At 41.7% G+C, this 576,716-nt stretch overlaps 4 protein-coding genes and 1 long non-coding RNA gene across 16 annotated transcripts; 1 reads left to right on the plus strand and 4 right to left on the minus strand.

The window, feature by feature from the left end:
- Nucleotides 1-11,783: 11,783 nt before the first annotated feature.
- POU4F2 (POU class 4 homeobox 2) lies at nucleotides 11,784-14,010 on the minus strand. The gene is made up of 2 exons (XM_061384055.1): nucleotides 13,424-14,010; nucleotides 11,784-12,980 (listed from the first exon to the last, which is right to left on the minus strand). The coding sequence occupies exons 1-2, from the start codon at nucleotides 13,706-13,708 to the stop codon at nucleotides 12,039-12,041; spliced, it is 1,227 nt and encodes a 408-aa protein (XP_061240039.1). The 5' UTR covers nucleotides 13,709-14,010; the 3' UTR covers nucleotides 11,784-12,038.
- An 89,606-nt stretch (nucleotides 14,011-103,616) lies between these two features.
- SLC10A7 (solute carrier family 10 member 7) lies at nucleotides 103,617-421,642 on the plus strand. 9 transcript variants are annotated; one of them, XM_061384062.1, is made up of 12 exons: nucleotides 103,624-105,072; nucleotides 112,579-112,661; nucleotides 123,148-123,284; nucleotides 131,876-131,951; nucleotides 210,274-210,312; nucleotides 342,855-342,890; nucleotides 366,971-367,054; nucleotides 376,178-376,343; nucleotides 377,310-377,361; nucleotides 388,003-388,076; nucleotides 415,751-415,896; nucleotides 419,093-419,494. In XM_061384062.1, exons 1-12 carry the CDS (start codon nucleotides 104,973-104,975, stop codon nucleotides 419,186-419,188), a joined length of 1,089 nt encoding a protein of 362 aa, XP_061240046.1. In that variant the 5' UTR covers nucleotides 103,624-104,972; the 3' UTR covers nucleotides 419,189-419,494. The 9 variants fall into 9 exon arrangements, 7 of the variants coding, with proteins under 7 accessions (XP_061240045.1, XP_061240044.1, XP_061240046.1 ...); XM_061384056.1 differs by lacking the exon at nucleotides 419,093-419,494 and adding an exon at nucleotides 419,505-421,642 and having other exon boundaries at nucleotides 103,629-105,072; XM_061384058.1 differs by lacking the exons at nucleotides 366,971-367,054; nucleotides 419,093-419,494 and adding an exon at nucleotides 419,505-421,642 and having other exon boundaries at nucleotides 103,627-105,072.
- LOC133228545 (uncharacterized) lies at nucleotides 356,663-435,411 on the minus strand. 4 transcript variants are annotated; one of them, XR_009730250.1, is made up of 6 exons: nucleotides 434,985-435,411; nucleotides 374,992-375,131; nucleotides 370,375-370,486; nucleotides 368,349-368,485; nucleotides 367,354-367,459; nucleotides 356,663-359,746 (listed from the first exon to the last, which is right to left on the minus strand). It is a non-coding gene; the product is annotated as an uncharacterized LOC133228545 (long non-coding RNA). The 4 variants fall into 4 exon arrangements; XR_009730252.1 differs by lacking the exon at nucleotides 356,663-359,746 and adding an exon at nucleotides 366,492-367,137; XR_009730251.1 differs by lacking the exon at nucleotides 374,992-375,131.
- A 9,855-nt stretch (nucleotides 435,412-445,266) lies between these two features.
- REELD1 (reeler domain containing 1) lies at nucleotides 445,267-459,775 on the minus strand. The gene is made up of 6 exons (XM_061384064.1): nucleotides 459,373-459,775; nucleotides 456,517-456,739; nucleotides 453,127-453,290; nucleotides 449,277-449,622; nucleotides 447,794-447,857; nucleotides 445,267-446,965 (listed from the first exon to the last, which is right to left on the minus strand). The coding sequence occupies exons 1-6, from the start codon at nucleotides 459,578-459,580 to the stop codon at nucleotides 446,360-446,362; spliced, it is 1,611 nt and encodes a 536-aa protein (XP_061240048.1). The 5' UTR covers nucleotides 459,581-459,775; the 3' UTR covers nucleotides 445,267-446,359.
- A 32,322-nt stretch (nucleotides 459,776-492,097) lies between these two features.
- On the minus strand, nucleotides 492,098-507,171 carry LSM6 (LSM6 homolog, U6 small nuclear RNA and mRNA degradation associated). The gene is made up of 4 exons (XM_061384065.1): nucleotides 507,063-507,171; nucleotides 498,957-499,072; nucleotides 495,482-495,595; nucleotides 492,098-492,497 (listed from the first exon to the last, which is right to left on the minus strand). The coding sequence occupies exons 2-4, from the start codon at nucleotides 499,048-499,050 to the stop codon at nucleotides 492,463-492,465; spliced, it is 243 nt and encodes an 80-aa protein (XP_061240049.1). The 5' UTR covers nucleotides 499,051-499,072; nucleotides 507,063-507,171; the 3' UTR covers nucleotides 492,098-492,462.
- Between the last annotated feature and the right edge of the window lie 69,545 nt (nucleotides 507,172-576,716).

Below are 576,716 nucleotides of genomic sequence, written 5' to 3' on the forward strand. Positions count from 1 at the left end.
CAAAAGAAGAGCATGGAGACTCACCTCCCTTAGACCTGTATCTCACACCCACCAAGATGCCCAGGACACATGCCCAGTCATAACTTTGTCCTACACTGGGGCCCAATTCTCCGTTTTATATGCTCCCTAAACACATATCCTGCATCATCTTCAAAGACACAGTCCACTCTACTGAGATCTAAGCTCTAGTGATCACTGTTTTTAATCCTCTCACTGTGAAATTGCTTGAGCACTCATTCCCAGCTTTGCATGCAACTCAAGTTCTCCAAGAGCATACTGGGAACAGAAAGGGATTGGGAGAAGGAAAGTGAAGGGGAGGAGGAGTAGGGGGTGAGGGGGGAAATGGAAAAGAATGTGAGAGCAGAAGGGGCCCAGGCAGGAAAGATTAGAGGAACTGTAATATCTAAGCAATTTAAAATGGAGGAAACGTTTTGGGGCTTTGCTTTTTGTTTGCTTGTTTGTTTCTCTTCTGAGCCTCCACATTGTAAGTGTTAAGTCTCAAGCCATCAGAATGAATAAAAGGGTTTGGGGACTGACTCTACAAATTGATTTCCTTCCAGCCTAGTCCTGCTCTGGTGGTTTCTATAAAGCCTGGGAGAAGAGTTACCCCAAGATGGTGTCATCTGTGTCCAGTTTCTTCTTCGCCACATCTGCCTGGTGTCAGCTGGGGTAGATGTCATGTTTAAGACTGGGATTGCTTACAGTTACAACTGGCAGCAGTTTCATGAATAGCATCCTTTCCTGGACAAGAGGAGAAAAACTTTGTGTAAGAGGAAGATTGCAAAACCTGAAAAACCAGAGAACTCTAGCTTGTCAATGATTTATTCCAACAAGTCAAAAAAAAAAAAAAAAAGGCAAAACCTCAGCCTTTCTGCTGCAGGGAAGTCAAGTGTTACTGCATCTCAGGGCAGTTTTCTGTGTCTTACACACACCAGATAAATGTGGATTTGGGGGAGGGGTCATTTTTTATAAGCAACTCTTAGGCAGTGTTCAAGTTAAAACAGAAATCCTGCCTCAACAAGGGAACTATTTCTACCAGTGACACCAGCTTCTAAGATTTCCTCATCCAAGCCATTTGAGAGATGAGAGCAATGACAAGCAGGCAGGGGTGGGGGAAATGGAAGGGTGATGGGTTGAGCATTAAAAGAGATTCCTCCTAGACTGATTAAATCATTTTATCTTGCAGTAACTGATACCTATTAGCCAGGAGTAAATGGTGGAGAGTAAGGATGCTTCTCACCCTCATTACTGAGTTATGAAGTAGTTTTAAATGGTGGCACAATAAATAAGATTGTTCTCATCTTCCATTAAGTCTGTCTACTCTTTCATCTAACCCTCCTCTCCAGTCACACACACCTCAAGGGCTAAAGGGACATGCAGGAAACCTCTGTACATCTCTTCTACTCACCAGTATAGGATTCTGTAGCAATGGGAGCAAAGCAGAAAGAGCAGCCTCAGCTCTCATTTTGTCTGCCAGCAACATCCGGCTCCCCTCTGTTTTCCACTGGCTATCAGATGCTCTGTGTGATGGCAGAATTGGGTGGTAAAAACTAGCTTTGAAAAACAAAACTTGGCGTTATGGGACCAGCAAAATGAATCACAAAACTGCAGAATTCTTCTCTCACTCGGTTGTGAGAGGGAAAATTGCTGGGTTTTTCAGAATGGCAAGAGATGTTTGGCACATTTCAGCTCAGAGAAACGTTTCTTCTTGCACTTTGTTCTCCTGCTCAGAATGGATAATTCATGTCACCTTTAGGGGATTTTGTGATTTTTATTTACAGTGAATGAGCTCATATTATCAAGACTAATTCCCAGCTACACGTAGCACTTCCACTTCTCCTGGAGACACATGGAGGATACCTGACTCAATGGAGCCGGTATGCTTCCCTGTGATGTGCCCTTTCTGTGTTATTATAGTTCCCTTTTCTTTTGGGGGCATCGACACTGTCTAACATAGGGAGAAGGCAGACCAGATGTGGTCACTCTGCATGTCTTCCTCTCCCCAGGGAGAGGTAGGTATCATCTCCTACTAACCACCCATCTCCCCTGAAATTCCCTCTTTTTCCCTGTTCACCTCCCAAACTCTGAGTGAATTCCCGAGAGGGAAGGTGAGGGATGGAGGGTGGGGGGAGCAGAGGGGGAGAAATCTTACTGAAAAAGAAAGCAGCATGAGGGGAGAGGGGAAATGAATGAAATTATTTAGGAATTGGAAGAATGGGCCCCTCTGACAATACTGACTTGACTGTAATTAAAAGCTCTCAGGCCTGCAAAGTGAAAAGCTGACAAAAGAGCAACTTACCAAGTGATTCTTAACTAACCCATTTAGGACCATTTCTCGAAAGCCAGAGACTTAATTTAGGGATGTGAACCCCACATCCTTAAAAATGACTTTCCTCTCAGAAGGTGTCAGAAGTCCTAGTTGGGCAGCTAGGGCTTGAGTTCTATTCTCCACTCACCCCAATCTCTACCCCAAAGACCAGCAATTCTGGAGAACGTGGAAAAAGTGGTTGCCTTCATTCTGGTTCCAGGTAAAGACTGTTAGTTACCACCTCAAAGTTGGTATCAAAATGACACAACCGGTGAGCCAAGCCACCCTGTTTGAAAGCCATGCCGAAATCGGGAGAGCCCAGAGCCTGAAGCACTGAACCCTGATTTCGCAGGGACCCCTGATCTAATCCCGGCTCCCCCATCCCGGCTGAGCGCAGCACCCGCCGGCCTGGTCCACGCGATCTTCCTGGGAGTCACAGACGATTTCCGCCCCACTTCACACGCGGAGCCAGAAACGCTGCCCCCAGAAACCATATCCGAGCTCCCCGCCAAGGCAGGATAGGCCGCAAGGACACACACCTGTGGCAAACAGAAGGTCAGAACCTGTCGGCACTCTAAAAGAGGCCCGCAGGGAGTCTGGAGCATCTTCCTAGGGGAATCGCGTGACTTGGATAGCCTAAGGAGAGTTTTGGGTGAGTTTGGAAAGTTTCACCCAGGCATGCGGGCCCCAGGGAACGGGCTGAGTGTACCTCTGTGTTGGTCTGTGAAAGTCCAGCTACGTGTGTGTTGCTGGATGACAAGAAGCCAGGAAAAGAGGATCTCTCCTTCTCTTCCGGTCTGTGGCTTCAGGCCAAGCCCGCGGAGGCTCGGGGTACTGCGGCCGGAAGTGTGGCTCCCCACGCTGCAAAGTGATTTGGTTCATCTAGGACTGGAGCAGAAAAGGGGATGATGATTCTGGGAGAGGGTCAGGGGCCTTCCTGCGAAGTCTACCCTTACGTCCTTACAAGTATCTAGACCCTTGTGCTGCTGTTGAACTTGGAGCATAAGGTGACTCCCCGCCACCACCACGCCCAAAGGGATTACTGTCTTCCCTCACCTCCACTACCAGCACCTTACACCACTAGGCCAATAATTCCCCAAACCAAGGACCCACTCTAGAAATCAGGGAGCTTCCACCCCGTTTAACCAAAATGCACAGAGATGCAGACTGCCATTTAGCAAAGCCCCAGAGGCCCACTGAGAAAGTGGGACTTTCTTTCTCAGTGTGTATTAACTCTCCATTCCCAATAAGTCCACCAACCTCCCAGTCACACAGGCCTTCGGAAAATACACTGCCCCAGCCACTCATGCAGAAGATGTGGACTTATGCCTGTCAATCACTTACAAACCCATCAATTACTTGTTTGTTTTATTCGTTCTAACCAAAGCTCATTGATTAACCGGACTACTCTGGCATCTTACAAGGATTCCAAAAGCCAGTTGGTTTCTTCCAAAAATATTGGACACAGGCTTCTGATTTTCTGGGGGCCTTCCATTACTCAGGGAAACCTGGAAACTACAAGAGAACCCGCCGACCAGAAACAAAAAACGAAACTCACCAGTAGACACAGATTAGACTCTGAATATGCTCCCAGGGCCTAGATAATAGGAGGGTTTGGGGGAACGGTTTATGAAAAATTATGCCTAAATTTTAAAGATTCACTACTCAGACCCTGGTGGGGAGGAGGGTGTGTGTGTGGGGGGGGGGAGGTTTCTGATGGCTACAGCGGGGTCTGGGGACGGGGGAGGGCTCTCGCTTGCCGCCGAGTGACAGCTGGAGTAATGGCTGTAGAGCCAGAGCGGAGGTGGGGGGCGGGTGAGGCTGGGTGGGGGCAGTAATTACTAGCCCGGCTTACCGGCCTCCCTACTTTAGAGCGAACACGTTCTTTTTGAGCGTCCCCTGCGCGCTCGGCCCTAGCGCGGCCTCGGGGCATCCTGGAGCCTGAATTGGAGGGTGGGGAGCGAGGGAGAAGTGCTAGAGGACTTGAAATCGTGGTTCCTAAAAGGCTTCTGAACTAGAATGTCCCCAAGGCCTCACCCTTGCAGGCCTGTGGAGTAAAAGAAGACCGAGCAGAGACCGCTCCGTGCCCAGCAGCCCTCAACGACCAGGCCAGCATTAGTGACCCGGCAGAAAGTGAGGAGTGGGGGGTAGACGCTGAAGCGGGTAGCCGCCTGGAAAACGGTAATCCATTTGATCGGGTTGCACAGGACCGAAACCTTTCCACGCGGGTGGAACGAAAGGCGAGGCCAGGCCTCGGCCTACACCCACCACCTCCCCTCCCGGCCCACTGAGCGCAAACCCTCAGAGGGCGCGCCCGCTCCCTTGGGCCCCAGAACCCTGAAGTTAAGCGTCCACCGAGGGATCCGCGCTGGGGAGGGCGGAGAGGAGGGGTGAGGAGTCGGGGCTAGGTTCTCCACCTCCTCCCGCCGCCTCCCTCCCGCAGGCTGGAAGCCTCACGTAGTCTGGGATTTTTTCAGAATAATTGATGGGTCCAGTTCTCCAGAGCTTTCCCGGTGAGAGCGCGGCAGACCGCGCTAGAATTTAAATAGACGTGATTAGTAAAATGCAAGGGGGCGAGGAGCCTGGGCAGCTTTTTCTCGCAGGTTCCTGGCTGCGCGCCTGGTAAGGCGGCTGTTACCCGCCCCCCGCCGCCCCCAGGCTCTAGGGGCCACGCGGGGCCAGGGCAAGCGCGTCCAGCTGGGAGAGCGGCTCTGCTCCCCACTCCCTAACACTGTGGCTCTAACACTCGGCCCCTCCCAGCCAGTTTCTCAGCAGCTTGCACCCCGAACTGGAGGAGAGGGGAGTTGGGGCTGGCAGGGAACTCGAGACCGGCGGGTCGGTTCCTCCGCACCACCGGAGCGGGCCAGGCGAGCACGAAGCCCTAGCCTTGAGCAGAGAGGAAGGCCTCTCTGTGATCACGGTCCCGGCGTCCTGCTTCTCACTCTCACCGCTCCCCACCTCTACTTCCGCCCTCACCGGTAGCCCTTGCTCCTGGCTGCTGAGACCGCAAACCCCGGTCTCAACTCAAGGCGCCCCTTCACTTACCCAAAGCTCTAAGAAGGTCCCCTCCACAAAGAAGTGACCTAGGCTGGGGAAAGCCTTCGCCTTCGCTCCCTCTCACATCCCTATCTCATCGATTTGTTCCTGAAAAGGGGGCTGTGCATTCTTATAACATCTACAGCCAATTAATATTGCATTAACTCTATTAAAAAAAAAAAAAAAAAAAAAAAGCACCAGAATACTGCACCCTATCAAAGCCATCTATTATTCACGGAAATGTAATTGGAGACCTAAGATATGTGTGTTACGGGCCAGTGGAGGAAAACAGAGTCGTGACAATATTTCAGAAAGGAAGGGAATCCGAGGGTATCTAATATTTAATTTCAAGTCTGTGGTTTTCTAATTCGAGATTAAAAGCAGTCACGTCTTTGAAGCCAGACAGTTGGTATAAATGTACAGTTAAAATATTCTATTCCACGGTCCCTAGACAGAGCTCTCTGCTCGTCCCAGGCTTCATTAAATTTTTATTATCATCCCAGACTAGAGCAGGGAATGAGCGGAAAGACTGTCCATCTAATTGCAATTGATAAAAAAAAAAAAGCTCTTAGATTTCCCCCCTCATTTTAATATATTAACAGCAGTTTTCTTCGTATGTCCAGTCTTTCCTAGCCCTGTGATGTACACACTTTATCACACAGATACATTTCCCACTTTCCAACAGGCATGGAGCTTGGCTGTCTTCTCTGCCCTTTGAGAAAGCCTGGGGGGGCGGGGGGTTGATGATGGGAGTGGAAGGAGAAAGGGTAGTGGTGACTGGCTTCAGAAAGTGATGCTATATGCTGGGGCGGGGGGTGGAGGTGACATCAGTTCTTGAAGCATCTGGTGAAAGATCAACGAGAGACAACATTTGCACAAAGCTGGTTCTTCCAGTGGCACGATGAAAGCATATTGTTACCCAAACAAAACAAACAGATTATTAGACCAGGCTGCACTTTTTGACAGCCTTTCCACTGTGTGGGATGAAAGCAAGGCATAATATTTTCATTTTATTTCTTTCTCATTGCTGCCCCCAAACACACACACACACACACCCCTCAAACCGTTTGTTCTTCTTGAGCCTTCTTCCTGTGCTACTTATCTGTCACACCAGAGGACTAAGGTGTGTGTGTGTGTGTGTGTGTGTGTGTGTGTGTGTGTGTGTTCAAGAAGCCTGTCTCAACAAGGGTACTTCAAAAAAAAAATTGAAACTGGTATAAATAAAGCTTTTCATCTCCAGGCAGAATAAAACCCACAGTTTGCTTTCTGAGCAGCTTCCTATTATCACATCGCCACTTAATTTTATTTCTATTCTCTCCAAGTTAAATAGAAAGACTGGCTCACAAGGGAGCTGCCATGTGCCTACAGACTGGGGATGTCAAGCAGAGAGACTCACTGTGCAAAGTTAATTTCAATTCCCGAGGAGGATTTCACATTCCGGCTGGCTGTGACCCACAGTAATTAGCTGAGATAACTAATGATTACTTACTTATTCCTTGTAATTATCTGGATTTAATAATTCGCTGTGTAATTTATTAATTCGCTCATAATAGCCTTTCAGGACTGGGAATGGCTCCTTTAAAGGAGCAAAGCAGGGGGAAATTTAGTGATTTTTTTCTCATTGTCATAAATCTGTCTCCTGACAAATGTAGACTTCAGAAACATTTCTATCATCATAACTATCCAGGAACCTTTGTCTTCCTTTTTGTCCTACCAGGATACCAATCCAACTTCTTTTTTTTTTTTCCTTCTGTTGCAGGCCCTCCCCTTAAGATCAAATGAAAAGTAAAGTGCAGTTTTAAGTTCTAATGTAGACCATTTACCTAGCAATATAAATTGTTGTTGCCAAACAATTGAAAGGATGAATTTCTAAACTTACTGTCATAGCTTGCTTAGAAAAATTTGAGCTTCATTCTCTGAATAATATGCCTTTTAAGATCAAGCAGGTTTTTTAATGCCTTTTCCACCAACTCTTAAAGAGCTGCCCCAACAGATGAAATTATGAATTGATTCATTTAAAGTTTAAAATAAAGTATTTTTACCACCCCCCCCCAAATTCCAGTTCTCTTGGCAAAAATAAAGATCTAGAATCTCTCCTTGATAGTAAAAGACTTAGTTATATATTGTTGTTTATTTTTAAAATACATTTTCTAGAAGTTAGGATAGGGTTCCTTTGAATGTAAAGCCCAATTACTTCATTTGCTTTTCATATTTCCATTATATTTCTCCAAGTTGTGTGTCAATGAAACTCAATCTATAAAGGATTGACCAACTGATTTAATGTCAAATATCAAAAGAAAGTTGCATTCTTTCTGGATAACAGTATTATCCAATTGGTATAGATTGTACTTAGCTATCAACCAGGCCTTAACGATCTTTGCTATTCTCCTTTCCACTTTAAGGAGTCACTTACTCCTTTCCATTTTAGACTTAAATGATTACACCAAAAAAAAATGCGATCATTTGCCATTAAAGAAGTTAAAAGAAAATAAACTACATAGTTCTGAAACATCAGATTGAGGAAGGCTAGGTGTGGCTAAGTCAATTCATAAAATATCTTTTTCCAATAAAATAGTCATTGTGTACCTTAGGAGAAAAAATTAGGAAATGAGTCATGAATGCCAATAGATTTGATTAATATGACAAGGATCATCAGGCACAATCTGCTATTTATCCATCTGAGTATTTTGAAAGCCAATATCAAATGGATATTTCTCAACAATTTGTACACAGTTCTTTCTTGCCTTACCCTTAATTTTGTCTTTAAGACCAAGTCTCTTCTTTTCAAATCCCTTTGTTTTGGTATTTCTCTGTAACTATCATTAATAGAAAACTTTCAGAATACATTTCTTTTAAAATTTCCACTTTTTCATAAAATAAGCATGTTTAAGCAGACTTAAATAATAGATAAAATTTCCATTTTGTAGGCAAGAAAGTTTTTTTTTACCCTTGTAATAACATAAAGAAGATGAGCTTAAAATGTGATAGTTGTAAAAGTCCAGGAACACAGGAGACAAAGAACACTTGATGATGAATGAAAGAGTATATCTAGGCCTTCAATCAACTGTTGAAGTAAATGGATAGCTGCTTTTCTGTCACTTCACTTACAAAAACTTAGGACAAGCATGCAATGTGGAAGCTATCATATATTTCAAAATGCACTAAAAAGAACACCTCTGTTATTTCTATCCATTATATTTATCAGTTTCTAATATTTTACCATGAATGAAGAAAATGAAGAAAAATCTCTTCATTTAAAAATGTTATATTTGTTGAGAGAAAATACAAGCACACCTGTCTTTCCCCTAACTGACTCCCCTTTCTCCTAACACACACTAGATAACAGCTACACCCAGGAGGAAGGAGGTGTTATTTATTGAAGATAATTTTAACCTAGATCAGAAGTCTGGTTTGTTATATATTCAAGCCACTTAATTCATTTTCTCCACTCAAGAAAAAGTAAGCAAACAGAAAGTTCTCCTACTGGCTAGAACTGTACAGTCAAACGTGTTGGAGCAAGAATGAGTCATGTGGTTGCTATCCGTGGTGCTGAAATCAGTACCCATTACAGTTAGATTGAAGGTAAGCTGAAAAGACTTTCAGGAAAACTGAATCTAATAATAGGCAGTAAAGTGGAGGAATGGGGCATTCAGCCTTCAAAACACAGGAATAAAATCAAACCATCAATATCACTATATATGGGATTACAATTTTTTCTTTTAAATCCCACAACTTTCTATATTTCCTTAGATATCTTTGCAGTGTATCTGGTTATTTCTAAATGGACATATGAATTTTGTTCTTTTGGTTATCCTTTTTATTTCAGTTATAAAGAAGCCCTTTCACCCATTATCCCTCCAACTTTCATAACTCTTTCTGTTACTTCTGAAAGTCATAATCAATTTTCCAACCATACTTAGTTCCAACTTGAGCCACTATAACAGTTTTCATTGGCACATGGGATATTTTGTAACCTCATCCTCAAAATAAGAAATGTTCCAAGACAGTTCCATATTTGAGGGGTAACATCTCAAGTTAGCAGAATTACTCATGAAGGATGGCCTGTTTCCTCCCTCTTGTTGGATGTATAACTAATATGATATTTTAATCATAGAAATAATATAAATATCTAAACCAGAACTTTCCTGGGAAAGAAGACTTTAAAAACTTAATATGTTGCCCAACTGTTGTAAGAAGTCTGAAAATTATTAAAATTGGTGAGGAGGTTTCTTGAAACTAGGATCAGAAAAAGAAAAGGTGATGTATCAAATGGGCAGAATTTCTTTGTGCCAAACCCTAGCAGACAGCTTTCACCAACTTTGGTGTCTGGATGAGTCATAGAAAGGGGGCAAAATTTTGCTTCCCTAATCACCTAAGATTTCTTCCTCAGCCCCACTCTGCCTCTTGCAGAATGTGAGTTTCCTTAAAGGCCATGGAAAAAGAGAGAAAGAGAGAGAGATGCTCTACTTCATAACCCAGAAACCTAGGTGCTTGCTGCTCTGACTGTGGAGCACTGCTCCTTAGGAGTGGTGACTGAACTGGGAAGTATAGTGGGCTATCCCCTAGGCCTCAACCAGGGTGTCCCACTCCCCCAAACAGGCCTTAACATTTGCCACACCCAGTCTCCCAGTGCTGCTAAAAGCTGAACTGAGCTCCCTTCTACCTTTTACCTATGCAATATCTCTGCTCATAAAGATTCTCTTCACAGAATTTTGCTGATCTGGAAAAAGAACTCCAAGTGAGGTATTTGGAGCCAAATGTTGTGACCTTATCTGCCCAGAAAAGCAAAGCACCCTTTGAGATGAGCTTGGCTATTATAAACCCTGGTGTTTTCTACTTTCCTAGAGAAACCCCCTCCACTAAATCCAAGTCAAACTTTGGCAACAATCACTGCATAATAAACTATCAAAATGTGTTTTAAAAAATCCCTCATCAAAATAACTCCAATGTAAATGATTTAAAACAACATCACGTTTTAAAAGCCATTTAATTTTAATAGCATATTTTAATGAAAAAAAAGCAGCATACTTTGCCAATAAAACATTAAAATCATCTCTTCAATGAAAGACAATCAAACAACACCAAAAATAACTTAGTACATTACCATAGTAAATAAACCATCTATTAACAAAAACAAGAAACCAGGTCATATACAGAATTCAAGACTTCAGAGAGCCTTAAATGGAACAGCAATACAGCAAAATTTGTAAGAATATATCTATATGTGCATCATTTTGAATGAAATATTTACAATACATAAGGTACCAGTCATCATGTACCTAATTTTTTTGTTGTTCCAAAAGAATTCTACCAAACAATGTGAATTTACAAGCAGTGCACTGTCTTTCTTATAGTTCAAATTAGTTTTTGTACAAACAAACCTCCAAAAGGAAAAACAGAAGGAGGAAGGATTCTTGTAAATGTTAAAATGTAGTCCACAAAGCAACTGAAAACTAGAAGACTGAAATAACCTTGGTGAAGTCTTAAAATCTGGAAGGGCAAACCCCAAGTGACAAATGCACCTAAAGCTAGAAAATGATGCATCATACTCATGCTTCCAACTGCTTGACTTCTCTTTCATTAGAGGTGTGTGTGTGTGTGTGTGTGTGTGTGTAAGAGTGAGTGAGAGAGTGCATGTGTAGCAGGGACAGTGTGGGAATCCCCATTAAATATGTAACAAAGTAAACAATACTTTGGACTGTGAATCAGGTCTATAGGGTTAAGACATCCATTACTGAGTATTGACTCACAAATCAGAACACTACCAGTGAAAACAAAGAAAAAAACAATCTTCATTCAAAGTGAGAATATACAAATGGGCCAAAAGGAACACAGTATAAGAGGAAAACTGTATAAATTCAGTAAACTCATTAAACATAAAAAAATTTTAACGTCACTAGCTATACGTCCCCCCGTTTGTTAAGACTAAAGAAGTTTAATTAATTAGAATGTGCACAAATTAAGTTGCTAGAGAGATAAATTAATAATTTACAGAGGGTTGTTCAGCAATAATCTAATAATAGCTTTCAAGATCAGTGAACACAGCAGGCGCAACTCCTTTCTTAAGCATTAACACTTCAGAGAAGGAAGAAGGGGGTAAGAACCACAATAAAAATATATATATAATATACAGTGTAAATGCAGAAAATCTGCCATCTTTTTTTTTAATTCAAAATACTTTAGAGATGTCTCTATCACATTAAGCATCAACTCTAGTTTAAAGTTTCAGTTCTGAATCAATTTCTACTTCTGAAAAATAGCTGCAAAGTGTACTTTTAAACTTGAACAAGGGTGACGTCTTTAGGAATAAAAACAAATCTTACTTGATCATTCTGGGGGCCTTTTAAAAGGCTGTCTCGTCTGCCTTCCTGCAAACAGCCAGCTCCAGACTTCCTCTGAAGAGGCCGAGGTGCCTTTTCCGAGTGGGTGGGGTCGAAAGGGACAACTTTGCTACAACTTGACAAATCCCTTCTTTTGTTTTTCTTTCCTTTGAGAAATCGTTTCACATTCTCACCGGGCTTGGGCTCAGTAGCTCACGCGTTTGCTCGCACTCCAATCCTCGCTTTCTCTGGATTCACATTTACTAGAATTGTTTTCTGGTTGCGAAAAATGGAAAGAAAAGAGGCAAGAGGGATGGGGGTGGGGGGAGAGATGAGGAGGGGGCCTGTCCCTGGAGAGGCCTAAAGTGTGTCTCCTAAATGCCCGCGGAATATTTCATTCTTTTCTGTTTCTGCCTCTGGTTGCAGAACCAGACGCGCACCACGTTTTTCTTAAGGTCCAGCTTCTCGGCGATCGCGGCGATCTTTTCGGAGGAGGGCCGCGGCTGGATGGCGAAGTAGGCTTCCAGCGAACGCTTCTCTGGCGCCGCGATGGACGTGCGCTTGCGCTTCTTCTCCGCGCCGTTGAAGAGCTCCGGCTTGGTGAGCTTCTCACGGTGAGACTTCTCTGCCTCCTCTAGCCACGCTTGCAGGATGGGTTTGAGCGCGATCATATTGTTGTGAGACAAAGTGAGGGACTCGAACCTGCAGATGGTGCTCTGGCTGAGCGAGCCCACGCCGGGGATCTTGAGGTTGGCCAGCGCGGAGCCCACATCGGCCTGGGTCACCCCCAGCTTGATGCGTCGCTGCTTGAAGCGCTCGGCGAATGCCTCCAGGTCCCGGGGGTCGGCGTCCACGTCGCTCATGCAGCCCATGTGTGAGGGCAGCCCGTGCGCGTGGGCCATGCTGAGAGCAGCTTGGTGCATGGGGTTCATGGTAGCCATGTGCGGCGCGTGAGCTGGAGTGGACACCACGGCGCCGTCGGGGCCCGCCATGGCACCCAGCGCCAGGCCGGGACTCAGGTGCTCCAGCAGCTCGCCCTCCAGCGCCTGGTGCGGCTGATGGTGGTGATGGTGGTGATGATGGTGGTGGTGGTGCGTGCCCGCCAACGCGGACGGGTGCGAGATGGGCACCGACGAAGAGGAGGCAGCCGACGTGCACGGGATGGTATTCATGGTGTGGTAGGTGGCGTCCGGCTTGAAGGGGCTGTGGTGGGGCGGGTGATGGTGGTGGCTCTTGCTCTGGGAGACGATGTCCACCGCCGCCAGAGCCTCGGCGCGGGCCAGCAGACTCTCATCCAGCCCGCCGAATATATTGCTCTGCAATTGCAAGTAAAAGGCACACATTACTCTCAGCAGGGAATTGTGCGCACTCTCTCCGGAAGCTCCGGCCCAGCGCTCCGCACCGCCGCCGCGCCTACAACATTCCCAGAACGTTAAAATAATAATAGTAATAATGATAATAATAATCCGGAAACTAGCGGGTGAGGAGGAGAGGAGGGAAGCCACGGAGAGAAACCAAGAGTGCACGAGGAGGAGGAAAGTGAGCCTGCAAACACAACACAACACGCGCACAGGCAACATTCCAGGTCATAAAAATTAATATGAAAGGAAAGACCCGCTGAATACATAAGCGAGAGAGAGGGGGGAAAATTGGTTGGAGGTGTGGGGTGATTTGCTGTGCAGACATGAAAAAAACATCAAGCAGATAAAGGGGGCTGTCAAAATGTGCCTTTAAGCGGTGATTATGCAGAAATACGCACCGGTGGGGTTGGAAGACACGCTCTCCGCATCGCCTCGGAGCCCCCGCCGCTGCCGCCGCTGCTGCCACTGCTACTGGAGCTGCTGCTCCGGCCTCCACCGCCCCCGCCACTCCCGCCGCCGCCGCCAGCATTGCTGGAGCTGCTCGGAGAGCTGGCGGAGGGCGCCGCGGGTGCAGAGGACCCGGGCGAGGCGCTGTGCAAGGCCGAGTACTTGGGCTCCACGTGCAGGCTGCCGCCGTGCGGCATGCTGAACGCCTGCTTGCTGTTCAAGGACATCATCATCATCTTCCCCGCCCGCTCGGGTGCCGGTCCGAGGCGCACGCACTGGCCCCGGCTGCTGGGACCCTCCCGAGAAGTGCTGGGCGAGAGCCGAAGCGGGGAAGGGCGATGCAAAGTTGTGCTCACTCGCCGCCGCCCCGAGCTCTGCGCGCCTGGCCCCGGCTACGCTCTCCACCGCTGGTTACTGAGGTCAGTCAGCGGATGCTGGGCTCGGCTTGGCGCTGGCTGCAGAACCTGGGCGCCCGAAACTGCCCCCGCTCTTCGCGGCCGCAGAGTTATACTCCCCTCTCCCCGCGCCTGCCCCCGCACACCCCGCCCTCCCTCCCTCCCGCGCACCTCCGCCCTCCCCTGCCTGGAAGCGCCGGTTTCTCCTGCTCGGATTCTAGCGTCGCCCCTGCTCCCTCTTGGCTTCCTCCAGGCTTTGGTCCTTTCTGCTCTCCTGACACCCCTCTCCCGCTCCCCCCGCCGCTCCCCTCCCCGCGCCCTCCGCCTCCCCTTCCTGCCCCCGCCCGCGCGCTGACGCCGCCGTCCCTTCCCCGCGCCCCACAGCACTCACTTACAGCAGTCCCTTGCTCAACTCTACCGGGTTGGCCAGGTCTGCGCTCCAGCCGTTGGGCGGTTCCTACCTAACAGCCGACCTCCAGCCCCTCCGGCTTCCTGAGCCAAATATGCGCCTCACCGGGAAAAGAAACTACTAAATAAAGTTGCGGGTCAAAGCGGCCTCGGCTGAGTTTTCCCCTAGACTATAACGAAAGCCTCTTACCTGCTGCCTCCCCCGCCTCCCGCTTACTGCTAAGTTGCAGGCCTCCGCCCCCAACTCGGTCCGCCCCTCCCTGCCGCTCGGGTGACCCAGATCCTTGGCTCGCGACCACAGTGTCGAGAACGCGGACCCTGCCGCGGACCTGGATGCTCCGTGCTGCTCTGCGCTTCCGGCTGGTACGCGCAGTGGTTGGCGCTTGGCTCTGCGCCCCCTCGGCCTGGCGGGTGCCTGGTGCCAAAGAGACCTGGGGTCGACAGGGCTGCAGGGCTTTCTCTGACACTCGGTTTTTCACTGCTCTCAGCGGATTGGACGGCGGAGGAGCCGGCTCCCGTCGCCTATGCGCATGCGACTTCCCCCCACCCAGTGCCCGCCAGGCCCCCGGGTACTCCCCCCAATACTACCACCGAAAGACACTCCTCTCCACCCTCTTTTCTCTTCCTCCGGATCTTCCTTCTCCTCCTCCCTGTCTCCAGTTCAGTGTGAGTTAGGTCTTGGGCGGATCCACTGGCAAACCTTGCTACTGGATTTATTATTCTTCATTAGCCACAATCAAAGAAGGAAGGGGCAACTGACGAGAGGCAGGGCCAGAGATCACAGAGCGCATGTGCTGCAAAAAGTCCTCCCCACCCGAATACACACATACACACACACACACACGCCCTCAGGGGCTGGCACGAGCCCCACTTATCTTCATTTCCACAGCCGCTCGGTGCACAGAGAGCCTATTTTTAGCCAACACTTTGCTCGCACTTTTGTCCCAGAGCGGACCACTTTTATTAGAAGTGGACACACACTCTTAGTTCCAGTTGTAAAAGAAGTAGGCACTCTCCTACAACAAAACACACGCGCGCGCACACACACCCCACCTTCTTTCTACTTCTCTCGGTGTTGGGGACTGCTGTCACACACACCCCCGGCAGAGTGCGGAGGGAGCGGGGTACCAGCGAGGGTGAGAAGACCCTGAGACCCGCACGCTAGAGCCCGCGGGTGGCCCGAACCGGACAGGGGTGGCTGGGAGCAGGTGCAGGCACACGGTGCCTGGGGAAGGCGAGCAGGTGCGAGAGCAGGCGGTAGGCCTGAGAGGCTCTGGCGCGCGCTGGGACAAAACAGAGTGGCAAGGAGCGTGGCGAAGGGGGGCCCTCGAGTGGCTGGCGCCTGGAAGCCCTGCGGCAGTGGCAAGTAGGGGGTCTCTCGTTCACCCATGACCTCTGCGGGGCAGGATAGCAGGTTCAAGTCGGGAGCTCAGTCCTCGGGAGTCGCCAAAACTAGGAAAGCTGAAGCAAACGGCGCGCGACGGGCTCTGTCCATGGTGCTTAACCCCCTTGCAACTCCGAGGCTTGCCTTCCTCCTCCAGTACATGGAGGAAAAGAATAAATAGTAGCCGAAGGGAATTCCTGCTAGCAGTGTTCCCGAGAAGAAGCCCAGGGAAGGCTGGACACGGGACTGCAGAGAGGTGTTGACATGAATGAATGTGGCTTGCACCGGTCGGTTCAAGTAAATGCTTAGGTGTTTAATTTCTACCTCAACAACAGCCAGGGTAATTTCAAGGAAATTTAAAAAAAAAGTGACATTGTACAGCTCTCACTGTCTCAAGCTTCGAGAAATGAAATAAATCAAAGTTAAAGGCTTGAGTATCATTTAATTATAGTGCGAATAGCGCTTTGAAAGAAGTAGAACAACATCTCTAAACAAATTATGACTGGGCCAGGAAGGAATTATTAGATTGAAATTTCATTTAGGCTCGGGAGACACTGCGCTTCACTGTGTAATCTGCTATGCCTCATCTGATTTGTATGCTTAATTCAGCTTGACGAATTTATTAGTTTTCATAATAGTGAAAAAATTGAGCAGTACTATGGGCTAATGCATTGTGTATACTATAAATTGTATGTCATCGTGGAAAGACTGAAGTTTATAGAAATCTTTTATTAATGTCGGTATAGGAGGGAGGATTTTTGTGCAAACATTGCAGAGGTTCAAGCCAAACTCCAGTGTTGCTGGATCTCACTGGTCTGTTAACATATCATCATATTAATTAGACTACTTCATCAATGATATAATTTCAAACTTCAAATTATGTTCTAATTAACAAGGGTTGTCCAATTTGCTTAATCTTCAAAAGGCTTTGGATGATCTAATTAGTATAAACTGTTGAGCATCTCTAAAACCTAAAAGAAATCCATTAAAAATATTTTTGGTGTATACTCTATCAGTACTGTTTAAGAACCAAAGGACTAAAAGTAAGAGTGGAGGAAGAGAATAACTGGAAGGCAAAGGTGGGCATCTACCTAGTTCTTCCAGATTACAATACTAAGGGAATCACAGGAGAAACTTTTGGGTATTGCACCTCATAAACAATGTGTTTATGTATTTAAATAAAGGCATAAGAATATCAAGGAGAAAAAACCACAAGGGGAAAAATTCTTCTCTTTCATTAGGTGCCTAATTAGATGTAAAGTGAAAAGCAACCCTGAGGAGTTTCCCAAGCATTATTGTGGCATTTGTCAGCTGAACTTGGATTGCAAAATCAAATATTTGGGGGTGTTTTGAACCTCTCCCTGTCCCCTCCCCCCTCATTGAGCTTAATTACTTGCCATAGTTGTTTTAATGTATGTTGTCACCTGGGAGTATTGAGAAATGCATATCGTTAATATGAATTAATCTTGATTTTAATAGCAACTGACAACTGATCTCCAAAATGCTAAACACTTGTCACCATTTCATATGGTAAATAAGATAGTATAATAAATTCATGAAATAAAGAGGGCACTGTTGCAATGACTGGACAAACTTTGTTTGATATGAAGTTTAGTGATTAAAACTATTTTAAGCAGGACAACTCCCAAGAGAATATTTTCCTGGTGTCTAAAATCTATATGTCACTGAATTAATTTAATACAGCTTTTAAAAATCTTTCTGATATTTCTCAATGGTATCTCTAATTCCAGATCAAAAAAGGGGGGAGCCCTTTATTCTAATTATCAAGGTGAAACAAATTACTATGTAGTTGTAAAGCAATTCAAGAGTTTATTTACCTGCATTCACATCCTCTTAGAAAACACACACTTTTTTCTTTTTTCCAAAAACAGGTGAGAGTTAGATTTCTCCTTTTCTCACTCAATAAGAAAATGAACAGCAGTAATAATGTTGTATCAGAGGGAAAATGCAATTCTTCCTTTGTCACCGCGACTTGCAATCTTAAAATCTCTCCTACCAGAAGTGTCCAGAGTACCAAGCTCTTTGCAATGTTATCAATAAAACCATTTTGGTTTTGCCCACAGGCAGTGTTGCAAAGTGCACCAGCAGGTGTGGAAGTTGCTTTCTGAGGAAGTGAGACTCCAGTCCCCCAGGTATCGGAAACCATCTAAACAACAGGAAAGTTGAGAATAAACCCAAGGGACAGCAGCAAATGGCCCAGCCTTGGAAATCTGCTTCATATGACCTCCACATACACTTCTATGTCCAAGCATTTTTCTGCCCTGCGCTTATGCACACCTTCAGACCTACCTAATAAACTGAAAGCAGAGGAGTGATTTTCTTTTTTTTTTGAAACAAGAGAAATAGAAAATGAATCAACTACATGTGTGTCACATGTGTGTGACTACCAGAGGGGCGCCTTTCTTTTCGCCAAGCCTCTTTGTTTGACAATAGCTTCTGTCCCATCGCTGCCAGATGCGATGGATGTGACCAACTTCCCTCCCGCGGGCAAAGAATCGCTTGAGGTTCCACTCAAGCTCCCTGGCAGCGGGGTCCCTGCGGTAGGCACCCCCTCCCAACCCCGAAATCAGCCCGCAGCCATCCCGAGAGGAGAAATCACTGTCTCCTCTCCTGTATCTGGGACCTAATTTACTATTAAAATTTTAAGCAATGCATTCATATTTTACTGGACCTAATGTGTTTTATTAAATTTTAATCCATTAAGGGCAGTGTGATTTCTCTGTATTTCAAACAGAATTGAGTTGGATTACAAGGAAGATTTTTTAAAAAGAGAGATCTGACTCCTTTCATGCTCCATCCAGACCTCGGGTTGTTAGGGCTTCAGGGAGGAAAGGGAGAGAGGATGGATTCTCCCGCGTCCCATTCTTCTCAAGGTCAATCTGCTCTGGATCTGAATAGACTCCGACCCCCTGAGCTCTCTCTGCACTCTGTAGCTTAGGGCACAAACTCCTCCATGGCCTCCGCTGTTCCAAGGAAGAAAAGAGGCGGAAATTAGCCCTGAAATTGAGCCCTCTGGGAGCGCCCAGAGAGCCCAGCTACAGCGCGGAAGGGGTGGGGAGGAGGGCTCGCCTGGACTTCTTAAGCCCTGGGGCTATTTCGAGGAGTAGGGGTGCGTTTTACTCAAACACCTTTCCTCTTCCCAGCAAGTCCACCACTGTTCTTGTGTTTGTCTCTAACTTTCTCTCTCCACTGGCTCCCCCCTGAGTCCCAAGCCCCATTCGCTTAAAGGTCGGAAGGAGTACCTCTTTCCCCCAAAGCTCCCAGGCAGCACCCGTGCGCGAGGGCGCACTCTGGCCTCAGTGTCTTCCTAGCTAACTCACTCTCCACGCCTCCGGCTGCAAGACCTCAGCAAGTGTCTCCGGAAACCTCTACATCCGGCAGTTCCCAGGCTCTCCTGGATCGAAATTCGGGCTCGAAAACTCCTGCTCTCCCAACAACGCCTGGCAGGGCGAATGAAGTGGGGTCACTGGCGCTCTGGAGCGCGTACTTTGCGGGTAGGGAGAGACTGGATCCCGGGCCAGGGCCCTGTAGTGGCTGGACAAGCCAAGTGGGACTCTCTAGATAATTCTGGACTGAGGACAGCGGCCGGGCAGGGGACCAGAGGATGAGAAAAGGCAAGGTGGAAAAGGAAGGCAAACGCTTCCCCTTTCCCCGGTGGAGGGAAAGGCGCGGAGCTGAATTTCAAATAAAGCAGGCTGACTGGGAAGAGGGAACGCGGGACTCGCCAGTCCCAGGCCCGCTGGATGCTAGCAAAGCTCCGAGACACATTCACGTTTCCGGCGGGTGGGTTGACTGAGGTCGAAGTGGGGCGAGCACTGGCGTCGACTAAGCTTCGGAGCAAGCACAACAGGCGCCAAGAAATTAACAGCCGCCCGAGGGAAAGAGTGAGTCCTCCGTTTCCAACTCCTTACTCCCCAGAGCTCCAGGGCGCGAATCACACTCTGAGCCACGGACACACATACAGACGCGCTTACACCCACGCATGCAAACGCACAAGTGCTGACACGCACACTCACTCAGATTCACACCTGTTTCTCCCCTCCCCACTCTCCGTGCAAAGGGGAGGGGGCAGATCTCCGCGTTCTGTGCCCAGGCAAGCGCCCCTCTGTTTACTTTCCCCGATGAAACTGTTATTTTTCGTCGTAGTGAATTTCCCTGGTCCGTGTGTTTACCTCTTCCCAAAGTTAAGTCCAGTCACGAAATCAAACTTAAGGCATTGGAACAATCAATGAAGACTTTTTGCAGTCCATGGCGCCTTGCGCTTCCTGGAACTAAAATAAATGCAAGAAATCGAAACTTAATTACTTGAAAGAAATCCAGAAATCCCTCTGCATAATTTATCCAGTCATTTTTCGTAGCGTTCGTGTTCGGTGCAGTGTATGTTAACTTTATACTTCGGGCTAAGATCTGGTTTCCTTCGCCGATTCCTTGGGGGTGACTCCACCCGACCTCAGCCAGGAATTTTGCCTTGCACTAGATCCCCCTTCTTCTTTATCCCCAGAGCTGATCTAGTAACTTTTTTTTTTTTTTTAATTCCGAGGTCACCAACTGTAATGGTACAAGAATCCCTGGGGCTGAGTGTTCTGTGAAGTTAAAAGATGGAAAAAAAAAAAATCTCACCCATTTTCTCTTCTTTTTGCTCACTGGGACTATAGTCTAATTCGTGTAAGTTGCCTAACACTAGATCTGAAATCAGGACCCTTAGTAAATACAAGGCAGGAACATTTCTCTGAAGGAACAGTGCCCCATCAGAAAGTGCCAATCTGCTGGTGATGGAAAAATTGATTAAAAGGTAGACTTTTTTCCCATCTCTCCAGGGAAATTCCCCCTCTTCCTCCCTCCCTCCCTCTGTCTCTCTCATTATCTTCCTAAGGCACACTACTTGAATATTTGTTCCTACCACACTACTCTTCAAGGTATATAGCCAGACCACAAACCCACTACATTAGTTTCTGCCTCTGATATCTGTTCCTTTCAGACTCACTCATTTTCTCCTTTGGTTTCTAGTTAATTGAGAATCTTCGTATTCATAAAGTGCCAAAAGATCTTCATGGGAGGGGGTTATGAACGGAGTTGATGTTCCTGTGTTCAGTTTCAAGATACGGGCTAATATCAAGTGAATTTTGTACGTATTGTGATTCTGACATTGAGTCCTATTGGGAATTTAGAAATTTCATGATTACTAAAGCTATGGCTAGTGGATTTGCAGAACAGAACGGTCCCTGAATCTATTAGCGTGGAAGGGTGTTTCCAGAAAGACAAGCTTTCTCACAGACATCTTATAGAAATCTGAAGTAGTGTTATGAAAGAATGAAAAATACATTGGGGAACAGCTTGGAAACTGAAGTACATTTTGATTTAACTTACATTAACAGAAATGTAATGTAAAAGTGAAAGGATCTAACAAAACCATTAATAATTAAAAAATAATTACAGATAGTCCATCCTTACTATTCATAACCACTCAACACTTTAGACAAAGAAAACGGAATACTCTTAATGGGAATGAGATGTGAGCAGACTGCTAATGAGAAGTTAACCAAGGACTGTGAATTTGTCAAAGGAGGCGAGTTTCCTTGTTCCCCTCACACACACACACACACACTTTAACGCTCTCAGAGTTGGCTTGGACCTTCCTTTTCCATCAGCATATACACTGAGTGTCGGTTTATGCAGCAGAAATCTCTTGAGCAATAACAATAGGGACCTTATCAAATTGTGACGATCAGGGGCACCAGATGGTTTGTCTATTAACCATCCTCACTGACAAATATTTATAGGTGCCTAAGAGATTCATGCTTCTGTAATAGATTTTGGTTGGACAATTCCATCCCACAAGGATTTCACAAACCAATGACCCTCTAAAGACAGCATTTGTTTCTGTTCCTTGTTTGTGACCACTTTTTTTAAAAGATGTCATTCTTTAAGGACTCATTGTCATCCTTTTTCTTTGTACCTTATACATTCATTGTACTCCTCACCAGAGGAGTTGCGTTCCAGTATTTTTTTAAATGTGCGTATTAATTTTTCTGTTACCTAAATTAGATTTTCTTTCCAGTATGAATTTTCCAATGTTCCAAGGCTTTAGAGCAGTTTTCCATGTATAATCATGCAGTAAACTTTTAATCATGCAATAGACCTTTAAAAAGATGTTGGGAGGAAAGATACAGTGACTCCATTCTGATTTACACTGCATATTCTTCTTTATTTTGTTTGAGTCACATGGGACTGCCCTAGAGTGCTTGGCTGATGTTTGGAGACACTGGGAGGAAATCAAAGGAGCCTTGCGGAAAGCAAACTTCACTGCCTCTTTGCAGAGATAAAGGGAATTCTTACAAAAGGAGAGATTTGCAGACATACAACTGGAATTCAATGAAGTCATGGCTGAGGCATCTGCTGAGAAGCTACCAGGAAGTGGAGACCTACAGCCCTTGTCAAATCTTTCCAATCTAAAGAATTTGAAGCTTCCTTCCTTCCCCATCCCCAGATGAATTAGAAACAAAACAGCATGCCTTTTGTAGGAAACAAACAAACAAACAAAAAAACCTAAGGAGAAATGCTAATGGACTGCCCGAAAAGATTATAAATACTGCTTAGCTGTATAAATATGACCTGAGTGCATAAAGCATGATAGAGTCCATGTAGGCGTTCACTCTCAGTTTCTGTTTAATGCAGTAGAAGGACATTGTAACAGTAATGATAGTAAACACATTTAAACACTTTATCCTTTCTTGAAATTTTACATATTGCCCATGACTTGCCAGTAAATCTTGTATATCTAGAAATGAGCTAATCATTCAGAGAATTTTAATATTTGTACCTAAGTATGTGTCATTGTCTCTGTCTACCGTTCTCTCCTTTAGATGCCTGTGCAGATCATCAAGATAAGAGTTCAGCTAACATGTGCTCTGGATGATGTTATAATTTGGCGCTTTGACTAGATTTTCCTGATATGCACTTAAGACATGAAATTGCTCTAGTATTATGATGGTCAAGCTTTATTTGAAAGCCTTAAGATCTCTCCTCTTCAAAATACGAATTCTATATGCTCTGTTGTTGTTGTTCAGTCGCTAAGTCGTGCGACCCCATGGACTGGAGCACTCTAAGCTTCCCGGTCCTTCACTATCTCTTGGAGTTGGCTCAGATTTATGTCCATTAAGTCAGTGATGCTGTCTAACCATCTCATCCTCTGTCTCTGCCTTCTCCTTTTGCCTTCAATCTTTCCCAGCCTCAGGCTCTTTTCCAATGAGTTAGCTCTTTGCACCAGGTAGCCAAATTATGATGACACTTTGTGATGCCATGTGCTTATTGCACCCTTTTGCTTGTCAAGGGTAAGGCCAAAGAAGGTGTTGTCAGTATTGTGCTTATCTGACATATTCCTATATTCATAGTCCATTGGTTTCTCCTGGACTGCACTGTCTAGTCTGGACCACATGATCAGTCACTTCTATAGTAACCATGCTAGCCATGGTGATCTCTTTACTCGCCTGCCTTCCCTTATCAAATTTAACCCGTCCTGTTTTCTCCACTTTTGCCAGTAGGCTGCTGATAGGACTGGCAATAAGAGAAGAGGCTACTTTCTCTTTAAATTGTAATTTAGGGACTTCTCAGGTAGCTCTAGTGGTAAAGAATTTGCCTGCCAATGTAGGAGATGAAGGAGATCTTCCATCCTGGGGTTGGGAAGATACCCTGGTGAAGGACACGGCAGCCCCCTCCAGTATTCTTGCCTGGAGAATCCCATGGACAGAGGAAACTGGCGAAGTACGGTCTGTGTCATCACAAAGAGTCAGATATGATTATAATTTATTATGTATCAAATATATATAGATATGTATATCTGCAATATCTTGAAACTTAGTTTCCTTCTGATGATCCTTCCTCTACTACACAACCTGTGATGCTGAAAACTACATTTCTCAGGTTCTCCTACAGTTCAGGTACTGGCTGTGAGGCAGAGGTGTGGCTCAGTTATTCTCTATTGGTGTGAACCCAAAAGGAGTGGAACTTTCTTACAGCCAACAGTTGTTGCTAAGAATGGTATCTTCCTGAAGTCTGTAGTTTCACCAGTGTCTTCCTTATTCTCCTAGAGCTCATGACTTTTCTAGCAAAGTTGTTCTGCACTAATTCTGGGAGTTGTTCCCAGAAGTTCAGTGTAGAATCTAATGCTTCATTCTTTTAAAAGCTGTGTAAGCACATGCCTGTCTGAAATCTGTGTTTGTTTAAAACAGATAAAGTAGTTTCTGTGAATTGCAGCTAGACCCCCTGATCTCAGGGCTTCCCAGCTGTGCTAGTGGTAAAGAACCCGCCTGCCAATGCAGATGTGAGAGACATGGATTTGATCTTTGGATCTTCCTGATCCAAAGACCCTGGAGGAGGGCACGGCAACCCACTCCAGTATTCCTGCCTGGAGAATCTCATGGACAGAGGAGCCTGGAGGGCTACAGTCTATAGGGTGGCAAAGAGTCGGACACGACTGAAGTGGCTGAGCACTACTCCATCCACTCCATCCTTCACCTTGTTTTCTCTCCTGCTCAGTATCTTTTTTACTCACCTTTAACTGACTCCCCATCTCACTCCCTAGAGAATCTACTGCACACATTCCCCACATCTGCCATCATGACTTTGAGCGCATAACCTCACCTCACAGTTTACTAAGAAGATAGTGCACCGCCACGCATTCCCTTAAGTTTCCCACTGCCGCTGAGGTATGTTTCCTGCGTTTTCACCCAGCCTCTCCCTGGATTCTCTCATAAGTTCACCTCCTCCCTCAAATTGACCCTTTATTTTACTCACGACTTCCCATCCTCTCACCGCTTTCAAAACCTTGGTCTGTCAATTTACTCTTTTTCCTGCATCTTTAATTTTTCGCCTCCCGTCTCTCTCTCCCTACCCAACTAATATATTCAAGATGCTTTGGCCGTAACACTTATTTTATTCGTTGTGGCATGTGGTATTTAGCTCCCTGACCAGGGATCAAACCCAGGCTCCCTGCATTGGGAGCTTGGAATCTCAGCCACTGGGCCGCCAGGGAAATCCCTGGTCATATAATTTAAATAAAACAAAAACTCTTTACATTTCTTTCCTCAAATTTCGCTCTTCTTTTCACCATCAAATTTTGCAAATGTTGGTTGCACTTACTGCTTTCATCTCCTCACCATCCAGTCACTTCTTAACTTGCTACTGATGATGCTGCCACAGAGAATACCAATGGCCTTTTAGTTTGCACACTCGGGTATTTTTCCCAAAAGCACAGGTTTCAGTGAGGAATTTTGTGCTGGTTCTACCAGTTATTAATTCCAATTCCCATTTTACCCCTCCGAAAATTGTGGATAATAATAGCATGTTCTTCCCCCAGAGTACTTAGTGGATGGCATGTCAAGGGCTTTTTTAGCATATTTCCCTGGATGTGATAAGTACTTGATAAACACTAGCTAATGATACAATACCAATAATAGTCCTTGCGGAATGTGAGTGTTGGCAGTTCTCTCTTTCCTAAATAGATTGGCTTGGATCCCATCATATGATCTATAAAGGCAGGATTAGCAGCCTCAGGAGACCCAAACTTTAAACCAGATTTTGGCTTTTCTTGGTATTCTTTTCCACTGTCATCCGTCCATCAAACAAGGCCAGACCCCAGTGACCCGTCTCCCCAAGGCCATTATATCAAAAATGTGGGCTTGTGTATCATTTATTTGTTAACTCAAAGGCACATTCAGAGAAACCAGTGGTTAATTATTATTGATTAAATGCTCAGAAAGACCCAAAATTTTGTCACCAGACTTCCCCTACCATTTTACCATAATTTCTAACTTATTTGCTAAAAAAGTAAAGTTTTGAAAGAACACCCACTATCTACAGCTGAGCATATAGGTCTTTTCCTCAAGTCAAAAGTATTCTGCACATATACTTTCTGAAGCATGTTTCCTTTCTTCTTTTCCTTGGCCGTTCTCCTATTTGCTGGAAGATCTTGATTACCTAAGGATCTATCAACTCTATTTCTGCCTCTCCCTTGCTAATTCCATCATTTTCATAGTTCCTGCGTGTGTGCATGCTAAGTCACTTCAGTCATGCTCGACTCTTTGCGATCCTATGGACTGCCAGGCTCCTCTGTCCCTGGGATTCTCCAGGCAAGAATACTGGAGAGGGTTGCTGTGCCCTCCTCCAGGGGATCTTTCCAACCCATGTATCGAACCCACATCTCTTATGTCTCCTGCATTGTCAGGTGGGTTCTTTATCACTAGCGCCACCTGAGAAGCCTTCATAGTTCCTGCTCTCACCCAAATGCCTCCACATACTTCATTACCCTGATCTCTCTTTTTTTGTTTTTGTTCTACTTTTTCTTCGCATGGATTTACCCTGTTTTTTTTTTTTCTTTTTTCTTTTCTTGTTTTTTTAAATTTTATTTTATTTTTAAACTTTACAATATTGTATTGGTTTTGCCAAATATCGAATTGAAAGAGACACGTGTACCCCAATGATCTCTTCTGAAAGGCAGTTTCACATTTCAACAGTTTACTCAATTTCTCCGCCTGGATATCTGCTTTACCTTCAAACCCAATCCCTACAGACCCATACCACTTCACTGATATTTCACTAATGAAATTTACTACTTTCCGTTTGTATAATCTTTTATTCTTGTTTGATCTCCCAGATGAGACTGTGAGATCCCTGAAGTCAGAGTCTATATTCAGTTCCTCCTATGCCCTTAACAAGCTTATCATCACATCCTGTATAGAGTAAGTGCTTGATATCTATTCAATGATGGGCTAAATAACTGAAAGTTATGATAGCAAATGATGTGAATGTTGTACACAAAAATCTCACTAATACTTGTTCTTTTCTGAATCTTTTTAGAACTTGACCCCAAATTAACAGGTAAATGAGGGACTGAAAAAAAAATTTTTTTTTTCATTGACTAAAAAAGACAAAGAAAAACTAGATTACACAAGGTACCCTTGCAGACTAACATGAAAAGAAATATATCAATAATATAGAAAGATGCAAATAAGCCATTTATAGACTGGCAAAGCTAAATGTTTATTAAAATTTGAGAAATGCCAAATCTCACTTAAGTAACCACACAAATCTTAATTAAAACAGGGAGGTACCAATTTATAGGTATCATCATCATAAAATTGAAAAGTTGGATAATATTTAAAGTCATTAACAGTGTGGGTTAGAAACCATAACACAATACTGATAGAAGTATAATTATTGGATGGCCATTGTGGAACGCAAACTGATAATTTCTAGTAAACATGACTATGCAAATACATTCTGACCTACCAATTCCATTGCTGGGTTTTAATCCAAAGAAACTTTTCTACAGATCCAAAAGGTGATATTTGAAGATGTTCCTCTCAGTGTTGTTTATAATATCAGAGAAGTAGAGGCAGCAGTAAAAGTAATGACTCTATGGCAGTATAAAGAAGCCTTAAAAAGTTGAGTGAAAATTGAACAATGTATGTAATATAATGCTATTTTTGTACTTGAACACACAAAAAAATCTGTGTATTTTTCAAACAAAAAAATATATCAGATCAGATCAGTCACTCAGTCATGTCCGACTCTTTGCGACCCCATGAATCGCAGCACGCCAGGCCTCCCTGTCCATCACCAACTCCCGGAATTCACTCAGACTCACGTCCATCAAGTCACTGATGCCATCCAGCCATCTCATCCTCTGTCATTCCCTTCTCCTCTTGCCCCCAATCCCTCCCAGCATCAGAGTCTTTTCCAATGAGTCAACTCTTCCCATGAGGTGGCCAAAGTACTGGAGTTTCAGCTTTAGCATCAGTCCTTCCAAAGAAATCCCAGGGCTGATCTCCTTCAGAATGGACTGGTTGGATCTCCTCGCAGTCCAGGGGACTTTCAAGAGTCTTCTCCAACACCACAGTTCAAAAGCATCAATTCTTCGGCGCTCAGCCTTCTTCACAGTCCTACTCTCACATCCATACATGACCACAGGAAAAACCGTAGCCTTGACTAGACGAACCTTTGTTGGCAAAGTAATGTCTCTACTTTTGAATATGCTATCTAGGTTGGTCATAACTTTCTTTCCAAGGAGTAAGCATCTTTTAATTTCATGGCTGCAATCACCATCTGTAGTGATTTTGGAGCCCAGAAAAATAAAGTCTGTCACTGTTTCCACTGTTTCCCCATCTATTTCCCATGAAGTGATGGGACCGGAAGCCATGATCTTCGTTTTCTGAATGTTGAGCTTTAAGCTCACTTTTTCACTTTACACAAAGATAAGAGTCAACTCATTAGCATAAGTGCCATTGGCTATCAGGAATGTAACCGGGAAAAAAATTCATGAGGATACATCAAAAGCCTTAAAGGATCATTTTCTCTTATGAATCCTACTTCTAGGAATCTCTCCTAAAAAAATGAATAAATAAAAAATGGAAAACAACATTATGCCCATGAAGATGAAAGGCAGTTTTTCTTTAAGGCAAAAATTGGAGTGTTCAGTAACAGAAAAATTGTTTAAAAACTGTAGCACATCCATATTGTTAAATACATACTACAATCATGTTTTCAGAGAATACTTAATGACTTGGGAAAATATATTCCTTTAAAAAAAGCAAGCATGATATAAAACAGAGATCCTTTCTGTTTAAAAGAAGTATATAGATGCGCAGAAAATAAGGAAAAAATATTTCATTTAAAAGTTTACATTGTGAGAGATTTTAATTTCCCAAATTGTTTGCGATGAATTGTGTTTTTCTTACCAGAATTACATGTGTATACAGATTTAGATTATGTCACCTGGTCCCATCATTTCATGGCAAATAGATGGGGAAACAATGGAAACAGTGACAGACTTTATGTTTTTGGGCTCCAAAATCACTGCAGATGGTCACTGCAGCCATGAAATTAAAAGATGCTTGCTTCTTGGAAGAAAAGTTATGACCAACCTAGACAGCATATTAAAAAGCAGAGACATTACTTTGCCAACAAAGATCCGTCTAGTCAAAGCTTTGGTTTTGCCTATAGTCATGTATGGTTATGAGAGTTGGACTATAAAGAAAGCTGAGTGCCGAAGACTTGATGCTTCTGAACTGTGGTGTTGGAGAAGACTCTTGAGAGTCTCTTGGACAGCAAGGAGATCCAACCAGTCTATCCTAAAAGAAATCAGTCCTGAATATTCATTGGGACTGATGCTGAAGCTGAAACTCCAATACTTTGGCCACCTGATGTGAAGAACTGACTCATTTGAAAAGACCCAGGTGCTGGGAAAGATTGAAGGTGGGAGGAGAAGGGGACAACAGATGATGAGATGGTTGGATGGCATCACTGACTCAATGGACGTGAGTTTGAGTGAACTCTGGGAGTTAGTGATGGACAGGGAAGCCTGGCGTTCTGCAGTCCATGGGGTCTCAAAGAGTCAGACATGGCTGAACTGAACTGAACTGAACTGAACTGAACAGACTTCACTGTAACTCTTATTTAAAGTGCTATAACTAAGCAATCTATCAGATGAACCATCAGCTGAAGTCATTCAGCTAGTATCAGTGGCACCCCACTCCAGTACTCTTGCCTGGAGAATCTCATGGGCAGAGGAGCCTGGTAGGCTGCAGTCCATGGGGTCGCTAAGAGTCGGACACGACTGAGCGACTTCACTTTCCCTTTTCACTTTCATGCATTGGAGAAGGAAATGGCAACCCACTCCAGTGTTCTTGCCTGGAGAATCCCAGGGATGGGGGAGCCTGGTGAGCTGCTATCTGTGGGGTCACACAGAGTTGGACACGACTGAAGCGACTTAGCAGCAGCAGCAGCAGCAGCTCTACTGAATATTTATTGATTGGAAAATGGTATTTAATTATCTTGAAAGGGATGTATTTTGCTATCTAAGTTTTATCTTTTCCACATCTCTGAATGTGGAAAAAATCACAGGGTTACACATAGAAGCCAGTCTTGACTATCACATGCTTAGCTGGGGACTCCACAAAATAACCCTCTAAATAAGGCCTATATTATTTCAACTGCAATCCAGCTCACCTCTCTTTGCTTAGAGTGGGATCAAGATGCTCCCTAGGTATCTAAAAGACAGGAACAAGAAGGAGTATATTATCGGGTTCTTTATTTTCATCCTTTCCAGTATTTTATCAGGGAAAAAATGCATACTTGGTTAGTTTCAGGGAAAAAAATAAACTTTACTAAGAAAGAGTTAAAATAGCATCTCAGTTCTCAGAGTCAGGATCCATTATATTCTCTACCTTGGTTCCCTAGCTGATGTACACTTAGAGAGCTTTTGTAAACTAGTTGCTATTGTGTTTAATTGAAAAACTAACACACGATGATTGAATTCATGCTCAAGATGGTGCAGTAACTTCAGTCTTTGACTACCCCATTAGTTGCAAACCCATGGCAATGGTAGATAAGAAAAGAAAACCTCACAGGGCTTTGTCTATATAAATAATTTGGTTAAGGATATATTGATATTCATAAGGACATATAAGATAGAGGGAATTATTGATGGAGCTTTAGAATGATGGATAGAGAAAAGGTACTTACATACATGTTTATTGCCAAGCAGTAAACGTGAATACTCTTTATTTATACTATGCAGGCACCATCCCTTCCTGTATATGGCCAGAAACCACCTTTTCATGTTCTTTATTCTTAAATGTGCTCTTTCTGGCTGATTTCATATCTCCCATGATAGGAAAAACATAGCTTTTCAGAATCTGATTATTTTCATGAAACAATTGATTTTCTTGCTCTATAGTGTCCTAATGTGTGTGCATGTCAGTCACTCAGTCATGTCTCACTCTTTGCGACCCCATGGACTGCAGCACGCCAGGCCTCTCTGTCCATCACCAACTCCTGGAGTTTACTCAAACTCATGTCCATTGAGTCAGTGATGCCATCCAAACATCTCATTCTCTGTCGTCCCCTTCTCCTCCTGCCTTCAATCTTTCCCAGCATCAGGGTCTTTTCAAATGAGCAGTTCTTCACATCAGGTGGCCAAAATATTGGAGTTTCAGCTTCAGCATCAGTCCTTCCAATGAATATTCAGGACTGGTTTCCTTTAGGATGGACCGATTGGATCTCCTCGCTGTCCAAGGGACTCACAAGAGTCTTCTCCAACACCACAGGTCAAAAGCATCAATTCTTCAGCACTCAGCTTTCTTTATAGTCCAACTCTCACATTCATACATGACTGTAGGAAAAACCAAAGCTTTGATTAAGATGGACTTTGTTGGCAAAGTAATGTCTCTGCTTTTTAATATGCTGTCTAGGTTAGTCATAACTTTTCTTCCAAGAAGCAAGCATCTTTTAATTTCATGGCTGCAGTGACCATCTGCAGTGATTTTGGAGCCCAAAAACATAAAGTCTGTCACTGTTTCCACTGTTTTTCCATCTATTTGGCAAGAACTTATGGGACCAGATACCATGATCTTAGTTTTCTGAATGTTGAGTTTTGAGCCAATTTTTTCACGCTCTTCTTTCACTTTCAACAAGGGGCTCTTTAGTTCTTCTTCACTTTCTGCCATAAGGGTGGTGTCATCTGCATATCTGAGGTTATTGATATTTTTCCTGGCAATCTTGATTCCAGCTTGTGCTTTATCCAGTCCAGCGTTTCTCATGATGTGCTCTGCATATAAGTTAAATAAGCAAGGTGACAATATACAGCCTTGACATACTCCTTTTCCTATTTGGAACCAGTCTGTTGTTCCATGTCCAGTTCTAACTGTTGCTTCTTGACCTGCACACAGATTTCTCAGGAGGCAGGTCAGGTGGTCTGGTATTCCCATCTCTTGAAGAATTTTCCACAGTGTGTTGTAATTCACACAGTCAAAGGCTTTGGCATAGTCAATAAGCAGATGTTTTTCTGAAACTCTTGCTTTTTCGATGATCTAGCGGATGTTGGCAATTTGATCTCTGGTTCCTCTGCATTTTCTAAAACCAGCTTGAACATCTGGAAGTTCACGGTTCATGTATTACTGAAGCCTGGCTTGGAGAATTTTGAGCTTTACTTTACTAGCGTGTGAGATGAGTGCAATTGTGCGGTAGTTTGAGCATTCTTTGACATTGCCTTTCTTAGGGATTGGAATGAAAACTGACCTTTTCCAGTCCTGTGGCCATTGCTGAGTTTTCCAAATTTGCTGGCATGTTGAGTGCAGCACTTTCACAGTATCACCTTTTAGGATTTGAAATAGCTTAACTGGAATTCCATCACCTCCTCTAGCTTTGTTCGTAGTAATACTTCCTAAGGCCCATTTGACTTTGCACTTCAGGATGTCTAGCTCTAGGTGAGTGATCACGCCACTGTGGTTATCTGGGTCATGAAGATCTTTTTTGTATAGTTCTTCTGTGTATTCTTACCACCTTTTCTTAATATATTCTGCTTCCAGTAGGTCCATACCATTTCTGTCCTTTATTGTGCCCATCTTTGCATGAAATCTTCCCTTGGTATCTCTAATTGTATTGAAACAATCTCTAGTCTTTCCCATTCTGTTGTTTTCCTCTATTTCTTTGCATTGATCACTGAGGAAGGCTTTCTTATCTCCCCTTGCTAGTCTTTGGAACTCTGCATTCAAATGGGTATATCTTTCCTTTTCTCTTTTGCCTTTTGTATCTCTTCTTTTCTCAGCTATTTGTAAGGCCTCCTCAGACAACCATTTTGAATTTCTTTTTCTTGGGGGTGGTCTTGATCACTGCCTCCTGTACAATGTCACAAACCTCCATCCATAGTTCTTCAGGCACTCTGTCTTATCAGATCTAATCCCTTGAATCTATTTGTCACTTCCACTGTATAATCTTAAGAGTTTTGATTTAGGTCATACATGAATGGTCTAGTGGTTTCCCTACTTTCTTCAATTTAAGTCTGAATTTTGCAATAAGGAGTTCATGATCTGAGCCACAGTCAGCTCCTGGTCTTGTTTTTGCTGACTGTATAGAGCTTCTCCATCACTGACTGCAAAGAATATAATCAATCTGATTTCGGTATTGACCATCTGGTGATGTCCATCTGTAAAGTCTTCTCTTGTGTTGTTGGAAGAGGGTGTTTGCTATGATCAGTACGTTCTCTTGGCAAAATTCTATTAGCCTTTGCCCTGCTTTGTTTGTACTCCAAGGTCAAATTTGCCTGTTACTCCAGGTATCTCTTGACTTCCTACTTTTTCATTTCAGTTCCCTATGATGAAAAGGACATCTTTTTTAGGTGTTAGTTCTAGAATGTCTTGTAGGTCTTCATAGAACCATTCAACTTCAGCTTCTTCAGCATTACTGGTAGGGGCATAGACTTGGATTACTGTGATATTGAATGGTTTGCCTTGGAAATGAACTAACCTTCTTATCAAGTTGATTAGTAGCTAATATGTGGTTCACAGGAAAACAGTAGCATAGGATTAGAAGGATCTTGTATCCTAAGGTTAGAGAATAGGAATTGCTGGCAACTTGAAATATTCTAAACAAACTCCAGACTTCAGCAAGAATCATCAGTTCTGTCTGTAATCAAGGCTGCTGATTTATGCTACTTTTATGCTACTTCTTATAGTAGCTCAGAATCTATTTTCCTTTGTCAAATTTAAATTTTTTCAGTCTTCATGAAAGGACGTTTCTATGATATCTGTTGTCCCAACATGATGCTGATCTGTGTTGGATTTTAAGACACTCTAGTCAACTGCCTATTTTGTTTCTCCAATCTTACAGATAGGCATGGGTCAATGGTACCAAGTCAGCCTATAAATTTCTTGTAGCTGTTGGTCTAGGTTAACCTGAAAATGGCTTAGAAGCTTATAAAGTTTCAGTCTGTGTTTCAACTAACAACATTTTCTCTGTGTTTTTAAAAAAATAACAACTATAAAATTAAGTTGTTTCTTATTCAAGTTACAGGTTAATATCTTTATTAGTGTGTAATGTTTAAATGTTTATCCAAGATCAACATGCAAATAACCATTTTCAAAATATTTTAATTTTCTTTTTATTTCTCAAAAATCTTATCAAAGAAAAGTGGATAAACACACACACACACACACACACACACACACACACACACTACTCAGCCTGCACACCTCTTGAAAAGAATTGCCTGGCTCCTCTATCTCTTTCTTTATCCAAATTGCTTCATTCTCTTTGCCTTTTGGAGGGTCCTTTGCTCCCACCATTCTCCAAAAGGCTCAGAAAAGGCTCTGACACATTTGTTCACATTAACGTGTAACTGACTTATTACTCTATTGTGCAAGTATCATGAATCACTTTTTTGTAGCGGTTTAGTTACTATGTCGTGTCCGACTCTTTGCTACCCCATGGACTGTAGCCACTAGGCTCCTCTGTCTATGGATTTCTCCAAACAAGAATATTGGAATGGGTAGGGATCGAACCTGAGTCTCCTGCATTGCAGGCAGATTCTTTACCAAAGTAACCCTGACATGGTAATATGCAAATTGCTGTTTAGTCTACCTACTTGTCAGAATGGACATGACAAAAAGAGGCTAGACTACTTGAAATCTCTTTTTAAAGTGAGCAGAAAGTTGATCTATTGGAATTTAAACCTGTGAATAGGCAGCATATGTTAATAAAACTGAAGACAATACTGAGATGTTATCTTCAATAATTCAACATGCATGTTAAGTATCCACATGCATATAAGAGTGATGAGAGATACACTTATCAAAGTAAATATACATTTAAATGTTACCCTGTTGGCCTTATTACTTTATTCAATTACTCTGCCATTTTTACAGATTGAACAACAGAGTTGAAGGAAAACATAACCTTAAGATGGTAAAGGGAATTCCCTGGTGATCCAATGGTTAAGACTCTGCATGCGGAACAGCCAAAAAATAAAATGAAATAACTAAAATGGTGAAAAAAATATCAGAAGTATAGCTGGAACTCCTTCTTAAGGAAAGCGGTTTTGTGACTTGTGCAATTTGAAATGGCAGCAATTAGTTTCTTAGTGGGACTAATCACTTGCACATAAAGAAAACATATCATTTTAGATGCAGAATCAGCCTTTGATTTGACCAGCAAATTCCTAATTTGAAGAAAGAAAAATAGCTTCAGAGCCTGGGTGGGCCAGAGTAGTGAACCATGAATGTAAAATGCTGAGCCTTTGATTGAGAATACCAATAATTATTAACTTACACCACATAGTGTTTCTCCTTTGTTTCTCTCTCTTGCTCTGTGTCTGCAGGGTATTTTATGCACTTTACCTGTGGGGTGGCAGACAAGCAAGGACAGGGCCCTGATCCTTGATTATCTCTGATAACAGGGAATTCTGGATACCTTATTAAATGCAGATTCCTCTTGTTAGAGGGGTAAAAAAACCAGAGATGTCAGCTGTGGACAGAATATAGTAACATATGGGAGATTCTAAGACACCTTGTTTCTTTTTTTTTTTTTGCTTGTTTTTGTCCACTTTTACTAATTGTTTTATTAAGTAAATTATATATATATATATATATATATTTTAAAAGGTACATAATGTGGATTATTTTTTTAAATCAACCATAATCCCATTACACTGAGATACTGATTGTATGTTGAAGATGTAATGTCTAATCTCCATAGTATGCTAAAGCTTTTCTTTAGGAAATCAAGTCTCTGTTCTTTAGCTCGCTTATGATAGGAAAAAATAAAAAGAAATATCCTTAATGTCCAGCTGTAAGGAATCCAGTAATGAGAAATGCTGTTATGTGTAAGTACTTATGTGTTTATATGTCCAAGGCATATTTAAATGGTATCAGGCTATACATATCGTAAGATCTCTTGTTTCTGATTCCTGTTTTTCTAAAATGACAAGTCCCTGTATGTTCAAAAACTAAATATGGACATATTCAGTTCTAGCTAATAGGGTTTTCATGCCAAAATTACCATTGAGATTATGCTGTCCTTTTTTTCTTTCAAACTTTTTATTATGGAATCAATTTTAAGTAATTCTATTCCTTTCCAGTGATATAAAGCACTGTTATCTCAGTTTCGTTTACATATTCATTTATTTTTGGCTGTGCTGGCTCTTCGTTGCTGCACACAGGCTTTCTCTAGTTTCAGAGAGCAAGGGGCTGCTCTGTGGTTGCGGCGCCAGGGCTGCTCTGTGGTTGCGGCGCCGGGGCTGCTCCTGCTGTGGAGGATGGGCTCTAGGGCGTGTGAACTTCAGAAGGTGCATCTTGTGGGCCCTGGAGCATGCGCCTACTGGCACACGAGCTCAGTTGCGTCCCCTGCATGTGGAATCTTCCTGGACCAGGGATGGAACCCATGTCCCCTGCATTGGTAGGTGGATTCTTAATCACTGGACCTCCAGGGAAGTCCTCAGGTGCTTAGTAAAAGAAAAAGGTGTATTTTGGCTAAGCATTTTTCCTGAGAGTCAAAACATTGAAATTTGATGGACTGACCTTTTGGACTTTAGAAAAATGTATTCCATTTAAACTTGAAGAAACTCTGCCTGAATATACAGATATACAGACTAATATGGACCTTGAGAGCCTGTTTGGAGGTTCTAGCAGGGGAGGGCAGCTACTCGTGTACCCTTGACCGAAGACGGGTCCTCCTCTATCAGGGATGGTCCTCTTCTTCAACCGAGCGTGCAGCTTCTGGAGGGATGCACACGGAGCGATGAGGGAGGAAAGGGGACACCCGCCTAGCCAGCCAGATCAGCCGAATCAACCCTGGCGATCAAGGGGGTGACAATTCTTCAGAAAAAAAATCAATATATACTCTTAGCCTGTTTCCTTTCATGGAAGAATTAGTCTAAATACTAGTTAGTCCACAATATATTGTGTGTGTCAATTGAAGGGATAAATTTCCTAACAGAAACAAGGGTTAAAGAGCCATAATGCACTGAACGCTTCTGCATCTGGGGATGCAATTGTCAGAACAAATCTCCCAGCTCACGTCCTTAACATCGAGAGGAATTGTGTTTGCTGAGTACTTCACTGAGACAACAAATGGGTAAATTAACTGCAGCCCTATTATGAGCAGTTTGTTTTCAGGTACTCTACACAAGGGACCAGCAATGACCCCCCGTGTTGATCTGTGGTTCACCTCCAAGCCCCCATCCTGAGGGTATGGTTATTCATGAACTAGTGCCCAGGGGGAGTTTCATGGGTCATTGTCTTAGCTGTATGCCTCTGACCCAACCTTTGTTCTTCATTTTACTTCGAGCTGCATTTATCTGGCCATTTTTAAATACTAACACTTATTTAGTAATTGTAGAGAACTTGAGTCACTTTGTGGGTAACTATTTATGTTCTTTCCTTAGAGAATAGGTTTTCTGTTTCTTGGCAGAGTTCTTTGGGTTTTTTTTTTTTTTTTCCTTCTCTGTTTTAATCTTGTCCCTGATTTACATTATTCAAAAGTGTATAACTCAAGACCTGTAGGAAGAAGACTCCTGAATTATGCTCTGTCTCTATGATTTTCCCCTCTTCTTGTCTGTTTCCTAAAATTTGGAAAGGGACTTTACAATCTACCATGGATACAGGTAGAGAGAGAAAGAAATCTTTAAACCCAGACCTGTGTGGAAATCTTTTCAAATTTTTCATTTATTCTCATTCACGTTAAAGGTCCCTGCTGCCAAGAAAGTGTTTTCCATGGTGGAGAGAATTTCATGAGTATGTGTATAGGTATGATCATTAATAACATGATCCATGATCCATGTCTCTTACCAAAAGAATAATTTTGTCTGCAATCTTTTGTATCAGGAATAGAACACATCATTAGAAAGGTCAACTTTAGATGTATGATATAGAGGTTTTGAGGTGTGGGTATATTTTAAAATACAAAGAACAGATTTTTAAAAATTTTATTTATTTATTTTTGACCACACTGGGTCTTTGCTGCTTTGCACTGGCTCTCTCTAGCTGTGGGGCGTGGGCTTCTCACTGTGGTGGGTTCTCTTTTTGTGGAGCACAGGAGAGTATGGAGCACAGGTGTGCAAGTTTTAGTAGTTGTGGGTCCGATAGACCCAGTTGCCCCATGGCATGTGGGATCTTCCCAGACCAGGGATTGAACCCATGACTCCTGCATTGGCAGGCAGACTCTCAACCACTGGACCACCAGGGAAGACCTAAAGAACAGATAAATGTTTTAAAAATTCTCACCTTGACCTGGATTGGAGGGAAAATGAAAATGGAGATTTGACGTGTTATGTATTCTTCATACCAGTCATTCAGCCGTACATGCTTTATAAGATTAAAAAAAAAAAAAACAGCTTTCATTCACTTGAAAAAATTTTATCAAATGCACACTAAGTGTTATATATCATTTTATATGTGATGGAATCAGCGAAGAAGATAAGTTCCAGAGCTTACTTCCTGGGAAATGGCCAGATAATTAACAAATAGCTTAATAAATAAAAAACCAGATACTTTAAAACAAGAAAGAAAAATAAAAGACAGTAAGGAGATAGAGAAGATCAGCGTGTGCTAGATAAAGTGGGTTTGGGAAGGCCTATCTATGGAAGGAGAGCATCCAGGAAGATGGAAGAGATGCACAAAGGCTGGAGGCGGGAAAGGGCATGATTCTTGAAGGACAGCAGTGAGTATTTAGGACTGATTTCCTTTAGGATTCACTGGCTTGATCTCCTTGCTGTCCAAGGGACTCTCAACAGTCTTCTCCAATACCACAGTTCAAAAGCATCAGTTCTTTGGTGCTCAGCCTCCTTTATGGGCCAACTCTCACATCCAGACATGACTACTGGAAAAACCATAGCTTTGACTACATGGACATTTGTTGGCAAAGTGATGTCTCTCCTTTTAATACAGTGTGTAGGTTCATCATAGCTTTTCTTCCATGGAGCAAGCGTCTTTTAATTTCATGGCTGCAGTCACTGTCCATAGTGATTTTGGAGCCCAAGAAAATAAAGCCTGTCACTTTCCATTGGTTCCCCATCTAACTTCCATGAAGTGGTGGGACCAGATGCCTTGATCTTAGTTTTTTTAATTTTGACTTTTAAGCTAGCTTTTTCACTCTCTTCTTTCACCTTCACCAAGAGGCTCTTTAGCTCCTCTTTAGGAGGAGCTTTTTAGGCTCTTTAGGCTCTTTAGTTCCTCTTCACTTTCTGCCATAAGGGTGGTGTCATCTGTGTATCTGAGGTTATTGATATTTCTCTCAGCAATCTTGATTCCAGCTTGAGCTGTATCCAGCTCAGCATTTTGCATGATGTACTCTACATATAAGTTAAATAAGCAAGGTAACAGTATACAGTCTTGATGTTCTTCTTTCCCAATTTAAAACCAGTCCCTTGTTCCATATCCAATTATAACTGTTGTTTTCTTGACATGTATACAGGTTTCTCAGGAGGCAGGTCAGGTGCTCTGGTATTCCCATCCTTTGAATAATTTTCCACAGTTTGTTGTGATACACACAGTCAAATGCTTTATGTAGTCAATAAAGCAGAAGTAGATGTTTTTCTGGAATTCCTTTGCTTTTTTCTATGATCCAATGGATGTAGTCTTCTTTCAGATTTCCAGTTTGATTTTTGGTTGCTCTGCCTTTTCTAAATCCAGCTTGAACATCTGAAAGTTCTCTATTCGCATACTGTTGAAGCCTAGCTTGAAGGATTTTGAGCATTACCTTGCTAGCATGTGAAATGAGATCAATTGCCAACATTCTTGGCAAAACTCTGTTAGCCTTTGCCCTGCTTCATTTTGTACTCCAAGGCCAAATTTGCCTGTTACTCCAGGTATCTCTTGACTTCCTACTTTTTTCCTACTTTTCCCCTATGATGAAAAGGACATCTTTTTGGGTGTTAGTTCTTCATGACCCATATAACCAGTTCTTCAAAAAGATCTTCATGACCCAGATAACCACAATGGTGTGATCACTGGACTAGAGCCAGTCATCCTGGAATGTGAAATCAAGTGGGCCTTAGGAAGCATAACTATGAACAAAGCTAGTGGAGGTGATAGAATTCCAGTTGAGCTATTTCAAATCCTAAAAGATGATGCTGGGAAAGTGCTGCACTCATTGTTTATAATAGCCAGGACATGGAAGCAACCTAGATGTTCATCAGCAGATGAATGGATAAGAAAGCTGTGGTACATATACACAATGGAGTATTACTCAGCCATTAAAATAATACATTTGAATCAGTTCTAATGAGGTGGATGAAACTGGAGTCTATTATACAGAGTGAAGTAATCCAGAAAGAAAAACACCAATACAGTATACTAACGCATATATATGGAATTTAGAAAGATGGTAACAATAACTCTGTATGCGAGACAGCAAAGGAGACACAGATGTATAGAACAGTCTTTTGGACTCTGTGGGAGAGGGCGAGGGTGGGATGATTTGGGAGAATGGCATTAAAACATGTATAATATCATATATGAAATGAATCGCCAGTCCAAGTTTGATGCAGGATACTGGTTGCTTGGGGCTGGTGCACTGGGACAACCCAGAGGGATGGTACAGGGAGGGAGTTGGTAGGGGGGTTCAGGATGGGGAACACGTGTACACCCATGGTGCATTCATGTTGATGTATGGCAAAAACCAATACAATATTGTAAAGTAATTAACCTCCAATTAAAATAAATAAATTTATAGTAAAAAAAAAAAAGAAAGAAAAGAAAGTGCTGCACTCAATGTGCCAGCAAATTTGGAAAACTCAGCAGTGGCCACAAGACTGGAAAAGGTCACTTTTCATTCCAATCCCAAAGAAAGGCAATGCCAAAGAATGCTGAAACTACCACACAGTTGTACTCATCTCACACACTGGCAAAGTAATGCTCAAAATTCTCCAAGCCAAGCATCAACAGTATGTGCATGGTGAACTTCCAGATGTTCAAGCTGGTTTTAGAAAAGGCAGAGGAACCAGAGATCAAATGGCCAACATCCACTGGATCATCGAAAAAGCAACAGAGTTCCAGAAAAACATCTACTTATGCTTTATTAACTATGCCAAAGCCTTTGACTGTGTGGATCACAATAAACTGTGGAAAATTCTGAAAGAGATGGGAATACCAGACCACTTTACCTGCCTCTTGAGAAATCTGTATGCATGTCAGGAAGCAACAGTTAGAACTGGACATGGAACAACAGACTGGTTCCAAATCAGGAAAAGAGTACATCAAGACTATATATTGTCACCCTGCTTATTTAACTTATATGCAGAATACATCATGAGAAATGCCGGGCTGGATAAAGCACAAGCTGGAATCAAGATTGCCAGGAAAAATATCAATAACCTCAGATATGCAAATAACACCACCCTTATGGCAGAAAGCAAAGAAGAACTAAAGAGCCTGTTGTCAAACGTGAAAGAAGAGAGTGAAAAAGCTGGCTTAAAACTCAACATTCAGAAAACTAAGATCATGGCATCTGGTCCCATCACTTCATGGTAAATAGATGGGGAAACTATGGAAACAGTGACCGACTTTATTTTGGGGGACTCCAAAATCACTGCAGATGGTGACTGTAGCCATGGAATTAAAAGATACTTGCTCCTTGGAAGAAAAGTTATGACCAACCTAGACAGAATATTAAAAAGCAGATACATTACTTTGCCAACAAGATCCATCTAGTCAAAGCCATGGTTTTTTTCAGTCCTGTATAGATGTGAGAATCGGACTATAAACAAAGCTGAGTGCCAAAGAACTGATGCTTTTGAATTGTGGTGTTGGAGAAGACTCTTTTTGAGAGTCCCTTGAACTGCAAGGAGATCAAAACAGTCAATCCTAAAGGAAATCAGTCCTGAATATTCATTGGAAGGACTGATGCTGAAGCTGAAAGTCCAATACTTTGGCCACCTGATGTGAAGAACTGACTCATTGGAAAAGACCCTGTTGCTGGCCAAGATTGGAGGCAGAAGGAGAAGAGGATGACAGAGGATAAGATGGTTGGATGGCATCATCGATTTGATGGACATGAGTTTGAGTAGGCTCCTGAAGTTAGTGATGGACAGGGAAGCCTTGCATGCTTCAGTCCATGGGGTTGGCAAGAGTGAGCAACTGAACTGAACTGAACTTGAACATTCTTTGGCATTGCCCTTCTTTGAGATTGGAATGAAAACTGGCCTTTTCCAGTCCTGTGGCCACTGCTGAGTTTTCCAAATTTGCTGGCATATTGAGTGCAGCACTTAAACAGATCTTGTAGAGCCCTGTAAACCAAAGTAAAAGCGGGTTCATTCCCAGTGTAAGAAGAAATCACGGGAGGGCTGAAGTCAGAGAAGGGAATGTGATTCAAACTAAGTTTTGGCTTTAAAAGATCATTCTAGTTTCTGTGTTAAGATGAGCCTATAGAAAATCAAGCTGGGAGCAGGGAATCAAATTGAAAGCCTATATCTGTATCTAGATGAGAGATGAGTGCAGCTCGGATTAGGACATTAGCAATGAAGTGGTGAGAAATGGTCAGTTTCCATTTCATGATATTAGTATTTGAAAGTGGCCAGACAAATGCAGGTCAAAATAAAATGAGGAGTAAATGGTGAGTCAGAGACACACATCTAAGACAATGACCCATGAAGATTGTGTCAGATACTGATTCACAGATTACCACACCCTCAAGACGGGGGTTTGGAGATTAACTACAAATCAACGCTGGGCATATATTTACAAAGTAGAAACCATAGAATTGGCTAATACACTAAATATGAGACAGAAAAAGAGATTCAAGAATGACTCCTAGTATTTGGCCTGAACATTGGGATGTACGGACATCCCATTTACTGAAAGGGAGAACTCTGAGAAAGGAAGAAGTTTAAAGAATGAAATCAATTAGAAAAAAAATCAGAAGCTGAGCTCCATATGTTGCAGTGTATCTCATATTTTTTTTAAAGACTTATTTTACTATGAAATAAAATCTTCACCCAGAGAAGAACATAAAACACAGATGTACAGTTTAACAAATAGTAATAAAACAAATACCTGTACACACACTACTTGGGTCCCCGATGTTTTAAAATCTTCCCTGATGGCTTAATATGTAGCCAGAGTTGAAAATGACTACTTGGTGATGGTTGCAAATTTAATAAGCAATTACAGTCTCTGAGATAACTTTGGAACAATTTTTCTTTAGACCAGAGGTTAGGATTAGATGAATTTGGACAATTGTTTTGAGTCTGTGATGAGGTGAAGCAAAATTAGAATATTAGATTAGATTAATCTAATTAGCAAATTTAAATTAATTAGAATGTTCAGTTGTGAGATGTGGTAGTTAATTGGTGGTTCTGGTCAAAACTTGTTCTGATCCTTACAGTTAAGGATGCTTTGAGAAGGAATACAGTGTTTCTGATTATAGTAACACAGGCAGAATAACCCTTTGTACCCCTTTACCACTGTGGAAAACTGTATATGATACGATAATAGTGTTTTCAGTATTATGGTTGTGCTGCTTGGTGGGTAGGGCTAAAAGTGTTTGAATCTCTTCTGGGCTAAATATACAACAATACCTCTTTAAACCAATAAAATTAGAACCGTTAACTAGATTATACAACCCTCTTCTTAATCTTTATTTCTACAATTGATAGAATAGTCTGAGTGGTGGCCATACATTCAGAATTTTAAAGGAGAACCATTAATATCTATTACTTTTGTTAGAATTTGTCTTGGTCATCTAATAATACCATAAAGATTATTCCAAAAAAGTAATTAGGACTTACAATTGGCTGTGTCTTAAATAAGAGACATTTGCTTCCAAACCCAACAAACCCTTCACTCATTATAGTTGGCTATCTCTTCTCTCCCCCTGCTCTGTTCTCCTTTCTTTTTTAATGCCTCATATTTCATAATGGTCTTTATAGTATGGATATATAGTTCACATGTATGAAGCAAAAAGTCCCGAATATCTAATACCATACGATCATATATTCCTTCCATATAAATGGCTCTGGCAATTGGGAACAGGGTGGGGTCAGGAGACTATATATTCTTACAAATGTAGTTAAAATCTAAGATTATTATATTTTGTTCCAAAAGGGAAAGTAGTCAACTTTTCGAAATAATTGCATGTTTTCTTTAAAATTACAAAACCCACGTATTTAGCATTTCACACAATAGAATTATTAATAACTTAAAATATGTCTGTTCACCAAAAGTCTCATGACACATGTTACTAGTGCAGTAAAAAGTGTTGACTATACAAAAATTGTTTTTAAGGCTATCCATCACCATTTCTGGCAATGCCTAGAAAAAAGAGGAAACCTATCAATCAAAAGGTACTGCATCACACACAATGTCAGCAGCACCTTCAAAAAGTGTTGGAAGAGCCCATAAATCATCTAAGACATTTCTCAGATGATCAGGGTGGAAAGGTCTCCTGTTCTATCTAGTCCATCTGGGAGCACTGACTGCAGGCCTGGAGCACCCGCTAAGTCTCTGGTGTTTACCTGCTCTGTACCCATCTGATGTTGGCCTGGCAGCTGTCTTCTTTGGTCATTTTTAACTTTGTGAGCAGCCAATGATGCATTAGGTCTTGCATGACAGAAGCTTAGACTGATTTGGGGGTCCAGACTTCTGTATGTGTTTATGAAATAAATCTTGTTAATTGACGTCTTCAAATCTTGTTTGTTTACTAATTCTTTATTGTTTTATCTATCAATCAATCTTTAGGAAAGTGCATTTATTAGCTTCTCCTCCAGCTTTATACATTTTTCTTTATGCATTTTGAAGTCAATTTATTATCAGAGACATAGTTCTTAAGAATTGTTATATCTTTTGTTATCAAGAAATGAATGTTTTATCATGATATAATGACATATCTTATCCTTAAAATTAATTTTTAAGATAAAGTCCATTTGGTATGATATTATATAGAAACTCCAGCTATCTTTTGTTATATTTCTGACTTTTAAAATTTGTCCCTCTTTCTTTGTTTTCTCATTTTATTATTTACTGTTTATTTTTTTAGTAATCTTTGAAATTTTAATCTTTAGTAATCTTTGAAATTTTACCATGGTTACTTAACTTGAGAAAGCTTCAAGCTAATCAATATATTAACCCCTCTTCTCCCAAAATAGAAGTACCTTAGAACAATTTTGTTTCAATTGTCCGCTCCCCAGATTGTATTGATTTGTTTTTAACAGGATAACTTTGGCTTCTGTGTGGAGAATGGAAGCAGGAAGAGCAAACGTGAATATGATGAGACCAGTCAGGAGGCATTGGCACTAGTCCAGGCAAATGATGATGGCAGCTTAGATTGATGGATTGGGTGCAGTAAGACAATTAGCTGCAATTGCTTCCCAGCGTAAGATAGAACCAGAGTACTGTTTCATGCTATCTAGCTGACTTCAGTGTTACCATAAATAATGGCTATTAATATTATTAATTGAAGGTCTCTATGGGCCATGGAATAGGACTGAAAATCCATTTCTCCTTTAATTCTCACAAGAATCCTGTAAGATAGATTTTTTTTTTTTTGCTTTACCCAGAGACCCAAGATTGCAGACTAAGTGCTCGGCCACATTAGGAAGGCAAGAAGTCAGACCACGGTGTGGACAGCTGAGCCAAGGGTCTATGATTCATAACAGGAATAAAATCATCTCCTTGAGAACCAGAGATCTAATATCACCTTGCTTTTGTTTATTTATGTTTCAGTAGTGGGTTGTTGTTTGATTTTGATTTTTTTAGCTGCACCAGGATCTTAGTTCTCTGACCAAGGATTGAACCCTGGTCCTCAGCAGTGAGAGCATAGAGCCCTAACCACTGGACCACCAGGCAAGTCCTTGCTTGTTTGCGTTATATTTCAAAGTAAGGTTAAATATCCTTGTCCTTCCATTCTTGAAACTACAAAGCATGTTATAGAATTGGAATAATGGTAAAAATAGAGATTTTTCTCTTTTGGCTATGTTAGGGTAGAAATATAAATATTCGATTTTTCTGTGAATATACTCCATTGTTTTATAAACATATGCAGTATCTATTTTGCATTTCATTATTACAACTCTAAGTTAATAGCTATTGAAGACTCTTCTTTGTATTAAAAGGGTGGAAGATTTGAAAGGATGTCCCACATTAAACAGTTTTTTTTTGTCAGTAAATATTAAGAATGATGAAAAATGTTAGTGAGGTATTGATTATGCTGCTGCTAAGTCATTTCAGTCGTGTCCAACTCTTCGAGACCCCATGGACTGCAGCCTACCAGGCTCCTCCTTCCATGGGATTTTCCAGGCAAGAGTACTGGAGTGGGGTGCCATTGCCTTCTCCAGTATTGATTATGGATAGTCCCAATTTATAAATAGCCAGTGTTCCCAAAATTGATTTGAAATTTCATTTGCATATCCATGTAAAACAATAATTATAGTCAACATATATAAAGTGTCTGCTATGTATTGGGCGGTTTACTAGAAAATATGATTTTCTAGTCTCCTAGAAAATATTATAAAGTATGTTAGTTACTCCCATTTTACAGATAAGGAAACTGAAACTGAAAGAGGTCAAATAACTTGCTATGGTCATGCAGCTTACAAATAGCAGAGTTGGGATTTTAACCCAGGTCAACTCCAAGTCTTGCCTTCTTCACACCAAAAAGTGCAAAAAGGCTATTGAAGTCATAAATGAAACCAGGCTTAATGTATGAGATTTGTCTGTATATTTTCCTTCCATACTCCCTCCAAAGATACCTTATTGGGAATTAAATGTATCTCAGAAAAGAGGAAGGTAAATGAATTTTGGCAAAATAACTCAGAACTAGATCTCCCCGTCCTGTGTGACCATAGGATTATTTCTACACAGTTCAGTTCAGTTAGTCGCTCACTTGTGTCCGACTCTTTGAGACCCTATGAGCCACAGCATGCTAGGCTTCCCTGTCCATCATCAACTCCCAGAGTCCACCCAAACCCATGTACATCGAGTCGATGATGCCATCCAACCATCTCATCCTCTGTTGTCCCCTTCTCCTCCTTCCCTCAATCTTTTCCAGCATCAGGATCTTTTCAAATGAGTCAGCTCTTCACATCAGGTGGCCAAAGTATTGCAGTTTCAGCATCAGTCCTTCCAATGAACGCCCAGGACTGATCTCTTTTGGGATGGATTGGTTGGATCTCCTTGCAGTCCAAGGGACTCTTAAGAGTCTTCTACAACACCATAGTTTAAAAGCATCAATTCTTTGGTGCTCAGCTTTCTTTATAGTCCAACTCTCACATCTATACATGACCACTGGAAAAACCATAGCCTTGACTAGACAGACCTTTGTTTGCAAAGTAATGTCTCTGCTTTTTAATATGCTGTCTAGCATATTGGTCATAACTTTCCTTTCAAGGAGTAAACTTCATTTCATTGCTGCAATCGCCATCTGCAGTGATTTTGGAGCCCAAAAAAATAAAGTCAGCCACTGTTTCCCCTGTTTCCCCATCTATGTGCCATGAAGTGATGGGACCAGATGCCATGATCTTCGTTTTCTGAATGTTGAGCTTTAAGCCAACTTTTTCACTCTCCTCTTTCACTTTCAAGAGGCTCTTTAGTTCTTCTTCACTTTCTGCCATAAGGGTGGTGTCATCTGTATATTTGAGGTTATTGATATTTCTCCTGGCAATCTTGATTCCAGCTTGTGCTTCTTCCAGCCCAGCGTTTCTCATGGTGTACTCTGCATAGAAGTTAAATAAGCAGGGTGACAATATGCAGCCTTGACGTACTCCTTTTCCTATTTGGAACCAGTCTGTTGTTCCATGTCCAGTTCTAACTGTTGCTTCCTGACATGCATACAGGTTCCCCAAGAGGCAGGCCAGGTGGTCTGGTACGCCCATCTCTTTCAGAATTTTCCACAGTTTATTGTGATCCACACAGTCAAAGGCTTTGGCATAGAAGACCAGGTCTAATTTATTTTTATGCTTTCTATACTGACTTAGACATAATCAGGGTTCAATAAACATATAATGAAGGGAACTGAAACCCTGATGACCAACATGATGAGATCAGAAATACATTTTCCTAATAGACTGCACTGAAAATGTTTAAGGAAGACAGGATTACAAAGGTAGACAGCATTGCCATACATTTGCAAGGCCGAATCTGCCAGTTTTACACTAAGTAAAGTATTTCCAGCTACTTCTTAAAATTACCAACAATCTTATATCTTTCTGCTGAAACATAGGATGCCATTGCCCAAAGTCCAGGGAATCCTCTGGCTGTCCAGTGGTTAGGACTACACACTCTCCCTGCCAAGGGCCCAGGTTCAATCCCTGGTCACAGAACGAGGGTCCCACAAGCTGAGTGATGTGGCCAAAAATAAATCAATAAATAAAGCCCAAACTGTTAATCATACCTTACTTGGCTCACCAAGGTTCTGGGCAGAAGGAAGAGCATGTCTGAAGACTCCCAAGGTGAGAAGGATCTGTTCTGTGAACAGAGGAGGTCAGTGTAGCCCCTCAACATTACTAATAATCAAAGAAAAGTGAGTCGAATTTTAAAAGATTGATAAACCATTTTGGATGAAATATTTGGAAAGTGGGAAAACATACAATGTTGGCAGGACTGCAATAATTTTTCTGAAGGCAGGTTGGCTGCTGCTACTAAGTCACTTCAGTCGTGTCCAACTCTGTGCGACCCCATAGACAGCAGTCCACCAGGCTCCCCCGTCCCTGGGATTCTCCAGGCAATAACACTGGAGTGGGTTGCCATTTCCTTCTCCAATGCATGAAAGTGAAACGTGATAGTGAAGTCGCTCAGTCGTGTCCGACTCTTAGCGACCATGGACTGCAGCCTACCAGGCTCCTCCATCCATGGGATTTTCCAGGCAAGAGTACTGCAGGTTGGCAGCATGTATCAATTTTTGAAAAGTGTGTAGTTTTGACTATGAAATGCCCTGGTTCAGATTTTAACGAAAGACAGGAACCACTCAAACACACAAAGACCGAGATACTCAAAGCCAATCACTATAATGTTATTTTTATTAGCAAATATTTGGAAACTATTTAAATATTCATCAGTAGGGGATCAATGGATTAAATTACAAAACTAAACGGGCTTTAGAAATGAATCTGTAGAACTATATTTATCATTGAGCAAAAAGAAAAAATTTTAACACCACATTTTTTAAACTTTATTTTATTTTGGAGTATAGCTGATTAGGGATTCCCTGGTGGCTAAAATGGTACCAAATCTGCCTGCAATGCAGAAGACCTGGGTTCAATCCCTGGGTCAGGAAGATCCCTTAGAGAAGGGCATGGCTACCCACTCAGGTACTGCTGTCTGGGGAATTCCATAGACAGGGAATGGCAGGCTACAGTCCATTGGACACGACTGAGGGACTAACACCTTCAGCTTCCCCATAGCTGATTAACAATGTTGCGATAGTTTCAGGTCCACAGCCTAGAGACTCAGCCCTACACTTACATGTATCCATTCTCCCCCAGGCTCCCCTCCCATCCAGAGGCCACATGACATTGAGCAGAGTGCCCTGTGCTGTACACTAGTGGCAGTAAAACTACATTTATAAGGTAATCCCATTTTGTAAAGAATGTGGTGTGGTTTTCCAGTCAAGAGAACACTGAAACTTCAGAATGATCTGAAATGAGGGAGAAATGGATAATTCAGGGAGGAGGAAATTGGATCCAGAGAGATACATAGGGAACATACAAATTGAAAATTTTTAATGATAAATTTGTTTTCGTAAGTAAAAATGAAATTCCAAACAACAGTAACAGGAAAGATGAGAGAAGGATTTTCAGTGTGTGGTTAGAGCTGGCCAATGTCTTTTTCCTGAGGAGTACAGAGGCAGTGGGAAGCTTGAGATGACTGGAGAAGCTTACTGCTGTTTTTTAAAAATTTTAGATGGAATAGTGGTGTATTAAGTTTTAGTTAGATACGACAAAGCCTGGTATGTACTGAAAAAATTTATCCGTTCCACAGTATGGTATTTTGTATTATTGTTGTTTAGTTGCTAAGTCGCGTCCAACTCTTCTGTAACCCCACGTACTGTAGCCTTCCAGGGCTCCCCTGTCCATGGGATTTCCCAGGTGAGAACACTGGAATGGGTTACCGTTTCCTTCTTCAGAAACTTATTGTTGAGTCAGCATATTAAAACTTTAAATGTAAGTACCACCATATATAGCTACATAAGTCTAGGAAACATAATTTTAAGTAAACAAAGGACAGAATTAATATAGAGAAAATAATACCATTCAATTAAAGCTTAAAAATTTATAAAACCATACCCTATTCCTTAGAAGTTCAAAAATTTCTAGTAAAAATATGAAAACATGCATAAAAATAATGCATACCAACCTCAGATAATGTAACTTCTGAAAATAAAGGGAACAGAAAGGAGCCTGGGATCATGGAAGGGTACGAAGTTCTCTATAGCACATTTTATTTCCTACAGTAAAAATACATATGTAAAGCAAATACAGTAAAATGCTAACATTGGTTAAATCCTGAGGTGAGTATGTGATTTAGCCCTTGTGATTTGTGGCCTCCACAAATTTGAGCAGTGGGGAGGCCCTGAGCTGAATGAATGTCATCACAGGCATGGAACCTTCAAACTTCTGGGTGTGTAGTGAAATGAGACAGAAGTGTGATTGAGGGCCCCACCAGGTGCTTATCTTGGTGGGGCTAGTGTACTTCAAGTCCTAATCTTGACTCTGTACATCAAGAAATGTGATTTTCCTCAGTTTACCCCGAGATCAGAGCTTCCCAAGTGGTGCTAGTGGTAAAGAAACCTGCTGCCAATGCAGGGGATGCTAGAGACCTGGTTCAATCCCTGGGTCAGAAAGATCCCCTGGAGGAGGGCACGGCAACCCACTCCAGTATTCTTGCCTGGAGAATTCCATGGACAGAGTAGCCTAGTGGGCTATACAGTCCATGGGGTCTCAGAGAGTCCGACACAAATGAAGCGACTTAGGACACACGCACCCTAAGGTGAGGATCAGACTTAAAGCTCCTGAGTCACACCAACCCAGCCGAGTAAAGGAATGCATTCATTAAAGAAACATACAACCTTTTCACTCAGACAGCCAGCTCTCCTTTCATAGATTACACCCCTGGGAAACCAGATTATAATCAAAGGCTTATTTAGTGACTGTGAAATTTTTGTTCTTTGGCCAGGCAGCAGGACTTGTAGGGTTTTAGTTCCGTCGACCAGGAATGAAAGCCATGGCCCTCTGAAGTAGAAGCACAGAGTTCTAACCACTGGAACACCGGGGAATTCTTGAGCCAGGGATAGTCTTAATAGTTAGTGTTATTGCATTGTGTTAGGTTAATTTATCCATTTCAAATAGAATTAATTAAATTCAGTGATTGTCTGCTGAGTACCCTCCAAAATCCCATGAGGAAGACCTGGCGATCGTGATGGGCTGTTTGTGCAGCCTCTTGCCTGACAGTCCTGGAGATTTGATGACAGATACTTCATCTCTGCCTCTCCACTCTCCAACCTTCCTGGCGCCACACCTCCGGTGGTCCTTTCCTTGGACCAGCCAGAGCGCAGGGTGTTAGTTCAAAACTTTCCTGATGCTATTGCTTTCCATGTAACGTGTGTTCACATCACCCAAACAGAACCCGTTCCCCAGTTCCTTTTTGCCACACTCCACAGTCACTTAGATTACTAGCACAGTGGTCATTTTATTCATTGGTTGATGCTTACTAGATTTATTCCTTTAAAATAAAGCAATTATTCTTTTTAAAAGTTAACTTTTTAATATACATAATGCATGCACGTCGTATGAAATGCAGCAAAACAAAAGGATGCACAGTGAAACCTCCTCTTCCTTTCCTCCTTTGTCACCTATTTATTAATTTATTTTTCATCTTATTCCAGTTGTCTTCCTGCTGCCAAAAGCTGAGGAATTGCTTAGAACACACATTCGAAGTTAGGAATACATGTTCTTCTCATACATGTTCTCCCAGCAGTTCATTCTTGCTCACTTGTTTGTCTCTATTTATAGATTATCAGCTTCTTAATGGATGGGATATTCTTTACCTTGTTTTATTCCCAGCACCTAGCACAATAAATATACCTTGGTACATGGTGCAATAAATATTTGTTGAATGAGTATATATTATCAGTAATTGACATTTACTAAGTGGGTAGGATAAATTGGAATAAGATATTGTACTAAGATCATTATTTATGGCAGAAGACAGATACAGCTCACCCATATTCCCCCTGCCTTTGCCATTTGGGTATATACAGGGTCAACTTTCAAATGTGTATTTTTGCCTGAGGGCTCTCTCTGGTCATTCAAGCCCAAGATGTAAGGCATTAATGATCCCCTCCCACTACCACCAGTGCATGGGTGCTAAGTTGCTTTAGTCATCTCCAACCCTTTGTGACCCTATGGACGGTAGCCCAGAAGGCTCTTCTGTCCATGGGATTCTCCAGGCAGGCATACTGGAGTGGGTTGCCATTTCCTTCTCCAGGGGATCTGCCTGACCCAGGGCTTGTACCCTGTCTCTTACGTCTCCTGCATTGGCAGGCAGCTTATTTACCACTAGTGCCAGCTGAGAACCCCTACTACCAACCGTGGCTCTCAGCGAATGACTGACGGCGGGTGGAGTATAAATCCCCAATTCCTTTCCCCTTGGGTAAGATAACTCTGAGGTTTGTCCTACATTTACTTCCAGGATATCAAAGCAAGATTAAGCTGCAGTGACCTATAATGATAACTTGTATGAAAATGTACCAGCTGATATTGGTGATGCTGAAATTAGCATTGCTGTCTCTAATTGGTCTAACTTGTATCACGTGATGTTTCTGAACTAATCACCATCCCTGGTCTGGTTGATCAGACTTGGGTCACACGTCCACCCTTAGAATAAATTTCACCAGAATCACAAAAGATTGAGGATGAGAAAGAGAAAGAAATCAGAGGCCATTTCCAGAAAGTATTGTGATTAGATGTGGAACAGTCAAAGAACAACTAAGTTCCATTACAGACAGAGGACTGAGATTCACTGAAAAAGAAAAAAGTTTTTTTTTTCATTAAGATTTATAGCTAGTCTGAATTATTTATCAGGCCTTCTAAGGAAAATAATATTTCTCTATTTTAAACTTTCCCATAGAGCACAAAATGAAAGATTTCTTTTTTAAATAAGATAGATACTTTTCTTTGGTGGGAGCATGATAATATTCACCCTCAGTGAGGCCATAGGCCAAGCAGTTGGCTTTTACAAACATATTGAAGTATTATTCACCTCTGCAAATATACCTGAGTGGACAGAATTTTTCGAGACGATATTTAAAGGAGTTTTCATAAAGAGAGAAATATTTTGAGCATCTGCATGCGGGAAGTTTGAGGTGTCAGCAATCCAATGTACTTGAAGTTTCTCACATTAGAAGGCCTTAAACTGAGATTTCCTCCCTAAAGTGTCTTGTTTTTGCTGTTAGTAAATTCTTCAAATCTAAAGAATTAAGTTTCTTACTGAACACTCCGATTCTTTTATTCTTCTACCTCCCACTGTCCTAGAAACTAAATTTCTCATCAATTCAGTAGGTTCAAGTACAGGAATAATTATGCTACCGTCTTCAGTGTGCAACCTAATTAGTTAAGGAATTGCTGGTCCAGTGGAATGGATGTGGAACTCAGCCTTATCTGGAGGTTGTGCATGCTCAGTCACGTCTGACTCTTTGAGACCCTATGGACTACAGCTTGCCAGGCTCCTCTGTCCATGGAGTTCTCCAGGCAACAATACTGGAGTGGGAAGCCATTCCCTTCTCCAGGGGATCTCCCCAACCCAGGGCCTGAACCTCTGTCTCCTGAATTTCAGGCAGATTCTTTACCACTGAGCCACTGGGAGATTCCCTAATAATAGCTCACAATAGAATATGAAATGTTGGTGATGAAATTAGAGAATTAGTTGAGTGGCACTTTTCCCCTGTCTTTGGAGAGCAGCTTCAAGATGGGGCAAAACCATGGCTGGGTTTTTTTTTTTTTAATGTTATTGGAGTATAGTTGATTTACAATGTTGTATTAGTTTCAGATGTACAACAAAGTGATTGAGTTATACATATACATATGTTCATTCTTTCTCAGATTCTTTTTTCCACTTAGATTATTACAAAATATTGAGTCGAGTTCCCTGTGCTGTATAGTAGGTCTTCCTTGGTTATCTATCTTATATATAGTAGTGTGTGTTGACTGTATCTTAAAGACTAAGTCTCTTTTCTGGGTCTATAGGGATCAAGAGAATGATTAGAAAGAGATGGCCAGAAAAAAAGATCAAAGATCAAACCATTCCTCCTAACCTGATATGACATAAGAAATAAAACTGCAAAAAATTGAAAAGTCAAGGAGAATGAGTCCTTTAATGAGATATTTTAGAGCAAAGAGGAAAGAGAGAAAATTTCCACAAAAGTCAATACAAGCATGTGTGTATGTGTGTGGTCAATCCCTCAGTCGTGTCTGACTCTTTGTGACTCCCATAGACTGTAGCCCGCCTGGCTCCTCTGTCCATGGGATTCTCCAAGCAAGAATACTGGCGTGGGTTGCCATTTCCTTCTCCAGGGGATCTTTCTGTCCCAGGGATTGAACCTAACTCTGCATCTCCTGCCCTGGCAGGCAGATTGTTTACCTCTAGCGCCACCTGGGAAACAATTCAGTTGCTCAGTCGTGTCCGACTCTTTGCGACCCCATGAACCGCAGCACGCCAGGCCTCCCTGTCCATCACCAACTCCCAGAGTCCACCCAAACCCATGTCCATTGTGCCGGTGATGCCATCCAACCATCTCATCCTCTGTTGCCCCCTTCTCCTTCTGCCTTCAATCTTTCCCAACATCAGGATCTTTTCAAATGAGTTAGCTCTTCACATCAGGTGGCCAAAATATTGGAGTTTCAGCATCAACATCAGTCTTTCCAATGAACACCCAGGACTGATTTCTTTTAGAATGGACTGGTTGGATCTCCTTGCAGTCCAAGTCTCAAGAGTCTTCTCCAAAACCACAGTTCAAAAGCATCAATTCTTCTGCACTCAGCTTTCTTTATAGCCCCTCTCATGTATGCAATTTTACACTTGCCATGTACAGAAATCCTGCCCTTTCTTTTTCTCCAGTGCTGGCTTGGATATTTGTGGCCCCAGGGTGACTGAAGCACAGCTCAGGCATGCTTGACTTTCAGTTATATCAATATAAAGGAAAGTTTATTTTCAATAGAAAGAAAAGACTTTGCAGGGATAGTAATTGCTGGAATGAATTTTCAGCTTGACATCTGTTCCAAACTCACCTGCAGCTGTTGCTTACCTACTTAGAGGCAGCTGGTGACGGGAAAAAGCACAGGATGTGTGAGAGAAGGAGCTAGGAAAACTAACCCTTTCTATGTCACCACCCTCTGAGCCCCAGGCTGATTTACATGGGGATCACACAATCATTCTTTCTACAGAGTGTCCTCAATTTTGGCTGCACATTAGAATCACCTGGAAGCTTTAAAAATTCTAACGTCCCATCTACACCCTAGACCTCTAAGAATCTCTAAGAGTGCAATCCAAGCATTAATAGTCTGTAAAGCTCCCAGGGAGGTTATGATGTATAGTTAAGTGCTGAGAACCATTGCCTAGAACCCTAGGATTGTTGCTCCATTCCCGGTGGAAGTTAGAAAGAATGAAGAATGGAGGTAAAAAGAACAGAGAGGTCTGGGAAAAGACAAGGGGGCAGGGCCGTAAAGAAAGGCTGCATCTGTAAAGATTTGACCATCAAGGAACTTCCCTGGTGGTCCAGTGGCTAAGACTCCACACTGGGTTTCATCCCTGGATGGGGAACTAGATTTCACATGTTGCAACTGAAAATCCCACATGCCACAACTAAGAGCTGGTACAACCAGATAAATAAATGAACTTTAAAAAAAAATACTTAAAAAAAAAAAAGACTTGATTGTCATGGAGAAGATACACACTTTTGGAAAAACATTGGAGTTAAGATTTGGGGAAAATAGAGGACAAAATCTCACAGTTAGGAAAAACCAAGATATGTTTCAAGCTTGGAAAGAAGCAGCCCATGAGAAGCGTGAATCCAGCTTTTAATACTGACAGTGAGGGGTACTCAGTCAGCATCTTCCTTTGGAAAGGTCTTTATATTACCAACTCAGCACCTACCTTCTTTCTAAATTATATTCATGCTTCCATTTCTGCTCTTTAAACAATTTAGAATAAATCCAATTCTCTTCTATCCAGCAGCTCTTTGTACAGAAGGTAACTCTCTCCTATCCCTACACACATACACCCTGCATTCTAATTAGTGCTAATATTAAAACATCAACTCAGATGTTTAAAAAGCCCTTATGGCAGAAAGTGAAGAGGAACTAAAAACCCTCTTGATGAAAGTGAAAGTGGAGAGTGAAAAAGTTGGCTTAAAGCTCAACATTCAGAACACTAAGATCATGGCATCTGGTCCCATCACTTCATGGCAAATACATGGGGAAACAGTGGAAACAGTGTCAGACTTTATTTTTGGGGGCGCCAAAATCACTGTAGATGGTGACTGCAGCCATGAAATTAAAAGACACTTACTCTTTGGAAGAAAAGTTATGACCGACCTAGATAGCATATTGAAAAGCAGAGACATTCCTTTGCCAACAAAGGTCTGTCTAGTCAAGGCTATGGTTTTTCCAGTGGTCATGTATGGATGTGAGAGTTGGACTGTGAAGAAAGCTGAGTGCTGAAGAATTGATGCTTTTGAACTGTGGTGTTGGAGAAGACTCTTGAGAGTCCCTTGGACTGCAAGGAGATCCAACCAGCCCATTCTGAAGGAGATCAGCCCTGGGATTTCTTTGAAAGGAATGATGCTAAGGCTGAAATTCCAGTACTTTGGCCACCTCATGCGAAGGGTTGACTCATTGGAAAAGACTCTGATGCTGGGGGAGATTGGGGGCAGGAGGAGAAAGGGACGACAGAGGATGAGATGGCTGGATGGCATCACTGACTCGATGGACATGAGTCTGAGTGAACTCTGGGAGTTGGTGATGGACAGGGAGGCCTGGCGTGCTGCGATTCATGGGGTCGCAAAGAGTTGGACACGACTGAGCAACTGAACTGAACTGAACTGAACTGATGGTCATCTGTTTTTAGTTTTTTCAAAGAACAGCAGCACTTTTCCCATTACTATTTGTAAGAAGTCACAGGCGCTTACAGCAAATGAATGCTTCCATTCTATCCATCATTTTTGTGAAGGCAGGACCAACCTGCCTGACAACAGTGTGATTCCATATCCCCAAACAGTGAGTGAGAAGCAATCTAATCCTCATCACTTGCACTGTTTTTCACAAACTATCAAGCTAATCAGCTGTCTCATTTTTCAAACTTCAGTGAATAAAGCTGAAATCATCCTCAATGTATTATCAGCTAACTTAAGGAAAAAATTAAAGTATGTCTTCATTTTTAATAATCCTGAGAGTCAAAGTTTTCTTGCTTGAGCAGAGCCTGCCTGTGAATGTGCAGAGAAAAAGCCTGTTTGTGAGTGGGTGGTGTCTACATGTGGCCAAAGAGTATGTTATACACTGAATTTTAGTCAGAGAGGATTCAATTTGCATCCCCTAATGGTTTAGTTACACTCATGCCTCAAGGCATAGGAATAGCCTGGATTTTGTATCACTTTATTTTTCTGACTCATGAGAGGAAAGGCAGACTGAAGCCGTTTCTGATTTGGAAAGAAGGAAAGGACGTCCTACCTATTTTCCCTCACCCTCTAGCGTTTTCTTTTTTTTCCCATGCCAAATGTCTTTCTCCCCAGAAAAGAAAATATTCAGTCTTAAATTCCTCAATTTATTACTAACATTTTCTTTGCAGAAGTAATGGAAAGAAAACCACCAGATGATCCGAGTGGTATCGGTGCCCTATGGGGAGGACATTCAGCAACACAATTAATCTTCCTGTGCTGGGAAACCCTTCTAGCCCCCTAAAATGGGCTCCAACTTAATAAGCTGGTGCACGTCTTCCATGAAAAAGTCATCTCCTACTCAATTAAACTCATATTAAGCCATCTGAGAATTATTCATCTCCCAAATTCTATGCCAACAAAACCCAGAATCTTAAGTGGGTTTTTTGGTTTTGTTTGTTTTGAGCCACACAGTGTGGCATGTGGGATCTTAGTTCCCCCCCAGGGATGGAAGCCGTGCCCGTCGCAGTGGAAGCTCGGAGTGTTAAATCACTGGCCCACCAGGGAAGTCCCCAGTAACTTTTAAAATTAACTAGTTTGCCTTGATTATGTGGTGTGTGCAACACTCGCCTTCTTATGGAAGAGAAATCCAGCAAACCCTCCCTCCTGGTTGTGTAGAGTGACGTGTGTGCTCCCAGGAGTGAACTCCAGGGGAAACACAGGTCACATTTGTTCATCTTTTAAATGGAGAAAACGATTTTCCCCATGCTGATGGAAGACCATCAAGAACTTCCCTCTGTCTGCTACGAAGGTCCCACTGAATCAACTGGCTGTGTCAAAGTCCCCAGGATCCCTGGGGCCACTACATTTGCGTCAGCCTCAAAGTCACGATCAGAATAACTGAACTCTGAGCCCTCAGAGCTCTACCTGCTGTGGGCAGGAGCCCTGACTTCACTTTCAATAAACTCTCAGCCTCTGCACCTTTATCTGCCCTGGAATCTCCTAGGAAAAATCTCATATTCTCCATCCCTATTCATTTCAGCAACCTTGAGAAAGCCAAGACTCCCAGATTCCTACTTTACTCTAACAATTGACTCCCTCTGTGAATCCCATAATAACCTGACCCAATCTTTCTTTCATCTGCAATCACAGTCTCTTTTGCTGTAACCTCCAGAACCGGCTCAGTGGTAAAGAATCTGCCTGCCAATGCAGGAGATGCAAGAGATGCAGGTTTGATCGCTGAGTTGGGAAGATCCCATAGAGTAGGAAATGGCACCCCACCCCAGAACTCTTGCCTGGAAAATTCCATGGGCAGAGGATCCTGGCAGGCAACAGCCCATGGATTGCAAAGAGTTATTGAGCACATCAGAATTCAAATCTGTATCAACGTCTCCTAGAGACGTCCCTTGCAGTCCAGTGGTTATGACTCTCTGCTCTCACTGCCAAGGGTCCAGTTCAATTCCTGGAGGACTGTAGTCTTCCAGACTCCTCTGTCCATGGGATTCTCCAGGCAAGAATACTGGAGTGGGTTGCCATGTCTTCCTCCAGGGAATCTTCCCAACCCAGGGATCAAACCCACATCTCCCATGGCTCCTGCACTGCAGGCAGATTCTTTACCACTGAGTCACGGGAGAAGCCCTGGAACCTCATATTTTTGCCACTTCCTCCACAATGCCTCCACGTTGTCATCACCTACAGCTCTCCAGGTCACTCCCCATGAGTTCTTAAAGATTTTAGCTCTTGCTTCACTGCCCACCTCTTCAGTCATCTCATTATCACTGAGATGATCCTTCCATCATTGTGAGTTCTTGGGTCCTTGACTGCTTCCCTCCAAGGATCTTGTCCCTCACACTGTTCAGCCATCTACCTCCAAAGTTATCTAGACTTCATCACTGCCTTTCCTGTGACTCATTTTCAAGCACTTTTCACTCCAACTCCAATTCATTTTCTCTAATACCCAGATACAGGTGGTTTTTCAAGCCCCCCAGAACCTCCACATCCATCGTTTCAGCCAGCTTTTCACTCAGTCTCACTCTCCTCATACCTTCTTCTTCTTTTTTTTTTTTTTTTTTTGGCCACACCAAATGGCTCGTGGGATATTAGTTCTTTGACCAAGGATTGAACACGAGCCCTCAGCAGTGAAAGCATGGAGGTAGTACCCAGGTAGACCACCAGGGTACTTCCCTTCTGACATAGTTTTGGCTCCGTTATTCTTCATTAAAATTATTCCTTAGGCATGTGTTCAAATCTCTTGCTTTTCTTTCTTCAAGCAGTGGTTATGTGGGAAGGTGCCCACTTGGCTAAATCCAACCCCTCCCTCCCTTGCTGGTCTCACTGCCAACTCATCACTGCCCTCTCAGTGTCCAGGTGGTACTGCTCCTGCTTCACCTCCCCAGTCCAGTCACCTAAGTGCCCCCAGATTATCACTTCTCACTCAATCCTCTTCCTTTCTCCTGCTCTTTCTCAGCTTGCAACTGCTGACCTTGATTCTTATTTCATTGAGGAAATAGAAACAATCAGAAAACATTTATTATCGGCTCCTAAAACCAAATTTACAAAACCAACTGTATTGGTTCCCACCTCTTTTGTTGGGCAACCCCCAGTTCCTTCTTACATCCAAGGATCTCACTCGTCTAGAGGTCTCTTCTCTTGCATCACTGACTTCCTCCTTACTGCACTCTTCCCATTGGCCTATAAACAAGCAATAATATTGCCCAACTTAAATTTAAGAAAGAAATCTCTTGATCCCACATCTCCATTCAGCTGTAGACTCATTCTTTTCTCCTTTCTGCAGCAAAATTCTTGGGCTAATTAGTCTTATTCTCACAGCTCCGTTTCCTCAAAGAATGGGTTCTTTTTCTGAGCCCACTTTTATCAGACTGGAGGCCATTCTCAGCACAGAGGTAGCTTGAAACTCAGACCAGAGTTAGCTTGAAAATGCTGAAGGCGAGTGATGCTGTTTATCTTCTCCAAACTTTCCCATTACTTAAAGTCAAAGACAGCTTGCTCACTGTTCCCCGCAAGGTGGCCCCTTTGCCTCTTCATTGCCTACCCTCGCCCTTGTCCTCTCTGCAGCAGCTCCACAGGCCTCCTTGTGGGTCCCAGAAGATGCCATTTATGCTCTCAAGGTTTTTTTCCACATGCTTTATCACTTTGCTAGCTCTCTCACATCTTTCAAAAAATAAACTCTTTAAGGCATTCCCTGGTCACCCTATTTAAAATTTCAATTTCCTCAATCCTTGATATTTTGTACCTCTTGTCCTTCATTTATTTTTTCTTTTTTCACACTGAATGTTAACATGTATGCCAAATATTTTACTTATTTGTCCTATTTATTCAGTACCTTCTTCGTGAGGGTATTTTTTTAGTTGTGTTTACTATTATCCCTAGCACCTAGGACAATGTCTGGCACATAGTAGGTATTCACTGAATTTTGACTAAATAATGCTTTGAGATGTTGATATGGATCATTCCTGCCACAGAATATCAAATGATGATAATAAAAGCGATGAGAATATGATATAAAGTGATGGTGAGAGAAAGACTGCTTTCATGGAATTCAATGTTAGGATGAATTATAACCTTTGTCTTTGTGGGGGGAGATGGTAATAAACAAATAAATAAAGGAGAGTGCATAGTGCATCAAATGATAAATGCTGTGAAAAAGAAAATGGTAGATGGAATTCTCTGGCAGTCCAGTGGTTTAGGACTCTGCACTCTCAGTGCTGAGGGCCCAAGTTTGATCCCTGGTCAAGGAACTAAGATCCCACAAGCTGGGTGACTTGGCCAAAAACAAAAAAAAAGAAAATGGTAGATAAAGGGAATGAGAGTATAGTGTGGGTGTATTTTATTTATTTATTATTTTATGGAGGTATAATTGCCATGTAACATCCTGTTACTTCCAGGTATACAATGTAATGATTCACTATTTGTATACATGGCAAAGTGATCTACACAGTAAGTCTGGTTACCATCAGGCACATACAAAGTTAACCATTGTTTTTTCCTGGTGCTGAGATCCTCTAAGATTTACCCTCTTGGCAGCTGTAGTCACCATGCCGGACATTATGGATGTGTTATTTTAGAGTGGTGACCATGGAAAGCCTCTTAGAGGAGTTGATGTTTGAACAGAGACCTAAAGGAAGTGGGGAAGGAAGCCAAGCAGATGTTTCAATGAACGTTCCACACGGAAGAGACCACAAGTACAAACGCCCTGAAGCAAATGTATACTCGACGGGGAGGGCTGCGGTGACCATAGTGAGTCTAAGGAGGATGGGGCAGGGTGAGCCTGATACAGAGAGAGGGGTCTTGATGGAAAGGCGAGGGGCACTCTGGGCCTGGCTCATTTGAGTTCTTGTAGGCTGGGGTATTAAAAAGCAAAGACATCACTTTGCCAACAAAGGTCTGTTTAGTCAAAGCTATGGTTTTTCCAGTAGTCATGTACGGATGTGAGAGTTGGACCATAAAGAAGGCTGAGCACCAAAGAATTGATGCTTTGGAGTTGTGGTACTGGAGAAGACTCTTGAGAGTCCCTTGGACTGCAAGGAGATCAAACCAGTCAATCCTAAAGGAAATCAGTCCTGAATATTCACTGGAGGGACTGATGCTAAAGCTGAAACTCCAATACTTTGTCCACCTGATGCAAAGAGCCACCTCATTGGAAAAGACCCTGATGCTGGGAAAGATTGAGGGCAAGAGGAGAAGAGGGCAACAGAGGACAAGATGGTTGGATGCCATCACCAACTCAATGGACACGAATTTGAGCCAAGCTCTGGGAGATGGTGAAGGACAGGGAAGCCTGGCGTGCTGCAGTCCAGGGGTCATGACTTACTGACTGAACAACAACAGCAAAGGCTGGGGTAAAGCTTTTGGACTATTGCTTGGAGTGAGCTGGGAAGTCATTGGAGAGTTTTGAGTAGAAGAGAGTCATGATCTGACTTGCATGTTATAGAAGACTCACCCAGGCTGTGGGGTGGAGAGTAGGATGTAGGGAGTTAAGGGCAACAATAAGGAAACCAAGGACCATCATCAAGCAGGAGTTTATGGTATTAATAGAAATACTAAAGAGTGGCAAGGTTTGGAATGAATTGAATGTAGAGCCAACAGCATTTGAGATTAGATGTGATGATAGAAAAGATTTAAGACAATTTCAATATTTTAGGAGACTGGAGTTGCCACATCATAAGAAGACACAGATTTTGAGGGGTGGGGTGATAGCTTAAATCAAAAAATTTTTTCCATGCTAAGTTTGAGATTCTCAATTCTCAAGCCAAGAGTTTCAGTATGTAGTTGGTTACATGGATTGGAAGTCCAGGGAATAGATAGAGGCTGAAGACACAAATTTGAGAAGCCTCAATAGATAATATTTAAAGTCCTGGGGTTGGATGGCTTTACATTCCAGACAGTGAGTATAACAGAGAGGATCTGAAGAGGTCTCAAAGATGGGAAGGAATCAGCAAAAGAGCCTGGAAATTAGAAAGAGAATCTGGAAAGGATGGAGTCCTTAGGCTAAGTACAGAAAGTGTTTCAAGAAGGAAGGAGCAATTATCTCTGTCTGATGGGTCAGAGGACTGAGAAACATGGAGACCTTTAGTGACCTTGACAAGAGCAGCTTCATGAAATGGGAAGCCCACTACAAAATTCTGAACAGACAAATGACATCATTGCCTTCAGTTTTTCAAGCTAACTCTAACCACTGTGCTGAGAATAGCCTGCAGAAGTTAAGAGAAGAGAGAACAAGGCTTTTCATAATCCAGATGAGAGATGAGTGGTTTGGGCCAGAAAGATGGTAAAGCAGGTACTGAAAAGTGGTCTTATGCTAGATGTACTTTAAAGGTAGAGCTGTCAATTTTTGCAGATGGACTGGAGCGGATTGTTAGGAAAATAAAGGAGTCAAGGTTGACACCCAAGCAATTGGCTTGAGCAACTGTGTAACAGAATTGCCATAAACTGAGGTGCTGAAGGCTGCAAAAGGTGACAGGAACTCAATTTTCACCGTGTTTACCCTGAACTGCCTATTAAGCATGTACCAATTAAAATGTCAAGTTTGTTGTTCAGTTGCTCAGTCATGCCTGATTCTTTGCAATCCCATGGACTGTAGCACACCAGGCTTCCCTGTCTATCACCAACTCCTGGAGCTTGCTCAAATTATGTCTATTGAGTCAGTGATGCCATCCAACCATCTCATCTTCTGTCGTCCCCTTCTCCTCCCACCCTCAATATTGCCCAGCATCAGGGTCTTTTCCAATGAGTTGCCTCTTTGCATCAGGTGGCCAAAGTATTGGAGTTTCAGCTTCACCAACAGTCTTTCCAACGAATATTCGGGACTAATTTTCTTTAGGATTGACTGGTTTGATCTCCTTGCAGTCCAAGGCACTCTAAAGAGTCTTCTCCAACACCACAGTTCAAAAGCATCAATTCTTTGGCACTCAGCTTTCCTCATGGACCAACTCATCCATACACATCTACTGGAAAAACCATAACTGTCACTAGATGGACCTTGGTCAGCAAAGTAATGTCTCTGCTTTTTAATAAACTGTCTAGGTTTGTCATAGCTTTTCTTCCAAGGAGCAAACATTTTTTAATTTCATGACTGCAGTCACTGTCCACAGTGATTTTGGAGCCCAGGAAAATAAAATCTCTCACTGTTGCCATTGTTTCCTCATCTATTTCCCATGAAGTGATGGTACCGAATGCAATATCTTAGTTTTTTGAACGTTGAGTTTTAAGCCAGCTTTTTCACTCTCCTCTTTAACCCTCATCAAGAGGTTCTTTAGTTCTTCTTCACTTTCTGCCATAAAGATGGTGTCATCTGCATATCTGAGGTTATTAATATTTCTCCTGGCAATATTGATTCCAGCTTGAACTTCATCCAGCCCGGCATTTCACATGATATACTCTGCATAGAAATTAAATAAGCAGGTTGAAAATATGCAGCCTTGACATACTCCTTTCCCAAATTGGAGCCATTCTGTTGTTCCATGCCCGGTTCTAACTGTTGCTTCCTGACCTGCATACAGGTTTCACAGGAAGCAGGTAAGGTGGTCTGATATTCCCATCTCTCTAAGAATTTTCCAGTTTTTTGTGATATGATTCTGGATAAGAGTTTTGAATATTAAGTCTGGATCAGTAGGTTTTTTTTGAATGATTGTAAGTGAAAGGAGAATGTTGGAAATAGCCTGTATTAGTCATGATAATCTAGGGATTTTGAGCGGGATTGAATTATCCCAGGGAGTTAGAAGTTTATATCATTATTGAAAGCAAGAAGAGTGGAGATCTACTGATGATTAGCTCTAGTTTAGAGAGGAAGTAGGACACAGGGTACAGTGTTGAGAATAAGAGGGTTGAGTAGGGGGTTTCGAGCAGTAAGTAAAAGTGAACAAGGCAGCAAAAAGATCCCGCCAAGCCAGCTCATGATATGTCAGATGAAGAGTTAAATTTGAGACATGATGAGATTTTATGCTGTTCGTTTTCTCTGCAGACATTTAAAGTAGTTCTATGTAGGGAATTCCTCAGTGGTCCAGGGCTTAAGAATCTGGCCTGCAATGCAGGGGATGCGGGTTTGATCCTTGGTTGGAGAACTAAGATCCCACATGCTGGAGAGCAGCTAAGCCCAAGCTTCACAATTAAGACCCCACACAGCCAAATAAGAAAAAATTTTAAATGGCTGCTGCTGCTAAGTCGCTTCAGTCGTGTCCGACTCTGTGTGACCCCATAGAAGGCAGCCCACCAGGCTCCCCCGCCCCTGGGATTCTCCAGGCAAGAGTACTGGAGTCGGCTGCCATTGCCTTCTCCTTTTAAATAGCACTTCTATTTAAAAGCTCTTTCAGGAGCAGAGCTGCACACTAGTTGTCAGTAGGAGATATAAGCAAAGAATCAACTCTGATTTTATAAAAATGCAGATTTTTCAGCCCACCTCAGTGATCCTGATCCACTGTGTGGTAAGGTTAAGGAATTTTTAACAAAAACCAGGAATAATTTGGAACACTGTGATAAGCACTGCTCTGAGTTGCTTGCAGACTGGAATTGTCAATAGGAACAGCTGCTGATGGTGTGAGGTGCCCTTGATTGGTGCTAGGAGCCAGTGCTGCCTAGAAGCCAGTAGAAGATGCAAAGAGGAAAGGTGTTATCATGACACAAGCTGAAGGTCTCCATTATTCTATAATGTCCTCCATTATTCTAGAATGAATCACACTTAAGAAACAATAGGTCAGGCCCCACTGTCTACCTAACTGTGGGGGGAAAGTGGAGATTCTGGCCTTCTGTTCTAATTTTTAATAAAGAGAAAAAACAGCAATTCTCTCCAAACTTCCTGGAGTTTAGCTCACAAATGCTAGACATTGAATCTTTTACAAATTTTAAAATAATATTAATAACTTGGCTGTCAAATGCTTACCCAGGATGATGTATCCAAGAGAATTGAGAAAATAGTTATTTTTCTCGGGGCTAGTGTTAACTTTTGACCATATTTGGCTAAGTATGGGCCAAGTGTGGGCAGAGGTAATCGTATATTTTAGTGTGCAGATAAATCCCAAGCAAAGCAGATTTTTTTCTTAGTAAGGCTGATTTCATTATAAAGGAGTTTGTTGGCTTTTTTTTTTTTTTGCCTTAGAAAGTTGTTTAATCAAGATGTAAGTGTATTAATTCAAAGAAGAGTTTCAACAATTTAAATAAAACCAGCATGTCAGTGTCTACCTGAAATATTCTCCTAAAATTTTCTCCTTATTACTAGCAACCACTTAACACCCTTTAACTACTCAGCTCAATCAATTAAATTAGTCTCATGAAATAAAATGTGCAATAGAGATGTTATCTGAAATCATTTTTATTCATGGTTAGAGACTATGAAGAGGATTTTGACAAGCCCTTAAAAATCTTTTGGGTGATGTTGAAAACTTCAACGAACAAGTGATGATTCAGTTTGAGGGGTGAGAACCTCCTGGTGTGATAAGAGGCAATTCTACATAGAGAACACGAGAATAGCAAACCCCCAAGCTATACAAAGATGGCTAGAGTATCCACAGACTCCTTACTGGAGTTTTCTGCTGCTGAGAAACTGAGAAATATGAATATGCAAAGCTCATAGACTCTGATCAGCATATGCCTCTTTCAGCTGGTCCTCTTTCTGAAAAGGAAGTCCTTGTGCCCCCTGGCTTTCTAAGTGCTGTGTTCTGAATCTCCAAAGCAAGCAGAAGAGAGGGGGAGGGGGATGTGTTTACTTGTTTTTATAGCAAAAATTGAATTTGCCTTTTACAAGCGTGTGTTTTCAGACAAATAACAGGATTTAGCCAGTGATTTCTCATAGAGCTGTCTACCAGGATTCATTGTTCCTGGCTGTCCAGAGGTGAAGTAAGAAAAATCCCAATGCCTTCGCACCCTGAATTGCCCTCAGTGATCCGCAAGTTCTGTAACTCCATCTCTTTCTCTGTTTTTTTTTTAATCCAAAAGATCAAAAGCAAATGCACCATCATGTTCATTTCATGTATTTCCATAATTGTCTTTGTACTCGAGATTTTTTTTTAAAGTCCCAGTTCTTTGTGAGAATTAGTGCTTGTTTGTCTATCATAGAAAAAATAATTTTATATAAGAATGGTTAATCCAGAAAAGCAGAGCTCTTAAGTCTACCAGCATCCTCTCATTTTACCTTGTGGCAAATATGTTGCCTTCTTCCCATCACACCCAGTCTCTGACCTCCTTTCCCTCCCTTGGCTATCAGTTTAGTTCAGTCACTCAGTCATGTCTGACTCTTTACAACCCCATGGACTGCAGCACACTAGGCTTCCCTGTCCATCACCATCTCCCGGAGCTTGCTCAAACTCATGTCCGTTGATTTGGTGATGCCATCCAACCATCTCATCCTCTGTCACCCCCTTCTCCTACTGCCTTCAATCTTGCCCAGCAACAGGGTCTTTTCCAATGAGTCAGTTCTTCGAATCAGGTGGCCAAAGTACTGGAGTTTCAGCTCACCATCAGTCCTTCCAATGAATATTCAGGACTAATTTCCTTTAGGATTGACTGGTTTGATCTCTTTGCAGTCCAAGGGACTCTCAAGAGTCTTCTCCAACACCACAGTTCAAGAACATCAGTTCTTCGGCACTCAGCTTTCTTTATAGTCCAACTCTCACATTCATACAGGACTTCTGAAAAAAAGCATAGCTTTGACTAGACAGACCTTTGTTGACAAAATAATGTCTCTGCTTTTTAATATGCTGTCTAGGCTGATCATAGCTTTTATTACAAGGAGCAAGCATCTTTTAATTTCATGGCTTCAGTCACCATCTGCAGTGATTTTGGAGCTCAAAAAATAAAGTCTCTCACTGTTTCCATTGTTTCCCACCTATTTGCCATGAAGGGATGGGACTGGATGCCATGAACTTAGTTTTTTGAATGTTGAGTTTTAAGTCAACTTTTTCACTTTCATCAAGAGGCTCTTTAGTTCCTCTTCGCTTTCTGCCATAAGAGTGGTGTCATCTGTATATTTGAGGTTATTGATATTTCTCCCAGCTATCCAGAACAGCAACCAAGCTATCTTGGGCCAACAGCACCACCTATTGGTGATGATAGCAAATTGTTTAAAGAAATGACTAACAGGACTTCCCTGGTAGTCAAGTGGATAAGATTCCACATTCAGAATGCAGGGGACCTGGGTTAGATCCCTGGTCAGGGAACTAGATCCCACGTGCTGATCCCTCATGCCACAACTATAGGTGCTGCAAGCTGTAACTTGACCCAGCACAGCAGCTCCCCAGATAAAACCTGAAAAAACAAACCAAAAAACCCAATGTACATACCTTAATTTTTTTTAAAAAAAGAAAAGAAATGGCTTTAGCATATGCACAAGCCATATTCTCCCATGTTCCCTACATTTAAAACTGAGTAAATCATTCTGGGAATTTTTCTTAATTGCACATCACATACACACACACTATCTCAGCCATCAGGAAAAGCTGCGACAACACTTGTCATTTTAAATCACATCCTCACACACAGCTCTGACCTTCCCTTTATATGACCCAGTCTCATATTCTACCCAAGGACAGAGACTGTTCACTATGCCCTCTGGAACTCATTGTCTGTCATCAGCAACATTTTCTATATCCTCAAGGTCTTCTCCATATTACTTCCTCCTCTTTATTCTAAATGAAACCTGTATTTCCTACAGTTGCAAGTGTGTTGGTGACTAGTCGCTTCAGTCGTGTTCAGCTCTTTGCAACTGCACGGGCTATAGCCCGCCAGGCACCTCTGTCCATGGGATTCTCCAGGCAAGAACACTGGAGTGGGTTGCCATGCCCTCCTCTAGAGGATCTTCCCGAACCAGGGATTGAACCTGCATCTCTTACATCCCCTGCATTGGCAAGCAGGTTCTTGACCACTAGGACCACCTGGGAAGGCCCACAGTTGGAAGTACTCACTGCCAATTCTAGAGGATTCCCCTTTTCTTCTCCCCAGACATTCTTGCTTCCTTTGAAGCTCAGCCATTGGTCATCCACTTCTCCATGTGTCAACCATCTACAGACCTTATAGTCACTGCTCATTCCTCGAATAGTCTCACACACGACCCACTGTCACTCTCTGCAACAGCACTCTTCTCATAATTCTTGGTGATTTCAAAATCGGGCTTTTGATGTCCTCTTCTCTCCTGGTCTTATTCTCCACATCATTCTAGCCCCTGGCTCCACGGTCATGCCCTAGACAATATCGTCACTCCACCCGCACAATGTTAATTTCAGACATCATGCACTCCCACTCTGATCATTTTTTTTAGCCCAGGAGAAAAACGTATATTGACCTTAGCATTTGTCCCTCACCTCACCTGGGTGACTGAGCATGCAGCCGTGCAAGCTTTGACCTGAAGTCATGTGTTTGCCATCCTTGCCCTGGTAGTGCTAGACACCTCTTGTATTAAGGACAATTCCATAACTTCTGATATTAAATTTTGCAAAATATAAAAGTACATCACAGTCACTCTGAGAATTTCCTCATATTTGTCTCCAATATTTCACCCACATTAAATTAAACTTACTCTTCCTCAAGTTCTAGCATGTGAGGTGTCTAAGTTTTCATTACTTTTGGTGGATTTTGACTCTATTATAAAAGTATTTTCCTACTAATTTCCATCTGAATGTTAGTATTTAGTACAGAGCATTTTCTAGACCCTTTATAAGGCCTCAGACCCCTGTAACATAACCCTGTGGTGACTCTTTTTAGGGGAAACAAGTGGGATAAATGAACTGTGATCACCGTAAGCAAGACAGATCAAAATGTGTGTGCTTCTTTCCAGAAGATAGATGACAAGGAAAGAAAATGTGCTGTGTCTGAAAATTCTCTGCTTAAAACTCCTGTTTTTAAAACTTTGCTCATTTTTTTCCGTGTTTCTGTGAAAGGAATAGGGAGCCACTCCCAAGCAGTGTTCCCAAACAGGGTAAGAGGGTTGTGTCGGAAGTTCACATGCAACCATCATTTACGACTGAAATGAGTCAGGACTCAACCCCTGAAGCTACCTTTTCACCTCCTCTCTCCAAATCATCACCCAGTTCTGCAAACCAGTAACGAGTTACCCTCTGTTCTATGAAAGACTACAGTCCTCATCAGGCCAAGATGGGCTCAGCTGCGTACTCATCCATCAGCACGTGAGAAGGAATAAAGGTAAGGGCTTTTGTCCAGTATTTTCTGTTTCACTGAAATCTTTAAAAACCATGCACATTCCACCCTGTCTGCCTCACTCTTACCGGATCCCAGAAGCCTGTGTTTGCATTTCGGCCTCTGATTTTTTAACATTGTTGTCATTGGACAATACATTCCAAGCAGGTAGCTAACAAGTGAGTCTTCCACATAAATTGAAAATGTTGCTTCTTCTTGTATAGGACAAAATTCGACAAAACAATTGGCTCGGAGTGGCTACAAATGAAGGCGAGGGGAGTTGAGCACTTTGGATGTTAGCCCTGTAGACGGCATCTATCTCCCATTCCCCAGTAACCAAGACTTCTGAAACGCAAGGGTTTTTTTCCTTCAAATTCATGGCTCATTCTGGACACAAAGACATTTTGCAGAACTAACCAGATGATACTCAAAAGTGGATTATCAGGAGAACTATACAAACATGTCACTCCAAAACAGACCCTAAAAAGAATAGGACACATACTTCAGGTTCTGTTCTGCTTTTTGGCCATGCTGCAAAGCATGCAGGGTGTCCACACGTAGCTTCTGGGATCTTAGTTCCCCGACCAAGTATTGAACTTAAGCCCCCCTAGAGTGGAAGCTCAGAGTCTTAACCTCTGGACCGCTAGGAAAATCAGCAAAATAGGATTCAGTTGTAAGGAAACTGGGTGAGTTGTGAAATATGTTGACAACAAAACTTCACTTGGTACTGGCGCTGACTCCAGAGCTCAGCTGTAGGAATTTCTACTTCTGAGCAGAGTTCTCATACACAAACAGAAAAGTCAAACCATAAGGCTAACAGGAAATTGTATCTTCTCAGAGGTCAAATTTGCTGAAACTTTTGAATAAGGCACAAAAGGGCAAGAGGACCAAAGACCCTGGTGAAATCAGGACTCTGTCCCCTGAAGCCAGTGACTGAGTGGGAAAATAATTTCATATCCTCATGCCTGGATTTTAAGTGCAGAAAGCAATATAGTCTGGCAAAAATAGGGGACATAAATTTAATAAAATGAGTTTTATGAGATGGGGCACAGCAGAGCTTCCCTAATTAAACTTTATCCTCACGTTAGAGCAATTTTCTTCTTTTTGAGACCAGCCTATCCTTTATTTCTTAACTTCCTGTCATCCTTTCTATTGGTAAAGCAATTATTTTTACTAAAACCTGTGGACAGAGCTCATAAAGTGACCCTGTTTTGCCCATAGTCTGCATTGTTGAAAGGTATAAAGAATAAGTATACATTTTTGGAGGGGAAATAGATCACCAAGTAAGAATTACTCAACATAGTAGATTGTGCCCATATTGTAATTTTTTTAATTTATTTTATTGAAATATAGATGATTTACAATGTTGTGTTAGTTTCTGATGTGCAGGAAAGTGATTCACTTATACACACACACACATATATATATATGTATGTATATATATTATAGTTGGTATTTGCTAATCCCAAATTCTTAATCTATCCCTCCTCCCATACCCCCCATGACTGTAATTTTCAACTAGATTTTCCGAATAAAGATTGTAAAAGTATCCTTTTTAATGTAGGAAAACAATGTTTGCTTTTGGAGACATTGTATAAAACAGATTTTAGATTAAAACTCTAATTCATAGTCACCTAAAGAAGATGTCTAGAAGATGATCAGTTTTCATTGATCAGAAAACTGAACATAAAGCAGTCACTACTGCTAAAACTGTTTCATGACAGTTACTCAAAGTGATTTGGTAAGTTGCCTAGCTAAAATAACTGCCTGTAAGTATGCTATGCTGTGCTGAGCAGCTCAGTTGTGTCTGACTTTTTGCGATCCTATGGACTGTAAGCCCTCCAGGCTGCTCTGTCCATGGGATTCTCCAGGCAAGAATACTGTACTGGGTTCCATGCCCTCCTCCAGGGCATCTTCCCAACCCAGGGTTTGAACCCAGGTCTCCTGAATTGCAGGCGATTCTTTACTATCTGAGCCACCAGGGAAGCCCAAGAATACTGGAGTGGGTAGCCTATCCCTTCTCCAGGGGATCTTTGTGACCCAGGAATTGAACCGGGGTCTCCTGAGTATCAGACAGATTCTTTACCAGCTGAACTACCAGGGAAGCCTGCCTGTAACTGTATCTGCAGGCAAAACAAACTTCTGACACAAGTCACTATCAGCTTCTATTTTTTAAAAAATGTAGGGACCTCCGTGGTAGTCTAGCGGTCAGGACTTCACCTTCCAATGCAGGGGATGTGGGTTTGGTCCCCGGTCAGGGAACTGGGATCCCACATGCCTCATGACCAGGGAACCAGAACATGAAACAGAAGCAGTGTTGTAACAAATTCAATAAGGACTTTTTAAAAATGGTCCACATCCAAAAAAAAAAAAACCTTAAAAAAATTAATAATTTCTTAAAAATGTACATCATTTCATCATTAAATATCCTTTTGGTTATTGAAAAGTCAACCAGGTATATACTGAGCGCTATTCATTGGTAAAGTTCCAGTAGCGATAGAATTTCATCATGTAAGGTAAAATCTCCATGAAAAGATCACTTGCTTTATTGTATTGGGTTAACGTTTTAGATAGACAGACGGATGGATAGATAGGCAGATATTTAGATTTTAGGAGCTTTAGCTTCTTCTAAAAGAGTTGTATTGTCATTTTTTAGAAGATCACACCGTTAGGTACATTTTTGATGTTTCTTTCAGTTAAAAGACCCTAAGCTATGAGTATAGTGGTGTAATATATCCACAAAAGAAATTATAACCACATTCTTTGAAGTCAATATTCTCCAGACATCAGTGTATTCTACCTGCTGGGAGTCTACAAAGAAATGCCCAATGATGTTGGTGATAGCCTCAGACTATTTTCCTTTGAAAAACTAAAAATAATTCTGATCTATGAACCACCAGATGCCAAGTAGATACAACTGTTATAAGGAGAGCACAAGAACTTCAAAGCTGCTGACCCAAGACGAATTCATAAAGTAGTCTCTGTAAGATTAATTTGCTTTCATTATTTGTTTTTCAAAAAATAAAAGCTTTCAGGGTGTTTGCCATTTTGAAGGCGGTGGAGAGACCCCTGCAAGGAGAGAGTGGAGGTAAAGCTAAGAGGTAGATTGAAGAAGCAAACCGGAAGAAAGGGACTCCATTCTTTCCCAGTATAGTTTTTCTCCCAGAAATTAAAAAAAAAATTTAATATAAATTTAGGTAGATTATTTGCTTTGGGCTATGTTAAATAGAGCCTAAATAAAAAGAATAAAAAGATGCCAAGTGTGGATTTAATCAGTGTCTTTCAGCATCACAATATGGGCTTTCTTAATTTTCAAAACCAGAATAGGAAAATTTAAAAAGCAATCCAGTGTTCAGGGATATTTTCCTTACTATTTTAATAAACCTTTGTTTATGCCTAGAGGTGCCATTAAATTACCAGCCAGACATTAATACACAGCTCACAGGGGACTGGCGTATACACCGTGATTATTGCTGGGCGTTTGCTCTGCTGTTTAAAAACAGCTACTGGACAGAAGTTTTGGTTTTTTTTTTAAGTCTGAGCTTCATTTATATCCCAAGATTGCTTTTCTATCTACTTGGAGATGAATAGCTATTTATGATGTGGATCAAATAATCACAATAGCAGACTTAAAAAAATAAGGCTTTTTTTTTTTTTTTTAACCAATAAGGACCTACTATAGAGCACAGGGTACTCTACCCAATATTCTGTGATAACCTATATGAGAAAAGAATCTTAACAAGAATGATTATATGTATATGTGTAACTGAATCATTTTGCTATACACGTGAAATTTACACAACATTGTCAAATCGACTATACTACAATAAAATTAAAATATTTTTTAAAATAAGGTGACTTTAAACAGTTTTTCTGTGGTTACAGTAGAAGGTAACAATTTTTTCTTGCTTGGAGATGTGATGGAAAGTAGAGCAGGTGATGCCGTATAGTCATGCCCTTTCCAGTTTACAGTGTGGAGCTTAGCTTAAGTCAGGCTAAGAGACTGTTATATCTGGGAGGACCATCAAGGTGACACTGGGTTTCACCTGTGCGAATACATGCCGATGACTGTGTATTTCAGAAAATCAATCAGAACATTTCGGTGAAACCCGAGCCTGAATGTGCTTGGTACATTAACTCTAATTATAATAATGAGACTATAAATAATTCATCGTGTATCAGTACAATGAGTTAAATGGCATCATATTTCTTTGATGAGTAATCTTGATTTTCTTCCTTGCACTTAAGGAATAAGAATGCTACCAAGATGCTGTGATTTCATAGCTTTAAATTGTCTTTGTTTTTTAAGTTTATAATGCAAATCAGAGGATAGAAATTCTAGTCAATGACTTCAAACAATTTTGATACTGCTTTCAGGTGGCCAGAAGCAAACAGCATAGCAGTAGAATGAAAATCAGAAAGCTGGCAAAATGGGGCTGTTTTCCTCTGTTAAGTAGCATTCTGAACTTCCGTAACTGGTGGAATGAGTGTATACCTTCCCACTGTGGCTCTCAGAACTGTCGACTGGAGCTCTATTTGGTTACCTGGCAGAGCTTGGGAAAGATGGTTACTGAAGGCCTCTTTCACTTTCTTTTTTTTTGACTGGGCGGCATGCAGGATCCTAGTTCCCCAACCGGGAATTGAACCAGTGACCCTGCAGTGGAAGTGAGGAGTCTTAACCACTGGATCACCAGGGAAGTCCCTCACTTTTAAAATACAAGTGATAAGATCGATGAGCCAGGTAAGACTTGAATTTTTCCAGCATCATTAAAGAAGTAATAAGTCTATAGTAGTTACTCCCAATTATGTGTGCACTTATGCATATAAATAATAAATATAAACATTAGATAAAATGCAAAGGAAATGTAAACTGTTAATATCTTTTGAGAATGCAATTCTGGATATCTCTACTAAGACTACACACACACACACACACACACACACACATTCCCTCTCCCAGCAATACCATAAAAACTAATTTACCAGCCCATAAGGATGCATAGGAAAGGATGCTCAGAGGAGTAAAAAAATAGGACTACAAAGGGAGTGCTCATCACCAGGGAAAGAGATAAGCAAACTGGAGTTCATTCATACCATGAAATATGCATTCACAAAAGAAAACGTGTTAGACAATATTTTTAATCAAATATACTTTAATAAAATATAGAAAAAAAATTTTAATTTAGAAAAAAGTTTTTTAAAAAGTGTTAGATATGTATTAGTTGGGGCTTCCCTGGTGGCTAAGCTGGTGAAGAATCCCCCTGCAGTGCAGGAGACCCTGGTTCGATTCCTGGGTCACAAAGATCCCCTGGAGAAGGGATAGGCTACCCACTCCAGTATTCTTGGGCTTCCCTGGTGGCTCAGACGGTAAAGAATCTGCCTATAATACTGGAGATCTGGGTTGGATCCCTGGATTGGGAAGATCTCCTGGAGAAGGGCATGGCAACCCACGGCAGTATTTTTGCCTGGAGATTCTCCATGGACAGAGGAGCCTGGCGGGCTACAGTCCTCCATGGGGTCTCAAAGAGTTGGACATGACTGAATGACTAAGCACAGCTCAGGTGTTAGTTGATTTGAAGGGACTTTTACACTGTGCATTCAAGTGAGAAAAATAGTTTTCTAACATTTTTTTACAGTAGTGATGAGGAGAGATGGATAAGAGAGGAAGAGGACAGATATAAAGAATTTAACAAAATGTTTTTAAAGAGCATTCTGAAATATATATAGAATATGATACTATTTATTCAAAATTTTATATATGTGTGTGTATATTAGCCTGAAGAGATATATGAAAGGATGTTACTAAAGTTTTAATAGTGATTATCTCAGAGATTTTTAGTTTCTACTTTAAATTTGTTTTTATTCTGGTTGAGTACACTATAGCATATTTTAATGGTATAATGAGTTTTTTAAAAAGGTTATCAGAAATGTCAATGTTTAAGAACAACTTTTTCATCTGTAGGATAAAGACTATACAAAGATGCTTTTGAAAAGCCAAAATGTAATATTTTGTTTTCATATATAAGGTTTAATATAAGCTCCAGACAACCAGTAAAATAAATTATTTGATTTGGCAGATTTTTAAAAATTGCATCAAGGATTTATATTAGGCTAATATGTTATAGTTCAAGTATAAGAAGCAGACCATTTACAAGGTCTCATCCTGATCAAGAGTTCTTAAAACCTCTAGGATATCTGTCAAAATGGGATCTGCAGGATTTGAGGTGCTGGGTTTGATACAAAAATTCAGAATATATAGCAGAATCTAATCCTCCTAGATAGGAGGAGTTAAGTCCTTGTTCCTTCCAAGGACTTGGAGCACACAAGCCCAAGGTTTGCAGAAACCCCCAAAAGCCATCTAGAGATATGTATACATCATGTCACTGTGGACTTGTCTAAGTTTTGAATATTGTGAAATGAACATCTTGTTTGCCACCTATTGAACTAGCATAATATCTACTGTTCAGTTCAGTCGCTCAGTTGTGTCTGACTCTTTGTGACCCCATGAATTGCAGCACGCCAGGCCTCCCTGTTTATCACCAACTCCTGGAGTTCACCCAAACTCATGTCCATCGAGTCCGTGATGCCATCCAGCCATCTCATCCTCTGTCGTCCCCTTCTCCTCCTGCACCCAATCCCTTCCAGCATCAGAGTCTTTTCCAATGAGTCAACTCTTGGCATGAGGTGGCCAAAGTACTGGAGTTTCAGCTTTAGCATCATTCCTTCCAAAGAACACCCAGGACTGATCTCCTTTAGAATGGACTGGTTGGATCTCCTTGCATTCCAAGGGACTCTCAAGAGTCTTCTCCAACACCACAGTTCAAAAGCATCAATTCTTTGGTGCTCAGCTTTCTTCACAGTCCAACTCTCACATCCATACATGACTACTGGAAAAACCATAGCCTACTGTAGGAGAATAAAAATGTCTTTTTTCTTTATCTACTGTAAGGGAGGAAAAATGTTCTTGACTGGGGTCCCTGTCATAAAAGACTCAAAAGAGAAAAGCAAACAAATGTATTTAATATAAGTTTTACTGAAAACCTGGAGACTTCATAAGGAAATAAGACCTGATGAAGTAGCTAAACCTGATTGTTTTTATGCCAGGTTTAATGAAGAGAGGACAGTGGTAGGCAAATGTGATAAGACAAAAAAGGGGTTGTGGTGACATCTCTTGGTGCCCCTCTGTCTTTGGAAATTAAGGAGTCCCTTTCTAAGGGAGGCACCAGACATATGAGGGTTTTGTGACCTACCTCAGGTGACGGTCAGAAAGTCCTTCCTTCACCTGCCATTTCTCAGATTCCTTCAGCTTGAAGTATGTAATAAGTCAAGGTACCACACTTTAGGGTACTCATCACTACCATTGGCTGATGACTGAGATAAATGCTTTCTATGCATCATCTAATTTACTGCTGTAGCAACAGCTGGGTCACACTATCTTTGCATGGCTTGGTCTCTTATTTCATTCAGATCTCAAAGGGCAGCTCCCTGAGATGCCTTCCCTGGTTACCTAAATTAGAATACCTCTGATACTCAGCAGGACCCTGTGGGGCTCCTGGGCACGCACAAAAGCCTTTCTGTGTCCCCCATTTCTTGATTACAGGAAATAGGCTTCATTCAGCCTCCATGACCTTCTCCGAGTTCCAAGGGTAGGTTCAAAGAGTTGCTAATCAGTGAAAGGAGGAGATGCCCAGACAAGGGGGAAGCAGCCTCAAGGGATACACATAACATAGTCTGTGAACTGTTTTGTAGATACTGAAACTCCCACCAGGTGGTAGAAGTTAGCAGTATGCTGCCCACAAGCAAGTAGATCCCAGACAGGTTGGAGCCTGAAGGTTGACGATGCTGACTCCTATTTACCTCACCACCAACCAATCAGAAGGATATCCACAAGCTGATCATGCCCTCCTGGAACCATTACAATAAAACTCCTCACCACCCCTTCCAGGTCAGGACACACCCAGTCTTGAGAGCAGTACCCTGCTGTGGCCATTCTTTCCTTTTTCACCTAGAACTCTGTCTTCCAGAGTTACTTCTGTGTTGGGGTACAGAGGTTGGATTCAGCTTCACCTCCCTCTGTGCAGTAGGAGGGGCACAGTAGTTCTAGTCCAGAGCCTCTGAATCTGTCTAGAACTTCTTAGGCATTCAGTCAATATTTGATGAATAAATGAATTCATTTCTCCAATAACATAAGGGAGTGAGCCTCAACTTTGTCTGTTTCCTTTGTTCGCTCATTTATTCACTCAACAAATATTTGTTAACACCTAACTATATACCAGGCCAATTTACAGCTTTAGGAATGTGCCCGTGAACAAAGATTCCCTGGTGACTCAGATGGTAAAGAATCTGCCTGCGATGCGGGAGACCTGGGTTTGACCCCTAGGTTGGGAAGATCCCTTGGAGGCGGGCATGGCAACCCACTCCGATTCTCAGAGGAGCCTGGCAGGCTGCAGTCCACGGGGTCCCAAAGAGTCGGTCACAACTGAGCAACTGTGACAGAATGAACAAAGAGGCGAAGTTCCTGCTTCCATGGAGCTTACTTTACAGTCACTAAAATCTTAGGTTCTTTTTTTCCCGCCAGTTTCACTGATTGCCCTAAAAATAATAATAAATGTAAACACTATCTTAATTTCCCTCTGTGGTACTTAAAAATGTAGATATGTTCCTTTTATAGAAATCAGACAAAACCCATACATTTCTTTTTTTGTAAATATTTAATTCTATACTTGTCTTAGTTGGCTGAAGAGATAAAATTAACTTCTTATAAGCTAATGATAGAAATGTCTAGTTAATAAACCATTGTGCATGCTTGTGTAACTGACTCTTTGTGACCCTCTGGACTGTAGCCCACCAGGCTCCTCTGTCCATAGGATTTTTCAGGCAAGGATACTGGAGTGGGTTGCCATCTCCTCCTCCAGGGGATTTTCCCGACCCAGGGATCGAACCTGTGTCTCCTGCGTCTCCTGCCTTGGCAGGCAGATTCTTTACCACTGAGCCACCTGGGAAGCCCTAAACTTTGTACTTCTACATATAAAATAGATTACTAATAAGGACCTACTGTATAGCACAGGGAACTCCACTCAATACTCTGTAATGGCCTATATGGAAAAAATTCTTAAAAAGTGTATATATAACTGATTCACTTTGCTGTATACCTGAAAGTAACACAACATTATAAATCAACTATACTCCAATAAAAATTAAAAAATAAATAAAACTATTGTCCTTGTATATAAGGTCATGAAAAGAAATTAAGGAAGAGTTAATTTTCAGCCCATATTTTCTATTCCTTGTTAGTATCAATAGATTTAACACTTAAAAAATTGTTTTATCAAGTGTAAAATGCTATATTCGAAACAGTCCTTTCTTAGAAAAAAAGAATTCTTGCAACTGCCTATGAAACAGTCTTAATCAGATAATTTCTTTGTTTTTGAACAAATGCTAACCCTAGGCAGAGTCCTCAAACTATCCTGAGTTTCCTTAGCAGTAAAACAGGGATAAGGACTACCCTGGTGGTCCTATGGTTAGGACTCTGTACTTTCAATGCAGGGGGTCCGGTTTTGATCTTAAAAGTTGAAGATCTTGTGTGCCACAACTAAGACCCATCACCGCCAAATAAATAATTTTTTTTAAAAAAGTGGGGATAATAATGGCTACTCTGTGCCATTATGAGGAGCAAATGAATTTGTGTGGTTTCCATAGCTGTAGAGTACTACATACAATTATATCTAAAATATAATTTTTACTTGATATAATTTTAAGAATATAAAAATGGACCCTCTTAACAATACCTATATATATGTAAATAATTTTAGAATGAGAAAAATTAAATTTAGTGATAATTTCCAAATGGGCTCCACCTTCATTGAAATAAATTCCAGAGACTAAGAATAACCAATTTCAAGTCTACATTGGTCTTAGAGACAGTATAAGAATAAGAAAAACTCAAGAATTCACTTTGCTGCCAAATTGAATTTATAATTCTTGTAGAAGGTCAAAAGGCAAGGTCAAGCTGCTGAAAAATCATAAATCGTTTGGTATTTCCCCTTGATAATTTAGCTGGAAAAATTACTCTGAATACAAAAAAAATAAGGTGATATTCAAGGTCAATAAAGAGAAGATTTTGATAAAAAGCACAAGAATAGGACTTCCCTGGAGGTCCAGTGGCTAAGACCCCATACTCCCAATGCAGTAGGCACCGGTTCAACCCCTGGTTGGGGAACGAGATCCCACATGCTGCAACCAAGACCCAGTGCAGCCAAATAAATAAATAAGAAATAAATGTTAAAAAAAAAGTCGCCATCCTCCACCTGAGTGGGGGGCCTTAGTTTCTGTAGAAGAACTCAGAGATACATATCAGATTGTTCTGTATATTCACTGAGGAGGAACCAGGGCCCTGCCCCATCACTGCACTGCTGTTTCTTGACTGCCTTTCCTTTGCATCCCTTCTCTCCTCTAATTAGTAACTGGTAATGCTGCCCTTGGAGAAGGCAATGGCACCTCACTCCAGTACTCTTGCCTGGAAAATCCCATGGATGGAGGAGCCTGGTAGGCTGCAGTCCATGGGGTCGAGAAGATTCGGACACGACTGAGCGACTTCACTTTCACTTTTCACTTTCATGCATTGGAGAAGGAAATGGCAACCCACTCCAGTGTTCTTGCCTGGAGAATCCCAGGGACGGGGGAGCCTGGTGGGCTGCCGTCTATGGGGTCGCACAGAGTCGGACACGACTGAAGTGACTTAGCAGCAGCAGCAGCAATGCTGCCCTTTGGGACTCAGAAAGTCCAGGAGACTGAAAGCCTTTTTCCTACCAACAAGAAATGAGGGACATGGAAAGGCTTTTGTACCCAAAAGGACCCCACGGGGTCTGCTCAGTTTCAGTGTTTCCAAAGCATTCTAGTTAATCTTCATAGAAACATAAACCTCTTTCTTTTGTATTCATATTTTTTTAGTCCAGGTGATATTAAATTAAATAAAATAATTCAAATAACAAGTACAAAAGACAAACTGGTGTCAACTAAAATGATGCACAACGTCAGAGTTGCAGGTTAAGTTTTACTTGGGGCAAAATGAGGACTGTGTCCTGGGAGACAGCACCTCAGATAGCTCTGAGAGACTGCTCCAAAGAGGCAATGAGGGAAAGTCGGTCAGTCGTGTCTGACTCTTTGCCATCCTATGGGTTGTAGCCTGCAAGCCTCCTCTGTCTGTGGAATTCTCCAGGCCAGAATACTGGAGTGGACAGCCATTCCCTTCTCCAGGGGATCTTCCCAACCCAGGGATTGAACCCAGATTTCCCTCATTGCAGGGAAATGCAATGGATTCTTTACCATCTGAGCTACCAGGGAAGCCCAAGAACACGGGGAAGGTCAATATATAGGATTTTGGTGAAGGGGGAGTTCAATGCAATCAAGCACTTATTTTACAAAAGGCTTTCCACTAGGCACTGATATCAACATGAAGGGATTTGGGCATTTTTCTAGATATGAGAAGATCCAAGGATCGGGATCATGAAATCAATTTCCAAAACTATCTCACTACCTAAAGACCTGATGCTTTGGTTTCCCTGGAGCACAGATTGCCTCACTCTTCACTCTGAATTCCCCTCTGGGGGTTAAAGGTCAGCAGCTGCAGCAGCACAGACAGATGGCAAATGCCCTTCTTGCTGTTGTTTAGTCGCCGGCAAATGCTTTTGGCAAGTGCCAATTTGAAGTTGACACTGGTTTGGGAACAAATACAATTGATTCTTGGTAAGAGGATTTCTGTTATATTCTTGAGTAACTTCACATTAGCACACAGGACAGTCCCCAAGCAGCTCTGAACTAGAGGTTAAGAATTAGAAAGGCCTGGGTTGAATCCAGACTCTATAGTTTACTTTCACTAGCTGTGTGATCTTGAGTAGGTGATCTGTTTTTTCTGAGCCATGGTTTCTTGGCAGGTAGCATGGTAATCATAACTCTGAAAAGTCAGTGCAGAGTTGAGCTCATCTAAAATTGCTCCTGGTACAGTGTAGATACTCAATAAACACTCCTTTCCTTACTTCTTTATAAAAGAAACAGATAAATGTCTATTACCATCACCTTTCCAAGCTTTTTTGGTCAATACTTTGTATAGTTAGCAAGAGTTTTACTAAATAAACAAGTCAAATCAAACTGATTTAATCCTTGGAAATAAAAGGTTCTTGAAAGGGAAAGTTGTTGAGTCTAGTCCAACTTTTTGTGACCCCATGAACTATGCAGTCCTTGGAATTCTCCAGGCCCAGAATACTGGATTGGGTAGCCTGTCCCTCTCCAGGGGATCTTCCCAACGCAGGGATCGAACCCAGGTCTCCTGCACTGCAGGTGGATCCTTTACCAGTTGAGCCTCAAGGGAAGCCCTAAAACAGTTTTCAGTTCAGTTCAGTTGCTCAGTTGTGTCCAGCTCTTTGTGACCCCATTAATCACAGCACACCAGGCCTCCCTGTCCATCAGCAACTCCCAGAGTTCACACAAACTCATGTCCATCGAGTTGGTGATGCCATTCAGCCATCTCATCCTCTGTTGTCCCCTTCTCCTCCTGCCCCCAATCCCTCCCAGCATCAGAGACTTTTCCAATGAGTCAACTCTTCGCATGAGGTGGCCAAAGTATTGGAATTTCAACTTTAGCATCAGTCTTTCCAATGAATACCCAGGACTGATCTCCTTTAGAATGGACTGGTTGGATCTCCTTGCATTCCAAGGGACTCTCAAGAGTCTTCTCCAACACCACAGTTCAAAAGCATCAATTCTTCAGCACTCAGCTTTTTTCACAGTCCTACTCTCGCATCCATACATGACCATAGGAAAAACCATAGCCTTGACTAGATGGACCTTTGTTGGCAAAGTAATGGCTCTGCTTTTGAATATGCTATCTAGGTTGGTCATAACTTTCCTTCTAAGGAGTAAGCGTCTTTTAATTTCATGGCTGCAATCACCATCTGCAGTGATTTTGGACCCCCCAAAAATAAAGTCTGACAGTGTTTCCACTGTTTCCCCATCTATTTGCCATGAAGTGATGGGATCAAATACCATGATCTTCATTTTCTCAATGTTGAGCTTTAAGCCAACTTTTTCACTCTCCACTTTCACTTTCATCAAGAGGCTTTTTAGTTCCTCTTCACTTTCTGCCATAAGGGTGGTGTCATCTGCATATCTGAGGTTATTGATATTTTTCCTGGCAATCTTGATTCCAGCTTGTACTTCTTCCAGCCCAGTGTTTCTCATGATGTACTCTGCATATAAGTTAAATAAGCAGGGTGACAATATACAGCCTTGACGTACTCCTTTTCCTATTTGGAACCAGTCTGTTATTCCATGTCCAGTTCTAACTGTGGCTTCCTGACCTGCATATAGGTTTCTCAAGAGGCAGGTCAGGTGGTCTGGTATTCCCATCTCTTTCAGAATTTTCCACAGTTTATTGTAATCCACACAGTCAAAGGCTTTGGCATAGTCAATAAAGCAGAAATAGATGTTTTTCTGGAACTCTCTTGCTTTTTCCATGATCCAGTGGATGTTGGCAATTTGATCTCTGGTTCCTCTGCCTTTTCTAAAATCATCTTGAACATCTGGAAGTTCATGGTTCACGTATTGCTGAAGCCAGGCTTGGAGAATTTTGAGCATTATTTTACTAGCATGTGAGATGAGTGCAACTGTGCATTCTTTGGCATTGCCTTTCTTTGGGATTGGAATGAAAACTGACCTTTTCCAGTCCTGGGGCCACTGATGAGTTTTCCAAATTTGCTGGCATACTGAGTGCAGCACTTTCACAGATTCATCTTCCAGGATTTGAACAGTCTTGCTGCTGCTGCTGCTAAGTCGTGTCAGTCGTGTCTGCCTCTGTGCGACCCCATAGATGGCAGCCCACAAGGCTCCGCCATCCCTGGGATTCTCCAGGCAAGAACACTAGAGTGGGTTTGAACAGTCTTAGGATACACTTAATGGACTATCCTAGGAATGTCAGGTCCATGAATCAAGGCAAATTGGAAGTGGTGAAATAAGAGATGGCAAGAGTGAATGTCGACATTCTAGGAATCAGCGAACTCAAATGGACTGGAATGGGTGAATTTAACTCAGATGACCATTATATCTATTACTGCAGGCAGGAATCCCTCAGAAGAAATGGAGTAGCCATCATGGTCAACAAAAGAGTCCGAGATGCAGTACTTGGATGCAATCTCAAAAAACGACAGAATGATCTCTGTTCATTTCCAAGACAAACCATTCAATATCACAGTAATCCAAGTCTATGCCCGAACCAGTAACGCTGAAGAAGCTGAAGTTGAACAGTTCTATGAAGACCTACAAGACCTTTTAGAACTAACACCCAAAAAAGATGTCCTTTTCATTATAAGGGACTGGAATGCAAAAGTAGGAAGTCAAGAAACATCTGAAGTAACAGGCAAATTTGGCCTTGGAATATGGAATGAAGCAGGGCAAAGACTAATAGAGTTTTGCCAAGAAAATGCACTGGTCATAACACCCTCTTCCAACAACACAAGAGAAGACTCTATACATGGACATCACCAGATGGTCAACACCGAAATCAGATTGATAATATTCTTTGCAGCCAAAGATGGAGAAGCTCTATACAGTCAGCATAAACAAGACCAGGAGCTGACTGTGGCTCAGACCATGATCTCCTTATTGCCAAATTCAGATTTAAATTGAAGAAAGTAGAGAAAACCACTACATCATTCAGGTATGACCTAAATCAAATCCCTTATGATTATACAGTGGAAGTGAGAAATAGATTTAAGGGCCTAGATCTGATAGACAGAGTGCCTGATGAGCTATGGAATGAGGTTCGTGACACTGTACAGGAGACAGGGATCAAGACCATCCCCATGGAAAAGAAATGCAAAAAAGCAAAATGGCTGTCTGGGGAGGCCTTACAAATAGCTATGAAAAGAAGAGAAGTGAAAAGCAAAGGAGAAAAGGAAAGATATAAATATCTGAATGCAGAGTTCCAAAGAATAGCCAGAAGAGATAAGAAAGCCTTCTTCAGCGATCAATGCAAAGAAATAGAGGAAAACAACAAAATGGGAAAGACTAGAGATCTCTTTAAGAAAATCAGAGATACCAAAGGAACATTTCATGCAAAGATAGGCTTGATAAAGGACAGAAAAGGTATGGACCTAACAGAAGCAGAAGATATTAAGAAGAGATGGCAAGAATACCAGAAGAACTGTACAAAAAAGATCTTCACCCAGATAATCATGATGGTGTGATCACTGACCTAGAGCCAGACATCCTGGAATGTGAAGTCAGGTGGGCCTTAGAAAGCATCACTACGAACAAAGCTAGTGGAGGTGATGGAATTCCAGTTGAGCTATTCCAAATCCTGAAAGATGATGCTGTGAAAGTGCTGCACTCAATATGCCAGCAAATTTGGAAAACTCAGCAGTGGCCACAGGACTCGAAAAGGTCAGTTTTTCATTCCAATCCCAAAGAAATGCAATGCCAAAGAATGCTCAAACTACCACACAATTGCACTCATCTCACATGCTAGTAAAATAATGCTCAAAATTCTCCAAGCCTGGCTTCAGCAATATGCGAACTGTGAACTTCCAGATGTTCAAGCTGGTTTTAGAAAAGGCAGAGGAACCAGAGATCAAATTGCCAACATCCGCTGGATCATGGAAAAAGCAAGAGAGTTCCAGAAAAACATCTATTTCTGCTTTATTGACTATGCCAAAGCCTTTTACTGTGTGGATTAAAATAAACTGGAAAATTCTGAAAGAGATGGGAATACCAGACCACCTGACCTGCCTCTTGAGAAACCTATATGCAGGTCAGGAAGCAACAGTTAGAACTGGACATGGAATAACAGACTGGTTCCAAATAGGAAAAGGAGTACGTCAAGGCTGTATATTGTCACCCTATTTATTTAACTTATATGCAGAGTACATCATGAGAAATGCTGGGCTGGAAGAAACACAAGCTGGAATCAAGATTGCCGGGAGAAATATCAATAGCCTCAGATACGCAGATGACACCACCCTTATGGCAGAAAGTGAAGAGGAACTAAAAAGCCTCTTGATGAAGGTGAAAGTGGAGAGTGAAAAAGTTGGCTTAAAGCTCAACATTCAGAAAACAAAGATCATGGCATCCGGTCCCATCACTTCATGGGAAATAGATGGGGAAACAGTCGAAACAGTGTCAGACTTTATTTTGGGGGGCTCCAAAATCACTGCAGATGGTGACTGCAGCCATGAAATTAAAAGATGCTTACTCCTTGGAAGGAAAGTTATGACCAACCTAGATAGCATATTCAAAAGCAGAGCCATTACTTTGCCAACAAAGATTCGTCTAGTCAAGGCTATGGTTCTTCCTGTGGTCATGTATGGATGTGAGAGTTGGACTGTGAAGAAAGCTGAGTGCTGAAGAATTGATGCTTTTGAACTATGGTGTTGGAAAAGACTCTTGAGAGTCCCTTGGACGGCAAGGAGATCCAACCAGTCCATTCTGAAGGAGATCAGCCCTGGGATTTCTTTGGAAGGAATGATGCTAAAGCTGAAACTCCAGTACTTTGGCCACTTCATGCGAAGAGTTGACTCATTGGAAAAGACTCTGATGCTGGGAGGGATTGGGGGCAGGAGGAGAAGGGGACGACAGAGGATGAGATGGCTGGATGGCATCACTGACTCGATGGACATGAGTCTGAGTGAACTCCGGGAGTTGGTGATGGACAGGGAGGCCTGGCGTGCTGCGATTCATGGGGTCACAAAGAGTTGGACATGACTGAGCGACTGATCTGATGTGATCTTATCTGAATCACTTGTAAGTGCCATAGAATAAAAATGTTGGTCCATGATCTAGAGATACATGAGTATTTCAAATAACAAGACTGGAAGGCCAGGAGGGCACAACCTTCAAAGAAGGACACAGCTTTGAGGACACAACATAAAGTGCTTAGAACCCAGCAAGTCTAAGATGCCGGATGAGTCAAATTCCAATAGACTTTAAGCCTCAGTACACTCTTATTGTAACACATCAGCACGTGCTAAATGACACACCCACAGGCTCTATGACAGTTCCAAGGCTGACCATCGAAGGTCAAAAAGTGGGTGGTGGCCCAATTCCTGTAAGCCCCAGCCCTTCCCACCAGTTTTTGGAATAATCCTCCCACTCAATAGCCTATGAAACTATCAACCCCTATAAAAACTGACAAACCCATTCAGTGGGGCCTCTTGCCTTCTGAGATGGCCTACACTCTGTCTGTGAAGTGTGTAGCTCCCTGAACAAACCTTTTCCCATTTTACTATGGCTTGCTCTTGAATTCTTTTCCTGATTTCGTGAAGCCAGGAACCCATACTCTGCAGCCATCACAGGGACTCGCCTGAGACCTGAAATGTGACCATTTTCTCACTCCACTCTTTTTCCTGCAACAATTTCACAGACTCATGGTCCAGTTGGCTGTGTGCCTCCCCGCCACTCCTTTTTTCTATAGTGATAATAATAGCTGGTAACTGGAGAACCAGAGAAAGAAGAAATTAAAAAAGGAAGGGTCTTCAATACAATGGGACCATTTTGTAGTCTTCTCTTTCCATATTCCTTTCTTCTGCCCTTAAGAAAGTGTTATTTTCCTGGATTGACAGAATTATGCCCCCAACCCTTTGCCAGAGCCTAAATATTCATATACAATCCTAACAGGCTGCTCTTGGGTCCAGTGTGAGTTTTATTCTCCTCTCTAGAAAGCCTTTATATGCTTCCACTTGAACACTGAATCTGGTGATGACAGGGAGGACGATACGGGTTATTTTCCTTCACAGAGGTGTCATAAGGATAAATGAAATGATATTCATACAGCACTTTAGGATGTTCTTACAAACTGCACCTTTGTAAACATGACATATTCTAAAAGACCAGCGACTGCAATTTCTGTTTTAAATAGAAATTGCTGACAACAATTTCAACCTTGGAAAGTAAACACATCAGCTTGAAATTGAAGTGCACTTTGCCAAGTAGCAGCAAGCTGATCACCTATCTGGGTCCTTACCGCAAATAAAGTTAAATGTTCACATAGATCGTTGTGTACAATTCATCCTGCTCTGCTATTTGGAAGTATCAGAAGCTAGTGGCCTGGTCCTGCGTTCTTTGTGATCCAGGAACATCTGGAGGTATGTCTTGGTCTTAGAATCTCCAAGGGCATTGCTGTCTATCTCAAGAAAACTATGATTAGAGACATCTTGAGAATACTGAACTGTAGCAGGGTCCAAGCTATGGGGGCACATTAAGAGCAAACCAGTCAGTCTTAAAGGAAATCAATCCTGAATATTCATTAGAAGGACTCATGCTGAAGCTGAAGCTCCAATATTTTGGTCACCTGATGTGAAGAGCTGACTCACTGGGAAAGACCCTGATGTTGGGAAAGATTGAAGGCAAAGGAGAAGGGGGCAACAGAGGATAAGATGGTTCCATGGCATCACTGACTCAATGGACATGAGTTTGAGCCAGCTCTGGGAGATAGTGAAGGACTGAGAAGCCTGGCGTGCTGCACTTTGTGGGGTTGCAAAGAGTCGGACATGACCGAGCGACTGAACAAAACAACAAAACCATCCTACTGAGGTTACTCTGAACCCAGATAAAACTCTGGAAAATCTTCAGTTTGGAGACAGGAGCAAAAACTCTCATCCTTCAGGTGGCCCTGGTCTGAGAATGAGGCCATGTCCTGGAACACATTTGGAGATCTTTGTATGCAAACACTAAATGTCACCCAGGTAGAGAGTACCAGAGGATGTTCTAACACTGTCCCAGGGCACTGATGTGTTTTATCCTCTATTAAGCCAAGGGTGGCCGAGGACCACCAGACATCACGCAGCTAGTTAGCATCCCAGGTACAGAGGGCAATAACCTGGCGGCAGTGAAGCGCACCTGAGTTGACATGAAGCTTTGCTGACATGTCAGAGGGCCAAGCTAGCAAGTGCAACAGGGAGAACTGGGAAGAGAGTCAGTCTTGAAGATCACATCCCTGGGAGAGATCTCAGGTCACTATGCAAGTGGGACCTGGCTCTCAAGTAACATAGAGTAAGTTTCACGGACTCAGCAATGGAAACACAGGAATTTAAGTAAAAGAAAGAGGAAGTGAAAGTCAAAGTGTCAGTAGCTCGACCCCATGGACTATAGCCCACCGGGCTCCTCTGTCCATGGAATTCTCCAGGCAAGAATACTAGAGTGGGTTGCCCTGCCCTTCTCCAGGGGATCTTCCTGACCCAGGGACTGAACCCGGGTCTCCTGCACAGCAGGTGGACTCCTTAACATCTGAGCCACCAATGGCTTCTTCACAACCACAGCTTTGCAAGCTGCATGTGCACTTGCTTGCTTATAGGGGCACTCTCTGCTCTCCGTTGTGTATGTCCTCAGGCCCCTGATTTCAATCTGTAATGAGATATCTATTTAGAAATGCACGGAAAAGGGAATTCGTGGTGGCCCAGTGGTTGGGACTTGGTGACCTCACAGCCAGGGCCTGCATGCCACCCCTGGTGGGGGAACTAGGATCCCACAGGCTGCATGGCAGGGCAAAAAACAAAAATGCACAGAAGAAACATACAATCTAAAAATAATTGGTGATTTCACTACTGCTTGCTGACACACATATTAATACACCAAGTAATGCCTCAAAAATAATCTGCTTGTTTTTAGAATTTTGAGCTTCGAATTTGGAGATTTTGACTTTTTTTGTATCTGATCTTAAGTAACTTCGGAGAAGGTGTTAACATTTTGATGCTTCTATGTCTATGTTTGCAGAATGAGGGAAATTGTGTGATATTTTCCCTGTGCAAAAGGCAGCAGAAAGGCATTCTTTGTTTTGCCTCATTTTACGTTTATCATCAAAAAGTCTGAGACTTTCCTCTTATTTGGTTTGCAAATCCATTCCACAAATATTCATGTTTAGAATCACTGCAGACTTTTCTCCTTTTTAAGAACAGGAATACAGACAAAACACAAGGGGAAAAGAATGAACATTTATTGACCATTAACTCTCCTGCCACGTGCTTTATCTATACTGGACTGTCATGACAACCTTGTGAATTATTATTAACCATAACATGTTTCACTAGGGAGTAAAAAGGTCACTTGCTTCTCAGTTGAGATAGCATGAGATTTTTATACAATTCTTAAAAATCACAACAAAATCATACCTTCCCTGTGATTTTTGAGAACTCACATATGCCAGACAGCCTGGCTCCTTGACTACTCTGTTCTGTCAATGAAGAAACAGACCTATAACTGTGGTTAGGTAAATTACTCAAACAGTGGATGTAGAGTTTGAAGGCTCCAGGTTTTCACTCTCTTGCATTCTTGTGTTTTAAAGTAAGGCATTTCAAATGGGTGATTCATCTGTAATCACCACTTAGCCTTCAAAATAAATCTTCAGGTAGACGACTAAAATGATCATGAGAAAGTCATAAAGCGTGAAAATGGAATCATTTAAAGCTTGTTTACTCTTTTCTTCGTTATCGTTTTTAGAGTGTTTGGTTTTAGGACATTCAACAAGTGGGAATAACACCATGTCAGGTGAATAGACTCCAGTTGTTTGCAATGTGGTATCAAGAGAGAAGGCATATGATTTCAAGAAGAATGGGGTGAGGGGAAAATAGACTGTTTACAAAGATCTTTCTTATTGGCTTTCCTTATGTTCTTCTAGAAAGCAGAAGCAGATTTACAATATGTCGTTTGCGGTTCATGCACGTCTGACTCTTTGTGACCCTTGGACTGTAGCCCGACAGGTTTCTCTGTCCATGGGATTTTCCAAACAAGAATATTGGAATGGGTTGCCATTTCCTTCTCCATTTGTGGTTCATTATTTTTTAAAGCACCAAGGTTTATACTTTGCTTTCTTGGGCTAGATAGTCAGTGGGTTTTGGCAAACTTCCTATAACATATATCTCAAGTATAGGGACACAAGCTGGGAAGAGATCAGAGTATTTGTCAGAGATTCCTAGCTCTTTTAAAACATTTTTTAAAATTCATTTTTCAAAAACAAGAGCAACAAAAAACCTCATTGCTAAAAAATATTAACCATCATCTGAACTTCAGTGAGTTGTCATTTTTTTTTGCTGGTGGAGGGTATGCCTTGATGTTGATGGCAGCTGAGTGCTCCGATGGTGGTTACTATAGGTTGAGGTGACTGACAATTTCTTAAAAACCAGACAATAATGAAGCTTGCTGCATCAATTGACTTTCTTTCATGAACAATTTCTCTGTAGTATGCAATGCTGTTTGATAAAATTTTATCCACAGTGGAACTTCCTTTAAAATTGGAGTCAATCCTCTCTAACCTTGATGCTATTTTATCAATAAAATTTATGCAATAAGATATTTCCAGCTTTTCATGAAGCTAACCCAGTAAAGACATGACACATAACCAGGGGAAATGAAGATTTTCTCTTTAAGAAAACCCAGTCTTCTTACAAGTCCATCAAAGCAGAGAACCAGGAAGAGCTTTTTAAAAAGATACTTCAGTTTAAAACGCAGCAGATGACAAATTTAGTCCTAGAGCCCTCTGGGGATTTGGCTGCCAAACACTGATATATTGCAGAAACATTTATTTTGTAAGTGATGTTAATGATATTCTCAGAGCTCTGTGTTTGTTGTTTAACACTGCTATCATTTATTGATGACTAATGGCCAATAACAGAGCCCCTTGCCTTACTTTGGCTTCCAGTCAGTATTTATGGATTAGGTCCATTAGTCTCCTTTCAAAAGCCACTGGGACAATGCAGCTGGCACCCAGCTGAAGAAGAGACGCAAAAAATATCTGCCACTCAAGGTAAGACAAAGAAGAGAACTTGTAAGGAAGACGTGCTATTGCCGCCACAAAGAAACACTTAAATTAAGTATTATTATGACCTAATTAATATTCCTAAATTTCTAGTAGCTTGTCTTATCGTTTTATTCTCATTTCTGTCTCTAAAAGACTCCATATTCTCCATCATAGCTCCATAAAGGACTATGGGAATACAGTGATTGAGATCACTTTAAGGAAAATAAAAGCTCAGGCACTTAAGAATGTTGAAATGAAAGGATAAGAAAATTTAATTATTGGAAGTACATGATAAAAGGAAGATGGCACGTGTGTGCTGTGCTTAGTCGCTCAGTCGTGTCTGACGCTTTGTCACCCCATGGAGCCTGCCAGGCTCCTCTGTCCATGGGGATTCTCTAGCCAAGAATACTGGAGTGGGTTGCCATGCCCTCCTCCAGAGGAGTCTTCCCAACCAGGGGTCGAACCCAGGTCTCCCACATCGCAGGTGAATCCTTTACCTTCTGAGCTACAGGGGAGCCCAAGATGGCATGTAGCTTAGAGAAAAATACATCAAAAAGTTACAGTAATTAAAACACTTAAAATCATTTTATTAATTTGCTTACAACATAAGGAAAGAGGAAAAATGTTAGTGGAGTTTTCCCCCTCTCTAATCCTAATCTGAAGATATATTTGGGTTATCAAAGTACTGTTACATTACATTCTTTGTGTAGCCATCACACTTAAGAATTGACTTTTATCTTTTAAAGGAACTCCTAAAGACTTATCTTCCAATTGTTTAGGCAACTCTAAATCTCTGAAGGCTTTATACTTTCTTTCCCCAAATTGAATTCTGTGTCGTAAAAATACTCACCATCGGGTTTCCCTGGTGGCTCACCGGTAAAGAATTCTCTTGTCAATGCAAGAGATGCAGATTCAGTCTCTGGGTCGGGAAGATCCCCTGGAGAAGGAAATGGCAACCCTCTCCACTATTCTTGCCTGGGAAATCCCACGGACAGAGGAGGCTGGCAGGCTACAGTCCATAGGATCCCAAAGAATTTGACACAACTTAGCAAGTAAACAACAAACGTCTTCACCATTCAAATAGCTTTCTGGGATTGTATGTCCTAGCACAGTGTACCTGGGAGAAAGTACAGCTTGATTTAAGAGCTGCAACTATTTGTCCCAGCTCTGTCTCCATGCTGTGAATTTCAAAAGGAGTACAATTGGTTCTTGTTGGTATAATTAGAATATCGTACTAGAATGATTTTTAGTTTTAAATTTTCATTTTAGTTTTGAAGATGAATCTGGCCTCTGTACCCCAACACCAAATTAAACCTTGGAGACAGAGTTTTGGGATGAGATAGAAAAAAAACAGCCTTATTGCTTTGCCAGGCAAAGGGGGCCACAGCAAGTTGACGCCCTCAAAACTGTGTGTCCCCATCTGGAAGGGGTAGTGAGAAGTTTTACAGTAATGGTTCAAAGAGGGCATGATCAGCTCCTGGACATTCTTCTTTTTTTGATGAAGTTAAAGCATTTAATCTTATCTTTCCACTATAATTGGGCTTCCCTGGTGGCTCAGCTGGTAAAGAATCCGCCTGCAATGTGGGAGACCTGGGTTTGATCCCTGGGTTGGGAAGATCCCCTGGAGACAGGAATGGCTACCCACTCCAGTATTCTGGCCTAGAGAATTCCGTGGACTGAGTCCCAACAGAGTCGGACACAACTGACTTTCACTTTCACTTTCTACTATAATTAAGTTACCTATACATAATAGTATGAATATTTACTGCTTTTCTTTTTTTTACAAAAATTAGTGGAGCATGGTTGATTTCCAAAAGTGTTAGTTCCAGGTGTATAGCAGAGTGAATCAGTTATACATGTACATATGCATACTCAGCCCTCTCCCATTCTTTGTGACCCCATGGACTGTAGCTCACCAGGCTCCTCGGTCTATGGGATTTTTCAAGCAAGAATACTGGAGTGGGTTGCCATTTCCTCCCCCAAGGGATCTTTCCAACCTAGGGGTCAAACCCGCACCTGCTGCGTGGCAGGTGGATTCTTTACCACTGAGCCATCAGGGAAGCCATGTATATACATCCATTCTTTTTTAAAGATTCTTTCCCATATAGGCCATTATAGAGTATTGAGTAGAGTTCCCTGTGCTATATGGACTTCCCAGGTGGCACTAGTGGTAAAGAACCCACCTGCCAATCCAGGAGATGTAAAAGATGCTGGTTCAGTCTCTGGGTTGGGAAGATCCTCTGGAGGAGGGCATGGCCATTCACTCCAGTGTTCTTGCCTGGAGAATCCCATGGACTGAGGAGCCTGGCTATACTTGTAAGCCTCCTTCTGATTGGTTTGTGATGAGGTAATAGGGAGTCCACATCATCACCTTTCTGGTTTCCGGTCTGGGGTCTGGATGCTTATGGGAAGCATACAATTAACTTGTCCCACCTGGTGAGGGGTTTAATATCCACAGAACAGCTCAAAGGTATTGTTTTGTGTATCTCGTGAGGGAGAACAAGGACCTTGCCCCAATGCAGCAGTACTGTTTCTTTCTTTTTTTTTAAATTTATTTTTATGAAGGATAATTGCTTTACAATATTGGGTTGGTTTCTGCCATGTATCAACACAAATCAGTCATAGGTACACACACGTCCCTACCCTCTTAAACCTCCCTCCCGATTTGTTCCTCACTTGTCTCCTCCCTTAGCAACTGTTTGAACCTGCCCTGGGAACTCAGGGAAGTTGAGGCTGAATGAAGCCGATTTCCCGTAATCAATAAATGGGGGACAGGGTTTCCGTGGTGCCCCAGTGGTTGGGAATCTGCCTGCCAGTGCAGGCGACACGGTTCAATCCCAGGACTGGGAAGATCCCACGGGCTGTGAGGCAGCTAAGCCCGTGTGCCACAGCTAGTGAAGCCCGAACAAACGAGAGGCCATGCTCTGCAGCAAACAAAGCCGTTGCAGTGAGAAGCCCAGGCATCACAACTATAGAGGATTGCCTCCACTGGTTGCAACCAAAAAAAAAAAGGAAAAGAAATGGGGTATACAGAAAGGCTTATGTGTCCAGGAGCCCTGTAGGGCACTGCTCAGTGTCAGTTTCACCTTCAGTTTTAAATATCTGAAATCCAGGAAGATGGTGACACACCCAAATATGGTCAATGTCAAACAAACTTTTTTAGGTAAGCACTCATGGAAGAAACATGTGAATTTTTCAACCAGAAAAGAATGGTTGGACCAGGCAAGTCTAACTATTCACCTTATGCGAGTTGTGTCTGCCTACCTCAGTATAGCTTCTCACACTGGTTTTCCTCTATGCTATTTTGAATTGTCCTATCTCTACTTCTTTCCCTCAGCCATTGATGGTCTGCTGAATCCTTTTTCTTTTGTTTCCTTGATGTTTTGTTGATTTCCTTTCCTTTGTATTTTTTCCACATTCCAGAAAGGAACAAAAGTTATGTCATGATATCTTCTGACTTCCCAAAGACATAAGATTCTAGATGCAAGTACTAGGTTGAATTGATACCATCTTTGGCTTCTGGTCTTTATATTGTCAGGAAAGTGTTGCAGGCAAATTTGCCAGTGAGCCCTGATAATAGTTTTCCACTCATACCCTAGCAAAGAATCTACCTGCAATTTGGGATACCTGGGTTTTGTCCCTGAGTTAGGAAGATCCCCTGATGGGAATGGCAACCGAGTCCAGCCAGTATCCTTGCCTGGAGAATCCCATGGACAGAGGAGCCTGGCGGGCTACAGTTCATGCGGTCACAAAGAATCAAACACGACTGAGCAACTAACATGCCCTAGTAAAGCTTGTATGCTGCATCCAAAAGTAGATCTGGAGAGTTATCTTAGGGTGTGTAAATGCATGCCTCGTTGCTAAGTCATGTCTCACTCTTTGCGACCCCATGGAGTATAGCCCTCCAGGCTCCTCTGTCCATAGAATTTTCCAGGCAACAATGTTGGAGTGGCTTGCCATTTCCTACTCCAGGGCATCTTCCCGACCCAGGGATTGAATGCATGTCTCTTGCATCTCCTGCATAGGCAGAAGATTCCTTACCACTGAGCCACCTGGGAAGCCCTACCTTAGGATAGTAGGGACTTAAAAGTCAAACAGGAAGATTAAAAACTGTAACTTTTTCTTATCTAAGGTTATACAGTACGGGGAGGGAAGGAAGGAAGTTGTGTCCGACTCTTTGTGACCCCATGGACTAAGCCTGCCAGGCTCCTCCATCCATGGAATTTTCCAGGCAAGAATACTGGAGTGGTTTACCATTTCCTTCTCTAGGGGATCATCCTGACCCAGGAATCGAACCCCGGTCTCCTGCACTGCAAGGAGTCTGTTTACCATCTAAGCCACCAGGGAAGCCTTGGGGAAGGAGAGGGAAGCAAATATTTTTTTTTTTTTTACAGGGACAAACCTCTGGAACAGGCCAGATAATAAATATTTTTGGCTTTGCTGAGTAAGATCATACTACTGAACTTTGTAGTAAAAACAGCCAGGTAATACCAACAAACAGGCAGAGCTGTGGCTAAATTTCAATAGGTTTTATTTATAAGCCCAGTATTTGTTTTATTTACCCAAAAAAAAAGGGTGCTTTGGGTTGCCCACTCCTGGTATAAGAGAAATACTAGGTTAGAAATTTGGAGATGTGAATTCAAGAGCTCTGCTTTGATAAACTGAATAGATTAGGAAATGTCATCAGACTTCCCTGGTGGCTCAGATGGTAAAGAATTTTCCTGCCATGCAGGAGACCCAGGAGACCTGGGTTTGATCCCTGAGTCAGAAAGATCCCCTGGAGATGGGAATGGCAACTCACTCCAGTATTCTTGCCTGGAGAATTCCAGGGACGGAGGATCCTGGCTGGCTATAGTCCATGGTCTTGCAAAGAATCGCATATATTTGAGTAACACTTTCACTTGGTCTATTCAATCCTTTGTTTCTGCTGCTGCTGCTGCTGCTAAGTCGCTTCAGTCGTGTCCGACTCTGTGCGACCCCATAGACGGCAGCCCACCAGGCTCTGCCGTCCCTGGGATTCTCCAGGCAAGAACACTGGAGTGGGTTGCCATTTCCTTCTCCAATGCATGAAAGTGGAAAGTGAAAGTAGGAAGTCACTTGGTCGTGTCCGACTCTCAGCGACCCCTTGGACTGCAGCCTGCCAGGCTCCTCTGTCCATGGGATTTTCCAGGCAAGATTACTGGAGTGGGGAGCCATTGCCTTCTCCCCTTTGTTTCTGGGGAAGCGCAGTTGCCGCAGCCCTCCCAGTAGGAGAATAAAGTGACACTTGGAGAATGGTAGTGCCACTTGTTTTCTTCCTCAGTGTTTAAGAACTTCAATACCAGTACCCAGGGTCACCTAAGAGTTCATGAGTCAGCCTCATGAATGATACTAGGAGATGTGGTACATTCAAAAATAATATTTATAGATGTTTGACCTGTGTGGCTTTAAGGTCTTTAGATACAGCTTTTTGCCACTGAGGTTACCCTTTTTCTTCCTCCAAATCCAACACATTGGATTTACCAAGACAGGTAGGCCAATCACAGTGGCAAACTCCAGTCTTAGTTTCCTACTTAATAATCTATGGCTTTTCTGCAAATCTGCGGAGGAAGAAAGGTTATATGAGGCACTGTCAGCCACGCTGGCCAGGTAGCAGGAGAGCATTCAAGGTACAACAAGGCACATGGGTTCTGAAGATACATGAAGGTCACCGGGATAAATGTTTTCCAAGGACTTGTCGTGAGGACAGCTGTGAAAACACCACCAGGACCACAGCTGCATTTAAGGAGCGTACAAGTAGCTGCCGATGAATGTTCAGAAATCCTTCATTATCTCAAATGTGGCATGCAATGTTTTAGAAGGACTAATGAGGAACTAGATCAGAACAGATGAACAGAAGCAAGTGATGAAAGCAGTATTTTATTTGGCATTGATAACCCCGCAAACATCACGTAGAAAAATAAAACCGAAACAAGAAAATCCTTCACCAATGATTCAGTTTCTACCAGATGTGAGCTCAAGAGAGACTGTATGAATGGAAAACAATCAATTAAGCATTAGCGAAGGCTAGCATTTTTTTTTTTTCCCTTTGGCCGTGCCGGCTGTGGGACTTTAGTTTCCCCACCAGGGATTGAACTGGTGCCCTCCGCAGTGAGAGCATGGAGTCCTAACCACTGGACTGCCATGGAATTCCCAGGAATTAATCTTTTGATCACTCATTAGATCAAGAGATGACGGCTTTCAAGTTTTCAAAAATGCATGGCATATTAATGAAGATTAGGCTTGCTTATGTTGAGCGAAAAAATACACACAACCTAAAAGTTGAAAGCTATGCTTTATCCCGGAGAAGGCAATGGCACCCCACTCCAGTACTCTTGCCTGGAAAATCCCATGGACGGAGGAGCCTGGCAGGCTGCAGTCCATGGGGTCGCTAAGAGTCGGACACGACTGAGCGACTTCACTTTCACTTTTCACTTTCACGCACTGGAGAAGGAAATGGCAACCCACTCCAGTGTTCTTGCCTGGAGAATCCCAGGGACGGGGGAGCCTGGTGGGCTGCCGTCTATGGGGTCACACAGAGTTGGACACGACTGAAGTGACTTAGCAGCAGTAGCAGCAGCAACATTTTATCCGGCAGAAATTTTTAGGACTTAAGCTCAGGAGGCAGCATCTAAAGTAACCCTGAGGGTAGTGGGAGTAGTGCTTGAGGAGGTGGGTTGTGGGGAGGAGCCAGGTTATAAAGAAGCGTTGCAAAAAGGGGCAGGTGGTCTGAACCTCAAAAGTATTTTTTGTGAGTTAAAGAAAACCAGATATCCCAAGTTAAAGAATTTAGCGCTTTTCTGTGTAGGGAAGTTGCAAAAGTCCAGACTCACAGAAATCATTCCTTTGATATACATCTCAGCTATCTGGGGCCAGTATCCTGTTTTTCCTTTCTGACTTCCTCAGGGCTTATCGGAGGTAGTGGCCACAGTCTGATGGCTGCTAGATAGCAGGTATACTCCTTGTCCCTGAGTTCCCTCAGGGCTCACTGGCTCCCATTGGAGGGCTGCAATTGCTGATGACTATGATAACTTTGTTTACTAGTATGGCAGGAAATATTCCCTTTCTCAGCTGTAAGCAATAGAAAGCTCACTATAACAGTAATGACCAAGATAGAAATTTTTTTTTCCAGTATAGACATACAATCTGGAAGTAGGTGGTCTAAAAAAAACTATGGCAGCTGCAGGAAGCCCCAGTCTTGCTGCTCAGCCAGTCTTTAAGCCTTTACATCTGCATTGCCACCATCAAGAAGAGTATAAAGAAGTGAATATTCTCTTCCTGTAAGAATCATCCTAGAAATCAGGTGCTTCCAACTGCCTTCTATTCCTGGAACTTAGTCACATACCCATTTACTAGCTGCAAAGGAGGCTGTAATCTTTTATTTGGTGGTCTTGTGCCTACGAGAATCGGGAGTTTTGCAACTAAGAATGGGTCCAACCACCCATTTCATAATAATTCCACAGACTTTATATTAAATAATGAAGTCTGTGAAAACTGCAGCTTTGGAGAGCTCCATGAACCCAGTGAAGAGCACATAGGTCTCCACATCACAGAGCCTTAGATCTCGGAATTTCTTTTTTTTACATTAGTATTTATGTATTTTGGATGGGCTGGGTCTCTGTTGCTGCACATGGGCTTTCTCTCTGTGGTGAGTGGGGCTTCTCATCACGCTGGCTTCTCTTGTTCTGGAGCGCGGGCTCCAGGGCACAAGGGCTTTTTAGCTGTCGCACCTGGGCTTAGTTGCCCTGAGGCATGTGGGGTCTTCTTGGACCAGGTATCAAACCCTTGTCCTCTACACTGGCAGGCAGGCTCAACCATTGCACCACCAGAGAAGTCCTTGAATTTCTTTTAGATCTTTGCTCTTTTTTAATTGGACTTATACTTCCAGTTGATGTCCCATCTTAGATGTTCAGAGATAAAGCTATGTGTAATTTTCTAGGAGGAGAAAAAACTGCCCTCTGGAGAATTTTAATGTTAGGCATTTCTCTCAGGAATATGAAGTGGACACTCACTCTATAAATGATCTATTCACCTGCCCTCCAGGAATGCAGGCAGCTATCTTTTCCCTGGAAACCAATAGCTTTAAAAAGTTGCATGGTAATTATATATTTTTTTCTGATAATATGGTAAAGTTATATATTTATTTTAAGCAACAAAATCCATACTGTTATTCATACTACGTTCCACACACACATGCTTCTGAATTTTCCCTTTTTATCTCAGTCCTTTGGTAAAGGTGCCAAGTTTTGTCTTTGTTTTCAGCAGAGCTAGTTTTTCCAAGTGCTTCTATGATATTGCTATTCAGAGTGTTGGGTTATTGTTTCTTTTACTCTATCTATCCTTCATCATTTACTAATGACACAGATTGTGTGATGAAGAGTTGTCAACATGAGCATTTTTCTATATTTATAGGTGTAAGAATTGCACTGATGTGGATTTGTCATCTAACAGCATGAAATGATCCCTCTCTTTCGGCTGCATTTCCTTCCATTATTTACTGTTCCTCCCAACTTCTTATCATCCACTGCTGTTGACTCTCCTCTCTGTCCTTAATTTCCTGAGATGGATTTCCACTTAAGAGACTGAGAAACTATTAGATGGAGAGTTTTCACTAACCACCAGAGCAGGTCTTCTGCAAAGAGACATATCTGCCCACTATGGATTCAAGAAAGACAGAGGCATTTTGTCCTCACCTGACGAACCCAAAGCCTATCAATGTGAAGAGATTAGAAATGCATTTGAATTGAGGGACTCTACAAGCACAGTCTCATTAACACAAAGACAATAGGAGCTAAGAGCCTAAATTTCCCGTGCCCTGAAAATGGAAGTGGTTATACTTCTGCTGCTGCTGCTGCTAAGTCACTCCAGTCGTGTCCGACTCCGTGCGACCCCATAGACGGCAGCCCACCAGGCTCCGCCATCCCTGGTTATACTTCCAAGTCTGATGTAAAACACGACCTCCTATATTTAAGTTGCAATTTTCATAACTTTAATTTTAGTCTGTGAGTTGTTCTAAGGAAAGCCAAAAGCAAAGAAGAAAATAATACTATCTCCATAAAGCATTTTAGCAAGGGTCAGAGAAGTGGACTACCAGATATTTATTTGGAAATTAGCTAGATATTTATTTGGAAATTAGCTAGTTAGCTATGATATATTTTCAAACTATGCATGTATTGGTAGTTTTCTGCTGTAATTGGCAAGGCTACTATATATCTTTATCTTTGCTATATTTAGAATACTGTACAGGAATATAAGAGCATTTCCTTTCATGGTAACATTTTGGAGCTCAACAATATTCACTAGTGTAAAAGTATTTTCTGATCAAACCAATTGCTCTCGTATATACGTTTGTTGGAAGATTACATGATATGTTGAAGATTATGTTATTATGGATTTGTTTCTATTTAATTTGTAATTACTTCCAATGTTTAAAAGAATACAAATGACTTAACTTCTCAAAAGAAAAATATAAAATAATATTACCACACCCTATATACTTTTCACCAATTATTCATCAGTGATAAATTACATGGATTGATTACTGAACTAAGCACTACCAACTAAATTGTTACTGTGCATTGCCAGGTACCATTTTATTACATTTTTATTGTATAGGATACATAAAGCCAGAGTTGAGTGAGGCCATATTTCTGGAAAGAGGGTGAGATTTCTGGATGGTAGCTCAAATGCTAAAGAATTTGCCTGCAATGCTGGAGACCCAGGTTCAATCCCTGGGCCAGGAAGATCCCCTGGAGAAGGGCATGGCAATCCACTCCAGTATTCTTGCCTGGAGAATCCTATGGACAGAGGAGCCTGGTGGGCTACCGTCCATGGGGTCACAAAGAGTTGGACATGACTGGGCGACAAACACATACAAACACACACTTGCCTCACAGTCCCTTATTTAAAGGCTTTTTTTCTGTTCACGCTGTCTCTCTGGGAAATCTTATCCAATTGTATGGCTTTAAAGACTCCTAGGACTCCTACGTTTTTGTCTCTCTCTAGCCTTGATCGCTCTCTGTGAACTACTTAGTCACCTGCCTGACCTCCACCTAAATTTCTTTCCTATTTCTTTTTTATTTTGGGGGGGTGTGCTGTACAGCTTGTGAAATTTTAGTTCCCCTACCAGGGATTCAATCCCAGGCCCTGGCAGAGAAAGTGCCAAGTCCTAACCACTAGACCGCCAGGAGTCCCTCCATCTGAATCTCTAACAAGCCCTCTTCAAGCTATCTCAAAATAAATTTTGATTTTCTTCACTAAATCTGCTCTTCCCTATCTTTTTCATCTTCGTAAATTGATACCAACATTCACCCAAATAGTGTGTGTGTGTGTGTGTGTTAGTCGCATGAGATGCAAGAAATGTGGGTTTGATCTCTGGGTGGGGAAGATCCCCTGGAGGAAGGCATGGCGACCCACTTGAGTATTCTTGCCTGGAGAATCCCTTGGACAGAAGAGCCTGGCGGGCTACTGGGCTACTCTGGTGTTGCAAAGAGTCAGACATGACTTAGCGACTAAACAACAAAAACAAAACATTTCCTATAGCCTCCCTCCACACTTAAATAAAATCTAAACTTTATTACCTGGTCTACAAATACTTCCATGATCTGGATGCTGGGGCCCCTGCCTCCTCTGGCTCCCCAGCAGAGTGAATGACAGTCCTTTGGCCTTCCTTCCTTTAACATGCTGTCGTAGGCAGAATAATGGCCCCTGAAGATGACCACACTCTAATCCCCAGAACCTGTGACTATGTTACTGTGATTAAGAATTAAATCAAGATAGGAACATTACCCTGGATTAGCTGGGTGTGCCCAGTGGAATCAGAAGGGTCTCTGTAAGTAAAAGAAGGAGGCAGTGGCGGAATGATTGATCATGAGGAAGACTGGAAGGACCACTGTGGACTCTGAAGATGAAGGGAACCTAAAGCCAAGGAATGCAGGTAACCCTTAGAAACAGAAGAGGAAATACATTCTCTAGAAACCCAGAAAGGAATGCAGACCTGTGGACATATTGATTTTAGCCCAGTGAGAACCATTTTGGACTTCTGAACCCCTAAACTATGAGGTACTAAATTTATGTTGTTTTAAGCCACTGAGTTAACTTGTCACAGCAGCAATAGGAGACTAATACACATGTCGAGATCATTCCCACCTCAGGGCCTTTACAAAGGTTGTTCACCAGTTGCTCCTCCTGCCTGAAGTGCTCATCTCTCAAATACAGGCATTCTGAACATTCACCTGTCATTTGGGTCTGTTTAAACTGCACCCATTCATAAAGGCCTCCCCCAACCACTCAAAGTAGCTTCCTTGTTATTCTCTCTCACTGGTTGGACCTGTTATATTATCATCATGGCACTTATATTACTTTTCTATGTCATTGGAACACACAAGGAAAGCTGAAACCTTGTCTCTTACTTTTCCTTGTAACAACCCGTATCTAGAATAATGCCTAGCACAAAGTAGAAGCTCAAAAAACATTTTTTTTGAATAAATGAATGAGTATTTTTTCCATGCAAAGCAATGGACATATACACTATACCACTGAATCTTTTTAACAGCCTGATGGGACAGGTTTTTATTACCATTTTATTAGACATAAAGTCCATGAGAACAATGTAAGGTGAACTCCTATTGGTATGTTAGTTGCTCAGTGGTGTCCAACTCTTTGCAACCCCCTAGACTGTAGCCTGCCAGGCTCTTCTGTCCATGGAATTCTCTGCAAGAATACTTGAGTGGGTTGCCTTTTCCTTCTCCAGGGGATGACAAATGTCTTTATAGGAGATATACACAACAGCAGCCACCAATGTGAAAATAGATGCAGAGACTGGAGTGCTGTGGCCATAAGCCAAGGAAGCCAAGTAATGCCAACAACCAATAGTGGCTATAAGAGACACGGAAGGATTTTCTCCTCACAAGCTCCAAAGGAAGTGTGGCCTTGGCAACACCCTGATTTGGGACTTCTGGCTTCCATTTTGAGGTATATGTTACAGTATCCATAGGAACCTGATGCAGAATTCACAGTGCTTTGTGTTCTTTCCCTTTAGGTAACCACTACAACTAAAAATCATTTCCAGTGATCAGAGTTCTTGGTGAGAACACAGCATTTTCCTGATTTATTTATTGGGGTGCATAAGAGAAGGAGTTAACATTCCTGCAGGGTCTATGGGTAGAAGTCCATTCACGAAACTAGCAATGTCACTGTTTATCAGAAAACACTTAGAGGGAGAAATGGGGAGGGAAAGAATCTTGCACGTGGGGCAATGGAAGGCAGGACCCGCCCTCCCCCGCCCCAACTCGGTCGCTCACCACTTTTTCCTTGCCGAACCTGACCCTCTTCCCACAGTTGCCCTGATGATGGTTGGGCACGGTCTGGGGTCTAGCAAAAGCGTGCACTCTTCAGAGAAGCCAGCTCAGACGCCCACTCTGACCCTCGTCAGCTTGGTTGAGAGGCAGGGAGAGAGCTCGAGATCCGGTCTCCGGTAGCGGGGCTGAACCTCCAAAGTCCCCACTCCGGGGCCGGTAGTGGCGAAGGGGGTTGGGGCTGACGGCCCTTCCGGGGGCGACCGACCTGGGGCTCTGGCAAGCCCTCCCGGACGCGTCGGTCCTCTGTCTGTGGGCATCTGCTCGGTGCCCAATCCTCAACCCATTTCTCGAGGCTAAAGCTTCCCCGCTGCGGGGACGCAGCTTTCCCCAGGCGGCTGACGAGCTCGGCTAACTCCTGAAGCGCCGAGAGCTCGGAGACAGAGCGCGGCCTCCCCTTCCCCCAGCGTACACGTCAACGCCGGCGTCCAGGAAGCGTCGTAATGTCTCGAAGAGGCTCGCCACCAATAACCCTGCAGCCCGCCGCTCCAGCTGCCAACGGAGAAATCCCTGACTCAAGAGCACCCTGACCCTTCCCGCAGGCTCAAGGCGAATCAAAAGAGAATCTTTCCGCAGATGTACTCCGAGAGGGCGGGTTGCTGTGCCTACAGGGCAGGTTTGTTGGAACCCTTGATAGAACAAGTAGGCTGTGGCTCCTCACGTCACTCCCCGTCCCTGTCATTTTTAAGGTTCCTCAGGTCTCGACTGCGGCGAGTTTGTCAGCCCTACCAGGCAGCCAGCTTTCCTTCCCTAATCGCCAGCGCCGGCCGTTTTCGCCCAAACGTTCGCTTTTGAGCGTTTGCGCTTGGTAGGCGCGGCTAGAGCCGCGGTTTCGTGTGTGCTTCTATTAGGGGCCGTACGGTAGAGATGGCGGCGCTCAGTGAGACTTTCCTGTCACTGGATACTACTACTCCCAGCCCTCCTCAAAGCCGCCGGAGCAACCCCCTGGTCTTTAATTTACAAGTAGCAATTTGACTTGCTCTGCTGCATGTCAGGTGGGAGCTTGGAAAGTGTGGAGAAGCCCTGGGGATTAAGCGACCGTAGCTTAAAAAGAAAAAAAGCCAAGCAAATAAACAAAACCCACCCACCCTAACAAACATGAGGCTGCTGGAGAGAATGAGGAAAGAATGGTTCATGATTGGAATAGTACTGGCGATCGCGGGAGCAAAGCTGGAGCCGTCCATAGGGATGAATGGGGGTAAGTGCTCCACCTCTGCATGCTCCGCCGCGGTTCCCACTTCAGAACTAATTTTCGAGTCTTGGACAGGAGAGGGAGACAGGAATTGGGGAGTGTCTGCCTCTCTTAGGGGCACTGACCAGCCCTTGGTGTCTTTTGGCCTTTTAGCTGATTTTTCAATTTGTCAGCCCCAGAGAGGATTTATAACTAGGAAGGAGGCAAGGGAATTTGAACGCAGGTTGCCTTTGCCGCGGACTAAGGATTGAGAATCCTTAGTGTCAAGCAGTGAGGTTACCGAGAATGAAACTTATCCCTCCTGCCTTCAAAGTAGCATCCTATCCCAAGGGACGCTAGGTTGCCTGGAGTTCCTTATCTATCGGAGTGAACACCATTACCTTGTCCATTTTCGACACTCCCCTCCCCCACGTTAAAAAAGGAAAGGCGGGCCGGCGGCGGGGGGAGAAAAAGGGATACTCTTTCCTCTTCCAACTCAGATTTGGTGGCCCACATGTTGGAGAGTGGTGTTTTCCTGCCGTTCTGCCGCTGCACAAACTCCCAAGCCGACTGACACGTTGCACTCACTGCTTCCGTGTACGGCCGGCACAGTTGCTACACTTAGCAGTTTCACAGATACGGGCTGTGTTAGACCCTGTGTGCTGTGTATTTTGGCAAGGAAATGTAGGCGGGCTTAAAAATCACACCCAGATCTCTGAATAGTGGAATCCTTGTCCTGTGTGGATGGGCATTGGTGGAAATGACTGGAAATAGCATTAGCCTTTCCTGTCCCACCACACCTCCTCCCACCCTTAGACAAGCATGTCTCACTTTTCATAAATGTTCATTGAATTTCTTTAGTTCATTGTCTGCTTGACTTCGTTTGGCAGTTTTCATGCTTATTGACAGCATGCTTATTTCATGCTTATTTACACACCAGCCACACAGGGACAGATAAGGACGGAAGTGAGCACACAATGTTCATGCCAGAGTGAACAGTCAGGAGGCTATTTGAAGTTATTTGTACCTTTTTGTTCAAACATGATGAAAGTGAATGAAATGCTGTCTCAGGGGAACAGCGGTTCCTTCTACCCTCTGCCCTCAATACCTCCATTTAGAGGTAGCTTCAGAAAACATTTAAAAATAATTTTTTGAACAAAGACAGTAGAGATTAAAACTTTTTCTTTTATGTTCTTTCCTTTTCTGTTCAACGTAGTCCACAATGTGGAGGATGTATAGCTGTGAGAGTAAAGCTGTTGGGCTGGTTATCCTGCTGAAGATACCAGTTTCTCCTTTGACATAGTTTCTCTGTGAGCTTTCGGGAAATTTGTGAAGGCTAGTATTCAGGTTCTGTCCAATCAGTTCCCTTGTCCCTGAAGCTTGCTGGGTATGAAGAGTGTTAGAGAGTATCTTTGTGGTGATCTCGGGTGTACGTTTCACTTGCAGAGTCTGTAGCTTACAGTGTTAGGTCTCTGATTTGCTGAGTGTTAAGGTGATGTTACAGGTAATGTATGATCCTCCACGTTGAGATCTGCAGAGACTAGGTTTGGTCAAATTCCTTTTTCTCTTACGTTCCTGGGCTGCTCAGTGGGATGGAGGGTTGTGGACTGCTGAATCATTTTCCCAGGGCTTCCCCCCAGTGACAGGTGTGAGATGCATTCTTGCTTGTTCCCTCAGATTCTACTTAGTGAAGTTTTGGGGGTTATTGTATGTTAGAAATATTGTTTTCCATTTTCACTAGTCCCTATGCCATTAATCTAGAGTTTGTTTAATTATAAAAGAGAAGACTATTAAGAGCTGAGAGGGAACTTTAAATCCTTTTAAGCCAACATGTTTCTTTTACAGCTGAAGGTATTGAGACCTGAGGTCAGGTGACTCACCCTAGGTCAAGTTAGCTAGCTCAGGGGAGAGGAAGGACTGGGAACCGGGACTTCCGTTATATCATACCAGTTGCAACATCCATACATTCTTGGCAATAAATCCATTCTTGGCAATAAATCATTAAAAATGAATAACCATTATAAAGAAAGGCTCTCTGTAATAAAGACGTTTTCCATACTCTGATTTTTATAGCCCAAAAGAAGCTGAGCAGATTCAGCTAATATTAGACAACTGTGTACTCATGTGATTTTTTTTTTTTTTTGAGAGAGATATCCAAGTGTAAAAGTTACTGTTTCTAAAAAAAAAAAGTTAAATGTTTGGGATTTGTTATACAGACCCTCAGGATAAGTTCTTGTATCAAGTATCTTCAATTGACCTTCCCACCTGTAAATCTTCTTCAATAAAAACAAACTTCTGAATAGTACTAAACAACACTTTGACTCCATTAGTTAAAACAACAAAAATCTAGGACCCAGGAGAGGAATGGTGGCTGAAAGTGTTCTGGCCTCTTGTGCTCTACAGAATGATCTAAAGCATCTCTTTTTGCTTGTCCCTCGTAGTCAGAAGTTTCATTTTTGGGTCTGTACACTGGAATTCATATACAGTTTGAATGCACTCACATTGACTGAGAAATTTTCAGTTGAACAGTTTTCTGTTCTCTTCAGCAGGAAGTTGTGATTGTTTTCAACTTGTTAAGAGGGTCTCCTCATCTTTACCTGGATCAACACCTTAATGACCTCACTCTGTGTTGAAGTGTAGGACTTCTACACTTAAAGTATCACATCTTTGCTGTGACCTCCCTTTAAAAGCAATCTGTATACCAATGGGTGAGTTATATATGGCTGGAAATTTACAGAGGTGGGAACGCTAAAGTGAGAGAAGTTGAATGACTTTCCACAGTGGAAAAAGTGGAACAGATACCAGCGTAGATCATTTAATTCTTACTTTTCTGTTCTTTTTACTCAGTTACATTTCATGTTTAAATATATTAAAAAGTTAAACGTGAAGAGCCAGGAGAGATGTGAATGTGCGATTTTCAGGTGTAGATATTCTGTTGCATTTCAACCCAGGGGCACCCTGAGCTCTACCCATCTTGGAGTTTACCAGAGTTCAACACTGTACTATTCATTCTAGGAAAGAAAGGCTTCTTTGGAAGTATAGAGTAAGCTTCTTATTTCTACTTGCATCTATAACTGAAATTATTGCTATTAATAAGACATACCTTCTAAAAAGGAAATTGCTTCATTTTTCCTTTAAGAAAACATAACCAGAAACATGCTCCTGCATAAACTTAAGAACATTAGCATGAACACCTTAGATGAAGTTTAGGAATGAAATTTACTTGATGATAGTAGATTTTATGAAATAATAGTTCGTTGCATTCTTAAGCATTCCAAATAATTTTCTATCTCCCCACCCCCATTCTCATATTTATAAAATATGAGTTTGAAGTCCCAAAGTTGCTCTGTTTTTATGGTTAGTTTTTCTTTTGATGTTGCCATCCCATCCCATTTTCACTGATAAACCTCTTTTTTTTTGCTTTCGTTTAAGGAAAAGTTCTAATTTACATTTCTCCTTTGCTCTTTATAGCCATCGCAAGATCTGAACCTGGTTATATTCATGACTTGGAAGATATAATCATGACCTTGGAGAGAGGCCAAATATCATTCCACAGCATAGTTTCAACTCTCACTCTGTGCAAATATTTATCAGCTTTTAATTTCAGCCCTGCCAGCTTCTAGTTCCTCATTCACACAGTGGACGATCCATTAGCAGCTGTCTCAAAGGGGCTTTAGGTTTCTCCAAATTAGAATTGATTCCTCCTTCCCCTTTAAATGGTACATTGTCAGTGGACCTGGAATAGCCTCACCAGGTTCTTCCATGGATTAGAGTTATTTAGATCTGCATCTAATAAAAAAAACCAGTACACATTGTTTTTAGGATTTAAAACATTCAAAGTGAAGGATCATTCCACTGAATTGTGCCCATTGGTTAATAGTTATGATGTTTGTCTATATATGTGTATGTGTCTGGAGTGTGGGAAGAGTTAGCTTTTTAAAAGATTCAGTTGTTGGCTAACTAAAGTAAGCTTTAGCTGCCCAAAAGAAACATGCAGTCCAAGTCATTTCATGTACTTGCTATGGAGATGCGTCTTTGGATATGTTGCCTAGCTATCGCTTGCAAATATACTGTTAACTCTGTGTATGTGTTTTAGTTACTCAGTCGTGTGACTCTTTGCGACTCCATGGACTGTAGCCTGCCAGGCTCCTCTGTCTATGGAATTCTCCAGGCAAGAATACTGGAGTGGGTTGCCATTCCCTTCTCCAGGGATCTTTCTGACCTAGGGATCAAACCTGGATCTCCCACATTGCAGGCAGATTCTTCACTGTCTGAGCTACCAGAGAAGCCCATACTGGTAACTCTAACCCATCATATACAGAAAATCAGGGTCACCACTGTGGATAGAAGCACAGTTGAGAAGAATAGATCTCAAAAAACACTTGGGATTGAAGGAAAAGAAAAATGCTATGAGTTTTTTTAAAAAGCAAACAAACAGGATATTAAAAATTCCTGGAAGGCATTTACTTCCAAAGTGAACCCGATTCCTGGACTTTCAAATCTGCTCCTGAATCACCTTTCCTCAGCTTTGATGAAATATTATTCCAAAGTGTGAGTGGCTGAGACAGATTCACTCACAAGTATGTTGGAAAAAAAAAATGTACTTCTTTTTTGAAACTCTTTCACTGCATTGAAGTGTAACACCTCTATACCAGCCTTCCCCCTTTGCTCCTTTTTTCTCAGATCATAGCAAAATGATCTGTGTGAATGCCAGGTATCTAAAATAATGTATCACAGTGTTGAAGGAGATCTTTGTTTCTTTTTTTCACTGATGTACTGCTGCTGCTGCTGCTGCTAAGTCACTTCAGTCGTGTCCAACTTTGTGCGACCCCATAGACGGCAGCCCACCAGGCTCCCCCCGTCCCTGGGATTCTCCAGGCAAGAACACTGGAGTGTGTTGCCATTTCCTTCTCCAATGCATGAAAGTGAAACGTGAAAGTGAAGTCGCTCAGTCGTGTCCGACTCTTCGCAACCCCATGGACTGCAGCCTACCAGGCTCCTCTGTCCATGGGATTTTCCAGGCAAGAGTACTGGAGTGGGGTGCCATTGCCTTCTCTGAAAATGTAGCATTGTAGTAGCATAAAAAAGGTTTGTGGACTGAACTTCCTTGGTGGTCCGGTGGCTAAGACTCCGAGCTCCCAGTGCAGGGAGCCTGGATTCCATTTCTGATCAGGGAACTGAGACCCACATGCTGCAACTAAGACCTGGGGCAGCCAAACAAATAAATAAATATTTTTGTAAAATGTTGTTGACTGACTGAGTGGTGATTCTTCCTGAGCTTGGGCTTTTTCATTGAGCAGTACCTATAGGAATGGTGGAGAGTGGCAGGCAGCGGAGGAAGCACGATTTTGGTCCTGTTGTTTGGCTCTGCAGGAGTGTATTCATTCCCTAGCGCTGCCACTACCAATTTCCTCAGACTGGGTGGCAAAAACAACAGAAATTTTTTTTTTTTCCAGAATTCAGACATCAAAATGTGATCATGGCTGTCTGCCCACCGAATGCTCTAGGGAAGAGCTCTTCCTTGCTTCTCCTGGCTTGTGGTTACCAGATATCCTTGGTTCCTTGCCTCAGTCTTCACAAGGCCATCTTCCCTCTGTTTGTGACCATATCCAGAGTTGCCTCCACTTACCAGAATACCAGTCACTGGATTACAGCTCCCCCCAATCCAATTAGACCACTTATTAATAACCTGATTACATCTGCAAAGACCCAATTTCCAAATTAGCTTCATAGGTTCTAGTAGACATGCATTTTGGAGGGATACTATTCAACCTCCTGTAAGAGGGCTGTATAAAATGTCAAATATGAGGTGATCTCAGATTTTAAAATGTTGGTCCGTGCTAGGGTTTCTCAACCCTGGCACTATTGATGTTTAAAAAATTTTTTGCTAATATTTATTTGGATTTATTTAGTTTTCAGTATAAGAAATAATGAAGTACAGATACATTTGAACTCCCCTTTTTTTTATTGGAGTATACTTGCTTTGGAATGTTGTGTTAGTTTCTACTGTTATTGACATTTTTGGATATGATAATTCTGATACGTTTGATTTTGGATATGATAATTCATATCATTGGATATGATCATTCTAAAAAATATTCTCCGGGATGTTTAGGAGAATTCCTGGTCTCTACTAGATGTCAGTAATGCACCCTACCCCCTGAGTTATAACAACCCCAAAAAATGTTTCAGAACATTGCCAAACGTCCATGGGTGACAAAATTTCCACAGCTGGAGAACCACTGTTATATGGGGATAAAATGGCACTTTCTCAGAATTGCAGCGTTGTCCTTTGGTTAGTGAATTAGGTCTTCAAGTCAATTGTGTCTGCTCTTGTTTGTTGTGTAGTCGCTATGTCACGACCAGCTCTTTTGCAACCCCGTGGACTGTAGCCTGCCGGGCTCCTCTATCCATGGGATTTCTAGGTAGGAATACTGGAGTCAGTTGCCATTTCCTTCTCCAGGGTATCTTCTTGACCTAAGGATCGAGCTTGTGTTTCCTGCTTTGGCAGCTGGATTCTTTACCACTGAGCCACCAGGGAAGCCCCCGATTGTGTATAATCTACATCAATCAGTCAATAAATATTAGGGTCGTCCCTGTTATACCCATAGTATTAGCACCTCTAGGGTGGTGCCACTTTGTCTCTAGAGAAGATTTTCCAGAGGTGAAAGATCAGCCCTATCTGGTTCACCACAGTATTCCTGGGGCCTGGCAAAATTTAATCTTAGCAATCTTAACAATATATTGTTAAGTACTCTGCTACTCGGGCTTCCCAGGTGGCTGAGACAGTAAAGAATCCGCCTGCAGTGCAGGAGACCTGGGTTCGATCCCTGGGTTGGGAAGATCCCCTGAAGGAGGGCATGGCAACTCACTCCAGTATTCTTGCCTGGAGAATCCCATGGACAGAGGAGCCTGGCGGGGCTAGAGTCCATGAGGTTGCAAAGAGTCAGACATAACTGAGCATCTAAGCGCACACACACACACTCTGCTACTCTATATGCATTATCTTATTCATATAGTAAGTGCTCAATAAATACTTGTGCTCTGAGTGCACGCGGGCAGAACTGAACGTGCATGAATATAAGGTTTGATCTCTGATATCCTAGGAGAAATAAGATAATATTTGCTAAAAAGAAGGGGACTTCTTCCACTGATTTTCTTCTTTTGGTGGTGCTGGTGGGGGAGAATTTTGATTGTTATATAAGCACAGATACTGTGGCAGATAAAATCAGAATTAATGTAGAAGGATGCTGCCTGTCTGCTCTCCTGTGTGAGAGCAGTGTTTATTTTCATTCTTCTGGTCTGAGGATTCTGTGCTGAACTGGACGGCCGTGGTCCTTGCCCTCCGGAAAATCCTGTCCAGAGTTAGGCTGCCTCACAGTGAACACTCAGCTCTGTCAGCTCATTAGTACAGTAGAGGCAACACCAAGATTTAAAGTCCCGTTTGTTCTCCTCCAATGGATTCTTCTTTCGTGTCAAGTAAATGCCTGTCGGAAATGCTAATCTAACAGTGACTCATTTCTCTCTCTTTAGGACCACTGAAGCCAGAAATAACTGTCTCTTACATTGCTGTCGCAACAATATTCTTTAACAGCGGACTATCATTAAATACAGAGGTACTGTTACCTATGGGGGCACATGAAAAGCAGGGAGAAAAATTTAATTTGCGCTTACTGCTTTGAAATTTCAGTTTCCTTTTGTAAAGCCATGTGTATTTACAGTCTGAAGGCTTCCCTGTCACAGAGAGTGACTTGCACCTCTGCAAAGGACTTGAGTTTTGTACCTAGTAACTGCGTATCATAGATACTGAACTATAGTTGGACAGCGGCATGGAGACCAAAGGAAGGTGTGGTTAGAGTGGTTATGTTTTTAATACAGTGAACTGAAACATCTACTTCCGGTCTTTTTCAGATTGTGTTGGTCACTGTAGTGGCCCCTGCTGGGGCACTCTGGAGCCACTGATGTTTAGTTAGGTTTCCATAACTTGTGGATCTTCTTTAGCTTCTAGGACTTGTGTTGCTCAAATGCTGCTGCTTATAGTTTTTAACTAATTTTTGTGTGTTTTTTTTTTTAAGTATATTCTTTGTTGGCATATCTATTACCTATTAATATGGCATATCTATTACATATTAATATATAAACATATTAATGAGTGTTTTAACTGAAATGCAGGAATTTTTCACATTAAACCACCATCTATCATGAACACACACAGGTAATTTTATTTACTGATCTAGCTATCCCTGAATATGAGATTCTTTTAGAATTAAACAAATCGAGATATTTTAACATCCGAGAGAGGAATGAGTAGAATTTATGATTCTCCTTTGAATTGTAATAAAAGAAGAAAAGAAGAAAATACCCGTTTACCTTTCAAGAAATTATGTTGAGCTTGTAAAGTTGTCATTCTAAGATATGCTTATTCATATGTAATATGTAGGTAGGGACTCTTACTATGTCAGGATTTGGGGCATTTTTGGAAATAGGTTTAAAATTCTGTTTCCACATTACATCTTGCTTGTATTTATTTTAATTTTCTTTTAAGTGTGCTTTGAATAAAAACTGTATTTAGTTACCTTCACTTTTGACCATCCTAGTAGCAACTTGGAAAAAGCATGCTCTGACTAAATTTATGTATTCTGTAGTTGTCAAGTTGGTATAAATCTTACCAATGGGGCATTTTTGATATAGAAGGGACCCCTGTGTAATGTCTGAGGAATTTTGTCTCAAGAATTTGAAATATTGTCACTAATTACTTGCTCTTTTGAAACTGACTTAGAATGAGATTTCCTAAATAGGTTACATTCTGGTTTTTGTAAGTTATGTTGACGTGAGAGGACTATGGTTGGTGCTTGGGGGGGCGGGCACAGGCTTTCTCTGTCAACACCTGAGTTCTACATTTGGTTCTCAGATGTGGGATCCAGTGATACAGAAAGATACTTGCCACTCCTGTGGTACTGGATGGCTCTTCCCTGGAGGTCTTCCTGCTGGCCTTGGCTGATTCTCTTTGTGGAACAGGTGCCTCACCCAAGCCCTGTGCTTGACACATTGCTCTAACTACATCCCCTGCTGGCTGCTTAATGTCTGCAGCTGTTCTCTGTTGTGAAGTTGCCAAGTCGATTCCAACTCTTTGTAACCCTGTGGACTGAGTCCCTCCAGGCTCCTCTGTCTATGGGATTTCCCAGGCAAGAATACTGGAGTGGGTTGCCATTTCCTTCTCCAACAGTTTTTCTTTATGCCTTGGGAAATCTGGCAAGATTTGATTCTCTCACTCCTTTAGTTTCTTGCTTAACGCTATACTGTCAAGCAGCCAACTCTGTGGGATGCAGGAGTTGAAGAAGGAAGAATGTCATACTTACCAGCATTTTCTAAGGACCAAATTCTTCTGTAAGCACCTAGGAAACCTTCATCCAGCCAATTTGGCTCTGATGATGAAATGCCTGGATCCTGTGTTTTATCATGGTATCTAAGCAGCCATCAAAGCCACTTCCTCCATTAAGGGCCCTTTTCAAACTAATACAATATTAAGTCATTTTCAAGATCCATTTAACTTAAGATGCCCTAGATTGTATCATTATGTAGTGTTAAACCATCACTAGGCCTTGCTAATTTCCCAAGCAAGTGAACAGTTGTAAGTTAGGAGGTAGCAATCTGATCTTCATGTTACTTGTGTTTTAGTTAATAATCAAATTAATATCAGCCGGGGCTACTATTTTTTTTATCCTACTAGGTCCTGGAATAGTGCATTTTTGCACATAGGAGACAGCAAATTATTATTAACTTGAGTCTATTTGCAAGCATTTACATTGGTCCCACTCAAGTTTGATTTATCTTGAACATTTCATGTAGTATTACTTATATGTTGAGGTAATGATGTGTATTCTAAAATTTGTTTTGTTCATTTATTACAATTATAAAGGACTGTGTATTAATACTTCATGCTAAAAAGATTTAATGCTAAATCTTGTTTTATAACTCTTGGTTTCTAGTTTGTGAAATACCTGTTGAAATGGTTTCTGAACTTTCTTTTGTAGTGTTATGAAATATGGTCACATTTGAAATATATTTTATATTTAGTTAGCTTCAGACCTGCAGTTTCAGAGGATTAGTCACTGAAGAGATTGTAACGGGACCAATCTCACTTAAACAGGTACCCAGACGTGCTTATGACCACAGGTCCTGCAGCCTTGTAAACTTGTGCTTGGCCTGGGAGAGGAGCAAAGATGAACAGGAAGCTCAGAGCCTGAGAAGGGTCCCCAGTAGACTAAAATGTTTAGTTTTCCTTATTTTCCTAAACAGATCATTTTTTCAAAAATCCTGTTAGCTTAGAAGTAACTATAGCAAATTCTAAACTTGAGGCTACTGCTGCTTGTATCCAGCCCAGAGCTATGAGGCTGCTTCTCAAAGCAAATCCAGTAAAGGTCAAATAAGGGTTAGCAGGGAAATTGGTATGTAATGAAAATATTTCCAAATCCCAGTCTGAGCCTCTGATTTTAAGCAATTCTTGATGCTGTCAGTGAGGCCCCGGTATGTGGAGTATCCCTTTAAGTTTATTTTAATGGAATTCGACCTGTATTACATGTGAGTAAACAAAATGTCATGCGAAATCAACTTTTCAATTATTCATGATGGTGTTTAAGTATGTGGCCCTAAATTCTACACGGATATGTTTGGAGTAATACTCTTTTGAATTTTATAGTGTTTACTTGCTTTTTCTTTTCCACTGCTACCTTATTTTAGCTTTAAGATTGTATGAAGAAGATACAAAAAATATAGAACATTGGGTTTTTGTGACAGTCTTGGAATCTTTCTTGGAAACATTTCATGTCTGTTAACTCCATGTTGTTAAGAAGACCTTGATGACCCAACATAGCAGCCCCTTGTGATTCATTTTGCTGGCTTCTTTACTGTTCCATTAGTCTGATACAGTGTCACTTGTTTCTAATCGTTATTTATCAGGTCAGCTTGTATTTTTTTAACTACATTTTTTATAACTTTTTTCATGATTCCAAAAGTAGTATTTCCCCACGTAGAAAGATTAGAAAGAATAAAAATAACTGCTCTTAACATTGTGTGAATTTTAGTCCTTTTTTCCTAGACATATTTTTTATATTAGTTCATTTCAGCTGCTCAGTCATGTCCGACTCTTTGCGACCTCATACACTGCGGCACGCCAGCCTTCCCTGTTCATCACCAACTCCTGGAATTTGCTCAAACCCATGTCCATTGAGTCGGTGATGCCATCCAACCATCTCATCCTCTATCGTCCCCTTCTCCTCCCGCCTTCAATCTTTCCCAGCATCAGGGTCTTTTCAAATGAGTCAGTTCTTCACATCAGGTGGCCAAAGTATTGGAGCTTCAGCTTCAGCATCAGTCCTTCCAGTGAATATTCAGGACTGATTTCCTTTAGGATGGACTAGGTGGATCTCCTTGAAGTCCAAGGGACTCTCAAGAGTCTTCTCCAACACCACAGTTCAAAAGCATCGATTCTTCGGTGCTCAGCTTTCTTTATAGTCCAACTCTCATATCCATACATGTCTACTGGAAAAACCAAAGCTTTGACTAGATGGACCTTTGTTGGCAAAGTAATGTCTCTGTTTTTTAATATGCTGTCTAGGTTGGTCATAGCTTTTCTTCCAAGGAGCAAGCATCTTTTAATTTCAAGGGTGCAGTCACCATCTGCAGTGATTTCAGAACCCCAAAACATGAAGTCTATCACTGGTTCCATTGGTTCCCCATCTATTTGCCATTAAATGATGGGACCAGATGCCATGATCTTAGTTTTCTGAATGTTGAGCATTTTTTATTACTTTACAATATTGTGGTGGTTTTTGCAATACATTCACATGAATCAGCCATCCCCATCCTGACCCTCCCTCCCACCTCCCTCCCCATCCCATCCCTCAGGGTCATCCCAGTGCACTGAATGTTGAGCTTTAAGCCAACTTTTTCTTTCACTCTCCTCTTTCACTTTCATTAAGAGGCTCTTTAGTTCTTCTTCACTTTCTGCCATAAGGATGGTGTCATCTACATATCTGAGGTTATTGATATTTCTCCCGGCAATCTTGATTCCAGCTTGTACTTCATCCAGCCCAGCGTTTTTCATGATGTACTCTGCAAATAAGTTATATAAGCAGGGAGACAATATATAGCCTTGACATACTCCTTTCCTGATTTGGAATCACTCTGTTGTTCCATGTCCAGTTCTAAGTGTTTCTTCTTGACCTGCATACAGATTTCTCAGGAGGTAGGTAAGGTGGTCTGGTATGCCCATCTCTTTAAGAATGTTCCACTGTTTGTTGTGATCCACACAGTCAAAGGCTTTGGCGTAGGCAATGAAGCAGAAGTAGATGTTTTTCTGGAACTCTCTTGCTTTTTTTTTGATCCAGTGGATGTTGGCAATTTGATCTCTGGTTCCTCTGTCTTTTTTAATACAGCTTGAACATCTGGAATTTCACAGTCCAAGTACTGTTGAAGTCTGGCTTGGAGAATTTTGAGCATAACTTTGCTAGCGTGTGAGATGAGTACAATTTTGTGGTAATTTGCACATTCTTTGGCATTGCCTTTCTTTGGGATTGGAATGAAAACAGATCTTTTCCAGTCCTGTGGCCACTGCTGAGTTTTCCAAATTTGCTGGCATATTGAGTGTAGCACTTTCACAGCATCATCTTTTAGGATTTGAAATAGCTCAACAGGAATTCCATCACCTCCACTAGCTTTGTTCATAGTGATGCTTCCTAAGGCCCACTTGACTTCGCATTCCAAGATGTCTGGCTCTAGGTGAGTGATCACACCATAGTGGTTATCTGGGTCATGAAGGTCTTTTTTGTACAGTTCTTCTGTGTATTCTTGCTACCTCTTCTTAAAATCTTCTGCTTCTGTTAGGTCCATACCATTTCTGTCCTTTATTGTGCCCATCTTTGCATGAAATGTCCCCTTGGTATCTCTAATTTTCTTGAAGAGATCTCTAGTCTTTCCCATCCTATTGTTTTTCTCTCTTTCTTTGCATTGATCACTGAGGAAGGCTTTCTTATTTCTCCATGCTAGTCTTTGGAACTTTGTTTTGTATGTAGAGACTTTTAAAAATAAAGAATTTTTAAAAATTGTATATATATTATATATATGTATACATATTTTTGCATAAATATGCACATACATACACAATATACAATTTTATTTTTCTATGTTATATTGTATAATGGTAATTTTTCATGTAATTTAATATTTTATTTACTTTTTCTTTATATTTGAAAATAAGATAATTTGTATTTTATTCACTTTTATGAACATAAATCAAAAGATATAAGTGTATTTATGATGAGAAGTATTCTTTTCACCCCTCTACTAAATACTCAGTTCTCTTCTCTGGAGGAAACCAATATGAACAGTTTCTGTATCTCTTTCCAGAGATACTCTATGTAAAATGAACATATATATATGTACCTCCCCACCCCCGCTGTCAAACTGTGGTATTTTGTACTGTTTGCCACCTTACTTTATTTTACTCAAAACACGTATCTTGGGGATTGTTTCATATCAGCACATAAAAAACTCCTTGTTTCTTTTTGAATGTTGAAAAATACTATATTTTAAGAATGTGTCTTGATATATTTCCTCATTTTCTGTTGATAGACATTTGTATAACTTATGACATTTTGCTATCATAAACATTCTGAAAAGGCTAACTTAAAAATATGTTATTTTCTACATTTGATAATACATGTGAAGGATTAATTCCTTGAAGTAGAATTTCTGGGTCAGACAACTTGTGAAAGTTTGAATTATGAGAGATAGTCCAGGTACCTAGAAAGGAGGCAGGTGCTGACTGAAGTAATGAGTTGCCAGGTTTGGTCTCCTTAAGTTGAGCCAATGACATGCCTGTTGGTTAAGTAGGAAGAGATTCGCGAACTCCTACATCCTGGTCTACACATTTTTTTTTGTTTGTTTGCTTTTTCTAAAATGTTTTAGACTTTATTTTTTTAAATTAATTTATTTATTTTAATTGAAGGCTACTTTACAATATTGTAGTGGTTTTTGCCATATGTTGACATCAATCAGCCATGAGTGTACATGTGTTCCCCATCCTGAACCCCCCTCCCACCTCCCTCCCCATCCCATCCCTCAGGGTCATCCCAGCGCACCAGCCCTGAGTGCCCTGTATCATGCATTGAACCTGGACTGGCGATCTATTTCACATATGATAATATACATGTTTCAATGCCATTCTCCCATATCATCCCACCCTCACCCTCTCCCACAGACTCCAAAAGACTGTTCCATACATCTTTTGATGTCTCACATATAGGGTCATCGTTACCATCTTTCCAAATTCCATCAGTTCAGTTCAGTTCAGTCGCTCAGTCGTGTCCAACTGTTTGCGACCCCATGAATCGCAGCACGCCAGGCCTCCCTGTCCATCACAAACTCCCGGAGTTCATTCAATCTCATGTCCATCGAGTTGGTGATGCCATCCAGCCATCTCATCCTCTGTCATCCCCTTCTCCTCCTGCCCCCAACCCCTCCCAGCGTTATGGTCTTTCCAATGAGTTAACTCTTCCCATGAGGTGGCCAAAATATTGGAGTTTCAGCTTCAGCATCAGTCCTTCCAATGAATACCCAGGACTGATCTCCTTTAGGATGGACTGGTTGGATCTCCTTGCAGTCCAAGGGACTCTCAAGAGTCTTCTCCAACACCACAGTTCAAAAGCATCAATTCTTCGGCACTCAGCTTTCTTCACAGTCCAACTCTCACATCCATACATGACCACTGGAAAAACCATAGCCTTGACTAGACAGACCTTTGTTGGCAAGGTAATATCTCTGCTTTTCAATATGCTGTCTAGGTTGGTCATAACTTTCCTTCCAAGGAGTAAGTGTCTTTTATTTCATGGCTGCAGTCACCATCTGCAATGATTTTGGAGCCCAGAAAAATTGAGTCTGACATTGTTTCCCCATCTATTTCCCATGAAATGATGGGACCAGATGCCATGATCTTCGTTTTCTGAATGTTGAGCTTTAAGCCAACTTTTTCACTCTCCTCTTTCACTTTCATCAAGAGGCTTTTTAGTTCCTCTTCACTTTGTGCCGTAAGGGTGGTGTCATCTGCATATCTGAGGTTATTCATATTTCTCCTGGCAGTCTTGATTCCAGCTTGTGCTTCTTCCAGCCCAGCATTTCTCATGATGTACTCTACATATAAGCTAAATAAGCAGGGTGACAGTATACAGCCTTGACGTACTCCTTTTCCTATTTGGAACCAGTCTGTTTTTCCATGTCCAGTTCTAACTGTTGCTTCCTGACCTGCATATAGGTTTCTCAAGAGGAAGGTCAGGTGCTCTGGTATTCCCATCTCTTTCAGAATTTCCCACAGTTTATTGTGATCCACACAGTCAAAGGCTTTGGCATAGTCAATAAAGCAGAAATAGCTTTTTTTCTGGAACTCTCTTGCTTTTTCGATGATGCAGTGGATGTTGGCAATTTGATCTCTGGTTCCTCTGCCTTTTCTAAAACCATCTTGAACATCTGGAAGTTCACGGTCCAAATTCCATATATATGTGTTAATATACTGTATTGGTGTTTTTCTTTTTGGCTTACTTCACTCTGTATAATAGGCTCCAGTTTCATCCACCTCATTAGAACTGATTCAAATGCATTCTTTTTAATGGCTGAGTAATACTCCATTGTGTATATGTACCACAGCTTTCTTGTCCATTCATCTGCTGATGGACATCTAGGTTGCTTTCATGTCCTGGCTATTGTAAACAGTGCTGCGATGAACATTGGGGTAGTCTACACAGTTTTAACATATTTTCTAATAGCTCTTAACACTCTGTTGCTACCCTAAGTTATTAGTTATTCTCCCACTTTTGGACATATATGCTGATTCCCAATTTTACTGTAATAGATAATGCTATGACTATCAGTTCTTTCTATATATAAATGCTTGTAACCACTTCTTATGTCCTTAGGTGAAAAGCCTAGCCAAAACATTTTGAAATTCAGGAATATGAGTGATATTTTAGTCCTTGAGATACTCTCCCAAATTACTTTTCAGAAAAGTTAAAGCGTTTTATATTCCTATAAGAACTGTATACCAATACCTTTGTTTACTGCATTCTGGCTAGTCATTTTAATTTTTTTTAAAATAAAAACCCACTGATAGTTATTTGGTATTTGTAGAATCCCTCTGAGTGTGTTTGAGTGCGATTTGGTTTCAAGACTCCTGAGAATTCTTCCAGCTGCTGGTGCTCAAGTTTTTTCTGGGGTGAAACGTCTGGTTCGGTGTAAGACGGCCCCTTTTACGTGAGCTCTGATGTGGGCACCCAGCATGGCTTCAGGCAGCCCAGAGTGTTCTCCGTTAGATCCGGGTTGCCTGAAGTTCCACAGATGCCTGTGCCTTTAGAGATGCATTGAGATTGGATCTGCATGTCTCCCAGTGTGTCTTCACATAGAGAGATGAAGGGTGGGAGCCGCTGAGACAGATGGCAGAAAGTGGTGATCAGTGAATGAGCGTGCATTAACCTACTATTTCAGTTCAGTTCAGTTCAGTTCAGTCGCTCAGTCGTGTCCGACTCTGCGACCCCATGAATCGCAGCACGCCAGGCCTCCCTGTCCATCACCAACTCCCGGAGTTCACCCAGACTCGCGTCCATCGAGTTGGTGATGCCATCCAGCCATCTCATCCTCTGTTGTCCCCTTCTCCTCCTGCCCCCAATCCCTCCCAGCATCAGAGTCTTTTCCAATGAGTCAGCTCCTCGCATGAGGTGACTAATGTCTCTGAGGCCACTTCATGACTTAACTTGAACTAGGGAAGGTGAGGGACATTGTAGTGCTAAGTTTATAATCAGTGACTCTGTGGAATCTTTGAACGCGTTTTAAAGACTGTGTGTTTTATATGTTTTCTGTTACTTTCTGAATTTGTTTCATTTCCTCTGAATAACCACATAACTCAAAGAAATTCAAATGTAAATGCTTGTTAGTTTGGACATATTGAAATCCCAGTTTACTGTTACATCCTTTTCCAGCTGAGAGACTCACAGCGTATTCCTGGTATGTCATGTCTCCATGCAAACCTTCTCCCTCTTGAGGCAGTGCTGTGACTTGCTGGTAGAAACAGGCGTGCATGGGTTTGATAGCTTGCTAGAAATGGGTTTGATTCTGATTCACTCTCAGTCTCAATGTTCTCATCAGATAATATCTTCCTAATAAGAGTTGTTGTCAGGATTAAATGAGGTAACATTCATAAAAATGGCAAGCCAGAGCATGGCACAGAGCTCTGCTATTCAGTAAATGTTAACAGAGAAATCTAGTGATTAAAAAAATACCAGTTTATAGTTTTCTTATTTTGTATTACATGTATTCACATAATAAAAAGGTAATACTAGACCCATTTAAAAAAAAATCTAGTGAGTAGATTTTGGGGAAAGAGCCCTTTGGAATTATAGAATATTATTGGGAAAAAAAATTTTTTAAATTATGATTTGTGTGTAGATTTAGTAACATCTTGCCAAGTTGAGGCCTTGCCAGGTCTGGTGTAATGAATAAAGGGTCTCAAATTTAATTAAAATGCTAGGTCCTGCCAAAATTTTTAAATAAGACTTTATTCTTTTGAGTTAGCCAAAAAGTTTGTGTGGGTTTTTCTGTAGCATCCCGTGTGTGTGTTTATAGTGTCAGCAATTCTGAAATCTATGCTAGTGTTAAGGTAGTTAACTTAGCTGTATTCCAGAATTTTATGAATCTAAATTGTTATGGTGTATTGTATTTGAAAGAAATGAGAATATTTCATAAGTTTTATATAAAAATATAATTACCGTGAAGAGTTTCTTTTTCTTAAAGTCTATCTCTTATGCGTATGCTTACAGGTAAAAAATTTTAGCTCTGAAATAACTCCAAACTGATAGATATTAACTAGAGTTACTGTGGTGATCGTTTTGCAGTATACACAATGAATCATCGTGTTGTATGCCTAAAACTAGTACAACATTATATGTTAACTATATCTCAATTAAATGAAACCTAATTCATATGATGTTGTTTTGGCAGCAATCTCTCTTCAGAAATAGTTTTCTTACCTATGTTATTTTGTGTCCTTCATTTTCACAGGAGCTGACAAGTGCTTTGGTGCATATAAAACTACATCTTTTTATTCAGATCTTTACACTTGCATTCTTCCCAGCAGCAGTATGGCTTTTTCTTCAGCTTTTATCAATCACACCCATCAATGAATGGCTTTTAAAAGGGTATGTTTAAATATTTTGAAGGGTCCACTTTTAATGGGGCATCTTTAGTGACGTTATCATTTCTGTGGCAACTGTATATGAGAGGGCTTATGTGTGATATAAGGAAATAAAAACACTTTTAACATTATTATTATTCCTAAAAATGATAGTGTTTCATCAAGGAAGTTCATTATTTTAGTTATTTTATAACAGAAGCTTAAAAGATGCACTCTTACTTAACCTTATGGTTCCAGGAGAGACAGTTTTCTGTTGGGAGAAAAATGGAAGACACTAGAGGATGTAAGATCTGTGTTTGTGTGTGTAATGTAGGCTGTAAGTTGGGTGCTTTAACTTTTGCATTCTATATCTTACTAAATACTATGTGTTTTTAAAAATATATAGGAAATAAAAAATATATAGAGAGGACAAACATTTACTTTTTCACTTGCTCTGTTTTATGTTTGATAGGATAATTGAATTACCAATACATTTTTGTTAAGATCTTTTTTCCCATTAAAAATGTTGCCATGTTTGTGAAAAGGATTAAATGACTTAAAAATTATTTGAAGTGGTTTAAAACTAGCCACATTTTAGCATCATGGTATAACAGCTTAAATACTGAACTCCAGGCCTAAGAGTTGCATTTTAATCTAGTCTGAAACCTAGACTAGGTTTAAACTAGTCTGAAAACTCAATTTCCCTGTTTTGTAGTTATGGTGGTGGTTTAGTCTCTAAGTCGTGTCCAACTCTTGCGATGGACTGTAGCCCACCAAGCTCCTCTGTCCATGGGATTTTCCAGGCAAGAGTATTAGAGTGGTTTGCCACTTACTTCTCCAGGGAGTCTTCCCAACCCAGGGAACTGAACCCAGGTCTCCTGCACTGCAGGGAAATTCTTTACCAACTGAGCTACCAGGGAAGATGTTTTATAATTATAAAATGAAGATAATCATATTTTTATTGCCTGCTTATTAATGATTTTGGGGACATCAATTGAGATCAGTTATTCATTCATTTATTTGCTATTTATTTAGCTCCTATTATATGCTAGGAATTATAGGTTTTGGACAAACAACAGTGAACAAAATTGGCAAGTGCCAGTTAGTTTTGCATGTCAAGGACACTCTGGGTGTGATTGTCAGTAAACAAGTAAATCCGTGATCAAGATAGAGACAAATGATGTGAAGTAAAACTGTGTGATATGGTTGAAAATGGTTGAGAGGATAGACTGGTGATTAATTTACACTGCAGAGTTCTAGGGGTAGAATGTTCTAGGCAAAGAAATTAGAATGTGTAAGGGCCGGAACAAGCCTGGTATGTTCTAGAGTCAGCAAAGTGACAATGATGACCAAAGCCTAATGATGTAGAGGATGAGTAATATGACTTAGGGTTGGAAAGGTGGATAGGACCCTTCCCATAGAGCTTTGCAGGCTATGGAAAAACATTCAGTTTTAATTTTGTGAAGCTACTTGGAGGGATTTAAATAAGAGAGTGATGTGGTTCTGATTTGTACTGCAAATGATTCTTCTAGTTCCAGTATGGAGAACAGATAGTAGAAGGGCCTGAGAGAAAGCTTGGGGATCAGCTCGGAGGTTAGTGTGGTGAGGTAGCAGTGCAGTAGAAAGAAATGGATGTATGGAGATTATGTTTTAAAATTAGAGCTCTCAGAACCCATGGGTGGATAGGGTGTAGAGAGATAAGGAAAGGGAGGAGTCAAAGATGACATCTAGATTTGGGGTATGAGCTACTGGGTGATGGGTGGCATCATTTACTTAGCTGGGGGAGAAAGGTTAGGACAAGAGGGGGAATCAAGGGTGCTGTTTTAATTGAATTTGAGAGAATGATGTAAAATTTCACCAGAAATTATAAAATGCTACATAAATATGATGACATCATTTTAGAGCAACAATGTATGATGTGTATTAAGAACCAGTATTTGGGACTTCGTTGGTGGTCTGGTGGTTAAGATTCTGCACTTTCAGTGCAGGGGGCATGAGTTTGATCCCCAGATGGGGAACTAAGATATCCCATGTGCTGCACAGTATGGCCAAAAAACCCCCAAACGAGCCCAGTATTTACTGAGTATCTGCCCTTCATAGAACACTCAAGAAATTGGAAAAGACTAACATTTTCCTTGTATTCAGGGAACTTTCTAGTTTAGTTGGATATGTAGGACATACGCAGCAGCAGCAGGACATATGGGGCTTCCCAGGTGATCCCGGTGATAAGGAACCCACCTGCCAATGCAGGAAATTTAAAAAATGTGGGTTCAGTCCCTGGGTGGGGAAGATCCCCTGGAGCAGGGCATGGCAACCCACTCCGAGTATTCTTGCCTGGAGAATCCCATGGACAGAGGAGCCTGGTGGGCTTACTGTCGATGGAGTCACAAAGATTTGGATACAACTGAAGAGACTTAACATGTATGCACGTAGGATATATATATATATATAGAATAGTAGCCAATCAAAATGGTCTAGCTTGTGATTTGCTAGGTAAGTATAACCAGTTATAGGGGAAGAAGGCCAGACATCCTGGAATACGAAGTCAAGTGGGCCTTAGGAAGCATCACTATGAACAAAGCTAGTGGAGGTGATGGGATTGCAGCTGAGCTATTTCAAATCCTAAAAGATGATGCTGTGAAAGTGCTGCAGTCAATATGCCAGCAAATTTGGAAAACTCTGCAGTGGCCACAGGACTGGAAAAAGTCAGTTTTCATTCCAATCCTAAAGAAGGGCAATGCCAAAGAATGCTCAAACTACTGCACAATTGCACTCATCTCAGTTCAGTTCAGTCACTCAGTTGTGTCTGACTTTTGGCGACCCCATGGACTGCAGTACATCAGGCCTCCCTGTCCATTACCAACTCCTGGAGTTTACTCAAACTCCTGTCCATTGAGTCAGTGATGCCATCCAACCATTTCAACCTCCACTGTTGCCTTCTCCTCCCACCTTCAATCTTTCCCAGCATCAGGGTCTTTTCCATTGAGTGAATTCATTGTATCAGGTGGCCAAAGTATTGGAGCTTCAGCTTCAGCATCAGTCCTTCCAATGAATATTCAGGACTGATTTCCTTTGGGATGGACTGGTTGGATCTCCTTGCAGTCCAAGGGTCTCTCAAGAGTCTTCTCCAACACCACAGTTCAAAGGCATCAATTCTTCGGTGCTCAGCTTTCTTTATAGTCCAGCTCTTATACCCATTCTCATCTCACATGCTAGCAAAGTAATGCTCAAAATTCTCTAAGTTAGGCTTCAGCAGTATGTGAACCAAGAGCTTCCAGAAGTTTAAGCTGGATTTAGAAAAGGCACAGGAACCAGAGATCAGATTGCTAACATTGTTGGATCATAGAAAAAGCAAGAGAATTCCAGAAAAACATCTACTTCTGCTTTATTGACTACACCAAAGCCTTTGACTGTGTGGATCACAATAAACTGTGGAAAATTCTTAAAAGATGGGAATACCAAACCACCCTGCCTACCTCCTGAGAAATCTGTATGCAGGTCAAGAAGCAACAGTTAGAACCAGGCATGGAACAACGGACTGGTTCCAAACTGGGAAAGAAGTACATCAAGGTTGTATATTGTCACCCTGCTTATTTAACTTATTTGCAGAGTACATCATGAGAAATGCTGGGCAGGATGAAGCACAAGCTGGAATCAAGATTTCCGGGAGAAATATGAATAACCTCAGATATGCAGATGACACCACCCTTATGGCAGAAAGCAAAGAGGAACTAAAGAGCCTCTTGATGAAAGTGAAAGAGGAGAGTGAAAAAGCTGGCTTAAAACTCAGTGTTCAGAAAACTAAGATCATGGCATCTGGTCCCATCACTTCATGGCAAATAGATGGGGGAACAATGGAAGCAGTGACAGACTTTATTTTCTTGGGCTCCCAAAATCACTGCAGATGGTCACTGCAGCCATGAAATTAAAAGATGCTTGCTCCTTGGAAGAAAAGCTATGACTAACCTAGACAGCATATTAAGAAGCAGAGACATTACTTTGCCAACAATGGTCTATCTAGTCAAAGCTATGGTTTTTTCAGTAATCATGTATGGATATGAGAGTTGGACCGTAAAGAAAGCTGAGCACTGAAGAATTGATGCTTTTGAACCGTGGTGTTGGAGAAGACTCTTGAGAATCCCTTGGACTGCAAGGAGATCCAACCAGTCCATCTTAAAGAAGATTAGTCCTGGGTGTTCATTGGAAGGACTGATGCTAAAGCTGAAACTCCAAATCTTTGGCCACCTGTTGTAAAGAACTGACTCATTTGAAAAGACCCTGATGCTGGGACAGACTGAAGGCAGGAGGAAAAGGGGACGACAGAGGATGAGGTGGTTGGATGGCATCACCAACTTGATGGATGTGAGTTTGAGCAAGCTCTGGGAGTTGGTGAAGGACCGTGCTGCAGTAATGAGGTTGCAGAGTCGGACTTGACCGAGTGACTGAACTGAACTGAGGGGAAGAAGTTCAGCATGGATGGTGTACCTCTAAAGTAGAGAATTCAAACATGAAGCATTAGTGGGTGACAAAGATAGAAAGTTTCCTTAAGGCCAAGCTGCAAAAGGTGGGACCTACTGATCTGAAGAGTTTGGGTTTAAATTTGTGGATGATGGAGAATTCTTAAATGTGCTAAACAGGAGAACGCATGCTCAAGAGTGGTCATTAAGGAAGATTATCTGATAGTATTATCCTGGGTGTGTAGGCAGAGTAGAATTTGTAATCTTCATATGCTAAATAAAAAAAAAAAAAGCATACAATTCCACAGCTCAGGATATTGAACTGAAAGGAGTACAGACTTAGTCTGCCTCACTTAGAGAAAGCTTTTCCTCACTCATTTTTTTCTCTGTCCGCTCCCAATTTGGGAGTGCACACTCAGTATGTTAACTAGAGGGAGTTGCTGACTTTTGTATCAGGATCCTGTTTAAATCACTGAAATAAATGTATTCTGAGTACATACTCCCTTAGCTTTTTGTGTTAAAAGGAAAGAGTAGAGGTAGAGAGAACACTGAGTAGGCATTTAGATATGTCTAGACTTGGGCAAAAAAGCATCTGAAGGGGGATGATGACAATAGTCATGGAAAACAGTGGAAAATTGGTTGTGGTGATTGATTGGTTTATTAAGACTAAGTGGAGCTCCACTTAACTCCAAAGTTTCAAACTAGTTCATTAGGAGTAAACTGATCCATTGACAGAGATAAAAGTCAATTGAGAGGCAAAGTTGATTTCTTAGAAAATACATAAATTCCGTATTAGACAAGTTTAGTTCAAGGTGGTAGTCTTAGGCAGCAATGTACAGATTTGGGAATGGAGGCTGGGTTTAGCAATAGAAATTTTTAAGTATTCTTATCCATTCAGGTTTGAAAATAAGATTGAGAAGAAGAAAGTAGTAGCCAGCAAAAAACTTGAATGGGTTTGTTTAAAACACAAGGTAAATTAGAATGATGCTGTACTATGACAACCAAGAGAATAGAGTGCTTTGAGAAGCAAAGAGGTAAGGAGAATGAATGTAGGGAAAAGGATGTTGAATTTAGTGAGTGGGAGATTTCTGGTGATTTATAAGGTTACTGCTTTTACTAGAGGGGCTTCCCAGGTGGCTCAAGTGGTAAAGAATCCGCCCACCAAGTCAGGATCCATGGGAGACTTGGGGTGGGAAGTCTGGGAGGGGAAGATCCCCTGGAGGAGGAAATGGCAACCTACTCCAGTACTCTTGCTTGGAGAATCCCGTGAACTGAGGAGCCTGGTGGGCTGCAGTCCATGGGGTTGCAAAGAGTTAGACAAGACTGAGCACGTGTGTGCACATACACTTTTACTAGGAGGGTCATAAGTCAGATTCCAGGGGAGTAGAGAGAGAATGAGCTTTGGGGTCAAGTAAGTGGAGCGCAGCAGTGAGCCACAGTGATAAAGGTAGGACTATATCTTGAGGAAACAATACTAATTTTGAGGTTAGTTATCTACATTTGTGTGTTGAATGTTTTGCCTTCTTGAAGGCAGAAATGATGCCTTACACTTCTTTTTAATACCCTTGTGTAATATCCTACCTATAGAAAGCATATATATTAAATGTATAGATTAGGTTTTTTTTTTTGTTAAGATGTTGAGAACTCTCCTCCTTTGTACATAGAAAGGAAGAGACCAGAAGAGAGGGAAAGATTGAAAAAGCTAGAAAGATTGAAAATACCTGAGAGGGCTTATCACTAGTATTGGTGGCGAGGAATATAGAAGGCAGAGGCTGGAGGAACAGGCTTTGCTAAAGTCGTTGTCCCTGGATTCAGGAATAACTTAGTCCTGGATAAGTGGTTTTGTGAGCTTGGTTGTATCACTTAACTCTTTTCTTAACTTCAGTTTTCAGAAAGAGAATGGTAGTATTTATCTTAAATACTCATGAGGGATAAATGAGTAAAGTGTCTATTGTCTAGTAAAGCCTAGTAAGTGTTAATGATGTTCACGGTGATGATCACAATAAAGGGTGAGAGATTGGAAATTCATGATCAGACACTACTTGAACATCACTTGGGAAAATAGACCTTAAAAGAAGACCATATTTGGGGATTCCCTGGTGGTCTAGTGGATAGGATTCTATGCTCTTGCTGCTAAGGGCCCAGGTTCAATCCGTGGTATGGGAACTATGATCCCATAAGCCATGAGGCATGGCCAAAAAAAAAAAAAATTCCTATATTCGTGTGAATTGAACTGAAATTCCATATAAGGATTTTTTCTTAAGTCTTTAGTCAAAATTAATGAAAACCTTTATTTTTTCTTATTTCAGAGCTAATATAAATTCATTTGTAAATATTAGATAATACATTTGGAGAAGGCAATGGCAACCCACTCCAGTACTCTTGTCTGGAAAATCCCATGGGCAGAGGAGCCTGGTAGGCTGCAGTCCATGAGGTCGCTGAGTCGGACATGACTGAGCGACTTGTTTCGATTTTCACTTTCATGCATTGGAGAAGGAGATGGCAGCCCACTCCGGTGTTCTTGCCTGGAGAATCCCAGGAATGGGGGAGCCTGGTGGGCTGCCGTCTATGGGGTCGCACAGAGTCAGACACGACTGAAGCGACTTAGCAGCAGTAGCAGCAGCAGATAATACATTATTACAAAAGAGAATAAAAAATCACCTGTGATCCTACATTCAAATATTAGTCAGGTATTCTATGTCCTTGATTCCTTGTATAAACTTTCCACTTTAGTTGGGCCAGTTTCTCCTTGTCCCCAGAATGTATATTCTGTATGAATGCTGAATAATTTTTTTTTATCTTTAATAGTTGGATTTACTACTCATAATTTCATTTGCTTGTGATGCAATATATTTTTCTATTCTAAACTAAGAGAATAGACTTCTAATTACAACTAGGGAGTATGTACATAATTAATAAGAACCAAATTTAGAATAGACACTAGAATTTACTGCAGGGTCTGAATCTAAGTATATGATTCAATTTAGTTCAGTCACTCAGTCATGTCCGACTCTTTGTGACCCCATGGACTGCAGCACACCAGGCTTTTCTGTCCATCACCAACTCTTGGAGCTTACTCAACTCATGTCCATCCAACGATCTCATCCTCTGTCATCCCCTTCTCCTCCTGCCTTCAATCTTTCCCAGCATCAGGGCCTCTTCCAATGAGTCAGTTCTTTGCATCAGGTGGCCAAAGTATTGGAGTTTCAGCGTCAACATCAGTCCTTCCAATGAACATTCAGGACTGATTGCCTTTAGTATGGATTGGTTGGATCTCCTTGCAGTATATGATTGTATGATGCCTATTTTACAATGATATTATAGCAACATGAAAATGTCTTTTATGAGATGAGTTTCAGAATTGCTGTTTTGTGGAAAAGAATTAACAAATGTAAGCTTGCGTGTTTGTTAAATACATTTGAACTTTGCAAGAGGTTTTTTAAAATATATATATAACTTTATTTATTTTTGATTACACTGAGTCTTTGTTGCTGCTGAGGTTTTTCTCTAGTTTTGGTGATGGACAATACTGAGTAGTTGAGGTACATGGATGTCTCTTTGCAGTACTGGCTCTTGTTTCAAGCTCTAGGGTGTTCAAGGTCCAGTAATTGCAGCATGTGGGCTCAGTAGTTTTAGCTGCCAGGCAAGACTGTGGCACACAAGCTTAGTTGCTCCACAGCATGTGGGATCTCTCCAGATCAGGGATCAAACCTCTGTCTCTTCCATCGGCATTCGAATTCTTTATCACTGAGCCACCATGGAAGCCCTGCAAGAGGTTTTAAAGTTTTATTTTTACCAAAAGCCTTCCTATAAAACATATATGGAAAAGATGCCTGAAAATAACTAAGCTTATATACACTTACCAAATGATAAACCGTTTGGGTTATTTTCGATCATTATACTCACCATAATCTGACTGTTTTTTGAATTTTATAAGAGCTTAAATAATTTTAAAAATGAGATCACTCAAATCTGTGGCATGGAGTGAGAGTTTCTACTAAGCTGTGTTGGCTCATACAGAATTGTCTGAACTTGACAGAACATGTGCACCAATAAATGTTCTCCCAGCTCTGCTGTTTTAGAATGAATGTAGTGAAAATTTTATAATTGGGAAAAAAAAAGAAACCTATTTATAATTGCTCTTTGTTTTCTATTTCAGGTTGCAGACAGTAGGTTGCATGCCTCCGCCTGTGTCTTCTGCGGTGATATTAACCAAGGCAGTTGGTGGAAACGAGGTGAGTCATGGGGCTAGCTTTTTAAAACATAAGTGGGTGCTATCCTTTTATTTTATATTTTATTTTATGACAAAGGAATCACATCCCAGAAAATGCATAACTATAGCAGCTTATGAAAGAAGCGGGTAGATTCGTGTGTTAGAAAGAGGCTAAAATTGACAATAATGAGTGGAATTTAGGATTTCAAGGAGAAAAGCAAGGGAGGTGAATGAAACAGAGATAGATCGTGATTTTTCTACTTCAGTGAGAAATGAGGAGACAGAGGACAAGGAATCCAAGCCAAGGGGCTTTTACATCCAAGACTCGTGAACTGAGGACACCCGCTATGGCCATTCCTCAGTTCTTAAAAAAATTTAGGGCAAACTACGGTCATGGAAAAAGGGTCAGTATAAGTTTAATGGCAGGTGAAGATGGTATTAAAAAAGGAGAAATGAGGCCAGGTTTCTAAGATGAGTTCAAAGAAATTATCCAACTCCTAGGGAACTGTAGCCAAAGAGGAGTGCTTATGTATCGGGATGGCAGTAGTCAACTGTGGGACCTACTTACAGGTGGTTCTTCTTGGCTGAGAGTCCCTATGACTTTGTACCAAGGGACTCTGCTTTGTAGTCACTTATTTCTCCTGATATCTTATCACTCAGAAAAGAATACAAATTTAAACATTTTTTAATTAATGTACTTATTTTTGGCCGCGCTGGGTCTCTGTTGCTGCGTGGACTTTCTCTAGTTGTGGCGAGCAGGGGCAGTTCTCTAGTTATGGTGCTCGGGCTTCTGGTCGAGGTGGCTTCTCTTGATGCAGAGCACAGGCTCTAGGCGCCTGGCTTCAGTAGTTGCAGGGCACGGCTCAGTAGTTATGGCTTTTAGGCTCTAGAGCTCGTGGTTAGGAGTCGTGGCACGCAGACTTAGTTGCCCTGCAGCACGCAGGATCTTCCCAGACCAGGGATTGAACCTGTGTCCCCTGCGGTGGCAGGTGGATTCTTAACCACTCGACCATCAGGGTAGTCCAAGAAAAGCATACCTTTGAATGAGGCAGGATATATGTATTTTTAAATGGGGGATAATTGCTTTACAATTGTGTTGGTTTCTGCCATATATAGACATGAATCAGCCATAGGTATACATATATCCCCTCCCTCTTGAATCTCTCTTACCTCTCACACTTATTGTGATTTTTACTTAATTTGCATTACCCAGTAACTAATAATGGTGAGCATTTTTATCTTTCCATGTGCTTATTTGTTATCTATGTCTTCTTTTGGGAGATGTCTACTAAAATTTTGCTTTTTACAAAATTGAGTGTTTTGCTTTCTTATTGATGAGCTTTGACAATTTTCTATATTCTGGATACAAGACCTTTATTATATATATATATGCTTTGTAAATATTTTTCCCAGTCTGGTTTGTCTTTGATTTTCTAACCAGTGTCTTTTGAAGAGCAGAATGGTGGTAGAGAAACCAATAGGTGGTAAGATTCTGTATTTATTGAGTTGGCCAAAAAGTTCATTTGGGTTTTTCCGTAATGTATTTTGAAGGCACAGGATATGCTGATGGATTGGATGTGGGGTGTGAGAGAAGAAAGGGTCGAGAGTGACTTCAAGGTTTTTGATTGAGCAGCTGGAAGGATGGAGTTTGCTGAAGTGGAGAAGAGTGCTGTGTGACAGCAAATATGTGGGGTTGTTTAGTCTGGGTAGCCACAGTGTACTGTGATAACTAAGAACGGCAAAATCTCAGTTAATCATAAAGGGTTATTTCTTGCTAATGGTACCTGTCCCATGTGAGTCAGTGGGAAGATCTTTGCCATTACTAAGGAAACCTGGTTAGTGAAGGCTTATGTTTTGAAAGTACATCATCTGGATGGAGCACAAAGCATTTTAGGTGTGCCATAAGAGAGATAGAGAGATTCAGTTCAGTTCAGTCACTCAGTCGTGTCTGACTCTTTGTGACCCCATGAATCGCAGCACGCCAGGCCTCCCGGTCCATCACCAACTCCCGGAGTTCACCCAAACTCATGTGCATCGAGTCGGTGATGCCATCCAGCCATCTCATCCTCTGTCGTCCCCTAATCCTCCTGCCCTCAATCCCTCCCAGCATCAGGGTCTTTTCCAATGAGCTTGCTGCTGCTACTGCTAAGTTGTTTCAGTTGTGTCCGACTCCGTGCGACCCCATGGACTGCAGCTTACCAGGCTTCTCCAGGCAAGAACACTGGAGTGGGTTGCCATTTCCTTCTCCAATGCATGAAAGTGGAAAGTGAAAGTGAAGTCGCTCAGTCACGTCTGACTCTTAGCGACCCCATGGACTGCAGCCCACCAGGCTCCTCCATCCATGGGATTTTCCAGGCAACAGTTAGAGAATCACAAATGGACTTTTTGTTTTTCTGTTGGATGTGATATGTGGTGCTTCTGCTCACATTACATTGGCCAGAACAAGTCGTGTGGCCTTACCATATTCCTGTGCCCTCAAGGAGAGGGGAACTGGACTGATGAACACTTGTAATGTCAGCCATATGGTAAACATGGAGTACTGTTTTTTTTTTTTTTTTTTTTGTATGTCGAGATGCCTATTACATATCCAGTTGAAGATGTCAGTGAGAAATTATAGATACAAGGGTTGAGAGTTGAGGGAGTGGCCTAAACCTGGAGATGTAAATTAGGGCATCATCAATGAATAAATGATATTTAAAGCCAAGATTGTGTATGAGATTCCATAGACAGAAAAGAGCAAAGGTTCAAGGATTGAGCCTGGGGACCCTCCAACATTAAGAGGTTAAGGCAATGAGGAATAACCAGCAAAGGCAACAGAGAGAGTATAATTAATGAGACTGAAGGAAAAACAAGAGAGCATGGTATCCAGGAAGCCAGGTGAAGAAGGGGTGTGAAGGAGGAGGATATGATGAGTGGTGTCAGATTTTGACACCAGTGCTTCCCAGATGGTGCCGGTGGTAAAGAACCTGTCTGCCAATGCAGGAGACTTAAGAGACTTGGGTTCGATCCCTGAGTAGGCAAGATCCCCTGGTGGAGGGCATGGCAATCCACTGTAGTGTGCTTGCCTGGAGTACCCATAGGCTGAGGAACCTGGTGTGGTACAGTCTATAAGGGTCCCAAAGAATTGGACATGACTGAAGTAACTTAGCATGCATGCATGTCAGATTCTACTGATGGGAGTTGTGTAAATGAATTCTGAGAATTTACCGTTAAATTAAGCTATGCAGAGGTTACTGTTAACCTTTAACAGACTGGTTTTGGTAGAGGGCAGGGGCAAAAGCTTGTTTGGAGTAGGCTTAAGGAAAACAGGAAGAGAAGAATTAGCGACAAGAAGTATAGACCGTGGTTATGATGTCCTTTGTGATAAAAAGGAATAGAGAAATGGGGCTATTTTTAGAGAGGGATGTGTGGTCAAGATTTACTCTTTCAGAAAGGACAGGATTTTCTATTATGATGGGAACTGTACAGTGGAGAGGGAGCTGTGGATTTAAGAGAGAGTGCTGGAGCAGTTTATTTGATCAAGTGAGAGACAGTGATGTTGGGTTATATGAGCTTCAGTAGGAACTTAGACCATTTATTCATAATAATAGGAGGGAAGACAGAGTGCATGGCTATAGATCTGTGTAAATGGGTTGAGGGGCACGCTTGGAAGTTTTATTCTGATGGCTTTTATTTTTTCATAGCACATGAGAATGAGGGTGGGGTCAATGCTATTCATGTTTCAGATGAGAGGAGAAAATGTGGACTTGCCCTGTCGATGAGAGTGAGTCACCCAGAGAGGACAGTAGTGTTGCCAGGTAGCACCAAGGACCGGCTGAGATCAAGCCCTGCCTTTAAAGTGAAGTCAGGAGTCACGGATCTGTGTTTTCTCTAAGTGTAGGAATGGAATTGGCAGATAATTGGATTTAACCAACATCTCATTATGCCAAGAGATTCTTTCAGTTGCCACATAATTAACAAGGTAGGGAAGTTACGAAAGTCTTGGATTAGCGCCTGCTATGATTATCTATCTATTGCCTTGAAAGAATTTGAGGAAAGGGTTAATTTGTTTAACTGTGTCATTTATCTCTTTCTAATGTGATTCCCTTAAAAACCTTTTCTTTCTCAAATGACTTTTGGCAGAAGTTCAAAGATCACTCATTTTCTTGACATTAACATGTAGCATTTGAATGTATATCTACATGTTCATCCCCCAGTGGATATTTACATTAATGTTGCATTTTAGTAATATAGAATTTATGAACATCTTCTTTGTCTTCTAGCATCATTGTTCTAGTTCTTTAATGTTTATTATGCAGTTTCATGATTATCAAGAATTTTTGAAATCCTGGAGAGTGAGACATAATTGTTCACAAATATTGAACGCTGAGCTTCAGAAAAGAAGCTTGCAAAGTCCAGTTTGGTCATATCTTCTGATATGAAGTGAATAGACTCTTTTATTTTTATATGAAATTATGGGAGAAAACGATGTGCACAAAGATATTAGATAATTTTAAGTTTTAAGCCTTTCTAAAATTAATTGAAGAAAGTAGGGAAATCCACTAGACCATTCAGGTATGATCTAAATCAAATCCCTTATGATTATACAATGGAAGTGACAGACAGATTCCAGGAATTAGATCTGATAGACAGAGTGCCTGAAGAACTATCGACAGAGGTTCGTGACATTGTATAGGAGACAGTGCTCAAGAACATCCCCAAGAAAAAGAAATGCAAAAAGGCAAAATGATTGTCTGACAAGGCCTTACAAATAGCTGTGAAAAGAAGAAAAGTGAAAAGCAAAGGAGAGAAGGAAAGATATACCCTTTGAATGGAGAGTTCCAAAGAACAGCAAGAAGAGATAAGAAAGCCTTCCTCAGTGATCAGTGCAAAGAAATAGAGGAAAACAATAGAATGGGAAAGACTAGAGATCTCTTCAAGAAAATTAGAGTTACCAAGGGAACATTTCATGCAAAGATGGTCTCGATAAAGGACGGAAACTGTATGGACCTAATAGAAGCAGAAGATATTAAGAAGAGGTGGCAAGAATACACAAAAGCACTGTACAAAAAAGGTCTTCATGACCCAGATAACCACAATTGTGTGATCACTCACCGAGAGCCAGACATCCTGGAATGTGAAGTCAAGTGGGCCTTAGGAAGCATCACTACGAACAAAGTTAATGGGGGTGATGGAATTCCAGTTGAGCTATTTCAAATCCTGAAAGATGATGCTGTGAAAGTGCTACACTCAATATGTCAGCAAATTTGGAAAACTCAGCAGTGGCTACAGAACTGGAAAAGGTCACTTTTCATTCCAATCCCAAAGAAAGCCAATGCCAAGGAATGCTCAAACTACCGCAGAATTGCACTCATCTCACACGCTAGTAAAGTAATACTCAAAATTCTCCAAGCCAGGCTTCAGCAGTATCTGAACCGTGAGCTTCCAGATGTTCAAGCTGGTTTTAGAAAATGCAGAGGAACCAGACATCAAATTGCCAACATCCACTGCATCATCGAAAAAGCAAGAGAGTTCCAGAAAAACATCTATTTCGCTTTATTGACTATGCCAAAGCCTTTGACTGTGTGGATCACAATAAACTGTGGAAAATTCTGAAAGAGATGGGAATACCAGACCACCTGATCTGTCTCCTAAGAAATCTGTATGCAGGTCAAGAAACAACAGTTAGAATTAGACCTGGAACAACAGACTGGTTCCAAATTGGGAAAGGAGTACATCAAGGCTGTATATTGTCACCCTGCTTATTTAACTTCTATGCAGAGTACATCATGAGAAACACTGGGCTGGAAGAAGCACAAGCTGGAATCAAGATTGCTGGGAGAAATATCAATAATCTCAGATATGCAGATGACACCATCCTTATGGCAGAAAGTGAAAGTGAAAAGGAACTAAAAAGCCTCTTGATGAAAGTGAAAGTGGAGAGTGAAAAAGTTGGCTTAAAGCTCAACATTCAGAAGATGAAGATTATGGCATCTGATCCCATCACTTCATGGCAAATAGATGGGGAAACAGTGGAAACAGTGTCAGACTTTATTTTTGGGGGCTCCAAAATTCACTGCAGATGGTGATTGCAGCCATGAAATTAAAAGATGCTTACTCCTTGGAAGGAAAGTTATGACCAACGTAGATAGCTTATTGAAAAGCAGAGACATTACTTTTCCAACAAAGGTCTGTCTAGTCAAGGCTATGGTTTTTCCAGTGGTCACGTATGGATGTGAGAGTTGGACTGTGAAGAAAGCTGAGTGCCGAAGAATTGATGCTTTTGAACTGTGGTGTTGGAGAAGACTCTTGAGAGTCCCTTGGACTGCAAGGAGATCCAACCAGTCCATTCTGAAGGAGATCAGGCCTGGGATTTCTTTGGAAGGAATGATGCTAAAGCTGAAACTCCAGTACTTTGGCCACCTCATGTGAAGTGTTGACTCCTTGGAAAAGACTCTGATGCTAGGAGGGATTGGAGGCAGGTGGAGAAGGGGACGGCAGAGGATGAGATGGCTGGATGGCATCACTGACTCGATGGACGTGAGTTTGAGTGAACTCCGGGAGTTGGTGATGGACAGGGAGGCCTGGCGTGCTGCGATTCATGGGGTCGCAAAGAGTCGGACACGACTGAGTGACTGAACTGAACTGAACTCATGGGTTAAAATGTGTAACTGTGTAGCCTATTTGTATTTAATGATTTGGGGGATGTATGCAGATAGAGTAGTGTCATTTGAAATGATTCTGTTCATTCATTTTGTAAAGTTGTTATATAATTTAGTAGGAATTTTTTTCTGTTACTTATATACCTCTCATTGTAAATGCCTTTTCCATAAGATTGGTGGTTACAGAAAAGGTTTTGTCATGAGTTGAAAGTTATTGCCTCCCTTAAACTCACGTCTTGTCCTTTGGTGAGAATAGCCTTATTACTTTTTGTTAAAATTAAGGAACAATTTCTGCTTTGATAACCTACATCGCTGTTGTTTCAGTGAGCCAACTATAAGCATTGCAGTGGCCGTGGGTACTCGGTGTGCGTGCAGAGCAGTGCATGTATGCTAGAATGCCAGCACACCCTTGAGGTATTAGATTGAGACTGTTTAAGGGTATAGCTGACTGACAGTCTTATTTTGTGGCTTTTAAATTTTAAATTACTTTCATTTAAATATTAGAAACTTGGTTAGCTTCTATTTTGTGATTGTTATTTATTCATTCCGGTGTTTTAAATGTGATTTTTCAAACTCCAGGGTTGTAGTGTGTGCTGTTCACATGGTCTGATTGGTGGTGATGGTGATTATGTGTGTGTATGTATGTGTGTGCATGAAGTTTTAGTTCCTTTTTCAAATAATAGAGAAAGTGATGACTTGGTGAACCCTATTTTCATTGTCAAGTGTAAAAAAGAAGATAGATCAAAATGTTTTCTATTCTAACTTGTGAGACGTAGGATAAACACTTTTTTTTTTTTGGTTTAAAACTGTATACATTTCTCTTCCAAAGTTTGGTGGTAAAAGACATGTTTTTTTTTTTCCTCCAAAAGCCTTACATAGGTTTTAAGCCTTATAGGATTTGCTAAGAGAATCATTGCACTCAAATTCGAGTAACTTCTACCTTTTAGTAACTACCACAGGGATTTCTTAAAGAAGTTTCTTTAAAAAAAATAAAACTGGAAAATAATTTCCTGAGTTTGGAGAGAAAGTATTATGTGGTTTTCATGTTGTTGTTACAGAGGTATTTTTATTTCATTTGACACTTATACTGTTGTTTAATGAAAAAGCAAGAGGGGTAAGTGTTTGGGAAAAGATACACTGTTTTTTTTTTTTTACCTTGATATTTCATTTTTTTGCAAGCTGAAGTTGGGAATGATTCAGCTAAAAGCCATTCCTCAAAATGTGAAGTAAATATGAGGTCTTAGTTCCTGAGTAAATTTCCAAAGCTGTATAACTTTGTAAAATTGTGTGAGTCTGGGCGATGAACCACGTAGGAGAGAAATATAATCATGGATTTCTTCCCTCAAATATTTGAAGGAAAAAAAGAAATTAAAAGCATTATAAATTAGAGACAAATCAGAGCAAGTTAGGAAGAAATATCTAGGCATATCTAAGAGTAATATTTTATGTTAAATACTTTGTTCTCTGTGTTAAGGCTAAACCTGATAATTTGAACCATGAAAATAAGACACCTTCACCATGAAAGCCGTATATTAATTATAGGCATGTTATTTATGTTGGTTTACTTTTTTGTTTGTCTCGCAAAGTGAATTCTGTAGATCGCCCACATCTGCATTACCTGGGGTGATTAGAAAAAAAAAGAAAATCCCTAATCTCCACTTGAGACCTATTGAATTAAAATGTATAGTTGATAGGCCTCAGGATTTTCCTCTTTCTTCTTTCTTTCCTTTATTAAAATTATGAGATAGCATACCTACAGAAGGTACATAAAACATATATACAGTTTAAGGCCTAATAATAAACCCCACTGTGCCTACCATTCAACTTTAGAAATAGAATATGATAGTCATAGTACCTAAATGCCAGGTGCTAATACCTGTGTTGTTGTTTTTAATGTATTTAAAAATAAAGATAATTCTGTATTGCCCTTCAAAAAAAAAAAAAAAGAAATAGAATATGATAGTCAGCAGTAGTTCAGCAGCCTCTTCATGTAGGCAGTGCCTTCTTCCATAGGGAGTCAAAAAGGAGACTAAGATCTGGGGCCTGCCTTCCAGAAAGCTTTCATGGAGTATGATGTTATACTATTCAAAACCTCTATTTCATGCTATAAACCTCACAGAAGTAGGCAAAATAGGCTAGCATGGCTTTACATTGTCCCATATCATTAAAATCAGTTTTTCTTCTTTAGTTTAAAAAAATTCCAAGAGGTACCCCAAATGAGTTCAGCCTCTTTCAGCTGTGTGGGGCAGCCTGCAGTTCCATGTGGGATCTGGACTGCGTTTGTTCCTGTCTGCTTGTTTAGTTAAGATGGTGTGCTTCTTTTACTATAAATAGATTTAGCTGACATTTTTATTGTATTTTAGTTAGCAGGCTGAAGGATTTTAGAACCCTTTGATAGTCATGCAGAATTCTAAGTACATTTTAAAGAAAAGTTTTGATTTCAGGTATGGTACAAAGGTGACAGGTTGAAAGTGTGTGTGCGCGTGTGCGTGTGCGTGTGTGTGTGTGCGTGTGCGTGCGCGTGCGTGTGCGTGTGCATGTGTGTGTGTGTGCGTGTGTGTGTGTGTGTGTGTGTGTGCGTGTGCATGCATGCATGTGCGCTTAATTTCAGCAATAGGGTTATTGCCCAAATCTCTTCAAAGAAAACTTAAGTGTGTCTCCTGAGCAAAGAAAATTATTACATGTGGTGAACTCTTTAAGTCATTGACGAAGGTCATGGCAGTCTGAGTGTATTTAAAAAAGGTTTTCTATCTGCTTGGAAAGCAAATGAAGCACTCATTATGAACTTAAAAATTCTAGCTATGAGAAGATTTTTGCTAGAGGTGAAAGATCAAGATCATCACAGCCCAAACAGAGCTGGAAAGTTCAATTTCTGGCTGATCAGCAAGGCATGAAACATTTCAGGGTTATTTTGCATTATCAGTGGGGAGTTGATCTTGCTAATCCAATGCATGAAGATAAGATTCACTGAAACATTTATAAAGGCATTTAGAGTAGATCTGATCAGCGGAGAGAAGACTTGAAGTGAGGAGGAAATCTGATCTGTCAGTCAGTGTCTCAGCTTCAGGTGTCACTGGGCTTCTGTGTGCCTTGCCTTTCTCTTCTGTGAAGTGGACTTGATCACTGCCTTTGTTGGGCTTCCCATAGCACTAGTGGTAAAGAACTTGCCTGCTACTGCAGGAGACAGAGGAGACACAGGTTCAATCCCTGGGTCGAGAAAATCCCCTGGAGGAAGACATGGCAACCCACTCCGGTATTCTTGCCTAGAGAATCCCATGAACAGAGGAGCCTGGAAGATGAGAGATTGCAGGGTGGGACACAACTGAAGCAGCTTAGTACACACACACTGCCTTTTCTTGGAGTGAGAGTTTAATGGTTTTCTGGAGCAATCTTGTATAGCCTGAAAATAGCTGTCAATGTTGAGCACTCTAGCAAGCTGGCCTGTTTGTACTTTCTACGCTCCAGCCATTTTGGGGGGCTCCAAAATCACTGCAGATGGTGACTGCAGCCATGAAACTAAAAGACCCTTACTCATTGGAAGAAAAGTTATGACCAACCTAGACAGCATATTAAAAAGCAGAGACATTACTTTGCCAACAAAGGTCCATCTAGTTAAGGCTGTGGTTTTTCCAGTACTCTTGTATGGATGTGAGAGTTGGACTATAAGGAAAGCTGAGTGCTGACGAAGTGATGCTTTTGAACTGTGGTGTTGGAGAAGACTCTTGAGAGTCTCTTGGACTGCAAGGAGATCCAACCAGTCCATCCTAAAGGAAATCAGTCCTGAATATTCATTGGAAGGACTGATGTTGAAGCTGAAACTCCAATACTTTGGCCACCTGATGCGGAGAGCTGACTCATTTGGAAAGACCCTGATGCTGGGAAAGATTGAGGGCTGGAACAGAAGGGGATGACAGAGGATGAGATGGTTGGATGGCATCACTGACACAATGGACATGGGTTTGGGTGGATTCCGGGAGTTGGTGGACAGGGAGGCCTGGCGTGCTGCAGTCCATGGGGTCACAAGGAGTCAGACATGACTGAGTGGCTGAACTGAACTAAACTGAACACTCCAGCCTCCTGTGCTCTCTGGGAAATGGTAACAGTGATTCCTCTTTGACAGATGAAAGAACAGAAGTCACAGCAGCAAGGAATTCCATGTTCATATGCATCTTCCATTTCTACCGTTTAACTTTAGTCTCATTTTTGGTATTGGGTTAGCATTCTTAGGAGCCCTTGAAAGAACTGACTGTTTGTTTGAAGCTGCTATACAACTGGCTTGAAACATATCTAGATTTCCCAAGATTCTTTGTGTAACTTAGAATTGTTTCATTCCTTTATGTCGCAAATTAGAATTCCTCATACCTTAATGCCTCTTAAATTGTCTTCCTTTTCTACCACTCTAACCAAATGAGTCCTCTCAATGGTTGGCCATGGAATCTGTTCAGCCAATGCAGGGGTTGGTTCTCCGTTCTCATCCTCCGTGACCTGACGGCAGCCTGTGATCCCATGGCTACTTGCCTCCAACTCCCCTTTCCTTCCCTGACCCTCTTCTCTCATCATTCTGTTCCTACATCTCTCATCTCTCCTTTTCTTATCTAGCTGCTCTCCCATATGAATGGGAGAGTCTTCCAGGGACCTGATCTTGAAACACCCTGTTCCACATCGCCAGAGTCCTCTTTCTGACTCTTTCTATAGATGAAGTCATTTGACCTCCATCTTTGGGTCCAGCTCTGCCTCAGATCCAAGGACCAGTCCTGATCTTGGGTAAGAAGTACTTAACACCAGCTGAACATGCTGAGGCTCAGCATCACCACTGTGCTAACGTTGTAGCCAAGGATACACTTGCCAGGCAATCAGAGCAGGTGTTTGATTCCTCCTTTTGCCTCTGCTCACCTAGTAGTGCTCACCAGGTAAGCCCTGGATCTCTCTGAGCCTAGGTTTTCCCATTTGAGGAGCAATAGTATTTGCATCCTTATTTCATAGGATTGCTTACAAGGATCTCATGAAATCATATGCAGAAGTACTTACAAGTTGTGAGGGAATATATCAAGTAGGCATCAGCATTATCCTCATTGTAGAGGTTTGTCACTGATGAAATCACCTAGTTTAGAGAGTCATTATCATTGCTTCCTCAAAGTTTGCTCTAAGTTCATTCATTTACTCTATTTTTTTTTCTTTTGAACTTTTTATTTTGTATTGGGGTATAGCCACTTAACAGTGTTGTGATAGTTCAGCTGAACAGTGAAGGGACTTAGCCATACATATACCTGTATCCATTCTGTCCCAAACCCACCTCCCATCCAGGCTGCCACATAACATTGAGTGGAGTTTCATGTGCTGTACAATAGGTCTTTGTTGGCTATCCACTTTAAGTATAGCTGTGTGTATGTGACCATCCCAAACTCCCTAACTACTCCTTCCCTCCGGGCAACCTTCAGTTTGTTTTCTAAGTCTGTGCGTATTTCTTGTTTTGTAAGCAAGTGCATTTGTGTCATTTCTGTTTGGATTCCATGTGTAAGGGGTGTCATATGGTATTCCTCCTCTATCTGATGTTTCACTCGGTAGGACACTCTCTAGGTCCACCTATGTTGCTGCCAGTGGCATTCTTTCTTTCCTTTTAATGGCTGAGTAATATTCCACTGTATATATGTACCACATCTTCTTTATCCATTCCTCTATCAGTGGACATTTAGGTTGCTTCCATGTCTTGGCTATTGTAAACAGTGCTGCAGTGAACACTGGGGTGACTGTATCCTTTCAGATCATGTTTTTTTTTTTTTTTTTCTTCTGGATACATGCCCAAGAGTGGGATTGCAGGGTCATCTGGTCGCTCTATTTTTATTTTCTTAAGGAACCTCCATACTGTTCTCCATAGTGGTTGTAACAGCTTGCATTCCTGCCAACAGTGTAGGAGGGTTCCCTTCTCTCCATATCCTTTCCAGCATTTATTGTTTGTAGATATTTTGATGATATCTATTCTGGCTGGTGTAAGGTGATACCTCATTGTGGTTTTGATGTACATTTCTCTAATCATTAGTGATGTTGGACATCTTTTCATGTGTCTGTTGGCCATCTGTATGCATTCATTTATTCTATTCATTAATCACTCAAAATATATGTTGAATGCTTGTTATAGCTTCCTACATTATGGTACCTTCATATAATTTTCAGTTGAGTAAGTAATATAAAACATAAACCATAAATTGCAACAGAGGATGGGATTTAAATAAATTTACAAGATGGCAGATTTTTAAATAAATGTAACAAATGGTAATTGCAGTTTGTTAGTTTGCATCATAGGTCCTCAACACTTTTGTATAAATATTTCTTAACCATAATATGGAATATTCATTTTAGATATCCAAGATTACTCCCTCTGGGAATTGAAGGGCATAAGAAGTCAAGTTAGTTATGGAAAGATTGCTTTGGGAATTTAGAACCAGATAAAGGGGATTGAACAGGCTTGTTGTAGGATGTTTCCTCTAAAGTGTAAAGCCTGGAAAACCATCCCAGTTCCATTCCAACTGACAAACAGACCACAGAAACAATCAGGTACCATGTGTTCTTTGAACAGTTCTTTGTAAACATTGGGCATTTGCTATCTAGTTATTTTTCAATATCAGATTGTTTGCATATGTTCTGAATAACAAAATTTTTTAATAATTTGATTTATTTCTATTGTTACATTTTAATAATCAAACTTTCTTTTTTAGGGAGGTACCCTGGGTCCATTAATGATTTTGAGGAAACACTAATCTAAGCAACTACACATTCATAGCTTTTTTCTTAGTTAATCTTATTTAATGTTCCTATTTTTATATCATAGTATAGAAAATTTGATTATTTATACCTTCATTTCCAAATTCTGGGCAGGTACCGTTTTTAGGTTCTTTGGCTTATATGTGCATTGACTACTTGCCAGTTACATATATATTTGTATATATTTATAAAGTTGTTACTATTGAAAAGAGATTTAGTCCCAGTAATTTTTTCCACCATGGAGTTATGGGAATATTCATAAATTACTTCTGAGAAGACTTTGTCTCTTCTCTCAGCCTCATTGCTCATTAGCTCTTTGATTTTGGGTGTTCTTTTTCAGCTTTTTCATCAGTTGTATGTAGGCAAGGTTGTTTTACATGAACATACTTTGGGAAAAAATATTTATGAAGCCCTATATAAGTAAGAGGAAGTAATCTGTCATTTTAAGCTGTTGCTTCTTACTGAAATATGATCTACTTTATTGCATCACTTGTGGATCTTTATGCTTTCTCAATTTACTCCCCCTATGAGGTTATCCACCTAATAACAGAGAATTACATTACCCATTTATCTTTCATGTGAAAGTGTTTAGCATCTATCCGTCTATAGGAATCAAGTATAATCTCTATTGCAATGCTGCGGACTCTGGAAATGACTCTTTTAAACTTTACTTGCCTTATGAAGATATCAAACTGTGTCTTCTAAGCACATAATGAGAACATCTTGCTTAGTGCAGTTAAGATTTTTCAAGCAGTTATTCATGACCAAGAACACTTGGACCCAAACTAATGGTCTGAATATATTGAGTGAACTGAGTTGCATTCTAATCAAGTGCCAAGGTATTAGACCTGCAGGGCCCTTTAAATGAGTGATTTTCATTAAAGTGCACACACACACAATCCACAGCTAGAAATGGAAAAGTTTCTTGTGTAATGCACTTTCTCTGCTCCCTCTCCTGCCTTCTCCCCTTCGCCTTCCTTTTCTTCCTCCGCCTCTACCTCTTTCCCTTCCTTTTCCTTCGCTTTCTTTAATTTTGGAAAAGAAATGCCATTTCACCAAATTGATCTTGTGAACTACAGTTTGAAGAACACTACCCTAAATGGTAGTGGAAATGTGCCATCCCCATTTCCTCCTGAGCGACTCTGATCCTCTGGACAGACTTTCCAGCCTTTGGTGTATTCTCCAGGAGATTCCTGGCTTCCTGTTACTTGCAGACAGTTCCTTTGGTGTTGGCCCTCAGACCCGTTTGAGAACTTTATGTTCCTGAGAAAATCTCCTGCTGCTCGTGGTCAGCTCACTTGACCAGTCTGTTTCTATAATAGGGACCTCCTCCTCATCTTCCAATATCTGGCAGAGCAAGTCCTGCCCATCAGTCAAGGCCCAGCTCAAATTACCATTTCCCTCTCAAGAAGGAGGGCTTCCTAGGTGGCTCAGTGGTAAAAAAAAAAATCCACCTGCCAATGCAGGAGACGTAAGAGATGCAGGTTCAATCCCTGGGTTGAGAAGATCCCTGGAGAAGGAAATGGCAACCCACTCCAGTGTTCTTGTCTGGGAAATTCCATGGACAGAGGAGCCGGGCGGGCTACAGCCCATACGGTTGTAAAGAATCGGGTACAACTTAGCGACTAAACAACTAAAACAAACAGCTCACAAGAAGGCTGGCAGATGTCCAGGCAGAATTCTTCATCTTTTCTTCTTTCCACAGTAGAGACTGTTTTTGTACCCTTAATCAGATACTTTTTAGTGTATTTGGCTCCTTAATCAATTTTTGAATTTTCTTGGCAGGAGCTGCTTTTTATTATATCCCTTTAATACAATACAAGAGTATCGATAATAAAAATGGCAAAGGATGGGGGAAGCTAGAGAAGGATTCCGAATTCCTCTTAGTCACACACTGGTCCCAGCAGAGTTGTTCGGAACAGTGATGAGGTCACATACATTGCAGTAGTTTCCACAAGTATATGTTTTTTATCTCTCCTTCAAGGATCTTTTCTGTATTTTCTGTGCCAGAATAAAGTGGGCTAGCACTGAACAATGTTCTATCTACATGAGACACATGTTCTCATGAATGCAAGTACATTTTAGATCCCATTCAGAGTGCTTATCGTGGGAAGTCTTTGAAGTTTATGCGCCATAGAGTTTCTTATTAAATGGTCCTTTAGATCTGGACTCTGAGATGGTATCGTTTCCAAGTTCCTGTCCAATTATCATTACATTAAGTTCATATTGTTTGAGAATGATATACTTTCTCAAATAGGCAAATCATGACAGTCTGAGAAACTAGCTGTATAAGGCAAAGTATATTTATATATACTAATATTTTTTCAAGGGCATGATGAGTTAGCTATGAAAAATGCTTTTCAACTTTTGTGGGCCCTCCTTATCAAGGACATGAGTTTGAGGAAACTCCGGGAGATAGTGAAGGACAGGGGAGCCTGGTGTGCTGCAGTGCATGGGGTCGCAAAGAGTCAGACACAACTTAGCGACTGAAACAACATTATCAAGAACAGCTGGGACCAATGTGCCTTAAGTCTTGTTTGAGTTCACACCAAGTCCTTGTCAAAATAAGCCGTTGTAAACACTCATTCGTTACATTTGTGCAATGGAGTTGCTGGCGTGCATTTATTCTTTTTATTCCTCCAGCATTTGATGTTTCCAGTTCCCCAATAATATTAATTACCAACTGCTGTCCCGTGTGTTTGCATACTTGCTCTTAAAGGTGGGATGCATAGTCACATTTTCAGATGAAAAATGAGAGCTGGCATTAAAACAGTTCTACCATGCTCAAGTAGTTTATAAAGAGAGAGACATAAGTTCTATTGGTTTGATATCATTATCTTTTTGTAGATAACCCAAAATGGAATTTTGTTTGCTTTTTACATTTTTTACTTTTGGCTGCACTGGGTCTTCATGGTTTCTCTAGTTGTGGCATGAAGGGGCTTCTCTTGTTGCAGAGCATGAACTCTAGAGTGTGTGGGCTTCTGTAGTTGCAGCATGTGGGATCTTAGTTCCCCAACCAGGGATTGAACTCACATGCAATGGGTTGGAAGATGGATTCTTAACCACTGGACCACCAGAAAAGTCCCCCCAAATGGAATTTTCATTGGAGGAATTATATAGTTTTCTTTGAAATTTTTTTATTTTCAAGTTGTGTTTACTTCTGAGGGTAATAAAAAAACCTGCTTCAGGAAACAGTTTGCCTGTGGTTGATGGAGTTTCACAACTTTAGGCCCAATTCATTATAAATTGATTGTCAATAGAGAAAGAGGAAAGGAGTTAATTGAGTTAGAAGATTGTTTGCTTAATTAAAGGAGCCTTTTACTGGCTGGAAGAAGCCTGACCTCAGGTTTTACAAAGCCTCTTAGGGATGTGAAGAACTGCTAGCATTTTCCCCATACTTTTCCAATTTCTGACCTGGAAGAGAAAAAAAGGGCATAGCAGGACAATGGAATGATGCAGGACCTCAACAAAGCACAGTTCCGGGAAACACTCGTAACTTTTGTGGACAATTCCTGTGCCCTGAGTGCATTTATTTAGCTGCTGATACACACAGCAGGAGATGACTGCAATCACTGTAAGGTCTTGCCATCCAAATAATAACATCCCAGTGTGCTTATAGCTCATGATACGTGACAATCCTTGTTTTCAGTGCTTTATATATTTACTTACTCCTTTAAGCCTTTTAACAACATTTGAGCTAGGTACTATTATTATCTCCATTTTATAGATGAGGAAGCTGATTCAAAAAGAGATTCAGAAACTTGCCCAGGATTATGTAGCGCAAAAGAGGAAGAGCAAGGATGGAAACCCAGGCACTCTGCTTTCAGCGCATGTGCTCCTAGTACTAAACTCTCAGTTAACACTAGAGGTAGGATGCATGGCATCAAAAGCCCTCCATCTACACATGGCTTAGTGCCCAAACCCGTTTTCTCAGGTAAGAAAATAAAGGGTTGATTTAGGAGTAGACCAAGCATAGGGTAGCTAAAAACAATTGAGTTACGTAAAACACTAAGAAGTTGTGTAGATACTGGTGTTCCTACTTGACTGCGAGTCTCCCTTCAGGAAGCATTCCTATCTCTCTACCAGGTTCTGCGGCACTTACCCCGTCAGGGCACATGTAGCACAGTGTAATGTAAATGCTTGTGTTTCTCACAGTCATCGTTAGATGACAGGAAATGTGTATTTCTTATCCACAGTTGTATCCTGTGTCTGGTGCACCATTTGGCATGTATTGGGGTCACAGTAAATATATTTGCATAGATTAATATTTTGAAGGACTTTGTTTAAATATAGCCCTAAGAGTGTCATGATTTAAATGCCTTATTAAAGCAATAATTCACATCTAGTTTTATTTGGTCCAATGTTAAGCACACTTTTATAGAAAAATCATAAATTTTTGTAGAAAAACCAAGATACTTAATTGGCTGTCTCTTGTAATATTTTGACTTTTCTCAGTTATCACACCTGTTCTGCTTTGTCTAAGCATCAGCAGCCACAACCACTTCCACGGTGGCAGCCTCCTAGATGTCTGGCATAATGCCTAGAAGGAAATAAAAGATTTCTAGTGCTTGGAAGGGAATAAAAGACTTCCGTACGGTTGATTTGGCCTGGGAGGGGAATGAAAGACTTCTGTGGGGTTGATCTTGCATTTTCAAACCTATTAGGTGATGAAAAACATACACAAACATTTTAGTAGCTGAGTGGGACCTTTTAGTCTGTTTTCTTCCCTTTTAAATTTCGGATGCTGTTTAGTAAATATCTCATGTGGGAAAATGATTTTGACATTAGAGACATGGGTAGATACTTAAATATATTTTTTTGCAAGAGTGATGAGGTAAATTTTTTTTTTCTTTTTTAGAATAAATAGTGATTTCTGTATAGAATTTTCAGTATATGGTTCACCATTAACAGCATAGGAGTTGGGGGTGCCAACCCTCCTTGAAGTTGAGATCCATGTATAATTTGTAGTCAAACCTGTACCCTTGGTTCCTCTATCCATGGACTCAACTCTGTACCACATCCACGAGTTCAACCAATCACTGATCATCTAGTATGGCAGTGGTGGTTGCTAAGTTGTGTCTGACTCTTTGCGGCCGCATGGACTGTAGCCCACCAGGCTCCTCTGTCCATTGGGTTTTCTAGGCAAGAGTACTGGAGTGAGTTGCCATTTCCTTCTCCAGGGGATCTTCCCAGCCCAGGGATCAAACCTGATCTCCTGCATTGTAAGTGGATTCTTTACCACTGAGCCACCAGGGAAGCCCAATCATCTAGTGTAGTAGCACAATAAATACTGAAGTATTTACTACTGGAAAAAGCCTGCATATAAGTGGACACGGGGAGTTCAAACCATGGTTCAAGGGTCAACTGTATATAGAATTAAAGTATATGAGACTACTTCTTTAAATCATCTCCTATTGTGATAAATACATTTATTTTGCATATCTTATGAAATACTTTTACCTGTATTTTCTTTTTTTAACCTCCCAACAATTATATGAAGTAGGTAGGACTGGTATTATGTTATCTTGATTTTTGTAGTTGATCAAATTAGGATTTGGAGGTGAGTTGACTTGTCAGACAGCTGGGAAGCAGAGACTCCTTTTCCAGGACCCTTTCATTCTTTTATACAATATCTTAAGCAAAACCAATTTAACTCCAGAAATCAGTCACATAAGAAGGTACTCTTGAATCTTGTGTTGGCTCCTCATTAAGGGTGGATGGCTTGAAATTTTTCTGAGAGATGAATGTTAGTGTACCATTGAACTAAAATAAATTATTGAGCACTTGTAATTTATAGAACACTGAGCTAGTATTTTGTGGAATGGGGAGGCAGAGTACAAAGAGGATGCAATGTTGTCTGCTTTCAGAGAAGTTGGTAATGAAATGGAGAAAACTGGGTGTATTAAATCATAAGTGTGGCAAGTGAGCAAGTGGGGTAAGTCATGAGGGAGCAGAGGAGGGCCCTAGAGCTTGAGCTAGTCCCATGCGTCCTGGTTGGTAAGTTGGTTCTTGGAAGTGATAGACTTTCAGATTCTCTCCTAGGAGTCAGGCTATCTTTTAGAAGGCCTCCCTTCTTAGTGGGGTTAAGGTAGCACACGGGTTGGAGGGTCCAAGAGAATGGATGGGTCTGATGGGAGTGGTAAGTGCATGTGTGTGTGTGCGCTTAGTCACTCAGTTGTGTCTGACTCTTTGCCACCCTTTGGACTGTAGCTCACCAGGCTTCTCTGTCAGTGGGATTTTTCAGGCAAGGATACTGGAGTGGGTTTCCATTTTCCTCCTCCAGGGGATCTGCCTGACCCAGGGATCGAACCAGCGTCTCCTATCTCTTGCATTGCAGGCTGATTCTTTATCTGCTGAGCAGTGGCCTGATCAATGCAACATACTTACCTGAACATTGGAGCCAGAGGGTAGACTGACCAAGGAAGCAATCGCATTGTAGCTGACAATGATTGCAAATATTGCTTCCTTTGTATGTAGTGAGTTGGTGGCAGAATTACTGCTTTGCTGTGCCACACAGATACCAAATCTGAATGGAATAACCAAATGCTTGGGTGGTGTGGGTGGATCAGTGGCACAAGGAGGCCAAGCCCATGTGCTGCCCTGCATCATGGCAGCTGTAGAGTTACAAGAAAAGCTCACCACTGCCCTAGTCCTAGAGCTCCTTCACATCCATCTCAGCGGCTTCCATTCCCTGCAGGATGAAAATGTGAAAAGCAAAGCTGAACTTGCCCTCTACAGCTCAAATACAAGAGACCTTTTGTTTTGAAGTTATTTTGGTATCACAGACCCAAACTGTACCACCAGGAAGCCAATCCCATCTGGAAACACAGCAGCAAATCCATCCCTTTCTAGCAAATGTTATTCCAGTATCTGAAACTGTAACAGACCATGTATATGCTTTTTCTTTAAATGCTGTTTATTTAAATAGAAAAAATTAATTTCAATGTCAGAAATCCTGTAAGTACATATCCACTTTTCCCCCTTAAGTCCACACCATAGATTAAGTTACATAAAATATCTCCTGGCAATAGATACATGTTGTTTAGTGTTAGCTAGATAAGTGATTAAATTAATGTGCACATGCTTTGCAGGTTACAAGACATTATATAATTATGTTACTGCTATAGATGACTGGCTTTTAAAAATGTTGTTGATTGGAAAGTCTATTGGATATAGTTAATTGTTGATAAATTAGTCATTGCTCTCTCGACAGTTTATTTGAAAGGCCCATAGTTCCTAGTTGAGTATTGAATTGTCTTATTGAATGCTGTGTTATTACTTTAGGGGTTAGAAGTTAAATGTGTAATTTTTCTACCTTGGTTGAGAAAACTAGTTTTATCATGATACCTGAAGAAACATTTAGTATTTGTTTATTATCTATCTTATGGCCTCAGTTGCTTCACATATTTTTTTTTTGCCTCATGTGGACTATGAAGAGGGAATTCCCTGGTGATCCAGTAGTTAAGAATCTGCCTTCCAGTCAGATTCTTCCAGGTGACCTGGGTTCGATCCTTGGTCAGAGAACTAAGGTTCCACATGCTACCAGACAGCTAAGCCGTCGTGCCACAGCTGCTGAGCCTGGGCTCTGCAGTAATAGAAAGCAACCCAGAACAACCAAAATAACAATAATAATAAAAAGCTGGGAAGAGAGCATAGTATGATGGTCTATTGATTTTTTACAGCTTATTCTTTTTTTTATATTTATATTTTAAAAATCTATGCATTATCATCTGAGCTTCTCCCTTTCTCTTTCCTGTCCTTTTCGTCTTTTCCTTTTATCACCGTTTCACCTTCTCTTTGCTGGTGGATTTTCGTTCTTCCACTAACCAGGTCCTCACCAAGCTTGACTCTTCAGTAGGTTCCTGCTTGGTCCCCTGGTGCCTATGTTGTTGTCATGGCCCTCATGGTCATCTTGCTGTGTGTGGACTCCTGGAAGCTCTGGGCATAACTGTTTTTCAGCCCCAAGTGGATGTTTGGGACATCCACTCATGTTTCCAAATCCCGAACCGGGCCTTATAATGAGGAAAGTATTTACTTTCTTGGCATGCTGCCCTGGTGGCTCAGTGGGAAGAATCCGCCTGCCAATGCAGGAGACACAGGTTTCATCCCTGGGTTGGGAAGATCCCCTTGAGGAGGAAATGGCAACCCACTCCAGTATTCTTGCCTGGGAAATCCCATGGACAGAGGAGCCTGGGGGCTACAGTCCGTGGGTCACAAAAGGCGGACATGCCTTAGGGACTAAACCACAAACAACAGCACCATGTATTTTCCTGGCACTGCATATTCTTCCAAGGTTGTTAGGGTCAGTCAGTCTGCACCGACAGCGGTGACCTCTGAAGATCTCCTAGGATGGGATTGCTACATGTGTAGCAGGTGTTTGCAGGGTCCATGCTGCTCTATGAATCATTCTGTCCTCCAATACGGTCTAGTCGAGCTTTGTACTGTTCTCAGTCGCCCAGTCGTATCTCTTTGTGACCCCCTGGACTGCAGCCCGCCAGGCTCCTCTGTCCATGGGATTCTCCAGGCAAGAATACTGGAGTGGGTTGCCATTTCCTCCTCCAGGGCATCTTCCCGACCCAAGGATCGAAACTGCCTCTCTTGTGTCTCCTGCATTGGCAGGCAGATTCATTACCACTAGGAGCACCTGGGAAGCCCTTTCTGCCCTCAGGACCCAGATATTAGGAAGCTGCCTTTAGAATGTTTGATCCTGTTGTGCTTGCTGTTCCAGTCATGTACCCTCAGGCCTTTTTTCTTGGCAGCCACTTACTTTTTTTATTTTTGGAGGCTAATTACTTTACAATATTGTGTTGGTTTTGCCATACATTGATGTGAATCCGCCACGGGTGTACACGTGTTCCCCATCCGGAACCCCCCTCCCACCTCCCTCCCCATACCATCCCTCTGGGTCATCCCAGTGCACCAGCCCCGAGCACCCTGTCTCATGCATTGAACCTGAACTGGTGATTCATTTCACGTATGATATTATACATGTTTCAATGCCATTCTCCCAAATCATCCCACCCTCGCCCTCTCCCACAGAGTCCAAAAGACTGTTCTATACATCTATGTCTCTTTTGCTGTCTCACATACAGGGTTATCGTTACCATCTTTCTAAATTCCATATATATGAGTTAGTATAATGTAATGGTGTTTTTCTTTCTGGCTTACTTCACTCTGTATAATAGGCTCCCGTTTCATCCACCTCATTAGAACTGATTCAAATGTATTCTTTTAAATGGCTGAGTAATACTCCATTGTGTATATGTACCACAGCTTTCTTATCCATTCGTCTGCTGATGGACATCTAGGTTGCTTCCACGTCCTGGCTATTATAAACAGTGCTGCGATGAACATCGGGGTACACGTGTCTCTTTCAGTTCTGGTTTCCTCGGTGTGTATGCCCAGCAGTGGGACTGCTGGGTCATATGGCAGTTCTATTTCCAGTTTTTTAAGGAATCTCCACACTGTTACTTTTTAAAGTAACTGCTGCATCCTAATTTTTCTCACGATGATTCATTGCAGCTTTATATGGATATTGCAGAAGTCATGGAGATCAGTGGCCACATGAGAGGTTTTTAGGGTTTAACTGGAACTCTCAGAAATCTCCAGTCAGAGTCAAATCATATAATCTTCTTAAACCCCCTCCTTCATGATTCTGTACAAGTAATTCTCCATTTTATCTGGGAGATAGGCCTGGAAGGGAACTGGTTTGATTATTGTGATTTTCAGTCTTTTGCTCCTTTTCTGATGTTTTTTCCTCTCTATGCTGGTAAGGGATGCAGGTGGGGTGATGGAAAATCACTGTCTTTTAGTTCAGTTCAGTCACTCAGTCATGTCCGACTCTTTGCGACCCCATGGACTGCAGCACTCCAGGCCTCCCTGTCCATCACCAACTGCTGGAGTTCACCCAAACCCATGTCCATTGAGTCGGTGATGCCATCCAACTATCTCATCCTCTGTCAGCCCCTTCTCTTCCTGCCCTTGATCTTTCCCAGCATCAGAAAGAAAGATCTTTCCCGTGTCTTTTCAAATGAGTCAGCTCTTCGCATCAGGTGGCCAAAGTGTTGGAGTTGCAGCTTCAGCATCAGTCCTTCCAATGAATATTCAGGACTGATTTCCTTTAGGATGGACTGGTTGGATCTCCTTGCACTCCAAGAGACTCTCAAGAGTCTTCTCCAACACCACAGTTCAAAAGCATCTGTTCTTCAGCGCTCAGCTTCCTTTATAGTCCAGCTCTCACATCCGTGCTTGACCACTGGAAAAACCATAGCTTTGACTAGACAGACCTTTGTTGGCAAAGTAATGTCTCTGTTGTCAATGTCTCTGTTTTTTAATATGCTGTCTAGGTTGGTCATAACTTTCCTTCCAAGAAGCAAGCATCTTTAAATTTCATGGCTGCAATCACCACCTGCGGTGATTTTGGCGCCCCCAAAAATAAAGTCTGTCACTGTTTCTACTGTTTCCCCATCTATTTGCCATGAAGTCATGGGACCACATGCCATAATCTTAGTTTTCTGAATGTTGAGTTTAAAGCCAACTTTTTCACTCTCCTCTTTCACTTTCATCAAGAGGCTCTTTAGTTCTTCTATGATTTCTGCCCTAAGTGTGATGTCATCTGCATATCTGAGGTTATTGGTATTTTTCCCAGCTATCTTGATTCCAGCTTGTGCTTCATCCAGCCCAGCGTTTCTCATGATGTACTCTCCATGTAAGTTAAATAAACAGGGTAACAATATATAGCCTTGATGTACTCCTTTTCAGACCTAAAATTATGCCTTAGTCTCTACACTGACTCAATCTTAGCCCATACGCAATATTAACTCATTGGGAGAATCTGCTTGATTAATTTAGTAAAGACTCAATTCATACTTCAGCAAATAAATGAAATTCACTGTGTTGCAAGGAAATGAATTGATTCCCTGTATCTTTAACTGGATATTATTTTTCTCAAATTGAAACCTAATTTCTGATTTCATCATGGTGATTTGTTGATAATTCTTATTCTTTTATATGAATTATACTAATCAGATACAGGTAATAGTTAATGAATTTTCCCTTCTTTGTTTTGGACTTATTTACCTACAATGATAGGTGTATTTAACTGAATATCCTAGTTATTCATTGCCACCTAAATACTGTATTTACCAAACTTTCTGGTGTTCTAGTGGCCATGTAATTAAATTCTGGCCAGTGAAATGTAAATGGAAGCACTGTGTATCACATTCAAGACATCTCATTATTTGTTATGTTATTAAAATTTTATTTATTTATTTGTCTGTGTTGGGGCTTAGTTGTGGAACACGGGCTTAGTTGCCCCATGACATGTGGGATCTTAATTCCCTGACTGGGAATCGAACCCACATCCCTTGCATTGGAAGGTGGATTCTTAACCATTGGGCTACCAGGGAAGTCCCCAAGACATCTCTTTAAAAGTTCATTTTTCCTTCCTCTCTGCTTACTGGCATGTTAATTTGATGACTAGAGCTTGAGAAGAAATCTTATGCCATGCTAATGATTAGACCTCATGATAGCTGAGTAGCAAGAATAGGACTTGGGTCCTTTTGACTATGGAGCCGCCATGCCAGCCCTGGATTGCCTCCCTCGGGATGTCCTTCACATGAAAAAAGGAATACCTTTCTTGGATAAGCTACTGGTCATTTGGAGTTTCTTTTTCTGTATGTGTATGCAGTTAAACTTAATCACAATTAGTATGAAATATATGTGCATAATTTTTCAAATAATGGAATAGAATAAAGTAAGCTTAACACTGGAATTATATTGAATAGAATGAAAAATAATATGATATTTAGAAGACACTTGGAAAGCTGAATTACTTCCTGGGTCCATTATATCTTAATAGTGTGCAGTATTGTAAAAAACATCTCACTGATTGTCTTGAATCTTCTACCTCTTTTATTCTGGAAATGTGGATTTAATATTGAGAAACAGTTTTGTTACTTAGCAGCAGTTTTCCTAATGCAAGGTACAAAACTAGACATCTAGGGGGAATTTTGGAAAATTTTTTTTAAATCCATTTTTCTAATGTGTTCTGGAACTGATTTGATTTTCTTTTTTTTCATTTCTTGAGTGGTAGTGATATGGCAACCCACTCCAGTTTTCTTGCCTGAGAAATTCTATGGACAGAGGAGCCTGGCGGGCTGCAGTCCATGGGATCACAAAGAATCAGGATACAACTGAGCACACACAAGCATACAGTTGTTAATCTCTATAGTTGCCCCACCTTTCCTTGGTTTTCATCTCTTCTAGCCCCTCTCTTGGAGAAGGCAATGGCACCCCACTCCAGTACTCTTGCCTGGAAAATCCCATGGATGGAAGAGCCTGGTGGGCTGCAGTCCATGGGGTCGCTAAGAGTCGGGCAGGACTGAGTGACTTCACTTTCACTTTCCACTTTCATGCATTGGAGAAGGAAATGGCAACCCACTCCAGTGTTCTTGCCTGGAGAATCCCAGGGACGGCGGAGCCTGGTGGGCTGCAGTCCATGGGGTCGCTAAGAGTTGGATACGACTGAGCGACTTCGATTTCCCTTTTCACTTTCATGCATTGGAGAAGGAAATGGCAACCCACTCCAGTGTTCTTGCCTGGAGAATCCCAGGGACGGCGGAGCCTGGTGGGCTGCAGTCCATGGGGTCGCTAAGAGTTGGATACGACTGAGCGACTTCGCTTTCCCTTTTCACTTTCATGCATTGGAGAAGGAAATGGCAACCCACTCCAGTGTTCTTGCCTGGAGAATCCCAGGGACGGCGGAGCCTGGTGGGCTGCCGTCTTTGGGGTCGCACAGAGTCAGACAAGATTGAAGCGATTTAGCAGCAGCAGCAGCAGTGATATACATTCAAATGTGATTGCAGATGCTTCTTATGAACCTTATGTATCTTTGGTCAAGGAAAGACATTTGAAATAAAAGATCTCCAAATTTTCATTATCTTTGAGTTTTCATATTATTATATATCTAATATAATTATTTTAAAAATCATGGCAAGATATACATATATATATATAAAACATAAAATTTACCATTTTAATTATTTTTAAGTCTACAGTTCATTGATGTTAGTCACATTGTTGTATAATCATTACCACTGTCTGTCTCTAGAACTTTTTCATCTTCCCCTTTTTCATCTTCCTCTGTATCTGTTAGACAATAATTTCCCATTTCTGCCTCTCTTAAGCCCCTGGCAACTGACTTTCTTATTTTGTCTCTTTACATTAGACCCGGGTTGCCATTAGTGGGTTTAACCCATTCGTGGGTTGCCACTTCCTTCTTTAGGAGATTTTTCCGACCTGGAGATCAAACTTATGTCTCTTGCATCTCCTGCATTGGTAGGCAGATTCTTTAGCAGCTGAGCCACCAGGGAAGCCCCAGGAAACCTAATGAAGTGGAATCATTCAATATTTGTCTTTTTGGGAGTGACCTATTCCACAATAACATGATTATTTTGCTTTACTTGATAATCAATGAATTGTTATTGCTTAAATTATATTTCTCACGTTCATCTTCTGAGAATTTTTGTCTCTAGTGGTACTTATAATGAATGTTTACCGAGTAGATAATGTTAGATTAAAATAGAGTATTAGAATTGTTAACATTAGATAGCATCACTGACTCAATGGACATGAATTTGAGCAAACTCTGGGAGATAGTGGAGGTTAGGGAAGTCTGGCATGCTGTAGTCCATGGTATCCCAAAGATTTGGACATGACTTAGCAACTGAACAGAACAAAAACAAATTAGAATTGTGAACTTATCAAGTACCGTACAAGTTAGAAGTCACTATACAGTTATATGTTTTGAATATTATAAAAATAATTGAAACATAAAACAAGGACTTTTTTTTTTTTAACAGATATGAGATAAATCCATTGGTATTTTAGCCAATCTGGTGAGTTTTTTGTGACTCTCTATGTGTGTGCTTAGTTGCTCAGTTGTGTCCGATTCTTTGCGACCTCATGTTGCCTGCCAGGCTCATCTGTCCATGGGGATTCTCCAGGCAACAATATTAGAGTGGGTTCCCATGCCCTCCTCCAGGGGATCTTCCCAACCCAGGGATTGAACCCAGGTCTCTCACATAGCAGGCGGATTCTTTACCATCTGAGCCACCAGTGAAGCCCATGTCTCTATATAAGAACATAAAAACATAAATATAATGTTATAGTGTAATACTTGATTTCATAGAGTATTTGGATATATGACAAATAAATAAAATGTGATTTTAGGATAAAATATTCAAGTTCACAGATTGAGCAGTTATCCCAATTGGCTTATATTCTGTTTGTGTAACAAATGGTAAATTATTGTTTCTTTCTCAGAATGTATAGATTCAGGGGTTTGAACAATAATCTGTAAAAGGAATTAAGAAGTTAAAGATGATTTGTTGCCTTGGGGGGAAAATATTGATAATCTTTGTTATTTCAAAAATAACATTTTGTCCTTGACTGAATTTTTTGGCTTCTATTTTTTTTTTTTTTAAGCTGTATCACTTCTTGTGCCCTCTTGTTTTCTTCCAGAGGCATGTTACAGAAGTGCACTTTAATCAAACCTTTCTGGTAGACTGGTATTATAGCTAAGAATCTTAAAAAAAAAAAGTCCCAGTCGAAAGAAGAAACATGATAGGGAGTTGGTGTAATGGGAGGCATGCAACTGTGTTTGCAAATCTTAGACATTATCCCACAGTTTTGGTGTAACCCTTCAGCTAACAATTAAAATCTTTGTTTTATCAGTCACCACCCAACCCTAACAGATGGGTGAAGAATTAATCTGATTTGTGTTTTTCCTCACAACTTTCTCCTGCACATTGTAATATTCTGTGATTAACATTCAGTGGGTTCTTAAAGATGATTGATGGGCCTTAAAGATAGAATGTGTACATCCAATTTAAATGATGCTAGAGGAAAACCACAGAACAGAAGTGCTCCCAAGACCCCTGTAGAAATTTGAAGACGATTTTGATACTCTCGTCCACTCGAAAAGAAATCCGCTGTAAATACTGTAATGTTTTTTCCCTTGCCAGGACTCTCCTTGCCTGGTGTCATTTCTTGAGCTCTCCTGGGAGGAGATTAGTCTAAAACAACAAAGTAGCCAGATGTCTGGTTCTGAGAGAGTCCCAGAGGCCAGGCTACAGTAAGCACCAGCAACCGCGTGGGGCTGAAGATCAAAGATACCTGAGAATTACTTATGGGCACATAGACTGTGTCGTTCCCATTATTAACAGTCTGAGAAAATCTGTTTCTCTAATTAACCCTTTTGTTGGAGCAACCTTAAATTTTAGTGAGTATATTTCTTTTTTGATATGTTTTCTTTTGTGGATTTTTTGAAAAGTGCATGTATCAAAAAAGAGAAGTGAGAAGGAAGTCACATGCCTGATTGAAATCTCCAAAATAGATAATGCTATCCAGTGTGTAATCATTTATCATGAAATAAGTGGACATTATGGTTCTAAATTAAAATTACAAATTAAGATTCTGGAACTGCATGATATCCTATGTACAAATAGTTGTTCCTTACCTTTAAAGGACTGTTATTTCAACTTTTTTAACCCTTTTGGAGTGGAAATTTTTAGATCACAGCTTCCTGGTCTTAAAATGAATTCAGAGTAAATCCCAGTGGTGGGAAGCCTGTCCCTTATTAATTGTTGACCTCTTCGTTTTCACACTGGTATTATAATGAAATGTTAATTAAAAATGCTTGCTATCCTTTACCTGTTTGCTTTATAGGTACACTTTTGTATTCTCTAGACATACACAGATTTGGGCAATATGAGTACATTCGCTCTTTTGAGTTAATCTTAATCCCCATGCCTCTCAAAGCATATAGCTGAATTTATTCTAAGGCGTGAGGAAAAAACTAATGATAACTTCTGATGTCTTTAACCCCAAGATGAGAGTATCGAAAGAAAGAACGAAAGATTTAGGTTGGCCCCGCACCCTGTGTGTTTGTTTCTGTTCAATATCATTGTGTAACAACAAAATCATGTAAATGCCTAATTCCTGCTTTCCTTGAGAGATCATCATAAACCATTGTTATCCAGAGCATGATTAGCCCAGCTTTAAGTGCTACCACACATTCTTAACATCGGGTAATATAAATTTGGCATAAAAGCTGTAAAAATGTCCTGAAACCTAATTGGAAATATGTGTTTGCAACATAGTGCAGAGATTGCATCTCCTGTGTGCTGTGGTCAAGCCTTCTTGTAACTCCTTGAGGAAAAGGAAGCCCCTAGGAGCAGTTTATCAGGATTAATTGATTGACCTCTTTGTTTGTAGATTTAAGTATGGAAGCAAGAATAAAATTGGCTTCTTGCACAAAGAACTAGAGAGGTAACTGTAATATTCCCCCCCAGAGGAGAATTTGTTGTTTCTTCTGTGACAAAGGCCATCTGCATTTTTTCTCCTTCCACCTGTGTTTTTCTTACTAGCTACCACTGTGAGCACCATTTCTATCACCAGAGTCTTCTTGGGCTTCCCTGGTGGCTTAGACGGTAAAGAATCTGCCTGCAATGCAAGGAGACCTGAGTTCAATCCCTGGATTGGGAAGATCCCCCTGGAGGAGGGCATGGCAAACCACTCCAGTATTCTTGCCTGGAGAATCCCCAGGGACAGAGGAGCCTAGCAGCTCCCTGGGTCGCAGACACAACTGAGCAGTTAAGCACAGAACAGGGTCTGGTTATATTTCTTTTTTTTCCTTTTATTTATCCACATTTACGTCATGCTGAATTTATTCCCAGCCCGTGAGTTGTTTCTTCTGGGATATCTTTCCCGTCCTCTGCAACCTCCTCTTCTGGGTTAGCAGCAGTCTCCTGTGTTTCAGTGAGGGGTCAGCTCAGTGTGGCAGACAGCGCTCGTGCATGCGTTGTCTGTTAAGTCCTGCAATGCACCCTGGGGACTGTGTTCACCTGGTGTGCTCAGGGATCAGAGAATGTACTTCTAGTCCCTTCAGTTCAGCATCCCTCTCTGCTTTTTGAAGCAGGGGCATTAAAAAATTCAGCACTCTTTTGTGGGCCATCAGCCCCACATCCAGCCCCACTGTTTGGCCAGGCACACCTCCCAGCTCCACCATTGTAGCCACTGCGTGGTTTACACCGCTTCTGTAAAGTACCATCCTTCCCGTACTTGGTGGCTTTTTGGATATGCCTGGAGAGGCAAGAGACACTGACTGGGTTCCATCCCTGGGTTGGGAAGATCCCCTGCAGAAGGAAATGGCAACCCACTCCAGTATTCTTGCCTGGAAACTTCCATGAACAGTAGAGCCTGGTGGGCTACAGTCCATGAGGTCTCAGAGTTGGACACCACTGAGCACACATATAATCAGCAGTCTGTCTGTTACAACCACTGTTTCATAAATATTTTTCAGCCCCGGTTAATGGCTAATGTTAAGCAAGTAGTATTCAGAGCAACAAGGCACCTCTTAGTACCACTACTACTACTACTAAGTCGCTTCAGTCGTGTCCGACTCTGTGCGACCCCATAGACGGCAGCCCACCAGGCTCCCCCGTCCCTGGGATTCTCCAGGCAAGAACACTGGAGTGGGTTGCCATTTCCTTCTCCAATGCATGAAAGTGAAAAGTGAAAGTGAAGTCACTCAGTCGTGCCCGACTCTTCGTGACCCCATGGACTGCAGCCTACCAGGCCCCTCCGTCCATGGGGTTTTCTAGGCAAAAGTACTGGAGTGGGGTGCCATTGCCTTCTCCGCTTAGAACCACAATAATAGTCAATCTGAAAGATTTGATCTGAAAGGCATATTTCCAGGACTGAAGTCCAGTGGTAGAAGTAGCATTCTCCCCTTTGTTGTTCAGGGAGCTGTTCTTGTTTCCCTTTTTCCCCTCACTCCCAAGACACACACTCATGTACACACACACACACACACACACGTAAAATAGGGATTTGCTAAGAAGACTAAAAAGTAACGCCTCTTTTTAGCTTTCAGAAGTTCCCAGTGCTACTGGCTATGAACCTGTGAATGTCTTCACCTTGGCTTACTCCACTGACTACTAGGGCTCATCTCTGCCCCTGCCCAGCCCTGTTCCTTCCCCCCACATCACCCATACCTTATGAATCATTACTATGCATGTCAGCTCTTTTTGAGGCATTTCTCCCACAATCCTGTATACAGAGATGTGTTTAATTATGTTTTTAAAAAGTTAGATATTATCAAATTTAAGGAGGTGAAGAGTGTGGGCTTTCTAGTTTCTGCATTTTATCTATTCACTCTATCTTCCTTATTCATAGATTTCTTTTTATATTACCTACTCCTCTACCCTCCTCTAGCTTTATTTCCTTGGGCTCCCAAATCACTGCAGATGGTAAGTGCAGCCGTGAAATTAAAAGACGCTTGCTCCTTGAAAGAACAGCTATGACAAACCTAGATAGCATATTAAAAAGCAGAGACATTACTTTGCCAACAAAGATCCATCTCGTCAAAGCTTTGGTTTTTCTAGTAGTCTTGTATGGATGTGAGGGTGGGACTATAAAGAAAGCTGAGTGCTGAAGAACTGACGCTTTTGAACTGTGGTGTTGGAGAAGACTCTTGAGAGTCCCTTGGACTGCAAGGAGATCCAACCAGTCCATCCTAAAGGAAATTAATCCTGAATATTCATTGGAAGGATTGATGCTGAAACTGAAGCTCCAATACTTTGGCCACCTGATGTGAAGAGCTGACTCATTTGAAAAGACCCTGATGCTGGACAAAATTGAAGGCAGGAGGAGAAGAGGACAACAGAGGATGAGATGGTTGGATGGCATCACCAACTCAATTTGAGCAAGCTCTGGGAGACGGTGAAGGACAGGGAAGCCTGGTGTGCTGCAGTCCATGGGGTCGCAAAGAGTCAGACTGAGCAACTGAACAACAAGCTCTGTCATATTTTATTTCTCTTGTTCTTCATCTTTGAGTTCTTAACTCTATTTCAACATCTGGCTGTAGCTTTCTAGGCCAGGTTCTGATTTGAAGTAAGAACTAAGTTGTAAGAGCAGGTAATAAAGACCTCTTTTAAAAATTCTTTGAATTGCATAATGATTTAGTACTTGAGTGGCCATGGAGGGAGTAATCCATAAACTTTTTGTGATGGGATAATGTGCTAAATAAAATTACTTGTGGTATAATCAAGTTGCCTTTTGTAGAATGCGATGACCCAATTGCATTTTAATTTCTCTTAATTTTAAAAGTTTTGAGGTTAAGGGTAGAATCTTAAGCTTTTCTTTTTAATCTAGGATGGTCTGATGCTAAATTTCTTTAGTTTTAAAGTTATATTTATCCTCACATGAGGTTTGGGGTAATAGCCTTAGAACATCTGTTTACTGTTTATTTTTTACTTATTCATTTTACAATTTTTATTGGAGTATAGTTGCTTTACAATGTTGTTAGTTTCTACTGTAGACCACAGTGAGGCAGCTGTACCTGTACAGGTATCCCCTCTTTTTTGGACTTCTTTGCCATTCAGGTCACCACCGAGCACTGAGTATAGAGTTCCCTGTGCTAGACAGCGCATGCGTATGTGTGCTCAAAGAGTGGTGTCTGACTCTGCCATTCCATGGACTGTAGCCTGCTGGGCTCCTCTGTCCTTGGAAATTTCCAGGGAAGAACGCAGAAGTGGGTTACCACTTCCTACTCCAGGGGATCTTCCCAACCCAGGGATTGAACCCAAGTCTCTTGCATCTCCTGCGTTGGCAGGTAGATTCTTTACCACTGTGCCTCCTAGGAAGTAGGTTCTATTTACTGTTTAAAATGGTGGTCTTTGACTTAAAATTGCCTGCAGCTCAGAGGTTGCAAAGTGATAGGATTAGATCTTAACAAATGATAAAGTCCTTTCCCCAGTGGCCAGTGTAGGGTAGCATGCTGCTGGAGATGGCAATCTTGGAAGGAAAGTTATGTTTTGAATACAAAATGATCAGTTCTTGGATCCTTGTAATGCCTAACCCTATTACTAAAATGAAAAACATTTTTTTAGAAATTGTAGAAAATTAAGTATTGTCATTGATTGTAACTATTATGAGCAGTTGACTGAAAAGGAATGTTTCATGTGGAGTATTTTTCCTCTTTCAAGTAAGATTTACATGATTCACTACGAAATGAAACTACAGCCCATGGATAATCAGATACCTCAGAATAATGTTTGGGAAGCTGGGTTTCCTGAAGATATGAGGCTTAGTTATTTTAGCCTGGGGATTTTGCCTGGGGAAAAATGTATGTGCCTCAACAGCTGAAGGGCTATTCAGGAAGAAACAAAGTAAAATGGCATCTATTTTAACATGTAATTTTGATATTTCATACTTAATCTTATCCTTGGCAGAAATGTCAGAATATACTAGCTACAAACCATCTCCGAAGCCACATCTACACTACCGAATTGAACTGGGTAAAGTCCTTAAAAGCAGGTAGTTTTACACGGGGAGAAGAGGGTCCTTTCTCCATAATTCCCTGGTGGGAAGGGACTACTCTAGTAGAATAAAAATGAAGATGTGGTGTATTTCAAATAGAGGAATACACCGTCTAAAGGAAGGGCTGCAGGGAGCGGAGGGAGCAGGTTTTAAGCTTTGGTGTATCATACTTCAAAATAAATGTGGTTTCTTTTGCATTGTTTTCTGTTTCTGTTTGCTCCTACTTAATGATTTGAAATAGCACTTTTCTTTGTTTATGTTTAGATTTTTTTTTTGTTGCTCTTAACCTCATCCAAAATTGAATTCCTGATGTTAGAAATGATACCACAATTCTGTTCCTTCTCTACCATTCTTTAGAGGCTCAATTATTCTAGCTGTGTAATTTGCTGTTTAAGTTAAAATCAAGTTCCTACTGATGGACTAGCTAATTTCTATTTTCTATCAGTGCTTTTCTTTTGTTTATGCTGAAATAGAAACATACCCCTTGAAGGAATTAAAATGGTAAAGTCCAGGCTGCCATTTATTCTGTCACCACATGGCTGTTGTTTATTGTTTTTTAATCAAATATCAAGTTTCTGTACTTAATGACTTGGAAGATACATTACATTTTGTGAAAATATAAGAATTTATGAAGAATAAAGAGCCTCTGGAATCCCCACAAGATCAAGGAGGGGATGTGTGTAATTTTGCTGTTTAACACATGTATAAGCATTAATATTTATTACTGAGTTTAGTATTTTGTATTTACACTCCTGTCAACATACAATATATCGCAGTGTATTGTTTAGAGGCCATTAAACAGCTCACGATTTATTCACAGAAGAAGGGAAAAAAGTTAGGTTTGTTTTTTTTTTTCCCTCTTTTATTTGAATTTTCCCTTGGTTGCTTGGTGAAGAACAAACAGATTTGTTTCTGATGAGGGAATTTACATTATATAAAATCCTGCCTGGTATGTGTGGAGGTCATCAAAGAACTGACAGATTGCTGCATGGTCACCATAATCTGTTAACATAATGTCCAAATTTTTAATGCCAAGGTAACAGAGGTAACCTTGACAATGAAAATCCATGGCATATGCAGATATGGCCCTTAATACTTAATTCTTACCTAATTATTAGAATGTGATATAAAGCATGCCAGGTTGGTTGACTTAAACAATACTATTAGTTCCCTATCATTTAAAATTCATAGAAATGTTAGATAAATGCACTTTTGTTTGACTGGAGGATTCATTTTTTATTAAAATAGCCATTAAAAAAACCCAAAATATAATATTTCTAGAAACTCATTCTTTTTTTAAAAGAAATACTTGATTGGTAGAAAATGTTTCTCTAGCCAAATTGGTAGTCTTGTGCTCTTTTAAATAGCATTACTTGAAATGCTTCTAAAAGTACTTTTTCCCATATTAAATTAAATGTCAAGTTATACACCTTCCTTACAACTTTTTTTAATGGAGAAATTTCATCAAAGAATGAGACTGTGTTTCATTCACAGAAGTGACTTATAATTTCAAGCATATGTTTATAACATTTTGAAGGTGATCTTGAGTCACATATAAATAATATCTTTTTAGTAGAATATACCCCTTGGGTTTTCCTTATTTGACTGATATTGTGGCATGTAAGGCTTCCCTGGTGGCTCAGTCGGTAAAAAGTCTGCCTGCAATGTGGGAGACCTGGGTTCAATCCCTGAATCAGAAAGATCCCCTGGAGAAGGAAAGGGCAACCCACTCCAGTTTTCTTGCCTGGAGAATCCCGTGGACAGAGGAGCCTGGCGGGCTGCACAAGAGTTGGACACATCTGAGCGACTAAGCACAGCCGCACAGTGGCTTGGAAAGAAAACCGTGCATAGAGTAAATCAAAGACTCCAGGAACCCAACAGCATTAAAACAACATGTAGATTTCACACACATAAAACGTAAAAAGCATACAGATGGGCTGGCTTTTTTTGTTTGTTTGTTTTAAATAATCTTTAATAATAATTTGAGATTAAAAATTTTTTTCATCATATCTTTTATGATTCTCTACTTCAGCCCGTTGTAGTGATCCACACACTTCCCACATGAGGGGCTTGGCATGCACAAAGGCTTACACTTCGTGGGAACCTTATAATTGACTTGGGTTAGAAATAAGAAAAACTGCATTTCAAGAAGACAGGGAGGTAGGATTTCCGTCCCACCTCTGTCCTCTTGAGGAAATAGCAGTGGCAGCCTTTCGGGTCTTCCCCACACCTCTGGTTCTCTCTATCAGTGAATGATGAAAGAGTCTTTAGACAACTGGTGACCAAGCAGTTGGTCACCAAGCTTTACCAAATGGGCTCTCGTATTTGAAACTTTGGTTTTCAGTCCCATTCCTGCCAACTGCAGTGATACGGCCTTTGGACAAACAGACTTTCAAAAGTTAAAAGGCAGTAAGTCAATCCTCTGGAAATGTTGCAGAAACGCAGATTCAAATCATAAATAAGGAAATGCATTGAGTACATTAAATAGACATAGAAAAATGGATTTCTGTCTTTTGTAGTAAGGTAATTGGGCACCACTGCTTGGCAGGAGCTGGTGCTATTGAGCCCGCCGTAGCTGCCACAGGTTGATAGGCAGGTGATCAGGCAGCTTCCACCGGGGTCTGCACAGGAGGCCTACCTAATATGCTGTCTGCCCTAAGGGCCTATGGGAACACAGTTGGATTATTATGTTAATGCATGAGCCTGCTGCCCTCTTCCTATCCCAGCTGGGTTCCCTGTTGTTAGGAACTGCTTTGCACTGACAGTGGAGTAATATGCTTCATGATTGAAAGGGCAAAGGGGCTTGGAAGGGGAAAAAAAAATAAAAATAGGCCTGCACAGATATGTAAATGAGGGAAGGAAATCTGTAGGAAGACTTCACTCTTAAGTTGAGAGAGAAAGTCTATTACAAAGTTCTTTTTCTCATAACACAATGAGTGGTTTTGCTCGTTTCTTAATTAATTTCTGGGCTTGCTTTCCATCCTAACACTGGTATATGTAGCACAGGGCAGTGTTTTCCAAAACAGGCACTTACGTTGATTTGTTTTCAACTAAGATGCTCTTACACATTGGTGCCCGGGTGGAGCGCTGACAATAGTGCATTTTTCCCACACCTTCATTATTCTTTAATTCCTGTCCCATAGTTATTCCACTATATTCTTTAGAAAAAAAAATTTTTAGGTTGCTGAAGAATTTACGGTTTGTATTGACACCACTTTCATTTCTCTTTATTTTTGATGAGGCTTTACAAAACTGCCTAAACCTATCTTTTGGGTGTAGGTAGGAGTGGGTATGAGGAAATGGTTGAATGAGGTGGAAGGATATTTGAGAGGGGGTTATGAGTTTAATATTAGTAAGAGTTCAAATTGCAGTAGCATTTTATTTTCAGTTGAGGTTTTTAATATTGATATTGTAATACAGTTGAAAAGAGTATGAGTTTTGGTGTCTACAGACCTGTATGAATCCTGGCTTTATTAATGACTAGCTCTCTAGTTTTAGATAAATTACTTTACCTCTCATCTACTTTACCTGTAAAATGGGCATAATATGAATTTTAAATGAAAGGATAATGAATGTAAATCATTTAGTCTGCCCTAGAGTAAGTACTCATAAATGCATGCCATAAGGATACTTAATTGCCATGATAGCAGTATTAATTTTCAGTTATTAGATGATTACTTTAATATGTGTGGCTCTATTCATCAAATAGATTTCAATCAACTGAAGATTTTTTTCTTTTTCCTAGATGATCTACCTTTTTATCATGAAGCCTCACTAAGTGGAAGTAACTGTAGGTTAAACCAAAATTCAAGACAGAAAAGACAGAAAATTGTTCAAATAGGCATTATTTAACTGAAAGGCTTAATCTGAATATATGTGTGTATGCTGTGTGCTTAGTCGCTCAGTCATGTCCAACTCTTTGTGACCCCATGAACTGCAGCCCTCCATGCTAGAATCCTAGAATATATTCTTAAATTATTAAATTTAAATTAGTTAATTAGCTTAAATTAGTTTTAGAATATGACATCCTTCAAATGCTAAAAGAATATTGAATGGAAAAGTAAATCTAGTTGGTGTTCCAGACAGTTCTGGAGGTACTTTTAGCGTTTGCCTAAATGCAGAGTGTCTGTGCTAAGTCTCTTCAGTTGTGTCCGACTCTTTGCAACCCCATGGACTGCAGCCCACCAGGCTCCTCCGTCCGTGGGATTTTCCAGGCAATAGTACTGGATTGGGGTGCCATTGCCTTCTCCAACTTTAAATGGCAGTATATTTTAAATATATCTCTTGTGTTTATTACTTAGCACCCTACCAGGTGCTGATGCATGAGATGATTGTGTAAAGATGGTGTGTACACAGTGCCTGACACACAAGGAAGAATCGGGAGATGATGGTCACTGATATTATTGCCATCTCATCCCAGCAGACCAGCCTGTGTTGGTAACTTTACAGATTAAAAAGGAGGAACTTCAGGGAGATTCTCAAGCTCAGCAAGTGCAGAAAGTCTGGGTCTAGTATAGGCTCCCTAAGGCTAGTAGGATGGTTACCATACATCTGGCAAGAAAGAATCTACATGATTCTTTATAATTTTTTCAAATCATTTTACTATTCCATTGAAAGCTTTGCTAAAGGTTAAGATAGCTACCTTGTGTTACATTAGCAAAAAGACTATGTTCTAAAAAGGTAATTGTGCATTTACATATACAGAATAAGAGGGAGGAGGACCAGTTTTAAGCAGTCCTTCTTTGTGGTTATAGCAAGATTTTGTACATGTCTCCACATTGCTCAGTTATGTGTTTGGGGTGTGTGTGGAAACAGTAAGACCATGAAATAAGTAGAGAAATAGTCAAAGGATTATGCCTTTCTTTACATCCTTGTTTTCCACCAGCCAACAGTGCATGCTGTGTACTCTACCTGTTATATATCTGCCCCACACATAGCCATTATGCACAGAAAGAAGCCCATCCCAGGGCAAATAATAAACTGTTTTAAAGGTAGTCTACTTTGAAGAAAATCTAAGCAGTCTATTTGATTTAAATAAACATTTGTCCAAGGTCTGGTTTTCTTTTTTTTTTTTTTTCAGATTAAAGTGCCAATTTTATTACAAAGTAAGCATTTTTTTTCTTTTTCTTTTTATTTTTTTAATTTTATTTTATTTTTAAACTTTACATAATTGTATTAGTTTTGCCAAATATCAAAATGAATCCATCACAGGTATACATGTGCTCCCCATCCTGAACCCTCCTCCCTCCTCCCTCCCCATACCATCCCTCTGGGTCGTCCCAGTGCACTAGCCCCAAGCATCCAGTATCCTGCATTGAACCTGGACTGGCATCTCGTTTCATACATGATATTTTACATGTTTCAATGCCATTCTCCCAAATCTTCCCACCCTCTCCCTCTCCCACAGATTCCATAAGACTGTTCCATACATCAGCGTCACTTTTGCTGTCTCGTACACAGGGTTATTGTTATCATCTTTCTAAATTCCATATATATGCGTTAGTATACTGTGTTGGTGTTTTTCCTTCTGGCTTACTTTAAAGTAGCTTTGGATTTGATATATCCTAGGTGGCGCTAGTGTTAAAGAACCTGTCTGCCAATGCAGGAGGCATAAGAGATGCAGATTCAATCCCTGGGTTGGGAAGATCCCCTGGAGGAGGGCATGGCAACCCACTCCAGTATTCTTGCCTGAAGAATCCCATGGACAGAGGAGTGCGGCAGACTACAGTCCATGGGATCTCAAAGAGTCGCTCACGACTGAAGTGACTTAGCACACACACTGTAGATTGAATACTCCATTGTATATTGAAATACATAGTCCATTGTAGAGTGAAATATTCTTGAGGACAAGGGTCACATCTTATATTAAACGAAACAAACCAGAAGCCCAGTTCCTTATACACAGAAGGAATGCATCAAATGCTTCCTGACTGGATAACTGGGTTGGTTTCAATGATGATACTCAGATTTTAGGTTCATGGATCCTAGCGTTCCTTCTTTTCTCTTTCCTTTCCTCAGTACTGCTCTCAAGAAAGCTTTGTCCACATACCCTTTGGGAATTTTTTGAAGGTGGGTTCAGTTTTCAACCTCTCTGATGCCAATGGTAACTTCTAGAGACATCTTCCTCCCTCTACCCACCATTTGTGCCTTGTTACACCTTCCCCACATTGTTCTTTTATCAGGGGTGTGAGAAAAGCCAGAGTTGGAGAAATGATGACTGGATTGAGATGCACTTCACAGAAGGATGCAAAGATTTTGCCAGAGGGATTGGTTTCTGTTCTCCTGGGAGCCATTAGCTTCTATAATGACCCTGTTGTCCCTCTGGTTGTGTTCCCCATTCAGCCTTTGCCTTTCAGAAGACTCTGTGAGCACCCTAAATGGTTGTTTTATTCCCAACCCCAATCCTAGTTAGAACTGTAAGGGACCCATTCTGCTATAGAGGTTCATTTCTACCTTTTCTCCCAACCCCATTCAGGACTTGTTTCAGGTTTTAACTCAGAAAGAGGGTTAAAAAAAAATTGTGGAATATTTTCTGAGGTCTGACAAGTCTCTGCTGCTGCTGCTGCTGTCACTTCAGTCGTGTCCGACTCTGTGCGACCCCATAGACGGCAGCCCACCAAGCTCCCCGTCCCTGGGATTCTCCAGGCAAGAATACTGGAGTGGGTTGCCTTTTCTTTCTCCAATGCATGAAAGTGAAAATGAAGTCATTCAGTCGTGTCCGACTCTTAGCGACCCCATGGACTGCAGCCTACCAGGCTCCTCCGCCCATGGGATTTTCCAGGCAAGAGTACTGGAGTGGGGTGCCATTAAGCCTCTAAATACTAACAAAGAATTCTATGTAATAAGTTATGATTCAAAACACAGTGAGTTATGTTGTAAAAAACAACACTGCATTTTTTAAAAGACTTGCTTGTGTCACACCAAAATATACATCCTTCCTTTTTTTTCTCCCACCTTAAGGTGTTTGCCTCTTACTTTTTCAAATTTACCAGAAATTTTGCCTCTATTTCTGGATTTCTAATTTGGCAAGTCATGGGTTAATAGTTCTTACCACTTAATAATATAATATTGATGGTATAGTTAATACTGATATTTATTGAGCAACCCACTCCAGTACTCTTGCCTGGAAAATCCCATGGACGGAGGAGCCTGGTGGGCTGCAGTCCATGGGGTCGCGAAGAGTCAGACACGACTGAGCGCCATCACTTTCCCTTTTCACTTTCATGCATTGGAGAAGGAAATGGCGACCCACTCCAGTATTCTTGCCTGGAGAATCCCAGGGACGGCGGAGCCTGGTGGGCTGCCGTTTGTGGGGTCGCACAGAGTCGGACACGACTGAAGCGACTTAGCAGCATTGAGCATTTACTGTGCTAATACTTTATATGAATTGTCTCATTTAATTCTCACTTACTACTTACAAATAGATATTAATATTACACCTACTGTTGAGTTGAGGAAGCAGGCTCGATGGTTAAGTTGATCTTGGAGGTCCCTTTAGTGCTGGCGCTGGATTCAGACCTAGTTTAGCTAAGTCTAGCGCCCTCTAGTGTGTGCCTGTATATCATGGCTGTTTTCGTACTGAAAACATGGCCCTTTTCCTACCTGTCTCTCTCCAGTCTTCGGGTTCAGTCTGTATCCATTTTTGCGCAGGAGGTTGTGTTCCCATCAGGCATAATCATATCACTTAGGTCTAGGAAGATGGATCATGGATAAATAAAAGGAAAACCATGCTAGTAAGTTGTTGTTTTAAACTCTACTTTTCAGGGTTGACTAGGTAGGCAACTTAGTAATGTGGTGTGTGTTCCTGCTAAGTCACTTCAGTTGTGTCCGACTCTTTGTGACCCAATGGACCATAGACTGCCAGGCTTCTCTGTCCATTGGGTTCTCCAGACAGGAATACTAGAGTGGGTTGCCATGCCCTCCTCCAGGGGATCTCCCTGACCCAGGGATCAAACCCACGTTTCTTACGTCTCCTGAATTGGCAGGTAGGTTTTTTTTGTTTTGTTTTGTTTTTTGTTTTTGTTTTTTTACCACTAGTACCACTTGGGAAGCCCTTCGGTAACTTGGTATTATCTCATAATAATGATCTCAAAGGAAAAAATAAGAGCTAGCCTAATAGTCCCTCTTTTGCTAGTAAAGCTTGGCAGCAGAGGTTGTGTGGGTAGTTAATAGTTAACAGGAAGCTGACTGTTGAAGGGAGTGGAATCTGTATTAGTTTTCTTAAAGATAAACCTCACCTTGGAGGTAACCATCTCCTAAGTGCACTGACAGACCTTGAAGAGAAAAGTTACTAAGAAGAAACTGGGCATAAGTTAATAAGTCAGATTTTATCTTCATGATAAAGCCTGTCCTGAGTGCTGGAAAGTGATTGAGAAGGCCATGAAGTAAGCTTGGCTTTCAGCAAGATTTGGGGTTTTGTAGGAAGACTCCTGAGAGTCCTAACAATGAAACTTCTGAAATCATGTATTCAGGCTCTCGGCCAGATAGGAAGTTGTCTGTTGAAATTCTGGTGGTTTGAGAGAATTCTAGGTAAAATGGACACTTGAAAATAGGTGCTCTGTCCTAAGGCTTTCTTCCTGGGCCTAAGACTGCATCTCACATTGGTACAGTGGGTTTAGGAGTTCCAGTGTCACCGCTAATCCACTGCACTTACTTCCCTCAATCACTTCACTTCTCTGAGCCTTATTTTTCACAAGCTGTAAAATGGAATAATACCTCATAGGGTTATTTGGGGAATTGTGAGAAATATCACTTGTTTGGCATATAGAAGATGCTCAAAAAATGTCAGTTTCCCCTGCACCCTGCCAACTTATGAAATGCTATTTTGAAGGAAAAGTAAAGTAATAGAAGTTGTCATTTCATTATAAATTGCTGGGTCAGGAAACAGGTTTTATCTCCTGATCTTGTAGAATATTATGCATCAACTCTCCTTTAAGCCCCTGTGAGCTTCCAATATAGGGGAAAAAATAAAGTTAAGTTTGGTTAAAAACTCTTCAAAGGTAGTTTTTAGACTGTGGTGAAGCTCAGTTGAAGGTAGCCAAGTGGAGCCATTTCCAGGGGTCTTGGAGGTGAGGCAATTTGTTTTTGTACTTGTATCAGTGCTTTTACTCTTTCTAATCTCATTTCTAATTCCTTAGGGTCCATAATAAAGTCTTCAGTACTATACATTTTTATTAAACATCTTTTTTTTGGACTCAAATTTGCATTTCAGATAATATAACGAAATGTATGTGTTTCAAGTATTCACTGCATAATTGTGATTAGAACATGTAATCCCTCAAAAGATGTTAATTACAATTTAAATTCACACTGAATTTAATTAAGTGAGTTGGGGATTAGAAAGTAGATGTAAGGAGTAGTTAAGGGAATACATTTTGAAAAAGCATCCATATTTTTTTCTGAAAAATATAAACCTTTTTCAAGTTGAAGATTAGAAAGCTGAAGGAAATATGGAAGAGAGGGGAGGAAACAGGTTAAAGAACATGCTAGAAAAATCTTAAAACTGTGTTCACAATTTAGATCTTGTATTTAAATGAATTGTGGTTAAAGAAGGAGAGCTGGTTTGAGTGATCTTCTCATTTATATTCCTTAAGAGTCTTTCAGTGCTTGTTAACTCACTTGGTGTCTGGTTAAGACTTCCGTTAAACTGAGATCTTTAAGAACTCCAGAGAAAGGGAAGGAGGTATTGAATAGATAGAGGCCTTTCAATCTAATCATTAATTGATGCTTCAATATTCCTTACAGTATTCTGGTCAACAGGGTGTTTTATGAATAATTAGGTGTAATAGACACTTTGTGCACAGACAGTTCATATTTAAGCAGTGCTTTTCTACAATAACTTCATTGTATTAATAGATATAACAAGTAGTACTGAAAGAAAAACAAATGCATTATTTTTCCCCCTAGTTTCTATAGGATATTAAGATTTGAGATTTAAGGTCTTAAAAATAAGTGTTGAGCAGTCATCTTTCTAAATGATTGGGAGAATGAAGTATTGAAATTAATTATTTGGTATTGAATCTAAAAAACAGTTTTCAAAAGAAATAACATTGTGGCTCATTTTATTTTATTTTTAAATTATTTATTTCAGTTGGAGGCTAATTACTTTACAATATTGTGGTGGTTTCTGCCATACATCGACATGAATCAGCCATGTGTGTACATGTGTTCCCCCATCCTGAAACCCCCTCCCACCTTCCTCCCCACTCCATCCCTCTGGGTTATCCCAGAGCACCAGCTTTGAGTGCCCTGCTTCATGAATTGAACTTGCACTGGTCATCTATTTTACATATGGTAATATACATGTTACTCCTTGTAACATATACGCTTACTCCTTGGAAGGAAAGTTATGACCAACCTAGACAGCATATTAAAAAGCAGAGACATTACTTTGCCAAAGGTCCGTCTAGTCAAGGCTATGGTTTTTCCAGTAGTCATGTATGGATGTGAGAGTTGGACTGTGAAGAAAGCTGAGCACCGAAGAATTGATGCTTTTGAACTGTGGTGTTGGAGAAGACTCTTGAGAGTCCCTTGGATTGCAAGGAGATCCAACCAGTCCATCCTAAAGGAGATCAGTCCTGGATGTTCATTGGAAGCACTGATGTTGAAGCTGAAACTCCAATACTTTGGCCACCTGATGTGAAGAACTGACTCATTTGAAAAGACTCTGATGCTGGGAAAGATTGGGGGCAGGAGGAGAAGGGGACGACAGAGGATGAAATGGCTGGATGGCATCACTGACTGTATAGACATGGGTTTGGGTGGACTCCAGGAGTTGGTGATGGACAGGGAGGCCTGGCGTGCTGCAGTTCATGGGGTTGCAAAGAGTTGGACACGACTGAGCGACTGAACTGAACTGAACTGAATATACATGTTTCAATGCTATTCTCTCAGATCATCCCACCCTTGCATTTCCCCACATAGTCCAAAAGTCTGTTCTTTATATCTGTGTCTCTTTTGCTGTCTTGCATATAGGGTTGTCATCATCATCTTTCTAAATTTCATATATATGTATTAATAAACTGTATTGGTGTTTTTCTTTCTGACTGACTTCACTGTGTATAGTAGGCTCCTGTTTCATCCACCTCATTAGAACTGACTCAAATGCGTTCTTTTTTATAGTTGAGTAATATTTCATTGTGTGTATGTACCATAACTTACTTATCCATTCATCTGCTGATGGACCTCTAGATTGCTTCCATTGCCTAGCTGTTGTAAACAGTGCTGCAGTGAACATTGGGGTGCATGTGTCTCTTTCATTTCTGGTTTCCTCGGTATATATGCCCAGCAGTGGGATTCCTGGGTCATATGGCAGTTCTATTTCCAGTTTTTTTAAGGAATCTCCATACTGTTCTTGTAGTGGCTGTACCAGTTTGCATTCTCATCAACAGTGTAAGAAGGTTCCCTTTTCTCTATACCCTCTCCAGAGTTTATTGTTTGTAGACCTTTTGATGGCAGCCATTCTGACCAGTATGAGATGGTACCTTGTTGTGGTTTTTATTTGCATCTTTCTGATAATGAGTGATGTTGAGCATCTTTCCATGTGTTTATTAGTCATCTGTATGTCTTCTTTGGAGAAATGTCTGTTTAGTTCTTTGGCCCACTTTTTGATTAGGTCGTTTATTTTTCTGGTATTAAGCTGCATAAGCTGCTTGTATATTTTTGACATTAATTCTTTGTCAGTTGCTTCATTTGCTATTATTTTCTTCCATTCTGAAGGTTACCTTTTCATCTTGCTCATAGTTTCCTTCACTGTGCAAAAACGTGTAAGTTTAATTAGGTCCCATTTGTATATTTTTGTTTTTACTTCCATTACTTTGTGAGGTGGGTCATAGAGGATCTTGCTGTGATGTACGTCAGAGAGTGTTCTGCCTATGTTTTCCCCTAAGGGGTTTATAGTTTCTGGTCTTAAATTTAGATCTTTAATCCGTTTTAAGTTTATTTTTGTGTTTGGTGTTAGAAAGTGTTTTAGTTTCATTCTTTTACAAGTGGTTGACCAGTTTTCCCAGCACCACTTGTTAAAGAGATTGTGTTTTCTCCACTGTATATTTTTGCCTCCTTTGTCAAAGATAAGGTATCCATAGGTGTGTGGATTTATCTCTGGGCTTTCTATTTTGTTCCACTGATCTATATTTCTGTCTTTGTGTCAATACCATACTGTTTTGATGACTATAGCTTTGTAGTATAGTCTGAAGTCTGGCAGGTTGATTCCTCTAAATTCCATTCATTTTTGCCTCAAGATTGCTTTGGCTGTTCGAAGTTTTTTTGTGTTTTCATACAAATTGTGAAATTATTTGTTCTAGTTCTGTGAAAAATATTGTTGGTAGCTTGATAGGAATTGCACTGAATCTATAAATTGCTTTGGGTAGTATACTGATTTTCACTATATTGACTCTTCCAATCCATGAACACGGTATATTTCTCCATCTATTTGTGTCATCTTTGATTTCTTTCATCAGTGTTTTATAGTTTTCTATAAATAGGTCTTTTGTTTCTTTAGGTAAATTTATTTCTATTTTATTCTTTTCGTTGCAATGGTGAGTGGGATTGTTTCCTTAATTTCTCTGTTTTCTCGTTGTTAGTGTATAAGAATGCAGGGGATTTCTCTGTGTTAATTTTATATGCTGCAACTTTGCTATATTCACTGATTAGCTCTAGTAATTTTCAACGAAGATCATGGCAACTGGTCCCATCACTTCATGGGAAATAGATGGGGAAACAGTGGAAACAGTGTCAAGACTTTATTTTTCTGGGCTCCAAAATCTCTGCAGATGGTGACTGCAGCCGTGAAATTAAAAGACGCTTACTCCTTGGAAGGAAAGTTATGACCAACCTAGATAGCATATTGAAAAGCAGAGACATTACTTTGCCAACAAAGGTTCGTCTAGTCAAGGCTATGGTTCTTCCTATGGTCATGTATGGATGTGAGAATTGGACTGTGAAGAAGGCTGAGCGCCGAAGAATTGATGCTTTTGAACTGTGGTGTTGGAGAAGACTCTTGAGAGTCCCTTGGGCTGCAAGGAGATCCAACCAGTCTATTCTGAAAGAGATCAGCCCTGGGATTTCTTTGGAAGGAATGATGCTAAAGCTGAAACTCCAATACTTTGGCCACCTCATGGGAAGAGTTGACTCATTGGAAAAGACTCTGATGCTGGGAGGGATTGGGGGTGAGAGGTGAAGGGGACGACAGAGGATGAGATGGCTGGATGGCATCACTGACTCAATGGACGTGAGTCTGAGTGAACTCGGGGAGTTGGTGATGGACAGGGAGGCCTGGCGTGCTGCAATTCATGGGGTCGCAAGGAGTCGGACACGACTGAGCGACTGATATGATCTGATCTTATCTGATGTAGAGGATCATGTCATCTGCAAACAGTGAGAGTTTTACTTCTTCTTTTCCAATTTGGATTCCTTTTATTTCTTTTTCTTCTCTGATTGCTGTGGCTAGGACTTCCAAAACTATGTTGAATAGTAGTGGTGAGAGCAGGCACCCTCGTCTTTTCCCTGACTTTAGAGGAAATGCTTTCAATTTTTTGCCGTTGAGGACAATGTTTGTTGTGGGTTTGTCATATATGGCTTTTATTATGTTGAGGTAGTTCTTTCTATGCCTGCTTTCTGGAGAGTTTTTATCATAAATGGATGTTGAATTTTGCCAAAGGCTTTCTCTGCATCTATTGAGATAATCATATGGTTTTTATTTTTCAATTTGTTGATGTGGTGTATCATATTGATTGATTTGCGAATATTGAGGAAACCTTGCATTCCTGGAATAAAGCCTACTTAGTCATGATGAATGATCTTTTTAATATGTTGTTGGATTCTGATTGCTAGAATTTTGTGGAGGATTTTTGCATCTATGTTCGTCAGTGATATTGGCCTGTAGTTTTCTTTTTTTGTGGTATCTTTGTCTGGTTTTGGTATTAGGATGATGATGGCCTCATACAATGAGTTTGAGAGTTTACCTTCCTCTATAATTTTGTGGAAGAGTTTGAGTAGGATAGGTGTTAGTTCTTCTTTAAATGTTTGGTATAATTCACCTTTGAAGCCATCTGGTTCTGGGCTTTTGTTTGTTGGAAAATTTTTTTATTACAATTTCAATTTCCGTGCTTGTGATGGGTCTGTTAAGATTTTCTATTTCTTCCTGGTTCAGTTTTGGAAGGTTATATTTTTCTAAGAATTTGTCCATTTCTTCCAACTTGTCCATTTTATTGGCATGTAATTGCTCGTAGCAGTCTCTTATGATCTTCTGTATTTCTGTGTTTTTTGTTTGTTTGTTTTAATTTTATTTTATTTTTAAACTTTACAAATTGTATTGGTTTTGCCAAATATCAAAATGTTTGTTGTGATTTCTCCATTTTCATTTCTAATTTTATTGATTTGATTCTTCTCCCTTTTTTTCTTGATGAGTCTGGCTAACAGTTTGTCTATTTTATTTATCTTCTCAAAGAACCAGCTTTTAGTTTTGTTGATTTTTTGCTGTAGTCTCCTTTGTTTCTTTTTCAATTATTTCTACTCTGATTTTTATGATTTTTTTTCTTCTACTAACTTTGGGGTTCTTCTTTTTCTCATTGCTTTAGATGTAAAGTTAGGTTGTTTATTTGATGTTTCTCTTGTTTCTTGAGGTAAGCTTGTATTGCTATGAATCTTCCTCTTAGCACTGCTTTTACTGAATCCCATAGGTTTTGGGTTGTCATGTTTTCATTTTCATTTGTTTCTATACATATTTTCATTTCCTTTTTGATTTCTTCCATGATCTGTTGGTTATTCAGAAGGGTGTTGTTTAGCCTCCATATCTTTGTATTTTTTATAGTTTTTTTTCCCTGTAGTTGACATATAATCTTACTGCATTATGATCAGAAAAGATGCTTTAAATGATTTCAGTTTTTAAAAATTTACCAAGACTAGATTTATGGCCCAGGATGTGGTCTATACTGGAGAATGTTCCGTGTGCACTTGAGAAAGAGGTGAAATCCATTGTTTTGGGGTGAAATGCCCTATAGATATCAATTAGGTCTAACCGGTCCATTGTATCTTTTAAAGTTTCTGTTTCTTTGCTAATTTTTTGTTTGGTTGATCAATCTATAGGTGTGAGTGGGGTATTAAAGTCCCCCACTATTATTGTATTACTGTTAATTTCCCCTTTCATGCTTGTTAGCATTTGCCTTACATATTGAGGTGCTCCTATGTTGTGTGCATATATATTTATAATTGTTATAGCTTCTTCTTGGATTGATCCTTTGATCATTATGTAGTGCCCTTCTTTGTCTCTTTTCAGAGTCTTTATTTCAAATTCTGTTTTATCTGATATGAGTATTGCTACTCCCTCCTGCTTTCTTTTGGTCTCCATCTGCATGAAATATCTTTTGCAGCCCTTCACTTTCAGTCTGTGTGTGTCCCTAGGTTTGAGGTGGGTCTCTTGTAGACAGTATGTATAGGGGTCTTGTTTTTGTATCCATTCAGCCAGTCTTGTCTTTTTAGTTGGAGCATTTAACCCATTTACATTTAAGGTAGTTATTGATAAGTATGATCCCATTATCATTTACTTTGTTGTTTTGGGTTCTTTTTTATAAACCTTTTCTGTGTTTCCTGTCTAGAGAAGATCCTTTAGCGTTTAGAGCTGGTTTGGTGGTAATTTGAATGTTGGGGCATTTAACGTTGTCCCAGAGGTCTCTGAGGTTGTCCTCATTTCTTTTCATTCTTTTTTCCTTTTTCCTCTCTGCTTCCTTTATTTCAACTATTCTATCTTCCACCTCACTTGTCCTCTCTTATACCTCAGTTATTCTCCTGATGATTCCCTCCAGAATGCTTTTAATCTCAGTTATTGCATTGTTCATTATTGATTGACTGATTTTTATTTCTTCTCGGTCCTTGTTGAACATTTCTTGCATCTTCTCAATCCTTGTCTCTAGTCTATTATTCTGTAACCCCGTTTTGTTTTTGAGATTTTTGACCGTCTTTACTATCATTATTCTGAAATCTTTTCCAGGTAGACTTCCTATCCGCCCCTCTTTTGTTGGGTTTGGTGGGTTTTTGTCATGTTCTTTCACCTGCTGAATACTTCTCTGCCTTTCCATTTTGTTTAGATTGCTGTGTTTGGAATGCCCTTTCTGCAGGCTGGAAGTTTGTGGTTCTTCTTAATTGTGGAGTCTGCTCCCTGTGGGTGGGGTTAGACTAGTGGCTTGTCAAGGTTTCCTGGTTGGGGGAACTTGTGTCTGTGTTCTGATGGGTGGAGCTGGATCTCTCCTCTCTAGAGTGCAATGAAGTATCCAGTAGTGAGTTTTGGGATATCTATGGGTTTGGCATGGCTTTGGGCAGCCCGTCTTTTAATGTTCAGGGTTGTGTTCCTATTTTGCTGGAGAATTAAGATGGTGTGTCTTGCACTGAAACTTGTTGGCTCTTGGGTGGAGCTTGGTTTCAGTGTAGTTATGGAGACCCACTCCAGTACTCTTGCCTGGAAAATCCCATGAACGGAGGAGCCTGGTAGGCTGCAGTCCATGGGGTCGCGAAGAGTCAGACACAACTGAGAGACTTCACTTTCTCTTCTCACTTTCATGCATTGGAGAAAGAAATGGCAGCCCACTCCAGTGTTCTTGCCTGGAGAATCTCAGGGACGGGGCAGGCTGATGGACTGCCATCTATGGGGTCGCACACACAAAGTCGGACACAACTGAAGTGACTTAGCAGTAGCAGCGGCAGCATGGAGACTTTTGGGTGAGCTCTTGTCTATTAATGTTCCCTGGAGTCAGGAGTTCTCTGATGTTCTCAAGTTTTGGAGTTAAACCTCCTGCCTCTGGCTTTCAGTCTTACTCTTACAGTAGCCTTAAGACTTCTCCATCCGTACAGCACAGAAGATAAAACCCCTAGGTTAATGGTGAAACAATTCTTTCCACAGCCTGGAACACCCAGTGAGATTCATAGAGTTATATAGGGAAGAGAAGAGGGAGGAGGGAGATAGAGGTGACCAGGAGGAGAAAAGGGGGAGTCAAAAGGGGAGAGAGCAATCTAGCTGGTAGTCAAATATCTAAGTGCTCTCCACAGCCTGGAACACCCAAAGAGATTCACAGAGTTATGTAAAGAAGAGAAAAGGGAGGAAGGAGATAGAGGTAACCTGGAGGAAAAAAGAGAGAGTCAAAATGGGAGGAAGCAATCAAACCAATAATCAAATCCCTAAGTGAAAAAGGATACTGAAGATCAGATTCTTAAAAGTGCAAAATTGATAACAAATATCAAAGAGCAAACTTTTAAAACCTAGAATAGAGGTTAGACTCTGAAAAATACAATATGAAAAATACAAAACAAAATTAAAAAAATAAAAATAAAAAATAAAAGAAAAATACAAAACAAAATCAGTCACAAAAATTAAAAAAATATATATAGAGAATTTGTTTTTAAAAAAAATAGGGTTTTTTTTGGAAAGGTAATCAGATCAGATCAGATCAGTCACTCAGTCGTGTCCAACTCTTTGCGACCCCATGAATTGCAGCACGCCAGGCCTCCCTGTCCATCACCAACTCCCCGAGTTCACTCAGAGTCACATCCATTGAGTCAGTGATGCCATCCAGCAATCTCATCCTCTGTCGTCCCCTTCTCCTCCTGCCCACAATCCCTCCCAGCATCAGAGTCTTTTCCAATGAGTCAACTCTTCGCATGAGGTGGCCAAAGTATTGGAGTTTCAGCTTTAGCATCATTCCTTCTAAAGAAATCCCAGGGCTGATCTCCTTCAGCATGGACTGGTTGGATCTCCTTGCAGCCCAAGGGACTCTCAAGAGTCTTCTCCAACACCACAGTTCAAAAGCATCAATTCTTCCACGCTCAGCCTTCTTCACAGTCCAACTCTCACATCCATACATGACCACAGGAAAAACCATAGCCTTGACTAGATGAACCTTTGTTGGCAAAGTAATGTCTCTGCTTTTGAATGTGCTATCTAGGTTGGTCATAACTTTCCTTCCAAGGAGTAAGCGTCTTTTAATTTCATGGCTGCAGTCACCATCTGTAGTGATTTTGGAGCCCAGAAAAATAAAGTCTGACTCTGTTTCCACTGTTTCCCCATCTATTTCCCATGAAGTGGTGGGACCGGAAGCCATGATCTTCGTTTTCTGAATGTTGAGCTTTAAGCCAACTTTTTCACTCTCCACTTTCACTTTCATCAAGAGGCTTTTTAGTTCCTCTTCACTTTCTGCCATAAGGGTGGTGTCATCTGCATATCTGAGGTTATTGATATTTCTTCCGGCAATCTTGATTCCAGCTTGTGTTTCTTCCAGTCCAGCGTTTCTCATGATGTACTCTGCGTATAAGTTAAATAAACAGGGTGACTATATACAGCCTTGACGAACTCCTTTTCCTATTTGGAACCAGTCTGTTGTTCCATGTCCAGTTCTAACTGTTGCTTCCTGACTTGCATACAGATTTCTCAAGAGGCAGATCAGGTGGTCTGGTATTCCCATCTCTTGAAGAATTTTCCACAGTTTATTGTGATCCACACAGTCAAAGGCTTTGGCATAGTAGGCTATAAAAATGAAAGTTAAAGGAGTAATAAAGAACTAAATTTTTTTTTTTAATTAAAAAGTGATAATAGTTAAAATATATCTAGGAATTTCTCTGGACCTATTGTGGGCAGTGTGGCATCAGTTCAGTGTCAGATAGTCCCTTGTTCTGGCTTGTACAGGGTTTGTAGGTGCCCTTCAAATGCATAGTCTCAGTGTTAACTTCAGGGCTTTAATCTGTTGCGTCTGTCACTTCCAGAGTGGTTCACCCTTCTTTGTTTATTTTGGCTTCCTCTATTTGCAAGTCTCTTCAGTGTCTAATTTCCACCCTGGAACAAGGTGGTAAAGGTGGCCACTTATTTAGGCTCACTTGTTCAGTCGTGTTGTGGCGAGGGAGGGACACTGCAAACAAATACCACTGGCGTGTGTGGGGAATGCTCGCAGTAGATGGCCCACACTACATTTGCCACATGTCACGGTAGCATGTACTTGCCGGGCCCACACTGCTCAGGCTCCAGGGTGCTCTGCAAGGGCACTGTCCCACATGGGTCCTGCATTTTGTGCACTTCCCAAGTCTAAACTGCCCAGGTTCTTGGGTGCTCCGCAGAGGCACAGACCTAGATTGGCTGTGCATTTTGTGCCCGTCTCAGGTCCAAGCAGCTGAGTGACCGAGTGCTTGGTGAGTGCACTGTCCCAGGGGGCTGTGCATCTTATTCACCTACCTGGTCCCAGCCACTCGGCTTCCCAGGCGCACCATGAGAGCACAGTCCCAGGTGTGCTGTGACCCTCCTGCCAGATGTCAACCATCCAGGATCCCAGGAAGATGTGGTTAGCAACTGGTTGCCTGCTCGCAGTTTGGTGGAAGATGTGGTCTCTGGGGCTGAGACTGCAGCAGCCCCTTGCCTTCCAGCTTTGGCTGTCGCATGCCTGCCTCTCTGCCTCTGGGGAGGGAGGGCCCTATAGGGCAGCCAGCTTCCTCTCTTTTGGTATTCTCTCAATCCTTTGAGAACGCCAGGGGTCACCGTGCGGTGTTACAGCCTTTAGCGGGAAAGGTCTTTTTTTTTCTCTCTTTGGCGATCCCGTGGTTTGGGTTTCTGTCTCACATTAGCTCCCTCAGATTATCCTTAGGGCATTCAGGCCCGGTGCTTACCCTTAGGCCCGATGTGCAGCCCAGGCCTCTCTGCCCAGCCCGCACTCGCTGGTGGCAGACACAAGCGTCTGTGCTTGTAGTTGTGGTTAGGTGCATATTCTGTGGGTTTTTTTTTTTTTTCTCCCAGTTATGTTGCCCTCTAAGATTCCAAAACTCCCCACACTCATGCCTGTGGGAGGGTTTCCTACTGTGTGGAAACTTCTCCTTCATGCCTCCCTCCCCAGGATGGGTCTCCATCCCTAAATCTTTTGTCTCTGTTGTTGTCTTTTATATTTTGTCCTGCTGCTGCTGCTGCTAAGTCGCTTCAGTCGTGTCCGACTCTGTGCGACCCCATAGACGGCAGCCCACGAGGCTCCCCCATCCCTGGGATTCTCCAGGCAAGAATACTGGAGTGGGTTGCCATTTCCTTCTCCAGTGCATGAAAGTAAAAAGTGAAAGTGAAGTCACTCAGTCGTGTCCGACTCTTAGGGACCCCATGGACTGCAGCCCACCAGGCCCTCCGTCCATGGGATTTTCCAGGCAAGAGTACTGGAGTGGGGTGCCATTGCCTTCTCTGATATTTTGTCCTACCTCCTTTGGAAGAGATTGGGCTGCCTATTTGGGTGCCTGTTGTCCTCTGCCAGCATTCAGAAGTTGTTTTGTGGGAGTTGCTCAACATTCAAATGATCTTTTGATGAATTTGTGGGGGAGAAAGTGGTCTCCCTGTCCTATGCCTGTGCTATCTTGGGACCCCTCATTTTATTCTTAAATTTCCCCAGGGAAATGTTTTAAATCAAGAATTCATTGTAAGATGATCTAAACACAGGTTGGGCTTCCCAGGTGATGCTAGTCATAAAGAATGCAGGAGACCTAAGAGACTACAGGTTCCATCCTTGCGTCAAGAAGATCCCCTGAAGGAGGAAATGGCAACCCACTCCAGTGTTCTTACCTGGAGGATCCCATGGACAGAGGAGCCTGGTGGGCTATAGTCCACAGGGTCTCAAAGAGTCGGACATGACTGAAGGGATTTAGAATTCTTGCAAACAGTTTTAAATGTAAAGGTATTATTCCTATATTTAAGACATTTTACTATTTTCACATGTGTTTAGAAGAGGAAATGTCTCAAAGATTTTTAAATTGTCTCTTAGCAGAAATATTTCATGTGAAAATGCAAGTGGGAAGCTCTGTCTCTGTTTTGTTAGAAGTGTATGTGTGTGTGTGTAATCAGTCGCTTTGGTTGTGTCTGACTCTTTGCAACCCCACGGACTACAGTCCGCCAGGCTCCTCTGTCCATGCTCCAATATTGGAGCAGGTTGCCACTTCCTTTCCAGGGAATCTTCCCAACCCAGGATCAAACCCACATCTCTGACATCGGCTGCATTGTCAGGTAGACTCTTTAACACTAAGAAAGAACTGTGAATCTGACTTTATATCTTTGATTTTAAACAGAATTTTAAAGAATTCTGTTCTTTAAACAGAATTCTTTGACTTTATCTGTGCTAATGCAAAGGCATGTTTAAGGGAATAAACTTTTCAAAATGAGTAAGTAATACACCCTCTCAAAGTAAATAAAAACTCTGTTTTACCTAAGGTATTATTTGTGACTTGAAGTATTTAGACTCTTACCCATTTTGCTTGCAACCTAAAACTATTCCAGATAAATGTCTTCGTTTATTTGCAATTTAATTTCTCCAGAATGGCTACTTTGATAATGACTGTCATGAGTTCTTTTTCTAATAACATGAAATACTGTTATTCTCAATGAAATGACTTTTTTCTTTTGGGTTGCTGCTGCTGCTGCTGCTAAGTCACTTCAGTCGTGTCTGACTCTGTGGGACCCCGTAGACGGCAGCCCCCCAGGCTCCCCGTCCCTGGGATTCTCCAGGCAAGAACACTGGAGTGGGTTGACATTTCCTTCTCCAATGCATGAAAGGGAAAAGTGCAAGTGAAGTCGCTCAGTTGCGTCTGACTCTTCGCAACCCCATGGACTGCAGCCTACCAGATTCTCATTATTGGGGCTTCCCTGGTGGCTCAGATGGTAAAGAATCTGCCAGCAATGCAGGAGACCTGGTTTGATCCCTGGGTTGGGAAGATCCCCTGGAGAAGGGAATGGCTACCACTCCAGTGTTTTTGCTTGGAGAATTCCATGGACAGAGGTCTTATTATCACATAAACATAATTTTTGACCAATGACATTTCAAAGGAACGTCTTATACCATTCATTCACTGTCTTAATGTACATCGTATTGTGTCATCTTGAAGTCACATACAATGTTCCAAAACGACTCTATGTGTAAAATTTTATATTCTTATTCTGTTTTAAAAATTTTTTAGTAACTTCCTTTTTTCTTACCACAAAAGCAACCTGTATTCCTAGTGGATAATCTAGAAAATATAGATAAACAAAACAAGGAAATATCATAATAGGGAAATTTTAAGTATATCTTCCAGGCCTTTTTATCTGTATATATGTTTAATAAGAACTTGCCCTGTGGCTCAATGGTAAAGAATCCGCCTGCAATAGGAGATGCAGGTTCAACCTCTGGACCAGGAAGATCCCTTGGAGAAGAAAATGGCACCCACTCCAGTATTTTTGCCTGGGAAATCCCATGGACAGAGGAGCCTGTCAGGCTACAGTCCATGGGGCTGCAAAAGAGTTGGACATGAATTCATGGCTGAAAACAACAAGGTTTAATAAAATAAAATCATATAATATACACTGTTTTGTAATCCTAATTGGTCCACTTAATACATTGTGAATGTGTCACCATAGGGTTCTACCGCAGTCTTTGTAAAGACAGCTGACCACTCTAATATATGGATGTTGAGTGATTTATTTCAGCCCTAGGTAACTTTTGCTATTAAAAAACAGGTTAAAATGAAGATCCTTTTAGTAATTTTTTCTTGGATCTGTACTATTTTCTTAGATCAATCTTTAAAAGTGGAATTCTCTGATTAAGGGGTATGTATGGAGAAGGCAATGGCAGCCCACTCCAGTACTCTTGCCTGGAAAATCCCATGGACGGAGGAGCCTGGTAGGCTGCAGTCCATGAGGTCACTAAGAGTTGGACACGACTGAGCGACTTCACTTTCACTTTTCACTTTCATGCATTGGAGAAGGAAATGGCAACCCACTCCAGTGTTCTTGCCTGGAGAATCCCAGGGACAGGGGAGCCTGGTGGGCTGCCGTTTATGGGGTCGCACAGAGTCGGACATGACTGAAGTGACTTAGCAGCAGCAGCAGCATGGATGCTTTTAAAATTTTGCTACTTATTGCAACGTTTCCAGCAAGTTTATAAAGGATGCAAAGGCATCTTTTCCCTGAACTGTGATCAGTCTTCAGCATTATTAATTTTTTGATTCATGGCTCACTTGATATTTTCTCCCCACCCAACTTTTGTTTACTCTTCTCAGTGCAAGCTGGTCTATGTTGTAAAGATGAGGAGTCCGTGTAACATTTTATAGAACTGTGTATTTAGTATTTTTATTTCATCCTCCCTAGACCCCTCCTAATTTCTACTGCTCATATTTTAGAGTAAAATCTTGAGGGCAACATTTGAAAAGTTGCCCTATTTCTTTTATTTCAACCAAAAGAAAGACACAGTGTAGTTGAGGAATGTGTTGTTTAACTAGGTCTCTAAACGTATTATGAATGGTGTCTGTAGAAGGATCTGGGGACAAGGCCTTTACTTTTTTTTTTTTTAATCACGTCTTTAGATCTTGGAGAATCTGAACTTATATAAGAATGTTTGGGCTGCTGTTATTACAGGGAATCCTTCTGAGAGTATCTTCTCAGGTAATTTTTTTAGAGAAAGTCACTTACAGATATAAAACGTTTGACCAGAAGAAAGCCTCAGGTTGTCAGAGTTACTTACACACCATTGTTCAGCTGGGCGTCTTTATTAAATCATCTCTTGGCAGTCCATTAGTTGTGGTGCTACAGCTATTGCGTGGCCCACTAAGCTAATATACCTTCAATCACTACCAGAAGGATAACCTTAATAAAAATTTGAAGTCGTTTAATGCTTCACTGCTTGCTGACTAGTGTTTTATGTTTTATTGCATCTATTTAATTTCCATTCTGTGTATTTTTGATATTCACATATATCTTATCTACATAATATATTACAGTCTAATAAAGATTAATGGCCTAAATAAGGAAGAGCATTCAACAGCTCTCTCAATCCTGACTCGGCCACTGCCAGAAACTGTGTGATCTTGAACAAGTCACTTCTCACGTTGTGCTTTTGTCCAAACATTATATGTAAAATTTAGGGAAACTGGGAAGATATCGGCTGATATTTCTTCCTGCAGTATTTTATTATTTGTAGAAAATGAAATTACATTCTGCTGAATGTGGCACATGGAAACCTTTTTCAACTTAGTAATACTTTTATAGGAAATAAAAAGAAGTTGCTCTATTTGACCCCCCATAAAATTTGAATAATTAAAATTTTAAAAAAGATCCACATTATTCAATGGTAAATGATACAGTAGAAAGCTCACTTAAAGTCAACTAACTTTAAAAAGAAATTAGCATTAAGTAATAATTACTGAAAAATATGTTTAGTTTTTATTTTGAAAAAATCAAGCAGTAAATTATGGAAATAAGCTTATTTTTAAAAATTTATTGAACAGAGTTCAGGTTATAACTGCCTGCTAATTCTTAGAGTCAAGTGTTGTTTTGGAGGGCAGGGACCTATGTAATTTTCCCAGGGAAATTGTATGATGACATGATGTCACATCTTTTCCTCCTGTTTATTTTTCAACACAATCATAAAGGTACAAATTTGCAAAGAGAAATTGAGGCTTCATTAATTTTCACAGTTGATCTCATTAAAATATTTTTCATTACTCTCTTTTTAAATACCTATTTTGTCATTTACTTTTGTCTTACTTGTCATTGACTTTCTTTTGACTTCACTGACTGATGAAATCTTGCATCTTCTATAGAAACTGCAGTTATATTTGGCAGCCTATTTGTGTTTTATTTATGTTATATTGTCAGGTATTTAAAGTACTGTACAACTGATGAGAATAAATGAATCGAAGTTGGAGTACATAGATGGATATTACTGTGAAGCAGTTGAGTGTTAGTGTGGGAGGGGAAAATATTTTCTTGAGAATCATTTTAGAAATGGTCATTTCATTGGTAAACCTTCCCTTGCTATGATGGCTTTCCATGTACAGACCTAAACCTTAATTCTTCAGGAACCTGGAGAATGAACACTTGTATGATGAAGGCTTCCTGGGTCTTTCTATATATGAGACTTGATAAGGGAGTTTATATTTGTCATCTCATTTAATCCTCACAAAAATTTTATGAATTCCTTCCATTCAATAAAGTGAAGAAACTGAGTTAGTTTTCATAGTCAAGTGGTCTAAACATTTAAGTACAAGTTTTTATGCTTAATATATTAATATCTGTCTCTTAGATAAATAAATACCCAGTGGTGGGATAGCTGGGCCATGTAGTTAGTATATGTGTAACTTTTAAAGAAACTGCTAAACTTTTCCATATTGGCTCTATCATTTTGGATTCCAGTGATATATGAGAGTTCTACTTGATCCACATCGTGACCAGCCTTGAGCTATCAATTTTTAAGTTTTAGCCTTTTTAGTAGGTGTATAGTGATATCTCACGGGGAAGGCAGTGGCACCCCACTCCAGTACTCTTGCCTGAAAAATCCCATGGACAGAGGAGCCTAGAAGGCTGAAGTCCATGGGGTCGCTGAGGGTTGGACACGACTGAGTGACTTCACTTTCACTTTTCACTTTCATGCATTGGAGAAGGAAATGGCAACCCACTCCAGTGTTCTTGCCTGGGGAATCCCAGGGACAGGGGAGCCTGGTCGGCTGCCGTCTGTGGGGTTTCACAGAGTCGGACATGACTGAAGTGACTTAGCAGCAGCAGCAGCAGCAGCAGCAGCAGCAGTGATATCTCATGATTTTACTTTACATACCTCCAATAACTAATGATGTTGAGCATCTTTTCATGTGCTCATTTGTCATCCATAAGTTTCTGTTCAAATCATTAGCTTACTTTTGTTGGATTGTCATCTTATTATTTGTAAGAATTTTTAAAATATATTTTCCCTACAAGTCCTTTATCAGATATGTGTTTTGTAAATACATTCTTCAATATGTAGCTTGCTTTTGCATTTTTATTAATAGTGTCTTTGAAGGAAAAATTATTTTAATTGTGATTAAGTCTAATTTATCATTTTTTAATTTTAAAGTTGAGTCTTGTGTCATATCTGAGAAGTGTTGTCCTCCCCCAAAGTCACAGAGATTTTTTTCTGTTACCTTCTAGAAGTTTTTTTGCATAGAGATGTCAGTTACCACTTACTGAAATTCTTTCCCCACTGAATTACTATAGCACCTTTGTCAAAAAATAATTTACCATATCTATATTGATCTATTTCTAGAATTTCTATTTTGTTCCATTGATCTACATCCTTGTTGTTAAGCCAGAACCACACTATCTTAATTACTATCACTTTATATTGGTTCGAAACCAAGTAGTGTGAGTTTTCCAACTTTATTTTTTTTCAAGAAGATTTCCAAATAAATTTTAATCATCTTGTCATTTTCTTCTAAAAATCCTGCAAGGGTTTTGCTTGGAATTACATTAAATCTATAGATCAATCTGAAGAAAATTGACATCTTAATAACTGAGGATTTAACACATACCTCTCTATTTAGGATTTTAAATATTTCTCAGATATTTCATGATTTTGATGTGCTGTTGTAAATGGTATTTTTTTATGAATTTCATTTTTAAGTTAGTCCTTGCCAGTATATAGAAATTCATTGATTTTTATACCTTGTATTCTTCAATATTGCTAAATTCACTTATTTGTTAGAGTTTTGGTGGTTTTTTGATTGAGATTTTCTAGGATCATATAATTTGTGAATAAATGGGTTTATTTCTTCCTTTCTAACCTCTTCACTTTTTATATCTTTCTCTTACATTATTGCATGTTGAGGATTTTTTGGACTTGTGTTGCATAGAGGTGGTGATAAAGAGCAGTGTTCCTGATTTTATGGGGAAAGCATTCAGTCTTCTCTCATTAAGTATGATGTTGTCTGTTTGGTTTTTCATAAAGATGCCCTTAATCAGTTGGAGGAAATGCTCATCAATTCTAATTTTCTCAGTTTTTATCATGAATGTATATGGACTTTCGTTAAGTACTTTTCCCCCATCTGTTGATTTGATACTTTTTTAAAAATTTGGTGATGAAGCGAATTGCCATGACTGATTTCAGATCTTAAACTGACTTTGCATTCTTGGAATATTTCCACTTGGTTGTGATGTATTGTCCTTTTTGTATATTATTGGATCAGTTAGCTAAAATTTTGTAAGTTTTGTGTCTGTGTGCATGAAAATATTGTCTGTAGTTCTTTTATGATTTTTTAAAAATAAATTTATTCATTTTTAATTGAAGGATAATTAGCTTGATGGGCTATAGTCTATGGGGTCACAAAGACTGAGCAACTAACACTTTTACTTTTATGATGTTTTGATTTGGTTTCATTATCAGGCTAATGTTCATTTTGTAAAATCATTTTCCTTCTTCATATTTTCTGAGTGAGTTTTTACAAAATTAATATTATTTCTTCTTTAAGTGTTTGGTATAATTCACCTGTGAAGCCAGTTGATCTTGGAGATTGCTTTGTAGGAAAATTTTAAACCACAGATTCAATGGTTTTAATATATGATGGGTTATTTAGGTTATGTATTCTTCTTTAGAGAGCTTTGGTAATTTGTGTCTTTTAAGGAACTTATCCATTTCATCTAGTTTTCAAATTTGGGGGCATAATGATGTTCACAGTATTCTTATTCTTTAAATATCTGAAGGATTTCAAGATATCACTTCTTTCATCCCTGTTATTGATCATTTCTTTCTTCTCTTTTTCTCCTGGAGCAAAAATGGGCAATTATGACTTGCAGGCTAAATCAGGCTCGCAGCATGTTTTGTATAGTAAATGAGTTAATAATGGTTTGTACATTTTCAATGGTTAGAAAAAAAAAAGAAAATAAAATTTCATGACACATGAAATTAAATGAGCATCAGTTTTACTATGCATAGATAAAGTTTTATTTGAACACAACCACACTCATTATCTATAGCTGCTTTTGTGCTATAATAACAGGGTTAAGAATTTGTGACCATTTCGAATGGATGGCCAATAGGGACCTACTGTATAGCGCGTGGAACTCTGCTCAATGTTATGTGGCAGCCTGGATGGGAGGGAAGTGTGGGGGAGAATGTGCATGTGTGCTCAGTCGCTTCGGTCAAGTCCTAGTCTGTATGACCCCATGGACTGTAGCCCATCAGGCTCCTCTGTCCATGGGATTCTCCATGAAAGAATACTGGAGTGGGTTACCATGCCCTTCTCCAGGGGATCTTCCTGATCCAGGGATTGAACCCACATCTCTCATGTCTCCTGCATTGGCAGGCAGGTTCTTTACCACTAGCACCACCTGGAAGAATGGATACCTGTATATATATATATGGCTGAGTCCCTTTGCTGTTCAACTGAAACTATCAGGATACTGTTTGTTAATTGACTATTGTTTAGTCATTAAATCTTGTCAAACTCTTTGCAACCCCATGGACTGCAACATACCAGGCTTCCTCATCCTTCATAATCAGCTATACCCCAATACAAAATAAAAAGTAAAAAAAAGAAAATTTGTGACCATATCGGCTACAAAGCCTAAAATACTTATTGTGTTGCTGCTGAGTTGCTTCAGTTGTGTCTGACTCTGTGTGACCCCAGAGACGGCAGCCCACCAGGCTCCCCCGTCCCTGGGATTCTCCAGGCAAGAACACTGGAGTGGGTTGCCATTTCCTTCTCCAATGTATGAACGTGAACGTGAAAGTGAAGTCGCTCAGTCGTGTCCGACTCTTTGCGACCCCATGGACCGCAGCCCACCAGGTTCCTCCATCCATGGGATTTTCCAGGCAAGAGTACTGGAGTGGGGTGCCATTGCCTTCTCCGATTGTGTTGCTGTGGTATAATAAAAGAATATGTCTAATCTCTGTCCCAGGTAATCAGTGTGCATGTGTCCTAAGTTGATTCAGTTGTGTCCGACTCTTCAGGCACATACACCAATTACCTGGGACAGAGATTAGATATATTTTTTATTATACCACAGCAACACAATAAATATCTTAGCTAATTTCTGTCCCAGGTAATTGGTACACAGCTTCAAAAACACTTGGAATTTATTGAGAGATTAGAGTGTCTTTGTTATGCTAGTTAGGTCACTCTGATGGGCCTCTAGATAAATTCAGGATGGAGGCTGGTCAGGAGAAAGACTCAAATACATGATTAGAGTGTTGAACTTTTAGCCACTTGACTTCCTGGAAAGGAGGAGAGGGGGCTGGAGATTGAATTCAATCGTATGATCTGTGATTTAATCATTTATGCCTACATAAGTTGAAGTCACTCAGTCGTGCCCGACTCTTTGCAACCATGGACTGCAGCCCACCAGGCTCCTCTGTCCATGGGATTTTCCAGACAAGAATACTGGACTGGGTTGCCATTTCCTTCTCCAGAGGATCTTCTCAACCCAGGGATCGAACCCAGGTCTCCCGCATTGTAGGCAGATGCTCTACCATCTGAGCCACCAGGGAAGTCTACATAATGCCTATGTAATGAAACCCAAATTTAAAACTCTGGACACTGAAGCTCAGTGATGCTTCCTGGTTAGTGAAAACATTGATCTATTGAGAGAGTGATGTGCTCTGATTCCATGGGGGCCCAGACTGGAAGCTCCCAGACCTCATTCCATATGTATCCTTAATATAAAACTATATTCATAAATATAGCACCTTCATTGAGATCCATGAGTTATTCTATTGAATTATTGAACCAGAGAGGGCCAGGGGAACCACTGGCTTAGGGACTATGAAAGTTCAGCTGCCATCTTAAGTGAGGGCAGTCTTGTGGAAGACTGAGCCTTAAGCTTGTGGGGTCTGCAGTAACTTCACGTGGTTATGTCCGAATTGTATTGCTGTATATTCAGCTGTGTTAGACCAGATGGGACGAAATAGAAGAGTGACTCTTTACAGAAAAAGTATAGCAATCTTTCCATGTTCCAAGTTTTTCTTGATTCCCTGCCCCCACCCCCCTGCAGAAAACCAGCTTTTGATTTCATTGATTTCCACAGTCTTTAGGGTTCACATCTTTATATCATTTTCTTCCTATGCTGATTTTGTACAGCAAAGATTCAGCCATATATATATATATATATATAAAAGATTCTTTTCTGTTATAGGTTAGTACAAGATACTGAATTTAGTGGTCCTTGTTTTTCTATTTTGTATATAGTAGTGTGTATCTGTTAATTTCAAACTTCCAATTTATCCCTTTCCCCCTTTCATCTTTGGTAACCAGAAATTTATTTTCTGTCTGTGAGCCTATTTCTGTTTTGTAAATAAGTTCATTTGTATCATTTTCTTAGATTCCACATGTAAGTAATGTCTTATTGTGTTTGTCTTTCTCTGACTTACTTCACTTTGTATGATAATCTCTAGGTCTATTCATGTTGCTCCAAATGGCATTATTTCATTCTTTTTTATGGCTGAGCAAATAATATACTCCATTGTGTGTGTATGTATGTGTGTGTGTGTGTATATATATATATACACATATATATACATATATACATATATATATATATATATATATATATATATATATCAGCTCAGTCAGTAAAGAGTCTGCCTGCAGTGCAGGAGATCCAGGTTCAATTCCTGGGTCAGGAAGATCCCCTGGAGAAGGAAATGGCAACTCACCCCAGTATTCTTGCCTCGAGAATCCCATGGACAGAGGAGCCTTGCAGGCTACAGTCCATAGGGATTACAAAGAGTCGGGCACGACTGAGTGACTAACACTAATACATCTTCTTTATCTATTCATCGTGTATGTGTGTCTGTATATATATATCACATCTTCATTGGAAGGAGTGATGCTGAAGCTAAAACTCCAATACTTTGGCCTGATGCGAAGAGCTGACTCATTTGGAAAGATCCTGATGCTGGGAAAGATTGAAGATGGGAGGAGAAGGGGATGACAGAGAATAAGATGGTTGGATGGCATCACTGACTCAATGGACATGAGTTTGAGTAAACGCCGGGAGTTGGTGGACAGGAAAGCCTGGCCTGCTGCAGTCCATGGGGTCACAAAGAGTCAGACGCGACTGAGCAACTGAACTGAACTGAACTGATCACATCTTCTTTATTCATTTGTAGATGGACACTTAGGCTGCTTCAAGTCTTGGCTATTGTCAATAGTGCTGCAGTGAACATAAGTGTGCATGCATATTTTTGAATTATGGTTTACTCTGGATATATGCCCAGGAGTGGGATTACAGGATCATATAGCAGATCTATTTTTAGTTTTTTAAGAAACCTCCATACTCTTCTTCATAGTAGCTGCACCAGTTTACATTCCCACCAACAGTGTAGGAGCGTTGCTCTTTCTCTACTCCATCTCCAGCATTTCCTATTTGTAGACTTTTTGATGATGTCCATTCTGACTGGTGTGATTGTAGCTGTGATTTGCATTTCTCCAATTAAAAATGAAAGTGTTAGTCATTCAGTTGTGTCTGACTCTTTGAGACTCCCTGAGCTGTAGCCCACTAGGCTCCTTAGTTCATGAAATTCTCCAGGCGAGAATACTGGAGTGGGTTGCCATTCCCTTCTCCGGGGGATCTTCCCAACCCAGAGACTCAACCTGGGTCTCCTTCATTGCAGGTGGATTCTTGACTGTCTGAGCCACCAGCAAAGCCACATTTCTCTAACAATTAGTGATCTTGAGCATCATTTCCTGTGTCTGTTTACCATCAACACAGCAGTTTTTCAGTCCTCTCAGGGGACCTAACATAGAAAGATGATGTCAGAAGTTAATTCAGAAGAGGAAAAAACTTGTTAGTGAAAAAAATGTGTTTTAAAATACGCATTTTAAAGCTAGAATTCTAAACGAGGTTATGAAGTCTGATCCTGAAGTCATGAAGAACAGGATAGTAAAGTAAAGTAGTAGTTCTACTTATTAGTGATGTCACTGTAGCCCTTTTTGAGAAAAAGTGCTGTGATTAGATGATCTGAAGAAGTCTGTTGCAGTTCTGTAAAATCTAAGGTAAGTTATTTCCCTGAAGGTGGTAGGAAAGCTATTTTATTGCTAATGAAAAGCTGATGAGAGAGTTATTGCTGCAGGATTGATCCATTGCCCTTTTCAGAAGCTCTGAGATTCTCAGACCTAATGGATGGAAAAGAGCAGAAATAACAGAGTTAGGTAGCTAGAGTTTAAAATTTGAAAGAAACATTCGATGGCTTGACATAGGTTGTCACTTATGTTTTGTGGATGCCCTTCTAAGCAAAGCGTTAGGGGAATTCTTGGCCAATTTCTCTGTTGGTGTGCTGAGAGCTTAGTTCATGTGTTTGGCATTAAATAGAGCTTCCATTAATTGATCAGAAAAGTGCTTGTATATCACTAGGAAGTATTGAAAAAGCCCACTTTAAAGGAAATTTCAGTAGTTAATTTCTATGCTGCCATAACTTTGATCCCATTGATCTTCTTATAGCCATTATGATGTCTGTCTTCTAGCCTGAAACTCTGAGCAGATACTCTATGGTATTTATTTTTGTATTCTCAGGGCTTAGCGTGATACACTGCTTAATAAATTTGTGTTGAATGAATGAATAATTAAAGGAACCTTTATTCCTTTTTGGCAGGACATAGGGAACCCAAAAGATTAAGCTCAATTAAACTTCAGGAATACTGAGAAAATTCGCATTTAAAAAAAGATGTAATGTCAAATTGTGTATTACATTTCAAGTCTGTTTTGTTCAGCTTCACCTTAGATATTTACAAGTGTTTAATAAGCTATGAATAAATAAGTAATACATATTTTCAATTTAATAGTTGATACTCTGAGTTACAATCATACTTTGTTTCTCTATGTATTCAGCATTAATATAACAAGTAAGACTATGTAGGTAGTTTCTTCTTGACATTATCCTCAATTCCATTCAATTTTTGGTCAGACATTCAATTTTTAGTCCCCAGCACAGCACTTTTCAAGGTTTGCCTCAAGATTAAAGGAGAACCTCTAAAATGTTAATTGTACCCAACATATAACATTTATTGTATGCTTTTCTTCTAATAAATACATAATCAGGACAAAAACCTTGAAAATCTGGGAAAAGCACAAATGAAAAAAATATCCATAATCCTATTACCCCATTTTGGTGTATGCCCTTTTCATATTATAAAGCTACAAATAGCTGTTTAAAATAATAGGTAAGAGGGGCAGTGTGGGTGTTGTAGAAGGGGTACAGTGAACAGCTGGCGATGAGTTCTCTTCTGGCTCTGCCATTAGCCAGTATGACCTTGGGAAAGATCTTTTATTTCTCTGGAGTTCTGTTCCTTCGTTTATAAAGGGATTGTCATAGTATCTAAGGGCCTTTTCTCACTTAAAAATTCTGATTTCATTGAAATTGAACACCTTTGAAGACAGATTTCAGAAGAATGAAACTGAAAATGTGTTAAGTCTGTTCATCTTAATTATATGGCAGATTTAAAAATCTTGAACTGGTATACATATTTTTTTGCTAATGTTATTAGGTTCTATTATTATGAAGCAGTTATACTTAAAGTAGCAAATTTCTCTTGAAACAAGAACCACAATCTGAATTCCAGATGAAGGTATTTGAGCTGATAAATATGTTTTCAGAAAAATGTTATATAACAGTTCTCATAAGCTTTTGTTGTTGTTGTTCAGTCTGTAAGGCATGTCCAACTCTTTGCGACCCCATGGACTGTAGCACACCAGGCTCCTCTGTCCTGCACTATCTCCTGGAGTTTGCTCAAATTCACGTCCATAAGCCTTTAGGTGATCAGAAATAAATACGGTATTGCCACTATTTTAGGTACATGGTAATTTATCAAAACAGCCTACCAAGGCAAAATATCAAAGCAGCTATTTTACTTGATTCTTTTTGCACCTCCAGAAAATTGGTTTTGTCTTCTCTCCCCCTCTTCCATGCATACTGTTTGTGCAAAAACTATTTTGTATGATGTGCCAAAGCTCTAAAAGTGTTCAGAGGTGTGTCTGGTTTATCTTAGAAGGCTGAGGTTTCACACTGAACAATTTCTGTGGAACAGTTAAGATGTCCTTACTTTTACCATTCCTTAGTTCAGTATGCATTTTAACAGTTATTTAAGAGTCCCCGTATGCTTAGCAAGGAATCTGAATATATGTGCCTTTTTCTCTCTTTAAAACCTCAGCACAATGCTGGTTATTCTATCAATACCGTCAAATGACTGGGAGCTGGAGTTGGAACAATATGTAAAAATACAGCTCGTGAAAGATTTCCTTTATTAACTGTCATCATCCGCAGAATATATGTTCAAATAAACGTTGTGTAATAACTAAATTTGAGATTAATAGGCCCCTTAAGAAACAGTGAAGTCATTCAGAATAGTCAGTGAAAAATAGGCTGTAAGACTGTAACGTGCACATATTGTCCTGCCTACGTGCTCTCTCTGGTGTCATTGCCATTTATCACTGTCGGCGGGCTCGGTTCTCATTAAAACACTCTTGCACAAAAGCAACTTAATTTTCTTAAGAGGAGAGGACACCTGATTCAATTTAGCACCCAGAAACAGTAACTTGAATATATTTTTTCCTTGCTTGAATTGAGATGAATAGTTACAAATAAGAATAGCAACTCCCCCCATTCACCTCCAGATTAAGGATGCTAAATAATTTTTTTCCAGATACCAAGAAATTGATCCATAGAAACAGACAGGAAATGTTGTTTAGTCTCAGAAAAGCAGTTAGATGGCATTTTCTCGAAACTTGCCTATAGATGGACTTCTCTTCATTCCTATAATGTTTTTAAAACATAGAATGAAAGTGGTCCTTAAGGTAGTGAATTTTAATGGTATATTAAATAATCTTTTGTTTAATTGGCAAATGCCTTGTAGCAATTCTATAGTCTTTATTTAGATATATTTGTTGAGAAGAAATATTCAGCAATGATTTTAAAGCAGTATTCTACTTTTTAGTCATTGGTGTTTAAAAAATACAATGTAAATAATGGAATCAAATGAAGAATGCCTCTTTCATGTTGAGCATGGTATATCAACTTGCATTTTAATTGCTGTCCTGTGTATTTACTTTTGTGTGGTATGGTTCAATAATGCTGCTGCTGCTGCTAAGTCGTTTCAGTCGTGTCCGACTCTGTGTGACCCCATAGACGGCAGCCCACCAGGCTCCCCTGTCCCTGGGATTCTCCAGGCAAGAACACTGGAGAGGGTTGCCATTTCCTTCTCCAATGCATGAAAGTGAAAAGTCAAAGTGAAGTCGCTCAATCATGCCCGACTCTTATCGACCCTGTGGACTGCAGCCTACCAGGCTCCTCTGTCCAAGGGATTTTCCAGGCAAGAGTACTGGAGTGGGGTGCCATTGCCTTCTCCATGGTTCAATAATACTTAACTGTTAATGTGGAAATGTATAACTCAAATTTTACTTGTTACAAAATTTATACAGGGAAAATAGTGGTAACAAAGTAGTCAGTACTAAAATGTCCACCTAAGGTGCTTATTAGCCAATTATAAGTTTTAAAAGACACTATAAGCTTTTTTTTTTTGAGGGGGGGGCCTTTCAATAGCATTTTGCAAAATACCTTACAAATAAAAAGAAAATATTTTGTATTTCCTTGTTTAATTGGAGACCAAGGAGAAGGAATTCAATCTTTGATGTCTTTGTACTTTTTCCAACTGAACCTATGTTTAGAAAGGAAAGAAATATTAAGGCTGGTTCCCTTTCTTGTGAGTCAGAAGCAGGAGTGATACAAATTCACATAGCTGAGGAACTTTTCCAGTGTAGGATAATGCAATTTTGATCTCCAACAACTGTCACCAGTATTCAATTTTTTTTTTCCTCTTGGCTTTTCATGATGTGGTATGGCATATGCAATAGTAACAAGAAATTATGCTAAATAAAACTTAATAGTCTCCTCAAGTTTATGTCTTAATTTATCTAATCTGACTGATTAGTCCTTTATTAGTTACTCCTTTGTTTATGAACGTGGTTGGATCAGTGAGGCTTCAAGTAATGGAAAATCTGGCTCAAAGTAGCTTGAACATCCCAAGATGCCTTGCGGTGGGAGTGGCTGGCATTGTTCTGTGGCCCAATGATATTAGAGCGGTTATCTCTGCATTGTTCTTGGCCTTTCTCTTCTGGATGCAAAGCAGCTTTTACCACTCTAGGCAGGAAGATGGAAGAAGGGCAGTGCCAGAAACTGTCCTCCCTAACCCCCCACCATCAAGTGGAAACCAGTTTTTATCTCGTTGGCCAGAACTTTGTTGCATGGCAACCCTTAGCTTTTCCTTTTTCATGTGTACTTTTTGTGTCTTATTTTAAAAAATTGTTTCCAGTTCTGAAGATGTAGAGTTAGTCTCCTGTTTTCTTCTGTTCTGTTGTGCCTTCCAATTCCAGGTTTCTAATTTACGTAATATTTTCTTTTTTTAGCATATTGTGAAAAACTCCATTTCCCCTCCTTTTCGTAAGTGTGTTAGGATGGAGCTTCTGTCACGTGTAGTTTTCTCACATTGTCTGTATTTTTTTCTATAAACTCCTGTTCAGTGGGGGATGTTTAATTGGAATCTACTTTGGTCTGGATTATGGAAGTAACTCCAGAGAAAAGTTTTGCATCTGCTTATTTCTGGGCCTCAAGAGTTCCACTCGTCTTTGAACCGCCTTTTCTTTGAATGAAGATGCTTCATTTCTTTGAGATGCTTGAATCAATGGTAAACCAAGTAAATTTCACCCTGTGCCCGCGCCCCCCCAACCCCTCCTTGATGCAGGCTCTGTGTTACCTTCTTGACTGTCGGAGAAGAGCTTTGTACTTGCCCAAGCCTGGTGGCGGCCCCTCCAGCCTCCTGTCCTGCTGGCCACAGGTGCCTCAGCTTTCTGCCCCTCACCCTTTGCAGCAAGGCCAGTGCACCCCACTGCTTCATGCGTGTGCGTCAGTATCACCCGGGCGAGCTCAGCCTCAAAGCCTGTGCTTGACCCCTCTGGCCTTGACTAACTTCTTGTTTTGTTTTAGCGCAACTATATGTTTAAAGTGTGGTGTTATTATCATCTAGTGAGTGGTGTGAGTCCGAAGATTACATACGTGAAGTGCTGTCTCATGTACACCTTTCCCCCACCCCTACTCTCTCCCTTGACGACATCTCTGGCAGATCTCAAAGTTTCTTCGATCACTTTTTGTTACAAAAGCAGTCATGTTTAGTAGTTAAGTTCAACTTTCTAGTATTAAATGATTCAAGGAAGTCTAGCTTAACCAAGTTCCCTTCTTTGCCACCCTAGGCCTAATCTTTGGTTATGTTTGTTTGCTTTTCTTGGCGGGGGGTTGGGGAGAAAGAAGGATTTATTACTTGCAGCAAGTAAGGAGAACATCAGAGACCTTTTCCCAAAGCAGTGTCTCCCCGAATTGCAAAATTGGGAAATTTTAAGCTAGGGGTACATGCATGCTTACGAAAATGCTTGAGCAGAAGAGAATTCAGCAGAAAACCGGGGTCTACAGAATTCAAGCTTTTGTTGATTGAAGTCAAAAGGATCAACATCATCATTCCATCTTCCATTTGGGGTGTGTGTGTGTGTTTGAGTCTCTCAGTTGTGTCCGACTCTGTGACCGAATGGACTGTAGCCCACCAGGCTCCTCTGTCCATGGGATTCTCCAGGCAAGAATACTGAAGTGGGTTGCCATTTCCTTTTCCAGGGGATCTCCCTGATCCAGGGATCAAACCCAGGTCTCCAGCATTGCAGGCAGATTCTTTACCATTTGAGCCACCTGGGAAGCCTCCACCTTCCACCTGGGTGGGGGTCTTTATTCCTAGTGATAGGGCTTTACTCAAGCTCAGGTTCTTAATGTCTCAGTGCAGAAGGAATTCAGGAAGAGACAAAGTGATAGGAAAGAAGTGGATTTATTTAGAGAGAGATACATATATATTGTGAGCTTCCCTGATGGCTCACTGGTAGAGTTTGCCCGCCAATGCAGGAGATGCAGGAGACGTGGGTTCGATATCTGGGTCGGAAAGATCCCTTGGAGAAGAAAATAGCAACCCACTCCAGTATTCTTGCCTAGAAAATCCCATGGACAGTGGAGCCTTGTGGGCTACAGTCCATGGGGTCTCAGAGTTGGACATGACTTCGGTACTAAGCAACACCACCACCAACACAGAGTGCAGTCCATGTCAGAAGGCAAGAGCAGCGCTGGGACAAGCTGCACAGGGTGTGGGCCATCTCAAGGCGAGAGGCCCTGATCTGTGTTTTTAAAGTACAGAAAATTGGACTTGTTTCTTAATACTTCCATATATGATACAAATATAAACTTTTTTTGGTGATAAACAGATAGGGAGGAGGGTGTGGTCTGTTTCACTCTTTTTTTACTTTCTCACCCTCCCTACTCTTCAGAGTCCAGGGTAAGAGTAGGACTTTTTCATTAAAGAGAGATGGACAGAGTCTGATGGTATTGGCGCTGTTCTAATCTGGCCCTCAGGGTCTGTGTCATAGGGGCATCCACCTTCTATTTCTTTTTCCAGGACAGGTTGGGGGAAGGAGTTCTTCAGAGCATACCTTCAGCCCCCACCCCTCCACACAGCCCTTCATCTCTCATTGCTGGAGTCTCTTTGCCTTGGAAGACAGCTCTTTAGGGTCTCTCACAATGAATCAAGTTTGATGGCAGTCCTCTGAGGCACCTGTTTGGCCCTTGCAATTGAATCTTGCCACATCACTGAATTGAAGTGTGCTCTGCCCAGTTGCCTACTTTCTTCCTTGCCCTCCCCTGGTGGTCTGTCCCTGGCAGCCTCCCCAGCTTTGCTGTTTCTGGTTGGGAAACAAGCACCTGTCTCTGGTTCATTATACATCCTCCCTGTGGCCCCACTGCAGTTCTAGGGAATAGACTGTGATGACTCTGCAGGCTCACACCGCTCTCTGCCCCTATGGCAGCCTAGCGAGTGCTTTGTCCCTCAGTAAATATCCATCTCCAGCCTGGGAGGTGTGATGGGCATGTCAGCTTTCTACCCTAGAGAAAGAGGAAAAAGTTATAAGACCTGCTACTTCTAGAAATTTCTTTTTATCTCCTCCAGAACTTCTAGCCTTTTCTTATATAGCCTGCCTATGAAATGGTCCCTAACCCCAACTTAGTTTTCATGTCTTTCTATAAGCTCTGCATGTGTGTGTCTAGAATATTACTTTGTACTAGTGGGATACTTACCACAGCATGCTCTTTAACTTAGAACATTATTAGAAATTCAGAGATAACCATCAATGTCCCATTTTAGCATTTTGGTAAGCATTGCTGTGTATGTTGACTGAGGAAGCAGGTTATGCAACAGCAAACACCAGAAGTTTCATAAATTAATTTGCAACAGATCATTCATACTGACTATAAATGCTGGATCTCATTTTTTTTTTAATTTAGTAGACTGATAAGGGAAAGAAGAAGAGAGGTATTATTCCAGAATTATGAAAATTGTAGATACAGTTTTATGAGGAGAAGAGTTGGGTAAGATGCAACAGTGTCATACATTTGGAATGCAGTCACTTTATAAATGGACCACATGTTTATGTAACTCCAGAGCATGGAACACGGTCATGCACAGCAGTTTCAGAAGGTGAAGTTTTGGGCTTACTGTCAGGTAGGACTTCATAATATTTAAAGGCATTCAGCAATGCAAGTGCTTGTTTTCCTGAATTAGAAAACTCTCTGTTCCCATGCTGTTCAATTTTTTTCCTGTTGTTATTTTTTTTAAAGCTACTATTTTCTTTTCTTTTGTATTTTTGGCCATGCCGTGTGACATGCAGGATCTTAGCGCCCTGACTAGGGATTGAACCCGCGCCCCCAGCATTGGAAGCACAGAGGCTTAACCACTGGGCCACTAGGAAAGTCCTTGTTTCTTTTAAAGAAGTTTTGTTTATTTTTGGTTACACTTAGTTTGGGCGCCCAGGCTTTCTCCAGTTGCAGCGAGCGGAGGCTACTCTTCATTGCAGTGTGGGCTTCTCCTTGCTTTGGCTTTTCTGGTTGGAAAGCTCAGGCTCTAGATGCATGGGCTTTAGGAGTTGCTCCACTCAGATTTGGTATTTTCCGTGTGCGGCTCTGGGGTGTGTGGGCTTCGACAATTGCAGCTCCTGGGCCCTAGAGCCCTTGGGCTTCAGTAATTGTGGAGCATGGGCTTAGTTGCTCTAAGGCATGTGGAATTTCCTGGGCCAGGAATCGAACCCACGTCCCCTGCATTGGCAGGCACAATCCTATCCACTGAGCCACCAGAGAAGTCCCCCCCTCCTTTTTTAATTTACCTTTTTATTTTAAATAATTCCAAGTACGTTGTGAAGAAATTAATTTGTTATTGAACTTGCTCAATTTTCCAAAATAATTTAATACAGACATGCAGTAATATATATTAAACATTAGTAAAATACCATATAGCAAGTAAATATGATACTAAAAGCAATATATTATCTAAAAATGTGTAATATAAAGGGAGTCAATCTACTCAGTATTAAAAAACCACCAAAAAAAAAAAAACCCCACCTCAGTTCTAGCTTTTTTATTTAGCATTGGTCAAATTATCCATCAAACATGATTACATTAAGGTATATACTTGGCACATGGGGTTGCTGAGTTAATATTGAAAATGTTACTGTTCAGGGCATTTAGTTGACATAAGAATTATTCATTCATTCTTTGATTCAGTAATATTTATTGGATTTACTACAAGTCAGATGCTGTTCTAGCCAGTGATGAGACAATCTTGTACATATTAGGCAAAATTCTTCTTGTGATGAAACATTCTAGAGGGGGAATGAGTAATTAAGTTGATTCTAGCAAATGAGATAATAAATGAAATCCTCTGTTTAAAAATAAGCGGATCCTCTCCAGTATGGCTTCCAGAAAACTCATATCCTAAGAGAGTCTGGTCATATATCCTGGAGGGTCCTCCTTTCAGAACAAATTGTCTTTGGTGGCTCATGTTTGATCTTAGGACATGAAACTTATACATAGCTATGTTTGTTTGGATATAAAAATAAAAACGCATTTTTGGTTTATTTTCAAAACCAAGTATTTACACGCTGCAGACACACATAGAAGATGCCCTCTGTTCATCCTGGGGCTTCTCATACACCCAGCACAGGCGTGTGTTCTAGAGAGTTCTCAGCCTCCAGCTTGTCAGGCAGCAGAGTTATCACAATTGTGCAAACTAGAAATCAAAATCTTATTTAAAAATAAAACATGTATACATTTTTTTTAACACAAAGAGATTTAAAATGCAAGCAATAAATGGTTCAGCATCTTCTTGCTCAGAAATAGAAATTTAAAATGTTAAAAAGAAAAAAAAGGGGAGGGGGACAGAACAAAATGCAAAAAATGACCTCCACTCAGTTCCCTTCCAATTTAACCGTAGTTAAGAAGGGGGTTTTTTGTGATCCCTTTAGAAAAAAGTGTTTTTCATTCTTATCTGTGTATATGTGTGTGTGTGTGTGTGTGTGTGTGTGTGTGTACCTATATTACACAATAGGAGTGTGGTATGATTACAATCAGGGATTCCCTCATGGCTCAGGTGGTAAAGAGTCTGCCTGCAATGGGGGAGACCAGAGTTCAATCCCTGGGTTAGGAAGATTCCCTGGACAAGGAAATGGCAACCCACTCCAGTATTCTTGCCCAGAAAATTCCATGAACGGAGGAGCCTGGTGGGTCACAAAGAGCCTGGACCCAGCTGAGCGACTTCACCTCATGATTACAATAAGAAATACGTAATACATATTCCTGGCATAGAGCTCCTAAAACACTTGGATTTCTGAAGTGAAGAGAGTTGGCAAGGTGTCCTTGGTTATGCTAATCAGGAGACTTCTGGAAAGGCCCTAGCTAACCTGGCACTGGGGCTGCTTGCCAGAGGATCAGAGATGAGAAGGTTGGATCTCTTGGGGTGGGCAGTGGGGCTGGAGTTCAGTCATTAAACTTGCCAGTCAATTCAACCACCAGTGAATTGGTTCATTGAACTATTTGGTTCAGTCCCCAAGGCCAGTGTTTAAATCAATCATGCTTTGTAATGGAGCCTCCATAGAAAACTAAAGGATGGGTTCTGAGAGCTTCTGAGTTGGTGAGCACTGGACGCGATGAGAGAGGAGTGTGATCAGAGGGCATGGCAGCACCAAGCCTTTTCCCCATACCTTGCCCTCTGGCTGTTCCTGAGTTATGGTCTTTTATAATATAAAATAATTATATAATATAATATAAAGCAGTAATGTAGTGAGTAAGTTGGTTTCCTGAGTTCTGTGAGCTGCTCTAGCAAATTAATCAGGCTAGACTGGACTGGTCATGGGAAGCTCTGATTTAGAACCAGTTGGTCAGAAGCACAGGTGACAACCTTGACTTGATTGGTGTCTGAGATGGGGACCGTCTTATGGTCCTAAGTCCTTAACCCGGGGAATCTGATGCTATTTCCAGGTAGATTGTGTCAGAACTGAGTTGAATTGTAGGATGCTGTGGCAGCGAGCATGGGGACACTCAGGCCACCCAGAAGTGTGGATGTCTGTGTGTTGGAGGAGGTGACTGGAAGCTTCTTGGAATGACAGTGCCTAAGCTGAGTCGCTAAAATACATGGGCGTTCCCTGGGTCGAGGAAGGCAGAGAGGCATGCCAGGCCAAAGAGCAAAGAGGTAAGGAACAGCATGAGTGCAGGGAATCACATGTGGTTTGGCGCTGTCAGAAGATCTATTTTGAAGCATAAATGAGATGGACGGAGACATGTTCATGGACAGCTTTGCACTTCATGCTGGAAATTCCTCTTTAAGTCAAGGGATAGGCATGTCTTTATATATCAATTAAAAGCTCTCTATTTACCCGGAACCTCAGTCAGCTGTATCACCAATGGTTATCGGAGCCCACTGCATGGTGAATGATTTCAAATCCATCATTGCTGTCAGGAAAACAGCTAAGAAGATGGCCTGCAGCATCTTTGGATACCTCAGATATCTCATCACTGTCATCACCACCATTTTATAAAATGTGGGAATATAGTCAATCCACATGAAATATATTGCTTGGGTTTGGGTTAAAAGAACAGGATGGAGTGGTAGAATGGCAGTTTGATCTGATGAGTCATAGTTGATACTTAGCTTACTTTGACTTCCCAGTCTTTTTCCTTCTGATGTTCCACGTGTTTTTTGTAATGCTGGAGAAAAACCATTAGTGATCCTAGTATAAGATTGGCAAAAGGCCCTGAAAAGAAAAAAATTGAAAGAAGAGGAGTCCAAATGGGAATATCTCATCCATTTACTAAAAATAGAAACTAGTTCTAAGCATAAGATAGAGTCTAGAAATAAACATTGTGGGAAAGGTGCATTTTTATAGAAAGGAAGGCAGAGTTCCCTGTTCATCTCTCCACAACTCATTTGTTTATTCACTTTTACTTATTTTTCTCCACACATAAAACTTTTTCCTGAATCATCCCAAAGTGGGATTCCAGGAAGCTGCATTAAATATGTTACTATAGTTTACCTTTGTCATCTGTGATGTTTTATTTAGCCAAATCTTTTTTTTCTTCCCTCTGCTCCCTGTACAACACAGAAGACCATATGCCATTGTCCCTGCCAGGGAGCAGAGGTTTCCCTGGTCTGTAGCTGAGTCTGTGTTGATGCCACAGAGGAGCAGTGGTCCAGTGCCATCTTTTATTGATAAGGCCAGCAAAGGAGAAATCTAATGAAATTATCAAAGCTTTGAATTAATTATGAACTTGAATAGGAGAGCTAAGCTCTCTGGAGCCAAGGATCTCATTACCCATGCACTCCCATTGCATCCTCTTCTGGAGCAGAAGGCATTTTCAGCTACATCTCTTAGCTTGGCTTTGGACCTTATTCAAACTTGGCTAAACTGACATCCTCTTCTTACTACAATGTGGCTGCTAGTGTCTGTGATGATTAATTTAATTTAATTCTGCTCTGGATCTACAGGAGATGTCAATGGGTTTTCTCTACCCCTCCTTCTGCCTTTTATTATTTTTTTCTTTCTCTCCTTTTCTCCCCCATCAAATTGGATATTATACAAGTTTTTATCTTTTTGGAGTCACGTGAGAAGCTCTCAGAAATTCAGGTATAGCTTCATGGAATATAGTGATTGATTTAAAGCTAAGAACTTACTATATATTCTCGGGATATTTAGGTAAGCACAAAGTCAAATATTTCTTCTTCAAATTTTGAATACCAAATGGAGTTTTTCTTGCCTGTTTCTACTTTAGAATTAATGGTGTAGCAATAACTTCCATGGGCTTAACAACTGTTCACATTTCTAACGTGTGTTGTATGATAACTGCAGATCTCACTGTATGAGTGTAGCTCATGGGACTTACGCTTTCTGATGAAGAGTAGTTCATGTTTGTTTGCGTTACAATTCTGGTATTCCTTTTCCAATAATTTGAATTTTCTTTCTTTCTTTTCTTCCTTCCTTTCTTTCCTTTTGCTGCTGCTTTTTTTTTTTTTTCTTTCTTTCTTTCTTTTTTTGGGTGAATAAATCAACCTGTGATTGTTTTAAGTCTCAAGTAGCAAAATCAATAACAACAAGGCTTTGATTTGCTGTTGGTGATCGTTCTTTAGTACTATCATATAGGTTCAAAGCATCTCATGGCAAGCCTTTTTGGCTTGCTTTTGAGACCCATTATTTATGAATTCCTAAGCTGCAGTTCATCTATCTTAGTAAACGACAGGCCATTGGCAATTATTGTAAGCAGTGACTAACTTTGCTTTACAGAGTCAGTGTTTTAAGGTTTTGAATATTGAGGGGATGGGAGAATGATAGTTTTTGCTTTTCCTTTTCCTATTTACTTTCAGTGAGTTTTTTCCCCCCATTTATTTTCTCTATAGGCAGCTGCAATATTTAATTCAGCCTTTGGAAGTTTTTTGGTAAGTAAACATGATTTAATTTGTCTTTTATAACTTTTGTTGTGATGTTTGTATGAAAGATTTAGTGAAAATCAGACATTTTTTTAAAATTTGGTTAAATATAAAATCTTGAATCCTGTTATGTATCATTCTCCACACTGTAAAGAAAATTAGTTAATAAATAAATGTTCTCTTACAATATAATTTGGAGGCTTGGGTTTAATCTTCCATTTAATGGATTCAAGGAATCAATTAAAACACTATGTGTCTCCTTATAGAGGTTATGTTAATATATTGATCATTTAATGAGGTCTTTTAGATTATTATTATTTTGTATCAGTGGGACTGAGGATTTTGAAAAGGAAGCATGACCCAGCTGGTCAGAAAGGGAATGCTAATTAACTGTGGACATGTCATTTATTTTGTACATTTCCCTGTCAAAGAAGCTACTGTCTTAGATACTTCTGAGAAATCTATGTGAACATTTGAAATGAGGAAATAACTAACGAGTCATTTGCAAGAAAATACAGTGTTTTTGACATGTGAACTATAAGTTGTATATAAAAAGATTAAAATAGTTCATTTTTCATAAGTAGAACTATTGTAATTATAAGGACAATCCTAATTTAGCGTTTTTTAATCATTATCTCTGAAATAGATGATATGACAAAGACTTGGTTTGTGTTATGGAAGACTGAGAAAGAAGCTGAGTTTTCTGTCAGTTGAGGGTTTTATTTATACCCTCCCTAAAACTTGGCTCAAAATTCATGAAAACAAATTAGAATGCTATATATTTAGATATATAGCTCACTAATAGGAATGGGGTGCAGTGATTTACAAAAAATTGAGAATGGAATCAGTGAGGTAGATAAACTGGTTCATGAGTCTAGGCAAAATATCAGTTACCTCTGTTTAAAATGTTCTTTATGTCACTGGTTATTTTACGTTTTTAAATGTAGTTGAAGCTTTAAAACATGTTCCGTGGTGTTAATTCTGCACGGTGCTGTGTAACTTGTAATGTCCCCATGTTACAGAGCTTCTAGTGGTGACCTTCTGCAAAATACATGCTTAGATTCTACCTTATTTTTAAAGAAGTAGTAATGTTATTCTCCATGGTGTATTCTTATTATTGGGTTTTAGAAGAGAGATAATAGTCTATTTAATGAAAATGATCTCTGGAGCCACTTATTTTAGACTCAGTAATATTTTGTGGTCATTATTTCACGTATCCAAGTATTATTTTCTGAATGTTGTCACAATTGATAACATACTGTCTGTAAGATATGTCCTTGTTGGAAGCCAGTTTTTTTTAATATGGTTGGGTTCATATATATCCACTAATAAAACATGGTTTCTTAAGCTGGATCCCTTACTCTTTAAAATGCCTCAAAATAACTTTGAGGCAATTGTCTGAATAACTAAAGCAAAATACAGTCCCTCAGTTGGAGGACAAGCTCACTAAGTACAGTTTGAGCTGTGCATTGACTGTATGAACAATAAATATATCATGATGTGTGTTCTACCAGGCCGAATTCTTTCATAAAATTCAATGAAGTCGAACTTGGTCTAGGGATTCTTTTGGGTTTCTGTTATGCTCTTTCATTTTTAAAAAGTCATGCATTCTCACTCCTTAGTCTTTTGCTCTTTTTCATCTCTTTACCTTTGTATTAATGAGTCAATCAGAAGTGTTTATTGATCTCTTACACACAGAGGTAGTTTTCTGAAGCTGTAGAGTTGCAAAAAAATATGACATCATCCCACTCTTCTATGAAGGTAACACAGAAGAAGAAATACAAAAAGCTAAGAAATCAAACAAAAGATGTTAGTAGATGATATATGATTGTCAGATATGAACTCTGAGTTGAAAGGTTGGACAGAAACAATTTTGCTGTTGGACCTTGAAGTGTGATAGGACTTAGCTAGTAAAGAAGAAAGGAGAGGAAAAGGTGTGAGCAGTGGCAGAGAGGCAGAATCGATCCATTTTTTTACTTTCCTTCCTTTTTCTTTCCCAAAGCTGAAAATTACCAGAAGGGTTGAGAATAAAAGTTAGGATTGGAGATGTTTTGTTCCAGTGTTATAAGAGAAATAATTATATTTTCACTTTTTTGTTCTTCTCTATAGCTATAAGCTGGAGAAGGCAATGGCACCCCACTCCAGTACTCTTGCCTGGAAAATCCCACGGACGGAGGAGCCTGGTAGGCTGCAGTCCATGGGGTCATGAAGAGTTGGACACTTACTGAGCGACTTCACTTTTACTTTTCACCTTCATGCATTGGAGAAGGAAATGGCAACCCACTCCAGTGTTCTTGCCTGGAGAATCCCAGGGACAGGGGAGCCTGGTGGGCTGCTGTCTATGGGGTCGCACAGAGTTGGACACAACTGAAGCGACTTAGCAGCAGCACCAGCATAGCTACAAACAAACCTTATGAACTATATGCAAGTTTGAACTAAATCAGTTAGAACTTAAATCAGTTAGTTAGATTCAGCTTATTTACCTGAAAAAAAGATAATAGTGACTTGGACAAGATAAAAGTTTGTTTCTCCATTATGTAAAATTTGGAAGGAGGCTGTCCAAGTGTGGTATGGTCAGAAAGAGCTTTCTCCTCCAGGATCCATAGCCTCATGGTCCAAGATGGCTGCTGGAGCTCCAGCTTGAATAGCAAGGGCTTTACCTTGGGAAAGCGTGAAAGAGCTCTCCTGAAACCTAAGTCTGCTTTCTTTAAACAGCATTCCTGGAATTCCAACACTGTACTTGTAGTAATATCTTATTGTAGAACTTAGCCTTATGGTCCTACCTAGCCACTGGAGAGGTTGGGGCATGTGGCAATTTGCTAAGGGCTATAAATTGGATTTCTTTAACTAAGAAAAAAGAATGTATAAGAGACAGCTAGTCCTTTCTGCAAAAGAGCAGTGTACAACAACTGTCAAGTGTTTCAATTAAGAGATTAAGCTCCATTGAATAATATGAGATGGCTTCAGGGAGAAGTTGGTGCTTGAGTTGGGCTTATTTCAGAGGAAGAAAATTCCAAACTATACCCTACATGTTTTATTTTGTTACTCCTAAAGGGTGGTATTTGTTAGAGTGGTTTTTAGAATATTTTCTTACATATGAAAAGCACCCATCTATCCTTAAAATTTAGGATTATGGATAGTAGCATGGATTCTTGAATTAGTCTGGATTTTAAATCCTTACTTGACTGAATACTATTCTAACCACAAAACCTTCCCTATATATAAAATGAGGTAATGATAAATTGTACAGTTGAAGTAAGGATTAAATGGGATAATCTATATAAAATGCTTGAATGATGTAGTAGAAATAACTGGCCTAGGTTTCGTCGAAGTTCTGCCATGGATTGTTGCTGCATGACCATGGACATTTATAAAATGAAGAAACAGGTTATCTGTGACCAAGTCCTATAATTCTGAAATACTGATTCAGTGATTATTCTCTGGTTTTGACTGACTATTTCTTTTGTATTTGCAACATAGAGTCTGAGAAGGCTGTTTCCTTCAGATTACATTAAAACTTTGAATGAAAGGCTTTTATAAGATGAATTATTGAAGAAAGAACTCTTTGGGCATCCTTGTTGATTATCAGATATTGTGAGTACATGCCTAGAAGCTCGTCGTGTCAGACTCTTTGCTACCCTTTAGACTTTAGCCCATGAGGCTTCCCTGTCCATGGGCTTTTCCAGGCAACAATACTGGAGAGGGCAGCCATTCCCTTCTCTAGGGGATTTTCCTGACCCAGGAATTGAACTGGCATCTCCTGTGTCTCCTGCATTGCAGGCAGATTCTTTACCTACTGAGCCATGAGGGAAGCCCTTCAGACATCTAGATATATCAAATAAACTACTATACATGTTATTATAGCTAGTCTAATAATGTCCCAGGTCTAATTAAAACACTGTTTTTAAAGGACTAATTGTTACAGAAAACTTTGTTTTTAAAATGTAGCTAGGCTGCTAATAACTAATGATAGATGAATTCAATTTACATAAATTTCAGACCAAGAGAATATTTAAAAATTGTGCCACAGAGGATTGCTTTAAGTTGAGAAGTTAATGTTATTATCTACTCCCCTCATTTAAATTGTTTGGTTTACAATAATTGTGGAGCATAATAAGTGTACTGAGATTTCCCTCTTGATGAGACTTTAATAAAATTTGATAGTTAACCACCCTGAATAATGAAAATGTTATGAAATTTTATATGTATATATGTAAATATATTTCTTTGTCAAGCCATGTATTTCAAGTCCAACAATTTCATATACTACCTCCTCTTCAAAAGAAAGATTAAAAGAAAAATAGATTTAGATATTGGCAACTTTTTGAAAAATTCCAGTTAAAGAATCATTTCTTTAAAAGAGTCAGCTGTGTTGAAAAAAAAAAAGATCACATGATTTGTTAAACCATTAGCATTTTTGGTTTGGAGGCTACTTTCAGTGTTTCTATGTCTTCAAGAATTAGAAGTTAAAGATTAAAAGGAAAAAGTAGAAGTCTTTCTTTTTATTTTTTTTTATTATTATTTTTTTGAAGTCTTTCTTTTTAGATCCCTCAGTCTATTTTATTTTTGGTAGCTCCTAATCTTAAAGGGAAACCCTGCTGCTGCTGCTGCTGCTGCTGCTGCTGCTGCTGCTGCTGCTAAGTCACTTCAGTCGTGTCTGACTCTGTGTGACCCCATGAACGGCAACCCACCAGGCTCTTCCGTCCCTGGGAATCTCCAGGCAAGAACATAGGAGTGGGTTGCCATTTCCTTCTCCAGTGCATGCATGCATGCTAAGTTGCTTCAGTCATGTCTGACTCTGTGCGACCCCATGGACAGCAGCCCACCAGGCTCCTCTGTCCACAGGATTCTCTAGGCAAGAATACTGGAGTGGGTTGCCATTTCCTTCTCCAAAGGGAAACCCTAGTGAGTAACAAAGTCAATATGCCAAACTGAGTTTCTAACAAGTATGTTATACAACATTATAGCAATTCATGGCAACATGAATGTAAAGAGTTCTGAAATAGCAGCAAAGAGTCCTAAGCAAAATTAAGTCACTTTTGTAAATTGATAACACCCAGTCTAATAAAGATCTTTAAGAATCATTATGTACTTTCTAAATCTCATTTAAAATATCAGGAAATAAGTTTCTTTTACATAATTCTTCTTTGAAATAGCCGTTGCTGTAACCAGCAGAAGCTATTCTAAGACGAATAATTGCATCTCTTTTTATGCTAGACCACGGGTTAAAAGAAACTGCTTACCTTGAGCTAAAGAACTAACCAGCACATATTCTTCTTCCCTTACCCAACTATTCTGTCTTCCCTCTTTGCTTTGGTTAATTGGCTATGATTGCCCATCCTTGTAGAAAAATTTAAGAATTAACTGATACTGTTATTATAGTTGCCTAAAGAAAAAAAGTCTCAAACATAAACACTGTGTTTTAATAACATGGAATACATGTTTATCACCTTTATTTTTCCTTTCTTGTACAAAAATATGCTCAGCCACACAGCAAATGATTGGAGAGGAAGCATATTAACTTTGTTACTCATTGAGTGTTGTGCAACACTGCTTTTTAAAAATCAGATCAAGAACCTCAAGTATTAATGGAGAAGGTTAAGAGTGGTACCATACAAGACTTAATTGTTAACTTGGTTTTCCTTTCACCTAAATCTAGGATGTCAATTTTTAACTTTAGTTTATGTTTATGGAATACTCATTTTGGCAATATTGAGAACTATGGCTGATTTTCTTCCTTAATTTTTTAATAAAATCTTAAGCAACCCAAGTCATTCAGTTGAGATCTTAGTTTCTCCACAAAAATTCATGACTTGTTTATAATGCACAATACTGAATAATGCAAGCAACTGAATTTTTGAGCAATATTCAGTACTACCTTCAGTTCAGCTCAGTCACTCAGTCGTGTCCAACTCTGTGACTCCATGGACTGCAGCGCGCCAGGCTTCCCTGTCCATCACCAACTCCCAGAGCTTGCTCAAACTCATGTCCATTGAGTCTGTGATGCCATCCAACTGTCTCATCCTCTGTCGTCCCCTTCTCTTCCTGCTTTCAATCTTTCCCAGCATCAGGGTCTTTTCCAATGAATCAGTTCTTCTCATCAGGTGGCCAAAGTATTAGAGTTTCAGCCTCAGCATCAGACCTTCCAATATGTGTTCAGGACTGATTTCCTTTAGGATTGACTGGTTTGGTCTCCTTGCAGTCCAAGGGACTCTCGAGAGTCTTCTCCAATGCCACAGTTCAAAAGCATCAATACTTCAGTGCTCAGCTTTCGTTATGGTCCAACTCTCACATCCATACGTGACCACTGGATGTAAGTACTACCTTACAGGATGCTATTTCAAGTTTATCATTTTATCCCTAAGGACTTGATCAAACCCATCCTGAGCTTTAAATAACTTTAAATAACCCATCCTGGGCTTTAAAATAACTTATGAACTGTATTTAGACAATAGGAAGCTGGCTTCTACCTTATAAAACAAACTCCATCATGATGCTGTATGTTTCATTTGTTTGCCTCCTTGAGTAAATGGACACAGTGAAGCTGGATTGCTGAGACTAGACCACTTTCTCTTTAAAAAGTACCATTGGTTCAACTAGCAGTATGGCACAAAATAGGAAAATAACGTATAAAATTAACCCATATATACTCAGAGTCAATTAGATTCAAGGAACTTTTCTAGATACTGAAGCAAATAAATAAAACATAAATATGTGCAAAATAAGTAACAATAAATTAAGACAAGAAGGAAGACATGAATTGCTTTCAAGACAATGTTTTCCAAGTTTCAGGCACCTTTATGACTTGACATGTCAGCATATTATGTGTATTATCAATTAAATAAAACTGACTTTTAAAATTTAAATTTATTTTAAAGCAAAAATCTACATCAGCTTGGCAAATAAAAACTAATCTTGTTGTGGACAGAAAACAGCTATTAGAAATTTGTACTCCACTGCCTACACAAGACTATGAGTCCAATGGCCTGTTCTGCTTTTGATAAGAAGTAAAATTAGCATCAGTACCTAACCAAGAACTGTCTCTTCCTGCAATCTGAATGACTGAAAAAGATTTTTTATAAAGAAAGTTTTATCACTAATTCTCTGTGCATTGTTTAAGTCATCTTGCTTTGACTTCCACTTTGAGCAACACTTTTCTAAGACCATGGAAGCACTGCTCTCTAGAGTCATTTCTCAATCATTTCAGCAAAGACGTGACTTAAAACCATTTGGGGAGGTCAGATGAGGAAATGAGCAGAATCAGGGGCTCTGGCAACATGACCATGTTCGTGTTTCTCTCATTATAGTATTTTCTACCTGACACTTGTCTAGAAAACCAGTATGCCTGTGTGCCAAGCATGTCTGTAGAGGTAAACGTGTGCTATATTGCTTGAGTAAGGAAAACCCTGTGATAGCTGTATTTTCATTCGTTTCTCAAACAAACTTTTATCTGAAGTACAGTCATTGTAAATAAAAAATGGTCTTTGTTACTTCATAAAAATGTATAGAATCCTTACCTACTCCATTACAGCAGTATAATGCTCTGTGCCGTCTGACGGGACTTGTGTAGCAAGTAAATGCATTAGTCACAGTGACCATTTTTCTTGCAAATTTGTGACATAGATTTAATTATAGGAATGACCAGCAACTTACAAATCTAATTTTGGTGGAGGCTGAGGCAACTTTTTTTTTTTTTTAAATAATGATGGATTTTTTTTAAAGCAATGATTTCATTACTATTTAAAGAAATCTACTGGTGTAGAACTAGCCAATTTACTGAAGTTATTTTATTACCGTTTAACAAAAGCCATGTACTTTCATTTTTATTTTTATTAATTATTAAAATGTCACCATTTTCAAACTGGAAAAGTATTTGCTGCTATATAGATTTAGGTAAACGTAAATAAATATAAATTGGGTGGGGGATGGACAGGATATTAGTAAAAGGCCCTTGAGAAACAGGATCTTAGTAGTTGGTTAAAAGCAGGACTATCTCCTGGATTTGATTCAGCCTAACTACAGAACTGTTTCAATTCAGTTCAGTTCAGTTCAGTCGCTCAGTCGTGTCCGACTCTTTGCAACCCCATGAATCGCAGCACGCCAGGCCTCCCTGTCCATCACCAACTCCTGGAGTTCACTGAGACTCATGTCCATTGAGTCAGTGATGCCATCCAGCCATCTCATCCTCTGTCATCCCCTTCTCCTCCTGCCCCCAATCCCTCCCAGCATCAGAGTCTTTTCCAATGAGTCAACTCTTTGCATGAGGTGGCCAAAGTACTGGAGTTTCAGCTTTAGCATCATTCCTTCCAAAGAAATCCCAGGGCTGATCTCCTTCAAAATGGACTGGTTGGATCTCCTTGCAGTCCAAGGGACTCTCAAGAGTCTTCTCCAACAGAACTGTTTAGTCCATAGCTATTAGTAGGAGATACCCACTAGCTATTAATACTAAATGATGCTAATCTGGTAGATGGTTCTCATTTCTTTGCTTTTGTTTCTCCAAGCTAAAAATTTACCATGATTAACTTGGTTATTAGTTATTAAGCTAATATTTGGGGGATCTGTGGATGATAGTGCGATGAGTTAAACAGTTAACGTTTCCTGTCTTCATCAGCATTACCGATTCTTAAGGTGAGAATATCAAGTCCCAAGACAGGGCAAGGGAATGAGGTAATAATTTTCCACTCTTCATATACCCCTTTGACTCAGCTCTCACTGCCTTGCCACAACAAATCTGCGCATGGGCAGAGGAAGAAAGAAGCAGAGGACATCTGAGGATGCATAAACTGTTTAAACTTGTGGATTCTACCAACGAAAAAGAACCTTCACTTTGGCCACCTCATGAGAAGAGTTGACTCATTGGAAAAGACTCTGATGCTGGGAGGGATTGGGGGCAGGAGGAAAAGGGGATGACAGAGGATGGGATGGCTGGATGGCATCACCGACTCAATGGATGTGAGTTTGAGTGAACTCTGGGAGTTGGTGATGGACAGGGAGGCCTGGCGTGCTGCGATTCATGGGGTCGCAAAGAGTCAGATATGACTGAGTGACTGAACTGAACTGAATGACTTACATAAATTCAAACAGCTAATAAGTGTCAGAACTCAAATTTATCTCACTCCAGAGCTCATGTTCTTATCACAATCCAAATAAAGCTGAAATAGCTAAAACACTTTAAAAAAAAGAAAAAAAAAAGAACCTTGTCTTTAACTACTGGTCTTTAGGATGACAGCAAAATTACATATCTAAGCTCCATTGTGGACTCAGGTTTCCGAGTAAGCATTTAGCACTTTTAGAAATCAATGTGTTGTTAGGAATGGTAGAATGTCATTTGGAATTAAGAAATCAAACTTTTTTTAAAGCTCAATTCACTGCATGTCATTGTGTGACCTTATATCAGTTTTATTAATGCAAATTAATAAGTAGTGGACTTCCTACTGTGTGCTAGTCTCTGGACTAGGTTTTAGAACTAACTAAATTGATCTAACTAAATGCACTGTCTTGGCATCAAGAAGTGTAAAATTCTTGGATTTAAATGGCATTGTAGTGTGTTTCTCAAGGCAACTTGATTTTTAATCACCCCTAAATGATAATTTGGCCCCACGGAGTTTAAAGACCACTTATTTTAACTATAAAACTTCAAATAGAAGATTAGCACTTCCAAATACTAAAAAAAAGCTCTTCTTTTTTTTTTTTTTTAATTGCAGCTCCAAAGAACACTGCATTTTGTTTGGTTATCTGCCAATGTAGGTGTTTTTAAAAAATAGCATATCAGATTCTAGATTCAGTTTGGAAGTGTATCAGAAGCTGACTTGGAAAAGTACCTTATAATATATAACTTATTATGTGGGAACATTGTGTTAAAAACTAACTTCTTAACAATTAATATAATTGTAGTATAGTTAGCCCTCAGTATCCTCACCTTCCACATCCAAAAATTCAACCAAATGAGATAAAAAAAAAATTCAGGGAAAAAATAATGATTCCAGGAAGTTCCTCCAAAAAGGAAAACAAATTTGCTGTGTCAACAACTATTTACAACTTAGTGGCTCAGAGGTTAAAGCGTCTGCCTGGAATTCAGGAGACCTGGGTTTGATCCCTGGGTCAGGAAGATCCCTTGGAGAAGGAAATGGCAACCCACTCCAGTACTCTTGCCTGGAGAATCCCATGGAGGGAGGAGCCTGGTAGGCCACAGTCCATGGGGTCACAAAGAGTCAGATACGACTGAGCGACTTCGCTTTCACTTTCTACATTGTAACAAGGATTTTATGTAATCTAGGTATGCATTGGGCTTCCCTCATAGCTCAGTTGGTAAATAATCTGCCTGCAATGCAGGAGACCCAGGTTGGATTCTTGGGTCAGGAAAATCCCCTGGAGAAGGAAATGGCAAACCACTCCAGTATTCTTGCCTGGAGAATCCCATGGACAGAGGAGCCTGGCAGGCTATAGTCCATGGGGTCGCAAGCATCGGACATGCCTTAGCAACTAGAGAGAGAGAGAGAGAGGTGAATTAAAGTGTATGGGAGGATATACATAGGTTACATGCAAATTCTACATCATTTTATAGAAGAGATTCAAGTGTCTGTGGATTTTAGCATCCATGGGGTTTCTGGAACCAACTCCCTGCGGATACTGAGGGATGACTGCATATGTTTAATATATGAAGTCACCGAATCATTTTCCAAGTGATTATACCGTTTTACATTTCTACTAGGAATGCTTGAGGAATCTAGTTGCTTTATTTGCTGGCCAGATCCCCTGGAAAAGGGAATGGCTACCCTCTCTAGTATTCTTGCCTAGAAAATTCCATGGACAGAGCCTAGTGGGCTACAGTCCATGCGGTCACAAAGAATTGGACATGACTGACTGACTAACACTTTAAGTTTTTATACATGTTTAGTGACATATCATTTTAGCTTTAATTTGTATTTCCCTAATGGCAAATGATGTTGGATAATTTTTATGTGCTTGTTTGCCACCTGTGGGGCTTCCCAGGTGGCGCTAATGATAAAGAACCTGTGTGCCAGTGCAGGAAACATAAGAGAGGCCGGTTCGATCCTTGGGTCAGGAAGATCCCCTGGAGGAGGGCATGGCAACCCACTCCAGTATTCTTGTCTGGAGAATCCCATGGACAGAGAAGCCTGTTGGGCTACAGTCCATAGGGTCACAAAGAGTCGGACATGACTGAAGAGACTTAGCATGCACCCATTACCAGATACATCTGGTATCTGTGAAGATATATCACAGATATGTCTGTGGGATACATCTGTGAAGATACATCTGTGTATCTTCTTGAGAGTGTCTGTTCAAATCTCTCGTCCATTTTTTTATGGGGTTGTTTTCTTATAATTGGATTGTGAATTTTTAAATATGTTTTTAACATTAGTCATTTATCAGATATATATTTTGCAAGTGTTTTCAGTCTATGGCTTGTCATTTCATTTTCTTAACAGTGTCTTTCAAAGAGCAGAAGTTTTAAATTTTAATTAAATCTATTTATTTTTCTTTTATGGCTCATGGTTTTTGTGTTCTCTAAGAAATTCTTGTTTAGCTCAAAATCACAAAATTCTTTGTCTATGTTTTCTTCTAGATGTTTGTAACTTTTGCTTTTTACATTTGAGGTCTATGATTCATTTTGAGTTAATGTTCGTATATGATGCTATGTGTGATTTGAGATTCATTATTTTGTATATGATTATAAAAGTTTAAAGTTCTAAGTTTATATCTGTCAGATGTGTCCACCTTTCTCCTTATGGATTGTTCCATAGTCTTTATACTTATAAAGCCCTTTCCTAGTCACAATGTCAGATAAAATTTCACATTTTTCATATTTATTTTTGGCTTTATAGTCAAAATGCATATATATGTTTAAAAGTAAAGCTTGTTGTTTCAGGGTTCAATAAATACAAATAACAGTTTGAAAGTATTTTACCTGATTAAGATATCATCGGTTAAAGAGGTCAGTTTCTGGTGTTACTGTCCCTCCCATTGTTTTTTCCCCATGTAGGTCCATCTTTGTACTGATACTCTCATATCTACATAGTGACATATATGCTTGTCTCTGAAAATAATTAAATCAGTATTCATGACTGTTAAAAATTATTTCTCTGTCTTAGGATATTACCCATGACATTAATATAATTACCTAAGATAAAATTATTTTTTTGAAGTATAAATTGGAGATGTACATAGCAGAGTAATTGAAAATTATAGAAACCTCCTTTTGATCTCTATCAATTTAATTTGCAAATATTCAGACACATTGACAGCAAAATGTTTCTACTTGGAGGATTGTTGAGTAAGGTGAATAGCTCTCTTAGAGTTTTAAATAATAGAAGACTTTAAAGAAATAAAATGTATGATTTTAAAAAAACTTTGATCAATTTGATTTTAACTTTTCAATTGAACAGGCTGTAGTCATCAGGGAAAGAGATCTCTTCATGATAAGAACATGAGTCTTGGAAATTAAAGGCAAAATGTCACAGATCTCCAGACTCATGAGATGAATCTTGATTCATATTTTACATGTCCACTGATGGTCATACTCTGAGTTTACAGTTTATACATCTTCATTTTCAAGAATCACATACTTGTTTACTTTTCCTGGGTAGTTTTTTCTGTGATGTTTCTAGTAAATAGGGTAGTTAAATTAAAGATGCCCACTGTGTTTATAGTTTTACTCTAACAGAGCTTGGTCTAGTGGTCACTATTTGTGGTTTAGTGTTTTTTACTACTCAGGCAATAATCTTACAAGTAATTATTTTCTAAAGTGTTTCTAGGTTTTCACTGGAAAGCTTGTGTTCTTTTTATCCATTCACTTAGGAGGGAAAATGTTTAACATTACTGTGCTTCTGGTTATTCTCGGGAGCCCAGGCGATGCAGCTTGTCCTCTTTCTCACCATCCGCTGTGTCACCGTAAGATGAGCTGTCTTTGCACACTGCTTTCATATGCCATCCCTATGCCTCAGTGCCTTCAGTGGCTCTTCACTGCCCACCGCCCAGCTGGCCGTTCTGGAGTTCGCTCAGTGCAACCCCATGCTCGCGCTCTCCCTGGCACCCTCCTTCATTCCCATATTAACTGTGGACTCACTCTCCTCCGTCTCCTCTAACATCTGGGCCTCCCACCTCTTTGCTTATACTATTCTCATCCTTTCCGTATCTTATCCATTTCTCAAAAGCTATCTGACCCTTCCAGCAAGTTCTCTAACTTTTCTTTTATGGTTATTTAGCTCTTGGGATTTAGCTTTTCTGGAATTTAGCTCTTGGGACTTTCCATCTATATTGTAACTGGTTGATACAGTTAAAATTCTGACCTTTTCCCCACCTTTGGTTTTTCCTGTGGTCCTGTTCTTCTTTTTTTCTAAAATACTTCTAACGGATACATTTGTTTATTATTTTTATTTTCTGTCTCCCCTTATTCAAATAAAAGCTCCATGAAGGTAGGTATTTTTGGGGGTGCTTTGGTTCACTTCTCTGTCCGTAGCACTTGTACCTGGAACATGGTAAGCACTTAAAAAGTATTTGTCAAATGAATAAATAGAAATCATTCAATGAATGTTATTTTACCTTTCTTCTTCATGTATCTAAAATTGTAAAATATATATATTATACACTTAAATGCATGCTCATTATTACACTTACATGTTAAATTAGTTTGACAAAAATTCCATTATCACTTTAATTGCTTATCCACCAAATTGTTCTTACTTATGTTAACACGGTTTTAAATTGTTAGCTTTTAGTCTTGATAAAACATATGCTATAGCCATAGAAATCTGTGTGGTTTTACATTCACAGTATTGGTTCAGAATGCAGAAGCAAACTCATTCCCATATCTAAATTTGATATTGGATAATTTGTAAGATTTTCTACTAATAACTCCCTGTGAGTCGATTAGGGGAGATTGTCTCTATGTAATAGATTACCAACCCATATGCTATTATCATTCAGATAATTTATTTTAAATATCAGAAACTCTTCCATGAAAAATTGCTGTTTGATTACTATATATATTTTTAAAAGAGCTGGAGATTTATATATAAGAGAATATAATAAGTGATTGCCATCATATAGGTTTTAAAAGAATTGTACTGTTGGCATTAAGGAAAATGATTTTATCATTAAAGTTTATCCTTTAACAACTTGTGAAATATATAATTAAACTGACAGATGAGAATTAAATTTCTAGACAGTGCTGAAAAAAAATTGTGTAATATCCTAGAGAAGAAGTAAAAATACAAGGAAGTATGAAAAATGGAGGAACCAATTCAATGGTATATAAAAATGAGATCAAGTCTGTATCTGAGAGGCAATAGAAGTACTTAGGAAATAGAAATAACCAAAAAAGGAAAAAGAAAGAAAGGAAGCCAAGGTGATGGTGAGGAAGCAGATAGCTTGAACTTGTAATATGATATTATAGCAAGTGAAAGCTCGTGCAGTTCCTTCTTCAGAAGCATCGTGTTACAGCCATCTGCACTTGATCTTGGTAGGTTCATGATTCGGAATATCGCTTTAACATTGGTTTTATTATCTTGTCAGAGGTTAAAACTTGCTAAGTGAGATATAGAAAATCATGAAGGTGTGCCTGGCTAGAGGAGCTTTAGAGAGTGAGTTATACCTCTATAAAATGGAGAAAAGGAGAGAATTTTAAGATACTAAAGGAAGAGATATATAGTTAATCAGACATGATTTTTTCATGAAAGAGCTGATTCCATTTTCTTATGATAACCTAAAAACTACCTTTGTGCCATTTATGTTTGTTTTAGTATCCTAATAAGCCACTTAGAATTCCTAATCAATGTCTGCTGAGGTATACGAATTTGGAGCAGGACAGAGAGATTTTCAGTGTTTTTCAATAAATAAAAGCAGCAGTAGGAAAGATTATTTGTTCTTTACGTTCCCCTACATGCCTCCCACCCCCACCAACATGTAGACTTATATGTTACTTTTTCTGCTCTTCATTAACGTCTAAATACTTCTTTAAACTAAAGAGGAATAAATGAGTAGAAATAATGAAAAGCGTTAGAGAAATGTATGTAAAGGCTTCCTGCTTTTTTTCCTTTAATTCACAGGTGTTTTCCTTCAAAGATGGTTGCATCCTGATTCTGTATCATTATATGTCTCTATAGAATTTTGAATCCATATTTCATATAGTTTCAAGTCAAACAATTGTTGAAGTCAAAAGGTTAAATTTCCAGCTCTTAAAAAAAATGGAATAAAAACTCCCACCAGTGCAGACAAGTGGTTTTAAGAAAAGACTTAAGTGTGTAACAGAAAGTATTTATATTAGGAGAATACTTCCCTCTTGTAACAGAATGCTGGTTTTTGTGTGTCTGTGAAGTTTCAAGGTATATTTGAAAAGTAGCATCAAGATCTCTCTAAGGAGCAAGGTCAACAATCATCAGTCTTAAGATGAATCTTCATCATGTTTGCCTTTTCCCCCCAAATTCTATCAACATGATGCCACAATCACTAAGCGTTTATTAGTGACAAAAATTTTATAAACTAATGAAAATCCCAAGTAGCATTGTGCACATTTGGCTTAGTTTTCCTAGATATTGTTAATTTTTCATTTCTACATGGGAACTGTATCTAGTGAGTCACCTAACACATACTTTGATAGTGTTATAAAAATACAAACAAGCTATTAAAGAAGGGCAAGTTTTTCTCCTTAAAGAAGTTGGGGGCCATATAGCTTGTGTGTATGGCGGGGAGGGAGGGGGTTGTCATATAGTTTTAAAAGAAGTTTTTCTATCTCTGCTGTAAATCATACCTGATGCTTCAAAGATCTGAGATCTCTTTTCTTAGGTTAAGCGTTTTCTTAGCATAATGTTACCCCTAAGCAGAGTCATACCCAGTAGTAGTACCATTTTTTTTTCACTGTCTATTTGAATTACCCATTTTTAAGATACTGAGTTCCTCATTGCCAGAGATCTAGGTGACATATACTTTGTAAAATTAGTAGGGTCCTTTTTCAGAAACTGATTTTGAGGCTCCAGCTTGCAGGAATGAACTCACATTAGTCACACTTAGATATCAAGCAAATTGCCAACTTATTAATTGAGAGTGAGAAAAATAATTATGAGAAGTGCTTAGACACTTGGGTTGATGCCTTCTTGCCTCATGGTTAAATTCACACAGATGTTTTAATAAGTTTACTTGGTGGGGATGGAATTAGAGGAAGGGACATAGGTAGAGAACGCCCAATTTGATTCTGTCAGGCTGGTTGTTTTTTTTTTTTTTCTGTCAGGCTGTTTTAAGTGAACGTGTCTAGCTCCACAGCCAGGATTATGTTGTCCTTGGAAACAGACAGGTCTATCATTTGGATCCAGGAATCTTTCCTAGATGGTTCTTAGCTAGGTGTTCTTTTTTTTTTTTTTTTTAAACTTTACAATATTGTATTAGTTTTGCACTTTCTCATTGCTTCCATTGCCAACTGGTTTCCCCTTTTATAGATTTACCATACCTTAAAGTGAAATCTTGTTGACATTGAAACCAGCCTGATATTTTAAAGTGATTTTGCCTGTCTATTCTGTAAAGGCATTTCCTTTATTTCCAAGTTCAGAGAGGGAAGGAATACAAATATAAAATCCCATTTTGTATCATCTATAGAGTTCGTCTAGTCAAGGCTATGGTTTTTCCTGTGGTCATGTATGGATGTGAGAGTTGAACTGTGAAGAAGGCTGAGCACCAAAGAATTGATGCTTTTGAACTGTGGTGTTGGAGAAGACTCTTGAGAGTCCCTTGGACTGCAAGGAGATCCAACCAGTCCATTCTGAAGGAGATCAGCCCTGGGATTTCTTTGGAAGGAATGATGCTAAAGCTGAAACTCCAGTACTTTGGCCATCTCATGCGCAGAGTTGACTCGTTGGAAAAGACTCTGATACTGGGAGGAATTGGGGGCAGGAGGAGAAGGGGACGAAAGAGGATGACATGGCTGGATGGCATCACTGACTCGATGGATGTGAGTCTGGGTGAACTCCGGTGATGGACAGGGAGGCCTGGCGTGCTGCGATTCATGGGGTCGCAAAGAGTCAGACACGACTGAGCGACTGATCTGATCTGATCTGATCTGATATAGTTAGACTGACTGAGACGATAGTCATAAGCTACATGCAGCTGTTTAAAATTTAATTAGTTAAAATTTAAAAAGCATTCAGTTCCTCATCATACATTTCAGAGATTCAGTAACCACAGGTGACTGCTAGCTGCTGTTATGAACAGTGCAGGCAGGATGTTGAACGTTTTTATCATTGCAGAAAGTTCTACTGGACAATGCTAAAGAGACGTTTCATTGACAAAATAGTTTGCAATTATCTATTTTAATATAATTTGCTATCTGATATCTTTATGCATCTTCATTTTTGTTTATTTATTTCAGTATAGCCAAACTTACTATTCCAATCTTCTCTAGTGAATTTGAAGTCAATCATATACACATGTTCAGCTGGACAGGGATTTTGTTGTTAATAGTTGGTTAAGTATCCAGCACTTAAGTACTGTTTTTATTAAAGAGTGCTTATGAATTTCATTGGCTATTCTCCTTCAGTTAATGAGAGGACTATTTACTTTGAAATCTTAGAAAAAAACTCATGTACAGCCAAAACATTTTTAAATGTTGTATTATAATTTTGACTGTTTGAAATGGTAGATTTCTTTCTTTTTCAACAGTGTTCTATTTTGATAAATTAAGAAAGCTCATTCAGTAATGCTGACAATGCCAGGAAAATAAAGAGCTGTCCTTTGGAAAATAGCATAATATTGTAGCTAGGTGCCTGAAAGTCAGTGCATTTTCAAGGCCTGGATATGATTTTATTTTTAACTTGTGTGCCTTCCTCTGTATTTAACAGTGCCTGTTCTCATGAAAATCATAGAATTTTTAAAAATCTGCTTTCACCCCCTGCACATTTGAAAGATTATGTTCAATAAGACTGTTCTTTTGTACATAGTAATTTAATGTGGTTGGTGAAATCAAATTTTGGATTTCTTGATCAGTAAAATATATATATATATATATGTATATATATATATATATGTATATATATATATATATATTTGTTGCTGTTCAGTCACTAAGTTGTGTCCGACTCTTTGCAACCCCATATATAGTTTCTACCTGTGGAATTTTTATGTGCTTGGTTGACTTGTGAAATAACTTCCTGGAGCGTATGTATCTACGCTCAAATAAATCTACTCATTCATATTCTTATATAGAATTGTTCTTATCTTTAGAAAAGGTCATTTTTTATTGAGTACTTTCAAGGTAGTGGTTTCAGTGTAACTGCTGGGAGAAGTACCAAGAGGTCTCCAGGCACAGACCCTGCTCTCAGAGGGCTTACGCTGTAGTAATCAAATATATACAAAAGTCCATGTAAAAGAATAGCTACATTATGGACAATTGGGACTATTTCCCGGAAGGGATAGAATGAGAGGAAGTCTTTCAGAATAAACAGAATTTGAGAATATAGTGATGTTCATTCCAGACTAAGGTTAAGGAGGTCTTAACTATTACTAACTCTGTATGCAAAAGTCTTTCTAGTAGGCTTAATGATGAGTTATGATGTTAGCATCTTGTAGACAAAACCTGGTGTAAGGCCTGGTCTAATATTTGTCATAGTTGAATATGAATTTCTGAAAGAAAGGTGTGTTTGATGTGAGAAATCTACAAATTCATTTATTAGATTTTTTAGTTACAATTTTACACATGATTAACTATAGTAATATTTTTTAAAATAAATGTAAAAGATACATATATACACACAATAGTCTCTATATATAAAAAATGAAAATGGTCTCTACATATAGAATATTAATCTTTGCTTCCATTGAAAATAGTTCTTTTAAAAAAGTTAAATAAGTAAAGACCTCATTTACTTTTATCAATATTATTGACGTCTTAGCAGAGCCCTATTAAATTTGCCCTATGGTATGGTCTCCAAATTATGTTCTACAAAACACATGAATTAAACAAACAAAAAAAAACCTGACATTTCATAGAACTTATAAAGTATCACACATGATTGGGAAACAGTTATGCCATATAGGAGAAATTTTTTGTCCCTCTTTTTTCATTACAGAACTATACCTTATATACCTGTTCCTTCCCTAGAGATTTTCTTATATCTCTATTTGCAAGGATAAATTAGATCTTGGTCTATGGTTAGCTTGACTTAATATTCTAAGCTCTTTCCAAAAGCTGTTTAAGGACATATCCATATCCGTGAATTCAGCTGAATTACATTCACTTGGGTGATGAAGAAAAGTATAAGACACAGTTTCTTTAATTTAAGAGACTTAGTGTGATGGAGGAAATGAGACAAAAGAAGTAAAATACTAGGAGAAAAACAAGAAAAAATCTGGTCAGGTGCTTAAATGTGTGGTACCATTAATTCAGAAAGGGAGAGCAAGACAAGAGGAAAGCGATCAGGAAAGGGTTCCTGGACGATGTTCCATGTAAGATCTTGAAAATCAAGAACAGCCCAAACAGAAGGTCAGCCTGAGAGTGGCTGTGGCCTGCCACGGCAGGAGCCAGGCCTGGTATGCTCGCTGTTTTCTTTCTTTACATAGATGTAATGGTAAATTCGGGCTTCCCTGGTAGCTCCACTGGTAAAAAATCTGCCTGCAATGCAGGAAATCCCAGTTCCATTCCTGGCCCAGGAAGATCCCCTGGAGAAGGGATAGGCTACCCACTCTAGTATTCTTGGGCTTCCCTGTTGGCTCAGACGGTAAAGAATTCACCTGCAATGTGGGAGACCTAAGTTCATTCTCTGGGTTGGGAAGATCCCCTGGAGAAGGGAATGGCAACCCACTCCAGTGTTCTTGCCTGGAAAATCCCCATGGACAGGGGAGCCTGTGTAGTTCATGGGGTCACCAAGAGTCAGACATGACTGAGCAGCTAAGCACAGCAATGGCAAATACAGTGCCTTGTACACAGTAGATGATCAATATGTGATGAACAGGGACTTCCCTGGTGGTCCAGTGGTTAAGACTTCTTGCAGTGCAGGGGGTGGGAGTTCAGTCCCTGGGCAGGAAGCTAAGATTCCACATGCCACAATATCAAAACATCAAAACATAAAAAACAGACAAAATACTGTAACAAATTCAATAAAGACTTTAAAAATGGTCCACATCAAAAAAAATCTTAAAAAATATGTAATGAGTAAATAAATGAATGGGCAGTTGTAAGCAAGATAAAGTAAAAAGAGATGTTTACTGGACTAAGCCAGTTCTTGTTGGTGATTGGCGGAAATTATGTGAGACAGGTTCACGAAGAGCCTTGAATGGGAAGCACAACTTGAACTTGATACCTGGTGAGACATGACTGAGGCATCTTCTAGGAGTGTACCCCGCTGGAAATGGTGTCTTAGGAGCAGAGGCCTGGCAGCAGCGTGCTTGTCGGCGAGCTTGTACATGAAAGACTGATACATACCACTCTGAGTATAAACCAAGAGTGATGACTGTCCTGGCTAGAGCCTTTGAATTTTCTGACAGAGAAAGAACCACAAACACAAAAGAAAAAGGGAAATTCTTCTCAGCCATTTATTAAATTACTTAGACAACTGATATTAATGGAGTGCCTACTATATGAAGGCCCTGACGCAGGCGCCGCATCACCAAGCTTTGAACCCAGTGCCCTTACTTCCAAGCACTGTTAAAAGGATTCAGTAAGACCAAGTCTCTGAGACGCTTAGCAGGGTGTCTGGCACATTAGCAAGAATTATAGGTGGTTTGTATTATTAAGATTATTGTATTATCTAGCTACCGGAGAAGGCAATGGCAGCCAACTCCAGTACTCTTGCCTGGAAAATCCCTTGGACAGAGGACCCTGGTAGGCTGCAGTCCATGGGGTCTCGAAGAGTCGGACACGACTGAGCAACTTCACTTTCACTTTTCACTTTCCTGCATTGGAGAAGGAAATAGCAACCCACTCCAGTGTTCTTGCCTGGAGAATCCCAGGGACGGCGGAGCCTGGTGGGCTGCCGTCTGTGGGGTCGCACAGAGTCGGACACGACTGTAGCGACTTAATAGTAGTAGTAGTAGCTAATTTTAGACACCCTGACCCTCCTCCTCCCTATGGCCAAAACCCTCTACTATAATCCTGTATTGAGACTTTTTATCTAGTCTCTAATATTTGCCTGAACCTATGGTCCTTTAAAAACATTAACAACATTTTTTTTTATTTATTTATTTTTCCTTTACAATATTATATTGGTTTTGCCATACATCAACATGCATCCACCACGGGTGTACACATGTTCCTCATCCTGAACCCCCCTCCCACCTCCCTCCCCATACCATCCCTCTGGGTCATCCCAGTGCACCAGCCCCAAGCTTCCTGTATCCTGCATCGAACCTGGACTGGCGATTCGTTTCTTATATGATATTATACATGTTTTACTCAGCCATTAAAAAGAATACATTTGAATCAGTGCTAATGAGGTGGATGAAACTGGAGTCTATTATACAGAGTGAAGTAAGCCAGAAAGAAAAACACCAATACAGTATATTAACAACATTTTTAAATTAGAGACTCTGAAACTTGTGCAAGGCAGATCAGATAATGTTAATGAACGGTGAGGACCTCTCTCTCAGCTTCAGCGGTTGTTAACTCAGCTCACTGTTTTCCTGGTCCAGGTTTTCATGAAAGAGTTTGGAATATCTTTATGACAGAAAGACCAGGAAGCACAAGGAACATAGGCAGGGGACTCAAAGATTTTAGGATTAAAGCTGTGGTGTTGTGAAGAAAAACAGGGAATTTAAGCAAGGGAATAATTTTGAGTGAGATGATTAAGTTTGGACTGGTACCTGTTAGTTACATGGTAGTATTGGGACATCCAAAGGCTAGTGTTCAGGGATAGATATGGGTGGAATCTCCTTTCCCTTTGTGCATGCACAATACATGGATCTTAAACTCATAAAGATTCTTTGGGGTTGACTGTTAATTCCCTTCCCTCTTTTTTTTTTTTTTTAAGACTTCTGATCTCATCATTTCTGTATCCCAGTCTCCACCTCTCTTCTGCCACTCCCATACGTTTTTGGTACATTTTTAAAATCTTACTTTTCTATTAATTGTGTTTGTTTGAGTTCATTGGGTTATAGTTTATTTTTTTCTTAAACATGATTTGGCCCATCTGACAGTACTTTGAGTCAGTGATGATTAGGTAGTGAATAAATATTCAAATGGGATGGATAATAGCTTCAATTTTGATTTTATAGTGATTTCAAAGTGTAAAGTGTAAAGCAGTATCACAGCCAAAGTTCCATTCATCAAAGGGAGACGTAAAGAGATGCCACTGATTCCTGAAATTAAATAATACAAAATTAATAAATTTAATATATAAATTAGTGTCTTTAATTCTTTTTTAAGAAGTACTCAGCTTTCAAGTATCTCTTCCTATTTCACTTTGAGAATAGTGTAAACAATTTAGCTCATAGACCAAAACAGAGATCCTATTATTCTTTTTGATGCATAGGTGTCATGACATTAATGCTAATTTGGGTTATGTGTATTCATTGAGAGTAAAAATCAGGCTCATTTTAGCACCTGATTTAAGCCTGCAGCAGACTTTCATATTCAAATTAGGAATTGAGAGATGTGTATAGAAAGTGGAGATATATATGTCTAGGACCTACTTCAGCTTTGTAACAGGCTCATAATTATTAGCAATGGGATCCAGGCTGTTAACACTGGACACTGTTAGAATGTTCCATGATAATTTATAGGGTTGATTACTCTAGCCTCAAGTGGAACCTTAGGAAGAAGAGCAGCAAATGGTAAATCTTTGTGGTGGTCCCTGGAGTAGCATTTCAGTTTGAGACTCTGAGTTATGTGGGTCTCAACCTCTTTTCCTCCGCTGGCCTTTCCCGTGGCTCGTCGTCAGCATCGTCATCTGTTCAGATCATGGCCGGTCGGAAATCACCAGTCCCCCGGGAGGAGAGAGTGGGGTGAGCCCTGTTATAAGCACACTGGCTGCAAACCTTTCACCTTGCTGTCAAGGTGACAAATGTTTGTCCTTAAGGGAACACTGGAGGTTAAATCACCAGTGTTTCTCTCACTTATCTTCTTTCCTGTACTACCCAGGCTCTTAGCCAAATTTATAGCTGAAAGAATCTCAGAAAATTAGGCTCCTCATAACCTTTATGCACCTTGTTCAGAGATACGTTTTGTGTAGGCTCAAAGTACTGACTACATTAGGCACTGGGGGCTGAGTAATTAGAGTTTCATATAAGTTGTTGTATAAGTACATTTTCATTTCAGGGTTTATTCAGGAGGAAATAGAGACACAGACATGGAGAACAAACATATGGACACCAAGGAGGGAAAGGGGAGATAGAATGAACTGGGAGATGGGATTGATATATGTACCCTATTGATACCATGTATAAAATAGATAACTAATGAGAGCTTACTGTCTAGCACAGGAAACTCTGCTTAATGTTCTGTGGTATCCTAAATGGGAAGGAAATCCAACAAGGAGGGAATATGTGTATACGTATAGCTCATGCAAACCAGTCAGTCCTAAAGGAAATAAGTCCTGAATATTCACTGGACTGGTGCTGAAGCTGAAACCCCAATACTGTGGCACCTGATGTGAAGAACTGACTCATTGGAAAAGACCCTGATGCTGAGAAAGATTGAATGTAGAAGGAGAAGGGGACAACAGAGGATGAGATGGTTGAATAGCATCACTGACTCCATAGACATGAGTTTGAGCAAGCTCTGGGAGTTGGTGATGGACAGGGAAGCCTGGTGTGGTGTAGTTCATGGGGTTGCAAAGAGTTGGACACCACTGAGCAACTGAACTGATAACTGATTCACTTTGCTGTACAGTAGAAACTAGCACAACATTGTAAAGCAACTATCAGATCAGATCAGTCGCTCAGTCGTGTCCTATTCTTTGCAACCCCATGAATTGCAGCACACCAGGCCTCCCTGTCCATCACCAACTCCTGGAGTTCACCCAGACTCACACCCTTCGAGTCAGTGATGGCATCCAGCCATCTCATCCTCTGTCGTCTCCTTCTCCTCCTGCCCCCAATCCCTCCCAGCATCAGAGTCTTTTCAAATGAGTCAACTCTTCCCATGAGGTGGCCAAAGTACTGGAGTTTCAGCTTTAGCATCATTCCTTCCAAAGAAATCCCAGGGCTGATCTCCTTCAGAATGGACTGGTTGGATCTCCTTGCAGTCCAAGGGACTCTCAAGAGTCTTCTCCAACACCACAGTTCAAAAGCATCAATTCTTCAGCGCTCAGCCTTCTTCACAGTCCAACTCTCACATCCATACATGACCACAGGAAAAACCATAGCCTTGACTAGACGGACCTTTGTTGGCAAAGTAATGTCTCTGCTTTTGAACATGCTATCTAGGTTGGTCATAACTTTCCTTCCAAGGAGTAAGCGTCTTTTAATTTCATGGCTGCAATCACCATCTGCAGTGATTTTGGAGCCCCCAAAAATAAAGTCTGACACTGTTTCCCCATCTATTTGCCATGAAGTGATGGGACCGGATGCCATGATCTTCATTTTCTGAATGTTGAGCTTTAAGCCAACTTTTTCACTCTCCACTTTCACTTTCATCAAGAGGCTTTTTAGTTCCTCCTCACTTTCTGCCTTAAGGGTGGTGTCATCTGCATATCTGAGGTTATTGATATTTCTTCCGGCAATCTTGATTCCAGCTTGTGTTTCTTCCAGTCCAGCGTTTCTCATGATGTACTCTGCGTATAAGTTAAATAAACAGGGTGATAATATACAGCCTTGACGAACTCCTTTTCCTATTTGGAACCAGTCTGTTGTTCCATGTCCAGTTCTAACTGTTGCTTCCTGACCTGCATACAAATTTCTCAAGAGGCAGATCAGGTGGTCTGGTATTCCCATCTCTTTCAGAATTTTCCACAGTTTGTTGTGATCCACACAGTCAAAGTCTTTGGCATAGTCAATAAAGCAGAAATAGATGTTTTTCTGGAACTCTCTTGCTTTTTCTATGATCCAGCGGATGTTGGCAATTTGATCTCTGGTTCCTCTGCCTTTTCTAAAACCAGCTTGAACATCAGGAAGTTCATGGTTCACATATTGCTGAAGCCTGGCTTGGAGAATTTTGAGCATTACTTTACTAGCGTGTGAGATGAGTGCAATTGTGCAGTGTTTTGAGCATTCTTTGGCATTGCCTTTCTTTGGGATTGGAATGAAAAGTGACCTTTTCCAGTCCTGTAGGCACTGCTGAGTTTTCCAAAATTGCTGGCATATTGAGTGCAGCACTTTCACAGCATCATCTTTCAGGATTTGGAATAGCTCAACTGGAATTCCATCACCTCCACTAGCTTTGTTCGTAGTGATGCTTTCTAAGGCCCACTTGACTTCACATTCCAGGATGTCTGGCTCTAGGTCAGTGATCACACCATCGTGATTATGTGGGTCGTGAAGATCTTTTTTGTGCAGTTCTTCTGTGTATTCTTGCCATCTCTTGTTAATATCTTCTGCTTCTGTTAGGTCCATACCATTTCTGTCCTTTATCGAGCTTATCTTTGCATGAAATGTTCCTTTGGTATCTCTGATTTTCTTGAAGAGATCCCTAGTCTTTCCCATTCTGTTGTTTTCCTCTATTTCTTTGCATTGATCGCTGAAGAAGGCTTTCTTATGTCTTCTTGCTATTCTTTGGAACTCTGCATTCAGATGCTTATATCTTTCCTTTTCTCCTTTGCTTTTGGCTTCTCTTCTTTTCACAGCTATTTGTAAGGCCTCCCCAGACAGCCATTTTGCTTTTTTGCATTTCTTTTCTATGGGAATGGTCTTGATCCCTGTCTCCTGTACAATACTCCAATAAAAATCTTTAAGAAACATGAAAATTTTGAGAGATAGTGTCGGGAGCTTTGTAAATATAATTGTGATAAGGCGAGCAATGCATTCTTTTCACAATCAGCATGCATTAAAGGTGTATATATCCTCGCACAAAGAAACATGAAATCATGCATTAACCCTGGAAATGGAAGTTGCTTTGGATTTTTCCAATTCTTTTTTGGCCCATTCCATTCCATTCTCTCTCAGTCGTGTCTGACTCTTTGCAACCCCATGGATTGTAGCCTACCAGGCTCCTCTGTCCATGGAATTCTCCAGGCAAGAATACTGGAGTGGATAGCCCTTCCCTCCTCCAGGGGATCTTCATAACCCAGGAATTGAATCTGCGGTCTCTTGCATTGCAGGATTTTACCGTTTGAGCCACTAGGCAAGAGACCCTGATGCTGGGAAAGATTGAGGGCAGGAGGAGAAGGGGGCAACAGAGAATGAAGTGGTTGGATGGTATCACCAAATCCATGAACATGAGTTTGAGTAAACTTGGGGAAGGATAGGGAATCCTGGCGTGCTGCAGTCCTTGGGGTTGCAAAGAGTCAGATATGACTTAGCGACTGAATAACACAAATTCCATTCTCTGATGGCAACCCACTCCAGTATTCTTACCTGGAGAATCCCCATAGACAGAGGAACCTGGTGGGCTACAGTCCTTGGGATTGCAAAGAGTCTCACGCAGCTGAGGCAACTTAGCACAGCACATAAAGCAGTGAGAATGATCTTGAACGATCTAAACTGGTTATGTCATTTTCCTACTTAAAATCCTTCAATATCTCTTGGGATAAATACCAAAATTCCTTATATGACTTACAAGGCCCTGTATGATCTGTACCTTGCCTCCTACTTCATCCCATGCCACCTTCTTCACGCTCAAGGCAGCTTCCATATAAACATACTTGAGTGTCTCTAGTTCATTCACTCAGCGAATACTTTATTGAGCACATACTCTATACTAGGGCTACGCAAATGTATAAAACAGACAAACACTCATAGAGCTTACCTTTCTAGTGAGGGCATATGACAACTAAAATGTATAGATTTATGACTAAACATATATATTTCATATAATTATTATGTATTAGTTTGTATTATATATTTGAGTTGTAAATCTATGTATTTTACTTATGTTATATAGAGGAAATGGAGAAAAGTAAAGCAGGAAGGGAGAAAGACAAGAAACTAAAGAGATTGCAGTTTTTTAAAAGGTGATAAGTGACAGTCTCATTTAGAATGTTTAAACAGAAACTTGAAGCAGGTGAGGGAGGAAGCTATGAGAATATTTTGGGAAATAGTGTCTATATGAAGAGAATGTCCCCTGGGGGAGGGCCTGGCAACCCACTCTAGTATTCTTGCCTAGAGAATCCCATGGACAGAGGAGCCTGGTGGGCTATAGTCTGTAGAGTTGCAAAGTGTCAGACATGACTGAAGTGACTTAGCATGCACTCATGCATAAAGAGAATGCACACAAAGTGCAAAGGGCCAGACAGGAAAAGAGCCAGAATAGGGAGGGCAATAGAGATAAGTTCAGATATGTAAAAGGGGCCAAATTATATGGTTAGGGCCTTTATGGGCCATTGAAAGGTTTTTGAGTTTAAATCTAAATGAGATGGTGTATTAGTTAGTTTGAGCTACCATAACAAAATGCCATGGATGCAAGTGTATCTACCTTGGGTAGTATTGTGCAGGTTACATGAAATATTCTTCGTAAAAGGTTTAATAGAGTGTCTGGCACATTGGTAAGTAACAAAAACTAGCTGTTATTACTTTCATCAGAAAAGTCCATTGGTTTGTCCAGACTTAGCTAGCCAGCAATGAGAAGAAACTCAGCTAGAATCTGTCCCTATTATTTCGCATGCAGTCTACTTTCCATTATATCATGAAGCTGAAGGAGTTTCATTTTAAACCAGAGGATAGTTCAAGTTATAGAAGGCAGTAAAAGTTTCTTTCTTTTAAAATACTCTATAATTTGAACTTTGTAGTATTGCATCCTTACGCACATTCCTTCCTTTTAATGGGACTTCCTCATCTATCTGTTTTTTCATAAAGTTTAGCTTTGTTTCCTTGAAGTAGTCCTAAAGTTTGAATATCCTTTGAATTATTAAATGATTCTTTCTCTGGAAGTTGCTTAATTTCTTTCTATTGTTTTCTCAACTATTCACTATTTACTGTTTTCACTGGGAATGAAAATACTGATTTTAGGACTACTAAATGAAGACTTTAAGGAGATACCTTCTCCCCCTGTAGAAAAGTTCAAATGGTCCTTCAGGATCCCTTTCCATTCAGTCTGGTAGAAAATTTTTAAATTCATTTCTTTAAGAAATTTTTATATAGTATTAACTGTATGCCTAGGACTAAGACAGATATTAGGAATATAGTGGTAAATTAGTCAGGCATAGTCCTTGTAGATGAAGTTTACATTCAAGTCAGGAAAAGAACAATAGATGAAATAATCACATTCTAATTTTAGTTATGAAGGAAAATAGCAGAATGATGATAAAGCAGAAAATGTTCCCTTTTAGTCCAGTTCTTTCCTCAACTACTCCCCATTTTTCCTCCTCTCCTAAGATAATTTCTTTATGAGAGAACCTCGTTCTTTTAAGCTTTTTTACTTAAATCATCCAGATGAAGTTGTTTAATACAGGACGAATAATGTGAGTAGCTGACAAAAGATAGTCAAATTTGACTGATGTTGATATATACAAAACTAACCTAGGTCACCTTATGCATGCTAAACTAAAGAGTATAATTTTCTGAAGGAAAATTGAAGTATAATTGCTTTGCAATGTTGTGTTAGTTTCAGCTGTACAACAAAGTGAATCTGCTATTATGTAGCAGATTCCCACTTGCTCATCCCACCCTGCTAGGGCATCACAGAGCACCTAGCTGTGCTAGACAGCAGCTTCCCACTATCTAGCTATTTTACACGAGTATCATTTTAATAACAGCACAATAATAAGTTTAGAAGAAATATGTTACAAATGATTTTATCAGTCATTGCATTTGATTTTTTTTTTTTTTTTACTTTCCTTTGCTCCTAAAACAGATACTCATTGCAGATAAATAGCGATGCTGTTATTTTTGCTGTATAAAATTAATGTTCAAAGATGTGTACAATAAGTAATGATGATTAGTAACTTGTTTTTAAATTATTTTTGGAAAAGATAAAGGAAAATACCTTTCAGAAGATCCTGTGAGTTCCTCCCATCTCTTTTAGGCCAAGTAATTATATTCTATCATGGTTTTTTTTTTTTTTTTTTTTGGTAGAGCGACAGAGTGAAGATAAAAGACAGCCATAGAGATAACAGCCTACTTCACAGCTGACTGAAGCAGGTGTTAGAAATGCAGATGAAGCATGTTGACTAAAGACTATACAAATTTGAAGTGAAAATACCGCTGGTCTGCATGCAGCGTTCTGCACATATGAAGTTTCAGGCAGTTCAATTATTCATTGTATTGTGTGAACTAGTTCAGGAGTTAGGGAAAAGGTGCCTTTTACATTTAAACTGTTTCTTCCCCTTCTTCCTTTTATCTGCACTTGACAAGCAAAATGAACTTCATTTTGTAAGTTTTATTCCTGCAAGTGAATGACTTACATTTCTGTATGGAAAAAAAAAAAAAATCTTAGAACAGATAACTCACAGGTTTAAGGGACACTATGAAACAACAGAAACTGGCAATTGTTTTTCTTTTTCATGTTTGTTATAATCAAAGCCACTAAAGACAAATAAATGTGAAAGTGGCTTTCGAACTGTCATTACCATCAACCTCACCATGAAATATTTCTTAAGTGCCTGCATATGTGTCCCTTATTCCTTACTGGATAAGAAGACTTAAGAAAAATAAACCATTTATTCTCTAATCTTATAATTAAGGGTCTTGATTTTTAAAAGGTAGAGCTGCGATATTTTTAAGCATTTACTACGTAATTTTAAGCAGACTTACATTTTAGGGGAAATACCACAATTCATGGAATTATTTCTACCTTCATTTTGGTTCATTTTGTTTTTTGGTCTCAGGGGTTGGTTGACCTTGCTACAGAGTACTGCACTGATACTAGACTGATACTGGTGTCAAAACACCTGCTTTTTGTGAACTCAGAGCACTTCAGGACACCCAAAGAGGCTTTATTATGTTTGTGTTACCACGTTTATGTTTTATTCCTCGACATAGGCAGGAAAACATAAACGCCTCATTTGAAAGGTGAAGAAGCTAGGAACAAGAGATGTCCTTCTGTCTTTCTTCTTTCCTTCTTCCCTTCTTTCCTTCCTCTGTTGAGACTCAACGTTTCAGAACTGCTGAAATTTTGACTCTGTCTATGCAAATGTAGAGGTTTAAGATATCGTTTTTTTGGCTCCAAACACAAAAGGCTTCAGCATACCTGCTTTGTGACCCCTTGATAGCAAGTTGGCTGCTGCAGCTTCAGGCACCATGCCTTTGTTCAAGGTAGAGTGGAAGGGGAAAGACACTGCTGGGAAGCTTTCTTCTCATTTCTGCCCTTTGTAAGAACAAACATTCCCAAGAGGTTCTCAGCAGACTTGCTCTAATATTTCATTGTGATCTCAGTCACAGGGTTACTGCTTGCTGTAAGGAAAGGAGACAAATTGGGTATCAAAAGAACAGAGTTTGGCTTAGACCTATGCCTCTTGACCCCTTCCCTTCATGACACACATAAGGAATGCAACATCCTAGGGGCAAAAAGAGTGTTCCTGCTGCTCTAGGTCCTGCCCCTTCTGCCCTGAGAGTTGGGTCAGGGGATGAATATCTTCTCTATCTATGGTACATTTAAGACTCATATTGGTGGAACTTCCCTGGTAGTCCAGTGGCTAAGATTCTGTGCTGTCAGCACAGGGAGTCTGGGTTCAATCCCTGGCCGGAGAACTGGATCTGACATGCTGTAACTAAGAGTTCTCATGGTACAACTAAAGATCCTGTATGCTGCAATGAAGACCCAAGATCCCATGTGCTGCAAAGACCCAGCACATCCAAATAAATAAGTAAATAAATGTATATATTTATAAGAATAAAGCGTCTGCCTGCAAAGCAGGAGACCTGGGTTCAATCCCTGGGTCGGGAAGATCCCCTGGAGAAGGAAATGGCAACCCACTCCAGTATTCTTGCCTGGAGAATCCCATGGACAGAGGAGCCTGGTGGGCTACAGTCCACAGGGTTGCAAAGAGTCGGACACGACTGAGGGACTTCACACACACACACACACACACACACACACACACACACACACATATATTTTTGAAAGACTCATATCGGTTGGAAATGACTAGTTTGAACTATTCATGAGACACATTCAGGGTTAGACATGTTGTTCTTAAGAAAACAGAGCTCTGTTAGCATATAAGAGGACAGAGTGGCCTTTAGGTAGCAATGATACAGTCTGGCACAATAGTTGTTTGCTTAAATAAGTTATATTTATTTGATCTTGGAATATACTGTGTTTGGATATGAATAAATGTGTATCTGTTACTCTTGGAAGTTACCCCCCCCCCACCCCCCCAACCGCCCCTTTAATAGTGAAACTTGTATATATGCTGTGAAAGAGTCTTGGAACTAGAAACTTGACTTCTATTTTTCAGGCATACTTTCAGCCTCACTTGTGATAATATGACTTTGCATACATTGAGTTATCTTGGCAGTTTGTAAAGAATCATGAAAATGAACCAAGTTTATACATGAGAGACCAGAACTGCATTTTAGGAAGGGCCCTAGGAACCAGGCACTAAGCAGATCAGCGGCCGTTGGCTGCTTACGTGTCAAACTGCCAAGGCTGCTCTGTCAAATTATTAGGTCTCCAGTGTGGTCACTCGGGATCTCCTTGGAAGTTATCTGTAGCTGAGAGTGGAGATCAGGTAGAAGCTGCACCAGTAGTGAGTTTTAGAGGCTGACAAGGCTGTATTCTGCAAAGCACTAATGAAGAGTTTGTGGATAAGGTGAAACCTACAGTGAAGCTCTAATTCTTCTATGCTGCAAAAGAAATAGATGGAGTGCCTAAGGTAGAAACGGATTGGTTTGCATATTAGGTATTTAGTGATAGTCCTAAAAACCAAATTTCCTCTAGAGAAAGAACTTTTTAGCCTGGAGACTTGGAGTCCTAGTACATTCTGAAAATTTATACTCAAAATGTATTCTGTAATTGTATATGGGTTTTTCTAGAGAGAAAGGCCATAGCTTTCATCTAATTTTCAAAGATTAAATACAGAGAATCTGTTGAATGCTTAAATAGCCCAGGCTTGAAGCAGTTTTCCAGGTCTCACTAGAGTTATTTTGAGAGAACTGCAACTTCTAATTGTTCTACGACCTGATAATCTGTTTAAGCAGTAATTTCTCTTTGATGTGTATGGTGCTTTACAGTACGTGCAGTAGATGGCATAAATGGTTTTATGGTAAAGGTATGTTTTTCTGTAAAATATCCATCAATTCAGAGTTCACAAAATTCAGTTTTTTCTCTTGAGGAAGATAAAATGTGTTGTATGAGATGACCAAAATTAGGCAGTGTTTTTGTATGCGATGTTACAAAGAAGCCATAAAACTCTTTTACCTTCAACATTATGTAGTGTTAAGAGTAAACTAGTTATAATAGTCAAATGCTTAATTATTTATTAGTCCTTCCAGAATTTGAATACCCAAGGTATTTTGATATTTACCTACTTAGACTTTTGAGGTGAGGTGAAAGTACTCAGTCATGTCTGACTCTTTGCGACCCCATGGACTATACAGTCCATGAAATTCTCCAGGCCAGAATACTGGAATGGGTAGCCTTTCCCTTCCCCAGGGGATCTTTCCAACCCAGGGATTGAACCCAGGTCTCCCACATTGCAGGCAGTTTCTTTACCAGCTGAGCCACAAGGGAAGCCCACCTTTAATCATGGCAAAATAGCAATAGACGATAAATAGATAGAAAAAAAAAAACCCTCTTTTTCTGTATTATAAAATAATTCTCAGTTCTTCATCGCCTTCAAAGTTACTCCTACCCTTTTCGATATGTGTGTTTAAGTAATTTCCCCCCTGTGGATGAAGCTGACAGCATTTTCCAAATTGATTTTCAATCTGTAATATTCCAACCATACCTCAAACCTCATTAAAGCTCTTTTCATCATTTCTCTGACTCCATTAGTTATGGCAGCATCTCAAAATTTAGTTTTCTCTGTAAATTTCATTATTGTGGTTACCAATTCATTATAAAATGATCAGAGGAGTAGGAGGAAGGGAAGAGGAATTGACATATGAGGACAAAGTGAAAGATTAGGACTCTTTGGCCTGCGAAGTAGAAATCTATCAAATCATGAGTGGCACGGGTAAGGAGAAATTGGACCAAGATGCTAGATCTGGAAATGGGAAGCTGGAAGGAAATTCTTAAAACTCTCTTGAAATATAAGAAGTGGAGCTACCTAACAGGGACAGAAAAGTAATTTTTAAAAGCTTGGGGTGAATTTATTTTCAAGCAAAAGAAAAGATGTAGCAGATCTTCCTGTACACTCTGAACGTATCCTAAGTAACTGTAAATGTTAGTATGCTAAACAAGCCTCCTTTTTTTTATTATTATTATGTTCTCTGGGACATCCTATAGAAACAGAATTTTGTGCTGATTAGGCAAGATGAAGTCAAGTCTGACTTACAAAGAAAGATGAGGTCATATGCTATCTTCATATGAGTCTGGCAAGCAAGATTGGTAATAACCAATACCACTGCAAGTACTTCACTGAAGACTTCTTCCTCGGTTTATTCTCACAGTGATGTCAGTGAATTCATCCTCTGTAAAAAAAAAAAAAAAAATGCTTACAGTATCAGTTTGTTCATTGTAACTACCAGGCAAAATATACTCAAGGATGTTTTTATTTTATGTATAAAGAATTCTTGCAGATAAAGAAGAAACAAATACATATACCAGGAGGAAAATGAGCAAAGATCTTTAATTCTCACTCACAGAGGAACCACCATGGCTGAGCAATAAACCTAGGAGATGTACAACCACACTGCCAATCAGTGCAAATGAAAATGTTTTCCGTCTATAAAACTAGGAAGGTTGAACAAGATTGACAAGACCTATTATTGGCAAGACTGGAAAGACTTAGCAATACACACTCTTGGTAGGTGTGTATGTAGATACAGTCTTTTTAGATGGTAATTTTGCAGTGTGAAGCAAAATTGAAAACACTTAAAAATAATAACAGAAACACTTAAAAATAATAACAGCAGAGCATTCCCTGGTGGTCCAGTGGAAGGAATCCACCTTGCAATGCAAGCGATCCAGGTTCAATATCTGTTCAGGGAACTAAGATCCCACGTACTGCAGAGCAACTAAGCTAATGTGTCTCAACTACTGAGCTCACACCACAGCTGGAGAGTCCAGGCACAGCCATAGAAATCCCACATGACGCAAGACAGATTCCATGAGCCTCGTCAAAGACCTGACGCAGCCAAGGAAATAAATCAACCTTTACTTATTTATTATTGTTGCATGCAGTAATACCAGCTATCACAGCTGCCCTGGACTTGGAGCTATTGCTAAACATTTAGTAGGTATTATGTTTGTATTTTATTTGTCCTAACAGTAAAACTTAAAGTGTTAGTGTTCTTCTCTCCCCCACATTGATACAGTTATTAAGTGATGAAGTCAAGATTTGAACTTACATCTTTCTAACTTCAGATTCCACAATGATAAACCATTTTGTTGTTCAGCCTACTCTTAGTAGAACTGGTCAGTTCAAATTCTCAGAATTTCTGTCAAAAGGACAATCGTCAATGCCAAAGTTGTACATGTAAGAATGTTACAGACCTTCATATTTAGGTACTAAGTATTTCCTGGTGGCTCAGTGGTAAAGAATCCGCCTGCCAATGCAGGAGATGCGGGTTCAGTCCCTGACCCAGGAAGATCCCCTGGAGAAGGCATTAGCAACCCACTCCAGTATTCTTGCCTGGGAAATCCCCTGGACAGAAGAGCTTGGCAAGCTACAGTCCATGGAGTGGCAAAAGAGTCGGACACAACTTAGCGACCAAACAACAACAAATCCATGCACCTACATGAAATGTCAGTTCAGTTCAGTTCAGTTCAGTCACTCAGTCATGTCCGACTCTTTGTGACTCCATGAATCGCAGCACACCAAGCCTCCCTGTCCGTCACCAACTCCCGGAGTTCACCCAGACTCACATCCATCAAGTCAGTGATGCCATCCAGCCATCTCATCCTCTGTTGTCCCCTTCTCCTCCCACCTCCAATCCCTCCCAGCATCAGAATCTTTTCCAATGAGTCAACTCTTCCCATGAGGTGGCCAAAGTATTGGAGTTTCAGCTTTAGCATCATTCCTTCCAAAGAAATCCCAGGGCTGATCTCCTTCAGAATGGACTGGTTGGATCTCCTTGCAGTCCAGGGGACTCTCAAGAGTCTTCTCCAACACCACGGTTCTAAAGCATCAATTCTTCGGTGCTCAGCCTTCTTCACAGTCCAACTCTCACATCCATACATGACCACAGGAAAAACCATAGCCTTGACTAGACGAACCTTTGTTGGCAAAGTAATATCTCTGCTTTTGAACATGCTATCTAGGTTGGTCATAACTTTCCTTCCAAGGAGTAAGCGTCTTTTAATTTCATGGCTGCAGTCACCATCTGCAGTGATTTTGGAGCCCCAAAAAATAAAGTCTGACACTGTTTCTACTGTTTCCCCATCTATTTCCCATGAAGTGATAGGACCGGATGCCAGTTTTGGCATATTCAAGGCAGTTAGCTAGAACTGAGACCATTATATAAATTTGGGAACCTAAGAAGTGCCCCCTCAGTGAAAGAAATACTAGAAAAACCCGTACTTCTTGGCCAGGATAAGTGATAGTGTTGTCATAGGCTGGGAGTTCAAATGGAAGAAAAAGAATGTCTTGTGAACCATGGAAATTCCAAGCCTGTTCTGTAGATGGTTCTGAGATATGAATTTATACTATTTTTACGGGCCCAGAAATTAATGTAAAAGCTTGTTTCAGATTGGAGCTCTGGAAAGAGAGAATTCTTTTGAATTAGTGAGATATAATCCCTAGATAGAAGTTCACCGAGTCCCAAGTAGAATAAATATAAATACGTCAAAATTAAACTTCAGTACAATCCAGACCACTGCAATCGCAACCATTACTAGTAGTACTAGCAAACACTTATTCAGTGCCATTTTGTGCCAGATTATCGCTGAAGAACTTTGTATACATATTAACTCACTTGTTTATGGATAGTAACTCACAATTATTTTATTGAAGAGGAAAATAAGGTACAAAGAAGTTACTAAATTTTCTTAAGGTCACTCAGCTACTATGTGGCCAGGCCGAGATCTGAACCCAGATAATCTAGCTCCCAAGTTTGTGCTCTTAACCTCTGCACGTAGTGCTCAAGGAGAAAAATCTTCAAAACAATCAGAGAGAAAATACAGCTTTCTGAAGCAACAACCACAGCTAGTCGCAGCAGACTTCTCTAAAGCAGTGAGAGAAGACAAAATATTATGGAATATCTTCACGTGCTGTGAGAAAGTGATATGCCCTGTGCCCCCCTGCCCCTGCCAGAGATTATTCACAAATAATCATTCAAGAGTGAGGCTGGGTTCTTCTTCCTGTCCTCCTATTCCTCTTCCTTTCCTTGTCTTTTTCTTTCTTCCTCGTATTTTTCTTTAAAACATAATTTGGGTTCCCTTCCCTCCCATTGAGGCAGCCGGGGTTGCGGTAACCTGTGGATCCAGGACTCAGGAGGTGGTCAGAACCAAGAGGGTCAGTCAGTGGTTGAGCTGAGGAGATTTTGGGTGGGAGGTAAGACTGAGGGGGTCATCAAGGCTGGCAGGGCCAGGATATTGATTGCATGCAGTGGGTATGAGGACATGAATAAACTGAGGATAACTGGTGCTCAGAAATGTATGATATCACTTATATGTGGAATTGGGGGGAAAAAAAACTAATGAATATAACAGCAAAAAAGAATAGACTCAGGTATAGAGAACCAATTAGTGGTGACCATTGGGGAAAGGGAAGGAGGAAGGGGCAAGGTAGGGGTAAGGGGTTAAGAGATATAAGCTGTTATGTATCAAATAAGCTACAAAGATATACTGTACAGCACATGGAGTAGAGCCAGTATTTTGTATTAATGCAATATTTAACCTTTAAAAATTGTGAATCACTATTCTGTACACCTATAACATGTAAACTATACATCAACTATACTTCAATTTAAATAAGTGAAAAAAAAAAAAAGTCATGAGACCATGTCAGAAGTTACACAGGAGCCGACCTGAAAGGACATAATTCTAGATTAATTCTAATAAATCTATAATTATTTTAGCATCAAAATAAATGATAGGAAAAGAGTATACCACACTGAATAAAATAGGAACCCAAGGGTCCATACTGATATAAATAAGTGAATCAGCTAATCGATGAAAAGAATCCCAGGCTATGAACTTTTATAAATTAAAAAAATGATGGCATTAGCAAATTGCCACTTGGCAACTATTATAGAAGCAATACTAATAATTGATTTAGGCATGAATCATCCATGGAGGTTAAAAGTAGCTCATGAAAGTTAATAAAGGAAGAGCATGGCAGTACTCTCAAAGTATTTTAATTAACAAGGGAATGGTAACTTCACTGATGAGAAGCCTAAAAGACACCACCTTTAAACCAAATGAGCAAAGTGAACATCCCCAATCATGGGGCAAATAGACATCATTGCTGCTGGGCGTGGTATACTGGGAAGAGTGTAGCGTCACTTGGGACACATCCCTGTGAAAATGCCTCACCTGCGTTTAATCACGAGAATGACACAGACAAACCCAAACGGAGGCAAACGGAAATAACTGGGCTGTATGCTTCAAAAAATACCAAGGTTATGAAAAAGCATGGGAAGATTAAGGAATAGTTCCAGATAAGCAGCCAAGTACAAATATAGAATTCTAGACTGGGATAGTTGGTGAGATTTGATGGGACTGGATTTGATGGTAGATGGTAATATTATTATCAAGATAATTTCCTGATTTAGCATGTTTTACTGTAGTTATATCCCTGGAGAAGGAAATGGCAACCCACTTCAGTATTCTTGCCTGGAGAATCCCATGGACAGAGGAGCCTGGCGGGCCATGGTCCATAGGGTCACAGAGAGTCGGACACGAATGAAGCGGCTAAGCACGCACACACACGCACTGTAGTTATATAGGGGAGAGTCCTTGTTTTTAGGAGGTGCACACTGAAGTGGGCTTCCCTTGTGGCTCAGCTGGTAAAGAGTCTGCCTGCAATGCGGGAGACCTGGATTCCATCTCTGGGTTGGGAAGATCACTCCAGTATTCTGGCCTAGAGAATTCCATGGACTGTATAGTCTATGGGGTCACAGAGAGTGGGACAGGACTGAGCAACTTTCACTCAACTCACTCGCTAAAGTATTAATGGTGTATCACACCTTCAACTTACTCTCAGTATAATGATTGTGGGCTGTGCTTGCGCACCCACGTGTGTGTGTGTTCATTCTTCTTTTGTGTAGTTTTGTAGATGTAAATTTTTATTTCATTCTAAACAGGCCTACAGGCTTCCCTGGTGGCTCATCTGGTAAAGAAACTGTGTGTAATGCAGGAAATCCAGGTTTGATCCCAGGGTCAGGAAGATAGATCTCCTAGACAAGGAAATGGCAACCCCTGCCCCAGTATTCTTGCCTCAGAAATTCCATGTACAGAGGAGCCTGGCGGTCTACAGTCCATGGGGGGGTCACAAAAGAGTCGGACATGACTGAGTGCGTAACACACACACACAAACAGGCCAACATGCTGTGTAATTATTACCCTTTAACCTGGTTTCTAAAAATGGTTCACAAAATTTCTCTTGACCTAGTTTTTTGTTGGTGGTTGTTGCATTTTCTGGACTACATTGGGTCTTTGTCACAGTGCAAGCTTCTCTAGTTGTGGAGCGTGGGCTCCAGAGCACACGAGCTCTGCAGTTGTGGCTGGAAGACTTCTCAAGCTGCAGTGTGCCCGCCCTCTAGTCGTGGCTTGCCATGTGAGATCTTAGTTCCCCAACCAGGGATTGAATTTGTGTCCCTTGCACTGGAAGGCAGATTTTTAACCACTGGACCACCAGAAAAGTCCATTGATCTAGTTTTAGCTGCTTGACTTTTGCAATCTCAACAAAAAATGGTGATTCACAGCACCCCAAATCACAACTTCATTATACAGTTTTTACTGATTATTTTCATGTAATTTCTTTTGATTTATTCACTTTGTAATTTTGTTTCTAACTTTTAATTGAAATATAGTTGATGTATAAGTCCCTAGTTTCTAATTAATATATTTTAAGCATATGTAATCCACTCCATGGTGTTTTATAATGAGAAAATAATGATATTTAGAGTCAGAAAAATTTGGCTTCATGTAGCAATTGTGCTTCTATCTAGCTGCTTGAATGTGGGCAAAATTCTCATCTTTTGGGGGGTCACAGTTTCCTCATCGGTAGGCAGCTCAGGATTGTTGTCAGGAACAGATATGGAAACATGAAAAGTCTAAGCAGAGCTGCTGGCATGTAAGAGGAGTGCAAACTAAGCATTGTCTTCCCTTAATTCATTCTTTTCTCTCACCAAAAGCATCCACACAAGCCTCTCGGGCATAGGGAATACAAAGCTTATTAAGAGACCATAGGAAAGGGCTCCGTCCTTGCCCTTTTGTTCATATTTGGCTTCTCTCCTGTAGCTGATTCTTGCCTTTATTTCCGTAATTAAGTCATCCATCATCATCCGGAAGATGAATCAAGCCAGACGGTGACCACAGGTTGGGGGGAGGATGGGAACAGCACAGAGAGGGTGAGGGGATTGCCGAGCACCTCGGGTTACTGGGGGCCAGCAGCCAGTCTTGTGAGGGCGATCAGATGGAGTGCAGTCTTTCCAGTACGGGGACTGTTAGCTCTGCTGTTACAGCAGCTTACGATCCCTAAGAAAAATACTGATTGATCGTGACCAAATGACTGTCTGATTTTCCTCTCTGGCTTCTTACTCAGCAAGCCAATTTTAGCTGTTTCTAGTCTTGGGGACCTTCAGTGTTTACAATTTCTTTCCTTTCAGTGGGACTTTTATTTTTACTTTGTTTTCCTTACGGTATTTTTCTTATTTCTCACCCTCTTTACATGGCCTATATGTAAATATATATTCCCTAAGTGTCAACATACATTTTACACAGTCTTTATTACATGTTAGTTCATTTCTGTTTCCTTGGTATTCTTTCACTTCTGTTTTTAATATTTGTGGAGGTGGGAAATGAACTGGGTAAAGATGGTCAAAAAGTACAAACATCCACTTGAAAAATCTTAAGAAAAAAAATCTAAATATCTGCAAGGTCAGACTGATAACTGTTGTAATGTGCGTGGAGAATAGGAACTCTTCTTGACAGCCTGTCTGTTCATCTGTCTGTCATCAGACATAAAGGACAGTAAGTCTAGTGGGACCTTAAGCTTAGCCTGTTTGTTTTTTTTTTTTTAACCAATTTCCACAAGTCAAGGGTTAGGGTTCTGCTCCCTATCAAAGAGCTCAAGTGCTGAAATTCCAAGCCCATATCTTTAAAAAAAATGAGGTATAATTTCTTTACAATATTGTGTTAGTTTCAGTTATACAGCAAAGTGATTCAGGTATGTGTGTGTGTGTATATATATATAATTTTTTAGATTCTTTTCTATTATATTACAAAATATTGAATATAGTTGCCTGTGCTGTACAGTAAATCCTTGTTGTTGATCTATTTTATTTTATAGTAGATTGTATCTGCTAATCCCAAACTCCTAATGTTTCTTTCCTATTTACCTTTCCCCTTTGTTTGAAAGCAAATCATAAGTTTATTTTCTATGTCTGTGAGTGTTTCTGTTTTGTAAATAAGTTCATTTATATCATTTTCTTAGATTCCACACATAAGTGATATCATATGGCATTTGTCTTTGATATGCTTTATTTAGTATGATAATCTCTAGGTCCATCCATGTTTCTGCAAATGGCCTTATTTCATTCTTTTTTTAAATGGCTAATACTCATTATATATATGTGCCACATCTTTATCCATTCATCTGTTGGATATTTAGGTTGCTTCCATGTCTTGGTTATTGTAAATAGTGCTGCTATAAACACGGGGGTGCATGTATCTTTTTAAATTAGAATCTTCTCTGGATATATGCCCAGGAGTGGGAGTGTTGGATCATGTGGTAGCTCTATTTTTAGTTTCTTAAGGAACCTCCATACTGTTCTCCATAGTGGCAGTACCAATTTATATTCCCACCAACGGTGGAGCAAGGTTCCCTTTTCCCCACACCCTTTCCAGCATTTATCATTTGTAGACTTTTTGTTGATGGCCATCCTGACAGTTGTGAGGTGTTACCTCATTGTATGAATAGTTTTGATTTCAAGCCCATGTCCTTCGTTCTCTTTTGATTCCTGCCACAGTAGGCATCCTGCATCTAGTAGATGTTTAATAAATGTTTCAACAAGTATGTTTTATATCAGTCACTCAAAAAATGACTCAAGATCCTGCTTCCCATCCCAGATATTTTGTGCTCCTTTTATGTGGGTTCTCTGCTCTGCTTAACTTCTGAATGTTAGAGTGTCTCAGGGCTTTGTAGCAGGTTCTGCTTTTTGCTTTGTCTCCCTTGGAAAGTTATCCAATCCCATGGCTTTATGGGACATCAAAATGCATCTGCTACCAAATTGATATCTTCAGCACCAACTTCTTCCTCAAATGCCAGACTCATATATCAAAATGTCTATTTGGTGTCATATCTTGGATGTCTAATAAATATCTCAAGTGACCATATGCAACATAAAATTCTTGACCTCCCCCCATCCTTAAAGTGCTTCTCCCCTAATCTTTCTCATTTCAGTAAATGGCTCTAACCATTGTATGCTGCTTACCTGGTGGCTCAGATGGTAAATAATCTGCCTGCAGTGCGGGAGACCTGGGTTCAATCCCTAGATTGGGAAGATGCCCTGGAGGAGGGCTTGGCAACCCACTCCAGTACTCTTGCCTAGAGAATCCCATGGAGAGAGGAGCCTGGCAGGCTGCAGCCCTTGGGGTCACACAGAGTTGGACACGACTGAAGCAACTCAGCAGCAGCATTGCATGTTCAGTCGCTCAGTCATGTCCGACTACAATCCCATGGACTGTAGGGAACCTGCGTCTCCTGCATTGGCAGGTGAATTCTTTACCACTGAGCCACCTGTGAAGCTGCTCTAACCATTATTTGAATTTAAAAGTTTTTCTAGAGTTCTCTCTTGTCACCACTTCCTTCTCTCTGTATCTAAGTCATCAGCATATCCTATTGGATCTACCTTCTAAATATATCTTGAATTCATTATCTTCTCTTTGTCTTCACTGTCACTACCCAAATGCAAGATGCCATCAACTTTTGCCTGTTAATGCTGCAGTTATGCCCTAATTGATCCCCCTGCTTCTTCTCTAATCTCCTTAAAGTTTTTATTTCATGTATCAGCTAAAGTAATCTTTTCAGAATATGAAATTCACATTGTGTCACCATGCTCTTTCCTAGCTCTTCCCTGTTTTTAAGACGTCTCTGGTGTCTTCTGTTGCCCTTAGGATAAAAGCTAGATACCTTATTGCAGCCATAAGGTCCTATATACCTAGCCCTGCCTTCTTCCTCAGCCCCATCTTATACCATACCCCGTGCTCACCACACTTCAGCAACACAGCGTATCAAACCTGTTTCTCCTTAGGACCTTTGTATTATTAATATTAGTGATACTTAGTATTATTAATGTTAGCCATGTCCTCTCTCTGGATCATCCTTTCCTCCATTGTTCACTGGATTTTATCCTTCTTGTCACTCGGGTGTCACTTCACATGGCACCTCCTCTGTGACCTCCCCCGAGTGCCTCCCCAGTACTTTCTATCACACCAACCTGTGCTGTTTTCTTCAAAGCTGTTATCATTATCAAAGTGATTTTGTTAATTTATCTGTTGTGTGACAATCCCCATTAAAGTATAAGCTCTGAGAGAGGAGTGTCCTTGTCTGCCTTTTTCATTCTAATATTGCTACTGTCTAAAATGGCAACCCACTCCAGTGTTCTTGCCTGGAGAATCCCAGGGACGGGGGAGCCTGGTGGGCTGCCGTCTGTGGGGTTGCACAGAGTCGGACATGACTGAAGCCACTTAGCAGCAGTTAGCATATAGTACCTGGCACCTAGACTGTGTTAAATAGCTGTAGAATAAATGAACCATTTTCCTGGACTCAGGGTAGAACAAAAAGTCTGGGGATTTGCAAGTTTTACTAGTTGGTAATCTGTGATACATATTCACAGGCAAGTTTTCCCTTTTCCCACCTTGGCTATTTTTTCTCTCCCTTCTTTTCTCCTTCAGGATGGACTTGTCCTGTTTCTGTCCATAAAAAATGCTTTCTAAGGCCAGAATTCATCCTTCTTGTTTTTTGACATCACCCAGAGATTTGTTTCTGAAGGAGCGTTAAGTCCAGCATGCAGTGGTCCATAAAGCTGATTCTTTTTTTTTTTTCTTTTAAATTTTATTTTATTTTTAAACTTTACATAATTGCATTAGTTCTGCCAAACATCAAAATGAATCCGCCACAGGTATACATGCGTTCCCCATCCTGAACCCTCCTCCCTCCTCCCTCCCCATACCATGCCTCTGGGTCATCCCAGTGCACTAGCCCCAAGCATCCAGTATCGTGCATCGAACCTGGACTGGCAACTTGTGTCTTACATGATATTTTACATGTTTCAATGTCATTCTCCCAAATCTTCCCACCCTCTCCCTCTCCCACAGAGTCCATAAGACTGTTCTATACATCAGTGTCTCTTTTGCTGTCTCGTACACCGGGTTATTGTTACCATCTTTCTAAATTCCATATACATGCGTTAGTATACTATATTGATGTTTTTCCTTCTGGCTTACTTCACTCTGTATAATAGGCTCCAGTTTCATCCACCTCATTAAAACTGATTCAACTGTATTCTTTTTAATGGCTGAGTAATACTCCATTGTGTATATGTACCACAGCTTTCTTATCCATTCATCTGCTGATGGGCATCTAGGTTGCTTCCATGTCCTGGCTATTATAAACAGTGCTGCGATGAACATTGGGGTACACGTGTCTCTTTCCCTTCTGGTTTCCTCAGTGTGTATGCCCAGCAGTGGGATTGCTGGATCATAAGGCAGTTCTATTTCCAGTTTTTTAAGGAATCTCCACACTGTTCTCCATAGTGGCTGTACTAGTTTGCATTCCCACCGACAGTGTAAGAGGGTTCCCTTTTCTCCACACCCTCTCCAGCATTTATTATTTGTAGACTTTTGGATCGCAGCCATTCTGACTGGTGTGAAATGGTACCTCATAGTGGTTTTGATTTGCATTTCTCTGATAATGAGTGATGTTGAGCATCTTTTCATGTGTTTGTTAGCCATCTGTATGTCTTCTTATTACATCACATTAAAGGGCTTCCTGATCTCTGGTCTAAGACTTGTCTACTTTTCTTAAAAGGAATGTTCCACTGTTCCACAATGTAATTTCATGTAGATTCTCCTTTGGAGTTTCTGATTTTCTTGATCTTCATTTGTCTTCTTTGACTTCTTTTGTGATGAAGAATCTTTTTGATAGTCCTTCTCTTACTGTACTTGAACTAGAAAGACAACCAAATAGGCAAGCTGTAGTAGATGTCACACATTCATTCTGTGTGCTCATTGTGTATGTGTATAAGTATAATTAAACTATGACCAGTTTTCATATATCTCGTTCTTATATCTTGATATTTCATCACTGAAATAAACATGAAATTGTAAGGACACTGACTTACGTTAAAGAGATTTAAGTTTTTTCCTTTTTCAGTTCAGAATCTTTTTCTTTTTTTGATTGAAGGGGTCTAGCAGAAGACTCCAAGAGAGTTGTTCACAGATGTTTGCTTATGCCCACACATTTCCACATATCTTCAGAAATCTCAAAGTGTTCTGATTACATGATATTGTAGAAAATGCCAATGTTCTGTCAATAATGCTTTGAACACCTGTGCCATTATACACATGTGGACTGCCTGAAGAGCTCACTGTGCTTTACAGCTCTGCCTCTTAAACTCGGTCCCCAGAGCCCCTACCCCAAGTGAACAAGTTCTTTTGTTATTGCTTTATCCAGTTTTTTCTTTCAGCTTTAGATTCCACTCTGGTTTGTATCCTTAAATCATACTCCAGAGAATCCGTAAAGGTGTTTCTTCACTCTTCTGTTTACACCAGATTATTCAACTGTACAGTGATAACATCCTTGAGTATCCTGCTGCAACCTTTTATTTGCTCTTTTTAAAAAAAAAAAAAAATTTATCTCTTTGGCTGTAATGGCTCTGAGTTGCCGCAGATGGGATCTTTGTTGCAGTGTGCAGGTTCTTTAGTTGTGGCATGCGGGATATAGTTCCCTAACCGGGACCAGGAATCGAACCCGAGATCCCTAATTTGGGAGCCCGGAGTCTTAGCCACTGGACCACCAGGGAAGTCCTCATTTGCCCGTGAACAACCCACAGATTTACATCTCAATACTACATCAGCATGAGAGGCCAGGCCAAACTGAAGAACTTCTATGGGACAATCTCACTTTGAGACTTGCTGTTGAGGAGTGATATTAGTGGAAAACCCTGTTAAGCGGAATGTGAAGGAAAGCTCAAGATGCCCAGTTGCTAAAAATCTCTGCCTGCTGTGCAAATTCTTCCTGGTGCAGAAAAGAACATAGTCATGGATTTTTCAAGCTAAAGGTTATAGTCCCACAGCAAAAGCAGAAAAGTTACCTGTGGTCGATTTGTATATATTTGGGGAATTGTGTTCTGAAAGCAGCTCTATCTTATCCTGAAATTCTTGGATTTCTTTGTTGTTGCTTGTAGTGTTAAGTTGGAAGAAATTCCCAGATGTCTGAAAACTTTTGTGACATTATTTCAATTGACAAATAGTGTACAGGTCGCCTGGTTTTCAAATGAATGTTATTTGATCCACATTAAGCCATCTTTTAGTTCTTACATCTGTCTTAACTTTATTAAAGTCAAAAATAATGTTTAGAGAAGGTAAAATCATAAATATGATTCATAAATACTTAAAAAATCAACAGTAGAGCTCCTAGTTGAATAGAAAGCTCAGAGTTGTAGTTTATCTTTGAAAGAAAAACTTCTGGGATTAAGGGTAAACCAGTTTTAGAAAAGAAATAAAATATTATGGAATTTGAAAATCTAATTTGGCATATATTAGATTAATGCCCTGTAAAACCCTAAAGTCTGAATTCATTTTACAGAATGTTTGACTTAATTCTCTTATTTTTCTCACTTTTTCCATTGTTCCTTATGTGTAAATCTCAGGGACTTTTCCTTTTATGGGTTTAAACATTTAGTATTGAATTCTAAAGGAGCAGATCCCTCCCTGCTTTTTTACTTTTGGTGAACTTTTGAAAAGGTGGTGGACTGAAATGTGTGTGTGTGTGTGAAAGTACTTTTTCTATGAATATATGCATAATCCCACAATTTCACCAATGTACATATTTTTTGCTTGCAAATAAGAAGGGATTTAAAACTTCAGTACATAAAAAGCACAGTTGACAAAGACCTTTTCATATATTTGTCTCCTAATATGTTTTTATTTTTAAAAAATATGCTGCAGCTGATTGAACATAATTTGATTTTGACTTGTGCCACACAACTATAATTCCTTCAAAAACATGTCAATATGCGGTATATTTAAGGTGGTGTCAGCACCAATTCCTTCTTTATTTAGAGTAATGTAATCTAAAACTATCAACCTTTTCTACTTTCATGAGCTTTTGACTTTCATACCATAATGCATGAAATATTGCATTTTATTTAAAGCTTTGGGTAGAATATCCATCACTGGAGAGAAATTTTATACTTCATTCACCCCCTCCATTGAAACAGGCTTTTCTACCACTGTCTGTGTGTCTTTCAATATTCTCAGCCCTTTGAATTACTTTGGATTAATTAGTTATCTCTTTATTTAAAACAATATAATGGTCCCCCTTTTGCCTTCAAAGAATTGGATTAAACAGGGTGAATAAACTGGGGAATAAAATATCAAATGATGCCAGAGTCTACTTGCCTTATCAGTTCTCTTCAGATAGACATGATTAACCAACCTGTTGGCTAGTAGATCTGGACTAGAGAGAAGAAAGAATAATGAATATTGAAAGGATGTAGAGAGGGGAAAAAAGCCTGCAAATTGAGCTATGATAAGAATCCATGACATGAGGCAAAGAGTATGATCTGTATCTGGAATTCAGGGCCAACTTGGCTTACTTTTATGAGGATGTCTTATATATTTTTGTGAATATTAAGTTCTATAAAGTCCAAATTGAGCAAAGAAAAACAAATGGCATATATGGTTATCTACACATACAATGTGGGGCAACCTTTGGGGACAGAAAATACGTTGAAATATTGAATAACCAAAGTAGAAATGCTCCTTTAGCAGGGTAGTCCTCTAACTAGCTCCCTAGCTATCCATATCGGAGAAGGCAATGGCACCCCACTCCAGTACTCTTGCCTGGAAAATCCCATGGACGGAGAAGCCTGGTAGGCTGCAGTCCATGGGTTCCTAAGAGTCAGACACGACTGAGCGACTTCACTTTCACTTTTCACTTTCATGCATTGGAGAAGGAAATGGCAGCCCACTCCAGTGTTCTTGCCTGGAGAATCCCAGGTACGGGGGAGCCTGGTGGGCTGCCGTCTATGGGGTCGCACAGAGTCGGACACGACTGAAGTGACTTAGCAGCAGCAGCTATCCATATACACATTGTTGTGTGTTTCACGTTTAGTCACAACATTTTAGTAGGTTGTAACATCATATCTGATGTTAGTGTATGTTGGAGCAGATGCATATTAGCACCTGAATCCAGGGCACACAGCAGCCACGTGCATTTACTTGTGAAGTGAATTGTTCTATCATTTTTGTGCATTCATTATGACTAGTGCCTGGGGAAAGCCGGGCCGATTTTAATCATGTGAAAAACCTACCCGGAATGAGCTTCCACTGTAAAGGAGAATACATGTACACATAAATATATGAAGATCGAGAGAGTAGAAACTGTACAGCTTAACAGGGAAGCATGTAACTGAGGGACATGTGACATGGTAACGAGGGGTGAGAGCTCAGAGATTTTGTGGGTGGGATAGAAATAGTCAGGGAAGTCTTCCTAAGAAAAGGGTATTCGCTTTAAACAATTCTGATAGCTGAACAAAGTTCATGTATGCCTAAAAAGACATATGTTTTTTAAAAATATAGATTGTTCATTTTATACTCATAGGAAGGAGAATATGAAGGCATGTGATCCCACAGAAACACGGATGCAAAAAAGGATGCAGAAGGGAGATGTCTTTGCATCTTTCCCAGATCCTCCGTATTTTCATTTGCTCATGTGGTTTGTGTTTACTCTGTGAGCCGATGCAGGCTCTCTAAGTAGGCATATTGTTAAAGGCATAGTGACAGTTTTTTGTCTTGATGTCCCCATATAAATGCTGGCCTAGTATAATTAGCCTTTATAATGTGTGATTTAAGGTATGATGTTTGTACTCCTTGAATTTTTTTCTTATGGCAAACTGTCTCACAGCTTTGGCCATGTCAATAATCATTAACACTTTGTTACAGAAAGGTAGAAAGGAAGACTATGAAAGAAGACCTATTTATTTTGCTTTTCAGCTGCAATGCTGGTAGATGAAAGACTTAATGAGGAAAGATATTGAGATTAATATTTAAGTCAGGTTTTCGTTCATGTCATAACCATGGATTATGAGAATTTGGAATCTGGGACTGACCTTGACACAGACCCATAGTCATTGATACTGGCCTTTTATATTAAGTTCAAGAAAATTTGCAGTTATTCTGAATAGATTTTCAGGCATAGCATGAGTAATACTGACTGTTTAGTCTCCTGCATTGGCACACTGAGCCACCTGGGAAGCGCATGTTTAGATGCTAGGATTAGTTATGTTCATCGAGGTAGATCTTCTGTGGGTCTTTGAGACAATTTTATTGTAATCGTACACAATTTTTTAATGTGATTTATTTATTTACCTGTTTTTATTGACCTGTAGTTGCTGTACAATATTATGTAAGTTATAGGTATACAATATAGTGATTTATAATTTCTAAAGGTTATACTCCATTTATAGTTATTGTAAAATATTAGCTGTATTTCCCCCAAATTGTGCAGTAGTTCCAAAGAGCCAAAAGAAAGTCATTGTGCCGGAACTCAGAAAGTGAAGTGAAGAATGGTTTGTGATGAGGCTGAGGTAGGCTGGGGTCGCTGGATCACACAGGGTCTCATGGGCCTTGTTAAAGAGGATTTAGGGCTTTCTTCTAAGGGCAATAGGAAGAATTTCCACAGGGGAATGACATAATTAGATTTGAGTTTTAGAAAGATTGTTCTGGCTCAAGTATTGAGAATGCTTTGAAATCTTTCATCAAGGATTGGGAGTTTGGCTCATCTCTAAAGGGACCTTTTTGGGGGAAACACTGAATATTTACGCTAGTATTCCTTTCTTGGGCTTCCCTGGTGGCTCAGAGGTTAAAGAGTCTTCCTGCAATGCAGGAGACCAGGGTTCGATGCCTGGGTCAGGAAGATCCCCTGGAGAAGGAAATGGCAACCCACTCTAGTATTCTTGCCTGGAGAATCCCATGGATGGAGGAGCCTGGTGGGCTACAGTCCATGGCATCGCAGAGTCGGACACGACTGAGCAACTTCACTTCACTTCACTTCCTTTCTTGGGTATTGGTCCCTGGGATAAAAGTCAGTGATAAAATTGGCATTGTCAATTTCTAGGTTTCCAGTAAATCTGGGGTTCATGGTTATTTGAGTGTGTACATGTATGACTATATACATATGAGCATATTATGTATGTGTGTATATGTATGTTGTTGTTCAGTCGCTAAGTTGTGTCCAACTCTTTGCGACACCATGGACTGTAGCACATTAGAGTCCTCTGTCCTCCATGATCTCCTGGAGCTTTCTAAAATTCATGTCCATTGCATCGATGATGCTGTCTAACCATCTCAATTCTCTGCCACCCCCTTCTCCTTTTGCCTTCACTCTTTCCCAGCATCAGGGTCTTTTCCAGTGAGTCAGCTCTTTGCATCAGGTGGCCAAAGTATTGGAGCTTCAGTCCTGCCAGTGAATATTCAAGGTTGATTTCCTTTAGGATGGACTGGTTGGCTCTCCTTGCCATCCAAGGGACTCTCGAGAGTCTTCCTCAGTGCCACTGTGTGTGCCTGTGTGTGTGTGTGTGTATATATATATATACATACAGACACATATTCAGACACACACACATCTGTGTATGCACTCATACATTCTGTCTCCCAAAATAGAGAGATCCCAGTGTATTTTTTCTCTATCTTCTGCCTCTAACCATTCAATTTTAATGTTTTTCAGTTGTGACATACATGTTTAAGGGATGAGGAAGAGAAAATATAATTACCAATGCCTTTAATCTATAAGATATAATGACGTGTTACGATTATTCTCCATAAGAGACTGCGAGTGTGTTATGTTGTGCATAACAATTTTATAACGTAGATTCCAAGTTTTCAGAAATCGTAGACATACAGAAGAATGCTGTGTTTTCCGCATCATGATGAACACTGCAGTTGTGCACATATATAGGACTCGATCATACTGAGCATTCCCTGAGCTCCATTTGCAGACAAGTCGTTTCTCCACCATGACAAAATTCCCACAAGATTCTGAATAATTAATTTCCTGGAATTTGCAGGATTCAGCAGTTATGTTCAGCATTATTGATGGCAGCAAACTTTATCTCTTTTATTTCTGAGACACATAATGAAATAGGGAGTCCCTCAAAAAACCATTAGTTGAGACTAATTTTGTAAGGGCCGGTGGGCTTTTGCCTTAATGTGTGTAAGTACGATTTTTTTCTCTCTCTCTCACGGCAGAATGCACAGTAGACACAGGCAGAGTGAATTGGCACTAATTTATGAACCTTTCCAACCTCTGTGCGGTACACCTTGTGAGGGCAAGACGCTCTAATTACACTCACTTCGCATAATGAGAGCTTTTAATGACAATTACTGGTTAGAGTTAGGGATGTTTGGGGACCTTAAGGGAAGATGTATTGACTTTCAGAAGGAAAGACTTCATCTGCCTTTTGTGTAGCTCAGCCCCAACCACTGACCAGTTACTCAATGAAACTCAACTCCGTGGCCCCAAAGATGTAAGTGGGCTCTAAACCGAGGAACACTTTTCTTTCTCAACTGAAATTAGGTCAAAGAGTTCAAGATTCTGTTTGCTTTTAGCAGTGTTTTTACTTTGCGCTTTTTTCCTTGGTGATGGTCACACTGGCTGTTTCCTTTTTGGTAACAAGAATAACCCATAGTCCAGACTGCTCTTTTTAGACACATTGATTTGCACAGTCACAAATGGATACCTGACATTGTTTTCCTCTTTACACATTTGCAGTGTTCAAATTGGAGGGACTAGTATTTAAAAGCTCCGGTATTCTTTATATTACTATGGATATGACAATTACAATAAAGATAAAAATTGAGATAATTACTAATTGTACTAAGGACATGAGTTTATATGGTCTACTTGCCCATTTTTGAGCAAGGCAGAATTTTTCTTTACAAGGCAGGATGACATATTTTATGTATGTCATCTTTTGCAAACAATTAGAAATTTAAATTACATAACACATCAACATTTAGCTAGTAGAATGATACTGCCTTTCTAGCTTCAGTTTCTGTCTCTCTCCTTAATGACGATACATCAGGTTTTGTCTATTTCTTTTACCCTTTCAAGTTGTTCTGAGCATTAGTTTCTCCCACAACCCTTCTTGCTTTTATATTCTATATTGTATACCATTTCCATTGTTTCCAGTTTTTTGCATTTTGAATTTTCTATCTTGATGTCTGCTAAATCTGAAGCTAGAATTAAAAGCAAAAAGTATTTGCAATGCACACAAGTTTAAACCCAGTAAATTTAAATAACTTACAAGTAATATAACTGATAAAGTTGAAAGAGAAAATGACTCATGTTTTCTTGGCGCTTTCTACTCAGAACATTCCCAGCTCTAGGATTCTGATTTAAATGACTGTCTTTCACATATGCTAAATCCTTACCCTACAACTCCCCAAAGCTAACATACTTTAAGCCCTTAATAAGTGCTAGCTTTAGCAATATTGTCAGATTTTGAAACCATGAAACATTCCAATTGCCTTTCATCAGTTTTAATACAATTTCTTGTGAATGGGTATGTTTATAACCAAAGATTGTATTTTTCAATCATGAGCTTCCCGGGTGGTGCTACTGGTAAAGAACCCGCATGTTAATACAGGAAACATAAGAGATGTGGGTTTAATCCCTGGGTTGGGAAGATCCTTTGGAGGAGGGCATGGAAACCCACTCCATTATTCTTGTCTGGAGAATCCCATGCACAGAGGAGCATGGTGGGCTACTGTCCAGAGGATCACAAAGAGTCAGATGCAACTGAAAGTGTTTAGCACACACACATGCATTCATTTATTCATTCAGTGGACACACTTTCATTGATTGGTTGCTCTAGACAAGGTACAAAGTACAAGTCATCCTTCAAACAGAGAATCTAAGATACCTATAACAAATTGTATAAAAGATTAAAACTAACATTTATCAAGCATTTATTAAGCTAGGCAATGGTGCTATGTGCTTCTACACCCACAGTCAGAAATCCTATCAGCTGGCCCAGGAAGGAATGGTAATCTGAATTTTTTGCTAAGGATTCCAAGTGTTAGAGAGACCAAGTAAGTGACGTGCCCGGGCTCTCAGAGCCAGGAGGCCATCACAGCAGGCTTCCTAATTCCAAATCTGGAGTTGGTATCTATACATCAGCCATTGGCTTTTCCTGCCTTTCCTGCCTGGCCTTTCCTGCCCCCCACTGTGTTAGAAGCTGATCCTCTGACCTTGGCCATAAAGACTGTGAGGCAGGAAAAGGACACTGAAGTTCTCTCTGAAGGTGTTGGTCTGCTGTTTGTCTTGGCTACTTACTGCTCTTAAAAGAGTTAATAGAGTTTATTAAGTCTGTAAATATATTCAAAACCAAAACATAGCTGTAGTTTCAAAGACTGTCTGTATAATTCAGGGAAATAAAATTTGACACAAATTGTTCTATGCACTAACTTCTTTTCTTTTTTCATTTGAAGAGCAAATCCTATCAGTTTTTAGCATCAGAATTTAAGAGAACTGTAGCCCAGTTATTTGAGGTTCCACATCCCTAATCACCCAGAAAGGTTGTACCTGGCCACTGACTCTCAGCCCTATGAAAAATAGCACCATATCCCCTGTTTGATGACAGAAGGATCTGACACTGGACTCTTGGCCTGAGCGTTGTCCAAGGTCAGGGGACCAGCTTCTAAGATAGTTTAATAGAGAAATCACAGATGCCCAGGTGAGGCATTTTGGTGGAACTGCCAAGTATAAAAGCAGAGCTAAAATTGCCTAGCTCATCACAGACCCCAAAGAAAAAGCCCCTTAATGTTGCATATGTTTCAAGCATGCACCTCTTTATGTGTTGCTGCTGTTCATGATAAATCAGGAAGTTAAAGCCAAACCAATTATAGAGTCCCAAAGATTAATGTGTCACTTCCTGTGTATAACAGAAAGTTTCAGCTTTTCTTTAATTATCTGTTTGGGTTTTTTTGTTTTGTTTTGTTTTGTTGTGGCTAAATAGCATTAGTCATTGAATTTCTAAAAGTCCAAGCAGGCACAAAGAAACACCTAATTTATTTATTTATTTTAGTTTTTTTTTACCCTAGTTTTATTGAAAAATAATTGACAGATATCACTGTATACATTTAAGGCATGTGGGCTGATGGTTTGATGTGCACAAGTTATAAGTGATATAGATCCAGCTAACATCCATCCTCTCATATAGATGCAATAAAGAGAAAAGAAAGAAAGACGTTTTCTCCTTGAAGAATTACCCCAATTTTAAGCAAGTTATTTTGCAAACATGTTTTGAACATATATAATAGGTAAGATGACGGGGTTGTACAAAGATCAATAAGACAAAAGAATCATTGAGCCCACATGTCATCTATGCATCCTTGGACATACTCTATACACTTCTCTTTCCACTTGTAATATGGTAATAATGTCTACTTCATAAAGCTGTTGTAAGTACTAAATGATATAGTGTATGTAAAGTGCCTCCTCTTGAAAAAGAAAGTTATTATTTTATCATCAGTATTCTCCCTACTAAAGTTAAGTGACTTGTAGAAAATCAGCACGAGTTGCTGACAGGATCAGGATCCCCCTCTGATTCTCTTATACACAAACATCTGTTCAGTGGGTTTGCTGGTTGATTTTGCAGGTATTTGTTGAGTGCCTCCTATCAGCAAGGAGCTGTGCTAAGCTCTGTGAAAACACCAGTTACTCTTGGACACGCTTTTTGGCCTCAAGTGCTTCTGAGCTATTCGAGGATGCGAGGCATATACGACACATACGTAAACAATTGTGGAGCCAAGAAGAAAGCAGAAAGTGATACAAAAGAGGCCCAGGCAAGGAAATTTGGGAAGGGAAAGCTACGTGGACTACAGGACATTTGGGTTGGGCCTTCAGGGATGGATAGATTTGGACATTCCAAGGAAAGAAAACAGGAAATGCCTGATGCAGGAAGTGGTGAAAGTTCGTGGTGCTTGAATGAAGTTCTTTGAGGGAGCAGGATAGTGGAAGGTATTAATAGGCACAGACTAGATGCTGTAGTGTTTCCATGAGAAGTGTCGCAGTGTCTCAAAGTCCCCAAGTAACAGAGAAAGAACTTAGGGGACGGAGGTTTGAGAGACAGAGAGCTGACAAAGTGTTAATAATCACTCGTTGGTGAATAGAAGTGAAGGGTATATGAGTGTTCATTATACTATTCTCGGGAACCTTTCTGGAGATTTGAATTTTTTTTAAAGTTGAGGGGGAAAAAAATACATAGGAAACGCCTATAATCAGTAAACAAAGAACACACTACCTAGTTAAACAAATGTGGACAACGCGACAGGAAATGCCCCAGGAGATTATAGGAATGGCCAATAAATAGTAAAAATATGTTCAATCTCTTAGAAGAGAAATTTAATTCAAAGCAAAACGAGGTTACTTTTCACCCACCTGCTCACCCCATTTTTAGAGTGTAGTCACATTGTATGAATCTGAAAAAAAGAGATGTGAATACTGACCTGTGATCTCTATAGGAGTCTAAGAGCAGAGTATATGAGGTATCTGGCACTAAAAGAACTCAGGAACAACATCTCTCTCTCTCTCTCTCTCTTTTTTTTTTTTTTGGAGTGTTTTGTCTCCTTTATCTGCCTTGTTCATACAATACATATAATACACTTAAGTCAATTGACGGGTCAAACAAATGTATTTCATGTACACTAATGAGAGAATTTATTAAATGCTTTAGAGATTATAACATTTAAAAGTTCAGCAAAGCTCTAAACATTTATAGTTTTTAAGACTTATAACCTTTTAGTTTTGAAACTATAAAAAAGAAATCATTTGAAGAATCAGTAAGTAAACACTCTGAAAAAGGAAGAAAACGGTAGCAAGATTCAATTACAGATATTCACAGAATTTGTTCTTTTGCCTTCAAGAGCCAGCAGATAATAATTTCTCATATAAAGGTTATGCCTTTAAATGTCTTTGGTCCTATTCATTTCTTCACAACATACGTATATACATACGCACACATATCACTTAAACCTTCTTCTAACCTGTCTTAACTAGAAGATAACCGAGTGCACAGGCTGCTTGAAATAAAGACGTGAGAAGTGCCGCAACTAAGTAAACACAATAACAAGGAATCCAGGAAAGTAAATGAACAGCATCTCCTCCTGCCACTGCCGTGATCCAGTGAGAGGTCATGAACACTTGAACTAGAGGATCAGCAGCAGTGTGGGAGAGAATCCACAGGCCGTGCAACTGATGGCATTTGAGGGAACAAGGAGAAGGACAGCGTGCAAGAAAAGATCCAGATGTTGTTTGTCTGTAGAAGAAAAATTGCTGCGGAAAGGAGAAAATGCTAGCTTAATTGAGTTGTTTGCCACACAGATTGTTAAACACGTCAAGGGAGTCTTTTCAGGAAGGGTGGTTGATCCCTAGAAATTATTAAAGATACACCCATAGTTTAAAGGCTTCTTAACTAAATGCTCTGTTTGTAAGAATTATATTCTTAAATATATATTACTGGCACACACAAAATAAAACCATTATTAAAAGTATCCTTCCCCAGTCTCTTCTTATAGAAAGACATTGCTTTTTCTTTTCTTTTTTTTCTGAAACCAAGAAAAAAAGGTAGATATTTGTTTAATCCCACATTTATTTCCCATTGTGGAATTAAATGGAATTAAAAGTAATGGAAGAAATCACAAATAATGATTGAAACATTAAACAAGACATAGGTAGTATACTTTCCATTGAAATTGACAGCATATACAATTACTTACTTGACTTAGACAGTAAGAAATTGTATTGTTTCATGAAACTGGAGTCTGGAATTGCCAAGCATTGACATAATCCAGTGAGCCCAGCTCCTTTTCTTTGTGATTAGTATATCCTCGCCCACCTATGTTGGCTTCATCCTTTAACAAATTCCTCTGGTGTTGGGAAGATGAATACAGTAGGTCAAGGTTTCATATCTGCAAACCCTCTTATCTTAACCCCCAGAAAGCAAAGGCTATGTGCTACCATTATATTAGAAAACATAACCGAGGAGAAGCAGGAGTGAGGGAAAATGAGAGTGAAGCAGCAATGGAGGAAGCGTCAATTATCGAGCTGACTTTTGCTTGGTATCAAGTGTCACTGATTGCTTGACTTTTTTGTACACTTGACTCACCAAGAGGTTACAGACACATTTATATCTCAGGATTGGCCTTCCAGACAGAAGGAAAGAGCATTTATCTGCCGCTTCTCTCAAGGGGCAAAGGATTACCCAACACAGGGAAAATTCCCCTAAACTTCCAGGTGGTACACATGTGTTACTGAGCAAGTCCCATGTCATCTCATGCTTCCACATCAGCAGGGAAGACTGAGTTTTGTGTGGATCTGTATATTCCTTTTGGGTGGTCAGGGGCTCCTGCCCCTTCTCAGCTGGTGCTCTGTGAGATCCTCTGCACCTGAAGAGGTGTTCCCGATGCATCCGTGGAGAGAGGAGTACTCCCCCTCCACCTGCTTCTCCACCATATTGTCTTCCTCCGGGGTAGCCATTGTTAAGTTCTTCATGTTGCCTACCAGAAAGATATTTATGACAATACCAGAATAATATCTGTGTGTACTCACATGTGTGTACATGTAGACTTTCAAAAGTTCACACAAATGGTAATATATAAAAATGGGAAGGAGCCTTGCTTTTTTTCCCCTTAACTTAATCCAGTCTTCCTATGTTCTGTTAAACATCTGCCTAAGAGTCCATTGACAAGGTATATCATAATGGCTTTAAATAATTCTCCCTGAATGAATATGTAAAGTTGTTTTTAGTTATTTACCGTTATGAATAACTGATCATGAACATTAGTATGCATTTATCTTGTTGGTTGGTTGGTTGGTTTTGGAGCATATTATTATCAACAATTCCTAGAAGTAGAATTGCTAGGCCAAAAAGTGTTTATATTTTTAATTTTGAAAATTTTCCTCTTAAAAGGTTCTATCATTTACCTTCCTTTCAACAGTCTGAGAGGGAGTTCACCACATGCTCACCAATAGTGGGTGTTACCAACTTGTAAGTTTGTTAAGAGAAAGTATCTTGTTTACATGGGTATTTATCCATTCTTTATTATGGCATTGCTTATTTGTTATTAATTATAAGTGATGTTGAGCCATTTATAAACTGTTCATTAACTTTTGCCTAACCTTTTCTTTTTTAACGCAGTATTCTGATTTTATATTCCTTAAAATTCTATATGTAAAATTAACTTTAAATCACTATATACATCCATATATGTATATCTATCTGTATATTATGTGCTTTAAAAAACCTAAGAGTTTATTATTAGTTTGTTATTTGTTTCAATCATTAGCTTCTTTATCATGAGTTTCTCTCAAGGAATTGTGCTAGGCATCAAAAGATACAAAAATGTTCGTATCTTTTTTTTTTAACCAATTTAGCCATTAATCATTTGTATTCATTTCATAAGCTATTTATATAATAAGAATGTGTGGCAAATTTTCTTATTCATTTATCTTTTGACTGTATTTTTTCATATAAATTTGTTGTATAATATGCAGTTAGATTTAGCCATCTCTTCCTTTATAGCTTCTGGGAATTTTATTACTCAGTGTGCTCAGGCTGCTTTTAACAAAAGCAGACTAGGTGGCTTAAACAACATAAATTTGTTCCTCACAGTGGATAGGAAGTTAAAAATCAGGGTGTTGACTGATTCAACTCCTTGAGAAGAATCTGCTTCTTGCCTGTGTGTATGGCCACGTTCTCACTGTGTCCACACAAGGTGGAGAGAGAGGTGTAGCGATCTCTGCTGTCTCTTCCTCTGTTGCAAGGCACCAGCACTATTAAGACTGTATATGACCTCATTCAACCTTTATTACATCCTAAAGTTCCTATCACCAAATGCCGTCACAGTGGGAATTAGGGACTCAACGTATCAACTTGGGGTGGGGGAAACACAGTTCAGTCATAGCAACTGCCGAATGGAGTACTGCATTCTGTGTTCATCCACCAAATGGCAGTTTTGAGAACCTTGTGAGATCTTTGGGGTCTTAAGTCATTGATATTGTTTAACTTAGTATACAACTTTTTTGAGAGCAAGAATATAATTTCATTCTAGTACCCCCAACACTCATCTCAAAGGCCTCTTCTGTCCTATTCTGAGTGGGCCAACTATAAATTTGATGCTAGTCCTCAGAGATCATCTGTACAATAGCTTCAATGTGTATCTGTGGAAAATGAGACCCAGAGAGACTGAGGTGACTTCCCCCAAGTTTCAGAGTCAATCAGCACCAGGACTTAGACTGGGATTCTGGTCTCTCTGACTTTCAGTCTAATGTTGACTCTTCAATAGTGAATAAATACATATGAGTACTTAGAACATGCCTGGCACCTAATAATTACTCCCTGCTGCTGCTGCTGCTAAGTCGCTTCAGTCGTGTCTGACTCTGTGCAACCCCATAGACGGCAGCCCACCAGGCTCCCCCGTCCCTGGGATTCTCCAGGCAAGAACACTGCCTAAGTATTCACTATTATTGTGACTTTGCTGTTGTCTTCAGTATGATCATCATTATTCATAGAGAACAGATTCTGAAAGCAGATTGAGATTGAATCTTAGTGAAGTTAGCTGTCAGTTGTTAGTCCTTCTGAGCCTCATGTAGTTTTTTATTTTTTAACATGCAGAGCACTTGAAGCAGTACCTGGATCAAAATGATAAGTATGTAAATATTATATAAAATAATATTATTATAGAATCATATAGTCTCCTAGAGTCAGCTTGAACCAACTTGCCAATCTTGTCTAATTGCTTCCCTCTACCTTCTAAAGTCATGATGGTAAGCATGTGCTACAATGGTCACTAATACAGTAAAAATACTTAAGTTGCATGGTGAGAGAGTAGAGCACAAACTAGATAAGGAGACAAACTGAACATTGAATTGTTTTCGAGGCCTGTTTGCAAAAAGAAATTAGAGCCATGCAAAGAGGAGATGATGCCAAGAAGAAGTGAGAAGACATCAGGGAAAGTGTCATTGATATTGATTAGATTTAATCCTCCTCTTTCCATCCTCTCAATATTGATATAATTCTGTCCTGAGGTATCTTGGCTCATAATAGGGAAGAGTTTCATAAGCCCTAGTTTTCTATTTTTCTTATGTGTGAAAATATAAATGTTATGAAAAGGCAGGTCAGGACTCAAGGTATCATTCTTATAAGAAATTTGAAATAAATGATATAATTTTTTAAAAACAGCTGGAATATGTTTACTCTCTAGGTTTTGACAAGTTTTTCTAGAAAGAAACTTTACTATGTATTGAAAAAGAATCATTCCATACTTAGCATTGCTCAGTTCTGTAGAGAACATCTTTTGTGGTTGCTTTTTATATAGTAGCCTCATTATTTGATTTTCAAAATGCCACATTGATTCCTAAAATATTGGGCTCCCTGCCATTCATGTTTAATTGAAGAGCAAAATTCCAATTCCAATTTTAAAATATTGAAATCTCCCCATCTACTATGATCCATTCCATGATTTCACTAAATCTGCTCATTGAGTGCTTGCCATGTGTCAGCACTGTACTCATCACTAAGGAGACATAATGAAAACAGTCCCAGTGCCCCCCCTGCACCCCAGCTTTGGGAGTTTATAGTCTGTGGGTGTAACAGTCATGAGAAAAAGTATTGGATTGGTCGAAAACTTGTTTGGGGTAGGAAATGGCAACCCACTCCAGTGTTCTTGCCTGGAGAATCCCAGGGACGGGGGAGCCTAGTGGGATGCCATCTATGGGGTCGCACAGAGTCGGACACGACTGAAGTGACTTAGCAGCATAGGAAAACCCGATCGAACTTTTTGACCATCCCAATAATTACACATGACACGAGTACTGTAATAGTGTAAATCCAGTGATAGCACAAAAGAAGAAATGATTATCAGAAATAGACCATGTCACACACAGTCCTTGAGCTCATTTAGTCCTTCTCCAGGAAAATAAATGATTACCAAAATGTCTACATAACTAGAAGTCTTTTATCCATTCATAAATGTCATTTTATCTGATTGCTGTAGTTATACAGTTTGTAATCTCCATATCATAATCATAGAACCCAAACAACTTAGTTGTGTCTTATTGTTTTTTTTTTACAAAAAGTTGATTTTTTTCTTTTTTCTTATGATTATGATATGGAGATTACACACATTGTATAACTACAGCAATCAGACAAAATGACACTTATGAATGGATAAAAGACTTCTAGTTATGTAGACATTTTGGTAATCATTTATTTTTAGATAGATCCAATGCTTTGTCCTGGTGAAGGAAATAACAACCTGCTCCAGTACTCTTGCCTCGAAAATCCCATGGATGGAGGAGCCTGGTAGGCTACAATCCATGGGGTTGCAAAGAGTCAGACACAACTGAGCAACTTCACTAATGCTTTGTCTAATGACAGGAGTCATTCCTCTTTCTGGATTTAGGAATCATTATTTTCTATGTAATCATCTGTAGACTACTGCTACCGTCAGTCAGTCCAGTCACTCAGTTGTGCCTGACTCTCTGCGACCCCATGGATTGTAGCACACCAGGCTTCCCTGTCCATCACCACCTCTCAGAGCTTGCTCAAACTCATGTCCATCGAGTCGGTGATACCATCCAACCATCTTATCCTCTATCATCTCCTTCTCCTCCTGCCTTCAATCTTTCCCAACATCAGGGTCTTTCCCAATAAGTCAGTTCTTCACATCAGGTGGCCAAAGTATTGGAGCTTCAGCTTCAGCATCACTCCTTGCAATGAATATTCAGGACAGATTTCCTTAACAATTTCCTGGTTTGATCTCCTTGCAGTCCAAGGGAGTCTCCAGAGTCTTCTCCAACACCACAGTTCAAAAGCATCAATTCTTCAGCACTCAGCTTTCTATGATCCAACTCTCACATCTATACACGACTACAGGAAAAACCATAGCTTTGACTAAACAGACCTCTGTTGGCAAAGTTGTTTCTCTGCTTTTTAATATGCTCTCTAGGTTGGTCATAGCTTTTTTTTTCAAGAAGCAAACATCTTTTAATTTCATGGCTGCAGTCACTATCTAGAGTGATTTTGGAGCCCAAAGAATAAATTCTTTCACTGTTTCCATTGTTTCCCCATGTATTTGCCAAGAAGTGACGGGACCAAATGCCATGATCCTAGTTTTTTGAATGTTTAATTTTAAACCAATTTCTTCACTCTCCTCTTTAACTTTCATCAGTAGGCTTTTTAGTTTCTCTTCGCTTTCTGCCATAAGGGTGGTGTCATCTGTATATCCGGAGAAGGCAATGACAACCCACTCCAGTACTCTTGCCTGGAAAATCCCATAGGCTACGGTCCATGGGGTCGCTAAGAGTAGGACACCACTGAGAGACTTCACTTTCACTTTTCACTCTCATGCATTGGAGAAGGAAATAGCAACCCACTCCAGTGTTCTTACCTGGAGAATCCCAGGGATGGGGGAGCCTGGTGGGCTGCTGTCTATGGGGTCACACAGAGTCGGACACGACTGAAGCAACTTAGCAGCAGCAGCAGCATCTGTATATCTGAGGTTATTAATGTTTCTCCCGGCAATCTTGATTCCAACTTGTGCTTCATCCAGCCCGACATTTCGCATGATGTACTCTACATATAAGTTAAATAAGCAGGGTGACACTATACAGCCTTGACGTACTCCTTTTCCAATTTTGAACCAGTCCATTGTATGTCCAGTTCTAACTGTTGCTTCTTGACCTGTATACAGATTTCTCATGAGGCAGGTAAGGTGATGTGGTATTCCCATCTCTTTTAGAATTTTCCAGTTTATGGGGATATACACAGTCAAAGGCTTTAGCATAGTTGATAAAGTAGAAGTAGATGTTTCTCTAGAACTCTCTTGCTTTTTCTACGATCCAAATGATGTTGGTCATTTGATCTCTGGTTCCTCTGCCTTTTCTAAATCCAGCTTGAACATCTGAAAGTTCTTGGTTCACAAACTGCTGAAGCCTGGCTTGCAGAATTTTGAGCCTTACTTTGCTAGCATGTGAGATAAGTGCAATTGTGCAGTAGTTTGAACATTCTTTGGCATTGTCTTTCTTTGAGATTGGAATGAAAACTGACCTTTTCCAGTCCTGTGGCCACTGCTGAGTTTTCCAAATTTGCTGGCATATTGAGTGCAGCACTTTCACAGCATCATCTTTTAGGATTTGAAGTAGCTACTAGCTTTGTTCATAGAGATGCTTCCTAAGGCTCACTTGTTTTTGGACTCCAGGATGTCTGGCTCTAGGTGAGTGATCACACCTTCGTGGTTATCTGGGTCATTATGATTTTTTTTTAATAGTTCTTCTGTGTGTTCTTGCCACCTCTTCTTAATAACTTCTGCTTCTGTTAGGTCCATACTGTTTCTGTCCTTTATTGTGCTCGTTTTTGCATGGAATGTTCCCTTGGTATCTCTAATTTTCTTGAAGGGATCTCTAGTCTTTCCCATTCTATTGTTTTCCTCTATTTCTTTGCATTGATCACTAAGGAAGGCTTTCTTATCTCTCCTTGCTGTTCTTTGGAACTCTGCATTCAATGGGTATATCTTTCCTTTTCTCCTTTGCCTTTTGTGTCTCTTCTTTTCTCAGCTATTTGTAAGCCCTCCTAAGACAACCATTTTGCTTTTTTGCATTTCTTTTCCTTGAGGGTGATCTTGATCACTGCCTCCTATAGAATGTCCCGAACCTCCATCCATAGTTCTTCATTTGTCACTTCCACTGTATAATCGTAAGAGATTTGATTTAAGTCATACCTGAATGGTCTAGTGGTTTCCCTACTTTCTTCAACTTCAGTCTGAATTTTGCAATAAGGAGTTCATGATCTGAGCCACAGTCAGCTCCCAGTCCTGTTTTTGCTGACTGTATAGAGCTTCTCCATCATTGGCTGCAAAGAATGTAATCAATCTGATTTTGGTATTGACCGTATGGTGATGTCCATGTATAGAGTCATCTCTTGTGGTGTTGGAAGAGGGTGTTTGCTATGACCAGTGCATTCTCTTGGCAAAACTCTGATAGCCTTTTCCCTACTTAATTTTGTACACCAAGGCCAAACTTGCCTGTTACTTAGGTATCTTTTGAGTTCCTACTTTTGCATTCCAGTTCCCTATGATGAAAAGGACTTCTTTTTTTTGGTGTTAGTTCTAGAAGGTCTTGTAGTTCCTCACAGAACCATTCAACTTCAGCTTCTTCAGCATTAGTGCTTGGGGCATAGACTTGGATAACTATCATATGAATGATTTGCCTTGGAAATAAAGAGAGATTATTCTGTCACTAATACCATATATACTTCTTAAAGAGATATTGAATACCTTGTTTCACAGATTTTAGACTCTAGGGCTAAATAGTCTTCTTGTAACAGGTGGAGAACAGGCATAAAAAAAAGGGATAAATGCTGTCTAGATGACTGATAACATGGTTGTCTGTCTCAGGGGCTACCTTCTGGAAAGGGCCATCCAAGGGCAGTTTTAAGTTTTAAAAACAATTGCCTGTGGCTGTCTTGGGCTGAATGTGTGAGAGAAACAGAACTCACTCCTCTGGGGGAAGGGAAAAGAAGGTTCACCATCCCAGAAGACATATGGCTTCTCTTTGTCTGATGAAAGAGTGGCATTGACAGAGTACAGAGTGGATGACAGCAAATCTCGCTTGTCTCCAGTGAAGATTTTTCTTTAGCAGGATGGAGGCATTCAAATTGTGAAGTCTATTTGGGATGAGTTATCTGTGATCTCTCCCTATCCCTGGAGAGGAGAATGACTAATTGAAGCATCCCGTAACAGTAATTGAGACAGATTGAAAGGGGAAATGAGTGATTAACATTGAGCCTTCTCCTGATGCTGTGCATGGTAACATTAGAGGTTTGTGGGAGAGGCGAGTATCTCAGGAGCTCATTTTCACAAAAGTCTACATAGCTCCTATAATTCAATTTCAGAGAAATATGTTTCCGCCCCAACTTAAGTTTCAGATACTTGTTGCTCTGTTTTACATCATGTCATTAGCAAAAGCTCATTACTGATAGCTGAAAACCAGAGACAGATTTGCTCAGAAGCTAATGAAGCTTAAACTTTTTAGCCCCTCTCCCTGGAACTAATTTTGTATTCCTTTCTTAAAGAAAAGCCCCCAGATTGTATCAGCTTTGGATCCCACAAAAACTGGATCTGTTCTTGCTGATAAAATTCCAGTTGAATGAGTGATCTGGCATGAATTGAAAAGTTTGCCAAAATGAAGGCCAGCATTTCTTCACTCCTTAGGGATTCTGGAGCTGTTTACATTTCATAAAAAGACCTAAATATATTTACTCTAAATTATCGAGTTTTTGAAATTATGGGAATGTCCATGAATGACATCCTAACTAATTAGATGTTTCTGTGAGTATACTGATTACTTTATTCCCTAAATAGAGTGTTAGTAATGTTAAAAAAGGAAAAGTAGGGAAAAAAAATCATATGATGTGTTTATATAGAGATACGATTGTTAATATATTTAGTAATTCTAAATACAGATCAAATAGGTTAATTTTTTAAAGATTCTCAGATTTCCTGTATTCTGAATTGTGAGGCAGTTTATCCTTCTACTTTTAGCAGTATCTAATCTAGTGCCCTGTATACAGTAGGTGGTCAAAGAGCATTTGTTGAATTGAAACTAGGTATACGTTGTGAAAAAGAAGTGTTGGCAGAATCTGGCTGATTTGAAAACATAAAACACTTAACCTAAGTGTAGTGGTATGCACCGGAGAAGGCAATGGCACCCCCACTCCAGTACTCTTGCCTGGAAAATCCCATGGACGGAGGATCCTGGCAGGCTGCAGTCCAGGGGGTCGCTAAGAGTTGGACATGACTGAGCGACTTCACTTTCACTTTTCACTTTCATGCATTGGAGAAAGAAATGGCAACCCACTCCAGTGTTCTTGCCTGGAGAACCCCAAGGATAGCAAAGCCTGGTGGGCTGCCATCTATGGGGTCGCACAGAGTCGGACACGACTGAAGTGACTTAGCAGCAGCATGCACATTGATGGCAAGTAACTTTTATAGAGCAAAACTCTACTTCACAGAGCACTGGCTTTGGGTTCCCTGCATCACACATCAAGCTTTGACTGGCTATCTGTTTTACATATGGTAACATATATGTTTCAATGCTATTCTCTCAAATACGTGGAAAGGTGAGGTGAGGAGGGAGGTTGGAAGGGGATTCAGGAGGGAAGGGACACATGTATGCCTATGGCCAATTCATGTTGATATATGTTAAAACCCATCATCATTATTACAACCCAATGCTGTAAAGTAATTATCCTCCAATTAAAGAAAAAAAAAAACAAAAACAACCTCTCTACTTACCAAAAATTACATAATCATCCTTTGGCAAGTATAATTCACATGATATCACAGACTTGCTACTACATTTTTATTTGATAAGTAAGTCCATGTCCATCCTAAAGGAGACCAGTCCTGGGTGTTCATTGGAAGGACTGATGCTAAAGCTGAAACTCCAATACTTTGGTCACCTCATGTGAAGAGTTGACTCATTGGAAAAGACCCTGATGCTGGGAGGGATTGGGGGCAGGAGGAGAAGGGGACGACAGAGGATGGGATGGCTGGATGGCATCACCGACTTGATGGACGTGAGTCTGAGTGAACTCCAGGAGTTGGTGATGGACAGGGAGGCCTGGCATGCTGCAGTTCATGGGGTCGCAAAGAGTCAGACACGACTGAGCAACTGAACTGAACTGAAGTCCATGGTTAACACTCAGACGTCCTATGGGACTCCTCTGAAAATTCACATATGCCCCAAGATATGTGATCTGGGGATCTTTTTTTCTTCTTCTTATTTTTTGTTATTGTTATTGATTTTTTCTTGCTTTTGATAGGGTTGTAAATTGACCTGGAGAAATTATCACTAATGGAGTACATTTAGGTTTAGACAGAGTTTTATTTGACTTGTTATATATTTTTGTTGCTGTTATTGAGTCGCTAAGTTGTGTCCAGCTTTTTGCTACCCCATGGACTGTAGCCTGCTGGGCTCCTCTGTCCATGGGATTTCCCAGGCAAGAATCCTGGAGTGGGTTGCCATTTCCTTGCCTAGGGGGTCTTCCTGACCCAAGGATCAAACTTTCATCTCCTGGCTTGGCAGGCAGATTCTTTATTCCTGAGCCACCAGATATCTGAAACATATACTTTGGGTAGTTTTCTTCTGTGGATATCAAATTTTGCTCCAACCCCTTTCTAAAACAGAGGAGCTTTGGTCTCTTTTGATTACTCACTCATATTCTTGTATACACACACACAAGCAATACACACACATCAATAATTTTTTGACAAGCTGATATTTGTGTAGTTTGAATCACTGAATGATCTCTGAACTATGTAATTTGACAAGATCTGGGGCCATTCTTCAATTTATCAGGAATTTTCTGTCTTTCAGCTTGGAGTGATATGAAGTGAAGTGATGATAGTCACTCAGTCATGTCCAACTCTGCGATTCCATCGACTGTAGCCCACCAAACTCCTGTGTCCGTAGAATTGCCAGGCAAGAATACTGGAATGGGTTGCCATTCCCTTCTCCAGGAGATCTTCCTGACCCAGGGATTGAACCTAGCTCTCCTGAATTGCAGGCAGATTCTTTACCATCTGAGCCACAAGAGATGCCTGGAGTGATATATCTGGTTCAATATGCAAACAGTGAGATGGTCTAGAAACACACAGTGAAAGATTATAGTCTCTGATGTCCATGTTCTTTGAAGAGAATTAACAATATAGAAAGAGTATAATGATTTAGAACAAAATGCTTGCTAGTGTCAACATAGTCCGTTTAAAATTTTTCTTCTGCCTGAGAGGTTGTCAACATTGGGGTTTCATCTCTGAAAATGCTCATTTCTCAGTTTTCTGATCCTCTTAGTTATCAGGCAATTTCAGGAAAATTAAATGAGATTAAATATTTGTTTCATTTTAGACCAGCTGTCCTAGATTTGAATATACGTTTTTTTCCTACCAGCAACAGCAATTACAATAGTAAGACAACAAATAAATTTGTTTTTGGAGGTCTTGTTCTTCCAAGACCTGTTTGAACTGATGATCTTGCTGAGGTTTCTGATAAATCTGCATCAATAAATGATGTCGTATTCATCTATCAAGTGTTCAAGCATAGAGCTGAAGCTGCAAACAACATATTACACGTGGTAAAGCAAAGATTGTCACTTTTGATAGGAATAAGGGTAAGTAATGTTGAGAACACTACAGCCCTCTATAACAAAGACTAATACGAACTGTTTTGAGCTGGTGGGCCAGCATTTATCTGAACAAATACGTTCCTAATGGTTCTGTGAACTGGAAGACAGAATGAAAAGTAATTTCGGTAGCATTCCTAAGTCTGCAATTTTGTTAGGCCAGTTCAGACTCTCTCCACAGGAAGCAGACATTGAGGTCAGAAGTTGGGTCAAAGCCTTTTAATTGTGAACCTCCACGATGCCTCTGGGCTCAGGTCAATAACCTGAGAGGCTCTGTTTGTGGGACTGGAAAGGGTATATTGTAGGGGCTCAGGTGGCCCACTAGGCTGTTCTAATACTCAATTGTGAGAAACAGATTATCTGCTTTGCAGATTATCTGATCTTCTATCATCAGGCTCCCCATTGGGCTTTCAGTTGCCAAGGATGGGGCTCAAATGTGAAGTACAGGAAGTTGGGCAGAGTGGAGTCTGTGTGCAATCCCATTACAAAACCAAATATAAATCAATCAACAGGCACTGCTTTGTTAAATGACTTCAGGCTTATTTGGTCTGGCATTTTCTCTGTCTTAATCTATATTCTCTAGAGTTGCCTAAGCCCCATTTATTTTACTCTTACCTCCTAGAAATCTTTAGAAAACAGACATATCATGAAATCCTTGCCAAATGGAATGACTCCAACACCTTTCCTTTTTTCATGTTCTCTATAATGTAGGCAGAGCATTACAAAGTAATTTAATTTCTTCTGTGGAAATTCATTAAGTTGTTCCCACCTAGGCAGTCCTTGGTGCCCTGGTAATCTTGCTTGATTGTGCCCTTCAAGGCAGTTATGGTTCACTTAAAAGAAAGAGTAGTCCTTTCTGTAAGTCAAAGTTTTCTGTGGATTAGGAAATCAGGGCTGGATTGTGAATTATGTTTTTATCAAAGACCAGAATATTATCATCATTCTCCTATTTTTAGAAACAAAGAGAGAAAAAGACAGAGGGAGGGAGAGAGTCTGATATAAGTTATAGTATTTTTTATGGTTCTGGCACTAATGGTAGAGAATCTGCTTGCTAATGCAGGAGATGTAAGAGACACAGGTTTGATCCCTAGGTCTGAAGATCCCCTGGAAGAGGAAATGGCAACCCACTGTAGTAATCTTGCTTGGAAAATCCCATGGACAAAGAAGCCTGGTGGAATACGGTCTGTGGGGTCACAAAGAGTCAGACATGACTGCGTCTGAGCACAGTCTGAGCACAGCATGGCTAGACAGGTAGTATTCTTGATAAGTTTTTGTTAAGAAAGTGTATTTTATGCCCTCCTTTGGCACAAGAAAGCATCCCCACATGCTTACAAGCAAAATGGCAAACTCTTGGGACGTCCCTAGTAGTATAGTGGTTAATACTTCATACTTCCACTGCAGGGGGCATGGGTTTGATCCCTGGTCTGGAAACTAAGATCCTGCATGCTGTGGTGCAGCCAAAAAAAAGAAAAAACTCTTCAATCCTAATCTCTGTTTTCACCACTTGATCGTGCATCACTCCCAAAGCAGTGCTTCCAAAACTAGTTTTCCCCCTAAAACGCAGTCTTTCCTGTTTTCTACTAGTCCTGGTACAAATACTCAAAGAACAGAGCACTGATTGGTATTAGTTAATAAAAATTTCTAGTTTCAGCGAAGCTTTCGCATATCCTTTTCTTTTTATAACCAGTTTTGATGACTTGGCATGCTCACTTATGATACTGGCACGTACATCGATGACTTGTGAATTTTGTGCGCAATTTATAACTCTTATTAGTCAACAGATGTTCATTCTATACCTACTTTGTGCCAGGCACTATTCTAGGTCTTTGGTATAATAATAATAATTTCACAAAACAACTTATTTCTGCCCTCGTGGAGTTCACAGCCTATAGAGAATAGACCGGCAATAAAAAATAAATAAGTAAATTATGCAGTTTGTTAAAAAGAGATAAGAGCGACAGAAAAACAAAAAGAAGAGTTTAATAGGTTAAAGAAGTGAGATATGTTGAGGCAGAGATGGGGAGGTTGTGATTGAAGTGGGGTGATCAAGTTGACCTCATTGAGGAACAGCAAAAACCCGAGGGCTGTCATGGGAGTGAGTTATGAACGTTTGTAGTCAAGAAAAGTCCAGGCAAAGGGAACAGCCAGTGCGAAGGCCAGGAGGTGAGAGCATTCCTCCAGGTGTTCAGACACCCTGTTTTGATAAACTGAAACTAGAATGCTTTTTCTAAAATCAGCCTTTCGTTATCAAGTACTCTTGTCTATGCTTTTGTTGTTGTTGTTCAGTTGCTCAGTCACGTCCACCTCATTGCCACCCCATGGACTGCAGCACACCAGGCTTCCCTGTCCTTCACCATCTCCTGGAGTTTGCTCAAACTCATGTCCGTTGATTTGGTGATGCCATCCAACCATCTCATCCTCTGTCACCCCCTTCTCCTCCTGCCTTCAACCTTTCCCAGCATCAGGGTGTTTTCCAATGAGTCGACTCTTTGCATCAGGTGGCCAAAATATCAGAGGTTCAGCTTCAGCATCAGTTCTTCCAATGAATCTTCAGGGCTAATTTCCTTTAGAACTGACTAGTTTGCTCTCCTTGCAGTCCAAGGGACTCTCAAGAGGCTTCTCCAAAAGTTCGAAAGCATCAGTTCTTTGGTGCTCAGCCTTCTTTATGGTCCAACTCTCACATCCATACATGACTACTGGAAAAACCAGAGCTTTGACTATACGGACCTTTGTTGACAAAGTAATCTTCTTGCTTTTTAATAGACTGTCTAGGTTCACCATAGCTTTTCTTCCAAGGAGCAAGCATCTTTTAATTTCATGGCTGCAGTCACCATCTGTATTGATTTTGGAGCCTAAGAAAATAAAGTCAGCCACCGTTTCCATTGTTTCCCCATCTATTTGCCATGAAGTGATGGGACTGGATGCCATGATCTTCGTTTTTTGAATGTTGAGTTTTAAGCCAGCTTTCTCATTCTCCTATTTCACCTTCATCAAGAGGCCCTTTAGTTCCTCTTTGGTTTCTGCCATAAGGGTGGCGTCATCTGCATATCCGAGATTATTGATATTCCTCCCAAGGAATTGATTCCAGCTTGTGCTTCATCCAGCCTGGCATTTCACATGATGTACTCTGCATATAAGTTAAATAAGCAGGGTGACAATATACAGCCTTGATGTACTCCTTTCCCAATTTGGAACCAGTCCACTGTTCCATGTCTATCCTTATTGTTTGTTTTGAAGTAATTTAACAAAATTAGAAGCAGGTGGTTTCCCTCAATGTATCTTTGTTTCTCGAAATGATAGTAAACTCTCTCCCAACATCCAAGACATCCTTTTTAAGTGTCTTGCGTCTTCTGAGAAGGAGAAGTCATGTGTGTGCGTGTATGCTCGGTTGCTTCAGTCATGTCCGACTCTTTGCGACCATAGCCTGCCAGGCTTCTCTGTCCATGGGATTCTCCAGGCATGAATACTGGAATGGGTAGCCATTTCCTTCTCCAGGGAATCTTCCTGACCCAGGGGATCGAACCTGCAATTCCTGCATTGGGAGGCAGGTTCTTTACCACCAGCACCACCTGGGAAGCCCAAAATAATTTCACATATTGAAAGAAATTTAGTTCCTTTAGGAATTTAAAGGAGTACACTTGGAGTAGCTGTGTTATAATACGGAAGAGAAAACCATTTATTAAGCGCCTCTTATGTGATAGACACTGTTAGGTCCTAAAAGGACCTGCGTTATCTTGCATAATCTTTACTATTGTGAAGTAAGTGCTATTGACTCCATTTTGTATAGGATTAAAGGAGCTTTTAAATAATTGGGCCAAAGGCTCAAAATAGAAACTGGACAAGCCAGATCAAAACCCAGATCCAGTAGAATTTAAGGCCAATGAATAGCACCACTGTTGGCTCATTTTCCCAGGGAAATGTTAGCCACTCAGTCATGTTCGACTCTTTGGGACGCTATGGTCCATAGCCCGCCAGGCTTCTCTGTCCATGGGATTCTCCAGACAAGACTACTGGAGTGGGAAGCCATTCCCTTCTCCAGGGGATCTTCTGGTGGATTGAAGACCCAGGGGTTGAACCCGGGTCTCCTGCACTGCAGGTGGATTCTTTGCCATCTGAAGCTCCAGGGAAGCCCTTTCCTGGGGGATCAGATCAGATCAGTCGCTCAGTCATGTCCGACTCTTTGCAACCCCATGATTGGAACCTGGAGGTAATTTTTGATTCACATTTTTCCCTCATTTTTCACAGGTAACTAATCAATACATCCTGTTCATTCTAGCACCTGAGTTATCTGTCAAGTTTATTCACATTTCTCCATCTCCATCACCAAGGCCCTTTTTCAGACATGTTGCCTCCAAGGCCCTGCTGGTCTCCAGGCTTCCAGTCTGAGCAGTAGTTCTCAACCCTGGCCATACAGTAAAATAACTTGGGTGGTGGTGTTGTTTTAATTGCTGCTGTGTGGGCCCCACTCCAGACCAATTAAATTAGAAATGTAGGGAGTTTAGACACTGATATTTTTTTAAAGCTCCTGTTTGATTCTAAATGTTTTCGTGTTGATAACTACTATATTAGATACTCTTTTACAATGTATATTTTACCACTAAAATCCCTGAGTAGCTCCTCTTTCCTCTCAGGATAAAATCTGGGCTTAATATGGCCATTCTTGACCTGGTCCCTGGGCTTACCCTGCCAGCCTTTGTATCTTGCCTTGCCCTTGAGGTTTATTTGTAAATCACATAAAATTACATTAAAATTATAATACCAGGAATGTGTTTTTGTATTTTGAATCAACATTTTGTTTAAAATGTTCTTCTTCTAGGACTTCCTGTCCAGTGACAATCAGCAAACCCTTAGGGGCACTAAGAAGCTATAAGTGATCTTTTAAAATAAATAATTATTTTGTGAAGCTCATAGGGCTCTCTGATATAGCTGATTGATATTCTTTCTGACAAATCCATTCAAAGAACACACAGACGATCAGAATTTGAATCTTCCTTATAGTAGTGTTGAAACCAACATGAATTCCTTGGACTTCTCGTTTCATAATTTATACTCTTAAATGTATCTGAGAATAGAGTAAATATCGGTGAAACAACTTAATTTGGCAGCATTGTGATATTTAATCTGAAAAAAGTTTATTTTCTTTTTTAATGATTGATGAAAAGTTAACTTGCCTGTCACTTCAAGCTCTTTCATGCCATCATCCTTGCGGAGTGCTTCAGTAACTAATTAACAAAGAAGTTGTATTCTCATTAATGCCTTCTATCAGTTAATGAGAGTGTTTTCTGTAAGATTAAATTGGAGGCCAGCACTTTTATGAATCTCTTATCGTTAGATAAGCTAAATGTTATTTGATTCAATGGGCAATAAGAGTAAAACCTATTGACCTGGCTTACTAGTACACTGCAGTGAAGGTCTCCACATTTAGCTATTTATCAGAGTCACCAGGGAGACTTTGTTAAAAGTACAGTTTCCTCAGTTCCGCCTTAAATTTATTCAATAAGAATCTCTAGGTTTAGACCTAAGAGTGTCTGTTTTTTGTTTGTTCGTTTTGCTTTTTGTTTTCTTAAAGATCAGATTCCCAAGAGAGTCTGATGCACAGCCAGGTTTACAAACCACTGGACCAAAACATATTTAGTAATGGGAGGAGACATAGAGTTGCCTGATAAAAGTAACCTGTTCACCCATTTGTGATAAAATATCGCTTTTAGAGTACTAAGTAATTAGATGCCTGGGAGTCAAAAAGCAGAATGATCACCCATACTTCTGTTTCCCTTACACTTGAGTCATCCCCAACCTACTGAGTGAGACTTTACTCATAATGATGGGCTTCCCTGGTGACTCAGCTGGTAAAGAACCCACCTGCAATGTGGGAGACCTGGGTTTGATCCCTGGGTTGGGAAGATCCCCTGGAGAAGGGAAGGGCTACCCACTCCAGTATTCTAGCCTGGAGAAGTCCATGGACTGTATAGTCCATGGGGTCGCAATGAGTCGGACACAACTGATCAACTTTCACTTTTCACTTTCTAATAATAATAGGTCTAGTATATATATGCTGCTGCTGCTAAGTCACCTCAGTCATGTCCGACTCTGTGCGACCCCACAGACGGCAGCCCATCAGGCTCCTCCGTCCATGGGATTTTCCAGGCGAGAGTACTGGAGTGGGTTGCCATTGCCTTCTCCAAGTATATATATATGCTTTTGAACTGTGGTGTTGAAGAAGACTCTTGAGAGTCCCTTGGACTGCAAGCAGATCCAACCAGTCCTTCCTAAAGGAAATCAGTCCTGAATATTCATCAGAAAGACTGATGCTGAAGCTGAAACTCCAATACTTTGGCCACCTGATGTGAAGAGCTGACTCATTTGAAAAGACTGATGCTGGGAAAGATTGAAGGTGGGAGGAGAAGGGGACGACAGAGGATGAGCTGGTTGGATGGCATCATGGACTCAGTGGATGTGGGTTTGAGTAAACTCCGGGAGTTGGTGATGGACAGGGAAGCCTGGCGTGCTGCAGTCCATGGCATCACAGAGTCAGACACAACTGAGTGACTAAACTGAACTGATTTACATATATATATATAAGCTTCTCTGGTGGCGCTAGTGGCAAAGAACCTGCCTGCCAATGCAGGAGACCTAAGATGCTGGTTCAATTCCTGGGTTTGGAAGATCCCCTAGAGGAAGGCATGGCAACCCACTCCAGTATTCTTGCCTGGATAATCCCATAGACAGAGGAACCTGGCGGGCTACAGTCCTTGGGACTACAAAGAGTTGGACGTGACCAAGTGACTGAATGACAACAGTCCACAGGTATATGGAGGATATATACATATATTCTCCACTTAATCTTCAGTATACCCTATGACATAGATATTGTTACATGTGGGTAATAAATGAGGAAAATGGATAAGCAAGTTACCCCAGGGGATCCCAAGTAGACAACATGATCCCAGCTCAGGCAGATTAATCCCTACGCCCCCATTTGTAACCACTGTCCTCTGCTCCCCCTAAACACACCTTGTGCTTTTTTTTTTCAGTGTTCTTTTTACAGTTCCACTTTTCTCCCTCATGATCCTTTTTTGCCAAAAATCCCTTACTTCTCATTCTTGTCTATTGACATCCTGCTTTTTCTATAAAGCCAACCTTAACTGCTCTTTCTTTGACCCCTTGTCCCATTATCTTCTCTGCCCTTAGAGCAAATCAATTGTCCTTGACTTTGTATCCAAGGAGGAAAGCCAACTAATGTTTATTAACCATCTACCAAGAGTACTAATAATACCACATCTGTGTTACGTTGGGCAAAATGAAGTTCAAGAAGGTAGATGCGTTTTCCAGGAGCCCCGCTCTGTGTGTGGAAAAAGACAGATCTGAACCCCTGTCTGTCTCACTCTAGCTCTTTATGCCATGATATGTGCGTGGTTCTGTCCTTTGACACTTTGTTCATGTCCCATCGCAGCACATTTCAAGCTGTAAAATAATGAATTGTGAAGTCCCTGAGGGCAGGCACATTATATCCACCTTTGAAACCCACACTCCAGAAAAAGTGCTGTGCATATAATATGAGCTCTGGATAGTATTTGATGAATGAATTTAGAGGTTCTTCCAATAATTCATATCTCAGAAATGTTTATGGTGCTAAGCATACAGTTGGCAAACGTGGTTAACTTTACTTTCTCCTCATTCAAAGTGTACAGATTATCTCACGAATCATCAGGAAAATGCCAGATTAATCTGTTAGGAGGGTTACTAGTTTCTTTCTCTCCAGGCATGGTGTGATTTAGTGACTTTATTTGCCTTCTGATTTCTGTCTGTAAGGAGTACCATTTGGAGAGAGAAAAAAGATAAAGAAGAAAGCCTGGAAAGTGGAAAGAAGGGCTTGAAGTAATTTTTGTTTTTACAATGCCAAACTTCCTTCCATGAAAAGTACCTCTGAGCTCCGTGGGGGGAAGATAAACCCATAAAGGTTGACTGTTGGTATTTACTTGGCATGCTTGAGAAGTCGACATCCTTCTTGTCACTGTGCCCTGCAGTTTTAATGTAGAAAGAGGCAATTCTGACTTGACCTTAAGTGCCTCACCGATCTACTCAGGGGACTCCCTTTAGGAATATGAGCTGACACCACCTTGCCTGAGCTTCTTTCAATCAATAACATGGCAGAGTACACATGATACAAATAGGCAGACCGATAAGAAATAAAAGCATATCTGTTGATACAAATGGAGCGATAAATGGACTAGTTTTTGTCCAAGGACTTTGAAGGGGAAATCACGGAGGGATGAGATGATGGCCAGATGTGAATGTATAGCAAATTCATTGTTTTCTGAAGGATGACTTTTCTTTCATTCCTTACATTCAGGAGAAAATGGTCAAGTTGTTTTATGCCTGAAAGGAATTTGTTTCTCTGATTCTTGGAATAAAATAAGCCTCCTGGGTGTGTGCATTTTGTGACTGTAAATCTATAGTGACAAAATTGCGTTAATTTGACTGACTAGAAATATTAACCACATTATATCAAATAACTGCCAGGAACAATTCTCTACCATGGCCTGTGACTTTATTTTAATTGATTTTTTTTTTTTTTTTACTTTTGGCTTCTGTGATTTTTGTTTCTTCTGACACATGTTTATTAAATGCAGGAAGAAAATTGTTTTGCAAATTATTTTTAGTGTGTTTACCTTGTTTAACTCTGTGGGTTAACTCTCTTTCTTCAGAATTCCAACCTCTTTGATTTTCAGGCTCAATACTGCTGATTTCGCTTTTTGGGCTCACTAATGGCATTGCCGTCCACATCAGCAGTCTCCACAATTAAGCTATATGCTTAGCAGTATCATTTGATGTTGTGCAAAGATTTGAAAGTCAAAATTGAATATGATTGATTGCTGCAAGATATGTTAATATTAGGATTCCTGAGCTCTGGTGTAGAATAAATCATTCCCTGTAATAACAAAGATAATGCCTCTAACATTACTCATTTTATGTTCTAGCAGTAATCAGGCCTTACGAATAAGCCTCATTTGTCTGCTGGAGAGCCCTCATACAAATCACAAGGTGACTGTTCATAGAAACATCACTGAGGATGGTAGAATTTACCTGTCAATATTACTGGCAAAGCTGTATTCCAAAGGATAACTTCATTTCCTTTATCAGCCTTTCTTTCTATTTACCCAATACTGGATGTTTAAAAATGAAGCTGTCTTATGCTTCACATCAGGGCTTCCATTATACATCCCCCAATCCAGCAAAAAGAAAACCTGTTTTGTTATTTTTTAACCATACTTGTCTAAAAAAAACCCTACTCATAATAGTGTAAACCAACATCTTTTGAATACGAACCAAGTGCTAAGAATGGTACCATGCATTTAGCATGGATAAATTCATTTGATCTTTATGATAACACAAACGGTCCTTATAATTACATAATAAAAAATCCTTACAGTAACACAAAGACATGTAGACACTGTGTTTATTCCCAGTTAACTAAAGAAACCTAGGCCCAGAGAGGTTAGATAACTTGCCTAGCGTCACACAGATAGTCAATGGCAGAGTTGGATTTGAACCTAGGCTGCCTGGCCCCAGGGCGCATGCTCCTAACCAACAGAGCAGCCCTGCCAGAGGGATGTGTGAGAGATGCCCCTGTCCTCAGTGGCTTTCTTTCCCATTTTGGTGATGATAATCATGATAGTATACCCGAATAAAAGATCAGCAACTCCTGTTGCTGCAAGAATGAAAGAAGAGACAAGGACTAGCATAGGCTGGGTGGCATTCAAAACAGCTTGTCATCATGTACTTAAAACCGAAATGGTCAGTAAAACTTCAAAATTCTCAAACACTGAGTGTTGATGGTCGAAGTGATTGCTAGACTGCAGTATCTTTATTTTCTACTTGTGATTCTAGATACTGGTAGGAGCGTCTCTGTGATTTTAATTTACTCCCAGATTATTTTGAATATTCTTCCTTTGCAGGGAGCTTTGCACTTGCAAATCTCTTACCTGTGAAATAAAGTGAATCTACACTTGATAAATATGTTCTACAACGCCACCTTATTGTCTAGCGGGTTTGTTCAAGAAAGAAGGAAGTAGTTCTGATTGTGTTCTTTCATGGTCTCTGGTCTTACTCCTTTAAAGTTTCTGGCTGGGCAAAATGATCCTTCGTTTTCTTCAGTTAAGTCAGTGCAGGGTGACTACTTAGGTAAAAATAACTCGCTAATTTAATGTCAAAGTCTAGAGTGAATTAATTTTCCTTCTTTGTTTGTCAACAAGTTTGGAGTTTTGGGCAGTTCTGGTAAAGCAAATCCCAGTGACAGAACATTTGTACCATTAAGCCTTCAAACTCTTACTCAGCTGTCAACACATGGGCACTTTCTGGAACCAGATTCTCTCATGCTGTGCACTGCCTGCAGCTCGCCCAAAGCTGTACTTTGACTAAAAGGGCTGATTTCTCTTCTCTAACCCTTGTTCTCATTTAGTGTTAAAACCCACTTAAAGTCTACCCTTCATTCTGAAAAGTACACAGGCATGTGTCATCTCCTTAACTATGGTGATGTGAAAGGAAGGGGCTCCAAAGAAATGCTGGATGTCTGAGTGAATAATTGATCAGCAAGTAGACTGGCGGTGTTAATTGTGAGCTGGGTGTGAAACCAAAGCTTTCTGGAGGTTTTCAAAACTTGGGGAAAGTTTTAAATACTGAGCAGTAGAGTCAATGTACTGAGGTGGAATTTAAAGTCATTTTTCTTACAGTAATAGGCTTTTTTTTTTTTTTTAAGAGTATGGTTTATTTAGAGTGTTGTCCTCGTTTCAGGTGTAGAGCAAAGTGATTCAGTTATCCTTAAATATGTATATATACATATACACACACACACATTCTTTTTTAGATTCTTTTCCCATATAGGTTATTACCGAATATTGAGTAGAGACTTGGCTTTTGCCATTTGCCACACTTGTTCTCTGACTGCAGGCTCATTTGTTATTCACTATGTGTGTTGTTGTTTTGTATTTAATGTTGATCTGCCTGGAGCCACTTTGGGGATATTTATTTATTAGAAATACTTGGGAGTGCAGGATGGATAGAACAGCCTCTAGAACCAGAGAATAATAGATAAGAGACAAACACAAATGTTGGATAAAGCAATGATTTCTTTAGCCATCTCCCACCAATATAGCACAACAAAACAGAAACTTTATTCATGCAGGTCCTGACAATTTGAGTTTCAGTGATTCTTTTCAAGTGAAATTGTAGAAAAGAGCTCCCAAGTTTCATCCCGTGGAAAACATTCCAAATCCTTTAAAAATAGAAGTGGCATTCCGTGTCTCCATTGAAGAAGAATTCGTAAACAATTGGCGTTTTGTTGGCCTGCATTGCTTAATACACGAGTAACTAAACGCATGTGGCTAATTAAATTTAAATTTAAATTAATTGGAAAATTAAATAACATTTAAAATTCAGGCCCCTGGTTGCAAAAGCCACATTTCAAGTGTGTAAATAACTACATGTGGCTACTGGCTATTGTGTTGAACAGAGCAGATTGGAACTTTTCCATCATTGTAGAAAGTTCTAGTGGACAGCAGTGCACTGCACAATGCTAGGGAAAGCCAAATACGTTTTTGCTTATTTTTTTTGTCTTGTATTATTTCTGGTTTGGGTTTTTAGTTACAGTTTTTAAATATTTTTTTATGGAGGCAAAGACTGTAACTGTTTAGTGTGAGAATGTTGGGGTTCATCTTGGTATCTCATGTTGGTATGTTATGGTATTAAACAGCTCACAGATCTATAAATACATTCCAGTATCTCAGGAACTAAAGAAATACCTTGTAGATTGGCCAACCCATGTTGTTTTTAGTATTCATAGCAAAAAAAAAAATAGCTTTGCTTATAGGTTGCTCAGAAGAGGAAAAAAAATCATCTGATTACAGAGCCAAAGAATATGGTTTCTTTGCCTCTAACGAATTTATAACCCAAGAACATTTCAACACAGGGAACTCAGAAGAATTTTTGTCTATGTAATAAAAGGCAAGATTAAGAAGGAAATACTTAAGAAAGTAAATCCTTTTAAATGAAAGGAAAAAAGTATTTTCTTAAGCTGTATAAAACTATTTCATAATAGTAAAGGTCCATTATAAAGAATTTATACAGTAGAGAAAAGGATACTTAACAAGGTAAAATTCACTTGGAATTCTATCAAACAGCAATCAACTCTTGTAATGACTTAATATATTTTCTGGTCTGGCAAAATTATAATAATATTGATGACAGAGGGGTCATTGACAACTGAGTATGGTTAGGTGTGGGTTGTGCTCTCTATGTGTTATTATTTAAAACTCACTGCAGCCCCACAAAGGGAGAATCACAGAGCTTTCACTCCTTGACCACATCCAGTACCAGAAAAGCTCTGAAAACCAAGAACAAAACAGAAAGAGTCTGGGTCAGGGCAGTCTGACCTGAAATGATACGAGATTGTTTTCCCACTTTATTTATCTCATTAAATATGAATACTAATATATTTTGCTGGAGAAATAGGTAGTGTACTTAATTATAGAATTCTTCCCTAGAGCTTACTGGAATGTTTACTTAAAATATATATACTATATGCATGCTGAATTGCAACCATATGGACTACAACCGGCCAGGCTCCTCTGTCCATGGGATTCTCCAGGCAAGAATACTGGAGTTGTTACAGGAAGGGGGACCCCTTCCAGGGCCCAAAACTGGGCTCTTGTCTAACACTCAGAAATGAATTGTCCAAGGAGACACATGTGCTGACAAAGCAAAAGATTTTATTGGGAAGGGGCACCAGGATGGAGCAGTAGGGTAAGGGAACCCAGGAGAACAGCTCTGCCATGTGGCTCACACTCTTGGGTTTTATGGCAATGGGATTAATTCCTGGGTTGTCCTTAGCCAATCATTCTGACTCAGAGTCCTTCCTGGTGGTGCACGCCTTGTTCAGCCAAGATGGATGCCAGCAAGAAGGATTCTGGGAGGTGGTCGGAAACGTGGTATCTCCTTTTGACCTTTTCCGAACTCTTCCGGTTGGTGGTAGCTTATTAGTTCCGTGTTCCTTACCAGGACCTCCTGTCCTCATGCAAATGGTTACGATGGTGCCTGGCCAGGGTAGGTGGTTTCAGTCAGTATGCTTCCCCTAATAGAGTGAGTTGCCATGCCCTCCTCTAGGGGATCTTCTTGACCCAGAGATTGAACCCACATCTCATGTTTCCTGCATTGTCAGACAGGTACTCCAATTAAAAAAAAAAAAAAGAATTGAAAATAAATAAATAAAAGGGAAATGTAGAAAATATAAACAAACACACACACCCACACAAAAACCCTGGTGAACTCTGGATAAGACGGGTGAACTGTATCACTGCCAGTTGCCTGGTTGTGATATTGTACTAAAGTTGTGCAGGATGTTAGCACTGAGGAAAATTGAATGAAGGTTACACAGATTCTCTGCATTATGATCACTGTAACTTTAAAAAAAGAAAGGAGAAAAAAAAAAAAAACTCCTGCAGTCCTCCTGGTTAGTGGGAAACAGAGCTCCCTCTGACTCCAGAATTTGAGTGCCTAAAACATTGTTTCATTTTAGCAAAATTACTGTGTATTGAGAAACAGTAAACAAACACCTACCCACCTTTTGGAGACCCAGCAGAACTTTCAGATATTGATTACTTGGTAACCATCCCTATAATTTTGAAGCATTATTCGTCAACAAGAAGAAAAAAAATTTTTGTTAAACTTCTGAGGTTTAATGTTTCAGTTTAATGATTTAATTTAAAATGCCTGTTAGAATACACATGGAAATATTTGAGAAAAGGAAGCAAATTTCTGACTTGCTATTGATTAAATTCAATGTTTATCTAAATATAGTATTTTTCTTGTGATTTCTAGGAGTACAAAAGATATTAATAAACCATAATTTGCAGGCAAAGTTTTTTATTTTCTATATTTACTGGATTTTAAAAATAATTTTATTTATTTACTGATTGCTTTTTGGCTGTGCTGTGTCTTTGTTGCTGCACGTGCTTTTCTCTAGTTGCTATACACAGACTTCTCACTGCAGTGGTTTCTCTTGTGGAGCATGGGCTCTGGGGCACAGGCTTCAGTAGTTGCGGTTCCCGGGCTCTAGAGCACAGGCTCAATAGTTGTGGTACAGGCCGTAGCTGCTTCTCGGCATATGGGATCTTTCCGGATCAGGGATCAAACCCGTGTCTCCTGCATTGGTAGGTAGATTCTTTACCACGGAGCCACAAGGAAAGCCCTATTTGCTGATCTTAAGCTATAATAATATGATCTTAATCTAATAAGCAAAGTTAGCGATTTACCTCGTTGAACGCTCCAATGAAAGCAGTATTAAAAGGAAATGGAAGAGGCTTCTACTGTGTGTATTGTTGTTGCTGTTGTTTTTCTTAAACCATGTATTTGTTAGAATCTTGGATAAGCAAGTAAGAATCAGTGACCTAAATCCTCTTTGTGATTTTGCTCTGGCAGCCTCGTATTAATTGGCTCCATCAAAATAACTCTTCTAAATCTTTCCAAGTCCATTCTTCCCATTCACCTACAAAGCACAGTTTTAACTTGCCTTCAAATAAATAGTGAGCATTTGATCCACCTAAAGAAAAACTTGGATCTGACTGTGGCATTGGCTCTTTTTAGAAATGCAATAATCTCTCAATCCACCCAACTGACACTTATTATGGACCAACAACGTGTAAGGCTTTATACCTGGTATTATTTGTTGTTGTTTACGCGCTAAGTCATGTCCAACTCTTGGGCCACCAGGCTCCTCTGTCCTTGGGATTCCCAGGCAAGAATACTGGAGTGGGTAGACATTTCTTTCTCCAGTAAGCAAATCCTTATCTCTTATGTCTCCTGCATTGGCAGGTGGATTCTTGACTGCTAGCACCACCTGGGAAGTCTACTACTACAACTGCCACTGAAACAAATTCTTCTCTTCTGTGAACTTCTTGAAGGCAAATGTGTTAGTTATCTTTTCCCCTCCATCCATAATGCCAGGTAGGCTTCCCTGGTGGCTCAGTGGTAAAGAATCTGCCTGTCAATGCTGGAGAGAGATGTGGGTTTGATCCCCACATTAGGAAGATCCCTTGGAGAAGGAAATGGCAATCCATGCCAGTATTCTTGTCGGAAGAATCCCATGGACAGAGGAGCCTGGCGGTCGCAAAGAGTCAGACATGACTGAAGCAGCTAGCAGATAGATAGCAGTAGTAGTCGTAGAAATAGTAGCAGCAGTATCATGGCATTTTGTCTGTGTTTGGCACCATTCTAATATTTTATACTAACTCATATAATCCTTGTATCAACCCTAGGAAGTAGGTATTTTGGAGAGTGGAGGGAACAAAAAGTGCCCACTGAACTGAGAAGGCATCTTTAGACCAAAAAATGAGACAGTCAACTCCATGTGATCAGTTGTTCGGTTTATTATAAAGTAACTTACAGGCTGGGATCTGGTGGACAATGATCCGGAAGCATTCACATCTGTACTCCACACTGCCAAAGGGCCGTGGAGACAATCATATTAATAGTTAACCTAGGGCGTGGAGTAGGTGTCGGGAAATAGGATGTGCATTCCTAAGTCAAGACTCACGAATACGTAACTAAACTTGTGGGCACTGGGCATTTGTCAGTGTTTTAATCATTGCTTTAATCATTGTTTGAGACCTATCAAAGCACAGAACCCACCTGATCCTGATGATTATTAAACAATATACTTCAAAGGGCTTCCCTGGTGGCTCAGCATAAAGAATCTGCCTGCAGTTCAGGAGACTCGGGTCCAATCCCTGAGTCAGGAAGCTCCCCTGGAGAAGAAATGGCTACCCACTCTAGTGTTCTTGCTTGGGAAATCCCATGGACAGAGGAGCCTGGCGGGCTACAGTCCATGGGGTCACAAGACTCAGACACGAGTTAGCAACTAAACCACCACCACTACTGGTTTGGCTACAGAATTCATACTAGTCTGTATTTTCAAATGAGGGGACTCTTGAGTGTGTCTTTAGTAATAGATAGGGAAGATCATTCAAAGAGAGGCACAGCAAGCAATTCTGCTCACTAGTCACTTAATAAATGCCCATTGTGTGGAAAGCACTCTAGATGTGAATAAGATATAGACACTGCACTCAAGGAATTTATAGCAAGTTTACATCCTTGCTAATGATCTATTTGGGGGCTGTTTGAGAAAAGAGTGTAATTTCTATCTGATGGTTTATTTTGCCTTTTTGTGATCCATTGTATTTCTCACTGAACAATCCACCAATCACTAAATATTTTGCTGACACTTTTTTTTTTCTTTTAACTTTTATCAAGTGCCAAGTAAAACTTTGGCAGTGTATGGGGGCCTCAGAAACAATAATAAGTGAGATAGATCATCCCTTCCCTCACAGAATATGCAGTTAGTGAAGATGATTAAACAAGTATCAAATAAAGTGTGAAAAATGCTCTGAGAGGTGAAGATATGAGAGGGTTAAATAGAGACCTTAACTGTCAAGGACCTCAGGAGTGCTGATGCCTGAAAGATGAGGTGTCATCTCATCTGAGGAAAAAGGGGTTTCAGGAGCAGACAGTAGAAAACACGTATTCCAGGCACAGGGAACAGCACGCTCAGGGGCCCAGTACAGAGGAAGAACCTGGTTCATCCGATGAACTTAAGGGCAAGTAGGGTGAGCAACCTCATCTTGCAGATGCCTTCCTTCTCTGAATCATCTTGGGGAAGTTGCTTTTACTCTTTAAGCTTCAGTGACTCCATTTAAAGAAAGAGAAATACAGTACCTCCCTCTTCAGGTTTTAGAAACATCAAATGAGATCATGCTTACAAAGGACCAAGCCCAGGTAGGTGCTATAGGAGACTTCATCATTATTAACTTGGAGGGGCCACCTTGACTGCATGTGGAAATTGGGTTAGAGCCTGGTGGGCTGCAGTCCATGGAGTCGCTACGAGTCGGACACGACTGAGCGACTTCACTTTCACTTTTCACTTTCATGCATTGGAGAAGGAAATGGCAAGCCACTCTGGTGTTCTTGCCTGTAGAATCCCAGGGACAGGGGAGCCTGGTGGGCTGCCATCTCTGGGGTTGCTCAGTCGCACATGACTGAAGCGACTTAGCAGCAGCAGCAGCAGGGCTAGACCAGAGGTGTGGAGACAATTAGGAGGCTGGTACAGTAATTCAGGAGTAAAAGAACCTTGGCGTAGAGGAGAGCAGCACGGGGAATGACGAAAGGCAATGCTATTTTAGAGGCAGAACAGAGTCCTTGGTGACTGTAGATACAGCAGGTGAGAGAGAAAGGCGTTAAGGTTGACTCCTAGATTTCTAGTTTTGGGTTACCAGCTAGGGACAGACAGACAGGTTAGAAACCCAAATCCAACCTTGTAATGTACAGTTTTGGAAAATTAACTCTATGGCTGTGGATGAGCTATTCCTACATTGTCAGTGACAGAATAGATAGGAAACACTTCTAACTTCCTTCCCAGCATCTTTTCAGCATGACACACAGTAACTCATAGCAAATACCATTTCTGTGAAAACCAAATTATAAGAGAAGAAGCATATCTTTGCATGGAGTGCCCTACGGCAGTTGATATATATTCAACAATGAAGAGTCTTGATTCTGTTTAGTTAGGTCGTATCTATAATATACTTAACTAAAAAATGAGTGTCTCTTATGCTCACTAGGAGGGTGTTCATTTGCCAAAAGGAGATGCTATGCTTCTTTCTCAAATGAATCTTCATAATCAAGTCAGGTATATCCGACTTATTGAAGATCTAGACTCAACTGGGTACAAACACAGAGCAAAATTACTGTCACTCAGTAATTTTAAACATTATTTTTTCCCCCTTTTGGTTAAAATTTCAGAATAAACCCATAGTTTTTCCAGTCATTTTCAGGTATTAAATGCCCTGTCTACTAGGAGAAAACATATGAGAATATCTTAAGTCACAAAATCATAACTATATATGAAAAGATTGATCAAATACACTTTGTTAAAATTAACATTTGTTCAACAAAAGCCACCATTTAGAGAATAAAAGGCAAGCCACAAGTCAGAGAAAGGTATTTAGAATACACACATCATTTGTCAGGTATCCAGCAAGAGATTTATATCAAGACTATGTAAATAGCTCATCAGTTCAGTTCAGTCACTCAGTCGTATCTGACTCTTTGCGACCCCATGAATCGCAGCACACCAGGCCTCCCTGTCCATCACCAACTCCCAGAGTTCACCCAAACTCATGTCCATCGAGTTGGTGATGCCATCCAGCCATCTCATCCTCTTTCGTCCCCTTCTCCTCCTGCCTCCAATCCCTCCCAGCATCAGAGTCTTTTCCAATGAGTCAATTATTCTCATGAGGTGGCCAAAGTATTGGAGTTTCAGCTTTAGCATCAGTCCTCCCAATGAACACCCAGGGCTGATCTCCTTCAGAATGGACTGGTTGGATCTCCTTCCAGTCCAAGAGACTCTCAAGGGTCTTCTCCAACACCACAGTTCAAATGCATCAATTCTTTGGCACTCAGCTTTCTTCACAGTCCAACTCTAACATCCATACAGGACCACAGGAAAAACCATAGCCTTGACTAGACAGAACTGTGTTGGCAAAGTAATGTCTCTACTTTCAATATGCTATCTAGGTTGGTCATAACTTTCCTTCTAAGCAGTAAGCATCTTTTAATTTCATGGCTGCAGTCACCATCTGCAGTGATTTTGGAGCCCAGAAAAATAAAGTCTGATACTGTTTCCACTGTTTCCCTGTCTATTTCCCATGAAGTGATGGGACCGGATGCCATGATCTTCATTTTCTGAATGTTGAGCTTTAAGCCAACTTTTTCACTCTCCACTTTCACTTTCATCAAGAGGCTTTTGAGTTCCTCTTCACTTTCTGCCATAGGGGTGGTGTCATCTGCATATCTGAGGTTATTGATATTTCTCCCGGCAATCTTGATTCCAGCTTGTGCTTCTTCCAGTCCAGCATTTCTCATGATGTACTCTGCATATAAGTTAAATAAGCAGGGAGACAATATACAGCCTTGACGTACTCCTTTTCCTATTTGGAACCAGTCTGTTGTTCCATGTCCAGTTCTAACTGTTGCTTCCTGACCTGCATGCAGATTTCTCAAGAGGCAGGTCAGGAGGTCTGGTATTCCCATCTCTTGAAGAATTTTCCACAGTTTATTGTGATCCACACAGTCAAAGGCTTTGGCATAGTCAATAAAGCAGAAATAGATGTTTTTCTGGAAGTCTCTTGCTTTTTCCATGATCCAGCGGATGTTGGCAATTTGATCTCTGGTTCCTCTGCCTTTTCTAAAACCAGCTTGAACAGCTGGATACAAATCAGTAAAAAATATAGGTGACATAGTAAGAAATGGGCAAATATTTGAATAGACATTTCATTAAAGATTATATCCAAATCTTTAAGAAGCATATAAAAAAGAATTCAACATTGTCATCAGGAAAATGCAGAATGACTAAAATTTAAAAAGATGGTCAATAATAGATATTAATGCAGATGCCTAGGGACTGAAATTCTCATGTAATACTGATGGGAGTGGAAAATGGTTCAAATATTAATCTTTTGGGAAATTGTTTGGCGATACCTGTGACTGGTATATGCATGCTACCCTCTGACTTAGCAATTGTGCTGTCACATACACGCCCAGCAGATGAGTGCACACGTCCACTGGAAGACATGTTCTGTAGCAACATTTTTTTTAAATAAACAAAAATGGAAAAACTTCAAATGTTGATCATCAGGGAATAGATAAATAAGTTGTGATGTATTCGTACAATAGAACACAAAATGTGAATGGAAGAGATGAGCTACTACTCCTCCCAAATACATAGTTAACTCTTACAGACATAAGACTGAGCTGATGAATCCAGACACAAGAGAGTGAATATGTATGATTTCATGTATATGAAGTTTAAGGTGAGAAAAATTAACCTATGGTGGTAAAAGTGGGAATAGTGGTGACATTAGCTGGGTGGGCCTTGGCCAGGAGGAAGCATGAGGAATCTTTCTCGATTACTAGAAATGGTTCATGTTTAGGTCTATGTGGTGATTACCCAGGTATGTATATATGTGTATGAGATATATATAGAAAAACTTAGACTATCTTTGCTCTACTTCAATAAATAGAGAAAAAACCTAGTCCAGTGTACTGTCAAAACTTCAATCTCCTATCCAGTTGGGAGCTTTTCCCCTTTCCCCTCCCCATTAACTCATGGTCAATAATCTACAGTGAGAAGGGAGAGTTCTAATAGGTTTCCTCTCTCATCCTTGGTCCACCTCCTTTCTCATTCCTGGGCCATTGTTTTTATCCCCTCTAGAATTAGGTAGATGGAGGAAGGAGGGGTCAGAGATGAATGGATACAGTGATGTGTCTTGGCTTGTAATCAGGTTCAGATGCTGAGTGTGGCGCATCTTCAAAGGCCAACTCTTTCTCTTGTCAAGATGCTTCTGTGGGTTTTTCAGTGATCCTGCTTCTTCTCTAGGAACCTCCCAATACAACATTAACTGACACGAGCAATGATCATTTTCCTACTCCAGCTGCAGCCCTTGGCCTTTATGGATCTACTCCTCTGGGTGGAGTCCTAGTCAAAAGGACTCAAGTCCATCTCTTCCTTAGATCATTGACCCAGAGGAAAACCAACATGTCTTTGCCTGGCCAGTGGAGAACTTGCACTCACTCCCTCTGTAGCCTCTCTTCCCCTCAGCCTCTCAGCTTTAAGCTTCCCAAGGAGTGAACCAGGGCCCACTCTCTTGCTGTATATTTTTGCCATGAGGATAAAATGGAAATAATTATACACATACAGAAGTAGATGCATATAAATATACACATACACATACACACGTGTTATACACATATTACTCAGTACAAAAGTAAGTGTGCCAAGTGTTAGCTTCTTTCTTCCTGGACTAAGTGACCCTTTACTGCCTTTCTTTCAGTAAAGTGTCTTTCTTTAGTTACAGGCTTTGGGGAGAGCAGAGAGGACAGGGTTTAGGATCCATTGTTGAGATGCTGAAGAGTAAACTCCTTGGAGTTTACTTTTCAGCAACTTTTAATAAAGGTGCGCTATATTTGAAATTCAGAGAAGGCAATGGCACCCCACTCCAGTACCCTTGCCTGGAAAATCCCATGGATGGAGGAGCCTGGTGGGCTGCAGTCCATGGGGTCGCACAGAGTTGGACAAATTAAACCAGGTATGGTAAAATACTCATAGCCCTAGAGTTTAGAAAGGCCTGGATCTGCATTCCAGCTTCACAGTTCTAGGCATGCATTCAGTCAGCATATTTATTTAGGGCTTCCTTTGTGCCAGGGACCTTTGTAGGCACTGCAAATATAGGCAGAATAGGCAAGATCTCCACCTTGGGGACCTTCACCGGCGGGTGGAGGGTGAGTGAATAGTAAGAGTAACAAATAATAGGCAAATAACTAAATATCAATCAAGTGGTGTTAACACAATGTACTTAGTGGGTGGTCAGGGAACATCTTCTAAGAGACATGAATTAAGTAAAGGAGGAAGAAGAAGAAGGTTGAAGAGGAGCAATATTCCACAAACCAAAGACCAAAGTGTTTCAAGAAGGAGGAAGTCAAAAAAAAAAAAAAAAAAGGAGGAAGTCAGATGCTGGAAGGGCTGTCAGTAGCCATGTGACCCCTAGACAAGTTATGTACCTTATTGAAGCAATAATAGTCCGTGATAACTTTCTGAAGTGAAGTGAGTGAAGTGAAGTCACTCAGTCGTGTCCGACTCTTTTCGACCCCATGGACTGTAGCCTATTAGGCCCCTCCGTCCGTGGGATTTTCCAGGCAAGAGTGCTGGACTGGATTGCCATTTCTGAGCATTGAGATAATTCTGTAAATCACCTGTCACTTAGTAGACCAGTAACTGAAGATTTTTTTCACATTTCATGTGTGTAATAAAACACGAACTTAAAAATTCACAGTGAAAGATATTTTTTAAATGGTCTCCATTCCATTTCTCACTGAATTTGCAGTATCTTCAATTAATTGCACATAAGCCAAAATACGGAAGTCAGGAAGTTAAAGCATAATCATAGTGGGACTGTAGCTTTGTCTCTTTTAACAGACTATGTTAGTAACAAGCGGTTAACTCGACGTGTCAAGTCATGTGTTTCGTATCACATGTGTGAACTGTCGTGTGTTTAAATATGTCGGAATTTTTCACTTTCAAACTGGAAGAGATCACTTATTAAGAGAATAAGAGCTAAGAAAATCAGATATTTCAGCATTTATAGGAATCTGTCTTGCTAAATTACAGCTTCTATGAATGATCAGCAAATTATTTCCATTTTAAATCTAAGAAATAAGGAAATTGATTTGGTTCCTATCTGTTTCAGGCATTCCCTAATGACTTAGCATTGATTTTTAAACATGCTTTCAATTTTATAGAATGGCTGAATAATATGACATTTGATCTAACCTCTACAGGAATGACGAAATGAGACTGTTACAGACTCTTTAAAGTAATATAAAATTATGATATCTTTGTCTGGCTCCTTCACCATATTGTCACCTAAATTATTTTTATAAAATCAGGCATTAAAAATTCTACCAAAAAGTGTTGAAGAACAAAGATATACATTCAAGTGGGTGCTTTTAAATCTACTTAAATGTAAATGATATGTTTTTATGCATTCGAGTTTCCAGCAGAAGAAATCTGTATGCTTTTTGAAAGCACAACTCACTTTTAGATGTTTAAAAGCTTGTCAGATACCTTACAGGGAAGGAAATAAAGTCATTTTACTCCAAGTAAATAATTTCTCCAAATTTTCTTGAGCACATTTATGTAGGTACTGAGAGAGATCAAGAGAATTCTTTTTCACGTTTTAAATTCAAAACATACCAGCTGCTACCTCAGCTACCCACTAGAGAAAGGGAGAATAACTAAATTTCTGCAGCCATGTGTAGAACTACATTTATTGAAATCCCAGGGAAAGCTTTTGTGTTTTGGGTAATGGGGAAAATTCCATATGATATCTTGGATTGCATTTTCAATCATAGTCCTTGTACTCTCTGGTCAGTGTCTGAAAATGCTTCATTCATTTAGAATGAAAACTCATACGTCAGAAGTCAGCCAGGTTTGGGGATTACAAGACATTTTATTTCAAATACCGTGACTACTCCTTGTTGTAAACATTGAATCCTTTGAATTTGGTTCAGTAAGGCCAGAGCTGGGTGACCCCCATTTAGTTATTTTCCTCAAATAAATAAAGAATGAATGCTGCGTATTCTAAAGTATTTGGCTTTGATGAACTAATCTCACCCTATCATATATCTATTTTTGAGGTCTTTTTTTTCCCTCTAGTCGTATTTCTGGTTTCAAGTACTTTTTAAAAATTCATTTTCCAGTTATTACAAGAAGTCAATTTATATATTGAGGATTACTCATATTTGCTCTCAAAGATCTTCCTCTTTTCACCTAGCATGTGTTTTCTAACAGAAGACACAGTCAGATGTTTTTGTTCCTCTTAAGAAAACCCTGACAGGCCCACGACACTGGCTACTGCTGTAGCTGTACATGTCTATACATAATTGATGGTGTGGGGCCCGCAGACAGCACCGGTGCACAAGCCATATAGATTACCATACTGTGAGGGGTCTTAGGTCTTTGAATTTTCCATTTTTGAATAGAAATAACTCCTTGCCAAGTAACAAAAATTCCAGAAGGAGTAAGTTTACCATAATAATAAATATTCTTCAGAGAACAAAGCCTTTGCCAGCATCAGAAGACTCTGACAGTCTTAATATCCTAACTTTATTACCCTCCTCTCCATTCCAACCATCTCTCAACCTAGCAGCTCTGGAAATGTTTGGTTTGGCTGCCATTTTGGTATTGTATATATATTTTTAAGTTTAGTGCTGCTGCTAAGCTGCTAAGTCGCTTCAGTCGTGTCCGACTCTGTGCGACCCCAGAGACGACAGCCCACCAGGCTCCCCCGCCCCTGGGATTCTCCAGGCAAGAACACTGGAGTGGGCTGCCATTTCCTTCTCCAATGCATGAAAGTGAAAAGTGAAAGTGAAGTCACTCAGTCGTGCCTGACCCTCAGTGACCCCATGGACTGCAGCCTACCTGGCTCCTCCATCCATGCGATTTTCCAGGCAATAGTACTGGAGTGAAATGCCATCGCCTTCAAGGAAAGTTAAAGCTCCAGATGGCACTTTTTGAGGTCATCCCTTAACCTAGTTGCCCTTTCTGGTTCTTTACTAGAAGGTGAGAAGGCTAGTAGATACTGGTCGCCTTTTTGAAAAAAGTATTTATTTATTTTTGGTTGCATCGGGTCTTAGTTACGGCATGCGGGATCTTGGTTGCAGCGTGGGGGCTTCTCTAGTTGTGGCTTGGGGGATCTTAGTTCCCTGACCAGAGACTGAATCTGCATTCCCTGCACTGGAAGGTGGATTCTTAATCCCTGGACCACCATGGAAGTCCCCGCTGCTGGTCATCTTTTCATGAGCAACCTGTGGGGTTCTTGCCTCCAGGGAGGTATTGGTTACATCCTGTTCATCCTGTCTGTCCTCTGTTCCCTCGAAACACCATGAGCGCACTTCCTGGCGTTTAGTCCTTGGTGCATATGCTGTCCCTCCACCGCCCAGACCATTTCCAGAACCTTCCACCTCCACCCTTCTCTTGACTCTTCCTGCTCATCATTCTGACCTCAGTTTAGATGTCACGTCTTTCGGAATTCCACATTCAGTTAGATTAGGTGAGCAGTCCTTTCTCTCCCGTTACTTGGCCTCTACCTGTTTACTTTGCCACAACTGGACATCATATCTTATTTGGTAGAGACCAGGCCACCTCTAACATTGTTTCCCCAGCTTCTAGGATATGCCTGCCATAGAATTGTGTCTGATAGTTGAATTTGTTGAACGGAACTACAGAGATACTGACAATATAAAATTGAACCTAAACATAAAAGGGATGATACAGAGTATTAGGTTTTAGATGATAAATTGTCCGAATCTGTAGTAGTCCTAGATTTACACTTAGCTTTACTTATGTAATATTTATTCTTAAGAATGCTGTGATAACCGAAAAAAAATAGATTCAAACTACAACCATGTTTTGTCTTTAAAGACTCATAAGACTAGCTTGTAATTTCAAATGGCTAGGTTAATATAAATAAAACCTGTGTTTGTTATGAAATAAACACACTGAAAATTTTGTATAAAACCAAATTGGGGAAGATGCCATGTATCTATTTAATTTGGAGAGTTTAGGCTTATTGCTTTATCTGGGTTCATTTCCTTTTTATTTTTTTTTAAATTTTATTTTATTTTTAAACTTTACAAATTGTATTAGTTTTGCCAAATATCAAAATGAATCCGCCACAGGTATACATAATTTCTTAAAGAGCAAAGTTTTTTATTTTTTTCTAAATCTTAACTTGTATACTATCTAGTTCTAGATGTCTAAAACAGAATATCATTTTTGTCATCATATCTTGGACTGCCCTTATGCTTTTGGAACACAGAATGTACAGATGTCTATTTCTCTTTTAATCAGTGAAAAATAGAAAGCTACTAAAGCTATAATACAAAAATGACTTTCTCTTGTTTTTTTAAACACCTTTTATTCTAGAACATATTCCACAGTTCTCCATCAGGGTCACTCATCAACTGCTAGCTAGCTTCCTAAACTTTGTCAATCTTTTGTTGATTCTCTGAGAAATAGTTTTGAGTTCCAAGCTTATAAGTGAAGATTAAGCTCACAAATTACTGTTTTTGTATTATAGGCTCTAGAATTAAACTGTTTGAGTTCATATCTTGACCTCAAAAATTACTGTTTTACCTTCTGTGTCCCTTGATTTCTTCTTCAATAAGTGGGGATAATCATTTGGTTTGTTTTCAGAATTATATGACCCTGGCAAAGTACATAGAACAGTGTCTGTGCTCAAAGAATACTATTATTGTTACTATAATTCATCAGTCCTAGAAGCAAGAAACTATTTATTTCTCCATTCAAAAATATCAATTGCACTCCTACTATGTCATGACAAAATATGGTGCACTGGAGAAGGGAATGGCAAACCAATTCAGTATTCTTGCCTTGAGAACCCCATGAACAGTATGAAAAGGCAAAAAGATAGGGCACTGAAAGATGAACTCCCCAGGTTGTAGGTGCCCAGTATGCTACTGGAGACCAGTGGAGAAATAACTCCAGAAAGAATGAAGAGATGGAGCCAAAGCAAAAACAACACCCACTCGTGGATGTGACTGGTGATAGTAGTAAAGTCTGATGCTGTAAAGAGCAGTATTGCATAGGCAGCTGGAATGTTAGGTCCATGAATCAAGGTAAACTGGAAGTGGTCAAACAGGAGATGGTAAGAGTGAACATAGATGTTTTAGGAATCAGTGAACTAAAATGGACTGAAATGGGTGAATTTATGACCATTATGTCTACTACTGTGGGCAAGAATCCCTTAGAAGAAATGAAGTAGGCCTCATAGTAAACAAAAGAGTCCCAAATGCAGTACTTGGATGCAGTCTCAAAAACGACAGAATGATCTCTGTTTCCAAGGCAAACCATTCAATATCACAGTAATCTAAGTCTATGCTCCAACCAGTAATGCTGAAGAAGCTGAAGTTGAATGGTTCTATGATGACCTACAAGACCTTCTAAAACTAACACCCAAAAAGATGTCCTTTTCATTATAGAGGACTGTAATGCAAAAGTAGGAACTCAAGAGATGCCTGGAGTAACAGGCAAGTTTGGCCTTGGAGTACAAAATGAAGCAGGGCAAAAGTTAACAGAGTTTTGCCAAGAGAATGCACTGGTCATAGCAAACCCCCTCTTCTAACACCACAAGAAAAGACACTACACGTGGACATCACCAGATGGCCAACACTGAAATCAGATTGATTATATTCTTTGCAGCAGATGGAGAAGCTCTATACAGTCAGCAAAAACAAGACCAGGAGCTGACTGTGGCTCAGATCATGAACTCTTTATTGCAAAATTCAGACTTAAGTTGAAGGAAGTAGGGAAAACCACTAGACCATTCAGGTATGACCTAAATCAAATCCCTTACAGTGGAAGCAACAAACAGATTCAAGGGATTAGATCTGATAGACAGAGTACCTGAAAAACTATGGATGGAGGTTGGTGACATTACAGGAGGCGGTGATCAAGACCATCCCCAAGAAAAAGAAATGCAAAAAGGCAAAATGGTTGTCTGAGGAGGCCTTACAAATAGCTGAGAAAAGAAGACAAGCAAAAGGCAAAGGAGAAAAGAAAAATTATACCCATTTGAATGCAGAGTTCCAAAGAATAGCAAGGAATAGCAAGAAAACCTTCCCCAGTGATCAATAAGAAATAAAGGAAAACAATAGAATGGGAAAGACTAGGGATCTCTTCAAGAAAATTAGAGATACCAAGGGACATTTCAAACAAACATGGGCACAATAAAGGACTGAAATGGTATGAACATAACAGAAGCAGAAGATATTAAAAAGAGATGGCAAGAATACACAGCACTACACAAAAAAGATCTCCATGACCCAGATAATCATGATGGTGTGATCACTCACCTAAAGCCAGACATCCTGGAGTGCGAAGTCAAGTGGGCCTTAGGAAACATACCTATGAACAAAGTTAGTGGAGGTGATGGAATTCCAGTTGAGCTATTTCAAATCTTAAAAGATGATACTGTGAAAGTGCTGCACTCAATACGCCAGCAAATTTGGAAAACTCAGCAGTGGCCACAGGACTGGTAAAGGTCAGTTTTCATTCCAGTCTCAAAGAAAGGTAATGCCAAAGAATGTTCAAACTACCGCACAATTGCTCTCATCTCACACACTAGCAAAATAATTCTCAAAATTCTCCAAGTGAGGCTTCAACAATACATGAACTGCAAACTTCCAGGTGCAAATTGCCAACATCTTTTGGATCATCAAAGAAACAAGAGAATTCAAGAAAAACATCTATTTTTGCTTCATTGGCTATGCTAAAGGCTTTGACTGTGTGGATCACGACAAACTGTGGAAAATTCTTCAAGAGATGGGAATACCAGACCACCTGATCTGCCTTCTGAAAATTCTGTATGCAAGTCAAGAAGCAACAGTTAGAACTGGACATGGAACAACAGACTGGTTCCAAATCAGGATAGTATGTCAAGGCTGTATATTGTCATCCTGTTTATTTAACTTATATGCAGAGTACATCATGCGAAATGCCAGGCTGGATGAAGCACAAGCTGGAATCAAGATTGCTGGGAGAAATGTCAATAACCTCAGATATGTATATGACACCACCCTTATGGCAGAAAGTGAAGAAGAACTAAAGAACCTCTCCGTGAAAGTAAAAGAGGAGAGTGAAAAAGCTGGCTTAAAGCTCAACATTCGGAAAACTAAGATCATGGCATCCAGTCCCATCACTTCATGGGAAAAAGACTGGGAAACAATGGAAACAATGAAGACTTTCTTTTCTTGGGCTCCAAAATCACTGCAGATGGTGATTGCAGCCATGAAATTAAAAGACACTTGCTCCCTGGAAGAAAAGCTATGACCAACCTAGTCAGCATATTAAAAAGCAGAGACATTACTTTGCCAACAAAGGTCCATCTAGTCAAAGCTATGGTTTTTCCAGTAGTCATGTATAGATGTGAGAGTTGGACTATAAGGAAAGCTGAGTGCCAAAGAATTGATGCATTTGAACTGTGGTGTTGGAGAAAACTCGAGAGTCCCTTGAACTGCAAGGAGATCCAACCAGTTCATCCAAAAGGAAATCAGTCCTGAATTTTCATCAGAAGCACTGATGCTGAAGCTGAAGCTCCAATACTTTGGCCACCTGATGTGAAGAACTGACTCATTGGGAAACACCCTGATGCTGGGAAAGATTGAAGGCAGGAGGAGAAGGGGACAACAGAGGATGAGATGGTTGGATGGCATCACCGACTCAATGGACATGAATTTGAGCAAGCTCCAGGAGTTGGTGATGGACAGGGAGGCCTGGCATGCTGAAGTCCATGGGGTCACAGAGTTCGACCTGACTGAGTGACTGAACTGAACTATGCCCTGAGCATTTTACAAAGTATAGGAAATACAAGATGTAGTAAAAATAAGACCGATCCTGTTCCTCACAAAGCTTATAGCCTAGAGGAAGACACGCAGAAAATAATTTAAAAATCATACAAATAACAGTAAATTTTTTACTGTACTAAGTTCTACAAAGGAGATCCATGGTACTATGAGAGTACATGTTCAGGGGAAATTGATGTTGGCAGGAAGATGTCCTTGATGACTCAAGGAATTCAAAGTCTGCAGGTGAAAGGGAACAAAGCTCAGTCAAGGAAATGACCAAGGACTGGACCCAGGACTGGAGCATGGAGAGCCTGGTGGAGAATGAGGAGAGATGGAGATGTAGGCTGAAATAGATCATACGGGATGTTGTAGGCCACTACTGGTCTTTAAAGACAAGTTGGAACCCATGAAGGCTGGCATTTCATTGCGGAGGCTGGATTGGAATCTCCCTAAGTCTAAGAGTTAAGCAAAGGTCGAGAACAGCAACCACTCTCTAGATGTAGCATTGGTCACAGGCCACATTTTGAAATCCAAATATTTGCCATTGTACCCTCCTGACTCCCTCTCTGCTCCCTCTCCTATCTGAGTCATTTCACCTGGCCCCCTAGCTCTCCTACCACTATTGACCCCCTGCATCAAGCTTGACAGACCTGCCTTGCCCAGGTGAGAGATACGTGCCCCCTAATGCTCTACCGTTCCTGATTTACAGCAAAGTTCATTGTGGTAGATGTTTTATATTCACAGTAGTATTCGTAGGAAAGCCCCCGGGTAGAATTGATTTAGACTAAGCTGTGAGTAGGGGCTTCCCTGATGGCTTAGATGGTAAAGAATCTGCATGCAGTGCAGGTAACGTGGGTGCGATTCCTGGGTGGGGAATATCCCCTGGAGAAGGAAATGGCTACCTACTCTGGGTATTCTTGCCTGGAGAATTCCATGGATAGAGGAGCCTGGCGGGCTATAGTCCATGGGGCCGCAGAGAATCAGATGCTGACTGAGTGACTAACACTTTCAAGATGGGAATAGCTTACCTCAATTATAGCATTCTCAAACTTTGGGGACCCTTTTACATTCTTTTTTTTTTTTTAATTATTCATGATAACTCTTTATTGAATTTCTGTCATATTTCAGGCACTGTGTTAAGTGTTTCACATTTATTACTTAATACATATAATAGTTCTATAAAGCAGGGGTTCTTGTTCCCATTTTCTAAATTTAGAAAATGGGACTCAGGGAAATTTAGTGACTTGGCCAAGGTCACACAGCTAGTGTGTAGCAGAGCAAAGATTCAAAGTCTAACACCTCTAGCTCTAAACGCCATGTACCATCAGCTTGTCCAGGCTCACCTCTGCTTATCTGGAGTGGCTTAGAGAGTACCTCCTCAGGGAATCTTTGTTTTCAGATGCCAGACCTCAGTGTCTAGGCCAGGGGTCCCCAGCCTCTGGTCCCCAGTACCTCCTGTCGGATCAGTAACAGCATTAGCTTAAAGTGCACTATAAATGTAACGTGCGTGAATCACCCTGAAACCACCCCCACCACTTCCCAGTCTGTGAAAAAATCGTCTTCCACGAAACCAGTCACTAGGCCAAAAAGGCTGGGGACCACTGTTCCAGGCCGCCTCTTCAGTATTTTGAGTCCAACTATTCTCTCAGAGGCTTAGTTTCTTGTAAAAAGAGGGTCATAATGCTCAATGGGTGCTCTTTTGGGCTATGGCAAGATTTAAACCAGAATGTGGGTGGTAAAATTCTCTGAACTGCTAAGTGTTCTCCATGTAAGTAATTCAGAATAAACCTCTTCAAACTACCAAGACTTCCCCAAACCATTGCAACATCCTTTCCCTCCAAGGCTAGGAGCAGCTCCCAGGATACTTAACCCATCAGGGACACCAGGGAGACCTTTTATACTGTAGTGAAATAACAGAAAAAAAAAATATACACCGGTCCTCAGTTCCTGACACCAGTTCCTAAAAACCCTTGGAATTTCCCAAGTGATAGGTGTGCTAGAAGCATCTTAAAATGTTTGGTCTTTGATCCCAGTTCCCAACAGAGTTCCTAGAGCTCTTTGGATTTCCCAGGTGACAGGAGTGTCTTTTGTTCTAATGAGGCGACTCTTGTGGGCTCCTGGATGAGGGCTGGTCACCAGAAAGAGCAAACCATGGTTAGAAGCTTGGAACTTTCAGCTCTACCCGTGCCCTCTGGGAAGGAGAGAGGGGCCAGAGACTGAGTTGATGGAGGATGTCTACATGAAGAAGCCTCCACAAAAATTTTAAATTGAAGTATAGTTGATTTACAATGTTGTCTTAGTTTCAGGTGTACAGCAAAGCGAATCTGTTATACAAATACATATATCCACTCTTTTTCAGACTCTTTTCCCATATAGGTCATCACAGAGTATTAAGTAGAGTTCCTCGTGCTGTAAGTAGATCCTCAATAGTTATCTCTTTATATCTAGTAGTGTGTGTGTGTCAATCCCAATCTTCCAATTTATCCTCCCCAACCCCTTTTACATTCTTAAAATTTGTTGAAAACCTCAAGGCGCTTTCATTTAGTTCTATCTGTATTTATCATGTTTGAAATTAAAGCTGGGAAATCAATTGATTTAAAAATAGCAATAAATGCCTGTGGTATGTAAGCATACATATTTTTATGAAAAGTGACTTTATTTTACAAAACAAAAAGAAAAGTTAATGAGAAGAATACCACTGTTTAACCATTTTGCAAATCTCTTCAATGTCTGGCTTAGCACAAGACAGCCATCGTCTCATATCTGTTTCTGTATAAAACCTTCTAATCTCACATGTTGGGTAGCCTCTGGAAGACTTTAGTGTGCAACTGTGAAAGAAGGAAGGTGAAAAGGCAGATAGTGTCTTACTTAGTAGAAAGTAGTTTCTTGTCTCACTGTCCCCCCAAAATGGTCTTAGGGACCCCTGGGTCCCTAGACCACACTGTAGGAACTGCTGCTCTAGAAGAAGATATGTAATTAAAAAACCCAAGATGCTTATTAAATCAAAGGATGCTCAAAAAAAAAAAAATATGCTCATCTGAGATGGCATTTCAGGCAATCTAAAAAGTGAATTAAAAGAATTCAGCAGTGCGGCTCTAATCTGCTTCTGCCTTTCATCACCTCTTCCATACATCTCTGACTGTATTAAATTCTCTAAAAATTCCAAATGGTTTTTAGTGTTGTTAGGGACTCTTGTGGATGTTTAGACAGTACTTGAAGTACCTGAAACATGCTGATTTTGCCTCGGTTTCGGGTGTAAGGCTTATTCCCCATACAGAGCAAATTGTGATTCCCTCTCGACTTCCTCTGAGCATCAGGTCACTTAGCTTTCTACAGCACAGCCTCACCTGGAGACCACAGCTTCACCAGTTTTATCTTTCAGGAAGAACTGATTTGTGATGGGTAGCTAAAGTAACAAGAGGATTTTTCATCTCTGTGATCTCTTCTAGTTCAGAAATGGTGTGGTTTTATATTATTTTCTTTGGAGGCACATACATTCTTTCTGAAGACAGCTAAAAATATTTGGAATGATATATCACTTCAAATGAGTTTGGCTTCTGTCCATGACAAACTCAAAAGGACTGCATTCCTTTAGATGAATTTTGTTGCATTTGTCAAAAATTTATTCTCATTTCCTTTAATCACACCTTGTACCATAAGTTCCACCATTACCAAATGCCCTTTCAAAATGTAGGTTTATCATATATTTCTACCCATTCAATATTAAATGTTTCATACCACCCCACCGCCCAGCCCCCAGGCATACAAGTGGCTGCAGGGAGAGAAGCCCCTGCCAATGGAGGAAGACCGCTAAATCTTACGTTTTTCTTGAGCCAGTAACTCATTATGGAGAATTTAAGTCTCTTGACCACTAGAGTTTATCTGCTGAATTGTTAGTAACTTCTATTCTTCCATACATCTGTGTTTGACTATATTAAATTCTCTAAAAATTCCAAATGATTTTTAGTGTTATTAGAGACTCTTGTGGATATTTAGACAGTACTTGAAGTACCTGAAACATGCTGATTTTGCCTCGGTTTCGGGTGTAAGGCTTATTCCCCATACAGAGCAAATTGTGATTCCCTCTCGACTTCCTCTGAGCATCAGGTCACTTAGCTTTCTACAGCACAGCCTCACCTGGAGACCACAGCTTCACCAGTTTTATCTTTCAGGAAGAACTGATTTGTGATGGGTAGCTAAAGTAACAAGAGGATTTTTCACCTCTGTGATCTCTTCTAGTTCAGAAATGACGTCATTTTATATTAAATATATATTATAAATGATGTAAACAGTCTAGGAGGACAGCTCAAAACCCATGTGCACACCTTCATTTGAACTGAAGTTCCTGGCTTTTCTTGTAAATTGTGTCGTTCCTAGATTGATGGTTAGGGATGTGTTGGGCTTGGTTGGAGATCCTGGATAAGTGGCCCACAGGCTTCACACAGACCCCAGATGCGCTTTCTTTGGCCTGCATAGCAGGATGTCTAGCTGTGTGTACGTGTTGGTTTTGTTTTTCATCTGGATTTGAATACATATACTCTGTTTTTCCCTAGGTTGCCCTCACTCCTTATTATCTTAAAAGTGGCCAATACAATATTGTAAAGTTTAAAAATAAAATAAAAAAAAAAAAAATTGGCCTGACTCAGACGTTCACCTTGTGGGTCCACGCCACTGTCAGTATTGGAATTAACAGCTCTACAAGCAGTCACGTCTAGGGGGAGAGGAAAATACTGTAGAACCCAAGAACACAATATGTACTGTGAAATAAGAAGTCGCCTAATAGAAAATGATTTAAGAATATGTGATTGCTGGTTTTTAAATTCTTGGATTCATATGAAAACGTAACATTAGAGATAAGTGAAAACTAATAACCGATTAAGAAGCATGCCTCAAAATGACATTTATAATACAGAGATATTTTAAATAGCTTAACATAGAAGCTAGAGTATGTTACTATGAAAATATGTTCTGTGAAAGGGAGTCATGTCTTTCTGAAGGAGGTCATCTGTCAAACCTTTACTTTTATGTCATTTTTATTATTTGTATGTCACTAATTTATCTAGAAAAATATGTAATATACATTTAAATATGTAGGATCAGCCACACAACTAACTTACGAAGTGCGGAACGTTGCAGTGTGGGTTTATCTGGAAGGTCCCACAGCGCCACCTAGCGCCCTGTATTTTATTTTGCATAATATCTTGATAAAGTAAAAAATTCTTATGATCACATTTTAATATCAAATCTGACACTGAAATAAATACATGGTTTAAAGCAGTATTATAAATAAGATGAGATAAAGTAATTCTTACATGTTTACTTGAAGAATTTTGAGTAGAACACGAAAAATTATTATATAACACAAAACCATTATAAAAATTGACTAGAAAAAAAAATCATTTCTAATTCACAACCAAAGACACACTTACATTGTATGCGATCTAATGAAGTTATTGATAAGTTTTTTATCCAAAGCAGATGGTGATTCCTTTTTTTAAATGTACTGCTCTAGAGGAAAGGTAATTTTTCCAGGTTTCTTTTTGAAATCTGTAAATTCCTGGTCTTCCTAAATTAAAACACACCAATTAATGACATATTCCACAGCTCTTATCAATTCCAGGCAAAATTATGTAACCAGTTTTAAAACTAGAATTTTGAGGATTTTGGAGATAGAATGTTATAAAATACTTCTATATTAAAAAATAAAATGAGTCAAATAAAAGGAGATACACATATATATTACTTTATGGAAAGCACCTCAAGAAACATAGTGAAACAGGAAAAAACAAAGCTATGTACAGAATACTGTGTAAAATATGACTGTCTCAAACGTGTACGTTTGAATAAGAAGACTGGATGAGTGGGAAGAGGATGGATAAATACTGGTATATTTTTCTGGAAAGAGTCACAAGAAACTGTTAACATCTCTGGGAAGAGTAGAGTGCTAGAAAATTTCACTTTTCCATACAATTAATATTTTTCTAATCAAATTTATATATTACTTTAAGGTCAATAAGGGTTCTTTGAATGTTAAGATCATGAAGCATTTAATTTTTCCTTGTAATATTTTTCTAAATTAAAAACAAAGTATAATTTTTTAATTAGAAAAAGAAACTAGTGTTATGAGACATTGTAAGTATCTATCTTATAAACTTATCTTTTCAGAAGGCTTCATGATATATTTTTTTATGAGCAGGGATATAAGCTCCAAGAAGGCAAGAAATTCTGTCAGATTAATCACACTGTATCTTTGACTTCTAGAATGGTCTATGGGACATAGTAAGTGCTCAGTAAATAAATGCTGAAAGAGTGAATGAATGTGAACATAACACATTATGTCCAAATGTCTAATAGTAATGAGCTGTTATAGTAGAATTTCACTCTGTTTACAAATATATACATACACATGTTTAGTTGCATAGTTATATCTGACACCATTTAAAACATGAACATTGATAATTATTGCTTCAAAGTTTATAATCACAAAGGTAGTTAATTATATCTTGAGATGCTTATGGCTTTTTTTGCTGTTCTTAATTAGATTTTATGTATTCATCTTAGCTATATTTGGAACTCAGTCATAATGAAATTCAATCAAAATGTTTACTAAAGAACAGAACTCTCATCACTTACAGTTTATATTTCATACTATCATAGTGACCTAAATGGTTGCTACTTCAAAGTTACCCAAATGGTTACTACTTCCTGCAATAGTACTTATATTAATCATAAAATGCTAATTACTCATTATTAAGTATATTCAATTTCTAATTACATACTTAAAATTTCATGACATTTTATAGCTACCTGTTAGTGAAAATCCATTCATAGACATAAACCGTATTATTTAAATGTACAGTGGTTCTTACTGATGCAGTGTGCATAGATTTTTTTTTTTTGACCGTTAAAATGTATAAAAGTTGCCCTCTACTGGGGAACTAGAAAAATTATATTGACATAGATTTCCAGTTTTCTTAAAGACTCTTAGTTAAATTTATTGACATGATTTACTTAATGATCACTTCTTGCTCTCTGGCACTTTAAGTTTCAAAGATATTGAAATGATTATCAGAGTACATATCAAAATAAATATCTGATGTGGTAAATAATCCACCTGCCAATGCAGGAGACACAGGTTCGATCCCTGGGACAGGAAGATCCCCTGGAGAAGGAATTGGCAACCCACTCCAGTATTTTTACCTGGAGAATTCCATGAACAGAGGAACCTGGTGGGCTACAGTCCATGGGGTCACAAAGAGTCAGACACGACTCAGCGACTAAACAACAAAAAGGGTACCTATGGACATCTTTTAATGAAAACATTGCCTATTCCTTCTTAGTGACGGCACCCGATACCATAGCTCCAGAAATCACTGTTTAGGGATGAGTCTTTTCTGAAACATTAAGGGGAATCAGCTGTAGTTAGTTACATAATCTGGAGAAGGCAATGGCACCCCACTCCAGTACTCTTGCCTGGAAAATCCCGTGGACGGAGGAGCCTGGTAGGCTGCAGTCCACGGGGTTGCTAAGAGTCGGACACAACTGAGCAACTTCACTTTGACTTTTCACTTTCACGCATTGGAGAAGGAAATGGCAACCCACTCCAGTGTTCTTGCCTGGAGAATCCCAGGGACGGGGGAGCCTGGTGGGCTGTCGTCTCTGGGGTCGCACAGAGTCGGACATGACTGAAGCAACTTAGCAGCAGCAGCAGCAGCAGTTACATAATCAAAACTGAGTTAGGACTGTTTTAGCAACTCACCATAGGAATTTTGAGGATAAAAGTCTAAGCACTCTAAAAAAAATGTAGCTAGCTCATTTGTATTTTCCTAGGTCATAAAGTGAAATTTAATTATGCAGTAGTGATTTACTTGTTGTATTAATTATCTACCTTTTTATACCAAAAGTAAAATCACATGACCATAAAATGGCATAGTCTGTTTCAGTTTAGTTCAGTTCAGTTGCTCAGTAGTGTCCAACTCTTTGCAACCCCATGGACTGCAGCACACCAGGCTTTTCTGTCCATCATCAGAGTTTCCTGTCCATAAACTACCAGAGTTTACTCAAACTCCTGTCCATTGAGTCAGTGATACCATCCAACCATCTCATCCTCTGTTGTCCCCTTCTCCTCGTGCCTTCACTCGTTCCCAGCATCAGGGTCTTTCCTAATCAGTCAGTTCTTCACATCAGGTGGCCGAAGTATTGGAGTTTCAGCTTCAGCATCCGTCCTTCCAATGAATATTCAGGTCTGATTTCCTTTAGGATGGACTGGTTGGATCTCCTTGCAGTCCAAGGGACTCTCAAGAGTCTTCTCCAACACCACAGTTCAAAAGCATCAATTCTTCGGTGCTCAGCTTTCTTTGTAGTCCAACTCTCACATCCATACATGACCACTTGAAAAACCATAGCTTTGACTAGGTGGACCTTTGTTGGCAAAGTAATGTCTCTGCTTTTTAATATGCTGTCTAGGTTGGTCATAACTTTCCTTCCAACAACCAAGCGTCTTTTAATTTCATGACTGCAGTCACCATCTGCAGTGATTTTGGAGCCTAAAAAATTAAGGTCTTTCACTGTTTCCCCATCTATTTGCCATGAAGTGATGGGACCAGACGCCATGATCTTAGTTTTCTGAATGTTGAGCTTTAAGCCAACTTTTTCACTCTCCTCTTTTACTTTCATCAAGAGGTTCTTTAGTTCTTCTTCACTTTCTGCCATAAGGGTGGTGTCATCTGTATATCTGAGGTTATTGATATTTCTCCCAGCAATCTTGATTCCAGCTTGTGCTTCTTCCAGCCCAGAATTTCTCATGATGGACTCTGCATATAAGTTAAATGAGCAGGATGACAATATACAGCCTTGACGTACTCCTTTCCCTATTTGGAACCAGTCTGTTGTTCCATGTCCAGTTCTAACTGTTGCCTCCTGACCTGCATACAGATTTCTCAAAAGGCAGGTCAGATGGTCTAGTATTTCTAGCTCTTTAAGAATTTTCCACAGTTTATTGTGATCCACACAGTCAAAGGCTTTGGCATAGTCTGTTTACCAGTTCTTAAAACCTGGTAAAGACAGTGTTCCTCCTCACCTCATCTGTACTTTTCCCTCTGCTTCTACTGATCCTGTCAGACTTTGGGTAGCACTGCCCTAGAGAGGTTCAATAGCTAGATTGTGTCTTCTTCTGACCCCAGAATCACATTCTATGTTTTTCTTCTCCCACCTGCTTGTATTTAATAAATCCAAACATGTTATTGAGGAGAAGCCTGTTTAAAATAGACATCAATGGTGGGGCTTGGGTTAGGAAAAAAAGACTGCCCAAATTCAGCCTGACTATAGGATCCTACAGCCTCTGCCTTGGTGATGGCAGGAGGGTTTGTGGACTAAGTACACTCACAGGAGGAATAGCCTTTATTAGGGGTCACTGGTTCCTCTGCCTCTTCCCCTGGCTGAAGCCTCTCTGAGTCATAAAGTTCAGGACCACTTGGCCCTGGCTTAGGGGTATTATAAAAACTAGAGTAAATCAGACCATTGATATATGAGACAAGGCAAGTGGAGTGCAGCTGTCTCCATTCATTTTGTCCATCTTCACACTTGGTATTGATCGTCACAGCTAAATCTAGTGGCAGCGTGTGCTGTCATTTAGACACATCCAAAAGAAATGGATGAGCTGTGCCAAACCCATTCATTTCACATGTGTACACGTGGCCTGAGTTTTTGTTTGTTGTTCGTTTGCTTTTATTGGAGTATAATTGGTTTACAATGTTGTGTTAGTCTCTGCTATACAACAAGTGATTCAGCTATTCATATATATATATATATATATATATATCCACTCTTTTATAGATTCTTTTCCTGTATAGTTCATTACAGAATATTGATTAGAGTTCCTTGTGCTGTATACAGTATGTCCATATTAGTTATCTCTTTTATATATGTCGTTGTTTCGTTGCTAAGTCATATCCAACTCTGCGACCCCATGAATAATAGCCTACTAGGCTCCTCTGTCCATGGGATTTCCCAGGCAAGAATACTCAAGTGGGTTGCCATTTCCTTCTCGAGGAGATCCTCCCCACCCAGGGATTAACCCACATCTCCCTGCATTGGCAGGCAGGTTCTTTACCACTGGCCAAGGGGAAGTGAATTCATTCATTCTGGGATGTGGATATTGATCCACAGGGCTTACCGACTCCTGCCTCACTCCAGGATCAGAGCTAAGATGCTCCCATTATGTCCACTACACATTAGTGCTCATTTGATGAGGAGTTTGAAAATGCAAAGGATGGAAACTCCACAGCTGAGCAGTGGCACAAAGCCACGTTCACCATGACAGTTCAATGCAAGCCTACTTCATTTAAACCTAATACACCACGGGAAGGAAAAAATGCAGATTTCCATCATTTAAAATATAATAAAAGCACTAAATTCCTACTATATTGAAGGCAAAAATAAGGCCCTGACTCCTGAACTCTGGTCTTCACTCACAAATCATTGGTACTTAATTTAAGATGAAAGTATAAAATGGCAAGAGCTGCTGGCCTAATTCTAATGTTTGACCATATACATCAAAGAACATACACACCTCTACAACCTCCCTTTTTATCTTTGTGCAAAGTAATTGAATCAAAATATTTTAGTCAACGGTCTGTATATAATATGTTTTTTTTTTTTTTCTTTCTAGACACTTGTAGAATCTTTCTGACTTGAGTGTTCTAAAATTGTATGAGGCTGGGACTTCCTAGTGGTCCAGTGGTTACAACTTCTCCTTCCAATGCAAGGGACTCAGGTTCAGTCCCTGGTCAGGGAGCTAAGATCCTACATGCCTCATAGCCAAAAACCAAAACATAAAACAGAAGCGATATTATAACAAATTCAATAAAGACTTTAAAAATGGCTCACATTTTTTAAAAATCTTTAAAAAATAAATTGTTGTTGTTTTGTCGCTAAGTCATGTCCCACTCTGAGAACCCAGGGACTGTAGCATGCCAAGCTTCCTTGTCCTTTACTATCTCCTGAAGTGAAGTGAAGTGAAAGTTTCTCAGTCGTGTCTGACTCTTTGCCACCCTGTGAACTATACAGTCTATGGAATTCTCTAGGCCAAAATACTGGAGTGGGTAGCCTTTCCCTTCTCCAGGGGTTTTTCCCAGCCCAGGGATCAAACCTAGGTCTCCTGCATTGCAGGGGGATTCTTTGCCAGCTGAGCCACAAGGGAAGCCCAAGAATACTGGAATGGGTAGCTTATCGCTTCTCCAGCAGATTTCCCAACCCAGGAATTGAACCAGTCTCCTACAATACAGGCGGATTCTTTACCAACTGAGCTATGAGGGAAGCCCTCACTATCTCCTGAAGTTTGCTCAAATTGATGTACATTGAGTCGATTATAGCATCCAACCATCTCATCCTTTGCTGCCCCCTTCTCCTTTTGCCTTCAATTTTTTGCAGCATCATGGTCTTTTCCAACGAGTTGGCTCTTCACATCAGGTGGCCAACGTATTAGAGCTTTAGCTTCAGCATCAGTCCTTCCAATGAATATTCAGGACTAATCTCCTTTAGGATTGACTGGTTTGATCTCCTTGCTGTCCAAGGGACTCTCAAGACTCTTCTCCAAGACCACAGTTCAAAAGCATTGTTCTTCAGCACTTTAGTCTTCCTTATGGTCCAACTCTCACATTGGTACATAACTACTGGAAAAACCATAACTTTGACTATATGGACCTTTGTCTGCAAAGTGATATCTGTGCTTTTTAATATACTGTCTAGGCTTGTCATAGCTTTCCTTCCAAGGAACAAGTGTCTTTTAATTTCGTGGCTGCAGTCACCATCCACAGTGATTTTGGAAACCAAGAAAATAAAATCTGTCATTGTTTCTACTTTTTCCCCTTCTGTTTGCCATGCAGTGATAGGACTAGATGCCATTCTCTTGGTTTTTTGGTTGTTGTTTTAATACTGAGTTTTAAATAAAATTGTATGATGCTATGTCATGGTAGGGGGTGTTTTTTTTATACCAAGTACTCATCTTAAACAGTTGAAAACACTTACCTTGAGAAAGAGGCCATTTTTCAGGATATAAGAAACTACAAATTTTTATTTTAAGCATTTTAGAACCATTTGTCTCTAAAATATTTTTGCATGTATTAACCGATAAATTCCAGCTTAAAAAATAGAATACAAAAATGAAAAAAATTAATCTAGGCCCAAAATGTTATGTTTCATCACAAGAACAGGAACCCAGCTAAAGTGGTAAATGATTTTATGTATCATTCCAGATGGACTGCAACTTCAAAGCACAATGAAAAGTGTGGTTGATACATATAGTAATGAGTATATGTATATTCCAATCTCCCAATTTATCCCCACATCCTTTTCCCCCAAAAAAAGCCTATTGATGAAGTTGAAAGAGGAGAGTGAAAAAGCTGGCTTAAAACTCAGCATTCAGAAAACGAAGATCATCACATCTGGTCCCATCACTTCATGGCAAATAGATGGGGAAACAGTGGAAACAGTATCAGACTTTATTTTTGGGGGCTCCAAAATCACTGCAGATGGTGATTGCAGCCATGAAATTAAAAGACACTTACTCCTTGGAAGGAAAGTTGTGACCAGCCTAGATAGCATATTGAAAAGCAGAGACATTACTTTGCCAACAAAGGTCCGTCTAGTCAAGGCTATGGTTTTTCCAGTGGTCATGTATGGATGTGAGAGTTGGACTGTGAAGAAAGCTGAGCGCCAAAGAATTGATGCTTTTGAACTGTGGTGTTGGAGAAGACTCTTGAGAGTCCCTTGGACTGCAAGGAGATCCAACCAGTCCATTCTAGAGGAGATCAGCCCTGGGATTTCTTTGGAAGGAATGATGCTAAAGCTGAAACTCCAATACTTTGGCCACCTCATGGGAAGAGCTGACTCATTGGAAAAGACTCTGATGCTGGGAGGGATTGGGGGCAGGAGGAGAAGGGGACAACAGAGGATGAGATGGCTGGATGGCATCACTGACTCGATGGACGTGAGTCTGAGTGAACTCCAGGAGTTGGTAATGGACAGGGAGGCCTGGTGTGCTGCGATTCATGGGGTCGCAAAGAGTCGGACACGACTGAGCAACTGAACTGAACTATAGGTTTGTTTTCTATATCTGTGACTCTATTTCTCTTTTGTGAATAAGTTCTTTGTATCATTGTTTTTTATTCCACATATAAGCAACATCATATATTTGTCTTTCTGTCTGACTTACTTAGTATGATAATCTCTAGGCTCATCCATGTTGCTGCAAATGGCATGATTTCATTCTTTTTTATGACTGAGTAGCATTCTGTTGTATATATGTACCACATCTTCTTTATCTAGTCATCTGTTGATGGACATTAAGTTGCTTCCATATCCTGGCTACTGTAAATAGTACTGCTACGAACATTAGGGTCCATGGATTCTTTTTGAATTAAGAATTTTGTTCTGGAGTAGGATTGCTTGGTCATAGGGGAGTTCTGTTTACTTTTATAAGGAACCTGGGTACTGTTTTCCTTTAGTGGCTGCACCAATTTACATTCCTACTAACAGTGTAGCAGGATTCTATTTTCTCTACACCCTCTCCAGTATTTATTGTTTGTAGACTTGTTTGTTTGTTATGAAGGTCTGTTATAAGTGTGAACACTGATTTTGACTACATAGTTATTTTGAATATTTTATCTAGAAGAAAGTCAATTTACCATTGATCTGAAAGTTTATTTTAACATCCAGAGGTCTGCACTAAAAACCCTTTTCCCAAATCTCCTATAAATCCTCTTTCATTGCCTTCCTTCTCCATCCTCATACTCTCCCTCCCATCCATCTTCCATGATGCTACCTTGCTTTTGCAACATTTTTCAAAAATGTTCTCCCATAGCCTTGCTGACAAAGGAGGAGCTCTCCTTTTGGGAAGGCAGGGACAGCACCTTTTTCACGGTTTCACTTCACTTCAGTTCAGTCGCTCAGTCGTGTCCAAGTCTTTGCAACCCATGAATTGCAGCACGCCAGGCCTCCCTGTCCATGACCAACTCCCGGAGTTCACCCAGACTCATTTTCTGAATGTTGAGTTTTAAGCCAACTTTTTCACTCTCCTCTTTCATTTTCATCAAGAGGCTTTTTAGTTCCTCTTCACTTTCTGCCATAAGGGTGGTGTCATCTGCATATCTGAGGTTGTTGATATTTCTCCTGGCAATCTTGATTTCAGCTTGTGCTTCTTCCAGCCCAGCGTTTCTCATGATGTACTCTCTAAGTTAAATAAGCAGGGTGACAATATGCAGCCTTGACGTACTCCTTTTCCTATGTGGAACCAGTCTGTTCCATGTCCAGTTCTAACTGTTGCTTCCTGACCTGCATATAGGTTTCTCAAGAGGCAGGTCAGGTGGTCTGGTATTCCCATCTCTTTCAGAATTTTCCACAGTTTATTGTGATCCACACAGTCAAAGTCTTTGGCATAGTCAATAAAGCAGAAATAGGTGTTTTTCTTGAAGTCTCTTGCTTTTTCAATCATCCAGCGGATGTTGGCAATTTGATCTCAGGTTCCTCTGCCTTCTCTAAAATCAGCTTGAACATCTGTTAAAGGTTTAATTTCCTTCAAAAAACCCCTCGATAGTTGGTTCTCGTTTTATTGTGTCTTTTTTGATAATGCATATGATAAATAAAATCATAAATAATTAGTCATATTTCATAACATAAGTAATAGCTTTCTTAGGGCTTCCTAAGTGGTACTAGTAGTAAAGAAACCACTTGCCAATGCAAGAGACACAAGAGACGCAATTTTGATTCGTGATTCCCCTGGAGGAGGAAATGGCAACCTACACCAGTGTTCTTGCCTGGAGAATTGCATGGACAGGAGCCTGGCAGGCTACAGTCCATAGGGTTGCAATGAGTCAGACATGACTGAAGCAACTGAGCATGCATGCAATAGCCTTCAAGTCTTCCATTTTTGAGTTTTACTCTATTCAGCTAGTTTGTAGGAGACAGTCTGGTATCAGAAATAAAGAACTGGACACGGAATTTGAAACACTTCCTGTTCCAGTCCTGGTGTTTCCACTAACCCTGAACCTATGGGTAAGAGACCCTGACTCTCTGGGCCTCAGATTTGCAGTTTGTTAAGTGAAATAGCAAATTATCTCTACTATTCCTTTCAGCTAAAATTCTCTGCTCTCTAAATTTTCAGTGAACTCTAAACTGCTGTGCAAGCATGCAATGGTCGAGACTGGATTCTGGGGCCAGATGGATGGCTTACTTCCTCATTCTTCCACTTATTGTTTGGGAATTTCATATTCTTCTGTCTGTACACTTCAGCTTTCTCCTCTGTAATATGGGAATCATTGGTTTGCTGTGAGGCCTGAATGAGTTATTATACCTGATGAGCCATAGAACAATTCCTGACACATACAAAGTAGGCATTCAATAAATGTCAACTAATCTCATTATTTACAAACGTGATATTAAAGCATTTCATAAAATCCTTCTCATCAAATGTTTAGTTTTTAAGAAGTATTTTATTGATTTATTCACTTATTTTGGACTGCACTGGTTTTGTTGCTGCCTGCAGGCTTTCTCTCGTTTTTTGGAGCAGGGGCTTCTCTCTAGTTGTGGCACATGGACTTCTCATTGTGGTGGCTTCTCTTGTTGCAGAGCACAAGCTCTAGAGTTTGTGGGCTCAAATGCACATAGGCTCAGTTACTCATCAGCCCTGAAATCTTCCTGGAACGGGGCTTGACCCCTTGTCCCCTGAATTAGCAGGCAGATTCCCAACCTCTGAACCACCAGGGAAGTCCTCTTCAAATGTTTATGCTGCTGCCTGAAAGAAACACTTGCAGACATGCATGAATTCGTTCATTTGTTCAGCAAAAAATAATGTATTGAGCACCTAGTATACGTCAAGTGCTATTCTCTATAGACATCAACGAACGTAATGGTAGACATACATTAAATCTTTTAAGCCAATGAGTAGTAAGTATTCACTGTCCCCCTAGTGACCTGAGAGAGTTACTTGGTGTGTTCTTTTCATATATGCATATGCCACTGGTAGGACACGTGTGATCATCAATCCTATTTTAAATCTATATTACGTATTTTGTATTGGTTTCTGCCCATCCATTTCCTATATATGTTTTTCTTTAAAGTTTCCTCCTTCTTCCTTTTCTCTTTCATTTTTCTTTTTTAACTACTGTTCTACCACTTGGCCAATCTCTTGACTCTCAACTTTTGTTTTTATTCCTTTGGGTAGGGTTGTGCCTCTTGGTATTCCCTAGTCTCTATACACCTCCAGTTTTTTTGTTTGTTTGTTTTTTTACCTATTAAACCAGGATAATCAATTTACTTACTAGATAATGCTTGTAAAGCTCTTAGCACAGTTCCCATTATATAATGCACCTTAATAAATGTTGGCCCTTGTTAAGATGGTGGTATTTGATGTCATTAAAGCAGTGATTCCAAAGTAAGAGATACTACAAGCTCCTGTGTATAAGATTCAGATCATAGGAGCTCTGGCGGATGTTAGGAAAATGGGACCATCCTTCTAACCTTTTGTGAGAGTTGTGCTTGTTGCATAAAATGTTTGTTTTGCCACTGAAGATCCTTAATAGGCTGCCATGTGCATTCCCTAAGGCTGCGTGCCCACAGTGGAGGCTTGCATGCCAAAGTGAGCCCAGGCAAGTCCTTTTTTTTTTTTTTTTTTGGCAAGTCCTTTTTTAGCTACAAAAGCTGATGTCATCGAACACAAAACTTGACTTACTTTTGTCTTGCTGCGTTTTTGGTCTAATAGGTACTCTTCAGATATGCATTTTTAAGAAACTCTTTTGGAGAATTACTTATTGCATATTAAGTCTATACACTTAGAAGTCATTCATATGAAAATTCTTGGACAGTACAGTAAATTCCCACATCCATCTTGCTGTGAGGTTTAGCAATACAGTATACTAACGCATATATATGGAATTTAGAAAGATGGTAACAATAACCTGGTGTACGAGACAGCAAAAGAGACACTGATGTATAGAACAGTCTTATGGACTCTGTGGGAGAGGGAGAGGGTGGGAAGATTTGGGAGAGTGACATTGAAACATGTAGAATATCATGTATGAATTTCAGATTGTTCTTATCACTCTTAATCTGGATAGAAAAACCAGCTTAATATTTAACAGTTCTAATACAGGCCCATGAGTTTACATAGTCTGAGAAGAAGACTGGCTTTTTCAGTTAAAAAGTAAGATGAAAAATCATGAATTTGAATACTGCTTTCCAGCTGTAACGTATATCACTATACAATTTTAACAGGCAATGTACGTGTTATTCCTCTTTTGTGTTCTTGTGTGTGGTGTTTTTCTCTTCTACAGCTCTGGATCTTAGACCCTAAATGCCACACATTCTGCCTGCCATTCAGCATCCTTAATGTCTCCCTCCCTGCTGGCTTTTCCCTTTGCTTCCATCATCTCTGGCAAAGAACCATCTCCAGAGTAGAAATGGTAAAGTAAATACTGGTAAAAGGAAAGTGGCTCAAGATAAGTGGACTCTATCTGCCGGCTCAGACAAATTACTTTGTAAGGTTCTGAGAAAACTAACATTTGAGACCACTGAATCTGTATTTTTGACAGATCAAAAAGAAAAGGAGTAGAAGCAGCAGCTGGGCTTGAGCAAATGTCACTGCAAATATCAAAAAGAGGGAAAAGGTAGATTTTACACACTATTAACTGATAATTTTGTTTTCAGTCTGAAGAAAAGTTGGAAGACTAAATAATTAAATAGCATGTTATAAGCTTTTACAAAAGAACTGCTGTGATGTTTAGAAGCCAGCTTGGGTTCACTAAAAACAAAGTCATTAAAAATAAAAGCATGTTACACTAATTTATTTCTTTTTTAAATGTGATTGCCAATCCAAAACAATACTTACAGCATTGGTCCAAGTTATAGCCCTTGGGCCAAATTTGACCATGTCTATCTGTTTACTCATCCTTTGCACTGCTTCCCAGCTATGATTGTGGAGTTGAGTAATTTTTTTAAACTGTATTTATTTGGCTGTACCAGGTATTAGTTGCAACATGTGGGATCTTTAGTTGCAACATGTGAGATTTAGTTCCCCAACCAGGGATCGAACCCAGGTCCCCTGCATTGGGAGCTTGAAGTCTTAGCCACTAGACTACCAGGGAAGCTCCAGAGTTGAGTAATTTTTAAGAAAGTCTGTATGGACAGCAGTGCTTGAAACAATTATTATCTGATCTTATACAGAAAAGGTCTATCTACCTCTGCTCTGGAACCTAAATCAGTTCTTTTTGAATTTTGTGTGTCTGCAGATTACCTGGAAATCTTCTTTAAAATGCAGAAAATGATACAGTAGATCCGGTGGGATCTGCCTTTCAGCAATTCCTGGCAAGCTTCCTGGTGAGGCTAGTGCTGCGGCTCTATAGATCATAGTATAGTCTAGCTGGGATCTAGATTTCAAAGAGATTTAAAATTCCTCCATTTAAAGAAAAATCAAGAGAATGAATTGTGAGCTGGAAGTCAATTCAGTTGCTTCAACTCTTATTTGAATGATAGTGCCCAAGAAGTATTAAAGGATCAGTGTTTATCTTGGAGAGAAGGTCAATTTCCCTGTATAAGGACTTTGGCTCAGTGATGACATTTGAAGGGAGCAATAATGAGCTTGATAGCTCAAATGTTTAGGTGGCCAGTATCAGCTGGATTGGTCTGCTGGACATTTCCTCTGCTGGAAGACAGCTCTCCATGTTTTGCCTATGTTTCTGACCATCTTGTGCCCCTGACTGCTCTTTGTTACCCATTCTCCTTCCAAGGATGTTTGTATAGTGAATTACCTTGAAAGACACAAATAGTATCTCCCTTTGGAGCAAATAGCAAGTTTGCTAACCGCCAATTTAAAAAGACCTGGGTTCCCTAAATTCAGTATTTGAAAAGACCCTGATGCTGGGAAAGATTGAGGGCAGGAGGAGAAGGGGGCGACAGAGGATGAGATAGTTGGATTGCATCACCGACTCAATGGACATGAGTTTGGGTGGACTCCGGGAGTTGGTGATGGACAGGGAGGCCTGGTGTGCTGCAGTTCATGGGGTCGCAAAGAGTTGGACACGACTGAGCAACTGAACTGAACTGAAACTCAGTATTCATTTCTTGTAATGTAACCCACCGTGGGTGCAGGCATCCACCCGAGCCCATCTGCACTCGCCCCTTGACTTGAGGGCCAGGGGAACCGATGCTAACATCACGCTAGGCTGCTTGCTGTGCTATGTGTAAGTGACTCAGTCTTTGGCTCTGACTCAGCAGTCTTGTGTCTGCTTCCAGCATCCATGAAGCTATGGCAGGATAACTTGTTATCTTCAAGTATGGTAAAAATCTCACCCCCTTCAGTTTTAGGCACCCTCTCCCACAAGTAACAGCCCAGGTTTTCAATCGGTAACTTACCTGTCTTCACCTCATTTCAGTAAAACTTTTCACTTTCTACTTAATATAGGAAATGTGCTATGCTCAGTGGCTCAGCCATGTCCAACTCTTTGCAACCCCGTGGACTGTAGCTCACCAGGGTCCTCTGTCCATGGGATTTTTCAGACAAGAATACTGGTCGGTCAGTCAGTCAGTCAGTTCAGTTGCTCACAGTTGTGACCCCATGGACTGCAGCTTGCCAGGCTGCCCTGTCCATCACCAACTCCCGGAGCTTGCTCCAACTCATGTCCATTGAGTCACTGATGCCATCCAACCATCTCATCCTCTGTCGTCCTCTTCTCCTCCTGATCTCAATCTTTTCTAGCATCATGGTCTTTTCCAAGGAGCCAGTTCTTCTCATCAGGTGGCCAAAGTATTGGAGCTTCAGCATCAGTCCTTCCAATGAATATTCAGAGTTGATTTCCTTTAGGAGGACTGGTTGGATCTCCTTGCAGTCCAAGGGACTCTCAAGAGTCTTCTCCAATACCACAGTTCAAAAGCATCAATTCTTTGGTCCCCAGACTTCTTTATGGTCCAATTCTCACATCCATACATGACCACTGGAAAAAACATAGCTTTGACTAGATGGACCTTTGTTGGCAAAGTAATGTCTCTGCTCTGTAATACACTGTCTAGGTTTATCATAGCTTTTCTTCCAAGGAGCAAGCATCTTTTAATTTCATAACTGCAGTTGCTGTCTGCAGTGATTTTAGAGCCCATGAAAAGAAAGCCTGTCACTGTTTCCATTGTTTCCCCAACTATTTGCTGTGAAGTGATGGGACAGGATGCCATGATCTTAGTTTTTTGAATGTTGAGTTTTAAGCCAGCTTTTTCACTCTCCTCTTTCACCCTTATCAAGAAGTTCTTTAGTTCTTCTTCACTTTCTGCCATAAGAGTGGTGTCAGCTGCATATCTGAGATTACTGATGTTTTTCCCTGCAGTCTTGATTCCACCTTGAGCTTCATCCAGCCCGGCATTTTGCATGATGTACTCTGCATGGAAGTCAAATAAGCAGGGTGACGATATATAGCTCTGACATACTCCTTTCCCATTTTGCAGCCAGTTTTCCCTCCATACAGGTTTCTCAGGAGGCAGGTAAGGTAGTCTGGTATTCCCATGTGTTTAAGAATTTTTCACAATTTGTTGTGATTCACACAGTCAAATGCTTTAGCATAGTCAATGAAGCAGAAGTAGATGTTTTTCTGGAAATCCCTTGCTTTTTCTATGATCCAGCAGGTTTTGGCAATTTGATCTCTGGTTCCTCTGCCTTTTCTAAATCCATCTTGTACATCTGGAAATTCTTTGTTCACATACTGCTGAAGCTTAACTTGAAGGATTTTGAGCATTACCTTGCTAGCATGTGAAATGAGTGCAGTTGTCCAGCAATTTGAATATTCTTTGGCATTGTGCTTCTTTGGGATAGGAATGAAAACTGACCTTTTCCATATAGTTATAGTATATATATCCCTATATACTATATTCCTTAACTGTTTATCTTCTCTGTAAGAGTAAACCACCTACCAGATGCTAAGGACTCACTTACCTGTAGCCACTGTCCACATTACCCAGAGCCTGAGTCCCATGTATCCAACTACATCCAAAATCTCTAACAGTAGAGGCCTTCTTGTAAACACCTCAAATTCACCTTCCCTAAGAGAAAGTTAATCTATACATCCCAATTTTTTCCTAGCCCTGTAATTGGATCTGCAGTCTACCTATATGGTCAAAAATCCCTTTATTCAGAAGACTAAGAAACTATCCTCCCTTTCTTTTTATCAGGATTCGTCTAATATTTAATCTACCAGTCTGCATTTCAAATGCATCTTGAATGTGTTGAATCTCTTAATTTTGATCATTTTCCTTAGCAGAGTTCTCTAAGGTTCTCTCTCCTTAGCACAAATCAACTCCTGCCTGGATTACTGAACAATCTCCTAGTTAGCCTCCCTCCCTTTAACTTTTCATCACTTTAATCTCTTCTCTAAACTATACCCAGAGTGAGATATAGATATAGATAGATATATGTAGATACATTTTTGAGAATAAGATGATAGAGGCATTTCTTTTTTTTTTTAATTAGAGGATAATTGCATTATAATATTGTGCTGGCCTCTGCCACACATCAGCATAGATCAGCCACAGGTATATATATTTCCCCTCTCTCCTGAACCACCTCCCATCTCCCAGCCCCATCCCACCCCTCCAGGTTGTCACAGAGCACTGGGCGGAACTCCCCATGTCACCCAGCAAATTCCCACTTGCCATTTGTCCTTCACATGGTAATGTATATGTTCCCATGCCATTCTCTCAATCATCCCACCCTCCCTTTCCCCCACCGTGTCCGTGAGTCTGTCCTCCACATCTGCATCTTCATTCAGTTCAGTTCAGTCGCTCAGTCGTGTCCGACTCTTTGCGATCCCATGAATCGAAGCACGTCAGGCCTCCCTGTCCATTACCAACTCCTGGAGTTCACTCAAACTCACGTCCATCGAGTCAGTGATGCCATCCAGCCATCTCATCCTCTGTCGTCCCCTTTTCCTCCTGCCCCCAATCCCTCCCAGCATCAGAGTCTTTTCCAATGAGTCAACTCCTCGCATGAGGTGGCCAAAGTATTGGAGTTTCAGCGTTAGCATCAGTCCTTCCAATGAACACCCAGGGCTGATCTCTTTTAGCATGGACTGGTTGGATCTCCTTGCAGTCCAAGGGACTCTCAAGAGTCTTCTCCAACACCACAGTTCAAAAGCATCAATTCTTCGGCGCTCAGCTTCATTGCTTCACTGCAAATATGTTCATCAGTACCGTCTGTCTAAGTTACATACGCATGTGTATGTACCAGAGAAGGAAATGGCAGCCCACTCCAGTATTCTTGCCGGGAGAATCCCATGGACAGAGGAGCCTGTTGGGCTACAGTCCATGGCATCGCAAAGAGTCGGACACAACTGAAGTGATTTAGCACGTGTATGTACAATATAAATACACAATATTTGTCTTTCTCTTTCTGAATTCGTCTTTATAGTAGTCCTAGGTTCATCCACCTCATTAGGACTGACTCAAATGTGTTCTTTTTATGGCTGAGTAATATTCCATTGTGTATATGCACCACAATTTCTGTATCCATTCTTCTGTCAGTGGACATCTACGTTGTTTCCATGTCCTAGCTATTGTAAAAAGTGCTGCCATGAATATTAGGGTACGTGTGTCTCTTTAATTATGGTTTTCTCAGGGTATATGCCCAGTAGTGGGACTTTTGGGTCATATGGTAGTTCTACTTCTAGTTTTTCAAGGAGTCTCCATACTGTCTTCCATAGTGGCTGTATCAATTTACATTCCCACCAACGGTACAAGAATGTTCCCTTTTCTCCACATCCTCTCCAGCATTTATAGATATTTTAGTTTGTAGATATTTTAATAATGGCCATTCTGACCAGTGTAAGGTGATGCCTCACTGTAATTTAGATTTGCGTTTCTCTAATAATGAGCTCAGAGAAGGCAATGGCACCCCACTCCAGTACTCTTGCCTGGAAAATCTCATGGATGGAGGAGCCTGGTAGGGCTGCAGTCCATGGTGTCGCGAAGAGTTGGACACGACTGAGTGACTTCACTTTCACTTTTCACTTTCATGCATTGGAGAAGGAAATGGCAACCCACTCCAGTGTTCTTGCCTGGAGAATCCCAGGGATGGCAGAGCCTGGTGGGCCGCCGTCTATGGGGTCACACAGAGTCGGACACAACTGAAGCGACTTAGCAGCAATAATGAGCAATGTTAAACATCTTTTTATGTGTTTGTTGGCCATACAAACAGCTTGTGTAGCTCAATACCAGAAAAGCAAACAACCCAGTCAAAAAATGGGCAGAAGACCTAAACAGACATTTCTCCGAAGAAGATAGAGGTTTCTCAACAGAAGCATTGCAGTTACAGAAAGACAAGGTAGAAGTGCTTTCTATAATGGAGCTTTCTTTATGGGCATGGAGCATAACAGAAATGAAAAATCAAATAAATACATATCCTATCAGAGACTTGGCTTGAAAAACTAAAAATCACTCTAAGTGCATTAGTGAGAATCAACAGTAGTTGTAGGACAAGAAAAACAGGAAAGAAAGAACAAAGATCTGTGAAGACAGTCCTCAAAGATTACTCCAGGGACTTGAAAGAAACCACTTTTTAGAGCTTTATGTAAAAGTTCACTTCAAAATGGCTAAAGTTCTATGTACCTAGGATGCTTGGAATCTTTTCCCCCTGTACGTAGTTGGCACTCAATAAATGTCTGTTTAATTAAATGAATGTCATTGAGACAAGCCTTCTCAATGGCATCTTCTCTGGTGGCTCAGCAGTAAAGAATCTGCCTGTAATGCAGGAGATGCAGGTTCAACCCCTGGGTCTGGAAGATCCCCTGGAGGAGGAAATGGCAACCCACTCCAGTATTCTTGCCTGGAGAATCCCAGGACAGAGCAACCTGGTGGGCTACAGCTATAGAGTTCTAAGAGTCAGACACGACTGAAGCGACCGAGCACACAGCACATTGAGACAAGTCAGCAGCTATTCCTGGGAGGCCTCACGGGGTGGCATTGCTTTATGTGATCCCCACAATCAAGGAATAGACCCTTAGCTTTGTGGGCCCAGAAGCTCAACTGTAATCAACACATCCCAGTGTGGTTGTGTTCTAGAGGACTGATGTCAACTAATGAGTGTCTTCTCTTCCTATCAGAAATATTAATACTACATGGAAAATAAAATTACTATTCAGCATTTTCTTGGAAAGCATGGACTCCGACTAGAGAGAATTAGCTGGATGTTTTCTGTGGCTGGTGTTATCCAGCTCAGATAGTCTGATGCAGCTGCCTTTGCTGTAGTGCACTGTACCTAGTGAACACAGCAGAAGGCTCATATCAGCTCCTAAGGCACCCCTGTCCCCGGACAGAGCTGTGAACAAACTCAGAAATGCTTAGTTGGGCATTTTAAGGCACTGACCCTGTGAAAGCCCAGTTTTAAAGAGGAAAGTACAGACAGAGGAGAGGAAATAGGCCCTCACCTACCAACCAACCACTACTTTCTTTCCAGTTGCCCTTCCCTAGGCTCTTAATGCCTCTTTCTTTCCTCTATAAAGTTTATTCAACTATGTATTTTGACATCCATGTATATAATGGTCATATTCTCTGGAGACCATATACCCAGACCATTTCATTTAAATTTCATTGTCTCTGGGGACTTCCCTTGTGGTAAATGGTTAAGACTCTGAGATTCCACTGCAGCAGCACAGAGCCGATCCCTAATCTGGGAACTAAGACCCCACATGGCGTGGCCAAAAATATAAATAAAGCCATTGCCAAAATTTTAAAAAATTTCTGGTGTCTCCAAAATTCCCCATCCTACTGCTTTATAATTTACTGCTTAGAATATGTTGGCCAATGTCAGTCATTACATATCGATTTGATTTCATTACATTTCATTCTTGAAGATTAAACTTCCCTCCTATTTTTTAAGCTATCACTACGATACTGCCCACAGAACAAGATACAAACTGCAAGTTTTAGTTGGCATTAATCTTGTTTTTTATTTTTTATTTTTTTTTATGCTTTAATATTTTAATTGACTTTCTATGTGCAATACAGAAGGATTTGGAAGAATGGCTGGGCATAGAGAAGTTGGACTTCAAACCTTAAGAACCTTGGATCTATGTGGTTTTTTTTGTTTGTTTTTTACTAAATCTAATTTTATTTTATTTTTAAACTTTACATAATTGTATTAGTTTTGCCAAATATCAAAATGAATCTGCCACAGCATTTATTATTTGTAGACTTTTGGATCGCAGCCATTCTGACTGGTGTGAAATGGTACCTCATAGTGGTTTTGATTTGCATTTCTCTGATAATGAGTGATGTTGAGCATCTTTTCATGTGTTTGTTAGCCATCTGTATGTCTTTGGAGAAATGTCTGTTTAGATCTTTGGCCCATTTTTTGATTGGGTCATTTATTTTTCTGGAGTTGAGCTGTAGGAGTTGCTTGTATATTTTTGAGATTAGTTGTTTGTCGGTTGCTTCATTTGCTATTATTTTCTCCCATTCTGAAGGCTGTCTTTTCACCTTACTAATAGTTTCCTTTGATGTGCAGAAGCTTTTAAGGTTAATTAGGTCCCATTTGTTTATTTTTGCTTTTATTTCCAATATTCTGGGAGGTGGGTCATAGAGGATCCTGCTGTGATGTATGTCAGAGAGTGTTTTGCCTGTGTTCTCCTCTAGGAGTTTTATAGTTTCTGGTCTTACACTGAGATCTTCAATCCATTTTGAGTTTGTTTTTGTGTATGGTGTTAGAAAGTTTTCTAGTTTCATTCTTTTACAAGTGGTTGACCAGATTTCCCACACCACTTGTTAAAGAGATTGTCTTTAATCCATTATATATTCTTGCCTCCTTTGTCAAAGATAAGGTGTCCATATGTGCGTGGATTTATCTCTGGGCTTTCTATTTTGTTCCATTGATCTATATTTCTGTCTTTGTGCCAGTACCATACTGTCTTGATAACTGTGGCTTTGTAATAGAGCCTGAAGTCAGGTAGGTTGATTCCTCCAGTTCCATTCTTCTTTCTCAAGATCGCTTTGGCTATTCGAGGTTTTTTGTATTTCCATACAAATTGTGAAATTATTTGTTCTAGCTCTGTGAAGAATACTGTTGGTAGCTTGATAGGGATTGCATTGAATCTATAAATTGCTTTGGGTAGTATACTCATTTTCACTATATTGATTCTTCCAATCCATGAACATGGTATATTTCTCCATCTATTAGTGTCCTCTTTGATTTCTTTCACCAGTGTTTTATAGTTTTCTATATATAGGTCTTTAGTTTCTTTAGGTAGATATATTCCTAAGTATTTTATTCTTTCCATTGCAATGGTGAATGGAATTGTGTCCTTAATTTCTCTTTCTGTTTTCTCATTATTAGTGTATAGGAATGCAAGGGATTTCTGTGTGTTGATTTTATATCCTGCAACTTTACTATAGTCATTGATTAGCTCTAGTAGTTTTCTGGTGGAGTCTTTAGGGTTTTCTATGTAGAGGATCATGTCATCTGCAAATAGTGAGAGTTTTACTTCTTCTTTTCCAATTTGGATTCCTTTTATTTCTTTTTCTGCTCTGATTGCTGTGGCCAAAACTTCCAAAACTGTGTTGAATAGTAATGGTGAAAGTGGGCACCCTTGTCTTGTTCCTGACTTTAGAGGAAATGCTTTCAATTTTTCACCATTGAGAATAATGTTTGCTGTGGGTTTGCATATATAGCTTTTATTATGTTGAGCTATGTTCCTTCTATTCCTGCTTTCTGGAGAGTTTTTATCATAAATGGGTGTTGAATTTTGTCAAAGGCTTTCTCTGCATCTATTGAGATAATCATATGGTTTTTATTTTTCAATTTGTTAATGTGGTGTATTACATTGATTGATTTGCGAATATTGAAGAATCCTTGCATCCCTGGGATAAAGCCCACTTGGTCATGGTGTATGATCTTTTTAATGTGTTGTTGGATTCTGATTGCTAGAATTTTGTTAAGGATTTTTGCATCTATGTTCATCAGTGATATTGGCCTGTAGTTTTCTTTTTTTGTGGGATCTTTGTCAGGTTTTGCTATTAGGGTGATGGTGGCCTCATAGAATGAGTTTGGAAGTTTACCTTCCTCTGCAATTTTCTGGAAGAGTTTGAGCAGGATAGGTGTTAGCTCTTCTCTAAATTTTTGGTAGAATTCAGCTGTGAAGCCGTCTGGACCTGGGCTTTTGTTTGCTGGAAGATTTTTGATTACAGTTTCAATTTCCGTGCTTGTGATGGGTCTGTTAAGGTTTTCTATTTCTTCCTGGTCAAGTTTTGGAAACTTGTACTTTTCTAAGAATTTGTCCATTTCTTCCTCGTTGTCCATTTTATTGGCATATAATTGTTGATAGTAGTCTCTTATGATCCTTTGTATTTCTGTGTTGTCTGTTGTGATCTCTCCATTTTCGTTTCTAATTTTATTGATTTGATTTTTCTCCCTTTGTTTCTTGATGAGTCTGGCTAATGGTTTGTCAATTTTATTTATCCTTTCAAAGAACCAGCTTTTGGTTTTGTTGATTTTTGCTATGGTCTCTTTTGTTTCTTTTGCATTTATTTCTGCCCTAATTTTTAAGATTTCTTTCCTTCTACTAACCCTGGGGTTCTTCATTTCTTCCTTTTCTAGTTGCTTTCGGTGTAGAGTTAGGTTATTTATTTGACTTTTTTCTTGTTTCTTGAGGTGTGCCTGTATTGCTATGAACTTTCCCCTTAGGACTGCTTTTACAATGTCCCACAGGTTTTGGGTTGTTGTGTTTTCATTTTCATTCATTTCTATGCAAATTTTGATTTCTTTTTTGATTTCTTCTGTGATTTGTTGGTTATTCAGCAGCGTGTTGTTCAGCCTCCATATGTTGGAATTTTTAATAGTTTTTCTCCTGTAATTGAGATCTAATCTTACTGCATTGTGGTCAGAAGAGATGCTTGGAATGATTTCTATTGTTTTGAGTTTACCAAGGCTAGCTTTATGGCCCAGGATGTGATCTATCCTGGAGAAGGTTCCATGTGTGCTTGAGAAAAAGGTGAAATTCATTGTTTTGGGATGAAATGTCCTATAGATATCAATTAGGTCTAACTGGTCTATTGTATCATTTAAAGTTTGTGTTTCCTTGTTAATTTTCTGTTTAGTTGATCTATCCATAGGTGTGAGTGGGGTATTCAAGTCTCCCACTATTATTGTGTTATTGTTAATTTCTCCTTTCACACTTGTTAGCATTTGTCTTACATACTGCAGTGCTCCTGTGTTGGGTGCATATATATTTATAATTGTTATATCTTCTTCTTGGATTGATCCTTTGATCATTATGTAGTGACCTTCTTTGTCTCTTTTCACAGCCTTTGTTTTAAAGTCTATTTTATCTGATATGAGTATTGCTACTCCTGCTTTCTTTTGGTCCCTATTTGCATGGAAAATCTTTTTCCAGCCCTTCACTTTCAGTCTGTATGTGTCCCCTGTTTTGAGGTGGGTCTCCTGTAGACAACATATGTAGGGGTCTTGTTTTTGTATCCATTCAGCCAGTCTTTGTCTTTTGGTTGGGGCATTCAACCCATTTACGTTTAAGGTAATTACTGATAAGTATGATCCCATTGCCATTTACTTTATTGTTTTGGGTTCGAATTTATACACTATTTTTGTATTTCCTGTCTAGAGAATATCCTTTAGTATTTGTTGGAGAGCTGGTTTGGTGGTGCAGAATTCTCTCAGCTTTTGCTTGTCTGAAAAGCTTTTGATTTCTCCTTCATACTTGAATGAAATCCTTGCTGGGTACAATAATCTGGGCTGTAGGTTATTTTCTTTCATCATTTTAAGTATGTCTTGCCATTCCCTCCTGGCTTGAAGAGTTTCTATTGAAAGATCAGCTGTTATCCTTATGGGAATTCCCTTGTGTGTTATTTGTTGTTTTTCCCTTGCTGCTTTTAATATTTGTTCTTTGTGTTTGATCTTTGTTAATTTGATTAATATGTGTCTTGGGGTGTTTTGCCTTGGGTTTATCCTGTTTGGGACTCTCTGGGTTTCTTGGACTTGGGTGATTATTTCCTTCCCCATTTTAGGGAAGTTTTCAACTATTATCTCCTCAAGTATTTTCTCATGGTCTTTCTTTTTGTCTTCTTCTTCTGGAACCCCTATGATTCGAATGTTGTAGCGTTTAATATTGTCCTGGAGGTCTCTGAGATTGTCCTCATTTCTTTTAATTCGTTTTTCTTTTATCCTCTCTGATTCATTTATTTCTACCATTCTATCTTCTAATTCACTAATCCTATCTTCTGCCTCTGTTATTCTACTATTTGTTGCCTCCAGAGTGTTTTTAATTTCATTTATTGCATTATTCATTATATATTGACTCTTTTTTATTTCTTCTAGGTCCTTATTAAACCTTTCTTGCATCTTCTCAATCCTTGTCTCCAGGCAATCTTGTTTTTTTAAAAGTGCATTAATATAAAGGTTGAGAGTAAAGGAGTTGTTAGAGGACAATTTTCAAAAGTTGAAACCACAGCTTTCTTAGAGATGTGTAATGGATACGTGCCAAACATTTATTTATCTGAATAATGAGGGAGCCAGCAGGCTGGTAAAGTTGGCTTTGAGGAAGTGATAGACATAGGGGCTATGTAGTCCATGAGAAAAGCAGACTGAAATAAGTTTGCTGAGTTACAGACAAAACCAGCTAATTCCTATGCTGTGTGCTGTGCTAAGTCACTTCAGTCGTGTCCAGCTGTTTGCGGCCCTGTGGACTGTAGCCCACCAGGCTCCTCTGTCCATGGGATTCTCCAGGCATGAACACTGGAGTGGGTTGCCATGATCTCCTCCAGGGAATCTTCCTGACCCAGGGATCGAACCCGAGTCTCTTACATTTCCTGCATTGGCAGGAAGATTCTTTACCACTAGCGCCACCTAGGAAGCCCAGCTAATTCCTATTACAGAGTAATAGTGATTACCTGTTGTAGTTGTTTTTCTACAAGATAGAAATTATTTCGATCTCTAGTAGACAAACCTTTGTAAGTTAACGTGTAATCTTACAGTCTGGGCCCTAATCAGTAGTAGGTAGAAGTAAATCAAAAGTGGCTTCCCTGGTGGTTCAGACAGTAAAGAATCCACTTGCAATACGGGAGACCTGGGTTCGATCCCTGGGTTGAGAACATCCCTTGGAAAAGGGAAGGGCAACCCACTCCCAGTATTCTGGCCTGGAGAATTCCATGGACAGAGGAGCCTGGCAGGCTACAGCCCATGGGGTTGCAAAGACTCACACATGACTGAGTGACTTTCACTTACTTACTTACAAAAATCAGTCAAAGGTATATCCTTCTAGGTAATTAAGTAATCCTTGGATTGATCTGTTAGACAGTGCTCCAGGGTGACAGTGAAAGGACGCCCGGTCCTCTTTTCACCTTGTCTCCAAGTTGTGGTCAATTTTTAGGAAGCGAGTGCTGTGGACTCTTAAGTTCACCTAGATGAGATGATGTCTAAAAGAGGACTCTCCCCACCCCTCCCCACCAGGAGGAATGGCCAGGAGGACCTGGGGACTTTTAGCCTGGACAAGACCTAGTATGAAGACCCAAATGCTCAGTGCAGCATTCTTAACATACAGCCCCGAGGAAATAGTTTAAGAGTGCAGAGATTTTATGTACAGCATTCAAAAGCAGCAGCCACAAGGCCGTCACAAGAAAGAAGGGGGTCGACGTGCCCTAAGTTCCTCCAAGGGGATGACAGCGCAGCAGTGCAGGTGGTTTGGGCTCAGACTAAGACTTCCTCATCATGAAAGCGTCAGCTGGGGCCTGTGTGCCTTGAGAGCAGGAATAGCTGTCTGTCTGCACATTCTCGGGCAAGAGCTTGGCTATCACAGCGTTATATCAGAAGCAAGTAAGCAGCAGAGGAGGGTCACGTTTCAGATGAGGACTGGACCAGTCTCATCTAAGATCCCTTACAAAACCTTGAATCTGTGTTTTTGTGAAAATTGAGTTATTGCCCTTTTATTAAAAAATAAAAAGCACCTCTTCCAAGGCTTAACATTTCATATCCCGGAGACAGAAGCCTTATGTTAGTTTTAGCAGCTGTGTGATCATGATAGTTGTTGCCACAAAGCCTTTTGATAATTTTTCATACTTTCAAAAAATGAGAATTTACTTCAGTTTTGCCTTTTGTGCAAGTCTTACTCCTGAGAGAAGTGTAGTCACAGTGGTGTTGTTTTTGTTGTTATTTGCAGAGGTAGGGGGGTTGGCTTGTATTTTAATGTGGCTCAATCTCAATGTCTCAGGTTTGACAGTGTTTTGGTTTTTTGTTTTTTCTCTCCTTTCCACTGAAGTCATTGAAATATATTCACCCTTTCATTCACATCAGAGGTGTAAATGGATTTTCTAAAGGTTTTTCAGAGACAAAGTCAGTCGCTTTGTGACTTGACTTCTTCAGGTGTTGCAAAAAGAAAGCTTAGCACACCACTAAGCACACCATCTCAATTGCAAGGATGCTAAAACTATGTTTGACCTTGACTCTGCAAAGAGATGGGCACAATCTTTTGCTAGAAGTGGCCCATTCACCACCTCTTTGCTTTATCCATCTGTATAGGATTTACTTGGGAAAGAGAAAAGAGAAGGAATCAGATATATTCGAGAGAAAAGAGCATGTTTATTTGATTTTCCAGCTTCTAATGATGGTTACATTCACAGTTTAAACTTTTTAGTTTACCCTTTTCACCATTGATATTTGCAAAATCCAAACTTAAAAATATATATATATCAGCCATGTCACACAAAGGCTTATATCTCGATTTGTTTCATGTCATTAAAAAGACATACTGAGTTTGAAGCTCCTTTCAAATTTATTCTTAAAATATAAACCCAGGGAAATAGTGTAAGACTGCAAAGGTTTTATTTATAGCATTCAGGATCGCAGGCTTTGGAGTCAGGCCAATTTGGAGTCAGAGATTCAGTGCCTGACATTGCCTTTTCCTATTTCACTCAGTGTCTCTGAGGCTCAGTTTTCTTCCCTAGCTGTTGTTCAGTCACTAAGTTATGTCTGACTCTTTGCGACCCCATGGACTGTAGCCTCCCAGGCTCCTCTGTCTGTGGGATTTCCCAGGCAAGAATACTGGAGTGGGTTGCCATTTCCTTCTCCAGGAGATCTTCCAGACCCAGAGATCAAACCTGCATCTCCTGCATTAGCGAGCGATTCTTTACCACTGAACCACCAGAGAAGCTTAGTACCTGCTTCATAGGATTGTTGTGAGGGTTCCATAAGATAACATACATAAACTTCTTAGTGCTTCATCTGGTACAACTATTCCATAAATATCAGCGATTTTGTTTTATACTAATTGGAACAGTGGGACTTCCCTGGTGATCCAGTGGTTAAAGTCTCTGTGCTTCCACTTCGGAGGGTGCGGCTTTGATCCCTGCTTGGGGAGTGTAAGATCCCACATGCTAGCACAGCGTGGCTAAAAAAAAAAAAGAAAAGAATTAGAACAACTTCACCAAAATGTAAAATTACTGTTGTTGTCAGAATTAATGGCACCATGGCTGACTCATTGCCTAATACAACTGAAAAACAAATTTCAGCATGGTGTAACAGCTAATGAACGTGAACAGCCATTCTTGAGAAAATAATGAGGAATTCTGAATGCAGAATTATAAGATTCATTCTATTCGCTAGAAAATTTTTTCACATCTTAGGAACATATATCTGAAGTCCTTGTAAGAGCTATTGTGTATTAGTGACCATATACTTGAAATATTCAAGCAGGAAAATCTGCAGATAATAGTGCTCTGCCTTCCAGAATGAGGCCATTTCTAAGAATTGGTAATCAATGGAGGCCAAGATCAAACCTCAACTAATTACTACATATATGTCGCAGCAGAAACCTGTAGGAAACTGTATTGTTTGTTAATCTGCGACTCAGAGAACAGTGCTATAGTAGAGTCAGTTCAGGGTTTGGAGCTGGACAACAGGCTCTAGTCCAGTCTTTGCCATTTAATTTGCTGTGTGGCTTGGGGCCAGTTGCTTGGTTATTCTGAACCTCAGTTTCTTCATCCACTGTCATTGTTGTTGTTGTTCAGTTGCTAAGTTGTGTCCGACTCTTTACAACCCCATGGACTGCAGCACGCCAGGCTTCCCTGCCCATCACCAACTCTCAGAGCTCGCTCAAACTCATGTCCATTGAGTCGGTGATGCCATCCAACCATCTCATCCTCTGTCATCCCCTTCTCCTCCTGCCTTCAATCTTTCCCAGCATCAGGGTCTTTTCCAATGAGTCAGTTCTTTGCATCAGGTGGCCAGAGTATTGGAGCTTCAGCTTCAGCATCAGTCCTTCCAATGAATATTCAGAGGTGATTTCCTGTAGGATTGACTGGTTTGATCTCCTTGCAGTCCAAGGGACACTGAAGGGTCTTCTCCTCATCCATAAAGTGGGGCTGTTATGAACCCAACCCCATCAATAGAGGAAGGTCAAATTTTAAAATATGCATAAAAGTACTGAAGCAAAATACCATTAATAGTACTGATAGTATTACAAATACTATTACTAGTCCATTATTGCAAAGAAAATGAAAGGACACCAGGAAGAACCTCGGTGCCCCCGTGTTAGACGACACCAGTGTAACTTCTACTCCTCTAACACAAGACAGATGTCTCCAGGGTGGTGACAAGGCTCAGCCTTCTTCTTGGGTCGGGGAGTGGGGGGCGTTTTTATCCTATCATAGATATCATACTGTTTCTCAAAAACATCATTAGTGCTATTGAAATTCCATAATTAACATTAACATAAGTTTCTATTTTCTTTTACCTAAATTTAGGTGAACTGATAGATAACAAGGGTAAAACTGGCTCAGTTAATAAGTAAAGTCAAATCCATTCTCCATATACCAAATTATTTACTAACTCATTACACCACCTCCCTCCCTTAAGTTCTTCAATAGTTTGCCAGTGTTAAAAGGATCAACTTGAAGCTCCCTCTCCTGGCCCCCAAGACCTTTGATGATCTGGTCTCTGAATTCCTCCACTTGATACTTTTCTTCCCTCCCTGCTCAAGTTTTTAGAGTTTTGCAAGGGTCCTTCACTCTTCCTGGAATACCCTAACCCCCTTTCTGCCGAATCAGTTTTCATTAATTCTTCTAATTAATTGGAACCATGCCTGGCATGTATAAGTGGACGTTCAATAAACATTTAAACAAATTGACTTGAAATCAGATGGCTCCCACATAGACTAAAATAACCAGATATTTCCATTTCCACATGGCCTTGCAAAGTTCAGAATTATTCCTAGAGCCTGAATAGATTCCATGTCATTGAAGGACAGTAGCTCTTAAAAATTGTTTTGGCATTGTGTACATACTGCTGCTGCTGCTGCTGCTAAGTCGCTTCAGTCGTGTCCGACTCTGTGTGACCCTATAGACGGCAGCCCACCAGGCTCCCCCATCCCTGGGATTCTCCAGGCAAGAACACTGGAGTGGGTTACCATTTCCTTCTCCAGTATTTTGTACATGACACCCTTCTAAATGGTGCTGATGAGAACTTGCTTCCTAGACACCGATGGAGCTGAGAAGTCACAATACATGTTTTAATAAATAGATTTTAAAATATAGCACTTAAAATGCAGTATTCCCTATCGCCAATTGCAAGAGTTTGCACAATAAAGAAGCATTTATTCTATTATTTAACAATAAAGCAAGTCGGTGTGTGGATATTCACATGTGTATATGCCTAAGAAAGTTATGATAGCAATGTTCATATAAGGTAAGCCGTTCCTTTGGGCCACAGTCAAAAGAGTTTAGTTACTGTAATGACAAAAGGGCTTCCATATAGTAATACCAAAAGGCCTTTTTCCCAAAAGTAATGAAGAGGTCCCCAAACTGGATCCTGGTCACAGTATTGTCTGTCTCTGTCTCTCTCTCACACACTCACACACACAGACTCACAGACTCTTTGGAATTTTAAAGGTCCAAGTAGACTTCATTAATAAAAGGATGAAATGCTTTTTCTTCTATAAATCATAATAAAATGTTGAGAGATAAAGGAACAACTAAGGTTGCAAATCATCGGTTGCTGCTCGAAAACCGAGACCTGTCATGTTAACTCCCAACTCAAACACCTAGTTTTAAAGATTTACCTTTAAGAAACCTAAAAGCTTGTATCCTGCCTCATCAACAACAGCCTCAAACTGTTCCCTGTCATCGAAGAAAACAAATCTTTTGCTCCTTCCTGCCTCGGGGAGACAGAGGGACCGAGGTGGTCCTCGGTGGCTGAATTAGATGAAAGACTTGCCTTCCACCATGGAGACATGGAGTCTAATCAAGTGAAATGAGTTTTGAGATCTCAGCTCGTTTCCTCGGGGAGATCAGTTCACATTACAAAATCACGACATCTCATTCATCACAGCTGACGTGGTCTTTGCTCAGGAGAGAACCCCAACTGGGACTAAACCACCTGTCTCCTCTTGAAAGGGGGCACTTTATCCAAGTTAGAGTTGAAAGCCTTGGAGTGAGAAAGCTTGCCAGCTTTCACCCAAGTGATGCATATGCAACATGGAAGGGAACTTAGGCTTGAAAAAGGGAAGACAAGTTGAAGGAAGATTGGTAGTTGTATTTTAAATGATATGAGATATGAGATGCTAAGGCCTTGTGGTCAGGAGAGCCAAGAGTGGGGCTCCCTCTTCTTTATCTCCTAGATTTTATTAAACAGAAATGAGAAGGATAAGCATTTCTGTGCATCAAGGTTTAAAATGGCAAAGAAAATATCCTGCTCTCCAGGCCGATAGATGATCATCATTCTCTTTTATTTCTTTCAGGGCATCGTGGTCACACCCCTGCTACTGCTGCTTTTTGTGAGTATTTTGATATTGTTTTTAATATCTTTCATTAAAAGCCATCTACAATCCTTTAAGAAAGATATTTAGGGAAAAAAACTGAAATTGAAATCTTTTTACACCACTTGGCATCGTATTTTGAACTGCTGTTCTGGGTGAGCTGTACAAAGTCAGAATCTCTGTAGTCTCATGACCACGGACAGCAGCAGGACCCATTTATAAGGCCTCTGACTCCTGGCTAAATCATTAATTATTACAAATTAGCACCCTGTGACATAGGTCAAAAATGTGCTGCACTTTATTTTCACATTAGTAAGACTAAAGTGATTACTAATGATCTAGGTTGATAGAAAGAGCCTTGGTCCAGGGAAGAGTCAAAGCTTAATTATAGTTCCGAGTGCTGGTATGAATAGGAAAAGGCTTCCTCACTCTGGGGAACACTGCCTCGATTTTTTCATCTGTAGAATGGGAAACAGTAACACCTACCCCAGTCTGCTCGCAGGGATGTGCTTTAGGAAAAGAAAAACTAATATAAGCTACTGGTACACCAGTAGCAAAACTTGTTCTGAAAATAAGAAATGCTAATTACCTAGCTTATTTCTTTTTTGGCACTAAGCATATGAGAAATTAGATGAGAGATTATAATGAAATTAATGTTATCTCATGCTGAGAAAAGCATATGTAATCATGAATGATACCTAAAATATTTTATGAACTGTGCATTTTTCATACACAACATCTCCCAAATATAAATCACTCCACTCATCACTGAAGTAGAGTGGGGATGCGTTTCTAGAAGTGAAATGTAGCTGTTTGACTAGCACTATGTGTCAGTGAATTAAAACTGTGGGGAAAATTTATTTAATTATAGTGTAATTACCCAAGTTGGAATTCAATTAAAGTAATAGAGTGAGGGACTTCATTTCTTACAAGCTGTGTGGGAAGTGGAGAGGAAAAGATGCCTTACTAAACAGTTGGATTTTGCATCTTTCATGAAAGACATTACCTGCTAGTAATAATCCTCAGCTTTACCATGCCATTTGAAATGCCACCTCTATCCTTAGAAGGTAAGGAGTGTCAATAATCAGATCACTTCCCACAGCATAACAGACCTCATTTATTTAGAATCACCAGTTCAGAATCTGCCATGAGTTACACTGAAACTGAAGTGAATGTTATTTGCATTCATTGGGAAGAAAAGACTTGGTATGTATCTACCTGCTCACTAAATGTGAGAGCTAGGATCATCCCTCAGTGTTTTTTCCAGGACCTGGGACAATAATTTCCCAGGAACAGCCCTCAGTGGCCACAGGATGCAGGCCAGCCTGGGGTCCCCAGTGGCAGTGAGCCAGAGAAGTAGTGTAGAGCTGGGCATATACAGAATGTCCAGTGGTATGTAGCCTAGGTTTTCTCAGTAGTATGGGTATGTAGCCTAGGTTTTCTCCATTGCTGAAGAGTAGCATCTCTTACTCCACAACCCTTTGAGAACGATCACAGTCACAGCTGTGGGGCTGAGACCTAGGTAGCACTTTTGAGTATCTCAGAGCCTGGAGTCTTTTTAGACACTGTTTCAACTTGTGACCAAAGAACCAAGTGAGTACCGTTCTCCCTTTTCTACTTATTGCCATGCTAGAGCAAGACCTGCCCAGCTGGTTAGTATTAATGGTGTCACGCTATTGCAAGTTTGCCCCACTCTTAGACCCATAGACTTGTGAGCTTTAGTTGGTTCAACATTTTTAAATCATCGAGCTACAAGAATAGTGAAAGAGACCCCAAGACCCTCAACTCAAAAGTCTAATGCCTCCCTTTTGAGCTAACTGGGCTGTTCCACTGGGTTCAATGGCACCATCATACGGCCTCAATGGCTACTTCTACATTATATCACTTAAAATCGCATACACAGTATATAACACTTTTTATCTGTTTAGGTTGGTGTGCATTTTTACAAACAATGGGAATTGCTTGAACACTTGAGTGACCAGGCTTCACTTACTGCATAGGACAAAAATCTGAGTGACTTACATTTCATTAAAAATGTAGTGTTTTTTATCAACAGTTCTGCTGTGGTTAACCCAAATGATATGTTGTGTTTCCCTGAAAGATAGGTTGAAGTTCTAATCCTTGTGTGTGTGTATGTATGTGTGTGTGTGTGTGTGTGTGTTAAGTTGCTAAGTTGTGTCTGACTCTTTGGGTCCCTATGGACTGTAGCTCACCAGGCTCCTCTGTCCATGGGATTTCCCAGGCAAGAATACTGGAGTGAGTTGCCATGCCTACCTCCAGGGGCCCTTCCTGACCCAGGGATCAAACCAGCATCCTTATGTCTCTTGCATTGACAGGTGGTTTCTTTACCACCAGTACCGCCTGGGAAGCCCCTCTAATCTCTGGTGCATCAGAATGTGACCTTATTTGAAATAGGGGTGTTGCAGTTGTAATTAGTTAAGATGATGTCAAACTGGCATAGGGTGGGTCCTTAATCCAACATGACCAGTGAACCAGTGAAGTTGCTCAGTCGTGTCTGACTGTTTGTGATCCCATGGACTGTAGCCTACCAGTCTCCTCCATCTGTGGAATTTTCCAGGCAAGAGTACTGGAGTGGGTTGCCATTTCCTTTTCCAGGGGATCTTCCTGACCCAGGGATTGAACCCAGGTCTGCCACATTGCAGGCAGATGCTTTACCCTCTGAGCCACCAGGGAAGCCAACATGACTGGTGTCCTTAAAGGAGACGAGTCAGAGACCCACAGGGGGAATGCCGTGTCATGATGGAGGCAGAGAGTAGAGTGATGCATCTGCAAGCCAAGGAGCACCAGGGGTTGCCAGCAAACATCAGAAGCTAGAAGGGACAAGGAAAAATTCTCTAGGGATTTAAGAGGGATCACAGTCTTGCTTGATTTCAGACCTACAGTTTCCACAACTGTGAAGCAATACATTTCTGTTTTTTTAATTCCCCCAGTTTGTGGTATTTTGTTAACAAAAGTCAAAGTACAGCCCGTGAAAATTGAATTGTCTTTTTGTTATAATATCTTAAAAATGGGAATTTCCAGATAGTCAGGCACAGTAGCTAGTAAAAGCCATTTTCGCTGATTGAATCTCAGTTGTCTGTATTCTCAACATCTTCTCAGAGTGTTCCTGTTACTACCTTGCTCCAATTGAATGCTGTCTTCTGATTCATGTTTCTGCTGCTGGCACATTTCATATTACTGAGCCTTAAAGGGGACAAGGTGTCTTTCTTGCACCTCATTACCAATTCCAGATCACTTCTCATGCCTTCTCCATAAAATCCCCTGTTACCTTAAAAGGTAATGCCATACACCTATATTACCTGCTGCTGCTGCTTGTAATTGTCAGTGGAATGCTAGGTCATGCTCTAAGAGTCCAGAAAAACGTTTGCACCTTTCCATTGTCCTTTTAACAATACACTTGGATTGACTCTTGGTGTTTTCAGTATTCACGTGGTTGACCTTTCCAATACCTTGGCCTCGAAATTCTTGACCCCTTCTCCAATTAGATTGCCTTCCATTTAATCTCAGCCAGTCATCTCTGCAGTCAGACCCTTGGCTTATTCCAATAACAGCGTCCTTCCATAATCCCATTTTCAAACATCTTCTCCTACTGACATCTCCTATCTTTGTAACTTATTCCACAAGTTAAGAATTCTTCAGACTTGCCAGAAGGGCCAGTTTATTTACCTTATCACCTCCACAATGCTTCTAGCAAATCCACCCTACCTCACCCTCTTATCCTCACATCCCGTCTGACCAAGCTTGGATCTCATGGTTCATCACTGTAAGTACTTTGGTACATCCATCAACAGCCTTGCTCATCTCTTAGAGCTTCCTGTTTGCCTGGCCAGTGCCAAGTCTGCTTAAACCCATCTCTACACCGTTTTTGTACTTATACCGGAACACACTGCAGCACCCACTCTCATGCTGACGGTCTCATTGGAAATTCATGACACCTAATTGTAAATGAGCCTGGTAGTCCTACTCCCTTCCCCTCATCAACAGACGTTCCCACTCTCTAGAGAATCATTTCACACCTTCTCAAATCTCCATTGCCTCTTTTTTTCTTTTTTCATCTCAACTGATGCAGAAAGGAAATTAACTGATGAAGAAGTCAAAAGCAATCAGATAAGTGTATAAGATCCCATCTATTTGTGTCTATATTCTTCACCTTCTCTCCTCTTTCTGTGGATACATGATCTTGGCTCCCATCTAAGGCTACTCCCTCCACTTGTGGCATCCCTTTTCCTGCTTGACAACAGGAGCTGCACAGACTTCCTCATTCTCTGGTGTCGTTAAGGTTCCTGTCTCCACTGGATCATTTCTATGTGCATGTAAGCATTCTAAAGGACTACACATCTCAAAAATTAAATTTCACTGTCTCCTGTGTGCACTCCACTTCTGTGCCCTCTTTTATAACCCAGTTCCTCCAAAAAGCTACTTAAACTTATTCATCACTCATTCAGTAGCATGTATTGAGTTCTTCCAATATACCAGACACTTTCCTGGGTGCCAAGGATATAGCAATGAGCAAAACAGATATATCTTTGCTCTAATAGAGGATACATACTGGGTTTGCCAGGTGGTGCTAGTGGTAAAGAACCCTCCTTCCAATACTGGAAACCTAAGAGACACAGGTTTTATCCTTGGGTCATCCAGATTCCCTGGAGCATGAAATAGCAACCCACTCCAGTATTCTTGCCTGGAGAATCCCACAGACAGAGAAGCCTTGGGGGCTACAGTCCTTGGGGTCGCACAGAGTCAGACATGACCAAACCCTACTACTACTTCTTACTACTAGAATATATACTAGTGGAAAGAAAGAACCAACAAATAAGTAATAATATATTGTATAAGGTGGGTGCTAAAGAAAAAATAAAGTAAGTAAGGGGAGTGGGTTGGTGTTTGCTATTTTAAACTGGCTGGTCATGGTTAGACTCACTGAGCAAAGACCTACAGGAGATAACAGAGTGGGTTTTCTGGTGGTAGAATGTTTCAGGTGGAAGGAACAGCAAGTGCAGAGGTCCTGAGAGTGTGCCTGGTGTCTAGGAAACAGTAGGGAGGCCAGTGTGCCTGGAATGGAGTGAGCAAGGTGGTAAGTACATGGAGGTGAGGTCAGAGGTGTAGTAGAGGCCAAATGAGAGAGGACCTTAAAATCCCTCATAAGGCCTTTGAATTGTTATTCAAGAGAGGCCGGAGACCATGGAAAGAGTTTTGATCAAGGGAATGGCATGTTTTGACATTCTCTTTAAAATGGTGATTCTGGATGCTGGGTTGAGTAGATTGTTAAGGGGATCATGGTGGAGACAGGAAGACCCAGTTAGAAAGCTAGTACAAGAGAGGATGTTAACTTGGGGTAGTTGAAAAAATCTGGTAGAAAGTAGTTTTTTATTTTCTAGAAAGAACTTAGAGATTGAATAAAAATCATGAGGAAAAGATATGAATCAAGGGTAACTATACCCCTGTGCAACTGGAACTATGGAATTGCCATTGATTAAGATAGGAAAATAGATGGGGAAACAGTGGAAACAGTGTCAGACTTTATTTTGGGGGGCTCCAAAATCACTGAAGATGGTGACTGCAGCCATGAAATTAAAAGACGCTTACTCCTTGGAAGGAAAGTTATGACCAACCTAGATAGCATATTCAAAAGCAGAGACATAACTTTGCCAACAAAGGTCCGTCTAGTCAAGGCTATGGTTTTTCCTGTGGTCATGTATGGATGTGAGAGTTGGACTGTGAGGAAGGCTGAGTGCCGAAGAATTGATGCTTTTGAACTGTGGTGTTGGAGAAGACTCTTGAGAGTCCCTTGGACTGCAAGGAGATCCAACCAGTCCATTCTGAAGGAGATCAGCCCTGGGATTTCTTTGGAAGGAATGATGCTAAAGCTGAAACTCCAGTACTTTGGCCACCTCATGCGAAGAGTTGACTCTTTGGAAAAGACTCTGATGCTGGGAGGGATTGGGGGCAGGAAGAGAAGGGGACGACAGAGGATGAGATGGCTGGATGGCATCACTGACTCGATGGACGTGAGTCTGAGTGAACTCTGGGAGTTGGTGATGGACAGGGAGGCCTGGCATGCTGCAGTTCATGGGGTCGCAAAGAGTCGGACACGACTGAGCAACTGAACTGAACTGAAGATAGGGAAGATTATAGGGTTGAACAAATTCAGCCTTGGACATGTCTGGATTGAGATGCCTTTCAGACATCTAAGGAGGGAAGTCAAGTAAGCAGTTGGCTATGTGTCTGGAATTCAGGAGGAAAGTCTAGACTAGAGATACACATGTGGGAAATGTCAGCACAGAAATGGATTTTGCGTTAGATTGGATGAGATCACTAAAAAAGACTAGAGAGAGAAAGTATCAGCAGACTGCATTTGGGGCATTCTAATGTTAGGAGGTCTGCAAAGAAGACCAAGGATATCCAGTTTGCTTAGGAAGAACACCAAAAGATGCCAGGGTCCTAAAAATCTAGCAGCGAATGTGTTTCAGAAGGGAGAAAGGGGCCAACTACTTCAAATGCTAGTAATACTTCAGATAAAATAAAGTTCAACTGGCGATTGATTTTTAATAAGATGGAGGCCCCTGGCAACCTTAATAAGACCTATTTCAGCAGAGTTGTGGAGGTGAAAGCCTGATTGACATAGGTTCAAGAATGGATGAAGAAAAAAAAAAGTTAAAGACAGAATTCATTTTGCTCTAAAGTGTGCAGAAAATAGGACAGCAACAAAGTTAGTGAAGGATCCAGAGAGGATTCTTTTTGAAATTGGGAAAATTATTAGCATATATGTGTTGAGAGGTTCATTTGTATTGATAGATTAATCCAGTTAAAGAAGGAAAAATTGATACAGAAAAAAAAGAGGGGATAATTCATGGATCCCTGTCCACAAGTAGGAGAAGGGGAATGAGTTCTAGTGTGTAGAGGGAGTATGGCCTCTTAAGCACAATTAGTTCATCAGCGTAATGAGAGGGAAACCAGGAGATATGAGCAGCTGCTGCTGCTGCTAAGTCGCTTCAGTCGTGTCTGACTCTTTGCAACCCCATAGACGGCAGTCCACCAGGCTCCCCCGTCCCTGGGATTCTCCAGGCAAGAACACTGGAGTGGGTTGCCATTTCCTTCTCCAATGCTTGAAAGTGAAAGTGAAGTCTCTCAGTCTTGCCCGACTGTTAGTGACCCCATAGATGGCAGCCTACCAGTCTCCTCCATCCATGGGATTTTCCAGGCAAGAGTGCTGGAGTGGGGTGCCATTGCCTTCTCCAAATTGGTGGATGCAAGTGTAAAAGCTTGTTAAGTTCTCCTCTGGCTCTATTTTCTCAGTAGAGTGGCAAATAAGGTTAGGGGTAGGAGATAAGAAAAGGCAAGGAGGGGGTGGAGATTTGATGACAAAGAAGAGGACATGAAATAGTCATGTGGGAGAGAGAATGGGATGCACAGATGCAATGCGATGGCCCAGCAGCCCCAGGGACCATCCTCACAATCTCTACACTTGGCATTGGCTCAGCCTAAATCTCCCCACTTCCCCGCTCCCAGAAATCCACCCCCAAGGCTCCCTCCCTCACTTTCATCAGGTCTCTGGTCAAATGTCATTTTAGAAGAGAGGTCTTTCCTCACTACTTCATGTGAAAGAATATATCATATTATTACATCCCTCACTCCCTCCCCACCCACCATGCTTTACTGTTGCTCTTAGCACTTACTATCCTGTAACATCTTAATCCCCAGGTAATGTGTTTATTACCTCTCTTCCCTAAGGAGAGCAAAGCATCTCAAGATAGGAGAGGCTTGATGTTTTGGTCACTGCTGTGACCCTGTGCTCAAAATAATGCCTGGCTGTGGAAGTCACTCACAAGCTTTTCTTTTTTTTTAATGTATTTTCTTGGCCGAGCTATGCAGCATGTAGATTCTTAGCACCTTGACGAAGAATCTAAACCTCACCCCTTGCATTGGAAGTGCAGTCTTATCCACTGGACCACCAGGGAAATCCCCACAAGCACTTTTGAATGGCTGCTTGGCAAAGGAAAATTGAGTACTGTGTTCAGAGTACTTCTAATGCCAAAGGTACAGGTTTTCCACAACAACCAATCTTCCAGTCCTCTTGGAACACCACCTGGGTATTCTACAGTGTAATTCATTTTGATACTGACTACACAGATTTCATACATATCCCTCACAAGTGAAGGGCCCAGCCCCATGAGACTGCCTGTCACTTCAGCTGCCAATCTGAAGTAGTGGTTCCCGGGTCACCCACACTTTGGTGCAACTTAGCTACAAGTCAGGGGGTCCCACAACCCCATCCTCGGGTTCAGTAATTTGCTCCCACTGTTCACAGAAGCCAGAGAAACACTGTATTTACTATCACTGGTTATTTATAAAGGAAACAAACTAATAGCCCGATGAACAGGTACATAGAGCAGTACCAGAAGGGCCCCAGGTGCAGAATCTTGTGTGCCGTGGAGTTTGGGCTGAGTCATCTACTCCCTGCAAATGGATGCATTCCCCAAGCTGGGAGTTCTTGGAACGCTTCTGTGCCAGGTACTGAGAACAAAATCCAAATAATGTAACAAAACATGCTCTTATCACCCCATCACTCAGGAAATTATGAGGGTTTCAGAACTTCTGTGCTAGGGGACAAAAAGCAAATATATTTTTCTTACCATATCACTACATCATGGTTGTACAGGTTGATGGGTGCCTGTATTCAAAGAATCAGACTTTTAGGGCGACTGTTTCCTGGTTACATGCTCTACCTTCAGGGCCACGTTTCTTGCTGTAAAGCCATTTTGAAGGGACTAATTTCACTTCCCTCACTGTCTGTTGTGGGGAGGCAGCGTGGTATGGGGAGAAGGCATCTTATTTTGGTTCAATCCACAGTCAGCTTCTGTTGTGAACAGTGAATTTTCTATAACTCTTGTCAGCCTCAGCTTTCACCTCTGTAAAGTAAGAATTTTGATAAGATGAAATCAGTCTGTTTATGGGAAAGCATGTTGTAAACTGTAAAGAATCATCAGATGCTAGTTATTTATTATTATTATTATTTTGGCTGTGCTGGGTCTTTTGCTGCTCGTGTGGGCTTTCTCTGGTTGCAGCAAGTGGGTGCTACTCTCTGGCTGTGGTGCTCAGGATTCTCACTGCAGCGGCTTCTCTTGTTGCTGGGCACAGGCTGGAGGGTGCTCAGGCTTCAGGAGCTGTGGCACATGGGCTCAGCTGCTCCTCAGCATGTGGGATCTTCCCAGACCAGGGATCAAACCCATGTCCCCTGCACCGGCAGGCAGATTCTTAACCACTGAACCACCAGGAAAGTCCAATGCTAGTTATTTAAATTTGACACTTTATAAAAGAAAATAGAAAATAATGCCAAGAAGGATGTTAAGTTTCTGCAAAAGCATGTATCTGATGAAATGCCCCAGTGATCCGCTTAGTCCAGACCTCGGTGATGGGCTGTGTCTTAAAACTTAAAACTTTAAGATTCTTTAACCATCTGTAGCCTATAATCTTATAAACTTGTGTGTAAATGAATCCAGTGTTTACCGTGGCTGGCAGTGAGCACAGTGAAACTTTCCGAAATAGCACTGTTCACTCCTAAGATTCAAAGTTTGTTTTTGGTTTTTTTTTTTACATATATCACCTCAGTTTTCTTGATGACACACCTCTGATGTTGGCAGAGGCAGAAATTGTTGTCTTTATTTTGTCAGTGGATGTGTATCAAACCGTGGATTTCAAATCTGTGGGGATAAATAAAGGCTTTGTCGGTTTCCCAGGTGGCTCAGTGATGAAGAATCCACCTGCCGATGCAGGAGACACAGGATTGATCCCTGGGTGGGGAAGATGCCCTAGAGAAGGAAATAGCAACCCGCTTCAGTACTCTTTCCTGGAAAATTCCATGGACAGAGGAGCCTGGCAGGCTACAGTCCATGGGGTCACAAAGGTCAGACACCACTGAGAAACCGAGCGCACAAACTAGCTTAAAACTACACTTACAGGAGTTCATTACTTGCAGTTCTACATGAATTGTCCTTCTGAAACAGTATTTCACATGGTAAGCATCCACTAGATTTTGTTCTCCTGGGCCAGGAACTATGACTATTTTATTCATTAACTTATCTCTGATGCTGAATATTCAATATTTGTTGAAAGGAGGGAAATAGAAAGATAGGTGAGTAGTGATTCAGTTCAGTTCAGTTCAGTTGCTCAGTTGTGTCGGACTCTTTGCGACCCCATGGACTGCAGCACGCCAGGGAGTAGTGATTGGAGTGATTCAAATGATAAATAAGTGGTTCAAAGGTGAGGATCTCAGGCTGATTCATGAAACCTTACTTTGTATTTGCCATGAAAAATAATGTACAGTTTTTTAAATAATGTTCAACAAAACACCCATTCTTTTATTCAGTGTTTGAGTGCCTACTGTGCACTGTGAATATTGCAAACACCAACCTGACATTGATCCTTCCCTCAAAGAATGTATGATTTAATAAAGAAAATAGAATGTATTCACAGATGATTAAAATCCAAAGTAAAAATTATATCACAAGTATAATATTTCAAGGGAGATTACTAAGAAAGAAAACATGTTATTCAATAGAAGTGTCCTTTTTACAATGAATTTTTTACTGAGCAACAACTTTAACTTTTTAACTTGATTTTATTGAAGTATAGTTGATGTACAATGTTGTGTTAATATCTACTGTACAGCAAAGTGATTCAGTTATATATATATTATTTTTCTTTTTTTTCATGATGATTTATCACAAGACATTGAATGTAGCTCCCTGTGCTACACAGTAGGACCTTGTTGTTTGTCTGTCCTGTATATAATAGCTCGCATCTGCTAATCCCAAGCTCCCAGTCCGTATCTCCCCCACCTCTCCACCCGCTTGGCAACCGCAAATCTGTGCTCTGTGTCTGGGAATCTGTTTCTGTTTTGTAAATAAGTTCATTTGTATCATATTTTAAATTCCACATAGAAATGATATCCTATGGCATCTGTATTTCTCTTTTTGACTTACTTCACCCGTGATAATTTGTAGTTCAGTCCATTTTGCTGCAGATGGCATTATTTCGTTCTTTTCATGGCTGAGTAATATTCCATTCTATATATATATATATATATACCACATCTTTATCCATTCATTTGTCAGTGGGCATTTAGGTTGTTTCTATGTGCTGACTATTGTAAATAGTGCTGCTGTGAACATATGGGTGCTTGTATCTTTTTGAATTAATATTTTATCTGGATATATACCCAGGAGTGGAATTGCTGGGGTCATATGGTAGCTCTATTTTTAGTTTTTTGAAGAAACTCCATATTGTTTTCCATAGTGGCTGCATCAGTTCCCTTTTTGAAAGAAAACTCCTGATTTGAGGAGAGAAAGAGGTAGATGGAAACTTCTAATATTTCTCCAGGGATGTCCTACTTCAGGGTCTTTTCATGTGCGTGGTTCTGATTCTCGGGTATGCCTAACATCACTTGAAACTTGCAAATTTTTCCTTTCTTTTGATGTGGTTTTTCACTAACACTATGTTTACCAGCCATGATTATAGTTTTTTTTTCAACAGCAAATAACAGAGAAGAACAGAGGAGAGAGCTTTGAAAGCTTGAAACACAGTGTTGTGGGTGATGAAGATGACGAGGCCCTGGTGCTGAGTCGAGGGCTTAGGCTGTGGGGTCAGGACCAGCCAGCAGGCAGCATGAAGCTCCTGCCTCCCTGGACTCCTGTTCCCCTGAGTCTCCTTAGCAGCTCCCTCACACCTTCTTCCCAGCCTCATCTAGGTGACTGAGAAATGAAGGGAAGCATGTCCAAACTTCTGTCTTCCTGCCTCTAAAGTAAAAACAAAGAAGGTCAGAAATAACTGTGTTCATACTATAGAACCTGTCAGTCTAATTCTACACAGTTGCGATATAAGGAGACCAGATATGGGATGGTGTTGCCATATCTCAAGCCCCATGATTTTGTAGACCATCAGTTTATTAAGTAAGTTCATGCTTGTCAGGGAAAGGTCAGTAGCACTCTGAATTTGTGCCATTAGAATTGCAGATCAAGACCTCATTTCCACCCTAGCTGCAGAAGCGAACTGACCATCAAGAGCTCTAGAAACGTGTAGAGTGGAAACTCTGCTGAAAGTCACATCCTCAGAGATAGATCAGACTATTCCCACATGGGGGGTGGTCACATCAATACCTTGGGGTGTGTGTGTGTGTGTGTGTGTGTGTTAGTTGCTCAGTTGTGTCTGACACTTTGCGATACTATGGACTGTAGCCCCCTAGACGCCTTTGTCCATGGAATTCTCCAAGGCAACAATACTGGATTGGGTTGCCATTCCCTCCTCCAGAGGATTTTCCTGATCCAGGGATCGAACCTGGGTCTCCTGCTTTGCAGGCATGTTCTTTACCATCTGAGCCACCAGGTCAATACCTGAGGATATTTAATAAACATTTACCCACATGCTTACCCATTCATTAGCATGGAGGTTCCCCTTGAGTAAATGGAAACACCACCAGCTCTGTTATTATATCAATTGATTTTCTATGACTTGACTTATGACTTGATTTCTTAGAAATCTGGCCCTTCATCAAGCAGATATTTCAATGCCCTTGTGATAACTGGACATATATACACACGTGTGCACACACACAAACATGTACGCACGACCCCACGATGCACACCACACCCTGTTTCTAGGCTGACTGTATGTCCCATTAGTCTGACTGTCCCTTCTGTCACTTTCTGTCTCAGCAGTTTTTAAACCCAATAGGCTTGAATTCTCACTACACTATATAGGAAACCTTATTTTTCCAGAGAAGTACTTTGGCCACCTCATGCGAAGAGTTGACTCATTGGAAAAGACTCTGATGCTGGGAGGGATTGGAGGCAGGAGGAGAAGGGGATGACAGAGGATGAATGGCTGGATGGCATCACTGACTTGATGGACATGAGTTTTCATGAACTCCGGGAGTTGGTGATGGACAGGGAGGCCTGGCGTGCTGCGATTCATGGGGTCGCAAAGAGTCAGACATGACTGAGCGACTGAACTGAACTGGCGGAGGGAGAGGTAGAAAAATCTTTATTGAGTAGCTGTTGTGTTGTGTGTTAGTTGCTATATGGTACTTTGTGGGGCTTCCTGGGTAGCTCAGCTGGTGAAGAATCTACATGCAATGAAGGAGACCCCGGTTCAATTCCTGGGTCGGGAAGATCCCCTGGAGGAGAGCATGGCAACCGACTCCAGTATTCTTGCCTGGAGAATCCCCCTGGACAGAGGAGCCTGGCTGGCTACAGTCTGTGGGGTCGCAAAGAGTCAGACTGAGCAACTGAGCATAGAACAGCACATAGTACTTTCTACATAATTACATATGAGTAGCATGAGCACCTTTAGAAGCAGGTATTATCCTCACTCATATGAGAAAAGTTCAAAGAGGTTTTGTGGTTCTTGAGATCGCACGACTGGTTGAGAACACAAGGCGCTTTCAGACAGCATTCTTTCCAGGTTGTGCTTACAAAACATGCCTCCTTGGAGATAGGTGGTTTTATTTATTTTATTGTTTTTAAGATTTTTTTGATGTGGGCCATTTTTAAAGTCTTTATTAAATTTGTTATGCTGTTCCTTCTGTATTATGTTTTGGTTTTTTGGCCTCAAGGGATGTGGGATCTTATCTCCATGAAGAGGGATTAAACCCACACCCCCTGCATTGGAAGGCGAAATCTTAACCACTGGACCACCAAGAAAGTCTCAGACAGGTGGTTTTAAGACATGTTATCAGCATTCAGTTACTACTTCCTAGACATGTATATTCTAAGTAGCATAGGGAGGATAAACAGAGTAAGGTATAATTATTGCCTTGAAAAAGCTTAAACCTTATGTGAGTAAATAAGAATAAAGATTATGGAGCAATTGACAGGAAAAATAAACTACGGTTCTGTGATTCAGACTGAATTTCATGGGAGTTCACAGAGGAGCAGTGTTAGCGTGGGCAAGAGACATCAGAGGCCACGGTCATCATTAGCTTCTCTAGTAATTGGCACCTGTGATAGAAAATCCCCCAACTTTTGATCCCATCAATGTTAACAAAAAATCCAGTCATTAATGTCACGCGCAGTACTTTTATTTTTTTGTAGTGTATGCTCAACGATGGGGGCATCTCCGAGGGGTCACTTGTGTGTGATGAAGAAAATGTGTGTGTGTGTGTGTGGGTGTTAGTCGCTCAGTCGTGTCTGACCCTGCAACCCTATGGACTTTAGCCTGCCAGGCTCCTCTGTCCATGGGATTCTCCAGGCAAGAGTACTGGAGTGGGTACCTGCTTCTCCAGAGGATCTTCCCGACACAGGAATCAAACCTGGGTCTCCTGCCTTGCAGGCAGATTCTTTACCACCAGCCTGAACCACCAGGGAAGCCTGGAGAAAATGATAAAAAAGCATAAAGCACTTGAAGAGAAATTACCCTCTGATAAACCCAGTAGCTCCACACTTATCCTAATTTGTTCCTGCCTAATTTGTTCCTGAACCAAGTGAGATGGATCCCCTCCCATTGAGCTTGAGAGCCCCTTACCTTCCGACTGTGGGTGTAAACCACAAAGAGATGTTTTCACACAGGGAGAATCTTATGAAGCAAAAGGTGCTCACCCCAGGGCTCCCCCAGACCTTGTTGAGATAATGGGGAAGGGAGAGCACCTCAGAAGTCATTTTCCAATGCTTTTGAATGGCGGCCCCCAACCTTTTTGGCACCAGGGACCAGTTTCATGGAAGACAATTTTTCCATGGACCACGGACAAGGAGGATGGTTTTGGGATGATTCAAACACATTATGGTTATTGTGCATTTTATTTCTATTATTATTATATCAGCATCACCTCAGATTATCAGGCATTAGATCCTGGAGTTTGGGGACCCTTGCTCAAGAAGCAGCTTGGGCTCAAGAAGCCCACCATGTCCTGGAAGCCCATCTCCCCACAGCTTTCCTCCCTGAGCAATGAAAAGTTGATTTACAGTCCACTGGGGGGCACATTTCACTACAATTTCTGTGTGGTTTGAACGACCAGTTCAGTTCAGTTCATTCGCTCAGTTGTATCCAACTCTTTTTGACCCCTATGGACTGTAGCACGCCAGGCTTCCTTGTCCATCACCAATTCCCGGAGCTTGCTCAAACTCATATCCATTGAGTCAGTGATGCCATCCAACCATCTCATCCTCTGTCATCCCCTTCTCCTCCTGCCCTCAATCTTGCCCAGCATCAGGGTCTTTTCAAACGAGTCAGCTCTCCACATCAGGTGGCCAAAGTATTGGAGTTTCAGCTTCAACATCAGTCCTTCCAGTGAACACCCAGGACTGATTTCCTTTAGGATGGACTGGTTGGATCTCCTTGCTGTCCAAGGGACTCTCAAGAGTCTTCACCAACACCACAGTTCAAAAGCATCAATTCTTGAGTGGTCAGCTTTCTTTATAGTCCAACTTTCACATCTATACATGACTACTGGAAAAACCATAGCTTTGATTAGACGGACCTTTGTCAGCAAAGTAATGTCTCTGCTTTTTAATATGCTGTCTAGGTTTGTCATAGTTTTTCTTCCAAGGAGCAAGCATCTTTTAATTTCATGGCTGCTCTCACCATCTGCAGTGATTTTGGAATCCAAGAAAAGAAAGTCTGTCACTGTTTCCATTGTTTCCCCATCTATTTGCCATGAAGTGATGGGACCGAATGCCATGATCTTAGTTTTTTGAATGTTGAGTGTTAACCCAGCTTTTTACTCTCCTCTTTCACTTTCATCAAGAGGCTCTTTAGTTCCTCTTCACTTTCTACCATAAGGGTGGTGTCATCTGGGTATCTGAGGTTATTGATATTTCTCCTGGCAATCTTGATTCCAGCTTGTGCTTCATCCAGCCTGGCATTTCACATGATGTACTCTGCATATAAGTTAAATAAGCAGAGTGACAATATACAGCCTTGACGTACTCCTTTCCTGATTTGGAACCAGTCTGTTGTTCGATGTCCAGTTCTAACTGTTGCTTCTTGACCTGCATGCAGATTTCTCAGGAAGCAGGTCAGGTGGTCTTGTATTCCCATCTCTTGAATAATTTTCCACAGTTGGTTGTGATCTACACAGTCCTGGAAGCCCATCTCCCCGCAGCTTTCCTCTGTAGACAATGAAAAGCTGATTTACAGTTTACTGGGGGGCACATTTCACTACGATCTCTGTGTGGTTTGAATAACCAAAACCTACAGTTGTATGTAGTTTCTATCAATTATTGGAAGATAATCTTTTGATCTTATGTTTTAAATTAGCATATAACCCAAAGAAATGTTTTACCTATTTTTTATCTTTAAAAAAATCATTTAAAGCCTGTTTTTTTCTTTGTTGCTCAGGAAAGGAAAAAGACCATGCATCTAGATATAAAAAGGATCATTTTCTCCACAAACTATACATCTTCCATGCCCATAAACCATCTTTAGTTTGATAAATGCAGCTGAATCAGTACAGCTTTTTAACAACTGTATTCTTAACTTTGATAAAAATGATAGTCATTTTCCATTGAGCCTGTCAGCTGTTATACATTTCAGCCACTGATTTTGAGTAAGTTATCAGTGCAGTTTGCATGTATCCCTGTGTGATTAGGGGCAGCAGGAATGAAAGAAGGCTGGACTGTAGTTTTAGGGAAAGATGGGAATCTATAAAGCTTGGAGGACGGAAGCCAGGGACTCTCTCTCGTCTCCTGTGTGCATGCCTTGTCTTTGTGACGGGAAGGGGACAGTGTTTATGAGCGTATCTGTGTGTGGGTACAAGAGTTAGATCCGGGGACTTCTCTGGTGGTCCAGTGGTTAAGAATCAGTGCTTCCAGTGAAGTGGGTGCTGGTTCAATCCTTGGTTGGGGAGCTGAGATCCTACATGCCTGGTGGTCAAAAAAACAAAACATAAATCAGAAGCAATATTGTAGCAAATTCAATGAAAACTTTAAAAATGGTCCATATCAAAAAAAGTAACAAAAGATGGGGATCCACTGGTAAGCAGGCCTCCTCCTCTTTCTGTCCCTTGGGGCTGGGCTTGGGTGGTGGGGGGCCAGGGAGGGACCAGAACTGGGCAGGGAGGGAACCCATCCTGCCCTCTGTGTCGGTCTGCAGTGCCTTCTTCCTGATTTCTCATGGAAGAGGTTGAGCATTCCTTCCCCTACAGTCTGAACTGTAAGTATCTATTCTTCTTTTTCTCTGAATGTGGCACTCATGAGAGCAAAGACCAGTCATCAGGGGTGAATTATTTAATACAATAATGTTTTAATAGCTGAAAGGAGACACAAATAGTCGCAGTGCCTGTGGCTAATGGATTTCCCTGGTAGGAGATAAAAGGCTGATTACACAGCAGAGCAAGTGAGGGCCTGGTGCGTTAATGACAATTTACAGGTCAGCTCACTTACAGGAGTGATTTAAACGCACCATCTGTTTTCTAACTGTAGGTTGATAACTATGATTTTACAGACAGCCGGCGTCTCTTCACCAAGAACTTATTTGTCTTTCTGAGTCTGGTTAGTCGGGCCCCATAAAATTTCACTGACTGGTCCATCCAGATTCCTTCCAAATCAAACAGTTTCTAAGTTGAATGGATTGACAGCAGCCAATCTTGCTTCATTCGACTCAGCCTTCCTCTGCCAGGTTAGAAAATTAAATGCTAATGCCCTAAAGCAGCCCTTGTATGTACCTGATTAGCTTCTTCCTTCTCTCTCTTTTTTTTAAAAAAAATACTTATTTATTTATTTGGCTGCACTGGGTCTTTGTTTAAGCACACAGGATATTTGATCTTCATTGTGGCACATGGGCTCTTAGCTGTGGCCTGTGGGATCTAGTTTCCTGAGCAGGGATTGAACCTGGGCCGGATTAACTTCTTTCTGATACATATCAGATCGATCCGATCAGTCACTCAGTCGTGTCCGACTCTTTGCGACCCCATGAATCGCAGCACGCCAGGCCTCCCTGTCCATCACCAACTCCCGGAGTTCACTCAGACTCACATCCATTGAGTCAGTGATGCCATCCAGCCATCTCATCCTCTGTCGTCCCCTTCTCCTCTTTCCCCCAATCCCTCCCAGCATCAGAGTCTTTTCCAATGAGTCAACTCTTCACATGAGGTGGCCAAAGTATTGGAGTTTCAGCTTTAGCATCATTCCTTCCAAAGAAATCCCAGGGCTGATCTCCTTCAGAATGGACTGGTTGGATCTCCTTGCAGTCCAAGGGACTGATAGATATACCTCAGTACTAATCATGTACCATCCTTGAGAGAGTTAATAAAAAGTCACTCAAATAATTTTCTGAGTCCTCTGGTTCAAATCCAGAAACCTAGTTGAGAAAGGCTGCACCACCATCCACTGCTTATCAGATTCCTGCCACCCCCCTTTATCTTTTTTCCCTCCCTCTTCTTGCTTCTGCCTATGTCCCTCTCCATGAAGCCCCCCAACACACACACACACACACACACACTCTCACACCCTTCTCTCTCTCACATGGACAAGGGGAGCCCAACTTTGGTCTCCATTCTTGTCCCCTCCCACCTCAGTGCTCTGTTCTTCGGTCATTCAGTTCAGTTCAGTCGCTCAGTCGTGTCTGACTCTTTGTGACCCCGTGGACTGCAGCACACCAGGCCTCCCTGTGCGTCACCAACTCCCGGAGTTCACTCAAACTCATGTCCATCGAGTCAGTGATGCCATCCAACCATCTCATCCTCTGTCGTCCCCTTCTCCTCCCGCCTCAATCTTTTAGCATCAGGGTCTTTTCAAACGAGACAGCTCTTCGCATCAGGTGGCCAAAGTATTGTGCTGTAGAAGCTAAGGATTAAGTGTGAGGCTGTGGAGCCAGCCTTCTCGGTTGAGATCGCTGCTCTGCCACTTTGGAGATATGGTGACCAAGCTGTTGGACTGTCCTGCCCCACTGTTTCCTCTTGTGAAAATGGGGGTACTAACGAGACCCACCTCAGGGGGTCACTGTATTAAGTCATTCAGCCCTAAGCTTCAGAGCCATGCACAGTCGATGTGGCTTCCCAGGTGGCTCAGTGGTTAAAAAAAAAAAAATCTACCTGCCAATGCAGGAGATGGAAGCTCCATCCCTGGGTCGGGAGATCCCATGGAGGAGGGCATGGCAACCCACTCCAGTGTTCTTGCTCGGAGAATCCCACAGACAGAGGAGCCCTGGCAGGCTGTGGTCTATACCCACTCCAGTATCCTTGCCTGGAAAATCCCATGGACAGAAGAGGCTGGCAAGCTACAACTGTGGGGTCTCAGAGAGTCTGACACGACTGAGCACATCGCACGCACGACGTGCTGTACTAACTTGTGGTGGTTCTCACATGTGAACCCCAGCTCCACAGCAGCACCGGGGGGCTGGTTAGAAAAGTTCTCACCATCCTCCTTTCATCCTTCCCCCAGGTCTGCTGAATTAGAAACTCTGAACTGGTAGGTGAGGCTAAGGAATCTTGTGTGTTAACATTTGAAAACCACCACCCTAGATGTAAGAAGTAGTCACACTGCTGGGCACCTAGAATATAAACATGAAAAAGACCATGTCTCTGACCTTCAGGAACACATGGTCTACTGGGAGAGACAGATGTGTAAACAAGACCAACCAAGGATTCTGAGCAATACATTGGCAACACAGAGCCCCCGAAGAACGAGAAGCCACGTCTGCATTTGGGGAGGAGGGTTTGCAAAGAACTTCCAAAGAAGTCATGGTTGAAGTAATTTTTAGAAAAAAGACTAGAACTTTTCCAGTTGTAAGTGAGGGGAAGATATCCTGTAGAAAGGAGTGTGTGTGGATCCACATACAGACCTCAGCTTTGAAAAAGCAGCTCCTGGAGAGAGGACGGGTTTGGTCTTTTGTTCACTGTTGCAGCCCCTGGACCTAGAACATGCCTCTGGTTCACAGGAAGCAGCAGTAACTATTTGAAGGATTGAACAGGAAGGTCTTAAATTCCTACATATTTCATTTTCACTGAAATGTTTCTTTGCAGCATGAAGTTAAAACAAATAAAGCTAATTGTGAGTTCCCTGTTTTAAAAAAACTATAGTCCTGAAAGAAATTAGCCAATGTCTGGGTTGTTTATTTCACATGCGGTATTTCAAAGCACACGTTGGCAATGTGAGACATAGGAACTTTAAGCCTGCCAGGTGGCTCAGCAAAGCCGAGAAGACTTGCTTGGCCCCAGCTTATCCCGAGCCCTTATCCAAACGTGAAAATTATTGATGCTTCTTATAAACACATTGGTCTCTGAAATAGAAACCACATGAGGTTTCCTCATTAAAATGTGAAGAACCAGCTAGCCCCGACAACGTATTTCCTTCTGCTTTAGTTAAAATCGACTCTGCATGTAAAATGATTGGGTCTTGTAGTTTCCTGGTGTTGCTCTCAAATGCAGGTGCCCACTCTTTCTTCTGGCTGCCAGGGTGTACTTCATAGACCCAGAGCTTCCCTACGGGGACCACTGCACCTTCACACTGACCACAGCGACAGGTCTGGTGGCCGATTCAAAAGAAAGGACTTATGCCAAGGTAGACCCCAGGACTGAGGTTTCCTTCCTGTCAGAGCCACTTCTAAAGGGAGCCACCCTGCGGGATTTCCTCCCCAGCATCCCCACCGTACTTCGTCTGGTTTCGTATACCCTGTTAATTACATCCCTGGCTAGCTTGCTGTAGCCTCTGATCTGACAAGGCCCCAGAGGAGGGCTGCTCTAACCTATGTTCCTAACCAAGTGGATCAGAGATCAAGGGTGTTTTTGAGGACAAAGGAACCTTGGGGATCGTGGACAACCTCCCACCCTCCCCCTCACCCCAAAGCCTTTCCCACTGTCTTCCGGAAACAAGAGGCTTCCAAACACTGAACATGCAGGTGGTCTATCACGTGATGGAGCTAGAGAATAACACACACAATATTCTTCAACACCCAAAGTGAAATGGGTTTTCCTCTACTTCCCTTTTAGATTGAATTGGGATTAAAAAGAACCGCCCCCCAAATGGACTCAGTACATGAAATCAGCTTTTAACTTTTCTCTTCATTTGATCTTTTGCTGCTCTGCAGTAATGCTTTATGGTTAAACTAACAAGCCCTCCCAGTGTGGATCTGGCTGCTGTCACAGAGCAGATTTGGCTGGAGTCGCCTGCATGTGTTTGAGAAGCACTGCCAATTTCACATCATAATGCAGGTATTAGAAGTGTTAATTACAAGTGACTTCTCAATATTCTTGCCTGGAAAATCCCATGGACGGAGGAGCCTGGGGGCTACAGTCCATGGGGTCGCAAAGAGTCAAACATGACTGAGCGACTTCACTTTCTCTCTGGACCTCAGTTTTCAATCTTTAAAAAGAGTGAACAGGACTACAAGTCGCTTGCAGGGATCCTGTCAATTTTAGGTCTTCTCTCCACAGGAGCATTGAGGAGCTAAGGACAGGGTGGAGGAGAATCGAAGACAGCCCACCATGATCATTGCTGTGTATGTGCACGCCTGCGTGAGCTGATCCTCTCTTCCCTTGGTTCTTGTCATGAATAGATGCCCTTAGTTACTAGATGCACATTAGGATTCGTTGTATTACTAATGATAAGAAATGAAAAAAAAATAATACCAACTGATTTTGTAATGCTGCAGGATAATGAGTTTTTAGATGTACTTTAGTTTTGTGTGTGTGTGGGATGTGATTTTGAATAAGGGTTTGTCCCTTTTTAGTACCCCGTGTTTACAGACTACTTCATCTGTTCGTTCTGCATGGGTTTTTGCTTCTGTAAACATATTCACTGTGCCAGTTCCTGGGATAAGCACTGGGCTGACAGAGGGAATATAACTTCATATGATTATTCATGAAAACATTTTAAAAATACATTACATAACTTAATAAAGTTGCTCTAGAAAGAGGAACAGAGAGATCACCCATGAGATTCCAGGCAAGAATGGAGACTTTTTACTTGCAGGTTATCACCCTCTACCCCACTGCCTATCTTCAAAGATTGTGAACCCTCTGGATAAAGCATTGATTGAGCAGAATGTCTTTGAACTTGAAAACTTTGTTCTTTAAAATTTATTTTTCTATTTATCCAGTGCCTCAATTTCTTTGTAAAATATATTTTTCCTTATTTTAATCCTTGCCCTCGGAGCATCCTTAGGGTTAATATTTGTGGAGAGAATATATATTTATTTGCTATGTACCTTGCACTTCAAGGACATAGTTGCTTTAAAATAGGGTAGAGTCATTAGCTTTTAATACTTTGGCTTTGCCCAAAAAGAAACATCTAATAGCTGTGTAACATTTGGGGCTTCCCAGGTGGCCCTAGTGTTAAGGAATCCACCTGCAACGCAGGAGCCAAAGGAGACATGAGTTCAATAACATTTAACACACCACAAATCCTTTGTGATCTTCACCAGTTTCACTTTCTCTGGTTGCTTTTTTTTTTAGTTTATATTGGTTCTGGAGGAAAAGGCTGGAGGCTACACTTTTTGTAAGTTAAGCTGACAGCCAGTGGTGAGTGTTGGAGGCAGTATTAAGTGAATGCAGGCCGCCGGGGGACAAGGCATATATTCTTGGTCTCTAGAGTGCATATAGATTGGGGCCAAGGATAGGGGGGCAGAGGCATAAAATGCACCAACCAGGGTGTAGAAAGGATCTTGGTGGGCTGGTTCATGCAGAAATCAGTGAAAACACTGTTCCCAGGTAACTTCATTCTGAGCTATTGACTTCAGTTAGCTAAACATTTGTTATGTTATTTAACATTCTCTTTCCTCCGTCATCACTGCCTCCACATCTGTCACAAAAATTGTTTCCAAAAGATATTTCTGAGGTTAACTAAACTGAGATAAATATGAAAATTGAGGTTTGGTCTTCAGAGGAAGGTGAAAGAAAGTTCCAAGGGCCAGGGAGATGTTGCAGAAGGGACTCATGAAAGAGATGAACGTCTATGAAACAGCTATTATTTGTCAGAAAGCAGGTTTGAAAGTTATGAGAAAGTTAGCAGGCGGACTTCCCTGTCAGTCCAGTGGTTAAGACCCTGCTCTTCTAATGCAGGGTGCAGGTTCAATCCCTGATCGGGGAGCTAAGCTCCCAAATGCCTTGGGGCCAAAAAACCAAGACGTAAAACAGAAGCAGTATTGGAAAAGGTTCAATAAAGACTTTTTTTAAAAAAAGAAAGTTAATAGGAAGGCAGCAATTCTTGGCAGTAGAGGTTAATGCGAGCGTGTGACTGTGTTCACAGAGAAACGCTGCCTTATGGTCCGGCAGTAACATGTTTATGAAGCTGAGACTGCAATCATTAGCAAAGCAGGAACCAGAAAACGAGGATGGAGTCAAAACAAGAATTATGAACAATGTTCAGGCATACCAGTTTAGGAGCGGTACATTGAAATTTTAAGTTGAAAAATAAGTTGTCTCAGGATTTCCCATTTCCAAGGTTTTGTGTAAGAATAAATTTTTAAGGATATGAGATTCATTGCCTTTGTTTTGGAGGATCAGGGGAGTTACAAACTATTTCATTTACATAAATAAAAATGTTATCTTGATAATAATGAGACATACTTATTTGGCTTAGGTATCTGCAGATGGGTAAAATAGAAATCACATAAACTATGATTACAGATGAAATATCATGCCATGTGAATATAGACAGTGTGGACACAGAATGACTTTACAATCAGAAATGTATTTAATAACAGGGCTTCCCAGGTGGCACTGGTGGTAAAGAACCTAGCTGCCAAAGCAGGAGATGTAAGGTTCGATCCTTGGGTGGGAAAGATGCCCTGGAGGAGGGCATGGCAACCCACTCCAGTATTCTTGCCTGGGGAATCCCATGAACAGAGGAGACTGGCAGGTTACAGTCCATAGGGTCGCAAAGAGTCAGACATGTAATAAACCATATACGTTAATTGCAAAACAGTAGTTATTTTTCTTCAATCTTAGTCTCACAATACAAAATTATATATTAAGCTACTCAGTTTATCTTGTGCTAAATTTCGAAAATAAAAGTAACTTCACTTGCTTTTTGTCTATAGCTACCAAGTTTTTGGTACATGTGAGAGAATTCATTTATTACACTAATAAACAGCATTCTTGATAACTGATTGAAAGTAATTCTAGCTCCTCTTATATTCTTGTTTTGCAGCTTGGCTCATCGTCTTCTGTGCCTTTTACGTCCATTTTTTCTCAGCTTTTTATGACTGTCGTGGTTCCCCTCATTATTGGACAGGTAAGGTCTCCAGTTCTCTCAGCTTTTTCTTTATAGATCAAATTGTGAATTCTTATGTAGTGTCAGGACAGTTGAGAGAAAAGCTAGTCAGGGGAAGAGATGGGTAAATAAAAATCTAAGACTGTGAAACACAAGTTTCTTCAATCACGATAGTCCTATCTTTTTATTTTTTTAATGAACATCAGTCTGCTTTGCAGATAGATATATATAGGGACACCTGCATACAGTCTTGATTTTTTAATTTATCATCCCTTATTGTAACTATGTTGCTAGCTTGAAAACATCTAGTAAATCATTACCTTGATTTCCAATAAGGTGTCAGCATTTAGGACCATTTGAGGAACAGGCACCTGCATTTGACCACCTTCTTAGCCTTCTCTGATAGCAGTGATCATGCTTGTGATGCTGTAATTGATAAAACACACATTTAATTCTATTAGCTCTTTAAATTCAATCTTAGAAAATGTAGTTTCCTTTATTATTCTTACTGAATTAGACTCATAGAAGAAATTCCTAACTTCTTATAACAGGTTGATAATGAGTATATAATTCAATTATGAGCATACAAATTTAAAAACAAGGTTGTTGTTTTAATCCTAGGTAGCCACGGTAACAGCATACAGAATTTAATGTACTGCTAAAGCTAGTGAGTCTTAGCAAAATAATACATTAGAATGGTGAAGAGCCCAGATCTTGGGTTAAGAGCAACTAGACTCTGGTTCTTAGCCCTGCCTTTTATTTGCTGTGTGACCTTGGGCAAGTCATTTAATCTCCTTAGCTCCAGGTTCATAATTTATCAAATTGTGTAATAATGGTACCTATCTTAAAGGGTTATTGTGAGGGTCACATGAAATATGATGCATCTTAAGTTCTTTCCCTCATGCAGCCTGATACAGGTAAGTGTTCTGTAGTTTCATCATCATTTTCAAATTCCCTGTAGATACGAAACAGGAAGTAATTCTTTGAGGCACTAGCTATTTAAAAATGGTGCATGTATAGACATGTAGTCTTGACCTGCTGTCTTAGGTTCTCCGGGAAATCAAGTCTGAGACCGAGGTTTCCATGCAGGAAGTTGAATGGGGGGGAACCTTGGGATCAACAGCAGGGAGCCTGAGACAAGTGGGATGAGGGAGGGGTTGTCTGTGGTGCTGCCCCAGGGGGATCTCAGGCCAGACCCACCCCTCAGAGAGGTCCTCCCCGAGACATGAGTGCCCGGTTTTTCTCCTCTCGCAAAGAGCAGTCGTCACATGCTGCCTCCCACTCCCACCCACCGCCTCGCCCGGGAGAGGTCTACCCTGGCCTGAGTCTGCTGTCTTAGCAGCAGTTCCCGAAGAGGACCTCAGCTGAGCTGGTTCTGTCGGTCAGACTGCTCTCTGTGCTGGGACTCTCTTCCAATCTCCAGCCAGTGTCTTCACTGTCTCCAGGGTAGTCCTAAAAACAAGCCATGTTCTGTTATTCCTCTCCCCAGAAACTGCCCGTGCAGCTCCCTGTCACCTGCTCCTCGCGTGGCCCACGAAGGCCTCCCGACCCCAGCCTTCTTGTCAGTGTCCTTCACATCCGCCTTCACCATCTGCTTCACAGCTTCTCTTCTGCCCCGCGGTGTGCCCCTTCTCTGCTCCATGCCTTTACCTCCTTGTTTCCTTCCTTTCTGGCGGAAAACTCCTCCTCACCCCTGAAGAGTCAGGACAGAGGTGTCCTCTGAAGCGCTCTGACACCCCGGCCCTAGATTAAATTCCGGTTCTCCCATCGTACTTGACTCATCATATGTATTAGGAGCGACAATAAGGTAGCACCCGTGAGCTTCCCAGAAGCAGAGGCTCTAGCATAAGTGTATTTAGTAGCACACTCAGCTGGTGAAGAATCCGCCTGCAGTGCAGAAGGGCTGGGTTCGATCCCTGGGTTGGGAAGATCTGCTGGAGAAAGGAAAGGCTACCCATTCCAGTATTCTGGCCTGGAGAATTCTGTGGACTGTGGGCTTGCAAAGAGTTGGACACAACTGAGTGACTTTCACTTTGACTTCCTTTCAGGAATCGGATGTACACTGTATTAAAACCTTGGCTGAAGAAAACTTTGAATTTATCCTCTCAGTAGCCCCACCAGCCATTTTCCCAAGATCTCTGGCTTCACTCAGTCCTGTCCAACTCTTTGGGACTCTTTTGCATTCCATGGGCTGTAGCCCACTAGGCTCCTCTGGGATTTCCCAGGCATCACCGACTCAATGGACATGCGTTTGAGCAAATCCAGGAGATAGTGAAGGACAGGGAAGCCTGGCGTGCTGCAGTCCATGGGGTCACAAAGAGTCGGACATGACTGAGCAACTGAACAACAGCCAGCTTTGCTAGAGAGAAATATATCATTGGTTCCCATCTTGTTTTAAATTCATGACCCCACATTTAAAATGTCATTCAGCACTTTCCAGACATCCTACTTGGCTTCCTTATGAGATCATTTTAGCCTGTCCTCTACTTTCAAATCCCTTTTACTTCCCCTGACACTCTCCCACTTGCCATTACCCTTGGGTCTCACTGACTTTACTTCCGTTTCTGAAACCTGTCAGCCTCTGTCCTGCCTGTCCCTCTGTTTGGCACACCTTCCTACCTGTCACCTCCTCAGAAAGGCCCTTCCTCCACAGGCTAACCCATTCAGTCCCTAGCGTGTTATCCAGTTTGAACCTCTGCTTGGTATGGATCATTATCTGCTTCTTGTTTATTTGTCATTTTTGCTTTATTTATTTCCTCAAACATGAGCTCCATGAGACCAGGGATCTTGCCTGCTGTTTAATCTCTGTTCATTTGCTCACTGACCAACCTAACCTTCGAGATACGGTCTTTGAGGGCCTCGTCAGAAGTGCTCAGCGTCCTACTTCAGAGGAACTGGTTCCTGGCAATGCAGCCTCATTTCTCAATTATAACCAGAGTTGCCATATATTAAAGTAAACATTTCCATAGATTTTTATATGCATTTTAAATGAGATTTTATTATTACCTGTTAAATAAATGTTGGGAACTAGAGAGAGAAGAAAAAGACCAGGAAGGGTGAGTTGAAAATATTTTCCTTAATCTTTTAATGATGATAAAACTTTTATCATTCTGTTTTTTATTTACATTTCTTAGAGTGGACTTTGTTTGCTTTTTGAGTGTACGTGTTTGCTCCAGACAATACTTCTTTTGGACTGAAATCATTATTGAATGACTGACACATTAGTCACAGGCAGTCTGACGTGTGACACACCGATGCACAGTCTGACACGCTGACGCGTGTGGTCTAATTCAGTCTTTGCCACTGCCTGGCTATACACATGCTTTCTAGGTCTCACTTACCTCATTTGTAGAGCGAAGAGTTTAATATCTTCCAGCTCAGAGATGCCATGAGTGTGTGAGATAAGATTAGTCTTTCCATAGATGGTTGGGAGATTGCTTGCTTCCATCAGTTCTAGAAAGAAATTAAGTGTGTTATTGTAATGTTTCTTCTTTTCTGATAAAGCCTTCAATATATCTAAGTGCCTGTGACAAATACTTATTTTATGCATTAGATTTGAGAGATTTATGAATCAATGCTAATGAAATAGAATTTCCACTACCTTTGAAAAATATTATTTTAAAACAGCACACTAAACCCCACTTCAATAAGTTAATAGTAAAAAAGCATATTATTTATCACTTATGCATTTTCTAGTCCCTCATTCATGCTTTGTTTCTTAGTTTGAGATTGACTTTTCATATTAAATAATCTCCAGCTGAAGCTGCAGTTAATGTCATTAATGCTAGTAAAATTTTGCACTTATAAATTATACTAGGTTTTCATTGCTTCACTTGAATCGCTCTGGGAGAAGAGTGTCTTTTATTAATATATCATGCAATGGGATATATAGGTGAAGAGTGTTGTGATAGGAACATCAGCAAACTGGGACTTGGGAATAAGAATAGTTCTTTTTTTTTTTTTTTAAATATTATTTTCTTTTTTTTTTTACCTTGGTCTATAAAAGTGTGTTTATTTTTTATTTATTTTTTTTAAATTTTATTTTATTTTTAAACTTTACATAATTGTATTAGTTTTGCCAAATATCAAAATGAATCCGCCACCGGTATACATGTGTTCCCCATCCTGAACCCTCCTCCCTCCTCCCTCCCCATACCATCCCTCTGGGTTGTCCCAGTGCTCTAGCCCCAAGCATCCAGTGTCGTGCATCGAACTTATTTACCATGTACAGTCCCTAGTTCTAAAGCATTTTATATTTATTTAATCACTTAGTCCTCGCTACAATTACTAGCCTATTCATTTTAGAGATGCAGCACAGGGAAGTTAAGGAATTTGCCCAAGATCACAAAGTAAGAAGCTCCAAAGTCTATACCTTGAAACCCTGCACTATTGTTCACTCAAGAGAGAGAGGTGAGAGTTCTAATAATCCATGTGACTAGCTTTTTAGCATTTGATGCAAGCCGTTTGGGCTCTCAGGTGCCTTTGTTTTCAGCTGTAACCCGAGCAGGATATAATCTGCATAACCTTGTTCCTGAGAATGGAAGTAAATGTTAGCAGAGGGAAAGAATTTCAGAGAGTGAAGTCCATGATGGGTGCTTCTTTTAAATAGATGGGTGCTTCTATTTAAAATAAATAATCCATTTATTATTACTGTTTCCACTTTTGTTTAAAGAAAGTGTAATATTAGTTTGAATCTACTCAATATTTAATAAATGTTACATAATTGGATTTGATGTCACATCCCTGACTGTACATTTCAAAAGAACATTAATGAAGAAACAAATCACTTTCTGAAAATATATATATTCAGTGGAATAGAGGATTAAAAATTGAAGATTAAAAAAAAAAAAGGCAGACTCAGGATATAGAGAACAAATAAGAGGTTACAGTGGGGAGGGGGACGGAGCAGTACAGAGATTGAGGAGTGGACCGCACAAACTATTGGGTATAAGACGGGCTCAAGGATGTCCTGTACAACATGGGAAATAGAGTCAATATTTTGTAGTAACTGTAAGTGGAAAGCAACCTCAACCACTACAGTATTGTAAAGTAATTAGCCTCCAATTAAAATAAATAAATTATTTTTTTTAATTGTATGAACTCTTAAAAAAATTTTTAAATAAAAGACACACAAAAAAAAAACTTCTAAAAAATTGAAGAAACAATCTAAAACTACCTGGAAAAAAAATGAATTTTAAAATCAAACTTAACCTGAAAAATCAGCCATCATCCATCCCCACTCAAAAATCAATTTATAAGTGTAAAGACAGAATAGAAAGAAAAACACAAGAAAATGCCCTGGAAAAAAAAATGAAGAAAACAAAATGATGGCTATTATACTTCTCACTTACCTCTGCATATCAACCTTCTTCACCCAAGACTGTTATTTTTCCAGGGGTTCACCTTGGAGATCATGCAGTAATTGGCATGCAGTTCAGCTTATTAGAAATACAAGGATTCAAAAATTTAAGTTTCGTTTTAACCTTCCTGGTGCTTAATTTAAAGTAAAGAAAATCAAAATGCAGAGGGTGAGACAATAAAAGCAAAAGGCTTCTGATGGAAGAGTTTTTTTCCCCTTCTATCTCCATAGTGAAAAGCAAGCAAGTCAGTGAGGATTTATCATTTAATTTTGAGCGAATGCATCTCTGTGAGCTATGAGGGAAAATGAATTAGTATAGATTCCGAAGAAAGTTACCACAAGCCACCTCACCAGAATGCGTTTTTCCACTTCATTTTGACTTTTTTCCCCCCAAAAGAGAATTCTGAATGGTTTATATCAGGTTGCATTCATCTATCTCTAGCAAAGCCTTGTTTCCTATAAGGTTATTAAACACTGGTGTAAGGCAAACAGGTTTGGAGAATTTTAAAATGACATGAATTCTTGACAAGTGGAGAATGTTTGTGTCAAAAGTGTAAGAGAAGTTGGGTTTCCTGGAGTTTGTATCCGAAGCCCGTATTTGAGGCATATCAACACGACTTCACCCAGTAGTTTGTGAAATATTTTAACACTTTTCCAGCTACACAGTGCAAAAGAAGGTGTTTTGTGATTTTAATTTTAGAAGATGAAAACGCCCTATGGAGGCTGGCAAGGAATAGAAACACAGACAAATATCTCTGTAACACTGAAAACAGTAAAGGACAATCTGTTTTCCACTAGGGTTATCGTTTCACTTGTGAGTCTGTACAGTTTCCAACCTTCTAGTGGTTTTCTATTTTGAGATTCAGTGTCCAACATGAAGAGTTGAGAGGAAAGGCATGTTAGCGAGGAGGATGCAGAATTTGGCGTCCCCGTTTCTTGCCATATTAGAAGAATCGTAATATACTATGAGACTCTGAGTACTTTGTAATGAAGAAAGAGGTACTAATTTGGTTGACTAAAGTCAGATTAAAACTTATAAAGTTGATTGACGATTACAGGTTTGTCTTGGTTTTTAAATTGGTGAGTTACATCTCGTTCATATTTATTTGTTTATTTTGTCAGAGGTGGTGGGGGAAGACGCTTTTACTTTCGGAATTGGGATCCTACATTCTATAATCTGTTGCAGAGAGAGGACTTCTGTGTTTTTAACCATTATATATTAAAACAAAAGTGGAGACTATTAATTTCAATAACTCCGTGTAATTTCCATGTTTTATTTCCTAAAGATGTTGAGTTGCATTGATTAGAGCAGTTATCAGCATTAATGCTAGTAGGAACAATAAGTTATAGAATGACCTTTTAAGTGAAACGTCTGTGACCTTCCATTAAGCAGCTACCCCCATGGTGCCTGGAGAAGGAAATGGCAATCCACTCCAGTATTCTTGCCCGAGAAATCCCATGGATAGGGGAGGCTGGTGGATTATTGTCCATGGGGTCTCAAAGAGTCAGACACAACTGGGCACACATGCCCCATGGCGATATATCTGAACATGGGGCCGTCTGAGTCCCGCAGTTCAGTTCAGTTCAGTTCAGTTGCTCAGTTGTGTCTGACTCTTTGCGACCCCGTGGACTGCACCACGCCAGGCCTCCCTGTCCATCACCAACTCCCAGAGCTTTCTCAAACTCATGTCCATTGAGTCAGTGATGCCATCCAACCATCTCATCCTCTGTCGTCCCCTTCTCCTCCTGCCCTCAATCTTTCCCAGCATCAGGGTCTTTTCCAGTGAGTCAGTTCTTTGCATCAGGTGACCACAGTATTGGAATTTCAGCTTCAGCATCAGTCCTTCAAGTGAATATTCAGGACTGATTTCCTTGAGGATGGACTGGTTTGATCTCCTTAGAGTCCAAGGGACTCTCAAGAGTCTTCTCCAACACCACAGTTCAAAAGCATCAATTCTTCAGTGCTCAGCTTTCTTTATAGTCCAACTCTCACATCCATACATAACTACTGGAAAAACCATAGCTTTGACTAGATGGACCTTTGTTGGCAAAGTAATGTCTCTGCTTTTTAATGTGCTATCGAAGTTGATCATAGCTTTTCTGAGTCCCTCAGGCACCAAAATGTGTGTTCTGATACATCAGTCTGTAATGCTGTATAATAGAACTGTTTCTCTATACCTCACTATAGTTTCATTGTAAAGAAAGAAATGAACACTAGATAAATTACTATGGTTATTTATGGTTTGCAATTGCTTTTACGAAACAAAACACAATTTTTTAATAAATGCAGCTATAACTTTAATTCCAAGTTGTACTTTTTAAAAATATTTAACACTATTGTGGCTCAGATGGTAAAGAATCCACCTGCAATGTGGGAGAGCTGGGTTCGATCCCTGGGTTGGGAAGATCCCCTGGAGAAGGGAAAGGCTACCTACTCCAGTATTCTGGCCTGGAGAATTCCATGGACTGTATAGTCCATGGGTTCGCAAAGAGTCGGACACAACTGAGCGACTTTCACAAACACAGGCATTTCTATATAAAGCCCTCTTTCTCCTCCCGTCCCACCCACCCTTCAAGGTGCTGCCCCTGCTTCTCTTACCAACCGGTCAGCTTTCTGCCAGAACACCTTCTTCAACACTTCTTTCACCTACTGAGTCCTTGAGGTGGGAGGAAATTGATCCAATAGCCATCCGTCCGCCTGCAGGTTCCCTGGAGAGTCATTTATTTGTTCTTGAGGATCTGTGAAGGCATGCCTCATTGTGAATTAAGCCTTTTTAGTGACAGAGTGGAAGATGACAGAACCCCATCAGCCTTGTCAGGAGAAGTTCCCTGACCTCATTATTGCTAATGGATCATGGTAATTCAGCCTGTTGTGAAATCTCATGTTCAATTATGCAGGATAATGAGTGACTCAGAACTTAATGTGTCTCAACTCTAGTCCTCATTATCGGGTTTGTTCAGCTTCTTTCAAAAGCCAAAGGTTTTAAATAGAGTGGCTCACTTTTAGATCCAAACTTAAAGTTATCACCAGTGTTCAGGCTGTCCTGAGTTGAAATATCTGATTTGATTTTAAAATATGAGGGGATTGCCATATAACTTCATGTTTCACTCACCTTTTTGTAGGAAAGTTAGGACAGGTTTATTCATTTTTAAGTGTTAATTCTAGAATTCTAAAAGCATGCAAATGGCATTTGTCTTTGGATTCACAAAAACTCTAGATATTCAGCATCTGAATTATTTAAACTCCCACAACACATGCACTTTTGCTTTTCAAGCATGAGTTATAATTTAATTAAAAACTTCTGGTGCATTGCTGGCATTTTAAATATTAATATGTTCCATGGATCACTTTCGATTATCTACCGTCTTGAAATTCTTGAAGATGTCAGATTTTTAAGATTCCCAAAGTTACACTTGGCGTTGTCTGTTGAGGCAAAGGGGACTGTGATAATTACACACATCCATTAGGATCAGCAGAGGAGATAAACTTTGGGGAGGCTTAATGGGCATGTCTCACTGACAGCCAGCAAAGAGCATTTGGCATGATTAAGGATGGATTTGAATGCAGTTGAAAATATACTGTCATTATGGACACTAGTGGAAGCTGCACTACAAATGTGAAATTCCCCAGAAGAAGAACAGGGTGGCAGGGAAGCTTTGAAATCCACTGTGGCCCTCATCCAAATTGTTCTCTTTCCTTCCCATCTTTCGCTGTCAGAATCACTTTGCGATGCCCAACCCGACTCCCTCTGAAAAAAGGCAACCTGTTGGTCTCTGTGTTTCAGATTGTCCGAAGATACATCAAGGACTGGCTGGAGAGAAAGCAGCCTCCTTTTGGTGCTGTCAGCAGCAGCGTGCTCCTCATGATCATCTACACAACCTTCTGCGACACGTTCTCGAACCCAAGTATCGACCTGGATAAATTCAGTCTCCTCCTCGTACTGTTCATAAGTAAGTCGGAGGGCGGGCTGTCCTGGCTCTCTCCTCAGCCTCCCCACTAGCAAAGCATAACTATTTGGGGTCCCTAAATTCATCGCCAATGTTCATTTGATTAGAAAAGAATATTTCGTTTCATATTATATGTAGTGACCGTGTGTATCTCTTCTTTAAAAAGACATCAGCATCCACTTATGACTTAATCTCCTTTGTTTATTTATGTCTGATTCATAATAGTTGATGAAAGAAGCCGAGACAGCTATCAAATTCAAATGTTAAAGTGACCCCTTTCTTGCCCATTTAAAAAATTTTAACTTGAAGTTTATTTTACCCTTTATTGTGAATTAAAACTGGGATTTATAATATATGGTACTGTTGTTTTCTGAGTATAGTAATTGGCTGCATTGGTTAAAATGTGACTATTTAGGTCACTTTTTTCTATTATTAATAAAATAAACCCAAAGTAATATCATTTCATTTTAAGAAGCAGCAGACTATACAATGCAAATAACTGCTAGGCTCAAAAACTAAGCTTTTGTTCCATACCCTGTAATACCAAAGACAACTTTTGGTAATTGTAATATCAAAGAATCTTTTGTTATTAAAATCAACATGAGTTATTCCAAAATATATGTTACATGCTACTGCATTTGTGCTCTTTGCTAATATTCATTGGATAAACCAGTTTTTCCTAAACTGAACAAATTAAATAACCAAATTTTAAATCAAAGAAGGTCTTAGATCTACCTTGAGTAGCAAATATCATAGCTTATCTCTGGGAGTATCTTTCATTAAGAACAGATCAAGTCCTACTAGTTTAAATGATTCTGTCAGTTTAGCAATGTGTGTTTGTTTGGCTTATTCATTTGTTTTTGTACTTGAGTTCCCATAACTTTCAGATAAAACTAAGCATACCAGTAAGTAGGCTGCAGATACTGTTTTTGCAGTGCTAATTTAGATTTATAATCTTTTTTTTTTCAGTATGTTCTATTCAACTGAGCTTTATGCTTTTAACCTTCATCTATTCCACAAGGTAAGTGATTAGATTTGTTTGTGTGTGTGTGTGCGCACGCACATGCACTCAGTCATGTATGACTCTTTGCCACCCTATGGATATAGCCTGCCAGAGTCCTCAGTTCATGGAAATTCCCAGGCAAGAATACTAGAGTGGGTTGCCATTTCCTCCTCTAGTGGATCTTCCCCACCCAAGGATCAAACCCGATTCTCTTGCGTCTCCTGCATTGACAGGTGGATTCTTTACCACTAGCGCCACTTTCTAAGAATCATGCTCTGTACTTGACTTCCTGGCCCCGACACCCTTTCCTAGTCTTTTCTGTCTCCTGGCTGTTGCATCTTGCTCTCGCCACCAGCAAGTTGTAGGCGTTACCAAACGACCTGTTCTTGGCCCTCGTTTCACCACTCCCACTGTGTGCTCAGGCAGCCTTCTCTGCTTCCCTGGCTCCAGCTCTCAGCTTCCTGCTGATGAGCAGTGGGCCTTCCACTGCAGTGTTTTCCCGGAGCTCCTGCTCTGCTTCCCACTTCACTTTTGGATGTCTTCACCTGACTGTCTTAACAAGACCTCAGACTCAACACCTTCAAACGGAATTAACCTTTTGCCCTAATACTTTGTCTCTCTCTCTCTTTTTTTTAATGAGAATGGTACTGGTATATATTGAGTTCTTTATATGTACTAGTTTTTCCAAGCTCTTTAAATGTATTAGCATATTTCAGTCTTACAACAACCATATAACTAAATGAAATCATTCTTTCCCCTTTACAGATGAGGGTAAACCTACTTGTCTAAAAATCACACAGCTCTTACATGGTAGAGCTGGGATTTGAACCCAGGGAGTTGATTTACTGGAGCATGTATTCTTTTCTCTTTTTTTGGAGTATAACTGCTTTACAATACATCTAAGTGAATCAGCTCTAAGTATATATATATATATCCCCTCCCTCTTGGACTTCCCCCTCGACCCATCCCACCCTGCATCACAGAGCACAGAGCTGAGCTCCCTGTGCTATACAGCAGCTTCCCACTAGCTAGCTATTTTACGCGTGAAAGTGAAACTGAAAGTCGTGTCCAACTCTGCAACCCCATGGACTGTAGCCTGCCAGACTCCTCCATCTATTGAATTCTCCAGGCAAGAATAACTGGAGTGCGCAGCCATTCCCTTCTCCAGGGCATCTTCCCAACCCAGGAATCGAACCCAGGTCTCCCGCATTGCAGGCGGATTCTTTACCAGCTGAGCCACCAGGGTAAATTTTACATATGGTGGCGTATATATGCCAGTGCCAACTCTCCCAGCTCGTCCCACCCTCCCACTGCCACCCTGTGCCCACGTGTCCATTCTCTGTCTGCATCTCTATTCCCAAAACTAGGCTCTTCTCTACCATTTTTCTAGATTCCATATATATGTATTGATATATGATATTTGTTTTTCTCTTTCTGACTTACTGCACTCTGTATGAATGAAGCTGTCATCCACAGAGTTGCTCAGACTGGAATCCTTCACATAATTCTTGTTTAAATGTCTTGATCCTGCCTTGGTCATATTTCTTGTGCTTCCAAAGCTGGTTCCCCAATTCGGGCTCTCATTGCCTTTCTCCCTAGACTATTGCCATGGGTGGCTTTCTGGTATTCTTCATTTGCAGACTGGATTTTTCTTGTGCATTTCATACCGTTTCCAGTGGCTCGGAGTTCTGATAATAGCTGTCTTGTTCAGAGATCTTCAGTGGTTATGCAGTGCCTACAGAATGGGGTTGGTTTGAGGGGCTGAGTGAACCGCTACTAGAGTTCACACTGTCTAAGCTGTAGGTAGAGGTAACATCTTTGCTGCTCCTAGAGGAATCTCGAACATTCTCATTTCTGTCCCTTGCTTAGGCTGGCTCCATGTCAAACTTGGTCCTGTGTCCTACTTCATCTTTCTTATTCTTAAAGGCTCACCTCCAGTGAAACGTCTTCCACCAGTATTATACGTTCAACGGATATGAGAAAAGTTACCATAGTGAATACTACACGTAATGATTTTGATCCTGTAGGACTTTACAGACTAGATACATATGTACTGATAGCTGAGTGTTCTGTTAGTGCTGCGATAACACAACCCATAGACAATTCAAAGAAGAAGGCACTTTCAAAGAGAGTGGGAGAAAAAGACTCCATGGAAGAGATGGGATTTGACATGAGTCATAGAGAATAGCTAACTATTTAGCAAATGCGGGCGCAAAGAGGGGATTTGGGGAGAAGAAATAGTAATGCACATGTAGACATCCACAGACACTCACACGACCTGGTGGAACAATAGGAGTAAAGGAAAATGGGAAGTGATCCTAGTAACTGGGAAGGTAAGCTTGGGCCAGATTGCTGGGCCCTGGAACGCCAGTTCCTGGCGGTGAGTTGCCACAAGGGGAGGAGCCCAGCTTGTTTACGAAGCCTGGAGTGGTGTCAGAGCGTGGATGGTTCAGGCCTCGCATTAGGCACTTGGCTCTTAGAGCACTTGGTGCGGCTGGAGGCCAGTTGTAAACAGTCAATAAAAATGTATTGATTGGTGTAATTGGAAACATTTTTCCAAGCCTGTGCTTGTGATTTATGAAGTAAGAATAAAGCCCAGAGCCATTAAGTTACAGAGAAAATGTGACTTAATTGGGTAAGTCTGAGAGTAGAAGCTATTTTAAAGTTCCTTTTGTAAATGGCTCGATACGTCATCCTCAAAAAGATGTTTGCCTTTTGCTGGTTGTTTGCTTGCTGGTCTTTGTGGCAAAAGTAATCATCAGGCTCACTCATCCATCCTTTGAGGGTAGGTGGAATACAGATACCCCATCAGTGACTGAAAAATGCCTTGAAGGACCACAGAACAGCCACTATTGGGATTATTGCTGAGGTCGGGGGTGGGGGTGGTAGGTGATGGGGCATATCCCAACCAGTCAAATTAGAAGTGAGGATATTCCTCATGAAGGAGGCCGGACTTCATAAAGCCTTGTGGTTTTGAGGCCCTTCTGTTCTGCCTCCACTGAAGTTCTGTTGTGTTTTGAACTTGCTTGGCCCCCTGCCAGACATGCATGTTCTTCGGTAAACAACAGAATGTGGAGTAGCAATAATTCTGCTCCTCGGTACTGGCTGTATAGCCCCGAAACAGGCCATTAAAATTTGGACATGTTTCAATTAGACAAAATTCATGATCTTCATGTTCTGTTTTCACGTTGGAAGACCCCATAGCACCTGAGGATTTTATTGGAGAAATGAAAAATACCAGCATTTATTGAACCCTACTCTGTGTCAGGCACCATGCTACGGTTTCTGCATATGCTATTTTGTGTAAGTCTGACACCAAAAGGCCAGGATACTGTGTGTTTGGTTGCTATTTTGCAGATGATGACCCACGCTTACAGTAGTTTAGGAACTGGCCTGAAATCAGATTTTAGTAGTTTAGCGACTTACCCCAAATCAGATGGCAGATGCTACACTTGGAATTGCGTGTCATCTCCATTTGACATTTCCAGAAGTATTTACCCTTGCTGCTTCCACCACACTAAGCTACTTCAGTTACTTTTAAAATTCCTAATACTAGTTTTGATTGGGGAATTTGTAGTGGGTATGTGACTGGATTCTTCAAGTTCACACACACACACAGATTAGTGAACAATACCAAGAGTTAGAACAAGAACCCATTGGTTTATACGTCATTGAGTTCTTTTCTTTTCCTATTTTTTGTTCCTTCCTTCTTAGAATTAATAAAATTGGCCTGTAGCAGGTGTTTTCTTTTCTTTGACTTACCAGTCCAATAAAACTAAATCAGAGACAGAAATCTCAGCAGAGAAATCAGCCTTTTTTTGTACAGTATGCCACTGACCTCTGATGGTGGAAGTTTAGCATAAACCAGGAGAGACCCAGCCAAGAAAATTCATCTTCCCTTCAACACTCTGCTTACCTGGTTAATGTTTCTTAGGTTTACAAACTTGACCTATTACCTCTGTAGTGTGTGACATGGGAGCCTCTTCTATTAATACTCTGAGTATTTAAAGTACATTTGAGAGTACATTCTGTATCCTCAATTATCAGTTCACAGAATAGCATCAGGGTTAAAAATTCCAACTCTGGAGTCAGATGGACTTGAGTTTTCATTCTGTTTAATAACTTTATAACTTTTGTCAGTGTCCTCATTTATAAAATGAAGACAGTAGTAATACCGATCTCATAGGGTCATTTGGAGAATTAAATAATATGTACATAAAGCCCTCAGTGTAATACCTAGTATACAGTAAGTGCTCTGGAAAGGTTAGCTACTGTAAAATATTTGTTATATCGCAGTAGTTTATATTATTTCTAAAGCTAATTATGGAAGAGAGAGAATCAGCGTTTCTAGTTTTGTAATACATTCTTTTTGACACTTCTCTGTCACAGTTGCTAGGAATGGGGAGTTCATTCATCAAACCAAGAGTCCTTTGTCCACAGTGACCTAAGCTTTCTGTGACTTTTGGAAGCTTCAAAGTTAGAAGAAAAATGTTGAAAAAGCTTAGAAAAAGAAAGCAGTAATGGGAAACCTTTTCAAAATAAGACAGTTTGGTAGGTTGACAACTAGAGTAATGGAAGCAAAGAATGTCTCTAGAGTGACAGAAGAAACCATAAAGAAAGGAAAAGGGAGAAAACAAACATTTAAATGTTTGTACTGGGTGCTTTGGTCCTTATCAGTACATTTTCTATGAGATGTCTCATTCAGCCTCAGGCCACAACCCAGGGAGGGAAGGGGGGTCGCCTGAAGAGTAGGAGAAGGGGAGAGGCAGGCAGGGAGGAAGGGAAGATGAACCTTATTTTTTTTCAGTTTTTGTGTTTTATTTATTTTTTTAATTAATTTATTTTAACTGGAGGCTAATCACTTTACAATATTGTGGTGGGTTTTGCCATACATTGACATGAATCAGCCATGGGTGTACACGTGTTCCCCATCCTGAACCCTCTCCCACCTCCCTCCCCATCCCATCCCTCTGGGTCATCCCAGTGCACCAGCCCTGAGTGCCCTGCCTCATGCATCGAACCTGGACTGGCGATCTGTTTCACATTAATGGGAAGTCTCCTTACTATTCAGAGATGGGGCGCTTAAGCCAGAGTTCTGCTTAACTTGTTTAGTGCCACAGAGCTGGGGACAGAGGAGGTCTCCTAAAACCGGTGAAGACAAAACACTGGTACCGAGGTTAACAAAGGAAAGTTTTCGCATGGAACCTTCCCCCTGTAAAAACAGTGGGCTCAGATGGGACTATCTCAGAGGACCCTTTCTGCTCCACATTCTGTAATTCCGCTAGTAAAACCTTCTGACATGTTTTCCTTTGTGGGTACTGCAAAGGCAGGCAAAATAAATATTATGGGGAAAACACTGATTGAAAGCTTTGTGAGAGAATAAAAAGACCAGTTGGTAGGCAAAGGAAATAAACATCTCGAGGGAAGCCAAAGTAATCAAAAGAATTATAAGAACGAGATAAAAAGGAAATCAATATTAAAAAGAGATAAGGTAGAATTGGAAAATAAATAGTAATGCCGTTCCTTTTCAAGAATGTGAGCAGGCACAATAGAGATGATGATCACTGAAAATAATTACAGTCGTTACTACTTAGTATAATGTACAGGACACTGTTATTTTGTGTTATCTTGACTTTCTGCTATTTAACCCCAGAGCGTGGGTGAAGGAAGCCTACTTAGCTGCTCTGATCCACTAAATTGTGTGGTGGTTTTGGTCTTTTATAATATTCTTCTCAGAAAGTAAACTTGTCTTCACAGTTTGGGACAGCCTCCTTATCTATGTGACTTGATGCAACTAACTCTGCTTTAAGATCCCTTTTTGGAAAAAGCAAAGACAGAAATACCGTTACTGCAAAGGCTGTTCTGTGAAGAAAGAAATACTGGGTGCAAAGTGCTTAAAGTGCTCAATAAATATTTACTGCAAATCGACGGTAGTTCAAGTAAATACGTATATGTGTGATAGAATTTTTTTTAATTTGCTGCTGTGGTTACTCACCATCCTCCCCCTCCCCACCCCCCATCTCGGATGGACCATTAAGTGAGTACGTGCTCCACTGGCTTCCCCAAGATCCACGATATAGAACAATCTGTTACTGTAGAGAGAGAGTATGTTGTTGTTGTTCAGTCACTAAGTCGTGTCCAACTCTTTGCGACCCCACAGACTGCAGCACACCAGGCCTCCCAGTCCTCCACTATCTCCTGGAGTTTGCTCAAGTTCCTGTCCATTGGGTCGGTGATGCTATCTAACCATCTCATCCTCTGCCTCCCTCTTCTCTTTGCCTTCCGTCTTTCCCAGCATCAGGGTCTTTTCGCATCAGGGGGCTAAAGTCTGGGAGCTTCAACTTTAGCATCCCAGTCCTTCCAATGAATATTCAGGGTTGATTATAATCAGAGATAGAGTATGTCAGCCCTATTTAGGTGGAATATTGTTTTAACCCCAAACATTCCATTTTTATATCCTGACTCTCCCTCCGCACTGAAGGGCTTTGTGTCAGTAGAAACCTAGGGCAGTGTTCAGCCCACATCAGGGCCAGACACCACCTCGTGTGGGCTTACCTTGGATCTCCCTACCTAAACGCAGAGGACAAGTAAGCATATCTTAGAGACATTCTCCTTAGCCACATTGGAAATTCTGCTCCAGCATGGCAGACAGCACAGCCAGCACCAGATTAAATCAGAGCTTTCTTGGCCAGAGAGATTTAGACACATCAGAAATATACTATAATCTGGAAAAGAACAAATATCAAGCAGAATAGCGTTCACCAAAGAACCGTATTGCCGGTTGGATAGAAAACCAAATCACATAAATCCAGAAACAGTGAGAATGGGTAACAAACAAGGTCAGCCAAATGCCTCGAAGGTCTTAGTGTTACCCTCACCGGAGCGTGGCTGGGGACAGCCCCAGGGCAGGCCGGCTGGGCACGTCCCGCCCACGTGTTCCACCGGCACAGCTGGGCATTCGTCCCTGGAGACGTTGTTTGTCCATTGGGAATTGACTAGATCATGTTCCTCCATCTGCTTATCTCAAGTTTCTCTTATTTCCAGGCCATAGGGTTACCTCTCTGAGGACGAATGAAGCACCTTACACTTTACAAAGAGAGTAAAATCCCTGACATGAATTACCTCCACTTTCTTATTCTCTACCGGAAAAATTTCTTGTGTTTTTCACTCACCTTGCCTCGTTCTTCCGGCTCACAGACTCTCAGACCATAGGACGCTCTCAGGCTAATCTCAGGCTCCTCCTCTCAGGCTCCTTTGAGGACATGGTTTCATCCATTATTTCTATATAATCACGCTCGTCTCCATGTCCCTTTTCTTCTCTTCATCAGATTTCTTGAAAGCACAGCTATGAATTCAGTAAACTTAAACCCTAACCCTCTGCCTCTCACTTTCCCTCTCTTTCTCCTTCCCTCCTTTTCTCTCACCTGAGAGACACCAAAAATTCCGTTCAGAAAGATGTTATTAAAAAGGCAAAAAAGTTGCAAGTAAGACTAGTTAGAAAGCATGAGCTTACATTCCTTTTCAAAGGAGATGAGACTAAAAGGCAATTTAAATATTCTTTTTTTTTTCACTGGCTTATAATTGCTTTAGGATATTGTGTTAGTTTTTGCTATTCTTCACCGTGAATCAGGAGAAGGCAATGGCAACCCACTCCAGGACTCTTGCCTGGAAAATCCCATGGATGGAGCAGAGCGACTTCACTTTCACTTTTCACTTTCATGCATTGGAGAAGGAAATGGCAACCCACTCCAGTGTTCTTGCCTGGAGAATCCCAGGGACAAGGGAACCTGGTGGGCTGCCGTCTATGGGGTCGCACAGAGTCGGACACGACTGAAGCGACTTAGCGGCAGCAGCAACATGAACCAGCCAGAAGTACACATGTATCCCCTCTGTCTTGAGCTTCCCTCCATGCCCTCCCGTCCAAGCCCTGAGCCCCTTGTGCCACACAGCAGCTTCCCACTAGCTATCTGCTTTATACGTGGTAGTGTATATATGTCAATCCTGTTCTCCCCGTTCGTCCCACCACCCCCCCTCCCCCCGCAGCCCTGTGTCCACACATCCATTCTCTGTGTCTGCATCTGTATTCCTGCCGTGGAAATAGGTTCATCTGTACTGTTTTTCTAGATTCCACACATAGGCATTCATGTACGATGTTTGTTTTTCTGACTCACTTCACTCTGTATGACTATCTCTAGGTCCATCCACATCTCTACAAATGACCCAGTTTCATTCCTTTTTATGACTAATATTCCACTGTATATAGGAACCATTATGCAGAGAGAAGGAGGTGGTAAAAGAGAGGGTCCTTTTTCCCTCCAGTGAGAATGTAACGAAGAAGCAGGATGAGGGATCTTTCGAGGGAAGTCTTTTCTCCCAGTGAAAATTATTTATAAGGTTCACTTTGGGGCTTCCCTAGGGTCTCAGTGGTAAAGATTCTGCCTGCCAATGCAGGAGACATGCAGGAAGATCCCACACACCTCATGTGGGAAGATTGCCACATACCTCAGAGCAATTAAGCTCATGCACCACAACTGTTGAGCCTGTGCGCTAGAGCCAGAGAGCCGCAACTGCTGAACTCACGTGCTGCAACTGCTGAAGCCCAAACACCCAGAACCCATGCTCCGCAACGAGGGAGGCCACCACAGTGAGAAGTCTATGCACCTCGACCAGAGGGTAGCCCCAGCTTACCATAACTAGAGAAAGCCTGCACAGCAACAAAGACCCAGCACAGCCAAAAACAAATAAAAATAAAATTTTTTTAAAGGATAAGGTTACTAGGGGAAATGGTGGAGTCACTTTCTTTTGAGATCATTGACAGTTGGATAGATTGTTGTATCTGCAACTGTACAAAGTCAGGCTTTAAAACATTGTTCCTTTTGCTCACTCTCTTGTCTGAGTTCAGGGCAGGGAATGAATAGACTCATATAGACTCACTATGTCTTCAAACACTGATTCTGAAGGAAGGAATAGTTTCTAACATATCAAAGATGCAATAATAATAATTGCATTTCTAACCTTTTTGGTTCTCTAAATCTTTGTGATCTAAAATAGGAAATTTCAATATGATATTCACTAGTACCGATCCCCATAACATTCAATGGATTTTTAAAAGTTCCATATTATTTCTTTATTGAATTCTAGTATTTGAATGTTCCACTCCCAACACAGGCACAAATGATTGTGCAGTTTTGATTATCTGTTAGAGGGAGAATGGATACATGCATATGTATGGCTGAGTCCCTTCACTGTTTGACTGAAACTATCACAACATTGTTAATTGGCTGTACTCCTACACAAAATTAAAAGTTCAAAAGAAAAAAAAAGATTACATGACAAAAATTTTAGCTCTAACATTTAATGGGATTTTGACTAAGCAAGATTTTTTTATCTTTAGCATTAGTGAAGTGAAGTGAAAGTCAAGGGCTTCCCAGGTGGCTCAGTGGTAAAGAATTCGCCGGCCAATGTAGGAGATGCAGGTTCGATCCCTGGGTCAGGAAGATCCCCTGGAGAAGGAAATGGCAACCCACTCCAGTATTCTTGCCTGAAAGTCAGTCAGTCATGTCCTACTCTTTGTGACCCCATGGACTGTAGCTCGCCAGGCTCCTCTGTCCATGGGATTCTTCAGGTAAGAACACTGGAGCAGGTTCCATTCCCTTCTCCAGGGGATCCTCCCAACCTAGGGATCAAACCCAGGTATCCTGCATTGCAGGCAGATCCTTTACCGTCTGAGCCACCAGGGAAGCCTTCTAACATATTATTTAGCAGTTAAGAATAGACACAGGAGCTGGACGTGGTTTAAATCCTGACTGTCACCCACTCCCTAGCTCTGAGGTCCTGGGTGGCTTACATAATTTCTGTGTGCCTCAGTTTTCTCATCTGTCAATAGGAATATCATACTGGCTACCTGATAGGATTTTTGTCTTTACATGCAAAGGCCTTAAAGGAATACTTGGTACATGATGATTGCTAAAAATTGGTAATTTGTTATTTTTACTGAAACATATGATGTTAAATCTTTGTTCACACCATGTAGTTCTCTCTTTTTTTATTTTTTTTAATTTTATTTTATTTTTAAACTTTACATAATTGTATTAGTTTTGCCAAATATCAAAATGAATCTGCCACAGGTATACATGTGTTCCCCTTCCTGAACCCTCCTCCCTCCTCCCTCCCCATACCATCCCTCTGGGTTGTCCCAGTGCACTAGCCCCAAGCATGCAGTATCGTGCATCGAACCTGGACAAGGTGTGCTGCCTAAAGGATGCGTTGCTCCTTGAGGGAAGCCTTTTTGGAGACACATTAACTCTTTCAAGCCACTGCATTAAAATCAAGTGACAGCCCAGTGAGTGCACTAATGGAGTTTCTTGCTGCAGGATTTTTATAAAGTCCTGTGCCACAGATTGATGATGCATATGATCTTAGGAGACCTCCCCCACCACCCACCACATTTTTAAGACTGTCTCTTTTTCATGCATAAACTAGAAATTACTCTCTAAAAAGAAATTTGGATATTTCTGCGCGTTTGGGTATAGAATTACTGCTGTCTCCAGGATTGATCAAAAGGATGTTTGCATGAAGATAGGTACTACATTTGATTAAGGATGTGTTGAATAGGCTTTTTTATAACAGTATTTGTAAAGCTTTTTTTTTTGCCCTCAGGAATAATTCGGGTTTCACACCAGCAGACACTGTAGCTGTCATGTTCTGTTCTACACACAAATCCCTCACGTTGGGTAAGTAATCCACAGACTGAAACACCAGCTTAATGTTACCTTCAGATAATTGCATCTTATGATTTTGAAATTCAAACAACTTTTCAAATGGGATGCGGGTATTGTCTACTTTGTCACCTAAAGAACGGTAGCAAAGTGGGGATCAGTCATGACTATGAAATACCGTCATGAATTAAACTCATTTTTGTGAGCCTAAATGTAATAGTGTAGAGTTTAGCTTTACTTGTAATCATGTTTTCCATTCTCATAGAAGGTTTTCAGGGTCGAATGTTCATGTTAAAAGTTGGGGAGTGGGGTAGTTGTCGGGGTGCAGTGAGCACAAACTTAGCTTTGGAAGGCCCTAGAGTGACCCCGGAAGATGTTAACATATTTTCTGGAAGCTTGGAGCAGGGTGAAAATAACTGACATTGGTCTGAAGTTTGTTTCAGAACATTATGTCTATAAAGAAGCAACAATATATTTAGTTATCGTGAACTCTGTCTCATTAGTACCTAAAGTGAAATAAATGAGTGAAGTTGCTCAGTCATGTCCGACTCTTTGCAACCCCATGGACACCAGGCTCCTCTGTCCATGGGATTTTCTTGGCAAGAGTACTGGAATGGGTTGCCATTTCCTCCTCCAGGGAACTTCCCTGACCCAGGGATCCAACCCAGGTCTTCCACATTATAGACAGACGCTTTACCGTCTGAGCCACCAGGGAAGTCAAAGTGAAATAAGTATATATTTAATGGACAAAAATAGATCAAGAAAAGTGCTATTCCTTCCTTCCCTTTACCCAGTTTAAAGGCACTATCCCGATAACCTATCTAGTTATCTGGAGTCCATGCTTTTAGTCATTAAAGAGCATTAAGGAATGAGAAACTTTATGGAAACATCATTCACACACTCCTTGGGGTAGTAGGCACATTGTGGTTAAACTCGTATTAAAACTTCCTTTACCTTTTGGTGTATAACTGACTTAACATTTCTCAAAGTCTGTTTATATTAAAGTTCAGTCTGTAAACTAGAAAACAAAGACATTTCATAATGGTTTTACTAGCCCCAGACATTTCTGTCTGATAGAATTATTTTCAGTCTTGCAAAGTTGGGGAAATGATTTAGAAATTGGACATACTTTTAAGCAATTGCTATCTAGGACTTCAGCTTATTTGAATCAATTATATGTGTACCGTCCCTTCAGTGCAATGTGTCTATTAGGTTTTCCTTAGAATCGTTGCCAAAAGGAAGCTGCGAGAGCTTTGGAAGCTACTTTCTGGTTCCAGATTTTGTGAACCTGGACAAAACACTTAAGCTCCCTGAACCTTAGCTTTCTCACTTTGTAAGGCTTTTTTCTACATTGTAAGGATGTTGTTAAGACTGAAGGTAAAACTCGTTGAGTATCCAACACAGGACTTGTCCATAATACAAGTCAGTCCGTGAGAAAACGTGTTCCGTGATGGTGCTGTGTGTGGGTTGCTGTGGGTGGAGCCAGAGTTGCTGTGGGTGGAGCCACACCGAGAGAGCTTGGTGTGCTGCCTGGCACATGACACACACCCTGAGCGCAGCAGCTATGATTAGTTATTGTTAACTGTCTTGCTCATGAATGTGTTACTGTTTCCAGGGTTTCAGTCCTCTGCCCTGGGTCCTGTTGATGTTCATATAACAGATATGGTTTAATTGTTGACCTCAGAAAGAATCCACCTGCACTTTTCCCCCCATGTCGCTGTTATAATGTGACGCCAGTGCTCCAGGTCTCCTGAAAAGGAAGGGGCTTCTATAAAGATAGGGAGGCCAGAGACTGGGTGCCTCCAGACCCCTCGGCAGTCACGAGTCAGGGACCAAAGGAGCCTGTGTGGTTAGAGCAGGTGCTGAGCCCTGGTTGCGTCCAGTATGCTTCCGCATCTCTGCCTCTGAAACCTGCCCCGCCCTTAGGATTTGCTTCTGTCAGGAAAACCTAGATGGATCGTGGGTTTTTAAAATTGATTTGTATTTATTTTTGGCTGTGCTGGGTCTTCGTTGCTGCGCGTGGGTTTTCTCTAGTCACAGCTAGCGGGGGCTCCTGTAGTGGCTGTGTGTGGGTTTCTCACTGAGGCGGCTTCTCTTGCGGTGGAGCTTGGGTTCTAGGGCCTGTGGGCTTCAGTAGTTGTGGCTCGCAGGCTCTAGAACATTGGCTCAAGAGTTAGGTGCACAGGCTTAGTTGCCCCACAGCGTGTGGGATCTTAGTTTCCAGACCATGGATTGAACCCCTGTCCCCTACACTGGCAGGCAGATTCTTAACCCTGGACCACCAGGAAAGCCCATGTTTATTTTTTTCTCCATATTTGTCTCCTGTGCTGGAGCTGGCCATGATGAGCAAAGCTCTACCCAAGAAGCATACTGCAACCTGATCAATATTCTTCTCTGTAAGCAAAATATTCATGCTATTTTTTTTTCATTTTTTTAACCTCAAAGCCATATCGTTCTGTTCTTGATGTGTCCTGATTTTCAGTCATCTGAAAAATTAGATGAACACCAATCAAAAGTAGCTATTTTACTGAAAACATTGGGGTTAACTTGGACTTTTGGTTTTGCAATATTCTCCCATGAAATAGATACTTGGATCCTGCAATAATATTCTAGTATGATAACTAAGTAACCATGGTTGTGTAAATCCTTAGTTATTCCCATAAGATGGTAGACCTACTCTCTCTTGGAATTGCAAGTCCTAAAGACTCATCCTGACTCTTCCATTGAAACATCCCCAGGCCTTCATTCCCATAGCTCCTGGATTAGGGAATTTTACTTGCAGCTAGGATATTCTATTACACCTTGATCACACCTGGCTCTCTGCCTGCAGTTTCCTAGGCCACATTTATAAAGACCTCTTTGCTGCTTTCTTATCTCAGTAAGAAGCCACAGAGCGCCCTTATTTCTACACGCAGCAAGGGATGTTTGAGTTCTATTGCTTGAATGGCCTTGTTGAGCCCTATAAATTTAGTGAATCAGTTTCACAAGGTCCAAAGCATATTTCCCTCTATTGGTGACCTGATGTCTCTGGTACAGAGGAGATGCATGGCAGTCACCCAAGCTACAGCCGATAATTATCCTAATGGACTTCTCATCTGCATGGCAATGATAAAGCATCACAATAAGTGTGAAGAATTCATGTTTCAGAAAGCAGGGGGCACATTTCAGGTAGGATCTATCACTCAGAGTGATACTTTCTCTTATTTCTCACCAAGATGAAAGATAGCAGATTAAAATATATCTATTTGGCGTGTAGGAAATATATTTGTCCCTTTTGTGATCACTGTCAAAATATTTCTTCTTGTGATTTTACACACACACACATGTGCATACACACACATACACATGATATCTCAAATAGAATACATTAGGAAAGTGCTATGAAATAACATTATTAGTATATCCAGTATGTGTATTTAAGAATAAATTATTGCAGGCCAAGTAGTACCCAGGTAACTAATGAAGCAAAGATGGAAACTCTGGTTTTGGCAGCCTGCTGGGTATTCTCTTGTACATATGCTTGCAGTTTATTTTATTCTTCTTGCTTTTGCCCTGTCTCCATCTCTTCGATGTACTTGCATCTACACACATGCTGAATTTGATTCATTGCTTTTATTAGTGCCTCTGCCATTGATTGATTAGTTCTTCGTATTAGTACTTTTTCTATTGATTGATTGCAGATGAAGTGACTATTTGACCTTTAATTATGAGGCTTCCTATTGAAAATGACATTGAGCTATGGCTCCACATAATCCATCTGGAAAGCCTGACATGATGCCATTCCCTGGAGTTCGTTCAGGAAGAAAGAGGAGGCCTAGAGGAAGTGCAGAGCTTTCAGTGTGCTTCATCTAAGACAATTCTACGGGGCTTGTTTACTGCTCTCCTATAGTTGCAGCTCAGGGTTGGAGGTAATTATATTTTGTCAAGAGAGCCTCACTTGCTGTGGGTTGCTCCAAAAGCCATGAACTCTCCCAAATTATTTTCTAGTCTGATGGTGATATTTGTATAATAATGAGAAGGTATTTTACAGAGCAGAGTTGGGGGAACAGCTCGCACCCTAGTTACCAATGGTTCAGTGCCCAGTCAGTCAATAGAGCTCATCAGTACAGAAATTCAATCTGGGGGATCCTGCAGAATTAGTATTTAACTTTTACTTTATTGATCTTTTTCTCTTGAGTGTTCAAATCACTTTGCTTATCTAGAGTTCTAATGCATGTAGAAAGTTCTCACTGTTCCTAGAAAGAGGATGTTTAAAGATGTTTGAGATCCTTAAGTGTATGTTTAGGTTAGTTTTTCATGTTTTCAAATAGCAAAATGAAAGCATATACTCCTAGAGTGTGTCAACTGACAAATGGCAGTCAATTGTGAGACTCCAAGTCGTTTGCTATTTCCAAAAGCTTTTCTGAATTGAAGGAATGCTGTTCAAAATTTAAATACAGTGTCGTGATCAATGTGTATTAAAAGTCCACTGTGGGTCTTACCATTTCTAGACATTTGTGTACAAAGACCAATCAAGGCAGCTGTTCCTCATATTGAACTTCATTATGAGTCACAGTCACACAGCTGGGCTGTGAGAAGAAACTATGCATTAAAGCAGAAGGAATACAGCTTTTTGGGAGACATGGGATTCCGGAGAGAGTGGAAGGAATACAAACCTGATTCTGGTCTGAATTCCATTTCTCTCATCAAGTGTGAGTGAGTGAGTGAAAGTCACTCAGTCGTGTCTGACTCTTTGCGACCCCATGGACTATACAGTCCTTGGAATTCTCTAGGCCAGAATGCTGGAGTCGGCAGTCTTTCCCTTCTCCAGGGGATCTTCCCAACCCAGGGATCGAACCCAGGTCTCCCGCATTGCAGGTGGATTCTTTACCAGCTGAGCCACAAGGCTGGAACAAATCACTCAACTGGTGTCAGCCTCAATTTCCAAATCTGTAAAATGAGAAGATGGGTAAGATGATCCTTGAGATTCCTTCTAGTTTTAAGTTACTATGAATCAGGCGCTCAGTGACTACTTGACAGATAATACCACCATTCTACAACAGTTTCCCTGCTATATGTAAAAAGGAAGAGAGTGTTTTAAAGGAACATCTATGTAGATAATGTTATAATATTGCAAGAAAGGAAATATGGCTGTTACATCTTCCTATAGAGGCTAAAAAATGTCTTTATACTGTGCAAAGAGCTTCACAGCACTGGTCATGGTGCTCAGTCACTTCCGCCTCCGCACCCCACAGACTGTAGCCCTCTGCCGTCCTCTGTCCATGGGATTCTACAGGCAAGAATTCCACAGTGGATAGCCATTCCCTTTTCCAGTGGATCTTCCCAACCCAGGAATCGAATCTGCATCTCTTGCATCTCCTGCGTTGGCAGTCGAATTCTTTACCACTGAGCCACCTCAGGGTTTCATAGGAGAAAAAAATCTGAGAAGGATCTTGCTTTCAATTTTCTTTGAAAACTTTTCAAGAGTGCTACAGGATTACCCCACAACTTGAGCTGAAAAGATCATTTAATAACATCTCTTTAGTTATTAAATAAATAACATTTATTTAATAGTAAATAAATAACATTTACTAAATAATGATCATTTAGTAACATCATTTAATAACATCATTCCATTTCTCCAGGGGAAATGGAACTGAAATCTGAAAGTTTGCATTTGTTTTTCTTTTCCCATAAGGCTTCTCTGCGATTCTATCTGGCATATAAAGACTATTATCTTGATGAAGCTACCCTACAGTTGGGAAGCACTTTTTTAAAGCCTTTAACCATTAAGTCATGTTACCTAAACAACCTTAGTGTTGGCAAATCAATAATTATTATTTTTCATAAGAAGTGAAAGCATAGGAAAAAATCTAGAAATGTATCCCAGGTCATATAATTAACAGGGACTAGATTCCAGGTCTCCTAACTTCCAGAACTGCATTGGACAACAGGATAGAAAAGTTTTTCAAAGACCCAAAAGTGCCAAACTGGTTCTGAGTATTATAAGTATATACTGGCAGTGTGGGTTTGAATCATTTAATTAAGTGTTTAAAAACTACTTCTGATTACATTGCTAGATTACAAATGGCATTATTTCATTCTCTCTTATGGCTGAGTAATATTCTGTTGTGCGTGTGTGTGTGTGTGTGTGTGTGTGTGTGTGTATAGATATATATATCACATCTTTATACATTCTTCTAGCATCTGCCAGATTCTTAAAGATGCCACTGAAATTAAAGGCCCAGCAGGTTTTACCACCATGCTTAAGACAATTTAGGGGGAGTATCTGTCCTTCTGTATTGTTTTCTGATCCACATAAACAAAGAGAAAAATGCAGATTCTTGAACAAAGTGATACACTTATGTTCAGAGGTTTGAAGATTCAGTTCAGTTGCTCAGTTGTGTCTGACTCTTTGCAACCCCATGAATTGCAGCACGCCAGGCCTCCCTGTCCATCACCAACTTCCAGAGTTCACTCAAACTCACATCCATTGAGTCGGGGATGCCATCCAGCCATCTCATCCTCTGTCGTCCCCTTCTCCTCCTGCCCCCAATCCCTCCCAGCATCAGAGTCTTTTCCAATGAGTCAACTCTTCGCATGAGGTGGCCAAAGTACTGGAGTTTCAGTTTTAGCATCATTCCTTCCAAAGAACACCCAGGGCTGATCTCCTCTAGAATGGACTGGTTGGATCTCCTTGCAGTCCAAGGGACTCTCAAGAGTCTTCTCCAACACCACAGTTCAAATGCATCAATTCTTCGGCGCTCAGCTTTCTTCACAGTCCAACTCTCACATCCATACATGACCACTGGAAAAACCATAGCCTTGACTAGACAGATCTTTGTTGGCAAAGTAATGTCTCTGCTTTTGAATATGCTATCTAAGTTGGTCATAACTTTCCTTCCAAGGAGTAAGCGTCTTTTAATTTCATGGCTGCAATCATCATTTGCAGTGATTTTGGAGCCCCCAAAAATAATGTCTGACACTGTTTCCACTGTTTCCCCATCTGTTTGCCATGAAGTGATGGGACCAGATGCCATGATCTTAGTTTTCTGAATATTGAGCTTTAAGCCAACTTTTTCACTCTCCTCTTTCACTTTCTTCAAGAGGCTTTTTAGTTCCTCTTCACTTTTTGCCATAAGGGTGGTATCATCTGCATATCTGAGGTTATTGATATTTCTCCCAGCAATCTTGATTCCAGCTTGTGCTTCTTCCAGCCCAACGTTTCTCATGATGTACTCTGCATATAAGTTAAATAAGCAGGGTGACAATATACAGCCTTGATGTACTCCTTTTCCTATTTGGAACCAGTCTGTTGTTCCATGTCTAGTTCTAACTGTTGCTTCCTGACCTGCATATAGGTTTCTCAGGAGGTAGGTCAGGTGGTCTGGCATTCCCATCTCTCAGAATTTTCCACAGTTTATTGTGATCCTACTTTACTTTAAATTTTTGATTCTGAAATGGTGTCTGAACTTAATCACTGGTGTATCCAGACTGTAATAAAATTTTAGAAAGTCCCCAGGTTCTGCATAAATATCCAGTTGAAGACATTTAAACCTCTCTGAGGTTCCCTAACCTGATGCTCAAGTGCCATTCTTCTTAATGATACAGCAGATGTTCGTTATGTTCAATGTCCGCCAGGACCAAAGCCCCGATGCCCTCCCGTTTCTGCTCCTTCTCCATGTTTCCTGTGCCAGGGACTGCCAGACATTTTAAACCACAACCTGCAGTTAGAAATACATTTTACAGTGTGATCCAGGAAACATTTGCATTAAAAAGTTTTACCAAATAACATTCAGTCTCACTTTCTGTGATATATTCCATATTCCAGCCAAGTGCTAGATTAAAACCCATTGCATTGATTCTGTAACTCGTTAATGGATCATAATGCAAGGTCTGAAAACTACCACTTTACATCTTGCTTGGTGAAACTTTACACCCTTTCTCAAATACTTACCATGTCAGCTTTGGCTATTGCTATGCCTTTTTCACTGAACCTTAACCCAAATTTCTGATACCACATGAGAACCAGAGCTGAATTAAGACTTGGAATGTTTCTTGATTTGCAGTAAGATCACCTCCATTTAGTTTTTGTTAATCCAGTTTACATAACAGAGTTTCTATGCCTTTTGTTAGTATGTTTTTTAAATAATTTCTCTATTCAACATGTTTTTGATTAGTAATAGTAATAAAAAAGATTAATTGGGTACTTAATAGGCTAAATGCTTGTTACAAGAAGTAATTTACTTGAAAATATTTTATGCCAATGGTTCCTGTAGACTTCAGTGCCCAGGAGAGCCCACTGTTCTAATGGAAAATTCTCACTGGAATATTCAGCTACTATGTTATCAGAAAGAAAGTACACCAGGGACTTCCCTGGTGGCTCAGTGGTAAAGAATCTGCCATCCAATGCAGGAGCCACAGTAGATACAGGTTTGATCCCTAGGTCAGGAAGATCCCCTGGAATAGGAAATGGCAACCCACTCCAATATTCTTGCCTGGGAAATCCCATGGACAGGGCAGTCTGGTGGGGTACAGTCCATGGGGTCACAAGAGTCGGACACAACTGAGCACCTGAGCACACACAGAGGCCGTGTAGGCCCCTGAGGCTGACCACTGGGGTGACTGAACCCTGCGTTGAGAGCCCTCTTATGCCACGTGCTGGTGAGAAGCCCGGAGAGGTCAGAGCTGGGACTTCACGGAACACATTTACTGCTAATATGTGCTAAGTTAAAAATATCTGTATCTGTAGAGCTTACTTTCATTCAGAACTGCTGGCGAAACTTTGGGGGTGGAGAAAATTTTCACCTACCTTCCAAATTTCTGTAGCCACTGTCTACTACCTGCTGGAAGAATCTGGAACTTACGCCTGACCAGCTTGGCGCAGGATGTCCCCAAATCCCTTTCCACACCCCAGCTCACATCACTCTCACAGTCACCGCCACAAGGGAAGTGAGCTCCCAGGGGCACAAAAAGCTTGCACAGGTCATGTGACCCCAAGTGGCAGAGCCAGATATAAAGCCAGGTTGGACTCAGCCCCTGTGCCAAGCTGCAGTGAGGGCTCCAGGAAGGTCCTGTGCTGTGAAGCTCAGCTCGAGGCTTATCCCTTGGTCACTGGTGTGAAAAGTCTAGGCTGGATGATCTCTGGGACCCTTCTGGTTCTAACAGTCAACAATTCGCTCTGATTTTGAAAGACTTAGGTGTAACTTTAGAATATTGAGTTATTCAGAGAAACACCATAAGATCAGCATTTCCTGAAAGGTGGCACTTAAAAATATAGCAAATTGGTCCCTTAAAAAAAAAATGTAGATTACTGGGCCTTATTTGAGGGATTCAGAATTTTTAAGAATAAGACCTCGGAGCCTGATTTTTCAAACATATTCTAAAAAGTAGAGTGTTTATACAAAAGTGTGAGAGCCACCATATCATGTACATCCATAATCACATCCCAGCTTCTAGAGAAGCTAACTCACCCACTCAGGTTCTCAGGTCTCAGGGATGGAGCAGCAACAAGAGACGTCAGTGCTTACTTGCAGCAGCTTCACTGTAACCAAGCCCAACTCACAGTTGCTACTACAGCTCAACAGCAAGGAGACAGAACTCCCCACATATTGCACAGCGGCACCTCCACCTGGGTACCGAATCTCTATCCCTCTGGGCCTCTTCATGTCAGTTGTTCCTGGTAGAAGCTTTTCATTCCACAGTTTCACATTTCTTTCAAAAGAAACACCACCGAGTCCTAGTTAGAAGGAGCTCTTTAGAGTTTTGTTTTACACATTGATAATCAACTCCCATGCCTGAAGCCAATGCACCCTGTGCTTCTGAGAGGGAAACCTCCACGAGAATTCAGGGCCCGTCCCTTCTGCGGGGACCTTTGCCACATCCAGGAGGACTGACCACGGCCCCCCTTCCAGGGCTCCCTGTTCATCTCTGCACCCGCCGTCAGTTGCAGAGGGGATTGTTTATTATTATTAATATTTAGAAAGGTTGCCTCTAGCGGAACTAAAATGTGCATCACAGAACAACAGTTGTTTGCGCGTTTGAAGTGGAGCATCACACCCAGGAGAGCGCCTTCACTTGAAGTTTCTCTCTCCCCATCTCCACTTGCAAACAGAGATTGATGAATAACAATGATTGTTTCAGAATTGCCTCTCTCCCATTATTTATTTGGTCGTGTCTCTTCCCAGAAACCCCCTTAATTGAACCAGACACTATAAACCAGTTTGTGTGGATTTGATGACAGCCGGCTCCTTGCTTCTTTACAGTAAATAATAAAGGACTCCAAGGCTACAGAACGAGGTGACACCCACCTACTCCTTGTCCCCATCTGCAGCCCATGCAAAAAACGCCAGCCAGATAGTAGAGTCAGCTGCCCATTTGTTAAAGCCGTGGGGGATGCTGTAGGTTTTTGACAGATTACCCTGGAGGCAGGAAGAGATGTAAAATCGTACATAAAAGATTCCTGGGCCCCAGGAAGCCAGTTCATTTGGAAAGTCACCTGTCCTGAAGCTGAGCACACCCATGGTTTTGGAGCAGTGACGTTTCCCAGGTTTGATCTCCATACTAGAACCCTGCTCTTCATGCTACCGTTACTGTACTCTAGTACTGCTAGAACAAGCTTTTTCAATAACAATAAAAACCAACTCCTCTGCAACTGACAGCAAGTGCAGGGGTGTGCAGGAATAAATAATGCCAGTGAAAAGAAGCTTTTAAAATATCACTTGCTCAATGCATGCATTCATTCAACAAGTGTTTATTTCATACCTGGTTTGCAGCAGGCACCATTCTGGGCCCTATTCTGTCCACAGTAGTGGACAAAATACGAAAACGTACTCCCCCTTATCCATCTTCCTTTCTAGCGGAGCTGAGCAAGCAAACACTCAGACATATGGTGCATCACATGATGGGAGGTGTGTGGAGAGATAAAACCAGAAAGGAGAATAAGAGGGCGAGATGGAGGTGGGGACATGTTAGGTTTAAAGGGGGCTTTGGGTCAAAGACCTGTAGGAAAGGGGGAGCAAGCCACACGATGTGTAGAGGAAGGAGGCTCCAACCAGAGGGAATGGTGAGGGCAAGGACCTGAAGCCACAAGGGGCTCAGCAAGTGGGAGGCAGAGGATGAAGAGGCCGGAGTTCAGGGAGTGGAAAGTGTGAGAAGGAAGGGGAGGATGCTGAAAGGGAGGATGGGTGATATGTGTGAGACCTCCTCGACCTGTTGTGAAAACTGCCTTCTACACAGAAGGCAAAGGGGATCCTTGAGAGGTTTGAGTGACACGATGCAGCTCCCACTTTGGCTGCTGTGTTAAATAAGGACTGGGCTTGGCCGGGGGGCAGGGTGCACCAGCAAGAAACAGGAAAGCCAGTCAAGAGCCTTTCATCCAGATGAAGGCTCAGGGTGGAGTGATTAAAGGTAATAGTGGAGGAGTGTTGAGAAGCTCTGGTGGTATTTTGAATGCCAAACGACTGGGATCTGCTGACGAATTGGATGTGTATGTAAGAGAAGGAAATTAAAGATGATTCCGAGGGATTTGGCCTCGAGGGGACTAGAAGGGTGGAATTGCCATTTACTAGACTGGATAAGCGGAGAAGGCAATGGCACCCCACTCCAGTACTCTTGCCTGGAGAATCCCAGGGAAGGGGGAGCCTGGTGGGCTGCCTTCTATGGGGTCACACAGAGTCGGACACGACTGAAGCGACTTAGCAGCAGCAGCAGCAGCAGACTGGATGAGATACAGATTTTACCCATGGAAGAGGGATGTGGGGCAGATCAAGAGTTCCATCTTGAACGTGCTAAGTTTGAGATGTCTTTTCAACATCCAAAGGAGAGCCGTCTTTGTGAGCCTAGAATTCTGGTCCAGGCTGGAGTGTTCAGCTTAAAGTAAGCCAGCAGGCTGAATGAGATCACTACAGAAAGGGTAGATAGAGCAGAAAAGGGCTCTGAGCACTGGCCCCTGAGGCACTCCAGAGGTGAGGGAGGCTATGAAATTACTTGGAGAGTAAAATGATATGTAATTCAAAATCAGCCAGACATATAGACGTCCAAACCGGCTAGCCTCTCTCTTCCTCGCATTTCATAAGGTTGAGGTCACCATTAAATCAGAAAGTAGGCATGAAGTCATATGACACCCCCTGCAGACCAGGCACTGAATCAGGCACATGAATTGCCTTATTATCTCACTGGATCTTCACAAAAGCCCTGCACAGTAGTTATTGTTGATCCCATTGCCCAAGGTAGAAAACCAAGCCTCAGAGAGGTCAAGCAACTCACTTCAGTTTACACAGTGAAGAAAATGGCAAAGCCAGCACACAGCGACCACCAGTCTGTCTCCAGACACCCCTAGAATCCTCTGGCTCTCCCTTATTACCAGACCTGGCTTCTCAGCCTGACTCACATCAGAATCACCTGTTGGTTGCTCAGTCGTGTCCGACTCTTTGCAACTCCATGGACTGTAGCCCGCTAGGCTCCTCTGTGGGATTCTCCAGGCGAGAACACCGGAGTGGGTTACCATTCCCTCCTCCATGAGGTTTTCCTGACCCAAGGATCAAACCTGGGTCTCCTAGAGGCAGATTCTGAACCATCTGAGCCACCAGGGAATCACCTGGGATCATTGCAAAACTGCCCGGACCCTCCCCAGACCTATTTCCTCCGAATCTCTCAGGATAGACCCGGGTATCACAGGTTTTACAGCTACCTGGGAGATTCTAATGAGCAGCTGGCACTGAAAACCACTGCCTTTGACCACTTCCTCTATTTGTGCACAGGTATGCTCCACTGTGTTCCAGAAAGGATTTCACCTGTTCATTTGCTAATAAAACTGACCGTGTGTTTATGCTGATCTGTGAAAACCACAATTCTTTGTGCTGTGATTAGATATCTAAGTTGAGCATTCAAAGTTTAAAGAAAACTGAGGGGATTAAAAAAAAACATTATTTCCAGAAATGGTTTCCAGGGTTTTCTTCCTCTGCCTAAAAGTCTTGTGAATGACGTCTTGGCTCCCCAATCATTGAAACAGATGAAGGGCAGAAGAAGGTTTAGGTTAGCAAAAAATTTTCTAGCCAAGTTTAACTACAGAAATGTGAGTCAGCAGGTAAATAACTCTGATTTCTCATCCCAATCAGAACTGCCTTGTTCTTTTGTGTCAGAAGACGTCTCTTCTGAGGCCTATGTTTATCATAAACATGGTACTGTCAAAAAGGAAATTACCAGCAGAGGGTGATTAATAGCCATGTTGACAAAACAAAAAGTGTGGGTGCATTTGGGTCGCTGTTTGCTCACATTTACTGCTTAACTACGATTTGGATGCCTTCTGGAAGTTCCTCTGTCCATTAAAAAGATTATCAATGCGAGATCTTAGGGAAAACTAAATTTAGGGTGTTGGAAGCTGTGGCAGAATGGGAAAGTGCCTGTCATATACATCAACCTCTCATTGCTGCTGCTGCTAAGTCGATTCAGTCGTGTCTGACTCTGTGCGACCCCATAGACGGCAGCCCACCAGGCTCCCCCGTCCCTGGGATTCTTCAGGCAAGAACACTGGAGTGGGTTGCCCTTTCCTTCTCCAATGCATGAAAGTGAAAAGTGAAAGTGAAGTCGCTCAGTCATGGCCGACCGTCAGTGACCATGGACTGCAGCCCACCAGGCTCCTCTGTCCATGGGATTTGCCAGGCAAGAGTACTGGAGTGGGGTGCCATTGCCTTCTCATTGGCTCACACTTAAAATGTTCCAAGTGTTTTTCTTCATTATATAAAAACATATATTAAAAAATCTGTAAAACTAGGCATAGCTTCCCAGAGCCAATCAGATGGGGCCAGTTCTATGTTGGTGACCATGTTACATCTCTTCCGAGGACCCTATGTTATTTTTGTCCTGTGAAATTCTCATTCTATTTTTGAGGTTTCACATCCTGTGATTGTGAATATTAGGCACATTTTTCTCTTTAGAAGACAAATGGCTCTTCCTTCACAGCCCAGAAAGGGAAAAAAGTAAGCTCCCACTACTTCTTCCCACCTGTCTCCATGAATATGGTGACCCCTCCTGGAAGCTATCGCCGGCATCTGAATGAAGCCTCCACGGCTTTAGCTCTTTAATACATTCTTGAATTCCCTGTCTGCTAATTACTCCTACAATGCTGTCAGACAGGTGAGGGTGTACCTAATCTTCCGAGGCTGAAACCTTCTATTGGTAGAGTTAAATGTTTCATTGTCAGCATCTGGTGAGCCGGCTCAGGCCATTCATTAAACATCTTTTCCAATCAGAACATACCCGTTTCAAAACAGAAATAACACCAGCTGCTCATTTGGGTCTTTTCTTGCATCTTTATTTACATAAAACTTTCAGCAAAGGGGTAGGATTACAGCCCAGGTGATTGAAGGCTAAAATACAGTCTTTCCTTTTCTGATTGGGCTGGGAAATGGTCATCGACCAACTTTTATTCAAAGTGAGTAAAGGCTGGTTCTCTAAGCTCCTCTGTCAAAAGGAATCTCTCTTTTCTTTGCAGACCTTTCTTTTGTAAATACTCTTTTCCTTGGGTTTTTCACCTTCCATTATTCTGTGTTAATATCATCAAACATCTCTTTCTTCCCGGTTCCTGGGTGCTCTTCCAGATCACCATTTTAGGCATGTAGGGTGGTGGAGGACACAGAGCTGGGGACCAGTCTGCCTGTGTTCACATCCCAACTATACCCTGTTGCTCGCTGTGCATAGCCTTGGGAAGATTTTTACTCATCTGTGGCCTCTGTTTTCTCATCTGAAAAGTGGAGATAATAACAGTAGCCTTACTCACATTATAGATATTCAGTTCAGTTCAGTTCAGTCACCCAGTCGTGTCCGACTCTTTGCGACCCCATGAATTGCAGAACACCAGGCCTCCCTGTCCATCACCAACTCCCAGAGTTCACTCAAACTCATGTCCGTCGAGTCGGTGATGCCATCCAGCCATCTCATCCTCTGTCATCCCCTTCTCCTCCTGCCTCCAATCCCTTCCAGCATCAGTCTTTTCCAATGAGTCAACTCTTCACATGAGGTGGCCAAAGTACTGGAGTTTCAGCTTTAGCATCATTCCTTCCAAAGAACACCCAGGACCGATCTCCTTTCGATTGGACTGGTTGGATCTCCTTGCAATCCAAGAGACTCTCAAGAGTCTTCTCCAACACCACAGTTCAAAAGCATCAATTCTTCGGCACTCAGCTTTCTTCACAGTCCAACTCTCACATCCATACATGACCACTGGAAAAACCATAGCCTTGACTAGACGGACCTTTGTTGGCAAAGTCATGTCTCTGCTTTTGAGTATGCTATCTGGGTTGGTAATAACTTTCCTTCCAAGGAGTAAGCGTCTTTTAATTTCATGGCTGCAGTCACCATCTGCAGTGATTTTGGAGCCCCCAAAAATAAAGTCTGACACTGTTTCCACTGTTTCCCCATCTATTTCCCATGAAGTGATGGATATGAAGAGTGAATAAGCTGATGTTGGCACACGCAGAATATCGTCTGCCTGACCCAGAGTAAGCCCTGTGTATTGGGTTGGCCAAAATAGTCATTTGGGTTTTTCCATATAATGTAACGGAAAAAACTGAACAAACTTTCTTGGCCAACCCAATAATGATTTTTCTGCAGTCTGTATTCCACCTGCCAACATACAAATAAAGGCCAAAAAGTCCGTGAGCTCCAGATACAGCTTCTGAAGTCCTCCCAGAGACGGGATGACTAAAATTACTGGAGAGATTGTTCCTCTCTCTTAGTGATGGCCTCGGACTTTCCGTTTGTACCCTTGTATTTGGTCATTTTCCTGTTCTTCTAGGCCTAAGTCTCCCTTCTGGATAAAGGGAGGTGTATTTTTATATATTATTATAGTATATATTTTATAGGGCTTCCCTGGTGGCTCAGACAGTAAAGAATCCATCCTCAATGCAGGAGATCGGGTTCGATCCCTGGGTCAGGAAGATCCCCTGGGGAGGGGAATGGCAACCCACACAGTATTCTTCTTGCCTGGAGAATCCCATGGACACAGGAGCCTGGTGGGCTACAGTCCATTGGGTCACAAAGAGTCAGACACGACTGAGCAATTAACACTTACATAGTGTATGTTTTATAATATATAAAATGTTATATGTTTGAATTCTGGTTTTGAAATGTGAAGGATAGATCTCTTGTACGCCATCTACAGGAAAGTAGGAAATTAAGTGAAATAAGTTCAAAAGACACAAAGGACATTTTTCAATATATTTCCTCTCCTACTCCACAACTCAATACTCATTTCAAAGTTTAAGTTCCATGGTTAGTCCAGTTTCTCTCCTTCCTACCATACCAAATATATATTTTTCCTATGAATTACAACCTTCACCTGGAGGAATGTGTAAATGATTCTCTTTATAGTTCAGTAAAGCAACTAGGAAAGTTTAACAAAAACTTACACTTACACGTCAACTTACACTTCAGTTCAGTTCAGTTCAGTCACTCAGTCGTGTCTGACTCTTTTGCAGACCCAAGGACTGCAGCACGCCAGGCCTCCCTGCCCATCACCAAGTCCCAGAGTTTAGTCAAACTCATGTCCATTGAGTCGGTGATGCCATCCAACCGTCTCATCCTCTGTCATCTGTCCCCTTCTCCTCCTGCCTTCACTCTTTCCCAGCATCAGGGTCTTTTCAAATGAGTCAGTTCTTCGCATCAGGTGGCCAAAGTATTGGAGTTTCAGCTTCAACATCAGTCCTTGCAATGAACATACCAAATATATATTTCTCCTATGAAATACAACCTTCTCCTGGAGGAATATGTAAATGATTCTCTTTATAGTTCAGTAAAGGAGCTAGGAAAGTTTAACAAAAACATCAACTTACACTTTGCATAGCTAAATAACAGCTGACTAGATGAAAAAAAAACGGAACTCTGAGTCTTCCTAAGTGTCAAGGGGAGGGTGGTAGGAGAGCCCTGTAAAGACTGTAGACGGGATGTTTGGGTCCAGTCGGTTGAAGCACGTGGCCAAAACTCCCTGTGTGGATTTCCACATGTCCCTTTCAGTCTTGTATGCCATCTACAGAGATAACCATAGGATGCTTTTCAGGCCTCAGAGGTTGGGAATTAAAATTCCACTTGTACTTACCTGTGAAACTGGTATAAGATTGTCCTGTTTTTCGGTCAAAGGTCTAGCCAAGGGGGTTGTTAGCCATCCCCTAGCTGCTGCTGATGTCGCATTTGTGTTCAGTGATTTGGAAATGCCCTCATCTACGTGGATTCCCTGAACCCATCTCTGGGACGCTGAGAAAACTAGAAAGCTCTTATTTGCATATATTATTTAGTTATATGTCATTTTAGATGTCTCCTTCTACTTGAAGGACAAAAATCTTTTCTTCTATGGTTCAGAAAGCAACAACAGAAGTCCTGGTGGTGATGGGACTTCCCTGGTCATCCAGTGATGAAGACCTCGCCCTCCAATGCTGGGACATGGGTTCCATCTCTGACCAGGGAGTTAAGATCCCACATGCCTCAGAGCCAAAACACCATGACATAAACAATATAAGCAAGATTGTAACAAATTCAATAAAGACTTTAGCTATGGTCCACATTAAAAAAAGAAACCTTAAGGAAGTCCTGATGGTGAAGTCACACCAGTTAAATGGCAGTTTTCAGTTACAGATGGAATGATAGGAAAAGAACAGGGAAGCACATAAAATGTAAATCATCAGCAAGGGAAGGGCAACCCAGTGTCGAAATACCTAAAAGGGACTTGCCTGGTGGTCCAGTGGCTAAGATTCCATGCTCCTAATGCAGGGAGCCCGAGTTTGATCCCTGGTCAGGAACTAGATCCCACATGCCACAACCAAAGATCCTGCAACGAAGATTGAAGATCCCAAGTGCCACAACTAAAACCCAGTGTAGCCAAATAAATAAAAATGAATAAATACCAAAATAAAATACTTTGGAGAATTTGAGCAAAAGACCAGTCATTTAGATGGGCATGAATGAGAGCAAGTCACATAATCCATGACATCCTGTCTGCCTTCCTAAGGGAATCTGCAGGAGGTGGACTTGCTAGCCTTTAGAATGTTCCAGAATGAGTTTCAGGGGACACCCTAGGCAAGCCAGAAGTAGGAGCATAATGTAATGCTGAGGGCTGTGCAGACTAAACCCCACCTGCTCCCACAGGCCACAGCTCAGGACGACTCTTGACTAATCTGGTGAGCCTCTCTCTGATGGACGGCAGGCCAAGCCATACCCACCAACCTGGAAGTGGGTTGCCATTCTTTTTACTCACTCTAAAAGAGAGACAAAAATTAGAATAACCCAGATGCTTACTGCATCCGTTTTGCCCGTCAGCTTTTTTCCTAGATGGCAGTGCTGTGCTTCCTCAATGCCCTGTGCCGTGACTCTGGTTGCGTGGTGTTTGCTCTGGCCCAGCGCTCTGTCGTCTCTCCTGGGTCAGTGAGTAAGAACACGAGCTCCGTGAAGGCAGGGGCTCCAGGTGGGGCTGGTTCAAGGCTTCTCTGTCCATGGGATTTTCTAGGCAAGAATTATTTACCACACCTGGAATAGTGTCCGAAGACTTACTGCTTACCAGACATTGTGTACTGTTTCATTTCTGGTTATTAAGGGGGAAAAAACCTACAAAGTAGGTATATTTTACAGACGTGAAAACAGAGGTTCAGTCACTTGCCAGATGACAGTAACAGGGTGATAAGTGGTAGGCGTGGGATTCCACCCAGGGCTGTCTTGTGTCTTGTATCAGCCTTCCTAACAGCTACACTGTACCGCCTCCTGTAGGCTACTGGACATAATAAATTATAAACCTCTGTATGAAGCAACAGCTATGTTAACTGAAAATTAGCTTGCTTTAGGATAATCCTGAAAGTCTTTTCTAATCAAATTTTAAAACTATTGTGTTTTGGAATCATCATTTCATATTCTATAAATGGCACATAATTGCCCCTTTGTTGGTGGCTCAGATGGTAAAGCATCTGGCTTTAATGCAGGAGACCCAGGTTCGATCCCTGGGTCAGGAAGATGCCCTGGAGAAGGAAATGGCAACCCATTCCAGTACTCTTGCCTGGAAAATTGCATGGATGGAGGAGATAGTCCATGGGGTTGCAAAGAGTCGGACACAACTGAGCGACTTCACTTTCACTTTCATTTTAGTGGTTGGAATAAATCAGCATCAACAAGTTTAACTTTCTGTGAGCATTTGTCTCTGAAGAGAAAATATGTGTGTGTGTGTGTGTGTGTGTGTTGAAGAGGGGGACCCAGACTAGCATTTAGTGATGCTGGAAAAAGAGTGGCCTTCTTGGATTACATTATGATGGGGAGACCATGTATCCCAGTGACTCTTAAAGGCAAACATGGGCTTTTAAGCTGAGAGATTCACAAAGAAGGAAGAGATAGAATTCAAATAACAATGTGTAGGACATTTGAAGAGTAAAATTATGGATGTTTCTAACTAAGAACAAAGTGAACAAAAGTGGGAAATCTCCATGACAACTAGAGAGCAAAGCAACTGGATTCCAGATTCGCCTGCAGCTCTCTTCAAAACTCCTTGGAAAGTCTGAGAAAGCATTTAAATGGAAAACAAGTCAAGTGAATTAAGACAAATGAATCTCTGAGAGATAGGAAATGATCCAGGTGATTGGAGTATACTCTCTCTTAGGGAAGTGGGAAAGTAAGTGAAATAAGTTCAAAAGACACAAAGGACATTTTTCAATATATTTCCTCTCCTACTCCACAACTCAATGCTCATTTCAAAGTTTGGGTTCTGTGGTCAGTTCAGTTTCTCTCCTTCCTACCATATCGAATATATATTTCTCCTGTGAAATACAACCTCCTCCTGGAGGAATGTGTAAATGATTCTCTTTATAGTTCAGTAAAGCAACTAGTATTTGTTCTTGTTCAGGCTTTTTTGATGGGAAACATTGCTTCATCCTCTGTTCTTAAATAATCGATCATTCGTGTATTGAGTGGGGGCTCAGCAGTAAAGAATCTGCCTGCAATACAGGAGAGGCAGGAGATGCTGGTTCAATCCCTGGGTCGGGAAAATCCCCGGGAGAAGGACATGGCACTCCAGGGTTCTTGAAGGACAAGAAGGACAAGAACTCCAGGGTTCTTGCCTAGAGAATCCCATGGACAGAGGAGCCTTGCAGTATACCGTCCATAGGGTTGCAAAGAGCTGGACATGACTGAGCACACACACACGCACCTGTGCTCAAACACTGCAGGAGATTAAAGGACTTTGCCGATGTTCAGAGGGAAACAAAACTTGTACAAAAGAAAGTCATGGGATCATAAGCAAATGCTAAATTTATGGGATGCAATTGTTGCAAGAAAGGGGACCCCTTCCAGGGCCCAAGAGTGGGCTCTTGTCTAACACTCAGAAGTGAGTTGGCCAGTGAGACACACGTGCCGACAAAGCAAAGACTTTACTGGGTAGGGGCGCCCAGGCAGAGAGCAGGAGGGTAAGGGAACCCAGGGTGACTGCTCTGCCACATGGCTCAGAGTCTCGGGTTTTATGGTGATGCGGTTAGTTTCTGGGTTGTCTGTAGCCAATCATTCTGACTCAGGGTCCTTCCTGGTGGTCCACGTATGGCTTAGCCAAGATGGATTGCAGTGAGGAGGATTCTGGAGGATTGTTAGAACATATGGACTGGAGTCTCTTCTCTCCTTTTGACCTTTCCTGAATTCTTCTGGTAGGTGGTGGTTTGTTAGTTCCAGGAACTCCTGTTGTAAAATAACTCATGTAAGTGGTTACTATGCCTGGCCAGGATGGGTGGTGTCAGTCAATGAGTCCCCTAACACAACTCAGAAGAGAGGCTTCATTCTTCAAAAGAAGAAATCAGTAGGAAGCCCACCTTCACAGTGGAGGAAAATGTAAAGATGAGCCTGCAAGAACCCGTAGAATTTAGTCACCCAGAAAGAAAGGACAAGATCTAGGCGGGGGCTCAGCATTCACAAAGACACGTGCTAGGCCTGAGCCAGTGACAGCAATTGGCAACTGGGAGTTGATGTAGAGAGCAAACATGCAGACACAGCGGGGAAGGAGGGTGGACGAAATAGAGAGGAGCGTTGACATATATGCGCCTCCGTGTGTAAAATAGCTAGCTAGTGGGAAGCTGCCATGCAGCACAGGGAGCTCAGCTCAGTGCCCAGTGATGCCCCAGAGCAGTGGGGTGAGTGGGTAGGAGAGAGGCCCAAGAGGGAGGGGATCTATGTACTCATAGAGCTGATTCACTTTGTTGTACAGCAGAAACCAACACAACATTGGAAAGCAATTATACTCCAATAAAAAAAATAAGGTTAAAATAAAAAGTGAACCATTGTCTAATTCTGCCTCTACCGCCTAACCAATGTATGATGCTAGGCAGGTCATTCTAACCCTCAGTTGCCTTGCGTTTCATCAGGGAAATCGCCACTTGCTTCTTAGGGCTGTTGTAAGGATTAAATGAGATAATGCAAGCAAAGCCCTTACAAAATGGCAGTGTCATAATCCTTCTCTATTGACGTTAAAGGATAGAGGACTTGATGAATGGGCGCTGGAAAGTCATTGTAATTCTTGAGCAGGGTCTTGGCTTTAATTAATGTGGGTCTTAGGAAGATTAATCTGGCTGTGGTTTGTAGGATTGATGAAAGGAAGAGTCTGAAGACAGGGGGTTCTGTCAGGAGGCCCAGAGTCATTTGCCTTGATTTTATAAGGAACTGAATTAGGAAGGTGGCCGTGAAGACTGAGGGAGAAGGACAGCACTAGATGGAAAAAAGACTGTCCAGAACATGGTGACTTGATCTACAAGTCAACAGACAGATGGAGTTAGTCAAAGATGAGCCCCAAACTCTGAGCTGTAGAAACCAAGTAAGCATGTGCCAGCCCTGCACTCAGAAGGGAAGCCAAGGTGATCGGGGCAGAAGCTACAGAAAGCAGGTCCCAAGAAGGCAGGGATCTGGTCTGTGTTATTTCTCTTTATGTCCTCAGCACTTAGAAATAGTAACTCACATATAGCAGAAGCCCAGAAAGTATTTTTTGAATGAATGATGGATGGATGGAATGAAAGAATGAATAGATGGTGAGAGCGTCATGCATCTACAAGAAAAATCTGAACAATTATGTAAAGTAGATGGTTTTTATTTTTTACTTATTTGGCCATGCCAGTTTTTAGCTGTGGCATGTGAACTGTTAATTGAAACATATGGAACCTAGCTCACCCACCAGGGATAGAACCCAGGCCCCCTGCAGTGGAGCGGGGGATCCTAGCCACTGGGCCACCAGGGAAGTCCCAGTAAATGGTTTTTATATTTTGAGTATAGAGCAGCCTTCTATATAAAGGTCCATATTTAACCTAGAGGGGAAAAAAAAAAGTATTTCTCAGGAAAAATTTTAAAACCATCCATCCAATAGAAAGAGGTAACTGTTAAAACTTAGAAAACTGATACAAAGGGAATTTTCTAATTCAGAGAACATAAAATAAACATGTTCAAAATAGGGGAAAGAAAACCCCACTTGTTCTGGTATGTATTATCCTTCCCATCCTGGGTATAGGATAAAAGAAACCCCTTACTTGCTTGTTAGAAGAAGAAAGCTCGCACTTGAAGTTCTTACTTGGCAGATGTCAGTTGAAAGCTCTGCTTATGGAATATGCCGCAGTGTCAAAGTCTGTTGGATAATTTTAGACGAATGTGTCATGTGTGACATGGAAATATGGCATGCTCTACATTAGTGATTTCCCAAGTGTTTGGAGCAGGTAGTAATGTGCTGAGAAAGTGCTCTTTATCTCTCCACACAGTGTACTTGTAGAGCAGTGGGGAAATGCTTTTGGTGGAAATTACTTTAGTCAGAAAAAGAATCCATTTACAATATGCGCCTTCTAACATCTTTCAGACAATGCATTGTATTAAAGAGGCATTTTTTGATTAATGTTTTATAAACATTTTTCAGCATGACAGCTTAAAGTCCCTGTAAAATTGTAAATGCGCGCGTGGTGTTCACTTCCATAAAGTCAAACGCCATCTCATATAGTCTAGTCGGATCCTGTCAACCACAGTGACACAGAATCAGTACCTGGGAGCATTAAAATTAATTTGCTTCATTTATATTACTGCAGTGATCGCAAGATGAAAAGAGTCCTATATTTAAATTTTACTTGAAAAAGAAAACTCTTTCGAGTAAGTTTGTTTGGTTTTTTTGAAATTATTGCCCCTTCTTTTCTCCCTAGTTAATGAATGGAGTGAAAATGGAGTGATAGTCTACACAGTAACTTGATGATGGGGTCTGGATTAGCACAATTCTAATGCTTCAGCATTCTCCTTCTGAGGACTAAGATGCTCAGAGATGAAGGCGAAACAGTAGCTGACCCTAAAAAGCCCACAGCTTAGTAAGGGTCAAACACACACACACACAGACACACACACACACACGAAGCAAGCAGTAATAATAAATGCAGCAAATGCTAGGCTGGAATGCACCTCAGTTGGGTAAGCCTAGAGCAGAAAGGAGGCTTGAGACAATAAGGATGACTTCCCTGAGGAGGCAAGTTTGGGAACTGAGGGCTTAAAGATTGAGCAGGTCAAGAAGTGGGTGACAAGAATTCTGGCCAAAAAAAGAGCTCATTGGCAAAGATCAAGGGGCGAGACCTCTTGAGCCTGGAGGAGAGGCAGAGCTAGAAGGAGAGGGTACTGCGCTCTCGGTGGCTGGAGCACAGGGGGAGTCGAGGGGCGGGGTGGTGAGCCATAGAGGGGTTTGTACTCAGTCTGGTTCCTGACTGGAAAATACCCTGCACAAGACAAGCCTGAAGGCAGAGAGCGCGGTTTGGGGAGAGTGCGGGGGCACAGGTGAGGCCCACCGTGCCCTGAAGGAAGGTTACAGGGAGGAGGTATGAGTGGTCACCCCGGGGCTGCTGAGCCTCCTTGGTGAGGCTTTGTCACATGCTGTAGTTAATCTGTTCAGCGAGTGCTCGTTGAATGAATGAGTGAGTGATGGGGTGAACTATTAAAAGGCTGGGTGAAGAGGATGAAAGGGCGGTGCATTACATGGGCTTCTGGAAAACGAGATCTAGCCCATGTTCTCTGATTTGACTTGAAGATCAGGTTTTGCCAAATTCATGGCCAGGTGACAGAAATCGCAGGGTGGGAAGTGCAGTAGCAGGTGCTGGGAATCTCTCTATTGCATTTCCAGTGTTCATCCTGACGGTGCTGGAAACCCAGCCAGGAGGCCCTAGGACAGGGGTCATAAACTCACTGCTTCCAAGCGATCGTGGCCACTGCCTGGACCACTCAGGTGTGGAGAAGTTAATTCTCCTCCCCTCACTCACTTCTCCCAGCTTCTCTTTCTACTCTGACTCTTGAGAAAATGAAAAGGCGCTAAGCAGAAGCTACTGATTTGGGGCCAGGAGGGCAGACAGGGAGAAACTGAAGGAAGGCATGGGAAAGAAAGACTGAGGCCCAGAGGGGCCTGCAAGGACACTAATGATTGAAAAGGAGAGTGACTCATGGGATGACTGAGAAGGAAGGCGGCATTCCAGACCCAGGCGACAGAAAGGTTCCCAAAACAAAGAGCTTGACTCTGGAGTCTCGGTTCCCTCGTGCAGGGACTAGCCTGTCGTGAATCCACCCTGAGAGGGTGACAAGACACAGCAGAGGGACCTGACCCTCATCTTTGGAAGCCAAGTTCTCCTCTCTGATTTTATTTTCAATCATATTTTTAACAGTCACCAGGAAGAGTGGCGATAGGAAATCTGATTAACAATGAACAAGAATGAGAGACTTCACTGGTGGCCCAGTGGCTAAGACTCCATGCTTCCAATGCAGGGAGGCTGAGTTTGATCCCTTTAGGGAACTAGATCTCACATACCTCATCTAAAGATCCTGCAAGCTGCAATGAAGATTGTAGATCCCATGTGTTACAAGTGAGACCTGGGCACAGCCAAATAAATAAACAGTGAACCAGAAAGTATTGCAGGCTCACAAAGTGGTGAAGGGAAATCCCTGCTTTGTTTGACAAATGGCTACAGCAGCTGCCAGTCATGGTAGAACTCTCTCTTGAGGGGGATGACTGTGGTGCCAGGCTGAGTGAGAGAAGGTCTGTGTCTCTAGGGTGAGTCAGGCAAACGCACCAGCCCATCAACCCAGGGACAGTTAAACAGCTGGAAAACTGGAAAGTGGAGAGGGGACAATGAATAGCCAGAGCTGGGGGAATAAAGGAAGAAGTTGGAGATCTCAGAACCTATCAGTATAAGTCTGGAGAGGAAATGAAGGTCAGACTTCCTAGGAGGGGCGTAAGGGTATCCAACAGGGCTAACCCTCAGGCACCTGCCCCTTCTCCAGACTTCCTATGGTGCCCTCTCCAGGCAGAACCATGCAGGGAGCCATGAACTGATGAGGAGGAGGATGTTTGCAGAGTCCCAACCCCGTCAGCAAATATGTACAGAGGAGTATATTGGAAGATGAAATGAAAGAGCTGAAGAACCAGCCCGGGGCCAGAAGAGAACTTCACATGCGGTACTAGGGACCACAGGAGGTAGAAGGCCAGTCGTGTGCTGGAAGCTTCTGGAAGTCAGCTTCCGTCTGGAGTTCCCTTGCAGCTAAGAGAATAGGCCTCACAGTTACTGAGCTCCTGGCTGATGTGAAATCACAGGAACACCCCTGTGAGAAGCAGGGGAGTCCAAGGTCTGCTGCCCCGGGTGCACTACTGGGAGGAACCCGAGGGGAGAGAGTCCCAAAAAGACTCTGGATCAGAGAGCTCTTTGCAGCCCAGGTCCTCTTCTGCTTCATGGAGCCACCATCCCCAGGACGTCTTGAAGACCTCAAAGGCCTTGACCCCAGCCTGACACAGAGAACTGGAAACCCAGGGGACCTGGATTGCAGTAAAGATCCCACCTCTTGGCAAAGTTACAGCCTCTAGGCATTTCATTCATACGGGAGAGCCCTTGACAGCACCTGGCATCTAGTTAAGCGCCCACTGCACTCAGAAACATTATTGTCATCATTACTGTTATCTTTTCATTGCGCTACAGTGAGCTGCTGAGGTCCTTTCCATTACGATACCTTGTGTATCTTGCTTATTGGAGAGGTAGCTCTGCGAGTGTAGCTGTGAACTTGCTTTGGCTTACTGAAGAACGACACAGAACCTGCCAGGTGTAGCCAAGAAAATGGAACTCAGGTGATTTAGCCCAGCAGCCATGGGCCTTGAATTTTGAGTAAGAACTCCCTGCTCTGATCACTTTTAGAAACAAATACTTCCGTATTTATATCATTTGCTCCCTTTATGCCCTGCTGTTACTCCACCCCACCCTCCAACTCATTCACATCATCCTTTTGGGCCAAATAACCTGAGAATTTCCCTGGTGGTCCAGTGGTTAAGAATCCACCTTCTAATGCCAGGGACGCAAGTTCGATCCCTGGCTAGGAAACTAAGATCCTACATGCCTCAGCACCACAACAAAGATCCAGAGCAGCCAAAAAAAAAAAAAAAATGTAATAGTCTTTTCTGAAAATAGGAAGAATATATGTTTAGATCTTCTTCGTTTCTCATTGTAATAACTTTCTGGAACCGTAATATTGGATGTTGCTAATTCAAATCCAATAAATGGAGTAAGCATATTACATTCAAAAACAAAGCTCCTCTGTTCTTTGTATTAGTGAGACGACAGAAACTGTGCAAGACTAAACATTTGGAGCGTTGAGAGAGACATTGTTTGGGAAGAGTTAAGTGTTTGCAGTTTATGGCAATGATGTGTGAGGCTATGAAAAAGAAAGCAGCCATGAAATACATTTTTGCATAAAGGTTTGAAATTTATTAGAAGGTAAAAATAATTGGAAAAGCAGAGCTTTCCTCACCGGGTTATGATAAAATGTTATTTATGGGCCATCATTGCATGTGTTTAGGAGCTTGGTTCCTTTTCAGTGGCTGGTCTCAAAGAAACAGAAAGCTCAGCTCTTAAAGCTGTTCAGATGACAGAACTGATGTGCATACACAATCTTCTGATGACTGGGTCACATTAAAGCAATTGGTGATAACAGTCAAATCACCGGAGTCTGAATTCTGTTATAGAAGCTTAATAGGTACACCTGCTAGGTAGGTACTTACAAACTCTGCATGCTTTGCCATGGTGCAGTAGAGCCGCAGACTCATTTAGAAGTAGTGTGCATTTACCTAAGTTCCGGTAAGACCTTCACTGTGGGGTTTAATCACTCAGCACAGATTTTAGAATTTTCATCTGCCATACACAGTACTGCTTAAAGCGCTTTGAGCTTCTTGGCCAAAAGAGTGGGCAAAGCCTTTATGACTGTCTCTTTGGCTAAAGTACCCTCCTCTTTATCTTATCAAATCCTTTCAGCCCCGAAGTGAACTTAGGTGCTTTGAAATGGTGTCTAGCAGGCCCCCCTAAAGACCAGTGGAGTGTTTTACTACTAAGCAAATGATCCATTTTTAACCTCTACTGGTACGCCTCAGTCTTCTGAAAGCAACTGTCTTCCACACTGTCTTCTCTCCTCTCTTTGTTAGGCAGTGAGAGTTACCCGTGCCCTTGAATTGACCCCGTTTTCAGTTTTAATCTGTTCTAGAGCTTACAGCTTTACGTAGTAAAAGGAAGATGGAAAGATTTGGTGATTCATTTGAGACATTCCGTTTGGTTCTGTGAATATCCACAGGAGAAAGATGGTGCATGCCAATGTCCAGTTTAAACGGCCCGTGTCTAGTTTGACGACAGACTGAATTTGCCTCTGGGTTTTCTGTCTTCTTTGTTCATCAGGAATCCCAATGCTGAAGATCGTGTTTGCAGGCCACGAGTACCTCTCTTTAATATCCGTCCCCTTGCTCATCTACCACCCGGTGCAAATCCTCCTGGGAAGCGTGCTCGTGCCGACGATAAAGTCCTGGATGGTGTCAAGGCAGAAGGTGAGACTCTAGAAGGATCTTCTTTGGATCCAAGTCACATTGAAGTGCTATTTCTGAATCTTAGCCATTCAAACGTGTTAGCATTTGCACATATAACCTTGTTCTCAAGTACACATTTTCTTAACTAAATTCAGTAATAATGATGCATTAGTCCATTTCAATTTGAACAAGAGAGTTGAGGACCAATTGTTCTACATCGTTATAAAAGCACAATGATACTTAAAATGCAGTCTTTAAAACTGTTTTTAATTTGCTCATGTTGAAGGGCATATTACAGTGGAGTAAAGGTTCAGTAAATATACTCAAAATATACATGCCCACCACTCAGATGCCCACCGTCTTTGCCTCGCCTCTTCATTCACATGTGTCCTGATTTCACGTTTTTCTAAACATAACAGCGCTTGGATTTATCTAGAATGTCGCTTTCTCTTTAATTTTCCAGACTCTTCACAACTTCTTTGTATTGCCAAAATATGTGTTTGGGAATTAAATAAGAGTTCAGTAGCAAACGAGGCCACACAGCAATGTCAGTTTCACCACACTCAGCTCAGAAGCCTTCTTACTTATTTGATATTTGTGGATTTATAAAATTATGTGTGCTAAGTCACTTCAGTCATGCCCAATTCTTTATGACCCTATAGACTGTAGCCCTCCAGGCTCCTCTGTCCATGGGATTCTCCAGGCAATAATACTGGAGTGGGTTGTCATTTCCTCCTCCAGGGGATCTTCCCAACCCAGGGATTGAACCCACATCTCTTACATCTCCTGTGTTGGCAGGCCAGGGTTCTTTACCTCTAGCACCACCCAGGAAGCCCCAAACTATATATCAAATTAAAAACCAAAATAAAACAAAGTGAGTGACTCATACAAAATGGAGAGGCAGCACCTGCTGCAGAAGCACCCATAGAGCTGACTCCTTCCCAGCGGCTCAGACTTTGCAAGACTACTTTCCGCCCACTTACAAGGTGGCAGCTGTCACAGGAGATGACTAGGAGAAGGAGACAGCCAGTGACAGAGCCCCTGCGTCATGTCCTTCAGTTCAGTTCAGTTCACTCACTCAGCCACGTCCAACTCTTTGCGACCCCATGCACTGCAGCACGCCAGACTTCCCTGTCCATCACCAACACCCAGAGCTTGCTCAAACTCGTGTCCTTCAAGTCAGTGATGCCATCCAACCATCTTATCCTCTGTCGTCCCCTTCTCCTCCTACCTTCAATCTTTCCCAGCATCAGAGTCTTTTCCAATGAGTCAGTTCTTCTCATCAGGTGGCCAAAGTACTGGAGTTTCAGCATCAGTTCTTCCAATGAATATTCAGGACTGATTTCCTTTAGGATTGATTGGTTGGCTCTCCTTGCTGGCCAAGGGACTCTCAAGAGTCTTCTCCAACACCACAGTTCAAAAGCATCAATTCTTCGGCACTCAGCTTTCTTTATAGTCCAACTCTCACATCCATACATGACTACTGGAAAAACCATAGCTTTGACTAGACAGACCTTAGTCAGCAAAGTAATGAGTCTGCTTTTTAATATACTGTCTAGTTTGGTCGTAGCTTTTCTTCTTCAAGGAGCAAGCGTCCTTTAATTTCATGGCTGCAGTCACCATCTGCAGTGATTTTGAAGCCCAGGAAAATAAAGTCTCTCAGTTTCATGTCCTAAGTGTCCTGAAAACAGAACAGCCCCGCCACCACCTGTTAAGCTCCACATATGCTCAGCACGTCCAGCCTTCACCAGGTTCAGAGTGTGGACCCTCGAGCCCAGCTGCACTTGCCCACATGACCCTGGCAGTGCTTCTTCACTTCTCTGTACCTGGCTCTGCCACTCTAAGACTCATGATAACACCTGCTCTTTACCGTTATGGAGGATTACGTGGCAGGTGTTTGACAAAAGCCAGCTGATACGGTCACTGTCATCATCCCTGAAGTCTGGGATTCTCTACAACTGTTTGTAGCAAGCTCCGTCATCCCCACGGAACACATGGGAACTAGGCCCAGAGAGCTGAGCAACTTGCCCAGAGTTATATGGGTAGTGTAGTCAGCAAGAGTTAGGACTTGAACCTTGGTCTATTTGTCCACCACGATGATGCTCCAAACAAAAACACAAGATTGTTTTATTTAATTTATTGCAGTTCATTTACAATGCTGTGTTAGTTTCAAGTGTACAGCAACACGATTCGATTACATATAAGAATAAGAATATGTAGTCTTTTTCAGATTCTTTGCCATTATAGGTTCAGTTCAGTTCAGTTCACTCACTCAGTCGTGTCCGACTCTTTGCGACCCCATGAATTGCAGCACGCCAGGCCTCCCTGTGGTTATTACAAGATATTCACTATAGGCTCCCTGTGCTATACAGCTAGGTTCTTGTTGTTTATCCATTTTATATATAGTAGTGTGTATATGAGAAGGCAATGGCACCCCACTCCAGTACTCTTGCCTGGAAAATCCCATGGACGGAGGAGCCTGGTGGGCTGCAGTCCATGGGGTCACGAAGAGTCGGACATCACTGAACGACTTCACTTTCCCTTTTCACTTTCATACATTGGAGAAGGAAATGACAACCCACTCCAGTGTTCTTGCCTGGAGAATCCCAGGGACGGGGAAGCCTGGTGGGCTGCCGTCTATGGGGTCACACAGAGTCGGACACGACTGAGGCGACTTAGCAGCAGCAGCAGTGTGTATATGTAAATCCCAAGCTGTCGTAATTGCTCTCCCCCACTACAAGACTGCTTTTAGAAGGTGAGCCCTAGGTCCCCAGGATTCTGAGAGAGTAGCGTCCAGCACCTTCACTCGTCTTGTTACTGAACAAAACGTAAGCAAACAGCATTCTGTGCTGGGGCCACGCCAGGCTGGTCGCTTCCCACTCAGAGTTGCTAGAGGAGTGGTTTAATAACCTTTTTCTTTTTTACTCTTTTTCCCCTTTGAAAACTTCCACTTGTATTCATGCTCATGGCTAACAATGTGTATGTACACAATACACTAGAATTTATAGATATCAATTTTGACAAAGAATGAAGAAAATTATTTGAAATTCCCAGTATTCCATCAATAATATGCACCCCTAGTAAACTGCAGATTAATCAGGATGAAGTTTTCTTCTAAACGTTTAAAAGCTCTGGGATTTACCCTACAGAGTAACAGAAGCATGTCCAAAAGGGAGACTAAACTGGACAACACCACTCATTTTTCCCATTTGTACAGAAACCACTCCAAACCAGGAGGTCACTGGCTAATGTGGAGTCATCCAGAAGTCTTGAAAATTATTTAGCCATCCCATCTGGCCACAAAAATAAATAGAAAGTGTCCATCGTAAGGGTATCCACGAGTGTCTCCTCCGCTTTGCTGATAATACTAAGACCCACGGGGACCATCTAGCACACAGCAGACGAGATAAGCAGCCATGCCAGGCAAGGGGACATGCCAGAGGCTGTGGCCAGTGAGGTGGGCGGGTAAATTTGTTTGGATCCAGGAGTTTGGATCATGGGTTGTATAATGCTGTCTAGGCGGGCCTCTTGTTCTTCCTTGTAGCATAAATTATCTGGTGTTAATTGATGATCTCACATTGTTCGTGGATACAGTCCAGCTCTAAATGTCATGTTTTCCTTTCTTGCAGGGAGTGAAATTGATGAGGCCAACAGTATAACAGAGGAGGCGGTCGTTCCGCAGCCATGTATATAGGTACAGGATTGTACTTAACAGTTCTGAAGACTTGTATTTGTGAACGTTGCTGCGATGCATATTTTATTTTTTTACACACAAAAAATATGATATAACTGTTTAAAGTGCCTTAAAATGTATTTGACGAGAGCATTATTTCCAAAACCTACTTAGTTGGTTACTGCCAGGGGTGGTACAGTATTTTGGAGTTGTTTAATTTCCTTTTTTCCTAACGCAGAAAATGGCCGTTGAAAGTGACAAAAAAACAAACACGTTTTCCTCGTACCATCTTCGTGCACTACAGCTCTCTCCTAGTTACTGTACTGTTTGAAATGAGGTCACATCATCAGGAAAATGCCCTTCCCATGACAGTGAATATTTCCAAAATCTTATTTGATTTACCACATGATTCTTTCTTTTTCTGCAACTGTGACATGCCTCTTCCTTATCAACTCAGCAGGGGTCATAGATTGAATAGCTGCTGAAAAGCATATAAGTCATCTGCATTTCTTGATATCATTTTTTAAGACATTCCTTCAAATAGTTTCCACACAGAAATTCCTCAGTTCCATTATAAGAGACTGTGGTGTTCTGTGTCTTAAATTTATTATAAGCTGCTTCAAAGAAAGGGCCTGATGTTTGAGTTATGAGTCAAAGTACATGAGGTTTTGAGATTAAACTACAGGATTTGGGTTTCAGGATTTTTTCAAATTATATTTCAAATGTTTTCCCTTTTTCTTCCATCATTTCTTTCTTACCTGTTTTCCAGCACACTTGGCAACTCCCAAAAGCCAAATGTGAGACACCGAAATGTTACAATTAGTTTGACTGGCAAAATTAATGATGGATTATTCCACATTCCATAACTGAGACCAAAATTGTCTTCCTGTTACACTGATGTGCTGAGCACAAATTTCCCCTTTTAGCCAGAAGCAGCCTGTTACATCTTTGAATTAAGTACACTTAAGGCATTTGAAACGTTATTAATGAGAATTTTCCTTGGCAGATTTGACAAATGTTTGCAACATTTTTTAAAAAAATTAAATCACATTGCTGTTATGAATAAATGAAAATATAAAGGTCACAGAGGCAAACAAATGTTACATATACACATTCTGTCTAGCTATGTGGAAAGAAAAACAGACACAGAAGATGCAAAACCATTCATTAAGCAAAACAGCAAGTACAATTAGTTCCCAAATTGGCATCAGCTTGCCATGGACTAGCCAGTAGTTGCTTCTGCTGTGGCTGGAAGAGCTTTCACGACCCAGTTAGAGAATAAAGTCATTGCTTTGTAGAAATGAGGGAACACTTTTTCTCTGCTTCCTGCACACCATTCTGTCACACCTCTCTACTTTTCACGATTTAACAGATGACACTGGCATCCGGAGTTGCACTGAGGCCACATCATATCTTTAGCAGCTGTTTTGTTGTTATTTTATCAATAACAGAGTCATTCCTTAGAAGCTCACCGTGTTTACCAGTATCATAAATTTACATTACTGTTACTGCCAGCTCTTATCTTGTGTTACTTCTGAGTCATTTCAATGTCATTGAAACTCATAAATTTCACAAGAGTTAGCCTCAGTGTAAGTTTTAAGGCTAGTGCCAGACCCTGCAAAAATCTATGCTAAACAGGCTATTTGTCAAGAATTCCTGTTGTCAAGAAACTCACTTGTGTCTAAAACTACAGCAGTTTTGCTTGGTATTTTTGATGCTTACATATGCAGCACAGAAAGGTTTTTATGTTTTTTTCCTACAGACTTTTTTGAATTTCAGAGTAAATGGAATTGTCTGTCTGAGCTATCATCAAAGTCTTCAGCCTAGTATTAGAATTCTGATTTTTTTCCCTCAACTGATCTACCTCTGTTGTCTTTCACCTATAGTAGGTGTGACTATGGGATAAAATTCGACTAAAAATGCTATAACATTTTATCTTTTGCTTTAAAAAAGTGTCTTCTGTTTTCAAATAATCTTTACATAGTGAGTTTTGGTGGCTTTATTGATATGTTTATGCCTATTTCTTTTTTTACACAAATGCTGTGCATATTTTTCCATAAAGGACAAAAAAATAAAATCAGATTTTATTTTTAATTCCTGCTTACTGGGATTTAATTATTCATATCTTGAAATATGTCCATGCACTGGTTTACACATTTGTTTTGTCTAAGTGTATTTATGAAAGAACTACATTATATTTATGTTTGCTCATTTTTCCACCTGGATTTTTTTAATGGCTCTTATGAAATTCTATTTTTTAAATGGGTGAGAATATTCATCTTTTCCTGTGCTCTTTTCTAAGTTTTCAAATTTTGTGGGTTCTTTTTATTCTTCCCTCTTCTGGTTAAAACTAACACACCTCTGGCTAATGTTCAGTGTTTATGCTAAATACCAAATTTTTTTAAAAGGATTGGTGAAGTAATGAAGTGGATTATTTATGATGAATGGAAGATGAAAATAATTCTATGATTAAACAAAGATGTTTCAGAAATCACAAGAGAACCTGTGGCTTATTTTTGACCTGGTTTCAAGTACACTCATAATGCCTTTCAAGTTATCTGTTGATTTTTTTTTAATTCATTCCAATCCTCTTATATTATCTGTAGTAAAATGGATATAAGTTCCATAGTCTTCCCATGTATCCATCTCAGTAACCCCCCACCATGCCATACTGTTAAAATCCAGAAGTTAGCCCTTGCTAGTTAGAGATTTTCTCAGCATCGGGGTTGAGAACCAAGAGAAACATACTCAACAGAAGGGACAGAATATAGGTGATCTGAGTTTTTTCCAGCCTTGTCAATTTTTTCAAGGGTGAGAAAGGTAGACCCCTAGAACGCAGAATGCCCTTTCCAAACCTGGAGTATCTGTATGGGTGAGTACCTGGTATAGATAGGCCTTCCCAGTTGGCACTAGTGGTAAAGAATCCACCTGCCAGTGCAGTAGACATAAGAGACCTGGGTTCAATCTCTGGGTCAGGAAGATCCGCTGGAGGTGGGCATGGCAACCCTCGAGAGTATTCCTGCCTCGAGAATCCCATGAACAGAAGAGCAAGGGGGGGCTACAGTCCACAGGGTCGCACAGAACCTGACACGACTGAAGCGACTTAGCACGCACGCACCTTGTGCAGAATTCCATATCTTTGTGCTCTTGTTTTGCTGTCTTGGCTTCCCTATAAGGCTGGCGGAAATGCCACCTCCTCCAGGAAGCTTTCCTGCTTGCCCAACCAGTGCTAGACTTACTCCCTGTTGACACGCCCTTAGAAGGAGTCCCTCAAGTCTTCTAAAACCTTTGCTGGTCTAATCATCACTTTACATTTCTGTCTCCTCCAACGCGGGCCTTGTTTGTTTTTCTCCTGTGCCTAACACAGTGCCTGACTCAGATTTATAACCCCCAAAAATATCATTTTCCAAACTGTGACCTTACGAGGTAGGACAAGAACTTTCATAATTATGAGAGCTCTTACCTACACATAGATCATTACTAAGTTACAAGGAAAACTGTCCTTTTTTTGCTACTGTTCCTATTCTGTGCTCAGTCACTCAGTCATGTCCGACTCTGCAACACCATGGACTGTATAGTCCACCAGGCTCCTCTGTCCATGGAATTTTTCATGCAATACTGCAGTGGGTTGCCATTTCCTACTCCAGGGGATCTTCCCAACCCAGAGATCAAACCTGTGTCTCTTGCATCTCTTGCATTGGCAGGTGGATTCTTTACCACTGTGCCACCTGGGCAGCCCCCACACTACACTTGATCTTCACCAAGAGGCCAAGAAGCACTGCTTTCCTGAGTGCAGCTACGAGAAAGGCATGACTTCAGAGCTGTGTAAATACCAGCTCTCCAAGTTGAGACTGCAGTGTGATACACAAACAGCTTTCATCTTTTATATTTTGACAGAACAATAAACCCTCAACAATTCAGGCTAAATCAGCTCAGGTTGATCTGAATTAGTGAATACTTAATATGCATAAAAATAAAGGGTTTTCCTTATCAGAATTCTGACATACTTACTATAAAGGCTAGATACAAATTATAACTGTCATAGTATTGGTTTATGCAGATATATACGAAAGGTCTTATAAGAGTTTATTCTCTTCAGCAAAGCAACTAATCTTATTTATACTACAGAGCAGTTTCTCAAATGTGAGTAAAATATTAACATCACTTAAAGGGAAAACAGTTTCTCATAGACCCTGGAGAACTTATCTGTAGAGCAAACAATGAGAAACTGTATTAAACATTAAATGTCACTCTAACCATGGGTCAGTGCCAATGTGCCTATAAACACAGATGCAGGCAAGAGCCCTAAAGTCGTAGGGCTGAGCCGAGTCACAGGGTGGGGGGGTCCCCTAGAATATCCCAGACCCCCCCACCCCACTGAGGCCTCCAGCATCTCAGACTCCTCACCCACACATGGAATTGTTCCAGTTCCTTGATTTCTACCGAACCTTGGACACACTGAGTTTGCAGGGCGGGGTTGGGGGGGGGGGGGCGGCGCGGTACACAAACTTAAAATGGGATGTTAGGGAAACAAAAAGATTAGACATCCTGTTCCCACCCATCTCCCAGTCACCCTCCCACCTGGAATTTCTCACTCTCCCTTCCTGGTAACCGCCCCACCCCCCCACCCGCCAACCTGCCCTGTTACCATCTCTCCCTCTTCCCCCCCCCCCCGCCCAGCCGCCACCTTTTCCTCCCTATTCCCCTCTACATTCAAGTTCACAGATGTTCAGATGTTTGCTCATTCTCTGACTTCCTGAACTTGCTTGGGGCTGATGGCTGTGACTTTCCTCTTGTTGAGCTAGCTCACATTCCTACACGGGACATTGGAGCCAGGCAATATGAGGGTTCAGGTGTGTCCTGAACGAGCTGTAGCGGAAACATCAGGGAGTCGTGACTCTTCTTTCTATGCTAACAAAACAGGCAACCTTTGTGAGTGGGCAATTTATACAAATTGCATAACAGACATTTTTAAATATTCAGTCTTACCAGAGACTAGAAGTATTCATTTAAATGAGGTACTAGTTTTCACCTATGAGATTGACAAAAAGTTTAAATCTTGATAATATTCAAATATTGAGAAGGGTTTGGGGAGAGGGACCTCATGCCCTCCTAGAGGGAGCATAAGTGGGGATGGAATTTTATGGAGGGCTATTCAGTCATACGATCAGAAGTTTAAATATACATGTTCTTCAGTTCAGCTCCTTCCCTTCTGTGAATCCAGAAACAGGTAAGAGCCCAAGGATCTGTTGACAAAGATGTTTTCAGAGCATTGATAATGCTAATAGGTCACCCCAATTCCCCAACTCAAGGAAATGTTTAAATACTCAATGGTATGTTCTTACTATAGAACATGATTTAGGCATTCAAAGAAATAAGGGTAGATTACTGTGTAATGACGATATATTATTGAGTAGGAGGAAGAATAAATTTCAGGAAAAAATAGTTTTGTCATTCTAGTTTCATAGGTTCTATTCTTTTTCATTAGTTAAAATATATATTACAGATGTGTAGGGACACTACACAAAGTGTTCAGAAGGGTAATTACAAGTAACATTATTGAGCTTTTTTTTTAGGCCGGGCACTATTCCAGGTAGGGTTAGGTAGGTAGCATTATCCCCATTGTATAGATGAGAAACAGTTCCAGACTAAGTGGCTTGGTAAGGTCACAAAATTAAGTGGGCACATTTTAACCATTTGTAGTCCACTTAACAGTGGTGACTCCTGGGACCAGGAATGTAGCGCTGTTCATACTTTTAACTGTACTTTTTTTTTAAGATTTTTTTTTTAATGTTTTGGTTGTGGTGGGTCTTTGTCTCTGCGCTGGGGCTTTCTCTAGCTGCGGCGAGTGTGGGCTCCTCCTCGTTCCGAGCACCGGCTTCTCACTGCGGTGGTCTGTCTTGCTGCAGGGCACTGGCTGCAGGAGCACAGGCTTCAGTACTTGTGGCACCTGGGCACTAAGGCACTTCAGGAGTTGTGGCACCCAGGCTTAGCTGCTCCCAGAAATGTGGGATCCTCCCGGACTCGGAATCAAACTGATGTCCCTTGCATTGCAAGGTGGATTCTTAACCACTGAACCACCACGGAAGCCCTGTCCATTTGATTTTAATCACACTTGGAAGTTCTAACATGCATGAGGCACGAGCCACGGCTACCTCTTCCACATCTTGAGCAGACAGCATAATTCATTTCTGAACCTTGGTACGCTTGACAAGCAAAACAGCTTCTGGCTGAGAAGCGTCTCTAAAGACATCCTAGGGGGGAGATCAGGGAATCTGACTGGCCCCTCATTGACATGAGAGGAATTTTGAGCCAGAGTCGACAGTATGAGGAAGGGGACTGAGAGGTCCAAGAATTGGGAGAAGAGGAACAAACGAGAGGAAGAGGGCCCAGCACCTGGCTACAGGCCAAAGAGAAAAGACAGCCCAGCGGGATATCTGATGGCCCAAGTGACAGTGATGTGCTGTGCTGTGCTTAGTCATCCAGTCGTGTCTCTTTGCAACCCCAAGGACTGCAGCCCACCAGGCTCCTCTTTCCTTGGGGATTCTCCAGGCAAGACTACTACAGTGGGATGCCCTCCTCCATGGGATCTTCCCAACCCAGGGATTGAACCCAGGTCTCCTGCATTGCATACGGATTCTTTACTGTCTGAGCCACCAGGGATAGTGATAGTGGTGGTGGTTATTCTTGTTAACATCACTGTCACCCTTTTTACGTTTTTTCCAGCTTTACTGAGGTATAATTGACAAAACTGTAAGCTATCTGAAGCGTTTGTGAAAGAATTCCCACAATTAAGTTCATTAACATATCCTTCACTTCACATAGTTACTTTTGTGCGTGAGGATGCTTAATATCTAGCCTCTTAGCAAATTCAGTTACACAACACAGTATTATCAACTACAACAAGCTGTCCATTAGATCCTCAGACCTTGTTCATCCTATAATAGAAAGTCTGTACCCTTCTACCAAAGTATTGGAGCTTCAGCTTCAGCATTAGTCCTTTCAATGAATATTCAAATGAATATTCAGGGTTGACTTCCTTCAGGATGGACTGGTTGGATCTCTTTGCAGATCTCCTTGCAATACTTTGGCCACCTGATGTGAAAAGATCATTGGAAAAGACCCTGATGCAGGGAAAGATTGAGGGCAAAAGGAGAACGAGGTGTCAGAGGATGGAATGGTTAGACAGCATCACTAACCATTGATGCGAACCATTGTCCATGATGCAGTGGACATGAATTTGAGCAAATACCAGAGATAGAGAAAGACAGGGGAGCCTAGTGGGCTGCAGTCTATGGGGTAGAAAAGAGTCAAATACAACTTAGCGACTGAACAACAACAGCAACTGCTTTACCACCCTCCTCAACCCTACTCCCTCAGCCCCTGACAACCACTTTTCTACTGTCTGCTTCTATGAGTTCTACTTTTTCGAGTTCACCCATAGACAGAGGAACCTGGAGGGCTGCAGTTCACTGGGTCACACAGAGTAAGACACGACTGAAGCAGCTTAGCATAACTGATACCATGCAGCGTTTGTCTCTCTCTGTGTATTTCACTAGCAAAATACCACGTGTATCACTTCTCTGCTCACGAAGCCAAAGAGAGAACTGCGTAAGGTCATAGGTGTGTTACTAGGACAGCATGGCAGATGCACAGGGCTTGTCATGGTGCCTGGCACTTGGTAAGAACCATTCAGTGACAAGCTATTATTATGGTTCCACACGGTGGGACCTGGGTAAACTATATCGAACGTGTGGGGTCAGGTGTCAGGGTCTATTCCACGTGACTTCTAATCTATGCAAATGTTCTATTAGGCAGTCCATCAAGAGTCCCCAGTCCAGTCAGGACGTGACCTGGACGCGAATCCCTCGGTCAGTTAATGAAGACGCCTGATTCTCAATTGTAAGTTGGCTACAGCCCTCCCTGGCCTCCAGCAGGAACCGAAAGGCCTTTCCAGCCCACCATTGCTGCCTGGATCTTGCTTGTTTCTACTTACTCCAAAAAACTCCACACAGAAATTTTGGCCAACTCCTCCAGCAGTGCTGAGTCTGGCTGACAAGCCCCTGAGAATGCAGCTCACAGAGCTGCCCCGTATGCATTCTAGTTTGCTAACGCCCGGCCGACCAGAGCTGACTGCACGGCTGCTCTGGGGCTGTCCTCTTGTGACCTCTCAGGGGGATGCTCAGCTTCACCTCTCTGGATGCTCCTGGAGCATCTGGCTGTCCTGTTCACAGGCCCCCTTCCCTCTCACCCTTTCACGTGGACCCTTCCAGGCACCCCGGTCTCCGATCTTTCTTCCCACCCCCATGCACTCCCACTGGGAGCCACTCCTGCAGCACCAGCCACAACTCTGAGTCAGCCAGTGCTCCCAGCCCGGTAACCCTGAGCTCATCTTTGGACATCCCCCACCCATGGGTATCCTTAAGGCACACATCCTGAAGGAAGTCAGGAACCTCCTTCCCCTACACACCATCCTCCCCAACCAGCTTCCTGAGTTGTCATAGCAACCAGGTCCAGGGGTCCTCCCCTTGGCCTTCCCATTTCACTTTTCCTATTCAGCTGATCATCAAATTCCTTTGCTTCTATCTGCAAAAACCTCTCCTTAATCTCGACCTTCTTCATCCCACTGCCGCTGTCATCCACTGTTCTTTTTTCCTCCCATAACCCCTTCTCCCTTTCAGGAGCCCCTTGCTGACATTTATCAGTCATCTATCACGTGCTGGGTGCTCTGCTCAGCGCTTTACACGAAAGGTCCCATGCAATCCTATGAAGATTTTTTATACTGGTATAATTATTCTCAGGCTCCCCAAGTGGCACAGTGGTATAGAATTCACCTGCCAATACAGGAGATTCAGGAGACACGAGTTGGATCCCTGCGTCAGGAAGATCCCCTGGAGAAGGGAATGGCTACCCACTCCAGTATTCTTGCCTGGAGAATTCTATGGACAGAGGAGCCTGGCGGGCTACAGTTCATGCAGCTTCAAAAGAGTCAGACACAACTGAGTGCACACACACACACAATTACTCCCATTTCATGATAGGAAAGTGGAGGCTCCCATATCATAGCTTGTAAGTGGCAAAGCCTGCATTTCCACCTGGAGCACTGACCTGGCCAGCACCTGCGCTTCCCTCCCCCTCTACACTGCTGACTCCTGATCCGCAGGCTCCCGCCACCACCCCACCCCTCTCCCAGCACCATGAGACACAGCCCTTGGTTTTCATTTGTCTACTGAATTTCCTCAATTGTTTATTTATCTATTGTGTGTGCTATGCTACGTCGATTCATTCATGTCTGACCCTTTGCGACTCTATGAACTGTAGCCCACCAGGCTCCTCTGTCCATGGGATTCTCCAGGCAAGAGTCCTGGAGTGGGTTGCCATTTCCTCTTCCAGGGGATCTTCTTGACCCAGGGATCAAACCCACATCCCTTATGTCTCCAGCACTGATGCATTAAGTGCAGACAAATGCTGTTTGATTCCATTTATGGCTCTTGAGAGTTTGTTTGGTTGTTTTTTTTTTTTTTTTTTTCATGAAAACTACCAGCAAAAAAAAAACTGTTGACAATGTCAACCTCAGAGTAGTTGAGACTGAGAGCACCTAGGCCTCAGAACCCCTCCAGAGGTACACTTCTTGCTGTCAGCTTTACTGTGGGGGCCATCTCTATATGCATGCAAAGTCCTGAGGTCAGGGCCAGGCAGAGCCTGGGAGGAGCAGGTGGTTTTTGGTCCCAGGCCAATCAAGCAGGCCCTGCCCCTCTGCCCTTCAACTGCGTTCCATCTCCCCTCCCCTCAGGACAAAAATGCACCCCAGCTTGCCTTCCTCGGACATTAACCACTCAGCCCCAAATGTTAAGCTGAAGTGTTGGTCACTGAGTGGGGGAGGACTCTTTGTGACCCCATGAATTGCAACCCGCCAGGCTCTTCTGTCCATGGGATTCTCCAGGCAAAAATACTGGAGTGGGTTGCCATTTCCTTCTCCAGGGGATCTTCCTGACCCAGGAATCAAACCTGGGTCTCCTGCGTTATAAGCAGATTCTGTACCAACTAAGCCACCAGGGAACCCCCAGTGCTAAGCTAGGGTCCAACCAAAACTCAATTGGATGAGAAGAACACGGGGGAAGAGGAACCAGAGCACAGTGGCCAGGCAAAAGAGGCCGAGGCAGGCCAGTTATTGTAAAGGGAGCCCTGCACATCGGGGCCTTTTACCTCTGGGTCACTGGTTCAAAGCCAGCCAGGCCTGGGCTGACAGAAAATCATTAGCAGCTCCGTGTCAGGCTGCCTGACAGACGGCAAATGAGTTTCTGTCTCCATGCAGCAGGCAAGTGTCCACCTCACACTTGGCGCTCAGCGGCCCCGGACTCTGTGGAGACGGAGTAGAAGTCACGCGACGGCCGCCAGGGTCTCTGAGGCCAGGCCAGCCCGCATCTCAGCGTTCTCCGCTTGGGAGGCCTGACAGCTCCCTCATCGCTGCCCTTTCATGAGCACTTTATTAATCGAGGTTTGTTTTTCCCTCTGAGGACATTGTTTAGCAAGTAGTCTGAAGTCATGGAACAACTGAGAAAACCTGAGTCTGCAGCATCAAAAGAAGAGCGGCCAAAAATCACAACAGAATAAAAAGCTATTAGACCATTTTATCCTCCGCGGCAGCGCAGGGGGAGGCTGCCGGGGGCCGGGGGTGGGGGGGGGCGCGGTGTGGAGCTTGGGGTGGGGGCCAAACGCCTCCCGGGAAGGTGTAGGTAGCGCGGCTCCACCACTAGCTCTCCAGCTAAGGGGCACGGGGGACAATCCCCTCTAAGGGTATTTTCATTTCGCCTCCCTTCTTCCCTTTTAGAACCATCTAAGGCATCAGCCGAAAGGCATCCGAAGCTAAGAAAGACGCTTCCTCTTTCTGAGCACAGACCCTCCTTAGAGTGCTTATTGAACACCCCGCCCCACCCCAGACTGGGCTCTGGAGAAGGAAATGGCAACCCACTCCAGTACTCTTGCCTGGAGAATCCTGTGGACAGGGGAGCCCGGTGGGCTGATGTCCATGGGGTCGCACAGAGTCGGACACGACTGAAACGACTTAGCATGCGTGCATGCATTGGAGAAGGAAATGGCAACCCACTCCAGTGTTCTTGCCTGGAGAATCCCAGGGACAGAGGAGCCTGGTGGGCTGCCGTCTGTGGGGTCGCACAGAGTCGGACACGACTGACGCGACTTAGCAGCAGCAGGAGACTGGGCTCTCCTTACCACACCAAGGGGGAGGAATTCCCACCACCCTGGATTGTTCTGGCAAACGCACAGGGTGGTCGGCCTCAGCTGCGAACTTCAAAACCCCTCCCCTTGCCGGGTGGTGAAAGCTACAGCGGCGAGTGTCCCGAGTCTGAGCCGCGGAGAGTGCCCTCGTCCGGGGTGTACTTCCTCCAACGCTTCCTGGGTCATCCCTCCCGAGACTCGGCGACTCTGGGCAGAAGGCGCCCCCGGGGCCGTGGGAGAGCATCCTCCCGGTCCGCGGCCGCATCCCCTCGGCCAGCAGGGGGCGGGCCGTACCCACCGCCCCTTCTGAGGACCCGCGTCGGCTGCAGCGCCGGAGACGGGCTTGCGAGCGTGAATCCCGGGTCCCGCGCCTCCGGGGCTCAGCTGGCTTTGGGGGAAAGCCGGTCAAGATGTGTGGAGGGCCTTTCTGAGCCACCGATCAGAGCCCTGAATCAAGAAATCGACTGCCGCACTTATGTGTCTGGGGAAAGCCATTTCTTCCTCCTCTCTGGGTCCACTCCCCAGCCCTGCCTGTTAGGACAGGGGCCTGTGGTGTCCAGACCTGAGCTTGACCCCACCCCTTGTTGGGATGAATCCGGGAGAAGAGACCGAAGCTGCGGACCACTGGCAGCAGGCCGGAGCCGCTGCTCCTGCCTCTCTCAGTCTGCGCTCCCCCATTCTCCTGCCGTCTCCTCACAGGGTTCTGAAGCAGAAAGTAGCCCCCCAGGCACCCCAATTTGCATCCGCACTGTTGCCACTCTTTTAGACACCTTGGTACGATCAAATGGAGACTTTCCATTGTATCCATTTCTGTTCACGGGTATCAACAGTTTTGATAGAGATTCTCTGCTGCATCCAAGTGTGTGTGGGGAGTGGGAAGAATCTATATCTGTATGAGCAGTCACCGTTTCAGCCTATGTTGTTTGCCCGGACAAGCCGGGGTTTTGTGTGTGTGCGCAGTGAAAGTTGCATAATATAAAACACTATTTTAACCATATTTAACTATACAGTTCAGTGGCACTAAGTACATTTATACTGTTGTGCAACTCTCATATTATCCATCTCCCAGATTTTTCACCTTTCTAAACAGAAACTCGGTCCCCGTTAAACACTAGGTCTCCATTCCCCCTCCCACCGCCACCGCCCCTGGAATCCATCAAAGTACTTTCTGACTCCATGAGTTTGACTGTTCTAGGTACCTCCTAGGCCTTTCCCCATGGGTCAGCGGTAAAGAATCTGCCTGTAATGCAGGAGTCACAGGAGACATGGGTTGGATCCTTGGGTCAGGAAGATCCCCTGGAGGAGAGCATGGCAACCCATTCCAGTATTCTTGCCAGGAAAATCCCCATGGACAGAGGAGCCTGGTGGGCTACAGCCCATAGGGTCGCAAAGAGCCACACACGACTGAAGCGACTAGGCACACACAGACACAGGTACCTCATACGTGTGGAGTCAAACAGTATTTGTCTGTACTGTATACACTGCGTGTGTGCTCAGTCGCTTCAGACTCTTTGAGACCCCATGGACTGTAGCCCATCAGGCTCCTCTGTCCATGGGGATTCTCCAGGCAAGAATATTGGAGTGGGTTGCCACGCTCTCCTCCAAGAGATCTTCCTGACCCAGGGATAGAACCGGTGTCTCCTGCATTACAGGCTGATTATCACTGGGCCACCCGAGAAGCCCCACACCATATACACGACTATGTATAAAATAGATAAGTAATGAGAACTTGGACTTCCCTGGTAGTACAGTGGTAAAGAACCCGCCTGCCAATGCAAGAGACGCAGGTGCACTCCCTGGGTTGAGAAGATCCCCTGGAGAAGGGAATGGTTAGCCAGTCCGGTTATTTTTGCCTGGAAAATCCCTTGGACAGAGGAGCCTGGCAGGCTACGGCCCGTGAGGTTTCAAGAGTTGGGCACGACTTAGCAAACAATAACAAATGAGAACCTAAGGAGCTGGGTTTTAAAGATGCATTCATGTATGTGTGTGTGTGTGTGTGTGTGTGTGTGTATGTTCACACATGTGCACTTGTGTGTTTAGTTATAAACTCATACGTGCTCCCAGAAAGAAGTTCAGAATGGGCTCAAGGAAAAGCTGATCTGCCAAGCACCTCTTTGGGAACCACTACCCAGAGCCCTTCTTGGCTCTTTGCTCTCCCGTTTTCTCTACAACCCTAGGCCCTAGGCCACAGGGGCACTCTTTGGGAGTCACCATGGTCACCTTGCTTCTTGAGAGCCTCAGGGCTATTTCAAATTCAGCCAATCTCCAGACAGAGGAATTAGTGAACAAGAAGTCTGCACGGCAAAACCCTGGACAGAGCCTTCTACGGATTGCCTTGTCGTTTGTACCTTTGGGTGTGCAGAGAGGGGGCCAAGGTCAGCAGGGGGGATGGGTCCCAGGAGGAATGGACAGATGCCTGCCTACCTGGAACAGCCTAGAGCAAGCTGTGGTCTCGGGCACCTGGTCTACTCGGATTGACCTGGCATACCCCGAAGGAAGGGCGCCCCCTTCTGGCTCCACCCGGAACCACAGGAGCTCCGACAACCAAGAAGATGCCCACGTGGACAAAGAAAGCAGCTGCTTTTGTACTGCCCCCTTCCTTCTCTAGCTGTGTTTCTGGAAGAATGAGGACCAGTTCCAAGTGAAGTCAATGGTTTGCCCTGACATTTGCAGAACCTGTTTCTGAGGAACAGCAGGAAGCAGCATCCGGTTCACGCCTAGCGCTGAGCCTGGCACACGGCGCATGCTCAGAAAAACGTTCCTGCTGAAACGGACCTGATACTGAACCACCTCAACCCCCGGCTGTGGACCGTTCCTGTGTGTCCCTGCTCCTCCCTGAGTTTAGTTTCCTTCTGTAAAATGGGATGTTGATGGTAATACCCACCTCACAGAGCTGATCCCAGAATGAAATGAGGTCACTCACAGGAATAATAAGGTCAACCCTAAAAGGTGGCACAAATGTCAGGAATGGCAAAGTTGAGTACTGTATATCGAACATGCTCCAGAAATAAGGTTATAGTGGCTGAAAATCAGCTCTAATTTATTCACTGACACTCATTCATCGAGTGAGAAATCTATGTTGTAAGAATCTCCTGCCTCCCCACCCCCCACCCCACCAAGGGAACTCAATAGAACTATTTTCTTTTTGGGTGGAAAAACACTTTTTTAATAAATTGGGCTCTGTACTGAATAAAGACAGCCTACCACCACCCCAGACGGCCCTAGCTGCACAAAATGTGCACAGCGTCCTCCCAAGCACCGAGGCTTGCTCTTATTTACACTTATTTACATATCGAGCCAGATCTCCATGGCTGCCTGCCCGGAAGCCCTATTTTTAATTGTTTGACGCCCCAGCCACCCCTCTGACCCTTCCTGGCACTTTTCTGAGGATTTCCGGCCACTGCTGGCTTGTGAGGGAAGGCACCCAACCAAACCAAAGGCCCCCAGATTTAGCATCTCTAAAGCCTCTTTCCAAGGGGATTCTCCAGGCAGGCCAGGGCTGCCCCCCTATGGCGTGGAGGGGGTTTGGGGTGAGGGGAGCAGGCAGCTACATCCCCTGTGGACAAAACGACCGAGGAGGGAAGCAGCTGCCTGTGGGTTCTCCAGCTTTCTTCTCTAGCTGTGCTTCTGGAAGAATCAGGAATAGCTCCAGGTGAAGAAGGCAAAGGGCTTGCTCTGAAATTTACACTGGGCTGCCGGTGTTCCCCGCCCCCTTCTTTTTTAAAAACAGCACTTCCTAGACTGAGCAATAAAATATATAAATATTTTCCAAGAGTGCCCTCTAGTGGAAATCTGAAGGCACCGGCACGTTTGACAAACGGCAGTGACTTGGCCTCCAAACTTCGGAATAAAAATAAAGCACCTTTCACCCAGACCTTCTTCACACGTGACTTGAAAACAGATCCAGTTTCTTCCACGAGGCCATAAAAGTGTCACATGGCCCTGACTGGAAATGCAGGCTGCCTTAAGTCTTTAAAAGGAAATAGTGCTCCACTTTTAGAACTGGAAATCACACAGGTTGTTTTAAGAACTTTCAAGGCAGGGAAGTGTGTGGAAGGGGACAAGGGGAGCGAGCCATGGGTTGTATTCCTAGGCTGCGCCTGGGTTGCTGGCCGACGGCTTTTATTTTGGCTGCGAAGTGAGCCAAGGCTGCAGTAACGTCCAGCCCCAAAGGCCACACACACTGCTGGGTTTTTACCTTGGAGGATGTGGGACAATGAGTCATTTGTGCCTCTTCCTGGTTCTTCCTGGCCAAGGTCAGCTTTCCCACTGGAACCGAGCAGCCTGGCGCACAGCCCGAGCCGTCTGGAGCCTTCCCCTGGTGCCGAGCCCAGGAGAGGGTGTGGCCCCCGCCGGCTCCCCCCAGAGGCCCCAGTTCAGGCTCCGAGACAGCCCTTTGTCCACGTCAGAAAACCACTCACGCTGCTCAGTTTAGCAGGAAGGGCCCCCTGGCGGAGACCCTAGGAATCGCCGGCCCTGAAGAAAGGTTCTCACGCAGAATTCTGTGAGGAGGAAACTCAACCTGCTTCTGACCTTTCTGGTCAGAGCCAAGTAACTTTTCTCAGTTTGGATGGATTCCAGTTCATCTTGCAACCACTCCTATCACGAATAGTAATAAAATAGACACCGTTCCTTCCTTTCTCCTGTGTGTGTGTGTGTGTGTGTGTGTGTGTGTGAGTCGCTCAGTCGTGTCTGAGCGACCCCATGGACTGTAACCCACCAGGCTCCTCTGTCCATGCAATTCTCCAGGTAAGAATACTGGAGTGGGTTACCATTCCCTTTTCCAGAGGATCTTCCCAACCCAAGACTCGAACCCAGGTCCCCGTCATTTCAGGTAGATTCTTTACCATCTAAGCCAGGAGGAAAGCCCCCTTTCCCCACTAGACAAATGTATTTGAGCACCCACTTTTCACCCGGCACTGCTCTAGATTCTGACCATCCAGACAGACCAGGTCCGCATCTCATGGAAACTGCAATCTAATTCTGAGATAAATGGTACACAAGCAGATATATCATTCTGAGGCTCTGAAGGAAACCAAGAGAGTGTAATGAATAACTTGGGAAGTCCTGAGAGGAGGCGTTTGGGCAGAATGCTCTGAGAAGGTTACATTTAAGCATCTATTATGTGCCAGTTGTTTACTGTGTTAGAGGTTAATGACACAAAGATAAAAGACAATGCTTGGAGTAGGCAACCCATTCCTGCATTCTTGCCTGGGAAATCCCTTGGACAGAGGAGCCTGGTGGGCTACAGTCCATGGGGTCACGAAAAGTTGGACATGACTGAGTGACTGAGCACAAACAAATAAGCCAGGGCCCACCCTAAATCCAGGATGATCTCATCTCAAAATCCACAATTACATGTGCAAAGATTATTTTTCCACATAGTCACCTTTGCAGGTTCTGGAGGTTACAACTTGGACATACCTTTGGGGTTCACCATTAAACCTACTCAGTCTGGAAAGAAAAAAAAATAATGCTGTCTAAGCCTTCAAAGAGCTCAGAGCCCAATATTGGAATAATAATTGCATAGGATTCAAAAAATAGAGGATTTCATAATTGCCCTAAGATCTATTGCTCACGATAAATCGGTCCAGTAAATTGCATCATCTTCATTTTTTAAACATGACAACTGAGTCAAAAGACTTGCCAGAAGTTTTAGGGTTCATCAGTAGTGACGTCAAGTTTGAAATGGAGGCCCATCTTGCTCCCCAATATTGTCTTTCTTTTCCTACGCCTTGTTTCTTGGTGGAAACAGGGAGATAAACAATGCGATCCTAACCTCTCCCCCAGCCCAAACGTTTCACAGGGCGTCATGCACGGTCTGAAGTGGGCTCACAGTAACGCCACTCTCTCGCAGCATCTGCTGAAGGACTCTCAGGAATTAGCGGAAGGACCACACACTGCTCCAACATGTCGCTTCTGCAGCTCTTGTCAGTGGTACACAAGTCTGGCAGCTGATGTCAGAGTCCCTTGGCTTCCATCCCGCAGACAGGCTGCTGAGACACTCCTCCACCAAATAACTCAGATCCAAGTCCACATGCAGGGCTCCTCCTTCGCTTCCCTTCATGAGGATCCTCTCATCCAGCAGCCAAAGGGACAGGTCTCCTGACTCCAGGGAAAGGTCACCCAACACTTCTGTCAAACTCTTTAGGACCAGACCCTGATCAGGAATAGTAAGGAAGAAAAGGCCACCAGAAGTGATCCTTGACTCTTTCTCAGTTGCTGGTGGAGAAAGATGATGGCCCATAGTGGGCTGCAAGCCGATGGTGCAGTGGCAGTTTGAGCCCCTTCTCTGAAAGCCGTGTGGTCACACCAGCACTCCCAGGAGAACAGAGGAAGACAACTGGACCAATTCCTTGGGTGGGAGGGTTGTTGATCTCATGTCAACTAAAGAACCCACATCTAGGGTGCAACATCTGTGTGTCTGCTTGTGCTGGGACAACAAGGGACAAACGTACCCCTGACAGCAGGGCTCTTGGAGGGCTGGGAGGTACCACCTCTGCACGGTGCCCTGAATGACCTACTTATATACAGCTGTAGTTATTGTTATTGTTTAATTGCTCAGTCGTGTCTGACTCTTTTGTGACTCCATGGACTTTAGCCCGCCAGACTCCTCTATCCATGAAATTTCTCAGGCAAGAATACTGGAGTGGGTCCTTCTCCAGGGGATCTTGCCAACCCAGGGATTGAACCTGTGCCTCCCTCATTGCAGGTGGATTCTTTATACTATGGAGCTACCAGCGAAACCCATACTTGTTTCTAGCACAGAAATGCCTCTTTTCACCCACTTTTTTGTAGTAAATCTATATTCAACTTCTTCTCTCTGTCAGGCGCTGTCCTAAATGCCAGAGGATACAGCAGAAAATAAACACGCAAGAGTTTGTGGAGTTTATGTCCATCCGAATCTAAGGCAGCAGTTCTCGGCCCTGGCGGCCCAATGGAGTCACCCAGAGTGCTTTAAACAATAAGGGCATGGACCCCACTCCTAAGAAGTCTGATTTAATTGGACTGAGACCCTGATGTCAGCGTTTACACCTGAAGGATTCGGGGCTAGGTGGAGAGTCTCTCGGGGTCTTCAGAGAAGCATCTAGAGCCTCCATTTGTGCAGTGAACCAGCCTCCCTCCTGGGCTCCTTGTTAAAGCCGAACCTTTTCCCTAGTGCCAGGCTGGGAACACACTCGGGCTGTATTTTCTGCTCCAGAATTTCACTATAGCTGTGTGTTGTTCTTCTCTTTCCTAGTTTCCCGCATCAAGAGTCTTTTCTTCTGAAAGTAGGACCTTGCTGGTTCAGGTCCCGAAATCTGGATTCAGAGAGGCATAGCCTTCGCCTTCTGTCACCCTGGGCAGCAGATCAGCTGCCTCTGACTTTTCCCCTTCTCGCTGACTTCCTTTTCTTTGTTGCTTGATTCCAAGCTCTTTTTGTCTCCACCTGTTAGATCCGGGAGCCTTCTCGGTTTGCTTTATGGCTCAGTTAGATAGCAGGGACTCATGCCCAGGGCTGAAGGATCTTTTCCCCTCCTTAGGCCCTTTCTTCTCTAATCTCATGCAGTAAGTATCTCTCTCTCTTTTCCATCCTCCTCACCATTTTCCAGCCTTACATCTGCCCCCCTCTCCTGCCCCAGCTTCTCTAAACACTTCTGTCCCCGAGGCAGAAGTCCTGGAGGAGACAGGAGAAGAGGTGGCAGCTGGGGGTGGAAATTAGACACTGTGAAACTCTCACCATCTTCCCCATGCCTGGAGGACACCAGCCCTGGGAAGCACCCCCTCCGCTAGCATTAAAGAAAGAGAACGAAATACATTTGTTTATTTGTTTAATATCAAGAAGACTTTGGTTTTCGACCCCAGAGGGCCTGAGTAAGTAGAAACTCAGCTTAATCAGAGGGCTCAGGCTTACATCATGCCCTACAAATAATAATAATCATAACATAATAGTACTAATGCTTGTGCTACATTTGGAACCCGAAATGATCAGTGACATTTCCCCTGATGAGGTTAAACAGCCTGGCTCTCGGGGCTGCACATTTGCATAATAAAGATCAGAAGTCAGCCGCCATCTACAGCTCTGTCGGCTCAAGGCTGGTGTCCTTGATTCAGGGACAGCACAGCCCCATCTTAATGTACTCTCACATGCAGTCCTGTGCCTTGATGCTAATCTTTGGCTTGCAAGTGAAATGTCAGCTTTTTTTTTTATCTGCGATAACAACAAATTATGTTTCTAAATGAGAAGATGCCGTCTGTAATGGATAAGACAATCTGAAAATGCGGAGGCAACATCTGTGACCCGTGATGCTAACCTGGCAAGCTGTAGTCTCTTTTTCTAGCCTGTCGGTTGATAGGAAAACATCACTTTATATATAATAATTAATCATTAGTCCAAGTGGATATCCCCATTGGTTCCTTGCCTCTCAGACAACCCTGCCTAGCCTGACTATAAATCAGGAAAATACATTCTTTAATATCTAGTGGAATGCATTTCCAGGCAGCTTCTTTCCTCCACAAAGTAACTAACAGAACACTTGGCAGAAACCATCTCTTTCTGGCTGATGGGGGAAGATTGTCTCCAGGTGCTATTTGAAGGGCAGAAAATGCAGAACCCAGAGGAAGGGAGGGAGTGAGTTCAAGACGGTGGTTGTAAATTAAAGCTACGTCTTACCTGGTGGCTCCTAGGTGGGTAGTGGGCGGGGACAGCCAGCATGCCCCCATCCGGGTCCATTGGTCCTTTCTCCTCCAGCACGTCTCGTCCCCTGGCCCACTGCCGGGCCCTGTCACAGGTCATGGCTTGGTCTGGCCCATCACAGTGGCCAGTCTCCAAAGTCCCGTCATCCTTCTGGTTCTAACGGCAACTGCAGATTAATCTTTCTAGGCCTTTTTTCTGTTTGATTCCAGGCTCTCTCTGGATCTATTGAAATATTTACAGCACCCAACATACTCCAAGAAGATAAATGATCTGCCAAGTGCGGTGGAAAGAAAAGTATGTTGGAAATTAGGATGGAAGGCAGGAGTCGAAGGACCACCTAGACCCTCCCTTATTTGTCTCTGATGGCTCAGAGGCCTGGCTGTCCTCATCTGCATGGAGGGGGTGTTGTTAATACTTTTAGTCCATGCTTCTTGGAGCCCTGAGTTTCTGAGGCAGTGCCCCAGGGTGTGGGAGAAGGAGCTGGGACAGGAGGAAAGGGAAATATACACAGACTTCAACTACAGCATTCAGCTTTTATTGCTGTACCTAATAAAAGGAAAAAATCTAAACCCAGTGAGTCAGATGATCTTTAAAGCCATTTCCTATTTTTGCATCTTGTAGTTCTCTGTCCCAAGGCTGTCCATGCCGTCGCTGAATGTGGGAATGGTTTAGGAGTGGCTGCTTCATCTCGGAGAAGGCAATGGCACCCCACTCCAGTACTCTTGCCTGGAAAATCCCATGGGCGGAGGAGCCTGGTAGGCTGCAGTCCATGGGGTCGCTAAGAGTCGGACACAACTGAGCAACTTCACTTTCACTTTTCACTTTCATGCATTGGAGAAGGACATGGCAACCCACTCCAGTGTTCTTGCCTGGAGAATCCCAGGGACAGGGGAGCCTCGTGGGCTGCCGTCTATGGGGTCGCACAGAGTCAGACACGACTGAAGCGACTTAGCAGCAGCAGCAGCAGTAGCAGCAGCAGCAGCTTCATCTTAGGGCCTGTCCTTACACCTCTTAGTTGCTAGGCCAGTGGTTCTCCATTGCGAATGACTCTACCCACCCACCCCGACTCCACCCTGCACAGGTGAGATCTGGCAGTGTCTGGGAATGTTTTTGGTTGTCACACCAGGGGGTGCCACTGTCATCTAGAGAGTACAGAGACCAAAAAGTGAAAGTGAAATTTACTCAGTCGTGGCCAACTCCTTGCGACCCCATGGACTATACAGTCCATGGAATTCTTCAGGCCAGAATACTGGAGTGGGGAGCCTTTCCCTTCTCCAGGGGATCTTCTCAACCCAGGAGCCAAACTGGGGTCTCCTGCATTGCAAGCAGATTCTCTCCCAGCTGAGCTACCAGGGAAGCCCTGCAAAAGACCAAGGATGCTGCTCAATACCGTACAATGCATGGGACAGTCCCCCACAGAAAAGAATGATCCAACCCCCAGTGTGGATGGCATGAAGGATGAGAAACCCTGGGCCAGACCACAGAGACTAAGTGTGCTCACAGGTGAATCTGGAAAACTGTTCAGCTTTCCTTCTGTTCAGCCCAGACGGAGAAGTCAAGTCCATTCTCAACTCCTCCCAAGAACTCCACGAGCTGTGGCTCTGAGACACAGAAGGTCGTCACCTGGGGACAGTGGTACTCGTACTGCACCTTTGGAGGGAGATTCATACTGCCTGACACTCAGGCGGCTGCAGGAGCCCAGGGTGCAGCACATTCAAGTTCAGTCTAGACCAGCCAGTGGGGACGGTAATACAGACATTGAAATTTTCACTCCCTCATTAGTTATTGATGACTTACTGCAGACTGCGAACAATTCTAGGTGCTGGGGAAATAACAAGGAACAGAGCAGTTTTCTCTGCCTTTATGAAGCATCCTGGTTGAGGAGAGTCAGAAAACACACAAGTGAATGAAGGCATAGACTTGGGAGGTAAGAAGTGATGTCAATATTAGGAAGCAGGGAGGGGCGCAGAGAGTGGGGAGGGGGACAGTGGTCATGAGAGGACGTGGGAGCACGATGCTGAAGGCCGCGGATGTCTGGAGGGAACGGGGCTTCAGACCACAAGAGACGCCAGGCCAAGGGAGGTGGATGGGGCTGTGCTACATCCCTGGGCCATTCTTGAAAACTCTGGGAATGTGCAAGAAGGTGGTCCCAGGTCTCATAGTACCTGGTCAACCCAGTTCGGCTGTAGAGGTTTTATTCTGAGTAAGATGGAGAGCCATTAGGGAACACAGAGACAGCACAGCAAAAAAGGATTTATGTTTTAAAAGTGAAATGCAGAAACCAAAAAGTATTTCCCAGATTTCAATTGTCTTGGCCACTCCATCCATCTGCTCGAAGGAGCAGAGTCTCAAAATGTTCACATTTTGTTTTTGCATTTAAAGAACAGAACAAAGGGGCTTCCCTGGCGGTCCACTAGTTAAGACTCCGCACTTCCAATGCAGGGAGCGCAGGCTCCATCCCTGGTGGGGGAACTAAGATCCCGCATGCCACATGGTGTGGCCCCCAAAACAGAACAGAACAAACTCAAAAAACATCAGCCTACTTTTTTTCATCAAGGCCTTCCTGACATTCTAAGTCAGAGATGATTATGGCTGGTTTTGCAAACCAGAGAAGGCAATGGCACCCCACTCCAGTACTCTTGCCTGGAAACTCCCATAGACAGAGGAGCCTGGTAGGCTGCAGTCCATGGGGTTGCTAAGATTCGGACACGACTGAGCGACTTCACTTTCTCTTTTCACTTTCATGCATTGGAGAAGGAAATGGCAACCCACTCCAGTGTTCTTGCCTGGAGAATCCCAGGGACGGGGGAGCCTCGTGGGCTGCCGTCTATGGGGTCACACAGAGTCGGACACGACTGAAGTGACTTAGCATAGCATAGCATAGCAAAGGCCAGATGGAGCTGAGTTCTGAATAGCTCCCTGAAAGCAGGGAGAAATTCTCAAGCTTAATAAAGCAAATGGATGCAAGTTCATTTCACTTGGATAGGAGAAATTCCTTGCCACGCACCATTTTTAGAAGGGGGGGGGAGTAGTTTGGAGTGGTGTGAAGTCAAATCACAGAGCCTGCGTTCCAGAAAGACTGGGATCTCTTTTTAATACCGGAAGTCCAAGACTGGAAGAGGGTATGCTATCTATAATTTATTCATAAATTGCCAGCTCTTTTCAGACAACTTTTCAAATGAAACGTGACACTTGTTTAAATATTTACTGGCTTGTTGACCCATTTTTTTTGTTGTTGTTAATTAGAATTTTTCTAAAAAAGAAAACAAACATTGTAACAGCAAATTAATCCAGACAGCCTTGACAGTGAGCAAGCTCAGCCAGGCTACGGTTAAACGTTAAGTTGTGATTTTCCAAAATCATTGTATCCAAGGGGAGAAATTAATTAGAGATATCAGAAATAGTTTGTGGATGTAAAAAGGTTAAGATCCACCCCTACTCCTGATCTGTGATTATGAAATTAGCACAATAGATGTTAAACCATTTGTTTAAAATAGAGTTTTCAGCAATTGTTTTTCTGTTATTATCCCTGAAATGTGTGTTTAGCCCCAAACCGCCTTCCCCTCCAAGAAGTGGTTGGCTGAACAATTCTGTAGCTGCTTCCACAAAACAAAAATGGCTCTTTTTAAGATGCTGCATTGGAGTCCTCTGCCTAACTTTTCAGGGCTTTGTGCTCTAGTTAGTAGCTTCAGGTTAAGTCAACACTTCCTACTCGCTCCTCTCTAGGGTTTCTCTGAAGTCAGGCTTAGAGGACCTTAAAGATCACTGTGACAGAGGGGTTTTATGTGTCCTGACTTCAGGCCTGGAGACTCCAGCCACCTTTGCCAAAAAAGAGTTTACTCAGAATGTCTCAGCAATAATGTCTGACCCCCCGCAGGAACTGTGGCCAGTGGCTGCCATGACAACCAAAGAAGTGGTACCACCATCGGCTGGGCTGGGGCAGTGGGGCCGCAGGGGGAGGAGTTGTCGTGGATCGGATCATGGTTTAGGTGGCCACAGGATTTCTTTAAATGGACTAGATTTAAAGATAGTGCTGCAGCTGCAGAATGACCTTGATAACAATAACAAGTCGATTAGTTAGAGACTGCTAAGTACTTAACATGTGTTTAATCTTCACAACAGCCAGAAGAGGTAAATCGTTCTGTGATCCATTGATCTCTGATGAGGAAGCGGAGGCTCAGAGGCCTGGCTGACTCTTGTGCACATTCACTAGTGTGCCTGACGTGGGGTTCCCAGCCAGGGGAAGAGGTGCCTAAACCCAAGAGCCTGGGGAATTCCTGGCAATCCAGTGGTTAGGATTCTGCACTTTCACTGTTGGCCTGGGTTCAATACCTGCTCAGGAAACGAAGATCCTGCAAACCTCAAGGCACAGCCAAAAAACAAATCCTAAAACCTGGAGACTTCCCTTAGCCCCTTTGAGGCTTTGACGGGAGGGTGACCCACGGCATATCCTGGAGATGAGCAGACTGTCCTCCTATGCCAGCCCTGTGGCAGGTCAGCAGTCTAATCGGCGATGCAGTGAGTTAAACACACCTTCAACTCCTTTTTTCACTTCTTTCTTTGAAAAGTGGAAATCTGTTGCCCTTCCCTTGGAAGAATGAGGTCTGTGAATCGCTGTGACCTGCTGTGTGACCACCAGAACACGACAGGAGTGCAACCATGTTACTTCCCAGGCCAGGCCTTCTAAGAGCCCAGCTTCTGATTTTGTCAGCCTGGGACGTGCCCTCTGGGAACCCAGCCACCAGGTAGTAGGAAGCCACAAAACAGAGATGCAAACTGTTTCTCATACTCATCAACGGACCCAGTGAGTGCCCAGCTGGCAGCCAGCACGAACTGCCAGCGCCCTGCGTGAGTCACCTGGGATATTCCAGCCCATTGGACCACACGCCGAGCAGAAGAACTGCCCAACTGAGCCCAGGCAACCCCAGCACCACATGAGACCATCAGCAGTAGGCAGTTTCAAAGCACTGAGTTAAGGGGTAGTTCATTTCATAGTAAGGGATAAGCAAAACAGCCTTTTCCCACAGGATGATATCCTCTTGGACAGGAAAGATCTGGAAGGGAGTGTATATGTGATGCACCCAGGTCTGATGTGACGTGGCCAGATGGGAGTTCCCCACTAGTGAGATGGGAGATCCCCACTAGTGAGATGTCTCGTCTGAATCTTGGGGAGAGGGCATCTCTGGGGAGGGTGGGGTATGTGGGATGGATTTCTGTGGTCCCCATAGGAGTGCAGTACAGGTGTCTCTCTCCACAGCATTTCTAGAATACCTCCATTTATGAACACAATCATCTAGGTCTCTTCCCTGGTGGCTCTGACAGTAAAGAATCTGCCTGCAGTGCAGGAGACAAGGGTTCAGTTTCTGGGTTGCGAAGATCTTCTGGAGAAGGGAATGGCTACCCACCCTACTGTTCTGGCCTGGAGAATCCCATGGACACAGGAGCCTGGCCAGCTACAGTCCATGGGGTCGCAAAGAGTCAGACAGGATGGAGCGACTTAGCACACGCACACGCTCCGAGGTCTCTGTGTGCCCGTTGAGGTACTTGCCTGAAGCCAAGCGACAGATGTGTCTACGCTAGAATCTGGGAGGACGGAGTCTTGGAGCTGATGCCCAGCAAGCTAACAGGCTGGAAACAGAAGTAGCCCTTTCCTACACACCTGATTTTTTTGTTGTTGTTATTGAGTTGCAATGTCACGAATGTCTCTTTCTCTTTGGCAAATTACTGAACTTCTTCCTCATGAAGTTCTTTTAGAAGCTCAGTGTGAGGATATATGTACAGTTCTTGGCACAACCTACACAATTTAGCTACTCAATCAGGAAATATCATTTCCAAATTTATAGTGCTTTTGTTTCCACATTAAAATGGACCTTGACTCTGTAGTAGGTTTACCTCTGAAAAGGCAGCTAATTCTCATGTGTTATATTAGGTGACCATATTCAAGAGTTTTATTCGAACCCATTTGGTATCTATGGAGCTCTTGCTAAATCAAAGTGATCTTCATAAAGTCACAATGGTCTCCATCCATCATGCTTTCTTAGACAGATAAAGGCTCTTAAAACTGTGCTGGTATTATCATTTATTTTTCAGCCTGACCTTTGGCAAAGGCAAGAAGTCTGCTAGTTGGTGGGCTACTTAGTCTCTCATCAAGTGTAAATGGATGGGAGATCTCAGATCCATTTACACCTGAAAAGGAGGTTTGCTTACCCCTCTATCGGGTTTAAGGCCTCGTGCTGCATGTATATTTCTCCACAGATGTGCCAATCAAACTCTCTAAAATCTTCCTTGCCTTTGACCAATTTCCATGGCAGATTTGCCACATGTCTGAGTTTCCTGGAAGGCAAAATACCTTTGCACTCACCCAGTTGACCACATCAGAGCCAACTTTGAACTCTGGTTTGGAAAAACAAGACTTCTCTGGGGGGTGGCTTGGCGAGGCAAAGGGAGGGCTGAAAGAGACACAACTCTGCCGTTGCTATTTTTTTCAAAGAGTTAGAGGTGATGAGGCTGATAACGCTGAGGAGGGACAGAAGTTCTATTTCTGCAGGTTCCTTAAGGCAACAGAGGAAGCTCGGCGGCCACGGGAGTCTAGTTAATGAGCAGGTTATACAATATTCATTGTGTTGGGTTTAAGTCTTCAAACAGAACGTCTAATTGCGAGAAGAAAAAAAGGCAGCTAAATTACAGATGTTAAGACAACAAAGCTGGGGAAGAATTCCCTCTGATGATAAAACGGTCCTTGTGCTGCTTCCTCTACTAACTGCTCCCTGACAGGGGTGGGGGGTGGGTGCACAGTGAATCGCTGTTTGCATCAACTATTCTCAGTAGGTCTGTTCTGGCTGAGACTCTCTACAGGATGCAGGGGGAACCCAGAGAGGCCTGGGACCACGATTTTCTCAGAGGACTGTTTTCTTGCTGCTCACAGAGGGAGCAACCCAGTTGCATTCCCCTTCGACCAAAACAAAACTGTTGTCTCCAATTCTCCGGACGTGCACGATCTCACCACCGTCAACCGTGGCAACCGCATCCCCGGCAGGCTCACAAAAGGACACCTCCATCTGCCTGCGGCAAGACTGGGTGTGCAGGTAACGAAGGCCAACAACCACGGCCATGCCCAGCACGGCCAAGAGGCAGAGCAGGATACCCAGCTGCGGAGTCCTGAGCTGGATCCCCCACGGGGCCCTGGCTCCATCCTGCCCGAGCTCAGGTCTTAGGTTGGTCTTCCTGGGGTCCCCCACCCCAGCCGCTCCATTGCCCTCCTCCACTCTGCGCTCCTTGTGCTTTGACCGAGGCAGGAAGCTGGCAGAGGGTCTTGATGCCTCTAACTGGCCATCAGCAGTGGTGGGCCTGGAGGTGGCAGAGGTGTGGAGGGCAGGAGTTGGCTGGGCTGCCCCGGCCCCATGTCCAGTGAGTGCCCTGGAGGACCAGAGGTGAGGATGGGGGAGATGGACAGTGTACGAAGGAGGCCTCATCACTGTCCTATTAGAGGCCTTCATCTTGTCCTAGAAAAGCAAAGGGAAAAAGAAAAATCAAAGAAGCTAGTCTTCCCTCCAAGCAGCTGTTGAACTTTGCAACTACCCCAACTTCCTTAAAGAACCCCAGGCAGCAGCTGAAAACCCAGCCTCATGCCTGCCCTTAAAAGAGCTCAGAGGAAAACATCCAAGCAGATAAATATGCACTTGTTATTGATGGGGACAAGGAGACTAATGGAAACCCCCCCAAGACAGCATGGAGGTCCCATAAACACAAGGTCCTATTAGAGGGTCCAGGACGATATGGGTGACCGTCATCTCCAACGGCTGAAAGCTCTGAGTGTGTCTTTTGATGCTAAGACCCCCGCAAAAAGAACCACTGAAGCTTGCTATAGGCTCCTATAAATTTGAGTAAGGATATTATACCATGTTTTATTTTGTGTTCCTTTTAAGACTTCAAAGAAACAGTAAATCATTGACCATGTATATTTTATACTGCCCATTGATCTAACCTCTGGGACCATACATGGTATTTTGAGGCCAATGTTATAAAGGAGATGGTGGGGGAAGAGGAGAGAGGAATTATTAACCAAAGCTAAGTGGGAAAACATATCACCACCAGTGATCTGTAATTGGGAAAACCACCAGTTTCTGTAATTGCCAATAACTTCAGAGACACTGTGGATAATGGAAAGGCTGGTATTGATTGAGAAAAAAATGCTGTGTATACATCACACCCTGGCCTCCTTCTCACCGATTTTGGTTACTAGTCTAATAGCTATGATCACCTAGTGTGGAACTTCCCACTCTGGGATCAAAAATATCATACCCACTGCCTGTGTACAGCCTGGCTGTTACCTGTTCATCCCTATCCGAGGGCAGACAAGTTTCCAGTGAATCAAAGCTTGGATCATTCTGAGTCCTAAAAGGAAGAGAAAAAAAGCCGAGAAGGAGTCACTGAGTATTTGGGTTTTTTCCTTACCTTTTATTATAAAAATCTTCAGAATAAAAATGTAGAATAATATAATGAACCCCCAGATATGTACCACCCAGGTTCAAAAATTATCACTTCATGACTAATCTTATTTTATCTCCCTCCCTGCCTACCTACTTTGCCTCCATGTTTTATTGTTTGTTTTTTCCTTTAGAAATTTCTTTACTTGTTTATTTCAACTTTTATTTTGTATTGGAGTAGAGTCCATTAACAGGCTTCCCTGGTAGCTCAGCTGGTAAAGAATCCGCCTGCAATACAGGAGACTCCGGTTCAATTCCTGGGTCGGGAAGATCCCCTGGAGAAGGGATAGGCTACTCGGTCCAGTATTCCTGTTGACTCAGACCGTAAAGAATCCACCTGCAATGTGGGACACCTGGGTTCTATCTCTGGGTTGGGAAGATCCCCCAGAAGAGGGCATGGCAATCCACTCCAGTATTCTTGCCTGGAGAATCCCCAGGAGCCTGGCAAGCTACAGTCCATGGGGTCCCAAAGAGTTAGACATGACTGAGCAATTAACCACAGCACAGCACACAGAGTCTATCAACAATGTTGTGTTAGCTTCAGGTATGCAACAAAGTGATTCAGTTATACACCTATCTATTCCTTTTCAAATTCTTTCCCCATTTAGATTATTACAAAATATTGAGTAGAATTCCCTGTGCTATACAACAGGTCCTTGTTGGTTATCTATTTTAAATACAGCAGTGTGTACATGTCAATCCCCAAATCCCAATCTGTCCCTCTCCTCACCCCTCACCCCTGGTAACCATAAATTCATTTTCTAAGTCTGTGAATTTGTTTCTGTTTTGTAAATAAGTTTGTTTATATCAGTTTTTTTAGATTCCACATATAAGCAATATCATATGATATTTGTCTTCCTCTGTCTGACTTAATTCCCTTAGTATGATAATCAAAAGGCTATGCTTCCTATCACTGTTGTGTATACTGATAACATTATATTTCTTGGAAATACTGGAGTTTGCAGTCCGGGGCTGCAGAGGGAATGGAGAGGGAGGCGAGTGAGGATGGCAGCAAAGACCCACTGAATCCTTGTATTGATTTATATACCTTATATATTATATACTTATAATTTTACATATCTAAATATGTAACCTACATTTATATTTTATTTATAGCAGCATCTCAGAGACCTCAGCCGAAACAGCAGTTTCCCAAGATAATCTACCTACCCAGCCCTTCTGCAATGAGTGCTTCTCATGCACTTAAGAGTAAATACCGTTGAGATCTTTTTCTGTCTGATAGCAGGAAGGTTACATTTCCTTGGCACCCTTGTGTTTGGCTTCACCCCACCACCTGTCCCGAATGGCCTATCCCCTGATCAATCACCTGTGGCAGGTGCTGAAGCCGGAAGCGAAGCTCTCTGCGGAGAAGCCCCTGAGGGCCACAAGCCTCTCCAGACCCCGGACACCCAGGGATGGTTCCAGGGATGGTTCCAGAGTTGGACTGCTGTCCTTGCTGGGGTGATGGCCATCACTGACTACAGCAGCTGTGTGTGAAGATGCTTGGAATGGAGTCTCTGCAGCCCCGAGGAACTCTGTCACCCCAACACTGATGGGAACAGGATCTAAACTGTCCTCTTCTCCAGCTCCAGTTACGGCTGTAGCAGAGACATCTGTGCGCTGCTGAAGAAGGGTGATGGGGAGACTGGGAGCCAAGTGGAGGCCCAGAGACACTGCAAAGAAAGAGGGAGAAATCATCCTTGTGTTGATTAGCACACAGCTAGGACCATGGGCTGAATGCCCGAGTCTTTGAGGTGCCTGAGGACAGACCGTCAAGTGTGAACCACTCAGAAGCACCAATTAAAGATTGTCTGGAGCATCCCAGATGGCCTTAGTGGTAAAGAACCTGCCTGCCAATGCAGGAGACGTAAGAGATGGGGCTTCGATCCCCGGGTCAAGAAGGTCTCCTGGAGAAAGACATGGCGATCCACTCCAGTGTTCTTGCCTGGAGAATCCCATGGACAGAGGAGCCTGGCGGGCTACAGTCCAGGGTAACAAAGAGTTGGACACAACTGAAGCGACTTAGCACTCACAAAATGATCATCTGCTCAGTAATAGAAACCCCTGACTAAGCAGCAATAGAAATCCCTGACTAAGCACCCAGCTTTTCTTGTTTGTTTTTTTTTCTTAAAGAGTAAGCTCCTAGCCCTTCTGGGCTTGTGCATCCTTTTTAAAAAAAAAAAAAAAAAAGATTTATTTATTTAACTGCTTCAGGTCTTAGTTGCAGCATTCAAACACTTAGTTGTGGTATGTGGGATCTAGTTCCCCGACGAGGGGTCAAACCCAGACCCCCAGGACTGGGAGCCTGGAGTCTTAGCCCCCTAGACCATCAGGGAAGTCCCTGGGCTTGTGCATTCTTAACAGTCACCAACCAGAGAAAATAGAAACCACTGTGACCACTCTGTTTTCTTACTTCTGCCCCAAACTGCTTCTTGCTAAGAAAAAGGGTGGGATCCTACAAAAACCAGATTTCTTTTTGAAGCTCTAGGTCTTTCTTGCCATGGGATTAATGCTAAAAGTTTCCCCCGTGATGACAGGGACTCTGATCCCTGCTATGGACAGAGGCGGGATCACTGCCCTCCCCTGTCTCCTCTCCCATCTGTGATGAGCGGACATGACGGCCCAGAGCATCGGAAACAGGGCAGCAAACAGCCAGCCACAGGTTTGGAGTCATCATCTGGCTTCAGCTCTTTACTCTGCCAATTCCTGAATACCCTGTACAGGCGGAGGCCTCCAGAGTGTCAGTTTCTTCTTTGCAAAATGAGACCAATAATAGTCTGTGGGGCGTAGAACTGCTGAGAGCAGGACCGTGCAATCACTGATGTAGGTGCGTGGAGCACAGGGCCTGGTTCAGATGCAAAGTGCGCTAAGTGCTCACCACGGTGGTCAGCAGGGCGACCACGCTGTTCACAAAGAGAGTGCTGGCAGAAGTTTCTGTGGCCAGGGCTCTAACTGGGTTGCATTGACCAACGATAACAAAAAACTGTGACACTTTGTTCTTACGCCTTTATTACTCAAAAATAGGGAGACTGAAGTGAAAAATAAAGAAAGCGTACACAGACACACAGAATTTAGCAAAAATCATGACCCTTTTAACTCCTGCCTGAACTCTGAATGCATTCAGATGCTTCCTGCAGACCCACTGCGTGCTGGGCCTTGTTCGGGTGCTGGGGATGCAGAAGTGATGATGCAGGTTGTGAACGGTTGCTTCTGAACTCAAAACCTAGGAGGACAGACTCCTGCCTGCCCAACCTTATAAATCACAGTGTGGTCAGAGCTTTAATACCAGAGCTAAAGAAAGCAATTACATTTGCCTACCAAGAAGCAAGGGGCAGAGGTTCACAAAGGATCAAAGGAGACATCGGAACTGCCGCTTGGAAGGTAAACAGTTCATCAGGAGGAGCAGTTCCATCTAAGGAAATGTCAGGAGGCAAACATGGAGACATAAAAGTATGTCATGCCCAGTGGGGTCAGATAGGACCCTAAAGAGTCCCAGAGCTCTGTTGGAAAATAAGTTTGAGAAATACACTATGCTATTTTCCCATGGGAAAACTCATCATTCCCATTTACCTACTGAAGTCCTCTTACAGTTAAAGCAATTCACTCCAATTTGTTAAATGACACCTCTCCCAATGCATGTGCGTGTACACACACATGTTTTTCCTCTGGGAAGCACTGGGATTTGTGTAGAGGAATGGGTTGGATGACAGGCAGGAGCAGAGGAAGGAGTATGAGCAACTTGATCAAGTGTTGACCCTGCAGCTGCTCAGACTGGAGTCTGCCAGCCCCGGGGACAAGGTGCCCAGCAGGGTCGCCCATCAGAGAGACTTTGCAGAATCAACAGGACCCGTCTTCCTGAAGCCTCACTTTCACTCCTGTTCATCTTCAAACACTCGGTCATGTCTGACTCTCTGCGACCCCAAGGACTGTAACCCGTCAAGCTCCTCTGTCCATGGAATTCTCCATGTAAGGATACTGGAGTGGGTAGCCATTCCCTTCTCCAGGGGGTCATCCTGCGCCAGGGATTGAACCCAGGTCTCCTGCACTGCAGGCAGATTCTTGACCATCTGAGCCACCAGGGATCCCCACCCATGCTTGGGATCCAAATGCAACATTTGCATGATTGATAACGTGATACAGGAGACTTCAAACCCATGTTGGTTTGCAGGTCTTCTTAAGGCCACCCTCTCAGATCCTGAGAGCTTTTCTCTGCTTTTAGGAGCATCTAGGCGGAGAGGTTGGAGGAGCTGTGCCGGGCAGTGGGGAGAAGACAAAGGTTTTGGTCATAGGCAGAGGGTGGCCCTGGGTTGGCTCTGATCCTGGATCTGCTGGACTAGCAAAGTCAGGGATTCAAATCATGTGCTGGCCTTATCATGTTAGCCTGGAATAACAGAAAGAATACAGGAAGATGGGATCAAATGGTTTAAAGGCTGGTTCTCTGTACAAGTGATTGGATGCCTTTATGAAGGCACCTGTTCAGAGCACTTAACTAGAAATAAATAATGAAAATAAGTTCCACTTCACCACGAATCTTCAGATAGGTCAGACATTCTCTAGCTGCTTAGGTGTTTTTTTTTTCATTGTCTATTTTTATTTGTTTTTTCAGAAGTTCATGGACCAATCGAATCTAAATTCACGTGGTGAGCCTGGAAAAAAATCCATTGCCATTACAACAGCCTGATTCTGTTCTCCAACCCAAGCTGCAAAGAGCCATCTACCTACCTCAGAAAGTAACAATCAAAATTGGATGAGCTTTTATTTTAAAAAGAAAAAGAAAGGATTATTTCTGGTGCTCCCCATTTAGTCTCAGGGGTCCAGGAGAAATGGGTAAAATACTGTGGAAATTGATTAGGTGGAGGGGGGTGGTGGGAGGAGGCGTGTGGCTATTTTTTGATTTTGCAGCTCAAGTGCAGCGCTCCAGGGCCCAGCTTCATCTGTGAGGTTGAGCGGGACAGAGTGTGTTCATTGCCGTGAATTCTGAACTTGCAAGCAATCCCCTCAGCCCCCACCCACAGCTGTGCGATCACGTCCCCAGGAACTGTTGACACTCCCAAGACAGCGGTCTATAGCTTGTGCCCCCGGAACTGGAAACTGGCAGGAGTCACTTTTAAGTGAAAGTAAGGCACAGTGAAAATAACACTGCCAACCAGGCTGGTGAGTGCGGCGGGAAGTGGTACCTGGGATGGCTCCTTCCATGTTCTCCAGCCTCTGCCCAGAGGCTGGCATTGGCGAGCCAGGCTCCACATGGCTGTCAGAATGGGCTCTGCTGTGTGTCTGTTGAGACACGACAGATGATTCGATCTTCACCCAGTAAACGAAATATGACTGGACTACAGACAAACTGTAGAAAAAAAAGCAGAGTGATGGGAGGATTTGGTCTTCCTTAAGTCATACCTCGGGCCATCCTAATAAAAAGGAGAGAACGAACGAAAAGTTAAAGAAGTACGTGGTCGTGTTACTCCCTTGGGCGACTTCATTCTTTTTAGAAACAAAAGCTCAACAGCAGCAAATAATTAAAATAGGAGACAACAGGTACAAATCAATTACTCTCCTGAATAAATATAATCATTAAGAATCATTTTGACTAAAAAGTATCTTCTAGAACTGCCCTTCTAGAACTTCTAGAATTTCGGTCTAGAACTGAAATTAAAAGATGCTTGCTCCCTGGAAGAAAACCTATAACAAACCTAGACAGCATATTAAAAAGCTGAGACATTATTTTGCCCACAAAGGTCCATCTAGTCAAAGCTGTGGTTTTTCCAGTAGTCATGTATGGATGTGAGAGTTGCACTATAAAGAAAGCTGAGCACTGAAGAATTGATGCTTGTGAACTGTGGTGTTGGAGAAGACTCTTGAGAGTCCCTTGGACTGCAAGGAGATCCAACCAGTCCATCCTAAAGGAAATCAGTCCTGAATATTCATTGGAAGGAATGATGCTGAAGCTGAAACTCCAATACTGTGGCCACCTGATGCAAAGAACTGACTCATTGGAAAAGACACTGATGCTGGGAAAGATCGAAGGCAGGAGGAGAAGGGGACATCAGAGGATGATGAGATGGTTGGATGGCATCACTGACTCAACGGCCATGAGTTTGAGCAAATTCTGGGAGTTGGTGATAGACAGGGAAGCCTGGCGTGGTGCAGTCCATGGGGTCACAAAGAGGTAGGACATGACTGAGTGACTGAACTGAACTGACTGAGAACTGTCCACTCCAAAGGTTTCATCTTCAGCTGTGCTCATTCACCATTACTGGTGTGTCGTGAATTGAATTACACTGTTCACTGAAAATTTTATAAAATTCTGTTGTACAATGGTATAATCCTATTGGGGTTGTAAATGCTATTGAAAATGAGAGATAAATCATTCATAGTCTAAACAATATTTTGAATACATAATGCCTCTCTTCAGTAAAAACCATCTGTACCAACTTGATCTTATTCATCCTTCCCCAAATTTCACCAAAGCAGGGATTTGGGGCAAGTACCATTTTTCTCACTGTAAGTATTCAGAAGACAATCATGAAAATGTGATGAATTTAGCTGAAGTCACCCAGAGAGTGGGCAGGTAAAAGGGTCATCAACATGTCGATGTTACGGTGGGGAAGGATCCTGGGGTGACGGCATGTGGGGACCCAGAGATGCGTCTGATAAGTGATGCAGCTCCTTTTCCTGTCAGTGGAGATCATGGCTTCTGATCTACTTCCACTGCTGCACAGAGAAGCTACTATGGTAAGTCTAAAAACAGAGGAAGATTGGGATTGACATGTATACACTATTGGTACTGTGTATAAAATAGAGAACTAATGAGAACCTACTGTACAGCACAGGGAACTCTACTCCATGCTCTGTGGTCACCTAAATGGGAAGAAAATCTGCAAAAGAGCCAAAAGTCCAAAATATACATATGTATATATGTAAAACTCCAGTACTTTGGCCACCTCATGCAAAGAGTTGACTTATTGGAAAAGACTCTGATGCTGGAAGGGATTGGGGGCAGGAGGAGAAGGGGACGACAGAGGATGTGATGGCTGGATAGCATCACCGACTCGATGGACATGAGTCTGAGTGAACTCTGGGAGTTGGTGATGGACAGGGAGGCCTGGCGTGCTGTGATTCATGGGGTCGCAAAGAGTCGGACATGACTGAGCGACTGAACCGAACTGAACTGACTGATACATATAGCTGATTCAGTTTCCTATAGAGCAGAAAATAACACAACATTGTAAAGCAACTATACTCCAATAAAAATTAATTAAAAAAATAAAAATAAAAGTGACTCACCCAAAAAAATAAAAATTAATTAAAAAAATAAAGTAATACATGAAAAGCAAAAAAAGAAAATTTAAAAACTAGAAATGGAAGAGCTTTGAGAAATACAAGTAATTGTACAGACCCAAGGGTTTCATATACCACCTTGAACTGGAACTAAAGTCCTGGCAGGGGCCAGTTACACCAACAATCAGGTGGGTTCTGGCCTTTCCAGGCGGTCAGAGTCATCAGGGCATGGGTGTTTTCCTCCTTGCTTGTCCTGCTTGCTGTGTTAGGGCACCAGGAAGAGATGGAAAAGGGACCATGATGGGTGGGGGCCACACACCTCATCGCTCACATTCCCTAGTGCCGAGGGGACAGCCTGCAGGGGAAGCCTGGGGTCTGGATGCCCCCACCCTTGGGCACGTCCTCCTCTTCTGCACATGAGGGTGTGGGGGAAAGAACCTAAGGAGGACAACCACCACCGCCGGTGTGTGCTCTGCCGTGTCTGACCATGGACTGTGACCCCACGGACTGCAGCCCGTCAGGCTCCTCTGTCCATGGGATTTTCTTGGCAAGAATACTGGAGTGGGTCGCCATTTCCTCCTCCAAGGAATCTACCCAACCCAAGGATCGAACCTGTGTCTTCTGCATTGGCAGCGATTCCTTACCACGGAGACACAAACCCTCCCCTAAAAACCAAACCAAACCAAACAAATTCACTTTCTTGGTACCTGTGAATGTTTGAAAAGAAGGACAATGCCAGTAAGGACAATGCCATTGAGGAATGATGCTGTTTGTATAAAGCTGATGGTTGCCAGGAACTGGTTCACGCACGTGGCACACACTGGCTCTTTGACTTTACACAAGCCCATGAGGGGGGCGTTGTCATGATCACACCCACGTGATGGACAAGAAGCTGCGGCACAGAGCTGTCAGCAGTTCTCCCGGGCCCGGCAAGTGTCCACTGTCTGCCTGCCTCTATCTCTGGGCTCTCTCTGGACTTTGCCACCTACAGCTCTTTTGTCCCCTAGTGAGAATTTTCTGGAGAGACTGGCCAAGGTGCATCTGTGCCCGGGGACAAGGGACATCACACACTCCTAGACCATGAATAATCACACAGAATGGAGTTGGGGGCAATTTTTTAAAAAACTCATCACCTATATAGACTCTCTAGTAAGGGCAGTCCCAGTGACCCTGTCCTTATTATAAGGTGCAGGGCAGGGTCGGGGGGGAGGCAGGAACCAAGGAAGTGTGTGAAGTCCCCTCCCTTCATAGTGGAAGTTCAGTTACCAAGACCCAGAACTTAACTCTCTTACAAGAACCTGATGTTCCCCACGGGCTGGGCAGGGGCCCGCCACTCGAACGACAGGTTTCTCTTCCGGGACTTGTCCGCGTGGGTGACTGTGTCAGCCTCTTCAAAGCAAGTTATCAGTTTGGAATGAGGAGGAATGGAGACAAAAGTGCCAGCTATCTGATGATCAGACACTCTTCGGGCCTGGAGTAGGAAGCCCATGAAATCACGACTGCTCCTCACGGCCACTGCAACAGAAAACGTCCATCAAGGCCAACATCCTGGAAGGAGCAGCACCAGGGAACTTCATATGAGTGTTTTTCAAAACAAAAAGCTTAGAACCAGTCCAGTGCCCAGAAAGTAAACAATTCATTAGGGGGAAAAAAAGGTTGAAGGGCTATTTCACACCCCAAATAAATTCTGTTTGGAACAAAGACATGTAAAAACGAAACACAAAAGAACTAGAAACAATGGTTTGGCTTTTTACTGGTTTTTTTTTTTTTTTGGTTTTTGCTTTTAATATTAGAGTTGTTTCTCTAAGCAAACCTCAGTAGCCATAATGGGAAAAAAATGATTTCTTAAAATTCTTAGCATAGAAGAAATCAGAACACAAGGGATAAATGGAGAAAGATATCTGCAAGATACAACAGGCAACTATACAGAGAGTTATAGTGGATTAACAAAAGAGATGACCAAACTGAAAATCACCAACAGAGACAGAAAATAAAACAGGTTCAATCACAATGGTTAAAACAACTATAAATGAGACACTACTTTATACCTATCTTATTAAGAAATTTCAAAACATGTAAGTATAACCAGTATTGATAGCACAACAGAAAAACTAGGACACTCATTCAGAAGTGCTAGGACTGTAAACCATGCAACTCTTTGAGGGAGTACCTTGATAATATTTTATGTGTTTTTTTAACCCCCACACTAACCAATAGAACAACGTGATTGGATAAAACCACAGAGAGCGAATCCATTTTATTTCCATTTATCACCTCTAATTCCCATCTAAAGAGGCAGCATCCATCAAAAGAGAGTGGAGCCAACAGCTCTGCTGTGCTCGAGTTCCCTGTGGCTAAATAGATGGTGTGCTGCTACACTGAGCTACCATCTTCAACACCAGTGACTTTCTTTGCTGCTTTCTTCCAGCTGGCACCTTGGGAGCTTGGCCCAAGGTAAGCAGAAGTGATTCTGAAGTGTGTGTGTGTGCGTTGGGAGGGGGTGGGGGGGATGGTGGGAAGGGGACCCCTGGGGGACAATCCTCAGTCACTGACTACCCTTCCTCCATCCTCCTGAGGGACGATTCAGAACCGTGTGTCATGTGGTTTCTCAAAGGGCCATCGCTGGGCTTGGATCCCAGTGTACTTCCCACAGCAGTAACCCACTCTTTCACGCCCCGTACTGGTGCCTCTTTCTTCCTATCACCGTTCTCTCTTTTTCATCAGTGCTTCTTGGGTCATTTCCCAAATAAACCACCTGCACACAAGTCCTCACTCTGCTTTTCTAGGCACCTGAACTAAAACAGCAGGAAATGCTCTTTTCACCCCTCAAATAACTTTAGTTTTAAATAAGGAGGTATACAGTCTGTTTCTCACACATATTTGATACGGGGTGTTTGTTCAGGGTAACTATATTTATATCTTACAATAAAGACAAAAAAATTTTATAAGGCCATTTGTACCCTCTTCTACTATAAAGATTAATATCAATAAAAGATTCATTATGTGATTTTAATGATGCAAGTATATCATGATTTATGGCTGCAACTAGAGACCATCATACTGAATAAGTGAAAGTGAAAGTTGCTCAGTCATGTCACTTTTTTCTGACCCCATGATCTATACAGTCCATGGAACTCTCCAGGCCAGAATACTGAAGTGGGCAGCCTTTCCCTTCTCTAGGGGATCTTCCCAACCCAGGGATCGAACCTAGGTCTCCCACATTGCAGGCAGATTCTTTACCACCTGAGCTACTGCTGCGGCTACTGCTGCTGCTGCTGCTAAGTCGCTTCAGTCATGTCTGACTCTGTGCGACCCCATAGACGGCAGCCCACAAGGCTGCCCTGTCCCTGGGATTCTCCAGGCAAGAACACTGGAGTGGGTTGCCATTTCCTTCTCCAAAGCATGAAAGTGAAAAGTGAAAGTGAAGTCGCTGAGTCTTGTCAGACTCTTAGCGACCCCATGGACTGCGGCCCACCAGGCTCCTCCATCCATGGGATTTTCCGGGCAAGAGTATTGGAGTGGGGTGCCATTGCCTTCTCCGACCTGAGCTACAGGGAAGCCCAAAAATACCAGAGTGGGTAGCCTACCCCTTCTCCAGCAGTAAGTCAGAAAGAGAAAGACAAATACCATATGATATCACTTATATGCAGAATCTAAAAGAGGGTGCAAAAGAAACTGTCAAACAGACTCACAGACGTAGAGATCAGACTTGTGGCTGCCAAGGGAGGGCGGGTAGAGGAGGGCTGGGCTGGGAGTTGGGGTTAGCAGGTGCAAGCTAGTACACACAGAATGGATAAACGACCAGGTCCTGCCGTGTAGCACAGGGAGCTGTATTCAGTAGCCTGAGATAAACCATAATGGAAAAGAATATTAAAAAGAATGTGTATACATATAGAACTGAGTCACTTTACTGTACAGCATAAATTAATATCACATTGTAAATCAACCATACTTCAGTAAAAAAATAAACTAAAAAAAAGACCATAAATATTTCATGCTTTCTTGGGTACATAATTTCTTCTTAGGATTAAACCAAACTATAGCCCAGGAAACTCCTGCTTTGGACAAACACAACTTGGAATTTGTCACTAGGACCTTGGGGCTCCCGGTGGGAGTCGGGGGTCTCTCAAAGCCTCTCCCACACCTACCTGAAACCGTGGCACCCGCTGAGTAGGAGGAGCTCCCGGTGAGGACGGTGATGTGGTGGGTCCCGGGGCTCTGAGTCCGGGCTGGAATGTGCTTGGGTCGCATGTCCGCACAGGCCACCGCACCAGCCCCGTGGGAAAAGGCGGAGGAGCCGGGCACAAGGCAGAGGGCGGCACAGGCCCAGCCTGTGAGGGCGGCGGGCACCCCCATCCTGCCCTCTCCCGCGTCCCGGGGAACAGCAGCTTCAATCCAGATGCTATTTAGGAAAAGGAGGTGATGTCTCTCTGACTGTGCCTGACCTCACTGAATCCCACACTGCCTTTATCCCTGAGATACCTTTGGTGCCCACTTCCCAGACTGCAAGTGCTCAAGATCAAAAAAAGATGTGCCACATTACTATATAGAAAATAGATGACCAACAAGGGCCTACTACAATAACACAGGGAATTGTACTCAACTTTTTGTAATAACCTATAAGGGAAAATAATCTGAATAAGAATACATACATATATCTGAATCATTCTGCTGCATACCCGAAACTAACACAACACTGTAAATCAATTATACTTCATTCTTTAAAAAAAAGAATATCTCTTTAAAATAGCATTTAAAAAATCAATGTGGAAATGACCAATAAATATAGTTAGAGCAACTTGTTAACTAAAAAAAAAATCAACTAAATTAAAGTTTAAATGTGAAAAAAGGAAACTGCAAGAAAAAAGAAAAAAAGTATGTGCCAGACTATAGGAAGTGCTTCATTTTTAAACCCTTTTTTTTAAACTCTCTTCTTATAATTTTTTTGTAAGAATGCCTCTTTTTAAAGAGAGGCTATGCTAATTACATCAAAGAAATAAAACCAGAAAATGTTTGAATCCTAACGTGAACTCCTTACAAACTGCCTGATATCCAAGGACAATGTGAGCTGTAATATATTATAGCTGAAGTGAGACTCCCGATGTTCCAATATGGGCAGGCAGCCTGGCATATGGTGGCTTGGTTTAGCATCTTATCTCTCTAATTGCAAATTACAGAGTTAAATGCTACAAATCTTCTGCCAACTATCAATTATTTAGGGAGATTGTTAAATTTGCAATGCTTTGATAGCGCCTGTCTTTTCTCCTATTGACAAGTTTTGGATATTTCACTCCTTTTTCACAGAGACGATGAGCAAAAAAAGTTATACCCAAGCCCATCCATTTTATGCCTTGCTAAATATAGTGAGGAAACACACACACACACACACACACACACACAAAATTAGCTCAGGAGTAGAATGAAATATTGGGGCAAAAATAACATTTATAGAGTAAATATTTTTGTTTATACCATGAATGCCCATCAACAGAAAGAATTAAAAGTTGACTGTCAAAGAAGTTCACAGATGAAACTAAAGTGAAGAATAGCAAGTAAGACAGATGAAAAGCTCTCTGAATAAAGATTCAGGGCTAGCAGGCATTTTTTAAAATACAGCTGCTTGTTTTTATAGTTCTATGCACATAAAAGTTCTTTTAATACTGTGATCTAAGGAGCAATGCAAAGCAACAACAGTTCTGCTCTTGAATAGGCTGGCTCTAAAAGGTAAAAATAAAATGTACACATTTAGTGGAATGTTTAGCTATGAAATCAGGAGACTAAGGAGGTAACCCAAACAACCAAATCATCAAGTGTCATCTCCTACCATCCTTTCTTTAAACCATCAGCATCACCATCCTTTACACTGAGCAGACACAGGGGGCCTAGAGTATGGTCTGTATAGAAGGTGACTTTCTTAGAATTGTCCTAAGAGTCCTTAAGACAATGCCTTTCTATGCTAGGTTTGTTCTCCATAAGAAATAAGAGTCAAAATCCCTGCACCACCAAGGGCCATTCCTACAGATTTCCAGATACATTGGAAAATGATGATCAAGGAGCTGTAAAAGCATCTTCTCAGCTGAGGGGACTCGGGGCCCTTCTGAAAGACAATAAGGCTTTACATAGACAACTCCCTAGGAGACTGTTGTTGGCGGAAGGTGGTCTCGTCCCCACAGAGGCAGACCAAACACAGATTATGGAGGAGGCAGGGTGAGTACCAGGTCCCACAGATCAAGGCCAAAACCATACACTTCATCCTTCTCCTCTGATCTTAAAATGTCTTGCCCATCAGCACTTTGTCTATCTGAACCAGAAAAGCATCCACTTACCTAGGAACACATTTTCCTTGAGGCTTGATGGAACAGTTTCCCCTCCCAGAGCTGCACAGACACATCCTTTAAACAAGTTCATTCTTCTCCCTTCAGTTTCTCCTCGAATGGGCAGGACAACAGCTGTTACTGCTAATCCTCAGCGTCACCAGGAACTGTCCCTTGGAGTCCAAATCCAGCCTTAATCGCATTGGTTTTCCCCTAAGGTCACATACGCATCCTCAGGTACAGTTTCCACGTCAACATTGCTCAAGCCTGTGTGAAGATCTGGAAAGAGCTGGGACTGGTTTTGCACACAACTTCCTTTGGAATCCTCAACAGGAGCCCCTTGCCTAGGGGACAATGATCCAATCAAACAAACCTCAGAGATCTCTGCTTCTGAGTCAACATAGGCTGAAGAAGGTGTCCCGGGGAAATGGGATTGAGGCCATGATCAGAGTGCAATGTCTGGGACCAAGAAATCCCGCGTAGCATACTCCCTTCCCATCAATTGCACTGAAGCTGGGATTCACCCCGGCTCACGCAAACAAGAATCAACCAAGACCCTTGATAACAGCGCAGGGCCGTGGATCAGTGGTTCTCAATGTGGGGTTCCCAGAGCATCACCTGGGAGCCTGCTGGAAGTGTAGGTTCCTGGACCTCACTCCAGACCCACTGAAAAAGCAGCTCTGGGGTGGAACTGAGCGATCTATGGCTGAGGTGGTTCTGACATGAGCATAGTTTGAGAAACACTGATACAGATTCCCCAGGTTTCTTTCCAGACCTGTGAATAGAACTGTTCAAGAGGGAGTTCTGGAAACCTGTATTTTTATTACACACCCAAGAGACAGGAGATTCTTGTGACCAGGCAAGTTAGGGAAACACTGAGTTGAAAAATCACCACCAAGCCTCTGAGAGGACCCAGCCCACCTGGAAGTCTGTTAATAGAGTCAGGCTTCTGAAAGGACTCTGGACTCACTACGAGTGTCATGAACATGGGTATGTGAACGCCCCCTTTGTGTTAGGCACTCTGTGTGCGCACACTCAGTCGTGTCCAACTCTTTGTGACCCCATGGACTGTACCCCGCCAGGCTCCTCTGTCCGTGGGATTCTCCAGGCAAGAACACTGGAGTGGGTTTCCATGCCCTCCTCCAGGGAACCTTTCCAACACAGGGATCAAACTTGCATCTCCACACATTTACAGGCAAAAACAAAGATGGCTCAGACACAAATCCAGAGCAATAGATACAGCAAAATGGAGGCGACTCACAAGGCTGCAGAGTGTATGATTCTATTTATATAACATCCTGAAAAAGGCAAAATTATAGACGAGGAATGGGTCAGTTGTTGCCAGAGGCTGGGGTTGTGGGGAGAAATGACTCCAAAGGGAGGCACCAGAGAACCTTTTGGGGGATGGAAATATGTGAACCTGAATGGATCATGGTCATAGTTATACAACCATAGGAGCTGGTTTAAACCCACAGACTGTGCGCCAAAAAGTGCATTTTACTGTATATACATTAAAAAAAAGAGAATAAGCAAAAAATGACATGACTAACATACACAAGTAGTGAAGTGTTAGTCACTTAATCATGTCCGACTCTAGCCTGCCAGGCTCCTCTGTACACGGAATTCTCCAGACAAGAATACTGGAGTGGGTAGCCATTCCCTTCTCCAGGGATCTTCATGACCCAGGGATCAAACTTGGGTCTCCTGCAGTGCAGGCAGATTCTTTACATTGGAGCCACCAGGGAAGCCCAATATACGTAAGTAACTATTAGGCAAATGACAAGTGGGATACCATAAAGGAATTATGAGCTCCATTCTGTGGGAACTCAATATCTTTCTGGAGTTTACATGTCTCCTGCATTGGCAGGCAGGTTCTTTATCACTAGCACCACCTGGGCAGCCCTCAATATCCTATAATAAACCATAATAGAAAAAAAATATGAAAAAGAACATACACACACACACACATATGTATATGCGTGCCTGTGTGCTCAGTCGTATCCAACTCCTTGCGACCCTATGAACTATATGGACCCTATGGAACCTACAGGTTCCTCTGTCCATGGGATTTTTCCAGGCAAGAGTCTGGAGTGGGTTGCCATTTCCTTCTCCAGAGGATCTTCCCCACCCAGGGATTAAACCTTAGTCTCTGCTTTGGCAGGCAGATTCTTTACCACTGAGCTATCTGGGAGGCCCATCCATGAATATATATATGAAGCCACTGCAGTATATTCTTGCCTGGAGAACATACAACTGAATCACTTTGTTGTACAGCAGAAAATCAACTATACTGCAATATATAAATTATATTTCAATAAAAATTTTAATTAAAAAAATAAATGCAGGATGTCCTAGAGAGACTCCTAGAGAGACTCCAAGCATGGACAGTGCAGGGCAACATGGGGCGGGGGCTCCGGAGAGAGTAGCAGGTGGACCATTAGAGGCCTCATCTCCACTCCAGCCAGTCCAAATGAAATGAGTGACTCAGTGGGCAAAGCATCAATTCAGAGACTGCAGGTCCAGCCCCATCATGTCGGTTTGGGGTCCAAGTTGCTCAAGTGGTCTCAGCAAGTCTAAGTCAGACCCTCTGCTCTGCAGACAGCAGGGGAGGCTGGCTTTCTTGGCCAGGACTCCCATGTTCCCCGTGCTGGGGAAACCACACTCGTTGACTCTGGCTCCTCCGAGCCTCCGTCCGACCAGGAATCAATCTTCCTTAACTCAATCTTCCGTTAAGTGAGAAAAGAAGCTGGGGGGCCCAGAAAACTAGGGTGAGGGTCTCCCATCGCCTTCATTATCCTGGTTTTCCGAGCTCACAAGGTCACCTGAGGGCTGTGGCTCAGATGCTTTGGTGCAGAGAAAGTCACAAGTCTCCAGCCAGGCTGGGCCTGGACCTCCCCCGACACATTGCGTGGCTTTTGCCCTTTGAAGTTCTCCCGGCTTCACCAGGTCCCACATGAGTGGGTCACAGGTGTCTGATGCTAGGAAAGAGAGAGGGTGGCCACTCTCTTCCCCACCCCTCTCTGCTCCCTTCCTAGTCTTGGGGACAACCGGCTCTCCCCTCTCCCCGCCATAGCCTCCCACCCCTGCACCCGCTCAGGTCACCTGGCATAATCTACCCACCACAGAGAGAGGGGTCATGTGCCAACACTTCTGCTTCGGCCCCATAATGAAAACGCCGATGATGTGTGATTCTCAAGAGACCACTACCCTGGTTAGAGCTGCTGCTGCTGCTGCTAAGTCGCTTCAGTTGTGTCCGATTCTGTGCGACCCCATAGAGGGAAGCCCACCAGGCTCCCCCGTCCCTGGGATTCTCCAAGCAAGAACACTGGAGTGAGTTGCCATTTCCTTCTCCACCCCGGTTAGAGAAGGGGAGGGAAACAGCTGAAGAGCACACAGGTGGCTCCACAAATAATCCTGCTCTTCATCCAGGCTGATCCTGTTGTTGGAAACCAGGAGGCATGATCTTCCTTGCCTGCCACACCCACATTCCCTGTGCCACTCTGGACAGTTGGCAAATCAGTACTGAAGCCACCAGGAGTACCACTGTTACCGCATTTTATCTTGGGAAACTGAGCTCGTGTGTCTAACTTGCTAAAGGCCCCAAAGCTTCCCAGCAGTGATGGAAGTGGTTTCTCCCCACAGCTCTGCACCGACTGCCTGTGTAGCTTCATTTAAATATGAGGACAGCTGTTACTTTTGTGACACCAGGGTGGCCCAGCGGTTAAGAATCCACTTGCAGTGCAGGAGCTGCAGGAGACACGGGTTCAATCCCTGGGTTGGGAAGATTCCCTGGAGAAGGCAATGGCAACCCACTCCAGTATTCTTGCCTGGAGAGAGGAGCCTGGTGGGCTACAGTCCATAGGTCACAAAGAGTCAGACTTAACTGAAGCAACTTAGCATGTACATCATTCTTGTACCCGTATCGCCATGTTCTTGTGAGGTTTCTTTTGTGGGGGTTGCACCGAGTCTTCCTGGCGGCACGGAGGCTCTTCATTGCAGGCTTCTTTAGTTCTGGCCTCCGGGCTCACCAGGTGTGTCACGGGGACTTAGTTGCAATGTGAGGGATCCTAGTTCCCTGATCAGGGATGGAACTGCATTGGGAGCTCAGAGTCTTATCCACTAGACTTTCAGGCAAGTCCTCTTGCGAGATTTCAACGAGGTGATAGAGAGTAAGTGGGGTCGAACCCAAAGGAAGGGCTCAAAGCCTGTTTGGGAAAGGAGAAAAGTGGGCTGAGCTGCAGAGAGGACGGAGCTGGTTCACAGAGAGGGGCGATTTGCTGCCAGGTGGCCCTGGGGCGGCGGGGGCTCAAGAGGGTGTGATTGTGAGGAAATAAGAACCAAAGTGGAGGTGAGAAAGAGGGTATCTAGCATCCCAGGCTCCATGGGCATTCTAATCCCCATTTTGATCTGGGTGCGCAAGGAAACCGAGAAAACATTGCTTTTTGCTTAAATCTACTGGAGTCATTTCACACTAGCAATTTGGCTGGACTTGATACATTAAGTGACTAAATAGTTATGTTGACATCCCCTGACTCTCCAACTAGAACAGTTACATTAATGTTACACACAGGAAGAGTCTCTTTCATGTGGGTCTTATGGTTTTAAATCAACAGCTCTGTGTCCTTTGGCAATTCACTTCATTTCTCTGGGTTGCTGCTGGTATAAAATAAAAGCCTTGAATTAAATGGTCCCTCAGATTTCTTCCAACTAGAAAATTATAGATACGTTTAGTTTTATTTTAGCCATGAAGGCATAGAATGGGCTAGTTAGGATGACAACCGTCTTGGGACGGCGTGGGCCAAGCCCACCGCGAGGTGGTGACCACAGCCACACCACCGCATCCCTCCAGGGTCTAGAGCAGCCTTCGAAGAGCGCTTCTCAACCTCCACGGAATCTGCAGAGAGGAAGCATCGGCCGGGTTCACCAGCCCAGTCCGTCCCGGGACATTTCTTCATTTTTAGAGGTCTCTGAAAGGGAGATGTGGAGAATGTGTCCTTGGTACCTTATTAATAACTTTTGTCCCTTTTTTATGCCTTGGTCACAAATTTCAGTTGACACTGACTGGTGTTTGTAGGTAGGCATTGGCTATACCAAAATGGTTATTGTAGTGAGCATTGTAATACCGCAGAGACAAAAAATTTATTTAAAAAATCTACAGAGTTCTGGGACAATCAGTAGAAGGGAAGAGAACATTTGCACAATTTTCTTTGAATTCAACTTTAATTTTGAATTCAACTTTAAAATTTAATTTTGAATTAATTAAATATTTTAAATTTTAAATTTTAATTTTAATTAATTAAATGTTTTATTAATTTTATTAAATTAATTTAAGTTTGAAATCAACTTTTAAAATGGGACATTGATAAACATTTATGTACACATAGCAGGCTTGCTGACCTGCTTCCTTCTCTGTGCTGCCATGTACTTTCTTCCATTAGAAAAATAGAATGCACTGGTGCTTTTTTTCCTTCCCAATTATACTTCCCTGTATTCTCCCATTAAAGAACAGTACAGAAAAACAGGACTTTAAAACAAATAGTTGAATAGTTACTATTAGCAAAAAAAAAAAAAAGTGCTTATGGAGAGTTGGCTGATGCAAGAAAGTATCAGCAGGATCTCTCTTCTCCAGGAGTTAACATTTTATTTAATACTTGGGGTGAGGTGGCAGGTGGTAGAAGAAAGAAGTCAGCAAATAAGTTGTACAGCCTTGGCAAGTTAATTAAATGTTGATGAGCCTCAGTTTTCCCATCTATGAAATGGGGAGATGACTGGATTTCTCACAAGGATATTGTAAGGACTGGTGTCTTTGTATAATCATGTATGTATATGTTACTCAGTCATGTCTGACTCTCTGTGATCCCATTGACTATAGCCCACCAGGCCCCTCTGTCCATGGAATTCTCCAGGCAACAATACCAGAGTGGATAACCATTTCCTTCTTCAAGGAATCTTCCCAACCCAAGGATCAAACCTGGCTCTCTTACATTGCAGGCAGATTCTTTACCATCTGAGCCACCATGGAAGCCCATGTATAATGTATAATGTATGTATGTATAGTGATGCATAGCAATAAATCACAGCTATTTTCAGAAGGGAGATTAAAGCTAGGCTACTAGAATTTAGGGCAGAGAGAGGTATTTCAACTAGAAGAAGAAAAGCTGGTCGATTTTAGAGGTTATGTGTACTTTGGGCAGATAGAGAGGGACAGCAGAACATCTAAAACTAGAGAGACAGATTGAACAACGGTGTGGAAGTAGGAAGAACTATGTTGTAATAATCCAGAAATTAAATGAGGTATGCCTGAAGGAGGGTGATGGAACCAGTGATGTTGATGGGAGGAAATAGAAGTAAAAGGAAGAGTCAATAAGATGTGGAAGCTGTTTGTATGGAGGCAAAGGAGGAGTTTTTAAAGACTTTCTAAAGGTATTTAGAAAGACTTAATAAAAGCAACTGCACCCCAGTCCAGTACTCTTGCCTGGAAACTCCCATGGACAGAGGAGCCTGGTGGGCTGCAGTCCATGGGGTCGCTAAGAGTCAGACACGACTAAGTGACTTCACTTTCACTTTTCACTTTCATGCATTGGAGAAGGAAATGGCAACCCACTCCAGTGTTCTTGCCTGGAGAATCCCAAGGACGGGGGAGCCTGGTGGGCTGCCATCTATGGGGTCGCACAGAGTTGGACACGACTAAAGCGACTTAGCAGCAGCAGCAGCAATGAAAAATATAACCTGTATCTAAAACAGGGAAGCTATACATCAGTGTCTCTTTTGCTGTCTCGTACACAGGGTTACTGTTACCATCTTTCTAAAGTCTTATGGACTCTGTGGGAGAGGGAGAGGGTGGGAAGATTTGGGAGAATGGCATTGAAACATGTAAAATATCATGTATGAAATGAGATGCCAGTCCAGGTTCGATGCACGATACTGGATGCTTGGGGCTAGTGCACTGGGACGACCCAGAGGGATGGTATGGGGAGGGAGGAGGGAGGAGGGTTCAGGATGGGGAACACATGTATACCTGTGGTGGATTCATTTTGATATTTGGCAAAACTAATACAATTATGTAAAGTTTAAAAATAAAATAAAATTAAAAAAAAAAACAGGGAAGCTAGCGATCAGTCTTAGACATGTTGGAAATGCCCTCTTAGCATCATCCACTCCTTAGCCAATCTTTTCTATATGCCAAGTGCAACCATGCACAGGGCTGGGCTGTGAAGATGAATAACACATAGCGTCTACTTTCATAAAGCTGGAACTGGAAACTGAAGCATGAGCAGGTAATTACAAAACTACGAGAAAAATGATTAGCAGAGATAGAATCACAGAAGTACAGAGAAGGAGTATCTGGGGGTTGGTTAAAAATTTCCTTTTTCCTTTTCAAAAAACACAAACATTCCTATCTTGTGATTGGAAGCCAAGAATTAGTCTCAAAGATCAGTCTTCAAATAATTCATTTAGGACTGTTTTGTAGCCTTTGCTTAGGATTCTGCACCACGTATACTCCCTATCCTTATGTGGCCACTTGGTCCCCCCACTGTCCAGCATTGCAACTGATCAACTTTGCGCATCCTGTCTTCTCTACCAACCCAGCTCTAAACCCCTGGAGGGTAGGATTCATCTTATATTTGCTAAGCCCTGATGCATAGCACAGTACCATGCTTTCTGTTAGGCTATATGTTAAATAATTTAGCAGACAGACGCTAAGGAAGATCAAGAAAGGGTGCCTCACTACCTGTCAAACATCTGTCAAACATCTCCCTTCCATCCATGGTAAACTATTTTCCAAATTAAAGAACATTTTAAAATTCTAAGGTTGTATTTTCTTCTTCCCTTTTCTCTCTCCCTTTTGAAAATGAAAAAAGTGGGACTTCCTTGCGGTCCAGTAGTTAAGACACCACACTTCCACTGCAGGGGACCCAGGTTTGATTCCTGGTCGGGGAACTGAGATCCCACATGCCCCTCTGCATGGCCAAAAGATTTAAAAATGAAGAGTATGTTTATTTGCGTACCTAAATAGCATCCTTCACATTTTTACCCTTCACACTGCCTTTTTCTGTCCCATCACGGAGGCAGTCACAATTAGTAGAGTTCTGTACTTTTTCCCTTATAGAACCGATCCAAACCTCTTATCCTATCTGCATCAAAAACAAGTGGATTGTTTTCTTAGCACCCCAACCCCACCCTCCCTTGATGATGGAGAATACCAGAACCCTTGTACGTGAAGCCCCTTCCTCAAGATTTAGACTTTTTTTTATACTGATGAACCTATTTGCAGGGAAGAAATAGAGATGGAGATGTAGAGAGCAAACCTGTGGACACAGAGCGGAGAGGAGAGGGCGGGACAGACTGAGAGAATCACACTGACACAAATACAGCACCACGTGTAAAGTAGACAGCTAGTGGGCAGGTACTGTGTAGCACAGGGAGCTCAGCTGTGATGACCTAGAGGGATGGGATGCGGGCGGAGAAAAGCTCAAGAGGAAGGGAATATATGTATACATACAGCTGATTCATTTTGTTGTACAGCGGAAACTAATACAACATTGTAAAGCAATTATCCTCAAATTTAAAAAAAAATGTCATTATGGCAATAAATGTTTCTAATAAATTGAAAACAAATTAGAGTTTTTAAAAAAATATGTTTCATGGCACCGCAAAGACCAAAGCCAAAGATGATCTCTGGCTCAATTCCTTCTTTTGCTTTATGACCCTCAACTCCAGAGTTGGGCCCACATTCCTCCCAGATCCACAGAGTTCTGTCACAATCTGTTAAAACTGCCCTTTCTCCCAGTAAACAGGCCCCTGAAACTGACAAGCCTCGTCCACTGGCTTCTGGTTACATCACAGGAGAAGTCCGCCTCGTGGGCAGTGCCCCTCACCCTGGAGGCGGGCCCAGCCTTCCTACCAAAGTATTAAAGCCCTCGGCACACACCTGTAACATGTGAGGGGGCCCAGGCCTGTGTGAGTCTGCGGCACCTCAGAGAAATATATTCATTTGCTTCCGGCCAGGAAGCTAGAAAGAGAACCCCCAAGGCCAGAGCTTAATTCTCCCTTCACATAACAACATCACAGTGAAGGGGCAAGATCCATGTGGTGACAGCACCTTTAAATGTTTAATAAAACGTCTATCAAAGTGGGACTTCCCTGGTGGTCCATTGGTTAAGGATCCACCTTGCAATCAATACAGGGTATGTGGTTTTGATGCCTGGTCGGGGAACTAATATCCCACACGTCACCGAACAACGAAGCCCATGCACCGAAACTAGAATGCCCACAGGCCTCAAGAAAGATCCCCCATGAGATCTTTCACATGTGAGATCCCCCACAAAGATCCTGCGTGCTGCAACTAAGACCCCATTCAGCCAAATAAACAAATAAATACATTTTAAAAAGTCTACCACAGGCTGAACCAAAATACCACTTTAACTCCATCATTTCACGAAAACTTCTGTTGGCGTCTGTGTTTATCTTCCATGGTAAGATGGAGCACCAGTACCAATTTCTCCACCAAAGCACCTCTGTCTTACTCCCAAAGCCAAATGTACACCTGTGTTATTGAAGGATCTATAGTTAAGCAGGGGTGAGGAGATACCCCTCGTCCAAGGTAAGGAGCAATGGCTACGCTTTGCTGGAGCAGCCGTGAAGAGATACCCCACGCCCAAGGTAAGAGAAACCCAAGTAAGACGGTAGGTGTTGCAAGAGGGCATCAGAGGGCAAACACACTGAAACCATACTCACAGAAAACTAGTCAATCTAATCACACTAGGACCACAGCCTTGTCTAACTCAATGAAACTAAGCCATGCCCGTGGGGCAACCCAAGACGGGCGGGTCATGGTGGAGAGATTTGACAGAATGTGGTCCACTGGAGAAGGGAATGGCAAACCACTTCAGTATTCTTGTCTTGAGAACCCCATGAACAGTATGAAAAGGCAAAATGATAGGATACTGAAAGAGGAACTCCCCAGGTCAGTAGGTGCCCAATATGCTACTGGAGATCAGTGGAGAAATAACTCCAGAAAGAATGAAGGGATGGAGCCAAAGCAAAAACAATACCCAGCTGTGGATGTGACTGGTGATAGAAGCAAGGTCTGATGCTGTAAAGAGCAATATTGCACAGGAACCTGGAATGTCAGGTCCATGAATCAAGGCAAATTGGAAGTGGTCAAACAAGAGATGGCAAGACTGAACGTCGACATTCTAGGAATCAGCGAACTGAAATGGACTGGAATGGGTGAATTTAACTCAGATGACCATTATATCTACTACTGCGGGCAGGAATCCCTCAGAAGAAATGGAGTAGCCATCATGGTCAACAAAAGAGTCCAAAATGCAGTACTTGGATGCAATCTCAAAAATGACAGAATGATCTCTGTTCGTCTCCAAGGCAAACCATTCAATATCACAGTAATCCAAGTCTATGCCCCAACCAGTAACACTGAAGAAGCTGAAGTTGAACGGTTCTATGAAGACCTACAAGACCTTTTAGAACTAACACCCAAAAAAGATGTCCATTTCATTATAGGGGACTGGAATGCAAAAGTAGGAAGTCAAGAAACAGCTGGAGTAACAGGCAAATTTGGCCTTGGAATACAGAATGAAGCAGGGCAAAGACTAATAGAGTTTTGCCAAGAAAATGCACTGGTCAAAACAAACACCCTCTTCCAACAACACAAGAGAAGACTCTACACATGGACATCACCAGATGGTCAACACCAAAATCAGATTGATTATATTCTTTGCAGCCAAAGATGGAGAAGCTCTATACAGTCAACAAAAATCAGACCAGGAGCTGACTGTGGCTCAGACCATGAACTCCTTATTGCCAAATTCAGACTTAAATTGAAGAAAGTAGGGAAAAACACTAGACCATTCAGGTATGACCTAAATCAAATCCCTTATGATTATACAGTGGAAGTGAGAAATAGGTTTAAGGGCCTAGATCTGATAGATAGAGTGCCTGATGAACTATGGACTGAGGTTCGTGACATTGTACATGAGACAGGGATCAAGACCATCCCCATGGAAAAGAAATGCAAAAAAGCAAAATGGCTGTCCGGGGAGGCCTTACAAATAGCTGTGAAAAGAAGAGAAGTGAAAAGCAAAGGAGAAAAGGAAAGATATAAGCATCTGAATGCAGAGTTCCAAAGAATAGCAAGAAGACATAAGAAAGCCTTCTTCAGCGATCAATGCAAAGAAATAGAGGAAAACAACAGAATGGGAAAGACTAGAGATCTCTTCAAGAAAACTAGAGATACCAAGGGAATATTTCAGGCAAAGATGGGCTTGATAGAGGACAGAAATGGTGTGGACCTAACAGAAGCAGAAGATATTAAAAAGAGGTGGCAAGAATAAACAGAACTGTACAAAAAAGATCTTCACAACCCAGATAATCACGATGCTGTGATCACTCACCTAGAGCCAGACATCCTGGAATGTGAAGTCAAGTGGGCCTTAGAAAGCATCACTACAAACAAAGCTAGTGCAGGTGATGGAATTCCAGTTGAGCTGTTCCAGGTCCTGAAAGATGATGCTATGAAAGTGCTGCACTCAATATGCCAGAAAATTTGGAAAACTCAGCAGTGGCCACAGGACTGGAAAAGCTCAGTTTTCATTCCAATCCCAAAGAAAGGCAATGCCAAAGAATGCTCAAACTACTGCACAATTGCACTCATCTCACACTCTAGTAAGGTAATGCTTAAAATTCTCCAAGCCAGGCTTCAGCAATATGTGAACTGTGAACTTCCTGATGTTCAAGCTGGTTTTAGAAAAGGCAGAGAACCAGAGATCAAATTGCCAACATCTGCTGGATCATGGAAAAAGCAAGAGAGTTCCAGAAAAACATCTATTTCTGCTTTATTGACTATGCCAAAGCCTTTGACTATGTGGATCACAATAAACTGTGGAAAATTCTGAAAGAGATGGGAATACCAGACCACCTGATCTGCCTCTTGAGAAATCTGTATGCAGGTCAGGAAGCAACAGTTAGAACTGGACATGGAACAACAGACTGGTTCCAAATAGGAAAGGGAGTACGTCAAGGCTGTATATTGTCACCCTGTTTATTTAACTTATATGCAGAGTACATCATGAGAAATGCTGGACTGGAAGAAACACAAACTGGAATCAAGATTGCCGGGAGAAATATCAATAACCTCAGATATGCAGATGATACCACCCTTATGGCAGAAAGTGAAGAGGAACTCAAAAGCCTCTTGATGAAGGTGAAAGTGGAGAGTGAAAAAGTTGGCTTAAAGCTCAACATTCAGAAAATGAAGATCATGGCATCCGGTCCCATCACTTCATGGGAAATAGATGGGGAAACAGTGGAAACAGTGTCAGACTTTATTTTTCTGGGCTCCAGAATCACTGCAGATGGTGACTGCAGCCATGAAATTAAAAGACGCTTACTCCTTGGAAGGAAAGTTATGACCAACCTAGATAGCATATTCAAAAGCAGAGACATGACTTTGCCAACAAAGGTTCGTCTAGTCAAGGATATGGTTTTTCCTGTGGTCATGTATGGATGTGAGAGTTTGACTGTGAAGAAGGCTGAGAGCCGAAGAATTGATGCTTTTGAACTGTGGTGTTGGAGAAGACTCTTGAGAGTCCCTTGGACTGCAAGGAGATCCAACCAGTCCATTCTAAAGGAGATCAGCCCTGGGATTTCTTTGGAAGGAATGATGCTAAAGCTGAAACTCCAGTACTTTGGCCGCCTCATGTGAAGAGTTGACTCACTGGAAAAGACTCTGATGCTGGGAGGGATTGGGGGCAAGAGGAGAAGGGGACGACAGAGGATGAGATGGCTGGATGGCATCACTGACTCGATGCACATGAGTCTGAGTGAACTCCAGGAGTTGATGATGGACAGGGAGGCCTGGCGTGCTGCGATTCATGGGATTGCAAAGAGTCGGACACGACTGAGCAACTGATCTGATCTGATAGTTAAGCAGAATATATTAATGATTTGAACATAATTTTAGTTGAAACAAAGTTCAAATACGGCAGCTCCCTGGTGTTTTGCTTTTCTGTGGCCATGTATATAGCAATAACCCAATGTGAAATATGCAAGATACAGAACAGTCCCAAGTAAAATTTATATAGCCAAAATTTCAAATTACATATATTATAGAAATACATAATTCTTAAAGTTTTTTATGGACTTCCCTGGTGGCCCAATGGTTAAGAATCCACCTGCCAATGTAGGAGACATGGGTTCGTTCCCTGTTCTAGGAAGACTCCACATGTCACGGGGCAGCTGAGCCCATGCACCACGACTACAGAAGCCTGAGTTCTAGAGCCTGCGAGCTGCAGCTGCTGAAGCCTGCAGGCACTACAGTCCATGTCCCACAACAAGAGAAACCACCTTGCTGAGAAGCCTGGGCACAGCAGCAAAGACTCAGCTCAGCCAAAAATAAATAAATACATTTTTTAAGGTTTTTTTTTTTAACCATAACTTGCTTCCCAGTGCAGGAGATTTAAGAGAGAGATGCTAGTTTGATCCCTGGGTTGGGAAGATCCCCTGGAGTAGGAAATGGCAACCCACTCCAATATTCTTGCCTGGAGAATCCTATGAACAGAGGAGACTGGTGGGTTACAGTCCATAGAGTCACACATAGTCAGACACAACTGAAGCGACTTAGTATACAAATCCATTAAAAAGGGATGATGGGCCCAGGCCCTGAGCTTCCTGACAGCTAAGTAAGAAAGGTAGATACTGGTTTGGCCAAAAACTTCATTTGGGTTTTTCCATAAGATCTTACTTCTCATTATCTTTATGAAACATAGGGAGGAAAATGGGCTAAAATAACACAAGTATAACTAGAAGGATGATAAACTGGCGGAAGGATCTCCCCCAAAATGATGCTGATCATTAGCTCCTTCGTGTTGCCTGGCCAGGGGCTGCCTTCCCTCCGAGGCTATGGGAGGAAGGTGTGGAGGGCACGTGACTCTGGCCTGTGAGCGACCAGCGCTGGGAGGAGCAGGCAGACGACTATATGGCAGAATAATGATGAAAAACAATCTTGACAGGCCGGAGCAATGAGCTGAATCTAACAAGATGAAATTAAACAAGGACAAATGTTAAGTGCTAACATTTTTTTTTTCTGAGGTCAGAAAAAACGAATGGCAAAAACCCAGGATGGCAGAGATACAGCTCACCAGCAGGCACAAAAACGTGAAACAGACAACGTGGGAGCTTTCCATTACAAGCATATCACTAAAAACAAAACTTCTTAGGGCCATTTTATCTTTTGAACAAGGGATACAATTGTTCTATCACATTCTGAGATTACTAGTTTAAATCTGGGATTGGATTCTGGGCAGTCTGCTTTATTTCTAGGGAAGATGGGTCTACACTAACATTAAAAGCAACTTTGAAACAGAAATTAATTGCCATTAAGCTCCTTTACCCTACACAGCTGTTTATATTGCTTGCATGTCATTTTTCATGTTGCATACTCACTTTAAAATGAGAATCCAGGAGAGTACGATGAGTGTATCCAGGAGAAAACAAATAAAGCAGAATAATGAAAAAATCAAGTATTAGTCGCTCAGTTGTGTCTGACTCTGCAACCCTGTGGACTGAAGCCTGTAAGGCTCCTCTGTCTGTGGGATTTCCCAAGCACGAATACTGGAGTGCGTAGCCATTCCCTTCTCCACAGGATCTTCCTGACCCATGGATCGAACCCAGGTCTCCTGCATTGGAGGCAGAGTCTTTACCATCAGAGGCACCAGGGAAGCAGAACAAGCATATAACGACTGGAGTGCATTTAGAAGAGAGTGGCTGGAGAGGCTTGTGGACTCTGAACCGTGAGTTTCTGAAGAGTAGTTGCACAGCCTGGGGAGAGGGTTCATGAGAGCTATCTCGGAATAGCTGAGGTGTTGACAAGAAAAGATTAAGTTTGTCCAAAGTGAATTTAAGAATTATGAAGAAGAATAACATTTGTGAAATCTTGCGGTTTTAAAAGTGCCTTCTCTAGAATAAAAAATAAAAAAAGATTTGACTGTCACATTACATCTGGAAAGCATTATTGCTTTATTCGTAGTGATTATTAGTGTTTTTGCAGATTAGGTCTTATTAATGAAGCAACAAAAAAAAGTTATGTAAGAATGGGCCATAGTAGTGGCTTTCAAAGTTTTCAACCACAATCTATAGAAAATTATATATATATATATATATATATATATATATATATATATATATATATAAAACCATCCCCAAGAATAAGAAATGCAAAAAGGCAAAAGGTTTGTCTGAGGAGGCCTTACAAATAGCTAGAAAAAAGAAGAGAAGTGAAAGGCAAAGGAGAAAAAGAAAGATACACACATCTGAATGCAGAGTTCCAAAGAATAACCAGGAGAGACAAGAAAGCCTTTCTAAATGAACAATGCAAAAAAACAGAGGGAAACAATAGAATGTGAAAGACTAGAGATCTCTTCAAGAAAATTAGAGACACCAAGGGAAAATTTCATACAAAGATGGGCACAATAAAGGACAGAAATGGTATGGGCTTAACAGAAGCAGAAGATATTAAGAAGAGGTGGCAAGAATACACTGAAGAACTATACAAAAAAGATCTTAATGACCCAGATAACCAAAATCTGGGTGATCACTCACCTGGAGCCAGACATCTTGGAGTGTGAAGTCAAGTGGGCCTGAGGAAGCATCACTACAACCAAAGATAGTGGAGATGATGGAATTTCAGTCGAGCTATTTCAAATCTTAAAAGATGATGCTGTGAAAGTGCTGCACTCATTATGCCAGCAAATTTGGAAAACTCAGTAGTGGCCACAGGATTGGAAAAGGTCAGTTTTCATTCCAATTCCAAAGAAGGGCAATGCCAAAGAAGGTTCAAACTATCACACAAGTGCACACATTTCACATGTTAGCAAAGTAATGCTCAAATCCTCTAAGCCAGGCTTCAATAGTACATGAAATCCAGATGTTCAAGCTGGATTTAGAAAAAGCAGAGGAACCAGAGATCAAATTGTCAACATCTGTTGGATCATAGAAAAAGCAAGAGAATTCCAGAAAAAACATCTACTGCTTCATTGACTATACTAAAGCCTTGGACTGTGTGGATCACAACAAACTGGAAAATTCTTCAAGTAATGGGAATACCAGACCACCTTACCTGTCTCCTGTATGCAGGTCAACAAACAGCAGTTAGAACCCGACATGGAACAACAGACTGGTTCAAAATTGGGAAAGGAGTACAGAAAGGCTGTATATTGTCAACCTGTTTATTTAACTTATAAGCAGTGTACATCATGCAAAACGGCAGGCTGGATGAAGCACAAGCTGGAATCAAGATTGCCGGGAGAAATATCAGTAACCTCAGATATGCAGATGACACCACCCTTATGGTAGAAAGTGAAGAGGAACTAAGAAGCCTCTTGATGAAAGTAAAAGAGGAGAGTGAAAAGTTGGTTTAAAACTCAACATTCAAGAAGCTAAGATCATGGCATCTAGTCCCATCACTTCATGGCAAATAGATGGGGAAACAATGAAAACAGTAACAGACTTTACTTTCTTGGGCTCCAAAATCACTTCAGATGGTGACTGCAGCCATGAAATTCAAAGACACTTGCTCCTTGAAAGGAAAGCTATGATGAGCCTAGACAGCATGTTAAAAAGCAGAGACATTACTTGGCCAACAAAGGTCCATCTAGTCAAGGCTATGGTTTTTCCAGTAGTCATGTATGGATGTGAGAGTTGGACCATAAAGAAGGCTGAAAGCTGAAGAATTGATACTTTTTAGTTGTGGTGCTGGAGAGTCCCTTGGACAGCAAGGAGATCAAACCAGTCAATCCTAAAGGAAATCAACCCTGAATATTCATTGGAAGGACTGATGCTGAAGCTCTAATACTTTGGCCACCTGATGTGAAGAGCCAACTCATTGGAAAAGACCTTGATGATGGGAAATATTGAGGCCGGGAGGAGAAGGAGGTGACAGAGGATGAGATGGTTGGATGGTACCACCGACTCAATAGACATGAGTTTGAGCAAGCTCCAGGAGATACTGAAGGACAGGGAAGCCTAGTATGCTGCAGTCCATGGGGTTGCAAAGAGTCAGATAACAACTTAGCAACTAATCAACAACATATTATACTATTAATATATATATATACTATAGAAATATATACACTTATATATTATAAACAATTCTATTAATATGTGATTATATTAAATACAAGTATAAATAATTACATATACTCTATAAATATATATAGTACATTATACTAAATGATTATATAGTAGCATGTATGTCTGTGTCTCAGTCGGGTCTGATTCTTTGCGACCCTATGGACTGAGGTCTGCCAGGCTCTTCTGTCCATGGGATTTTTCAGGCAAGAATACTGGAGAAGGTAGCCATTCCTCCTCTAGGCGATCTTCCTGACCCAGGGATTGAACCCACATCTCCTGCCTCTCCTGCACTGCAGGTGGATTCTTTTCTGCTGAGTCATTGGGAAAAGCCAATAGTATCGTATATAGTATGTATATTACACTGTATAATCATATATAGTATAATTATATAATATATACTACATATAGTGTGTATAGCCAATAGAAAATATATATCACCACCATACAGATGTAAACATGATTGAGAATAAAATGGAAATAAAAGTCTAACTACTACTGTTAATAACTGCTATAAATGGTGCACTTGGGTTTTTTTTTTTTAATTTTGCTTTTTTAAAATGAAGAACTTTATCCACTAAATTGATTTCATCTCCAGTGCCATATCGTGAGGATGGAAAAACATTGGCCTAGAGAACTACTGAGTGGGACTGCTTAGATGAGCTAGAGAGCCAGAAAGTCCTTCTTACAATGAGTTTCAGTAACTCGATAATGCAAACTGTGTTATGTAGCTTCAAAAAAACACCCAATCCCTAATTGAAGTGCTTTTTGTTTCTAGTTTATTGCTTTCCTTCTCTCACTCTAGATTATTGAGCTTTTTCACTCGATTCTAATATTATCCGTCCCTGCTATTATACTACATCTGAAAAATCTTTGATTCCTTTGAGTAACTGATGAAAATATGAAACTGTATATAGTAATGAGAACAGAAGGTTGCAACTCTTTTTAAGTGTAGTTGCTCACCCAGCTGTGTTTATTTAGGTACAGTCTCTTTTCCAAGAATCAGCTACACAGCCTCCAATCATACCAACGACTTCTCTGTTTTATTTTTGTCCACAAAGTTGAGAAGTTTTGATCAGTGTGTTAAGATTGAGAGACCATGGAAAGACAAATACCATACGATATCACTTACATGAGGACTCTAAAATAGGGCACAAGTGAATGTATATCTAGGAAACAGAAACAGATTCACAGACAGACTTGTGGTTGCCAAGGAGGAGGGTGGGTTGGGAAGGGAAGGATTGGGAGTTTGGGATTAGCAGATGCGAGTGTTATATATAGAATGCATAAGCAACAAGGTCCTACTATACAGCATACGGAACTATATTCAATACACTATCAGTTCAGTTCAGTCGCTCAGTCGTGTCTGACTCTTTGCGACCCCATGAATCGCAGCACGCCAGGCCTCCCTGTCCATCACCAACTCCCGGAGTTCACCCAAACTCATGTCCATCGAGTCAGTGATGCCATCCAGCCATCTCATCCTCTGTCGTCCCCTTCTCCTCCTGCCCCCAATCCCTCCCAGCATCAGGGTCTTTTCCAATGAGTCAACTCTTCACATGAGGTGGCCAAAGTATTGGAGTTTCAGTCTCAGCATCAGTCCTTCCAGTGAATACCCAGAACTGGTCTCCTTTAGGATGGACTGGTTGGATCTCTTTGCAGTTCAAGGGACTCTCAAGAGTCTTCTCCAACACCACAGTTCAAAAGCATCAATTCTTTGGCACTCAGTTTTCTTCACAGTCCAACTCTCACATCCATACACGACCAATGGAAAAACAATAGTCTTGACTAGACGGACCTTTGTTGGCAAAGTAATGTCTCTGCTTTTCAATATGCTATCTAGGTCGGTCATAACTTTCCTTCCAAGGAGTAAGAGTCTTTTAATTTCATGGCTACAATCACCATCTGCAGTGATTTTGGAGTCCAAAAAATAAAGTCTGACACTGTTTCCACTGTTACCCCATCTATTTCCCATGAAGTGATGGGACCAGATGCCATGATCTTAATTTTCTAAATGTTGAGCTTTAAGCCAACTTTTTCACTCTCCTCTTTCACTTTCATCAAGAGGCTTTTTAGTTCCTCTTCACTTTCTGCCATAAGGGTGGTGTCATCTGCATATCTGAGGTTATTGATATTTCTCCCGGCAATCTTGATTTCAGCTTGTGCTTCTTCCAGCCCAGCGTTTCTCATGATGTACACTGAATATAAGTTAAATAAGCAGAGTGACAATATACAGCCTTGACGTACTCCCTTTCCTATTTGGAACCAGTCTGTTGTTCCATATCCAGTTCTAACTGTTGCTTCCTGACCTGCATATAGGTTTCTCAAGAGGCAGGTCAGGTGGTCTGGTATTCCCATCTCTTTCAGAATTTTCCACAGTTTATTGTGATACACACAGTCAAAGGCTTTGGCATAGTCAATAAAGCAGAAATAGATGTTTTTCTGGAACTCTCTTGCCTTTTCAATGATCCAGAGGATGTTGGCAATTTGATCTCTGGTTCCTCTGCCTTTTCTAAAACCAGCTTGAATATCTGGAAGTTCCGGTTCACATATTGCTGAAGCCTGGCTCAGAGAATTTTGAGCATTACTTTACTAGCGTGTGAGATGAGTGCAATTGTGCGGTAGTTTGAGCATTCTTTGGCATTGCCTTTCTTTGGGATTGGAATGAAAACTGACCTTTTCCAGTCCTGTGGCCACTGCTGAGTTTTCCAAATTTGCTGGCATATTGAATGCAGCACTTTCACAGCATCATCTTTCAGGATTTGAAATAGCTTAACTGGAATTCCATCACCTGCACTAGCTTTGTTCGTAGTGATGCTTTCTAAGGCCCATATTCCAGGATGTCTGGCTCTAGGTGAGTGATCATACCATTGTGATTATCTGGGTCATGAAGATCTTTTTTGTACAGTTCTCCTGTGCATTCTTGCCACCTCTTTTTAATATCTTCTGCTTCTGTTAGGTCCACACCATTTCTGTCCTCTATCAAGCCCATCTTTGCATGAAATATTCCCTTGGTATCTCTAGTTTTCTTGAAGAGATCTCTAGTCTTTCCCATTCTGTTGTTTTCCTCTAGTTCTTTGCACTGATTGCTGAGGAAGGCTTTCTCATCTCTCCTTGCTATTCTTTGGAACTCTGCATTCAGATGCTTATATCTTTTCTTTTCTCCTTTGCTTTTCACTTTTCTTTTTTTCACAGCTATTTGTCAGGCCATTTTGCTTTTTTGCATTTCTTTTCCATGGGGATGGTCTTGATCCCTGTCTCATGTACAATGTCACGAACCTCAGTCCATAGTTCATCAGGCACTTTGTCTATCAGATCTAGTTCCTTAAATCTATTTCTCACTTCCACTATATGGTATAATCATAAGGGATTTGATTTAGGTCATACCTGAATAATAACCTATAATAGAAAAGAATAGGGAAAAATGCAAATATGTGTATATAGATATATATATACACACACACACATATAACTGAGTAGATTTGCTGTATAGTAGACATTAACATATTACGAAGCCTGGAATGCTGCAGTCCGTGGGGTTGCAAAGAGTCAGATATAACTGAGTGACTGAACTACAACAAAACAACTACACATCAGTAAAATATCTATTACAGAAAGAGAGAGAGACAATAGTTATGCCATAGGATGGTTGGTTCTGAGGATGGAACGCAGCTCTATAAGCCGAGTGCTCGAGCCAGCACCTGGCTCGATGACATTGGTGACAGGGCAGTGGTGATACAATGACCTTCCTCTAGAGCAAGGTCTCAAAACCACACCCACTAAAACACTACATGACCTTGACAGGTCTTCAAGTGAACCAAACCTGCCTTCTAGAAATCACCCCTTTTTTTCCCAACTCTTTTTAAAGTTCTTTTGAGTATTTCAAGGTTTTGACCTCAAGTCATGGATCTGTTGCTTTCCTAACCTTTTCTTCCTTTTTTCTGCCTCTCATTTTCCTGGATCTCAAGGGCTCTTAACGCTGTTTCCTCAAGGGCTCCAGCAAGTTGTTTTCTGCAGGGGATGTAATTCAGTGAGTTATGTTGGACAAGCTACAGAATTTTGGAGGATTCTGTTTCTCTCCTGGGAATGTTTTCAGCTTGCAGACTTTTTTTTTCCTTAAAAAAATGAAGAAAATTAAATGAGACCTGAGCAACCCAGTCTTCTTGCCCCCTGGTAGCAAACCATTAACAAGTGGCCCGTTCCTTGGTTGTTCATATTCAGAAAAGAAAAGCCTCCATTCATGTGGGGTTTGGGCTTCTTGACATATTCAGGGGGTGGTTTAGGGTTGTTGAAAACGAACTCCTGGGTGGAAATCCAACCCCTGCCACTTACTAGCTGGGTGATGCCAAGTGAGTCCCTCTTTGTGATTCAACTTCCTTGTTTGCAAAAGGAAGAATAATACCTATCTCATGGGATTGTCCTGAGGAGCTTAGACCAGTGACCAACGTAACGTCAGCTGCTATTGGCATCCTTATCACGTGGAACTCTGAAGGCCAACCCTTCACCTCCTCTTTGGAGTTTCTACACAGGAAAGAATTTTACATGTGCTTCTAATCTTCTGAAGTCTCTTCGCACAAGATGATGCTTTCTCTGAACTTTTGAGTATCTGCCTTCCTAAAGGCTGGGATATGTGCCTGACCATATTCATGTTTATTTTAGTCAGTGGTACACATGCCAGGGAGACAAAGTCACTTTCCGCAATTCCCAGCCCTTCTCTGTAGGTGAGCATTTCCTCCTCTGAGACCAGTATCAACCCTCGTTGGCCTATCTTCTATTTCTAAGCTTTGAAACTGTCAGCCAGGCAAGCCAAAAATGTGTCAGGTGGCCTCCTTGTAGTGGGATAAACTGTCAGCAGATGTTAGAAAGTCAGGGTCCCACGGCACTGTAAACTTCCTCCTTGCCATGTTTTCAAACTTTCTAATAATAATAATGCGTCTGATGCTGAGAATAAGAGCAGGTCTATCTGGAAGCAAAAATGCTTGCCAATGACCCAGGTGAGTTATTTAAGAGCATCAAGATGGTGTTTCTGTGTGGTTACTCATAATCAGGAAGACAGCAAATGAACATCAAAGAGCCAGACACCTTTCAGCACTGGAAAGAAAAAGAAGTGTTAGTTGCTCAGTCATATCCAGCTCTTTGCAACTTCATGGACTGTAGCCCACAAGGCTCCTCTGTCCCTGGAATTCTCCAGGCAAGTTTACTGGAGTGGGTTGGCATTCCCTTCTCCAGGGGATCTTCCCTACCCAGGGGTCAAACTCAGGTCTCCAGCGTTGCAGGCAGATTCTTTACTGTCTGCTGCTGCTGCTGGTGCTAAGTCACTTCAGTCGTATCCGACTCTGTGTGACCCCATAGACAGCAGCCCACCAGGCTCCCCCGTCCCTGGGGTTCTCCAGGCAAGAACGCTGGAGTGGGTTGCGATTTCCTTCTCCAATGCATGAAAGTGAAAAGTGAAAGTGAAGCTGCTCAGTCATGTCTGACCCTCAGCGACCCCATGGACTACAGCCTTCCAGGCTCCTCCGTCCATGGGATTTTCCAGGCAGGAGGACTGGAGTGGGATGCCAAACGCCAGGCACTGGAAATACAAAGCCAAACACAACCCTACCTGCAAGGAGCCTCCAGTCAACAATGGCTCTAAAATCCATCTAGTCTCCTCATGTTTTCCATCTAAACTGGAGTGACGTGTCTCTCATGCACGCAGACACTCTAGAGAGGAACTTCTTTCTCCATGTTTTGTTAAATTCCTAAAGCACGCATGTGACTTCGGCACATCTCCTCCACCCCCACACACAAAACTCAAGGAAGGGTTAGCTTGTTCCAATCATCAGAAACTGACATGACATTCAAAAGAAGGGCAACTTAAAAAAAAAAAAATTGTTTTTAACTTTTTATTTTGTATTGGGGTATAGCTGATTAACAGTGTCGTGATAGTTTCAGGTGAACAGTGAAGAGACTCAGCCAAACATAGACATGTATCCATTCTCCCCCAAACTCCCCTCCCAGTCCAGGCTGCCACATAACATGGGGCAGAGTTCCACGTGCTACACAGTAGGTCCCTACTGGTTATCCATTGCAAACACGCGTACGCACCGTGGGGTATGTACTTGTCCATCCCAAACTCCCTAACTATCCCCTCCCCCTAGAGAGGAAGGGCAACTTTGAGAGAAATGAAGTCTGTACAAGTTGGGAGGGGTTGTGCTGGGAACAGGAATTGTAGCATCTAAAGGCTGGTCTCTCCCACAGCACACAAAAGAAGAGATGGTGCAAGGAGAGAAGGCCTTAGTTTGGGGAAGGTTTTAGTCCATTAAGGGCTTCCCTGGCAGCTCCGGTGGTAAAGAACTTGCCTGCAACGCAGGAGACCTGGGTTCGATCCCTGGGTCAGGAAGATTCCCCTGGAGAAGGGAATGGTTACCCACTCCAGTCTTCTTGCCTGGAGACTTCCATGGACAGAGGAAGCTGGTGGGTTAAAGACAAATGAATGACGATAACAAAGGGAATATTAAGAGTAGGATAATATTAAGACATATTAAGATATTAATATCTTGACACCTTGTATTTTTTTCTCACAGTTCTCACAATGATCGGTTTTGATGAAAAGGTTTTTAAAAATTTTTATGTTATATAATGAAAGGAGATGGTAAGGAGAAGAGCCAAAGAGGAGTCATAAGTAAAACTTGTCGAATACAATATATCTAACAGGAAACACGACGTGGCCTGGTTGGATTTTGAGCCCCACCTGTGCTCAGGGCTGGGTGTAGCGGTTTCACGGGGGTGGGTCCTGCTTCAGTGAGTGGGGGTAGGGGAACCCCGAGCACACGCTGTGGCGGTGGGGGCATGCAGAGGAGGGCGGGCGAGTGGCATGGTAAGTCTTCCTCTAGAAGGGGCACGGCACCAGATGCGTCAGTCTTTATCAGACATCTGAGCACCCCGGCCTGTGACCAAGGACAGTGGATGCAGCTAGAGTTGGGCCAGGGAAGCACTGGAGATCCTGACTCACACACAGCCCGTCTCCATCTCTCTCCTGCACTTAACTGGGTTTGAAGCTGCTGCTTCTAACATGAAGAAGCAGTGAAGGTCTGCTGGGAAAACAGCCTGTCATGTAGTAATTAGGATTCAGGAGACTTGGGTGGGGAAAACAAATTCTAAGCGACAGTCATCTCAAAAAACTCAAGATGCAGTGGCTGCAGACACAGCCAAAGGGCAGCTTGTACCTCGGCCGGGGTGTAAAGGGCTGCCGGCCGCCTATTGATCTCTCCTGTCACACCCAAGCACAGCGCCAACAAATCACTGTCAGCAGCAGCATCTTTGAACGCAGAGGACAGCAGTCTGTGCTCGCACCTTGGGACCTTCTTCCTGCGACTACTGGGAGGATGAGTGGAAGAGAACATTGATTTATTGATTAAAGGCATAATCAACGGAGGAGTCAATGAAGCTCAGCACTTAAGAGCCTGACCAAATAGCAGTGGGAACGGTTATTCTGGTTGCAGCCACTCCCCGAGTCACCCGGGCAAATCACAGAACTTCTTCGTCTCAGGCTTCAGCATCTGCGAAAGGGCACTGCCTTGTTCAGTGACCACAAAGGGAAATCAAGGCGGAAGTGTGATCCTGCTGCTGCTGCTGCTGCTAAGTTGCTTCAGTGTCCGACTCTTAGCGACCCCATGGACTGCAGCCTACCAGGCTTCTCTGTCCATGGGATTTTCCAGGCAAGAGTACTGGAGTGGGCTGCCATTGCCTTCTCCGAGTGTGATCCTACGGGAGAGGAAATGATCCCAGAAATCTTTGCATCTGTGCTCATCCCAGAGGGACTCAGGAGAGGATGTGAGGCAGGCTTGGCCCAGTTCAAAGATTAGGTCCTCCTAACGAGACATCTTTAACAAGTAGGCAGCATGTTCCCTTTCTCAGAATACAGATACCTCAAGGGGTCTCAAGTACACTGAAAGTGTGTCTGTGCTCAGTCGCTTCAGTCGTGTCTGACTCTTCACGACCCTATGAACTGTAGCCTGCCAGGCTCCTCTGTCCATGGGATTCTCCAGGCAAGAATACTGGAGTGGGTTGCCATGCCCCTCTCCAGGGGATCTTCCTGACCAGGGATCAAACCCGCGTCTCTTAGTTCTCCTAAATTGGCAGGCATGTAAGCGCCACCTGGGAAGCCCCACTGAAAGTGAGAGCCATACAAACCTAATGTCTGAAAAGTGAAGAGGCTGGTTTTAGATGAAATATACCCTGTGCCTCTGAGACACAGCAGACACAGAGTATGGCTGTGACGTATATACTAAAAGATCCACGCCTCTCCACAATATATGGACAGAATACCTATTTGTCTGGTTTGGAATCATGCAGACCTGCTCTATGGAAAAGATTTTCTTATCTTCTGCTTTTTCTCTTAAATCTAGAAATATAGTAATTGGGAATTTGTAAGGTATCCTGCAAAGCAATCGATCCAGACCCAGCTTTATAAACTACAGAGCAATCACCATTTTCCTTTGGAATCTCACGAAGAAGTGGTGAAGGCATCAGGAACACGGGTCCCTCAATGTGTCTTAAAGAAGAAATGCTTTTTTTCAATGCAATAAAAATCTGAGATTTTGCAGTTTTGAATTTGGTCTACTTCTTCCTTTCTGTAAGACAAATTCATAATGCAAAAAAATACAGTTTAACATACTGTGAAGGCTAATTCTGTGAGACAGCTTGGCTAGGCCACAGTACTGAGGTTTTTGGTCAAACATTCTAGATGCTTCTGCAAGGGTATTTGTAAGATGAGATTAACATTTAAACCAGCAGATTTCGAGTAAGGCAAAATTACTCTCCAATAATGTGGCTGGATTTCATGCAATCGGTTGAAAACTTCATTAGGAGGAAACTGACCTGCCCAGGAGGAAAAATTCCACTGGAGACTGCCTTTGGATTCAAATTACAATTCTTCCCCCAGGTCTTCATCAGCCAACCCTGTAAATTTTGGTCTTGGCAGCCTCCACAATTCTGTTAGCCAGTTCTTTAAAATAAAAGCCCCCCACTTTCCCATAGATAGACAGACTGACATGCACACACACACACCCCCTATTGGCTCTGTTTCTCTGGAGAACCCTAATACCCATACTGTGGTAATATTTGGAGAAGGAAATGGCAACCCATTCCAGTGTTCTTGCCTGGAGAATCCCATGGACGGAGAAGCCTGGTAGGCTGCAGTCCATGGGGTCGCACAGAGTTGGACACGACTGAAGTGACTTGGCAGCAGGCAGCAGCAGCAGTGGTAATATTAACACTCTTCACCAGTATTTCTGGTTTCTTCTTCTTCAAGGTCCATGATTACACTTTCCTGAAAAAGTAAGGCAAACCGTGGTCACGTAACTTGCTTTGACTAATGAGATGGGAGTGGGAGTGACGTGTGACTCCCAAGCAGAAGCATTTAAGAGCCAGGCATCATGCTATCCACTCTTCCCTCAGGGCACAGAGCCTTGAGTCATGTTGAGGTGGCGGAAACATAAGGTGTGCACTCTATGCCTGGGCCCCCAGGTGACCTCATGAGCAGAGTCTCACCTGCGAGCCCCTGTGGTTGCACAGCACGAGTGGAAATCATTTATGTTTCAAACCACTGGAATTTGAGGGTTGTTTATGATTGACACACCGCCTGGAAAAAAAAAAAAAAAGTTGTCCAGTATCCTAGCATTATCCACTCAACCAGCTGATTACAATTTTTTATTTTCTTCATTATTACAAGTTCAGTAGGACTTCAGTAAACACTGAATAGTGATTTGGAATGTTGTATGCACATAATGGTAGTAAAGCCGTCTCTCTAAAATTATTTTATGTAAACTTTTCACCAACTGGCCTCTTCTTTAATCCAAATTATTGGTAGAATATTTTGCCAAACCCACGGGCATCCACTCCATTATAAAACTTGGAATAAATAGAGTCCATATGGATTTGACAATTTTGTAAACAAGACCTCGAAAACTAGTCTATTCCAACTGCACCAATGTTTTATGATTTTATGAAGATCCTAGAATATATCCACCTTCTATCTGCTATAACTCCCAAATTACTACTAAGAAGAGACAATCTTTTAGTGAGACAGATGACTCAAAACTGAAAATCTGGCTTTCACTAGATGAAAAAAAAAAAAGAGTATGAAGACAGGAATTTGAACCATATGGGCCTGTGAGGAAACGGGATGAACAGATGGAGATAATCAGATTTCAAAATTATCTAGTCCTGAGGTTATCTGGAATTCAAGATATGAACATATAGTTGAGATGATCAAATCCATCTAAAGTGCTCAGATTTTAAAAGAATTCTCAAACACTTGGTTCAATTAAAAGAAAGGAGAGTGCCATTTTTCTCCCATAAACACCTAAACCTACAAACTTAGTATGGACAGCATGAACAGGGTCACGTTTATTGATACTTCACTATCCCCACAGGGCCTAGCACAGTGCAAGCCCACACTTACCATTCAATACACGTGACTTCTACCACTTCCTCCTAACCCACTGCCTGGCCCCTTCTCCCATCTCCTAAATGAGGGAATCAGGCTGAGAGAGGGGGTCACAGCCAGTGTCCCAGCACTTGGCCTGTGCCTTCTTGCGCACCACTTCTGTGGTCTCACCCCCACTGTGGCTAACGGGACTGCAACGGGGGAGTTGGAGCTGCTCAGTTTACAGAGACATGCCTGGGTGCGCTGCCCTGTCCTTGCACAAACTGGATGAAACTAGCTGCCGGATATTCAGACCCTGGAGGTTAAGCCTAACTCCAACTTTTAAAAAATATTTACTTATTTAGCTATAGCTGTGTCAGGACTTAGTTGCAGCTCGCAGGCTCTGTTGCCCCGGGGCATGGGAGATCTTAGTTCTGTGACCAGGGATTGAACCCACATCCCCTGCACTGGAAGGCGAATTCTTCACCACTGGACCACCAGGGAAGTCCCTCAAGGCTATTAGCTCTTAGATGGAGTCTGGCTCAACAACGAATGGGGCCATCTTAGTAAAGGCAGTCAGAGACAGGCTGTGGAGTGCAGGAGCTCCAGAAACAAGGTCACGGGAGACAAAGACTGTAGTTTGTCTTCCTTTTCCCAAAAATTTATTTTAGCAGAGAGAAGATGGGTTAATGCAGTGGAGAACGGTCCTGGCCACAGAACGAGCTGGGGTTTGCCTCTGAATAGGAGAGCTGGCCCATACTTTGAGGATCATTTCCTGAAGACAAAGGTCAGTGCCAGCCCACAGTAAGAGGACAGACTGGCCCTGTGGCCTGGAATGCTGTACTGGGGTCACTCATGAGTCAGTGTGATTATCAAGGATGGTGTTTCCCCTCAGAGGCCGCTTCTATTCTTATAGACTGTTACGACCGCCACGGTGATAAACCACACACAGCAAGTCATCACTGCTGCATTCTCAGACCTCACTCGAGTCCCTTCAACATGGACTGTTTGTCACATAATGAAGCTCTCCACATCGCCCTGCATAAAAAGGCTGAAGACGCAAAGCATCTCAATAGCATTCCCTTCCTGAATGCTGAGACGTGAACGTGGAGATCGCAGCACATGCCTGCCATCTGTATTTGTACTTGTCAACAGCTCTGTTTGGGGATAAACAGTTTTGAAGTAAGAATCAATTCAACTTGTTGGAAGATTAGCCGAGGAACAGCTCACAAGACCAAAACAGAACATGAAGTCAGAAAGCCTTTAAAAAAAAAAAAAAAAGTCAAGCACAATTTTCTGTTTCTCACTAAACACTTTTGTCACAACCCAAGATAAAGAGCTGGTTGCTGGAATTTGGGGGCAGAGAGACAGGGAAAAATGTATTTGCTCAAGTGAAAAATTCTTCAACTCGGAACAAATGTCTTTGCTACAATGTAACTGGAAATCATTCACTGACCTCTAGGAGACTGCAGTCAAGAAAAAAGTAATTTCAGCATTTACACTTTGTTTCACAGTTCTACGATATGAAGGTATCCACAGGGGACAACTTGCATTGGTACAAGTGAATAATACAGTCCTTTGTTACCATAAAAACGGCAGCATTTCCTCAAGTTGATCTTGATTAAAAGTAGTTCCATGGTTGAAAACACTACTCCACCATAGAGCTATTAGAACAGAGAGAGATGGCAAGGGGGAAATAAAGACATAATACCAAAAGGGAGGTCAGGGGAGAAGTTAGTAAAAACAGGATGCTACAGACTGGTGGGCGATAACAACAGAATTGCTTTTAGAAGCAGCTGATGTGAGCGAATGAAGGGGTGCGGGAACCTGGCAGCCCCATCTTCTACAAAACAAATGAGAACACGTGTGCTCCACTTGGAAGGACATTCATTTTCCCCTTAGACGACGTCATTTATAAAAGAGCAAATTGGTGGTTTGTACTTAGAGACCGAACCCTTTTCAAGCCCCTGTCAGGGAGTGATAAATTATTGAAGCATGGTTTTATTTTTGGTGTGCACACAGTAAGACCTTGTGAAACACTGCTGTTCGCTTTCCCGGGGTTATTAATTAAAAAATAATTGTTTCCAATCACTCTGTGATCTTTAAGTTAAACCAGACAAAATATCACACATGCCTCTCCAGACTCTTCTCTCCTCTCCTTCCTCATCCTGCCCCCACATCCTTCGGCCAGGAAACGGGTGCAGCTTCACAGGGGGGCTCCTGGCACAGGCCTGCAGTGCAGAAGGCAGACGGCTGCAGGCGGAAGACCAACATGATGGCCACACCATTGTCTCAGGTTCCTTCAGCCGCAGTGCCCAGATGTATTTGTTGCTCTGAGAGCCAGTGTAAACGGTTCAGGGAATACAGCAGGGTTGAGGGAAGTGCGTAAACAGAGTGGGAAACCCTCCCCGCGGGAGCCACATGAAGAGGAGCCGCCCTGTGCCAAGTGACGTGGTTGCTGGAGCTCTGCTCCTGGACGAGGTACTCAGCTGGAGCTGGAGAGAAAGGCTTTCCGGGAGCCCCTCCCTAAGCAAGGGCTCCGAGAAATTCTGCCCGTCACAGACGAGCAACTGGAACCTGAAATGAGTTTACAAACTCCAGGCCTCCCTTTCACGCAAGTGATGGGTCAGACTGCACAGGACTGGCTCCTCCCCGCCACGTTCCCAAAATGAGAGGACGGCGTGGGAGTCCAGCTTCCGAAAAGGGAGCAAGAAAACCCACCCGGTGAACTGCATCCAAAAGATGCAAAATGACTGTGCACAGGCTTGGCATCACAGGAGTGTTTCCACCTGCCTGGCAGGCTGCAGCCCTCAGAACCGCCCCACTCCTTTTGTGGAAGCACCACCTATGAGACCCCCAATTCTATTTCCTATCAAGGTGGTGGAGCAGAGGCTGAGCGTCTGGTCTTGGGGAAACTACACAGCCTCAGACCTGAGACTGGACGCCTGGTGGCACATCTTCCTTAGAGCAACCTGCATGGCAAACACGAGAGGACACGAGAAGGCCGTCTCTACAGAGTTTTATTAGCCTCACGCCCATCATTTCAGTCAGTCCCACAGACAAAGCAGTCAGATCAAATGGCGTTGCTTGAAAACTTCCATGTAGGGAGAAAAAAATTTTCTTGCCACTTTAAAAAAAAAAAAAATCTTTTTGCTTTCTGCACACTGACATAGAGGTAAAAGAAAATGACTGCAACTTAAATATGAAAGAATTCTTTACAATTAAATCCACAAGTTTACACATGTATCTCAATCATGTGTCAGTGAAAAATCACCAACTATTTCAAGAGGAAAAATTATATGACAGAAGAAACAAAAAACTTGATAAAAAATATATCTCGGTATGAAAAGTACTGTGTCTTGGTGTCTTCACATCCTCCTCTTCTGTGTACTTATATACAACACTGAAAAGAAAAAAATGAACAAACTGAAACAAACTGCTCTTAAGTATCATAACAGCCAGTTTTAACGACATACAGACTTCAGCCTGATACCTCTGCAAATCTCAGAGTAATCTTCAAACCACACAATAAGTTCTAGAACTACTGTAAGGCTAATTTTATGATTTGAGACCTGGGTTTGATGTCTCAGAGGACTGTGTTCTGGTCTTAGCCATACATCTGGCTAGACTTGCAAATCATGAACAAGGGGATAAAATAACATGTATGTGAAAGTCTCTGGAATCTTAGAATGGTTTATAAATTGCAGGTATAACAATTACGCTTATAGTCAAAGCATATTAGTAAATCTACCAGGCCAGACTTCAGACTAAAAACAGTTAGTTGCATCCGTCTCTTCAATATAATCACTAAACTTCTTGTTTACTTTTTTAAAGTTACATCAGGGTAAACAACAGCTGAGGAGTTTTAAATTTTTGTTAAAGACACCAAAATCCTTCTTCTGAGTTCCCTGTAAAGGGTCAACCTTTGGTGTTATCCAAAGTCTTACTCAGCTAGTCCTCTCATGACCACCCACACAAACTCTTCAGGGTATGTGTGGCACATCTGAACCAGACCACACTGGTCGACCGGCTCACGGGAGGCAAATTTCCAGCAGGGGTTACCATCCCTTCCACCCCGGCGCCTACCCCGATTCTGACAGCTTTGTACAAGGTGAACACTGACAGATATCTTGATCAAAGGATATGGTACAGATTAATCAGATAAGCCAGGATCCTCTTTAAGAGGCTAGGATGTGAATTATGGAGTCTAAAGATAACTAACCACCACTAATTACCCCATGGAAAAGGTTATATAAAGGAAAGCATCAGAAGGACAGTGGAAACACCCCAAGGAAACTGGCCAAGTTTGAGATGTTGAGTGTTATGTGAAAGGATCCACCTTATCACCTCTCACAGAACCCATAGCTGACTGCTGTTATCAGCTGTCTTGAGATGAGGAAAGATCATTAACATTTCTCCGTGAGTGGAAAGAGTCAAATAAAAACAATATTAAAGATAGGAGGCCTATTCTTCTTCACACTGGAAGAACTAAAAAGGGAAGATACGATGTGACCCAAATGTTTATAGCAACACTATTTACTAGAGTCAAGACATAAAAGCAACATTAAGTGTCCACTGACAGATGACAGACAGATGGATAAAGAAGGGTACATGGAATATTATACAATGGAGTATTACTCAGCCATAAAAAAAGAACAAAATAATGCCACTTGCAGCAACATGCATGGACCCAGAAATTATCATACTAAGTGAAGTAAGTCAGATAGAGAAAAAGAAATATCATATGGTATCACTTATATGTGGAATCTAAAAAAATGATACAAATGAACTTATTTACAAAACTGAAGCAGATACCGAAAACAAGCTCATGATTACCACAGAGGAAGTGGGAACAGATAAATTAGGAGTTTAGGAATAGCAGATATAAACTACTATACATAGATAAAAACTATAAAGAGAGACATATAGTTTTATCTTTATGTAGATATCTCTCTATATAGTTTTTATTTATATAAAGGTCCGTATAGTCAAAGCTATGTTTTTCCAGTAGTCATGAACAGACTTAAGAGTGGGACCATTAATAAGGCTGAGCACCAAAGAACTGATGCTTTTGAACTGTGGTGTTGGAGGAGACTCTTGAGAGTCCCTTGGACTGCAAGGAGATCAAACCAATCAATTCTAAAGGAAATCAACCCTGAATACTCATTGGAGGGACTGATGCTGAAGCTGAAGCTCCAAAACTCTGGCCACCTGATGGGAAGAGCCGAGTCATTGGAAAAGACCCTGATGCTGGGAAAGATTGAAGGCAAAAGGAGAGGGGGGATGCAGAGGACAAGATGATTAGATAGCATCCCCAACTCAATGGACATGAGTTTAAGCAAACTCCAGGAGATGGTGAAGGACAGGGAAGCCTGGTGTGTTGCAGTCCATGAAGTTGCAAAAAAGACACAACTGAGCCACTGAACAACAACAAATGCAGATAAACCACAAGGTCCTACTGTAGAGGACAGGGAATTATATTCAATTTTATAAACTATAATGGAAAAAAATCTTAAAATAATATATATACATTCAGTTATATATGTGTGTGTGTGTGTATATGTGTGTGTATGTGTATATAACTGAATCACTTTGCTATACACCAGAAACACAATACTGTAAGTCAACTACTTTAATAACAAATTTTTAAATAAAATAAAATGAAGACATAATGTGAAGCAATATGGTACTGTATAGACAGGAGATAGAATATCTACCATAAAAGTCAGGATGTTTAGTTCACAGCAAAGAGATCTAATTGTAAGGAGGTGGAAGAACTTATCCAGAACTGGAGGATGCACAATAATAAAAAAACAGAAATCTAGAGTCGCAGAACTCCATTTGGGAGATGAGACCAAAAAGCAGGGATGGGTCAAAGGATAAATCCCCACAGTTTTGAGTCTTCCCTTGAGTACCTTCAGAGCCATATTTCCTCTTTGGTCATCTTTGCCAAACTAAGGGATTCAAATCTCCCACAAGAAAAGCATTTCAAAGCTTGACAGAGAAACAGGACAAGTTAACTGTCAAATGATGCAAACCAAAGGTAGCAGGGAAATACTGGCCATTCTCAGAGCCAGAGTTCCAACTGCCAGGTGAAAGACGGCGTTGGGGGAATATAACACATTGTATCCGAGAACAGAGCTCAGCGCCAGTGTACCAAGGCCCTCGTCAAGCACAGGGAGGGAAAAAGAGAATTTCTAGTTCCAAAATGCCGTGAAGCACCTAAAAGAAAAAATGGCCACAGCAAAGATTTTACAGGAAATTAGAATTTAAAAACCAACAAAGCAGAACTAAAACTGAATTATCCAGTAAACCTGCTGGTGATCTGATTATAAAGAAAGAGGCCTATTGTGGATGCTATATAACTGTAGAGTGAAGGGCTGTTACCATTGTTTCCTCGGATAAATGCATCCCCGTACTTATTCTTCAGCTGTCCATTTACATACTCCTCTGTCTGCTCCAAGGCTATATTCATGTAGCCATCCAGGCAAGCCAGGACCCCTGCAGACGGATTCAAAGAGGAGACACACAAAGCAAAAGAGTTGAAAATTACAGGGTATACCTGAGAGCTGACAATCTCTTCATTCATTAGCTCTTACATGCTTAATATAAAAATTCACACTGTAAATGCAACTCAATAGAGGGAAGCACAAAAAGTCTTTGCTTTCTCTCGGTCTGAATGGAGGCCAAGGCCCATACAGCACCAAGGCCATCGCATACCCACAACTGCTGGCAGCAAAAACAAGGAGCTGCTGCCTTCCTCAATGGATGCGTGGCAACAATGGCAAACTTTTAAAACCTTCACAAAAGCAACACAGAAAGAATATTCCAAGTAAAATCCCATTCTTTGACAGCTAAAGACAGGAGCAGGCAGTTAGGCGCCAACAAATGAGCACGAGCCACGCCTCCTCACGCCCCCGGCATGGCATTTCTGACTTGGGCCACTAAGGGAAATATGGCTCTGGCCGGTTTATCTCGTTCTGTCACAACATCCCGTGCAGCAGATGAATGTGGTCCAGGGTTAAAAGGAAGTCTCCACAACGTGTTAAAATAATGGAGAAGAGGAGACAACAGGTGTCCTGAAAGAACATCTTCACGCTGGGACTCCCGGTGAAGCGAGACGTGAGCGCGCAGGCCCCAGGCTGCTTCACAGCACACCCCTCTCCCTGTCGCTCCACGCAGAATCTTTCCCAATCCGGACAGATACAGAAAAACTGGCAAAACATCCCAGGCTTTTTAGGAAATTGTTCAAGTGAATCTTTTCCATTGTGTTAACATGGCATCAATTTTGCAAGATTTGATCTGATGATCCTTTATTTAAAAAGACTAAGATATGTAAACCACTGACTTCTGAGTTTCTAATTTCAAGTAGCATTTTCCAGAAAGACAATTTAAGTAAAAACAAATACTACAAACTTGATTCGATTAACCAAGTCGACAGTTCCATTTAGTCTCAATTTCGTTAATATGCTCCTCACTCTCTGCCTTTGCCCCCATTATCCTCTCAACAAAAAATTTCTTTTCAAAACTGTGTGTGTCTGTGATAAGAGCCCAAGACAGTAAGCTAACAAACCCTCCTACAGGCCGCGAACTTTCAAAACATCAGCATGGATTGGGAATAATTAATAATTATTTCCTATCAGAAGAAAAGCTGAAGCTACAACTTTATGGTTTCTTTCCTGCTATATCTAAACCACAGCCATAAGTGAGCAAGAAATTCTGAGACAAGCTACATAAATGTTTGAAAATTAATTAAAAGCATTTAAAATAAAATCTTCCCTTCTAATAAAAATATTCTCACAGCAAAGGGTTGTTTTTTTTTTAAGAAAAAGGTTCCTAGAGGTTGTAAATATGATCCTCTCCTGTATTTTAATCTAACAAAGTTGAAGGGAAATTGATACAGAGAGCTGGCTTTTCCCCCCCAGTATTTTTATTTAACCACATTCTTTATAGGATGCCCTCAATAGTGTACATATTCTTCTAATATATAGAAGCCATGGCCAGACATTCATAAAAGGAGAAAAATTACAGTTAATACCCATATGAAAGGTTGCTGTAACTTACTAATCAAAGAAATACAAATGAAAAGAGTTATTACTTGTGGAACTAGAATGGAAAAGTCGAAAGCAAGGCTAACCCAAGAATTGAGAAAAACACAGACAAGAACAAACCATCTGCCCTGATAGGGGCCAGTTGGTACCCTCTCTGACTCTGAGATCCTAGCCCTAGCCCACAAAAATAAAACCGTGGTCCATACACTCATGGTACTCCTCTGCAGCCATTCAACTGTCTGTATCATGAGAGAACTGAAGGCATTTTTCTAATGTTAAAAAAAAAAAACCAGAATGCACATACAACTGATCCCACTTATGTAAAACTATGCTTCTATGGAGACAGATCCAAGTGGGTAAGGCTGATTATCTCTGGATGGTGGAATTTGGGGAGATTTAGCTTTCTTCTCAGAGAAGGCAATGGCAACCCACTCCAGTACTCTTGCCTGGAAAATCCCATGGATGGAGGAGCATGGTAGGCTGCAGTCCATGGGGTCACTAGGAGTCGGACGTGACTGAGAGACTTCACTTTCACTTTTCACTTTCATGCAATGGAGAAGGAAATGGCAACCCACTCCAGTGTTCTTGCCTGGAGAATCCCAGGGATGGGGGAGCCTGGTGGACTGCCGTCTATGGGGTCGCACAGAGTTGGACATGATTGAAGCGACTCAGCAGCAGCAGCTTTCTTCTATGTACAGACTTCCCTGGTGGATCAGGGTAAAGAACCCGCCTACCAATGCAGGGGACGCAGGTTTGATCCCTGGGTCAGGAAGATCTCCTGAAGAAGGAAATGGCAACTCACTCCAGTATTCTTGCCTGGAGAGTCCCATGGACAGAGGGGCCTGGAGGGCTACAGTCCATAGGGTCCCAAGAGTCAGATACAACTTAGTGACTAAACCACCACCATTCAGTATAAAGTCTCTAATTCCATTACAAAAATCAAATTACACTGGAGATATGTTATTAATGTTCAGAAACTAATACATAGACAGCAGAGTATTTCTTAACAAGGCTTTTGAGTCAAGCTTAAGTCTGAGTCCTAGGTCCTCCCTTACTAGGTGGGGATAATCAACAGAGATCTCAAAAGGATTTACGTGATGACAAGATAAAAATTAAAGTGATTCATGCACACTGGACCCATAGTAATCTCTCAATAAAATTAAGTTTTGCATGTGTGGAAAGTGGAAAAATCTCAAGAGACTAGAATCATTATTCAGGAGTGAGCAAGAAAAAGCTTTACAACTCTGCTAATGAATTAGCTATCTACAATTGTGAAATATTCCCAGTAATTTAACATATCTTAATTTTGGAAGGTTAGGAATTTAGTTATTTCGGAAAGTGAAACTGGATACCTTTCTTCCACAAAGTTAGTTTCAGCAGTGTCAGAGCCTCTTAAAAGGGGCACTTCATTCTCTCCAAGAACAAGATGTCTTTGGACACCCCACACATTACGTGAGTGGGAAGTTCACGCTGTGAAATGATACTGCCTAAATAGCTGCTCGCCAATCTTGACTACTTCCACAAAAACAAATGTGACTGGGCCAAGGAGTTCTTCAGAATCCAGTTACTCAAGCCTGGCTATCACCAGGCATGCAGGCACACGAATCCCAAAGCAGAGACAGGAGCCCCAGATCCGGCCAGAAATCACAGACACACGCTCTGTGGTCAGTTATCTTTCTAAAATGAACTGTCTCCGGGGTAGGAAAAGAAGTGGGCGTAAAATCTGTTGACAACCAAGGCTTTTTTGGTCTACTGGGTACTTTGTTACTTCTTTAGCAAACAGCAGTAGGGATAAAGCCCGGAAGTCTTACCTCGATAATCCACTCCCGAATTTAGCTTCACCACAACTGGTCGCCCAATGATCTGCTTCAGGAAGTCACTGGGCGTTTGCTTCCGCAGACTCATTGTAGCAATCCTGATCAGAAACCTGGAAAGGGCAATGAAGGCAATGCCAAAGGTAGTCAGCAAAAAAACCAGGAAGCCCTTAGGGTGTTTATAGGAAATCAAATGTCAGAGGGCCACATGTACAGAATCAACAGTACTCCACCACCACGGCCTTAACAGGACAGCTAACCAGATTCCAGTACCTTCCAGAAGCCAGATCCTAAGCTAAGCGTTTATACACATTACCTCATCCACAGCCTCCTCACAGAACAGCCCCGGGTTTCCGGAGTCCCTGTTCCTAATCACTTGTCACCACGGTTCCCCGCACAGTCAATATACCCATTCCCACCACTCACCCAACACTTGTTTTATGCTGAGTGCTCTGCTACGATCCTTCGGAACCTACCAAATGTCATCTTTATAAGAACCCTGGGAAGGTTTTAAAATCCCCATTTTGCTGATGAAAATAAAGGCCCAGAAAGATGAAATAAAAGTGCCCCAAATGTGGCAAAATCAACGTCCAAGTTTGAATCAGTCATGTTTTAAAGCCACTGTTTATGCAGTATTTACAACAACTGATGTCAAAACAGTATCTCTAGAGAGAATTACAATCATAATTGAAAGCTAATATTTGAATGTACTACAGGCCAGCACTTATGTAAGCACTTCACATGTATTAATCCACTTAGCGCTCAGAGGTAGGTGTTGTTTTAACCTCATTTTACAGATGACTAGAGACAGAAAGGGCTAAACAGCCTGTTCAAGGTCACATAGCCAGTAAGTAGATGGCCAGCCCATGTCTTAATCACATCTATATGTTGCCTCCTGAAAGCTGCTAATGTAGCCAAAGATTTTTATTTATCCTATTATGGCAAATAAACTCTATGACAAAAAAAAATCCAGTATAATAGGGGTCTGAAGTAGGGAAACAGCACTATACACCCAAATCAATCACAGACATACATAGCTACCCATCATGCCTTTAATATATTTTTTAATAAAAATTCATCCTGTTTTATAAGTTCGTGCTTTCAAAATACTTCAGTAAACAAATATAACAAAGCTGCAGTTACTTAAACAAAACTTGGGAAACTGATTCTTCTGTTTCAGTCATATTCAATATCACTTGTATTCAGTAGCCATACAGCATCACACTGAAAAAAGCATGGGTATAATACGTGAAGGACTTGCCTCCAGAAGTTGCGTTGGGTTTTGTGTTTTCAATCAAAACTTTTCATTAACCATTCTTCCATTAATAGCACTACTTATTTCACTCCAAGTTTCTCCACTCAAATGATCTGAATTCAGGCTGAAGATCACTGTATGGAGGTTTTCTCAGCATGAATCTATGTAGACTCAGCAGCAGTCTGGGCAAGCTAGAATGCTAGATTTTATTGACTCTTCCTTGTTTAACAATGTTTATGGACACACTCTGCAAAAGAATTCAAAAACCGTACACACAGGCTCTCACCTTACAGATTTTAGAATCTAGAAGAACTTAAGACTCTTGTTTAAGAGCATAAGCACAAAGTGATTTTGCTTAGTTCTCAGCTGCGTCTGACTCTGCAACCTCATGGATGGTGGCCCGCCAGGCTCCTCTGTCTCTGGGGGTTCTCCAGGCAAGAATACTGAAGTGGGTTGCCATGCCCTCCTCCAGGGGAATCTTCCCAACCCAGGGATTGAACCCAGTTTCCCACATTGCAGGCAGATTCTTTACCATCTGAGCCACCAGGGAAGTCCAAGAATACTGGAATGGGTAGCCTATTCCTTCTCCAGGGGTTCTTCCTGACCCAGGAATCAAGATCTCCTGCATTGCAAGCAGATTCCTTACCAGCTGAGCTACCAGGGAAACCCTCTTGTTTAAGAGTGTGAGCAAAAAGTTATTGTAACCGAAGTAAAATAATTTTCTTTAACCAAGAAAAAAAAAAAACATATCAAATTAAATAAAATACAAATTTCAAAAACTATTCTTGAATTTGGGGCTGGTACTTGGCCCATCCATCATCCATTCCACCTCCTCAAGGGTGAAGGATTTTTTTTTTTAATGTGATCAACTAATTATTTTGCTCAGTAAATCTTACCTTTTCCATTCAATTGCCAGTTTATTTTTTTAGCTACACAGGTTCAACAGATAACTGACATTTCAATTACTATTCAGGACAATCACTATTCATTCATGACTCAGGCCACATAACAAAGTTATTTATGCTGTTTTGAGCCCAAGGAAAAAAAAAATTACAAAGTAAATACTGTAGCAGATTCAGTACCTTTAGTGAGTTTAGTAAAAAGAAATAAATCTTCCCATTTATCTATAAAGTGCCTTATTTCTCTATAGAACATGCATTGTTCTGTGGCTGAGGGGCTGAAGGCCCCATAGAGACTCACTCATTGAATCTTAAGCTCATTTCCTGTCAGATGCTAAATCCCATTATGCCAGCTTCTTCATCTACAATATTGACAGAAAACTAGTTGTTCATTTTCTGCTTAAAAACCTCACCAAGATGCATTCTGACATGAAAATCTATTAACTACCTTGTCTGAAGTTAAAAGTCAATAGAGAAAAGTTCTCATTGCTTTCTGAGACGCTCTTCTTGGGTTATGACCCTCAAATTTGACTCAAATAAAATTTTTCATTTCTTAAAAAAAAAAGTTAAAGATAAATTTTAACCTAGACTGATAGTTTGCCCAACTGATATTAGTTATTTTTAAAATGTTACTGTCTTTCCTTGCTTTTTAAAAAAGCAGATACATTCTTCTAAGTTCTGCCATTAAGCCTCATCTTTACCTCAATTAACACTGATCACTTCCTGAAGGCATTCAACACTTTAGATCTTTATGCAGCACCAACTGGGGATATAATACCAATAAGAGTTGACACTCCAAAGGGGGCAGAAACATGCAAAAGGAGGGTTGCTGGGTTTTTTTTTTAATATTTATTTATTTTTATTTATGTATTTATTTGGTTGCTCTGGGTCTTAGCTGTGGCATGCGGGACCTTTAGTTGAAGTATGTGCAATTTAGTTCCCTGACCTGGGATTGAATCCTAGCCACCTGCACTGGGAGCCCAGAGTCTTAACTGCTGGACCATCTGGGAAGTACTGGAGAAGCTTTTCAAAGTCGTATGCATTTGGATAAAATTATCCAGGGAATAGCACATAGAGAAGACTCATTTAGCCCAGGCCTGGCAGATCAAAGAAAGATTCCTGGGGGTGAACCTGAGCTGAATATGGAGTAAAAGGAGTCTACCAGCCTAAAAGGCAGAGAAGGCAATGGCACCCCCACTCCAGTACTCTTGCCTGGAAAATGCCATGGACAGAGGAGCCTGGTGGGCTGAAGTCCATAGGGTGGCTATGAGTCAGACACGACTGAGAGACTTCACTTTCACTTTTCACTTTCATGCATTGGAGAAGGAAATGGCAACCCGCTCCAGTGTTCTTGCCTGGAGAATCCCAGGGGTGGTGGAGCCTGGTGGGCTGCCGTCTATGGGGTTGCACAGAGTTGGACACGACTGAAGCGACTTAGCAGCAGCAGCCTAAAAGGAGAGAAATCTGAGCGAAGGCATCGGACAGTGTTTGAGTTTGAAGGGAAAATGCTCCCCTATGCCTGGAGGACAAGCAGCAGCTGCAGACGGGAGCAGGGCCACCAATGCAGGAGCAGGGCAAGTCAGGCTGACTGCGTGGCCCCGAGCCTGCAGGTCAGGGCCACACGTGGATCACCTACATCACTTGGATATCCTGACTCAGTAGTGCTGGGGCGGGACCCAGGAATCTGTGCCAAAGCCTAGGGGACTCTTCTAAACTGGGCAGCGTGGGAAATACTTGTGTCAGTGACGGGGACCCTGGGAAGCTCTGAAGCAGAGATCTGATCGACTACAGATTGCAGACAGGCCCTCTCACTGAGTCCTGGCATCACAGTTTACCATCTGGCGGTTGTTGTCTAGTCGCTATATTGTGTCCAGCTCTTTTGTGACCCCGTGGACTGTAGCCCACCAGGCTCCTCTGCCCATGGGATTTCCCAGGCAAGAATACTGGAGTGGGTTGCCATTTCCTCCCCCTACTTGGTTACCTGTCATTATTTGTTCTCTTTCATATACCTTTTTTTTTTTTTTTTAATGAATCTTTTCTCCCTCAAAAGACTGGAAGTCATGTAAAAGAAGAGACTAGTACTCATCTACTACCCAGAACATCAATATTGTGCTAAATCTTTTAGAAAAAAAAATTTTTTTAAGTTCTTTGTAAAGAGGATGGTTGCTTCAAACACATTTTATCCATCACTTTAGGAAAGTGTATCTTTTACATTCGTCTTCATTAGGCTTCCGTGGTACTCTTGGTTACTTAACGACTCGCCCATAAATCCATTTTGTGTGAGTAAATTGGTCTCGACACCACAATTTTTCCCATGACTTGGCTCACGTAATTTTAAGTTTTCATCTTTTAAATTGGATAAGGCAGAAGGAACAGTTCTGTTTCTGAAGGAAGAAAAAGCCTCTTGAACCATAAACACGTAAGAGGAAAAAGGCTTCCTTGCTTCAGGGTCACCTTGATAAAATTTCTGTTCAAAATTAAAGCCGTAATCACCCTCTAGGCCTCCTCTCCCTCCCGACTCCTACTCAGGCTTGTTTTAAACGACCTACTCTCATAAATGGCTATTAAATCAAAAGCAGTATATTTCCCGGCAGAAGCTCCTGAGAGGTCTGGTATGAGAACATCTGCTGACTGCCCTGGCAGAGGTTTTTTCAGGTAGAAGAAAGGGGAGCGGGGTGAAGAACCAAACTATATTCATCCCACTAGATGCCAGGCCACGTGAGATTCCTGAGCAATTCATAGAGTAACCCTGGGAGGTGGTGAGCAGAGCTAAGGCTTGATCCTAAAGCCGGGGCACTTTCAGAGGTATAGCTGCCCTTCTGAATAAGTCAAGATGCTCTCATTAAACCTGGGGAATGGCCAGAGACACAGTGAGAGGTCTATTTAGGGGTGGGGCCTTCCATGGTGGCTCAGATGATAAAGAATCTGGGTTTGATCCCTGAGTTGGGATGATCCCCTGGAGAAGGGAATGGCAACCCACTCCAGTATTCTTGCCTGGAGAATTTCATGGACAGAGGAACCTAGAAGGCTACAGTCCGTGGGGTCACAAAGAGTTGGACACGACTGAGCAACTAACACACACACAGCACGGGGTTGGGGGGAGGGTGGATACCTAAAGTGACAAAGGATTATAAATTAAGCCTGTGGAAATATATAAAAATGGTCAAACGGAAAAAAATATATATATATATTTAATATGACTGAGTTATGTCATTGAGCAAAGACATCCAACTCCTTGTTTCTTGGCAATGTTCACTGTAAACTTTCCCCCATTTAGAGTTTAGGGTGGAAAAAAGATTGCAAAGGAAAAAACTGCAGTGAAACCTAGTACTACAACCCAAGTAAACACAGCTGTAGGCTAATACGTGAGTGTCAGGGAGGGCACAAGACACGGTGAAAAACAGCTCTCCATGGATTTCCCTTTCCAGACAGTGGATACATGACCCTTTCTGAAGGCTTCAAACCAACCCCTCCTTCCCACCCACAAGGGGCTACCTTCCTCCCTGCTCTCCTGGGTGCTATGCTGACTTGGCCCTCTGCACATCCAGAGCGCCTCTCGCCAAAAAAAAAAGAAAAAAAGTTGTGTACTTGCAACATACTGATTGTCTGGCTCTGTGAACACCTGGAATTTTATTGGCTAGGGAAAGGGCCCCACTTTCAGCTCCATCCTGGGGTGTCTAGCACACCCAGCCCCTGCCTCTGTTGTGGAGAGCTGTCCTTGCTGTTTAGTCTCTAACTCGTGTCCAACTCTTTTGCAACCCCATGGATTGTAGTCCATCAGGTTTCCCTGTCCATGGGATTTCCCGGGCAAGAATACTGGAATGGATTGCCATTCCCACCATTGTTCTCTGATCTTAAAGCAACAAAAAGTTTTAAAACATCTTCAAGGGTTAACAGATGAAAACCAACAATGAAGTATTAACCATGTGTCAGAGTATAAATTGTAACTTATTAGATATTTTATTCCAACATATAAAGAATCTGAAAACAACCGTCAAAAAAACTTTGAAGGGACGGTGACTCTAAATAATGAATTTCTAGTCCTGGCCATGAAAACAGTCACTTTTCCCATTTTTCAGTGCTACAGATCACTCAGGATTACAATCTCTGTTATGTGGCACAATTCTAAAACAGTAGACTATGGAAATATATACATACATGTAAAATATTACACTTATATATATATATACACCTATTACATACATACATGTATACAGCCGAATTACTTTGCTGTACAACTGAAACTAACACAATATTGTAAATCAACTACAATAAAAAGAAGTAAATAAAACAACCGAGTAATCCAGGGGCATAAGTATCTCTAAATTCTAATCCTGAGTATGTCACTGCGCAGTGCGAGACCACATGTGTAAAGACTACACACTTGGGATGCAAGAAACCTGAGTTCTAATCCCAGCTCCGCTACTTAATTAGCAGTGTGCTTGGATTATTCACCATTCCACCTCTCCAGGCCCTGGGGTTCTTCATTTGTAAAATAAGGGAGTTATGCCAGAAGATCACTTAAGACAGACTATCGCTTAAGGGATCATCTGGCTCTAACATTCAGTCAAGGCCGATGCAGTAACTCCAACAACACACATACACACATTCTAACATCCTCTGACGTGCTCAAAGTCAAGCAAGTGCAATCATCACGTATCACTATCACACACACACACACACACACACACAAATCCAAAGAGGCTCAACCTTGCCGGTTGATATCGTAAAAAAGAATTACTTTTGGTGAAAAAGGCACAGTCAAAATGATGGAAATTACTAAAACTTTTTTGGCAAAACAATTTGGCCATGTGTATGAAGACTTAAAAAGACCCCAAAAGATCACAGGATCTATTCTAATAACTTCACTTCTCAGAATTAGTCCAAGAGAAGAAAACGGCAACCCACTCCAGTATTCTTGTCTGGAAAACCCCAAGGACAGAGGAGCAGGGAGGGGTTCGCAAAGGGTCTGACTCGACCTAGCGACTAAGCACCATGCAATAAACTTAAATATTTTTTTAAAGAAAGGTTTATCAAAGTATTGTTTGGAACATTAAAATGAAGCAAAAATCCACAAACACTCTAAACGTCTCGTTGTCGGTAATAGTTAAGTAATTTACAGGACCTACACAACGATGGTTTAGGCAGCCAATAAAAAGAAGAAACAAAAAATAGAAATGATATTTAGGAATGATTTCTAAGTGAAAATGAAAAACTAAACATACGATTAAGTGACACAATGGGTACAGCCTTAGCTCAAGTACAAACCATCCCACGGAAGAATAAAATTCTGAGACTGTCGTGTCGTGAACACTATTTTCTTCAGTAAACTCTTCTGTATTTACATTTTTCTCTAATAAGGGGTGGGGAAAGAACAGAACAAATCGCTCTCAATATTATCTGCATCATCGCAATTCCAGACACGGTAATACATGCTGACCACGCAGGCACACCACTGCACAGGAATGCCGCCGCGATAGGACTGAACACCATGCAGCCGTGGGCATCCCCAATCTGACAACTCCGGAAGCTGGGTCAGCGCAGCCTTTAATTCCCGGGGGTCAGGCGCAGCCACGCCGATGCAGCGGAGGCCAGGCAATTCCGGGCGAAGCCTGGCCCCGCGTACCACCTTCCCGCCGAATCCCCGGGCGCAGATCGGGACTGCCTGCGGAATCTTAACCACCAGGAGCGGTCTCGGGAGCCGACTTGGTGAAGCCCGGCCGCTGCCGTTCCTCCCCGCGCGATCTAGGCGGCCCTCGGGGAGGGCTTCTCGGGGTGGGGATCGGGAATCCCGGCGCCAGCGATCCCCGATCTCCCGGCAACGGCAGGCGCCGAGGACCGAGCCTGAGCGCCGCACCTCGCGCGGACCCGCCACCTGCCGCTCCCGAACTCCACCCGGGGCGAGGGAACACTGAGGCCTCCGATGGCCCGCGCGGCCGCACAGCTCACCTCGCGGCCGGGATCCGAACCCTTACTCCGGTCACCCCACAAGCCCAGCCTCCGCCGATCCACCGGGCGAAACCGAAACTGAAATAGCCGAGGCGGCGGCACTTTTCGGACTCAGCCAATCATTGCTTTCCGTGACTACGGCAGCCCGCGAGGACCGAAAATCGCACCGCGCCGGAGTGCGCAAATCCCAGAATCCGAAGATGAAGTTGGTGCTTGGAGTCAAAGCGGAAAGCGCTGTTTCTCTCTTCTAACAGAAAGCAAATGCCACTACCCCTCCCTCCCCCACTCCCTCGAAGAAAAAAAGCAACACTGGAAGTGATCTTTTAATCAGGATTTCTTATAGGCTGATATGTTAAAAAAAAAAAAAAAACTTGACGTTATAGGAAACTGGAATTCACTGCTAAAGTAATGACTATGCATACTTAGAGATGTCCTGAAATTGGATAACTAAATGCAAATAAATAAATAAAGCAAGCAACCTCGAATCTTTAAATCCACTTTTGGATTTTGCTTAAATGTGTGAAGACGAAGTCGTTATAAGCAAGAGATTGTCTCCATAGCGACGTTAATTGACACAAAAAATTAAAATCACGAAAGTAACTCGTATTTTATAATATAAAGTGCATTGTGTTACTGACTGGTTCTAACTGAAAATGGTGTACGGACATTATTTAAGTGCTGCTATGGGATACCGGTTTGGAACTTCGCGTGAATTCTCAATAGTCTTGCTATTTGAGGGAAAGGAAAAAGAAGAAAATTGTTATGCCAAGACTTGATTCCTTTTTTCGCTACACACATACCCTCATCAAATTAAAACTTACACTTCAATTCTATTCCAAATTTGTGATGCTACAAATAAAGTGATGGTAGGTTTAAATAGATCTTTAACTCTGTTTAAGTGTTACAGGATCTAAGACACAGACATCTTTTCTTAGACAAAAATGAGTTCACCCTCCTGTAAGCTTCTGTTAGCTAAAGGCAGAATAAATGAACCTTTGATTGACATTGGGGACAGAGAATGACAACGTGTGATTTGGTAGAATAGATGCACTTTATTATATGCTTTTGTAAGTGCTCACTTTGGGTAAAGACCAAGTAATTGCAGATTTGTTGAAAAGAACTGTATTTGCAATATAAAATATAATTTTAAAATGTAAGTAAAATATTATTTAAATATGTTGATTAGCTGCCAGAAATATCCACAACATAGTAGGATATAAAACCAGTCCTGTCCCCAAAAGGCATCAAATTGTACTATATCTTCCACTGATCATTTCAATTATTCAAAAAAGAATTTTTAATCATAGCCTCTTTCCCTTTACCAAAGAGCCTTCACGGAGTCATCATGACTGGTGATGGGCAGGGGATAAGGAAGAATTTTAAGGACATATTTCATCCGCAGAGAGACTGTAACCTTCTCCAAGGGGCATAGATCTGTAAGGGCTCCATGAGACAAACAGGCTGGACACCATGAATTAGTTCACAAGCCCAAAAGGTTTACCAAAATGTGGCTGCACCCAGAACTCCCTCAGCAGCTTAGAACTGGCTTCCTTAACCCACAGAGTGACTTTCCATATTTTACAAGTACCCCCACCCACTCAGCTAGAATCTTTTACTGAACAAAAAACATGTCTAAGACTTTTTTGGAATACTAATCCAGTAAGATTAGGGAAAGGAGTAAGTACATCAAGGCTGTTTATTGTCACCCTGCTTATTTAACTTATATGCAGAGAACATCATGAGAAATGCTGGGCTGAATGAAGTACAAGCTGGAATCAAGATTGCCAGGAAAAATATCAATAAACTCAGATATGCAGATGACACCACCCTTATGGCAGAAAGCAAAGAACAACTAAAGAGCCTCTTGATGAAAATGAAAGAGGAGAGTGAAAAAGTTGGCTTAAAACTCAACATTCAGAAAACTAAGATCATGCATCTGGTCCTATCACTTCATAGCAAATAGATGTGGAAACAGTGGGAACAGTGGCTGACTTTATTTTTTTAGGCTCCAAAATCACTGCAGATGGTGACTGCAGCCATGAAATTAAAAGACACTCCTTAGAAGAAAAGCTATGTCCAAAGCTATTTTAAACAGCTTATTAAAAAGCAGAGACATTACTTTGCCAACAAAGGTCTGTCTAGTCAAAGCTATGGTTTTGCCAGTAGTCATGTATGATTATGAGAGTTGGACTATAAAGAAAGCTGAGCACCAAAGAATTGATGCTTTTGAACTGTGGTATTGGAAAAGACTCTTGAGAGTTCCTTGGACTACAAGGAAATCCAACTAGTCCATCCCAAAGGAGATCAGTCCTGAATATTCATTGGAAGGACTGATGCTAAAGCTGAAACTCCAATACTTTGGCCACCTGATGCGAAGAACTGACTCATTGGGAAAGATCTTGATGCCGGGAGGGATTGGAGGCAGGAGGAGAAGGGGACGACAGAGGATGAGATGATTGGATGGCATCACCGACTCAAGGAACATGAGTTTGAGTAAACTCCGGGAGTTGGTGATGGACAGGGAGGCCTGGCGTGCTACAGTCCATGGGGTCGCAAAGAGTTGGACATGACTGAGCAACTGAACTGACTGAATCCAGTAGGAACAAGTCTTCAAAACCCTGAATACAAACATTAATTTATTAAGGAGCTTTAAAGTCGTAAACGTAATATAACATGATTTATTTTAGCTCATAGAGTTTAGTTGCAAGAATTGATGAACCTACATTGACACATCATATTCACCCCAAGTTTATATTAGGGTTCACTTTGGTGGTGTACACTCCGTGGGCTTTTTTTTTTTTTTGGATGTGCACCATTTTTAAAGTCTTTATTGAATTTGTCACAATGTTGCTTGTGGTTTTTTGGCCATGAGGCATATGGGATCTTAGCTCCTCCATCAGAGAAGTCCCTATTTTGTGGATTTTGAGAAACATGTAATAACGGGCATCCACCATTATGGTATTATACAGAGCAGTTTCACATCTCTTATCATCCATGCCTTGTCTATGTATTCATCCCTCTCTCCTTACTGACACCTGGCAACCACTGATTTTTTTTACTGTCTTCATGGTTTTGTCTTTTCCAAAGTATCATAAAGTTGGAATCAAATAGTATGTAGCCTTTTCAGATTGGCTTCTTTGACTTAGTAGTATGTATTTAGGGTTTCTCCATGTCTTTTCATGGCTTGATGACTCATTTCTTTTTAGCTCTGGACCGCATTCCATTGTCTAGATATATCACAGTTTATTCGTTCACTTATTGAAGGACATCTTGGTTGCTCCCAAGTTTTGGCAGTTATGAATAAAGTTATTATTAAACGTCTGTGTGGGGTTTTGTATAGACATAAGTTTTCAATTCACTTGAGTAAATACAAAGGGGTGCGATCGCTGAACTGTCTGATAAGAGTCTGTCTGCTTCTATAAGAAGCAGCCAAACTGTCCTTCAAAGCGCCTGTACTTTACATTCCCCCCAGGGATGACTCAGAGTTCCTGTTGCTCCATACCTTTGTCAGTATTTGCTGTACCCAGTATTTTGGATTTGGACCCTTCTAATAGGTATATAGTAGGAGAGGGCAATGGCACCCACTCCAGTGTTCTTGCCTGGAGAATCCCAGGGATGGGGGAATCTGGTGGACTGCCGTCTATGGGGTCGCACAGAGTTGGACACGACTGAAGCGACTTAGCGGCAGCAGCAGTATCTCTTTGCAGTTTTCCAGTTCAGTTCAGTTCAGTCACTCAGTCGTGTCCGACTCTTTGCGACTCCATGGACTGTAGCACGCCAGGCCTCCCTGTCCATCACCAACTCCCAGAGTTTACTCAAACTCATGTCCATTGAGTCAGTGAGGCCATCCAACCATCTCATCCTCTGTTGTCCCCTTCTCCTGCCTTCAATCTTTCCCAGCATCAAGGTCTTTTCCAATGAGTCAGTTCTTCACAAGAGGTGGCCAAAGTATTGGAGTTTCAGTTTCAGCATCAGTCCTTCCAATGAACACTCAGGACTGATCTCCTTTGGGATGGACTGGTTGGATCTCCTTGCAATCCAAGGGACTCTCAAGAGTCTTCTCCAACACCACAGTTCAAAAGCATCAATTCTTCAGCATTCAGCCTTCTTTAGTGCTCAGCTTTCTTTACAGTCCAACTCTCACATCCATACATGACCACTGGAAAACCCATAGCCTTGACTAGACGGACCTTTAATTTGCATCTAATGACGTATCATCACATGCTTATTTGTCATTTGTACAATTTCTTTGGGGAGGTGTCTTTTCAGATCTTTTGCCAAATTTTCATTCAGATTGTTCATTTTTTAAGATTGTTTTAGAGTTCTTTGTGTATTTTAGCTAACAGTCCTTTATCAGATATGTCTTTTGCAAGAATTTTCTCCCAAACTATAGCTTGTCTTCTCATTTTCCTGATGTTATTATTCTTTTTTTTTTTTTTGCCACACTGCATGCTCTGTGGGATCTTAGTTCCCCAACCAGGGAGCAAACCTTCAGCCCTTTGGAAGGTGAAGTCTTAATCACTGGACTTCAGGGAAGTCTTGAAGTTATTAGTCTTAAAATAGGCAAATGCTAGGATAAAAATACTGAGATGAACTTTGGCCACCTTTTTTGTTCCAGACTTCTATAGTTCTTTGTACCTATGCCTTTGAAAGATTATGTTCTTCAGTGTTCTATGTGCATAAAAGAAGGTATGGAAATCAAAGTCAGTCACCAGTTAGCCATTAATAAATAATAAAATGTCACCTGTCTTCATCGGTCAAGCTTGCTGTGTTTTTAAAACTTGCGTGTCCTCCAGATGTCAGGTAGCCTAAATGATAAGATGTTTAGCCCAGTTGTTTTTTCAGAAACTCAGAGTCAGCTGTGTTCAGTTCAAGTAAATTAAGACTGGTTAGGACCACTGACCTTCCCATTAGGCATGCGCAAGTTTCCAACTGGAGAAGGAAATGGCAACTCACTCCAGTATTCTCGCCTGGAAGATCCCACAGACGGAGGAGGCTGGTGGGCTACATTCCATGGGGGTCGAAGAGAGTGGAACTCAACGTAGCAACTGAAGAACAACAACGGAAGTTTCTGATAGGTGCTCTTTGGACATCAGAGGACCCTAAACTCCACCCTCCAAGCATGCGGCGCTGCCATTCTCTGAACAAGTGTTTCATGAAGTCTGTAGAGTAGCTGCACCTGTGGAGAATAACGGTCATCTCCCCTTGTTCTTATCTCTGATCACCTCTCCCCAGGGTCCCCATGCCTCCACTTTATCCCATAAATACCCTGAGTTCCTCACCTTTGAGGAAGGCAGTTTCAACATTTGTTCTCCCTTCTTGGCTGCCTTGTGAATAGACCTTTTCTCTGCTGGAAACCTCAGCATCTCCGCATTTGGCTCGCTGTGCCTTGGGCAAACCAACCCAGTCGAGTAACAATATCATATCTAACTTATTTTATGAAACACCCGACAGCCCTGTGGACGTGTGGTTGATTGTATATTATGTTGATGAGAGGGATTTCGAGAGATGCAAACGTGAAACTGGGGTGGTTGACAGTCTCCAGGGCAGATTTTAATATCTACGTTAGCATTCTGCTTCTAGTAATGTTGACCATCTTTGTTCCAGAGATACATTAACTATATCAGGTGCTGGCTTCCACCTGCAGCTTCAGGGTGGACAATGAAAACACCTGTCACATCCTAGTGTGGGGTATTTGGACCGCTGTTATCTACCTCTTGTCATGGGATATGAAAATTGTTAAATCAACAAGAAGAAAAATATGCTAGTTGTTGAGTATCTTCTGAGAAGTAATAGAAGCATATTGACTGATGGGAAAATTTCTCAGGAAAGGCAGTGTGCCTTTTATTTTTACCCAATGATGGGAAGTATGCTACATCATGGGAGCTTGGTTTCAGATATAACATTTGAGATGTTTAAATAAATGTTCCTGCGTCATCAGCCATCATTTTGATATAACTTGAATTTCAGAGGAGATGGGCTCAGGAGCTGAACTCCTATGAGAAAAGTCTTCCAAATGCTGTTACGCTTTATGCTTCACTGTGAACTCTAGAAAACCTCTCTCAGCTGTAAAATTCAGTGAAATCGGTGTGATGCTGCCCTTGTATTTTAATCAAGATGAACTTGAAAGGTGAACCGTATAAGTGGGAGAAATTATTTATAATTTGGTAATAAAAGTTTATGTCTAACACTCCAAATTTCATACATCTGCTATGTGCTGGCCCTGAGATATAAAACAATTGAAGTTGCCTTTACATTTGGCCTTATATGAAAGGTCATAAATTAGAATGATAGTGTTCGTCCTCTTTCCTCGCTCACAAAATTTCCATATTAACATCTTCACCTCAAACATAAATGGTTACCCAGCTACAAAGAAAAGAGTTGTATTGGCCTTTGATGAATTACAGTTTATGTTGGAAATCTGTGGCCATAAGGCTGCTGTTCATCTTGCAGTGGAGTGAATCTACGTCAATGAAGCTAATTCTACCATAGTGAAACTAATTAAAACTGTACAGTCACTTCTAATAAATAAAGTACAGTCTATAAAAATCTAGGAATACTTTAGATATCAGCAAATGATCTCCAACGTACGTGGTTCTTTTCATTCTTAAAAATGCACATCTCCATCTTTGAGGAGTTTTCTCTGCTTGAATTCTTGCCACCATATTTATTTCAAATAAATTCAAGTTTCAAAATGTTTCTTACTAATGTGGTTTTAACTGATAATGTGAAAATTTTTATCTTTTCAACTACAAAAAAAACCCCACCCACCACCCATTTCTATTGCGACATAACTCAATTCATTCCAAAATATTAATGAATTGGGCCATGCTTTATATTTAGACTTTCAGGAAAATGTTTACAGCAAAAAAACAGATGTCCTTGATTTTCCAGGGTGGGTTATCAAATCCATATGCTTTTTTGGTTGAACGGTTTCTTTCACCAGCCCTGTGGTGTAGTTAAAATAGAGCATTTTATAAACTAGCAGGGTAAAGTTCGAGAACAACTTCAGAATCTCCAGCCTTTAATCCAGGGAGAAAGGAAAAGTTTAAGACCAACGCTACTTCTCAGTAACTTGTAGTTTTTAGAAGCTATTTTTCCCAATTCTGGATTCGTGAACATAATATAGCTGGAAATTACCAATAGGGTAGCACAAACTCTTTCTTTTCAATTTTGTTTTTCTTAAGCAGTTGCCTTTTTCTTTCACTGAAGTCATTACAATAAGAAACACATCTGGGACTTCCCTAGTGGCTCAGTGATAAAGAATCCGCCTGCCAATGCAGGAGACATGGGTTCGATCCCTAATTCAGGAAGATCCCATGCCACAGAGCAACTAAGCCCGCGCACCACAACTATTGAGCCTGTGCTCTGGAGCCTGGGAGCAGCAACTACTGAGCTCACATGCTGCAGCTACTGAAGTCCAAGGGCCCTGGAGCCCGTGCTTTGCAACAAGAGAAGCCGCTGTGGTGAGAAGGCCACACACCACACCTGGAGAGTAGTCCCGCCCCCAGAAAGGCCTCACAGCAATGAAGATCCAGTACAGCCAAAAATAAATAAATTAATTTAAAAAACGCACATCAATTGTTACCTAAAACTCTCAGTTCAGTTCGGTCGCTCAGTTGTGTCCGACTCTTTGCGACCCCATGAATCGCAGCACGCCAGGCCTCCCTGTCCATCACCAACTCCCGGAGTTCACACAGACTCACGTCCATCGAGTCAGTGATGCCATCCAGCCATCTCATCCTCTGTCGTCCCCTTCTCCTCCTGCCCCCAATCCCTCCCAGCATCAGAGTCTTTTCCAATGAGTCAACTCTTCGCATGAGGTGGCCAAAGTACTGGAGTTTCAGCTTTAGCATCGTTCCTTCCAAAGAAATCCCAGGGCTGATCTCCTTCAGAATGGACTGGTTGGATCTCCTTGCAGTCCAAGGGACTCCCAAGAGTCTTCTCCAACACCACACTTCAAAAGCATCAATTCTTCGGCACTCAGCTTTCTTCACAGTCCAACTCTCACATCCATACGTGACCACTGGAAAAACCATAGCCTTGACTAGACGAACCTTTGTTGGCAAAGTAATGTCTCTGCTTTTGAATATGCTATCTAGGTTGGTCATAACTTTCCTTCCAAGGAGTAAGCGTCTTTTAATTTCATGGCTGCAGTCACCATCTGTAGTGATTTTGGAGCCCAAAAAAATAAAGTCTGACACTGTTCCCACTGTTTCCCCATCTATTTCCCATGAAGTGATGGACCGGATGCCATGATCTTCGTTTTCTGAATGTTGAGCTTTAAGCCAACTTTTTCACTCTCCACTTTCACTTTCATCAAGAGGCTTTTGAGTTCCTCTTCACTTTCTGCCATAAGGGTGGTGTCATCTGCATATCTGAGGTTATTGATATTTCTCCTGGCAATCTTGATTCCAGCTTGTGTTTCTTCCAGTCCAGCGTTTCTCATGATGTACTCTGCATATAAGTTAAATAAGCAGGGTGACAATATACAGCCTTGATGTACTCCTTTTCCTATTTGGAACCAGTCTGTTGTTCCATGTCCAGTTCTAACTGTTGCTTCCTGACCTGCACACAGATTTCTCAAGAGCAGAGACTATCTAGTTCTTTCTCTTGTGACAAAACCAGCACTAATGTCTGGACGCATTTCTAAATGGTCACCCACACATAGAAGGTGATAAGATGCTCAAAAACACAACACTGTCTTCTCTTTAAAAAAAAAAAAAATTATTTATTTGGTCTTCTTGCGTCTTAGTTGCCGCACATGGAATCTTCACTGTGTCGTACGGGATCTTTTGTTGCAGTGCACAGATGCTCCAGTTGTGGCACACGGGCTCAGCAGTTGTGGCTCGAGGGCTTAGATGTGCCACACCATGTGGGATCTTAGTTCCCCGACAAGGTATCAAACCCATGTCCCCAGCATTCTTAACCACTGGACCACCAGGGAAGTCCCTTTCCCCTTTTTGTAGCTGTCCCCCCCCAAAAAAATTTAGGGGAACTGGCAGCCATCTTCATAAATTGTAACTAAAGCAAAGAATGATACCCTCTTTCCTTGTTGCTGTTGTTCAATCACTAAGTCGTGTCCGACTATTTGGGAACCCATGGACTGCAGCATGCCAGGCTTGAGGGTACTCTGTTATACAGACTCAATTGAGACAAATCCTTTCTGCTTGTTAGAAGGAGAAGCAAGGCCTTCTGATTTATGCTGAAGAATTGAAACAAATATGTTGCAGAGGGCACGAAGCATGGTGAGGACAGTCACGGCTTCCAATTTAGTCAAAAGCCAGGATAGATGCTACAATTGCTGTGCTCACACTGAGTTGGGGAGGGACAGAAAAATATAGTCATTTGCTGGCTTAGGATCCACCTAACATTATATCCAAATGACAACTTGTTCCCTTTTAAAGTTTTATGTATTTGTTCAGTGCCAGGCTAGGAAAGGTACTCTTAAACATACATGGATGAATAAATGAGTACACGGACGCATCCAAAGTCAGTCCCAGAATAAGACCCTCTGAGAACCACAGCTCAAATAAATCCTAAATAAAATATAAAAGGGGCTTTCCAGTGGTGCTAGTGTTAAAGAACCCGCCTGCCAATACAGGAGATGTAAAAGATGCGAGTTCGATACCTGGGTCAGAGTCCCTGCAAGAGGGCAATGGCAACCCACTACAGGATTCTTGCCTGGAGAATCCCGTGGACAGAGGAGCCTGGCAGGCTACAGTCCACAGGGTCACAAAGAGTTGGCCAGGACTGAAGCAACTTAGCATGCATGCAGAATATAAAAGACAACGAAGTTCTTTGATGTGAACTCTATAGGAGTTAGAATTTCTACACTTCTTGAGCCTTATTCTTCATCTCCAATCTTGCAGTTAATTAATAAACATTTCTTCATCCATTATTAAGTGCCTGAAATGGGTTGTTGTTCAGTCGCTCAGTCACGTCTGACTCTTTGCAACCGCATGGACTGCAGCACGCCAAGCTTCCCTATCCATCACCATCTCCCAGAGCCTGCTCTAACTCATGTCCATTGAGTCAGTGATGCCATCCAACCATCTCATCCTCTGTCGTCCTCTTCTCCTCCTGCCTGCAATCTTTCCTAGCATCAGGGTCTTTTCTAATGAGTCGGTTCTTCTCAGTAGATAGCCAAAGTACTGAAAAGGGTAATTGCTTTCAAATCTGACTTTTTGCATCCATGCCTCTTCAGGGGCAACAAAGCTCTCGGAACCTTCAGTGAAGCTTACTTTTCACTTTTCTGCCTGGACAAAGGCCACATCAGTGCCTCCTTCAGCACATAAATTACTCCCTAATCACAAGTGAAGGAAAACTAGAGTTTTATGGATGCCAACTCACCCACCCCCAAATAACTTAAAAATGATTTTCTAGAATAACTCAGTGTGAGCAAAATTCAACAGAACACTCATAAAAATTCAAAAGTCAAGACAGAAAGAGATTCTGGAGGAAAATTGATTGCTCTTTCAGAATAGAAAGGCAGATGACTTTTGTATTCTTAGGGTGTATGCATGTGCTTTTAAAAATAATATTTTCTTAGTCTTTACTAGCTGGAGCGAAGGAAGGCTTGGCAAAGCTCTGTGCATGGCCTTTTTCCATCTTTGAAGTTCCTTCATTCCTAAACCTCTGGCAACTTGCCATTGGCCCAAGAGCCCTAGCCTAACTTTGGGGTATGATTGACACAGTACCAGATCATGGATTTCATACAAACTTGCACCATGTGTCATATTAGAAACAGTGAAACCTTTTGCCTAGAAGCAGCTGCTGGACAAAACTCAAGCAGAGATTATTTTCCTTCTTTGACCATTTGCAAGACTTATCCCAGAACTAAAGCTGAATATTTACATCTGACATGGATTTGCAAGGATTGCTAAAACGGTGGCAATGGTTAAGTAGGCTGCCATAGCTCACCACCCCTTAATGTGAGAGGGACACGGCCGGTCAGATACTGCTCCACAGAACTGTCCACTGAAGGACACACTAGAAGCAAGGTTTCTGTAGAGAAGGGTATGAGGAAGGGGTGAGCCTTGCCTCTCAGCTATGGAAATAAGCCTCTAAAACAGCGCCCTTGGGAATTTGCCTTCCAACGCAGGGGCTGAGTGTTCAATCCCTGGGTGGGAAGCTAAGATCCCACATGTCTTGCAGTCAAGAAACCAAAATATAAAACAGAAGCAATATTGTAACAAATCCAATAAAAGCTTTAAAAATGGTTCGCATAGAAAAAATTCTTTAAAATGGCACCCTCAGCCTCCGATGTGGAGAGTGAGCGCCGAGGGGAGGGCAGTCTGAAGAACGTAGTTGTCTTTGACATCTTTCCAAAGTTTCCTTGCCAAGATGCTCCTCATTCTGCTCTCCGAGGTCATCCCTTGATAACACTGGAATTCTCCCTGAGACAGACTGTTTCTCTCAGGTGTCCACAGGAACTGACCTTGGCTCTGAATTTGTACTTCTACCCGCTAAAGGTTCCTCACAGTAAATCTGATACTTTAGGTCTCTTGTCCAGTTTTTCAGCTAAAGGTGATCATGGCAAAGACCTTATAAACTCCTTTCTGATAAAGTGATCAGAGCAGATCCAATGTGTGATTTTGCTCATGTGCATTTTTAATAAGGTGGAGTTCTTGAATAGCTTAAAGTCATTAATCTCTTATGAAATGCTGGCATCAGTGCCAGGTATGGAGAGAGAGTGCAGGTATTTATAGGTGCAAATGGCCTTTCCAGATAAGCCAGATACACGCCCACTTGCCCAGAGGTGCAAAGCAGCCTGACCGCCTAGCCTTCCTGTTGGAGAGGGCTAAGAGTGGACAACACTGGATTCTGTCCATCTCATTCAAGCCAAGGAATAAAGCCAAGTCAAGAAAACAGCACCTGTTTGAAATGAGAGAGAGGTAGAGGAAGAAAAGAGGAAGGACATGTGACATAATCTACTTAACTTGAACACTTTCAATACTTAAAAGCCCCAAAAGTTAAGCTTCTTATTCCATCCCTGAAGAATGAAAGGCTTCTATCCCACCCCCCACCCCATCAATTGGAATAGTGGCATGTGTCACAAGGGTGAGAGCTGCAAAGACGACTGGGGTGGACACTGTGACTTCCAAGGAAATCGAGCCACCCAAACCACAGAGCTGATGTGTTATTCTCTATCGATCTGGCATTTTATACCACTTCAGTGGTGGTTATGCTCCATCCATGGATCTGGTTGTGGAAGGTCAGGGGTCTTCTAGGAAGAGCATGTGTCACCTTAGCTCATGTCCCGTCCTGGCTTACAAACGTGCACTTCACCTGCTCTTCCAACACAACCCCATCCAAACCAGAAGGCGATTCCAAGTCGGCAAAAGCGGGTGCTTTGTCAAATACGTGTTTTATTGAAGGGGCACCAAGAAGTGAGGGCAAATAGAAACATCTAATGAGACAGGCTTATTACTTTTCAAGAAAATGGCAAGTCCTGAGTGAAATGAAGTTGTTCTTTTTAAAAAGCACAAATATGACATTTTCTGTAGATAAATTCAGATGACAGGGGAAGAAAAACTCCTCAAAATTTGACTGTTGTTTCACCACTCAGAAAAACAACGTGCCAGGACGTGGTGCGCTCTCTCTCTCACTCACGTAGTTACCCATTCTTTTTCGGGGGGGCTTTTTCTAGTTACAGCAAGCAGGGCTACCTTCTAGTTGCCTCGAGTGCGGGCTTCCCACTGGGGTGGCTTCTCTTGTTGCGGAGCATGGACTCTGGAGTGCACGGACTTCAGTATCGTGGTGCACCGGCTTAGCTGCTCCGCCGCGGGTGGGATCTTCCCAGACCAAGGATAGAACCCATGTCTCCTGATGCAGGCAGATTCTTATCCACTGTACCACCAGGGAAGTTCGATACTCACTCTTGTATGATCTCTTTTTCTCATTTAACTAGACTTGGAAAAGACGTTTACATGGTAGTGAATATGAGATCATTTTAATAACAGCATAATACTTAGCCACAATTTAGCTAATGGCAACCCACTCCAGTGTTCTTTCCTGGAGAATCCCAGGGATGGGGGAGCCTGGTGGGCTGCTGTCTATGGGATTGCACAGAGTCAGACATGACTGAAGCGACTTAGCAGCAGCAGCTCATTATTAAACAACTTTGTATTTTAAATTATTTGCTACAATAATAACATATATCTAAATGTGTGTGTTTTCTGAATGCTTATGTGTTTCTTTAGATAAATCGCCCAATGTAGAATCACTATTTCCAACAATTTGCAAATTTTAAAGGATATTTTGGTATAGCCGTTGCCAGATGTCTCTCCAGGAATACCAGTTTATATTCCTTACTCAATGAATGAGAGTATCCTAAAGACTGGTGTTTCTGAAAATAATCTGACTCATTTGTAAATTTCTGTTTATTTCCCTGCCTTCCTTTGTGGTGTACAAGCTCCTGGAAGACAGGGAGAATGCCTGGTTACTATTATGTCCCTAGTATTTTTTACTGCTGAGTCACCAGGGAAGCCCATATTGGGGTTTAAGAGAAAGTAAATTATATATGCTTCAGGCCCCTATTTAACCTGGAATCCTCCTCCTAACACTTACTCTCTGCCAGGTACTCTTCTATGCATTTTATGAATATGAATTAATTTAATCCTTCCACAGACCTTGTGTGAAGTTACTACCGTTGTGATCGCCAATCTGTAAATGAGTTGACTGAGGCTCAGGAAAATAATTTGCTCAACATCATATGGTTGCAGGTCTGGGATTTGAGCCTAGAGTTCAAGGTCTTTTAACCACCTTGATTTCTTTTCAGTTGCACAGATACCCAATCTGTGCACTACAGTAGTCACGAGACAAATCGCTAACTTCTTTTTCATTACCTATTGATTCCTAAACGAATCACCCCAAAACCTCATTTATTTAAATAACAATCATTTTATCTTCTGCAGTCTATGTAGGTGAGAATTTGGCATGGACCTGGTTGTTTCTCATTCAGGGTCTCCCTCAAGTTTGGAGTCTGATCGTGACTAGAGCTAGAACAAACCACAGTGGGCTTATGCAGCTGGCAATCAGCTAGGCATCCCTCCTCTGTCTCTCTCTCTCTGGATAGTCACAGGACCACTCTCTAATGGTCTCTCCACTCTACATGGGTGAGCTGTGCTTCCACACAGCGTGGCAGACTCCTTATAGGGTGGTTAAAGACTTTTTGAGTGAGTAGCCCAGCAAGCAAGGCTGAAGACTTTTATGAACCAGCCTTAGAACTCGGGGCCACTTCTACTACAGTCTATTGGTCAAAACAGTCACAGAGTAGGGAATTCCCTGGTGATCGAGTGGTTAAGACTCTGCACTTCCCGTGCAGGAGACTCAGGTTTGATCCCTGGTCAGGGAACTAAGATCCCAGACTCCTTCCCTCAGTGCGACATGTGTCAAAGTTACACCGCAAGAACACATGGGATGGGAAATCTTGTTGCTGCCCTCTTTCAAAAATACAATCTGTCACATACCAAAACATTTCTTTACCCATAAAAGGTGCTTTAAAACTCATACTTCATATGGAGCTGATAATGTGTGTGCCAACACATTCTTATTTGTCAGCAACCCACTCTTTATTTACCTAACTATTTGAGAAATGGAGTATTTCCTGCCATATCAATAAACAAGGATATCACAGCCATCAGCGATTCCGGCCCAAAGGAGAACAATACCTGCTATCCGGCAGCCATTAGGCTGCAGCTGCTCCCTACAGCAATCACCGAGGATCTGGCAGAGGGGGGATGTGAAAAACACAGGGTACTGGCCCCAGATAGCCGAGATGAATATGAAAGGAATGATTTCAGTGAGCCCAGGCTCTTGCATCTTCCCACTCATAGAAGAGCGCTAAATTCCTTAACTTGAGATATCTGATTTTCCTTGCTGTTGTCCAGTCTCTAAGTTGTGTCCGACTCTCTGTGACCTCATGGACTGCAGCACACCAGGCTTCCCTGTCCTTCAGTATCTCCTGGAGTTTGCTCAAACTCATGTCCATGATGTCAGTGATGCCATCCACTCATCTCATTCTCTGTCGTCCCCTTCACCTCGTGCCTTGAATCTTTTCCAGCATCAGGATCTTTTCCAATAAGTTGGGTCTTCAATCCCATGGACAGGTGGCTAGCTAAAGTATTGGAGCTTCAGCTTCAGCATCAGTCCTTCCAATGAATATTCAGGGCTGTCTTCCTTTAGGATTGACTGGTTTGATCTTGCTGTCCAAGGGACTCTCAAGAGTCTTCTCCAGCACCACAATTAGAAAGCATCAGTTCTTTATGGTCCAGCTCTCTCACATCCGTACTACTAGAAAAACCATGGCTTCAACGATATGGACTTTTGTCAGCAAAGTGATGTCTCTGCTTTTTAAAACACTGTCTAGGACTGTCATATCTTTCCTTCCAAGAAGCAAGCATCTTTTAATTTCATGAATGCAGTCACTGCCCACAGTGATTTTGGAGCCCAAGAAAAGAAAATCTGTCACCGTTTTCACTTTTTCTCCTTCTATTTGCCATGAAGTGATGGGACTGAATGCCATGATTTTAGTTTTGTGAATGAGTTTCAAGCCAGCTTTTTCACTCTCCTCTCTCACCCTCATCAAGAGGCTCTTTAGTTCCTCTTCGCTTTCTGCCATAAGGGTTGTATCATCTGCACGTCTGAGCTTGTTGATTCTCCTTAGTTAACAATAGTCTTTTGATGTTTAGCCTACCTGCCCCTTGTTGCAAACTTCTCTGTAACCTGAATCCCTCCCTCTGCATGCCCACCCCACCGCCCGCATCCTCAGAGCAGTTCTCTCAGGGTTACTTGATATTGCTGTCTTTTGGGCTTGAAGTCCTCAAAATTCCCACCAAATAAAACATAACTCTCAATTTTTAGACTGTGACTATTTTTTAAGTTGACGTATTTATGTATTTTTGGCTGCACTGGGTCTTCGTTGTTGCATTCAAGCTTTCTTAGACGCAGTAAGCAGAAGCTACTCTCTAGTTGCAGTGCATTAGCTTCTCATTGAGGTGGCTTTTCTTGTTACAGAGCACGGGCTGCAGGTACACAGGCTTCAGTAACTGCATCTCGCAGACTCTAAAGCACGGGCTCTAACTGTGGCACTCGGGCTTAGTTGCTCCTCGGCATGTGGAATCTTCCCGAACCAGAAATCGAACACGTGTCTCCTGCATTAGCAGACAAATTCTTACCACTGTGCCACCAGGGAAGGCCAACTCACTCTTCTGATTGATGCGTGAGGGCGTGCCTGCTCAGTAACTGCAGTTGTGTCCAACTCTTTGCAACCCAGTGGACTGTAGCCTGCCAGGCTTCTCTGTCCACTGGATTCTCCAGGCAAGAATACTGAAGTGGGTTGCTATGCCCTCCCTTCTCCAGGGCATCTTCCCAACCTAGGGATCAAACCCATGTCTCCTGGATTGCAGGTGGATTCTGAGCCACCTGGGAAGCCCCTTCTGATTTGTAAAATGTGCTTATAAAATGGCACATGGACAGAGTATATTTACAGAATGGAGGTACAGTTTATGGCTCTGGACCAAAGTAAACTGACCAGCCTTTATATATAAATTGAGCCTGGGACCTTGGCCTCCATGCTCAGGGTTTCAAAGCAGTCTGCAAGAAATGCAACTAAATGAAAAAGATACCCTTTTTCTGCTTCTAAAAAAATTATCCTTATTGCAAAACTGATTTTTATTACATACCCAAATTAGATTCACTGTAGATGAATTTACTGTGCGGGGCTTTCTGTATAGAGTCACTGGTATTCGGTCAAGGGCTGGACTCTGGCAGCAGGCCAGCAGTAAAGGGCTGGGAGCAGAAGCGCAAAAGTAATTCGACCTCCTCCCCGTGCTGTGATGCCCACTGCATTGGCTTGACCCCTTTCAGCTGCGATTTCACTTACCAAACAAGGCCGATTTAGGAAGACGTTTGGAGGGCCAAGCAATGACTGCTAGAGGTTTCAGTCCTTTTTACTTTTTGGTTGTAGGTAAAGAAGATAAAGGTCTCCAACAGGGATACCAACTCAGAGTGATTAGGTCAGTTCTTCATGGCTTTGAGGACGTTGGATTCTTACTGTTTGTTTGTTTTATAAAGCCTGCCATTAAGTTCAAACTCATGGAGTCCAAGGACACTGCACTTCTGGGTAGGTTAGTGTCTCTGGCGGGTAAGTCACGACTGGCTGTCTGGGCTAAGTGGTCCCCCGTGTCTTGGACATGTCTAAAATCACTCTAGTGCCTGACGATGTTAGGTGGCACACAGTGGCTTAGGCCCTGGCCCATCCTGTGTGAGTGTGTGACTGTGACTTCAGAAGGAACCAGCAACCAACGTCTGTGAGTACAGAGTACCCTTAGCACAACCAGGAAGAAAGGCATGCCAGAAATCCCCAAAAGACCAAAATCTTTCCTGTCCTCCTTCAACAGAAGGATCATAAAGTCAGATACTCCCTTAAAACCTCATTGGGTCTGATGATGAGTGAAGATTAGGTTTCATTTTGAATTGCAACCTTACCCTGGCCCAAGGCCCCCATCAGGTAATCTTCCAGGCAGTGGAGTCTGAACTGACCTTTTGAACCTGAGGGCACCTGCCATCAGCTTCCTCCCACTATTAGCTATTAGTTGTAATTGTTAACTTCTGAAACAAAGTTTAAATTTTCTAAGAGTGGGAGCTGAGGGGTAGAGAAAGGACAGGGCTGCCCTTGAGAATTTTGTTGATAAGTTAAAATTGTACAGTTGAGTACCCCTAATTTCTTAGCTTATAACATTGCCAAAGTCAATTCTTTGATGCTAGGAACTCCAGGGGCTTCCCTGGTGGCTCAGTGATAAGAATCTGCCTGCTAATACAGGAGACACAAATTCGATCCCTGGGTCGGGAAGATCCCCTGGAGGAGGAAATGGCCACCCACTCCAGAATTCTTGCCTGGGAAATCCCAGGGACAAAGGAGCCTGGCTGGCTACAGCTCATGGAGTTGCAAAAGTTTTTACACAACTTAGTGACTAAAAACAAGGAGCTCCAGAACCTGGCTTAGCTTTATTTCTAGGTATTTACGATCGCTGATTCATCTCACCTAGATTTCCTTCTCTACTGAGAAAGCCACAGAGCAGGCCCCAGCAAGCAAGGCTGGAGCTGAGCCACCCTCCACGGAGCACAGCAAGCAGGAGTACAGCAGGATGTCTAGGCTTCAGCCACTTCCCTGGAGGTTTTCCTTTTTGCTCATGGTAATTGGATAGTTTGTCTCATATCCAGGCCTTTCCTGGGATTGTTGAGTGTGGTTATTCTCATTCGAGTGAATCTATAGAAAGTCACCAGTCTCGGGCCTACACTTACTGAATTACAGATAAACACCATCCAAAAAAATCATTTCACAGCTTACCTTGGAAAATGATAATGTACAGTCCATAGCAATGTGTCAAAACCAGAGAGAGGAAGCACTGTGGTATTTCTATTCATTTGTCAGTGGGATGAATATAGAGATGTCGATATTTTAGCCTCTTATGAATGAAAGAGGAGTTAATTCCATCCTATGAAAAGTTCTTGTTTTGTCAGCTTTGTAAGCTGAGTTATCTGAGTCTTTACAAATCCACAGAGTAAGCCGACTACCAAAGACAGCTGAGCCACTTTTTTTTTTTTCTTTCACTTAATGGGATGCCCTGAATAACCCACATTGATCTTCATGATCATTTCTGCAGAAAGAAATAATGGTATCTGAAATCTTAGTTCCTCTTCACAATTACCAAGTAAGAATAAACTTGAGATGAATGTAAAAACTTGGGGCTTCCCTGGTAGCTCAGTGGGGAAGAACATGCTTGCCAATGCAGAAGATTCAGGTTTGATCCCTGGGTTGGAAGATCCCCTGGAGAAAGAATTGGCAACCAGCTCTAGTACTCCTGCCTGGAGAATCCCGTGGACAGGGGAGCCAGGCAGTCTACAGCCTATGGGATCTCAAAAAGAGTTGTATATGACTTAGCAACTTAAAAACTATGATGACAAGTTTGCTTCACAAGCCCTACTCCTTGAATGCAGCAGTATTTGAGAGTTTAATTTATATCTTTGACTGCAAGACTTTTTAGAAAAGCCCAATGTCTCTGTCAGGAAAGGGTTAATTGAAAACCTGATGCCTCACAGAGGCAATGAGCTATGTTGTGGTTTCTTCAATCATTTTTCTCTATTTTTATGTGGTTAAGTAGAAAGGAAATCCCATCTTCCACGAATAAGACTCCTTAGACTTGCCTTTGTCAATTAAAAAAAAAAAAAAAGCACAACATGAGAGTAATGAGCTAAGTTTTATTTGGGACAAAATGAGGACTATAGCCTGGGAGACAGCTCTGAGAAATTGCTCCAAAGAGGGGGACGGTGCAGGTAGGGGTGGGACATGTGGTTCGGTATACATGTGGTTCTGGTGAAGGGGGAATCAAACATGCAATCAAACACATATTTTTTGCAGAAGGTTGGTGCTTGTCATAAAAAGCAGACTTCACCATGAAGGATTTAAGTGCTTTTCTAGATACAGAGAGATACAGGAACTGGGCTCTTAAAATCTTCTCCTGTAAATGTCTAACTACATAAAGAACTGTTTTTTGCCAGTTCTTCCCAGAGCAGAGTGCCTTGCTCCTGATCTCTGCCCTGAACTCCTTTCAGGGAGTGTTGAAGGTCAGCAGCTGCAGTACCGCATGATTTAATCCTGGTAGAGGTAGATGGCAAGTGCCATCTTGAAGTCGGCACCTGTTTTATCCCAGTGTTGGCGAGAGGTTGTCATCAAACAAGTTCTGTTAGCAAGAGATGATGTGGTGAGTCTTTAAAAATGTTAAGAAAAAACAAATCCAACACAACAGCTAGTTTATTTGTAAATTATAAGTGAATGGCGGGTTAAGTTTTTTTTTTTTTTTTTTTGTCATTTTCTAGACTGGACAACAAAAAAAAATGAAGGGCTAAAATCATTGAAAACTTCTAATGATTCACTCTAAGAGCAAGTGTGAAAAGGATGCATTAATAAATCTTACTCCAGCTGTATTTCCTATCTGAGTTGTGCCAGTCTGCTTTTCAAGCCTGAATTTTTAAGACTTAAAATAATTGGGGGAGCTATCTTGTCCAAATGTGCTGCTATAACACTCAGCTAGGAAAATATATATTTATTTTTTTTAAGTAATGTCATTACCAGAAGACTTATGTCTTTCCCTTTGACAGGGAAACAGAGTGCTTATCTTCATATTTTCATAATGAAAACTCCCCAAGCTCAGGCCACTCTGGCAGATTTACAACCTTTGAGCAGGAGAGCTGACAGGCATTTTAATATGAAAGGAGATATGATGTCTTTAATGTACAGTGATGTCACTTCTAACAAGGGAGAAGCTGCTTTCTGCAGCACCATCACCATAACAAGGCCGACCTGGCTGCCTCGCAGGGGACCTTCTCACCTAGAGAAAGGTCACAAAGAAGACAGAAGGAGGGGACTCTCCCGATTTAGGTGGAAGGGCGCCCTGTGAGGTCCTGGGCACAAGCCTATTGTGAGTGTGCTTTCGCTGCCAGAAGTTGAACTGTCTAGACAGAGCTGACCTTGAGAAGGGAAAAGGTAAGGCCTGATGCTGAAAAGGTAATGAAAATCCTCCGGGGAGCGTTAGCGTGAAAGCTGAATTGCCTGTTGACCGTCTTCTCCCCCCTCTCTCCTACCCGGCAGAGGTCTCATTGCTTGGAAGTGATATTGACAGCCCCTCTGTCCTTAGGAGGCTGCCTGCTTATCGTGCCTGGAGGAATGATAGTAAGCAAACGCCAGAAACTTTCAATCTTTTATTTGCAAATGAGGCCTTAAAGGTGTAGCATTTGGTGTAGAAAAGACTGGTTATGGTTTTGCAAAGAGCTTTGTGGTCTCAGAGGCTGATATTCAGATGTCCTTGTCTTAAGTCCTCGAAGGCCAGGGTCCCCAACCTCCAGGATCTAATGCCTGATGATCTGAGGTGGAGCTGATGTAATAGAATAAAGTGCCCAATAAATGTAATGTTCCTGAATCACCCCCAAACCACCTCCCAGCCCTCCACTCCCACCATCTGTGGAAAAATTGCCTTCCATGAAATTGGTCCCTGGTACCAAAAATGTAGGGGACCACTGCTCTAATGAACACTGCTCCCCTCTCCCGACTGAGCCAGAAGGATTTTTATCAAGTCATCTGAGAACTGCTACATTGCTACATCCAACATGCCTGGGAAAGAGGGGAAGAGGCCTCCTGCAAGCTGCTTCCTGTGTAATTCCAAAAGCACCCTCCACCACATCAGAGAAGAAGCTGCTGTGTTGTATCTGGGAAAATCCTAATAATCCCCAAATGGGGAGGCTCTCACTATTCAAATAAGCTTTCATCCGTCAAGCAAAATTTCTGGAAGTCTGAGGGTTAACTAAAGAACTTGGAAGGTTTTGCCAGCTCAGAGGGTAGCTGAGCATTTAAAATTTGCCAGTGCAATTAAAACGTACCTCTTTTTAATTAAACATAGGCACCTTCAGCCATCTACACTCTCAAAATTAAGTACCAAAGATTTATCGTGTAAAAGAGCCAAATAGTAAAGGCAAGGGTCAGAATTGACCAATATCACAAAGGACTATAATTTTTAAAAATATGTTATTATCTAATTAATTTTACTGCAATGAAGCAGTGGTTATGAGCCTGGGCAGGCAGTCCTGGGCTGGGTTCTGTCTCTGCCACTTGCAAGTTATATGATTTGGAAAATGTACCGAATTACTTTTGGCCTCAGTTTCATTACATGTGAAATGGGAATGATTGTTTTACCTACCTCACAGTTTCTATAAGAATTAATTGAGATAGTCAATGAAAACCACTTGCCACTATGTCTAAAGCATGGTTAAACACTCAATAAATGCTAACCTCCATCACTACTACTATTATTAAATAATTAAATTAAATATTAGTTCTAATCAATTTTATTTGATTGTTAGATAATGAAATAAGTTAAATTGCTTAACTATTTATCACAATTAAAATAAGATAAATATAATATTTATCTTAATTAAAATAAGATTAATATCCATATTAGTCATGTGTCTTGAACTAGAATCTGATTTGTGATACTTCAGAATATATAAAATTAACTTATTTGTAGAGTTTGTAATGGAAATTTTCTTCTTCACATCTTCTTCTTTGACCTCTAAATAACTGCGCATGACTGTAAGTCCATGGACTACTGATCCTTGAATGACAAATTTGACATAAACATGTGCACCCATTTAAATATTAATGGTGGCTGCTACAGCATATACCTGACCTCCTACCCACATGCTCCTCTAACCCCGTGGCTCTCAAAATCTGATGTGCAGAAGAGAGTCAAAGGAGTGTATTATTAATTTCTGGTTTGGTAAACTTGGACAAAGATCTAGGCATGCGCAATTTTAACAGGTAGCCTATTGATTCTGAAGCATGGTACACAGGGATCCTAATAGCTCGCCAGAGAATGATGCCCTGCCTCCCACTTGTCACGAATGAGAGAATGGACTTTTGGAAGGATGTGTAGTTTGCTCACTCTTTCTTGGTAAGACTTACATTGTCTTCTGCTTAGGAGGTAACTTCGACTCTAGAGAATTGAAGTGGGCCAGGTGAAGGCCAAGAGAAAAGAGACAAGGCAGATGATTTCTCAGGCCACCTCTTGCCTGTGATCTACGGGAAAGAGAGAAATGAGTTCTTGATGTTTCACTGAAGTAGGAGAAGAAATGAGGACGTGGCTGGAAACTTGGCACAATATTCATGGCTGTGCATACGGCTGGAGCATCTTTTGTTGTTGTCTCTTAGTTTTTAAGTAGGATGGGAGATAGTGGGCAAGATTTCAGATTTGGTCAAGGCATGAGAAGCAAACAATATCTCTGGGGCAGCAAGGTCATACTGTACTACAGGAGCTCTTAAATTTGGACCTGGTTCACTCTAGCAGAACGCAAGAGCTCATGGCACACATACCATACCAGTTCTTACCTTTCATGCTTATCAGTTCCATTTGTCTTTTTTTTATCCGGCGTGTATGTGTATATACACACCGGAAGTATTTTGCAATATTGCCAGGCATGGTTGGCAGCCTTTATTAGTAAAATATCGAGTCAAAACTTTCATTAAACTTTATTAACATAAATAAAGCAGATGTCATCATGCTGCTACTGCTGCTAAGTCGTTTCAGTCATGTCCGACTCTGTGCAACCCCATAGACGGTAGCCCACCAGGCTCCCCCGTCCCTGGGATTCTCCAGGCAAGAACACTGGAGTGGGTTGCCATTTCCTTCTCCAATGCAGGAAAGTGAAAAGTGAAAGTGAAGTCGCTCAGTCATGTCTGACTCTTCACGACCCCATGGACTGCAGCCCACCAGGCTCCTCCATCCATGGGATTTTCCAGGCAAGAGTACTGGAGTGGGGTGCCATTGCCTTCTCCGAGATGTCATCATACCTATCCAGAAAACAAGAAAAAGTCTGACCAAACAGAAAGTCAACAACTGTTCTTAGATCCATCAGAGAATTGAGGTCACATGGTATACCTCTGCCCCCAAAGTTGGAAAAGACAGACAGGTAGATACAGAGAATCACAGCTTACTGGAGCAGAAGGATTTGTGGAACCAGTGGCAGAGTCAGAGAACCTAAACTGTAATTAAATAATTACTGGAGTCTCAGTGTGGACAAATTTGAGAGTTAAAAATTGCCTGGGGTCCCCCTTCTTAGGTGGTCTCTATTCTTTGGTGAGTTTCACCTGTGGGAGACCTACCAGTTCTCACACTGAAGAGCAGAGAAAAATCCCTTTCTGCTTCTGCCAGTGCGAGGGCAATGTAGCCATTTTGAAACTGTCCAGAACTCCTTGTTCTTGATAAGACCTGGCCTCAGGGAAAGCCTAAACAACATAGGTTTTACCAGAGCCTAATGACCTTGGTCAACAAAAGAGTCCGAAATGCAGTACTTGGATGCAATCTCAAAAATGACAGAATGATCTCTGTTCGTTTCCAAGGCAAACCATACAATATCACAGTAATCCAAGTCTATGCCCCAACCAGTAACGCTGAAGAAGCTGAACGGTTCTATGAATACCTACAAGACCTTTTAGAACTAACACCCAAAAAAGATGTCTTTTTCATTATAGGGGACTCGAATGCAAAAGTAGGAAGTCAAGAAACAGCTGGAGTAACAGGCAAATTTGGCCTTGGAATACAGAATGAAGCAGGGCAAAGACTAATAGAGTTTTGCCAAGAAAATGCACTGGTCATAGCAAACACCCTCTTCCAATAACAAAAGAGAAGACTCTACACATGGACATCACCAGATGGTCAACACTGAAATCAGATTGATTATATTCTTTGCAGCCAAAGATGGAGAAGCTCCACACAGTCAACAAAAACAAGACCAGGAGCTGACTGTGGCTCAGATCATGAACTCCTTATTACCAAATTTAGACTTAAATTGAAGAAAGTAGGGAAACCACTAGACCATTCAGGTATGACCTAAATCAAATCCCTTATGATTATACAGTGGAAGTGAGAAATAGATTTAAGGGACTACTTCTGGTAGATAGAGTGCCTGATGAACTATGGACTGAGGTTCGTGACATTGTACATGAGACAGGGATCAAGACCATCCCCATGGAAAAGAAATGCAAAAAAGCAAAATGGCTGTCTGGGGAGACCTTACAAATAGCTGGGAAAAGAAGAGAAGCAAAAAGCAAAGGAGAAAAGGAAAGATATAAACATCTGAATGCAGAGTTCCAAAGAATAGCAAGAAGAGATAAGAAGGCCTTCTTCAGTGATCAATGCAAAGACATAGAGGAAAACAACAGAATGGGAAAGACTAGAGATCTCTCAAGAAAATTAGAGATACCAAGGGAACATTTCATGCAAAGATGGGCTTGATAAAGGACAGAAATGGTATGGACCTAACAGAAGCAGAAGATATTAAGAAGAGGTGGCAAGAATACACAGAAGAACTGTACAAAAAAGATCTTCACGACCCAGATAATCACGATGGTGTGATCACTGACCTAGAGCCACAGACATCCTGGAATGTGAAGTCAAGTGGGCCTTAGAAAGCATCACTATGAACAAAGCTAGTGCAGGTGATGGCATTCCAGTTGAGCTATTTCAAATCTTGAAAGATGATGCTGTGAAAGTGCTGCACTCAATATGCCAGCAAATTTGGAAAACTCAGCAGTGGCCACAGGACTGCAAAAGGTCAGTTTTCATTCCAATCCCAAAGAAAGGCAATGCCAAAGAATGCTCAGACTACCGCACAATTGCACTCATCTCACATGCTAGGAAAGTAATGCTCAAAATTCTCCAAGCCAGGCTTCAGCAATACGTGAACCATGAACTTCCTGATGTTCAAGCTGGTTTTAGAAAAGGCAGAGGAACCAGAGATCAAATTGCCAACATCCGCTGGATCATGGAAAAAGCAAGACAGTTCCAGAAAAACATCTATTTCTGCTTTATTGACTATGCCAAAGTCTTTGACTGTGTGGATCACAATAAACTGTGGAAAATTCTGAAAGAGATGGGAATACCAGACCACCTGATCTGCCTCTTGAGAAATTTGTATGCAGGTCAGGAAGCAACAGTTAGAACTGGACATGGAACAACAGACTGGTTCCAAATAGGAAAGGGAGTACGTCAAGGCTGTATATTGTCACCCTGTTTATTTAACTTATATGCAGAGTACATCATGAGAAACGCTGGACTGGAAGAAACACAAGCAGGAATCAGGATAACCGGGAGAAATATCAGTAACCTCAGATATGCAGATGACACCACCCTTATGGCAGAAAGTGAAGAGGAACTCAAAAGCCTCTTGATGAAAGTGAAAGTGGAGAGTGAAAAAGTTGGCTTAAAGCTCAACATTCAGAAAACAAAGATCATGGCATCCAGTCCCATCACTTCATGGGAAATAGATGGGGAAACAGTGGAAACAGTGTCAGACTATTTTTCTGGGCTCCAAAATCACTGCAGATGGTGACTGCAGCCATGAAATTAAAAGACGCTTGCTCCTTGGAAGGAAAGTTTTGACCAACCTAGATAGTATATTGAAAAGCAGAGACATTACTTTGCCAACAAAGGTCCGGCTAGTCAAGGCTATGGTTTTTCCTGTGGTCATGTACGGATGTGAGAGTTGGACTGTGAAGAAAGCTGAGCACCAAAGAATTGATGCTTTTGAACTGTGGTGTTGGAGAAGACTCTTGAGAGTCCCTTGGACTGCAAGGAGATCCAAGCAGTCCATTCTGAAGGAGATCAGCCCTGGGATTTCTTTGGAAGGAATGATGCTAAAGCTGAAATTCCACTACTTTGGCCACCTCATGCAAAGAGTTGACTCATTGGAAAGGACTCTGATGCTGAGATGGATTGAGGGCAGGAGCAGAAGGGGACGAAGAGGATGAGATGGCTGCATGGCATCACCGACTCGATGGACATGAGTCTGAGTGAACTCCAGGAGATGGTTATGGACAGGGAGGCCTGGTGTGCTGAGATTCATGGGGTCGCAAAGAGTCGGACACGACTGAGCGACTGAACTGAACTGAACTGAATGACCTTGGAGTAAAGAAACACTCACTTAGCCTTCCTGTTTCGTCTAAGAGGGAGTAAACAAATCAAAACTGAGAAGGTCACAGCCCAGGGGTATGGACTCGTTAAAAGACTAAGACCTTAGAGCAGGAACAGAGGCTCTGTGGACACAGAAGGGGAAAGGGAGGGTGGGACGAGCTGGGAAAGTAGCGCTGACAGGTACCTACTGCCATGTGGAGAGCTGCTGTATAGCACAGGTTGCTCACCTCAGTGGTCTGTGATGACCTAGAGGGCTGGGATGAGGGTGGTGTGGGAGGGAGACTCAGAGAGAGGGGATATATGTATGTACATTGATGATTTATTTTGTTGTACGGCAGAAATCATCACAACATTGTACACAATTATACTATTTTCAAAAAGACCAAGATCTAATCATAAGACCATAGAATGCTTTTCCTTCCCCCACATCTTACCAACACATCAATAGGACTCTGGTGTAATATCAGGGGATTACATCAGAAATAACTGCACACCTCAGACTTTACTTAAGAAGAAGTCTCTAGGGAAGCACAATGACATCAGTAAGGAAAGAAAGAAAAAAAATAAATAAGAGGAAATTTTAGCTTCTAACACCTACAGGATAGCAAACAGTAAGCAGAGCCTTACTCTTAGCCAGAAAAACATAAAGCTTTATACTAAAGACATATTTATTTCAGTCCATTTTATCCAGTAAATTATGTTCTTCTTTAAACAAAAAAATTACAAGGTATACTAAAAGATAGCACACCATAAAGATACAAAACAAGCGTATCTACATTCTACTATGGCAGAAACTTTGGAATTATCGACCATTTTTTCTGAACAACTATAATTAATATTCTAAGAGCTCTGATGGAAAAGTGGACAATATGCAAAATGAGGTGAGAAATATAAGCAGAGAGATAGACATTCTAAGAAAGAAGCAAAAGGAAATGTTACAAATCAAAAACATAGTAACAGATATGAAGAACGCCTTAGGCTTAGCAATACATTGGCCATAGCCAAGGAAAGAATCAGTGAGCTTGAAGACATGTCAGTAGAAACTTCTAAAACGGAAATACAAGAAGGGAAAATAGTGGAAAAGAACAGAATATCTAAAAGCTGTGGGATGATTACAAAAGGTGTGAACCTCAAGCATTAGTCACCATGGTGAAAGGAGAATAAACTCCCATGACCTCATGTGTCCTTAAGGTAACATCCCTCCTGGGCTGTAATTGCCCCCTTGCTCACATCTCCCAAAAGAATAGAAGTAATTAATTACATGGTGAGTTTGGGGGAAGGAGTTAAGTACACCAGTTCTTTCCATGTTCTACACTTTTCTACCGTGCAAAAAGATGGCCTGTCTCAGTTGGCAATACCATATCTTCCCACTTTTGCTAGGTGGGTAAATTTTATTCTGATAGAATTATCCAGAAACTTATTTTTTGTTGCACTTTGTTTTAGCATAAGTTTCCTAACAAGCAGAACCTGAGATGAAACCTACATGTTAACTTCTACTGGGAAGGGATAAAACCCCAGAGCAAATGGAATGAGGGAAAATGTGAGGAAGGGAAGAGTGGAGAACAACGTAAAGTGGTGGGTGTATTACTAAACTGGCCGTGGCTCTGGGAGAAGGCGATGGCACCCCACTCCAGTACTCTCGCCTGGAAAATCCCATGCATGGAGGAGCCTGGTAGGCTGCAGTCCATGGGATTGCTTAGATTCGGACATGACTGAGTGACTTCAAAAATTAAAGCATAATTAGTTACCTTGTCACTTGTCACAAGCTGTATGGACCCATTGTCTCAGAAAAGCTCTTTGGTGGGAGAAGGGATAAAAATGATTTACCAGTTAACCCCTTCCCATTCTGTGTACTATTTCGTATTAGTCAAAGTTTGCTCCAGATGACGTGTGCTCCCTTACACTTCCGGGTTGTATCACTCAAATTTCCAGGCAGCTGATGGGGAAGTCAGATCCCACACCCACTGGGTGAGAAAAGTCAGCTCATTCATTGAGTCCTATCCCTTAGTCCCAGGATCCAGAGCTGCTATGGCTTTCACTGTGATGTTCAAGGAGTAGCGTCAGAGCCTTAGAGGCATGCAGCTATGGAAGACACCACATCTGGCACAGTAGCTGTGCTCTATAGTTAGATGTGCAGTGGCTCACTACCCTGCCCTGTGATCTCTCTGATGTTCACAGAAGCCAGAGAGTTGACTCAAAAGAGAATATTACGGGAACCTCTTCAACTTTAACAATGGTGTTAACCTCGGTCATCTTCAAGGAGGGTGGTATTACTTCTGCAAATGGCAAGAGATCAGGGAGTTTCAGGAGCTAACACATAGCCAGTGGTTGTTAATTAGGGGTGATTTTGCCCTCCTAGTGAATAAGGAAGATCCCTTGGAGAAGAAAACGGCAACCTGCACCAGCATACTTGCCCTGGAAATTTCAAGGACAGAGGGGCCTGACGGGCTACAGTCCATGGGGGTCCCAAAGAGTCAGACACAACTTTGCAACTAAACAACAACAGCAACAAGGGGATATTTGGTAATATCTGGAAAGGCAATGGCACCCCACTCCAGTACTCTTGCCTGGAAAATCCCATGGACGGAGGAGCCTGGTAGGCTTGCAGTCCATGGGGTCGCTAAGAGTTGGACATGACTGAGCGACTTCACTTTCACTTTTCACTTTCATGCATTGGAGTAGAAAATGGCAACCCACTCCAGTGTTCTTGTCTGGAGAATCCAGGGGCGGTGGGGCCTGGTGGGCTGCCGTCTATGGGGTCGCACAGAGTTGGACACGACTGAAGCGACTTAGCAGCAGCAGCAGCAGCAGCAGGAAATGGTTTAGGTTGTCACAACTAGAAGGTGTTAACGGCTCTAGTGGGGGGAGGAAAGAGATGCTGCTGAGCATCCTAAATGCCCAGGAAATGCCCCGCAGCAGGGAACTGTCTGGTTCCAAATGGCAATCGGGCTGAGTTCAGACCTTCCTGCCACAGTGACTCCAATCCACAGGACAGGTAATGGATCTGAGGATACTGCCAGAAGCTAAGTACCTCTGTCTTGATTATATATTCAAGAACCAAGGAAGTAATCACAAAGCAAGTATCCAAAACCACTGACCCACAATTGGATGGACTTGGTCTCTGTAAGCCTCTGTTTCTAACCAGAAGACTATGTTGGTGATTCAGACCTCCTGCTATCAGTAACATCTCATACACTGTAACTAACAGCCCTTGAAAAGCCTGGGTTTGACTCCTACCCTGGCGTACAGTTACCCAGGCAAATTGCCTCAGTTCCCTTCCAGGGAAGGATCAGAGGAAAAATTATTGTTTGTATTTTCATGGCATTAGAGGGTCCTTCCTCAAGGGGATCCATCCATCAATCCTTTAAGCAATGGGCTCTGGGTTTGTCACCTGACTTAGATCTAGAAACTCAGTGATAGAGTAGTTTTCCATCATGGGAGGCAATGATGGCATTTTCCTCAACAATTCTTGATTTTTAAAAATTATTTAAATCAAATATCACCCTAGTCAGCTTCCCTAGGCCGTATATCTCTGAAAGTAGGCACCTTCGCTCGTACAAAGGCCTTTCTGCTCTTAATGTTACTTGGGGCTCGCTTTCCTTTGATGGTAAAGCACCACCACTTGGGTTTTGAAAGTCCGGATACCTTTTACCACCGTGGATTAGAGGGAGCCCAATTCCACAGTAGCATCTTCCACTGTGATCCCTGGCCTACAGAAGGCAGCCACCACTGAGCTTCTCAAAGATTCCCCATCATTCCTACCATCTCCCTTCAGGCCTGGGGAACATGGTCAGGGGGTAAGTCTTAGAAAGTGAATCCACTGTTACATGCCCACCTTCCTGAGGTTTCTGACTCCTTTATCTAAACTATGTCAGGGAAGTTCCAGCATCGCCCCATCCTCTCCTGGCCATTGCAGTGACTAGGCTGGAAGGAGCTGTTGCAGCAGCGAATAAGAATCAGCTCCAGGTGTCCTCACCAGAACCCTGAATCCTGAATCAGGGTAAGTGCCTGTGGCAGTCCATTCTCACCCATCCAGCCTCTGTCTACCTCCTCTGGTCAAAGCATCTCAAGACACACATCCACGGTGTTCCCACAGTTCCTGCCAGGTTGCATCATCAGGCTTGACCTTTCCTTGAGCAAACAGGCTATTTCTTCCCCAGCAGGGTTTGTACTTCCTCTTATATAATTAATTGCTTGGGGGCAGGGAAGTGGGTCAGAGTGGGTCTTGGGGAAAACTTGAGAATGAGCATCATTTGGGGAGGCACCTGCTTCTGGTGAAGGCATTGCATGCCCTCCAGGCGAGGGGGATTCTTCCCCTCTGACTGGGAGAAGCAGGCTGTTTCTGCCAGCCAGGGAGAGTCAGGGTTGTGTGCATTAATGTCTCCATGCTAGGGTTCAGTTTCCCACTCTTTCCTTATCAAGGTCCTGACCTTGACCTAGAGGCATGTTGAGCCTATACTCTTAATTTTCTTTACAGCTCTGCCACCCGGAACTGATTTTCAGTACAGACATCTTTCAATGGCAGGACATGCGAGCCTCATTTAAAGCAACTCTCAAGATCCTTTGACTTTAAGAGCATGACTTAAGTTGGTAATAGGTGCCCCGAGCCTATCATTTTATCAAAACCTCAGATTTCTTGAAATCAGCCACCCCTATACCACGGTTGTTGCCGCTTCCTTATCAAATATGGTAGCGCCATGATATTCCCAAGTTTGGCCATTCGCCTGTACTTCATCCCAATTAACCATGGGAGAATGAGTTGGTTACTGTAATGCCACTTCAAAAGGCTCTTACCATTTCACTTACCTGATTGATTTCAGACAATCAAATACAGAATCAATTCCAAAATCTCACTCTGAGGGTCTTTCAAGGACACTTCTGCTAACTTTCTCTGTAAACAAAGCCTGAGGCAAAGCTTGTGTGTGAATGCTTTATTTATTGGTACTGTAATCCCAAGACAGCGAGAGTCAAAAAAGTGAAGTGAAGCAGAGAAGGAAGAACAGCAGATACATGGAAAGTGGTCCATAAGTGAACTGGCCACAGCTTTGTAGGAAAACATAGCCAATTATTTGATCTTATGAGAAATATCCACGTTAGGAAACACCTTCTAAGAGCAGTCCATTGAGGGGAATGTTCCAGTTTTCTATTGCTATGTAACAGGCTAGTGAGACAACCTAGTGACTTAAATTAATCGTTTTGTTTTCCCCCACTTTTATGAGGCATCTGGGAAGAATGGGACTGAGTGGTTCATCTCTAGTCCATGTGACATCAGCTCTGGTGGTTGGGATAAACAATCCATTGTCAAGATGGCGTCTCCACTCAGGGCTGGGATAGCTGGTAGTTGATGTGAGCTCTTGGCTGAGAGCTCCTTTGGGGCTACTGGCACATGGATTCTCCATGTGGTTTGGGCTCAGTATTCAGAGTGACCATCTCAAGAAAAGGCACTCCAGGGGAACAAGGCAGGAGTTGTAAGACTTCTTACGAAGTCCAAGTATGGCTGCTTCCACTACATTCCATTAATTAAGCAAGTCCCCAAGGCCAGTGTCAATTCAAGGGGAGAGGAAATTAAACTCTACCTCTCAATGGAAAGAGTAACAGGAATATGCCGCCATCTTTAATTTACCACAATCCACAGGCCAGGAAAGAGGGCCAGCAAATATAAGATGCTTCATGACTGAGTAGGCCAGCATTATACAAGAAAGCACAGCCAGAACGTTTCAGTCCCAAGTAGGATGTTAGTAAAAAACCACCTCAGAATGGTCTATTGAGAAGAAAGAAGACGTATGTGCTAGTTCCTCACCCCCGTGCTGTGTGTGGCCTTTCACTGTCAACGTTTGCCATATACGTCGGCAACTCCTACATTCCCGAGTTGTGTCACTTGCCCTTCTTCTTCCCAGGTGGCTGCTGGGGAAGCCATGTTCCATAACCCACTATGTGGCCCTTCATCTGACTCTGGAAGTAAGTGGCATGATCGACTCAGCACCTCCAATCTTCGGTGGGAAAGCTGCTGTAGCTCTTGGCAATGGTAGGTAGGCTGGGTCACTCTATAGCCAGACCTTAACTGGTGTGTGTGTGCGGGGTTGGAGGGCGGGGAGGGGGGAAGTGGAAAGATAACTAGTGGTGTTTAGAAATTGGTGCTGGTTAACTTAGGTGACAGTGATGGTAAGTAAGACTCTCCAAAGACAGCAAATGAGGCTGAGTAAGTCTGGGGAAATGCATAAATCTGGTCCAGTGCACACATTTAAACATTGCCATTCAGTGCAACTTTCGCAAGTAATCAAGTAATAAAAGAGATGCTTTTCTATCCATCTAAGGTCTCTCGTGATTGATTTAGAACCATCTGTGCCTCTCTCAACTGGTTCCAAACTTGGGAGGGGTAGTTGGATATTTTCTGTTGCCTCTCCAGATCTCCTACCCACATTCATCCACCTGTCTGAGCTCTGGGAGGCTGCCTTTATAGACTCTCTATAGAAGTTTCTGGCTTTCAGTTGGTTTAGCCAATAGGATGCACCAAAGGTCAGGTGAGAGGATAAGACTGGAGTAAGGTTGCACTGCTGGCTGTGTCCCTTTAACAAAGAGCACAGCTCATACCAAACAATCTTCTCCTACAACTCTCATGTGACTCCAAAGCCACCTCCTCCCTTGTCCTGTTTGGTCCAGGAGCTCACCTCTGCTGCTGATCCTGGGATACCCACCACTCTTTGTAGGTTTCCTTTAACACAGCCCACACATTTGGAGACCTGGGTTTGATCCTTGTGTCCAGACGATCCCCTGGAAAAGGGAATGGCAAGCCACTCCAGTATTCCTGCCTGGAGAATTCCATGGACAGGTGAGCCTAGCTGGGTACGGGCTACGGGGGTTGCAAAGAGTCAGACACAACCGAGCAGCTTTCACTTCACGTCTTCACACATTTGTAAAGTGTCTGCTTTAATTTATTTTGGGGTGCACTGGTATTCGTTGCTGTGAGCTTTCTCTAGTTGCAGCAAGTGGGAACTGCTCTCTAGCAGTGGTGCATGGGCTTTTCATTGCAGTGGCTTCTCTTATGGCAGAGCATGAGTTCTAGAGCATGGGCGCAGGACTTGTGCATGGGCTTAGTCGCTCTACAGCATGTGGGATCCTCTGGGACCAGGGATCCAACCCATGTGCCCTGCATTGGCAGGTGCCCTCCCAATCATTGGACCACCAGGGAAGCCCAAAGTGTCCTTTTAAAAACTGTCTTTAATTAAAGCCTTGAGTGTGTCTTCTGTTTCCTATGGGTATCCTAACTAATACAGGTGGGGACAGGAGTGTAGTTAATTATCACGCCTAGATCCACAATCCACAAAGTAAGCCCTACTAATGGTTAGTAGATCGCTAGTAAATACTCTTTAGTTATATATAAAAATAAAAGTTTTATTATTGGTTCACTGTGCTCCTGTAAGTAGCAAATAAAGGACTTCAGTTTTTAATCAGTCTGAGGCTTATCAAGAGAGCCCCTAGGGCTCAACCAGACTATTACTGGGATGGAGTGAAATGCCAGCCCATTCTCGGGGGAAATAGATGAAGCTCTCATTTCCTACCATCTGCCAGATAAGAATTGGAAGTAGAGAGCTAATGAAAACAGCTAATTTACTCTTTTTGGGAATTTAGGCAAGGCCCAACATTGATTTTATTTAGGCAAAAGGAATGTTACTAAGTGGCAAATATCCATGAATACTTTTGTCTGAATATGATTCAACCCATTATAACTTTAGAGCTGCGAGCTCAATCAGTGGCTACTTGCCATGCATGGCCATTTGAATGTGAATTCACTAAGGTTAAATAAAATTTAAAATCAGCTTCTCGGTCACCCTAGCCACACTGAAAGTGCTCAGCAGTCCTGGATGACCAGGGCTACAGTACTGACAGCACAGATATAGAACTTTTCCACCATCTCAGCACACTGTGTGAATAGCATGCTCTTAAGAACTAAGCCTACCTTTTCTCTGTTGCATTTTTTTTTAAACTACCATATTTATTCAACCTAGGGGGCACTCAGTCATCAGATGCCTGAGAACCCGAGAACTTTATTAAGTGTGTATTATATTACTTGGAGAAGTAAAAAGAGTTGTGAACCTTTTGAGGAGAAAAGACTTTGAGTTACTTCAGAAATTTTTAAAGGATGCATTTTAATTCTGTTAAATTTATTAAACAAAATAGTGAAATAATATATTCATCCTAATTGAATAAAATATGTGTGCTTTCTTTTCCTCAGATACTGGGATCAGCATTACAGCAACTTAATTGATTTTAAAATAAAAAACCTTACAAGCCTTGTATAAAAGATTCAGAATTATTTTTGGTTTTAACATATTGAAAAGGAAAGTACTTATTAAATAAAAATGTGAAAAGAAATTAAAAAGACATACACCCACTCCCTCCAAGTAAGGTAAAAAAAAATTAACATTTTGGGTACTTACACTTGAAATCTATTTGGAAAAAAAAAAAAAAGACAAAATTAATTATGAAGCATTCCAGCCATAATAAGATCTACAATATCTAGGATATTAGAATGGGTTGGGTAGACAAATAAATCCAAATAAATAGTAAGCAGAGCTTAGATAAAAGGTCTTTAAATTATTTTTTTATGCATGTCAGTGTTCATCCTTTATATATTTTGAGATAAAGCCAGCTTGCAATTTTTACTTTCAAATTCTCAGAGTAGCCAGGGTTTTCTTAGAAGAGTTGTCATCATGGTTGGGTTGTACTACCTTCTCCTGGAAAATATGTTAAATGCCAGACCACATAGATGAGCACTGAAAGTACGCTATTGACTATTTTAAATTGGCATGCTGTTCTGCTGGAAGAAAAACAAAACTGAGGGACGTGGAAAAAAGGTAAATTTAGGTCATCTTGGCCATAAGTAGACTCAGATCGGTCAGTTTAGAAAGTTGCCAAGATTGGCAAAGAATTTTTTTAAGCCACACTTTTTTTTTCTTATTACCAAGATAATTCATACTCATTGTAGACATGTTAGAAAACACAATTAAGCAGATAGAAGAATATGACAATGACCAATTTATTCTCCCTAGAGATAAACTCTATTAATAGTTTGGGATGCATCCTTCCAGAATTTGTGATTCCTTGTATGGAAAAATATACTAGTTTCACCACTTGAGGGTGTCAAGGTGAAACTTTTAATTTGTAATCTGTTCTTTTTCGTATTACAACATCTTGTATCATTGGAAATTTTTAAAACACCGTTTTTTTTGTTTTTTGGGGTTTTTTTTTTTGAGAGCAGCAGGAATTTTTCTGATCTGTGAATTAGTAGTATTAAGTATCCCATTTCCCCAGGTCAGTCAACTGCCTGATTCAGACGATTTGATTTAGTGATTCGCTAAACAGTCAGCTCTGTTTTCCATGATCAGAAACAAACGACCAAAAAAAAAATTTTTTTTTTACATCAATAATACTCCCTACTTTTCTGCTTCCCAAACCTCTCTTGAAGACTGTCAAATGCCTTTTCGAATCCAACAGGGACACATCCAAGGAAGGTAGAGGAGTTTTCTTTAAGTTACTCCGGAGCAACTAAGAAAGCTTTAGCGCTTCATCTTAAATGTGTAACATCGTCCAAGATGAGAGTTGTGATGTTACTAGGAGTCAGCAAGGAGCCACTGGTCGGCGTGGACCAAGAGTCATGTCATCATTTTGTGTTTGAAGACCGTCTTTCTGGAGGCAGTGGAAGCCGTGAGGAGGCTATTGTTACAGACAAAGGGAACGTGGCGGGCAGGGGGGAGGCAGAAGCCACTTGGGTGAAGATGGGGGCGGGGGGCGGTGCGGCACGCAGGACCTTCTGAGAAGGTAGAAGTAAGTAAACTGGTAAATGGAGAGCCATGGGGGAGAGAGCGTCCACGTGACCTTGTAGGTTTTTTTTTTTTTTTTTTTGACAACTCAGGTACCAGCCATGAAAGAAGATAAGAAAAATAACATAAGAGGAAACACTTTGGATCAAGCGAAATAATGTCAGTTTTGATCATGTTACCTCTGAATTGCATGGGACATATCTCAGTGTAATATACAGTTGGAAACACCATTCTGAAACTTGGGCTTTGGGCTCAGAATGCAGATTTAGGGCTGTGTTTTCCCTGTTTCTGCGGGACTTCACAGAGTCTTTAGTTTGACAATACAGCTTGCAAATCTCCAAGAACAAGCGATCTATAGCTGGCATTTCTCTACCTTATTTGTACATGGAATCTAGTGTTCCTTGAAACATTATTTTGGAGGCATGGGTGTACTGGTGTCACTGAAGGCTAGGCATCGATCAGATCGCCAAAGAGACAGTGTTGCACAGGAAGAAAAGAGGGCTGAAGATGAGACTTGGGAGCCTCTAAGACATGCCATGTCCAAAGAGCGCAAGGAGGACAATCAGTGATTCATTTTGATTCCTTATTTTAGTTTTCTATTCCAATGAAAGCTACGCTGCCTCAGAACAAGACATTATGTCTAAAGTTTCACCATTTCATAGGTATATTATGTGCTTTTCACAGTTCTGTGCCCATTCATACATTTATAAAATTTCTTTTAACTCTTAAAAACTGTACCCCAGATTCAGATGGATACTGGAGAACATCAACATTTAAAAGGGATCCAGCAGAAGAAGAGACTGGCAAGAGACTTGTGGGGAAGAACCTCAAGAGTCAGGAGGGAGGTCTTGCTTGGAAGCTGTGATGGTTGATTTTAAGTCAATTTGGCAAGGCTGTGACACCATTATTTGGTCAAACACTAGTCTAAATGTTGCCCAAAAGGCATTCTGTAGATGTGATTTATCTTTACAATCCTTAAGCAAAGGCGATCACCCTGGATAACATAAATAGTTCTCAGTCAGTTTTTTTAAGGCCTTCCTTAAAAGCAAAGACTAACATTTCCTACACAAGAAGTCCTGCCTGAGTTTCCAGTTTGCCTGTCCTACAAATTTCAGGCTTGCCAGCCCCACAGTCCTGTGAGCCGACTCCTTAAAATAAATTCTTCCCTTCTTCCCTCCCTGACTGATACAGAAGCTGAGTGAAGAGAATATTTCAAAGAGGTTATGATCAGCACTGTCCAACTGTCTGATGCCTTACGAAGTCAAGATAAGGAGCAAAAGAAATGTCATCCAACTGAACGGACATTTAAATTTTTCCTGTGTGTGTGTGTGTTTGTTTTTTTTTTTTTTTTGGAGGTGGGATACTGCGTGCCAGTGCAGGAGACATAAGAGACGAGGGTTCAATCCCTGGATTTGGGATGATTTCCCCTGGAGTAGGAAATGGCACCCCACCCCAATATTCTTATCTGGAGAATTCCATGGACAGAGGAGCCTGGCAGGCTACAGTTCATAGGAGTTGCAAAGAGTCAGACACAACTGAAGTAATTTAGCACACATGCAGCATGGATAAAGAAAATCAGATTATTTATTTTTTAAAAAATTTTTCATTAGGGTATAGTATAGCTTTATAATATTGTGTTAGTTTCTACTGTACAGCAAAGTGAACAGCTTATACGTATTCATATTCCCTATAGTATTAATAGAGGGTTTTTTTTGGAGAAGTATTTCAAGCCAATATTAACACCTTCACATTTTGATCATTGTCACGTCTTGTTCTTAGGATGGCAAATGGAAATGCTGTACTCCCGGGTATGTGTTCCTGACAGGAGTTATTCTTCTCTGTAATCCTGATAGTTCTTAGTAAGGTCAAAGATTGTGAAACAGAGTTATCTTGGACACGATCTTCTCTTTCACCACCTGTAACTAGCGAGATATAGAGTCACCATTTCCTCCTTCTTGCTCAGATCTGTCTTGCTTTGTCTTTTTCTCTTTTGCTCCCATTGGCATGACTGGTTCGACCTTACCTTCACCCCTCACCTCCGAAGCTTTGAGGCTAAGCAGAACTTGAGCGCTGGGGGACAGCGTGGGTACCCATGGGGACCTGAAGAACCTCCTGGGGAAAATGGCTCTAAGGGAGGAGACAGCAATGCAGAGGGGCTCAGGGTCAGCGCCTCGGCTTCAGACAGAGGGAGCTCCAAGGACATTTTGGTGTCATTTCCCCCCCATCATCACACTGGTGCCCGAGTCCTCGGGAGAGAGAAAAGACTGCAAAGGTCTTTTCCACCACCCTTTTGAGGCTCTGGAAATCCAAAGCAAACCTCAGCTTTGGGAAAATGCAGTCAAAGAATGTAGAAAGTGGTATGAATCAAGGCTGGCCACTTGGTTATAGCACACAGAAGCTCAGCTTGTGTGGACTTCAAGCAATGATGTGCTAATAAATATATTTGAACAACCAGCTCACTGGAAAATAAAAAAACAAAAGCCACAATGTGCAGAACTTGCTAATTCTTAGGGTGTAAACATTCCCATCGTGGCCAGTTTCAAGCTGCAAATGTGATGTCGTTAAACACAGAGCCAGGAGAAGATGCAGAAACACCCCCTCCCCACTCCCCACACATAATATCAGTCACAGATTTGATCCATCCATCCATCCATCATGCTCAGTCATGTCCAACTCTTTGCAACCCTATGGACTGTAACCTACCAGGCTCCTTGTCCATGGGATTTTCCAGGCAAGAATACTGGAGTGGGTTGTCATTTACAGATTCAACAGAGGCAGGTAAATGTTATGATCATAGTAAAATAATGAGGAACTGATGACTTTTGAGAATGAATTGCTTTTGTTTTCAATATTATTTATTTAATTATAGTTTATGTAACTCAGATTTTGGTAATGTCTGTGTTTGATGACCACAGGCCAAATTCCTGAATATGTCACCACCAGCTATTGTCAGGCTACCCTGCTCCAGCACACCGCTGACTCAGGGCCCCAGGGCACAGCCCACTTGGGGCATCAGGGTGCCACAGCATCAGGAGCATCCAGAATTGGGGCGCAGAGAGCTCCCGATGCACAAGGTTTGCATTGGCAAATATTTCCTAAGGATAGCCAGAAATACTCCTGAGCTGGGTCAGTGGCCATAAGTCCCTGATTCTCATTCACCTCTGTGAACAAGAGCTCTGTTATCTCTACTCTATGACAGACAGCAAGCAGCAAGTTCTAGAAAAGTCTCATTGGTGATCCCTCCTCTTTGCCAATCTTCCTTTTATCTGAATGCCTTTTCTTACCAAAAATGCCTTGTGACCTTTGCTCCTACCTTCCAAATTCCTTTGACTGTAGTTTGTCTCACTTTTATATCTTGCAGTCTTAATTTTCCTATGTGATATTTTTTGTACTTTTTTCCTTGTTAAAAAAAAATAGTGCATTTATTTCAGGGTAAAACAGGAATATAGACTTAAATGAAAAATTTATAAAGCAAACCTCTTCACTAAAATTGAAAGCACTAGTTATATTATTACCCTTGTTTTCCTGCATCCAGATGTCTCTGGTCACTTATCTGAACTAGTCTCACTACTAAAAAAAAAGTTCATTCCATCTTGAGGGCAGTTCTCATGTGGGTGGGCCCTTTTTTGTCTTTGGGGGAGAAGTGGGGGGCAGTCAGAGCAAATTTTTGTTCACAGGTTTTTTTTCTTTAAACATTACTTAAACTCATGAGAGTTTACCTTGCTCATTCTACTGCTAGATTCTACCTGTGTTTCCCACTCTTCCAGCGTCCTAATTCATTCAAGGCTTTTCTCCATGAGCCAGAGGGAACTTCTTGGGAAAGGACAATTCTACAGCGTTTTTACAATGATGTTTCTCTGTTCTCTAATACCACCAGAGTCACCTTTCCTAGGTAACAACACCAGCTCACAGAGGCTTTTGCTCTCTGCGATCATGTCTTTCTGTCGGGGCAGTTCTCAGATTTGGGCAGAAAGACGGCTCCAAGCTCCTTATTGCACCCTTCCATGCTTGATAACACTCACATGTCTATCTTCTGCTTGTAAAGTGAAGGCGTTAGTCACTCAGTCGTGTCCGACTCTTTGCCACCCCCACGGACTGCTCTGTCCATGGAATTCTGGTAAGAATTCTGGAGGGGGTAGCCATTCCCTTCTCCAGGAGGCCTTCCTGACCTAGGGATCAAACCTGGGTCTCCTGAATGGCAGGCAGATTCTTTACCATCTGAGCCACTAGGGAAGCTGACATCTTCTGCTTCAACAAGAGAATTTTTCACTTTAAAAGAAGAATCCTGGATCCACAGTATCCAAGAATGCAGATTTCTTCTCTAACAAGACAGAGAATACTCTGAGACTGATGTACAGTGATTAAAGATTTCCACAGCGACGGTTCCCTGGAGAGAAACATGAGGTCCCACTTTGGCAGCTCTGTCCAGTAGGAAGGATCTCCATGGACATGCTGTGTCATTTGCTTCAGTCCCTGTCTGAGCCAGGATGGGATTGGCACATCGCCTTGTTGAAATTGGCTCCACACCTTGTTGAAGTGGGCATCCCGCCATACTAATTGATGGGTATGAGTGCAGACATGTCAGAGAACCAGAATGAACATCAGATCAGGATAGGAGAAGGATTTCAGGCCAGAAACATCAAAACAGTCAGTTGTGCTGAGTTCCTGTGCTGGAGAAAGGGAAAAGATGGTATCAATGTGACGGCAGCAGTCCAGAGTTAGATTTATTTCTAAATGCCCCCAAATAGCTGACAAAACAATGAAAGTGTGGGCCTGAGAGGCAGCAGGAAGGGGCAAGGTTATTGACTTTCGAAAGATACAGCTACTATCTGCTAGCTGGGATGCAAGAAGGGTTTTTTTAAAGGCAAGCAGGAGTTCTCGATAAGAGTTAACTTTCTAGCTGAGTACTTTGGTCAGCTTTAAGGAATCAGAGCCACTGTATGGAGGGTTTCTGGGTTGATTGCAGTGAGAACTGCTGCAGATGGATGCAGATAACCACCTAGGGAGTGACTCTTCCTGCTCGTCTGTCCTGTGGGATCCACCGTCTCCCCAGCAAGTAGGTCCAGCAAGCGGGCCAGCCCTCAGAGCGTAGCCATCAATCCTGTCCTCGTGTTAATTGCATGTTTGATACAGAAGGGTCCCTCCAGTGGAAAGGCAGCTCAGTAACAACCCAATTTTAGTATATAAAAGAGAAACTTTCCAAGACTTTGGGAAAGTTTCTAAAGGTTACCTGTTTCTCTCTACAGCTGGCAATGACCTTCTTCAAATTACTTGGTGACAAACAAAATAGGGGGCTTCCCAGCTGGCACTAATGATAAAGAACATGCCTGCCCATGCAGAAGACTTATGAGACAAAGTTTTAATCCCTGGCTCGAGAAGATCTCCTGGAGGAGGCAACCCACTCTGGTATTCTTGCCTGGAGAATCCCAATGGACAGAGGAGCCTGGCGGGGTAACAGTCCATGGGGTCACAGAGAGTCGGCCACAGCTGAAGCGACTTAGCCACAGCACACAAATAGCCTAGGAGAAACTTAAGGTGAAGAGCTGCAACACGTGGTAAGAGAGTTGGTGGGTCATCGGATGCAGGACCTCGGTGACAGCCACACAGCACACTGGTGAAGATAAGATTTGTGCCTTAGCTTAGCTGTGTGTCCCAGGATAACAAGCAAAGTCAAACACAGAGCTCGGATTCAAAGCCAAGAAAGCGCCTGTCTAAAGACTAAAAATGCACGCTTCGAACTGTCGCATCATTATTTGAATTCATTGACAACAAACCAGAATATGGACCCATCAGTTGAGCCTCCCTCAGTTTTTGAACTGACCCCACTTTAGTAACAACTGAATTTTCTGCACAGAGCAAGAGAAGAGGAAGCCATCACTCTGAGCCCGATTTTATATCATCTCTCTCTTTCCGACTATAAAAATGCTCCATGCTTTTTTAGTATTTAATTCACGAAGTTAAGATGAAAAATTTCGTCGTAGTCAAAAAAAATGTGATCATGTTTAACTCACATTTTTTTCTCCTGAGTGTGTGCTTTCTCCATGCAAAGTGAGTAGCAGAGTTTTTTTTTTACTTATTTTTTTTACTGAAGTGTAGTTTTTGATTTACAATGTCCTCTTGCTTTCATGTATACAGCAAAGTGATTCAGTTATATGAATATATATTCTTTTTCAGATTCTGTCCCATTATAGGTTATTTTGAAATATTGAGTCTGATTCCCTGTAATACACAGTTAATCCTTATTGTTTATTTTATATATAGCACTGATTCTTTACCATCTGAGCCACTAGGGAAACCCCTAAATATATAGTAGTGTGAAGTTTGCTTCTAATTTATTTCTATTAACTCACTTTTAGCATCCCTTACTTTTTTTTGTATAATATTTTTTAAACGTCAACCTAGAAAGAACAAAACCAGGACAGGGTAATGGGAATAAAACCAAAAGCTTCTTAACCTCAGCTAAATTAAAATTATTGAAACTAAGTTTACTTTTTCTCCCCAGTTATTCATTTGTAAGCAATGGAAAGGATTGAATTTGGAAACAAAAGCCAAAAGAAAGCTCTTTGGATTATACCTGGAGATTATACTTGGAGATGGTACTGAAGAACAGGCTTCGACTGCATTTACTGAAAGGTAAACAAAACCATTTGAATTGAATGATTCTACTTCTAATGTCTTCTAATGGTGGATGTATTCTAAGCTTCTTGCATAAAACTGTGCGTCCATAATTCCCAGTGGTGCTCATTAGAATGACTTATGTATGTGGATATTTCCTTATCTGGGATTCAAATCACATAAATTTTGATCAGTCCAATCAACTTTCTAAACTGTCAGGGAATTCCCTGGTGATCTGGTGGTTAGGATTCCAACTGCAGAAAGCGTGGGTTCAATCCCTGGTTGGGGAACTAAGATCCCACATGGATCTTAGTGGGATCCAGGCACAGCCAAAATAATAATAATAATAAATAAAAATAACCTGCCCATCACTGAGAACTCTCCACACAAACAGCACCATTCATGGGGTGCTTTGAAAAGTCCCAGTTTGGTGGGAAAAATATGGGTTTTTTTTCAAGCATCTATTCATGGCTAATTAAGATCAGAGGTAGGGGAAACAGGTCATTTTCCTCAAATAATCTATTAAATTTATTCTGCCTAAATACCCTTGAAAATCCTAATTCCACAATCATCTCTGACATGGCAGATGCTGTTCAGAAGAATGCATTGGGTGCCTTTTTCTTTGATCATTTCTACATCTGAAACAGGGGCAGTGTTTGGTTGATTACACATTCAGATCTGGGTGTTTTCCTTCACAATCCTGACTTCTCAGACACTCAGCAGCCAGTCTGTGCAGAGTAAAAAACTTTCTTTTTCCCTTGAAGGCGCCATCCTCCGCGGTGCTGAACTCAGTGGTCAGTGGTCAGGCAGGGTGTTTTTCAGGCAGAGCACCTTGGGTTCCCCTGTGTTTCTTACCTGCAGTTTTATGCTTGCAGTTCCTGAGTCTGTCTTGACTCAGGAGCCGCCGAGGCCACCCGCTGTGGGGTCCGTGATTACCTTGTAGACATGCACCATCTGGGATACTGTTGTTGTTTAGTCATTGTGTTCAACTCTTTCGCAGCCCCATGGACTGTAGCCTGCCAGGCTCCTCTGTCCTTGGGATTTCCCAGGCAAGAATGCTGGAGTGGGTTGCCACTTCCTTCTCCAGAGGATCTTCCTGACCCAGGGATCGAACCTGTGTCTTCTGCACTGGCATGAAGATTCTTTACCACGATACTCGGGGTGAACTGTGGATCTCTGGTACCTGAGACCCACTGAGTGGGCGGCCCCCTCCTTGTGTTAGTTTCTTAGGGCTGCCGTAACAAAGTGCCACAAACTAGTACCTTAGACCAACGTAAATTTACTGTCTCATAGTTCTGTAGGCTAAAACCCCCAAATCTGGATGTGAGGGCGATCTGGTTGCGACATCTGTCACCCCATTGATCGCCAGGGTTGATTCGGCTGATCTGGCTGGCTAGGCCGGTGTCCCCTTCCTCCCTCACCGCTCCATGTGCGTCCCTCCCGAAGCTGCGCGCTCGGTCGAAGAGGACGACCATCCCCGCTAGAGGAGGACTGGTCTTCGGTCAAGGGTATACGAGTAGCTGTGCTCCCCTGCTAGAACCTCCAAACAAGCTCTCAAGGTCCAAATCAAGTTATCGACAAGGGCATGCCTTCTCTGAAACATACAGGGAAAGGGTGTTTGCTTGCCTCTTCCAGCTCTGGTAACCCCTGATGTTCCCTGGCTCGTAGCGTGTAATTTACACCTGGAGTTCTTATGTGTCATCACATAATCCTCTGTGCACGTTTCTGCTTGTGTCCGGTTTTGCCCATTTTAGAAGGACACCAGTCATATTGCGTTAGGGCTCACCTCCTCCCAACTTGGGCTTCCCAGGTGGTGTTACTGGTAAAGAATCAGTCTGCAATGCAGGAAACATAAAGAGAAGCAGGTTTGATCCCTGGATCAGCAAGATCCTCTGCAGGAGGCCATGGCAACCCACTCCAGTATTCTTGGCTGGAGGATCCCATGGACAGAAGAGCTTGGCGGGCTACACAGTCCATAGGGTCGCAAAGAGTCAAACAGGACTGAAGTGATTTAGCACACACGCATCTTAACTTTGTCTGCAAAGATCCTGTCACAACATAAGATCACATTCTGAGGTATTGGGCATTAATACTTGGACATATCTTTTTTGGGGAACACAACTCAGCCTATAAGTCTCCCCCTTGACCCTCCACCATGCTGGTCCAGTTCATCTGTTTTTGTTCTACAAATATGCTTAATTGCATACCTACTATGTGCCACATGGTGGTAAGGCAGTGTGTGCCACATAGTAACGCAGTGAAGATCAGTGTGTCCATTGCCCTCATATGACTTACATCGTAAGGCCAAGGCAGACATAAACAAACTGCCACGTGAGGGAAAGTCTATGAATAAACAGGGTTTCTGATTGGAAATAACAAAGGCATGAGGAGAGGCTGCTTTAGAGATGGAGTGAATGAAGGCCAGGGGTAGATCAGTCTTTCCTCATGGTCTGGTATTTATTGCTTCTTATGAGAAACCACATAAATTTTCCTTTGCACATAATCTCATTTGAGCTGCCTTTTTATTACAATCCAAAATACGAACTACTATGCGTGTGTTGTCCCATTTTACTGATGAGGAAACTGAGTCTCAGAGGAGTTAAATAATTCACATGAGGTCACATGGCCAGTAAATGGTGGAGCCGAGGTTTAGATCTGGGAGATGCCAAAAAATTTCATTACATGCTCTGTAGTCTTCTTATAGCTGTTAGACTCAGCTATATGCTATTTCTATGAAACACACTCAAAGCAGACTGTCACTGCTTGGACATAAAAAGCAGGCAATGTCAGCCAAATGTAAACTAAATGGCATGTAAAAGCATATCTGTCTGTCCCAAATATGGATTTTAGTGCAGAAATCAATGCAATGGGAGATATTTTATATTAATTTAAAAATACAATATACAAAGAAAAGAGCCAAGAACTATTTTATTCTAAGCAATGGTAATCAAAATACATGTAAAAATCAAAAAGTTAGAAATATAAGAATTGTCAAAACCACAATCATAATGGGAGAATCAGACCTCCAAAATTTGGCAGATTGAGTAATCAAAATCTAAAACATAGAGAATTTGAATCACAAACCATTAATAAGCCAGGCAAGATACAAAAACTACACACTTTTTCCAAATCCTCATGGGATATTTACAAATTTTATTATGTATCAGATCGTAAATTCTCAATAAACCCCAAATATTATATACAGCTACATTCTCTGATCATTATGCAAGAAAACTAGATGTTAGGGACAAAATGCATTTAAAATAAATCAAAATACATGGGAGGAAAAGACTGTTTTAGTTATTCTTTAAAAGAAAATAGAAAGAACTATTGACAATGAGCTACATCTATGTGTGTGGCTTTAAATACATATCCAAGTTAAGTGAAATTAAAATAATATAGGTCATAAAACATTATAAAAGCAATTTAATTTTTATATTTAAAAGATATTCACATATATGATATTAAATACATAAATATTTTTCTGAAATTATGCCCTAGAAACTGTTGACATTGGCTATCTTAAGAGAAAGGGGATATAGGTCAGAGGCAGGCAGGGGAACATTTTAGAGAATTTAAAGGACACACAATTAACAAGCTACCCAATATACAAAATTACACAATCTTTCCAAATCCCTGGTGAATATTTTTTAAACTTTATTACATAGCAGGCCATGAAGAAAAACTTAATAAATTCCAAATACTATATACAGACCACATTTTTTAAATGAAGTTAGCATAACAGAGAGAGTCTAACAAAGATTGGACATAAAACTACAGACCAAATAGACTTGTCAATATCAATTAAAATATCCTAAATAAAATATTAACACACAAAATACAACATCATACTGAAATTAGGATGCACAAGTAAGTAAGGTTTGTTTCAAGAACATAAGAATACTCCAATATTTAGAAACTTTTTATGTACTTTCCCATACTATTACAGATAAGGAGATGAACCATATAGTTATCTCTATAGTTACTCAAAACATTTGGTCAAGTTCAAATACATTCTGGGCAAAACAAGATTCTTAACAAAGCATAGATGGATAACTCTTATCTGTTTATCTGTAGAATAGATAATAGATACAGATTTCTTTCCTCCAAAAACAAGGTCTACATTCAGCTATTTGAACTGACCTGGGACCTCTAAGCTTTACCATTTGGCTAGCAGGCCACATTAGAAGCATTATCAACTTGTGCCCCCAAATGATGTAGGTCTCCTTGGGGGTCCCCAACAATTGTAAACAAAACTGTTTTTTCCAGCACACCACGTACTCCCTCAGGATTGTACTTTTTGTGTGGGAGTCAAGCATTAATTTGCCTCCCTTCTCAAAATATGACGACTTGCACTTTGGGGGCAGAAGCGTATCACAGAGATCTTCGAGTGTTTAAGAAAACACCATGAGTAGATCATACCACCCTCAGATGGCTGCAGAGACCCCTGGTTACTTGGGGTTGCTTCTAAGGTAGATAGATGTCTTCACATCTGTGCACACTTTGTAGGCAATATATCTAGGATAGGAGATAAGAGTGGTACAATTAGAAAAGGTAGTATAAAATTTGCCCTTTACTTTAGCTGAAATCTTCAATGACACCACCCAGGGTCTGGAAGACATGTAGGTCAGACCTGTTATGGATGATAGAATTGCTGTAAACTTCCTCCTCATGGGTCAAGGAGAAATCTGTGCAATCGCTAATATGTTCTTCTGTACTTGGAGTAATGACAGGGCCAGGTAGAAAGGTCAATGCTGAAACTTAAGGAGGAAGACACCCAGATTTCTAAGGTAGAATCTGATGGTTTATGACATTCGTTAAGCTGGTTGGCCCAGAACTCTGGGCAGCGTGGCTAAAGTCAGCACTGCAGGTTGCCCTCATCCTGCTGCTTGAAATCCTGTTAACAGTAACCTTAATTGTGACAGCTTCATAGTAGCCTTGTAAGTGTTATAGGAGACAGATTCAATGGATTTGGTTCCAGCCTTCATCACTCAGGTAACTGAGAGTAGCCAACAGAGTGACAAGCGGATGGGAAAACTCTCCAGAAAACAAGATAGTATTATATAAAATAAGGGGTGGATATTTTTTTAACTGTGCAAAACACATTTTTTTCTTTCTTGCAATATTAGTTTCAGGTGTACAGCATAGTGATTCCATTTTGCTATACATTACAAAACGATCAAGGCAATAAGTTACCATCTGTCACCATACAGAGTTATTACAATACCATTGACTCTATTCCTTATGCTCTATACATCGCATCCCTGAGACATTTATTTTATAATGGGAAGTTGTCCCTCTTAATCTCCCTTACCTATTTCACTCATCCCCCCCACCAACAGACCGACGTGTTTCTCTGACAATCACCAGCTTGTTCTCTGTATCATGAGTCAGTTTCAGTTCTATTATTTGTCCATTTGTTTTGTTTTTTATTTTCCACATGTAAGAGAAATCATGCAACATCTGTCTTTCTCTTTGTGACTCATTGCACTTAGCAAATACCCTCTAGGTCCATCTATGTTCTTGCAAATGTTAAGATTTCATTCTTTTTTATGGCTGAGTAATGTTCATACATATATATATGTGTCACATCTTTATCTGTTCATCTATCAATGGATACTTAGATTGCTTCCATATCTTGCTATTGTAAATAATGCTTTAATGAATATAGATATGCATATATCTTCAATTTTTCTGTTTTTGTTTTCTGTGGGAAAATATGCAGGAGCAGAATTTATAGCAGTTTTTCTTTTAATTCTTCTGAGGAAAACCCACACAATGGCTCTACCAATTTGAATTCCCATCAACAGTGCATAAGGGATCCCTTTTCTCCAACACTTGCTATTTGTTGTCTTTTTATAATAGCCACTCTGATAAGTATGAGATAATATCTTACTGGTTTTGATTTGCATTTCCTTGATGACTAGAGATATTGAATATTTTTTCGTGTGTCTATTGGTCATCTCTATGTCTTCTTTGGAAAAAAGTCTATTTAGATTCTTTGCTCACTTATAAATTGGGTTGTTTGTTTCTTGATGTTGAGTTGTATGAGCTCTTTGTGTATTTTGTATATTGGCAAATATTATGCATTGGTATTGCATATTCTCAAGTGGCGCTAGTGGTAAAGAATCTGCCTGTCAATGCAAGGAAACATAAGAGATGTGGGTTTGATCCCTGGAAGATCTCCTGGAGGAGGAAATGGCACTTCACTCCAGTATTCTTGCTGGAAGAATACCATGCACAGAGGAGCCTGGTGGGCTACAGTTCATGGGGTCGCAAACAGTCAGACACAAGTGACTGTCTGAACAATACCAGTATACATGCCATACAGTAGGCAACCTCTTTGGTTCTTTTTTGAGTTTCCTTTGCCATGAAAAAGCTTTTTTAGCTTGCCATAGTCCCATTTGTTTATTTTTGCATTTGTTTCCCTTGCTTGAGGAGACATATACAAAAAATATTGCTAAGACTGATGTCAAAGAGCATGTCTTTGTTTTCTAAAAACTGCTTATGCTTTCTTCTAGAAGAAGTCTTATGTTTTCAAGTGTTACATTTAAGTCATTAATCCATTTTGAGTTTACTTTTGTATATGGCATGAGAAAGTAGTTCAGTTTTATTCTTTTGCATACAACTTTTCAGTTGTCACAGCACCATTATTGAAGAAGCTATCTTTTCCCCATTGCATACTCTTTTTTCCCCCACTGCATATTCTTACTTCCTTTGTCATAGATTAATTGCCCCTATAAATTTGCATTCATTTCTGGGCTCTATTTTGTTCCATTGATCTATGTTCAATGTTCCATTGATCTATTTTTGTGCCGGTACCATACTATTGTGATTCCTATAGCTTTGTCATATAGTTTGAAATTAGGGAGCATGATACCTCCAGCTTTGTTCTTTGTTCTCAAGATTACTTTGGCTACTCAGGGCCTTCTGTGTTTCCATAAAAGTTTTAGAATTATTTGTTCCAGTTCTGTGAAAAATACCTTTGGTATTTTTTTAGGGATTGAATCTGTAGGGATTCAATTTAGGGATTGAATCTGTAGCTTGCCTTGAAGAGCATCATCATTTTAACAATATCAATTCTTTCAGTCCATGAGCATGATGTACATTTCCATTTGTTTGTGTCATCTTGAATTTCATCCTATGAGAGCTTTCCTAGTACCTCCCGGGTTAGATTTATTCCTAGGTATTTTATTCTTTTTGATGCAGGTGTAAATGGAATGATTTTTAAAATTTCTCTGATAGTTTGTTGTTCATGTATAGAAATGCAAGGTATTTCTCTATATTAATTTTGTATCTTGCAATTTTACTAAACTCATTTATTAGTTCCCGTAGTTTTTGGTGGCACATTTAAGATTTTCTGTATATAGTATAGTGTCATCTGCAACTGTGACAGGTTTGCCTTTTCCTTTCTAATTTGGATTCCTTTTATTTCTTTTTCTTGTCTGATTGCTGTGGCTAGGTAGGAGTTCAAATATTATGTTGGATAAAATTAGCAAGAGTGACTATCCTTGGGTTGTTCCTAATCTTAGAGGAAATGTTTTCCACTTTTTACCATTGTCTATGATGTTAGCTATAGGTTTGCCATATATCGACTTTATTATGTTGAGGTGTTTGCTCTATACTCACTCTCTTGAGAGTATTTATCATACATGAATGTTGAATTTTGTCAAAAAATTTTTCTACACCTATTGAAATGATCATATGATTTTCATTCTTTAATTTGCTACTATGCTAGATCACATGGATTGATTCATGGACATTAAACCATCCTTGAATACCTAGGATTAATCCCATTTGGCATGATATATGATCCTCGAAATATATTAATAATATCTGTTAGCTAATATTTTGTTGATGATTTTTGTATCTATGTTTATCAATGATATTAGCCTGTAATTTCTTTTTGTATCTTGTATTGGGCTTCCCTGATAGCTCAGTTGGTAAAGAATCCACCTACAATGCAGGAGACCCTGGTTCATTTCCTGGGTTGGGAAGATCTGCTGGAGAAGGGATAGGCTACCCACTCCAATATTCTTGGGCTTCCCTTGTGGCTCAGTTGGTAAAGAATCCACCTGCAATATGGGAGACCTGGGTTCAACTCCTGGGTTTGACCTCTGGGTTGGGAAGATCTCCTGGAGAAGGAAAAGGCTACCCACTCCAGTATTTTGGCCTAGAGAATTCGGGTCACAAAGAATCAGACACAACTGAGTGACTTTCACTTTCACTTTTCATGATTATTTTAAGTTGATGTTCTCTTAAGTTCAAACACATTCTAACAATCCAGTGTTTTTACTCCCCTGCTCACAATATTTAATGCTTTTGACATTATATTTTACATCTTTTTGTCTTGTGTATCTCTTAACTACTTATTGTGGATATGAATGATTTCACTATTTCTATCTTTTAACCCTCCTACTAGCTCTGTAAAGGGAAAATGGGTATTGTTGAGAGGCAGGTATCACTTTTCCTGAGGCCATCTCTGCTTCCTCAGTCCCTCCACTGACCCCTAGAAGGTTCCCCACCTCAGCAGCTTTCACCAAGACACTTGCTCACTGAGAGGCACATCCCTCTCCCTACTAATGTGCATACCCTGAACCCAGTTACTTAAGTAAGCTTTATTGGTTCCTGCCTCTGTATACCTCCCCAGGTTCTCATTGCTATCTCATCCCTCAAGTGACTTTAAAGAAATGAGAGTCACGTTAAGCTTTACCATACAGCATGTCTTAAGAAGACAACAGAAATAATAGAGCTAGAAAAATAGAATGCCAACTCCTTACAGGGTTATTTGTGAGCCCAGCAAATTCTTGTACTAATTGACCTGGCATTTTCCTGAACAAAGTAAATAGAGAGTTAGCCAGCTACGAAGAAACGTATGGTGGCCAATGAAAGGTCTCATCTGTTGTAGTGAATTTGCTACCTTTAATCATATTAAAGTAGTTGCTGTCTTCTCTTACAAGTGTTGGCATTGCAAAATAGTGCTTACCAACCACTCTATAACAAACCATAGAAATGTCAGTTCCTAAACATCCTCCTTAATCATTTAGATCAGAAGGGGGATGGGACTTTGAGTGGAGGAAATATGTGACCACCACTGAACATGGTTTAAGCTTATCTCATATTCGAACTCTGGTATGGGACTGGTGAAAGTACCAGTTCTGGTCAGTGCCAGCCAAACCTGCTGTCACTAGTAAGATAAATTCATGACAGCGTAAAAATTGCTGTCTACTACAGAAAACTGCTCTTCTTGTTAGTGACATTACCTTGCTGTTCTATGACCTGCTTCTAGGGGTGATGAATAATATGACAGGCTTTTTGTGTGCTTGTCTAGTAAAATTTATAGTTTTTTGCTTCCCAGGTGGCACAGCAGTAAAGAATCCATCTGCCAATGCTGGAGGTGCAGGAGATGTGGATTCAATCCCTGGATTTGGGAAGACTTCTCCTGGAGTAGGAAATGGAAACCCACTCTAGTATTCTTACCTGGAATATTCCATGGACAGAGGAGAGTGGCAGGCTACAGTCCATAGGATCGCGAAGAGTCAGACTCCACTAAGCGACTATGCTAATATTCATGCAGCAAAATGAAAGTGAGTGTTGAATCTATGTACCATACATAGGTTAATATCTTCTCAGATAATAACTTGAATTAATACTGTAATGATGCTACTTTGATTTGAAACAAATACAACATGATTGCTTTTCCAAGATATGATTTCTGAGTCTCTGAGGTGTACTTCACACAGTCTTTCTCTCTCTCAAGTATAAGTTCAACACTTAATTCAGTCACTCATGAGTGTTTGAGAACCTCATGTCTAGGGAGTTTATATCTAAAATTTTATAGATCTTTAGTTTCAAAGTTGCAAACAAAATAAATGCTAATGTGAGTGGTGATTGAAAGATGATTCCATTCAATGTTCTCTTAACTTTTATATGAAAAATGACGGAATAAGGGCATGACAGGTAATGAGTGGTTCCAGGTATAATGAAAAATATTGGTGAAATTCATTTGTTGTTAAAAAGATAATCAATAAACCTCTCACCTCTAAGGGGTGGGGGAGGAACCTAGATGAGGAAAAAGAATTTTTCTTCTTTTTACGTTGACTGACTAAGGAGAGAGTTTCAGAATATTAAAGAGAGAAGAATCCAGGGGTTGGTGACAGTGGCTGTGACAGGCAGCCAGAGAGAGAATCTCAGTGATCCACTTCATCACCCACAGCTTGCAGAGCCCTAGAGGCTGTGCCAGAGACGGTCTGAGGAGTGCAGGAGGCTGAGGGCTGCAACTCAAATATCAAACCGACTGTGCCGAGGGTTTTGATGAACAGGTTTCCATGAGCAAAAACACAGTCACCAAGTTCAGGTTAATTTTTGTAAAGGAAAAATGAAGACAAGCGAGTAAGCTGATCATTGTACCCAGGACCCAACCCAGGCAGGGACTAACAAGGTACCCGCTGAGATCTAACTGTATGAGTGATGGTATGGTGACCACTAGACCTCTGAGTTTGGAGCCACTGTGCTCCTTTCTTCCACAGCCCTACTCATATTCCCACCATAAACCAAGAGCACCCACTGGGAGGAAACCCTTCCATAAGGAAACAGAGAGTGTGCCGGTGACTGGCCACCTCCCAGGGCACCTTCCTCTCAATCAAAACTTTCTAACTCACCTGCCAATTTGAAATAAGAGTTTTAATTTTTTCCCTGAATTCTTTTCTAAAAATATTTTATTTATTTGGCTGCACCAGATCTTAGTTGAGACATGCAGGCTATTTAGGTGTGGCGTGCAAACTCTTAGTTGGGAACTAGTTCCCTGATCAGGGATCCAATCCAGGCCCCCTGCACTCAGGGGTGCAAAGTCTTAGCCACAGGACTAATTCTTTAAGGTGTTAAAATTTGGGATCAAAATGGCAAAGTAAATTGTCTGGCTAGGCCAGAGAAAGTGCCTGCTGGATACAATGTCCTCATTTTGAGAAGCTTTAGTGTGCCCGTCACAGAGACAGCCTCTTCTGCATAGGTCAGTGGGTTCCTGTGTGTATCGGGTGACATCACAGCCATGGCCAAAGCCGATTGGACCAAGGGCTTGGTATTGGTAAGCCATCTATAACTTAGCTAGCGGCCTGTGAAAGCATCTGGCACAAGAGCTCTGCCATAAAAGGGCATTGGATGGGAGTTAAGGGTCCAACCAGAAACCTTTTTGAGAGATTAAGTGCAAAGCACTCAGAGAGAGTCAGTAGTCAGGAGAGGCCAAGAGACACAGGCACAAAAAGAAGGCAGTAAGCGAGAGCTGGGTGGTAGCAAAAGCTCTGAGTAAACAGAAATCTTGAGATAAATAGAGGAGATTAAAAATTGCTATTAAACTATAGTAGTTACAGGAACAGAAACAGAAGCCAAGAGAGAGTAGAGAATTAATTCTAGGAAAAGCAATAAGTGAAGTCAGTTCAGTCGCTCAGTCGTGTCCAACTCTTTGCGACCCCATGGACTGCAGCAAGCCAGGTTTCCCTGTCCATCACCAACTTCCAGAGCTTGCTCAAACTCATGTCTATCGAGTCGGTGATGCCATCCAACCATCTCATCCTCTGTCGTCCCCTTCTCCTCCCACCTTCAATCTTTCCCAGCATCAGGGTCTTTTCCAATGAGTCAGTTCTTCACATCAGGTGGCCAAAATATTGGAGTTGCACCTTCAACATCAGTCCTTGCAATGAATATTCAGGACTGATCTCCTTTGGGATGGACTGATTGGATCTCCTTACAGTCCAAGGGACTCTTAAGAATCTTCTCCGACACCACTGTTCAAAAGCATCAATTTTTTGGTGCTCAACTTTCTTTATAGCCCAGCTCTCACATCCATACATGACTACTGGAAAAACCATGGCTTTGACTAGATGGACCTTTGTTAGCAAAGTAATGTCTCTGCTTTTTAATATGCTATCTAGCCTGGTCGTAGCTTTTCTTCCAAGTGAAGCAGAAGATCTGAGTCAGGAGCGTGTCTGATGGCGAGGGATAACTGTTAAGTCAGTAGACATAGGATGAGAGCTTTCAGTGCATCTTAAATAGCAATAATGTTTTAATTCTCTAGGGTCTTAGCCTGGGTTATTGTGACTTTTTCTGGTCTTTCTTACTTTCCTTGTAACCTAACAATAAACCCTGTTAACTGAGATAGTAGGCCACTGTGTATTCCTTGCATCCTATAGTGAATACTCAGTCACGTCTGACTCTGTGATCCCATGGACTGTAGCCCACCAGGCTCCTCCATCCATAGAATTTTCCAGGTAAGAGTACTGGAGTGGGTTGCCATTTCCTTCTCCAAGATCCTCGAAATTCTTCAGGTTGTCTTTAAATGGCTCAGGGCAACCCAATCAAATGCAATAAAATTCAAGGACCCCCAGATTGTACCTGTTGTGATAAGCAGGTGCTACCATATGTTTCAATCTATCATTCCCTTTAAAGAAGATATCCCACTATGCCCTGGACTCGAAAAGTGTTGGAAACTTCATGGAAATGGTAGGTCTCTTCTGTTTTTATGGGGTGTATATTTCCTTCCCATCTGCAGACATGTAACTTATTAAAGTATCCAGGTTACCTCTCAATTTCTGCTCTTCAACTCTGACAGCAGGATGTCACCCATCTACTGGACCACAATGCTGTCCTATGGAGTAATGGGGTGGTCAAGGTACTGTTGTATGTATTGTTGTGTAGAGCCCCCAAACTGGCATATCCCTGAGGCAAAACAGTGAAGATGTTCCCCTATTCCTGCCAGGTGAACGCAAACTTGACTGTTTTCTCCACTTCACGGCATAGAGCAGGAGTCAGCGAAGTAGAGTCTGAAGGTAAAATCCAGCTTGTCACCTTTTTTAAAGTTTATTAACAGACTTAATTTTTAAATTCTTTTTTATTGAAGTAGAGTTGATTTACAGTGTTATGTTAATTTCTGATGTGCAGCAAAGTGATGTAGATAGAGGTCTTTTTTTTTCCAATTCTTTTGACTATAGTTCCCTGGGCTATAGAGTAAGTCCTTGCTGTTCATCTATTTTATATATAGTAGCTTATGTCTGCTAATCTTATACTCCTAATTTATCTCTCCTCCTCCTTTCCCTTTTGGTAATCATGAGTTTGTTTTCTATGAAATAGACTTAATTTTTAAAAAGAGTTTTAGATTTAGAGAAAAATTGAGCAGATAGTACAGAGAGCTCCCTTATAAATCCTTCCTCTCCATGGTTTCTCCTGTTAATAAGATCTTAGGTTTCATTCGTCCCAGTTAATGACGCAACATCGATACACTGTTACTAAAGTTCACAGTTTTTTCAGACTTCCCTCATTTTTTACCTACTGTTTTTCTTTCTCTGTGCCAGGATCTTATCCAGGATACAACATTCCATATGGTTGTCATGTCTCCTTAGGCTGCTCATAGCTGTGACAGTTTCTTAAACTTTCCCCAGTTTTGATGACCTTGACAGTTTTAAGAAGTTGTGGTCAGGAATACTGTAAAACGTCCCTCTATTGGAATCTGATGATTTTCTCAGAGACTGAGGTTATGGATTTGGAGAAGAGTACCACAGATGCAAAGTGCCCGTACTCATCACATCAAGAGTCCGTACGGTCACCCTGATTTATAACTGCTGATGTTGGCCTCAGTCACCTGATGAAGCCATGTCCGTCAGGTTTCTCCACTGTGAAGTCACTTTCCCACCTTCCATGGCACTCTTTGGAAAGAAGTCACCGTGCACAGCCCACACTTAAAGAACCGGCACTTACGCGCCTCCTTCCTCAGGATGGAGTGTTACATAATTTATCTAGAATTCTCCCGCATGAGGAATTTGTCTCTTCTCTCCATTTACTAATTTATTCAATCATTTATTTTTATCAGTATCAGTTCATGGATATTTACTGTATCTTTTGGGCTATAATTCAGTACTAGTTTAACTTCTTGCTATCTTTGTTCCAGCTTTGGCCAGTGGAAGCTCTTTTTGTTGGCTCTTTGACATATCTCCATTAATGAGATTTATTTTTTTTGAGTGCTTTCTTACTTTGTGGTTCATCTTATATATTTCTTATCCCAGTCCTAGAATCAGACATCTCCCTGAGGAGCCCTAGTTCCTTTTACTGGAGAGACCTGGGACTTCCCTGGTGGTCCAGTAGTTAGAAATCCACCTGCCAACACAGGGGACACAGATTCAATCCCTGGTTGGGGAAGATTTCACAACTAACTGGAGAAAGCCCGGGTGCAGCAATGAAGACCCAGCACAGCCAAAAATAAACTAGTCAATTAATTAGCTAATTTTTTTTTTAAAGAGAAATCAAGATCTGGGCATAGCTTGTTGCTATGGGCACTTACAGCTGGCTTATTTTTGTAAATGAAACTTTGTTGGAACTCAGCCACGCCCAGTTATTTATGCATGCTTTATGGCTGTTTTCATGCTGCCCTGGCAGAGCTGAATAGTTGCAACAGAAAGCATGTGGTCTGCAAAGCCTGTAATATATACTGTCTGGAAAAAGTCTTCCAAACCCTGGGACAGAGAAAAAAGAATAAGTAGTACCTGCCCATGTGGGCTCTAATAACTGCCTCCATTAAAAAGATGACATCTGGAGCAGAAGCTGCAATTAGAGTCATCGCCTAATTGAGCTTACAACAATCCACTGTACTGTCTAAGATCCATCCATGTTCCACTCCAGTCAAACCAGAAAGTTAAATGGATAACTAAAACATTTTATGCTTTTAATACCTAATTTCATCATTAATCAGCAATTCCCTCATGAATGTTAGGTTGTCTTGATGAACTCTTTTTAGAACCTAGAGGAAGCCCTGAAAAACCAATCCTACCAAGATAAAGATAAAAATCTTTAATTTAAATGTATGTTTCCCCCTCCTTGACCTAGCACCCCAGAATCCATTTCCCAATCATATTCCAAAAATATTTCTGATATTACAAAATCGGAAAAAAATACTCTTTTGTTCTAGAAAGCTTTTCCCTTGCTACTTGACTTTGTAATTGCTTTCCTCTCCCTCCACAAGGCATGCTGGCATTTTAATTATAGGTCTGTAGACAATGAAGGATGTTGAGAGTGTGGAAATAAACAATTGACATTTCCTTGTAGAGTAAATCCTCATAAAGGTTATTACAGGGTTTTCAAATAAGCAAGAACAACCTCTTCAGAGAGTTGATGCTCATCAGGATGTAGACTGTTGATCTGTTAAAATTCAGTAGAACTTCCAACAGCTGATTTCTGCAGTGTCTTATGGTTTGTTACCTATGGGTATACGTTCCTTGGTGACCTGCAGAGGCCCAGTGGCCACTGGGGGATCAGAATAGTCTGAGGCCTCTCCATTGTCCTATCCATCCCCCTGTTTCAATTCTCAAGATCCTACACATTGATGTGCAGTGTTCTACTCGTAAGGCCAAGGATTCAACAGATCAAAGCAAACTTCAGAATTAGCCATTGCCTTTGGTCTGCAGTCAATTGGCTCCATTGCAGGAGATTATATTATTAGAATTCAGTGATTCAAATCTGTTATCTTATTTTTTTAAGCTACTTTTTATTGTTAGTAGCAATCACCCCACCCTTGGACAGCAAGGAGATCAAACCAGTCAATCCTAAAAGAAATCAATCCTGAATATTCATTGGAAGGACGGATGCTGAAGTTCCAAAACTCTGGCCATCTCATGCAAAGAGCCAGCTCATTGGAAAAGATCTTGATGCTGGGAAAGATTGAAGGCAAAAGGAGAAGAGGGTGACAGAGGAGGAGATGGTTAGACGGCATCATCGACTCAGTGTGCATAAGTTTGAACAAGCTCCGGGAGATGGTGAAGGACAGGGAAGCCTGGTGTGCTGCAGTCCATGGGGTATCAAAGAGTTGGACACAACTGAGTGGCTGAACAGCAACAGCCCTGCCCCACCGTCCTGTGTGCCTGTTCCCATCCGTCCTATTTGATGGCACTGGCTGTGTGGATCCCCAACACCTGGTTGTTTCACCGCTGCGTGCCATAGCCTAACAAAGTCCCATTCTTATATACTGTGACTGGAATTTTAATGCCTTAGTCCCAACTTTCCAGATAATTAATGCCAGAATTCTTTCCTCTCCCCTTCCCTGAGATACTGGGATTACTCTAGTTTTCTGTTTCTGAACTAGTCAGGGTTATGAGACAGGAGTTGCCTGTTTTCATTAATACATTACTTTCACTCTTTTCACGCCACCTGTAATAGACGTGGTGGCTTTCAGAAGAGAACTTGAAATGCAGTGGCTCGATCAATACAAGGCTTATTTCTTTGTCCCTAGCAGTCCAGAAAACAGGCAATCTGAGGTGGGCAAGTCGCTGAACTCTGAAGTCACCCAGGGATCCTGGTTCCTTCTCTCTACCTGCGCAATCATCTCCCCAATGTTGCTCTTAATTCACTGAATCAAAGCCAACTCACCAGTACCACCCATGCATCTAACCCACAAAGGAGAGGGAAAATGAGGAAGGGGAGTCAAACAAGTCCCTTTGGAGGAAGTCATTTGGGAGTTATACGCAGGCGTTCTGTTTACATTCCCTTGAAGACAATTTAGCCACTTGGTCATGCCTAGTCACAAGGAGAATGGAAAATTTAGGTGCTAGCCCTGTGACTATTTGCCCAGGTGAGCTTTGGGGAAGAGGTTCTAATTATTAAAAGAAAAAGGGGAAAATAAATTTTGGGAAACAACAACTAAAAAAAAGCCTGCACAACAACAAAGATCCAGCATAGTCAAAAGGGAAATAAATAAATTTATTTTTTTTAAAGGTGAACCGAAATAGAAATCAGAAACAAAGTTTAGGATTACCAAAGGGAAAAGGTAGATGCGGAGGGATAAATCAGGGGCTTGAGATGAACATACACACACTACTATATATAAGATAGATAACCAACAAGGACCTATTGTATAGTACAGGGAACTATCCTCAATACTCTGTAATGACCTGGATGGGAAAAGAATTCGAAAGCAAATAGATACGTGTGTATGTATAACTAAATCACTTTGCGGTACACCTGAAACTAACACAACTTTGTCAATCAACTATATTCCAATATTAAATTTTTAAATAAAATATTTATTTTTAGAAAGGTGATAAAGAAGCCCACAGAAACACAAGGAAGGGTTGAGAAGAAAGCTCAGAAAACAAGTAGACGAGAGTTGAGGTATTTAGAACCAGAGAGAAAATCATGCCCCAGGATTATAAGCAGAGGACTCTGCTTCTAGTGCCACTGAACACGGGACACCAGAGTTTGCACTCTTGCCACAACACAGGAAATCAGATCTACTATGAGGCATCCATGCAGAAGGCAATGGCACCCCACTCCAGTACTGTTGCCTGGAAAATCCAATGGACAGAGGAACTTGGTAGGCTGCTGTCCATGGGGTCGCTAAGAGTCGGACACAACTGAGTGACTTCAATTTCACTTTCCACTTTCATGCATTGGAGGAGGAAATGACAACCCACTCCAGTGTTCTTGCCTGGAGAATCCCAGGGATGGAGAAGCCTGGTAGGTTGCAGTCCATGGGGTCACACAGAGTCGGACACGACTGAAGCGACTTAGCAGCAGCTTGAGGCGTCCATAGAGTGATGCTGCTCAGATTCCCTTTCAATAGAACCTGCACAAGGAATGGGAGCTGACTTCGAGTGTCCAGCTGCTGACCTGTCATCACTGAGACCATACTTCCCCCCGAGCTGCTCCCAGCCAGCGGCTGAGCCTCTCAGGGATACCAGTGCTGGCCCATTCCTGCCCAATGCAGGGCTCCTCTACAGGGCCATTGTGGTCAGCTGAAAAATGGTCTCCTCCCAAATGTCTGCATCTTAATTTGCAGAATCTGTGAATGTTACTTTATATGGCAAAAGACATGTGATCTTGAGAAATGAGATTATCATGGATTATCTGGATGGACCTGATGTAATCACGAGGGTCCTTATAAGAGAGAAGATGAGATCATAGCAAGGAAGAGACATAATGACAGAAGCAGAGGTTGGAATGATGCAGCCACAACCAAGGAATGTTGGCAGTCTCTTGAAAGAGACAAGGAGCATCTTCTCTCCTAGAGTGCTCAGAAGACCTCACACCATCAACAGCTTGAGTTTAGCCCTATAAGATGCATTCTAGACTCACGACCTCCAGAACTGTTAGGTAATGAATTTGTGTTGTTTTAAATAGCAATAGGAAACTCATACAGAGCTTTTACTTGGGACTCTACACTGGCTAAGCTAAGATTTTTGCAGAATTGTGCTGCTGTCTGTGACTCTTCCCACAAATCTTTTCTTCCCTTTCTCCTTTCACAGTGGTCATACCTGCATCTCAGTCCAAGGCTCTCTCCACCACCTTCCACTCACTCCTTTATCTTACAGAGCTGCTTTCTCTAATAAATCTCTTGCACCTCTAATCTCATCTTAATATCTGCTTATTGGAGAACCTGAACTGATAAATGGTACCAGCCCCTTCTCTCTCCTGCCCCAGGAAACTGGAGATTTTATCTGTCCCTCATCCCCAACCCCACTTCCCAGAATAGATTTTTCACTGCTCCTTTTTGGCTCACACGTGTTTGCTCAGTCATGTCTGATTCATTATGACCCCAAGGACTGCAGCCTGCCAGGCTCCTCTGTCGATAAGATTATCCCAGCAGAAATACTGGAGTGGGTTGCCATTTCCTCCTCCAGGGGATCTTTCCAACCCAGGATCAAACCTGTGTCTCCTGAATTGGCAGGTGGATTCTTTACCACTGATTCACCTAGGAAGTCCTTCTTTGGCTCATAAGCCCCTAACTCAGGGTCCTGAGTGGGTGCCTGATTGGCCAAGCCTAGGTCACATTTGCCCATCTGGGCTTAGGGGGCTGAGTATGCAGTCTCTGAGCTGCCTGAGGGCCATGGGAGAGCTGGGCTCTAAGTCTCATCAAGGCTCATTGGGGGTGTGGCTGGGGGCTTCTGTAAACATTAAAAGTGTGCTCATGAATCACACAGTAAATATCCACGACAATATTCTCCTTCAAATAATCTGAACCCATTTGGTGTGACCAAGAGATGCCCAGTCTTCTTTCCCAAGGATTTCTTTTGCTTGGTTATCTCTACCTATCAACTGTTGTCATCTGACTGCAGTTCCCTGTCACTTGTCTGTCCTGTGTGGACAGCGGCTCCTCCCTTTCTTCCAGCTCAACTGGCACCAGCCATGTTGTTCAGTCACCCAGCTGTGTCCGACTCTTTGCAACCCATAGGCTGCAGCATGCCAGGCCTCTCTGTCCTTCACCATCTCCCCAAATTGGCCCAAGTTCGTGTCCATTGCATCAGTGATGCCATCCAGCCATCTCATCCTCTGATGCCCTCTTCTCTTTCTGCCCTCAATCTTTCCCAGCATCAGGGACTTTTCCAATGAGTCAGCTGTTTGCATCAGATGGCCAAAATATTGGAGTTTCAGCTTCAGCATCAGTCTTTCCAATGAATATTCAGGACTGATTTCCTTTAGGATGGACTGGTTGGATCTCCTTGCAGTCCAAGGGACTCTCAGGAGTCTTCTCCAGCACCACAGTTTGAAGGCATCAATTCTTTGACATTCTGCCTTCTTTACAGTCCAGCTCTTACAGCCATATGTGACCACTAGGAAGACCATAGCCTTGACTATCTGGACTTTTGTCGGCAGAGTAACGTCTCTGTTGTTCAACACTCTGCCTAGGTTTATCATAGCTTTCCTGCCAAGAAGCAAACGTCTTCTGATTTCATGGCTGCAGTCACCATTTGCAGTGATTTTAGAGCCTAAAAGAGGAAATCTGTCACTACTTCTACCTTTTCCCCTTCTATTTGCCACGGAGTAATGGGACCAGATGCCATGATCTTAGTTTTTTTAATATTTAGTTTTAAGCTGACTCTTTCATTCTCCTCTTTCACTCTCATCAAGAGGCTCGTTAGTTCCTCTTCTTTTCTGCCATTAGAGTGGTATCATCTATATATTTGAGGTTGTTGATGTTTCTCCCATCTGTCTTGATTCCAGCTTGTAACTCATCCAGCCCAACATTTCTCATGATGTGCTCAGCATATAGGTTAAACAAACAGGGTGACAGCAGACAGCCTGTGGTACTCCTTTCTGAATTTGGAACCAATCAGTTTTTCCGTCAGGGTTTTAACTGTTGCTCCCTGACTCACATACTGGTTTCTCAGGAGACAGGTAAGGTGGTCTAATATTCCTATCTCTTTAAGAGCTTTCCACTGCAGAAGGCAATGGCAACCCACTCCAGTACTCTTACCTGGAAAATCCCATGGGTGGAGGAGCCTAGTAGGCTGCAGTCCATGGGGTCACTAAGAGTCGGACATGACTGAGCGACCTCACTTTCACTTTTCACTTTCATGCATTGGAGAAGGAAATGGCAACCCACTCCAATGTTCTTGCCTGGAGAATCCCAGGGATGGGGGAGCCTGGTGGGCTGCTGTCTATGGGGTCACACAGAGTCGAACACGACTGAAGCGACTTAGCAGCAGCAGCAGCAGCAGCAAGAGGTTTCCACAGTTTATTATGATCCACACAGTCAAAGGCTTTGGTGTAGTTGATGAAACAGAGGTAGATGTTTATCTGGAATTCCCTAGCTTTCTCTATGATCCATCAAATGTTGGCAATTTGATCTCTGGTTCCTTGTACTTTTCTAAACCCAGCTTGGACATCTGGGAGTTCTTGGTTCACGTAATGCTGAAGTCTAGCATACAAGATTTTAAGCATGACTTTACTAGCATGGGAGATGAGTGCAATTGTCCAATGGTCAGCACATTCTTTAGTACTACCTTTCTTGGAAATTAGAATGAGGATTGACCTTTTCCAGTCCTGTGGCCACTGCTGGGTCTTCTAGATTTGCTGACATATTCAATGAAACACCTTGAGGGCATCGTCCTTTAGGGATCTGAATAGTTCTACAGCAATTCCATCATATTTACTAGCTCTATTAACAGCAGTGCTTCCTAAGGCCCACTTGACTTCGCTCTCCGGAATGTCTGGCTCTGGGTGGCTGACCACACTATCGTAGTTATCCAGTTCATTTGGATCTTTTCTGTACAGTTCTTTTGTGTATTCTTTCCATCTCTTCTTGATCTCTTCAAAGTCTATGAGGTCTCTACCATGTATATCCTTTATTGTACTCATCTTTGGGCAAAATGTTCCCTTGATTTTCCAATTTTCCTGAAGAGATCTCTAGTCTTTCCCCTTCTGTTGTCTTCTTCTAGTTTTATACACTGTTCATTGAAGAAGGCCTTCTTGTCTCTCCAGGCTCTTCTTTGGAAATCTGCATTTAGATGATATGCCTTTCCCTTTCTCCCTTGACTTTTGCTTTCCTTCTTTCTTTAGCTATTTGTAAGTCCTCTTCAGATAACCACCTTGCCTTCTTGCTTTTCTTTTCTTTGGGATGGTTTTGTTCGCTGCCTCCTGTACAATATTATGGACCTCCATCCATAGTTCTTCAGGCACACTGTTTATAAGTTCTAATGCCTTGAATCTATTCTTTACCTCCATTGCATATTCTTACGGGATTTGATTGAAGTCATACCTGGCTGCCCTAGTGGTTTTCCCTGATTTCATTAGTTAAAGCCTGAATTTTGCTGAGCTGTTGATGATCTGAGCCACAGTCAGCTCCAGGTCTGATTTTTGCTGACTGTATACAGCCTCTCCATCTTCGGCTACAAAGAATGTAATCAATTTGATTTCAGTATTGACCATTTGTTGATGTCCATGTGTAAAGTCATCTCTTGTGTCGTTGAAAAGGGGTATTTGCTATGACCAGTGCATCCTCTTGGCAGAATTAAAGCCTTTGCCCTGCTTCATTTTGTTATCCAAGGCCAAACTTGCCTGTTACTCCAGGTATCTCTTTACTTCCTAGTTTTGCATTCCAATCCCCAATTTTGAATAGAACATCATTTTTTTTCATGTTAGTTCTGGGAGGTCTTCTAGTTCTTCAAAGAACTGATCAAATTCAGCTTCTTTGGCATGGGTGGTAAGGGGCATAGACTTGGATTACCATGATGTTGAATGACTTGCCTTGGAAACGAACCAAGATCATTTTGTCATTTTTGAGGTTGCAACTCAGGTACTGCATTTTGGATTCTTTTGTTGACCATGATGGCTACTCCATTTCTTCTCTGGGGTTCTTTCCCACAGTAGTGGATATAATGGTCATCTGAATAAAATTAGCCCTTCCCATCCATTTTAGTTCACTGATTCCTAGGATGTTGATGTTTATCCTTACCACCTCCTGTTTGACCATATCCAATTTTACCTTGATTCATGGACCTAACATTCCAGTTTCCTATGCAATACTGTTCTTTGCAGCATCAGATTTTACTTTCATCACCAGACACATTCACAAGTGGTCGACATTTCTGCTTTGGCCCAGCTGCCTCATTCTTCCTGGGACTATTAGTGGTTCTCCTCTGCTCTTCCCCACCAGCATATTAGACACCTTCCAACCTGGGGGAATCATCTTTTGATGTCGTATCTTTTTGTCATTTTATACAGTTCATGAGGTCCTCACAGCAAGTATACTGGGGTGTTTGCTGTTCCCTCCTCCAGTGGATCATGTTTTGTCAGAACTCTCTTCTATGACCCGTCTGTCTTGGGTGGCCCTACATGGCATGGTTCATAGCTTCATCGAGTTATGCAAGCTCCTTTGACATGACAAGTGATCTGGGAAGGGGGACACCAGATATAGAGGGTGACAAAACTTTACCAAAAGTCCAGGACAGCCTGAAGAGTTACACCACAAAGTAGACAGAAAACGATACCATCGCTTATTAAGCCCATTGGTCATAGTCCTCTCAAAGGAATCCCTTACAATTAAACTCCATTCTGAACCCCTGCCGGCCACTTTGGCGTTAGACTCTACTTCCCTGCCCTCTGGGAGCTCCCTTCCCTCTCTCTGCTTTGCCCTACCTCTCTTTCCTCTGAAGAAGTCACCAAATCTATTAGAGAAAAAAAAACCCTCTGGAGAGCAGTTTAGCTTTTCCCTGTTTTAATCTGTCTCTTCCAGAATAGAAGCATGCTCCTGTCTTTGTTTTACCAAAAAGCCTATTTTACAGTGTTTTCCCAATCATAAGGATGATTTCTCTGAAGATGAAGTCTGTCTCCACCTCTAGACTGCTGCTCCTGCTGCTGCTAAGTCGCTTCAGTCTTGTCCAACCCTGTGCGACCCCATAGACGGCAACCCACCAGGCTCCCCCGTCCCTGGGATTCTCCAGGCAAGAACAAATGGGTGCAAATTATAGGTAGGTTTTAAAACAGCAGTGTTTCTAGAAAATAAACTTATAGCTACCAAAGGGGAAAGGTTGGGGGGAGGGAGGTTGGGAATTAGGAGTTTTGGATGAGCAGATACACATTGCTATATATAAAATAGACAAACATCAAGGTCCTACTGTATAGCATAGGGAACTCTATTCAATAGCTTATAATAAACCATAATTTATAGTATAATTTATTATAAAAAGTATCTGAAAAAGAATATATATAAATTATATATATGTATATATTATATATATGAAGTGGAATCACTTAGCTGTACACCAAATACTAACACAACATTGTTAAGTCAACTATACTTCAATTTAAAAAGTAGCAGTGTCTCCAAACTTAACCTTACACCATCCCACCTCCAAACATACACACATATATAGATATGTAGGTAGGTAGATGATTGATAGATAATAAATAGATCATAGGTAGATAGATGAGTGACCCTAGATTAGGGCTCCATAGGTGGTACAGTGGTAAATAATCCGCCTGCCAATGAAGGAGACGCAAGAGACGAGATACCTGGGTCGGGAAAATCCCCTGGAGAAGGGCATGGCAACCCACTCCAGTATTCTTGCCTGGAGAATCCCCATGCACAGAGGAGCCTGGCAGGCTACAGTCCATGAGGTTGAAAACAGTCAGACATGACTGACCATGCCCACAGCAGCAACAGATAGATATATGATGGAAAGAAAGATAATAGATACAGATAAATTGTGAGCATCGTTTCCAAAGGATAACTGCTTATTTCCATATTGGCTTGCCACAGAGGCTGGCATCCTCTCCCCACCCTCAAACCCTCTGGTCTCTGCTCTAGGTCAAGTGGTTCGCTATGTGGCAGCCCTCCTTGGGGTCGAGCACCCTTCAGGGCTGCAGTGCTCGCCAGCTTCCGGGGCTGGTCTGCATCAGTTATCGGGACATGGTGTGTCAGGAGCTCACACTGTTCTCAGTTGACCCTCCCCAGCCCAGATCATCTCACCAGGCAGCAGCAGTCGGGTGTTTAGCAATAGAGCAGATTGAGCTCCACGGAGAGCCATGACGGGGCAGAAAATCATCAAGGGAACAAGCAGGTAACTTTTAGGGACAAGCCACTCCAGGGGGACTTGGGGGGGATAAAGTGCACAAGGAGACTCTGACTGTGTCTCCTGAATCTCCCCCTTTCTTTAGAGTCCTTACATTCTGTCTCATCACCCCTGGGGCATGTGGCCCCCATTTCCCCTACTGTAGGCATGGACAAAGCACCTCCCAAACAGGCAGAGGAAAGACTAAGAAGAATTCTTTAGAGGTGAGTGGAATTAAGAACCTGACCCTAGACATGGCTGTTCTTTTCTTTCACAAAGCAAAACACGCTCAGTGAGTAGCAATTCAAGTCCCTTTCCCTTTCTTCCTTGGCCCAGTGAAGACTGGAATCTTCAAATGGACTTTAGAAGGGCTTCCCTGATGGCTCAGGGGTGAGGAGTCTGCCTGCCAATGCAGGAAGTTCGATCACTGATCCAGAAAGATCCCACATGCGCGGAGCAGCTCAGCCTGTGAGCCACAACTACTGAGCTTGTACTCTGGAGCCCAAGCTCTGCAGCAAGAGAAGTTACCACAATAAGAAGCCCATGCACTGCCACTGGAGAGCAGCCCACACTGGCCACAATTAGAGAAAAACCGGAGCAGCAACAGACACCCAGCACAGCCATAAAGAGATAAAATTATTTTAAAAAATAGACTTTGGTAAAAACAGAAGAGAATAGTCAAAGATGCTGTTTTAAATATCTCTAAAGGCCAAATTTATAATGTAGAGATTTTTGATAATTAAATTCTGGCAACAAGTTGGCTAGAGCCAGAATTGACATGTGGGCCTTAACACAGAGTTTTTTATGCTAATTTTAGCTTTCCTTGACATTATTTCCTACTCTAAATTCAACAAATAATCACCAACGCTTTTATCATATTTTAGTATGAGTGATTTAATGCCACTGGTACTCAAAATAAGCCTGCTGCTGCTGCTGCTAAGTCGCTTCAGTCGTGTTCGACTCTGTGCGACCCCATAGACGGCAGCCCACCAGGCTCCTCCATCCCTAGAATTTTCCAGGCAAGAACACTGGAGTGGGTTGCCATTTCCTTCTCACACCCCTTATGTCAGAGCTTCCCTGGTGGCTCAGGTGGTAAAGAATCCACCTGCCAGTGCAGGAGACACGTGTTCAATCCCTGAGTCGGGAAGAGCTCTTGGAGAAGGAAATGGCTACCCATTCCAGTATTCTTGCCTGGGAAAGCCCATGGATAGAGGAGCCTGGCAGAGTACAGTCCATGGGGTCACTTAAGAGTCGGACATGACTTAGCCACTGAACAACAACAACAACCCCTTGTGTCAAGCACATGGATTTTGAGGTTTTTATACATTGTCTCCCTAATTCCTGGAACAACCCAGTGAGCTAGAGGCTGCCTCAGAGATGACAAAACTGAAGTTAAGAGAAAACCAAGTAGCTTACGCCAAATCACATAACTAATAAGTAGCAGAACCAGTTCTGTTAGATTTCAAAGTTGATGGAGAAAATTACAAACTTATCAGAAGTCTACTTTCCTTGGGGTTTTGTTTTGCTTTGTTTTGTCTGTGTGGCTCCTTTCTTCCTCAGCCTAAGAGCTGGCTCAAGTCTAGGCTTCCTCTCCTCCTGGGCATCTGTCCTGTTCCTCTAAGCTGGGTCGGGGGCCTCCTCCGAGATCCACAGTGTACCACACAGCTTGGTCGCGGCACTTGGCGCCCCGAGTAAAAGGTACAGGATTTACCTTCTCAGGTCCCCTTCCAGGCTGAGCACCACAGGACTGCATCCTCTTTCCTCCGCAGTATCTCACATGTTGTTCAGGCAAATCTCTGGACTTGAACTACCAACTGAAGCCATTGGTTAGTATAAGGAATAAATATTAATACTTCTGCTAATGTGGAAACCTTGAGATAAAACAGACCACTTATTCCCAAATCTGTTTGCTATGGAGCATGTGTATAAGTTTGTGTGCAAAATTGGAGTATGTACCATGAGCTTTCTCTCTCCTCCTATCAGACTGCCCAGCTTTGCCTAAAATCATCATTCCTACGGAATTTCCATTTCTCTCCCTGAACATCAGATACTTCTGTTCCCTTTCAATATAATCCCTTGTTTTACCACTCCCCCTCTCCTCCTTATCTCCTTTCCTTCAGACAAGCTATGAGCTCTAACCTCACCTTCGTTAAACTCAGAATGGACTGCCGTTTGTTTCATGTCAGAGGCAACAAGAAGGTGCTGATAAGACCTTGTTTCTGAAATGAACAATCTAACCCCATTGTTCTTGGAAAATAATGGCATAACTAAGATTACAGAACATTTCCCATGTGCCAGGGGCCATGTGAAGCACTCTGCTTACACTCACCCATTTACTCCTCACAGCATCTCTATGAGGTCAGTGCTATTAATATTATTATTATC

The sequence above is a fragment of the Bos javanicus genome, chromosome 17 (assembly GCF_032452875.1).
Source record: "Bos javanicus breed banteng chromosome 17, ARS-OSU_banteng_1.0, whole genome shotgun sequence".
In the NCBI taxonomy this organism is placed as follows: Eukaryota; Metazoa; Chordata; class Mammalia; order Artiodactyla; family Bovidae; genus Bos; species Bos javanicus.

Excerpts from the sequence above, each read along its gene's own strand:
- POU4F2 (XM_061384055.1), bottom strand. The coding sequence starts at position 13,708 with ATGATGATGATGTCCTTGAACAGCAAGCAGGCGTTCAGCATGCCGCAC. Across the intron at positions 12,981-13,423 it reads CGTGTCTTCCAACCCCACCG|AGCAATATATTCGGCGGGCT; the intron begins GTGCGTATTTCT and ends TTGCAATTGCAG.
- REELD1 (XM_061384064.1), bottom strand. The coding sequence starts at position 459,580 with ATGGGGGTGCCCGCCGCCCTCACAGGCTGGGCCTGTGCCGCCCTCTGC. Across the intron at positions 449,623-453,126 it reads CATGGAAGGAGCCATCCCAG|TGTCTCTGGGCCTCCACTTG; the intron begins GTACCACTTCCC and ends CTTTCTTTGCAG. Across the intron at positions 447,858-449,276 it reads GGCTTCAGCACCTGCCACAG|GACTCAGAATGATCCAAGCT; the intron begins GTGATTGATCAG and ends TCTTCCTTTTAG.
- LSM6 (XM_061384065.1), bottom strand. The coding sequence starts at position 499,050 with ATGAGTCTGCGGAAGCAAACGCCCAGTGACTTCCTGAAGCAGATCATT. Across the intron at positions 495,596-498,956 it reads TTCGGGAGTGGATTATCGAG|GGGTCCTGGCTTGCCTGGAT; the intron begins GTAAGACTTCCG and ends ATCCGTCTGCAG. Across the intron at positions 492,498-495,481 it reads ATTTATCCGAGGAAACAATG|TGTTGTATATAAGTACACAG; the intron begins GTAACAGCCCTT and ends TTTTCTTTTCAG.
- SLC10A7 (XM_061384062.1), top strand. The coding sequence starts at position 104,973 with ATGAGGCTGCTGGAGAGAATGAGGAAAGAATGGTTCATGATTGGAATA. Across the intron at positions 112,662-123,147 it reads GACTATCATTAAATACAGAG|GAGCTGACAAGTGCTTTGGT; the intron begins GTACTGTTACCT and ends TCATTTTCACAG. Across the intron at positions 376,344-377,309 it reads CCTCCTCGTACTGTTCATAA|TATGTTCTATTCAACTGAGC; the intron begins GTAAGTCGGAGG and ends TTTTTTTTTCAG.